Source organism: Pholcus phalangioides, unplaced genomic scaffold (genome assembly GCF_987345545.1).
Source record: "Pholcus phalangioides strain wild (caught in Gottingen) unplaced genomic scaffold, Ppha-v1.0 ptg000007l_1, whole genome shotgun sequence".
Lineage (NCBI taxonomy): Eukaryota > Metazoa > Arthropoda > Arachnida > Araneae > Pholcidae > Pholcus > Pholcus phalangioides.
Genome location: NW_028301600.1, coordinates 33,310,167 through 33,842,372, shown reverse-complemented (window position 1 = coordinate 33,842,372; position 532,206 = coordinate 33,310,167). Strand labels below are relative to the sequence as shown.

General features: G+C 36.0%; 5 protein-coding genes and 1 long non-coding RNA gene across 12 annotated transcripts; 3 read left to right on the top strand and 3 right to left on the bottom strand.

Annotated features, from left to right (window-relative positions):
- The first annotated feature begins 9,075 nt into the window (after nucleotides 1-9,075).
- On the top strand, nucleotides 9,076-23,509 carry LOC149085215 (uncharacterized). The gene is made up of 2 exons (XM_089233932.1): nucleotides 9,076-9,217; nucleotides 21,270-23,509. The coding sequence occupies exons 1-2, from the start codon at nucleotides 9,191-9,193 to the stop codon at nucleotides 22,626-22,628; spliced, it is 1,386 nt and encodes a 461-aa protein (XP_089090058.1). The 5' UTR covers nucleotides 9,076-9,190; the 3' UTR covers nucleotides 22,629-23,509.
- Nucleotides 23,510-31,066: 7,557 nt separating this feature from the next.
- On the top strand, nucleotides 31,067-154,776 carry LOC149085214 (uncharacterized). Of its 2 annotated transcripts, XM_089233079.1 has the most exons (13): nucleotides 31,121-31,195; nucleotides 40,914-41,146; nucleotides 65,481-66,177; nucleotides 85,002-85,088; nucleotides 94,334-94,548; nucleotides 110,031-110,126; nucleotides 121,942-122,022; nucleotides 124,933-125,094; nucleotides 130,045-130,602; nucleotides 134,603-134,707; nucleotides 143,617-143,811; nucleotides 147,900-147,991; nucleotides 154,534-154,776. In XM_089233079.1, exons 3-13 carry the CDS (start codon nucleotides 65,853-65,855, stop codon nucleotides 154,568-154,570), a joined length of 1,953 nt encoding a protein of 650 aa, XP_089089205.1. In that variant the 5' UTR covers nucleotides 31,121-31,195; nucleotides 40,914-41,146; nucleotides 65,481-65,852; the 3' UTR covers nucleotides 154,571-154,776. The 2 variants fall into 2 exon arrangements, with proteins under 2 accessions (XP_089089204.1, XP_089089205.1); XM_089233078.1 differs by lacking the exon at nucleotides 40,914-41,146 and having other exon boundaries at nucleotides 31,067-31,195.
- Nucleotides 154,777-168,494: 13,718 nt separating this feature from the next.
- Nucleotides 168,495-437,132, bottom strand: LOC149085212 (calcium-activated potassium channel slowpoke-like). Of its 4 annotated transcripts, XM_089233074.1 has the most exons (28): nucleotides 434,365-437,132; nucleotides 422,149-422,210; nucleotides 415,868-415,885; nucleotides 412,647-412,743; nucleotides 411,775-411,886; nucleotides 402,558-402,709; nucleotides 399,370-399,537; nucleotides 393,873-393,964; nucleotides 391,332-391,442; nucleotides 390,644-390,749; nucleotides 389,865-390,017; nucleotides 386,552-386,707; nucleotides 385,528-385,640; nucleotides 376,579-376,737; nucleotides 373,800-373,876; nucleotides 362,315-362,335; nucleotides 335,080-335,130; nucleotides 321,987-322,058; nucleotides 293,510-293,774; nucleotides 250,407-250,496; nucleotides 239,752-239,926; nucleotides 215,843-216,067; nucleotides 214,616-214,799; nucleotides 199,408-199,509; nucleotides 198,636-198,766; nucleotides 193,578-193,772; nucleotides 189,262-189,429; nucleotides 168,496-178,168 (listed from the first exon to the last, which is right to left on the bottom strand). In XM_089233074.1, the coding sequence occupies exons 1-28, from the start codon at nucleotides 434,707-434,709 to the stop codon at nucleotides 178,085-178,087; spliced, it is 3,684 nt and encodes a 1,227-aa protein (XP_089089200.1). In that variant the 5' UTR covers nucleotides 434,710-437,132; the 3' UTR covers nucleotides 168,496-178,084. The 4 variants fall into 4 exon arrangements, with proteins under 4 accessions (XP_089089202.1, XP_089089200.1, XP_089089201.1 ...); XM_089233076.1 differs by lacking the exon at nucleotides 250,407-250,496 and having other exon boundaries at nucleotides 168,495-178,168; XM_089233075.1 differs by lacking the exon at nucleotides 335,080-335,130.
- LOC149085213 (uncharacterized) lies at nucleotides 283,211-328,499 on the top strand. Of its 3 annotated transcripts, none has more exons than XR_016192820.1 (4): nucleotides 283,211-284,152; nucleotides 311,915-312,112; nucleotides 313,896-313,970; nucleotides 326,780-328,499. It is a non-coding gene; the product is annotated as an uncharacterized LOC149085213 (long non-coding RNA). The 3 variants fall into 3 exon arrangements; XR_016192821.1 differs by lacking the exon at nucleotides 326,780-328,499 and adding an exon at nucleotides 314,084-314,151; XR_016192819.1 differs by lacking the exon at nucleotides 326,780-328,499 and having other exon boundaries at nucleotides 283,212-284,152; nucleotides 313,896-314,031.
- A 28,413-nt stretch (nucleotides 437,133-465,545) lies between the features above and the next one.
- Nucleotides 465,546-481,215, bottom strand: LOC149085211 (bifunctional methylenetetrahydrofolate dehydrogenase/cyclohydrolase, mitochondrial-like). The gene is made up of 7 exons (XM_089233073.1): nucleotides 481,011-481,215; nucleotides 477,271-477,389; nucleotides 476,635-476,819; nucleotides 473,864-474,139; nucleotides 472,840-472,947; nucleotides 468,738-468,956; nucleotides 465,546-466,588 (listed from the first exon to the last, which is right to left on the bottom strand). The coding sequence occupies exons 2-7, from the start codon at nucleotides 477,354-477,356 to the stop codon at nucleotides 466,407-466,409; spliced, it is 1,056 nt and encodes a 351-aa protein (XP_089089199.1). The 5' UTR covers nucleotides 477,357-477,389; nucleotides 481,011-481,215; the 3' UTR covers nucleotides 465,546-466,406.
- Nucleotides 481,216-492,571: 11,356 nt separating this feature from the next.
- Nucleotides 492,572-506,959, bottom strand: LOC149085210 (chymotrypsinogen A-like). The gene is made up of 9 exons (XM_089233072.1): nucleotides 506,734-506,959; nucleotides 503,594-503,745; nucleotides 502,389-502,623; nucleotides 499,573-499,686; nucleotides 499,105-499,336; nucleotides 496,972-497,098; nucleotides 495,914-496,076; nucleotides 494,664-494,803; nucleotides 492,572-492,803 (listed from the first exon to the last, which is right to left on the bottom strand). The coding sequence occupies exons 1-9, from the start codon at nucleotides 506,795-506,797 to the stop codon at nucleotides 492,612-492,614; spliced, it is 1,419 nt and encodes a 472-aa protein (XP_089089198.1). The 5' UTR covers nucleotides 506,798-506,959; the 3' UTR covers nucleotides 492,572-492,611.
- Nucleotides 506,960-532,206: the final 25,247 nt, after the last annotated feature.

The following is a 532,206-nucleotide window of genomic DNA, read 5'->3' as shown; positions in this document are numbered from 1 at the left end:
AGATAACGGTAACTTGACTACTCTTGGAACAGGAAAGGAGGCAAGAGTGAAAACTTTTTTTTCCCCTGTCCTGTATAATTTAGTTTTGAAGGTCAACCTCCCTTTCAATATCAACGTCTCAATTGAATTGGTGAGAAGAAAAAGGTACATATATTCCACAAACCTCAACTTTCAGGAAACAAAAAAAGGATTATTCCCGGGCAAACACTTTTTTCCAAGAAAAAGTATTGAGAGTATTTATAGACCTTTAGATAAGTAGAACAGACTGATATTTGAAAAAACTAATTTATTGGTTTTTATACCATGTCATCATCAACAACCATTTTTAGTCCACTGCTGGATGAAGGTGGTTTCTAAAATTTTCCATTCTGCTCTGTCTGATGCTTTAGCCATCCAGTACTCCAGCCACTTTCCTGACCTCGTTAATTCATCTTGCGTGGGGACGCCTTCTCGGACGTTTAACACCACGAGGGTACCAATCTAGAACACTTGTGGTCCATCTGTTGTCCTGTCTTCTTGCAATACGTCCAGCCCATTTCCACTTTAGACGTTTAATTCTTTCCATGATATATACAGTACCTTTGTATGTCTTCTTATCCAAGTGATTTGTCTCTCCTTGTGATGCCTAGCATACATCTTTCCATGCTCCTTTGTGTTGTCTGTAGCCTTTGTATCGTCTTGCTTGTGAGTGTCCATGTTTCAGCTTCATAAGTCAGTGCTGGTAGCACACACTGGTTAAAAACTTTTCTTTTCAGGCATAATGGCATGCGACTCTTCAGAATTACACAGTTTTTTTCAAAACTGCTCCATCCAATCCTGATATCTGTTTATTTAATTAATGATTCCGTTGTCCATGGTAATTTCTTGTCCCGGGTATACATAGCTTTCTACTTCTTCTATCTCTGTATTGTTGAGCTAACGTCTTAAAAATTTTGTACAGAAAGAGAAATACAGAAATAATGAAAAGTCACCGAAAATTGAGTGTGTACATCAAATACGGGAATACCCGGAATATCCGGAAATATGGGACGTATGGTCATCTGAATTATGACCCAAATAAATTATTTTTTGTTTTATAGTTGTTTTTGATGAAGGAAAAAAAGTTTTGGAAAATTTTTTGACTGTTTGCAACACTGGTCCTAGGTATCTGTACTTTGTTAGCTCACAATCTGATAACATTATTGGGATATCTGGTCTAGCCACTACGCAAGAGTAAACTATATTATATAAGTATTCGCATTTGCTGTTAAACAAAATGAAATAGGGCAAACCTTCAATAAATCATTATCACATAATATTTTTAATTTTTCCCTAACAAAAGAGAACAATACACAGCGAGAGTTTGGCTTATATAAGAATTAAAAAGAATTAAAAATTAATATGTCATGCGTCCTTCCTTTCATACATTATTTTTAAAAATGTGTTTTCAATTATTTCACTTGACCTTATTTCGGTAAAAGAAAATGGACCTTTTTTAAAACGAAGAAAACTTTCTTCCACAACCATTCTCTCTAAACAATTCCATTCTCAAAACCATTAAGTTTTTACATTATACTATTATTCACTCTTTCGCGTTTTTCTTTAAATAAATCTTTTTTTTAACAACTCTTTTACGGTAAAAGTTTCACCATAAGAAAAAAGTGCTCGTTTTGCAGGGCGAGGTAGCACTGGTCAATAAGGCATAAGTCATTGGCTTAATGTATCAAAAAAGTGAGTTATAAATCTAAAATAGAAAAACGTGACAGCATTTAATATCTGAAGTTCAATTTAAAAGTAAGAGAAATATTTTTAGAAGTTAATGTTGAAAAACCGGTAAAAGAATATTACATAATCCGGATATTACATCTTTATGTTTCATGAGTTAATTGCGAGTTAATATGAGTTAATTGCGAGTTAATATGAGTTAATTGCGAGTTAATATGAGTTAATTGCGAGTTAATATGAGTTAATATGAGTTAATATGAGTTAATATGAGTTAATTGCGAGTTAATATGAGTTAATTGCGAGTTAATATGAGTTAATTGCGAGTTAATATGAGTTAATTGCGAGTTAATATGAGTTAATTGCGAGTTAATATGAGTTAATATGAGTTAATATGAGTTAATATGAGTTAATTGCGAGTTAATATGAGTTAATTGCGAGTTAATTGCGAGTTAATATGAGTTAATTGCGAGTTAATATGAGTTAATTGCGAGTTAATATGAGTTAATTGCGAGTTAATATGAGTTAATTGCGAGTTAATATGAGTTAATTACTAGATATTTGTGCTATGTGTATGTTTAAAAAAAAATCGAACCTCATAAACACGAAATATGTTGGTATTGTTCTAGATAATGTTTTTTACGAGCACTTGAGATGGCAAACCATGAAGTAATTTCACAGAAAACACATATTTATTTTGCACTGAACAGCTATTTACACGTATTCACAAGTAGTGATTTGAAACACGACCTATAAATAGAGAGAGCGGTCTACAAATAACGCCTTGTCTTCCGACTAAAATTCCACAAACTGCTCATAATAACGTTTTAGTGGCGCCACTTATATAGGGAAAAACTAGAATGATCTCCACGATTCTCGTGACATCTTTAAATTTTTCCTTTGCCATCATGACATCGTTACTTATAGCCGTTGCCAAACGTGCTAAGTTTGTCGTTAATCTGGCGAGATTCACAGAGATATGCACTACCGATTATTTACAGGAGAAAGATGACATAATAAACGATAAATAATGATTATTTACATAATTTTCGTAACAGTATGTTGTATTTTATTGGATGATATGAATTTGGTTAACAAGTGCTAATTTCATTTGACCCTTCGGTTTCGTGTTGATGAAGTTTGATTGTATCTTATTATCACTGTATATTATCGAGGAAAACATTCTCTACTTAGATTCCTTTAACCCTTAACTTTCCCCATTGCTTGAATTCATTCCTTTATATGACATAAACTTCTTTGATTATACAGACATCCTTGTAGTGATTACTTAAATGGCCTCACTCTTTCTTAAATGCCTTTTTCTGCCTCTTGAACTACTGGTTACTTAAGTGGTAAGACGTCTGTCTGTCTGAGAGTTCTCTGTGACTCATTCCAAAAACTCTTACTACTTTAAAAGAACAAACCGCAGTGGAGTTATTCTGTCCACTTCAGAAGCAATTTCTAAGTAAAAGAGATCCTCTTCATCGCACCAGAAGAAAAATACATAATAAATGTATCGTAAAAAATATTTTTTTAAGAAAAAAAAATTGTTCAATTTAAGAGCAGACAACAAATTTAATTACTAATTTTCTTCACCCCATTTTTCAATTTGTGGCTACATCACGAATTTACTGTATTAGACGTTCCAGATCGTTGAAGATTTTTGATCGCTGAAATGCTGTTCACTTTGTTATTAAGTTATTATCGCGGACAACAACATTGCGTTCAGAGACAGTCTTTGTTGTGTTCCGTATTCCGTGTTAATGTTTTTTTTTATTTTTTTTTGTCTGTCTGTCACCCAACTGACTGATTGAGCGTTTCGCTATGCATCTTTCAGATAGAGGCCTAAGTACGAGTGTGTGATGAGCACGCGTATGAACTAAATTGCGTGACGTATAACAGAAAGTCGGGTTAAATGAAGTAGGAAGCATTATACTAGTGGAATAAAACAGCAATAAAACGTCAGAAGATATTTTACCCTCTCGGAAAATTTTCTACTATTAGAAAATAGGGGTTGATCCCCCAGCTACAAGCCGGGAATTTTTTTTTCTAATTTTAACAAATACAAATACAAGGCCACAACAGGCAAAATGCCCAACGAGGTGGCTGAGAAAAAAAAGCCCATAACAAATATGGATGTCATATATTTCTAAAATACAACTAATCAATTAAAAATACAATTATAAAAACTAGAGGCTATATATACATGATAAAATATAATACAATGCCCACATAAAAAATATTTATGGTTGTCTTATCTAAGTATGAATAGTTTCTCGATTCACCCTAACATGTTCATCGTATTTCTTTTTAAACGTGTCAATTGTGTTAGAATTTACTATCCCTGGGGTAAGCTATTCTATTTATTAACAACCCTATTAAAGAAAAATTCCCTGCGACACCACAAAATGCGCTCTTCTTTTCAGGATAAAGATTAGGCCCCTTTCACACGGAGCGGATGCGGATGTGGACGTGGGTCCGCATACCCTTTCACACGAGCACTAAACCTTGATTCAGTACCCATAGGCAGCCTAGAGCCATTCTTCTGTGGTTTAATCTAAAGCCCCATAGAATATGGGTATAAAAATGCCTTCATTCCGATCCTCACAAGTAGTCGATGGGAGAAAATATCTTAAAATATTTCCAAAAGATTTTGGAAAAAAATCTATCTTTTCGGAAAAATATGAAAGAAAAATTTCAAAAACATCCAATATTCGAAAAATCCAATCCAAAAACATCCAAAACATCGATGTTAAAAAAAAAAAAATAATTAGAAGATATTAAAGAGCAAAAAATTTGCAAGCAGAAAAAAAGGGGAGGGGTGGGGTGGAGAATATCAAAATGTCTGTGTTTAGAAATATTCACAATTCTGTCTTAGGCCGGGATTACACTATAAAAGTTTTGTAAAAGCTCTTTGATAAAACGTGAAAAATTCAACCAATAAGATTACCGGTTGCATTTGATGCGCCTATTGGTTGAATTTTTAAACTTTTATAAAATATCTTTTATAAGACTTTATAGGGTAATCCCAGCCTTAAGCCCGGATTACACTATAAAAAATTTTATAATAATTCTTTTAAAAAAGCAACTAATAAATTTATCGGTTGCATTCGAGCATACGCAACCGATAAATTTATTAGTTGCTGTTTTCAAGTTTTATAAAGTAACTATCATGAACCTTTTAAAGGGAAATCCATCCTTAGATTAGTCACTTCTCAAATATAAAATTTCATTTTTTTTTTCAGTTTATAGACTGAATATCGAGTAAAATATACATGTAGGTATCGGGGGAACCACCAAAACTAAAGTGCTTGGGGCCTTCAAACGTCTTAATCCGGCCCTGAGTGAACACCGTACGTGGATAACGTTGTTTAATAAAAGTATTTTTTTTAAAGTTTATAAAAAAATTAAAAGATTAAAAATAAAAAAAAAATAATATTTAACATAATTTTAAATATTAAAAAAAAATTTAAAAATTTTAATTAAATTTAAAAGTTATTAAAGTATGTAGTCAATTATATTTTCGTAATGAATTGCAGAACGGCATATAATTTTGGTCCCGTCAGTGGCCGTCGTTGGCAGGTTTTATTGTATAAAATTGTAAAGTATGGACAAAAGGCAATTAAAGTTGCTGTATCTCAATCTCAGAAGGTAAAGGAGGGATAGACGTATACGTGGGTACATCATATTGATGAACAGGGACCTTCATATGGTGTTTTTAAAGGGTATTTATGGCAAATAATTAAAAAAATTCCGTGCCAGATCATCTTTAAAAAGTAGCCAAAGATGCGGCCGCATCCGTATCGTGTGAATAGCCCCGAATAACCCAATTGTCAAAACTTCTATGTGCGGATGCGGAGCCCGCACTTTGGTTTTGACACATGCGGACGACCCGCATCCGCTCCGTGTGAAAGGCCTCTTACGCACGCGCTATCTGTAAATCAGAGGGGCCGCGATGTACACAAACACGCTTTTAACACCAGTGAAGATATCGCAACAGCATTTGAAGCGGACTTTAGGGGGGGGGGAATATCACTTGAATAATATCTTAAAATATCTTTGCATCCGAACAGAACTTAATTTTGCCCTGCATATTTTCCGTTCAATCATGTCTGGATGTGTATGGTGGTTCTTTCCGAAACATTGTTATGTTTTCACATTTCTTATAAAATATTTCTGCTTCAAATTGCGTTCCAATATCATCATTTTGGTATTAAACTTATTTTCAAAAAATAGCTGGTAGTGAGATACTCTGTGGTCTTATTGCACAGAGTATGATCAGACACAGACTTAGTTCTCGCACAGAAATTCTAATCTTGAAATTTATCGTAATGTGAATTTCTTTGTTCATATCTTGGTGAGGTCGGTAAAATATAAATTTAGTTTATTTTTCTAGTAAATTTTTCTTATCGCACAATAATCCTTTCGTATGCCTAGGTGGAACAAGATCCACAGGTTAGAGTCCATTGCTACAGGTTAAATAAACTTACACAATTCTTAGCCAGAAATTGAAATGATTTGTGGTGTATTATTGACCCACATGATAAGGGTTTTTTAACCCATTAACGACGACTTTGATTTTTTTAAAACAAAAAATAATGACTGGAACCACTTCCACCATTTATTGGCAAAGAAAAAACTTAAAATTTAGAATGGCAAATTTTCTTACCAACCGGCGTTAATGGGTTAACAGCATCACAGGCCTCCGGGCAAAATGATGCTCTGAGGTCCCTACTTAGTTGGAAGTGCAAGCCTATCAATCAACATGTTAACTTTCAAAAATCATAGTGCCGGATCTCATTATCACAGGGGAGCTCCCAACATAGCCTGTGATCATGTGTTAAGACGGCCCTGTACACGACTGACAGGCAGCTGAATCAAAAACATCATAAATGAAATTATTTGTGGGGAAGGAATTAATGTGATATATGATCACTTTAGGCTTTAACCATTTCACAACTGACGGTACTTTGAAGCACAACACCAATTTTTCAAACCCCCGTAAAATGCCTCACATACGTTGTTGGGTGTTGGTATTTCGAAGTATAAAAATGCTGCATAACTAATACTTCATGCAGGGGCGTAGCCAGAAATTTCGTTCGGGGGGGGGGGGACCAAAGTGATAGAACAATAGATTTGGCCATCTTTTTCCCTTTTTTCGGTCATTTTCTCACATTTCGGGGGGGGGGGGGGCACCAGACCCACAAGTTTCTCCCCTAGCTACGCCCTTGACCTCATGATTACCAGATGACAGCACAAGTGGGGGACAACTAGTTTTTTTAAATATTTTAATTTATAAAGATCAGTTAGATGTTTCGCCCAGTAAAAGTGTTTACTGCATTACGCAAAAGTGTTTACTGCATTACGCAAAAGTGTTTACTGCATCACGCAAAAGTGTTCACTTGCATACACTTTAACGTAATGCACTAAACACTTTTTTGCGTAATGCACTAAACACTTTTTTGCGTAATGCACTAAACACTTTTTTGCGTAATGCACTAAACACTTTTTTGCGTAATGCACTAAACACTTTTTTGCGTAATGCACTAAACACTTTTTTGCGTAATGCACTAAACACTTTTTTGCGTAATGCACTAAACACTTTTTTGCGTAATGCACTAAACACTTTTTTGCGTAATGCACTAAACACTTTTTTGCGTAATGCACTAAACACTTTTTTGCGTAATGCACTAAACACTTTTTTGCGTAATGCACTAAACACTTTTTTGCGTAATGCACTAAACACTTTTTTGCGCAATGCACTAAACACTTTTGTGTAACAGTAAACACTTGTGCGCGTAATGCAGCAAACGCTTTCACTTGCAGTGAAACTTTGCAGTGGAATACTGCTTTTTCAAGATGTTCCCTAACAAATATGTATAAAACAAATTATGGCTTTCTTTGTGGTAAAACAAATAAATACATATTCATTATTAATATTCAACATATTTGAATCGGTATTTTCTATTGAAAGCGGCTGACGAAACTTTCAAGTACGAGGTAACAATTCGTTGTGTACTGAATAGTTTTTGAAAAAATTATTTTTTTGTTTTTAGGCTTTAATTAGAACTAAAATGACCTAACAAAAAAATTACATGATAATTATTTCATTTTTTCATAATGTTGTAGTGAAAGGGTTGAAGAGAATTTATTGAACCAAAAAATAAAGTTTTAAATTTATGTAATTAAAATATTTTATTTTATTTCATATCATTAAAAGATATATTTTTATGTAACATAAGTGTATTTTTGTAATTGCTAAAGAAGCTTTATAAGGCCGTTCTACTGAAATTTAAAAAAAGACCATTAACATTTTTCAAAACGCGTTTTCTAATTCATCTCAGTAACACAGTTCTAGAAACAATTCATAAACACACAATGGTCATCTCTCTATTTTACTTAAACATAATTAAAGTTGATATACATTTTTTGTGTAAAGCTATACAGACACATACCTAAATGCTAAATCCGCAGCGTCAATAAAAACGATTAACGTATAAAATTAGGAATCTCACATATAGCCTACCCTACATCCCACTAGGTCTGATTCCTGTGTAGATAAGTTGGGCATTTGCCCAGGACCCCTAAATTTGAAGAATATATCTTCGCTAACCAACCAAGCATCTCTAATCCTAGTCGTGGGGGGCCTATAATTCCTTCTTTGCCCAGGGGCCCTTCAAGTCAAAGTCAGGTCCCTGGTCGCATCAATACCATACTGGAACTGAAGCGTTCTTCTCTTGATACTTTTCTACAATAAATAATCAGCGGCGTCGAGTCAGTCATAAGGTGCTTTGGATGCTCGAGCACCCTTGGTATTTTTTGGGCACGAGCAACCCATAATTAATTCATAAATCAAAATTTCCTACAAAAAGCTTTAGTCGATCTCTCACCCACTGGTCTAAATCACTTCCACTGTTCCTCTGAATAAACTACTGTGTACCATATCGAGTACCATACCGTACCATATAGACCACATCGAGAAATTTATCGAGTCAAAAACTTTTTTTGTAGAAAAGAACAAAGACGAGTATATAGATGAAAATCATGAATAATTTTTGACAAGTTTTTAACGGCTTAGGCAGAAATTAATAAGTTTCAGGGCACCTATATAGTAACTCTTTAGCATCTTTGACAATCTTGTTAATATTTTTGTCCAACAGGAAATGCAAAAAAAAAAATTTTGAGAAAAGTACGCTGGACACACACAACTTCCTTTGCGTCACGCTTCAGACTTACAAGAAGAAAAGTGAAATTGAGAAATTTTTATCCTGTTTGTATCTGGTTCAGTAAGACACTGAATTAGGTAGCCAAACAATATTGTGACTCTTGGGCATTAGACCGGAAAGAATTACTGAAATCGCAGAGGCCAGTTACGCCTTTAGTTAGAAAAGAAGTTTGTGCATTTATGTCCGCATCAAACACATCACTCGCGTAACTCCGTCGAAGAGCTTGTGTCGTTTTGAAATTTCATAAGCAATACGGATAACCAATGGCTAAATCGAATATTTTCATGCAGGTAACTACTTTCTTCAATCTCTGAGAATTATTAAAAAAAGAAGTTAAGTGTTTGAAATATGAATAATCTCTCATATTTAAGAAAAATATGTCGTATGGTTTTGCCTCTAAAATCTATCTAAAGACGAATATTTAAACAAAAGCAAAAAACTTATTTACGAATGATTGTTCAGTCGTATTACATGCACAGGCGAACTTGGTTAATTCGAATTTTAGGATGATTCGAACTTTGATTCAGGTATACTATTTCACTTGCAAAATGACTCTTTTTTTTCAGAACTTCAGGCTAACTTTTAGTCGTCCTTTTCTTTATTCCGTGGCTTACTGATATTTTCCAGAATATAACATGTATAGCCTACATTAAAACATCTATATAAAAAATGCATTCAACAAAATCTGAACTTCTTTGTTTTGACTCCAAGTAAGAAGCGACGCTTTCGTTACCAGTTCCAGGAATTGACTTCTATCTTTCCGCCGCAGCTGTTTTAGTAGATCTTGGATGATTTCACTAGCACCTGCCAATATCAGATGCAAATGACTTAGTCAAATAAATACTGTTAGTTTGCGTGTGTTTAGTAACCAACTTCTCCACAGACGGAATGTTTGAAAGCCGCAGTGCTAAACGCCCAGTCACTTTTCTGGTAAAATGTGGTGAAGGTTCACGTCTCTCTAGCATTATCGTTCGTGGTTGTTTTTTTGTTTTTTTTTTCAGAATATAAAATAGCTTACTAACATTTTTCACCATTTCCTAATGAGGTCTATACCAGAGCTGGACAAATCGCAAAAAAATATAGGCGCCAGAAAAAAATGTTAAGCGCTAAAAAAATTTCCACCCGAAAAAAAGGTCTAAAACAATGCTTCTTTTGACTTTTCCAGGGCATACTTACCCTCTTTCATGGTGATAGCTAGGCTGCTATAAATTCCAAATATTTTGAGCTACTCTCATCCTGCAATTTAGTAAGTAAACAAATAAAATTTTAGGTATACCAGTTTTTTAGTCGCCATGGTGACCTACTTCACTAACTCTGGCCATATCGCAATTTACTGCTATTAATGAGATGGGTTGGAAATGAAGGTGCTGTCTATTGGTGGTCGCCTCCAGTTCGTTAGAGAAAATATTACACCTATATCCTCTCTCCGTTTCGAACCCGGGACTGTATCAGCAGAGCCGTCTCAAGACCATCATGGGCCCCCGGGCCAAATGATTTTTGCGAGGCCCTACCTGGCAAATTCTCGAAAATTTCAACCAGATCTCATTTTGTGAGGCCCTTCGTCGCTTGAGGCCCCCGGGCAGTGCCCGGGTGGGCCCATGCGTTAAGACGGCACTGCGTAACAGCAACCTTCACAGTGGTAGACGATCATCTTACCACCACGCCACTCGCCGTGGTGATCTGGCTCCTGGGATCCAGCCCTAGTCCATACGCTTGCTCATCTCTAAGAAAAAAAATTCTGTTTGACTTACGGGATGTGGATGTGGATATCAGTGAAGAAGTTGAAATAAAAGGACAAATAGAATCTTCTCATGTAGAGGATGAAAACGAATCTATGAAAGCAATTAAAGCAATAGAGGTTCCTATTCCAACACTTATAGAGGCTATGGACACGTTAGAAAAAAATTATGACTGTTGTGAAAGATGTTCGAAAACCATATCATATCTTTCAATCTCTAAATCAACTTGAAGATTTTGTGCAAGAGCATCCAAAAAAGAAAAAATGATAATTAAAAATTTTCAAATGAAATATTATTCTTTGACATCCAATGTGCGAAAGATGCAATCACACAGGGGCCTCAAAATATTAGTGGCCTTAAAACTGGATTTTATCGCATTGATTATTTATAATGTTTTACAATAACTGCTGTAAAAAGCCAGAACTTGAAATTCTATTGATCAATTAGTGAAAAATATGTCGATTTATCAGCAGCGGTAGTAAATTTGCGGCCCTCCGCATCCTTGAATGGGACTTGATTTATGACAGCACCCCAGACTAAAATTTTTAGCTGGCTCCTTATACTGATTCTCAAGATTATACCTAAGACCCTCAGAGCCCTTTCAGCCTTTCACAAGAGGGGGGCCCATTGTCTTAACAGCGCCATGAGCTCTCGGGAAAAGAGACTCTGGACCCTTCACCCTTTCAGTTTGAAGTGCCAGTCACCTCGATTCAAAATCTTATTTCATGATGGACATTATTTTATTTCTGCATGTCTTCTTGACGTAAAGCTCTTATCCACCTGCACTACCTAGTATTCCCATACGTTAAGACGGCCCTGCTTTCTGGAACCTATTCGGAAAGGATTTTTGGTGGCGGATCCGAATTCTTTCGGATCTTTCAGCAGGCCTCCCCAAATTGAATTTCGGTGGATGTATAGAGCGAAAATGAGTTAATCTCTGGGCCTAACCCCTATCATATATCTCTCGCAATATTAAAGAGGGCCGCAAAACTGTTCTCGTACAAGGACGCTAAATGATCAAGTCCGGCCCTGATATCAAGGGTGGCCAACTTTTTCCAAGCTGTGCTACAATCAAGATTATTTCTGATGTGCGCTACGAATTTTGAATAGCAGACCATGCGTCCCTCTTTTACGGGACACAAGCATTTTCTCTGTTCCTGCAAGATATTGTTCGGCTGTCTCCTTATTTTTGCAAAAATATTGTTTGTCCGTTTTTGAGTTCTAAATTGCTTTCACCTTTGAGTCATAAATTCGATTATCACAATGCAGATTTTGTATGTACGTATACCGGTAGAAGTTCATCTTACTCACACCATAATGGGCAGACACCGGAACCTGAGGACTCTCCTCTCAGGGTGCTTGCCTCCCCCCCCCCCCAATAAACTTTATATGAGAGCTTAGCCTCCTACCCTCAAGAGCTCATGGATATACATTGTAATTGCATTAGACAATCCACGTCCCCCATGCGGGCGATTCTGGCAAATGGGACCTCCGGCAACTATGCGTAAAGATGAAAAATCGAACAGAAACGCATTGAATAGGAAGTCAACCCATAATTTTAAGAGTGCCTACCACAGTAAATATAGGTTTGGTAGCCTACAAGACCATCGTTCGTAAGAAAAGGATTGTTTAAAAGTTGAAGAGTATTCCTTTGAAGTCTTTGATTGAAAAAATGAAATAGAATTTCTTCAATTTTTGAAAAACGTCCGTGGGTTTTGGCCACCACTTTTTTATATGAACACTAGTTGTAACAAAGAGGAAACTGGCGTAATGAGTGATAGCATTTGATACATTTTCACAATAATTAAGAATTTCTGATTTTTTTTTTTTTTTTCAAGTATAGTTATCCTTATATTGTTGAATTGGATAACTCGAATTTTAGATAATTCGAACTTTTTTTTACTGTCCCCTTCAGCTTCGAATCAACCAAGTTCGACTGTATTTTACTTCCCTACAGTATGGGAGGATAATTTCTCAGAGGGAAATCACACGGAAGTGATTCAGATTTTCTCATTAAACGCATGTGCCGGCAGTTTTATAAAATCAAAGTGGTAATTGATGTTGAAAATATCATAAATTCAGGAAGTTCTCTAACCATTTTCAATGACTAATTTTGTTACGTGATTCATCATATTTTTTATTCCATGTAACAATCCTCTTGAGAAATGAACCTTCACTATTATCAAGGTCATGAAAGGGTCACTATGCATATGCTTCTCTCAATTATGCCGAATAAATCAAACATGAATGATTTACATCTTCGTGCTTCTTTTTGTTGTTTTAAAAATGAGTTTTAAAACGATGCATCATGTTCACGGACCATTTCTTATATGTCTTCTCCTGTGAAATGAGCCGTGAATTTGTTCACAGAAAAACGAAAATATTACAAATAAAAATACTCAGTAAAAAAATCAAATTCGATTATGTACTTTGATTAATGATGCTTTATGACTGGCTCATAAATCTTTCACGAAACTAACACTATTGTTGTTAAAAGTGAATATGGCCGACATTCGATTGGAAACAAGTTGCCTCTTATCATATTAAAAATCTCAAGAGTCTAGATATTTTGCCTGATTATAACATCAATTTCATATTCTAGGAGAATAAAATAATGATCTGAAAATTGAAATCGGAGGTTTGGAACATGATGTTCAGAATTGAACTCACCTTCGATGGAAAGATTTTAAAGTACATGTACTCATTGGAGCCAAGATTATAGTGTTATCTTGCAGAAAAAAAAGTAAAACCCCCCTCAGAAGGATAAAAAAATCTGAAACCCCCCCTCGAGAAAATTCTGCGTACGCCTATGCATGTACTTGAATGTTGGAGATTACCAGAAACGTATAAAAAGTTTCATGCGGTTTTTCCATTAATCATCCCATTTATATTATATTCATGCTGCTAATAGGAATAGTAAATTGTACTAACTCGGATTTTACAGTAAAATTGTCCTCGAAATTTTGCACATCCTCTCTGAATGCAATTTCGACCTCGTTTGTATATTAAAACTGCCACGCTTGCTTTCACATGCGATGATCAAACAACGTTTTTATTATGAATAATAGGGTTTTTTCATGGCTACATATACACTCATGTCCATAAATTAAGGATAATGCCAGCTCCGGCAAATAAAGGTTCAGAAACAAAACAAACGTTACTTATTCATAAAGCCCATTTATTAAACAAAAGATAAAGAACAAAAACGATGGTGTATGTATGATACCATTCATAAAAACTACGATTTTTGCTCCCTGGAGCAATTGTAAAAAATATCTCCTTTACAAAAACTTACTATTACATGGTTGGTATGATGGTTAATACATTGTATGTCTCCCATGCGATGAAATACAGTCCGTACAACGCCTAGACATGCTGAGTATCAAGTTATCGATCTGATCTTAGGGAAGATCACTCCACTCAGCAAGCAATGCTCTCCGAAGTTCCGGTACACATGTAGGAGGTGGTTGACGGGCTGCAACTCATCGGCCACGCATGTCCCACACATGCTCTATCGGATTCAAGTCAGGTGAGAATGCTGGCCATTCCATACGGGTTATATCCTCAGATTCAAGGCATTCGTTTACGATGTTTGCTCGGTGAGGACGGGCGTTGTCATCCATAAACACAAATTCTGCTCCCATGGCACCCCTAAACAAACGTACATGTTGTTCCAGAATGATGTCCCGATAAATTTGGGCTTTCATGGTTCCGGTTTGAACATGCAGATCTGTTCTGGAACCCAGTATAATTCCACCCCAAGCGAGCAATGCTGCACCACCGTAACGGTGTCGTTCAATGATGTTGTCTTGGTGATAACGGGTACCTGGCGTTCTCGATATGAATGTCCGACGTGAATCAGACTGAAGCTAAACCTGGACTCGTCGGAAGACATCACACAAGCCCACTGTGACGATGTCCATATTGCATGTTCTCTACTCCAGGCTAATCGCTGCCGACAGTGAGTTGCCGTGAGCGGAACACATCTGAAAGGCCTGCGAGCATATAGACCGATATCTCCCAAACGTCTGTACACGGTTTGCCTTGAAACTGTGGTACCCGTGGCTACAGATAGCTGACGAGACAGGTCGGATGCTGTGCTCCATCTGCTTCTTTTGGTAGTTACTCCAAATACCGGTCTTCATTCGGCGTTGTAACTCGGGGGCGACCTGTACTGTAACGTCTACTGACATTTCCGTTATCTTGGAATCGTTGCCAAAGCCTAGAGATGACACTTTGGGCAATTCCAAGTTCCTCGGATACTTCCATCTGAGTACACCCACATTCCAGGAGGCCGATAATTCTACCACGTAAAAAATCATCCACATGCCTCCTCTGTGTCATAACTATTCACTTATGGCACTGAGCGCCTTACAGAACTCTTGTGAACAATTTCACTTCTTTGCCACCATTCCTTATATACCCCTCTCTTACACTCTCATCATTGTGACGTACTATCGGCATCATCTGGTGGCTTCCTGAAATTTGCATATCATTCTTGCAGATGTCTGTGATAATTCTACAGGTGAAATTTTTACTTTAGATTTCGATTTCCGTGTGATTCTGAATTATCCTTAATTTATGGACATGAGTATATTTAAAATTTGCATTAAAAACCCAAAATATGTCATGAGAAAAATATATCGGGCTTATCAATTGTGTTTTGCATTGCTAAAAAGATGTTGAAAAAACTGAAATAAAACAATGTTATTCAGAGTCCATCGCGACAAGCCCTTCACGCTATAGAAAGAGAGAATTGAATAAAAGTACTATTGGCAGGAATTTCTTTCACGTGATATTAATGGACAGCACTAAGATCGACATTGTCTTTTATCAGAAAAATGTCATTACTCCTTGATGTTAGACGAATGTTGCAATCATCGAAACATGAAATTTTGATATTCATCAGCAAGGAAAGAATATTAAGGTTTCTAATATAAAGCCAAGATATTTTTAGTGCATAGGGAGACCCTAAAAAAAAATACTCTTTCCTGACATTACCTTCAAAATGAAACATTGAGATAACAAGTAAACAATAAAAGTTTTGTGTTTAAACAAAATTTATGAATTCCACAAAAAGGCATAATTTTAATCTCTTTCGTGTAGATAATCATTGAACGTTAAGTACAGTATATGGCTGAACCAACGTTTCTCTCTCTTTTCTATGCAAAGCGCACGTAATTCATTTTTTTATACAAATTTTGAAATTAAAAAACAAAAAAACATGGAAGAAGAAGATAACGGTCAGAAAAACTATTTTTCAGATGAACTTTCTCTTTATTTGCATCGAATCGAGCATTATCTTCTTACAATTGTTTTGTTTTTGTTTTTTTGGTTAAGCGAGAGAGTATTTGTGATTAGATGGAACCTCCTTTTTTTTTCCTTGAGTTAAGATGTTCTTACCGTTTCTTCTCATCATATCACTGTAACGGCCGGAGCAGTCATTTTGACGGCTTTTGATTTTGAAAACAGTATAATCTCGACAGTATTTGACGTACACACTGAATTTTCGGTGACTTTTTTCATTATTTCTGTATTTCTCTTTGTGTACAAAAATTTTAAGACATGGAATGTTTTGTTCGTGAGATATCGTTTTAAAATTTAGAAAAAGTAATTATCTTATATCAGCGTGTCACTTACTCTTCATTGATGTGCCGTAAGTAACACTAAAAATTTCGAAAAACATTGTAATATTTTTCTGCAATATTTCCCTTTCCTCAGTTGAAATTCCAAGCAATAATATGAAAGCAACGTATAATTTTAAAATACTGTATGTTAACCATGGCTCTCAAAAAAAACTTGGGGCTTTTTAATTTTTTCTTCAATTTATATGGAAAAAACGAACGTTGAATAAAATTTCTGAAACCAACCAAAAAAAAAATTAATTAAGAACAAGCAGATTAACTCTGTTTTCACGTGTAAATGCAGGAATAGCACCAAATAACAATGATACGGAAAAGTTTAGAATTTTTTTACTCACTTTACTAGCAGAAATTTCCGATACTCACCCACCCACACTCCCCCGAACGATATACGGCGATGCTAGTTATTTTCGCGACAGTTTTAGTTTCTTGTTACGGTTCATGTGCTGCTCATGGCTATTACGGATGATTCTTATCCATAGGCGGGATACGGAGGGGCATGGGGGGCATTGCCCCCCCCCCCCAGCGTCAAAGATGAAGTCAACTGATCTAATGCATGTCTATATATCAATTGACATCATCATCATCATCGTGCTCCCCCCCCCAGACTTCCAAGTCTATCTCTGCCTATGTTCTTATTGAGTTTTGTTTACAGCGAGTATTAAAAAACCAAAAATATAGTATTCAGGAATGGAAGAGTAGAGAACTTTTTAGCGTTTCTATCTCCGGTGAAAAGAAAGATACAACTGTCGCATAAGAGATGAAAGCTTAAACCACTGTGGGGACCCCCTTTCTTATTTTATCTGAAAAGACACTAAAGGCAAGGGGCATCTAGAAAAACAGGTGGCCCCTGCTGTGGGTGGAAGATGGCGTTCGTGTGGGTGAAACGCATGACTAGTGTCAACACTCTCCGTGATTGGCTATAGGGATTCATGGCAAGAAATAAATAATTAAAAAAAGTAGGACCTAAAACCAAAACTCCTGCACCCATAAAGAGCCTCTCACAATGGTATCGGTGCTCTCGTGGAAGAGGAACACTTCCTGTAATCTATGAGTGAATATCCGAATTCATTGAAGCCTATTTTCGGAAGAAAGAAAAACTGATTGAGAATATTCGTCTGAATGTAAGCCTATATCTGCATGTAGAACTAAATAAAAATTGTTTCGTTATGGAAAACTCAACCAAGTAACGATATAATAGATAACGATATATATATATATATATAATTGTGTGTAACAAAAAAAAGCACGACAGTGATATTGACGGGGAAAATTTCTAGGATATCACGCCTAAATGTTGTTGCTCTTGTCATGGATTTTTGATAATGGTAACCAATATTTTTTCTAATTTAAAAATTTTAAACGAATAAACATCGATTCAAAACGGTATTTTTTCAGTATTTTTTTCAAAATCAAAGAGAAAATCGAAATATTCTGTATAAATTATCATCATAAACCTGATATATGGGAACTATAACTGTGGCGAAGGAATACACTCTCAACCTTTCTCTTCACTGCAAAGTTAACCTGAAACAGACTATAGGCTAGCTAAAAAGACTATTCGCTTCGCGGGGCAGCAGAAATTCATTATATTCTTCAACCAAGAAAAACACTATTTCTTATTTAGCTATAGTCTCTATTATCAAAATTGAGGAAACTTTTTTTTCTGATCGTTCACCTGGCAAGCTCAGTTTTTGTTTTAGTTAGACTTTTCAGAACTCTTCATGCCACCATATGCTTTGAAAAAGGTTCCTAGGAAACAAAGGTTCATCCGCAATATGTAGAAATCGCTCTTATAGAAGACGGACGTTTTTGAACAAAAATATTTTATCAGTACTAAATTAATCTTTCGTGAAATGAATCTACTGCTGAGGAGACTTATGATGCAAACTCTGACAATGCAGATCATGACTTTTTGCTATATCTACCCGAAAGAGAAAATAGTGATTCCGAAAAAGACTGGTCTTTCATCAGATAATACCGATGAAAAAGACAAAAATATATTTTTCCTAATTTGTGCACTTTACAAATTAATTTGTAGAATGGAATTATATGAAGTGCTCATGTGTTAATTAGTAAGTGCTATAGTATTTTTCCCCAATGGTGCAAGTTCATGACGGGGTAAGATTATATGTTATCCACATTGTGTGCGAACAATTAAATAGTGTGAATATAAAAGACCTTGATATACATAAAAAGGCGCACATCATCAAAATCGAACAATGTACGTTCTATGTTGGTGCAATGTTTATCTATATTTTTTTCGTGGAAAATCTTGTCAACACAGTTGTCCTCTACATTTTCATATTTAAAGTTGGAAAGTCATTTTATGGACCCTATGAAGTTCGGATCTATCAAAAGAACCCACTTGGTGAAGATGGCGTCGCGAAGGAAATAAAGGGACCGCCAAGGTGCCAAAGGACCCAACGGAGAGGAAGAGATTGGGGGAGAGGCTGGGAGGAAGAAGTAGCGTGAGGATATGTTTAACCATATGTTTATCATTTGTTTCATAAATTACTTAATTCTAACCATATATAATCGAGAAAAAAATATGTACATAAAAATTTTTTATTATGCAGACCGCGTGAAGTGACGAATTTATTTGAGAACCTGAACTTTACTGGCACCCTGTATATTTTAGAAAAAAGTAAATTTCTTCGATTAGCCATATAGGACAACCGCTGTGGTGGTCGAGTGGTCATAGTGAAGGATTCGCATCGCGAGGATCCGGGTTCGAACCCCACCGGCACCACAGTGGTGGTCGGCTGAAGTTGGTTTTCTGTGGTTTCCAACTTCGAGGCGCGAATGCGAGCCAATCTTCCCCTTGAAAAGTCTCGCAACAGGCCTACAACTTAACAAATATTCAATCATTACACTTCACTCACAATTTGAAGTATAGATGGCAGCACTGAAATATCAAGCACAACAATAGCTACGCACTCAGACTGTTAGGTGCATTCACTTTGTTCCAGACTCTGCCACGAAGCTGGGCTGGAAGAGATCTCGTCAACGGGATAAGTCCGGTGGCAGAGCCCCTGGCGTTCATTCATTCAGCCATGTAGGACAATGCTTGCTATTTTTTATTTTAAAAAATTAGTGTGATTAAATATATTGTGTTGAAAAGTAGCAACAATCAAAATGACTGCCGGTGGCCCTTATAGATATAACGTATAGTCCGGCCCATCTAGTGATATATATTAGCAATTGCTACCGCTGAGATAAATTGTAATGCTATCGAAATCCCATGACTTGAAGCCCTAAAGCAATTCAATGGATAAAGAGTATTACTGTATGTGTAGTCTCTAGAGAAAATGCATCCTTTAGTTAAGCACAGTCTATATCGCATTTGAGAAAATAAAGATTACATATACAAATTTGTAATTCTTAATAACCAATTAAAGTACTAACCAACTGTAGCCAAGGGATGTTCAACAACAAGTACAAGTACAAATACAAATATTGTATAAATATAAGGCCACAACAGGCAAAATGCTCAATGAGGTGGCTGAGAAAAAGATGGCCATAACGAATATGGATGTCATATATTTCTAAAATACAAATATTTACATATATTTCTAAATACCCAATTGAAAATGCAATCGTAAAAACTAAAGACTGTATAAACATGATAACCCATAGTGGATTGCTTCTCTGAATAAATGTTTGAGAGTTGCTTTTGGTATTGATTCTGATTCAACTGAAGAGATCTGTTAATTGAGTTGCGTCTTCTAATCTTCGTGCATAAGACAGTCTTTTTTTGCTCCCCGTTGAGTTCTATTACCCGGATGGTTCTTTCTTATGAAATAGAAAATTCGATTACGTTCGAAATAAAATACTGAAATGCTGAAGATGACATTTTGATAAGTGGGAATCGATTTCGAAAAATAGAAAATAATGGGTAAAAAAACTCTTATACATACATCTAGGTTATTTGACATATTCTAAGATACATGTTCCAATTTGATTTCTTAAACTTTGAAATAAATAAGAGTTTCTGAATTTTTTGAGCAAATATGTTTAATACACGAAAAAATAATAATACATATCCATTTATACTTAGATATTAACACATGTACGTGTTAATATTCTTCAAAATTATAACATTATGAGGGAAAATTATGTACATAAAAAATTATTAAATTGGTCACAGGACTGCTCAAAAGCATATTTAAAAAATGAGACTTATCAAAAGAAATAAATATTGGCTATATCTCTTTGATTCATAAAAAAGGGATCGGATTGGATTTTGGCTTTTATTGGTGCAAGGACCTATTTAAAAGGCAAGCTGTGTCAGCTGAAAAGAGGAGGAGAATTACTCAAATTATAGAGGTACTGTGTATGAGTGACAAACCCAGTGATGAAAACTTTTTAAAACTAATTAGGAACACGTTGACAGAAAAATTTTAAAACATCCGATGTACATTTTGACTTACTTAACAGCAAACAAATCGTGTGTAGATCATTGTTTTACAATCAGACACTATTAGGGAAGACAAAAACTAAGCTTAAGGGGATCAAACTTACGTGGTAAACTCAAGGGGATCCATATGATATTTCTGGACCTGGAGAAAACACATCATCGCGTATTAGAAAACTCTTATGCAGGCAAGGCACCCTTTATTGCACATCTTTGAAGATTCAATGATTGCCAACAAGTTTTCATGGTGATGCACTTTTCAAAAAATGTTGTGCTCAAACTTTCCATTATTTTTCACCTTGTCTCCAATGAAATTAGAAAACAACAAGAATATACAACAACTTAATAGGCGCAGTTTGACCTAATTGGTCCTTGCGCCAATAAAACCAAAAAATCCAATAACTTAATGTTTCCGTGGGAAACCTCACAAAATATATACAAGTTTACAGTTTCCCTTATCAGACATATTTCACCTTTGATTTTTCTTGTCATCCCCGTCAGCACTCTTTTATATTTTGACCACCTTTTCTTTCTATATTTTCAGTGTCTTGCTGTGATCGGGCTGCTCGCTCAGCATCTCGAATGCTTTTTGCCAGATGAAGATGTTCGAGCTAGAATGGAGGAGAGAGCAGTTTCTTCCATTTCTCTAAAATCTCTTGAAGAAATGGTTGAAAAGCAACGTCATCCCATAACGAGTCCAAGGTTCCTTCTGATGAGACCCGAACTTCAAGGACTTCAAAATTATCATAGACCAACTGAAGGAGAACAATTCGCGGGAAGTGAATTCGCCATTAGATATGCTGAACCAATCAATCTTTATCATCCACAAAATCATTTTGAATTTTCCCCGATGGAAATACATGCTGCACCATCGGATACAATCCCTCTGTTTCATAGTTCGATGAGAAAGTTCAGCGACCATTCATCATATTGGTCCGAACCAGAAGACAGCGCTTACGTTGATGATCTTGATAGCAGTCGATCATCCAGGGACTTGAGCTGGGAAGAGAGTGACATCGTGAAACCAAGACAAGATGAAGTTGACAAAGATGGATGTCGAACAGTGGTCAAAAAAGTAAAAGACCCAGAAGATACATCCAGTGGTAAGAAAGTGAAAAGTATCATTATTTCAAAAGAATGTGAATATCCTAAAGGATATGGACCAGATGCCCATATACCAGGAGCAGAATCCATGGCAACCAAGACACCCGAAAGAGAAATCGTGCCTATTCGTGACCATGCTCGTAAAGGTTTCCTGCTAGCAAATAAAAGATTGGGTGATTCACTCTCAGCAAAAGACTCGGAACCTAGGGAACAAAAGAGTAAAGATCCCTTAGCAATGGACTACATTGACAAAATGTTTGCAACTCATTTCAAAAATTTTCCTTCATTTAAATTTAACACCCCATCGTTAGAGAAAGCTCATGACAGGTTTAGTGAAACTCTCACAAAACTTGAAGATAAAGACGACGACTTGGAGCCCGAAGTCATTCACAAACATTCGGCCATTCGTGAACAAGAGGATAAAGAAGAGCCTGCATCCTTCGTTCCTCCAAATAGTTCACGATATGGAAGTAACAGATCACCATTGGTAAGTGAAAAACTTTCTTACCACACACATCCTCAAACTGATGAAGGTTCTCGAGTTTACAGGGATGAGACTTCATTCAAGAAAACACATGGTTTACCCAAACATAACCACAAAAGCACCGCAAAGGACATTAATGACGATGAATCGTCAGATGAGAAATCACCGAAAGCTATGAAAAAGAGTTTTGCTTATTACCGTCGAGATAATCCAACTGGGGACCCAAACAACCAAGAATACGCAGAAGAATATGCTCATGGTAACTATCGAAGCTTTTCCACCAGCTACGACAGCGATCGTGATGGTCCAAAATGATTTTTTTCGCAGCTTTGACTTTGTTATGAAAGCCAAGCGACGAGAATGATTGAAAATATTTATTGTCTAAAATCTTTCATCTATTTTCGGCAGCACTTTTGATGCACAAATTGTTGTTCATAATCAAACGTATTTGGTTCGTGAGCTGGTCTTCATTGGCAAAGAATGCTTGTGTCAGAAATTTTTTTGTCTGAATCAGAAAAAAGGATTATGAGCCTAATCGGTCTATATGTGATAAAATGTGAAAAAAATCCTCAAAGTCTGATTTTGTATAAAATTTTTCATTCCTCGACAGAAGATCATTTTCTCGCTATATAAAATTCATACAACAGACATGCTATATGATCGAAAACATATTTTCAAAAAAACACTAGTGAATAAAAAAGAAATCGAATTTTACAGCACAAGCATCAGTCAAAGTAAATTTTTCTGATCAATTAAACGTCAAGTTTACTTTTGCAACGACGTTATAAAATACCACTTTCGAGAGCTGAACACGCTTTTATTAACTACGTGATTCATTCCAAGTAGAATGTTATGAACACCTGAAATAAAACAAACATAGATTGCGGAGATACGTCAAGAAAACGAACTACAGAATGTTTTAAATTCATATTTTTCCTCTTTTTTTTCCTGCACTCGGATTAGCTCAACCGGCACTTGCTTCAGTGATTTGTGACCAAATATTTAATTCTTTTGATGCTACATAAATACATGCTATACTACTGTTGGGGAAATGGTAACCTGTGATTTTCTTTCCAAAACGCCTGTAATAAACTATACCACGACAATGAAATTATTTTGGCATAGGTTCTGTCCGCTAAAGCTTCATAATGTACATAAATTAAATGTTTATGAATAAATTTAGTTTGACCCGTGGGTTAAATTTCAATAATTTTTGCGTGTTTTTCCTTCGAACTTCAATGTACATGCGTCCTAAATCCGAAAGTATTATTTGAATTTCTCATCAGAATTCAGTCTAGTATAGATAATAGAATATTTTCATAGATAGAATTATTTTTTCTTATTTATCATATTATCATAGAATTATATTATTTAACAGCAGAAATACCCAGCGTTGCGCGGAAAAAGTTGTAAATGCACAAAGTATGGCAGTTATAGCATTCATTGATACACATCTTAACATATTTCACAGTTTAGACCAATGATTCTTTACCTTTTTACCAGGTCACAACCCCAGAGGACTTCAAATTATACATTCTCGCACCTTCTTCAAATAATACTAATTTTAGAAGGAATTAATTACTAATATCAAAGAAAATTTTCCATCTCGCACTCCTGATTAAGAACCACTGGTGGTTTAGACCGATAAAATAATGGTCACCGATTCAAGTGAATTGTAGTTTCATGGTGCTAGCTGAGGTTGGCAACCCAATTTAACTATTGCGCTTTCCCGTTTTACCAAAGTTCGTCTCTGATGTATGGAGCAAGTACCTGTTATTTCGTACCTCCGTATAAAATACAATCAAACCTCGTTATAGTGAATCTGGCTTATAACGATCATAGGTGAAGATAGACTTGAAAGGCTGGGTGGGGGGCACGATGATGAAAGCTGGGGAGGCATGATGATGATGTCAATTCATATATATATGAATATACATTATATCAGTTGGCTCCGTCATTGACGCTGGAGGAGCAATGTCCTCCCTATGCTCCCCCACCCCCGTATCTCCACCCATGATAACCACCCTTTGGATATAACAAACGAAATTTTTGGTCGCTTTCCATAAGAGAATGAGATGATATCTTATCATTGGATTGGAAAAACGAACCAAATTTTTAGTTCCTTGAATTTCATTATGATGGGGGTTTGACCGTATTATCACCAAATATACTATATTTGGTGTATATACCGGAATTTCACACAACTTATGGTCCAAAATAACACCATTTTCTAGATTAATCATCATAACTTCTGTATTCAAGCTATTCAAAAAATTTGTTTTGCTGATATTTCCTGTAGAAAGATCAAGCGTTAATATTAAACATTTTTTTATTCCTTATGTAACTCAAATATAGATTTTTAAAAAATTAAATTTTGAACCATAGTTGTGTTATGAAGTCCCAACTATAATCCATCATATATTTCGTGTTATAAATCGCTAACGAACCATAGTTGGGAGAATCTACTTCAACTATATCATATATCCATCTTCATCTTTTCTAAATTCGACCCCAAGGGGGTCAAACGGGGGAATGTTCATAGAGAAATCTCGCCGAGCCAAAACCGCTGAAGTTCATTGTGAAATTTGGTTAGAAGTTTCGTTTCATCACGAATAGTGAAAAAGTAATGAAATGTCTTAGAAACGGCTTAAAATGAAGGGATGGGTAAAAATTAAAAAAAAAAAAAATCCGTCATTCATCACTAAAGGGTGTTTTCCATGTAAGTTGTAGTGCACATGCTAATTTTTTGCAAACATGGAACCAAATTGCTCAAGCTTCATGGCAGGATACCTAAACATCTCCAGCAGAACCCTTTCTATATTTTGCTTTGAAAATTCCTACATCTCTTCATTTAAACGTTGGAAAAAAAATTCTGAAAATAACCATGTGGAGAGTGACAGGAAAAAATATTTTCACCATTTTCATTGAAATATTCCGTTTTTAGCGTATTTTCAACTAAGTTCATTTGAATTTCTGATCTTAATTGTAATCGCAGATGAAGCTAGTTATTATATCTTATAAATTATCACGATAATATAAATTTATTATTTGCATAATTTTCTGATGGGTAGTAAAGGCTGTAGACAGCTCAGAACAGAGAAACTTAATCATGTGAACTTAGAAATATACAAATATATACAAATACAAATCAACAAACTGTTGTGGCCTTGCCCAACGAGGTGGCTGAGGAAAAAGATGCTTTAATAATGTATATATATATATATTCTATATTCATTTATATATATGAAAATCAGCTTATTCGCTTATACGTATATGTTTCATTCGGATTTATATTTATCAGAAAAAATTTAACAACCAATTAAAAAATTTAAAAAATCAGGTTTTTTTTTCAAACATTAGCGATGTTTCATATTTCCCGAATCTAGAAGCTTTATCTATTTATCCCGCATTTTTCTCGATCAACTATGATCAACCTATGTTTGTAAGATCCCTAGAATGCCTAGGTGTAGGCAGATGCCTCATTGAGAAACATACGATTAAATACTGAATATCGGCACTTTTCGCCAAATGGCGAAAAAATCACCATTTATTGCTGAAATGGCATGAAAATTGATAGTTGGTTGAAAACATAGGCGGAGATAGACTTGGAAGTCTGGGGGACACGTTCATTATTGCTGGGGGGCACGATGATGATGATGCCAATTCATATACACATTAGATCAGTCGACTCAATCTTTGACGCCCCCCCCCCCGTATCTCTGCCCATGGTTGAAAATACAGGGCCACATCGAATCTGCAACGTAAAATATACTGCATTTGATTTTAAAAGAAAAACATTGAACATGACGAATTTCGCATATAAATATTCACAGTCATTTTTATCACCCAAACCAACTTTATCGCCTTCGGTGAAAAAAGAGGATATTTTTTTACGAAAAAGTCGAGATGACCAAAACTTCGAGCAGCCGCCCTTAAGGGATGTGTTGCAGGTCACATTGGGCCCCACCATGGAGGAAAGAATAACTTAGTTATTCTTTCCTCCATGGGGCCCCTCACTCACGGTGATAGAAGTAAAAAATTATACACATGAATTTGAATTTTTTTAGTAAGTGAAACAAGATGTCTGAGCCCTTCAACTATAAGAAAATAAAAAATTTATATTACGAAAACTTATTCGTCTCAAGAAGGGAACTCTATTACCCAGGGTAAACAAATGCATTTTTGTTTCTAGTTGTGGGCCAAAGTAGTGGTTCTCAACCTTTTTTTGTCCATGGGCCCCCTTTCAACCATTTCTCATTCCTGTGGCCCCCGTGCGAACATGAATAATTTTCTACTCCCCCTTCCTTTCTCCCCCACCCCCGTTTTCCTATTAGAAGATAGTTATTCAAAAATTGTCTGAAGTATAAATATTTTTGAATTTAATTTGATTAATTTTTAATTTATGAAAATAACGAAAAAGCAAAATAAACATAATAGAATACAGTAAAAATAGAATAAATCCCTTGGGGTCACAAAGGGTCTGTATTATCGTAATGTTACTTTTTGTGAAGTTTATTGTTTTGTGTTTTTCTCAGTTTGATTTGTATGTTTTATGTGTTGTGTGAGTCCAGTTAAAAAAATATATATTTTTAATCAATATAAACTCTGCGCTTGAAGACGGCACAATGTCATCAAATTATTCTTACTGGATGAAATTTTTATTATTTCCAAATTAGTTTTTTTTTGTGTGTAAATGATTATGGTTTCATTGAGAAATGTCAGTTGTAGCTTCAAAAATATGCATTCTCATGATGATAAAAATCGCAAAAAGTGGTAGCAAGCAGTTTTATTAATTTTATTCTCTTCGTGCGGATAAAAGTAGTAATGAGGGAGTAGCCCCACAAATGAATCACAGTTGAAAAGTTCAACCTTCCACATCGTTTTCAACAATAATACATGTATCAAGGATATAGGTTCATGTTGTAGCCCTACTATGAATTTAAAAAAATGAACTGAAATACGTGTGAAAACTTTTTAAATATTTGTTTGAACCATTCATTGAAGAGAAATCATGTACGCAGTGACAAAACTGTTCGTGTGAACATAATAATGATTCATTATCAGGATTTCAAGCCCATCGGAAAATATAAATAATCAGATTTTCAAATACGAAAATTATCAGTTTGTTGACTTCAATTTCGATACGGTAAAAATCTGATATTTTATTGGATGACAAGCTACCTTCAAGTGGCTTTTTGGTTCATAACGTGACCGCTCTCTAGCAGGCGAATGAAGCAACGTGCGTGTTGGCTCAAACACAACACAATATTTCACATAACAGTCCGTACTATATTTAACATACAGGGCGCATAGGTAACAAGGCATATGACATTTTACTGGCGAACCATTGGCCCTAGAAGCATACTTCCAGTTGGAAAAAGTACCCGAATAATGTGCAGTACTCAGATATTTGATTCATGTTGCCAGGGGTTACAGAGTTATTAAAATAGAAATGTTAACTTTTTATTTGGACACCCTGTGCCCCAAAACTCAATTGGAAAGTTGTTTTTCCTGGTCTCCGACAAAAAAATTCAACGTGTCTAAATTCAAATTTTCACTGAGATATTCCAAGAAAGTTGGACAAAAACAGCATTAAATGAGGGGAAACCATGTTACCCGCATTGAATGCTGTTTTTTTTCCAAATTTCTTCAAGTTTTTGAATTCGCATATCTCGGTGAATATTGCACTTAGAAACGTGAAATTATTTCAGTTGGCATCGGGAAAGACAGAGCAACAACTTCTTAATTGAGTTCTTTGGCACACGGGGACGGTGTAAAGAGTTGTTTTTATTTTATTTTATAGCTATACAACCCCTTACAACATGAATGACATATCTGAGTTGGACACGTGATTTGGATACTTTTTCTAGTTGGTTATGTCTCTAAGATTAATGGCTCACCAGCAAAGTGCCCTACGCCCTGTTACCCATGCAGCCTCCAAATATACGTAAAAAAATAGCTTGAGACGAAATACAGTCAGCTCTCATTGTAACAAATACCATTACAACGGGAAAAATATCGTTTTAACGAAAACTTTTCTAATCCCTCGGATAGGTTTACGTAGGAACAATATAAAAATCTGGAATTCCTCTGTAACGAAATTTCGTTATTACGAAGTGATTTCTCGGGTCTCTTGGAGTTCCGGTCTAATGGGGTTTGACCAAAGCGTATTAATAAAGGGTCTTTAATACGTTTTGGGTTTGACTGTATTTCCCCCCAAAAAAATTTGACATTTTTGCAGTAAAGTAATGAAACTTCAGCAATTTGATCTGAAAACAGTCCTTTTTATAATGATTAATATCCTTTTTACTTTTATAAATTTAGGAAGGAAACAAAAGGAAGGAAGGGTGGGGAGAAAAAGAAAAATGGAAAAGAAAAGAAATGTCTGTTTTCTTTATGGCATCCCTCTTTGAATGAAAAGTCTGAACACACACAATTTTCTGTCTTTACAGTTATTCCATTTTGCTTAAACCTCTTCTATAGTTTGTGTCAGGGCCTAATGTCACCCCCAAGTCGTAAAACCACCGAGATTACATGAACCACTTTTTTTATTTCCTTCTTCCTCATGTTAATGTTACTTGAATGGGGAAAAATTACGAAAAAAGATATTCTATGCATTTTGTTTGAAATTAAATTTTTTTAGTCAGTGACTAAAAAAATTTAATGTCACAAATTTCTTCGTGGCCCCCGTATCAGTAGCCGTGGCTCCCCTTTTGCCATATTTTCATCCGTGGCCCCCGGTTGAGAACCACTGGGCCAAAGGATCCCATAGCCCTTGACTGACCATATTTGCTCGAGGAAGATACGGGATACTGGGCTTCGAAATACGGGACATTGCTAATTATCGTCAAAAATGATGCTAAAAGTAAGCAAAGTTGTCAACTCATGCTAAAATCACAGAAAAGTCAACGACCACGGGAAATGAAGCGCTACTGTAAATTGCAGTGAATTAAAAAAAAAGACAAATATGTGAGATGAATATTCTTATTTGTAGTCGTGATTATCGTAATGTAATTTCTGAGTTGGGAAGATAATTTCAATTGTTAATTTGAAGAATAAGAAAAAAAAGTTAAGTTGGTATCGTTGAAAATACGTGAAAAACCGGGACATTTTTGCAAAAAAGTCGGGCAGTCAGAAAAACCGGAACTGTCCCGGGAAATACGGGACATATGTTCAATTAATCAATCCTAAATTTCCATTACTTTTCAAATTATTTCTTTCTTTTGGAATTATTTCTTTCATTAGTTTAAAATTTTCTTGAGTTCTGAATTTTCATAAATTTTAAATTTTCATTAATATTTTGTGTTAATTCACATTAAAATTGTGTTTATCTATTTTTTTGGCATGGATAATTTCTCAGTATTCCTGAAAATTTTGTAGCAATGTATGAATTTTTAGATGTCAATTCCACCCCCCCCCCCACCTCCGCCCCAAACTGTGTAGAAGACCTCAGTCCCGCAGCGGCCCCCGCCTTTTTCGCACGGGGACCCCGCAACTGGTAAGGGCGGCCTTACCCAAATTATGGGTTATATGTAGGCTGACCATATTTTCTCGAGAGAAATACGGGACATTGGGATTCCAAATACGGGAAAATACGGGACATCGCCAATTATTGCCAAAAACGACGCCAAAACCAAACAAAGTTGCCAAATATTGTTGAAATTACGGTTAAATCACAATGGCGGGAAATGATGCATTACTGCAAATTGAAGTGGATTAAAATGTATTCCACGAAAAAAAAAGTTTACCAAACCAAGGCAAATGTGGGAGATTAGTATTCTCATATATAGATGTATCATAAAATAATTTATGAGTTGAAAATTAATGTCAATCTTTGACTTCAATAAAGAATAAAATTTCAAGTAGGCTTTGTGTAAAATACGGGAAAAACCGGGACACTTTTGCCAAAAAGTCGGGACAACTAAAAAAACAGAAAAAACCGGGACTGTCCCGGGAAATACGGGACGTATGGTCACCCTAGTTATATGTGACCGTACGTCCCGTATTTGCTGAGACAGTCCCAGTTTTTTCTGTTTTTCTGGCTGTCCCGACTTTTTTTCAAAAATCTCCCGGTTTTTTTTTAGAGGAGAAATATATATACTTATATTTCTTCTCGATGGGTTTTTCACGTATTTTCAACGAAGCCAACTTGACTTATATTCTTCAAATTAACGATTAAAATTGCTTCTCAACTCAGAAATTACATTACGATAGTTACGGCTGCAATCAAGAATATTTATTTCACATATTTGTCACACACATATATTTTTTTAATTCACTGCAATTTGAAGTGGCGTTTCATATCTTTCGATTAGAGACTTTTCCGTGATTTTAGCACGAGTTGGCAACTTTGCTTATTTTTGGCATGATTTTTGGCAATGATTGGCGATGTCCTGTATTTTCCCGTATTTTTCGCAGCCCAATTTCACGTATTTTTCTCGAACGAATATGATCGGCCTAGTTATATGGTCACGCGAGTCATTTGCCTTCATCTCTGGGCACAATTTGCACTGCTTGATCAAAGTGGAGGAAATGTTACAGATTTTCTTGTAAAAGCTTTAAAATATTTATGTACCACTTATGTTGCACCATGAAGAGATTTTATTTCCAATATTGGACGTGAAAATTAAAGAATCAATTTTAACCCTTTAATCCTCTTTTATAAAGTTCGAAACCCTTTACAAAAACTTTCCGGGTGTTGAGACAAGACTTTATCACGCCTTTGATGAAACGTCACGATAAAATGACCAATCAGAGTTTTCTATGATCTCTACAATCCAGGATTAGGATTCACTCCAGCCGGTTGTTAGCAATTCAATTTTGCCGCTCGTTTAAAAGGCTGTTAATATGTTACAGTTTCATGGGTTTTAATTGACAAGAAGGTTTGTTATTTATTTAGTTTCACAATTTGGACTCTCCATTTTGTATTAGGGGGAACTTATGTTGTGTAAAAAATGCATTGAATTATAAATTGAAGTGTAAAGCAAATTTTACACCTGTGATTCGTATTACCACTCAAGTTTCTTAAGTATTGTTTACAAAAAATAGAATCGATATATATAATATTTTCAACTGTGATATTTATAGATTGTATTTTTTAACATTATGTTTAGTTTATCTGTAACTGTATTTGTTGGAAATGAGAAAATTATAAACTTTCTATTCCATCAAATATAGTATTGCCTCAGTATAACATTAGTTTTTAAATATCCCAGTCATCCAGTGCCCCTTTTTCGCATGGGCAAACAGGGCACATGCCCAACGTCAGGGCCGTAATTAGGTATTTTGCCGCCCCCCACTTTAAAATTCGATAATTTTATAGCTGTGTTTAGAGGCGCCGACATAAAGTAAACATTGGGGGGGGGGGGGAAGCTGAAAGTTGCTGGTCGTCCTGTATATACGGGACTCGAGCGCATACGAAGGAGAGGGAGGGTATATTGCATTGCATTTTCAGAAATTATTAGTGGGGGAGCTTAGCCCTCTTGAAAAATTTGTTAAAGGGGGAAGCTGAAATGGCCTTAGCCCCTAGGTTCCGGCGCCTATATATGGCTGTTCTTTGTTCCCACCTAAAACTGTCGCCCCCCCCCCCATAAATTTTTCTGCCCTGCCCCTTCTGGTTCTGCCCAATGGCCACAAATTTATACGGCCCAAAAATTATTCAAGGAATTTACTTTCACATCTTGTTGAATTCTTGAATAATTGTAAAATTAAAGACTTGATGGTTCATAAAATCAGGAAAAGCCATTGTGAATTTCAGCATCTAGTTTGTGAAAGTAGCAAAACTTCAGGATGCGAGTAACTCATATTTCGAGTTTCACAAAACGAGCAAAAATTTAAAAATATTTGAAGAGATTTTGTTTTGATAAACAAGACATTTCTCAAAATACATGAAGTACTGTAGAACTTTCGTTTTTATGAGCATAATTTGTTCCTTTGCTTGTAACCGAAAACACTTGTATATCAAATCAAACTTCCTCATAGGACCATGGGCGGAGATACGGGAGGGGGGCAGCATCAAAGGTGAAGTTGACTGATTTAATGTATATATGCATATATGAATTGACATCACTGACATCATCGTTCCCCCAGAAATAATGACCGTGCCCCCCCCCCCCAGACTTCCAAGTCTATCTCCGCCTATGCATAGGACATTATGAAAACTTAAATGATTCGTTCAACAATTGCGACTGTTTCTCTCGAAACTATGGTTCATTTCAATGGAAGAGAACAAGTTGATTTATTTTAATTTATGCCTAAAAAAACCAAACATTTTCTTGTTCTCAAAGGAAATTTTAATGGTTTTAGGTTATATTGGGGCTGCTGATTTCAAAACTGGTGTTGGTTTTGCTTAATCGACTCCAGTTTTTGAGATGATGTATAATATCAATATTTCAATAGTCTGCAGCCACTAATTTTTGTGTGGAAATTTTTCTTTCAACATTTTATTTACTTCCCTATTTTATTCAACACATCATTACCAGACATCAGTGATCTTTATTTATTTAAAGTACAAAGCTACAGGTTTAACCCCAATTACAGATTGCAGTAAAAATAAAAATTAGCACAGAATAGAAAAAAGACAACATGATAAAGTACACAAATGACAAAAAGTAACAAAAATTACGTAAAATACAAAAATTCTATACAAAGAATATATACAACGCAATCTCAGCAAAAATCTAAAGTCAGTAACAGACTAATGAAAAATATCCAGATGTTGAAGCTCATTACAAAATTCGGAAAATCTATTTACAGCACAGTAATTACCAATATTAGTATTGAATGATTTGATGGCAAATAATCAATTAGGTTTTGTATTGCGACGCTTAATATTGAAACAGATTTTGTTGAAAATGGGTATGCAATCAATTTGGTTAGTCAACAGTTTCTTGAAAAAAATAACGAGCAAGTACTCTCTGCGTTTTTGTAAACCAATGACATTGAAACTGTTTCGTAGATGAATGGCAGATAGAATATTGTTTTAAGGACCATGTTTTCTGAAATATAAATACCTTAGAAAGTTGTTTTGAATAATTTCAAGATTAAGTCTAATATGGCAAGCGTGAAATGGGTTCCAGATAGCAAGTATATTCCAGTTTAAATCTTATAAGCGTATTAAAAAGGGATATTAAAGTATTACTATCGCTGAAATCTCTCGACATTCTTTTAAGCAAGCCAAGTTTTTTATACTGTATGACACAGAGCAAAGATTTCTAATGTGATCAGCAAAGTTAAAATTGGTACTATAAATAACTCAAATCTGTCGCAGAGGTTCTTCTAAGCAATTGGCTATTATTTTTATACATAAAAAACATTGGATTTTCTTTTTTTGTGAGTGAAATGAAAGAAAACATTTATCAATATTGAGATTAAGTCTATTAAGTAAACACCATTCGCGTGAAGCAAAGACAACTCATTTTGTAGGCTATATCATGGGCGGAGATACGGGGGGTATGGGGGCACTGTCCCCAGTGTCAAAGGTGAAGTTGACTGATCTAATGTATATACGCATATATTAATTGACATAATCATCGTGCCCCCCAGACATAAAACCGTGCCCCCCAGACTTCCAAGTCTATCTCCGCCTATGGGCGAATACAATCAATACTTTTAAAAATCTTCAAATCAACAGCAAAGAGTTGATAATTTTTGAAAAGTGTGGATAGATCATTGATAAAAATGATAAATAGCAACGGGTCTAGGACAGATCCCTGAGGTACATCATAACTAGCAACAAAACCTTGGCTTAAATTGGATTTATAGGATACAAATAACACTCTATTGGATAAATAGGAAATGAACCCATGGCCCCCACATCCTAGAGCAGGGCCCCTAGGCTGGGATCTTTTGCGGGTCCCCCCCCCCCGGACCACTTTCACTGGCCCCTTTATGATGAATTTATAGCGTGAAAAGAAAAAAAATGGCGAAAATCGCCCAGGGCTGGAGCCTTGTCAGCCCACCCCTTGTGGGGGTAATGAATGAACCAATTCACTAAGAGTTAAAACTGATTTTACTAATTTTGCTAATAAGAATTCATGATCAATATGATCAAAAACTTTTGAAAAATCAGCATATATGACATCAAGTTGTCTTTATCTATTGATATTAAGTTTATTAATGATTTACATTTCACACAGTTTCAATGTGATTTGTATGCTGCTTGTGGCATGAGCAGATCCAGAGCTCCTTGTTCGGAGGGGTTGATTTTACAAAATAATAAATAAAATGAGTTATACACCATGAATAGGGTGACCATACATCCCTCATTTTGTCCTGTATTTTCCGGAATAGTCCCGATTTTTTTGTTTCTTCTTTGTCCGGAATTTTTTGAAAAATGTATTGGTTTTTCTTATTTTTTAATCAAGTTTTCTTGAATTAGTTATTCAATCAAAAACTTTTATACAGGTAATTTTTTCATCAGAGTTCATGAATTATCGCGTTTTGCTTGGCGGGGGTTGATCACCCCCCCCCCCCCCATGGATCTGCACCTGGCTTATGGTATTATCATTGAAATTCAACTTTCACTTCATCCCAAAAACTAGAGTCAATCTGATAAAACCATTGTCAGATTTGTAATTAGTGTCCCAAAAGCACCCTAAAATCACTGAAATGTTTTTTTTTAATTTTAACGCCTGTAGAGGTGTTAAATCCAACGTAAAAGAACAATTTTTTTTTTTTTTTTAAGTTTTTTTGTTAGGAATTGTTGGGCTAAGTTATGAGGGAGGGCATGACTCACAAGGGTAGGATTGACAGGGCTCCAGCCTCTTTTTTTTCACGCTATAAATTAACTGTAGAAGGGTCTTCCATTTAAAATCTGGCTTGGGGCCCGCAAAAGATTCCGGTCAAGTGGCTCTGATGCAGGATGTAGGCAGGGTTGTCAAATTTTCTCCCCGGGTAGATATCCATTTTCCCTCCGGGCTGGGTTTTTTAGGGGCAAATTTTTTTTGAAGAAAATGTGTTGCTTTCAGATTAAAATTTTATTTTAAGGTTAGTTTATGTATTCCAGAAATTGCTACATAGTGCAGTGTTTAGAATAGCTTGACTCACTGCTGAAAATGAATTGGGGACCGGATGTTTATGTCCAAGCTTTCACCGATGATCTGGTCTTTGTGATCTCGGCGAGAACTCCCAACGACATTGGCAGCACTGCAGATGCCACGTTTGACGAACTGTCAAAATGGCTAGAAGATCATCGTCTCAGCATGGAGGTGGCTAAAACTAAATTACTATGGCCACACCCCAAGAAAAAGCGTCCCTGCATAAGAATCAATGGTGATCGACTGCAAATATCTAAATGCATGAAATATCTTGGAGTGCATATTGAGCATCAGTTCAAATTCACGACGCATGTGGCGAAACAAATTGATAAGGCTCAAGACACCATGTAAAAATTGAGACGCATAGCAGGTCCAAAGTGGGGTGTACGCCAAAAAGTTAGGAACATTTTGTACAGATCGGTTGTACAACGGTAAATTTTATACGCAAGCACCATCTGGTATCAAAACCCGGCACAAATACTCCGTAAATTACTAGATGTTGTCCAACATCCGTTCTTATTGTATGTAACTGGTGCATACTGAACTACGGCCAATGATGTTCTGTATACTGCTATGGGAAACCCTCCGCTCAGCCTATATGTTGAATATGACGCTCGTCGATCTACAATCCTGCATTTGGGTAAGGAGGTTTGGATGGACGGAATTCTTATAACACCTGATGCCTACGAAGGGAACAATAGGAGTTGGCTTCATCATCCCAGTGTGGACTTGTTCCAGAATCAAGTTCCGCTGCCTTGTGTGGAACAATGCTCATCGGATGAAGCTATTAGTATATTCACGGACGGCTCAAAAACAGACATCCACGGCCTGTGCATACGTAGTTATGAATGCAGAAGGATCTGTTGAAGAGGTTTGGAGTCGACGGTTGCATCAAGGGAACAGCATCTTTCAGGCGGAGGTTCTGGCCAAACTAGCTGCAGTAGAATGGGCGATTAAGCAAAATCAGCAGACGACGATATATACTGACAGCACGTCTAGTATTAATGCGATTCGTGATCAGCGCACTCCACATGAAAATACTCTGCGAATATGCAATCATTTATACAACCATCCGTCTATCAGTATCAAATGAGTCAAAGGCCATGCAGGAATAGCGGGGAATGAAATTGAGGACAGATTGGCCAAAGATGCTCTTAATCTCCCAACGGAAGAACAACTCTTGCTACCACGCAGTCATATCAAACAGCCGCTAAAAAGTGACCTGTTACAAAAGTGGCAACAGCTATGGGACAAGAATGCACATAAAGATGCCTATAAGATACAGAAACGCGTCCGGTGGAATGGTACTATTTGGTATAGAGAGAAAGTTATTATGATAACTGAGCACGGCCCATTACCGACGTATCTAGAACGTTTTAAGAAGTCGGACAACGCCATGTGTGCTTGTGGTGAGATTGGATCTTTACGGCATTACCTGACATCTTGCCCATATACAAAAAAATTTCATTTTGGTGCTATTCCTGAAAACGGTTGACTGTGTTTCAAAAGAAGAGTTTTGAAGAGCCCTATGAGCCTTGCTCGGGTGCGGTGGATTATATTGCTCCTCGATAACAACTTACACCGCATACATACTAAGAAAACTGGAAGTGCGCGTCTGAGTGGTGGGAGCGATGACAAGTTCAAACTGGCAAGAGTCCCAGTGATTGATCTTAAGAGGAAATATGATCTTCAACCACGTCGGTGTCAAAACAAAAGTAACCGATAAATGGAAAACAGAAGCAAGTTCACCTGCAAGGAGGAGATAAATCAAGTCATTGATGGCAAGGACGAATTAAGTGTGATTTACTTGGCTATATAGCGAATTGTGCTGATTTTAGTTCACCCGGTGACGATTCCAGTGACGACTTGCGGCCAAGACGATGATGACTGCGACTAATTCACCGTGATTCGAAATTTTATATTCCAAGATTATCAGCAATCATTCGATCCATTGACGATTACTATATTCTTATGGGATGGACAGCTATACACCACCATCTTATAATCCCGTTTATAATTTTGATTGCCCATTGGCGTTGATTGTTTAGATTTTATTTATTTGTTATACGACTGCAAGAGTTGGCGATCAATTTTTATGTAAATTATTTTATTTTGCTGCCTTCGTCTGAGGTGGTCATGTTATGTTGTTTTTAATAAAACTTTCCTTCGGGAACGCTTCGATATCTCTCTGAGATGGGAAGCGGGGTGTGCCCGGTCTTCAAAGGTCAAAGTGTTTAGAATATGTATATTTTGAAGTATTTTTAAAAGATTTTTTTGGGAGTAAAAATGTGATAATTTCTTGTAATCACACACTTTTTTATAATTCTTCCAACTACTTTTTTTATGTAAGTATTTAGGTACGAGATTCATATATTAAAATGTTACAAGAAACCGCAAACAGAAAATGTATCCATGAACTTAAATATGTAATATATGTATTATACCTGATATGTGATAAGCGATAATTTCTATGGATATGTTTATTTATAATCTATATATATAATTGATTTTCTTTGTGTGTGCATGTTCTCTATACAAATCTACAATTTTAAATCGATCGTCGCAAAATTTTGCATATATACCAAATGGGACCCAACTTGAATGATAGGCTACTTTAAAATTTTGTCACAGTCACAGCAGGGCAAATGTCCGAAATGGGTAAAAAAATGTAGGGCAACAATGGTTTTTGGGCCTCAACCATAACTTTCGGAACGTTTACTTTGGTTACCGTGGTTCCCTAGCAATGCATTTCAGACGTGTATATGCCTTTACAATGGTCTGTCACTTTAATGGTACCAGTGTATATATAATAGAGAGTATCGTTCACAGAGTATCATTATATCGAGATTTCACTGAATTTAAAATAAAAAAAAAACTATTTTTCAGAATTTTGACGTGCAGCTTTGCTTTTTTGCATGTTATGAATATAAGTGGGTAAAAAACACAGTTCCTCTTTAGGAAGATAGTTTCCTCTCTCCTCTATACCCCTCCCCATGGCCCCCATATCCTAAAGCAGGGCCCCTCAGCTGGGATCTTTTGCGGGCCCCTTTATGATGAATTTATAGCCTGAAAAAACAAAAAAATGATGTAAATCATCATCAATCATCATTGGGTGGGCCCCAAGGCTGGAGCCTTGTCAGCCCACCCCTTGTGGGGGCCATGCCCCTCCCTAATCCCATTCTAACAATCTTGCATTTTTACTTTCAAGATACCAGTAGAAACAAGTCACACCTTGTTCTATATAGAAGGTAGTAGTCATTGTGATGGTCTAGGGCCAATTCATTGTAACTTTTCAACCAAGTGTTTCATTCACTTGAATAAGAGGATTAGGAGGTGTTGAAGGTATCAGTCAAAATACAATAGGTAAAGGGGAAAGGAATAGATCCTCCATTATCCATATATTCGTCAAAAGCACTCAAGGATTGGAAACAGTTTGACCCAAAAAAGTCATTCCCGCTTGACCAGTTAAGCTGCCCCTGCACCTTCCCCCAAAAAATTTGACTTGATATTGAAGGTAACCAAATTGTCACATTTTGGCAAGAAAGTGTTGATTTGGCTAAAAGAAATTTCAAACAGATCTCATTTGGCTAACACTTTACAAATCTGGTAATAAATTTACCAACATAGGGGACAAAGCTAATACGTTAGTGATATGTAATATTAAGGTTATACTATCGCATTACATGGAGAGAAAAAACGTCAGTCATGAAGGAAGAAGACAAAACTTGGCTTCTAATGGGATTGAATATTTCAGTTAATTTTCAAGAAGTGACAACCAGCTGCTGGTGGAGAAATATACTTTCGTTTGGTGCATAACTGATCATTAGAGAAATGGCACGTCACAAAATTTAAAAACCTTATAACTTAATATTCGTCTGATCCGAAAACAGAAAATGCTTTTCCATATTAGTTTTTCACAAGGAATCACGTGTGTAATTTTTGGGTGGTTGATAGTTACCACCCTGTATATGAATTGGCAGAGTTCATATTTCTTTTTAGAGGGTTTTTGGCTGTAATCCTCTACGCTGGCCAGTGCGGGTTAGAAGAAGCCCATCCGCGTCCTTTCACCATGTGTTAAACATGGCTACTTACATGCTGCACCATGAGAAGGTGTGGATTGGACTTTAAGCCTCTATTCCTATTCGATTCCTTCAAGTCCTCATAATGAAGCAATCAAAGGGTCTTCTCCTAGTTAACAAGTAGACTATAATGTCTTTACTCAAGAAAAGTGTTTAACCAGTGTGTGCTACACCAGCACTGACTTATGGAGCTGAAACATGGACACTCACAAGCAAGATGATACAAAGGCTACAGACAACACAAAGGAGCATGAAAAGATATATGCTAGGCATCACAAGAAGAGACAGAAAACGAATCACTTGGATAAGAAGCCATACAAAGGTACTGTATATGATATCATGGAAAGAATTAAACATCTAAAATGGAAATGGGCTGGACATATCGCAAGAAAGGACAACAGATGGACCACAAGTATTCTAGATTGGTACCCCAGTGGTGTTAAACGTCTGAGAAGGCGTCCCCATGCAAGATGGATTGACGAGATCAGAAAAGTGGCTGGAGTCAACTGGATGGCTAAAGCATCAGACAGAGCAAAATAAGAAATTTTAGAGACCACCTTCATCCAACAGTGGATTGAAAATGGTTGATATGAATTGGCATCATGTCCCCTCCCCCTGTTTTTCATGTCTATCTCTGCCTATGTAAGAGGGAGAGAGTCTTTTATGGAATTGTGCTATAGAGCAAGGCTGTAGCAGGGCGGGGGTCTTGGAAGGTCTTTCTTTTAAACCAAGCACAACTCAGGTCTATCACCATCTATGGGCAATTTATTACCTACTGAGCTGTGCTGGAAGTGTGTGTATCTAACAGTCTGAGTGCGTATATAGTGTTGTCTGATTTTTCAGTACTGCCATTAAAAAATCAGACACTGTATTGGGTACACTGGGGTTGATCTGGGCCCCCCCCCTTCTCCCGAAATGTGAGTAAATGACTGAAAAAAGGGAAAAAGATGGTCAAATCTATTTTTCTATCACTTTGATTCCCCCTCCGAATGAAATTTCTGGCTACGAGCCTGTTATAAAGGCCACTCCTGCAGTCAGTGATGTCTTTACGAATGGGCTTGAATCGAGCAATGGCCTTCCAACTATTGAAGGGTTTCATTAATACGCACATGCATACAATATTTTTATCTCAATTTCAAGAAAATATTTTAAAGGCCAAAAAAAAATTCTTGAGCCTTGTCCCTTAATTCATTAAGACGGTCTTGCCTGCAATGAAAGAAAGCAAACCATGTGTTGGCTTAGTTGTGATCCTGTGACACGTAACAGACAACATAAATATGCAAAGCCAACAATATGTATGCATGACTATATACAGTAGTTTTATATTAGTCTTTGATATTCATGCTACTCAAATTGTGAGAAATATCTTGTTTATGAAGTTAAAATATGTTTAAAAAATTCTGAAATTTTCACTTGTCTTGTGATACATTGCTCATATATTGAGTCAGAATGCACTTACAATTTTTGCTCATCTTGTAAATTAGCCTACTTGTAAACTGAAGTTCCACTGTATGTATGATAAAGACTCTTGGGTGAGGACTGGTCTACAGGAAGCTTTGCATATTCTCCCTGTCTGTCGAGCGCCAAGTGATCATCACTAAGAAGCTGACAGTTCACTTTCTCTGATTGCAGGCAAGGCTGTTTTAACGAATTAAAGAGACCAGACTAAGGCATTTTTTGGGGTTTTTTATTTCAATGAAAGACCAAATTGAAAAAAGTATGTATATGTGTAGGGAAACAGCTATAGTACCTTGATGACTTTTTGGCAATTTCTTTTGTAGCATGTTAAAGCTTTTCTTCCTAGTCGTGATGGTTGGCCATTTTCTTCCGTTGGCATTTTTTTACCAGCTATTAGTATTATTTCCTGTTTTACTGTTATCCTCTGGAGATGACATCACTCCCTTAGAGATTGCTAGTAATCATAGGATTTTGTACGGAGTGTGTTTAAATCAAGTTCATTAACGTTTTAGACCTTTTTTTGTTTGTTTATACATTATGTTGTATAATTCCATTTTCTTAGCATGTTAAATTTGTTTTTCTTGTTGGAATATTTCATTTTGGTTTTTTTTATTAGGTTGTACATTTTATATTTACATTTTAATTTTTTTACATACTAGCCGTTGTAGTTTTAATCCTGCTATCATGTTTTTATTGAACCCAGAAATTTTTTTGATCAAACTCAGATTGTTTTTTTTTCTAACTAATGTTATTTAAAAGAGTCTGGGTTATATTTTTTCAATTCCATATCTCGTCTAGAATGTTTTATTTTTAATCTTGATCTCTTATTTAGTCTAAGAGTGTTTTGTTATTGCTTTTTTTTATATTGTAATTTTTTTTTTAAGCCATAATTTTTTTTCCCTTTTTATCAATGTGTCAGCAGTTTTTTACTGAGTTTCACTTTTGGTGACTTCTTGTCATGCTTCAAGTATTTTTCTGATCAAAAAAAAAATCAACACATCACCAAAAGGGATTATACTATAGCTGTTCCCGTGTAGGCCTATTAATGAAACCCTTCAAAAGTTTGAGGGCCTTTGTTTTTGATTGCAGCCCATTTGTTAAAATGTCACTGACTATAGAAGTGATATTTTTAGTACAAGCTGATGAAAGACTTTCTCAACCTATTGTCGTGTGTTAATTCAAGCCGATTTAAAAATGAAGCCTCGGCAGTTTTGTATCATTTCCAGAAATACTTGAAAGCTCAATATAAAATAATTTAAAACATAGGTGTAAACTTATATCCGGCCCATGGGCCAGAGTCCCCCCCCCTCCCCCCAATATTTTTGAAGACCCAGCTCGGCCCCAAAAAATTTGTGTGAATGGTTTTCTTATTTTGTATGATGAAAAAAAAAATTTTTTTTTTACTAAAAATTGTCTTGATTATGAATTATATATTGGTAACAATCTGCTCAAAATTTTGTTTAGGCTTTCTTGTTCCATGCCAATAATTCTTCCTCATTTCTTCCCTGCTGTTTAGTCCCCTCAGTTCCACCCTCCCTCTGTGCCAATCCTTACTGCCAGAAGGTATGACTGACGATGTTTCTTTGAGTGGGGAGGGAATTTTTTTCTTGTTTGCCTGGTCAAACATAAGAGTCTTTTTTTTGTTCACTATGACCAAGGGAAGGGGGGGCCGCATGACACCAGCACGAATGGAGCCCAAAGATGTGTGGTGGAAGAGGCGCCGACACAAAGAAAACATTGGGGGGCTGGAAGATGCTGATCGTCCCGTATATATGAGACTCAAGTACGAGGAGAGAGAAGACTCATTGCATTGTTTTTTAGGAAATTATTGGGGGCGCTCAAATGTCCTTGGCCCCTAGGTTCCAGCACCTATGTGTGGTGGTGGTGAAAATCAGAAGGTCAATAACATTGAAACCAAGATAAGAAAAATTACATTCTGTGCAGGATAGGCACCAGAACCTAGGGGCCGAGGCCATTTAAGCTCCCACAATAAATTTTGTAAGGGGACTGAGCCCCCCAATAATTGCTGAAAAAGCAATGCAATGACCCTCCCTCTCCTTCGTACGTGCTTGAGTCCCATATATACGGGAAACCCAACAACTTTCAGCCCCCCCCCCAATGTTTTCTTGAAAAATATTGGGGGAAAAACAGTACATTCTAAATGTCCATTCACAAGAAAAAAACCGAACGGCCGATGCCGAAACATTTTTCGAGCCTCTTTGCAACAATATTTGACTGTGGGGAGGGTAGAACACAGAAGCAAATAAGCAAGTGAATTATAGTATTAATTTAAAAAAAAGAAAAAATAAACAATTTTCAAAGGTTTAAGAGCCCTTCGGCCAGAACCTGAGCTCCTCAAGAACTTCAGAAGATTATGGTGATTTTATAGTTGATTTTTTTATTGTATATAAATGATCCACCCGTTGACGAGTGTTGATTATGTGAAAAAAAGAATTATTTCGGCCACACCCGTCTTCCTGGTATGCTTCGATATCTCTTTGAGATGTGAAGCAGGTTGTATCCGGTCTTCAAAAGTCGAAGGAGTCGCTAGGCAGGGCCGGAATTGGAGGGAGGGGCAGCAAAATTTATGGAGTGGCAATTTTAGGTTGGAACAAAGAACACCATTACAAAATTATCGAATTTTAAAGTTTTGGGGGCGGCAAAGTAATGTTTGATCTGGCTGCAAAGATTCTAGTTACGTTCCCCCCCCCCCACCTTCAAGTTTTCTTCCCGTCTGGTTGGGTGTTTCGAAGATGAGAAATGAAACTAAAACAAATTCAATTAAACACTGTCACTTAGTCATTGTAAAGAAGACCTACTATCAGGGTTAGGGGTTTCAGATGGCCAAAACTGGTTCTGGACAGGACACGCGGGATAAACTGTCCAAAACTGTCTAAAAGTGTCTGAAACTGTCCAAAAGTGTCTGAAACTGTCTAAAACCTCCAAGTTTCAAAATGTTATGTGGAAACCTTTTGGATTTTGTTTTTTTTCATGATACTAACATATTACAAAAAATACTAGCAGAAAATAAAACTAAATCAAAAATATTTCAAAAAGGTGTCATTTGTTTTTTTTTCCTAAGTAAACTTTCATTAAATTGATGGTTTTAAGTTGGAAATCTGATCGTAAATTAATATCACGTATATAACTGTTTAAATATAAACACTGTCTCCAGTTTTTTAGTTTGTCATAAATGTTATTTCTACTCCACATCTTATTTTTCATATATGATTATGAAGCAGGTACTGTATTTAGTACAGTGATTGTCCAAAACCCTGCCGAATCTCTCCAAACACTTTTCTTTAAAAAATATATTATATTGAAGGTACCAAATATGCATAGTCACAGTTAAATAATCATTGCATTATTGTGAAACAACATAAATATTATTTTTTATTAGATAGCAATATAATGATGTGAATATATATCAATGGTGTAGTGTTTATTTGATGCAAATTGTTCTGTTTTGACTTTTCAAACTTTTTTTTTTAATTTTAAATAGATCTTTCTATTTTACATTCTCAATTTTTGAAAACTAATTATAAATAAAGGAAAATATATCTGAAGAAAATGAGGCCACTATGTAGCACCTACTCATGACTAACAAAACAATTTCACAAACACTGATTACGCCTATATGATGATAAAAGACTTCAAGATCCAAAGTTTTTGTTAAATTTAAATTGCTGCGGTTATGAGGCTAGGAGCTAATATTTTACCGAATAAATTCAAGCTATATTTACAATTCTATCATTCAATACTATCAATACAATACAATTCATACAATTACAATTCTATCATTCAATACTATCAATACAATACAATTCATACAATTACAATTCTATCATTCAATACGAAAAACACTGGAAGAAGGCTTATCAAAAGACTGTCTTTAACACATTGTTTTTTTTTTATTTTCATGTCGCCCAAGTTATGCATCAATTGAAAGAATATTTTCAAATTTTGTTATCTTAGAAATCATTTTGGCACAGATAGGGCAGCTAAATAAGTTGTTATATTGAGTGTTAAAAAGTGCAGCTGCGCTTGATTGTTAGTGCTCGGTTATTACGTAAGTTTAATTTCATTCTGTAGTCATATCTATTGTTTTTTTCTGATTTCCATGCAACAACTTTTTATCCCATTCTTGTATCTTTCATGTTTTCATAAATCTAATATCTAACCTCAAGACAGTTCAGTTTCAATTGTTTGATAACCTGATATCAGTCATATAACCCTTTTGCACATACTGTTTTGAATTTCAAAATTTTATATTTAATGTAATTTTAATATAATTTATATAATATAAAGTTTATTATTTGATTATAGAAGTTACCTCTTCATCAAATTGCAAAGTTTTTCACTTAGTCATAAATATGAGGTTGTGGACAGATTAGGACAGTTTTGGACAGTACGATTTTATATTTTACCTTACTATCCAAAATCTTGCCAACTCTGGTAAATATTGTTTATGCCTATTCATGCCTTAAAAATACAGAAGACAACAATGCTATTGGGTAGCATCAGAATCACGAAACTTAGAATAGGCCTATGTATCCAACTGCTTTGTAATGCAAACTGTTGTTTCACCTATTTGCACCATAATTTTGAATGATGAATGCTAGTTACTGTCCAAGACCATGAAGAGTAATAAATACAAAATTATTTTTTTTCAACCAGCAGAAGTTTTTAATGACTACTATACTTATTGAACCCTCAAACTAAGCAAATGAAAAACTAATAAATCAAATGGTCCACATACACCCCATCCCCAAATAACCTTTAAAGCGATACAATTTCTGCTTTGGCAGAATCATTAATTGTAATCTCCAACATTTGTAATATTTGGCAATATATCAAGGATTCCCAGCTCAATTAAACTCAATTACATAAATTTTGTTGATAGAATTTGGTAAAAAGTAGGACAAACCCGAGCAAGTAAGACATTTTACTGAAATGAGTGAGGACGAGTGGGAGCCCTGAAAATTGGTGCCTGTTGCACACCTCTAGCCAGTTTAATTTCTGACCTCATAGCAAAAAAATCATGGCTCTTAATTAATATTCTTGTACTGAAATGGGTATTCTACTACCTCTCTAATATTTGGTCTAACTTTTTGAAACACCCTGTATTGTTTTCAAATAAAAAAAAAAATTCAGAAAGTGACAAAAAATGTATAAAATGAAAAATAATTTACACGTTTCCTCTTCGTTTCCAACCCTTTGCATATACTGTTTTGAATTTCAAAATTTTATTATATTTAATGTAATTAATAATATAATATAATTTATATAATATAAAGTTTAATTGATTATAGATGTTACCTCTTTATCAAATTGCAAAGTTTTTCACTTATACACTGCTCAAAACAATTAGGGGAGCAAGCAAAAAAGTGAAGAAAACCGTGCGAGACACCCACGTATTGGCATACAATGGATAGTACACGCGTATCAATGCGCAATGCAGAAAAAAGGCGTAAAAAAATTTGGAATTAAGCTTTAATTCTTTGAAAATGTGGAAAAAACATGAAAAGACGATTTAGGGCAACAATTTGGTTACATGTAAACGATAAAAAAAAAGTACTGTTTAGACATGATGCATGAGTTTTAATGGGGCGTGTGATCTCCTCGAACAGCTAAGACTGCTGCACACCTGTTTGCCATGGATGCTATGAGGTTATCGATCAGACTTTGGGGAATACTGTTCCACTCCTCAAGAAGTGCAATCTGCAAGTCTCGGACAGTAACAGGCGGCTTTGGTCGCGCAGCAATGCGTCGTCCGAGCATGTCCCAAACATGCTTGATTGGATTCAGGTCAGGAGAGCACGCTGGCCATTCCATACGCTGTATTGTTTCAGCTTCAAGCATGTTCTCCACCAGACGAGCTCTATGCGGTCGGGCATTATCATCCTGGAAAACAAAGGAATCTCCAATGGCTCCAGCGTAAGGGATGACACGAGGTCGCAGTATCTCGTCTGCATACCTTCGGGCCGTCAAAGTGCCATTCCGAATGATATGCAGGTCCGTACGTCCGCCTAAGCTGATTCCACCCCATACCATCCAACCAACTTGTCTGTATTGTGACCTTTCACGAACGAATGGGGGGTTATTTCGAGTGCCCCTGTCCCTCCATACCAGAACACGTTAGGTGTCACACTCCAGACTGACTCGGGACTCGTCTGTAAACAGCACTTGGCTCCAATCATGTTGCTCCCAATCTTGATGTTCAGCAGCCCATCTTCTTCGGGCCGCACGGTGGCGTGGGGTCAACGGAATGCAGACCATTGGCCTACATGCATAGAGCCCTCCCTCATGAAGCCGATTACTTACTGTTTGGCTGGACACCCTTCGTCCTGTTGCCAAGAGCAACTGTCTTTGCAGCTGCGTTGCATTCTCTGCTCTGTTTTGACGGGCTGCTAACCATACATACCGGTCATCAGTTGCTGTTATGGCGCATGGCCGACCTTGCCCTGGTCGGCGTCTAACATTTCCTGTTTCTTGGAATAGATTCCACAGCCTTGCAACAACACTTCTGACGACTCCAACAGCGTCCGCGACACTACGTTGTGTTTGCCCGGATTCCAGTCTGCCTATAACACTCCATGCCATGGATTCCGGTAAATCACGTTGTTGAGACATCCTCAAGTCACCTTGTCTCAAAAAAAAAAATACTGCGCAATCGAATTTCACAGTTAGGCAGTAAAACAGACATTTCTGCAACATCCCGATTTCTGCCCTTATCTCCTTTTTCTGGTTTTTGACGTCATGAACTTTGACTTGCATATGAAGTTTTCTTCTTCCGTTTCCTGCTAGGCTTTAAATTATGGATGATTCATTTTGTTACTTATCGGTATACATCTTTGCGTAATTTTGTTAAAACCATGTGCTCCCCTAATTGTTTTGAGCAGTGTACTTATAAATAGGAGGTTTTGGACAGTTCGGTAAAAACCACGGTAAATACCGTGGTTTTTACCGTACTGTCTAAAACCTTGCCAACCCTGCCTACTATACATTATCGGTGTGCGGGGGTGTGTGGCCTACAAGTTGGTTACAAGAGACTCATTCATAAGAAAAGTATTGCTCACAAATTAAAAATAATTTCTTCGATTGTAAAAGTAAAAATTATCTTAGGACCTTCAATTACCTAAGGAAGCAGGTTGGCCACCCTTTCATAAACAGTGAAATGCATGCAGGGCCGGATTAAGACAGGCCTTAAGCACTTGAATGGTTTTGGTGCCCCCCTCCCTAAAAGTATATTTTACTCGATATATATATTGAATCTACAAATGAAAAAAAATCCCATTAAATGAATTTTTATATTTCAGAAGTAACTAATCAACTAAGTAACTAACAAGTTTTTGGAATTTTACATATTTTCAAAAAATATACTTTATTTTTGACTTTAAATGTTTTTAAAAGATTTTGAAAAAAAAAATATTTTCTCCCATTGACTGCTTATTAGTATTTCACAAAGCGGCTTCAAAAGCAACCACTGAATCTTAGTGGGGCCAATGTTACACACAGGTACCTTGTTTTTGGTGAACCACAGTCACTAGGTAGGCCTACTTGTTTTTTCTGATACATTTTTTAGTTGTGATATCGTACCTCAGAACCATACTCTCGCATGTCCATTTAAGTGATTTTACAGTATGAAGAGAAAACTAATCTATCTCATTATTTTGTTAATTCCTCGAAGAGAGTATATTGGGACATATTATAGTGAATTTTTGGCTACTTCATTTAAAAATTATTTCAGCTAAAATATAATACCATGGCCCTAAACTAAAGTAACACCCTCTAAAACTACACGAACACCAGGCCACAAAAGGAATATTAACTTAATGTAAAATATATTTTACATTATTTAAAAAGTGCTACGTCGATGTCAGCACAAAAAATTCCATTGCCCACTGTAAATGAAAACTTTGTATTTTTACACACTATGAGAAATTAGTCTATAAAATTGAATATTAAGACATTTCGATTGATTTGTGATCAATTGAATTTTTTAATGAGGTAGAGGTGCCGAAATGAAGAAAACATTGAGGGGGGGCTGAAAATTGCCATTCCTGTATGATCTTCCTCATTGTATGTACACTACAAGCCTCTGGAGAGGTCCTTTCAGCTGTGCTTTTTTTTACTATTGAACTAGCCTGTATTGAAGTGGCATGACATCTCTACAACTGCTCTGGAGCTAGGCGGAGTATACACAAAAACACACACACATATATATATAAGCGAATTCCGTAAAAAATTTGGTAGCTTTCAGCTTACCAGGTCTTTTGTAAGCCGCTGTAATGACTGACCTGCCCTCAAGGCAGGACTCTGCATAAAATTCTCGCATTCTGCAAGGTTGCTCAAAGCATTCCAATTTGTGTGAAGAACACAAACACGCACACGAATCGGGCATCCAGATGTATTGGAAATATTTCCCTGAGGTGGGGGGGGGGGCATGAGACCTTTCTTAAAATTTTCAGTCATAGATACCGCCATCCAAGGCCGTAGAGAAAGAGGGGGACTTGGGAGTCCTTCGAAATGGGGGGAAAATGTCAGAAAAAAGGGGAAAAGATGGCCAAATATATTGTTCTACCACTTTGGTCCCCCAACCCCCGAAATGCAAGTGGTCCCCTGCCAAACGAAATTTCTGGGTACGGGCCTGTCGCCATCTATGCCTAAGCAGATCATAAGTATTTCTTGGTAAGTACTAGCTCATTAACAGTTTCTCTAATTTTGGGGCATTTCTCAAGTACATCAAATGCTTATACAGATATTCTTGAGGCAAAAAGCTTTTACGACAAACATTGTTTGGAACAAGAATTGTTATCGAAATCAAAAGTACAGTAGGACCTCGATTATCCGAGGGTAGATTATCCGGAGTTCAAAAATTACAAAACTGCAGAAGGTATGAAAGAGAGCCAAGCATGAAATTATTGCTCAGACAACTCAAGGAGTTGGGGTAATATTATTCGGTGATGGTGCTTAAAAGAATGGGAACAGAATATTATTAAAGTTATTATGAATATATTATTATGATCAGAGATCTGTGTTTCCCAACGTGGGCAATATCGCCCCCCCCCCAAGGGGCGATGAGAGAAAAAAAACTTCAGAAGGTGAGAATGGATCAGAAAGTTTGGGAAACTGGAGTGTTACCCACCTCCTCATGTTGAAAAGCACACTGCAGTGAAACAGAAAATTCTTTTTGTCATCCTGTGATTTTCCAATCTAGCAATCACATGCAGAGAATGTTTGGTGCCAATATGATTTTCTAGTCGCCATGATGGCCTGGAGCTTATGATTTGTCAAGCTCTGGCATATAGGGACAGAGTTTGTATCCTCCTTGAAATTCCCTGGGGGAAAATTTCATTTTCAAGTGTTTAAAATTCCTTAGAAAATTGTTGCAGTCCTTGAAAAACATTATAATCATTTCCAAGTGCTTGCATTTTTTAGGTGAATTTCTTCCATCAATTTTAGTCTTACCTTCCCCCCCCCCCTTCCAGCTAAACAACGTTCTGCTGAGATGAAAATGAGCGGAACAACTATTTTCAGTGTTTCTCAAAGTGTGCGTCGTGGCTCCTAGGAGCCTAACTATTTTGTCGGGGCCAAGGCCATAACTAGGATTTTTGCCGCCCCCACAATTTTAAAATTCAGTAATGTTATAATGGCGTTCTTTGTTTCCACCTGAAATTTGCTGCCCTTAAATTTTTCCGCCTGGGTCAGTTGCCCTCACTAGTTCCGGTCAGGGGCGTCAGGACATATTGATTTATGTATGCTTATTTTTTGAAGTAGTACTTTTATAAGTAAAAATATCTACCAAACTATTCTGCAGATGAACCATGAATTCAGCAAGACTGTTCCGCTGGTAACAAAATGTTGAGGACTACTGAGTTACGGGACAATGTTCAAAACAATATTTAATCACGTATACCTCAGGTATTTCTCAACTTTGATAGGTGTTGCCTAAAATCTGACAGAAAAACATTGCACTTAAGATTTTGCTGCAAAATTATTTCAAACAGTTAAATTTAAAAATGTCAGTTGCATACAGGACCACAACTAGATGCTTGGTCAGTTGGGGCAAGCAGGCATTTTGACACCCCTTTGTAACATTGAAGGAGAGGTTAAAGGGTGAAATTGGCGCAGCCTCTAGTCCAGTGGCACCAGACCAGGGTTTAAGCTGCATAAAAAATTCCTTTCGCAAAAAAGCGAAAATGGGGGGAAAAGCTTTAGCAAAATGCTACGATGCTAAGGGGCAGGGGTGTAGCCAGAAATTTCGTTTGGGGGGGAACCACTTTCATTTCGGGAGGGGACCAAAGTGACTGAACAACAATAGATTTGGCCATCTTTTTCCCTTTTTTCTGTCATTTTCCCACATTTCGGGGGGGGGGGCAGACCCCCAAGTCCCCCCCTCGCTACGCCCTTGCTAAGGGGCCATTCAAGTATTACGTCAGCAGATTTTTAGCCATTTTTGACCCCTCCCCCCCCCTTGTCAGCAAAATTTAGTCAGCAGCTTAGAATATTTCATATCTTCAAAAAGGGTGGTTGATGATGTAAGCAACCTTCAAACCCCCGTCATCAAAAGTCATCAAATCGGAAACCCCCTCCCCCCGATGCTGACGTAATACTTGAATGACCCCTAATGTAATATAATTGATGGTTGGATGTCTACTCGTTGCTTACCTCCTGTACGCATTTTTGCAAAAGTGGCTACTACTTTTTTCGCATTCTACGATTTTCTTTCGCATTTTGCGAAAAATGCTACCGTAGCTTAAACCCTGCACCAGACCCACTGTTCCCAACTAGTTGCGACCCTGCTAAAATTTTCTAAATTTTTCTTAAAATTCTTCCAGATTGTTCTGAAGTAGCACTAATTGTTCTGTGCGTACATCGCAAATTTCAGCATATTCTGTTTTGGGGATTGTAAGAAACATTAGAATCAAGTATCATTGTAAATAATCGTCGAAAATTTATTTTATTATACACTAGTGAAATAAATTAAGAGAATTTGCATATTTTATCGAATTTCATGAAAAGAACTGAACTGAATGTAAAACCACTGCTTCTAGACAAAAATGCAAATCTTGTATGTCAAATACATAAGCGTACACGTGTGTGTAGGCGGAGCCAGTAGAGAAACAGGCTTTATAAGCGCGCGTAAGTTAAGACGCATTTCATTCGCTAGCACACGAATTTCTTAGTGTTATTTTGCAGCAATCGGTTAATTTCAAATTGTAACAGTAAAAATGAGTAACCACCAACGTTTAGATGATGGAATGAGGTGGCGAATTGTGGGGAGGCTAGAAGCAGGCCAATCTCAAGTCCAGATTTGTAGAGAGTTCAATTTAACGCCCAGCGTCGTTTGTAGCTTATGGAAACAGTTCCAGGATACCGGATCCATCGAGAGAAAGCCTGGGCAAGGTCGTCCAAGAGCCACGACGGCCAGAGAAGATCGCCATTTGTCGATTACAGTGAGGCGTAACAGGAGTGCTACAGCTTCTCAGCTCTCTCGTGACTTGTATGCAGCCACAGGAACTCGTGTATCAAGGGTGAATGTTTCCAAAAGACTTCATGAGAGAGGGTTGTTTGCAAGAAGACCTGCTGTTTGCGTCCCGCTCACTTCTACGGACAGGAGAATCCGTTTATCATGGTGCATAGAGATTGGAGTATGGATCAATGGGCGACCGTTCTCTTCACTGATGAGTCCCGGTTCAGCCTAAGCACCGATTCTCGCCGTACGTTCATATGGAGAGAACCAGGGACCCACTACCTACCCTCCAATGTCCGCGAAATCGACCATTATGGCGGAGGAGGTTTAATGGTCTGGGCAGGCATCATGTTGGATGGCCGCACACCTCTCCATGTCTTTGAAAGAGGCACTGTGACTGGTGTGAGGTATAGGGATGAGGTCTTGGAGCCCTATGTTTGCCTTTTCAGGGGTGCAGTTGGCCCTGAGTTCATTTTAATGGACGATAACATGAGGCCACATAGAGCTCTTCTGCTCAACGATTTTCTAGAGAGTGAGGATATTTGCCGGATGGATTGGCCAGCCAGATCTTCAGACCTTAACCCTATAGAGGACGCTCTGGGGAGGGCAATTGCAACTCGCAACCCCCCTCCGGGAACCATCCAGGGAATGAAAACAGCGTTGCTGAACGAGTGGGACCAGTTGCCACAGGAAATGATAAACTGCCTTATTTAAAGTAGGAAATCACGCTACGAGACCCGTATGTCTGTAAGAGGGGACCACACCCCCTATTAACCCATTTTTTTGTTTATTCTGCAACCGCTGTTTCATACCTTCTGACTCCAACGAGTGTTACGCACGATCATGTTTGTGTATTACAATTATTGAATGGTTATTTGTTTTGTATTGTATCAATGTATGTACATATCAAATTTCATTAAAATCGGTACAGTAGTTCTAGAGATAATCGACCAAGTCTGCAAATTCTCTTAATTTCTTACACCAGTGTAGTAATATACTAGGGAAACATCGTAACTATACTCAAAATGAGAAGCAACCAACAGCTAGACGCGTTTCGGAACTGTATAAAGTTCCTCCTTCAGTAGCAAAGAACAATTAAAAGATAAATATTTAGGATAAGCATCATTTTTCGACTCTGTCTTGAACAGTTAGTAACTCCCGCTATAAGGAGTATTTATCTTTTCATTTTTCTTTGCTACTGAAGAAGGAACTTTATACAGTTCCGAAACGCGTCTAGCTGTTGGTCACTTCTCATTTTGTGTATAGTTACATAGATTCGAATTCGAAAAATGGAGGAAACTTTGGAAAGAACAGCATTAAATGTGGAAAAACCATTTCAATACGTTAAACCATTTAACATTGTTCTTTCTGAAGAAATGTTTTTTTTTCAAAAGAGCTGAGCTCAATGCTTTATTGACTTTTTGCTTGGATATAGAAAACGAACAACAAAACACGATTCTTTTGTTTAAGCTTTTAAATAACGTATTTGTTTATTTTAAATCTTTAAAAAAACTGATCAAAAACATCATAAGAGTGTTTGAGATTTAAGAAACTAATTTTATTTCAATCTTGGCTCTGTGTTTAGAGTAATTTTTTGTAATAAAATTTTTTCTTGATTTTAATTTTATGAAATATGATTTTAAATTACAATAGTTAAATTTTTGTTTTTAATTTCCCTAGAGAAGTTTTTATGGAAGAGAGTGGGGGTTTTAATTTTCAATTAACTTTCAGTTATAGGATTTTTTCATTTATGCTACGCTTTGACCCACTGTTTCAGCGGCGTGATTGAAATGACGTATAAATGAGGTTTTGTTGTATGGGACCTGAGCCCCCAACATTTTCAATAACTTTACGCATATGATTTAAAATAAATCGCAACCTGCACTTTTCTTTCAAAAATGATTGTGGCTGGCATGAGGAAACAGTCATAAAATGAATTATTTGAGCTTACATCATTTCCTGTTGAAAAGTCTGATTTGATTAGAAAACTTGAGTGTTTCGAATTAAGAACATATTCATGGAACAAATTATGCTCATAAGCTGAAGTTCCATTGTAGTTACACATAATTGGATGGCTTTTATATAAAAGGAACCAAGCGCCATTAAATCTCAAAATGGAGAAGAAGCTATTTAAAGTTATCTTTGATTCGGTTATTTCTTCAGTTTGGTAGTTAGTTCAAGTGCACACTGACAGCATCACAGTTTATATGTCACTTGGTCCTATTTAGATAAAAAATCCTACCTCTTTTTCAATAGTTCAGATGTTGGTATATCTCAAAAATGTTAAAAATGACGTTTGGTTCCTTTTATATAAAAGCTGTCTAATTGTTACTCAAAAATTCACATTTGTCTAGAGAACCCTTAGGGTATGAACATAGTACACACTTGTTTCTGATTCCTCGAAATCAGTTCCATTGCTGGTTAAAAACCTGAAATTCAGGTCTTCAACCAATCTATAATGGCACTGGCTCACAAAATTGGAAACCAGTGTGCGCTATGTTTGCATCCTAACGTGTGATAAACAGATTCTACTGCCAATATAATTAGCAAGGTGGGGTCAACCCCACTTCGAAGTCATTTTATTTAGTCTTCTAGGGTAGCATTATCCTGATGTCTAACTGTATATTGTAGACATTTAAACAGATTGAGTGCCAGCAATACCATGAATAGTTATAGTTGTAAATAAAAATGAATTTTTAAACTGTATTATCTCAAATATCCATACACGTGAGGAAAAAAAAAATTAGTTTGTACTACAAGGTTATTCGAAAATAATGATCCGATTCCACAAAAATATATTTCAGAAAGATTACGGTGGAACCTCTCACTGAAATAGTTAGGTTGATGTAATGATAAATCTCACTAGAATGATAATTTTCAAATCATCTTATGTGAATTTTTCTTTGTTAATTTTGGGTTCGAGTCATTTGAAGGTCACACTCTCACACTGGAGGTCACTTTACTTTATGAGCAGTTTACTTTGTCATTTTACTTCATGAGCTGATTACCTCAGAGCCACCTGTGTGTGTGCTCTGATTGGCTAAAGTTTTTAAAATGCCTGCTGTGCCACCTGATGGCAGCAATGAGAAATTTTGATGAAGTGGCATTTGGCAAAAAGATCGGTATCTGTTAAATTCCTCTTGATACAAAAATGAACAAATCCTCTAATAAAATAAATCTTAGGTATGAAAACAATATTTTTTTAACCTCTTCATTCCAGGGGTGCATATTTGTGTACCTTTATTTTGTTACAGTTTTAATGATTATTTTTCAAATTAAGACTTGTATGCATAAGGGTAGCTAACTTAAATGGTCCTAATAAAAGTATCGACCCAAATTAACCCCCTTTGCTCAGATCTCTGTACATGGTACATCACAGGTGGTAAAATTTTCTACCGCTCGATTATTTTTTTAAATAATCACAGTAAAATTTTTATTGCTTAGAATAGACATTTTATAAAATCGGAACTTTTTAACAATTTTAGAATTAAAATTTAAAACAGTATAAATTATTTTCAGCAGAGCTGCATGAAGTTCGATTTTTTTTCTTTAAAATTAAAATACCTTGAATAGGGCCTCTGCATTTTTAAATTTCTGAACAACCTTGAAGGATTAATTTAAAAAAAAAAAAATTATTATTAAAGATCATTTTGACATTCAATAAACACAAATCAGTCAAAAATAAAATTTAATCTGTTTTGACTGAGGTTTGAAGTTGAGATTTCAAATTCCCTACAACAATATTTTTTAATATTTTGCTTAAAATCACCTTCACTCTATTTTTAAATGTCTGTTTTTGTGGTTCTAAAAGCATCTAATAACATCAATATTTTTAACCACCCCACCCCTGAAATTTTCAACCCAGCAGCATGTGTGTGGAAATTTATAACTTGAAACCATGTGGGATCTGTAAGTCTGGTCTGAATCAAATTCATGGATTAACATTTCTCTTTTGAAAGTGTTTTTATACACCCTGAGAAAAATGTTATCCTACCCTAGCATAGGATGAAGTGCAGTGTAACTTTGGTTTAAGAGGTGATTCACAAGATGAGCAAAAAATTAACATTTATTTTGACTTAATTAACCAAGATATTTTTCTGAGTACGAGTAATATACCAGTGTGTAACCAGCGATTCTCAACCGGTGTTCCGTGGAGTCAATGGGGCTCCATGTGAACTCTCCAGGGACTCCGCAGCAGCTTCAGGAAAATATTAAAAACAGTCAATTTGAAAAAAAATAATTATAAATATTTTTGAGTATTTTAAAAATCAGCAACTTTGATGAATAAACAAAAAAATAGGCCTACTTGGCTCCGCCATAGACACTATATACCAGAAAGGGCTCTGCGAGTCAAAAAGCTTGAGTACTGCTGATGTATACCAGAGACTCCTTAATGAGGCCTACTCTTTTTAAGGCTTTGTGTATTCACCTTGTCCAGTTGGTTAGCATCACATGATCACAATTAAAAAGTCAGCAATTCGTTTTCTGTCACTGCAGGCAAGGCTGTCTTAACGAGCTAAGACAGTCAGGTTCAAGTATTTTTGGGGGTTTTTTTTTTTATTATTTTAAAGACCAAATTGAAAATTATATTTCATGTCTTAGTGTATTAATGAAGCCCTTCAATAGTTTGGGCCCTTGTATGATTTAATCCCATTTATTAAGATATCACAGACTACGGTAGTAGCATTTTTAACACAAGCCCATGAAAGACTGTCTCACCCTCTGGTTGGATCTTGATGCAACTAAGGATTTCAAAGTGTGAAACCTCTTGTTATACAATTACAAAGTCCACTATAGACAAAATGCCCAATAAGGTGGCTGAAAAAAAGATGCCCATAAAAATAAAGCTTTCAAATATATATCTAAACTATCAAAAATACAGCAACCTAACAAGAGCAATAATAAACAAATAATTATGATAAAATATAAGTATGCATACTGCCCATAAGAAAATTATGATTGTCTGAAGTAAGTATGGATAGCTTTTCCATTATCCCAATATGTTTATCGTATTTCTTTTTAAACATGCACAATTGTGTTGGAATTCACGACCCCCTTAGGTAAGCTATTCCATTTATTCACAACCCTATTAGAGAAAAAAATAGTTTTGAAAAATAAAACTTGTTCTATATCATTCCGGAAATATTTGAACCTTCAATATGTAAAATAAATAAAAATACAGTGAAACTTCACTACAACTATACTCACTATAATAAATTTTTCTACAAACTTGTTTGTAATTGTCTGTACTCTAATGTTAAAATGCTGCCTCTCGATATAATGATAATTCCTCTACAATGATATTTTTTCCTTGTTCTGCAGAATATCGTTATAGTGAGATTTCACTGTACAATAATCTGACATGAAAAAAATCAACTTTTTTTTTCAAACTAAGCACAACTCAGGTCTATCGCCATGGGCAATTTACTACTTGGTGAGTTGTGCCGGAAGTGTAAGAGTGTACCTAACAGTGTGAGTGTATCTAGTGTTTGATTTTTCAGTGCTGCCATTTATATTTCAGAAGTGAAGTGAGTGAAGTTTAATGACTGAATACTTGTACTGTTTGTAGGCCTGTTGCTCTCTGTGGTGAGACCTTTTAATGGGGAGTCAGTTCTCGTACATAAATCAACCTACACTTTATCTTTGAAAAGAATCATGGATGGCAGGAGAGAGAAAGGTTATGGAACAAATACACTCATGTCCATAAATTAAGGATAATTCAGAATCACACGGAAATCGAAATCTAAAGTAAAAATTTCACCTGTAGAATTATCACACACATCTGCAAGAATGATATGCAAATTTCAGGAAGCCACCAGATGATGCTGATAGTACGTCACAATGACGAGAGTGTAAGAGCGGGGTATATAAGGAATGGTGGCAAAGAAGTAAAATTGTTCACAAGAGTTCTGTGAGGCGCTCAGTGCCATAAATGAATAGTTATGACACAGAGGACGCATGTGGATGATTTTTTACGTGGTAGAATTATCGGCCGCCCACATTCCAATGTAGGCGTACTCAGATGGAAGTATGCGAGGAACTTGGAATTGCCCAAAGTGTCATCTCTAGGCTTTGGCAACGATTCCAAGATAACGGAAATGTCAGTAGACGTTACAGTACAGGTCGCCCCGAGTTACAACGCGAATGAAGTATTTGTGAGGTATTTGGAATAACTGCCAAAAGAAGCAGACGGAGCACAGCAACCGACCTGTCTCGTCAGCTATCTGCAGCCACAGGTACCACAGTTTCAAGGCAAACCGTGTACACGTTTGGGAGATATTGGTCTATATGCTCGCAGGCCTGTCAGATGTGTTCCGCTCACGGCAACTCACTGTCGGCAGCGATTAGCCTGGAGTAGAGAACATGCAATGTGGACATCGTCACAGTGGGCTTGTGTGATGTTTTCCGACGAGTCCAGGTTTAGCTGGGATCCGGAACTTTCGCCCCCGACATCTCGCCCCTTGAACGTATCGTCCCCGTTACATTTGGCCCCCGGAAATTTCGCCCCGGTACATTTTGCCCCTGGTGCGTTTGGCCCCCGAAAAATTCACACCGGCCATGAATGTATGAGTGACCGTATGAGTGATTGACTGTATGAGTGCCCGTATGAGTGATCGAGTGACCGTATGAGTGATTGACTGTATGAGTGACCGTATGAGTGATTGACTGTATGAGTGACTGTGTGAATGATCGAGTGACCAAGTGAGTGTGAAATGAACTGTAGGAGTGCATTAGTGACCGTACAAATGACTGAGCGAGTGGCAGAATGACTCACCACGTTAGTGACCGTATCAACTAGTGTGCAATTGACTTTGTGAGTGAATGACCGTATGAGTGACCACGTGACTGACCGAATGGCCATATAAGTGAGCAAATGAATGACCGCATGAGCGACCAAGTGATTAACTGTATGAGTGATCAAGTGAGTGATAGTGGGATTGCCGTGTCAGTGACAAAGGGAGGAATTGAGCTATGGAACGTTTGAGTGAATAAGTGACTGACCGAATGAGTGACCAAGTGAGTGGCTAATTAAATACTGGTGTAAGTTTCCTAGTGAATGATTGAGCGTATGAGTGATCAAGTGGCTGACGGAATGAAAGACAGAGTGAATGCTTGAATAAATTTGCGAGTGACTGAGTATATGAGTGATCAAGGGAGAGGCCGAGTGATTAACCATATGAGTGACCGAGTGACTCACCGCATGAGTGACCGAGTGAGTGACTGTATATGTGACCAGGTGAGTGACAGTACGAGTGTTCAAGTGAGTGATCAAGGGACTGACCGTATGAGTGACCAAGGGAGTTACTGAATGATGGAACGCATAAGTGAATGTGTGACCAAATGAGTGACTGCATGAGTGACCGAAAGATTGATAAAGTGAATGACTGCATGAGTGACCGAAAGATTGATAAAGTGAATGACCGTATGATTGACCCAGTGAGCGACTGAGTGATTGACAAAGTGAACGATTGAGTGATTGACAAAGTGAACGATTGAGTGATTGACAAAGTGAACGATTGAGTGATTGACAGAGTGAGCAATTGAGTGATTGGCAAAGTGCGAGGGTGGAGTGTCTGCAAAGATGATCCTCCTCATCCCCTCCCTTTTTATAGGTGGTTACGTAGCACTGAGTGACCAAGTGATTCACACTTTAATGGATTCTAAGAATTTAGAATTTTCAGTTTAAGCATAAAATATTTTTCCCAAATTTACGACTCACACCGGTGTGGTCACTCACACTATCATTCATATATTCACTCATACTGTCAAGGTAGGCAAAATGACAGGGGGTCAATTTCCGATTCAATTGATTACTTACTGAGTAACTCATATGGTCAGGGCAGGTGAAATGTCCGGAGATAAATTTTCAATTCACTCGATCACTCATGTATTCATTCACTTGGTCACTCATGCGATCAGGGGAAGCAAAATGTCACGAGTAAATGTCCAACTCACTTGATCACTCATGTGGTCACTCACACCATCATTCATATGTTCACTCATAGAGTCACGCGTACGATAAGGGCTGGCGAAATATCAGAGATAAATTTCCGATTTACTTGATTACTTACTGAGTCACTCACATGGTCACTCACTGGGTCACTGATATGGTCAGGGCAGGCGAAAGGTCAGGGCGAAATTCCCGGTGTGAAATGTTCGGGGGCTAAATGTACCAGGGTGAGATGTTAGGGGCGAAATTTCCGGGGGCCAAATGTACTGGGGACGAAACGTGCCAGGGGCGAGATGTCGAAGGCGAAATATCGGGGGCAAAGGTTCCGTGAACCGGTTTAGCTTGCAGTCTGATTCACGTCAGACTTTCATATGGAGAACGCCAGGTACCCTTTACCACCAAGACAACATCATTGAACAACACCGTTACGGTAGTATTGCATTGCTCGTTTGGGGTGGAATTATACTGGGTTCCAGAACAGATCTATATGTTCAAACCGGAACCATGAAAGCCCAAATTTATTGGGGCGTCATTCTGGAACAACATGTACGTTTGTTTAGGGGTGCCATGGGCGCAGAATTTGTGTTTATGGATGACAACGCCCGTCCTCACCGAGCAAACATCGTAAATGAATGCCTTGAATCTGAGGATATAACCCGTATGGAATGCAGATTATGAAGGTTCTATTTCACAAACATCTACTATATCATTGATATTTGTTATTCTCTTTGTAAACTTATCGGGTGAGTTCGAATAACCTTCTTCATAACTATAGCCTGGATTATACACAAATGCATTTTTAAATTTTGACCTTTTTCAGTGAAGCTTCGGTCTAACTGAAAAAGTGACTTTTTTCCATTTCTTCTTTTAACTGAAAAAGGATTTGTCAAGCCCTGACATATTTGTGTTGTTATAACTTTTCATTGCTATTTTCATGAAAAATATCTAAATCTACTTTTAACTCATGATTTATTAGATTGAAAAGTTGAAGGTTAGTTAATGATTGCAGATGTAAAGAGATAAATATGGCAGTAATGCAATAAGGATGTGGTAGGTCAGGTAGTTATAGGCAATGTACTTGTATATGTTATGGGAAATGTGATAAATCATAATTATGCATATTAATCAGCAATTATGCATAACCACCAATTTTTTGATACATTTTTCCATACCATAAGTTTGATACATTTTTCTATGTTTGTTCTTTTTACTGGTAAATGTGGCACCATCTGTTGTGAAAATTGGCAAAAATGACATTGTCAAGGGTGCGTGTGCAGGTATCCTCCTTTCTCAGTTTTTGAATCTAGTAACCCTACATTCACAGAACGAATTATGCTCTTAAACCAAAGTTCCACTGTAATGAATTTTGAAGTTTTCCTTTACTTGAAGAAATCTATAGAAATGGAATAGCTATTCCTCTGGTATTGTATCGAGAGCAGGTTTATAGTTTTGCTATGCTAATTTTGCCGCCATCATCCTGTTCTAGTTTAATACAAATACAACGCCACAATGAGGTGGCTGAGAAAAAGATGTCCATAATAAATATGGATGTCATATATTTCAAACAGCAACCCAATTAAAAATGGAATTACAAACAATTATATATATATATATATATATGATGAAATATTATACAATGCCCATAAGAATACTTATGGTTGTCTTATTCTAAGTATGGATAACAACCACACAAAGGCCAGACAATGTTCCGTAGTAGTAGACTGCTTCTATTCTTGACCACCCATTACTTTAATCTGCTGCCGATCTAAACTTGCTGCCTTGGGCTATAGCACTTCTGTGAACACGACTCCGATCTAGGGACAAAGTATTTGTTCCAAGTCTTATATGTACGAGGTTCTTCTCTATTTCTTTTAATTGAGAAACTTATGCATGTTAATGTAATTTGGTAGAGGCTCAGTAGAGCTACGAGGGCTCTTATGTGGTACACGTGGCTTGAGCTATGAAGAGACACTTGATTTTTTTTTTAAACATGTTTACATTGCAAGAACACAAATTTGTGGAAATATGAACACTTTTTAGTGTGTTAAAAATTTTCAGTGGGATGGATAAGATGGACCACAATTTATTAATACACCATCAATTAAATGCTTCACCGAGGAGACACCCGTCACGATTGGTAAAGGACTGTACAAAGTTGTAGTATCGCATGCAGTGCTTTTCATAACAAGGTTGTAAATTCATGGAATAAATCCTACCACGATTGACATGTTTATAAGGAAACAATCGCCAGGGTATTGATTGGGAGAACCACCTTTCATCTAGAGATTAATATGAAAGATACTTTAAGTTAGTACTCAATAATTTTTTGTATCGGCATGTATCAGAAGCCACTAGGTGTACTGCTATTTTGGATTTGGTTCTCACTAGTTCCGAGGATCTTGTTGAACATGTTTCTGGAGGGGGAGTTTTCTTCTAGTGATTGCCGTATCACTAGTATATCTGTAACTTTTCTTCGGGTAAGGTCGTTAACAAAATAATAGTTCCTTGTGTTTTTAGAGAACCAACTTTGATCTTTTGAAAGAAAGGATAGCAGTAATTATCAAAGACTGGTTGGAGCCAACCACCCTGATTGGCTCCAACCGGTCAATAGGAAGAATTTAATATGAAGCAGTCTTTTTTTGCACAACATCTTACCCTTTGTCCGTAAAAAGTGTGTGTGTACATCGTGCCCCCTCTGGTTCATGAATAGTGTGTGAACAGGCTTTATCTTGACTTGAGAAGAAAAAAGCATTCAGAGAGTATATATATATATATATATAAAAGTAGATGTGACCTGTCATTTTATTTACTAATAAAAGAAGGGCATTGATGAAAGTGATAAGGGATAGCAAAAAGTTGAATCTAGATTTGCAGATAACATTGGCACTGACCCAAAATCATTTTTCAGGCAGGTCAATAGTAGATGTAAGGGGACGGTTGCCATCTCCCCCCCCCCCCCTTTGTATGCTTCAATGACTTTTTCTTGTCAGTTTTTAATAGAGAAACTGCATTCAATGTATGGGTGTTGCGTGGGATGATAAAATCCTCAACGATATTCAAGTGGAAGATGTCGAGGTCCTAAATATTCTGAAAAGTATATGTGCAAGCAAAGCACCAGGACCAGATATCTATCCTAGGGTCCTCGGGAAATGTGCTAATGAATTGTTGGGACAGTCATGCAGATTCGCAGTAGTGTTGCTGAGAGAATTAAGAGCTTGGTAATGTGGTTCTGTTATTTAAAAAGGGTAATAGAGAAGTTGTGTCCAATTATTGTCCGGTGAGTTTGACAAGCTCCCTCTCACAAACTTTGGAAATTATTATCAAAAGGCAATTGGTGAGGTGGATAGACAAGAATAATGTATTGTTTTATAATCAACATGGGTTCAGGAAGTAGAAGTCATGTGTAACTAGCCTCCTGCTTCTATGATCACATGACTAAGGCTTTGGGTAAGGGCAAAAATGTAATTTATCTTGATTTCTGGAAGACATTTGTTCAGGTCCAACATGGTAAACTTTTTAAGTGTTTATGTAAGATTGGGATTTGGGGGTACTTGCTGAATTGGATAGAATCATTGGTGAGAGATGGGTCACGATGGGTTATGATGAACAGGAAATTCTCTGATTGAACAGGCATCACAAGTGGCATTCCTCAAGGAAGTGTCTTCGACCCCATACTTTTTTCACTTTTTATCAATAAACTCGATCAGTGTATCTGAGATTGTTAGCAAATTTGCAGATGTGAAGCTAATAGGGGTAGTCTAGAATCAAGGCTATAGGAAGTTGCTGCAGACCAACTTGAACCATCATGGGCAAATGAATGGAGCATGATTCTTAGCATTGACAAGTGTATTGTCGCTCATTTTGGTTCGAACAGCATGTTTCTCTAACGAATTGAATGGTGTCACTATCCCAGATACAACTAGGATCACTGATTTTGGAATTCTCATTGACAAGTGGCTTATGTTCTCTGAACATTGTTCAGTAGGGGTCAAAAAATGAATACAATGTTCGGTTTCATTTTCAAAAATGTGTCTGCATTCTCACACATAAGTCATTCTTTTGCTTTTCTGAGGCTTAGTTTGTCCTGGACTGAAATATGCTGTAAGGTTTGGGAGACTATACCTACAGAGGGACATAGACTTGGTTGAGGAGGTGTAGAGAAAGAATGCAGGTGTCATAGAGGATATGATCAAAGTGTTTAAAATTTTCAACTGGATTGATAGGATGGACCATGAATTATATATTAATATGGTGTCAATCAACTGCTTTGATAAGGGGACACCAGTATTGACTGGTAAGGGACAATTCTAGGTTGTGGTGTCACAGAATTTTTCTCGAATAGTGTTGTGAATAATGGAATAGCTTACACCCATAGTAGTAAATTCTAACACAATTGACACGTTTAAAAAGAAATATGATAAACATGTTGGCGTAAATTGAGAAACTATCTGTACTTGAAATAAGACAACCATAAATATTTTTTATGGATATTGTATTATATTTTATCGTGTATATATATTGTTATATTTTATGTATATATAGTTTTTAATTTTTATAATTGCATTTTTAATTGGGTTTCTGTATTTTAGATATATATGACATCTATATTTGTTATGAGAATCTTTCTCTGCAACCTTGTTGGGCATTTTGCTTGTTGTAGCCTTTTATTTGTATAAATATGATATTTATGTTGGGATAAATTGTGAAGTTACCCGTAGTTATAAATGAAGACAACCATAATTTTTATGGACAGTGTATTGTATTTTTCTCGTAATTTTTTTTTTTTTGTTAAAATTGCTTTTATTCTGGGTTGCTGTATTTAAGATATATTTGGCATCTATATTTTTTATGAGCATTATTATTTTTCCTTAATTTTATCAGGAATTTTGCCTGCTGTGGCTGGTTTTTATTTCGAATATTATTGAAAAAGGAATGTAGGAAAAATTTTAATCTAAATTTTATCATTTAATTTGATTAAAAAAAAGTAATTTAAATCAGCTGATCTTGCCAGACTAGTTGTGATACTGTGTGCAAACATCTTAAACAAGTTAAATTAGTTTTATTAATTTGTGTGTTTGTGTGTTGTTTTTTCCTGGCATTTTTGAGAAATGGCACACCCATTCTACCATGCAATGCTTTAAGTTTATCTTTTTTTTTACATTCCAGGCATCAATGAATGGAAAAATATTCTTTTTTATGATATGTAAGAAAATCAAATTCAAGTTGTCATTAGATGATGAAATGGAAGATGTGATGCATTACCTGAAACAAAACAGAAATTGATGATCAAAAATTATTTTATGCTACCAGCAAATTTTGCTTCAAAGAAATCAAGTGTGTTGCTCATGCAGTGTTCAAGAATGCTAAGAGGCTTGATGGAAAAAAAACACTTTTATATACATACGGAAAGGAAATACAGAGACAAATGCAATTGTGTATACTTTGTTTTACCAAAGAGCTGATTATATCCATGTTTTATTTTAGAATTTTATTTTTTGTAACAGTCATCTTATATAGATGAGTTACTTTTGACCAAAGATGTTGGATAATCTTGCATCATATCTTAACTCAACATCAAGCAAAAATCTGTGTTATACTTCTAGCCAAACCAAATCTGAAGAACTTTTTAATCAACTTTCAATAACAAATATTTTGCAAAAATACAGCAAAAAAAGCGAATGGACAGTCAAATCATTTGTTATGTACAGGAGCACACCAAACCTTGCAGATCTTTCTGAAAATCTTCCTTATGAAAAAATAAACATGCTTTACAAAAACAAAAGCACAGAATGCTTGGCGAATGCTGCTGATCATTTAGAAAACTTTCTTTTTAATGCATATCAAAAGAGTAGTATAGTTGAAGGTAAGCTATCAATTTTTATTACATAATTTAGTAAACAATCTCAATAGGCAAATGTCAGTCTTTGGGGTACTAATTCCATAATCGGGGTCACTGTCACATCAAAATTTTTGACGACTTGAGCTAGCAGTTATGTTTATTCAAGTTGTCTTGATATTGCTGTGAGCAGGAGTTTGAAAATTCCTGAATTGGAAACAAACCTGATAATTTTTAAATGTCCAAAAAAAGATAATTACAACCTACTGTAAGTAAATTAAAAACCAAAATTTAAAAACGATAATTAAAAAATTGGGCTACTGGGCTCCGCCATAGAATTTTTTTACTAAAAAGGGCTCCGCAAGTCAAAAAATGTTGAGAACCGCTGTTCTATAGCATAGCATTGTTTGGAAAAGAGATGGGGTGGAAGAATAGATTGTGGAAAAAAAAACTTGGAGGGGGGTTCTTTCAGTTTGTGTAAACTGGTTAGCAGCCCTGCCTACTATGAAATCCTAATACTGTTTCTGGGAAGTGGAAACAGGAGATCAGATCTGAAAAAAGGGCATGGTGTTATGATTCCATGCCTGTTGTGATTTCTAAATGTGTTATAGCACATCAATAGCTATTCCAATTATTCTGTGCGGGATCTCTTCATTTCTGAAAAAGACAGAAGCTCTCTGCTAAATCAAACATGCATGATATGTAATATATTTTTTTCACTCATCACTTCTTACTTTATGGCCTTACTTAAGAGCCCCTTTTTCCATGCAGAATAATTGTGTAATACCTTCCAATACAGAGCTGTAACGTACCTTCTCTGTGGCCCTGGGGCAGACATTTTTTTGTCTGCACTTTAAAAAGGAAAAATTATGCAAAATAATTGTGTATTCATTGTGAGGCCCCAATTTGACTTGGGGCCCAGTTGCTGCAGCCTAGTTACAGCCCTGCTCCTTTTTTTCTCTCTCCGCAACCTACATACTTAAAAAAAAAACTTATCCTTTTCGTCCAACTACCTGCAAGTAATTGAGAGGAAGTGTTTTATGGCTATAGCCTGCCCAATTTCGCGCATGTGAATTCCTTCCATGGGAAAATTTGCTGTTTACAACTAACCCCCTGTTTTTTTTAAGCAATCCTATTTGAAAATAAAAGATCAATTGCGAAGGCAGGGGGTTGCTTTTTTCTTTTCTTTCAAGTGGGATGACTACTGACCCTGATCGCCTTTAAATGCCAAAAAAAGACTGATGTTCAAGTGAAAGAAAAATCATTTTGCACAGTTGAAGCTACAAATCTCGAATGTTTAGACACAGTTTAAAACACACAATTCTCTAATGCTTCTTCTATGTTAGTGGGTATGAATTAATATATCAGTAGGGTGTGATTAAGAGTGATGTGTAACCATTTGATCAGCGTAATTGGAATAAAGCCATCTTAGTGCTGCATAAGCAAGTTGTAATTCAAACTATACAAAAGGTAAAGTATTCTTTTTTCCCCTTTTGCTAACTGTGGAAAAAATAGAAAATAAAATTTCATGCCGTGTAAACTTAATTTTATCTGCAATAGGAAAAATATTAAATTGTATAAATTTTGTGGAGCCTGGTTAAACTGCAATGAAATTCGAGACCTGGTGCTTGGGCCGCCATCAGGAGAGTTGGGTATGTAAGCATGAGTGCCAATTCACACTTTAATGCAAAGAATGTAAAACTTCTACATTTAATTTCATGGATCATTAATATTATAGTAATATAAATGTATTATAAAATATGGGATTCATGTCGTGAAAATGTAGTGTAATTGAAGTTGTGTGGTGCATAAATGAAATACTTTAACTTTAAAAAATATAAAGAGTAATCGAGGCAGAAAATAACGTCATATAAATGGAGAGAGTCGTGTAAATGGGGTTTTTTGAGAATTCTCTGGAAATACGATTTCTCTTCCCCGATGACTTAAAAATGTTGGGAATTTAAGAATCCTAACTTATAGTATTACGTCAGCATTTTTGGATCCCCCTCCCATCAATTTACCATTTTAATTAAAATTCTCTTACCAGATTCAAATGAAAACCTTATGCACAATAACTGTTTTTTCGGTATGCTCTAGCTTTTTTTCAAATATTTTAAAAAAACCTGCTATTGTTTAATTTCTTCTGAGAAATATTTATAGAAACTACTTTGCAAAGGTTTTTTTTTTTTAAATACTATATAAAATTGCCGGATGGAGCAATATTTGAAGAAAGGCTCATTATAAAGCAGATATCTTATTTCTGCAATTTTTATTTTTCCTCAAGCTTAATTGCAATGTTGCTGTGCATTAAATCAGTTTTGTGTTGGAATATATGTGCTTTCAATATATTTAACAAAATATATAATAAACCAATGCAGTGGTACCATTGGTCTTTTTTTTTTTATACAGCACGACTCCACTCTACTGTCATTGGGCAATATCCTGCCATTTTATCTACTTTCGGAAAAGAGTTGAACCAAAAGTGTATGTTCTTTTCCTGATACCTGATATGCCTAAGTTCTGTGTGCATATCTAGTGTTGTGCTTGAAGTTAGTACTGCCATCTTTGTTTCGAATTGTGAGTAAAGTGTGCTTGAATATTTGTACAGTTGTAGGCAGGGTTGCAACTAGGGGGAAGCAGGAGGATGTGGTGTCCTGAGCATTAGACCAGGAAGGGTGCCACTTTTGCTTTTGTTCATTCAAAATTACAGGAAAGGGTTGCCCCAAAATGGGTGGTTACTTTCCCTGGGTGAATTTTTTTCAGTGTCAATTTTTTTTGTTTTGGTTTCGGCCATAGTTTTAGGATCTGTTGTGAGACTTTTCAATGGGGAGATACTCATGTATTCTCCCAAAGGTGGGAAACCACAGAAAACCAACTTCAGCCAACCACCACTGTGCTATTGGTGGGATTCAGACCCAGGTCTTCATAATGTCAATCCCTCACACGACCACATAAAAACTGCAGTTGGTGCTGAAAATGGTCTCCCAATGTCCTGGAAAAAATTCTAACTTTATACTTCGAACACTCAACTTTAGACGGTGCCAGAATTAAAGAAAGGGACAAGAGGGAGTATACATATAACTACCAAACTTGATGGGAGTGGCAATTTTAGGGAGGGAGAGAATTTGAAGAAAAAAAATTTAATTTAAAACAATGCAAAAAAACCTTTTTATAGAATATAGTCTCCCAAACTTTTTGGTCCATTGCCCTCCCCCCTTCTTCAAAAATATTTATTCTCATTGCCCCCCCCCCCTCCAACCCATGCAAAATCCATAGGATCGATCCTATATTAAACCCAAAGTTTCTGTACTTTGAACCATTCCATCGCTTCCCCCCCCCCTCTGCCTCCAGAGGCTGATTTTTGGGATGGGACAAATAGTGATTTGGCCGAATATAGAATATTTGGCAGCTGAATATGTATTTTCTTAAAATTTGTCACAATTGTAAATAAAATTTGCATTTTTAATTAAAAATAAAATTATTGGTAATTTCCAGTGATTGAATTTTAATTATGCAACTTATTATTTAAATAAATCTTAAACTCGTAATTGAAATATTTTTATTGCTGTGATACTGACAGTCAAATTTAACAATATACAATATTGTATTTTAATATCACAGTGATACCTCAGCTAACGAAGATGATTTGTTCCAGAATCATGTTTTTTACAAACACTGGTTGACCTTTGATAAGAATTCGGTAGACCTTTTTAGATCTTGAAAGCACTTGATACGGTTTCTTACATGGAAGCTCTAGACCTTTCTTTACCCTGTCGATGCAGAGGAAAATGTGCATGTAAGACAAAGTCTTTGCGGATGAAAACAGTGTTTTCCATAGCAACAAAGAAGCTGTCTTGGACTTAGATTTTCCATGGTGGTGTTCATCTGATTGACAAATAATGATGGATCTGAGTGATGACTAGGTATGAAGAATTCCCCTAGAAGTCAAATAGGTGCACTGTTTCTGCAGTAGTGGTTTGCAAGTTCTCTTTCCAGGCGGCTCAAAAACTCATCAGAATTGTAGGAAGTACCATTACCCAGGAATTAATTGCATAAGCTTTGATGGCAGACTTAAGGTCTCTATATAAGCATTCTACTTGACCATTTTCTTCTGGATGGTACGATGTGGTGAAATTGGTTAGAGCCTTGAATAAAAAGGATTCGAATTGGGCATCTTGATCTGAGGTGAGTCTGTTCAGTGCACCGAACTGGGCAACTGATGGAGCATAGAAATCTGTGGCTGCAGTGTCAGTTGAACTATTCGGCATAGGAAGGCTTCGGGTCATTTAGCAAACTGATCAGCACAGGTGAGACAATGTTCGTAGCCTTCAAATGGAGGCAGAGGGCCTATATTATCTATGTGTACACGCTCTAACCTGGTATCGGGTGGTGAAAATTCACCATGAGGACTCTGTATATGCCAGAACACTTTGGAATTCTGACCGTTAATGCAGGTACGTGCCCAACAGCCTTCAGTGTGGGCCATACAAAATGGTGTCCAGTTTAACAGAAGCATTCACTCCAGGATGTGACAGGCCATGCTAGGCAATGAAGATGGCCCTAGGCATAGAGGATGGAACCAGCAGTCGAATACTAACTGTAGAGACATCACAGAGTGCAGCTGAAGCGTTGACTCACCAACAAGAAGAGACTTGAATTTCATGGGAGTGGATGAAGGATTGGATAGCAAATGCAGAATCTTGTCTTTGTTCCTCTACCATTCCTCTGAAGTCGATGGAAGATGTTGTCGCTGTAGTAGGTATGGATATAAAAGACAATGCATCTGCCATTACATTTTCTGCACCCTGGATGTGTCGAAACTGATTTCCGACTGGCCAATGAAATCAAGGTGACAAAGCAGACGAGGTGAGAACTAATCAGTAGTCTGGCTGAAAGCATATATGTGACTTTTAACCTGTGTAGAGAACAAAAGAGTGCCTTTCAACCATGTGTATGAAGTATTTGATGGCAGGGTTGGCTGCTAACAACTCTTGATCATAGGTTCTGTAATTCTTATGTGTGGGAGATAACTTCTTGGAGTAGAAACCAAGTTGTTGCCAAGATCCTAATACTCATTGTTGCAAAGTTGCACCCTGGCAATATCAGAAGCATCTACCACAATAGAAAAAGATGCTCCTGCTACTGAAAACTAAAAACTGATGTACAGTAGTATCAACGGTTCAAACTATTGCATGTGAAATGCTATGTAATTTTGCAACAACAAGGATGAGGTGTTAGAAAACTCCTGAAATGTGTTCTTCAAAAGATGTAGGGCAGAAAAAAGGAGCAAAATGCAAGTGCGACAGTCAAGTTTCAAGAAAAGGCAAAACAGTTTTGAGCGATCAGAAAAAAAAGATTATTACATGGGATAAAAAAAATTCTTTCTAGAATCCGATCAAAACCTCGGCTCTGGATTCCATTGGAAAAAATTTGCCATATGACCATTACAGCACGTTGGATAATTCATTCAGAGTTGCGAGAAGCGGATTGTATTTCACATTTGGAATTCAGACGAGAAGTGACAATTGAACCTTCTACAAACGAAGGAGGGGTTAATTATTTATCCAGGTTCACGTTGTCAACTGAAAAAAAAAGTCAGGTCATCTGATGGCTATCATATTGTCTGCGACGAAAGGACAGTGTGCGGTTTGCCAAAAAAGAACACTATAAATGCTACCAATGTGACAAACGGGTCCATCAAATATGTTTTCCTCCTTTTATCACGGACATTAGAAAAAAAATTTGAATTTTCAGCACTCATTTTTATGTTAAAACAACCAGTATGTGTTGCGAATTTGAATTTGTAGTAGAAAATAGCAAATTTCGTGTGATAATTGTACTCCAGAAGTAAATAATCGTTATAATACAGGCGATACCAGTTTCGCTTTCACCTCTCCCCAAGTGCCAATGTTCCATTTATGGAACATCGTGGAAAACAAAGAAAAAACTTCTTTTTTTTTCAAATTTCAAAGTTGGTCTATGTATAGGCATGCAAAAGGACCTCAAATTCCAAATTTCAAAACAATAAGTGACTTTGTTCATAGTTCGTGCTTTAAACGGTTAAGACAGTCCTGGATTTCCAGAACAGGATATCTGTGTGGGATAGTAGCAGCATTTAATCTTCAGTAGTCCCTGCATGGTCTCTAATTTCCATTGCACTTTATGTACCATGTGCAGCAGGCTTGCCCAGCAACTTTGAGATGGTCTGCAAACTCCTTGGGCTAAACTAGATGATCGAATTTTCTCTTGGCTGCTCGTAGTTTGTCAAGTGGTAACCTTCAAGGTTTTGATGTAACTTTTTTGTCTTGCTATAAGTGTTGTGCACCATGCTTAACTGTCCTAAACATTGCTACAGTCTCAGTCAGTTCAGGGAACTCTGCAAGAATTCCATAAATTCACTGCTTTCTGGCATGTCCGCACCAGCAATTTTGCAACTTGAATGTAGCTGAGGCAGTGAGTCGATCAATTGACTGTGGAAAAAATAGATAAGCAATCTGAAACATTGCAAAAAGTCAGATCCTATGATTTTTTTTTCAGTTCACTTTGTGTGAACTGAATTTCTTCAAGATGAGAGGGAAAAAAATCAGTCAAGGGGTCAAGACTCCCGTACTGATTGATACACACGCATTGCAAGTTTATAATGGATTATAATGAACACAGTTATTTATTAGTGAACAAAATAACAAACTAAAACATTAAAAAAGAAATATTTAAAAAAATTTGCAGACAAAAAATAAATTAACTATTTAAATTTTCCTTTTTTGTAGTGGTTAATATGAGAAAAAAATCAAATGTTAAAGCAACAACAAGGAGTGCAACTGTACATAGGTGGAGATAGACTTGGAAGTCTGGGGGGCACAATGATGTCATTTCATCTATACATACAGTCGGGCCCCCCCCCCCCCCCGTATTCGCGGAGGTTACGTTCCGGGAGTGACCGCAAATACGGGAATCCACGAATAACAGAAATCATAGGTTTTTTATTGTATATCTCGTTTATTGAATATCATGAGAAAGAGCAGGGTGACGCAGAGGTAGAATGTAGGTAGGGAATGTAAAATGCAGTGATTGTTGGCGATGTTTTCTGAAAGAATGTTGTGATTTTTCTGTTTGCCGTGTCTTCATATCATTAAGTATGTTGGAGTATGTTGACAAGGCTTCCTCCAATTTTAATTTTTCTACATGTGAAGAACGTAAAATAGAGGGATTTATGTTATGAAAATAATCTATTGCTGATTTCAGCTTGCGAATCCCTTTCGCTATGTTACATGTGGTGAACTATTTCTTTATCTCGATCTTCTTCATCTGGTACTACTTCAGTTTCAGGACCAGTTAGCTGCATTAACTCCTCCTCGGTCAACCCAATATTAAAAGAACTTTGAGAATAGCATGTATTCACTCTCAAGGTACCTCCTGACTTCCGAAACGAAAAACCGTTTAAACCAATCCAGGAAAAGTATTTTCATAGTCCAAGACTTTTTATTGTTCGTCCAAAATACTGGGAGCTTTGACTTATCCTTCCCTTCAATGCTCGCAGATTTTAAAATGATGGTGGGCTTTATCATGTACTCATACGCATTTGCGCAAAACAACATAGTAAATCTATCTCTACTTGAATTAAAACCAGGAGCTCACTTTCTTCCTCTTGCTTAACTTCTTTGCGGCATTTTCTTCCAAAATAGTGTAGTTTTGTTAGCGTAAAACACCTGGTAAGATGCATAACATTTCTCTTCAATAATTTTCTACAAAAAATCTTTCGAAATTTTCTAGCTGCCTCCTGGTCGACAGAGGCTTGATTGCCAGTGCTTTTTACATTGCGCTAACCTAATCGTTTCTTAAACCTATGAAACAACCTTTACTTGCATAAGATTCTGATGAAATAGACGTTTCATCAGCCCTTTCCTTATGGAAGAGTAAAATTTTTCTCATTTTCTGTTATAATATTACAATCAATTGAAATACCTTGTTGTGTCAGTCTTGTACCCACAAAAAACAGCATTTTCTGTACGTGAAACACATGGATCCCATAGGCGATGCAAAGTTTTGACAGCCACGGGTGCAGCTACAGCTGTGGCTGAACAAATTTCAGATTTCATTTTCTTGATATATCTCACCGAACATTCGTTGATTCCATAATGGCGGACCACAGAAGGTATTGACTTCGCCAAGCAGTCAATATATCAAATTTTTCTTGTCAAGTTTTCACTTTTATTTACCTTTTCAAAGCATTGTTAGTAGCATTAGAAGAATGAGCCATCCTATACAAGCACAACTCAAATTTTGTAAACAAAACATGTGAACGACGATTGCTGAGTATTTTAAAGAAAAATTCCAATAAAGGAAAAAAATCTGCAAATACGGGGAGCCGACTGTACATGCATTAGATCAGTCGACTTCACCTTTAACGACTGGGGGGGGGGCATTCCCCTCCCCCCCACACCCCCCGTATTTTCACCCATGGAACTGTTTGAAACATACATTGCATGATTTTCTCAGATGAATACAAATGAAAATAGATATAATGTTGCAATACTTAAGATAGAATAAATTCATAATTAACTAATTAAGGAGCATAGCACAAATAAAAAGAAACTGTGTGTCACTGATTGAAAAAAGATTTCTTCATGTGTCTGTTGAAAGGTAATAAATTAATAATATTGAGAATATCAGGTGGTAAAGAGTTGTAAAATTTTGGATGAGGTACGTAAAATGCTTCTTCAGAAGAGTTTTGTGAACAACTGGCAGCAAGTATATATTGTTCAATTTACACTCATGTCCATAAATTACGGATAATTCAGAATCACACGGAAATCGAAATCTGAAGTAAAAATTTCACGCACATCTGCAAGAATGATATGCAAATTTCAGGAAGCCACCAGATGATGCCGATAGTACGTCACAATGACGAGAGTGTAAGAGAGGGGTATATAAGGAATGGTGACAAAGAAGTGAAATTGTTCACAAGAGTTCTGTAAGGTGCTCAGTGCCATAAGTGAATAGTTATGACACAGAGGAGGCATGTGGATGATTTTTTACGTGGTAGAATTATCGGCCTCCTGGAATGTGGGTGTACTCAGATGGAAGTATCCGAGGAACTTGGAATTGCCCAAAGTGTCATCTCTAGGCTTTGGCAACGATTCCAAGATAACGGAAACGTCAGTAGACGTTACAGTACAGGTCGCCCCCGAGTTACAACGCCGAATGAAGACCGGTATTTGGCAGTAACTGCCAAAAGAAGCAGACGGAGCACAGCATCTGACCTGTCTCATCAGCTATCTGCAGCCACAGGTACCACAGTTTCAAGGCAAACCATGTACAGACGTTTGGGAGATATTGGTCTATATGCTCGCAGGCCTGTCAGATGTGTTCCGCTCACGGCAACTCACTGTCGGCAGCGATTAGCCTGGAGTAGAGAACATGCAATGTGGACTTCGTCACAGTGGGCTTGTGTGATGTTTTCCGACGAGTCCAGGTTTAGCTTGCAGTCTGATTCACGTCGGACATTCATATGGAGAACGCCAGGTACCCGTTATCATCAAGACAATATCATTGAACGACACCGTTACGGTGGTGCAGCATTGCTCGTTTGGGGTGGAATTATACTGGGTTCCAGAACAGATCTGCATGTTCAAACCGGAACCATGAAAGCCCAAATTTATCCGGACATCATTCTGGAACAACATGTACGTTTGTTTAGGGGTGCCATGGGCGCAGAATTTGTGTTTATGGATGACAACGCCCGTCCTCACCGAGCAAACATTGTAAACGAATGCCTTGAGAATGCTGGCCATTCCATATGGTTATATCCTCAGATTCACCTGACTTGAATCCGATAGAGCATGTGTGGGACATGCTTGGCCGACGAGTTGCAGCCCGTCAACCACCTCCTACATGTGTACCGGAACTTCGGAGAGCATTGCTTGCTGAGTGGAGTGATCTTCCCCAAGATCAGATCGATAATTTGATACTCAGCATGCCTAGGCATTGTACGGACTGTATTTCATCGCATGGGAGACATACAATGTATTAACCATCATGCCAACCATGTAATAGTAAGATTTTGTAAAGGAGATATTTTTACAATTGCTCCAGGGAGCAAAAATCATAGTTTTTATGAATGGTATCATACATACACCATCATTTTTGTTCTTTATCTTTTGTTTAATAAATGGGCTTTATGAATAAGTAACGTTTGTTTTGTTTCTGAACCTTTCTTTGCCGGAGATGGCATTATCCTTAATTTATGGACATGAGTGTATTTGAGAAACAATAAGTGTTTAAAGGCAAAGCAAATTGTCAATTGAAAATAATTATTTTAGATTTTTGGAAGTAAAGCTGATGTAGGGAAAAGATTCCAACGCTGAAATAGTTGTTTTGAGGGGGGGGGGGTTGTTATACAAAGTTATTTGTAAGGAGTCTTATTGCTCTTTTTTGGAGTTTGTTTCATTATTGGTGTAAGAATTGAAATGGAGTCGCCTCCCTAGATAGCCAAACCGTATAATAGTAGGAAATGGAATAAGGAGTAATAAAGTGTCAACATGAACGTTTGATCTATGTATGATTTAAGGTAATAATAGTTTGTAAATTATATAACGAAGTTTATTTTACAAATATTTTACATGAGTTTTTCCATTTGAGGTTATGATCAAATGAATAACTAGGTATTTAATCATGGAAACCTGTTTGAGACTCAGATAGTTACAAGTAGAAATATTTCGTAATCGTCTTCGCCGTCGTGGGGAACGGACGTGCTATTATCGCGCTCCGCTCACCGACACGCCAGTGCGCCATTTTGTGTCTTTCTTTGTGTTTTTCTTCGTTCTCGTGAGTTTTACTTAGCGTGTTGTTTATTGTTGGGTCATATTCTGCGGTGATTTTCTTTTTTTTTTTTAGCGCACGTTGGATTGTGAGATAAGTGGTTTTTTTTTTTTTTTTAATATTGCTCTCATTTTTTTTTAAATTTTCGTTGTGTATTTTCGATCGACTTATATTTATTTTTCTCGTTCGCATTTCATTTTCGTTGTTTTTTCGCCAGGTTCGGTCGCTTCTTTGATATAAGTTCGTAGGTTTTTGGACGTTAGTGTTAGCAAACAGTGTATACTTTTTCCCGGGTACTCTCAATAACGTTGTTTTCCTTCCATTTGGGCCTATTGTTGTAGTGTTAGTGTTTTGAGATAGTTAGCTAATTCTAATAAGTATAAATTGTACTTCGTAGCTTAATACTTTTTTTAGAGGGTGTTGTATTCTTTATATACATATTTATTTTATTCTTCGTGATTTAGTGCTGAGCATTCTACTTTACGTAATTTTTTCGTATAATCTCTTACGTATATTTTGCATAGTAATGTATTTTACATTATTTTAATTTCCAGTTAACGTTTCTCATTTTCGTATTGTTAAGTATTATTATTATTATCTAGCTTTAGCAATAGTGTTAGTATGCCTCGACCTCGACTAGTGTTGTGTAGAGCTTGCGACGGGAGGTTTCCCTGGTCTAGGGGTATAGTAGCTGATAGTTTCAATTGTAAAGGGTGCTTGGATAGAAAAAGGCTGGAACACGAGGTCGAAGCTTTACGGGAAAAAGTTAGGGTGCTAGAGGGTCCGGTTATAACGGACCCTCTGGTCGTCGAGCCACCTATTGATGAAGAAGCAATCTCCACGAACAACGACATTTTAGAGGGCGAATGGGAGGTCGTGGATGAGGTAGAGGGGGATAGTGATAGGGGTTTAATCATCGGCGATTCTATGGTTAGGGAACTTGGGAACCGAGTGTGTAGGGATTTTCGGGGTTTCGAGCGCTGTTGTCTTCCTGGGGGGAAGATTGGCAACGTTCGAGACGTTTTTCATCGCCGAAAGTTGCCCTTGCGGGTGATTCTGTGGGTGGGAACAAATCAGGTAGGAGCGAATATTAGTGAGTCTCTGTCAGAATACCGGGATTTACTATTATCCGCTAGGGAGGGGGGTTCAGATGTGGCAGTGATTCCAGTGCTGCCAAGGGGTAGTAGGGGATATAGGAGTAGGATCCACCAATTCAATATAGGCCTGAAGGACATTTGCTCCTCACTTGGGGTCACGTTCTTGGAGCTTCCCGCATTTACCGATAGGTGGCTTCGTTCGGATGGGATCCATCTAAATAAGAGAGGGGTCTGGGAGGTTTACGATAGTCTTAGGTCAGGTTTTTTACTCCCAGACCACGTAGTCGGGAATGCGGGTTAGTTAATGATAATCACAACAGTACTGACGGGGAATTACCCACCTCTGACTTGGATGGCTTCTCGATTGACAACAAACCACCGGGCAAATTAAAATGTGTGTTAATAAATGCCAGGAGCTTGGGTAACAAGAAAGATTTTTTAGAAACTATGATAGTTGTGGAGGACTTGGATCTTATAGCCATTACAGAATCTTGGGCAAACGATGGGGATGAATCTTTCTTACACATCTCCGGATACGATACTTTTTTGAGAAATAGATCTGATAGGAAAGGGGGTGGAGTGTTGATATACGTGAAATCATGTTTGAAGGCTAGAGAGTGTAACGTGCAGAGAAGTGATATTGAAACCATATGGGTTGAACTTGAGAACAAAAGACGTCATAAGCTTATTGTTGGGGTTTGTTACAATCCACCGAATAGGGATCAAAATTATATCGCCAAAATGCATGATGAAATTTCCTACATGTGTAAGCGAAAGAGGGTTCTCATACTAGGGGATTTCAATTACCCGGGTATTGATTGGGAGAACCTTTCATCTGGAAATCAGTATGAAAGAGACTTTCTTAAGTTGGTGCTCGAAAATTTTTTGTATCAGCATGTATCAGAAGCCACTAGGGGTACTGCTATTTTGGATTTAGTTCTTACTAGTTCTGAGGATCTAGTTGAACATGTTTCGGTGGGGGAAGAGTTTTCTTCCAGTGATCATCGTATCGTCAGATTTCTCTGTAACTTTTCCTCGGGTAAGGTTGATAACAAAAGACTGGTTCCTTGTTTTCGGAGAACTAACTTTGATGTTTTGCGAAGAAGGTTAGCGGAAGTTTTCAAAGACCGGTTGGAATCAGTAGGGGTGGTAAGTCAATGGGAAGAATTTAGTACGAAGCTGTCCTCTGTTTTGCACGACGTCATACCCTTTGTTCAAAAAAAGCGTGTTTGTACATCACACCCTCTATGGTTCACGGATAGCGTGCGGAACCTTTATCTTGAAAAGAAAAGAGCATTCAGAGAGTATAAAAGTGGACGAGGTGACCTATCATTGTTTACTGATAAAAGAAGACTGTTGAAGAAAGCGATAAGGGATAGTAAAAAGCAAGTTGAATCTAGGTTGGCAGATAACATTGGCTCTGACCCAAAATCATTTTTTCGATACGTCAATAATGGATGTAAGGGGACAGTTGGCCCCCTCTCGATAGGAGGCTCAAAAGTAGAGAGCAATGTAGGCATGTGTAGTGCTTTCAATGACTTTTTCGCGTCGGTTTTTAATGGAGATAATGATATTCGATATACGGGTGTTGCATGGGGTAATAAAACGCTCAACGATATTCAAGTGGAAGACGTGGAGGTCCTAAATCTTCTAAGAAATGTATGTGCAAGCAAAGCACCAGGACCAGATGATATCTATCCCAGGGTTCTCAGGGAAGGTGCTAATGAATTGTTGGGGCCAGTCGCACAGATATACAGGAGTAGTGTTGCTGAGGGTATCGTCCCGAGAGATTGGAAACTGGCTAACGTTGTTCCTATATTTAAGAAGGGTAGTAGAGAAGTGGTGTCTAATTATCGTCCAGTGAGTTTGACGAGCTCCCTCTCGAAAATTTTGGAAATTATCATCAAAAGGCAGTTTGTGAAGTGGATAGACGAGAATAATGTATTGTCGGATAATCAGCATGGGTTCAGGAAGGGGAAGTCATGTGTAACTAACCTCCTTTGCTTCTATGATTACGTGACTAAGGCTTTGGGTAAGAGCAAAAATGTCGACGTGGTTTACCTTGATTTCCAGAAGGCATTCGATCGGGTCCAACATGGCAAACTCTTGAAGCGTTTACACGAGATTGGAATAGGGGGCAACTTGCTGAATTGGATAGAATCGTGGTTAAGAGATAGGTCGCAACGAGTTATGGTGAACGGGGAATTCTCTGGTTGGACAGACGTCACAAGTGGAGTTCCTCAGGGAAGTGTCCTTGGCCCCATACTTTTTTCACTTTTTATCGATAAACTCGATCAGGGTATCGATGGAATTACTAGCAAATTCGCAGATGATGTGAAGCTAATGGGGGTAATCGGGAATGAAAGCGATAGGGAGTTGCTCCAGACCAACTTAAACAAGATTGCAGCATGGGCAAATGAATGGAGCATGACGTTTAGCGTAGATAAGTGCATGGTCGCTCATTTTGGTTCGAACAACCCACGGTTCTCTTACGAGTTGAATGGTGTCACTATCCCGGATGCAACTAGAGTCACCGATTTGGGAATTCTCATTGACGAGCGACTTAAGTTTTCTGAACATTGTTCAGCGGTTGTCAAAAAATCGAATAGAATGCTTGGTCTCATTTTCAAAAAGGTATCTTCGCGTTCTCCTAAAGTCATTCTTCCGCTTTTTCGAGGCTTAGTTCGTCCTGGACTGGAGTATGCTGTAAGGTTTTGGAGACCATACCTACAGAGGGACATAGACTTGGTTGAAGGGGTGCAGAGAAGAGCTACGCGTGTCCTTATTGGCACACAGGGCTTGAGTTATGAAGAAAGACTTCATTTTTTGAATATGTTTACATTGGATGAACGCAGGTGTCGAGGAGATATGATCGAAGTGTTCAAAATTTTCAATGGGATGGATAGGATGGACCATGAACTTTTAGTACACCGCCAATCGACTGCTTTTACAAGGGGACACCAGTATCGATTGGTGAGGGACAATGCAAGGTTATGGTGTCGCAGGGAATTTTTCTCCAATAGGGTTGTTAATAAATGGAATAGCTTACCCCCGGAGGTAGTAAATTGTAACACAATTGACACATTTAAAAAGAAATACGATAAACATGTTGGGGTAAATCGGGAAGCTATCCATTCTTAGAATAAGACAACCATAAGTATTCTTTATGGGCATTGTATAATATTTTATCATGTGTATATATTGTTTGTAATTTGTGTTAATTGCATTTTTAATTGGGTTGCTGTATTTTTGAAACATATGACAACCATATTTTTATGGGCATCTTTTTATCAGCCACCTCGTTGGGCATTTTGCCTGTTGTGGTGTTGTATTTGTATTTGTATTTGTATTTTATCCATTATTATTGGGGGAATATCAGATTAATGTTAATGTTTATATTAGCTATAGAAGAGAAGTACATAAACTTAGTTTTTGTTACATTTATTTGTAAGTTGTTACAGATAAATCAATTATACAAATTATCAATAAATCAGTGTTTATCAAACTTGCTAGGGAATGATTATCAGTTGAATAAAGTACTAGTACTGTGTCATCAGCAATTATGATAATTTTACCAGTTAATTCAATGTTACAAAGGTAATTTATGAATGTATTAAGTAACAGTGGTCTCAGAACAGAGTCCTAAGGTACTCCTTTGATTGTTTCCAATGGGTTACTAAGATTATTTCCAACTTTAACTATTTGAGATCTATGACCAAGACAATAAGCAATTAATTTATGTGCTCTCTGATTCCGAAAATATGAAATTTATTGAGTAAGATATGACAGTCAACTCTCTCAAATGCTTTTTCCAAGTATTACTCTTTTTGGATGAATTAATTTTTCAACAATATACTTAGTGAATGTCAAAAGTGCTGTCTGTGTGTTTCTGTTTGGAAGAAAATCATTGATTAATATAAAAAAAATTTCCATGTGACAGGAAAGAAAAAATTTTATTCTTATTGATTGGTTGTGAAAGTGACAATAAAACTGAAATCGGTCTGAAGTAGTTGAGATCATTTGGATCACAATTTTTATGAACTGGGACTTACAACTGCTAATTTTAAGATTTAGGAAATTTGCTACTTGTAATACAATTATTAAGTCAGTATGTTTAAGATATTATTAGGAAGTATCTCTAAAGCTTTTTAGAGTTCAACGTATCTGTAGCAGGTAAAGTCTTAATAATTTTTTAAATTTTTTCCAGACAAGTTGGAGTGAGGTACATTGAGTTGACTATGTTTGACTGGATATAGTGTTTGTAATCACCATTTATATTAATGCTGAGTGGTGAAATGTTAATGAAGTGGGCATTCAAATTTTGAGCAAGGGTGTTATCACAGTTTGTTGGTGATGAATTGTGATTATCATCTTTGGATATTATTTCATCCAATAACTTCCAGCATTTTTTAGATGTGTTACATTTCGAAAATTGTTTGGAGAGTAATAATTATTATCAATTCTAATTTGGAACTTGACCATTCAAACAACATTTTTATAAGCTATATTTATTGAAACATCATAGGGGTATTTTTGTATAGCTTTTGTTTTATTTTTATAAGGTGTTTTAGTTTGAGTGAGATCAAAGGTTTGTTTTATTTTTATAAGGTGTTTTAGTTTGAGTGAGATCAAAGGTTTGTTTTATTTTACATTTTGTGTGGTTGACGTATCTTGTATGGTTGTGAACAAGTGTTTGAAGTTTGATATGAATTCATCGAACAAGTTACTGGAGTCAGTAACATTTGATGAGAATGTAGTGTCTTCATGCTACACCTGATTATCTTGTTGCAGTCAATTATTTCAGCAGAACATTTCAGTTTGTGACTATTATTAACTATATTAATATTACTGAATAACAATTTGCCATGTATAGGGCTGTGATCTGTGTTAGCACAGTGGAAAATTAGTAATTATTGAGGAATGTCGCAAGAAAATGTGGTCAACACATGCACCTGACTGGGGTTTTGTTATATTTTATATATATAAATTAAAGGTTGAAATCCCAAACTATAGATAGTCCATATATTCACTACAAATATTCAATTCAGTGTTCAAGAGGTCAATATTGATATCACCAACAATGATGGTATTTTCACATTTGATATTTAAAATAAATTTGAATTCATTGATAAAATCTGTTACTGGAAATGACAGGAATCTGTAGATAGATAAAATGGTCAAGTTTAAAGATTGTTTAACTAGGGCTATCATTTCAACAGTATACATGGATATTGAAGTTATTTAATTAAAATTGAATTCATTTATGTATACCAATATATATTGATTGGACGTGAAACAGCTGCAACAATGAATGACCAATGAAATGCCAGTCATAAGTCTAGCTTCAACATTCACTGTCCAAAGGTATTGTGGCAGTTCCATTTACTGCAAACAACTGAAGCTTGTCTGGCTGTTGTTGGGAGTCCTCTTTGCATGGGGGTATTACAAATACATCAGCTCTAGTGTTGATTAGAAAATGCAGACTGGAGAATGTATCTGAGAGTTGCAGTTGCTGTATAATCAATGTGTCACTACCTTATGCCTCAAGTGACAGCCACATTAGTTTCCCTGGTCAAAGTTGCACAGCTTCGATCATTTATGGCCTTTGTTTCCAAAGCATTGGGGATACCAGCACTGTTCCTCAATGAAACTGTGATTTTGGCTACGAGATCATGATCTGGAATGATGACAGAAGTTCTGCCTGCAAACCTGAGACTGAACTTCTAAGCGGTCCAAATGTGAAGTGATTTGGAGCAGTACGTCCTTTAGCTAATGGGCAGTCAATGATATTGCTGGATGTTGCAATATTGTCGGACGTAGAAAGAATTCCATTGCCCATCTTGTCCAGAGTGTCAGATTGCTAGAATTTGCTGGACATGAGTTGGCCGACACCTTACTCCACATTTCAAGAAGCAGCCAAGATGGCCTCTTGTTGCCCAACTGTATGTCGGAAATCAAGTCTTTGAGATGCTGTGCTTCAGTATTGGCGTGCTGAACACACAAGCGGTCTTTCAGAGCTATGTATGGCATCACAGCGGGAGGACTAGCGAGCATGTCTCCAACCGTGGCCAATTTCTCTGGTTCCCAGTGCTGTCACGACATGATGAAACTTTATCTCTGCTTTCACTCCAGCGAGAGTGAATTGCAGGAACCACATGATACGTTTGAACGCCAGAACTGTGAAGGTTTGACTGCAACTTGATTTACATTTGTTCTTGAGCTATAATGAGACATGATGAATGAAAAAAAAGTTGTGTACAGTAGCGCAGTATAAAAAACTTCTGGACATTTTTCAAGTGTAAGTGAATGATACTTTGGTGATAAAAAGAAATCGTCCCTCCCCTTTAGTTGGTGCCTTTAGCAGCCATGTAGTTTGCAGGATTCGAGATCCAGAGTCCTGGTAAAGATATATCTATTAGACTTATGACGAGATCATGTCTGGTGTAACTAATTATAGGGGTGATGAAGAAGTGAGTGACATCTTGTATGAATATTTTAAATTTAAAATATTCATAGAATTATTTACATTCATTAAATTATTTTAAATTTGTTATAAAAAAACATTTCCAGCTACAACAATTTGTGCGCTGCCATTTGCTAGCACATTTTTGACTGAGTCCCCACAAAGGTTTTCCTATGTAATTTAAAGAGGAGAAACTATATAGAACTCATTTCATGGTTGAGTAACACATCTATTTATAAAAAAAAGTAAGAATAAATGAGACGTGAAACTTTTATCTCCATTTTTGAAAATAAAATGTCTGAGTATATATACTCTTATAACTAAGCAGATATCCAGAAAGTGCTCCACATAAACTGTTTAGCATTAAACTGTAAAAACCATTAGCTACACATTTTTGTAATTTTTTCATTAGTATTTTTTTATATATAGATTCTGGACCTAATTTCCTAGATGATTTTTTTTAATATCTACAGGTTGTTCTATGGAAAATGAAGTGTTTAGAAATTATTCATATTCTGATTTTAAAAAGCTTGAAGATGTGTACAAGTTTTTGAATTCAGGTGAGTATATGTCTATAGTGCATTTTAGCTTTTTTATTTTGTTACCTTTGAACTACTTTATGAAATTGATGAAATCAAACTTTTAATTGCAATAAGAAAATTCCAATAAACAGAAAACACTAGATAACATAGAGGAAAACATACTTGTTATATTTAACCCTGCACTATGCTGCATATTTATAGTATGAAATTTCAAAAAATTAAACAGCTCTATATTTTAGACTAAATAAAAGTTTAGGCAGAAATAGAAAAAAAAAATCTGACTCTCTCCCAAAATTACGCACAAAAATATTTCATATACTTGTGCAGTGACCTTGGAATGGTATCATTTAAAACACCCTGTTTTTCCATAGACAGAACATTATTTCGGAAAATATTTCGACCTTAAATGATATACATCTCCTATTGCTTCTTTCAGCTGTGCAACAGTTGGGTACAAGGTTACGGGGCTCCCCATTCTTGTACACTAATTGGGTTAAGATGCAAATTAATTTGTTTATCCACACTTGTATTATTGATATTACAATTAATCAATAAATGAAAAAAAAAACCTTTTTACTCAAATTATTTTTCATTTACCAGCTTAATATTTAACCCCTTACCAGTATTCCCAAAACTGAGTTTGCGTAACTCAAACATGAAGTATTTGTTATTCCAGAACTAGTTTTCAGCAATTAAAAATTGGTATTTCTTTTACACGATCGATTAACACAAAAAAATTAGTGACACATTAGCTTTTTGCATTATGTTGATTTAATTATGTAGCAGTTATTTAATGAATAGTAATCTCTCAATAAATAATTATTTTTATTACATTGTGATTATTCTATTATTAATTAATAGTTAAATTTGAAATTTTACAAAATAACCCTTCTCTAACCTTTGTATTGACATGACGACAAAAGTTAAACAGGGGAAAAAATCCATTTTTGGTTTATATTTCTGAAATGCTACAGGTGAGGGGTAACTATAAAAAAAACAAATCACATATTTGCAGCTAAATTATATTTAAAAGGTTATCATTTCATAAAAGACTTGAAAAGTAGATTTTGGGAAAACAGATAATATACAGGATGTATAGTAAAGTTCTTATACACCTCTTTAAATTTCGGACCGTTCATTATATAGAAACATACTTTCAATTGGAAATAGTATCTAAATAATGTGCTCATTTTAAGTAGGTAATTTCTTTTATTAGGGAACATATTGTCCCCCCCCCCCCCCGCCCTCTTATGCTAGAATCATGAATATGCAAATTTCAAAAACTTAGGAAATAATGTTTAAATGTTAAACTCTACCCATGTTATTCTAAGGATGTTATGTTCTGTAACGTGTTTTAATAGGGAATACACATTCATATTCTGACAAAACTTACTTAGCAAAATAAGTGATCCAACCAGCTGATAAACCCAAAAAGTGAAAATTTGCGCATTCAGGTCTCTGGCATAAGGGGGACAATATATACTCTGAGATACAAAATTTAATTTTCTAAACAGTCCCCTTGTTCTAACTTCAAAATAAAGTTGTTGGCCTGTCTCTCCTGAGCCAAATAAAAAATACATATACACTATATAGCCATACATCAGTATTTACTTTGGAGAGACATTTTTTCCAATTTATACAAAAATACTTGAATTGTTCTGAAATTTCAGGCATGTAAACCTAATACCTGTACTCACACTTTCCAGTGCAAATTTACACACTAGTGCATTTAGGGCAGAGGTCTTCAACCTTTTTCAAGTAGCGAGCACTGCCTGTACCCGTCATCGAAAGAAAAGCACCCTTACGGCAAGTTTGACATCCGAATGCATGAAATCAGGATGATTTAAATCCTTCAATGTAATTTGTACAGGGTGTTTACTTGAGACGTTGATCAAGTGTTCACGAGCATGAAATCGGACATGAGCATCGAGCGGTCTGGGTACTTCAGGAACCAACAGGTTGAAGATGCCTGATTTAAGGGAACCAACAAGAAATTAAATAAGAGAAGATGTTTTCGATCAACTAGTTTCAAATCATTTGCAGCTTCTTATGATACAATTGCAAAATATTTCACTTGCTTCATGTAATATTTTTATGCATTTTGGTAAAAACGGCATTTATATTCATGAAGATATGAATTTTTACTCCAAAAATCCCAATTTTCAATTAAATTTCACTAAACTTACAGCAAACATGAAAGAAACTGTTGTGTAATTTAAAATGAAAGAATTCAATATTTAATGAAATATTAGCATTTTTTAAGGAAATGATTTTCAAGTATATATGTGTGCAGGAAATATTAATTTTATTTTTCCCAAAATTTGATTTCTCCCCCCCCTCCCCTCCCAAGATTTATATAAAGAAACTTTTATATAAAAATTCCAGTTGAACATTGTGAAAATTCATAAATATGCCGGCGATATAGTAAGCTGTGTTGAAGTTTCATGCTGAAAGTAGCTGTATGTAAGGAGATTTTCCACAAATTGCCATTTTGATTATTTTCTGTCATTTCATTTGAGTCTAAGCTCCCAGTATTACTCAAATGAGCAAAAACATTGTTATTCTACTTAGAAGAGCTTGAGCATAACACAGGTGTATGATGTCAACATAAACAAACTGTTAGAAATAATCAAATGACAGAAAATAATCAAGATGCCAATTTGTAAAAAATCTCCTAACATAGCTACTTTCAGCCTGAAACTTCAATTACAGCTCACTATATCAGACATGTTTATGAATTTTCATGATATTCAACTGGAATTTTTATATAAGTTGCCTTATACATCTTGTATAAGGCTTGTGAAAAAATAAAATTTACATTTTCTGCACATACATACTTAATCATTTTCTCAAAATTACTCATACCTCATTGAATATTGAATTTTTTCATTTTAAATCTCATTACAGTCTCTCTCATGTTTGGTGTCAAATTTGTGCTGTAAGATTTTTGAAATTTAGTTAAAAACTCTGTGCGTTATAAGTAAAAAGCATTAAAAATTATAATTTTTACACTAAACATTGAGGATGGGACGAATAGTGATTTGGCAGAATACCAAATATTCGACAGCCAAATATCAATTTTCTTCAAATAAAAATGAGGAATAAAATTGTCGTTAATTGAAAATAAAATTGGTAATTTCAAATGATTGATATTGAATTTTAATTATGCTATTTATTATTTAAATAAATGTTAAAATACTGGTAACAAAGATTTTTATTGCCATGACAATCAAATTTAACGATGGTATATTGTATTTTAATATAGCAAGATACCTCATCTAACAAAGATGATTTTTGTTCTGGAATTGCATTCGCTAGCTGAACTGTGATTTTCCCATAGGTTTCCATTTATATGGAAAATTGTTTGATTCGTTCCAGCGTCTGGCCAAAATGTTAAGATAAGTTTTTGAAACACCAAGGAATGCTATAAAAAAGACAAACTGATTGAAGGTTAAAATGAAAAGCTTCAAAATTGTATAAATGAGAGTATACAGGACGATGAGAAATGCTGTAAATCTTTTTATTTTCCAGCATGTACACAACCAACACCAGCTTTAATCTAATGTAAAGCTCATGTTCACGCAACCCAATTGAGTTTATAAGTGTCCCCATCTATTTGTGATTTGGTCAGCTCATTCCTGTGTCTGATACATGCTGATGGAGAAGATAATTTCCTAGACTGTTCAGTTTTATGCTAAGAGTCTTGCACTGAAAGAATGCATGCTCTGAAAGCATAGGCTTTTTTTTAATGCCTTTTTTATTGTGGCTGAATCTTTCATTTTATATATGATTCAAAGAATTTCAGAGAAATACATCTGAAAAAAAATTCCGAGGTGGACATGAGTAAATCACTCCCTTGTGACTCCCAATTCTGATGATGATTGGTGCAAAAATTCAGCTCATGACTTGGCTATTTTATGTTAGCGCGTTCATATCATCAAAAATGTTCAATAGCTGAATCCGTATTTATTAGCTGAAGCAGAAAAATCACAAAAAAATCTTTATTATGCAGACAATTTGTAAGCTTGGGTATTACTGTACCTGGGATAAGTAAAACATGAAACTAAAAATAGAATCCTATTGCAATAAGGTGGAAGTGAGCATGAATTACACAAATTCACTAACTGAAGGATGTACGTAGGCAAAAAATCTATTGAGCTACTGCAATTTTACCATGCATTAATACTTGAGAGTAAATGATGGTTGACATTTTCTTAATTAGATATAAAATTGTAACGTGTTAAAAAGAAATTGATTCTGTGTATTAGAAATTCACCCTGACATAGCCTCTTGCACAAATAGGGATAGGTATGTACCACACGGATAAAATATAATCAGTAATTTAATTTATGAGAAAAATTCCAATAATATGTATATATTTTTAATCAGTTTGTGGGCTTAGATTAGCACAAATATTTTGCTGAATACCTAAGTATTATTCTACCGAACCAAATATTCGGCAAAATGGCCAAATACAGAATAGCAGCCAAATGTTTGTCCCATTTCTACTAAACGTACATATGTTTAGTTTTGTTACAAAATGCCTAATCTCATTAGGCATTTTGTCTGTGGTGTTGCATTTGTATTTGTATATCTTCAGGAATATGCATGTTATTTTTTACCAAAATGCATACAAATATTACACAAAGCAAGTAAAAATAATTTGCAGTTTTCTTTTATACAGGGAAGATATCGACAACATCTTTTTCCTATCTGATTTCTTGTTGGTCCCCTAAATCCACTAGTGACTTAATGAAAAGTGAGAGTACAAACATAAGGTTCACATTTTTGAAATTTCAAAACAATTTGTCAAGTATTTTTCTAAAAATTCAAAAACATGTCTCCAAAGTAAATGCTGACGTATTGTTTATGTAAAATTTATTAATTCCACACTATCTGAAATGTCATTCATACCAGAAAGAACATTAACATTAATACTAGAAGGTTGTTAACCCTTTATGGCACACTACCCTTTAAAGTTGGAATTTCAACAAAAGTTGTAGGCTGTCTACTTAGGCCTAAAGGAGTATGCAGGTATAATTTTGTAAAGATTGCATTTACTGTTTTGATTCTGTGGGTGTTCCATGAACTGGAACACTGTGCCACTAGAGCTCTCAAAAGTGCGTCTAAGTGAGCATCGCAGTGAAGCATGTAAATAAGTAGAAGCTTTTACACATGAATAAAAAAACACTATTATACCCGTGTAGCAGATTTAGCATGACCCAGGGTGCATCACAGGGAGGCCTGCATTTTCACACTCCATCCCCCAAAAAATTTCTTATAAGATTTTTTATGAAATAATGAGATAAATATTTACAGTTCCTATATACAAACAAGTCCTATGTGCAAAAATATTTACAATCAATCTATTTTTTGACTTAATGAAATTTTTCAAAGCACGTTAGACCCTTTTGGTGAAAGCACAAACTATTCGCTACCCGAAGGCAATTCCTCAAGCAATTTCAGTGCTTCTGGAAGACAGCAGACCTCTCCGTGCCATTTACAGAGCAATTAATAAAAAAATTAACTACAATTATATTTATAATACAGAAAAAATAAGCTATGTATATATAAAAAATATATATATACACAATTATATAAAATGTACAAGAGCAAAATAATTCGTGCAGCTCTAAGTAAAGGTAACTCGAACTACTGATAAAATCATCCCTGCCTGAAACAGTGGCGTAGCCAGGTTTTGGTCCGTGGGGGAGCGAAATTGTGAAAGGCGCCATTTTTTGTTCGTGCTTAAGGCGCAAACTTAAAATTATGCAGTAGTGGAAAGAACGTTGAATTTCCCAATTTATAAAAATCAAATTTATTTTGTTTTCAGTTGATGTTATTTTTCAAATTAAATTAATTACCTTTCAATTGATTAAAATGTATTTTAATTTTTCAATTAATGTAAATTCTATTTTATGTTTTGTGTACTCATGCAAATGCAAACACAAAAAACAACTAGGAAGTCACCCTAACAGGTAGTTTGAAAAAAATATTAGATTAACATATAAAAAATGGTAGGAGAATAAAATAAAAAGAAAAAATATATATTTTTTCTCTTTCTCTAAAATTATTCCAAGATATGAAAATACAGAGAAATCTTCATGCTTCCATTTAATTGCTTTTATTATGTTACACTCTTATCGTAAGCACGTATCACATGTACACTACTTCTACTCAATCATAGAAAAACATTTCTCTTACCGAATTTCTAACAAATTAATGCATGCCGGAAAGTTCTTTCTTATATTATGCATGACCATAATGTATATATGATGTCATAGTTATGCATGGTTTCAGTTCGCGAAGTTTTGCAGTCTTCCATATTAGAAGTAAAACTGACAGATGTCTGAAGTTTCGTGTTATGCAAATACCATAGTGAAAGCCTGCCTGCTCTCTGCAGGAAGGCTTTCCAAACGAAAGATCGGTTAGCATTCATACCTAGAAATTGAAAAAAAAAGAAAGAAAAAAGACTCGCTTCAGTCAACTGCCACTGTACCAGTAGTGCGGCTCAAACCGGGATAAATCAATCCATCATGATGCCCACATGATCGCAGTGGTTATCACATACTACTAAATTGCAGACGCCCAAGCAGAAGGTGACCTGAATCCAAAAACGTTAGGAACTGCTTCAAACGAATTAGTGCGTGCCAGAAATTGCGTATGTGTCCGTAATTTATTTAAGTATCTTTGAGGTGTGTTTGTAATGCAACTGCTCATCTTCCGAATCGAAGTGAAAGAGGCAGGTATATGAATCGATTGAAATTTTTTTTTTGTTTTATTATCTACCGGCTCCCTTTGGAGATACTATGTAAAGGGGAGTTTAGCTCGAAGTTGAAAAACTTAAAAAGGCATTGCGCATAGTATATGTATATTTATTTCTAGTGAAATAAATTCATGCGATGTGTTTTATAACAAATCAGAGAAGAATGGAAATACAGTATGTAGAGTGATGAATGGTACAGACTAGCGCAGGGGTTCTCAAACTTTTTCCATCCACAGTGCCCCGTTACTTTAATCAATGCTTGTACGCGGCTCCCCAGAGAAGTTTAACAAAGAATCTCTGAAAATCCTTCGGGATGCTCCTCGGTGCCCCCGACAAAGGTTGGTCACGCACAGTTTGAGAATCCTCTGGACTAATAATTTCTTGGATTTTTCCCCTCGTAATTTGATCAGAGGGCCTTCGGGTAAGTAGGCAAACCTCAGGACGCCATAGTTCATATTAGAAAGTATCGTAAGCGCTCGGATAAGTGCCAATTGAATAACACTAGATAATCTTTTAAGACTCAACGTTTCGTGGAGTCTGTTTTTCTGAAATAGTATACGTATGTATCTTCAGTTACTTTTAAACTTTCCTCGTAATACATGGACAATTCCAGCCCCAGTTCAGGTGCCTCAAGTGCAAAAGGGACTTCATGAAGATGAGATCCAGTTAAAATTTTCGAGAGTGATCTGTTAGGCAGACATTTCTGAACAGGTAAAGGGCATTAGAAAAGTCCCTTTGATACCCATAAGACGACCCTGCGTAGACCACCTATGTGTTGTTGTGGGAAATAAAGAAACAAATAACGATGATAATCTGTTTTCCAACTTTTCTTAGTCTTTGACACTACCCTATACACAAGCTAGCTGCTCTTGCCAAGGCACCTGCAGATAACGTGGCATTTCTAGGCGTTATGAATATGAATCTAGCTAAGTCTCCCCCCCCCATACATAAAGTGGTATTTCTAGGACCTCAAGCCATGGGTGGAGATACGGGGGAGGGGAGCATTGTCCCCCCCCCCCAGCATCAAAGGTGGAGTCGACTGATCTAACGTATATATTTCAAGAGAAATTGACATCGTGCTCCCCCTCCCCTCAGACTTCCAAGTCTATCTCCGCCTATGCCTCAAGCTCTACATAAGGTGCCCAAAGAAAAAGCGATACTTCTTGGAGCTTGAATCCTAGCCATTACTTCATAGGTTCAATGGTCTGTCCACAATAGGTTCCCGTGCTTAATTTCTTCAAAAAGCGCCTTAGTCAAAGCTCTTGGTGGGCCTTCAGAACAGAATGAACATTTCGTGAACGCCATATCCTCATACCTATGAAAGGTATTTCAAGGAGCTCTACCGAGAACGACCAATAGCAATAAAAAAAGTTAGAGCTAGAAACGGGCAAGATTCTGCCCTTTAATAAAGGTGAGGGAACAGAGGCTGATCTGAACATGCTTCCAGATGAAGAGCTTGAGAGCAATTGTCAAAAATGGTAATGAAAACCTGCCCTTTATTTTTTTTTCCTTTTTCTCTTACGGGTTAGTACAAACCCAATCACTGTGAAACTGTAAGAGGCGCAAATATAAATGTAGATTTTTTTCCCTTACTCATCATTTTAGTCAATGAAGGTAGAAAATGAAAAAGTCAATATTTTTCAAGTTTTTTTTAAAGATCAAAAGTCATTTAGAAAAATAGGCGCCAATGTAGGCAAAATTTCGATTGGGGGAAGCAATTGCTCCCTCTGCTCCCCCCCCCCTTGGCTACGCCACTGGCCTGAAACCTCCCCACGAAATTTCAGAGGATCGCATTTCTTACAAATGGAATATATTTTTCTTGTTTTTGTTATGGACAACCAACCCTCCCTCGCAGCATCTGACGGCTTGACTTCATTCCCTCCAAACAGAGGAAAACAGATGTTTTCTCTCATCGCGTTCAGTTGTGTAATATGAAAAGAGCTAGTGGCGCAGTGTTCCAGTTGATGGAACACATTTTATTCAATGATTTTTCTTATGTTTCCTGTATAAAAAATTAAAAATAATATAAAATAAATAGTTTAGAGTACAGCCAACAATATAACATAGAAATTTTTTCCAAGCAATTTTTTTTGTATCTCAAAAAAATATGCAAAATTTTTTGTAAATACGAGGATTTTAAATAATGCATCACAGCTAAAGATCATGGTTTGCCTTGTTTAGTGGTACCATATATGATTGAAAAGGAAAGTTCAAAGTAAATGGTAAACCTATTTTTATCCATTTATAATTGAATTTAACGGTTTGAGAAGCCAGTCAAGTTAGGTGTTCCATGCAGTGGAACACTGAGCAACAAAGGGTTAAAGCAGTATGCCAAATTTTAATGACCAAGCATTGTTTTGAAGCAGAATGGTCACTTGAACTTCAGCATCCATTTAAATTTCCTCCCCAAATGCAATGAATGTCGTTTTTTTTTCTCAAATTCAATTTCTTTATTAACCATATTAAGAGCTGCTTAAACATTTTTTTTTTTTAATAGAAAATACGCATTTAGTTACAATCAAAAAAGACAATCGTGGTTTTGGATTTAGCATATCTGGTGGTAAAGATTCATCAAAATCGGATTTATTTTCCCAATTGATTCGAGTAAGCAAGCTGTATCCTTTACAACCAGCTATGGCAAGTGAGAATCTTTTTGTTGGAGATATTATTTTAGAAGTTAATGGTACGAATATGATTGGCCTCACAAATACAGTAAGTATACATATTTGTTTGTACATTAAAACCTGATTGAATCAAATTTTTCTGGTTCAGAACCTTCAGGAAGGGATGGAAGTGCTTGCTTTGAAAAATAAAATACATGGGAGAGTGAGCAGAAATACATTGATTGCAATCCCAGATTTGGTTACTTTGAAGTATACCTTTTTTCCCCCCCCCTCAAGAATTTTTTATCATATACAGGCTTCATGAAAGAATTTAAATTTGAAAAATACTTGCTGGCTAAAGTATGCTTAACTGGTTTATGATCATAATTGACTTGAAATAAATTTTGTGTAGAGACAGTATTGATACAGACATATTAGTAAACCTGAAAATCAGTTACTGTATTTCTTAGCCTATCTACTTCACCAAAAACCAACTCTGGCCATATCGCTATATTGCAATTTACTGCCATTAGTGAGATGGGTTGGAAGTGAAGGTGCTGTCTGTCGGTGGTCGCCTCGAGTTCGTTTGGAAAAATATCTTATCTAGATCCTCCCTTGGGTTCGAACCCGGGACCCTGACAACAACTTTCATGATGGTAGACGAGCATCTTACCACCATGCCACTCGGGCTCTTAGCCTATCTAGCACCATTGCCGTCTTAATGCATGGGCCCACCCAGGCACAGGGGCCTCACACAAATGAGATCCAGTTGAAATTTTCTAGAATTTACCAGGTAGGGCCTCAGAAAAACCACTTGGCCCATGATGCTCTTAAGACGGCCTTGTCTAGCACGGCACTTATGTTTAACTATGAACATTATTGTATTGAATTCAAATATATCTCAATTGATTACATTTTAGTTATTCACAATTGATTTTTAGCATTCATCAAGCATTTTCTAACACATTTGTTTGTAGAATACCAGAAAACAGTAATTCTATGAAAGTTCAATTCTATCCTAGAAAAGTGTGGCAGCTAAGTCAATGAGTCACTTGCATAGAGCACACTAATATTTTTTTCAGATTTTTTTTAACCTATGGCCTCATGCAGCACTTATGCCATGAGAGGTCTTTCCCCCCCCCCCCAATGTGCACAAAAAATAAGATGCAATCAATGATGACAAAAAGCATGTTGGTCTTTCATTTGTGGAAAAAGTTACATGATTTAAATAAGTATAACATAATTTATTTGTCCCGACAATACTATACAAATTAGAGTTTAAATACAATAATTGAAAGAAAATACAAAGAGAAAGAAAAAATATTTGAATGAACACAGAACAGTTAATTCATAATGTGATGAAGAAAGCTGGGACAGGGAAGAGAGCAGTAGCTAAAAGCTAGTAAAATGCTAAGAGGTTCCTAGACAGTAGTATATGATGTAGTAGTAGTCTGAGTGTTGATTACTTTAATATGAGAAAAAATATCATAAAAGCGACTTAAAAAAGGGAATAGAACAGCTTATAAATGCCAGAGTATCATATTCCAAATTTTGTAAATTTAGATTATCAATTTCTCATAATGGTTCTTACTTACACAATTACTACATCTCTCTCTCTATAGATACAACTTGATACAAATGAGTCATGATGATTCATATGATATTCACAGCATTAAATACATAAAATTCACTCATTTTAATGCAAAATTCTTGTAACAAAAATAAGATAATCAAAATGTGAGCATCAAATGTAAATGGTTGGAATCAAGTTGCACTTGTGACTTGCTATATCATGTATTATGTTGTTATATATGAAATAATTATGCTGTATTATATTTGTGTATATATAACATTTCACCATAAGTCAGTGTTCACAGTGAAGAGTTGAGATTTTTTCGAATTTCTAGAAAAATATTTTTTTTTTTTACATTTTGGGCATAAACAATTTATATTCACACTTTCCAGTGAAAATTCAGCCTTTGGTTTAGGAGACCAACAAGAAATTGGATAAAGAAAAAAATGTTATTGATTAACCTCGTATCATAGGAAGCTGCAACCGATTTGTAACTTTCATAAAATATTTTACTTGCTCTCAGCAATGTTTGCACGTTTTCTGCAAAAATAACATGTATGTTCATGAAGATATTAATTTTATTTTGAAAAAATACATGTGTAAAAATATATGCCAAATATTGCTTCTAAAAAAAATGTTACTTCTAAAAATTCAAATATTCATTGCATGTTTTTCTCTTATAACATGCAAAGTTTTCAACCAATTGTAGTTTAAGTTACTTACTGAAAGTAGCTGTATGTTGTGAGATCTTTCACAAATTGATATTTTGATTATTTTCAGTCATTTCATTATTTTTTTAAATAATTACTTGTTTATATTGTTTTAACATCGGAGAAAAATATTTACGTGTTCACCTTCACTACTTTAAATACGAAGAAAAATACTGCAGCATTACCAAAACACAAGAAGCTATTGGGCCAATAAACGAAGCTTTTTTCCTGCACGCAGCCACTGCCATATTCAAAAAGGGGAAATCTACTTTTAAGTTGATAAAGCAAAATCATGAACTGCGTTCTTTGATTTCACAGTTCAACAGTTCTCAACTTGATCCCCAAAAGGTGATTAAAATTGGAGAAGTATTTATGAAACACCTTGTTGACCTGCGATACATCTGCTACAATAAGGATGTAACCAAAACTCTCTTCAAAATTTAACCTGGCAACTCTCCCACCAAGTGCTTGGCAGCCATCTTTAATCCGCCATTTTGGATTTAAGCTCACATGAAAAATTGGATGACTTTTCAGGATTTGTTCTACATGTAAAGAGGAACTAGTACTCAAATTTTCAGCCAATTATGAATTACTGTCATATAAAATCGTAAATTTACCGTGCTAATATTACTTTTCTTTCCAAGTTCACCTCGGCATAATATCCTGAAAATACCTGTTTCCTTAATATGTTGGGCTGAGAAAAAAGTTGTTAGTCTCGCACATTTCCTTCAGTTTGTTCATTTTGACATCATATGCAGAAGTTGTGATAAAGCACTTTTATACAGGGTGAATCAGACCTATTCTGCCAAACAAAAGGGGATCGATAGATGAGCCCAAGTGGATCATGAAACACCCCACCAACCCTGTCCTATTTGAAACCCTTTTTTGAGTTTTGGGATAATCAATTATGGAAAAAAATGCATCTGAAAAAACCAGTTTCAAAAAAATTGAAATTTGTGAAGTTTCTGGAAAACCAACACCCAAACTAAGTACATATTTGGAAAAAACAGAAAAAATTCGAATAAGATGAACACCATTTTCATTGAAATATCTAGATTCATTGATGAGCTACTAGTGCTGAAAAATTGGCAACATTTAAAATCAAATTGTCCCCAAATTCTGTAACTGTCAATTCTGCAAACCTACTTCCAGCTACAATTGGTCAAATTTACCAAAAACTTATCCATTCCACCAGCTTTCGAAAGGTCCTACAATGAACCATACTGGTGTTCTGGTTCAGGAGCAATTTAGCCTTTTGTTTGCAATACCCTCTTTGGCATTCACCCTCGGTTCGCCAAACATTTGGGAAACGAAACTAAGGTAGATGAAAACGTATGTAAATCTATCACTATCTGAGATATGCAGATATGCTCCAAGCTTCCTGCACTGCGCGCATTCTACTCAAAGTTATAAAAACGGTGAGTCAATCCACCTTAGCGAGCATACGCCTATTGGCTTGTTTGATGTTTATTGCATTAGCTCAGTCGATTTTGTAATGATCTCCAATCTGAAATCGCACAAGTATCCTAGATTGTACGTCTCTCAAGGAGTGACATCTTCCTCACATATACGTACATGTTTTTCGGCTACGTCACTGCACTAGTGCGGAGAAATTCTTTCTGGTATGCAAATAAGCCTAGCTGGTGCTAGGAGCACTTTATCTCCTATAAGAAGGCATAGTTCCTTCTTACTTGGCTGCATTTGTGATTTGTTTGCGGGTGAGCACTGCTGGTGTGCTAAGAGTTCTCCATCTTTAGAAGCGATCTGCCAAGTTATTGCTGAGGTCTCTGAAAAATAAGGGATTGAACTTCCCCTTTTTTTCTGAGGATCACCTCCACCAGAAGTTGACTATGCCGAGTTGTCAGATAAACTCTTCTCAATCTGCTACACTGGACCAACCTACCGTTCTTGAACGTTCTTACTCCATCATCAGATGGACTAAATCCAATATCGGGAGCCTACGCATCCATCACCACCAACTGGACTCACTGTCACAGATCGGTCATTGCCACCAACTGGAATCTATGGACTCCTTGTCGATCGCTCACCTTCATCGACCGGGACCCTACGGAGTCGCCACCAATCGTTTTGGGATCTTACGGAGTCATCACTGATCTATCTTCTCGGCCGACCGGATTTTACGATTTTGATACCGATTGTTCATCGCTGCCTATTGCAACCTACAGACTCGTCGCCATTGCCGGTCACTCATCACTGCCTATCGGACCCTATGATCTCATCCACGCCGACCAGACCTACGGACTAGACATCATCACCGTTGACTGCTTGTCGCTGCTAATTGGATTCTATGGCTTCATCGTTATCGACTGGACCTTACGGACGCTTTACTACTTCTAATCAAGAGGACTGATTGTTTGTGTATTTGCATTTGCCTCGACCCCTTCAAATTCCCTGATTCGTGAAAGAGGTGATTAACTTTTCAGTTCAGAATTCTTGTTGTTAGGAAACCTAATAAATTATTTGTTCATTTTCAATGTGTCTTTGCCTGGTAACTTACAGCGACGCACACAAAAACCCTTAATGCAATGGAAACATTGTAATTTTTTTTTTTTACATGCTGCGCTCACTTGCTTTCTATTATTTCCTACTTTGTGTTTTTCTTACATTGATACGAATTAACCAAGTTGGTTCTTATTCTGTAGTTTATTCCCCTTGTATTTCGAAATTTTCTTTTCGATTTCAGTCATTAAAATGATCAAGTAGTTATACCTTCTAACCTGTAAATGGTTGACTCATTTTGTGAATGAAGAGTACAGGGATATGCATTTCATTTTATGGATTTTGTAATGGTAACTCTCTGAGAGCACCATCTGCATTACCCACATCGCATGTTTAACCGTTCTGTATTTACAACGATTCACCAAAGACAGACTGGTTCATTAGGTAAGGCATACAAAAAAGGCCAGGATCGCCGCTCTGCCACCGTCAAGGAGTTTGTATTCAACCTAACGGAAGAAGAGCCAAGTGTTAGTTCACGCTTACTTGTGAGAGAATTTCACAAAAAAGAGTGATGAATGTTTTGTAGAAAAACTAGTACCATCCATACCATTTCACAGCAGTACAAGAATTACAGCACTTGGACTTCCTAAAGCCGGATTCCATTTGCTGTTGCCTGTTAGAGCGAGATATTAAAGCATACCATTTCCTGAGATTGACACTTTGGACAGGTGAGTCACTTTTCACTCGATGTCATTAAATTTACATAATTGACATCATTACGCTAAAAAAAATCCCTTTGTAATGTGAAACTCATCATTTCAAATGCGATTTAGCTTGAATATTTGGCTTAGAGTGATTGGAGATGTTTTGATAGGTCCACGTTTTCATCCACCTTCGTTTTGTTTGCCAAATGTTTGTCTAACCTCTACTTGGGCGAATGTGCCGATAAGCGTATTGTAAACATAAGGCTGACTTTCTCCTGAACCAAAACACCGATACGGTTCATTATAGGCTCTTTCGAAAGCTGGTGAAATTAATAAGTTTTTGGTAAATTTGACTGATCGTAGCTAGAAGGGTGTTAGCAGAATTGACGATTACAGAATTTAGTGATAATTCGATTTTAAATGTTGCAGATCTTTCAGCGCTTATAGCTCGTCAATGAATCTAGATATTTCAATGAAAATGGTGTCACCTTATTAGAATTTTTTTGTTTTTCTAAATATGTATTTAGTTTGCTTGTCGGTTTTTCAGAAACTTCACAAGTTTGGATTTTTCAAACTTGACTTATTTTTTTCCCATAATTGATTATCCAACATAACTCAAACGGTTTGAGATAGGACAGGGTTAGTGGGGTGTTTCATGATCCACTTGGGCTCATCTATCACCCCATTTCGTTTGGCAGAATAGGTCGAATTCACCCTGTATAGCATTAGACACTTGTTTTTGCTCATCTGAATAATGCTGCAGGCTAGTTCTCAAAATAATCAAATGACAGAAAATAATCAAAATACCAATTTGTGGAAAATACCTTTACTACTTTTAACAAGTAACATAGATAAGTGCGTCACTTGATATCTTTTTGATCATTTTTATTGCACCATAGTCATTTTGTGCATGTGAGGGTAATTAGACTGTCAGACTAGACAAGACCTGGGCTCTGTCCCTTCCAGGATATAAGCCCTTTACCCATGTGAGTTGGGTCATGCCGGGGAGAACCAGGGGTGATGGCCCAAAGCACTCGATAGTGAAGCCCCAGCAAGCACCCCCTCCCGACACCTTAATCTTCTAAGTACTGTCTGCAGGCATGGAGCTTTAGCAGCTTCACTCCACCCTGGGAGAAGGGGCCTGAGTAATGGCCCCAGGCACCCCGGTCCCAGAATTCCCCAGGTGGTTTTATTTGAAACCAAAAATTTAATATTAATCTTATATGGGCGACAACGCCTTTTGAACATTTGTCATTAAAATTGGAATATATACAAACATACATGTCCCTAGACCGATATTCTAGTTAGTCGTTTGTTTGGATGTGTCTTATTACCAGCCCGGCTCTGTGTCGCATCACTCTGGCTTGTGTGCTCAGGCAAGCCCATCTTGTGCGCTGGGCCACTTTTCTCCTTTTCGGTAGCAGTCTATGGCTGGGTGGCTCGGCCCATATTTTGTGTTGCCATCCCAGATGCTAGGCTACTTTTTTTCCTTTTCAGCAACAGAGTAATTAGACTGGGACCTAATGCATATTGCTGATTTTGAATGGCAGTGTTCTACATTTTGCCTTTTTTTACATATCACAGAGAGGGTAGACAGGCTATTTTTCTGTGGTCATAATGTCAATTTTTATGACATTCCCGTAACAAAAATGTAAATTTGACCACAAGTGTACCTCGTTCAGCTCACCTAGCGGGGTGCTGGGGAGGAGGACACAAATGGTCTCATAATAATCATTACATGTAATTTACATTTTATATATATTCATTTTCAATAAATATGACCAGACAGAGCAAGCTAACCAAAACAACAAAACCAAAGCTAATCCTTAACTAAAGCTCTCTTCAGACAATGCCTCATTTAAACTAATCCCACATTGCTCACCAAAATAGGTGTAGAGCAAGACGACTCAACCTGGCAGTTATATATATATATATATATATATATATATATATATAATGTGTATATGTGTATATAAATGTATGCATATGTGTGTATTTTTTTATTTCATTTTCCTCCTCCTATTCCAATTCTATATGTATTTCATGTCCACAACACACCTGCATACTCATATTGTCATATTCATGCTGCTCACCGAATTAGGTGCTGAGCGAGATGGCACAGGATTTTTTTCTTTTGAATATTTTTATCTAATCCACCCGAGCGAGTGAACTCAACCCAATAAAACCGATGCTGGCTTCTAACCCACAAGTTAACTAGGCCAATCAAATCCATTTGCTTACCAGCAAGGTGTTAAGCGAGATAACTTACTCTGATGGATGTTTTATATTATGCAGTAAGATTTTCATTTTGTTTGTTGTATCCTTGTATATAATATAGTAAGTGTAAAATAACATGATATGACATGGGTCCCTCCCCTTCAATTGCTTCTAAAATATGCCTTTATTAGTGTACGTTCATTTTTTTTGATGAAACCCCAAAACTTTTCTCGAATAATTCTCAACCCCATCTCGTCTGTTATTACCACAAAATCTGTGAATCACAACAATACCCAATTGTCCGGGGAAAAAATATATTTTTTCAAAAAAAAAAATTTTGTATGTTTAATTTTTTTTCCCTTTTTGACTCAAAATGAAGTGTTCCGGATTCTGCCATGAAGCTTTGCTGGAAGAGATCTCGGCAACAGAATAAGTTCAGTGGCAAAGTTCTGGTGCTCATTCATTCATTAAGGTCATGATGTTGCTGTTTTTTTTGTACCTCTGCCTCAGGAGCGATTTTGATAACGATGAATCGGGTATCGAACTCGCAACACCTTAGCATCCTTTGGTACTTGAAGCATATATCTTATCGACCTGGGCTGTTGCACCCGACATATTTTTGAATTTTTATTACATTTAACAGGAATTTTCATATGGAGTTTAGCTGTATATTTGATAACATAATTATGAAGAAATGAAATTGATATTTTCTGCAAATGCATATTTTCAAATCATTTCCTTCAAATGCTCATGTGTCATTCAATATTGAATTATTTTATGTTAAATTTCATTATAGCATGTCAGATTTCCTGTGAGTTTCATGAAATTTATTTTAAAAACTTCACATGCTTTAAGCGGAAAACATGCAATGAAAATTGAAATTTTTAGAAGAAACATTTGGCATACTTTTATACATCTTTTAGAAGTAATGTTCATGAATACAGGCATCCCTCGCTGTATGTGATTAATTCGATCTGGAAAATAGTTGCGCAAGACGAAATTGTGTAAAGTGAGTTGAATTTAACATGGAAAAGAGATAAGGATAAGAGGTTCATTTTCTTCAGAAGGATTTAAAAAACTGAACTCAACTGCAAAAGAACTTTTTTTTTATTAATTATTCAACTTTATATGAATAAATCATGTGAATTTAGGCAATATGAATGAATTAAATTACTTTTTCGTTCTTCTCTACTTCTGATTGATTCTAGTGAATGCGGTCGTTTTCTTTCCTGAAAAGCCTAGTATGATAGGCTGATAGCTCTTTTTAATGAAACAATCTAGATTCTGCTGACAAGCAGCATTTTTCGTTGTCTTATAAAAACTTCAGTAGCAAATCTAGAGAATTCTGCATATTTCTTGCAAATATTTTGGAATTCCACAACATAACTTCGTGGATGCCTTCAGTATATAAAAATTCTAGTTTCACTGAAACTATTTTTTTGTTTAAATTTCTCATGGCATTGTCAATCTGTTACCAAATGTTCATGAGTGAGATATGGCAATACCTTCTAGAGCAGAAGGCCTGACCTCGAGATTCGTGACGTCATCGAATTCCGTCCTAGAATCGTCTTCCCTGTAAGATCGTTTTCCAGCAGCACCACGCACTGTGTAACGCCGTTATATATATATTTTTTTTACCCACCCCGCTGCAATATATTATATTTTTTTTCTTATAAAAAAAGGTTGAATTAGCTAAGAATTGAGCACTCGAATGGACGAGTTTATACTTATAACTCAACATTATTTTCAAGTATCAATTAAAGCCAGAGTTTTTACGAAAACTTAACATTTGAAAAAATTACCATTTGACATCGAAATTTCCCCAAGAGAATTAATTTTTTGGAATTTCATTTGTTGATTTTAACCAAAAAAATATCCATTGAATACCAAAATTCAACTATATATAAAATATCCTTTATTTTTCATTTAGACATATGCAATATTCACTATATATTTTGTCGTTAAAAAAAAAAATATATACAAACTTTTCATGTAATGTGTATTTTATTGAAAGAAAAAAAGAAAGAATGAACAAATAAATATGCTTTGCTTTGCTCTTTCCAGAAAATTTTAATGTAAACTGTGGATTAGATATAGATTGCATGATTCTCATTCGTACACAAATGCATAACATTTAAGTAGTAAAAATCTATTTCAAACATTTTTTTTTTCAATATATGCCACCAGTTTCTTCTTTGCATATAAAATTGTTTTATTTATAATGTCTCTTAAAAATTCATTTTTATTCAAAGATTCTTTAGAAATAAGCCAGAAAAAAAAAACCAAGAATACGTAGATAAATTTTGAGACTAAATTTTCTTGCTTCATGTTATGAAGCAAAGTGTGATCTATGTTCAAGATTATAAATATCATCAGGTTCATATATAATTTAGGCTGGGGAACGAAAATTATATCCAATGTTTTCCACTACACACATGGAATTCCACAATAAATAAAACTTGCTAGAATTGAAAAACAATCTTTAATTGAACATTTGCATTAAACATGAATTCAACATCATTTTTTAGTTTCTCAGTCATAATGTAATTATATAGAACATAACTAACAACTACAGGAGTTGGACACGACAAACCCCTTTAACCAAATTTCATATGATTATGAAACTTCCATTGTTTAAAAACATTTCTTTTCAGTAGTTAGATACGCTTTCCACTCTGAGCATTTAAGTTTTTTCATGAAAGCATGTGAGCAATATATATATATATTCAGAACTTGATGCCAATTTTCTGTGAACGACTAAAATCATAACCACCATCATTTATGTATAACTTTTTTTTTAAAAGAAAGGGGGAAGTGTGAAATATACCAGTAATGAGACACTTATTTCAAAGATTTAAAAATAAAAAATGAATTTAAGGTGAATTTGAAATTTTGAGCTGATAATGATGGATAAATGTTTGACTGATATTGAAAGTAATTGAGTAAATATTATTTTAGGAGTTTGGGAGCTAACTAATTAAATGTTAAGTGGCCCATTACTTATATGTTTACCAAACTTGATCGAAACACTCAAGTTTTTTCTTTGCACATCTTTCATTCCTAATTCCCCCTTTTTTCTTTGTCACCAAATCATTTTTATTCATACACAGATTTTTGAGTGAAATATTAGATGAAATCCATACAATTTTTTTAGCAATATCAGCTTTCCTGTGACCATTACAACACTCATATACATTTCCTAAAATTTTAAACTCTTCCAAGGTGGTAAAAGCTGTGTTTACAAGGATTACTATATATGATATGATTACTATATATGATATGGTTACTGTGATTACTTTGATAAATTCAGCAGTATCAGTAAAATGAGGGATATTTCTGTCTGGACCCAATATACTGTATTTAAAGCCTTGCAAACAAACTAATTGAAGACTGAGTACAAGTTTGATGTTTTGTCTCTCTAAATTAGAAGGTCAGAGATTTCCATGTTAGCCCTTTTGCATATGAGACAACATTTGCAGAGTCTGTCATACAGTTGTTTCAATGATGCTGTACAAAAATTGTCAACTGAAACATCAAAGTTCAGGTAAAAATAGCACTTGCCATCATTTCTTTGATTCAACCAGTTATTTCTGATATTTTTTAACAAATACACACTATCTATAACAAAAAATAGTGGTCTCGATGGACACTGAGGCTGGGGATACATATATAAATTCTTATGTGGCTTTGTGAACAAGCTCATTGCTTTTCTATTGATAGCATTGTTATCAGTGACAACACCAATAACTGTGAAACCAATATTTTCTAAACCTAAAACAACTTAAAATAACATTATGTAACAATACATGATTTATCTTGAACACAGGTGAAATATGCACTTCTTTAAAAGAGGACATTAAGCTGGAAACCATAAACACAAAAGCACTCTTTGCAACTTCTTCTGTATTGAAGGCCATGCCAACAGAACCTCCCTTGTAATCAAAATAAGGTTTTATGTAAATTTCGTCAACAAGGAGAATAACCTTTTTATCTTCATCAGAAATATATTTTGCTCTGGCTTTTATGTATATCAAGAAATTTTGACTCACCTCCTCGGTTGGTGAAACTGGTAGTCGCTGACTAATTCTCCTCAAAGTTGATGGATGAAGCAGTATCATTTTATTGCTAGATCTTATAAATTTGTACGCTTGTGGCGAAATTGAATGTAACAGAGTAGCAAATACTATGATGTCATTAGAGTATTTAAAGTTGTTTTTTGCACAACGACTAATCTTAATTTGTTCCTCTATAAAATTTATCAGTAATTCATTTTCACCAGTCTTCAAACAAGACAGAGTATCATTGAAGAAATCTATTTTAGAGGAATTTTCCTCACACATAGGATTCATACTTTTAAGTGTGTCTAATATATCAATTAAGTCATTGAAATTTGTGAACTTATATGGGAGGGTAAATTTTGAAATTGTTTTCAATGCAGTACTCTTTAGATAAACGGAAACATTAAGCTTACTTACAACCACTGAATGCGAAATCTGTGGGTATGGTTGTATATCCAAATGATAAACACAAAATTTGTCACTGATTTGACACGACACTTCATAAAAATTGTCAAGACCAAATGTTTCAACACATCACTGTAGATCTTCCATACTGCTGATTTGTCTCTGTTGAGAAAATGTTGCTGCATCAGTCACACTTTCCTCTCAAGGGCCCTTTTTCAGCGTTCATTCTTTCAGTGTTTTTTGTAGTTTGGAGATAACCTTCGTTCAATAGGCAATCAAGTGCCATAGAAGTTGAGGGATATCCTTCGAAGATGCATGGCACATCGTTCTTTCTTCTCTTAATTTTCAACGGAGCTGTTAAAGTATTACTACTGTTTCTGTCAAAAGCCGAAGATTCTGTTACCAAATCCGTGGCCAGAAAATGCAGTTCACATACCTAGACATAAAATAAGCATAATCAGACTGATGGCTATTGGTAATAACATGAAATTAATTTAGTCTCTGACCATTACTTGTTCTCCATAAGAGATGGGACAAATAATCTGCTGCTAAATTATACATAATATACTACTATTATAACTAGTTAAATACTAGTTCATAAATTATATGGTGCATTACTAGTTAGGAGTAAATAATGATTTACATTTCCTTGATTGGATATGAAATTGTAATTAATTAAAAACAAAAATCATTTTGTAATATTAATGTACTATGTATCTGTCAAATTTTGTCAGTATCATGGCAATATCTCCCAATTACCAGTTTTTCAATATATCTCTATTGAAATAAAAAAAATTCCATACTTAAAATTCAATATTAAAAATTACCAATAATTTCATTTTTAATTAAAAACACTAATTTCATTTTTAATTAAAAACACTAATTTCATTTTTTAATTAAAAACACTAATTTCATTTACAATTGTGATGAATTTTAAGGAAATTAATATTCGGCCACGAAATATTTGATATCTGGCCAAAACATTAGCTGAATATTTGTTCCATCTCTATTCTTAATATCGGAGTTGATTTTTTTTGCATTTCGTTGGTTTTTTTAAATTTTTCTTAAAGAATAAAACAATATAATGTTAGGAAATGAGCACTTACACTACTGCGATCATTCGGTACGAAGTCCTTTCTTTGGATGGCATTCAACCACCACTTCTTCAGATCTTCACATTTCAGAAAATAAAATACAGATACTTTTGGTCCTGGCAGATAATTTCCTCTGCAATACGGGTCAGACATATTTCTATAAAAAAATATCTAATCGACGACCACGTGCCTTCGTTACAACCTGATGTTTTAATGGCGATGGGAGAAGCAGAGCGTGGATCGTGGGAGAATGCCGAGAAGAAGAAATTCTCTTTCTAGTTTAAGCCGGAGTGTGGTGACGTCACAGCATCGAAAATATCGTGAGCGAAGGCTTCCTGCTCTAGAAGGTATTGGATATGGTGAGTTGTATCTCAGAATTTTTTTTGTCATTAATCATTTCTAGGATTAAAGTTAAACTCCAAGCTGAATTTTGCTGATTGGAATTCGTCAAATCTACTTATAAAAATTGTGTTATAGGGAAATCGCATAAAGCAAAATCCTGTAATGCGAGGGATAACTGTATACAAGTGATTTTCACAGAAATGCTTACAAACATGGCTCAGAGCAAGTAAAATACAGGGTTAGGAAGAAATAAGTTTCCCATTTCAGAGAGCTGTGAAGTGTGTTCTACTGCTCCAAATAAGACAAATTTATAGAGATAATTCAAATGATCTTCACATTTAAAAAAAAATTAAGTACCCTAATTCACCTATAGATGCTACTCTAACATGAATGATATTTATTTCAATGTATTGAAAAGAGACTCAAATTGCATTACAGCACATGCCTATTGGCGTTTGTTGGATAAGAAGGCGGATTGGGGAGGGACATCAGATACTTATTTGCACATCATGCCTACGTTGCAAGAAAAAGCTCTACTGGTAAACTGATTCTACCAGAACCAACAAAAGTCTGTTGCAGCTGTAAAAGAACTCCACCATATGAAGCAGATATGAAGACGTCCAATGTGTCTGTTGTGCCCCGTGCAAGATGGTACAAAAATATTAAATGACTGGGCAACTTGGCATTCTCACGGATAGAGGACAGCCTGCTTACATTGAAGATAGGGCTACCGCAGTTGGGGAAGCTAGCAGCGAATTGCCACATGGTATTGTGAGTGTTCTAGTTGTTTTCCCGTGCTGCAGATATGCCGTATTACACTATACTAACCTTCATGTAGCTGATTTTATATTTTTATCCCTACATAACCAAACGTGTACCTATTGCATGAAGAGATTTGTAAAACCTTTAGACTTCAGTTCCTTTGCTCAAATGGTAGTTGATGTCAATTGGCCAGGGAACATTCTGTAGACTGACAAAGCCCACTTTTGCCTGAATAACCTAGTTGACAATTACAATTGTTGAGTTTGGGCAGCGTAAAGCCCTCACACTATCCAGAAACAACTCTTGCATCCTAAAAAAGTGACAGTGTAGTATAGTATTATGACCACTTTTATTATTGGGTCATATTTGTTTTTGAAGAGATAAAAAGCAAATTGAATCCAAACCTGTTCTGTCACAAGACAATTGTACTATGATATGCTGAGGGATTTTAGATTTCACAACTTAAACAGCGTGGATGCTTTCAGTAGCTTGTTCTGTAAAGTAATTGGTAAGACAGTATTTCACAGATGCACGGGTGATCAGCCGTCTTTTCCTACAGCATGACCTCCTCACTTACTGGATATCACTCTTTTTGACTTTTGGTGGCAGGGTTTCCCAAAAAAAGGACATCGACCATAAAAAAACCTGTTCGGAATGTTTTGGCTGATTCTCTATGTTCAGCTGTGGAGGATATAATTTTGCATTTGGAGCAAAATTATATTTCAAAATGAAGGGCATATTGATCAGTTTAAGTGCTACATATTAAACATTGTTATTATATATGTAAACATATTCAATATATTTATTTGTATGCTCCAGCACCACTTATCAAGCGATTTTTGTATTTCTTATTTAATAAATGACAAGTATGAATTACGTGTTGGTTAAATTTTGTATCATTTTAAGCTGAACGCCCTCCAGATCTCTCTGAAGTGGTAAACTTATTTTTCGCCAACCCTTTAGTTCAGGAAATTTACAAATCCTTTGTAGCTTTTTATGATACAGGGTTGATCAAAAAAATTTTTTAATTTCTTGTTGATTCCCCTAAATGCACTAGTGATTATACTCACACTTTCGTGTGAAGATTCAAGCATTAGGTTCATATGTCCAAAATTTCAAAACAATTCATCAATTGTTTTTCTAGAAATTTCGAAAAATCTCTCTCAAGTGAACACTGACTTGTGGCCATATAGTGTATAAACCCAATTTATTTCTAATTTAATTAATTTTTCAAAGTATTTAAACAATTTTGTTTTCACACTCCAGGAAGCTTTAGAATTTTTGCGATCATCAGACTGTGATGTTACATTCAAAGTATTTCGTCCCACTAAATGTGGTTTTCCATCACTGTCACTATGCAAAGTAAGTTCTTGTGAAATTTTTGATATTTTTCGAATTCATTACCTTTTATCGGATGTCTCAGTTTATGTACCTGATACATTATCGTTTTTAGTTGTTCAGGTACAAATCAATCTCAGTTTTATTTTATCTTAATTTTAATGATAATTTTTAGAAAACTTTGAAGTGTTTTAGTCTGTTTGAAATCAAGCACACTACCTCTGGTATTAGTCAGGTGCCTTATCAGGCTTGATCTCTCATAAACTTTTTCCATATTTTTTTAGTTAATAATTATAAATATATTCATCGTATTAATGTTTGAGACATTTGAAAAGAAATAAAATAATTGCATAGGGATAAATCGAGAAATTCGAAAAAGATACTTAGATAGATACTTAGATAGATACAGATACTTAGATAAGACAACCATAATTTTTTATGGTCAAAGAAATTTTTTGTTATGATCATTATTTTTTTTTATGATAATTGCTCTTATTTTAGGTTGCTGTATTTTAGATATTTATTTATATTGCAGTTTAGAGCAATGTGGGGGGGTTCCCCCTTGAGAACGACCTCCTCATTGATCCATATTTCTTTCTTTTTTTTAAATTTCTTCTAATTTTATTATGTCTTCCCATTTCATCTCTAATTTTATAATTTCGGGTTATGTGTATAAAGCTGCCTTTTGGCGCTATACTCTGACTTTTGAAATGTTTCAAATAAATCTGTTTTCTGTCAGTTGCTCTTTTATAATGCATGCTATACAAATATATATATATACATATATTAGTACATGTTCTTTGCCCCCCCCCCCAGAAAAAGTTGAAATGACAGCCCTGTAAAAAACCATAAAACATTCCTCCTGAGACTGCAGCCAGGATCACTGTGGGACCTTCCTTCATGGGAGAGCCATGTGGCTCACTATCTGGGAATCATTGATATACAGTAAGACCTCTATATAACTTTGACCACTCTCACCATGAACACGCCTATAATGTCAGTTTCTTAAAGTCCTGCTAGCTTAACTGGCAAAACTTTTACACGTTATTAAATCACCCCGTTAATGAAGTCATATTTATTCGGTCATCAGGTGTGACATTATAACGAGGTCTGACCGATGATGAAATGGCGTCGGACTCGGAAAAGCATTTTGTTGCAAGGAGTGGATCACCTCAAGATTCAGAAATAAATATTTGTTATAAGCATAAATTTGTAATTGTTTCTGCAAATATTGAACACACATGGCCCTCACATCCTAGAGCAGGGCCTCTAGGCTGGGATCTTTTGCGGGCACATTATGGTGAATTTATAGTGGGAAAAACAAAAAAATGATGCGAATCATCCTAGATCCCAGGACTGGAGCCCTGTCAGCCCCACCCTTGTGAGGGCCATGATTGAACAAGGGAAGAATGAGAAATCTGGGTTTGCCGTCTATGCGTTTTGAATTCCCCCCCCCCCTGAAACTATTGCTTGTCTTTATCTGCCAATAAAGAGGCATTTTCCACACCACCTCTTTCTCTAAATTTTCGGTTGCGTGGAGGCTTTCTTGCTTTGCTTCAGGGATATAGTTAGTGTATCAATAGGACAGGGGATCCACAGACACACGTTTTACATTTGTGCTACTCGCCAGAGGCCAAGCTGCATAACTTCAAAGTAGAATAACTGGTGAGTGATTGGGAATTTCCGATATTTATGACCAGCCGCAAAACCCCTAAAAATCTAAATAATTGGACGATAAATTATCGTCCAATTATAACGATGGAAGACGTATTAACCTGTTCTCAGAAATGAACGAAGTAATTGACATGTGCATGGCAAATGTCAGCGACTAATCAGTGAAGTACCTGCTGAATATATTGTGTTTTGAATCAGTCATCAAGGTGCACATGACTGGTGATGTACCATACAGTTTTCTTTGCATGCAGTGAATTATGTTGAGAGTTTCCATTGTGATTTTTTTTTTCCACTGTTGTATTGTTCATTTATTCAAATGATAGGTTCACAAATATAAATTTTTGTTACAAATTTAGAGAAAAGTTTTCAAATTTTAGAGTAGAAAAATTGTTTGAAATTTATAAAGTTACGCAATTTATATATATACACATGAGCATATGCCGTGTGAATATACCTAAATTAGCGTTTCGCCCAAAATTGAACAATCTCCTGCTCTTCAGCTGACTTTTATGGTGAGATACAATGTAGAATTTTTTTATATCATTACTTTTTTCTAGCTAAAATTAAATACAAAATTCGGTCATAAAATATAGTTTACACTAAATTATTGAAAAAACATGCTAATTAATAAGTGTTACGTCGATGTAAGTCAGCACAAATAAATTTAAATGCATCTGGCAAGATTCTCATTTCCCACTGTGAATGAAAACTATACAAAATTATTCTATGAAATTCAATATTAAAACCTTTTGATTAATTTTGTGATCAATTATTGGGAATTGAATTTTCCATTGAGGATGTTTGCAGTTGCTGATGAAACGCTTTGTTCATACGTACCTATTTTGACTTCTGTGCATTATTAATACAGTACCAAAAAGGAAAAATGGTCTAATAGTCCATTAAGACCGTAAGATTATAATAAATTCGACTCATAAATTGATTAAAAGGGTTTTAAATTAATTAATCTCTTAAAAGTGTTTAAATTAATTAATTAATCAATTGATTTGTGCAGAATTAAAAAGTAGTTGGTTGTTTATTAATTATTTATTATATTATAAACGAGTAAAATATTGTAGACCAGGTGATAGACTCATAGAAATTTGATTCATTGGGCCGTGGTTTGAAAAAGGTTGAGAACCACTGTTTTAGGAGGATTTTTGGGAACTCAGGTTATGTCTAGGCCTGCTCATCTCTCACTACTTTCTTGGGATGGATGCCATGGCCCCCCTCCTTCCTCCAAGGGTGGGGCTGACGACTCTAGCCTGGGGCAATAACAATTACTCGACGCGTGGCCCACTATTTAGAAGGCTAAAAAGGGTGGAGGGGTACAAATTCTATTATTATGTTTTTTACATCAAATTTACTGAATGGGGGGAATTTCAATCTAGAAACCCACCAAAAATCCCAGCTTGTGAGTCGCCAACTTTTAAATTTTTTCGTGACTTAAAATGATTGGCAGCACGGTCTTAACACATGGGCCCATGCGGGCACAGCCTGGGAGCCTCAACAAAACAGGGGCCTCACAAAAATGACAACTGTTTGATATTTCCGGAATTTGCCAGGAAGGGCCTCAAAAAAATCACTCAACCCCAGGGCTCATGATGCTCTTAAGACGACCTTGCCACAGATATGGATAAAAAGTGGAACTAACAGGCAATGTGCCTAAACACGTGAACCAAATGTTCAAAATCAACTGTTCTTAATGGTATCCTTGGAGATGAGCGAGCTTTAGTGAGAAAACAATTAACTCATTTTTCTTATACAGTAAAACCCCTCTTAACGGACATCTCTCAGGTGCTGTCACACCTCTTTTACAGCCAAATAATAATTTACCCTTGTGTAATAAAAGTATGCATTTCAAACCCCTGATTAATGGTCACCCACTTTTACGGATATGTCAGTAGCGACATATTGTTTATAAAAGTTTTCTCTGACATGGTCCCGCTCCTTCACAGGGGCAATGACTAAAATTGGCTAAATCTGATACAGCCTGGTCCGCGCGCTCTTTTTGAAAGAAAGAAAATACAGACAATGAGATTCAAGGCACAAAGAAAGTGTTCATATCAAAACTTGCGGCATTGTGCACCACACACAGCCTTCCACTTTTTTTTTCTCAGAAATAGAAACCAATGTTTTGGAATTAAAACCATCAAATTCTTTAAAAAAGGGCTATGATTGGAGAAGGGGAGGGGTCACTTTGAAAAAAAATCAGTAAAACGATTTTCACATTTGTATGACGACCTGTGTGAGCGTACAAACTTCGTTTACACGACTCATCATATAAACAAAGTTTTGTTATATTGAAACTGAGCCCCCTAACATTTTGAATAACTTTACACCTATGGCTATAGCGAAAAGTACATCATCAGGAATAAAGAGAAAAAACAATTGCAGAAAAGTTTAGAGAGAATGTGTTCTCTCTCGTCTGTATTCGTGTCTGTAAAAACACTCGAAGTATAGTGCATTAATTACTCTCGGAGAAAACTAACTTTTGATGCATTTTATCTAGCTAGGAACACAGCTGTCAATTTTTGGGATCGCTTCACTGATGCAGCTTATACGCCAAAGTGATGCATTACCAATGTCTCGCATGGGTGAGAGTTTTGCCTCGAGCCGCCCATGGTATACAGAATTTCTACAAAAATATATTTGTTTTTTTTTTTAATATTTTTATTTTTACTAATAGTTTGTAATTTTTGATATCCTTGGGGGGGGGCACCCCTACCCCGGCGTATGCCTGTGTGAGCACCCACGGGTTGAAAACACTTCTGATGCCCCTGCATATATACATACAAATTGCACCAATGAAAATTCTTTCCATTTTTCTTCAGCATTATCTCCATTTCCCCATTCAAATTATTTTGACCAGTTTCACCAATACCTCAAGTCCAGTCGGACTGGACTGTATAATGGATGTTTTCCCTCCTGGATACAGCATTTCATCATTTCTTTCTGCTGTTTAGCTAGACAAGTTGTAGTATAAACTGTCCAAGTTCTAAATTTTACTTAAAGAGAAGTGTGAATTTTGGTGGTAAAATTTAGTCTGCGATGTCAAGTACTGAAGGTTTTTAAGAAAACAGCCCATTGAATGGACCTGTGAATAAAACTGATAACAAATAGCAAGTGATTTGTTTTTGTGTTTTTCAAACACTGATAATGAATCTTCCTGCAATGAAGAAACATCTTCATTGAAAAGAAAGCAACCCCTTGAAGGTGATGTTTCTACATGCTGAAGTTCAAATACTATTGTGGATGCTGGAACATCAAAACCCAAACACCAAAGGTCAATAAGACAATTTATTGGTGAAACAAGTGACTGCCAGAGGTTAGTTCTTAATCGAAAAGTATCCAAATTTTTTTATGCTAATAATATACCTTTTAACATAGCTGATAGTGATGCATTTAGAGAAATGCTTTGCATCCAGGTTATACCCCTCCTAATAGGAAGAACTTAGCTGGATCATTATTAGATGAGGCAGATAAAACTGTCAATATGCTAATGGCAGAGGAATTAAAAAATTCAATTATCACTCTGATGTTGGATGGTTGGTCAAATGCAAATGCTGACTCCATCGCAGTGAGTATCCACACTGGCAAGAGCACCCACTTAATAGATGCTGTAGAATGTGTCCTCTCACAAGAAAACAGCAGAATTCTGTGTGGAAATAGCTAAAAGGGGCTATGGATACTATCAAGCAAGAGTTAATGTGGCAAAAATAATAGAAAACAATGGAGACTTGTGAACATGATTGTTAAGGGACCTCAGCCACGGATTGTTTTACCAGAATCCCTAAATGATGCTAAATTGGCTGAAGATTTTAATGGTTTTTTCATCAACACAGTTGAAAACATTTCTCCCGATGTAGATGAACATATGGATCATGTTTCATACTCCGAAAGAGATTTAATGGTATTCAGCCCAATAAATGAAAAAAGTTTACAAATAGTGATAAATAGTTTGGGAAATAATAAAGCATGTGGTTATGATGGTATTACTGCAAAGATGTTAAAAATAGTGTATAAATATCATTCTAAATTCTTACTCTATCTTGTAAACACTTCCATATTAGAAGGGAAATTTGTGAAAAAATTAAAATACGCAATTGTAAAACCCATCTATAAGACCGGAAATAAAAATAACTTAAAAAAATTTCGCCCCATTTCGATTTTGCCCATATTCTCAAAAGTAATCGAATCAGTTGTTAGAAATAAAATTGTGAATTTTCTTGACAAACATAGTTATTTTTCGAGTTCACAGTTTGGTTTCCGAAAAAATATGAATACAGAAATGGCCATTTTGAAATTCTCTGAATATATCTACACCGAAAATAATAAAAATAATAAAAACTTAGCCCTTAGATATAAAGAAAGCGTTTGAAAGTATCGATCATGATATATTAATGAAAAAATTCTATAATGCAGGTTTAAGGGAGAAAATTTTTAACTGGCTTACGAGTTATCTTGAAAATAGAAAGCAAGCTGTTAAAATAAATAATATATTATGTGATTATAAGATAATAAGAAAAAGAATTCCTCAGGGATCAATTTTAGGACCATTGGCATTTTTAGTATATATAAATGACATTCATTCTTTGCAACTGCATGGGAAATTAGTTACATTTGCCGACGATGCAGCATTGAGCATATCAGCTTCAAGTCATCAAGTATTAAAGCAATATACAGAAGAAGACTTAAATCGAATTCAATATTGGCTCCATAGAAATAAACTCCAGTTAAACGTCTCGAAAACAAAATACATAAAATTTCAACTTCGAAGAAATGACGTTGCCATTTCATTTCAGATAAGGTATCACTCTCTAAATTGTATGAATGAGCTCTGCGATTGCCCTCAAATAGAAAAGACTGAAACCTTCAAGTATTTAGGAATAACATTTAGTAGAGATTTGAAATGGAAAAATAATATAGAAATTATCAACAATAGAATAAAATATTATAATATAAGAATATATAACCCCAGAAACATTATTTCAGAAAACTTTTTGATAACTATTTACAATGCTTGGATCCTGTCCACCATTCATTATGGAATTTGTGTATGGGGAGGTGATTATAACTGTAATATCCAATTACTCAACAAAACAATAAACAAAAGCTTAAATATAATCAGGCCAGATACTCATCATCCAGCAAATATCCAAATAAATGACTACAGATCAAATGTTCGTAAAACCTATGTTTATAGACTATTACTCTTTCTATTCAAAAATACAGATTGGTTTAAAATAAGACAAATTCAAAGAAATATCAGAAATAACGGAACGCAATTTCAAATAATTCTTCCTCGTAAAACTATAATAAAAAAACAATTTATCTATTTAGGACCAAAAATTTACAATACTCTGGATTCACACATAAAAAATGAAAAATACATAAAAAAATATAAAACTCTGATTAAAACATATGTGGAAAATACCAATATCATAAATAGTATATAAAGTTTTAAGACAGACAAATAAACACATACAATAAAAACCGTGGTAAAATAAGTAGTAGAAATGCAAAAATATTTTAGACAACACACCATAGACCACTTACGTGGCTTATGGAAAAGGATGGACAAAGGCCACAATTACCTAATGAAACAAGGTGGAATTCTGATGAAGCTTGCCTTTCTTCATTCATCCATAATTACCAAAAAATACATAGAAATATCCATTGAACATAAAGAAGAAATTGAAAAAAGTGTTGTGATGTTTTAGATAACAAAGGATTATATAGACAATGTGTCAACTTGCAAGTGCAGTTATTGAGTATTGGTAAAGCCCTAGAGATAATTTACAGAGCTATATCTACTCTAGGACAGACAGTAGAAATATGGCTAGATGTATTGGAAAGTAAAGAATTATCTTCGTATAAGGAGTGTGTTGCACATCGCTTTGAAAAAGCACTAACTCCATTTCATTTCCTGGTAAATATCACTGATCCTGCTTTGAGAGGAAAAAGATTAACTAAGGAACAAGAAGCTTCTGCTGAACAATGGCTCGAAAAACTGAATACAGAATTTGTTATTGCACTGCAGATGTTTCAAATAGAAGACTTTGATTTCTATCCTGGAATAAAATGTTTTCACAAATGTGATAGTCAGTTGAAACAAAAAAGTGGTGGCAAATCATTCCTTGCAAGGCAGAAAGAAATAAGATTTTAAATGCAGACTTTTTTGCAAATGTTTGTAAGACCTACATTCAATTACATCCACATCTGTATCAATCGAGCATGTTTTTTTACTTTTGGACTAGTATGGTCAAAACTGTGTGTGAAAAAGCAAAGAAATTAGTGAAAGTGTATAGATCACTCAAATCAGAAGGTGTTAATGAAAAGGGTTGGTAATTGTGAGTTAGAAAACATTCATGAAAATGTTTATTTTCTTGTAAAAAAAAGACATTTAAAATACAATGGGTAGAAATATAATTTAAATAGCATTGAATGCATAGATTTATTTGTGTTTTTCTTAAGATAGTCTCATGACCCCCCCCCCCCCAACATCCTGGAGCCAAGACCCCTTAACAGAGATCTTTCATGGAGCCCTCTGTAATGAGTTTATAGTGTAAAAGAAAATCTCAAAAATAATAAGATTTGTCAATGGCTGGAGCCCTGCAAACCCCACCTTTGCGGGCGCCACAGATAGAGTATGACAATGCAATAACATCATTAGAAAGTATACTGTTTGTAAGTAAGTGAAGTTTTAAGGTGTAGTTTTTGTTGGGTTTTTTTTGGGTTGGGCAAAATCAGACCAACCCTGGGTGCAACAAAAACTATGACATGACCACAGAAAAAGATTGCTACTGCAGGGATTCGCACATCGAGGGGTTAGCGCACCAACCTCTCTGTAAGTATTAAAAAAAAAAGGCTGCCGTTTGGAATCATCAATAAATTGTAGGTCCCGGTTTAATTAGCCCTTGTGTACAGAAAATGATCGTGGTGACAAAATTATCAAATGAATTGCGTAGTTGCTTTTATGACAAACTCGTTAGATTCTATAAAATAGACGTTTTTTCTGGGTACTTTTCAAGGGGAACTCGGTAAGAAAAATTATCTGGTCTCAGCTGGGAATTTAACCCAGGTCCTACCATGTACATCACTGGAGACACAACCCTGCCTACCTTATTTCAAGCACTATGGGCATGAGGCGCTGAATTAGAGCCTTTAGTAGCTTCCTTTAACTTTAGGAATCGCCAATCTAAGAATAATATTCAACTCAAGGAATTGCTTGATCCATCCAGAGTATATAACATAAATTTCTTTTATGGTGACAAACACTTTCATAATAAATATCAAGTACTAAAACAAAATATACAAATAAAGACAAATATTATAGAGGCCTTGGTGTGACAATGCTGAGAACTGGGGACTGACATTACATTTATAGTCTGATTTATAAGCATAGGCAGATGGTATAGAGTTATGAAAGGAAATAATGTTTATAGTTTTTTCAACACATTCAAGTTAGTTTTATGATCACTTCCCCAAACACATATAGTATATTGAATAAAAGCAAGCAAAATAAATTGTATGAATAAATTGAGATATAATATTTTTCAAACAATATAAACTAACACATGTATTTTGTTACTAAGTGCAGTTACATGAGTTCCATTTGAAATTTTTGTTTATAGTGACTCTTAAATTTTTAAACTCATTTGTTTCAAATAATAATGGGGCAGAAACATTGGTCACCAGAACATTCTAACTCTTGGCACCTAATTATGAGTGTTTCAATATTTTTGTTATATAATTTAAAATTTATATATTTAGTTTTGTTGAGATCCAAGGTTAACTTGATATGCCTCTACCAAGTGTCAACTTTTGTTAAATCATCTTCAGTACAAGATTTCAGCATGGTATATGTTGTTCTGGCAAAACAATAGCTGTGCAGCCAAAGACCGTGGCCAACAGTCGGTCTTTGGTCAGAAATTTTATTCTGACCAAGACGTCTGAAGTGAACAAACTTTTTCTGCTGAGCAACCAAGTGTTAAGATTTGGTATTCAAACCAAGTGAAAAACTTGTTCAGCATGATTAATGGTTAAATACTTTTCCTCTGAAGATCCCACCCTTTGGTGTCAAAATGCATTAGGATTTTAGTGTTTTTCGTGTATTTGCCTTATGTATAACTGCCTTTTGATGATAATTTTGGAAATTATCATCAAAAGGCAGTTTTTTGAAGTGGATAGACGAGAATAATGTATTGTCGGATAATCAGCATGGGTTCAGGAAGGGGAAGTCATGTGTAACTAACCTCCTTTGCTTCTATGATCACGTGACTAAGGCTTTGGGTAAGAGCAAAAATGTTGACACGTTATTTACCTTGATTTCCAGAAGGCATTCGATCGGGTCCAACATGGCAAACTCTTGAAGCGTTTACACGAGATTGGAATTGGGGGCAACTTGCTGAATTGGATAGAATTGTGTTTAAGAGATAGGTCGCAACAAGTTATGGTGAACGGGGAATTTTCTGGTTGGACCGACGTCACAAGTGGAGTTCCTCAGGGAAGTGTCCTTGGCCCCATACTTTTTTCACTTTTTATCGATAAACTCGATCAGATCAGATTACTAGCAAATTTGCAGATGATGTCAAGCTAATGGGGACAGTCGGGAATCAAAACGATAGGGAGTCGCTCCAGACCAGTCTAAACAGGATTGCAGCATGGGCAAATGAATGGAGCATGTCGTTTAGCGTTGATAAGTGCATGGTTGCTCATTTTGGTTCGAACAACCCACGGTTCTCTTACTAGTTGAATGGTCTCACTATCCCGGATGCAACTAGGGTCACCGATTTGGGAATTCTCATTGACGAGCGACTTAGGTTTTCTGAACATTGTTCAGCGGTGGTCAAAAAAGCGAATAGAATGCTTGGTCTCATTTTCAAAAAGGTCTCTTCGCGTTCTCCTAAAGTCATTCTTCCTCTTTTTTGAGGCTTAGTTTGTCCTGGACTGGAGTATGCTGTAAGGTTTTGGAGACCACACCTACAGAGGGACATAGACTTGGTTGAAGGGGTGCAGAGAAGAGCTACGCATGTCCTTATTGGCACACAGGGATTGAGTTATGAAGAGAGACTTCATTTTTTTAAATATGTTTCCATTAGATGAGCGCAGGTGTTGGGAGATACGATGGAAGTGTTCAAAATTTTCAATGGGATGGATAGGATGGACCATGAACTTTTAGTACACCGCCAATCGACTGCTTTTACAAGGGGACACCAGTATCGATTGGTGAGGGACAATGCAAGGTTATGGTGTCGCAGGGAATTTTTCTCTAATAAGGTTGTTAATAAATGGAATAGCTTACCCCGGAGGTAGTAAATTGTAACACAATTGACACGTTTAAAAAGAAATACGATAAACATGTTGGGGTGAATCGAGAAGCTATCCATTCTTAGAATTAGACAACCATAAGTATTCTTTATGGGCGTTGTATAATATTTTATCATGTGTATATATTGTTTATAATTTGTGTTAATTGCATTTTTTATTGGGTTGCTGTATTTTTGAAATATGACATCTATTTTTTTATGGGCATCTTTTTATCAGCCACCTCGTTAAGCATTTTGCCTGTTGTAGCGTTGTATTTGTATTCGTTGCTGTCTTCTTAATGTTCTAATTTTATTAAACTACTTTAATGCACACAAACTTCAGCCATATCGCTATACTCCCATTAACAAGTTGTGTTGGAAATGAAGGAGCCATCTATCGGTGGTCACCAAGTTTGTTAGAAAAAATATCTAGTTATCTATATTCTTCACTGGGATCGAACCTGGGACTTGACGGCAACCTTCAAAGTGGCAGATGTGCATCTTACCACCCCACCATTCAGACACTAATTTTATGAAACTGGAGCATAAACTATTATTATTTTTGGGGGTGGATATCCAATTTAATGCCATTTTTTTTACCATGGATAGGCTCAAGAAAACCTCGGAGAAGACTAAAATGCTTAATTTCAGACAATGTATAAAATTGAGCATTCTCGATTAAGTATTCCATGAGAAACTGTTTTTATGATTAAAAACTATTGTAATTTTTACTGAAACAAAAAATTCACATTAATTTTTAATTCATTTCAGCTATTTTAATTTTCTCCACTTTTTTCTCTCTTTAAATTTCTTATTTAAGTAAGGCTGTTTTATATAAATGTGCTTTAAATGTCTAGGAATTTTGGCCAATAGTTTTGAGTTCATTTTCAAAAGATGTTAATGGAAGGACTCCAGAATCTGAAAGAAATAATCTTGAGGTAACATTTGTTATAAATTTTCTGTAGCTTTTAGTTAAAATAGAAAAAAATGGTGCTTGTTATATGAATTTATTAGAAAACATATTTTATTTTCTAATACAGTATTTATTATAAAAATACTTTTTTTTTAATACAGTGTGTTTATGAAAAGTTTTCTATTATGGAAAATGTTAATTTGTGCGTGATGTTGGCATACAGATAGATTAATACACTGCAAAGTCCACAATAAAATAAAATTTGAAAACAGATGGCAGTACAAGTGACATGGTGTAGAAGGGAAGAATAAGAAAAAGTTTCTTCCTCTTTCATGACTTCAATCCATGCGCATATGTCAATGAGAGGACTTTGAGGTTCGAAAGAATTTGCATAATTAGAATTGTTGTTGTATTCTTTGCCATTATGTTGTGATTAACATAATTATGTTATTCCCCATCATATATATTAAAGTGTAAATATATTCTTATTTATGTATGTTCCACTTCAATAACACGATAGTATCCTTGATGTGTGAATCGACCTAACTTTCGGCTTTTCATCATCATTGCCATATGCCACAATGCTGATGTGTAACAATTCAATAACTAAAACTAATATGCAAATAAAGGAAAAATCAGAATTTCAATGAAATGAAAATTTATACAAGAGGACTAAAATTTTCAGTATAGATAATTACAATACACAAAAACAAAAAAATATTTTTTTTATCATTTAAGGGTTACGGTTATTTAGATAAGATGTTTTGATAAATGACCATAATTTTTGTATATTTTATGAGACAATGTTTTGTTTGGCTTTCCCATCATTTTGATTGTTATGATATTACTGTCAAATCTATTGAAAAAAGCTAAATTTTTTAAATTTCTAATTCCTGAATTTTTTATCATTGTACAAATCCTATATTTATAATTGTATTGTGCGGAAAAATTTGGTCTTCAAATTTTAATATGATTTTTTATCAAAGCATTGACTTCTAATATATGTTGTAGAAGTATTTGAGGGGGAGGGGCATAATTTATAATCATTACAAGACATTTAGATACAGATTAGAATCTCATGTTTAGATCAGCGTTTCCTAAAGTGGTCAATATTATCCTCTGGGGAACAATGAAAAGGTCCAGTGTTCAGTAAAAGCTGTGGGTTTAACACAGATCCTATGGGTTGGCTTCAGTTTGGGGGCGATGAGAAAAACATTTCCCAAGGAAGGGGCAAATGGAACATAAAGCTTGGGAACCTATGGTTTAAATGATTTTCATTGAACGAATTATTTTATGTATAATGAAGACATTTTTGTTTTAATGTCTTTCATCATACGTAACCATATCTTTTTGACTTTTATCTTTTTCTTTTCTGCTACTTGATTAAAAACTTGATATTTAATGCTTACAGTTAGCCAAATTTGAAAGATAACCAAATAAGAACTCGTTTGGTAAATGATTTTGTTTCATGACAGTCTGTTAAAAATTTGATATTTTATTGATGGTGGGTCTTTGCAATGTTTTTCATGGCTGGCATTTCATGAAATGTAACTTCTGTGCTGTTAGGCCATGATCTGGGTACTTCACTTCCTGACATTTGGCCCACATCTGTGATTAATATCTTCAGAGATGTAATTATGGGTGTGTCAAAAGTGAGACTAGCATTATAGGCGTGATTGAACAGAACTCTTTACTGTACATGCCTGAAGTTTAATCTATTTCAGCAGTCATATTGGTAGGTTTTACTGGATTTGTGCCGATCTCTGACTGATTGCCTTCAAAGATCGGTGGTGATTTGTTGATGGGATCATTTCCTGTCTGACTCTTATTGTTACTGCATCTTAACTCTTTGCTCCAAGGGAATCCAAGTAGGACTTTCATAGCCTCCTTTTGATTCATGATGTTGCTTTGCTCAAAGATTTGATCACTTCTATTTGAAGACGTATAAGTGAAAATGAGGGAAAAAACTTGCTTAAATATATAGAATGAAATTGGATATGTGTGCAAGTATTTAAGTGAAATGCGGGCATTGGCTTTATTCTTACAATGTAGGACAATAATATTTCTTCATTGAATTCATATGAACATGCAAAAAATCCTGTGATTACAATGCTATCACATTGTTAAATTTGTGTGATGGCAGTGTACAGAGTACAAAAGAACCTCCAAAGGGAATCCCACTCTGATATCCCGTCAGTCGTAAACAGCGATGCAGTCTTATGAAAGAAGAGAATGAATATGCTCTGGAACACAGAGGTAACAAATATAATTAGCCATAATAGCTCTTGATCTTTTTTAACACTTAGTAAAAGCCTTACTGGAAAATAAATTTTTTGCCACCCATAACTGAAAAGTAGGTCACAAAATGAATCACAAATGAAAGTTGTATAAATGAATGATCAACATCATTATCTTTCTATATTTTTGCCCAGTAGTGCATAAAATTATCTTATAACTGAGAGACATATAAATAATAAAGTGCATAAGTGAGAGGTTACTGTATATCCAGTGCTATACTGTCCAGTCATTCTATATTATATAGTCTAGTTATATCTCAATTCTAATTTTTTACTTAATTTTATATGGTTCTTCATACAGATCATGGTTTTCAGTCTAATTAAGATAGTAACACATTTTGCTTTTTTTTGTGTGCATTAAATGCACTAAGTTCTTTTATTAGGTTAATATTTTCATCATTTAGCATTAATTTTGATTAGAAACATGGCTACTACACGTAAGAGTTATGATCTTTTAAAGTTTGATAAAAGATAATTAAAAAATGTTATACCTACTTGAAAAAATATATACAATGAATAAAACTAATATCATTTCAACCTCTAAAAATGTAAATTATCAATTATTTTAGAATGATTTGTTTTAATTTTTTTCAGAAAATTTTTTTGTTTGATTTTTTTCTCAGTAAATTTATTTTCAGGAATTTGAAATTATTCTTATAAAACAAGATGGAGCACTTGGTTTTACAATATCGAAACATGAAGAAAAGACTTATGACCTCAAAGGTTTTTATGTTCATGATTTGATAAGAGAGCCAGCAATTTCTGATGGTCGGATTCATCCTGGTGATTTTATTTCAAAGGTTATAACCACAGGTTTATAATTCAGTACTGTTGTTATAATAAGTTTAGCGTATATGTTTACAAAATATAATATTTAGCATCATTGAGGAATGTTAGCATGTCAATATTTAATTTGTTGTAAAATTACAAGTGCACATGCATTGGATTTTTAAGACAGCTTTCCCAAATTTCACATTTTCAATGTCATTGAAAATAAGACTCTTGAGAAAAAATGTTTAAAAAGGAAAATAATTACTTGAAAATGTAAATTAACATATTATTTCAGGTAAAAAGCTAGTGAGATTTATAAGCAGTTTGCATAAAAATTAAATATGAGCAAGTTTTCATAGAAAGCTGCTTCTGCAAACAACTTTTTGAAACATGTATTAACAAGTGGAGAGCGACATTCATGTCATATATATAGCCATCTGGTGGCTCGTCGTCCATGAGCTATTAGCTGATCGGTTCACCGTCCATTGCACGGTTCCGTTCGGCACATATACGCTCTAGCAAAGGAAAATCTCTATCTCCTCTGTAGCTTAGTGGTCAGAGCACTCGTCCGGCAATCGAGGGACCCGGGTTCGACTCCCGGTAGAGGCAGAGATGAGTTTTTTCCTTCCTTAAAAAATTAACATCTAAAATAATAAATATCTTCACAACATCCAGTCTTCTGTATATCTTGTATTAACAAGTGGAGAGCGACGTTCATGTCATGTCATAACTTTTTGAAAAATGCAGCTTTGGTAGCTTTTAAATTTGCAATTTTTTTCCCCTTTACTTTTATTCCTCTAAGCGGTTTTTAAAATTTTCCTGATTCGCATTATAACTGCCACATTGGAAATCACTAAACCTTCTTGAAATTACCACCTATTTTCAAGAAGATTTTTTTTTCTGATTGTGAGCTGATAAATTTTTTCCCCCTTCCTCCAAACACTAAATAATAATTCAAAGAAACAAGGAAATGAAAAAACTACTATTTTCTGTTATGTATGCTGTACGCAATAATACTATACTACCTCCAGGGGGAAACAAACATTTTCTCTCCCTAGATTGATGCTATCTCTTCACCTCCTGTTATCGATTACTAGCAGATATTAACTATGTAGCTTCAAGATGAGGAACTTGTACAACTTCAAAAATCCAACTCATCATTAAAATAGGAACAGCACTACTTCTCATTAGAAAAATGTTGATGAAACAAAACAGCATCCACTGCCTTCTGTTCCTGCTCCTTTAAAATGTTATTTTCCAGCACTTACATCATTTTAATCAGGGACTGTTTATCGCATGGGAAAACAGGGCACATGCTGAGGGCCCACTAATGTTCAGAGGCCCCAGAAATTTCTTTTGTATTTTAGTGATTTACCTCTGTTTTGTAGAATACAGTTAGAGAACCTTTTGATGTGTTTGAGAAAGTAGTGAGGTCACTCAATCCTAATGCAATGTATGATACCACAAAAAAAAAGAACAGCACTTAGAATCATGTTGCCTGGTTATGAGCCCGGATTATATGCACTAAAAGAGTGACGAAATATGCTCTAAACATATGCAAATATGCACTTAAAAATACAAAAATATGCATTTAGTGAAAATTATGCAAAATATTCACCAAGAACTCTGAAAAAGTTAAAAGTTCCAAAATATATACCAAAAAAGAGAAAATATGCATTAAAAATCACGAAAAAGAAACCATGCTTTTAAAATGCATAATATTTATTTTTAAAAAGAATATCCCCACTTATGTATATACTGTATATGCGAATAACTTCTACGTATTTTTCATTTAGGCATTTTTAATTTGTAGTTAGTCATAGCTGCTTAGTAAAGAAAATTCCAGTAACAAAAGAATATTTCCCATCATTCATCATTGAAGCAGCAAATAAAAATCGGTGGCACTACAACATTAATGTATTTCTTTGACAGAAAACATCTTATTTGCATATTTATATGGAATAAAATATTATTGCACAACTATGACATGAAATTTGGCAACACAAAAACATAAACATTGACAGCCGATCGGCGGATATCGACAGTACGCGATTCCGTGAATCGATCCCGAAATCAAAACAAAGGTAAGGGGCCGTTCAAGTATTACATAAGCAAATTTTTAGCCACTTTTGACCCCCTCCCCCCCCCCCTTGTCAGCAAAATTTCGTCATCAGCTCTGCCGCTCTGAATCCTAACACATATTGGGGGGATCAGAAACGTACACAAGTGGGAGGGGGCATGAGGGGCTCATGCTTCCCCCCTGACGATCAAAAATTTATTTTTTAATGCAAAAAATTATATAAATATTATAAATTAAAAATATTATAAATATTATAATATTATAAATAAATATATATCGTTTGAATTGAAATTTCGGAAGACAATACATTTATATGTTATAATCAATTTCTTTTAATTTCAATGTTATTTGAAGGATATTAACTAAAAATTTATCTTTAATAAATTCATTGCAACCCATCTTCTAAGCCATATAATGATAAATCGCTTAAAGGCCCTTGGCCCGCGGACCAAATATGGCCCTGGGGATTATCTGATGCAGCCTGCCCACCTCAAGCCTAATTTTGTAAAAATGATATAAGCAGCACATTTAGAGATTGCTTAAGTGTCCCATGGTACAATTCCAGAACATTTAAGCAGCCCATGGCACATTTTCAGTCACTTCAATGACCCGGGACAGTTCCAGAACACTTGAGAGATCCGTGACACATTTAGAGATCCCTTGAGTGGCATGATGTAGTTTTAGAGCACTTAAGTAGCCCCCGGTGCGGTTCTACAGCATTCAAGTTTACCCGCACCACATTCTCAGATTATTTCAGTGATTTGCGGCATATAATTACTTGAGTGATACGTGGCACAGTTCCAGAGCACTTATGCGGCGCGGACACATTTGCAGATCACTTGGATCTGTGAAATATTTAGAGATCACTAAAATGGCTATGTAGGGCACTTATCAATAGGGGGGAGATGTTACTTCAAGTGCCCACAAACTATCGAAAGTTTTTTTTTCGCTTTTGGTGCACCGAGTAAGATGTCATTAAAAATATTTTATGTTTTCATAAAGGGTGGTTGATGACATAAGCATTATCCGAACCTCCCCCTTGTAATCAAAAGTCAGCAAATCGGAAACCCCTCCCCCCATCGATGATGACGTAATACTTGAACGGCCCCTGGGATTAAGTAAAAGTATTAAAAATGACTTGATTAAGGACTATTCTGTGGGATCTATGGTTATGTTACACCACCTCCTAAGGCATCCTACATTATTTGCTTGCCAGTAGATGGAGTTGAACAATCATATTTGAAGAAATATATTTCCTATGTTCAATTTGAATTTGAACAATTCGTGCTGGCATTATTTACAATCAAGAATTCAATATTTCTATTTTGAATACTAATTAGTAATTACTTCAATTATAGTTTTTTTTTTCAAAAAATGGCAAAGAACGTTAAATACTCTGAATTTTATTATGAATGCATTAAAACAATCAAAAAATATATTTTATTAGCTTGAAACTTTAAAAAAAAAAGGAAAAATGTGCACGCATCTACATAAAAAAAGGGAACCACAGGTAACACAGAGAAATTAACTGGCCAAGTGACTGGTTAATCATTCATTTGGTCTATATGGCTTATGACCTAAAATTAGTAGTATGAAAATTGAATGTGATGCCAATGTTCATCATGTACGGCATAGGACAGCTGAAATATAAACTGTAACAGTGAAATGCTGTCTGAATTATATACCCATAAAAACTAATTTGATATGATCCAATCAGGATTACAAATATCTCAAATAACCGCACAAAACTAAATTGCTGATATTATTGACAATATCCCAATCAATGTGATTAAATAGTACACTGATGGCTTCAAGATTACTGAAGCTAGTGTGTGAGCTACCTTTCTCATTTCTGGACTAAATCAAGACTATTATAAGAGATGCTTGTATCTAGGTAAGACGACTGCAGTCTTTCTAGTTAACAGTACTCATCATAGCCACCCTAGCTGAACCATAACTACATAAACCCTAATTGCTGAAAAGTACTAAAATAAATCCATATTTACCTTCTCCAATAGTCAAGTAGCTTTGCTGGCTTGTGACAACTTTTTCAAGTTTCAACTGTGTATTAACTATTCCACTGAGCAAATCTGAAGGTATTAATAATTTTGTTTACAGTAGCTATATACGGGGTGATTATAAAAAAAACTATCCCGACATATGGGCCCCTAACTATCATACCATTCACAGAAACTGAATGAAATTTTGGCATAAGGTATTTTGAGGTATGCGCTCAAGAATGATATGGAAAACAACAGTGTCACTTTTACAGTTACGGTTACAGTGAGAAAATTTCGAAAATATCAAATGGCAACACCAAGTTTTTTGTATTGGAATGCGATCTCCATACTAAAAAACACTAAATAGCATTGGAATGGCACCTGTAGCACGAAAATCCCCGGAGCTAGGCAAGGAAAAAGTAAAAAGGACTTTACCATGCACCAGAGCATTAATGTTCGTTTCATTCGTCACACCGTTTCTTCAACTGAGATCCCAGCCTGATTAGTCCTCCACAAGGTCATGTGGAAAATTTGTGGAACACAATAAAATGCTTTATTTTATGCTGCTTCTCTGTCCTTACTGGTTGTCCTCACTTTTAGCCTATCTACCGCCGGTGATTTTCATGCTACAGTTGCATGCTACAGATCACATTCCAATACAAAAAACTTGGTGTTGCCATTTGATATTTTTGAAATTTTCTCACTGTAACCGTAACTGTTGGAGTGACACTGTTGTTTTTCATATCATTCTTGAGCGCATACATCAAAATACCTTATGCCAAAATTTCATTCAGTTTCTGTGAATGGTATGATAGTTAGGGGCCCATATGTCGGGATAGTTTTTTTTATAATCACCCTGTATATAAACTTACCAGAATGTACATGTTCTTATGTTTCAGGTTAATGGTGTTTGCATTTCATCGTTCACTCATGAAGAAGCTTTATCATTATTGAGGAGCTGCCCAGTAATAGTAACATTGACTTTAATTCGTCCAAATCCCCCTGTATCTCCGCTTAGTTTGGATGGGGAAATACCTCTAGGTAAGCCTTTAAGATGGGAAGCTATTGAATTGTTGAATGACAGAATGAAGCTAAAAGACAATAGTGATTCTACATTGGGTAAAAGAAAATTTAAAAGGAAGTTTAATAATAAATCTGCAAAACTTCAAGAGAATGTTGTTCAACAGGAATATTTGTTTGAAGATGAAAATAAAATAGAAAACTCAAATGTTATAGATGCAGATTTTATAAGTGCCAAATCATCAGAAGATTGTAGGACAGATTCAGTCATAATATCTGACAGAAAGACTCTAGCTGCAGAAATTATGAATGAAAAACTTCAAGAATGTTCATCTTTTGATGGTGGAGATAGAGAAAAATTAGATATAGGTTCTACATGTGCCAAACTTTTAAAAGAAGAAAGTGCAGATATAGAAGACGGTGAAAAAAAGCTAGAGGTACAATAAAAATTTTCTTCCATTGATATTATTTTATTTTTCAGACAAGACAAAAAGACAATTACAAAAACAAACACTTAAATGATATTATTTTATATTTTAAAATAATTAATCAGGAATCTTATAAAAAAATTATTTTATACCTTGTTTAAAATCAAGCTCCTTCTCCCTCAGTTCCACTTGCCAGATTGCATTTGCTTTGAATTTCATAAGTTGAAGAGAATTTTTTCATAAATAAAAAAATAATTTTACCCCTTCACATACAAGCTTTTGGCAACAAATTTGTGTGATCTCTATTTAATATATCAGTGATGAATCAGGTAACCATGTTTTAACCTAATCGCATGTTGGAAAAAGGAAGGAGAGAGTAAAAGAAAAGAGGGAAAAAATAGATGGGAGAAACAGTATAATAGATAAGTAGGTAAGAGAGTGTACAGTAGATTTCTCTTTCACCCTAAACTATGTGTTCTCTTTTGCTCTTACGTGTACATAGCTGCCAAGTCTCCCGAATTTTTCGGGAATCTCCCGAATTTTAGCTTCATCGCTCGACCTCCCGAAAAGTTCTTAAATCTCCCGAATTTTTACGAAAATCACAAAAATCCCTAATTGTCCCTAAAAATTCCCTACTTCATTAAAAAAAATCCCAGCTTATGAAAACAATCCCTAACGAATTTCTTGTGGGGCATGAAGCCTCTTTTTTTTTCCCTTTCGAAATGACGTCACACGTCGTACATGGGGAAATTCCCTTTTTAAGGAAGTTTTACAAACCCTCTGATGGTAACAAGAAAGTTGTTTGTCTTATCGTGCAGGGAAATGGCTTAGCAGCCAATAGTCCTGGATAATAATCGAAGATTCTAGTGACGCGTATATGGTCAAAATTTCTTTTGTTGAAGTTACGTACGTGCGATATAACAAAGCATGAATAATGATAAGCAAAAACATATTTCATCAATTTTAAAGATACTTATTCCGATGAATTTCCTTTCATCAAACGTTCCAGAAGAGGGCCTACTTTTCCTTTTTGTACAAGTTGTGTTACGGACATAAACATCGGGCATGGAAAGACTGCCATCATCACTCATGTGAAATTAAAAAAAAAACATCGAGCAAGTGTCACAAAAAGTCAGTGTTGTTCAAAAATTGACGGTGTTTTCCTTCATCTTCCGATGATTTTGGGGTCATTCGCGCAGAATGTTTGTTCACAGCGTTTCTGATTGAACACAATATTTATATTTACATCATTGAAGTTTTTACCTCCAATTTCACTTGTTTTTTGAGTTGGAATTTTATTCCCAAGGGTTTAACTTCCATGTGTGTAAAATCCCTATTTTAATTTGACTTCTGTAGGGATTTTATTCCCTACGCTTTAACTTTTATGTTTGGAAAATCCCTATTTTAATTTGACTTCAGTAGGGATTTTATTCCCTACGCTTTAACTTTTATGTTTGGAAAATCCCTATTTTATTTGGAAAAATCCCTATTGTATTTATTAGGGAATGGTTTTAGCATAAAATACGGGTTTGCGCGAAAATCTCCCGAATTTTCATTTTCAAAAGTTGGCAGCTATGCGTGTATATGGTAAAAAAATACATTACAAGTGGGAGGAAAAATGACTATCAAGAGTATGGAAAGAACGGAGAAGAAAAAAAATTTTGGTTCTTTGGATTACAATAAAGTTTTGTGATGGTGAGAAGAGAGAGGAACACGAAAACACAACTGGATTGAATTTATTCCACTGGCATTTGGATGAAATATTTTGTTTGTAATCATAAAGGAGTTAAAAATTAAATTATCCTGTAAAACCATAAAACCAAATATAGAGACAAGACAGTAGTCAGGAGTTTGTTTTGGGAGAAATTTTTATTTACTGAAATGCCTGAAACTTTATAATGTTCTTTTTAATTCCTTGTTATGTTTATTTCTGCAAATATATGCTTCTAAAATATTTGCAGTTCACAGTAATAACAATGGAAAATAAAATATAATGACTTTCAAAAGAAAATAAAAAGTTCAGTACACTTTGATGGATATTAAAATTAAACTTTTAACTCTAACTGTGAAAAAAAATTGCTTCATAATTGAAGTCACTGTTACTGAAGCTAATAAGAAGAAAGATCATGTGTTGATACTTGGAGAAAGAGTGTAGTAGTAGAGAATAGAATGATTTTTAACCCCCTTAACTGGTGGTGTCAAAATTCTGTACTTAACTGGCCTCGTGATGTTATTTTGACCCCAGCAAGTATTAATGAATTTTAAAAATCAACAAAAGAAATTTTCATGAAAGCAATGGATTTATTACATGACTTCATTCATGTATCAATTAATTCACTAAATAATTTTTCAAATTTCTTTAATTATTTTCTCAAAAATGGTCTTTTACTAAGACACATTCGAAAGAAATACAGGGATACATGACTTTTGAAATTTTTTTAAAATTATATATTGATTTTTTTTAATGCAATTTTCATGATTAAAAAATGAACATATATAATTAAAATATACTCAGAAAATAAAATTTACAAATTAAAATATTTACTGTATTTTCACAACACAAAATTATTACTCTAAGTCTATTAGTCTTATTCTAAGTTTGAAAACACAGTACTTGCAAACATCACCATCACATGTTGATCACACAGATCTTGCGTACAATTCACTCTAACAACATTATCTTCATGTTGTTAGTGCATTTCTTGGATATCCAATCTTTCACCATTAATTTTAAACTGTTATAGAGAAAACTTACTCTTCCAATACACCATTTTGATCTGAACACTCCGGCTGTCAGACAAAAAAAAACCTTATGCAAGTGGTGTGGTGGGGTCATTTTGGTCCCAATGGAAACTTTGATCAATGATATAGAGGGAAGAGAAAGTAAAATGACATCAGAAATTTGTCAAACATGTAAACAGCTAGCTTGATTGCAGGGGCCCTCAAAGTTTGAGCCCAGTGCGGTTGTGCACCCTGGTGTGTAGAATATAGTTTTGGTTTTGCGTGAAACAGCACAGTATTTTGTAGCATGTCTAGTTTATTGACATATATTAATGAGAAAACATTTTTATGCTTTCACTAAAATAGAATGTTTATAAATATCTGAAATCTCAAAGAATATTAAATAAAGTCTTAACAGGCATGTTTTACATGGTCAGTTCAAACCAAATTAAACTTTCATGAATTAAATATCATTCATTAAATATCAGTACATAATTATTCACATTTAATGCAGGTTGAAGATGCAGAGAGAAGTGCAAGAATGCTTTGTGCACGAGATCTTTTTCAAACTTTTTAACTTTTCTGCCTGGGATGTGATTACATGAAGAGAAATTTAGTGAAATTTTACTATAAAAACTGACTGAAGAAAATAATTTTCTTATACATTGTAGAGAATATTTGAAATATAATATTATTCTCCAATGTATAACAAACTTATTGTCCTCTGTCAATTTTTTATCGTACCCATATAAGGGGACTTACCCATGTAGGAAAATGGCCTGTAGTTAGTATTTTTTTTATATATATTTTTTGAACATATTTGTGGACTTAGTTATTATTTGTGAATGGGGACTGGCTCCCTCTACTTGTATATTTCCCCTAAAATATAAATGCAGTAAAACCTCTCTTGCAGACATTGGCAGGACAAAAAAATTCATCCATAAAATTGGGGAGGGGCAGTTGATCAGGGGTTTGAAATGCATACTTTATTATACAAGGGGATATTATTTGCCTTTAAAAGAGAAGTGGCTGCATCTGTAGGGTGTCCATTGAGAGGAGTTTTACTGTACTTGAAAATAACTATTATACTTTACTTTGTTGCTGTAGAAATTGGTGTGCCTGTAAGTACGAATGAAATGATTTTGGATCACCCCCCACCAAATAAAAAAACCAGTGTTTTACACATATTTTGTTGCAAGAAATTCAAAAAAAAACCTCTCACTCTTTAATATTTTTTGAATGTATATATGTACTTAGACTATTTATGTTTTGTCAATTTCACACAAAGGTCTGTCAATCAAGTACTACGATTCAAGATGGATTAAGAGAAACATTGCATTTAGATTCTGTATGTGCTGCAATGTTGGAAGAAAAATATGAATTGATACCTGCGGTAAATCTCAAAATTTAATTGTATTTATACTATGAGATATTTAAATGCTATTATTGAATTAATTAGTTATGAATTTTGAAATTATATATTGTATCTCTCTCTGATGAAAAATCATTGTTTGCTCAATCATTTATTTGACATGTTGGGTTGTTTGAATTTTACAAGTGTGAAAGTATTTTTTTCGTGGTTTCATGGTTTTTTTTTTTGGTCTAATTCCCTTCAATAGGGTATTTATTGTGATAAAAAATTTGTGCTCCTTGAAGTTCTGATGTTCAAAACAATGGTGTAATGAATAGCCAAATGAGTTACCTCAACCGTATTGTTTTCACTATCAAGACTAAGTTTATTGGTGTCAATATTGAAAATAGAATGACTATACAAATTGGTAATTTTTTAGAAGTTGATATCCAGCCAGCATTTGAGTATTGGGATGAAGATGTTTGTCTCATTGTAAAATTGTTATGATTGTAAGGTATGCATGATGGTTATTATCAAAACTATACGAAAGTTCCCTAATGAAATATTTGGAATTCTGCTTTAGTATGGGGACATGATACATATTCAGTGCCATAGGTGTACGCAGAATTTTTCGGGGGGGGGGGGGGGATTTAGATATTTTTTCCTGCAAAATAACACTATAATCTTAACTGGGGGGGGGGTGGGTTAGAACCCCAAAACCCACTCTTTGCATACGCCAATGTTCCGTACAACTGGATACAGTGGTCATAGCGGGTTATGGTAAATGAAGAATTTTCAGATTGAGCTGGTGTGGCAACCGAAAGTCAATAATGACATTTTTTGAAAGTTATGTCATGTCTCAAAATATATGTGATAAAAATGGTCATTATGCAGGGATGTTGGTGATGCACTATAGCCTGTCAAATACCCAGGATTTCGGAAGAGGATGTATAAAAATTTGGTTCACACATCCCATGGAATGCATTCTTTCCCAGCTCCAAAAGGGAAAAAGTACAGAGATAAAAAATTTTCCAACTTCTCCCCCTCCTACCATCTATTATGATCACGACCATGAATAAAGTACAAATGAAGCATTTTACCATACTGCATTTTATTGATATAACCCGATTCATTGACGTACACAAAGGGAGGTTTTGGGGTTCTAACCCCCCTTGAGCTAATATAGTTTTATTTTACAGAAAAAAACTTAAACCCCGTCAGAACGAAAAAAATCTAAAAACCCCCTCAAGAAAATTCTGTGTATGCCTATGACCCGGTTGTTGAAGAATAAGATGAGATATCTTGTTAGGTCCCTGAATGAAATGCTGACCAGAAATTACAGTACTTCCTCATCTACAGGCATTCAAAGACAGCATTTACTTAAATTTGCTTTGTTCCTACAAGATTACGAATGCTCAGTTTTTGAAAAATCAAAAGATTGGAACACCCATTCAAATTGTAAAGAAAATTCAGAGATTGTTTTTATTTGGGGGGAAAAATTACCTTGAACATTCTGTTTTGTCATCTAGCCGCTATGCAGTCATCATTTCACAGTGCAAAAATCAGGGGTGTGAATGCAGAATCAGCCTTTGGAGGGGGCACAATGATTTCTTCTAGACTAACACACTGAAAAAGAACTTCAAATTCACAGATAGTATCAGAATGTATTTTTTTCCGCAACATTTTAATTTTCTACAAAAACATTTAAAAATATTTATAATTTTTTATCTTTGGGCACTTGCCCCCATGCCTTCTTCAGATTTTGCCTTTGGTGAAAATCCGATTTCAGAATCTGAGATTGTGCAGTGGTAATTGGCTAAATATGATTTTCTAAGATTTTCCAACTTCGATTTGGCTATCCCTTCAAAAAAAAGTTCTGTTGCCACGATGATTGCACAGACCTACAACACAAATGTATATACATTAAATATTTTAAATCCACACATATTAGCAATGTGTAGGATAGAAGCACTACCTACTTAACATGAAACACCCCAAACGCTGGACAAACGTACAAGCACACTTATGTTTAACCAACACAAATCTGACATAGCTCCCATATTCAGGTGTGTAAATATGTGGTTGCTAAATGGTGGTAGACTACAATTTTGGGCCATCCGGGAGAGAAAAAAAATCATTCCACCTTGAAATCGCTTTGCAAGGATTTATATTAATCAAAAGATAAGCATCAGAATCATTTGCTTTAAATTTAATCAGAAGATATGTATTATTGAATGAGCTATGGTTTTTAGAAAATCAATTGGAAGAGAATTTATGGATTGATTTATTAGTAAATATACAGGTTGATTCTACTCAGTGTACAAAATTTTAAAAGAGAAAACACAAACAAAACTGAATCACATAGGAATGTATGACTGGAAAGCCCCAACCTGATCAGCTGAAGGATAAACATAGATGCATAAATGACAAGCCAATAATGGGTGGAAAAACACTTTATTTAGCAATACTTTACACAAGGACAGTACTTGTACATGTTAAGTTTCACAACAAGTGCTCAAAGTTTTTCCATTCACAGTTACACGCACAAAAAGAATTCTGATAAATTCCTATGCGATTTCGTTTTGTTTTTGTGTATTCTACCTCTCCTAAAAGTTTGAGTTTTGAATCACCCTGTATGAAATGTGCCTAACTTGATTATATTTGTTTTAGATTTATTTCATGTGTTAAATTTCATAATTTAAATTCTCAGTGCTACTGGGTTTCTTTGCAAGCTTTCTCTGCTAGTGGATAATGAAAGTAAAAAAGAACCTAGTCGCAAGCTGGTAAATTAACCTTTTTTTCCCAATGAACTTCTGTATTGAGCATGTTTTTAAAAATAAATTTCATTCACAGGGATACCAGTGAATGATGGGGGGGGGGGCAGACCATACTTTAATTTTATTGAGACGGACCCATTTTCAATTGAAAAGGACCCAGATTTTTCCAATAGGTAAATTGCAGTATAGTTGCATCTGATTATGTCCATTTTGAAAGCATTAAAATTGTCATAAAATGACCATAATGCAAATACTTCGATTTTTGGATGGTGGATGACCCCATTCAATGATAATAAAAAAAATGTTGATATAATTGCAGAGGATGGGAATCGAACCCATACTCTGAGTTCTTGACCTTTTTAACTCGATCCCTTGCTTTAAGCAACATGCTATAACAACATCAGTTGATAAGTAATGACATGGTGTATAATGAACTTTATTTCCAGAATGTTAAATGTGGCCAGGATTACACTATAAAAGTTCTGAAAAAGTTTTTTTTATAAAACTTGAATATTCCAACCTATAAGCATATTGGTTACATACGAATGAATATAACCAATAGGCTTATTAGTTGTATTTTTAAAGTTTTGTTACAGATCTTTTATCAAACTTATAAGCATATTGGTTACATACGAATGAATATAACCAATAGGCTTATTAATTGTATTTTTAAAGTTTTGTTACAGATCTTTTATCAAACTTTTATAGTGTAATGACTGCCTAGTATCAATTGCAGTTAATTTCATCATCTTTTATTTTTTATCCTTGAAAAATTAAAAATAATGTAAACCATCATTTACACTGTTTATAAATTGCAGGAAAGAAAGATTTTAAATTTTATATAAAATCCATTTTTTTTATTTTGAAATGCACATGGAACAATCCATCAAATTTTTTTCAATCATTGACTGATTTCACACAGATCGTGTCCCCCCCTCCCACATCTTTAGAGCTTCGTCCATGGACTGAGATGATCGAATTTGAGGCCATCCATACTTTAGATGAGACCACCATAATTTTTTAATGGGCAGAGGGTATTTTATATTCTCATAATTATTAGTATAAGCTCTTTTTGGGTTCCTGTGGTGTAGATATTTAGACAACTATATTTTTTATCACATCTTTTTTCAGCCACCCACCTTGTTAGACTTTTTTGACTGTTGTGGCCATTGACTAGTAAAACCCTCCTTATCGGACACCCCTCAGATATCATAGCTGCCAAGTCTCCCGAATTTTAGCTTCATCGCTCGACCTCCCGAAAAGTTCTTAAATCTCCCGAATTTTTACGAAAATCACAAAAATCCCTAATTGTCCCTAAAAATTCCCTACTTCATTAAAAAAAATCCCCGCTTATGAAAACAATCCCTAAGAAATTTCTTGTGGGGCATGAAGCCTCTTTTTTTTCCCTTTCGAAATGACGTCACACGTCGTAAATGGGGAAAAGTTTTACAAACCCTCTGATGGTAACAAGAAAGTTGTTTGTCTTATCGTGCAGGGAAATGGCTTAGCAGCCAATAGTCCTGGATAATAATTGAAGATTATAGTGACGCGCATGTGATCAAAATTTCTTTTGTTGCAGTTACGTACGTGCGATATAACAAAGCATGAATACAGATAAGCAAAAATATATTTAATCAATTTTAAAGATACTTATTCCGATGAATTTCCTTTCATCAAACGTTCCAGAAGAGGGCAGACTTTTCCTTTTTGTATAAGTAGTGTTACGGACATAAACATCGGTCATGGAAAGAAAAAAAAACATCAAGCAAGTGTCTCAAAAAGTCAGTGTTCTTCAAAAATTGACGGCGTGTTCCTTCATCTTCCGATGATTTTGGGGTCATTCGCGCAGAATGTTTGTTCACAGCGTTTCTGATTGAACACAATATTTATTTTTACATCATTGAAGTTTTGGCCTCTAATTTCACTTGTTTTTTGCGTAGGAATTTTATTCCCAAGGGTTTAACTTCCATGTGTGTAAAATCCCTATTTTAATTTGACTTCAGTTTTTGAGTAGGGATTTTATTCCCTACGATTTAACTTTTATGTTTGGAAAATCCCTATTTTATTTGGAAAAATCCCTATTGTATTTATTAGGGAGTGGTTTTAGCATTAAATACGGGTTTGCGCGAAATCTCCCGAATTTTCATTTTCAAAAGTTGGCAGCTATGAGATATACACTCCTCTTTTATGGCCAAACAATAATTTCCCCACATGTAGTATGTATTTCAAACCCCTGATTAACTGTCTTTTTTTTCAAACAAATTTGTTTGTTCTGCTGGTGTCCACAAAAGACAGGTTTTACTGTATTTGTAAGTTCATTTTTAATTGTGTTACTTCTTTTATTGCGAATATTCTATTACTCAGCTTCAGGAACATTTACAGTGTCCTGGACACTGCTCACAAATCTCATAGTATGTATCCGCACCAAATCCTCTGACATTGGATTCTTGCATATTCTATCAATTTGCAGAAGAGCGACATTATGGGAAAGAAGTACTGAGAATAACAGTGGCAGGAATAAGGTTTTCAGCTAGCAGAGCTGACTGAGGGGAAAAAATTAACCCTGGCATCATGGCAGAATTTAAACTTTTTAGAAATTTCAGAATGTCTTAACAAGTTTTACCCTTTCTTGCGAGAACACATTTTTAATGCGGGAAACAGGGATAGAGGAGTTTCATCATACTTATCAAATATCTGTGAAAAATTCATTGCAATCATTAGAAAAGTGCAAAAGAAGTTGGCGGAAGAAATCAAACAAATGAAATATTATTCCCTGAGTGTGTGGACTTATCTCTCTCTATATTCATCATGCTGATAGGCCGACATTTCCTCACAAGGAAATATTTATTTATAATTCATTAAAATTTTTATCCACAGATTTGCTTTTTTGTGAGATAAACTATAGAAATTTTCAAAAGAAAAAGGCGTAGCATTGAGAAATTCCTGTGGCATTGTTCCAAATGTGGCAAGAAATTATGCAAGCTAGAAAAATCTTGTGTGGCAAGAAAAAACCTGCAACTAGTTTGTTTTTTGTATTTTCAAACTTGAAATTTCAAAAGTGAACATTCTCAGTGAAAGAATATATGCACCAGTAATAATGGATAGATTTCTCTTCTGGGTAAAACCTCTCTGATCTGGACACTTCCAAGATTTTTTCCTAAACTATAATATGAAATCTTTTCTTTACCCAAATTCCATTTTGGCCTTTTCTATTACCAGCTATTTTTTTCTTTAGACCATTTTCCTCCTGATGTATTGTTGGTGTCAAATGCTGTTTTTTTTTGGCTTTCTGGAAAATTTGAAACAATGATGGTACCTGTGTATTTCAATGAATGTTATTAGTTAAAAAGTCAGTTTTGATCAAAAGAATTTTTCTTGATTTCGTTTCTCTGAACTGTACAGTTTATCTCAGTGTTTTAGAACTTGTCTAGCATTCTATTATTTATCCGAGGATGATTTTACTCTCCGCTATCCATATGAAGGTTTTAACAGCTGGCTGATGTGAAGATATATTTAGGAAAGAGAAAATTCAACTGCCCTTGCTGGGAATTGAACCCACGTCCTTTCACTTTCCTCATGAACACCCTAGACCACTAGACTACAAAGGCAACGAATATCTCAATCTTTCCTTGGAGCTTGTGTGCACTTTATTATTTTATTTGATTATTTAAGTAAATGTAAAACATGCAGAAAATATCGATGTGGTAGTTACAAGCTGCCAATGGAAACATAATGCTTTAAGTATATGTGAGAAATTTCAACTCTTGATAAAGCTGGAACACAGAACACCAGTATAAATGTTGCATGTACAATATGGAATCGGGAAAGCTGCCATTTACGATCTACAGAAACAAAAAATATATATTTCTCGGTTTTTTTCAGATCTGAGCAATGCCTATAAAAATGTTTAAAGAATAAGTAAAAGGATTTGTTTTTCTAGAGATAACTAGTAATGGTATGTAAATTAGAGATTATGGTTTTTTTAATGAAATTAACTAATTATATGCATATGTATTGTTTTATTAATTTTCTTTACAAGGAAAATATGAATTGAAGTGCTTAAAGAGGCATAGTATTGCTTTAAATATGGAAAATTTGGAAATGAACAAAACTTGATTAATAATCCAAAAGCTTTCTTAATCTATAATCACCTAGGTCCAGAGGAGTCTGGATCATAGAGGTTGTACTGTATAAAGTTAGACCCGCTTTTAATATGCATTAAGGTTGAGATATTTCACCCTTATACTGAAAGAGGTTAGTGATGAACAGAATAGGATCTTTGTTGTAGTTAACAAGAGAATGTATGTAGTAATAAACAAGGCATAGTAAATCTACTTCTAGTTTTGATAGGATAATAGAAATCATATTTTTCAGTCTGCACACATTTTTAAATGCGCTTTTTTCAGTCTGTGCACATAAAATTAGAACAAACAATGCTATAATTAATTAGAATAAGCTGTTTTGTAGCACAACATTTATTTTGCATTGAAGATGCATGAATTTTTCATGAACTTTAAAATTAAAACTTTAACATTCAAAACTTTCATGAAGAAAAATGAATACAGCTGCTCTCTGTAATATTTGTATCCTAGGACATGTTTCTTCAGATCAGATTCATCCTCTGATGCAATCAACTATTTTTTGTTTTTATCTAGGGCAGTATTTTGAATTAGTGTTTAACCGGGCATCCTTGGTGAAACAGCACTCGCAACATCACACTTCCGGCACAACTCACTCAGTAGTAAATTGCCTAGACCAAAGTTGTGCTTGTTTCGAAAGGAGAAAAATTAAAATTATCCAAAATTCGTATTTTGGATAATTAAGCTCTATATTTCTTTTCACATTGCTCATCAAACAGATTGAACAGTCAAAATTAAAACGGCATTCATAGTATGCTGAAATTACTTCACAATTTTCAAATTATGTATTTTTGGTCTTTAAAGATTTGTTGCGTAACAACTTGGACAAGAGAAACAAAATATGACTGCTTATTCTCACTAGCTTATTCTCACTTCTTTTTCTAAACTAAATTTGCTCATACAAAAACCATGATTTCTGCCCCCAATTTCGAATTATCCATAACATTTGAAAAAAAATTGAATTAAATAAGAAAAATTTAATTCATAGTATGCTGAAATTACTTCACAATTTTCAAATTATGTATTTTTGGTCTTTAAAGATTTGTTGCGTAACAACTTGGACAAGAGAAACAAAATATGACTGCTTATTCTCACTAGCTTATTCTCACTTCTTTTTCTAAACTAAATTTGCTCATACAAAAACCATGATTTCTGCCCCCAATTTCGAATTATCCATAACATTTGAAAAAAAATTGAATTATATAAGAAAAATTTAACATTAAATTATATAGAAAACTCAAGGGCAGCTCATAAAAGTTATCAGAAATTTACTCTCTTTAACTCAAAATGTGGAAAAAAGATGGCAGCACCAGCAAGAACACAAAACAAGCACAATTCTGACAAAATATGCTGGGGTCACTCATTCCGCCATTAGAAATTCTGTTGTATGTGTACAAGGTGCATGTAATGTTAAGAAGTGTTCTTACATCACAGCTAGTTATGAAAAGTTTTGATTTTGAATTTTAAGCTGGAAACTGGAGTGCTCTATTCATTTTCTCTTGAGATTCATAGCATTTTCCAAAAAATGATCTATTCACTTTATACAACTGCTCAATAGTTCAAATTTATCTGAATCAAACTCACTAAAATAAGAAACTAAATTTAATTCCATCAAAATAATTTAACCCTATATTTCTGCTCAATATAAATACTGTGCATTTGAATTGCATAAAACCACAGCATTTAAAGAAATATCTGGAACAATATTGTTGGCATTATCTTTTTTTTAAATTCTGCTTTTAAAAACTTTTTTTATGTGATATACCTTTTCATCATGATCCTTTACTCCATTTGATCTGCAATTTATATTTTCAAACTGGCAAACAGTAGTGTCATACATTTCACCCAATCAAAACAAGTTTTTTTCATTCATTAGTCTCACATTTTGAAAATTGTCCTTTTAAACCTGTGTTTTGCAAAACTTATATTTGAGACCACATCATCCATTTGGAAATGCTTTTAATAGGTTCGTACTTGTCATAATTTTATGCAACTAGAAATATGCTAATGTCTTTTTATTAAATATTTTTTCCAGGTTTCATCATTTGAGATTGTACTTAATAGAGGGTGGCACACACGTTTAGGATTCAGTTTGCAAGACCCACAAGATGAGAGGAATGGGTGTAATTACAATACTGTGCTTCCTGTGTGTCCTGAAGTTAGAGCTGTGTATCCTGGTAGTTTGGCTGCCAAAGATGGAAGAATCCAGGCCAAAGACAGACTTTTTGAAGTGAGCTTGATCTCTTTGAGCAAATCATTTTATTTTAATAGAAATAAGGTTCTTTCTCAGCATTAAAAAATTCATTTTGAGCTCACTTTTTAATTGCTTTTATTCACAATGAAGTAACTCAAAATGCTTGAATTTTAAATATGAAATATTAATGGCTGGCGAATTTCAACATTTTTTTCAGGTTAGAAGCACTCTGTAGAAAGATGTCTCTCTCCCCTCTTAATATTACCAATACAGAAAACTGGCTGAATGAAGAGATATCAGTGTTTCAGGGAAGAAAAATTCATCTCTGCCCTCACGGGGGGTCCCCATCTAGGTAGCTCCCTCTCGCAAATGTCATCAGTGCCACCAGATGGCCTTGATGTCATTTCGAGCTATCAGTAGAATGTTGCTGCCATCCATTGCACTGAGCCATTCAGCATATACATATGCTCCAAGGGGGAAGAATTCTATCAGTCTTCATAGCTTAGTTGGTAGAGCACTCGTCCGGTAAATGAGACTAGGGTTCGGGTCGCCGTGAGGGCAGAAATGTATTTTCCTTCCCTGAAACACTAATATCTCTTCATTCAGTCAGTAGAAGAACTATTTAAGTTTATCACGGAAAAAAAGAATACCTCAGTCAAAAATGCTCAGAAACCAGTTTTTTGTTTCAAGACAAAGATATTAAATATATACAGGGTGTTCCATAACTATACTGCTAAAATGAGAGGAGCGACAGTATGTGTCAAGACAATTGTAAAAACTGCAGTAGAACCCAGGGTCACAACCCACTTTTTTTTGGAATGCATGCATCACCGCCATTTCAGATGTTTCCAAAATATGGCAACCTAGCATTCATCACAGGAGGAACTTTATATATGGTGTAAGGAGGGAAAAAAGATTTTTCTTCCAGTCAGCTGATTATGAGAAATAAAATTTCCTCTCTTTTCTCTAACAATATTATGGATGTGGGGGGTATGCTTTTCTTCCCAGGGTTACTTTAGGACCTCCCCTCTTCTCTCATTGGTTTAACTTACATATTAACATGCAGTAAAAAATGCCATTTGCAACCCCTGATTTTTTTTGGAAAAATTATTTTTCTTTACATGCACTATCACCACACCTCATTTTTTCAATAGAGTTTTGAAACACCCTGTATAGTAATACCTTAAAAATCTAAAACCCATAGAATCTATTAATAGAATAAAAAAATACATTTTTTCCCCTCAAATTAATTTTCAGGACTGCATATAAATGGTAGCTCATAAACTAAGTATTAATTATGATTAATCACACAATTATATATATTACTATATAAACTGAAGAGCCAAAAAAACTGACACAGGCATGCGTATGCAAATAAAGAGATATGGAACCAATCAGAGTACGGCACTGCGGTCGGCAATGCCTATATAACACAACAAGTATCGGTTACTGCTGCTACAATGGCAGATTATCGAGATTTAAGTGAGTTTGAACGTGGTGTTATAGTCGGCGCACGAGAGATGGGACATAGCATCTCCTAGGTAGCAAAGAAATTTGGATTTTCACGTACGACCATTTCACGAGTGTACCGTGAATATCGGGAATCCGGTAAAAAATTAAATCTACGACATCGCTGCGGCCAGAAAAAGATCATGCAAGAACGGGACCAAAGACGACTGAAGAGAATCATTAAACGTGACAGAAGTGCAACCCTTCCGCAAATTGCTGCAGATTTCAATGCTGGGCCATCAACAAGTGTCAGCGTGCGAACCACTCAACGAAACATCATCGATATGGGCTTTCGGAGCCGAAGGCCCACTCGTGTACCCTCTTGATGACTGCACGACACAAAGCTTTATGCCTCGCCTGGGCCAGACAACACCGACATTGGACTGTTGAGGACTGGAAACACCTGGTCTGACGAGTCTCGGTTCCAATTGCTTCGAGCTGATGGACGTGTACGGGTATGGAGACAACCTCATGAATCCATGGACCCTACATGTCAACAGGGGACTGTTCAAGCTGGTGGAGGCTCTGTGATGGTATGGGGCGTGTGCAGTTGGCGTGATATGGGACCCCTGATACGTCTAGATACGACTCTGACAGGTGACAGGTACGTACCAGGTGTACAAGTATGAAATGCGGATTTCAGAAAACAGATTGTGCACCAATGCAGTTTGTGCTATAAAGATTTGGCAGTGCACCATTTTGTTGTGTCATCAACAAGTGTCAGATGCGCACGAGTAATAAATTGGAAAAGTGTGTGCATAGTGTTGTATTGTTGTGTTCAATATGTCGAAAGTTATACTGAACAAAGAGCATTCGCGGACAGCATTAATTTTTTTGTTTTCATTTGAAGAAAACTGCTGCTGCATCATACCGATTACTTCGAGAAGCTTATGGTGAACATGCTCCATCTCAAGATACGTGTGAATGATGGTTTTGGTTTTTCAGAAGTGGCGACTTCGATGTTGCAGACAAGGAACATGGAAAACCTCCAAAAAAAAAAAGGAATTGGAAGCATTGTTGGACGAAGATGATACTACACAGACACAAAAACAACTCGCAGAGCAATTGGGCATTAGTTAACAAGCTGTTTCCAATCGCAATGCCCCATGACAACGTGAAATGCTCCTTGACAATGGTCAATGTGCAATGCTCCATCACATACAGCAAAAGCGGTTCGCGGCACGTTGGAAGCACTCAGCTGGAAGTTCTACCCTATGCGGCTTACTCACCAAACTTGGCTCCTTCCGATTACCACTTGTTTGCATTGATGGGTCACGCACTTTCTGAGCAACGCTTTGGTTCGTGCGAAGATGTGAAAAAATAGCTCGATGAATGGTTCGCAGCAAAAGGGGAAGATTTTTACTGGCGTGGTATTCACAAATTTCAGGAAAGATGGGGGAAATGTATAACAAGCAATGGAGCATACTTTGAGTAAAGCACTTTTTATCATTCTTCCGAATTTAACATGGTTTTTTTTTAAAAAAAAATCCGCTTTTCATACTTGTACAACCTGGTAAGCTGTCTGATCACCTGCACCCATTCATGTCCATTGTGCATTCCAACGGACTTGGACAATTTCAGCAGGACAATGCGACACCCACACGTCCAGAATTGCTACAAAGTGGCTCCAGGAACACTCTTCTGACTTTAGACACTTCTGCTGGCCACCAAAATCCCCAGACATGAACATTATTGAACATATCTGGGATGCCTTGCAACGTGCTGTTCAGAAGAGATCTCCACCCCCTCTTACTACTACAGATTTATGGACAGCCCTGCAGGATTCATGGTGTCAATTACCTCCAGCACTACTTCAGACATTAGTCGAGTCCATGCCACGTCGTGTTGCGGCACTTCTGCGGGCTTGCAGGGGCACACGATATTTACACGATATTAGGCAGGTGTACCAGTTTTTTTGGCTCTTCAGTGTAGAACTATGTTAAATTTTCTTCAGAATACTTTTTTTTTCATAGCTTTTCACTGCTTGACAAGGATGAGCTGCAGTTTTCATACTGCTTTTTATAATAGAACTAATTTTGTAGTTTTTGTGTTTTGTAGTGTAATTTTACTGTTATTTTATTTGATTTGTAGTCAAACTAATAAAGTAATTAAACTTATTTTATTCTTAGTTTTTCTTTGCAAAACTGATCATAAGTATCGTGGATATTTTCAAATTATTTGTAGAATATTTTTTACTACATATTTTTTTCGTTTTAAATCCTATCTTACCAGCAGAAAACAAACTAATATATTTGTTGTTTTCATATAACTGAGAATGAATAAGTGCAAAAAAATAAATAAAGAAGTGCATTGCTTTTTGAAAACTGAAGTTAATAGATTGATTGGAAAAAATACCAAAAGTTTCAATGTTGTACCTTGAAGTTTATTATTGAGAACTTCAAAAAAAAATAATTATAACAGATAACAAATATATTGGTTTTCCGCATCCCATCAGTTATATAAAACACACTTTTATTTGATCTGTTCTTTAGCAAGAGTTGTGAAAAATATAATAGTATGTGATCTGCAAACAATGTAATAAGCTATGGGCATTGTATTAATTTTTTTCCCTACTATCACATGGAATTTTAAAAGCTAACATTTTGAAATTCTAGGTAAACTCAGAATTACTTCTTGGTATTCCAGCAAAACAAGTCATTGGACAGTTGAGAAAAAAAACAGGTAGAATAAGAATGGTATTTAAAAGGTATGACTTTTATTTTTTATTGAATGAAATAAAAAGGATATCTATATGATTGTTGAAAGTTTATTTTTTTAATCATAGATTTATTTCATTTATATTGAGTTATTTTTAATGATTAGCTACAGTGGTGAATAAGCTTTGACATAAAATATTAAACCAATTTACAATGAAAGGTACTTTTAAAATGTACATAATTTTCCAGTAATCTTCGCTGTTGAAAAATTATGCCTTAGGTTTTTAACAGGTTATAGATAACTATAAATTATTTTTTTAACAATTTATTTTCTGGTATCACTTTCAAGTACAGCTTCATTTTAGTGCTTATACAACTTGGCTACTGCAACAGCATCCAATGGCAATTAATGAAATAAAATATGTTTTGGAAGTTCTGTAAATATAATGTTAGATAAAAGCATTCAGAATAATTTTTAGGTATTACTGTAACCAGGGCCAAACTAGAGGAGGACAGGTAGACAGTGTTGCCAACTTGGTGGTTTTCCAACTAAATCTGGTCTTTTTTTTTTCCACTATTTATTGTGAAAAAATACCATCTACTTGTTTTTCAAAAAATTTTCCTTTGTACTAGTAGTCTATTATTAAATTACTTTAAAATACAATAATTTCCTGAAAATATGGGATGTATGGCCATCTAAATAATGATTCAAATTAATTCTGGTTGTTTAAGCCCAGTTTCTAGTTTTTAATGAAGAATCTAGTTTGAAAATTTTTTGACTGCTGGCAACACTGCAGGTGGGTCTACTGTTATTAAACCATACATGGAAACCTTTTAAACATGCCTATGAGAAATTTGTAATGAATCAGTGACTGTTGGAATGTATTGTGAGTGTATATGTGTGGCTCTAAGATAATTATGGTGTTAGAGCTATGCTTTAGTGTTCTTTGAGTTACAGATGGGACGAATATTTGGCTGCTATTTGGTATTTGGCCTATTCACCAAATATTTGGTAACATATAAGTACATTTTTGATTTATGCAAAAATTTGAATTAATAGAATTTTTTTTTAAATTAGTTGTAATTATAGTACACGCACATTCCCGCATGTACCGATTCGTTGGGGGGGGGGTTACGCGGGGGGGGGGGGTGCATGTGTGGTGTAGCAGTAGTAGGTAGGGGCTCGGGGATCCATGATGTTCTTAAGTCAGCCGCCTCGTTGGGCAATTTGCCTGTTGTGGCGTTGTATTTGTATTTGTATTAGTAATTGTAATTTTTCACATTGAAAAAACATTAAACTTGATTGAGTTCATTCCTCTGGCATTTGGACGTAATATTACGTCCCTGATTGTAAAAGAGGTTAATCATATGAGCTGATTTAACTTGTTTTAGCTTGAATACTTCTAGACATTGAGAATAAGAGTCGATGATGAAAATCCAATTATCACCATTCAGCTGTGATAAATCTGTGTACTCAATCCCAAGGTTCGTCTGTTATTCCATGACGATATAGGTGATTCACAAATTTTTAGATGGTTTGTGTTACAGTCCAAGCATGTTTTAGCCACATGTTCTATGTCATGGTCAATGCATGGTGCTGTTCTCTATCTGCTTTTAAATTTAACAGCTCACTTAGGTAAACATTGCCCCCCTGTTTTTTGTCATTCCCTTCATCAAATATTTACATTTTTACTTTGTGCTCTAAATGTGTTTACTTTGCGAAACACATAATACAAAAAAAGATATTTTTGATGAAATTTACAGTCACAGGTCATGTACATGTTTTATTTTAAAAATTTGTGTTGCTTTCAACTCAAAAAAGTGTAATTAAATCTGTTAAATTAATTTAATCATTCACAGCTCCCGGTCAAATCTGAAAAGCAGCAAGTGTGTGACAGAAAAAATTTCAGTGAGCATAATACTCTGTATGGTTTATGTACATTGAGAAATACTGCCTCACTAAAAATGTTAAAATGCTTCAACTTGCTTCTTATTAAAGTACAATGCAACAACGAAGAAAAAAACTGTCATATTTTATTACAGGTTTGACTGATTTCTAAATAAATTTTCTGTGTCCGAATAAATATGAAATCTGTCTGGTGCATTAGTAAGATACTAAAAGTATTGCCAATACATGTAATATATTCAAAGAATATACAAATATATATGAAAGTAATGTCAACTTGAGTTATTCAGCTATGTAAATTACCTCTATCAACATTTTTAATGAAAAAACTGACCTCTCGAAAAAACTGGGATATTTCTGTATAAAAGGTTGGAACGGCCAGAAAAACAGAAAAAAACCTGGACGGTCACAGGAAATACGGGATGTGTGAATGTGTGATCACCCTACATACCATTCAAGTGTTCTTTGAGAATTTTAAAAATTTTAATCAAGGAATTTTAATGAATTTTTAAGTCAGAAAAAAATTTTTTTTGTAGACTGCGACTTTGAATTAGTCTCAATCATTAAAAACTGAAACTAATTAAAAACGTTTTATTAGTTTATTAGTTTAATTACAATCATTAAAAACTTTTTAAAACTTCACAGGGTGATTCAAATTGTTTATCCACAGGACTATCTTTGCAACCATTGGCATTAGAAGTGTACTTCTATTGAGAAAAATTTGTAAATGACATGCAGTTTCTTAAAATTTAGTTTTTTTTTTTTTAGGGGTTATATACATAAAAAATGAAAAGGAATTAACTTTTCATACAGATGTTAAAACTTCCTGTGAGTGAAATATAGAACCTGCTTTCAGAAGTGATTTGAAGCCAAAAATTCAATATATTTTTGAATGATATTTACAGAGATATTAAACATGAAAATTAATGTTTTGGCAATGCATCACTGTGTTTGCAAGTTTTGTTTGGCTTGAGAATCTCAATTTTTAGGGAATGTACACAAATGAAATGATGTTAAAGTATTTAGTATATTATATTATTATATTATAGTATATTATATATATATTATAGTATATTAGTATTTTATTATATTTAAAGTATTTATAAAGTAGATTATGTTATGTATTTTAACCACCTCTGCAGTGCAATTACAAGATATCTTGCCTCCTTAAAATCCTTTTAGTTCGGGCATTGTGAGCCCAAAGAGCTTTGTGAATTCTACTTCTCCTTAGAACATGTTTTTCACTCCCCTCCCACTTCCCAACCTGTGAGATCAACTGCTATGGGCAGAATCAGCTTTTGTTCATATTTTGATGACAGAAGGGAGACTTGTGTTTTGAAATATACCCTTCCTTTGGGGTAGTATATATATAGGAATATGCGTACAGTTTAAATCATAGAAAAGGCTGGAGTATTTTTCTTTCTGGGTTTATTGTTCTGTTAGTTTGGGGGGGGGAACACTATCACCTACATAAAATCTGAAAAAGTCGTCTTGAAAAAAGATGTGGTATTTTATACAGAAGGTTGGATTGCTTTCACTTTGCCAATTGTAATGCAGATCAGTGAAATTTATAAAACTGCGGAAGGTTATACAGTCAAACTCAGTTAATTTGAAGCTAAAAGGGACAGCAGAAAAGTTGAAATTACCCAAAATTTTTATTATCCCATTCATAAATTTAGGATAACTATACTTCAAACTAAAAAATCAAACACTCTTGATAATTGAAGCGTTTATTTCAAAAACCCCATCAGTGCAGAATTTCTAGTTTTGAGATAATCAAGAAAAACATTCTAACTTGACTAAAAACAGATATTTTTATGAAAAATTTCCTGAATGATATATTCATTAAGGTTAAAGGGAGGGGGGGGGGGGGTAAAAAAAATTCTGGTGTCTGCACTTACAGGGTTTCTGCAATAAAATCAATTTACAACACTGTTTTATCATTTTTATGATATTAGTAAGTTTATTTAGGGGTAAAAATCAACAAAACTGACTAATAACATTGAATTTTAATTTGGTCAGTTACAGATATTTTGTAGACATAAAACAATCATGTGTAATATCTCATTTGCTATTGTGCATAGTCAGAATCCTCTCTTATTCTAACTTCAGATGTTGACCAACTCACAATCATGTAAAATTCAGCATAGTCTGGTATATTCAACAAGCTTTTGCAGATTATAAATGTTTTTCTTGTTGTGATTGGGATTTTTCTAACAGGGTAGGCATTTGTAGTTGGTGGTTCAAGAGGGCTAGTGGTCTTTCTCAAAGGAAATGTTGACATAGTCAAGCCATTAATGAACATCTTGGCTTTCACTTTTCCATGTAAACTATGATTAAGGACAAAGTGTTCATACGTAGATATTTTAAATAGTATTATTTTCTCCTTTCGAATGTTCCTTCCTGATGTTTCGTCAGAGTTGACAGTTTTCTTGAGCATGGCCACCACTTTTCAATTATACTCATCTTTTATGTTTTCGTTTTTTACACAGTGAGTAGAAATTACTCCAAATTTCACTCTGAATTACTTTGGTGTCAAATTTGAAACATTTGGTGGAACATTTACTTCTGTCTGGAAGAGTTTTCTCAGTGATTCTCCTGTAGCACATCAATATAGAACGACGTAGAGATTTCGATACCGTTCACCGATATCGTTCTACTTGACAAAAAAGGCTTACAATCTGCATTTACATTTTTGTATGAACAATGGCAAAAATGCATAATTACACAGGGTAGTTACTTTGAAGTACTTTAGAATGTACTTCAAAATTAGAATTACTAATTTTGAATCTATACATTCTTAGAATTACTTGAAGTACTTTGTAGTTACTTTATGCATTCATCTATAGTAATATAGTAAAAAAAGTTTCTGTACTTTTTAACAAGTAATATTTCAGAAAAGATCTGTAAATCATGGAATAAAAAAAAGACTAAAAGTTAAAAATTCATAGGAGAGAAATTTTGCAAATGGTATATTTTAATCAAACTTTGAATCATCCAAAACATAAGGGAAAAAGATTGAATTAATCAGGTAAGTTTAACAAACTAAATAGGAAACAAATCCAAAAATTTGAGTTTTCAAGTTCAGATATTCCCAGTTCACCTGTGTATATAATTGGAAGGTTTTGATCACTCACTGTATTAGATATATCTTGTGGAAAAAATTATTTTGAATTATAAAATCCTAATTATTAAACCCTTTGAAGACCAAGAAGTGAAATTAAAAAAGAAATGTCTCTTCAGAAGGTGCAGGGCACACTAGAAATGATGGTGGTTCCAATTTCAAACTACTGCTAACATGCTAAACTCAAATGAAAAGGTGGTTACATTGTAAAACAATTTGACTGGAAAGGCGTTATTAAAATTCTTAAAGAGTAACTATTTTATTTTTTTAGTCACAATGACAATTACAGTTTTTACAGAATTTTCACACTTAGAATTTAATTCAAATTTTTCCAATTTGTGAATATCACCTTCAATGGCGATAGATGCTGAAAACTTCAAAGTCAAATATATCTGTAAATATTGCAGAGCCAGGGGTTCTGTAGGTGCTTGATCATTTTGATAATTTTTGTCGCACCACAGTCATTTTCTACACGTGAGGGCTAATTAGACCAGGACCTACAATTTATTGCTGATTCCGAATTGCAGGGTTTTTTTACTCATCGAGAGGTTGGTGCACTAACCCCTCGATGGGGTACTCCCTGCGGTAGCAATTTTTTCTGCGGTCATGTGGCCGTTTCTGTTGTACCCACAGAATTTTCTTTTCTAAAATTCTGTAGGTGCTTGAGCACCCACTGTTGCACTGTTGTCACCGTTTCTGACCCGGTTCGCTGTTGTCAGAAAACTTTACTGAGACAGGGGTACAACAGAAACGGTGACAACTGTAGATGCTTGAGCACCCACAGAATTTTGTAGAACAGATTTGAGCACCTTCAGAAAGTTGAATCTTGAATGAGACTATTTCCAGCATAAAACTCAATCTAAGCACTCACAAGTCTGAAACACTTCCGACTTTTATGAGAACAGGTTCTAAATTTCACTAATTGCAAGTTTAAGCACACTGGGACTGTATAAAAAGTTGATTTTTCTTTTTTTAATGTTTACAATCATTTGAAAAATGGCGTTTTAAGAAACCGTATCTCATTTAAAAAATTTGTCATTGGAAGCATGCTTTCAATGTCAATTGCAAAGATAGTCCTGTGGACAAATAATTTGAATCAACCTGTAGAAGTTGCAGCTATATTGCATGGTAAAATCATGGTAATCATATTGCAGACCTTGTTCATGTCCAAGTCTTTATCTTATATTTCCATTCAGCAAAACTTGGAATTTATTTTTTTGCAATATTTTTAGGGTTTTCTGGCTTCATGTCATTAGTATTGACTTTCTTTTCAAAAGATGACAAACATTCATAGCACATATGCACAAAATTTGAATTTATCATATTTTTGCTATTTTCTTGACTTTTAAATAATTTCATATAAAAACCATGATATTCTATTATATTTATATTCCCATAACATATTAACATCTGGCCTATTCATGCATGATTTTTTACGTTTCATGGATATTCTTGTTCCTTTCATCATTACTTTGTATAAATCATGTTGATAATTTTTTTGAGTTTATGATGCTTATCAAATTGTAGTGCATGCTATGAGTCATTGATTCTCTTGCATACAGGTTAGCATACGAATTTGTGCCTAAAAGGAACTCCTAAGTGAAGAAATAGCTGCTAACAACCTAGTCAATATGTTTCATGGGACTTTTATGAAACATTCAGTGATGCATTTCCATTTTTTTTCCGTAAAATGATTGTTGTTTTATCATGTCACTATGTAAATGATGATTGCTGATCACATTTCTTGATGTAAGTTTTGTAATGTTAAAAGAATGTTTAAAATAAAGCTTCTAGTTTTTCATCAATATCCTTAGTTTTTTTTTGTATCTTGTAAGTCCTTTAATTAAATTTTTTGACTGGATTTGAATAATGTATAATTGAAATACTGCACCAGCAGAAATCTCAAACTCTAATAATTTTACTGTAACAAAATTTGTTTGCATGTAGCATATAGAAAAAAAATGAATGTTTGTCCTTTTGTCTGATCTTTTATATTTTTCACTTAAGACGAATGACAAAACTATTATTGAGTTGTGTGAATGAAAAAAAGCTTTGTAAGGGTGGGGGGGGGGGCACATGTTGTACATGGCCAATTAGCAAGGTGTGAAATTATGATAATTTCAATACTCAGTTTCTCTGAATTACTGTACACAGTTATAAATTGGATAATGCTTTATTGATAATTGGGCTGGTTGTATCCTAGGGCACTTCTTTCCAATACCAAGTCTCTTTTACCAGGGGTTCTCTCAAACTTTTTCCACTTGCGGTGCCCCCTTAGCCAGCTCCCCGGAGAGTTTAACAAAGGATTTTTTCGGAAACCTTTGTCAGGCTGCACTCCATGGTGCCCCTGGCAAAAGTTACCACCACTTAGTTTGAGAACCACTGTCTTATATCACAGCTGAATTATAGAAAAACATTAATCGTTATACACTGAGTGGTCACTTAATTATGGTTACCTGACAGTATTAACAAAATGAGCTATGGCATTGCACTGTTCTGTAATTTCAAGCATCTCAACAATGCTTGAATTCGCACTACGCTAGCGCAGATTAAATCATAAATGTTTTTAAGGAACTGACGAAAATTAAAAAAAAATGGTTTTTATCAGTCCTGTATTATAAAAAAAATGATTTGTAACTTTCATGGAATATCTTACCTACTTAGTGCAATAACTATATTCATTTTAGTAAAAAATAGCATGTATCTTTCTGCGCTCAGATGGCAGAATGTTATTAGTGATTTTTCCTAAAAAAAATTGAGTTCGCATTCTGGAATCTCATTTGTTCAACTTTTGAAAGGTAGCAAAATTTCGTCTTTCTACTTCAGTTTATGAAAAACAATAGAAGCAAATTGTAGCCAGTCAAAAAGTCACAGTATATGTTGATAAAATATTTACAAATCTGCCATCGTGAAATTTTAAAGAAGTGACAATGTTTTGCCATGTGAGCACAGATTTATGATGGTCTAAATATTTCTTACAAAAATTCACATTGCATAATTAATAATCATTTACTTAAAAAATTCTTATCATAGAATACTTAATTGTTGGTGTAAAGAAATTTAAAATGTATATCTCATGTATAGTGTCAAATTTTCTGTAAGTTCCATAAAAACTGGTTGAAAACTTCACATGGTATAAGTAAGAAACATGCCATGAAAATTGAAATTTTTATTCGAAACATATCTTTTTATAAATATACGTTGCTTTATAAAAAATGTTCAAATTATCCAATTTATATATATTCTGGGTCCATAAACTGACTTCAAATTGCAACTTAATCATCTACATTCACATAGAATAATAATTATAAATTAAAATTTTATCAGTTATGGAACTTTGTCCCTAATTTTAAGATCAATTACTATAATTATAAATTATTGACTGATACATTATTTCACTGTTCTGAAATTACATCATTTCAGTATTTCTTGACCATGTTCAAAGACTGATTTGCTGAAACAGTTACTCATATCATCAGTCACAAAACTGTTTCCCAAATTTTGCTTTTCATTCTTATGCTATCAAGTAAGTATATTTCCATTAACGTGTCACAATCTGAAATTTTTTGATACTTTCCGTACTCTTAATGATGACAGATTCAGATGTGGAATGATGCACCTTAATCTACAAGTTGAAAAAACATGATCGGTATTAATCAAGTAGTGCACATTCTTGATGCATTCCAGCTAATTTATTTGTCTTTAAAAACTGGTTTTACAACTTGATAAAAAGTCTTACATCTTGGAGAATTTTTCCTAAATTTTTAAATTTGCTCATACAAAAATCATGATTTTTTTCTAATAACTTCAAATTATCCAAACAAATTTGAATTAAACAAATTTTTACATTAAATTAGGTAGAAAACTCTCTCAAGGGGAGTTCTTAAAAGTTTAAATCAACCAAGTTCTTCTGTATTATGTTTACATGCCTGAAATTACAGAACAGTGTGATGCCATAGCTCATTTGCTTAAACTGTCAGGTGGTGGTAATAAAGTGGCCACTCAGTGTGTTATGTGTTTATTCAAGTACTGCAAAAAAATACTGAAACTATTGGAACTGAAATCTAGTATGAAAAAATGACCTGTTGTGCCAATAAGAAATGTGCATTGGTTTTATGCATTTATTGATATTGGTTCAGATCCTATCTCCTGATCATGGTTAAAATCAAAATTTACTTTAATACTCGTAATATCATATTTTATATTTTATAAATAATTTGATGGTGATAACTAGGGCTCGGGTTTTTATTCCCTAAAGATGAAATGTCATTGCTGATAGGTTAAAAAAACCTGAATTTACTAATGATCAGCAACGACGTTTTATCTTTAGGGGCATAAAAATCAAAGCCCTAGTGATAACTGTTTTTGTAGATCTTTCGTCATTGCTTTATAACTGTTGTATGATTGTGAACAGTGCTATTAGGGCCGCAACTAGAGGGAAGCAGGCTGGTCTGGTGACCGGGACACTGGACTGGGGGGGGTGCCAAATTCACCCTTTAACTGATGCTCCTACATTGTGAAGTGGGGGTGCCAAAATTCATGCTTGTGCCCTTGCCGACAAAGTATCTAGTGCCACCTTGAGTGTTATCACACTGTTGCTGTGAAAAACTAGAGCAGTGGTTCTCAACCGGGGGGGCCCTAGGATATTTCAGGGGGGCCACGAAGAAATTTGGGACATTAAAATTTTTTAGTCAGTGACTAAAAAAAATTTCAAATTAATTTCAAACAAAATGCATAGAATATCTTTTCCGTAATTTTTCTCCATTCAAGTAACATTAACATGAAGGAAATAAAAGTGGTTCATGTAATCTCGGTGGTTTTACGACTTGGGGGTGATAGTAGGCCCTGACATAAACTATAGAAGAGGTTTAAACGAAATGGAATAACTGTAAAGAGAAAAAATTGTGTGTTCAGACTTTTCATTCAAAGAGGACTGCCATCAAGAAAACAAAGATTTATTGACCATTCATTGACATTCTTTTGAGTGCTGGTAGTAAATGTAATCCAAGAAGTAGATGGGTGAAAAATGAAAGCTTGTAGAAAACCCATCGCGCGCGCGTTTTCATGTAATTACAAATCGATAGCCATCTAGTTTAGCATAAAGCTGTCTTCAGCCAGCACTGAGTTATCTGATGGGGAATATATTTATAAAAATCGAATATAGAATGATTGCTCTGGGGTATTTTTTATGAATTTTGTAAGGGGGTGCCAATCTATTGCCTCTGCTGAAAAGAAATGAAGTCGAATTCAGTTATAACAAACTCCAAGAGAAACAAACCATACATGAGGAAAAATACCTGCGAAATTTAATTTTTTAAAACTACATTGCTGTGATAATGTATTGGGACAGGGGTGGCTTAAGCAAGGGTGCAAGGGGTGGCAGCGTAGACTTTACTTAAGACAACAAAATTTAACACAGTAAAAATTCACATCATCACGCTTTTGAGTCATACTATACCTCAACAACGGAAACGTTGAGGAAATAGACAAGGCCTCTTATTGTAATACCAAAGAATGTAAGCTATCTGGGCGGCTCGAGACAAAATCTGTACCTGTGTGGGACTTATATTTTGCAACTCCTACCTTTTGCTCCCTCCATAGCCCCTACCTCCTGCGTCATGGAATCTTTCGTGGGGCCCATTCTACAGTTAATTTATAGAGTGAAAAAAGAAAAGTTATAAGGATTTAGTCCCAGGCCTCAAGCTGGAGTCCTGTCAGCCCTACCCTTAGAAGGTCATGCCCCTCCCTCGCAATTTATCCAAATAATTCCTAACAAAACATTTTTTCAGCCCTTCATATCCGATTTTGCACCCCTCCAGAGCCGACAGTTTTGTTTTTTTGGCAAATTGAATTTTACCCATTCACCCCTGATTTAGCAAGCGGTGCTCCGTGTGGCCGCAATGGGTTGCATGGCCAAGTGCCACCCCAGTACTCTATTACAAGGGCCATGTGTGAATTTTGGTTCCCTCACCCATGTATGGCCCCCGCAAGAGCCCTGGATAATTCTCATAATTTTGTGGCTTTTTCAGGCTATAAATTAACTATAGAAGGGGCCGTGAGAAATCTGACTGGGAGGAGGCCTGCAAAAGATCCCAGCCTAGGGGTCCATACCCTCATTCAGAATTTGATCCACAATAGTCAAATGAAAGCAAAGGAAAAATTTGTTTTTTCACTTGTCCGACCCTTGAAATACCAGAAACACCTTCGAAAAAATTTTCTTAATAAAAATTACCCCATTAAATATCTTGACAGGATAAGTGATGATGGCTCACAAAAATAAGTGCTCTTTTAAGGATTAAGTTATCTGGCATTTATTAAGAATGGTAAAATAATTCTAGAACAAAAAGCAAAGACAAAAAATTTTCTACTTCAAAAGCGGGACGTACGGTCGCGCACATTTTTCATGGTAAATAATGATGTGCTGCTTTCTTCTGAAAAAAAAAAATCAGGTTTATCTCCAGGTGCCCTTCACAGAAGCCTTATCAGGCTTCTGGCAGGGTCGCCAGTAGGGGCAGCACATGAGGCTTCGCACCCGGGTGGCAGGTAAGCTCGAGCCGTCCCTGTATTGGGACTTCCTTTAAGATTGACACCACATCTTTAAAGTTTTTTTAATCGATACTGTAATGCTTCCATTTAACTGCCCTACTACTGGCCTGTAGCATCCTAAATAATTTCAATGCAATTTTCCTATCCTGCAAGAACAATGTTGTGGACATTAGAAAAAAAATTCTAAAAATGCGTATCACTACATTTAAAGCAATTTAAATCCGTTTATTAGAGGCTCACTGCATCTGCTGATGTGCAATAAATTCTCACGTAAGTCTTCACTTTGAAATGTCCATAACCCACTCAATGCATCTCTTTGTATCTATCAACCTAAAATTTATGGTTTTTAGTGTTGATAATACGCATGCAAAACCAATTCAGCGACGCGTTTTCACAATCTGCAAAAACTGCTTGGATTTGGTAGTTGGAAATGATGTCTAAATGCTAAAGATTTGGAGTTCCAATCAAAATGAAAATGTCAAATAATTGAAATTGTGCTTCGTATAAATGAAATATTTTAATATTGAAAGCTATACATATGTTACCGGCAAAGTATGAAATCCAGGCATTCTATACAATGCCTGGTCGTTTCAGGCAAAGTATGAAATACCGGTTTTATTCTATACTTTGCCTAGGCATTCTATAGAATGAGTAGTCATTCTATAGAATGCCTAAACACAATCCAGGCAAAGTATGAAATATCTTCTTCCAACAAATATCTTTAGCGGCGGTATAAAATATTACATAAAATTAAAATTTCACAGAATTTTCTTTTTTTTCCGCAAACGTTTCCCTTTGGCTCTCGTAAAAAAGGATCTGTTGAGGGGCGGTATAAAATATTACAATTTCATCGAATTAAAATTTCACAGAATTTTCGCCATTTTTTCCCGGAAAAGTTTCCCCTTTCGCTTTTGTGCAAAAGGATTTGTTGAGGGACGGTATAAAATATTACAATTTCTTCGAATTAAAATTTCTCCAGAGAGCCAGATGTTAAGGTTTCCCGGAAAAATCGAAGAAAACTGTGTGAAAATTTAATTTGATGACACCGCCCCTCAAGGGATTCTTTCTCAAGAGAGCTAAAGGAAAACGTTTGAAATTGAAAACTGTGTGAAATTTTAATTTGACGACACTGCCCCTCAAGGGATCCCTTCTCAAGAGAGCGAAAGAGAAACATTTCCGGGAAAAAATGGCGAAAATTCTATGAAATTTCAATTCAATGAAATTGTAATATTTTATACCGCCCCTCAACAGATCCTTTTTCACGAGAGCGAAAGGGTAACGTTTCCGGAAAAAAAAGAAAACTGTGAAGTTTTAATTTTATGTAATATTTTATACCGCCCCCTAAAGAGATTTGTTGGAAGAAGATATTTCATACTTTGCCTGGATTGTGTTTAGGCATTCTATAGAATGACTAGGCAAAGTATAGAACGAAACCGGTATTTCATACTTTACCTGAAACAACCAGGCATTCTATAGAATGCCTGGATTTCATACTTTGCTGGTAACATATATAAAGATTAATTGTGCCCATAGTTGAACATCTCATAAATGTGAAATTTTGTCGTAAAACTGAGAATGAGGCATGAATCCCCTTGCGCACTAGTGGAATTTCGAGGCATTTACGCCCAACCGAGCCCGTCTTAGCCATTTTTCTTTTTCTCCCCACCCTTTCTTCTTTTTGCTCCTTCCTAAATTTATAAAAGTAATAAGGACATAATCATTATAAAAAGGACTGTTTTCAGATCAAATTGTCGAAGTTGAATTACTTTACCGTAAAAATGTCAGATTTTTTGGGGGGGAAATACAGTCAAACCCAAAGCGTATTAGATACCCTTTATTAATACAGTTTGGTCAAACCCAATTAGACCGTAACTCCAAGAGACCCGAGAAATCACTTCGTAATTACGAACGACAGTTGGTTTTTTTTTTTGGAGACCAGGAAACAACTTTCCAATTGGGTTTTGGGGCACAGGGTGTCTGCATAAAAAGTTAACATTTTCATTTTAATAACTATGCAACCCCTGGCAACATGAATCAAATATCTGTGTACTACACATTATTCGGGTACTTTTTCCAACTGGAAGTATGCCTCTAGGACCAATGGTCCGCCAGTAAAATTCCATATGCCCCATTACCTATGTGCCCTGTATATTAAATATAGTACGGACTGTTATGTGAAATATTGTGCTGTGTTTAAGCCAACACGCACATTGCTTCGTTCACCTGCGAGAGAGCGGTCACATTATGAATGCGAAAAGCCACTTGAAGGTAGCTTGTCATCCAACAAAATATCAGATTGGAATATCAGAATGGAACCAAAAAGCCACTTCAAGGTAGCTTGTCATCCAACGAAATATAAGATTTTCACCATATCGAAATTGAAGTCAACAAACTGATAATTTTCTTATTTGAAAATCTGATTATTTATATTTTCCGATGGGCTTGAAATCCTGATAATGAATCATTATGTTCACACGAATAGTTTTGTCACTGCGTACATAATTTCTCTGGAATGAATGGTTCAAACAAATATTTAAAAAGTTTTCACACGTATTTTAGTTCATTTTTTTAAATTCTTAGTAGGGCTACAACATGAACCTATATCCTTGATACATGTATTATTGTTGAAAACGATGCGGAAGGTTGAACTTTTCAATTGTGATTCATTTGTATGGCTACTCCCTCATTACTACTTTTATCCGCACGAAGAGAATAAAATTAACAAAACTGCTTGCTACCACTTTTTTCGATTTTTATCATTACAAGAATGCGTATTTTGGAAACTACAACTGGCATTTCTCGATGAAACCATAATCTTTTACACAAAAAAAAACTAATTTGGAAATAATAAAAATTTCATCCAGTACAGTAACTTGATGACATTGTGCCGTCTTCAAGCGCAGAGTTTACATTGATTAAAAATATTTTTTTTTAATTGGACTGACACAACACATAAAACATACAAATCAAACTGAGAAAAACACAAAACAATAAACTTCACAAAAAGTAACACTAAAATGATAGACACTTTGTGACCCCAAGGGATTTATTCTATTTTTACTGTATTCTATTATGTTTATTTTGCTTTTTCGTTATTTTCATAAACTAAAAATTATTCAAATTAAATTCAAAAATATTTATACTTCAGACAATTTTTGGGGGGAAGGGTAGAAAATTATTCATATTCGCAACGGGGCCACAGGAAAGAGAAATGGTTGAAAGGGGTCATGGACAAAAAAAGGTTGAGAACCACTGCTTTAAAGTATATGTATGAATGCTGAACAGGACTGCGCATGGACAGCCTCCTTGCTCGGCTAATAGCTCTTATGACGTTAGCCCCCAGATGGCGACATAGATAGAGAAGTATAGAGTAAGAGCTATTAGCTGAGCTAGGAGGCTGTCCATGCGTAGTCCCATTCAGCATTCATACATATGCTCTAAGGCAGCAGTTCTCAACCTATTCTGACTCGCAGAGCCCTTTCCAACGTATAATTTCTATGGCAGAGCCCTGAGTTTGGCTCGAGGAGCCTTTCTTTAGTATATAACTTATACATGGTGGAATCCTTCAGACCTTTTTATTTATTTATTAATCAAATTTACTGATTTATTCTACTTTCCTCTAGCTGCTGCGGAGCCCCTGGGAAGTGCCCAAGGGCTTCGCGGAGCACCGGTTGAGAACCGCTGCTCTAAGGAATGAAAATGCCTGTGCATTGTAGTTCAATGGTTAGAACACTCGCCCGGACAGTGAGAGATTGGTGGTTCGATTCCCCACAGAGGAATGTGAATTTTCTTTCCGAACTACATATCGATCTCAGCTTGGTTATCCAGGCTTTCGTACTTTGTTTGACAAGAATGGTCCCCACATCCTAGGCTGGGATCTTTTCTGCCCCCTGGTGAATTTTATTGTGTTAAAATACAAAAATAAGTTTTATGCCAGACCCCAGGGCTGAAGCCCTGCCTTTGTGAGGGAGCTATGGTGATAATCTGTGTGATAGGTATCAACTAATGTGAAGTCAAGGGTATGAAGCCTGTATCTATGCATTTGTTTACTGAGTTTGTACTGCTTTGTTATGATTGGTCAATAACTTTCAAACTATTTGATTGGCTGCTTTTATTCTGGTCAGACGAGGTTTCAATTTTTGTGCTTTCCTAACTCTGGAAATTAAATACTGATGACTTTCATTCATTCTTCTCTGTACCACAACGTGGGGAGGGCCAGGACTGGACTTAGGCAGGTGCGAAGGGTGCGGCCGCACCGGGCTGTTAACTTTTTGGGGCTGCAAAAGGGGATAAAAATGTTTTGATTACATTTGGACTTTAACTTCTTAACAAAGCAATAGCTTAAAATTCAGTCCAAGACAGAGAACCTCTAAAGTTGAGGGCCTGGGTAAATAATAGGTTTTCTAGCTCTGAGAGCCCCAAATCTTCAAGTTCTTGGGGGCGCACTTGCAATTTTTTCACTGGGAAGCGGACGCCATGTCCATACATATTGCCAAACAGCTTTTTTTAACTATGCGAAGGAGTTTTACAGTCATTCTCAAGCACCAGAGTACCCATGGACACACTGGAGTATGGAAAATCTCTGTTCAGAGGTGCCACAATTTTTTTTTGCACCGGGCCGCAAAATACTTAAGCCCGTCCCTGGGGAGGGCAGAGGGGTCTTATGTCCCCAGCAATAGACCAGGAATTGTGCACCAAGTTTATTTTTTATTCATTGAAAATAATGTGGAAAGGGTACCAAAATGGATACTTTCCCCAGGTGACGAAATCAGTTTTTGTTTCTAGTTGCAGCGTTGATTCTCTCAATATTCAATACATTAGCTTTTATTTACTGATTAAATTTGAGTGTTGCTGACATAGTGGCACCTTATGTTCATAGATGGAGGCATGTTCTGCCATGGTTGATTTGCCATATCTGCCTCAATCTGCAGCTTCTCATTTTCTTGAATCGTAGTTGTCACTGATCTTTTTGTAGTCATATATACCTGTAATGCCTACAGAGAATTTGGTAAACACCAGTTGTGTGTGTAGCTAGCTCAGACCTTGGTTGATCAGAAACAATCACATTTTTTCTTAGTTGACTTTTTTGGCAACAAAAAAAACAAATGTTTGATTTGTTCATGATAGATGATTGCAGAAATTTCTTTGACTGCCATCCAGAGGATCTTCTTAAGAAGTTGTGGATCCAGACCCAAACCAGATTCTTTTTGGGGGGTGGGGGAGGGGCTTGTGACATATCAGAAATTGTACATAATGAATGTATGTTTAAAAATGTGCATATTATATAATCTTCAGAAGTCAAGAAATTTTTGTTTGCATTTGAGTCACTAACTGTATTGACCAACTTATTAAGAGCCCATTGGCCACATGCACTCGGACTACTTAATGTGAAAAATTAACCTGATCTGGATAATACCAATCTAACATTTGCCTTATCACAAAAGGCTTATCCCTACATTCAATGAAATTTAACTTCAGGGATTATACTCTGTAGAAGTTTGATAAAAGATTTTTTGCAAAACTTGCAAAAAACAACCAATAAGTCTATTGTTACATTCACTTGAATCTAACCGATGCACTTATTGGTTGCATTTTCTAAGTTTTATAAAATAACTTTTTTAAAACTTTTATAGTGTAATGCTAGCCTTAGAAGAGCTATTTTACTAGAGTTTCAAGACTGCTTAAACACTTCACTCTGATGCTGACCAATGTCTGTAAGCTCTTTGCTCACATGATATAATTGAATGGACAAATTCTTCAACGAAAACTTTTTCAAAGACGTAAATTTCTGCTGGTAATTGATATTGAAATGAAGTGAATACATGCTTATTCGAATCACTTCCAAAGTATGTACCAGATCTATATCATAATGGGAGGAAAATTCATTTACAGTTGTCAGGATTTCAGATCAAATTATAGATTTATTTTTTTCCTTCCAGTTATTTCATGCAGTTTGAAGCTAAAAGGTTGAACCTGATTTTTTTTCCCTATAAATTGTTATTCAACGTACAAAATGTAGGAAGTCAGAAGTTGTACCCTTCCCAGTGTTAACAAATAATTCCATTCTTAATCCACAATGTTCTAATCGGGCCATTATAATCCATGAACCCATTGAGCTGTTATTGCAATGGACTTCTGAAGGTGGAGACAAATTTGACGTTTAAAAAAATCCTTTCTACTTTTTCAGTTTATTTTGTTTGAATAGATTATTTCTTGGCCAAAAGACTATTTCAAGGGTTCTATGGATCTTATTTTTTAAAAAAATCACAATCCACATTTAATAATTCTGTTGTGGTTCCTCATAATAGCTAAATAAAAAAAAGATCTTGAAGGAACAAAATCTTGTTTTGTAGCTGTATGATTTTAAAAAAAAATGGAAATGCGTGTTAGTGAGATGCAGTTGCAGGACAGCATTTTGCACAATTTTTATTGTACCAGTTTTATGTACAAAAAATGATGTCCAGTTTCTCACATGAGCATGACATGGTCATATTATTTGCTTCGGAGTGTGTTTTAGATTGTTATCAAAAACCCAAAGCCCAGATGAGATCACATCAAGTGGTGTGCACTGTACTTAGCCGTTATGAATTTTTAGAGCGCTCTTCTCTCAAAACCTTGTGTTTTGGCTTTGTCACTTTATACCATAATGATTTTTGAGGTATAATAATTGCAAACTACATTTAGATACAAATTCCTTGAATTTTTATTAACACTTTAGGTGTTTACAGACTTGCAATACACCCTGTATACACTGTAATATTGGATAAATTCTAGACAACCATGTGACTGCTGATAAAACTGAACTTTCATAAGGGGAAAAACACACAGGCGGCGAGCAACATAATGGAGGGATAAAAGGGCACAGTGACAAAATCAAGCTTATAGATTCTTCCTATGTGCCTGCATATAGTGGCGTGCACTGCAGTAGGACAGGGAATCAAGACTATTTTTTGCAGCTCCTGTAGTGCTTATCAGCATGGGCATTGAGTCAGTAGTGTTTTTGCTACTAAAACCATAGGGATCCAAAAAATTACCAGCATCATAACAGATTTATTCTCAACAAACTTTGTGACAAGGTGGATATTTTATTTTGACATCAGAACATTTTATAAGTTTCCCTAACAACGTTGGCAATAGTAGTCAGCCTGTTGTTTTTCTGCTCATAGTCGTTTTCATTTTCGAACTCCAACAACTTTCATCTTACATACTAATAACTTCCTTGTCAATAATTATGTTATACAAGAGATAAATGGTTTTAAAAATTCGGTCTGTAAATTTCAGTGATCTTTCAATGGGCTTCCATAGTAAAATAAAATTAGCATTTAATATACCGAAAGCACACTGAAAAACACGTCTTGTACAGTAAAGCCTCATATTGAAGTATTCTTTATTAGATTATAAATTCTGCCTGTGGAATGGTTTCATCAAGTTGTATTACAATGGGTATGCTTCATCTCTGGTGAAAACAATAAGGGACAACAATATCAATATTTGACAATACTTTTTCAGGGGGAATATCCAAACGTTTGGAATTCATCAAATGAAATAGTGATGGAGAATGGAAGGTACTTCCATCACTCTGCTTACCGTACCCACCAACATCAATTGCAATGAATTTATAATTAGAATCCGCAACAACAGCTTTAAGAACAATAGAATAAAAGTTTTTATAGTTGTAAGTTGTAGTATATGTTTCCTGGGGGGGGGGGGGCATGCATTTAAATTGAATGTATTTGCCATCAATGGCACCTAGGCAGTTTGGAAAATTCCATTTCTCATAGAATTCTCTGGGGATCTGTTGTAACATATTTCCAGTGAGGACTTTCATATTTATTTGTTGCAACACTTCCCAAATTGTTTTTATAATTTCTCATACAATTAATGACACTGTTTTCACACTCATCCAGAAAGTGAAACCCAGGTTGATGATCAGCAGGGAGCCCAGAAAGATGATCCTGTGGCCAAAAGATTAAAACAAAAAACTTCTTTTACACTTAATTTAACATTTTTTTATAGGAAACGCTGTGTGAGCGAAATGGAGAAGTGTGCATGATGCTTTCTGAAAAGAACTAAAAACATTTCCAGTCAGTATTTCCAAAGATGCAGCATCTCAGTTCTCTCAGAGATCATCATGGTAATATTTTGAAAGTTTAAGCTTTTTGCAAGATCAGTTTACCCCCAGATTAGGTACTGAAAATTTAACTAGTGCTGAGCCTGACATTGACAGTTGAGTGCGGGATAGTGATATGGAGGTAGAAAATAGTCTTCAGGCCGAGTCAAATGCCAAAGAATTATTACTCGATTCACCATCATTAGTGGATAACAATTCAGTGCAGAATGAGGGAAATGAACTAGGACCTTCCAACACTCAAAACAACAAAAGCAAAATGATTCTGACATTGGCCCTGCTCTCTTTAAGATGGAAGAAAATAAATTGAGAATTTAAAAAAAAACAATGCAATCGTATATATGATGAAGATGAAAGCTTCTTTAACAGCTTGTTAGCATGTGCATGCTCTCGTGCCACAAACAAAAAAAAGTTATTATGAAATAAAATGCAAGAACTAGTTCATGACTTTGTTTATGAACACAACATAAGCCACCCAGTATGAAGGCAATTCAAAGGGTCCTAATGCTCAACCCATAACTCATGTCTACCATCTTGATCCTTCAAACTTATACAAGTACAGAATGCACAAGACTGTTCATTGGCTATGTTTGTACAGTCTAGCTGTGTTTGCCTTTTTTTGGGGATTTTCATTTTCTTTCAATTGCGAAATAAATTATTTAATATAAATTAAAAATGTCTTTTTCTTTACCTTAATATTACTGCAAGACGTTTTGATGGATGTATGATTGAGGTTGCCATTGAAGTTCATCCAATATTTTAATAACTTGAGTTATTTTTCCAATATATAGTCAAACTTAGATAAAAAATTCATGAAAATATGACTTCATATGAAAATATATAAACTTTTCTAGATATGCTCAGTTTCTTGTACAGATGATAAAATTTGCCATGTATGTGTTTTATTTATACTGTGAACGTTACAACTTAGGATGTTTTTTTAGTTTTAAACAAATGCCAAATCTTAAGCCCAGAGTTTCCAAACAGCAACAGAACCATCATGTGACTGATCAATTCTTAAAACAATGCGTGACTATATAAGGATCCTTCTTGTCATGATACTATATTCTTCCTGCATTTCCCTCCCTTTTATTCTTTGTCTTGCTTGTCAGCCGAGGTGTTTTTAGCCTTAGTCAGTGTAAAATTTTTATGAATGCTATCTAGAGCCAACTAAAACAGGTACAAGGCTGCCTGATTCATTTGGTGCTATTTCTGCTATGCTTGCTTCCTTTCATCACTGATTCAACATTACAAGGGGAACTGTAATGCATGGTTGTCCTAGCTGAATGGGTGTCTAGTTATGATCCTGTTGTTATATTGGTATTTGATAAAAAATAAGAAGTTGTGTATTTTCCTGGAAAAAATAGAGATACAGTTTATATTTGTTTTATCAATTTTTTATTCGCAATGCTTATGAAGAAGCAAAAGCAAATGTTTCGTTTCGCTGAACTCATACATACACCGATTCAATAACAGGGTAAAGCTTCCTTGCAAGTTACAACTTTACGATTGTCTAAAAATGGAGATTAAAATACTTCAAAAATTTATACACAGTGTTCACACGGTTTGCCTCTGATTTACAGGAGATCTACATAAACACTTCACTAACTTAACACTCCAAATAAGAATGTTGTAGCAAAACATATTAAATCAGTAATACTGATTTTTTTGGATGCTAAAAATAAATACTTTGCATTACGTTCCAGAATCAGAATTATAACATTTAAATCAGGAATATAAAAAAAACTTGATAACATCAAACATAAGATTTCTCGAAGTTATCGAGTTAAAATTTTCCAAACTCCTTAATTACATACATTTATGAAAATTACGAGTTTTCTATGGTAGTTCACAACTGTGTGTGTGTACTGTACTTTTCTGATGTGAATTTTTCATGAAAAGGAAAACAGCAGAGTTGGTCATTTGTTTGATTTAAAATCAAACTGGGTGTTTTTTAAACTGTTTGACGGTAAACAATTTATTAACAGTTTCATCTGTTTCTCAAACTGTTTACAATTTTGTCGAGCATATATAATGCTAATTATTAAGTTTGAAAACTTACTTTTATTAAGTATTCTATTATATATTGCAACACTTCTGCAGTTTTTTAACTTCAAAAATTTTCCTACCAGTATATCTATGTAAACCCTATTGAAATCTACAGAAAGATGTGTATTATATTCAGATATCTGTATGAAAATGTTTAGCCCTATAGCATAGATATTTTTATTTGTAACCAGAAGTTGATGGAATAGTGTTTGCTACATTGCAAACACACAAGACCCAATAGCCACTGAAAAACTGCTTTCATCAAAGATACTTCACTGGACAAGGGTGCAAACATGAATATTACATAGACAATATAACATGACCCTTAGTTTCAGCAACAATCAACTCATAAAAAGACTTTTCAATGTTTGTAATGCTTCCCATTGACCAATATTTATATAGCAACATAAAAAATAATGCAAATGCAGCATACTCTTTGTAAATTATGATTACTCTTGATATGATACAAAATTAATATAGCATCTGTGAAACACCTATATAATGATACTCAAAGGGATCAGAGAAACATTGTTATAATGGAGTTATCAGAGATGCAATAGATTAGCACTATGAAAAGAGCATTGGAACCAGAGAATAATATCTTGTTACATAGTCAATAATCACTATAGAGGGTATCATTATGTATGATTTTCACTATCTTCAGAAATTATTGTTGATTTAAAATGAGAGCATATAAAATAAGAGCATCAAGCTATAAAATAAGCATTATACACATAGGATGTTTCTAAGAAGTAAAGGCTGATAGATTCTTCTCATTTGTGTTTTTTTTACCACCAATTTATTGCCGGTTGCAAGCAAATATCTTCAATTTTTCTACAGTCATATAATATTTTTTTATACTATTCAGTAAATTTTTTTTTACTCTCTCTCTTTGCATAAAATTTCTTGCTAGTTCAGCAATATTTCTGAATGCTGCTGTAATTCTAAAAGAGTTTTGTGCAATAGACTTGCAATGAAAGGGTTTTTACAGGATTCACAAAGTTCAACCTTTGTCCCAAAACACTGTTGTCATCTTTATTTCATATTGGGTTGGTTTGCTGGAAATTTGTACTCTTGCATTAAGAAATCTGATCAGTGAACAGAATAATGAATCAACTGGATTTCTCACTTTCATAATTACTCACTTCCCACAAAATAAACTATCATACTTGTGAAAATGATGTATTTATGCAAGCTGAAAAGACCAGTTAAAAATTTACTGCTTACATAGGTGCTGGAACCTAGGGGGCTGAGGCCATTTGAGCCCCCCCCCCCTTTCCATTAAATTTGAAAAAAGACGAAAAGAAAAATTGAAGAAAAAAGACGTAAAACTGAAGCATGAGTTTACAAGCTATAACTTGTCTTATCGGTTCAAAGAAAATTATGCTCTGCCCCTTCGTTTTTTTATGTGACCTTGAATTTTTCTTTTGCTGGCTACATGCCACTTATTTTCTCAGACAATCCCCTCTTTTTCCATAAACTGACGAGAAATATGAGTACCTAAATGGCCTTAAGGGTCTCTGCAGGTTGCATGGACATTATAAGCTTTCCATGTAACTATACTCATGCTTCCAAATTCACACTCGAAGTCTCAAACTATTACCATATTTTTGTGGTTTATTTATTCCAATTTTTCAATGGCCTATTGCAAAAATACTAACTTTTTTTATTTTCACGAAAATTCTTTTATTAACATGAAATTTAATAAGACGTAAATGTGGTTTAGAGATGATGTTTTATATGAATGAATGGATAAAAACCAGAGTTGTGTATGCAAAAAACTTTCCATATAATTTACTGTAACAGAAAATAATTTTTAGTCATACAAAATTAGTTTTTTATAGTTTCTTTTAAAAAGATGGTTTTATTTAGTTTTATTAAACTGTAAATTTATTTGAAAACTAGCTTACTTATAATCAAATAGCATTTTAAACAATAGTATTGATTAACTAATAAGACCTTTAAACACACACACAAATATTTTTTTTAGGGCAAATGCACGCACACGCTCTTAATTCTTTCACACATGTAGTTAAGATATATTACGAGCATATAAATACACTTGATCACTTTCAGTTTACTTTAAGTATGAAACTCATGTAGAATTATATAATTAGAATTTTAACATATTGTAAGCAGGAGATTGGAATGCAACTCGTTATTCACCTGCTGACGTTGGCAAATATCCTTTCTTCCCTTTTGATAATGTAGGAAAAACTTATTTAAAATTTCAAAACACCACACACACCAAAGGCTGGTGGTGTTTGAAATATTTTTTATTTTTGTGTAATTAAAGTTATTGAAAGAATATTGTTATCATAAAGATAGTACGGTGGACCCCACTCATAAAGTGTTAAATAAAACATGAAAAACATTTTAATTAGGAAAATACTTCAATCCACAAGTAAATGGGTGAGAAAATGTTCCGTGAGTGCTTGGGTTGGGTCTCACTGACCCATTTTTGAATATATTTATATAAAAAATAATATTTATACAACTTTTATTTATAATATTTCGGTTGATTAATGACTAATTTTAGTTAAATTATGAACATAATATGAATGTAATTAAACTTTGCTATACTATTTTATAGTAATTTCAAATTAACGGTTCTGGATCATACATAACATCATACAAAAGCAGAAACTCAGTGATAAAAACAATGAAATGAATTTTCTTTTAATGTAATGTATGTGAAATAAACCTTATATAATATGAAAATATGAACGTTCATATCTTTACAGTAATTTTAAAATAACCATATCAACTAACATTGAAAAAAAAATGTTGCCTGACTGCATGGGTTGGGTCTTGCAAACCTAAATACTGATAAATCTTTCAAGAGTTCCTGAAAAAAAAATATCCTCCACATGCCTGAAGTTGGCACAGTAGATGAACAAGTTTGAATAGGAAATTAGTGGGAACCTCACAGGTAGAGAGATGCATATGCATCTCGCAAACTCAACCCATGCACTCTCAGGTTAAATGGGAAATCTTGAGTATCAGTAATAAAGCATCAAATTGCATTAATTTGAACTTAAACTTTAAATAAAAATAAAAGGGAAACTAATAATTGATATGACATTTAAGTTTTATTTTTTTTTCTAAAACTGCTGAATGAAATTAATTAGTAAATCACATTTTAACTTTAAAGCATCCAACAATGTTGCATGCTTCAGCTGAAACCGGGGGTCTTAATCTTGCCTACGCGAGTTTTGTTTCTCCCTTGCCCCTATCCAGTCCTTGTTTCCTAGTGGCTATTGGGGAAAAATATATTTATTTAAAGAAAGCAATGTTAATATTCAGTGAATCACTGCATTCATTCAGCAATTTCAGAGAACAAAGAGTATGCTGCATTTTATATTAGTAAAAGTTAATATAGTCTAAATTTTATCTTCAATCTCGCATTTCTTACATTATTTCATTCAATTACTACATTTCTCTGGATAACTACTAAAGTTATAAAAAATATAATTTTTTTAGAGCTTGCGGTATGTTTATGTAGTTGTGGTGCTTTGTAAATACAACATTGTAATCTCTACCATGAGTTCCCTTAATAAAGTCATGGGTTATTCAGTTTGTAAATGTTTGTTTTTAGCACTCCTGTGGTTAATATAACCTCTTCACGACCCAGATTTTGCTATTATTATTTTTAACAGTTTTAATGATTCTTTTTACAAGTCCAGACGTGAGGTGCACATGTGTGCACCTAACTCAAATATTCCTAGTAAAGATATCTACTCATTTTTTTAAATTAATCAATTAAAAAAATTATTTTTCAAGGACATTTTGACATACAATAAACATAAATCAGTCAAAAAAAAGTAAACAAACTTGTTTTAATAGCCAGTGTTGGTTTGAAGAGGATATAGACCTCATTCAATAATTTTTTTTTTTTGAGTTGCCTACTAAAAAATTTACTAGTTTTTGAAAACAATGACCACTTTTGGAACCACTGCTTAAGCAGTGTTTCCAAAAGTGGTCATTTTCCCAAAGCGGACACTGGAATAGATCAGTAGGGTCATAAGGAGTAGAGCAATTAAATTTTTTGGAAGGGTAACGGTACAAAAAAGTTTGGGAGACTTTGGCATAAAGTTAGTCTTACACCAACCCCCATTGAAATCTTTTTTGGCTGGAGTTATTAATATGAATTTTTTCGTCACGGTCAGTGTTTCCAATATCCTATGAACAAGTTTTTTCCATCAAGAATGAGGATGTCAATTTTTCTTGACTGCCAGGAGGCAATATAAAGTTTTGCTTGGTATATATATGCAATAGGCTAATTCAAAAATTCAGCTTATTGCAATAAGCCTGGATGGAAACAGGCTGTTTAAGCAAACAATTGCAAAATTTCTAATTAGAATTAAAGGCTAATAAATAGGCTCATTACAATAAGCCTAAAAAATATCAGGCTGATTAGAAAGTGCTAAATTTTCATTCCAATTTGTTGAGCACATTGCTAAAAGAGCAGGCTCATCACAATAAGCTAATTATTTTTATTAGCTTATCACATATGTACAAGTTTCAATGCATATTGGTCAATGCACATATATGAGCATGGGAGCAGTTATGGCAAAGAACTTTTCAATAAATGAAATTCTTCTTTATATATATATATATATATATAGGAAATAACAAAATGGAGAGTCTAGATTGAGAGAATAAGATTGCTTGTTATTGGGTGAAGACCTGTGAGCCCATGTGATCAAGCGCATTTCACATATCTTCCTACAAATGTTTGTATGAGTATTCTCTATTTGCCCATCTTGTGATGTCAATATTTTGTTAATATTGTAAAATCAGAGTAAAAAGGGAAAAAATTAGATTCAAAAGTTATATGTAGAGTTCTATACCGATATTGTGCTAGTTAGTCAGAAAAAACACCCCTACTTGAGTTCATGATGTTTACAACATTTCATTTTATTTTAATGTGTGTGGTTTTCTTTACATCTTGAATGAAATTTGAGTGCAGGTCATGCAAGATCACATCACAAAAAGCTGTGGCATCTCTAGGAGAAAGTTTTTTCTCCATTTATTATTCTTTGTTTGGCTTATACATCCCAGCAGTTGGGATACATCTTACCAGAAATTACTGTTATATTTGATCCTTGCTAAATAGTTTCTGAAAAAACATTTCTGAAATGAAAAGGAACTCGTACACTCATTACTAGGGCTCATATTTTTATAATGTCATATTTTTTTACATTGTTACTTTTTGGGAGTTTTCTAGCTATTGGTCACATTTTAGGAATTTTCAAACTTCTCTTTTTTTCCCTTCAATTATAACCGGAAATTTTAATCTGTAGACATTTTTTTTTGGGATACAGTATGTATTTACAGTGAATTCTTATTTCTTATTGGAAAGGAAACCTTTGCTTTTCCTGCAGCTGTTTCTCTGTTCCCGGGGATGATCACTTGCTATATTTCTAAAGAGAAATCAGTTTTAACCTTGGATGAAATCACAGGCTAAATATAACATCAAATAATACCTCAGTGAATGGTGTACCAAACAAATGAAAGATGTTATGTATTTGTACGCACAAAAACTTTGAGTTCTATGTGTTTCCATCATGCCTAAAATCAGGGCTATAATTAAAGTTTTTCCTTTCTGGCAAAAATTCTATCTTGCAGTCTCCTACCCCGCATTATAAAACTCCATAGCTCTGTATCAGTTTTTTTCTCATTATGTTTGAAAGTAAAAAACTTTTTTTTAAATTTTATCATAAAAATCTGCTGCCACTTAAACTCCCATCCCCTTTTAGTTCTGCTCCTGCCTGAAGTTGAGAATTCAGATAAGACAAAAGTAAGAATTTGTTTGTTCAGGATTTCAGTGAAAATATTTTCAGCACAAATAATTACTATTTAAATTTCCAAAATATGCACAAAGTTCCGGCACAAAAGTGATTAAATGTACAGCAACGTTGCAACTCAGTCAGTGTCATGAGGGCGTTAACGAGTCTTGAGAAACCAGCACTTGCTTTATGAAAAGACTTTCAATCATACCATCTTGTAAGTTTTACAAATTTTTGGAAGACCTTCGTAAAGTAATGGTATCTTGAAATATATTCTTTTTTTGAAGAAACTAAAAAAACTTATTTGGAAATGTATCCTATAATTCAGTGCAATTCTATAACTCACTAGAAGAATCATTATTGTGCACATAAGGTGGTGTGATTCTTGTTTAAATTTTGTGAGATTATTTTAGTTAAAAATCATTTGAAGTGTATTAAAATTAAATAAATTAAAAACATTTATTCACATTTGTTGTTATTTTTTAACTAAACATAACAAGCAGTAATTAAAAAGGAGGATATGAAATTATAAGGTCATATTTCTATGTTTTGTCATAAATGCACTTGTATATTTCCAAGATTTATAGGTTATAAACATCAGAGATCACAAACTAGTTGAATTTCATTGAAAATAATGTGTGGTGCTTGTGAATATATATATGATGTGTTTGCATATGAAATCAATTAATACTTTGTAATTTTAGTGATAATGGAATTTTTAAAAGAAGTCTGGCATATTCTTCAAAAAATACAATAAAAAATAAATTCAGTTCACTTAAAAACTGTTGCTATATAATATGGTCGAAGGAATATGAATATGATCAAATGAGCCATCTACTCTGGTTACAGTATGAAATAAGAAGTACATTAAAAGTAAAAAATAATATGAAAATAAAATAAATGCATAGTAATATATTTTTTGTACATTGAAAAGGCAATATATAATTTAAAACCCTACTGTTAAAGTAGTCCAAAATATCAGTAATGCAAAAGACATCTGACTCAGTAGCACGTTGAGGTTTTCATAAGTTCATGATGTTTTTGTGGATGGATCACAGATCCATCTGACCCTCAACTATGGAACTTGCAGTGTGGATCTGCTGTTTCTTCTGTATAACAGAATCATATTTCCATAAGCGGAGATAGTCTGGGAGGGGGCATGATGATGATGTTGGTATATATATATACGTATATATTAGGTCAGTTGGCTCCATTATTGATAAATTTGGTGGGGACTGCACCCCCCACCATGAATTCCCCTCCCGTATCTCCGCTCATGCGTATTTCACCTAGAAAAAATAGCAAAGTGGTAACTTGGCCATCTGGGAAATTTATGACAATATTTTCGATGTCTTTTATTAGTCAATGCTCTTTGTTGCAAGTATGAGCCTCAGTTAGCTCCATGATGCTTTTCACATGATAATGAAAACAACTGACTTCATTTATCTATATTTACACTCGTGCAACACTGATGTTTAATCAGTTAAGCACTTCAAGGAATGGAATTGTGTGTGTGCTGGAATACAGAGTTTTTCAAACATTTTACAGACTTTTTCCAACATTGCAGAAAATTCAAATTTCTGAAACACATAAGAGCACTGGGAATCCATTCCAATAATTGAGTGGAGCTGCAACGAAATATACCCAAGATGAGCAAATTTGTGCACCATACAGATATTTCTGCTTGAATGGCAAATATCTCAGCAGTGCTTAATACGAAGAGCTGTGCACAGACATTTTTACTGTAGCGGCCTTGGCGTTGACAGTTCTTTCACAAAGTTTATAGCCAAATTTTTCTCGAGCATTATATTTTCTTTCTTTCAGGATATGATAGGAATTTTGGCAGTTTCTCATAGATCTTTGTGCGCATTCTTTAAGAATTTTGCATCAAATCATGCATAATACTGCAACAGGAATGTCACTTTCTTTCACTTGTTCACGTAGATTTGCTCTTCAGCAATTTGATTCCTGATACGGTTTCATTTCTCAATTTTAACCATTGAGGTAATTGAATCTTTCAAAGGCAACTGTGGCTTCTTTTCTAAAGGGCAAATAATCCATTTAGTAGTACTGTTGGAATTAATGGGCTTAAACATCATCAAATAGTAGGGATTTCAAAATGTTTTTTTCTGTCTTGCTTGAATACTGAGATAGGATATATATGATACAAAATGTTCAGAGTGATTTTCTTCATTTCTTTTCTTGCTTTTTTTTATCATTACTTTTGGAATGCAGTCATTTCTTTACAAATATTTCAAGACTGCAAATAGTCGGCTTCAAGAAGAAAACAATGTAAACAGACAAGGGTAATAGTAAGAAACACTTTCAAGAAATATATATATATATATATGAGATTGAAATTTCATAGAAAGTTTATGATAAAAATAACATTTGCCACACCCACATTTGAGGCACTATAATTAGCCGAAAGATATGATTGTGCAGAAAGCCAAATTTCCTTCTCCATCGGCTAAAAATTTAGTGGGTTATGCCTTCAGTTTTCTGAGCAATCATCCATTCTAAGAATTTCTTCATCCTGTATAACTTTTATTATATAAATGAGTATGGTCCGTCTGTCAAGGCGCTACAGTATAGGAGTCAGGAATTATCTTCCTTTGCTTCTTCACCACCTCTGTTAGGCTTGTATTCAAGGCCAGGATCAAACTGCATCAATACAAAAACCTAAAAAGAAAAATAACTATTTTGCATAAACAGTAATTTGTTTCATATCAATGTGATCATGAAAATAAGTTTCAAAATTACATATTATTCATGCGACTATGAAAATCATGTTAAATATTTTTCAAGTCTTTGAAATTATAAGAAAATGAAATCACACAACTCAATTTGCAATTGATTGAATGTTACAGAGGTTTTTTCAAAGCATTCAAACACTTGTCGAAATTCACTTACAAGGTTCATAAAAATGTAATAAACCTCATTTTGGGGAAAAAAATCACATATATAAGCAGAAAACCATTCCTTTGAATCTGAAGGAAATAGATGAATGGACATATCAACTGAAGAAAAGAGGCACAATCAAAAAACTTTTAAGCTGGTAAAATTGTATTTTCGATTTATGTAACAAATATGAATATAACAATACTTTGCATACAATGAGATTTTTCATGTGGCTTGGATTTTTATTTTTCCTCTTTGTTTGATTGCTCATACCAAATAGTTAATATAGTGCAATATATGCCTATGATGAATTTTGGAATGGATTTTAAGCTGAACACAAACAATTCATTCATGGAGTTCTTTCTAATCATATCTATAAATCATTTGTCTGTAAATAACTTCGACTGTTGTTATTATAATATCTAATTTTCCTCTCTCTTTAGTAGACATTAGCTTGGTTTTGAATTTGTTAAATATTATAAATAAACAGGAGCATTTTTGAGTTGTTATTTTATGACCTTTGCTTTAAGCTTTCTGTTTTAACCCTTACAGTGGCATTGGCGAGATATCTTGTGCTTAACTTGATTCCTCATATTTCGGTAATTACAAGATATCTCACCACCTTAAAATCTTAGTATTTTCTCAATGCAAAGAGCCCAGCTATGTCTGTAATAGAGGCTTTTTTCGTAAACATGTTTTCCATTCCCCCAACCTATCAGATCAGCTGCCAGTGGATGGAGTCAGCTTTCATTCAAAATTTGATAACAGAAGGAGGGAGACAGTGCTTTTCTTTTCCTTTCCTTTTCGGTAGTAAAGGAATATGTATATAGTATAAGTAATAAAGCCAGAATAATTTTTTTCTTTGGTTTATAATTCTAATATTTTTGGAGTGGGGGGGAAAAGCACTATCTTTTTCAGAAAATCAGAAAAAATATTCTTGAAAAAAAAAGGGGCATTTTACAGATGGTTTAGTGATTTCCACAGTGGCAGTTATAATGCGGATCGTTTCAATCATATAAAAATTGCTTAAAGGGTTAAATACTAAGACTATGTATGTAAACTGAAGAGCCAAAAAAACTGACACAGGCATGCGTATGCAAATAAAGAGATATGGAACCAATCAAAGTACGGCACTGTGGTCGGCAACGCCTATATATAACAACAAGTGTCTGGCATAGTTGTTTGATCGGTTACTGCTGCTACAATGGCAAGTTATCGAGATTTAAGTGAGTTTGAACGTGGTGTTATAGTCGGTGCACGAGAGATGGGACATAGCATCTCCGAGGTAGCGATGAAATTTGGATTTTCACGTACGACCATTTCACGAGTGTACCGTGAATATCGGGAATCCGGTAAAAAATTAAATCTTCGACATCGCTGCGGCCGGAAAAAGATCATGCAAGAACGGGACCAACGACGACTGACGAGAATCATTAAACGTGACAGACGTGCAACCCTTCCGCAAATTGCTGCAGATTTCAATGCTGGGCCATCAACAAGTGTCAGCGTGCGAACCATTCAACGAAACATCATCGATATGGGCTTTCGGAGCCGAAGGCCCACTCGTGTACCCTCTTGATGACTGCACGACACAAAGCTTTACGCCTCGCCTGGGCCAGACAACACCGACATTGGACTGTTGAGGACTGGAAACACGTTGCCTGGTCTGACGAGTCTCGGTTCCAATTGCTTCGAGCTGATGGACGTGTACGGGTATGGAGACAACCTCATGAATCCATGAACCCTACATGTCAACAGGGGACTGTTCAAGCTGGTGGAGCCTCTGTGATGGTATGGGACGTGTGCAGTTGGCGTGATATGGGACCCCTGATACGTCTAGATACGACTCTGACAGGTGACAGGTACGTAAGCATCCTGTCTTATCACCTGCACCCATTCATGTCCATTGTGCATTCCGACGGACTTGGACAATTTCAGCAGGACAATGCGACACCCCACACGTCCAGAATTGCTACAAAGTGGCTCCAGGAACACTCTTCTGACTTTAGACACTTCCGTTGGCCACCTAAATCCCCAGACATGAACATTATTGAACATATCTGGGATGCCTTGCAACGTGCTGTTCAGAAGAGATCTCCACCCCCTCTTACTACTATGGATTTATGGACAGCCCTGCAGGATTCATGGTGTCAATTACCTCCAGCACTACTTCAGACATTAGTCGAGTCCATGCCACGTCGTGTTGCGGCACTTCTGCGGGCTCGCAGGGGCCTTACACGATATTAGGCAGGTGTACCAGTTTTTTTGGCTCTTCAGAGTATATATATATATATATATATATATATATACATGATAAAATATAATACAATGCCCATAAAAAATATTTATGGTTGTCTTATATAATATAAGGGGCTGTTCAAGTATTACGTAAGCAAATTTTTTTAGCCGTTTTTGACCTCCTTCCCAGCAAAATCAGCTCTGCCTCCAGAATCCTAACGTATATTGGTGGGAACAGAGACGTACACGGGGGCGGGGGCATAGGGTCTCGTGCCCCCATGATCAAAAATTAATTTTTTTAATGCAAAAAAATATTTTTTTTAATTGAAATTTCAGATGAAAATACCTTTATATGTTATAATGAATTTCTGTTAATTTCATTGCTATTTGAAGGCTATGAACTCAAAAAATTTATCTTTAATAAATTCATTGCTACCCACCCTCTAAGCCATATAATGATAAATCGCATAACGGCCCTTAGCCCGTGGACCAAATATGGCCCTGGGGGTTATCTGATGTGGCCTGCCCTCTTCAAAGCTAATTTTGTAAAAATTAACTAAGCGGCACATTTACAGATCGCTTAAGTGTCCTATGGTAGAATTCCAGAGCATTTAAGCGGTGGCACATTTTCAGATCACTTAAATGACCCAGGGCACAGTTCCAGAACACTTAAGCGATCCGTGAGACATTTAGAGACCCCTTGAGTGATGTATGTCGTAGTTTTAGAGCACTTAAGTGGCCCCCAGTGCGGTTCTACATCACTTAAGTTACCCGTGGCACATTCTCAGATTACTTAAGTGAATCGCAAGATGTAATTACGGATCACTTGAGTGACTTGTGGCACAGTTTCAGAGCACTTAGGCAGCCCGGACACATTTCCAGATCACTTGGATCCGGGAAACATTTAGAGCTCACTAAAGTGGATCTGTAGGGGACTTATGAATAGGGAGAATGTTAGTTCAGGTGCCCACAAACTACCGAATGGTTTTCTCGTTTTTGAAAGCATTATCCAAACCCCCTCCCCCCCTTGTCATCAAAAGTCAGCAAATCTGAAACCCCCTCCCCCCCTTGTCATCAAAAGTCAGCAAATCTGAAACCCCCTCCCCCCCCCCCCATCGATGATGATGTAATACTTAAATGGCCCCTAAGAATGGTTAGCTTCTGAATTTAACCCAACACGTGTTTATTGTATTTCTTTTTAAATGTGTCAATTGTGTTAGAATTTACTACCACCAGGGAAAAGCTATTCCATTTATTAACAACCATACTAGAGAAAAATTCTTTGCAACACCACAACCTAGAATCATCCCTTAACAATCGATACTGGTGTCCCCTTGTCAAAACAGTCGATTGCATGGTTGAAAATTTTCCTCCTTTGGACACTGCTGCCATCTCATGAGTTGAGAAGTCCTTGCCACTCACAGGTTTATAACAGAAACCTGAAACACCTGAAACCTATGACTTTTACATTATTTGATTGATTGCCAGGAAATGGAATCGTTAATAAAGGTTCAATTGACATAATGGGTAAAATTATGTAATGATCTCATATGTAATTGAAGTAAAATAAAAATAAATTATTGAAAATAAAGTAAAAAATTTATAATTGTATATATAATGTAAAATATATTGTACATTTTTTTAATAATTACTAAAAAATATTTGTCACTGAATATATATATATATATGATACATCAGTGGTTCTCAACCTTTTTTTGCCCATGGCCCCCTTGCGACCATGATTATTTCCTACCCCTTACCCCCCTCCCCGTTTTCTCATTAGAGGAAAATTATTCAAATATTGTTTGTACAAATATGTTTGAATTTAATTAATTTTTGATTTATGAAAATAATGGAAATGCAAAATAAACATAATACAATACAGAAAAAATACAATAAATTATTGAATTATCTTCAATCAATGTAAACTTTGCACTTGAAGACGACACAACATCAAGTTGTTACTGTTTCAATTTTTTTTCTTCTGAAGGGGGCAGTTTCCAGAAAAATAATTGGCTCAAGGGGATTTAATAGCAACAACCCCTTTTCTTTGCCTACGCCAATGACAATACTATCAAGGATATAGATTCACTAACTGATATCTGGCAATGTTGCCCGCCCCATAAAAAATTTATATATGTATAGCTTATGAATTATTTCTTAATCAAAAAATTTCTGCGTCAAGTAAGAAAAAATTACTTTTATTTTTAAATATTTTAATTAAAAACTTCGGCAAACTAAGGCAATCGCTTGTGGATACACAATATTTCTGTTTTTTCATCTGGTGTGTAGATGTACAAATTTTTGGGATTACCAACACACGAACAGGCGACGTAAAGCTGTCCATGGGAAAAACAGGGCTCAAGTAGGTTGATACCTGCCACTGCTAACGACTGGCCTTGTGCTTTGTTGATTATCATGCAAAAGCTAAACGAATCTGGAACTGTAATCACTTGAAAGTGAATGACATTTCTTGAGTGATAATTGGAATACGTGGAATGAAAACGTCTTCTCCTTCAGCACATCCAGTTAGAATCGTTGCTTCAATGATGTAATTGTGCAATTTCTTCACGCAGAGTCTCTGTCTCCAAATTTCTTAAAAGCATTATAGGTACTCCAACTTTGAGGGTCAAGTTGTGTGGTGGCACACCCGGAATATCCAAATAGTTCAGAAATTCTGCAGGATACAGAACTGTCTGCGCTGTGTCTGTGACAGTTTCAACCGATTTGTAAGATGTGGAGTGCCCTAGAATAATTTTTAGGATTTTTCATTGATCTTGTTCACACTGTCATTTTTCGATGCCAGAATCAGTGTCTCACAAAGCCACTCATGATTTTGGTGATTTTGTTGAATGTTTGGGAAGACTTTGTCAGCAAGTTTTTGAACTGAGTTTAACAACTGGCAAAATCCATTTGGGAATGTAATCAGTCCTGTGCTTGGGTTTATAGGAATTCTTCCATTGCCAAGTTTGATCAACTGATGTGAAAATGATAACAGTGTTGCGTCATTTTGCAGTTGAACTCGCATTTTGGTGGATACTGATAATTTTTTAACTTCATGCCAGAGTGTTGATGATTTGGGGAAAGCATCGAGTTCATCAGCTGGCGTGGAACATTTTTATTCTCAGTTTCGTCATCGTAGTTGTTGTTCAGTGACGTCATACGTCCAGCTTGTGCAGCGAATATTATTCAAACGTCTTTTAAGCATTTTTAAAATTGGAACTATACCTCTATGATGGGCGGTTGATGAGAAATAAAGGCTGCATTAGCACTTACAGGACACCCTGTATATAGACTAGCAAAAATACCTGTCGCTTCCCAGGTTTCCTTCAATTACTGGGAGGATTGGAAAAGTGACAAACCATTATAAAGGAATAAACTGTTCTAATGGCAGCATTAAAGATGTGACAAACCATTGTAAAGACATATACACGTCTGAAACGCATTGTTGGAAACCACGGTAACCAAAGTAAACATTCCGAAAGTGATTGTTGAGGCGAGGCCCCAAAACCATTGTTGCCCGACAGTTTTTTTGCCCATTTTGGGCATTTGCCCAGCTCTGACAAACTTTTAAAGTAGCCTACTGTTCATTCCCTGTCTTGTTTAGTATATATGCAAAATCTAGCGATGATCAGCCTAAAACTGTAGATTTGTATAAAGAACAGACATACATACTTTCACATTTATAAATAAGATTTTCACTTCAACTCGAACTCCAAATCTTTGGAATCCATGGACATCATTTCTAACTATCAAATCCGTGTAAATTTTGAAGATTGTGAAAACGTGTCACTGAACTAGTTTTGCATGCATGCGTATTATCAATGCAAAAACCATAAACTTTAATTTGACAAATACAAAGAGACTCATTGAGCCGATTATGGGCATTTACCTTTTACGTTTTTTTTGTTTTTTTTAAATTTTCCTGATCTGCATTATGACTGCCACATTAAAATAAAAGCGTGTTAAGAACCCGAGATATTTTGGTGTGACCAAAATAAAGCAGATCAAGTTTGAAGAGATATTTCGGGATTGCCGCTGTAAGGGTTAGATAGTTTGAAAAGTGGCCTACGCCCTTTTAAAATGTTTTTCTTATGTTCACAGCATTGTTCTTGTATAGTATGAAAAAGGCTTTGAAGTTATTTGGGATTCTGCAGTCCTGTTAATAGAATGTAGACACAATATTGGTTAATAAACCTTTAAAGAGTAGCTGGTGGTGTCAATCTTAAATGAAGTTATACTGTATTAAGTACCAGTAATACACTAGTTTGCTAACAAGCAAGCATGAGTGCGTAAATATTTAAGGATACATATGCATAATGGAATGAAGATTTCTACAACAAACTCCATCCAATATTTCAGGGCCTCAAAGTTTATGTTGTGAATTTTGACCTACTACACATGTGTAATGATATATGTATTTTGCTTAGTTGAGCATTTTTCGCGTATAAGTATAGAGATTAATCGAGTCCCAAATTATTATCAAAAGATCTACATTCCACACTAATTGGTCAGACTCTTTAATAAACACATAGTATTCTAATTTATCATTGAAATTCAGAAAAACAAAGCGTGTAATTTTTTCCTATAGTAACGAAATAAGTTTTCGACTTATTTCTGTTAAAGACCTTATTTGATATTTTAAACTAAAATTGAGAAAAAAGCAATACGAAAAAAGTTTTACCTCTTTTAGATTGCAAAATATGATATCAAATCCAATAAAGTGACACTCTGTATATAAATACATTTGTCTCGAAACCATATAATAATGTAACCCAAGCTTATGACAATTGGATTGAAAAAACACACAACAAAATCATTATATGCTTGTTTTCGTGAAACTAAGACTTCAAGTGATAAATTTCATCTTTAAACTGCTCAGATCCTATGGTAGGCATTAAAATATCCTGCCAACCTATCAAAGGTCTAAATTTTTTTTCTCGTACATTTGTATTTATGACCCTGCCTTAGAGACCATATTGGTTGCCCTAAAACTGCGGTGGGAATGTTAACAAATATCCCTAAAAAAACAGGTGTGGTGGGTGTCATTCTCCTTTTTTTATTTTTCCAGCCATAATAGCACAACACAGTACTATTTACTTATGCAGTACTGTGTTTCTTAGTACTTATTTCTTTTCAGTAGAGGCAATGGATTGGCATTCCTCTCAAAAGTCATAAATACCATGAAGCAATCATTCATTATTCGATTTTCCGATCCCCAACAAACCAGTGTCCAGCTGAGGATAGATTTGTGCTATGCTAGATGGCCATTTTCTGTCTGTAATTGCTTGAAAACGATGTTGACAAAACTTTCATTTTTCACCCTTCTACTTCTAGGATTACATTTACTACCATCACTATAACCAGCACTCAAAAGAATGTCGATGAATGGTCAACAAATCTGTCTGCATTTTTAATGGTAGCCTCTATGCATGAAAAGTCTTTGAACACACAATTTCCTGTTTTTACAGCTACTCCAATCATGCTGAAGCTTCTTCTATAGTTTGTGTCATGGCTTACTCTGTCAGCCCCACAACATACGTTGTAAAACTACCCAGATTACATGCAACATTTTTCTTTCCCTCTCGTTAATGTTACTTAAATAGGGAAAAATTGCGAAATAGGAAATATTCTATGCATTTAGTTTGAAATTAAATTTTTTTAATCACTCTTTTTACAAATTTCTTCGTGGCCTCCCTATCAGCAGCCATGGCTCCCCTTTTGCAAGATTTTCATCCATGGCCCCCGTGGAATATCCTAGGGGCCCTCGGTTGAGAACCGCTGTGATACAATATTTATAAAAAATACATACATATTTACTTTAACATAATAGTATATACAGTACATTTTACATATCCTCATCGACTAATAGTGAATAAAAAATTTAAAAAGTAGTACTGTAAATAAAACTAAATTTTCTTTTTATAGTGGTCAATAAGAGTTTTCTATATGCAGTTTCACTGCCTTTGCTGCTTGACTTTCAATAAATAGTTTTGCTCCAGAAATCATTCTAAACATGACTGAGTCATTTATAATGTAAAGCAAAGTGCTGCAGTTTTTTCAAGGTTTCGACATCATCTATCCATAACACTTCACCGTGCACTGTTATTCTTCTGAAATGATGACATTCATCTCATGTTCATCCTCTCCTTTTTTTGATTTTCTCAAAAAATTTCAATGACATTGTGAATAGCTGTCATATGATGATCAGTTTGTACACTGTCGGCTATGTTTATGTAATCCTCAACACTGCTGTCATGGAAAGCATCTTGCATGCAATTTTGTAAGTCTTGCATACCATTTGGAAATTCAACCCTTGCATGTTATTTCTCACACAGGAATATCTAATTTTCCAAAAAAAATTTTTTTATAGTTTCGAGAAATAACTGCTCAACTACATATGGCTTATTAATATCATAGCATCAAGTACAGAAACAGTTTTTGCTAATGTCATGTTAGATGATGTAGAGCTCACATTGACAAACAGAGATTGCATAAAAAAAATTCTGTACAGCACTTTAACATTTTACATGATCCCTCGGTTGCGAAACACTCAAAGTGTTTGTGTGAAATTTTCTGTTAAGAGTGTACAATTTTCCTTTCCGTTTCTGCGTTAGAGAGGTTCCGTTTAATCCATGTTTTTAAATATGTATTTTGGGAGCTGAAATCACGGGACCAAGATTTTTTTCCGTTGAAGACAGGTTTTAGTGTATAATAAAAATACAGTTAAACTGTGATAACCTGACTACCCTGATAACTTGACATTTATTATTCTCATGGTTGGTGCAGTGTTAAATTTAAGGGAGAAAAACATCTCAAATTGGATGTACAATGGCCAAACCGTTTCAGTCAACTATGATCTGTACTTTGTTATCGCAGCTAATTTTTAGAAATTGCCAGAGTGCCTTGGCCTGTTCTGAAAATTTTTATGACATTGTTCTAGTATATATCAACAATCCTTTGCTTCATTGTTTTTGTCAAAGATTCTCCCTCAAACACTATGGTGGGTTTACTTCCCATACTTCTTACTGTTTAGACATGAAAACTTGACCTGTAGATAACGAAAGCCTAGACAGACGTGGATAATATCTTAAATTTTCGAACGAGATGATTGTGAAAACTAGATCAAAATTTTTTAATTGAGGTGAGAAAAGTTTCCCTCATTTTGGAATATTGCATTGCTTAGATTAATGTCATTTCAGTGTCATTTTAATGTCATAAATGTCATTTTGCAAAATCAAGCTGTGACTGTATAACTAGAAATTGCATGTCATGCAAGCAAATTATATTTGATTCAGCCCAAACATAATGAAGTTTGCATATGAAATTTCTTTTCAGTCCTTCTAACTTTGTCTTAAGTGAGGTTCAATTGTGTATTTTTAAGATAATGTTTTGAGAAGTTTTCATAAATTTATAATACAGTAGAATCTTGATTATGAGATCCCCCCCTAATTTATCTGGAACTCTGTGTTAATAAACATCAGTTTATTTTGTGATAATTTTTGTATTAGTAGCAAGGTGGCCACCTTGCGGCTGTGGTGGTCGAGTGGTTATAGTGCCGGACTCGTGATGCGAGGATCCGGGTTCGAACCCCACAGTGGTGGTCGGCTGAAGTTGGTTTTCTGTGGTTCCCAACTTCAAGGCGCAAATGCGAGCCGATCTCCCTGTTAAAAAGTCTCGCCACAGAGAGCAACAGTCCTACAACGATAAATCATTCAATCATAACACTTCACTCATAGTTAGAAAATCTGGGGGCAGATGACAGCACTACACATAACAAGCATTACACAGAAACAAACTTTACGTCAGGTTGCACTACACGTACACGCACATTCCCGCATGTACCGATTCGTTGGGGGGTTCCACGGGGGAGGGGGGTGCATGTGTGGTGTAGCAGTAGTAGGTAGGGGCTCGGGGATCCATGATGTTCTTAAGCAGCCACCTCGTTGGGCGGTTTGCCTGTTGTGGCGTTGTATTTGTATTGTATTTGTACAAGGAAATTATTGCTAGAGTCCAAAATTTTCCCATCAGTGGTAGTTAAGAGATCAATGAAGGTAAAAATAGACTTTGCAAGTACAAATAAGCAACAAGACTTTTATTAAAGCCCTCAAAAGCAATGGTTTGGTTAGAGAAATAAGAACATTTCTCTTCCTAAGAAATAATGTTGTTATAACAACTTTATGATGTATTTGAGAAGCAAAGGATGACCAAATTGTCTATATGTTGGTTGAATGTATGATGCAGATGCTTGACGTTTCTATGTACTTTTGATTACAATTAGTAGTGATGAATCTAGATCTTTAAATTGATGCATATCTTATTATTCAGAAATTTCAATTTTCTGATGTTTGTCTTAATTACATGGACTAATTAAGGTGCTTCTGTATAAATTTTTTGTTCAATAAATTTCATCATGATCTAACCTTACTGTAGTTGAATGAAACAAGTGAAAATAAATGTCTCTTGCAATAAATATGACAAAGATCCTGTATATTTTACAATATATTTAAATCATTGATTAAAATCAGTAGTTAAATTAGAGGAAGTGTTAGACATTATAAGCATGCAGATATTGATTGCTAATCTCTGCTAATAAAATAAAATTTCTTGTGAATGTTAAATTTCCAAATACTTACCATATCTGTAGGAAGTAAAGTAAAATCTACTGGAGGATTTGTTATAACATATCGTTTTGACGAGGCCTCACATGAAGAGCTTGTATCCCTGAACCTGTATAGTCCAATGCACAACATGCCATAACTACGAAGAGCTGACACGAATAAATCACAGTAAGTACCTCCTTCCTGAATTGAAGAGTAAGAAATGAGAATATGATATGTCAGAATATTTTTAATTTGCTTATTGATATACTGAAAACTTTTTAAATGTTCGAAAAAAAAATTTTCAAGCAAAATATGGCATTATTAATACAAAATTGTATGTATTAAATATTTTAAATTGCCATCCATTGGGCTCTATTAGATTTCTTTTCAAAATAAATGCCACAAGGGCTTATGCACAAGTGCAAAGTGCATAATATTAGAGCTTAACTTTAAGTGTTAACCTTAACTTAAGTGTATGAAATTATAAAACCAGGAAAATATTTCGCTTTCATGTAATTATAATAATTTATAAATTCTAAATATTTATAATTATAAATTTCATGTGCAATTTTTTTTTGCATTTTCCAATAAATACTTGTTAAATATTCAGTAGGCTACAATTCAATTGACTGATATTTTCAAGCTCCATACTCTCTGATAACACTGGGAAGAATTTTTTTTTCTGTTCGTGAGATTTTACAACTGATCTAAGTTATTTTCTTATTGCTGATTCAAAATCTGAAATTGATTTCTCTCTGCAAGCTCTAGTTTTTATGCAGTTTAATATTATATACTGTTATTTGGCCAAAGGTCCTGCGCTATCGACTAACGACTTACACTAGCCTATTTGTTGCAGTTTAGGTTGTACTACTATATAGATTCACTAGAGTGTCAATGTATCAGTCTGTAGCATCAGTTTTATAAGTTTATTCCAGTGGACACAAGGGCAGCACTTTTCTAACATGTAGGGCATGGCATCAGGAGGATGGCACAGTATATTTCAGTTGCAGATGCAATAGGGAAATGCCATATTTTTCTTTCTCTCTAGTGTTATTTTCTGTGTCAGTCTTAAACTGAGCAGGCAAGTGTATTTTGTGGAGTTCACTCAGATCTGATCCATGGCTTCTTCAAGTAGATGTAGATGTTAAAATAGTCTTAATGCATTCCGTTATGTATGTGGTTGCTACACACTTGTTTGTCAAAGGCATGCAATATTTCATTGTGAAGTGTACTTATAAAGCCTATTTTGAAATTCAACTTGGGGACCAAGACAAGAAATGTGCCCCTCATATTGAGTGTCATAGTTGCAAGGAAATGCTTCGTGACTGGGCAAAAGGGAAACAAAAGGGTTTGTGCCATTTGGAATTCCCATGGTTTGGTGGAAACCCACAGATCACATAATTGCTATTTTGCCTGGTCAACACAAAGGGTGTCTGCAAGAAAAAATGGCACAGGATCTTCTACCCTGATATTGCATCCACTATTCAACCGATTCCACTCTCTGAGCAACTCTCAATTCCTGTGTTTAATGGTTTTGGCTCATCTGAAGATGAAGACACAAAGCAAGATCAGCAAATGTGTGGTGTTTGTGATATATCTAGCTTCCAGAAATGGTTTCAACATTCCAAGACTCTACAGCTTCTGATAGCGAGAATTCATCAGCCCCTCAGCAGTTTAGTCAAGCAGAATTGAATGACTTAGTGCATAATTTGGCCCTCTCCAAAAAAGCAGCTGAGGTACTAGCCTCCAGGCTCTACAGAAAAAGAATCTACTTGATTCCTCTACAAAAGTTTCTTTTTTCTAAAAAAAGGAATCAGGACTTACTGGTCGTCTTTTTGGAAGATAAGCAGTTTGGTTACTGCCATGATATCCCAGGTCTTCTCGGAAAATTAGGTGTCATCTTCTATAGTACAGAAGAGTGGTGGTTATTTTTAGATAAGCAGTAAGCACAGTCTAAAATGTGTATTTGCATAATGGTAATGTGCATGGATCAGTACCAGTTGGCCATTCAGTGTATTTGTGAGAAGCACACGACGACATTAAAATGATCATTGACTTACTGGAATTTCATGAACATAATTGGATCATTTGTGTAGACCTAAAAATGATTAACATCCCACTTGGCTAACAGAAAGGATTAAAAAAAAATTGTTATGCTTTCTTTGCATGTGAGACAGCCAAGCTTGAGACAAACATTGGACTCAGGAGTGGTCTATTCATAAAACTCTGAAAGCAGGCATGCCAAATATTGTGAGTGAACCAATAGTCAACCAGATGATAGTTTTTCCTCCATTTCATCTCAAGTTTGGATTGATGAAGCAGTTTGTCAAGGCATTGAATATTGATGGTGAATGTTTTCAATATATAGTTTCCTTTTTTCCTGTTTCGTCTTTCAAGAAGATCAAAGCAAGTGTGTTTGTTGGACCTCAAATTCATGCCCTTGTGTGTGATCCTGAATTTGTCACAAAGATGAATGAAAAGGAGAAGTCACAGCATGTGTGTATGTGTGTGTGGCTATCTTTTAAGGCAGTTACACAAAATTCCTTGGTAACAGAAAGGCAGATAACTAATATTCTGATTACTAGAATGCTGTTCATGAGCTCGGGTGCAACATGAGTATAAAGCTTCATTTCCTGTTTAGTCATATTGATCAATCCCTCAAGAACCTTATAGTTATAAGTGATGATCAAGGAAAGCACTTTCATCAAGATTTCAAAATGATGGAAGAGCGCTACCAAGGCTGCTGGGACAAAAATATGGTGGCAGACTACTGCTAGAGCATCAAACGAGATTGCTCTCATAACGTCCACAAATGCAAGAGTTATTAGCGCAAATTCTTGCCTGCAAAGTGCTAGAACAAATAAATTCAGAAAAAAAAACTAAAAATGCTAGTTTGAAAAAAATCTAGAGCTTACACGGAAAAACTAAATTCAGAATTGAAATATTGTCAGAGGCTTTCATGGCCGACACTCAATGACTTGCAAACGGTTTCCAGGCTAATAGGCCATGGTCTAAGAGATTTTCTTCCTGATGTTTCGCCCTCATCTGTGGCAGGCATCATCTGAGGTTATTCAAATGTAAATCTCCACTGCAAGCGAGAAAGGCTTCGTACATCTACTGTCATCGACTTGTTCTCTATATGCACTTCTGAGACTTGATCGGCTGCAGAAGAACTGCATTGGTTGGCTTGTGTGGATATGTCGTGCTCTGATTGGCTGCATATGGTGTCTAGCGGCGATTATCTGTCGAAATCATTTCCTCTCTGGCACTCATCGGGGCACATCTCGGCTCTCTGTGCCGCTGAAATAACGGGACCCAAGTGGGATGCACCTTCATCGTCTCCTCCTTTCAATTTGCATTGTGGCGCTTGAATATGTCAATGGCTTCTCTATGAAGACGAGCATGGTAGTGTACCTCAGACGATATTACCTCAGTCTTTTCAAATTTAATTTTGTGGCCGGTTTCCCACATATGTTCTGCAATGGTTTTTCCCAGGTGGCAGCTTCTCTGGTGTTCCTTTATTCTTGTAGCAGTACTTCTTTTTGTTGTTCCTATGTATGCTTTTAATTCAGATTTGAAATCAGCATGCTTGAATTAGGTAAAATATATAGCTTGTATAAATGCAACAAAAATTTTGTTCCCTAGTGTAATGAACCTGTATCTTTTATGGTTTTAAATTAATTTTTTTATTTCTGAGACTTATTCAAAGTTGTGGCCTATTTAATAACTTTTTTGTTGCTTTTACTCAAATACTTTAATTCTTCTGGTTTTTCTAACATAATGACGAGGCAAGAAGAAAAATATCAGTTGAAAGATATTGCTTCTCTTCAATAACTCATATAGCTGTGCTTCGGGTCTTTTTTTAAAGAAATTTGAACTGGTGGGTCGCTTTGAAAAAGGGCATCCAACAGTGTGGTAGGAGTCAATGGTTGACTGAAGAAAAAGGTCATAGCCTATGAGTGAAAATTTTTTCTTTACTGGTGTGCCAAATAGAAAGGCTGGTAGGCCAAAAACCCCCACTAGTTAACATGTTAAAAAAAGGCTTGCTGTGCTTTGCTAGTGATTTTGGAATTGAAACATATCTTGATACTTTTTCTGCATCTGTGAAAAACACTACGAGTGGAAAAATACAGTTAAAAGGATTTCAATAGCTCAGCAGAAAAAGAAATTTTGATTCTCATAGAGCATGTTATCAGTTGGGAGTTTTGGCTATCCTACTTTACTTATAGCATGGCAAGGTTTTGTGACCATTATGAGAGACCTTGAAAGCAAAATATTATTTTTTACAGGTATGGTTCATGACAACTTTATAATTGAAAAGTATCATTGTGAATCATCTTGATTCTCACCCCAAATTGAGCCAGTGGTCCATCATATAAAGAAATCTGTCCCACACGACAGCGATCTCTATTAGCTAATGATTCTGGAGTACTATATCCACCACGCAAGCCTGCTCCTTCTGCCAAAATTAATTCTAATTCTGGAGTTGCTCCACCTGTGACCAATGACCGTATCAGAGTGAGAGCATTTGCATTGAAATAAGTCTGAAATAAAAATCTGTAATGAATTTAATGCTAAAAACATATTCATAAAAAGATAAAAATATATATCTACTAACACTATATCAATACTAGAGTGTGGTGGCAGTGCTGACACTTGCTAAAAAAACAGAAGAAAAAGAAACTAGGAGAAAAACCTGCATAGATGGAAATCACATGGGTTAAAAGATCAGTGTCACACAAGTGAGCAAACGTACTAGTTTCTTTATTTCCCTTCTGTATATTATTTTATTTTATTGCACTAGAATAAATGTTGTATGCTAAATTGGAGTATACAAAATGACACTGTTCGAAATAGAGTATTGACACTATTTAACACTGAACTCTTCTAAGCCATTAAGCTAAGCGTGGGCGTCAGAAGTGGTTTGAAAATCAATAATGAACACCCACATATTACGGACACTCAACATAATGGGACAAAACATTTTGTTCACTACCAAGAAATATCTGCATGTAAAAAGACACGTAGTAAAAATGCCAATAGAATAAGGTAAACATAGAATGAATTTTATAAAGCGATTCTCAAAGCGTGTGCCATGAAACTAAAGGGTACCATGAGATTTGTCGGTGGTGATGTGCATTTTTTTCTCAGAATAAAGTAATATTAAGCATATGACTTTAAGGCTGTGATTCCCAAATATTATGTCACTGAAATTTAGGGAGTCATAGATGTGCCTCAATGATGGATTGAGTGGTAGGGGTACTGCAACATACTTTAAAATTCTCAACAGTGCTGTAGACATGAAAAATTTGAGAATCTCTGATTTAATCAGTAAAATTCAATGTTTTTTCACATATACAAGTTGTCCAGTTCAAATGTCTCTATTATTGAGCAGTTTCTACCTCTACAAGAAGTTGGAAGGGGTAAAAAATATATGAATACAATGCAGCAGTCATACAGTTTTTGTTAAAAAAATCAATGCACACCTCAATATGTGATCCTTTTGTTGCTTTGATGATATCCAGTAGATAGTAGAGTTTCAGCTATGTCCTGTGTGGCATTTCTGACGTGATAGTAACAATAATGTCAGTTGTGATCATATCTGGTGATCTGTATGACCAAGCTGTTGTGGTCCACACCATTTGATCCATTGGTTTGTTAAAATTGTGTCCAAAAATTATTGGATATCTGTATTTCAGTGCACAGGGACCCCATCTTGCTAAGAAGATAATGTTGGGCTATAAATGTTGCATTTGAGTTGTTGCATAAAGTTGCAGTATATCCAGGTAAATGTTTGCTGTTACAGATGTCTCACCAAAAAAAATCATATTATGGTATTATGGCCATATCACATGGAAACACAATTCATATTGATTTTTGGACTGTTTCTTTGAAATTGTACAGTGATTTTCTTAATATTCCAAATTCAGCAATTTCACTTATTAATTCTACTGAACATACATAGTGTTGCCTCATATGAAAAAATGATCCAGAAATGCGAACTAAAATCTCAGTACCTGAGAAACTGCTTAAAGTCATAATTTTTTTATTTTTGTACAAGCTGCATTTTTTTTGCATACAATTTGTTTCCCATGAATAGCATCATGAACAGTTGACCACTGCACATTTAACACAGAAATATCTTTTCTGATCACAGAAAGAAACCAACATAAAAAGCAAATAAAGGAAAAACCGCGAAGTTCCTAACACATTTTGACACAAACAGTGGGTGATGATTTCAAAAGACGAATATGACTGTTATTATGCTGACTGGGAATCCCAATGGAGTTAGTTACTACAGTCCAATCCTGTTTTGATGAATACCGTTGTAGTAAAAATCTTGTAACAAAAACTAATCCTTAAATAAGTTTACATAGAAACAATGTATTACAAGTTCAGATATTACGAAATAAGAAATTTGTTATAATGAATTCAAAAACAAGTAAATAAACAAAAGAGCACACAGAACGTTCCAAAAATGATCCCATAAAATTGGTTTCAGAGAATTAACTTGCTGCTCTGTTGGGGAAGAAGGGTTGTTCTTCTATTCTCTTCAAACTTGAAACAAAACTAACCATTAAAACAAATTTCGATTGATTTATGTTGCATGTCAAAATACCCTCTAAAAAGAACAAAAATTGAAAAATTAATTAATTAATTACAGTCAATGTCTTTACTAAGACTATTGGCGTTTGGTACCCTTATGTATACCTCAAGCCTTAACTTGAAAAAGAATCATTCAAAAGAATCCTCAAGCATTTAAAACTATTAAAAACCGCAGAAAAAAAGAAAAATGAAGCAAAGAGGCTATGAATTGTGAAAAGAACCTTTAACCAATACCTTACATGAAAAAAAAATCCATGGTAAAGCAGTGTTATGTGTTATAAATGTTTCATATTTTTTCCCGTTTAAAAATTAGTGGCCTCAAAAGAAAACAGTTTTTGATTAAAGAAAAACTTTAGATTATTTCTGATGTTCATGCTGGAATGCCAATGTACACAATGTGTCATTAAAATATGGCATATCTCCATTTGCACTTTCAACAACCAAGTTGTAATTTCAAATTCAAACAACATTTACAGGATCCCATAGAAAAAAAGACAACTTTCAAATTTTCAAGATGTAAATGTATCTCTCTTTACAGGACATTCGTTCAAGACATTTTCCAGAAGCATACATGGTTTAAGGACATTCATTCCCAAAATGTGTTAGTTATTATACCAGTCTACTCATATCAGAAAAGACTGGAATTAACATGTGTTTTTGAATGCAAAATCCTTCAAGCATTTGTTTAAAGCATTGCACGCATTTGAGCGCATATACTTTAGAGGAATTTGTTCTTTCCTCAGCGTTCACAATACTTGTACAAAAAAAATAATATATATATATATATATATATATATATATATATGGATTATTTGCCTCAAATATGTCAAGTAAAACTTATCCAAAGAAAATTCAATGGCAATTATTTTACAAATTTAATTTCATTCTTTTTATTATCTAGAATGTGAATAAGTAATTTTTTCCCTAGAATAAAATTCCGCTACAATTAAATTTTTTTAGCGAATGCTAAAATATGTAAACTCCGAAATTCCTTTACAATGAAATTTCATAATAATGAAGTGATTTCTTCAGTCCCTTGGAGTTCGTTATAATGGGATTTGACTGTATATCTTCACTCCCAGTTGTTCATGAGCATGCTCAACTAATCTTGTTTTTATGGGTTTCCTGGTATGTCCTATATATCAATCATCATGCCCTGCAATGTAATAAATGCCCTATTTTTGTTTCTCAACTACTTTAAAAACATTGCAGAGAGGCCTCTGAAAGAAAGTTTAGTTATTCCTTATGATGTGGTAGTCTCATTCAAAATCAAACCGATTCCTCTAAAAGTTTAATGTACCTACTAAACACTTTATTTTCAAGCCCCCTAGAAGATTCTACCCCACAGAATAAAAAAATGGGGCATTTACTACATTCCATGTGATAATTGCTGTCTGGGTTGTATAGGATAGATGAGAGGACTCATAAAAACAGGATTAATTGAGCATGCTCATTGCAATAAGAATGCGAGAAATTGTGAAAATGGCCTCACACTGCTGGCAAGAGGTCCATAGATTCAAATTTCATGAAATGAGAGTTTTTCATAAAGTAATCATATGGCAATTTTTTTTAGACGACTTCAAAGATACATATATTCAAACTTTCAAAAATATATTGATAAATTATAATAAATCAACACCACAGATTGCAGTGCCTTGGCTTAGGCTCATTAGAAGAGGGAATTCAAAGGAGGTTTGAATAAACCAATCAAACAACTCCATTTTATAAGCAATGGGGCAGAACATTGCTTTATACTTACATGCAGGCACTCAGTTTTATTCTGCTTATGATTTTTTACTTAAAGAGACATTTTTCTGCTGAGTAACTGGGAGTGAAGATTTGGTAATAAACCCAAGTGGGATCTCCAGTCAACGTGATAGTGGTTATATTTACCCTCTGAAGACTGATTGTGTTGAAACACATTAGAAATTTTGTTTTTTTCCTTTCACATGCCTTTTTTGTTGGTTTCCTTCTGTGACCATTTCAGGCAAAAGGATTATTTGCTCTTCCATAGCTTGCCTGATAGACTTGTGCAAGCTCTGTAAGAAAGCCTAATCCAAAAATATTTGTTGACTACCTCCAGCTCATTTTAGCTGATGCCTGAGTAATGCAGTGGTAAGATGTTTGTCTTCCATCATGAACGTTACTGACAGGGTCCATGGGTTAGATCTGGGGGAATAACAAAGAAAACAAGTTCTTTACCAATGGAACCTGGGCCCACCACCAATATATGGTGCCTACATTTCCCAATCAATTCCATCGGTAGGAAATTGCCTGTATGGCGATATAACTGGAGTTGGTATGCAGTAAAGTAGTAGCTCATTTCAGCACACTTTCAGTTTTGAGAAAAAATAATTGCGACTTCATGATACTTTTAGCATTAAATGGGCTCTTTTTTGTATGGCTTGAAACATCCTTTGCACTGCTACAACCGATTTGTCTCAGCATACTACAAAACATAGATTCCGATGACAACAGTCGCATAACCAATTAAGATGTTAGACTGTTCTTTGCTTTTTTTTATAGCTTTTTGGTTAACTTTTGATGGAATTTTTTCCTATTCTTGTAAAATTGTGAATAGTTCAAGCAAACACACACACACACAAATTGATTTTTAGTCGAATGAGTCTGGTAGCAACCAATGCTCCAACTCAACCCAAAGATATTCTACATGTATTTTGAATGAATTGATCTGGCACTCAAAATTTTAGAATTTAATAGCAAACACATGCACATGTTAAAAGCATGCAAGCAAAGTACTACAAGTGTAATAATGTGAAAGCAGCAAATTTATTACTTACTGTACTCATCAGAGAATCCAGTACGCTGACAGCAAAGGCAGTTCCACATGCAAATGGCTGTGTTAGATATAGTTCAGTGTCAGGATCATCATCATCATCTTGATCCAGAAATTGCACATTTGTATCATTAACTGTAAACCAAAATTATACATGTTAAACACGTATTTTGAGCAAAAAAAAGTAAATGCAATGGAACCTAAGACAGACACCATGTGAGACAGAAGCTTGTTTTGATCAGAATCAAAAGATAGTCCCATCAATGATTCATGTTTCAATGTGCACCATTATAAAATGGAAACCTGCCTAAAATGGAATATTATCTGAGCCTCTTGATATTCCATTTCATACAAGTTCCACTATACATCAAAGAAAAAGATTTACTTAATATTACTGCAAAATGAACTTGGAAAGAAAAGTCAACAGGTCTCAGCCAGGAATCAAACTCTGGTCCTCTTGAAAACTGCGTCATTTGCTGGCCCTCAAGTGGGGCCATTTGCTTGAGATATGGGAGGCTGCTAAGTTTCCACTTCAGTCTATCATGTTACTGTATATGTTGTAGGGAAGCAAAGTCGTGTGTCTCATGGTGTATTCGTATCACACTTGTCTGTTTGCAAGAGAACCAGGACTCGTTTCCTAGCAAAGATTAGTTGACTTTCTTTTAGAGTTGATTTGGCATGCATTGTGGGCTGAAAAAATACCATTTCTCACTCTAAAAAAGTAAGTATTTTATTGATTATTAGATAAAATAAGCAACATTCATGCATATTCTTACCTAGTTCTGTAATCAGCGGAACATTTGTTCCATAAACTGATCCTCTTCTTTGCATAACTATAGGGCTTCCAATGGGAGACAGAGAATCTGGACCACCTAGATCTTAAAAATATAAATAAATGTTCATTTATATATGATTGAAACAAGCTATTAGAATATGCTTTTTCTATGAAAGAAAATCAATTTTCTATTGGTATATGCAAAAAAAAAAAATGTACACAAAAAAAAAATATTCTGAACAAATACATAGTTTGATCTAAATCACCCATATTTTTATTGTTCAAACTCTTGTATCAACAAAACTCTAAAAAACATTTCAATGGGTTTTTTGTGCTTTTCAATCAATATGGTGATTCTAATATAACCTTTCCAGACCTGGTACATATACAACCGAAAGGGTTGCTTTTTTTTTCTCATTGTAGATATTCTTTTTTTAAGCCCAGGAGTTCAGCTCTGACTTCAGTGATAAAATACCCACGATCTCTGAAGTTAGGGCTGAACTCCCTAAAGTTAAAAGAATAATATCTACAGTGAGAAAAAACAACCCTAAAGAGTCTGTGTGTATGAGTCATATTATGTGGAAAACCCTAAAACACAAATTTTTATGTCGATGCATTAACCGAGCACAATGTTTGATGAAATAATGTGTGTGTAATTGGGAACTGTATTGATAAGGGGTGTTCAGACCAACCAATATTAATGTGATTGACCAAGAGTATATGAATAGAGAGACTTTTAGTGTTAGCTAGTGTATGGTTGCTGATTACAGTTCTTTAAGCCATGTTTCTTTTGCAAAGTGAGGTAAAATTATTCCAGGCAGGACTGGGATTACTGATTTGTAAATTGTCATTACAAATAAAATAATGAAATAAAATAAAATAAATAACTAAATAAAATGTTGGGTTTCATGTTTGAAAACACCTTGTCCCTTGTGGCTAAAGTTATCCTTCAGCTTTTCCTTGGCTTAATTTTTCCCGACTTAGAGTATGTCTTACCCACAGAAGAATATAAACTTGGTCAAGCCACTAGGCAAGGAGCTTCAACACATGGTCCATGGGCCAAATGTGATCTCAGAGCCGTATGTCTGCCGACCATTTTGAGAAAATAGCTAGTTTGCATTGACTGAGGATTAAATCAAAAAAACTATATATAAAGCCTGCTGGCCTCTGAGAGCTCACTGTGGTATTAGCAAGGCCGGGCTTAGGAATTTCGCGGCCCGGAGCAGAAAACATTTTGCAGCCCCCCTCCAAAGTATTTTTATTGAGTCGCTCCTCAACTTTTTGAGTTACGAACATAAATCTTATATAGGGGAAAAAGTTGTTTAAAAAGATTTAATTACATTTAAAAAGATGAATTATTTTTCATTATTTCAGGAACACGTTGATAGTTGAGATCATAATCAATAGAGCCCGGAAGTTTATGCACTAAAAATGGTCGAAATAGGCACTAAAAAAAGGCATTTTCTATTGGAAAGAAGGGAAAATAACTAAAAACAACAACTTAGGTATTAAGGGTCCAAAAACCAGCTTAAAAATTGGTTGTAATCAATCCGCCTATTGTTTTAGTTAGAGTTTATAATAACTGCATTATTATCCGAGTGAAATTGATTGCAAGCCCATAATACAGGGCCGTAACTGGGGGGGGGCAGGGAGGTTAACTGCCCCGGGTAGAAAAATTTAGGGGGGGCGGCAATTTTGGGTGGAACAAAGAACAGCGATATAAAATTAAATTTTGAAGTTGAGGGAGCGGCAAAAATCCTAGTTACGGCCTTGCATAATGAAGTATTTAATGTCTCTTAGGGCAATTCCAAGGCCACTATTAACAGACGCGGAGCCCGAAGAGAAAATGATTTGTGGGGCTTCTTCGAGTTGCGAATAATTCTCGTTTCTTTGTTGTATTATTTTGAATAATTACTATCGTTTCTACAGTAGAAACGTAGGTACCTTGTTCTCTATTTTGTTATTTTTTATATTCCCACATATGCGGGACTCCTCCAAGCATGGGGGAGCTGTGCTGTGTGACACATCTATCGCACGCCTCTGGTCTATTTAATCGAATACCATAAAATATGTAAAATAAATAGCCTTGGTTGTTTGCAGTGCATGTGGTGCAAAATCAAAATAACATGGACCCCAGAGCTGTCTTTTCCTACTGCGTCTTGGGTGAGTCATGACGTCAACTGATGACCTCTTGGAACGATCATCTGTATCTATGCATATACAATGCAGTCCAATGCCTGAGTCGAACATCTAATGTGAAGCATTGCGGAGAAGCAAAAATTTCTAATTTTCCTCTGCTTTTGTGGCATAGGGCTGTGTTCATTTGAAACACCACGTCTAACACCCATTGCACCCACAAGGGTGGGACTGACAGGGCTCCAGCCAGGAACCCGAGACGATTCTTACTACTTTTTTTGTTTTTCATGCAGTGCCGTCTTAATGCATGGGCCCACCCGGGCACCTCAAAAGAAAAGGGGCCTCACAAAAATGAAATGTGGTTGAAATTTCCAAGAATTCATCACGTAGGGCCTCAGAAGAATCATTTGGCCTGGGGGCCCACGATGCTCTTAAGACGGCCCTGTTTTCATGCAATAAATTCACTACTTTGTGACCTGTGAAACATCTGACAAGGAGGCCCGCCAAATATCTCAGCCTGGGGACGCTGCTGCTGGATGTGGGGGCTATATGCTGACACTGCAACGTCCCTTATGGGAGTTGCTTGCCCGGTTCGAAATATCCAGCAATAAAGTGGCAAACGACAAGTGGAAAATGATTAGAAACAAACTTTCGCATGAAATATTATTATTTATTCAATTATATGGGTTAGTTAATTTTAACAATGGATTAGTATATCTTGGAGCCCTCTATTTGACGTTAGCAGTAAAGATACTGGCTCACCAATTGATGATCAACAACAGTCAACCTGTGCAGCGATCGGACATCCGATGTTGTTAGCTTTTCCGTAAATACCAGAGGAGTTTTCTCAGTTGAGAACCGGAACACCTTGATCAGTTCCTGGGGGCCTCTCGGTTGAGGGCCGGACCACCTTGCTCAGCTCCGGGGGGCCTCTTGGTTGAGGGCCGAACCACCTTGATCAGCTCCAGGGGGCCTCTCGGTTGAGGGCCGAACCACCTTGATCAGCTCCGGGGGCCTCTCGGTTGAGGGCCGAACCACCTTGATCAGCTCCGGGGGCCTCTCGGTTGAGGGCCGGACCACCTCGATCAGCAATGAAGAACTTTGACTGTGAAGATTGTTTTATATTTTGATTCCGGACCTGCCGGAAAACGGATTCAAATAATGTAGATTATTGCATTTTAACAATTCAGCCTAAGGCCAATAGATACGGTAGTAAGACGGTGAACCGTCCTACTAGAGGGCTTCAGTTGAACAGAACAAGATTAGACGAACGCAATGTGAGAGACAAAGAGGGAGGAATTTATACTCCCCTTTTACAAGAAGTTTGGGACCACATGTCCTCGCATGGCCTTTTCGCCTCAACAAAATTATCGAATTTGCATATTCATGCGTCACTATTATAAACATTACAATTTAATTACATTGGAATCTGGCAACATGACATAATCCGGAGAGCTGATCAGACTCTCCCGATTATGTAAACATTACTAACATAACAATATGAAATGAATTGTTCCGACGGAGGTCTGCAGCCCCCCGCCGAAAATAAGTGAGTACAACACTATTTTCGTATCCGCACAACGAGACTTGCAACAACTCCCCCGGGAAGTTCTTCGATAAAAATAATTTAAACTGGGCTAAGCCTCGCCCAACTATACATATATTGGATCAAACCCCTCCACGAAAATAGCGGCATCGTCGTCATGAGGGGAATTAATTTATGTGGGACATCAGTAGCCCGACCTCTGGCCCGTTCTCGTTCGACAGCCGAAAGACCCCACCCGCCGACTGCCGAACTAATCGAACACTCTGGCCCTTACCGGTTCGCCAGTGGGTCCTCGGGTGGTTTCCGGTAACTGAGAGGTCCCTGGGGTCTAAAATAAGAAGGAATTTCCCACATAACGACAAGACCACCATTAACGTAGAGGGATCGGATCCCGATACGTTACAACACCATCTGGTCAAAGTAAAGTTAACTCTAGCAACACCAAGTTCCCTCTCTCAGATCACTTTGGCTGCAGTTATAATGGAGCGAATAGGTTAAGCGGTACGGGAGGTGCGACTAGGAAGAAAAAATGCATGGGGGTTGAGGAAGAGATAAGTGCGCGCATAGTAGAAGAAGAAGACGATATAGAAAATTGCTGGAGGGGTTACGAAATGTAATGGTGTGATGATGAGGACCCCTAAGTAGAAGAGGGAAGGAAAAAAAAGGAGAACGGACCAATCAGCAGATAACAAAAATTAACAGATCGAGGTGAAAACAAACATGTTTGTTCGACTCCCGCACCTCGTTGAGTAGCCTCTTTCTATTCTTTGTCTCGCTGCTCGAGTAAGTGCAGTGTAAAATAAACAAACAACACAATTGTTTTCGATGCTGTTATGCCACTCCAGTACCTCATGGTCGCCTCACTATGTGTTCCTCCATCGGATTTAAATGCAGCTGAAACGGGAGGGGGGGGGGTGTTTCAGGGTACTTTCTGATGAAAATTAATACCAAGAGTTGGAAAAATTTTTAAAAAAAATTTTATTTGTTCTCAATGCTCAAAATGTCCAAGCTTTGCATATTATAAGTGATGGAGAAGAAAAATCTTATTTTTTTTCGGAAATTCAATAGTAAAAATTGTCAAAATTTAGAATTTACACATTGTATATCCATCTTCCGGAATATGTGAGAGAATAATTCAGATGGGGTGTTTATGGCTGGAAACTGCTAAAAAGTTCTCAAGTCTCCTTAGGGAAACATCGTCACATGACAGTTTAGAGGTTCCGTGCCCGAGTGGAAAAAGATGCTGGTCTTCCACTATGATGGTTACTATCAAGGTCCATGGGTTCGAATCTGGGAATAGAACATCAGAAGCAAGTTCTTTATCTACCGAACCTAGGGCGACCACTGATGGATGAAGCCTTCACCTCCCACCCAACTCCACTGGTTGGAAATTGCCGTATGGCGATATAGGACCGGAGTTGGTGTGCGGTGATGTAGTTCCGAGGAAGGCATGCAATTAACACTCCGGAGGAGTGTCAAAGTTGCCTCACTATGGGGCAGTCATCATCTAGAGATGTTCATACTACAAACCAGATGGTAACTCCAACGAGAGGGGAGGTTTTCAAGGGGAAAAATTACTAGATTTCTTTTGTGGTGCCCCTTTTTGTTTGATGCTCTAATCATGTTTTTTTTCCTTGGTTAATATAGCCCTGTTATTCTTTAATGGAAGAAAGAAAGGCCAAACTTTTTTCAGGGGTAAAGAATGCGACCCCTTATCTGCATACACTTTTTCCCTCTTTAAAATAAGCTAATGCCATACCTAATAACACTAAAAATGATATTGTAAGGTCTTTAAACTGAAACCATCCTTTCACAATCAATAGTAGCTCAATGGGAAAAAAATTAAATTTTAATCAAAAATTTTCAAAACATCTGCTGAAAAAGGAAAGGGTTTCGTTTGGAAAAATTGCGGCCCCTGAAATTTGACGGCCAGGTACGACCGCACCTTTCGCACCCCCCTAAGTCCAGCCCTGGGTATTAGTAACTGAAGGGGGTGGGTGGGGGGAAGATTGAAACACTGCAAGACCAAGCTGGTAACTGACTAGAATTTATTACATGATCAACATTAGGTTAAAGTGGCAACAAGTATATAGTTAAGCTACATAGTTAAGCAGAAGTAGTAGTAGTTATCACATTTGACTTACGACAGTATATATGCTTAAGGTGGGCATGGCACTAGCTGCGCGCTCATTGTTGATATGCAAATCAGTTGGGAGTGGTGGCAAAGTCCTTTAACCACTTCAGATGGCCGACTGTCTTTTTGGGTCTCTCATTTGACACAGTCATATAGGATGGTCTGGAACCACTGTATCGGGAGCTGTCTTGGCACTCTCTGCTGGTATGACAAGTTCAGGAACATCAGCTTGAGGACCAGCTGATTTTTCTTCACGCACTGTTGATTCTTTCGCTGGATTTTTATTTGAAGGTTCCACAGCAGATGCACGTTGCAACATCTGGTCTACATGTCGCCTGACAAGATTGGCATCCTCAATAACTACATAATACGACACAGGACCTGTTCATTCTGACACAGTTGCAGTAACCCACTTTGCACCTTGTCCGTAATTTCATACAAACACTGGTTCATCTGCATCTGGGTGTGCCCATTCTTTTTGACGGCACTCCCGCCCTTAGGGACCGTTCAAGTATTACGTCAGAGTGAATTTTATCCATTTTTGACCCCCCCCTGTCAGCAAACCTCTGAACCCTTTGACAGCAAAATTTCATCAGCACTGCCCCTTCTAACGCATGTTGTTGGGATCAGAAACGTACGCAGGAGGGGGGGGGGGCAAGGGGCTTGTGCGCCCCCAGACGAAAAATATATTTTTTAATGTAAAAAACATTAAAAAGAAATTATAATTTCAAAAGAAAATACCTTTATATGTTGTTATAATCGATTTCTGTTAATTTCAATGCTATTTGAAGGGTAAGAACTCAAAATTTAAGAAATTCATTGCGACCCACACTTTAAGCCATGTATGGTAAACCCTGGACCCCCCGGACCAAATGTGGACATGAAGGTTATCTGATGTGGCTTGCCCCCAACCCAATTTTGTGAAAATGAACTAAGCGGCACATTTACAGATCGCTTAAATAACCCGTGGCACAATTCCAGAGCATTTAAGTGGCCCATGGCACATTTTCAGATCACTGAAGTAAGCCCGTTGCACATTCAAAGATCACTTAAGTAACTTGTGACACAGTTCCAGAACACTTGAACGATCCGTGGCACATTTAGAGATCCCTTGAGTGACATGTGGTACAATTTTAGAGCACTTAAGCAGCCCCCAGTACGGTTCTACATCCCTCAAGTTACCCGCGGAACATTGCCAGATTATTTAAGTGATCCGTGGCCATGGCCATCACAAGGGGTGGGCTGACAAAGCTCCAGCCTTGGGGCCCAGGATGATTTTCATCATTTTTTTGTTTTTCACGCTATAAATTCCCAGCGGAAGATCCCAGCGTGGAAGATCCCAGCCAAGGGGTCCTGTTCAGGATGTGGGGGCCATGTCCGTGGCATAATTACGGATCACTTGAGTGATGCGTTGCACAGTTCCAGAGCACTTAAGCAGCCCGGACACATTTCCTGAGCACTTGAAGGATCCGTGAAACATTTAGAGATCATTAAAGTGGCTCTGTAGGGCATTTATCAATAGGGAGAATGTTAGTTCACATGCCCACAATATATCCAAAGGTTTTTTCGTTTTTGATGGACCGAGTAATATGCCATTAAAAATATTTCATATTTTCATAAAGGGTGGTTGATGACATAAGCATCATCCAAACCCCGCTCCCCCCTTCTCATCAAAAGTCAGCAAATCGGGAACCCCCTCCTGGATCGATGCTGACGTAATATTTGAATGACCCTTTACCGGGGCCCGGTGCGTCTCAATAGTTTCGGACACGAAAAATATTTGCCCGATTGTATTTATTGGGGGTAGGAATCGCAAGGGCGTAGTGAAGGGGGGACTTGGGGGGTCTGGTCCCCTCCCAAAATGACCGAAAAAAGGGAAAAAGATGGCCAAATCTATTGTTCTATCACTTTGGTTTCCCCCCCCCCCCGGAAAGAATTCTGGCTACGCCCCTGAGGAATCTGCATCCATTATTTCAAAATATGCAAGAATGCTGTGAAATATCCATACATAAAATGTTAAATACACAATTCAATAGATTAACACAAAAACTGGCGAAAATTCAGCACTGAAGGTAATTTTAAACTAATGAGAAAAAATAAATCCTGAAACTGATGAAAATTTTGGACTTGATGAATCAAAAATAATTGAAAGAAATAATTCCTGCACCACACACAATAAAAATTCAGAATTTACGGGGGGAAAATTTCAGAATTGTTGAAAGCCTCAAATAGTTTACTGTGAGTGCAGGGGCCCACAAAGCACAGTGCCCAGCGCGACCGCTCCTGTCGCACATTCCTAAGAGCGGCTCTCACTTTCACAGCGGAAATCACTTTTCCTCATTTCTCTTTGACAGCCTCAACCGTTTGTCAGTGAATATCTGTTTAATTTTTTTTGGCTGGGCTATTCCCTCACATGCCGTTGGCTGGGATTTTTATCGGCCCGAAACAGAAGCGGATTTAAGGGCGGGCGCACACCCTGGGCTACGTAAAACCCAAACGTTACACTTTTTTCTAATTTAAGGGGTCCAGTATTTACTTTTGCGTCCGGTGCCTCGACTGACTTTAATCCACATCTCCCCCCCCCCTTCCCAAGCAAAACCTTTCACGGGCTCTTGTGTAGTGAATTTGCAGCTTGAAAAAAAACACAAAAAATTATGGTAATTGTCCCAGGCCCCAGGGGTGTACCCATGTCAGCCCTACCCTTGGGTCAAATGCCGAACTTTACCATACGGAAATCGGGCATCAACATCTGCACAAAAATTTTACGGAATTTAAGAGTTGAACTTAAAAGTTATTGTTTTACCAGTTTTTTACCATTCCCAGTTTAAACGACAGCGGATAGTTTTTCTACAGTTAATTACACAAAAGAAAGCAATATATATATATATATATATATATATACACACACATATATATATATATATATATATATATATACACATATATATATATACATATATATATATATATAGATAGATAAAAGCAAACTTACATGGGGTAGAATCTAGTTGATTTACTGAAATCCTTTGAACTTTGAAAAAAACAAATCTTAAGCATTTTTTTTACTCACATAGGAGCGTTTCATTATTCCAATAGAGCGAATTTGTGATTACTACTATCTGACAAATAATTCAATCTTACACGAACGGCGAGGAATGGTTCGATTCTCTAGATCAGCGTTTCTCAACAGCCGGGCCGTGACTGATCTGCTGTTTCCTTTTCCCCCCATTCATGTTCTGTTAATCATGTGTTTGACTGGGCCTTCCATTTACAAAAATGAATGAAACCGGGCCGCAGACTTCTAAAGGTTGAGAACCACTGCTCTAGATGCAGCTGGTCATCCGACAGACATTGAGCGGATAAAAAATGACACACCACAGGAAGTCCAGCCAGGGCCGCAACTTGGGGGGGGGGGGAAGCAGACGGGTTTCGTGCCCCGTGCGCTAGACACAGAAGGGGTGCAAATTTCATTCTGAAACCTTGCCTTCAACATTACAAGGAGGCGTCAAAAAGCGCGCTTGCCCTGGGTGACCAACAATTTTTTTGAACAACAGAAACGATTTTTTCCCCCTCATGTGGTAAGTATACTGTATATCTATTCAAGGAAAAAGCCAGGGAATTTTAGCCATACACTAATTGTATGCTATCAGCGGCTCTCTTTTTGCTGAGTAAAAAAAGACAGACATCTTCAATATTGTTAATTGAACGCATGTGTTGAATGGGTCTGCAAAACGATTTTTCCTCTTCCTATAGAAATATTTGGTTCTGAGGAAAAAAAGAAGCTTATTCCCCTTGGTCACTGGCGAGCAGCGCAGATGTTTTTCCAGTCTCCAAAGAACGTGGGATACCGAGTTTTCTCATGCCATTTTCTATGGTGCTGACAAAGGCAAACTGTGAACACGGTCATCTGGTTGTGAACAGAGACCCCGGAAGCAGTAGGATATTTTCGGGGAAAAGGGAGGGAGAGTATGTGGAAAAACATTTCCCACCCCTGCGGTGTTGTTTGTGTCTCATGAAGACGGATACTCAAAAATACGAAAAGAAAAAAAACACAATTAAAAATGCTAGTTTTGAAGGGGACGAGAAGACCAGAGACATGTTTTCCTTCCTTGAGGCCTTGCAACAAAACGAAGGATTTTCAGTGCGATAAGGGAAAGAGGGGGATCCTCTCCAAATTCTTATAATTTACAATTGCGGCTGGAAGCCTTTGTTCTGGAACTCTAGGAGGGTTTTTCATCTTTCCCCTTGTATGATTTTTAGACTGAGAAATTAAAATAATGCGTACCATAATAGTGAAATAAACCAATAAGTTATTCGTGGAAATGCTTGAAAAATGGAAGGTAATGAATATAGCGGCCCAGCGGTCGAGAAACACTGTTTTAGACGATAACTTCATGATGATAATTAAATTGTTGTGTTTTTTTTTCTTTTTATTTGAAGTCATTTATGTATTTTTTTTTCCTTCACAAATTCTCCCTCACACTGCCAGAAGTCGTGAAAAATGGAAAAACAAACGTCGAACCATTTCTCCTTCGTCTTTGAATCTCAATGTACAGCATCTCATTTCACTAGGATGTTTTTTTAATACATGTTTCTATGTCTGTATTTGTTTATTTAAACTTATGTTGAGTTTTGAATTTTAATTTTGATAATAGGAATAAACGATTCTGTAGTATGATGATATATATACGAGGTAGCGATGATATATATTTTTTTTCGGTACAGACTTCAGATAACATTATTGCATTTATTATTTTTTTTGTTTTATTTAACAAGTTTTATTTTCTCAGCGACTTTTTTTTTTGTACTTTTTAACTGCATCGATGAGACTATTGATTGATGTCTTTTAACCCTCTACACGGCATAATAAACTGAAGAGCCAAAAAAACTGGCACAGGCATGCATATGCAAATAAAGAGATATGGAACCAATCAGAGTACGGCGCTGCGGTCGGCAACGCCTATATAACACAACAAGTGTCTGGCATAGTTGTTTGATCGGTTACTGCTGCTACAATGGCAGGTTATTGAGATTTAAGTGAGTTTGAATGTGGTGTTATAGTCGGCGCACGAGAGATGGGACATAGCATCTCCGAGGTAGCGATGAAATTTGGATTTTCACGTCAACTATTTCACGAGTGTACCGTGAATATCGGGAATCCGGTATAAAATGAAATCTACGACATCGCTGCGGCCGGAAAAATATCATGCAAGAACGGGACCAACGACGACTGACGAGAATCATTAAACGTGACAGACGTGCAACCCTTCCGCAAATTGCTGCAGATTTCAATGCTGGGCCATCAACAAGTGTCAGCGTGCAAACCATTCAACGAAACATCATCGATATGGGCTTTCGGAGCCGAAGGCCCACTCGTGTACCCTCTTGATGACTGCACGACACAAAGCTTTACGCCTCGCCTGGGCCAGACAACACCGACATTGGACTGTTGAGGACTGGAAACACGTTGCCTGGTCTGACGAGTCTCGGTTCCAATTGCTTCGAGCTGATGGACGTGTACGGGTATGGAGACAACCTCATGAATCCATGAACCCTACATGTCAACAGGGGACTGTTCAAGCTGGTGGAGGCTCTGTGATGGTAAATGGGGTGTGTGCAATTGGCGTGATATGGGACCCCTGATACGTCTAGATACGACTCTGACAGGTGACAGGTACGTAAGCATCCTGTCTGATCACCTGCACCCATTCATGTCCATTGTGCATTCCGACGGACTTGGACAATTTCAGCAGGACAATGCAACACCCCACACGTCCAGAATTGCTACAAAGTGGCTCCAGGAACACTCTTCTGACTTTAAACACTTCCGTTGGCCACCTAAATCCCCAGACATGAACATTATTGAACATATCTGGGATGCCTTGCAACGTGCTGTTCAGAAGAGATCTCCACCCCCTCTTACTCCTACGGATTTATGGACAGCCCTGCAGGATTCATGCCACGTCGTGTTGCGGCACTTCTGCGGGCTCGCAGGGACCCTACATGATATTAGGCAGGTTTACCAGTTTTTTTGGCTCTTCAGTGTAGCAATAAGCTTCCTTATGATTTTCAGCAGTAAATGAGTATATAAAGTAATGAAAAGTAATGGGTATAGAAATCAACTTTTACAAAGTGTGCGTCGCTGTTTCGAGGGGCATCGCCAACCTTTATGTGGGGTGTCATGGCAAACTTGAGATATTGATTTGCTTATGCTTTGAAGAAGTTCTTTTATACGGGAAAATATCTATTAATATATCCTGAAGAGCCGCTGTCGAATCATGAATTAGGCAAGGGAGCCGTGGTTGACAAAAGTTTTTGAACCATTGGAATAGATTGGGAAAGTGTTCCACTGAGAGAGGGATTAACTTTACAAAATATTTGGGCTTCCCAATGCTAAAATAAGAAGCCGAGATATCTTGTCAATGCCACTCAATGGGTTGAGATCCGTCTGAAATCAGAGATGAAATGTACTGTCTCCAGTCTATTGCTATGACTACCGTTGTGGTATTGAGATTCTATGATGCTCATTTTATTCTCATGCTTAATGTACATATAGGGTGTATGAGAAAGTCCCTTGGACCTAAAATGACTTGTAAATGAAAAGAGCTACAGCAATGCAACTCCTTGCAAGGAAAGGGTCCCACAGATATGTCTTCAAAAATTTTAATTTTAAAAAAAAAGCGCTTTCAGTAAAATATTTGAGCTATGTTCAAATGGTGATTGGTATTGCTTTAGCAACACCAGCATATATGTTCCGGCGTCCCTGCACAGGAGCTTCTGGGGGGGGGGGGGAATGACAAGTCTGTACACTTTAAGTTCAACAGCAAATGTACACGTCCTCTCATAAAGCATTGCTAAATGAAGAGTTTTTCCACCCATTATTGGCTTGTGGGGTTTCCGGTCATACATTCCTATGTGATTCTGTTTTGTATTTGTGTTTTTTACCTCCTCTAAAACTTTGTGCATTCAGTTTTGAATCACCCTGTATATATAAGCAACATTGTATTTTTCATTCATTTTTGTATACTCAGTAGCAGTGTACAAAAATGAAACAAATGTTGCCTATAAAAAAATTGGCAAAATAAGAGGAAAAAAAACATGAATAAGAATTCAAGTTTTTTTGGACCTGAAAAAAATATACTCGAAGTACTACTGGATAATTTGAAACTAATAAGGTACACATTTTTTGAACACTTTACAGTTTGATATGGAAAGCTTTGAAACAGTTCCTATGTGGCACAAAACACTAAAATCTTTTACAATTTGAGAAAAACACAGTTGAGTACCCATTTTTTTGAATAATCTTCATCATCCCTTTGACCAAGGGCGTAGCGAGGGGGGACTTGGGGGGTCTGGTCCCCCCCCCAAAATGCGAGAAAATGACTGAAAACAGGGAAAAAGATGGCAAAATCTATTGTTCTATCACTTTGGTCCCCCCCAAACAAAATATCTGGCTACGCCCCTGTCTTTGACCCATGTTCACACCAGTGGTCATATGAATCATATTGATTGTCCTGCATGAGACATGGTAATTTTTTCTTGGGTTGTGGTTCCAAGTCAAAAGATTACCTACAGCTTTTTTTTGCTTGCTAGCATTTATAAGATTATCTGCATTAGAAACTTTTTGACTTGCGGCTTGTTTCTTTGCACTCATGTTGATTGCTAAGCCATGCATTTACAGTGCATAGATCACACAGAATATGGGTAAATTTGATATTCCATTTGAAGTATCGCAGACCAGTTTTGTCTTCCCTGTAACAAAAAATTTCAGGTAAGTTGGCAAGATTTGATGAAATGTCTTGCTTCATCCAATCAAATGTTCTGCTATTCTTCTGCTCTTGCTTTGCTTTTGTGTTCTTTGTCAGTGCACTTGTCGGTAAGGAACTAGTTCCTCAAACTTATAATCGGTAGTTCTGCTCACATATAGTATAAAAGCACAACTCAATACATTCTGGCATACACCAATTCATTAGAAATTCCTCAGAGGAATTTTCAGGAGATACACTATCATTATTAAATTTATAAAACATTGTACAATATTTTCTGTCACTTTCACGCGTAAATATCAAACAAAGTTGCCTATCATTGTAATATAGCCTGTCCCCATCATGCTTAAAGCTGGCAATATGGCCTACAGGCAACACATAAAATACATCTGAATTACATATTTTGGAATAATCTAAAAATATAATTTATTGTTTTTGAAAATGTAATTTTGTATCATTGTTTAAGAATGCACATTAATATTTCTCCTTCACGTTTGATATTTCACTCCAAAATTTTAGGGTTAACAATTGCCCTTGTTTGACTTATGAAAAAATAAGACACACATGTATTTTTGAAATTGGATTGTGAAAATTTCACACACATGGTTTACAAGTAAAACTCAAATGTTTATTAGTTGCTTAAAAGACCCAATGCTGAAACTAGCTTAAAATATGAAATGCCTTTGCTTGAAAAATTCCCATGTTGCTTGAGAGCAATTCAACCAAATAAAGGGTTAAAATAAAAAAAATAACTACTTATATGGAGACTCTGTCTTCAAAAACCCAATTAGAAAGTTGTAAACTCTCAAAGTAGAAAACCCTGCCTATCCTGAGGGCAACAAAAAAAATCTGTTTTCAAGTGTAATGTTCACAGAAATATTTGAATTTGAAAATTGGGGAAAAGTTGGGAAAGAGAGCATAAATTAGGAAAAGAAGCATTTTCTATTAGTTGTTTTTTCCCTAATTTCCCTGTAGTTTTTGAATTCAAATATCTCTGCAAATATTGCACTTGGAAAAATGAATGTTTTTTGGCCTCAGGAGAGACAGGACAACTTTCTAATTGGGTTTTTGAGGACGGTGTTCGTATGAAAAGTTAGTTTTTTATTTTGATAACTATACAACCCCTTGCAACAAGAATGATGTATCTGAGTTCTACATATTATTTAGATACTTTTTCTAATTAGAAGTGTACCTCTAGGATCAACAGTTTTCCTGTAAAATGCGACAAGGGGAATTATTAATGGCCCTGTATTACTAATATTACTATATTTCCATTGAAAATGGCCATTTTATCAATGCCATTTATTTTATTTTTCATTTTTTTTTAAATCTTTTTATTTTACATTTATATACATTCTTTCCCTACCACCCTGCTGCATAATTTGCCCGTTAATTTATTAGATTTTGTATTTGATCATATTTGTGATAAGAAATTAAAAAAATATATTTGCTGTTGCTTAGTTCAAAATATTGAGTAGAAGAAAGAAAAAACCCTTTTTCCGCTTACAGCATAAAAAAATGAATTACCTTAAATTAAATTACATAAAAAATATGTGTTTAAGTACTGTATAAGTTTATACAGTTAATAAATTATGAAATTATATTCAAGAAAATACGTTGTGCTTACTATGGCTCAAAACACCTATTGTGTCATCAAATGTCATTGCTTTGATGTTCAATGAAGCCAAAATGGCTTCCTTGTCAGCTAATGTTGGATCATCACTGCTGGGAATTTTTGCCGACAAAATAACGCACATGTCACAAAGGTTGATGTTGACAGCTCTGAGATCTGCTCGGCTCAATGGGGAACCCTGAAACAGGAATTGTTTTTGTATTAATGGTATTAATTTCCTATGATTCAATTGATTCATATTGAAAACTTTGCATTTTGTGCTGCTTTTTCATATTTGAGTTTAAAAGGCTGTAATTTTGTGTTGATGTTTCTTTGTATAATTTAGAATTAACTATAATACATGTTATTTTTGTGACATGTCCATAGATGCCAGAACCTGGGGACTGAGGCTGTTTGACCCCCTTAATAAATTTTGTGATGGGAGTTAGCCTCCTAATAATTGATATACAGGGTGTTCTGTTAATGGACCGACAAACTCAGAGGGTTGTTAGTAGACATCGAAAGGAACAAAAATTGCAATGGAACATGGTGTCGCAAACCACATTGGGAAGGTGAACATCGTGAAAAAACGCATGCAGGTTTCGATGTCATGCTGGAATGACAAAAAGTGCAATAACTACTACAAAAAGATTTATTTGATTAATTATTACAAGAGTTGTTGGAAGTGGTGGCCGCTGACATCATTGTACAGTCTACAATGACGTAAAAATGATTCTCAGATGATACGCATTGAAGCAGACAACTAACTGCTATACTCGTGCTTACTACCGCAATAACGCTAATTTATGTCGTCCGCATCACATGATCCTACCCCAGCAAATGCATTTCATGATGCTGCTTATGTCAGATATGGTGAGTGAACCCACGAACGCATTCAGCAATCAACTGACTTTTGTCTCTTTTGGACTCGGAGCCTGCATGTGTTTTTTGCGATTTTTACCCTGTCAACGTGGTTTGCAACACCATGTTCCACTACAATTTTTGTTGTTCTTGATGCCTACTAACAACCCTCTGAGTTTGTCGGTTCATTAACAGAGCACCCTGTATATACAATACAATGCACTGCTTCCTCTTCTGCATAAGAGTTTGAGTTCCATTTATATGAGACAACTGGCAATGTTCAGCCTCCTCAATTTTTTCTTCATGTTGCCGTCTCTGGACACGTCTCTCATAATCAGGTAAGTAAATTTGATTCACTCAATAAACCAATGTAGCACTCACGTTCAGAACAGAAATTTTGGGTAGATTCTGTAGCATCTTCCACTCTCTGCGCAAGTAGTCAACATTGCCTACAATAACAACATGTTTCAGTTCATGGTAATGAAAATTGCTGGCTCGAAGTGGCATAACAAGATTACGTAAGCCAATCAGAGGTGAATCTGGATCGGCAAATAGACAGACCACTACATGTCCATTGAGAACAGTCATTGCCGCTTGATTCCGATCCTGAAGAAATATTTAATTATCAAAAAAAGAGGAAAACTTGGCATACTTTAATTCAAAAATAAAACTCTAGAGATATATCAATACCTCAAGAATAATAAAGAACTTAATATGCATGTATAGAAATAATTTCAGTGACACTTTAAACATTATATGCAGTAGCTTCAATACAATAGTTCACAAAATTTTTTTTCTTTTATTAAAAAAATTTGAAGTACATACAGTTGATTCATGAGAAGTTGAATTCTGATGAGTTATATATTTAAGTGGAAGTTATCATGTTGTGCAAGGATGACATCACTCTCCGCTACCATATGAAGGTTTTTAACAACTGGCTGTTGCGAAGATATATTTTGGAAAGAGAGAAAATTCAACTGCCCCTGCGGGGAATCAAACCCACGTCCTTTCACTTTCCGGGTGAACGCCCTAGACCACTAGACTACAGAGGCACTGAATCTCTCAATCTTTCCTTGAAGCTCATGTACACTGAAAGGGACCGTACATAGACGACCGGACCAGATTCAGGCCAAGCTCACAACTGCTGATGCTGCCACCAGATGGCGACTTATGCAAAGATGGCGTCACTCTCCGCTACCATACAAAAGTTTTTAACAACTGGCTGTTGCGAAGATATATATATTTTCTCTCTTTCCAAAATATATCTTCGCAACAGCCAGTTGTTAAAAACCTTCGTTATCATGTTGTCCCCATGTTACCCTATTGTTGTTACTATTCAAAATCCATAAGCCCATGTATTCTGTGAATTTGATTTTTCTTCAATGAACCATTATGAATTTATCAATTGACTTGTGTCTCATTTCCATGCAGTGCCATCTTAACTGATGAGCCCATCTGGGCCTCACAAAAATGAGATCCGGTTGAAATTTTCTAGTATTTACAAGGTAAGGCCTCAGAAAAACCACTTGGCCCAGGGCCCATGACGCTCTTAAGACAGCCCTGTTTCCATGTCCAAATCTATAACCAGATATACCTAATGCAGTCTAGAATTTATTCACAAGCTGTGGATTAAAGGGCATAATTATTTTAATGATGCTAAAGGCTTACTTCACTTTTGTCCATGGGTATGCCATTCAATGAATCACAAGCCCCAGATGCTTGAGGCATTTACCAACATCTGATGCAAATCTCCAAATCACCTTGACTTATAATCTATAAGCCAAATTTTAGAGAGACTGCATTGTTGTAAAGAAAAGAGTGTATTTTCGTTATCATCAAGTTATGTGCACCTTGATGATCGATTCAAAACACAATATTTTCTGTATACAGTGCAGGTATCCGTTGCTCTACACAGCTTCGCTTTAGAAAATTTCGCTATAACATGATTTTTAAAAGTTGATTTTAGGAATTCTAACCTGTAAAATTTGACTTAGAGTTTAACTTTAATCCTAGAAATGGGTTTGGGAATTGAAGATATGATAGTTAAATCCTCTGACACCAAAATACGTTGGCTTTGATGATGCAGCTGGGACAAATGTGAGGGAAATTCTAAGATACAACACACCAGATCTCACTGGTGAACAATGTTTACTAACAGATTGACAATGTCATGAGAAATTTAATCAAAAAATCAGTTTCAGTGAAACTAGAATTTTCATATTTGTGGAGAAATATGCGGTTTTCTCTGTCTTTGCTATTAAAGTTTTTATAAGGAGACAAAAAATGCTGCTTGTCAGCTGAATCTCGACTGTTTCATTAATAACTGTTATCAGCCAATCATACCAGGTTCTTCATGAAAGAAAATACCACACCAGAAATTTCATATTTCATACTGGGGGGACCAAAGTGATAGAGCAATAGATTTGGCTATCTTTTCCCCCTTTTTTAGCCATTTTCTCACATTTCGGGAGGAACAGACCTCCAAGTCCCCTCCTTTCGCTACAGCCTTGTCTGTGACTGTGCATTCTACTTTGACAGAAACTGTCCCATTTTTTGGCTAGAACTATTTGTTATGCCAGATAACTCTTAATCCACATTACAGATCTTATTAATGAATGACCATTACTTACATTCATACTTTATAAAGGAAATATAAATAGACACTGTTTAATCAGAAATTTATTGCAAAAGTGTTCAAAATAAAAATTTTGAAATACAAAAGCAAGGAAAAGATAACTTAAACACACATTTCAAATATTGAGCCAAATACACGCCATTGTGGAGTTTACTTCATAATACAAAATTTATTAAATGTTGAATAGTTTTTGGTTTTATGTTAACAAAATAGCACTAGTGCGGAGACCTACAATAGTCCACTGCATCTAGTCCAGGGATTCCCAAATTTTGTATTATGACACCTTTCAATGCTTTGGGATTGGTTAGTGACACAAGATATTTCTGGGATGATATTTTATTTAGCATTATAACCATTTAAACATATATAAACATTTCCAACAAAACATTGCCACTTGGAGTGCCATGGAAAAGCCATGATTTTGGGTGAAAAAAAAAGTGAATTTTTTGTCCTTAGTCATCAAATTATCAGTTGTCAGCTTAGAGGGAGGCATATGTTATGAATGGTAAAAGATGAACACAATACCTACTTCAAGGTTCCCAGGGCAAAAACTAGGAAATTGTTAGTGGTTCTGGTGCTCCGGTCACTGAACAAGTGAAAAGCAGAATTCTTCATTTGACTGCTCATGAAAAATTACTAGATTTTATACAAAAAGAAATCTAGAAACTCTCTTTTTACCAATTTTGCAACAACCAATTACTGCTTCCTTTACTGTTAAACCAGATTAAATAGATAAGAACCCCTTATCACATGTTTTCAAGAAGTTGAAATGTTTCCTAATAATGGGGTAACTTCATTTTCTCCCAGTCAAGCAATGAAACACTCACACACATCAAAAAATCTTTTTTATTTTCACAGGTTTTTTTCTAAAAACTGACTAAATATAGCTTCTGATTCAGCAGCAGGCAATGTTCCTCCTAAAGAGGTTTCCTGCAATTGAGAAAGCATTAGTCAATGGCAAGCGACTATCTTTAAATTCCACTTGAGACAAGTTTGTATTTCAGGAAGAATCTCTGTTTATGTAGGTTTTACTGTGTTTGTCTAAGAAAAAGTTTTGCTTGTACAGAATGAAAACAAAAGAAGTCATATTTTTTAAAACATTCTCTTTCTTCCACTTTGATTCTTCCTTATCCTCTAAATCTGAAAAAATCACTGATATACACTGCTGGCCACCGTAAATGCAACACCCTGAAGGAAGCATGCAAATGATATGAAATTTACAACATGCATTAGCGGAGGTGAGATATGCAAATGATTAGAATTTCAGCACAGATGCACATCACGCGCGCCTGTGGCGCCACTTCAAATCGCTATTTAAGGCTTGGAGATTTCGACGATTTAAAGTACGGCAATTGTGTTTTTCTTGTGGTTTTTCAAAAAAACTATCAATTATGCCTCGTAGAAAACAGCGATCATCTTTTGGTCAAGTATCCGAGTTCGACAGAGGAAGGATAGTGGCCTACCGATATTATCTTTCAGGGAAATCGGTAGTCGTGTTGGATGAAACCAAACAACTGTAATGCGGATATGTGATTGTTGGATGCAGGAGGGTACAACGGACCGACGTGTTCGATCGCATCCACCTCAGTGCACCCTTTCACGTGATGACAGGTGTATTGTGCGTATGGCAGTGACGGATCGCTCAGCCACATCACGAACCATAGCACAGCACATTCAGTCTGTACCGCATCATCCAGTGTCTGCGCGTACCATTCGACGCCGTTTACAGCAGAGTGGTCTGTCCACAAGACGTCCATTGCTTCGTCTACCCTTGACGCAGAACCACGGTCGTCTCCGCCGCCAATGGTGCGATGAAAGAAGGATGTGGACGGCACAATGGAATGAAATTGTCTTTACTGACGAGTCACGCTTCTGTCTGCAACACCACGATGGTCGGATTCGAGTCTGGAGAGACCGTGGAGAGAGGATGCTGAACAGCTGCGTTATGCACCGCCACACTGGTCCTGCACCGGGTATTATGGTATACGGCAGTATTGGATATCACTCTCGCACTCCTCTAGTACGCATTGCCGGTACTTTAAAAAGCCAGCGCTACATCTCCGAGGTGTTGGAGCCAGTTGTCCTTCCTTGCCTTCAGGACTTGCCCACAGCCATATTTCAACAGGATAATGCGCAACCACACGTGGCACGCATTGTCCAAAGGTTCTTCGTCAATCGCCAGATTGAATTGCTTCCCTGGCCAGCTCGCTCTCCGGATCTTTCGCCGATAGAAAACATGTGGTCCATGGTTGCTCAACAATTGACCCAGATTACATCCCCAGCTGCCGCACCAGATCAACTTTGGCAACGCGTGGAAGCTGCTTGGTCTGCTGTACCCCAAGAACACATCCAAAGTCTCTTTGAATCAATGCCGAGGCGTGTGGCAGCGGCAACAATGGCGGCTACTCTGGCTACTGATTTTGGCAGGAACCACACTTCACAGAAGTCTATAAATTTAATCATTTGATGCTTGGTCAACATGTTATCTACAAAATAAATATTGTTGCGATATCTCTTGTCTTTCTTGGTGTTGCAATTTGGGTGGCCAGCAGTGTATATATGGAATAGCATAAAAGCTAAATCTATTCAAGATTCATTGAGAGACTGGTTATTTGTGGAGATGAAGATTACAAGGAAGAAAATTCATCACTGCCCCCACGGGGACTCGGACCCTGATCTCTCGCTTGCCGGACGAGTGCTCTACCATCTAGGCTATGGAAGCAGATAGAATGTTTCAACCTTGGAGCGTATATATATGTTGAAAGGCACCGTACATCGACGACATCAACAATCAACTAATAGTTGGTGTTGATGTATTTTCTTCCTTGTAATCTTCATCTCCACAAATAACCAGTCTCTCAATGAATCTGGTATTGACAAGTGGAGACAGTGCCGTCTTAACGCATGGGTCCACCCGGGCACGGCCCGGGGGCCTCAAGAGAAGAGGGGCCCCCACAAAAATTAAATCTGGTTGCAATTTTCTATAATTAACCAGGTGGGGCCTCAAAAAAATCACTTGGCCCAGGGGCCCATGATGCTCTTAAGACGGCCCTGAGTGGAGAGGACATTTCTAATTGTGTTAAACCTATTGTTCTATCCCTTTGGTCACCCCTTGACATACCAGTCTTCCCTCTTGGAAAGAAATTTCTGGCTATGGCCCTGCCATTTATAGATCAATTTTTATAAGTTATGTACTGTATATAAAAGTTTATATTAGTAAAAACATGTTATTTCTTATTTTATAGACATTGCAGTATATAAATTATTCCAACATGTTCAAAGTAAGGCATGAATAAGATTATTTTTCTCACAGCTAAAAAAAACCTTAGTTGTTGGTTCCAGTTGTTTGTTATGGCAATCAGAACAGAGTAACATTTAAAATGAATAAATAACACAGTAAAGAATTGGAAATATAGTGACACACAGGAGCGTCTTACGCAAGCATGCAAGGGGTTGTGGTGCACCCGAGTGGCAGGTTATAAGGGGCAGCAGACTACACTTTTGTTTAGGGACATGATTTCAAAAAAAAATTATGGAATTTAATAAAAATTCACAAGACACCACATGCTGTCACTCTTTTGAGCCATACCTTGACAACGAAGAAAACTTGAGGGACCAGACAGGGCCCCGGGCCAGTGATGACAAGGAAAGAAAATACTATCAGTGGACACATATTTTATTCACCATGTCTACCAGCCAAACACTAGTGAGTAAGAAAAAGAATAGGCAGTGTTACACTGCCATGGTTATTTTCGTGAAAACGTCAATTGTATATAATAAATTAAATTTTTCGTACAATAAAATGCTGTGACAGACATCAGAGGAACAAAGTTTCTCATAAGTGAAGGTTCAGAATCCATATCAAAATGAAGATTGATATAAAGTTGGCTTCTTGACTACAAAGGAGGCAAGAATGGTGAAAGAGAGACAGAGAATAGGAATGGATGAGGATACAAACTTTGAAACTAGTGATGGGGTAGAATGTATTCAAAAAGAGTGTAAGAACGCATGAAATAGTGCTAAGTGCTTTCAAATTGTCTGTACTGTGACAGTAAGTTAGTAGCTGTTGTTAGACACATATATGCTAACAAGGTGCATACTGAAGTTGAAGTGCAAGCCTATCACTTCTAAGAACTGGAACGAATGCAGATTTTTTCACAAGCCCACAAAAGTAGTCATCTCAATTGGTGCAAGTCCAATTTCAGGTCCCCAATACCACATTGGGATGCCGAAGGGATTCAATGGGTCTGGGTTGACATCCATTGTCCATTGCACTGTCAATTTCATCAGCAATGAAATTCACAGCCATACTTGATATAGCCCATCAGATTGTAACGTTACCATTTAGGCCCCCGCAGAAATAGTAATGTTAATGGTCCTTATTCTAGTCATTTTTAATAGGTTTTAATGTTTTACCTTATTTTTGTTTCCTGGATTGATCGGCGGGATCATGTGTCACCGATCAGCCGCCGTCTTTATTTTACGTTGCCAGATTTCGTAATTTATTTTGTGCAATATTACTCTCTAGAATATGTAAATTAGACAAGTTCAGTGCCGTACGTTCGACCTTGTGATTGGTTCAATCAAGAGGCATTATGGGAATGCTCTCATAAATACCAGATGCTCGCTACTTCAGCACGATCCGATTACCGATTCCTGTGTCTTCAAACCAGTTACTAACTCTAAGGCGTCTCACCCTGTAGAGGCATATGCCAGATGATCTCTCAGTAAAAATAATGCAATAGTGGCGGAAGGGCGTGCCCCAGCACCTCTCATCAGCAATGTCTCTGAAAGGTCGTCACAATCTTATCGGACATGTGGAGTGATCTGTAGCCAAACCGGCTGTCTCTGGGCCTTTCTCGCCATTCACCACCCGCTGTCTCCTACACAGGTTGGCCTGTGATATCAGTGGACGCTTCGGGATGCAAGACCGTGCGAAACTCGTCTCCAGGGTTTTCTCCGATCATGGTGCATCGAAGGCCGGTGGTGATATTCTGGACTGGATAATGGATGATCTGAACTAACAACTGAATTTCCGGACAAACCGGTGAGAGTGTTCCTTTACTGTGTAAAATAATACAAATACAAATACAACGCCACAACAGGCAAAATGCCAATGAGGTGGCTGATAAAAAGATGCCCATAAAGATATGGATGTCATATATTTCAAAAATACAACAACCCAATTAAAAATGCAATTAACACAAATTATAAACAATATATACGCATGATAAAATATTATACAACGCCCATAAAGAATACCTATGGTTGTCTTATTCTAAGAATGGATAGCTTCTCAATTTACCCCAACATGTTTATTGTATTTCTTTTTAAACGTGTCAATTGTGTTACAATTTACTACCTCCGGGGGTAAGCTATTCCATTTATTAACAACCCTATTAGAGAAAAATCCCCTGCGACACCATAACCTTGCATTGTGCCTCACCAATCGATACTGGTGTCCCCTTGTAAAAGCAGTCGATTGGCGGTGTACTAAAAGTTCATGGTCCATCCTATCCATCCCATTGAAAATTTTGAACACTTCGATCATATCTCCTCGACACCTGCGTTCATCCAATGTAAACATATTCAAAAAATGAAGTCTCTCTTCATAACTCAAGCCCTGTGTGCTAATAAGGGCACGCGTAGCTCTTAACTGCACCCCTTCAACCAAGTCTATGTCCCTCTGTAGGTATGGTCTCCAAAACCTTACAGCATACTCCAGTCCAGGACGAACTAAGCCTCGAAAAAGCGGAAGAATGACTTTAGGAGAACGCGAAGAGACCTTTTTGAAAATGAGACCAAGCACTCTATTCGCTTTTTTGACCACCGCTGAACAATGTCCAGAAAACCTAAGTCGCTCGTCAATGAGAATTCCCAAATCGGTGACCCTAGTTGCATCCGGGATAGTGACACCATTCAACTCGTAAGAGAACCATGGGTTGTTCGAACCAAAATGAGCAACCATGCACTTATCAACGCTAAACGTCATGCTCCATTCATTTGCCCATGCTGCAATCCTGTTTAAGGTGGTCTGGAGCAACTCCCTATCGTTTTGATTCCCGACTGTCCCCATTAGCTTGACATCATCTGCAAATTTGCTAGTAATCTGATCTGATCGAGTTTATCGATAAAAAGTGAAAAAAGTATGGGGCCAAGGACACTTCCCTGAGGAACTCCACTTGTGACGTCTGTCCAACCAGAAAATTCCCCGTTCACCATAACTCGTTGCGACCTATCTCTTAACCACGATTCTATCCAATTCAGCAAGTTGCCCCCAATTCCAATCTCATGTAAACCCTTCAAGAGTTTGCCATGTTGGACCCGATCAAATGCCTACTGGAAATCAAGGTAAACAACGTAGACATTTTTGCTCTTACCTAAAGCCTTAGTCACGTGATCATAGAAGCAAAGGAGGTTAGTTACACATGACTTCCTCTTCCTGAACCCATGCTGATTATCCGACAATACATTATTCTCGTCTATCCACTTCACAAACTGCCTTTTGATGATAATTTCCAAAATTTTCGAGAGGGAGCTCGTCAAACTCACTGGACGATAATTTGACACCGCTTCTCTACTACCCTTCTTAAATATCGGAACAACGTTAGCAAGTTTCCAATCTCTTGGGACGATACCCTCAGCAACACTACTCCTGTATATCTGTGCAACTGGCCCCAACAATTCATTAGCACATTCCCTGAGGACCCTGGGATAGATTTCATCTGGTCCTGGTGCTTTGCTTGCGAAAGCTAACTGTGATAATCCTTTAATATTGAATAAATGTTTTTGTTTTAACGAACGTATAATGTCATTCATTGTCGTCATCCATTCAATGATCATACTGGATAGTTAATTAATAATGAATCTGGGAATACAACACAAATTCAATTCATATCCATTGCAAGATGACAGAGTTGCCCGAGCATGCTTGCATTGCCTATATTGGCAGCAGTACTGCATGTTGGTTTTGGGTTTTAGCCCAGCGTTTTAGGTGTCATTTTATATTCTATGCATTCGTGCCAGATTTTTCTTATTTTGGTTGTACTTTACACTCATATATGATGACAGTTTGAAACAAATCCAGAATTGTTCACACTTTTGAATTTACAGCCTTGTATATTTTTAAATGCTGAAGATATACAAACTACATTCTCAAAATGAGTTATAGCATATATACCGTATATACTCGTGTATAAGCCGACTCGTATATAAGCCGACCCCCCCCCCACTTCAGGACCACCAAAACCGCAATAAATTGAAAACCCGTGTATAAGCCGACCCCAAAAAAATCTGTGTATTTTAGGGAAAAAAATTCTTATATTTTTATGCAAAATGAATAGCTTCCGGAAATTTACAATAAAAAATGATTCAAACTTTTTAATCCATTTCTTCTGAGTCCCCAAGCTCATCGTAATCGATCATATCATCATAGGGGGTGCGGCCTCTTCGTTTTTATCTTCATCTGGGCTGGCATCGTCATTGTCACTTTCAGAGGATATCATCTTCAGTTCCGTCCATCGCATTGCTGATGCAGCACTTTTTGAAGGATCGGATGATAATTTCAGTGGAAACAGAATTCCACGCCCTTCTTGTGTACCCATTGGCACACTAGGCCAATGTCAGATTTCTTCCAGGCACCACCTTTTTGTAGTTGCTTTATCATCGAGATTCATCCATTCGATCCAGAAATTTCTCAGTCTTTGAGAAGCTTGTTGATGCTCACATCTAAAGGCTTCACAATCGACATTAGCCCACCTGGTATAAAAGCCAATGATATTTTCGATTTATTTACCTCGGCTTTGACATTATCGGTTCTGTGGGGTTTGAACATATCCCATACCAATAATGCCGGTTTCTCGAACACTGCTCCGGGCCTTTTGTTCCATATTTCCTGGATCCATTGTAGAATGCCCTTTTCATCCATCCAGCCCCTTTCCTGGGCTTTCACGATCTTTCTTGGTGGGAACTTCATGTTCGAAGGAATTTTCTTCCTTTTGAAAATCACAACTGGAGGCAATTTCTTTCCCTCGGCCATGCACGATAGCACGATCGTAAATCGTGTTTTTTCGTGCCCAGTTGTTCTAACAAAAATGGTTTTTTTACCCCGAGTTCATCAACAGTTCTATTGCTTGAAAAATCGAAAGTAACTGGAGTTTCGTCCATATTACCGATTCGTGACAGTTCAAATCAATGTCTTTTTCGCAGTTCAATTATGAACTTCTGGAAAGATTCAATTCTGCTTTCCAATTTTTCTGGGAGTTTTTGTGCGATCTTTGTTCGCTGGCGTAAGCACAGGTCGAAACGGTTCATGAAACGAATGCACCAACCTGGGGATGCATAGAACTTTTCTGGATTTGTGTCTTTGAATTTAACACTCTCAGCTAGTTTCGATGCTTTCGGACGAATGGCTGTCCTTGCCACGATTGTACCTTTCAGTCTGAGGGGTGTAGCACCCATTCATTCAATTCCTTCTCAAGTTCAGGGAACACTGATACTTTTCCTCGAAGAGTCTTTTTTGTCTTTCGCATGGCTGAAACTTTCTCTTTCATTTTCGGCCATTCTCTCACTTGTTTCTCATTGACGTTATATGTCCGAGCTGCAGCACAGTTATTGTTTTCTTCCGCGAATTTGATATCTTTCAGTTTGAAAGACGCATCATACGGAAATATTTTTGCTTTTTCCATTTTTCTCCAGATGCTTACTGATACAACACTAGATCAATGATTTTTCTGTGGGTGATCACGACTTGTACTGCCCGGGAAAAAAATTACCATGTGGATTTAACCTGGAAAGTACTAACACTACTAAAACAACCGCCATGTATAGCTACAAAAATCACTCTGATGATTTGCAACACCATCTATCGCTACTAATTATTAGCGCCATCTATAGTTACAAAAAGGACTACTGATTGCCGGGGTCAATATTTTCTCGTCAAAAACTGACCCGTGTATAAGCCGACCCCCCCACTTGAGGAACGAATTTTTCCACAAAAAAACTCGGCTTATACACGAGTATATACGGTACTCTTCTTCAAACCAACACTTACTTCACTTTGATTGGATACATAGTTTCTGAGATATGATCCCGTTTATAGACACATAGAATCTGAAAACTCATAAATAATTGGTTCATTTTGTGCTTCTGCAGTTGCTGAGATCAGGCTGCCACATATATAAAAATGATACTAGCACAAACTTTCATCTTTCCTCTGTTAAATGAGACCAAGATGGCAGCGCTATCTTTATTTTTGATGGAGTTATTGAAGTTTAAAATTACTTTGACAAAAACCGTTATTCATTTGGACATGATTGCCTCCCCATTACTGGCATCGATTTTAAATACGTTTTCACATAAAAAATATTATTACTTAATTACAGAATGGCAAGGGTGAGGGAGAATCATGCCAATCTTCCTATTGGCAAAAGAAACAATCCAAGATATAAATAGGTAATATATATAATACACATATGAGGTATTACAGGTTCTTATAGGTAGTTATAAGGTAAATTATGAAGTATTAGGGATTCTTGCTGTTAAACACGAATGTGAAAGTGGGTAATATATAATACACATAAGGTATTATAGGTTCTTATAACCTGATTAATAAGGTGGAACCACTTCTCTTGTGAATGGTGGTGGAGTGGATGGAAACTTAGTTTGCCTTTTCTTAGAGGGGGGCTATGATATCACTTTTTTCATTCTGTACTACTTTTTTCTTGACCCCCCTGAAGTCTTCCCTCCCTTCTTTTGTGTGTACACAGATGCTTTTCAGGGTAGGAGAGAGGCGTGAGAACTTCCTCAAAACTTTCAGCCATAAACATCAATGTGATTGTCACTCTTTCAGGTAACATCAGCACAGTGGAACATTTTTATGGTGTCTATACTGACATCTGGAAGAAGAAGAAACGTCCACACACAGTCATTATTTCTTATGCACGCCATGGTTGAGTAATAAAAAGGAAAAAAAATTCAAGTCAACTTAAATCGTCTCATCTAATACTTGCCCTGGATGAGAAATTTGATGGAATGTGAAAACCGGAGACTTCCAGCAATTTTATAGCAAACAATTTTTCAGATTCTTCTCACCTGCTATACGTATTAATTTTTTAGAAGTGGTTTCTTTCCAAAATATTTGAAAAATGGATGTGTATATTAATTCTTATTTTAATCCTAACAACTAATTTTCAGTTGAACGTCCAAAAAATGTAAAGTATTTCTCTTCAGTTTTTTTCCCTCTTTTCTCAATCTCATTATTCATCTAATACCGATATCTGAAATGTTTTGTAACATGAAAAGCAATTCATGCATAAAAAAATTTAGAATATAAAATTTAAGGGCTCAAACATCTTAAATTACAGCCCCAGTGATTCGTTTTCTTATAAAGCCATGTATTTGCCTACTATTAAATGAATTAAATGTCCCTAGGGTTAGGCTGATTACAACTAGTGTTGTTGATATTCAACCACCTATACCTGATAAAAACAGGGCCATAAGTAGGAAAAAGTGGGGAGTGAAGGGTCCAATGCACTAGGAGCTGGATCAACAAGGGCACCAGGGCGCAGTAGCCCAGGTCGATAAGATACTCACCTAAAGTACTGAAGGATGTTTAGAGGAGTCGCAAGTTTGATACCCGGTTTGTCCTTGTCAGCAAACTTTCCTGACACAGGAGTACAACAGAAATGGCGACATGACCACAGAAAAAATTGCTACCGCAGGGAGTGTCCCATCGAAGGGTTAGTGCACCAACCCCTCGATGAATATAAAAAACAAGCCTGCCATTCGGAATCGGCAATAAATTGTAGGTTCCGAGGTCTAATTAGCCCTCGTATGCAGAAAATGACTGTGGTGCGACAAAAATGATCAAAACTGAGTGGCAACAGCAAACGCAGTAGGTTGTGTTTACTTGTCGCTCCATAATTTTTAGTAGTTTTCCCGAAGTTTGGTGGCTAATTTGTTATTAATAGGTTCAAGTAATTGTTGATGAATTAATTTATGTAAGTGTTTAAGCTCCTGTTATCTAATTACATCGCTTAATCATGCCGAAGTGTGACACGTGCTCTGATTCAGTTGAGATTTCCGATTCACTCAAATGTAGCGGGTGCCAACGAAGTTTCCATTTCACGTGTGGCAGTATCAGCTGTAAGGCTATTCGTAAACTGTCACTGGATAAACATAGGAAATGGACTTGTGTCGCGTGTACGTCCTCCCCCAAGGATACTTTTGCTGGCGGTAGTGATTGCCCGAATATTTCGGATTTCTTGGAGAGGATTATGCAACAAAACACCGATCTCAAGGACTTCGTAACCAACAAGTTGGAAGAATTCAAGCAAGTGATCGATTTCAATAATGCTGTCATAAAAGACCTGAAGGACTCTATAATTCAGCTACAGAACAAAAATGAGGAATTGCAAACAAGGAATGAGACTCTCGCAACTGAAAATATGGAGATCAAATCCGAAATGAGGAAACTGCAATATGACATCACTGAGTTGAAGCAATATTCAAGGCGAACTAACATGGAGATTACTAATGTCCCGGAATCAGAAAATGATAATCTGTCCCAGATCTTATCTAAGATCGAAGATTTGGTTGAATGTGAAATGATCAACAGCATAATGGTCGCTCACCGTGTGCCTAGTATGAATAAAGACAAACCTAAATCGATTATCATTCAGTTCTCGTCCAAGCTGGTGCGTGATCAGGTGTTGAAGAAACTGAAAGATAAAAAAGTAAGTGCATCACACAAATCAATTGACGATTCTCTACTATCCCGGTATATTTCAATGAACATTTAACTCCTGAGCTGAAGAAGTTGTTTTTCCTTGTACGAAAATTTAAAGTTGAGCATGACTATAAGTTTGGTTGGGTACATGACGGCGAAATTTTTTTGCGAAAGAATGAATCATCTAGAGTCATACAAATAAACTCTGAAAAGGATTTACCTTCAATTTCTTAACTGATATAATAACTGAACCTGATTATGATTGTAAAATTATTACAGGTCTGGATGATATAAGTGCATTTTTTACGTTTTTACCCACCAAGTATAGTTTAAATCATATTCTCCCAAACTTTTTGTTCCATCGCCCCCTTCATCAGAATTTTTTTCCTCTCATCGCCCCCCAACTCAAGTAAACCCATAGGATCCTATGTTAAATCAGTAGGTTCCATCACCCCCTTGAACCATTCCATCGCCCACCAGGGGGCGATATTGCCCACTTTGGGAAACACTGGTTTAAATATATTTCATATAAATATTTAGAGTTTGCGAGCTAACTATGATAATTTTTTAGCAGAATTTTCAGGTTGTTTGAACAAAATATCTTTATTAATTTTTTCTGAAATTTGGATTTATGGTAATGAAGTAAACTTGTATAATAAGTTGGATAATTTCAACTCGTTTTTCTGTTGCAGAGAAAATAGCAGGTCGGAGGGAATTGCAGTCTTTGTACGGAAAAATCTGATTTTTAATCTGATTGATATTCATTTCACTACGGCTGAATGTATCCTATTATTCAGCAGGGAATTTAATACTGCATTCTTATCTATCTATCGTTCTCACCAATTCACAATTGCTGAATTTAATAATGAGCTCCAATCTGTTTTATCCAACCTTAATTTCGATAATATTATAATTATTGGGATTTAAATATAGACATTTTCACAAACAGTATTGACGTCCTTGATTACATGAACTGTCTAAGCCAATATGGTTTTAAGTGTCTGATAAATAAGCCTACTAGAGTGAGAGACACATCCACTTGCATCGATCATATTTTTTTTAAATCACAAAATAACCCATCCACTATTTGTTCTGGAATAATTATTAATAATCTAACTCAGTGTTTCCCAAAGTGGGCAATATCGTCCCCTGGTGGGCGATGGAATGGTCCAGGGGGGCGATAGAAGCTACGGATTTAACATAGGATCCTATGGGTTCGCTTGAGTTGGGGGGCGATGAGAGAAAAATATTTCTGAAGAAGGGGGCGATGGAATGAAAAGTTTGGGAAAAATGATCTAACTGATCATTTTCCCATAGTTATGAAATTGAGCCATGATACAATTCCAAGCTCAAGAATTTCTGATTGTAGGTATTTTACAGTAATCGACAAAAATAAGCTTTCTAATTTTCTAAATAGTTATAAATACAATTGGAGGGATAATGTTGATATCAATACGCAATATAAAGCTTTTGCATTTGCATTGAATTCTATTAAAAATAATTTCAAATATCGCACTAGGAGAACGCATAAATTTAATAATAACTGGATGACAAACTGTAACGTGCCGATGGTCCCCCGGCATAAAAGTCTGTAGTCACCGTTACGTAAATCTGTTGTCATAAATATTGTTGCTATTCATCGGCAGCAGTGATCGTATGGCGACGATCAATGCCAATCGTGATGATGTCCGTCTACGATCGCATGCAAATGAGGTGACCTTGAAGCCGATTGGCTTGATTAGACACTTGCGGTCTGGAGTTTTTCCTTTAAATACCGGCCGTACGTTGTAACAACTCTCTGACTCTGCGCTCATCCTTTGTTTTGTTCATTCAACTGAAGCCCTCTAGTTGGACGGTTCTCCGTCTTGCTATCGTATCATGTGGCCTTAGGCTGGGAAAATAAGCTAATAATTATTTAAAATGAAATAGTTTATAGTATCTGAATTTGTTTCCCGGCAGGTCCGGAATCGAAAGCATTAATTAATCTTCATAGTCGAAATACTTCATTGCTGATGATAGACGTAGCAGCTGGCCTTGTCAAGGCTACGTGCAGTAAGTGACATCTTGGAGGTGCGGCCCTCAACCGAGAGGCCCCTTGGAGCTGATCAAAGTGGTCTGGCCTTCAACCGAGAGGCCCCCTGGAGCTGATCGAGGTGGTCTGGCCCTCAACCGAGAGGCCACTGCTGGAATAGATCCGACTCTCAACCGAGAGGCCTCCTGGTGCTGATCGAAGCGATCTGGCTCTCAACCGAGAGACCTCCACTGATACTTGTGGGAATATGTTACGCCAAAGTGACTAACAACATCGGATATCCAATCAGCATAGAAGATTGACTGTTGATGACCATAAACCGGTGAGACTATCTTTCTGTTAATGTCAAATAGAGGGCTCTATGTTGAATTAATCTACTGTTAAATTTGTCTAACTAATACATTTGAATCTAATAAATAATATTTTCATGCGAAAGTTTGTTTGTAATAATTTTCCACTTGTCGTTTGCCACCTTAATTACTGGATATTTCGAACCGTGCAAGCAACTCCCATAAGGGACGTTGCAAAACGAATTGTTACGTATGGTTTGTAGAAAAGAAAAACTGTATAAAAAAATGTGGAAATATCCATTTGACAGAATCTACAGAACAGCGTATCAACGCACAGACAATGAGCTTAAAATGCGTATTAAATTTGTTAAAAATGAATATTACAAGCAACAGTTTATGAAATGCGATACAAATAAAAAGAAATGGAAATTTATTAACAGTATTGTGGAAAAACAAAATAAAGCTACTGTGTTGCCAGATTCTACTGATACTCTAGAACTTGCAAATCAATTCAACACCCACTTTGGTCATATAAGCCACAATACGTCTTTATTTGGTAACAATGATGATTTCAAAAAATACCTTGCGCCTACCATAAATTCCTTTGCCTTTTTTGATGTAGTCGATCTTGACGTACATAGTACTTTAAATTCTTTTTCTAAAACTAATTTGTATGATTACGATGGAATTAATATATACTTGATTAAAGAGTTTTCTGCAAATAATGTCGCATTTATCACAAAGTTCATAAATACCTCATTTCAGCTTGCTGTATTTCCTGAGTCACTGAAACGAGCCACGATTACTCCTGTTTTTAAAGCTGGAGATAAAAATTCCCTGCTGAGTTATAGGCCTATCTCAATTGTACCGATTTTTTCTAAATTTATTGAAAAAATTCTTTCAATTAGAATATATAATTTTTTGTATTCTGTAAATTTTTTTGCTAAAAACCAATTTGGTTTTCTAAAAGGACGAGGTGCTGAAAATGCCCTATTGGCCTTTTCGAAATTTATTTATAATGACATTGACAAGAACAAATTTAATGTTGCAATATTTTTAGATATATTTCAAAGGCTTTTGACAATGTGAACCATTATATTCTCATTCAAAAACTCAATTCAGCTGGTATTCGGGGTCATATTTTAAATTGGTTCACTTCATATTTATATAATAGAGAACAAAGAGTCAAAATACAGGATAATTTCAGTAATTATGTCCATATAAATAGAGGAGTCCCACAAGGATCTATATTGGGTCCTTTACTTTTTCTGATTTTCATTAATGATCTTTGTATTTTAGAATTTGACGGTTCCATGATCACTTATGCCGATGATTCTGTTTTAATGTATTCATGTGATGATCTTGACAGCCTTAAGAATCATATTAACCACGATCTAATATTAGTTCAAAAATGGTTCTATGCTAATGATTTAAAATTAAATTTACAGAAGACAAGATACGTTAATTTCAATCTTATACAATCTGATTTACATCTTAATCTAAAATTTCATACCCTCGCTTGTGATTTTCAACCTCATTGTCATTGCGATGCAATTCAAGAAGGAAATAGTATTAAATACTTGGGTTTAAATGTAGACAGCAATTTAAAATGGAAATCTTATGTTCATGATCTACTTAAAAAACTTCGTTTTGTTTTATATAATTTTTATTATATAAGTAAGAAAGTTTCCGCTAATTTCTTAAAAGACCTTTACTATGCTTGGTTTTATTCACTTATAAATTATGGTGCAATTATATGGGGTGGTGATTATAAAACTAATTTATTGCCTTTATTTTCAATACAAAAAAAGAGTTTTCAAAATTTTGAATCGGGGTCAGCCTCATTCTTCTACAATTTTTAGAAATCTTAATCTACTTCCTTTACACCATAATGCTCTTTTTCGTATTATTCTGTTCTTAAACCGTAATAAAGGCTTATGCAGTTTAAAAGATAATGTTTCAGAGCGAAGACCTCATATGATTTACCGTATTCCTACTTTTAGGAAAGAAATTTTTCGTAAACATTTTTATTATTTAGCTCCGAAATTATATAATTCACTACCACTAGAAATACAAAATATACCCACACACGCGGCATTTAAAAAATCATTATTCAAATTATTAATTTCAATAGACGATGTAGACTCTTATTTTGACCTTTAGGAGGAGCAATAAAATTTATTCAATTTAGCTTTGCCACTTTAATTATGTGTATTTTTTCAATTAAAAAAAAAAATTGTTCTTGTTTGTGTTTGTTTATGTATCTGTGAGTTTCATTTTTTTTCCTCATAGAATTTTTATCTATAATGTTTTGTTTTACTTTACATTTCTCGCCATGCATTAAGAACTTTGTCTTTTTTGTGTTATGTTTTTTCGTTCTTGATTTTTTTTATCTTTACGTATTTTTTTATTTGACAGTGATAATTTTGTCTCTTTTATGTTGTATATCTGTCTCTTTTTTTTGTTTTATGTTTCTGTTCATGTCGTATGTTTTATATATTTTATTTTCATTAATTATCATGTAAATTTTCAATCATCCGTACAGGCATTACAGCTTCTGGATGATAAATATGTTTTGTTTTGTTTAAACTAATCTAAATCACTGTATGTTGTAAATGAATAAAATGATTTGATTTGAAAAAAATAATCAAGCAAGGGTGCCACCATATTTACTTTTTATTCATTTAAAATTACTTGGGGGGGGGGGTTTCACCAGAATGGATACTTGATGCCAGACAACAAAACTCTGGTTTTTTTTCTAGTTGCGCTCCCAGGATAAAAATAGTTCATATTTATAATAACAGAAATAACATCATGACATCAATTTGAATATTAAAATATTGAAATTTCAATCTTTGGTTCTATTATTGAGGTGGGGCTGGTGCCCAGGTGCAAGTTTGTCAAATTAACCAAAATGCAATTCACTTTCATGCTCGACAGCCTGCTCAGAGTTTATTTCCAGCTGACTTTTTTACAGTCATTACTTTCCAGGTTTTGATTTGCATACACTGATCCAAGAAATTATGTGCATGAAAATAATTATTAAGAACATTTTGTATGAATTTCAAGATTCTCATTTTTTGAATATTTTTATACATTCACTTTCATGTAATGAAATACATGAGTTTTCAATGATTCCGATCTGGGCCGAAACTAGAGCCTTTGTCAGCTGGGGCAGGTACACATTTCAGCACCCCATGTAATGTAGAAGTAGTTGTTTGATGGTGAATTCTCGCAGTCCCTTCTGGCTGCAGAGAACAACTTCGAGCCGATCTCCCCGTTAAAAAGTCTCGCCGCAGAGAGCAACAGGCCTACAATGGCATAATTATTCATTCATTACACTTCAATCACTATGAGTTGAGAAAACACTCTAAAAACTTTAAAAAAATTGATTGCAGATGACATCACTACACATAACAAGCATTACACAGAAACAAACTTCGTGGAAGGTTCATTATACGTACACACACATTCTAACATGTACCAATTCATTAGAAGTTCCACAGAGGAATATGGACGAGGTGCATGTCTGGTTTAGTAGTAGTAGTCCCTTCTGGCCCAGCGCCCGAGGTACCAGACCCACCTGCTCCCTCCTAATTGTGGCCCTGATTCCAACAATGAATTATTGAAAACTATTATTTAAAAATTTTATTTTTGATCATTACACATTGTGTTTGATCCAACCTATCAACACAATCATTTTTTTTCTCTTCCACATTCTAATTTTCTACTCCATCACTCCTCACATTGCATGAAAAATTTTCACCAAATATTGCTAAGGAAAATCAAATGTTCACTACAACTGCAAATTATTTTTACTCACAACTTGACAAGTTTGCGAGTTGTGTAGTGACTATATAATTTTTTTAGGAGGGGTTGTGCAAAATTTTTTTTGCAGGGGGCCACACACAAAAATTCCAAGCCCGCCTCTGACTACAGGCGTATAGGCAGGGCCAGGCTTAGGAATTTTGCAACACGATGTAGAAAATTTTTTGCAGCTCCATAAAAACAAATTTATGCAGTTGCTCCCCAACTTATAAACGTTTCGAGTTACGAACATAAATCTTGAAGGGGAAAAAAATTGCTCTAGTAATGGAACATGATATATTGAGAGGGAATTGCATTTTAATTAATTTGACAAAATTTATAAATTATTAATAATGATTAGCATGATCCACCTGCTTACATTTCATCATGGGGATTGAACAATCATATTGAACAGACATATATTTCTGACATACTTTTAAAGCGTTTCATCATCTTCATCAAATATATATTGCAATTCAATAACTTTGATCCTGTTTTGAATTTTTTATTGTTGTTTTTGTTTAATTAATGTAAATTAACAGACATAAAGGAATCAAGTACTCGGATTCACAAAAATAAAGAAAAACATTCTGAAACACGTTAGAACTGTATTTGAAAATGTAGATTAATTTAAAATTACTACAGTGTATTTCCGCTTAGTGTTCCCACTTAGAAAGTTTTTCGCTTAGTACGATTTATTTTCATAATCCTAGCATTTATTAACACTTATCAAAATTTCCCATTTAAAGCATTTTCCCGCCTGCTACATTTTTCATGGAAAGTTTTTGGAAAATGCTTAAGGTGTGATTCACTATATGAGCTCTTGTTTGTGATTACTTGTTTAAAATCAAGAGTGTCTTGCCACAAATAAAATCCAAGATTGCAATCTCAATATTTGAATATTCAAATTCAAAATTGGAGAAAACACACTGGTATAGATTGTCAGATATTAACAACTGTAGCTGCAATCAGCCTAAACCTCAGATATAATTTATTTAGTAGTAGGCAAACACATTGTCTTATCAAAGAATGAACTACCGGGGGCTGCAAGCAACATAGCCTACACCCTAAATTTGCAGACCTTTGTGCTCTTAAATGTTTTTATGCATGAACTCTATATTCATGAAACAATATCTCTATTGTTGGTACTGTATTAAGCAGGCCCGTAGCCAGAAATTTTGTTTGGAGGGAGACCACTTGTATTTCGGGGGGGGGGGCAAAGTGGTCAAACAATAGATTTGGCCATGTTTTCCCCTTTTTTCAGTTGTTTTCTCACATTTCGGGGGGGGGGGGTTGAACCAGACCCCAAAATCCCTCTTTTTGCTAAAGCCTTCGTACTAAGTGACTAATTAGATTGAGAAAAAAGACTACATTGAGATGTCTTACCTTCTTTTTTTTGAAGTTCAGTTGTAAGAATTGTCAAAATTTAGAATTTATGCATTGTATATCTGTCTTCCGGAATGTATGAGAGAATTATACAGATGGTGGTGTTTATGACTGAAAACTTTGAAGAAGTTCTCAAACCTCCCTATGAAAGCATCATGACAGTTCAGAGGTTTCCAAGAAGGCATGCAATTAACACTCCGAAGAACAGTCAAAGTTTTATCGCTCCAATACACTCATCATCTAGAGATGTTCATGCTACAGGGGCTACTGTGGAACATCAATAGTGGAAGCACCACCGGACGAAACTACAAACATTCACTTTGTGCATAATATTGATACCTCTAAACCAGATGGTAACTAATGAAAGGGAAAGGTTTTCAAGGGGAAAAATTACTAGATTTTTTTGTTGTGTCCATTTTTGTTTATGCCCTAAGCATGTTTTTTTTCTTGGTTAACATAGATCCCTGTTAATCTTTAATGGCAGAAACAAAGGCCAGACTTTTTTTAGGGGTAAAGAATGTGACTACATGCATACCATCTCTTCCTCTTTGAAATAAGCTAATGCCATACCTAATACCAGTAAAAATGATATTATAGGGCTTTAAACTGAAAGCTTCCTTTCACAATCAATAATAGTTTCATGGGAAAAAACTTCAATCAAAAATTTCCAAACATCTCTGTTGATAAAGGAAAGGGTTTCTTTTGGATAATTTGTGGCCCCTGAAATTTTGTGCCCCTGTGCAACTGCACTTTTTGAAACCCTTTAAGTCCAGCCTTGCATATAGGATGTTCAAACATCATAATCTGGCTCTGAGAATCTTGGAGTAGGTATTTTGGCATTAATAATGCATTAATTATTCTTAAGAATTATTTAAAAAATTCAATCCCAAAGAAGGGAAAAAATATGATGGCTCATCAACAAAAGCTTTTATGCAAATAAAATTATCTTGCTAATTAAGAATGGTAAAATAATTCTGGACAGTATCTTTACAGCGGGACGTATAGTCAAGCTATTTTGCTGGATAAACGATGGTGCACAGCTTTGGACAATTAAAAAAATTGAGATCTTAGGTGAAGTGTTTTCAGCCTCTCTCCAGGGTTGTCAATTGGGGCAGCAGGTGAGCTCGAGCTGCCCATGTGACATATAAATTCTTCACAGAATGATTTAGAAAAATCTTTAGGGATATAGTACAAACTCTATCTCAAAATTGATGGGAACAAACGAAATCAAGAGTTTAAGATAGTGATTAAGATGGATAGAGTTTTTACATAGAAAATGAAATAAAGACCAGAACAAAAAAAAAACTGCAATTAAAACACTAATGTCATGAATCCCCCAGTTCCCCTTTCACTTTGTATCCTCTCCTTTATCAGTATTGCATACCTATGAGTGACAATATCAATCATCGTGATGGGTTGTCATTCTAATTAAAATGTCTTTTATCATGATTTGCCTTCCTTCTCAGTTTTATTCATATTAGGAGGAAACCAGATTTCTTGTGAAATGGAAAGTTCTGGAAAAAAGTTTAATCCACACTGCACTTCATCAAGCAGCTGGAGGGGGGGGGGGGGAAATTGTGATGATTTTGATTCTCTTATTTGCATCTGAAAATGGCTAATTTTGTTTATACAACAGAGTTTAAATCTAAAACCAACTTATCAATTAACTCATCACTCTTTTAGTTCCTTCTCTTCTCTATCCCCTAAGAATGTCTTCACCCCTTTTTCTTACCTACAGAATATTCTGTTTATGGTAAATATAAAATTATTATTTTTTCAACAAAACAAATTAAATTAAAAAAGTGCATACTTAGCTAATTCATTTTTAAACAGTTTCCATTCACTATCACTCCAAACTGACTTTTGAAAAACAGATTTTCAAAGAAAATACTTTGAGACACAAGGCAGAAAATAACGATTCAGTATAGCAAATGAAAGAATATTTTTTCTTTAAGGATGTGGAGTATTTCTTTGGATAAAGTAAGTTTTGCTGTATTAGAATGAAAAGTTAATCTTTTATTGCCAAAGAGAAAATTTGAAGAAACAATATTCACCTTTAAACTAAATGAGAAATAATGAACTGTTGAGCGAAATTCATTACTCTAATGATTATAATATTTCTATAGATTTAAATAAGATTAGTTTTGAATATAGCTAAACTGACAAAACTCTCACAATTTTTAAAAATTTAAATTTCAGAACAGCAAAAACTGTCATTTCAGAGAAGACTATTAATTGAGGTTAATCAACTGTACTTTATCACCTAAAAATAAAATCACTCTTAAAATTTTTCCTGTGTTTTATGTCCTCTATTTTAGCTGTTTTAATGAACTAAAAGAAACTGTAATACAATTTACTTATAACCATTTTATTTTAAAAATGTAATGGAAATAAACTTTAGTTAGTACTCACTAAAATACAATCTTCCAGAGATTTCGCTGGGCACCAATGAAACATGCCTGTTGAATCGTATTTCATTTCTGTCTTTTCAAAATCAAAGTCTTTTGCTTGATCATCAGCCAGCCCTACAGATAGTGGCCTTTCTTGTTTACTTGACCCATTAGTTCCACCTGGCCTGCTTGTTGGCCTAAAAAATATTTATAATTGATGATTCCTTTGGTTAAATATTCACACGTAATAGACAGATGTGTGTTTTAATTTCATATTCATTCCGAATTTTTTTTGCTTTCAATTTCTTCAATATGTTAATTTTTATGACAACTATGCCTTACTCAATGTTAAATACATAATATATATTTAATCTTGAAAAAAAATCAGAAAGACAAATTATGATTTTCTGGATACGTTCCAACTAGTTACATACTATTTTTTGATATTTTGAATGACAGGCTTAATTATTCCTATCTCAATCCATTGCTAAGTCTTTTCAATACTCATATCTATGATTTATATTATTTCTTTTGTACAGTAGCCTTGTTTACACTGCATTTTTTTATAATGCATATTCTGAGCAAATTTAATTTTGTCATTCCTTTCTTTGTAACAGGATTTTTTGTTTCTCACAAGTTTCCACCCTCTCCAGATTCCCGCTCGAGGCAATTTCCCTCCTCCCCAGTTCTGGGCCTAACCACTGTAACAAATTTAACTAAAATTAGAACATCGATAAAATTATCAGTTATACAACTTTTTCTTCATCTCCTGACATGCATGATATAATGAGTGAGTCACCATATTCTTTCAATGTCTTGTCTTGGGACTGCAATAAATTTAAGTTAACATGGACATCAGCCGTAACTTTGGTAAAATTACAAGTGAGTTTTTTCACAACTATAATAATAATGTATAAAGTTCTATAAATTTATTTTTTTTCCTCGAGAGTCCTAAAAATCACACAGAAAAAAAAATTTAAAAATGTTGGTTGTCATTAATGAATGAAATTAAAAAAAAATTCTTCCTTGCAAGCCATATACTAATTATTCTGGTGTTCAGCGATAAATTGTCATTACAACTACTTGGTCCAAGCATAGGCGTACGCAGAATTTTTTCAGGGGGGGGGGGAGGAGTTAAGTTTTTCCTGTAAAATAACACTATAATCTTGGCTTAAGGGGGGGGGGGTTACGCCAATGGGTCCAAGAGAGTTTTTAAAAATAAGAAAATATCAAATATTAACATTCCAGTAAACATTGGCTCACATAATTTTTAGTGAAGTCATTAAATTATTCCATTACAAAAAAAGTTGTAACAAAAGAAGAAATGCTTTTATTCAATCTTGCTATAACATTTGGAGTATGGTAATGGACATTTTTTCATGTTATTTCTTTATAACCTATTGTTGTTCAACATTCATTTGACTTAGTAATGAGTTTTGTTAATTTTTTCTAATTATTTTTTGTTAGCGAGTGGAATTTGAAAACTCTGACATTTAATTAACAGCAGAGTCACAACTGGGAGGGGGGGGGATATGAAGGTCTGGTACCCTTGGTGCCTGGACTAGAGGACACAAATTTCATTCTTTAACTTCTCCTTCAACATTACAAGGGACCCCCAAAATGCATGCTTGCCCCAGCTGACCAAGCATCTAGTTGCGGCCCTGCTTAACAATGTATCCAATAACTTGTGTGAGATCTTTGCAATACACAGGGTTTCTATTTTTCCAGTTTTTCTAGCTCCTCATAAGATTATGATATGTATCATGAATAGAACTGAAATAGAATACACCTCACATTTCATATCTATTGCAGTATGGCTGGCTTCCTCAAGCCAAAATCCAAGAGTGAAAAACAGTTCTAATTTAATATCACACTGTAATTTTGAAACCAATAAACATATAGCAAACGCAATGGCTTATTCAAAGAGCACAAAGATAAAAGAATGTAATGAGATAAGACCAAATGTCATGCATTCCTGTAATGAGCAAATGAGCAAAGATGGGTAGCACAGTTTGGATATAAGAAATGCTCCTCTTGGTGTGTATAATTAAAGTATGTGTGTGTTTTGCTTATGAGTAGCACATGAATGCTAAGCCATAAAATATTAAAAGCAAAACTATTCTATATTTGTTTTAATTTTTCATTTCAACCAAAGCATCTGATTTGGTCAGACGTGCTATAGTTTCATCCATTGAGTAACTTATGCAAAAGTGTCGGGCTAGTTTCAATGAAGACCCAGCTCAGTGAGATCTTATGGTAGATTTTAAATGGTCTATTCTATTGGCAATGACATTCATTGTTTGTCAAAAAATATTTCAGGATTTAAAACTGGTATTTGTTGATTATTTCCATTGGTTATAGTATTTAAAAGTGTAGCCACAGTTAAGCCAGGCATAGTTTTAGAGGATAGATTTGTCTTGCTAAGAACAAGCTAAATCTTTAGTAATATGTTAAATATCTTAAAATCTTGTCTGACACAATTTTAAAGTCTATCTCAGCATATGTAATTAGTGGTACTGTTAGATTCATCTTGTTGAAATCCTGCTCTAATTTAAAAGTAAACAAAAACATAAAAATAGTTACCACTTATTTGAAGAGAACAATGATGAAATTTAAATGGGATAAGACAGAAGGCCATAGGACTATGTAACAAGCAGGGATGCTCAACACGAATTAAATTCAAAAGGATAAACATCTATATTCTTCTACAATGACTTATTAGTTCTTTAATGCTTTCACGTTCACATGTTAAAGCCACTTCATGTGCAGCAGTAATGATGCTGAAAAGGTCTATTCTATGCTAAAAGAAAAAAGAACTACCTGCTGCTTTTTAACTCTCATATAACTACAACAGTTTTTTTTAAAATTTTCTATCAGAAATGAAAAAGTATTTCTTTATCTATTAACAATTCTGTAAAAATCTATTTTCATTCAATACCTCATTCAATGACAATTAATAAAAGATAAATTTTTTGAATAATTTTTGTATGCTCTGAAAAGATTTTCTGCTCTGTTACAGTAAACTTGCATGCTTTTATGGTAGGTTTTTAACTAATTTAAACTGTGATAAATCTGCCCAGATTCCCCCCCCCCCAATGTTTTCAATATTTTCACAGCTATGGTGGGCAGTTATTTCTGGCCTTTAATAATGCCCTAGATCAGTGTTTCCCGAAGTGGGCAATATCGCCCCCTGGTGAGCGATGGAATCTATGGATTTAATATAGAATCCTATTTGCTCACTTGAGTTAGGGGGCGATAAGAAATAAAAATTTCTGAAGAAGGGGGTGATGGAATGAAAAGTTTGGGAAACTGTGCCCTAGATAGTGACCCAATCTTTAATTATCTTTTTCCTATAATGTATTATTTTTCCAAAACTTTTCAAGAAAAACATGTGAAAATACATGTGATATTATATGCTCCAAATTTCCATTACATCAACTACCAACTTCATATATTTTTTTGCCTTCGTCAGAGGCAGCCATGCCCCTTTTGTTATTTGATAAAATTTTTGGATGCACCCATCCTTCAGAAATGCTTTGATGTTTCTCTGACATTGAAGCAGGGTGAGTCTGGTCCTCCAATGTTCAATGTATACTCCCAATTATTTTGAAATGTTTATATTTCTTGCTCTTTGACCTTGTTATTTTGGCCAAAATTATGTCACCAATTGAATTTAGTAACTTGATAGACATATATTTCTAGTAATCACTTGCACTAACATACCCATAAATATTTTTAAGATTATATAACAAAGATGGCATTAAAATGATTTTTTTTTAAAAGTATACAGTCAAACTCAGTAATCTGAGGCTCAAGAGAACAGCAAAAAAAGTTCAAATTATCTAAAATTTGAATTATCCAATTAACTTATTCTGGATCTGTAAAATGACTACAAATTGCAACAAAATCATTAATATTCACATAGGATTAATAATTTATCTTAGCTGCTGTTTAGTCTGATGTTCTGGTATTGGCATCACTGTAGAATATCTTAACCATGCTGCAAGCCTGATTTACAAAACAGTTACTGATGTCATCAGTAGCAAAAATGTTTTCAAATTTTGCTTATCATTTGTATGATGTTAAGAGAAATTTATTTTTATCTAAATTTGTTAGAAGAAACTGTTCTGAAGAAATCTATTTTCAAAGGTTGAACAACAGAATTCATATCAATTGATGTACAATTTCTATGCATTGTAGCTGAAAAATGATAAAATAGCCATTAAATTATCAAAAAAAATTTACATATTACAGTAGGCTCTCACTAATCCAGCACATATCAAACCAGAGTGTGTCCAATTACTGAAATTGCCAGATTATTGGAAGCTAATTGAAAACACCTATTTATAAATGCTATTAAATTATTTATAAATGATATAAACTTCTGCACAGCGACATGCAGTGACATGTTTCCCTCTTCCATGCTTGAAGAAAATCTGCCTAAAAACACTGGATTACTATAGATGGGCCATATTAGCACATGGTCGGATTATCGAGAGTCTACTGTAGTATTCTCAATTCTTTCTATATGGACAGTAGTTTCTGAAATTGATCACTAGTCATCCAAAACCTTTTGGTGGACTAATAGAGTATGAATAATCTTTTTACTAATTTAGATCATGGAGTTTTTTTTGGTTTCTGATCATTAAAACCCTGAATTTTTTTGAACTGAGCTGCTAAACAATAAATCCAACACCAAAAGCAAACTAGGTTCTGGCATACAAAGAATACTGTTTTTAAAGGAAAAAGTGCTAATTTTTTATTACAAGTTATCATAAAACCTAGGGTTACCTTCAGAATTGGCCCAACAATTCCTTACATGTTGCTCAGCCAACAGAATTTTAGCATGGCTGTTTGAGCCAGAAGTTACAGTTGAAAAGAGATGGTACCCACTTGTGGGCCTAAATTAAGATACATCAGATTTTTTTAACTTTTATCTTTAGAGATTTACTGTTTAACAAATTGGTCAGCAGCCAGTAGTATTGGACATAGGTCCCAGAACCTAGGGGCTGAGGCTATTTGAGCCCCCCCTCCTAATAAATTTTGTGTGCCCCTTAATAATTAATGAATATACAATGCACCACACCCTTCCCCCTTTTGAGTCCTGTATATACGGGAGGACTGGTGCCTTTCAGCCTCCCCGATGTTTTCTTCATGTCAGCGACTGTGACACTGGATAATGAAGATAGAACAAATTGGTCAAGAGAAGCAAGGTCTGACTGCTTGTAGATTTTCCCCAACAGCCTACATTTGCTCATATTAAAAACATGATTTTTTTTCTCTCCAACTTTGACTTATCAAAAATATTTAAAAAAAAATGTGGAATAAACAAGAAATTTTAAGATTAAATTAGAAAACTCAAGGGGAATGTGTAAAAGTTTGAATTATACAAAATTCAAATTAATTATGTTCAAATAAACCAAAGTTTACTTAAATTATTCAAACAATTTTTTTTGGACTCAAAAGATACTTATGAAAATGTATTACATTTTATATTATATATATTTCACAGATATTGTTATATTATGAATATATTATATTATTATATATTATATACACTACTCAAAACAAGTAGGGGAGCAACTACCATCCATTAACGGACACTCCTCGTTAGCAGCGGAAATTTTCGGTCCCGTGAGTGAGTGCCGTCTTAACGCATGGGCTCCTGAAGAAAATAGGGGGGCCCAGAAAAAAGAGAAGTACACTGCTCAAAAGAAATAGGGGAGCAAGCAAAAAAGTGAAGAAAACCGTGTGAGACAGCCACGTATTGGCATACAATGGATAGTACACGCGTATCAATGCGCAATACAGAAAAAAGACGTAAAAAAATTTGGAATTAAACTTTAATTCTTTGAAAATATGGAAAAAACATGAAAAGATGATTTAGGGCAACAATTTGGTTACATGTAAACGATAAAAAAAGTACTGTTTAGACATGATGCATGAGTTTTAATAGGGCGTGTGGTCTCCTCGAACAGCTAAGACTGCTGCACACCTGTTTGCCATGGATGCGATGAGGTTATCGATCAGACTTTGGGGAATACTGTTCCACTCCTCAAGAAGTGCAATCTGTAAGTCTCGGACAGTAACAGGCGGCCTTGGTCGCGCAGCAATGCGTTGGATTCAGGTCAGGAGAGCACGCTGGCCATTCCATACGCTGTATTGTTTCAGCTTCAAGCATGTTCTCCACCAGACGAGCTCTATGCGGTCGGGCATTATCATCCTGGAAAACAAAGGAATCTCCAATGGCTCTAGCGTAAGGGATGACATGAGGTCGCAGTATCTCGTCTGCATACCTTCGGGCCGTCAAAGTGCCATTCCGAATGATATGCAGGTCCGTACTTCCGCCTATGCTGATTCCACCCCATACCATCCAACCAGCTCGTCTGTATTGCGACCTTTCATGAACGAATGCGGGGTTATTTCGAGTGCCCCTGTCCCTCCATACCAGAACACGTCGGGTGTCACACTCCATACTGAATCGGGACTCGTCTGTAAACAGCACTTAGCTCCAATCATGTTGCTCCCAATCTCGATGTTCAGCAGCCCATCTTCTTCGGGCCGCATGGTGGCGTGGGGTCAACGGAATGCAGACCATTGGCCTACGTGCATAGAGCCCTCCCTCATGAAGCCGATTACGTACTGTTTGGCTGGACACCCTTCGTCCTGTTGCCAAGAGCAACCGTCTTTGCAGCAGCGTAGCATTCTCTGTTCTGTTTCGACGGGCTGTTAACCGTATATACCGGTCATCAGTTGCTGTAGTGGCGCGTGGCCGACCTTGCCCTTGTCGACGTCTAACATTTCCTGTTTCTTGGAATCGATTCCACAGCCTTGCAACAACACTTCTGGCGACTCCAACAGCGTCTGTGACACTACGTTGTGTTTGCCCGGATTCTAGTCTGCCTATAACACGCCATGCCATGGATTCCGGTAAATCACGTTCTTGAGACATCCTCAAGTCACCTTGTCTCAAAAAAAATACTGCGCAATCGAATTTCACAGTTACGGCAGTAAAACAGACGTTTCTGCAACATCCCGATTTCTGCCCTTATCTCCTTTTTCTGGTTTTTGACGTCATGAACTTTGATTTGCATATGAAGTTTTCTTCTTCCGTTTCCTGCTAGGCTTTAAATTATGGATGATTCATTTTATGTTACTTATCGGTATACATCTTTGCGTAATTTTGTTAAAACCATGTGCTCCCCTAATTGTTTTGAGCAGTGTATTATATATTATATATAATTATATATTATATATTATTATATATTATTATATATTATTATATATTATATATTATTATATATTATTATATATTATTATATATTATTATATATTATTATATATTATTATATATTATTATATATTATTATATATTATATTATTATAATATATTATTATATTTGCTCATGTTACAAATTCTCCATTATTCTTGTATGATTGTTTCGTATTTTTTATGATTCTTTTTTAAATATATATATTTATGTCCCTAAAAATAATGTTTTTATAAAAATTTCAAATTTACTATATTGTAATATGGATTTATTGGATACCTTTTATCTATTTAACCAATAATATAATGAAGTAAGTGATTCTCTCAGCATTGCATTAAGATATTTTTTTTGCTTTAACTAAAAAAAACCCATGGTTACAATTGAATTTTTTTGGGTTAGGGTTTTCATAATTTCAAGTTAATGCCTTCTTATTGCATGGGTCTACTTTGGCATGACTTGCAAGGGGGCCCCATGGATGCATGGGGGGGATTGATCTTTGATCTGGTACTACGATTTTTGAGAGATGTATAAATTGGTAGGCTGGTATTTCCACCCAGGTAAAAGGGGTCCACGCATATAATTTCGCTTGATGCTGTTGAGCCAGCTCTTCCTTCAATTTGCAATTGTCAGGAGACTGTTGCTATGCAATTTGTAATCAGTTATAAACAATGATTTATAAATTAGATAAGGTTATGGTTTTGGTGATTAAACCCTTAAATAATAATGATCTGTTGGAGTTACTCATATGACAAACCCTTGTAAAATTTACGACTCCTTTAATTTATTAATAAAACAATGAATCATAATTTTTTTTCTCAAAAAGGTTTGCAGAATAAAAAAGAGCGTTGTAAATTATACAATTTTCTGACAAAAAACACAAGTTATATACAATGTATACACTGCTAAGCTCATTGTTTTTCACAAAATAGCAATTGCTGGCTCTCATTATGTAACCGTGCTATTCTTTAGCTGGCCGGGCATATGGACCGAATTGTTCTTTGCTGTATACTCTGTCTGGCTATTGAAGAATCCCTAGCAAAAAAATTTTAATTCTCATCAATTATCTATTTTTAATTATTTTATTGTGTGCTTATTCAACTTTAGTTGTTTCTGAGTTTAAATCAACTTCTCGCTTAATTTCAGTATAAAGAACTTCTTGATCATATTTGTGTAAAATATACTGATCATAATTCATATGTTTAATGATAATTACATATTTGTTGATGTATATTTAATGGTAATTAGGTGATAATTTAGAGCTTTTACAACCAACATAACAGCCAGCAATTTCTTTTCTGGCTCAATTACAAGGTTTAGATCATCTCTAATGATTTAGGCCATTTGAAACTTCAGATTTCATATTTTTTTACTAAAATCTAAAATTAGGGCATTTATACTTATCTTTCTAAATGACATGATGTGTATAATACAGTCAAACCTTGTTAGCGCATCACTCCGCTTACCAGGTCACTTTTTAGAAATCCCAATTGTCACCTATGGGGTTCTAATGTTAATAAACTTCAGATAATATGTCACCCACTCCACTTAATGAGTCACTTTTGTGAAAGAACCGTTTCGAAAATTATCATTCAAATCGGAAACTCTTCGTATAATATACACTATAAGTCCAACGTTCACTCTTACCGAGTCAAAAATCTACCTAACAATTCAAGCAGAAGCCACTGAAGCTTCCATTTCCTCATCCCCCTCCCCTTTCACTGCGAGCTTGTTGACAAATTCTTTCAACATTGGGTGATTTCTTATTTGGAAATAGTTCAGAGGGAATTTTTTTTTCTTGGCGAGTTGCAGTTCTTGGTCAACTTTTGCTGAAAAAAGTATCTATGGCAGAAATTCGCCAGTTTTTTTGTTTTGTTTTTTTAGAGATAAAGAAAAGTTTTAAGCCACTTGATATTTTTGTCGGCTTTTGACGTTAAAAAATCTTAGCTGGATGATTGTCAGGCATCTGTAACTCTGTGTTCACCCTGCTGTCAGAATGTTCCTCAAATTTAAAAAAAGGTTGTTCACCTTTAAAGGCAAAGAGGTGTTATAGTAGAGGAATATGAAAAATCGAACTATTAAGAAAATTTTTATTGGGACTGGAAAGCACAACTTCTAATTTCGATCTTCTTTGGAGAAAAGGATTGCTTCTTCAACTATCAATTACACACACACACACGAAAAAAAAACTCGCCAGTGTTTTTTTCAGAGAAAAATGAGCAATTTTTTTTTTTGAACTCATAAAGAATATTTGATTTTCATTTAATAATATTCCAAAGAATTAAATTGCCATACAAGACGACAATACTTTGGTTTCCATAAACATAGGAATAAGCAAGGCCATAGCTTACTTCGTTTATGAGGTCATATTTTTGGTCTCACAAGAGTGACTTACTAACGAGGTTTGACTCTCTCTGCAGTTGCATTAAAATCAAAAAAAATTTAAAGTTAAATATAAAAAAGTGAAAGCTTGCATGTATAAAAATATTAATGAAAATGATAAAGGGTTGTTAATGTTATGATATTACCTAAAAAAAGCCACTCTAATAACAATTTCCAAAAATGAAGTTTACTACTAAAGGGTGTTTCTTGGCAAGATATTAAGCTACTGAAAGTGGTGTAAGAATGGGGAAAGAATAACATTTAAAGAAAAAATCAAGAAAACTAGTTCAAATAAATAAAAATGAGTAATAAATTTTATGATGCATTATCAGTTAAGGAGATTGAGGTTGGGGAATGGATTTTTTTATATTCTCTCTACTCAAATAAGACTCTCAATTCTGTAACTGCTGTAAACATTCCAAAAATGAATTTTTGTTACAAATAAATATATATATGAATTTACGATTCAAGTATCTTGAAGCTACCAAGAACGGGAATATGTTAATAAATGTGTCCTGGAAGAATTTTGCAGAGTTAAGATTTTTTTTTGATTTTATGTCTATTTTGTGACTTCAAACATACTTTAAAGTAAGAAAAACAAAACAACTTCTTAACACATTTCGTAAGTGATAAATACTTCATACATAAAACAATATCATTGACTATTCTACACCATGCAAGATACTATAAACTGCAGTTGAATTCGCATTTCATTATATGAACTAACATGCATTTGGTAAAAAACTTTCATTTAATTACCATTTGGTTTAACCCCTTCAGTGGCAGATTTTGTTTTACTCAATCAGAAAGCCCCAGAAGATTTTTGGGCACACCACTGAAGGAGTTAAAGGATGTCTATACTAAGAGTGCGAGGCCACAAAAAAGAAAACAAATGCACATCTACCAATTTGAGATATAAATTCATATATGAGGATAAAAAAAATTTTTGCAACAGTGAGAAAATATTAGAAGAAAATCGAGCAAAAATTTTCAACAAATAGCATGTTCAGTAGAAAGAAGAGCATACATCAATTTTTTCACTTCATAGGCTAGGTGTAAGCCAGCAAATGTGTCATCAGGAGCGTTTCTGCTGCCGTGCGTTGTGTTAGCCAGTGGACTGGAAAGAAATATGAGAAAAAGGGCGAGAAGTGACAATAGGATGTGCAAAAAGTATGTATATGCATATGCATATGATGCAGCTCACATTGTGGAGAGTGAGGTGCCAGCTTATATAAAGCAGAAGCTGATTGCCACAACATGACTTTAAAGATATCATCAATACAAATAGATCAATAAACATATCTGTGCGCTGCCACATACTTATTAAAATGAACAAAACCTCTTCATATATAGTTTTATTTTTTTAAATCATTTGAATAAATATAAAATTTTTTTTTGCTTTACGCAATCAGTTAACCCTTTATATCTGACATTGTAAAAAGTAGAATAAGAAGAAAATTTATAATAAATTAAAAGTATAAATGTAATAATATAATAATAATAATAGTTATCATGTAAATTATTTGGTAGGTAACTTTAATTCTAATTAAATACAAAAACCCAATGTTTTTGAAACAGTTCAAAACAAATTATCTAACCTGTTACTTTAAAGTATCATCAGGATATAAAGGGTTAATTTAAATATTCATTCCAAGTCTACTATGTGTATAAATGTCCATAGAAAAGATATTTTAATTGTGTTAGAAAATTTCCTACATTGATGATACATTCTTAACAGTAATTTTATTGATAAAAATATTAATTATTTCAATCAGTGATTATCATTTATCTTGTACATTCATTCAGAAGGTACATAATAACGTAGCAACAGAGAGTGTCTGAAAACTTTATGCAAAAAACCTTGATAGGAGGAAGAGAACATAGATATGAGCCATATATACACAAAGAAGCATGACTTAAAGTGGTGTTGTGTATGCACCTAGCATTTCTGAGACACCTCAGTATGACATCACAAGCTTCAATGAAATCTTGTAATGTCATACAGAAAACATGCTGTGTTTTATAAATGCTGAATTAGGAGACATGCACTTTGTGTATTTGTTAGCTAACAATGATGAGCAAGCCACTGTAGAGATATATCAGAAAAGGTACCAACAAAAACTTTACTGCATAACCAAATATTTGCACATTTGCATTGGAACTCAGAGGGAGGAGGGTACCTCTAGAAATATCAAGCGCAAAGCTCCAATTGCTTCTGATATAGACCTTGTTTTAAGAATTACCATGGCTGCTACTAACATCAGTGAAATTTTAGGTATCTTTGTAAATGTTCTGTGCACCATCAGTGTCATACATGCATCACTGCAAATGTTTGGAACTTTTAACACCTCTTGTAAAACAGTATTTTGTGTCTACCAGTTATGTACCATAAAGTTTCATCTAAATCCATGCTTTACACCGCTTCCAATATTGCGTTCTTGCTGTGATATTGTATCTGTTCCATCTCTTGTGAATCTATTTTTGATCATGCTTTGCCATGTGAATATAGTTCTCTCATATTGATGTTCTCTACCTTTTCTTAGAGTTTGAGACACCCTTCAAATTTATGCTATCTAATTTTTTCCCATAATATGAATAGTTATTATCATGATGGAACCTGTGTAATCAACTTGGTTGTAATTTTGGGCACGATTTGTATCTTGCATATCATCACAGTACAGAAACACCAACTTGGTACTCAAACTTTGATTCTTATAAAGCAGAAATTGCTTCAATAGATTTTCTTAAAATATTGCATCAAAGTACTTGTGTAAAATTCATGCACATAACATTTAAATTTCCTGTACTAACCCCTATTTATCTTCAAAGAATGTAAATGGATTGTTTTTTTTTTTAATTTGAAAGATAAATGTAAATGAATTAGATAATTTAGAATGATCTTACAATTGTTTTAGGATATGCTTCTCAATGAGATATATGGTAGAACCTGGATTAACTGGGAGAAATGATTCTTGAGATTCTTGGTTAACAGAGATGTCCCCAAAAAATGTGAAAAAATAAAAGATTATGCCCAGCAGAATCAGAGTGGCAGGTGCTTTGGATGTTTGAGCACCCTCAGTATTTTGAAGCATGGGGCTGAGCACCTCTAGAAGTAATTAATAAATTTAAACCTCCAGCATAAAGCTCAAGCTGAGCACCTACAGATCTAAAACATGCAGCTAGATTTATTTCAGAGCCAGTGTCTTCAGTTGATAGAAGCTTGGTTAATCAAGGTTCTACTGTGAAATTTTTTTGATTTCCATTAAAAATTTATTTTAAACCGATGCAGATTATGTGGAGTTATCAAGTTTTTCAATTTAAAAAAAAAAGAGTGCAGTGAAGTGTGAAACACTAATAATTCCGGCCTGTTTTTTTTTTGTTTTGTTTTTTTGAAAATTTGTTTATTTTAGAAAATTGCACATTCAAGTGTGTGGAAATTATTTTGGAAAAGAATAACTGATACATTTTGAATTCAAAATTTGCTGTAAGAATATTTTCTAATGCATTTCCATGTATATTTTCCCAATATATTGCTATAAATTATATTTTTAACACTTCATTGATAGGTAAAACAGTTATTTAAAACATTTTTGGAGTTAAAAACAAGAGTTTAAAAATTTAGATTACGAGATTCTTTTAAATAAAATAAATAGTTATCGATAAACAAGTAATTTAGAAAAATATAGTATACAAAACTACTGATGCACTAGGCTTATAGGAACTACAGTCGATGCTCGTTTTTACGAACCTGTATGAACTTGATTATTAGTTTGTAAATGGGAGATGAAAAAAATGTGGGAAATAGAAAACGAGTTAGTCATTCATACCTTTATTGATGATTTCCATAAAAATCAATTATTTTTGTTTGCTTCATTACAACATTTTGGTAAATATAAGATTCCATTGAATTGTTGTAGGATAACAACATTTCATGCAAATTTCGCTTCTCTGAAATATTTTCAGGATGGTGGAATGCCACTGGAACTACTTGCTGTAGAAATTATCTTTTATTACAGGACTCGATACAATTTTTTGAATCTCATACTTTTTGGCAATTTCTGTCTTTGTGAGAGTTCACTCATTAATTTCTTTCAAAATATTTTTTTTTTCATCCACTATAAAGCAGTGCTGTCTTAACGCATGGGCTCACCCGGGCACGACCCAGGGGCCTCAAGAGTAGAGGGGCCTCATAAAAATGAGATCTGATTAAAATTTCCTAGAATTTACCAGGTAGGGCCTCAGAAAAACCAACTGGCCCGGGGGCCCATGATGCTCTTAAGGCAGCCCTGCTATAAAGCACAATCTTTTCTGTCCTGTTGACATTTTGAATTGGAAAGTAGACCAACAGCAGTCGGCTAAAACAGAGTTTGATCAACTCTCGGCATACTCTATATTGTTACGAAAATTACGTTTAGCGCAATTTGTTGAAAACCCCTTAAGTTAACAAAGCGATGAGGAAAAGATAAGAAATCATGCGATTGGTCTGGAACATTCTGGAAGGCTTCTTTGACAGGACAGCACCGAACCAGAACTATAGCAGAAAATTCTCTGTGTCTATAAAAATTAACCCAGTTGTTGAAATAAAAGTCTGGAGGTGAGATGTTATTTATAAGTTGCGATATCTGCTTGTAAATACCTGTAAATATAGCTGTTCTAGAATAAATCTGTGAGGTCCTGCAAATTGCTTCATTCTCTGCTCATTTCAAGGACTTGTGTGAGATATTATCCGGAACAATTTGGTGTCAGAGGTGGATAATTCAAGGACTTAAATGGTGAAGACGAGAATGATGGGCATGTAAAAAATGCGAGAACAGCTGAAGCAGGTAATGTCTGTGATGCGACAGATGAAATTGTGCTTTGTGGAAGAGATGAACAAATCTATGGCTGCCATCAGCACCTTTACTGCCGCTGTAAATGACAAGATAGAGACCATAAGCACTGCAGTCAAGCAGTGGCGTAGCCAGAGGGGAGCAGAGGGAGAGATTGCTCCCCCAATCAAAATTTTGCCTACATTGGTGCCTATTTTTCTAAATGACTTTTGATCTTTAAAAAAACTTGAAAAATACTGACTTTTTCATTTTCTACCTTCATTGACTAAAATGATGGGTAAGGAAAAAAAAATCTACATTTATATTTGCGCCTCTTACAGTTTCACAGTGATTGGGTTTGTGCTAATCCTTAAGAGAAGGAAAAAAAAGTGGCGGTTTTCATTACCATTTTTGGCAATTGCTCTCAAGCTCTTCATATGGAAGCATGTTCAGATCTGCCTCTGTTCCCCACCATTATTAAAGGGCAGAATCTTGCCCACTTCTTTTTTCTCTTGCTATTGGTCGTTCTCGGTAGAGCTCCTAGAAATACCTTTCATAGGTATGAGGATATGACGTTCACGAAATGTTCATTCTGTTTTGAAGGGCCACCAAGAGCATTGACTAAGGCGCCTTATGAAGAAATTAGACACGGGAACGTATATTGGACAGACCACTGAATTTATGAAGTAATGGCTAAGATTCAAGCTTCAAGAAGTATCGCCTTTTCTTTGGGCGCCTTAGGTAGATCTTGAGTTTCTAGAATTTCTAGACTAGAAATACTACTTTATGAATGGGGAACTTAGCTAGATTCATAACGCCTAAAAATGCCATGTTATCTGCCTTGGCAAGAGCTACTAGCTTGTGTATAGGGCAGTGTCAAAGACTGAGAAAAGGTGGAAAACAGCTATGAGCTTTTGAGCCTTAAAAAACCCAAGATTTTGGAGCACAAAAGGGGGTTCTGGAAGAGTTTTTCTTAAAAATGGGTAAATAAAAAACTTATAATCTTGGGCCAATAGCGCTCTGATATGTAGAGCAAATTAGTCTTCTTTATTTGTACGACAATATATTGTACTATATTATATACGGTGATAGTACATAGTTTTATGTTAAAATGTGACTTTTTCAGAAGCATTGCCTTTTTTCATGGTGTAGTTTCTTGTTTGCAAGAATCACTGTTTGTTTCATCAGTATGCATATACAGCAGTGTGCTGAATCGGCAAAATTATTCCCTGCAAAAACAGCCGGTGTGTTTGTTAACTCATGACATATATATCCCCTCCAATTAATCCCATTATTTTTTAAACTTTTCTCACCCGTGGCCCTCCCCCCGACTTCGTCATCATTTATCTGTGACTGCCCAGAATAGCCTGACGCAGGGGTTCTCGAAATTTTTCCACCCGAGATGCCCTTTTCCCCTATTCAATGCTTATCCACGAGCTCCGCCTGCTCCCTAGAGCTGTTTAACAAAAAATATCTTCGAAAAACCTTTGTCAGGGTCACCGCTCCGTGGTGCCCCTAATGAAGATTGGAGGCGCACAAGGGTGTCGCGGTGCACAATTTGAGAACCCCTTGGCCTAATGTAAAAAAAACCCACTACAAAGAACTGAATGAGCATGCATCAATACTCCAACGTGTTGAGACGTTCCTCAAAAAAGGAATAGAAGAAAAAGAAAAGAATATTTCATAAATAAAATAATAAAAATGCACTATGTGTATACTCATCGCTTTTTAAATCAGAATTCCGGACGTTATTTGTTTCTTTATTTCCAACACATGGGTGGTCTACGCAGGGCCGTCTTACGACCATCAAAGGGACTTTTCTAAGGCTCTCTATCAGTTCAGAAATGCCTGCCTAACAGTTCACTCTCGAAAATTTTAACTGGATCTCATCTTCATGAAGTCCCTTTTGCACTTGAAGCACTTGGACTGGGCCTGGAAGTGTCTATGTATTATGAGGAAAGTTTAAAAGTAACTGAAGATACATACATATACTATTTCAGAAAAACAGACTCCACGAAACGTTGAGTCTTAAAAGATTATCTAGTGTTATTCAATTGGCACTTATCCGAGCGCTTATGATACTTTCTAATATGAACTATGGCGTCCTGAGGTTTGCCTACTTACCCGAAGGCCCTCTGATCAAATTACGAGGGGAAAAATCCAAGAACCAGAGGGAAGTCCAGAGGGTTCTCAAACTGTGTGTCACCAACCTTTGTCAGGGGCACCGCAGAGCATCCCGAAGTTTTTTCAAAGAGAATCTTTGTTAAACTGCTCTGGGGAGCCGCGGCCAAGCATTGATTAAAGTAACGGGGCACCGCGATGGAAAAAGTTTGAGAACCCCTGTGCTAGTCTGTACCATTCATTACAAGACATATTTCCATTCTTCTGATTTGTTATAAAAAACATGGCATGAATTTATTTCACTGGAAATAAATATACATATACTATGCACAATGCCTTTTTAAGTTTTTCAACTTCGAGCAGAGAGAACTCCCCTTTAAATAGTATCTCCAAAGGAAGCCGGTAGATAATAAAGCATAAAAATATTTCAATCGATTCATACACCTGCCATTTTCACTTCAATTCAGAAGATGAGCAGTGGCATTACAAACACGCCTCAGAGATACTTAAATATATTACGGACGCATGCGACTATTTTTGGCGCACACTAATTTATTTGAAGCAGTGGTTCCTAAACCTTTTTGGATTCAGGCCACCCTCTGTGCGTCTGCAATCTAGTAGTATGTGATAACCACTGCGATCGTGTGGGCATCATGGTGGATTCACCCCAGTTTGAACCCCACTAGTGGCACAGTGGCGGTGACAGGAGCGAGTCTTTTTTTTTTTTTTTTTTAATTTCTAGGTATGAATGCGAACGCTTTCGTTTGGAAAGCCTTCCCGCAGAGAGCAGGCAGGCAGGCAGGCTTTGATCATTTTTGTCACACCACGGTCATTTTCTGCACACGAGGGCTAATTGGACCGGGACCTACAATTTATTACTGATTCCGAACAGCAGGCTTGTTTTTTATACTCATCGACAGGTTAGTGCGTTAACCCCTCGATGGGGGACTCCCTGCGGCAGCAACTTTTTGCTGCGGTCAAGTTGCCGTTTTTTGTTGTACCCCTGTGTCAGGAAAGTGTTCTGACAAGGACGAACCGGGTCTCAGACTCGCGACACCTCTACACATCCTTTGGTACTTTATGCGAGCATCTTATCGACCGGGCTACCGCGCCCCTCAAGCAGGCTTTCACCGTGGTATTTGCATAATACGAAACTTCAGGCATCTGCCAGTTTTACTTCTAATATGGAAGACAGGTGGCAAAACTTCTCGAACTGAAACCATACATAACTATGACATCATATATACATTATGGTCATGCATAATATGAGAAAGAACTTTCCGGCATTCATTAATTTGTTAGAAATTCCATAAATCTGTCTTGCTATCTTCCATAAGTCTTGGAAGTACATGCACGATTAAGTAGTTAAAGAGTAGTGTACATGTGATATGTGCTTGCAAAAAAAATGTAACATGATAAAAGCGATTAAATGCTCTGTGCTTTCATATCTTGGAATAATTTTAGAGAGAGAAAAAAAAATATTTTTTTCCTTTTTATTTTATTTTCTCCTATCATTTTTTTTATATTTTAATCTAAATTTTTTTCCAACTACCTTTTAGGGTGACTTCCCAGTTGTGTTTGGTGTTTGCATTTGTATAAGTACACAAAACATAAAATGGAATTTAAAATTAATTAAATATTAAAATACATTAATATCTCTCTCTCGCGCACGCACACACACACTGAAAAGTAATTAATTTATAATTTGAAAAATAATATCAACTGAAAAACAAAATAAATTTGATTTTTTTTAAACTGGGAAATTTATAAAGTTCTTTCCACTAATGCATAATTTTAAGTTTGCGCCTTAAGCACGGACAAAAAAATGGAGCCTTTCACAATTTCGCTCCCCCACGAACCAAAACCTGGCTACGCCACTGCCATCAAGGAGGAGGTCACCAACTCTATCGCTGAAGTAAACGATGTCACCGCCATCAGCACATCCATCGCTGAAGTTGGAGAAGATGTCACCGACATGAAGGGAGACATTGCTATTGCCATTACTGGAGTCAGGGCTGTAACTAGAGCAAAGGCTGCAGTTTTAAGTGGGAACAAACCATTACAAAAAATATTGAACTTCACAGTTGTGGGTGCTGCCAAAATCCTAGTTATGGCCCTGGCTGGAGTAAAGGACGACATTGCCACTGTCATTGCTGAAGTAAAAGAGGAGCTTTCCCGGGAGATGAGCTCCGTTACTGAGAGGGTGAGCGTGGTCGAGGGATCAGTGAATGTGATCGATGAGAAGCTCTCAAAGAGGATACACAAGAGCTGGAAAAGAAATTTTAAGAGCCCACATTTTCTGCAGATGCAGATCAGGTCCTGCCAGACATAGTTAATGTCAACTGGCCAAACATCAAGCCATCAACGTACAATGGAAGGACATTGTGGTCGATCTTCAGAACCTAGTTCGAGATGATCGCCTCTGCGAACGGATAGGATTGTGTGCTTATGCAATGCAAGAAAGTTGCATTCCCGGTTCAATTAATGATTTCCTGACCCATTATTGCACTACAGATGACAAGAATGAATCAACACTTTTTTCTTTGTTTTAAAACATTTAATTTAACATTTCGAAAATCAGATCGTACACAATTAATATTTCATTCAACCTTGGTTATAAATATCAGATTTTTCGTTAAAGTTCTTGTAACAACAGTTTCTAGAAAAAGCTTCGATCTCACCAATTACATAGCATCGGACCACCGTCACAAGAGCTATACGATTCAATTGAGAGGTTCGTCCCAACCATCACTCGATGATGTCACCGCGGCATCGGGGAAGCACGCGGCCAACGGCATCTCAGACGAAATTTCGTACCAGTAGAATCGATGTATTCCAATTCGATCAATAACGTAGCAGCCATGTGAAGAAATCTGACGACCAGAGTTAGCACATGATGTTAGTAGAGGCGATCGGCAACCAGGCGGAGCCGTGCGTAAGTCCGCTACTCAATCAACGGTTCATGATGATGCAAAAGGCGATGTCCTGCGTGCACCCGACCGGGCGAAATGCCTTAGTAGGAGCAGTTCAGTGCATTGGTGACTCGGTATATTTGCGCCGTTTCCAGCATACCGCCGCTATTGAAAGGGCTATTTCCAGCATCCCCTGCTTCACCATCGAATTAGGATGCGCGATCTTCTGCGTGGAAAGGCAAGTGCTATTTGCATAAATATTCAGAATAAAAATACAATGACATGAAATCTGGCAATACTGATATGATCTAGGACTATTCCGCGGGGGCCCAGGGTAATGTTACACTTACACACACAAGGCCTTTCACCTAGCCACTGCTTTCTGAGGGAAAGCTGCCGATGTGCTTCAGACACTTGCTGCCAAGGACCGATCCGGCTATGAAACTCTGACGAACGCACTTGAGTTGAGGTTCGGAGAAAATTGTCTGAAGGACTTCCACTGGCTGCAACTGAAGACCAGGCAGCAGAAGACTAAGGAAACATTGCAAAAGCTGGCCATGGACCTCGAGAGACTCTCACAGTTGGTGCATCACAATTGCTTGCCGGACATCAGGGATGGACTGACCCCACAGTGCTTCATAAACTCTGTCAAGGACCCCGGCATCCAGCAGGCATTGCGTCTGTGTGAATACAAGAACATGAGAAGTGCTCTTGTCTACACTATTAAATTTGAAGCAGCCCAGAAAGCTGCGAGACAAGAACTAAAAGAGTGGTTCGCTGTGCTGTTGCAAAGAACTATGGCAAACATCATCAGAGAATTGAAAGAACTCCTGAAGAGTGCCAGAAAAGATTGTGAGAAATGAAATGACAAGTCATTCGAGTACTGGAAAAGCCCTGAAAAAGGCCACCCATGAAGCGCATACTCAGTCGCGGCTGCTGGTATGGGAAATGCGCCATGCCGAGTGTACCATGTTTCACAGCTGCATGGTGGAGACAATGGACTCTACGTGAGACGCGAAAGTGATGGACTCCCCTGTAGAATGGTAATCAAAGCCAACATCAGCATCATCAGGATGGACCTAGCTCAAAAATTCCACCATTGTTGACTCTGCACACAGTCACAGGAGAGGAAATGACTGTGTGCAGAAAATTGGAAGTCTCAGTGAAGTTTGCCACAGTCCCCCACCAACACACTGTCTTCGGGGCCAACATAAAAGACCAGTGTATCATTGGACTGAACTGCATGAGGAAACACAGATTTTCTCTGGACATGAGGAATGATCAGTTGCATACTCCAAAGAAATGCATATCCCTGCTTGGATGTAGTCATGACGAATTCCCTCTACGGAAAGGAATGACGCCAAAAAAGAGTTCATACCCAATGGCATGAAAAGGAAGATCCAGGCTTGTAAAGGAAAAGTGCATGGAAATGCCGACGCTCTGACGAGGGGAATGGGTCTACAGAACTGTCCACATTGCCTCAAAGCAGAAGAGATGTATGGGCCGGTGAACCCTGTAGTGAAACAAGTAATATCTCAAGTGATGGTCCTTGGAGGGACGAGAACACACAAACGCAGTGCTGTCTTAACACATGGGCCCACCCGGCACCTCAAGAGAAGAGAGGCTTCAGAAAAATGAGAAGTAGTTGCATTGTTCGAGAATTGGCCAGATAAGGCCTTAGAAAAATCACCTGACCTGGGGCCCCATGATGGTCTTAAGACAGCCCTACCCAGAAGGCCCAGCTAAAAGATCGAGACATACGACCGATAATCGGCTTGAAGGAATCCACCAGGATTAAACCAATGTAGCAAGGCATCACCTCTTCCAGTGTGATGACTGTGGTGTCCTTATAAGAAATGACTAAAAGAACTAAACTGATAAGAACATACAACGCCACCTAGTGTTGTGTAAGGGGAACTAGTGAGTTCCACCTCGGACATCAAGTAGACAAGATGTCTAAATGTTCTGCTCTTTCCGCTTTATAAATTCTTCCTATCTATATGTATGTAATCTATCTAAGTCTAACGTAATAATAAATACTCATCAAAATAAATACCCATGTGTTATCCACTCGGCTAACAAAGTGTTAAAGAAAACACAACAATGACTAGAAGATACTGGGCACTATGGGACTCACTGGAGATGGGAGATGCAGCGCTGCATCACAAATGGGAGTTGGAAGATGGAAAGACATTCAGATGACAACTCATTCTACCAAGAGACCATGTGAAAAAGTTTTGATAGAGTTGCACGGAAGCCAGACTGGTGGACATTTTGGCATAACCAAGACTCTCTAGAACAGTGGTTCTCAACCTTTTTGGAACCGCGGCCCGGTAAATCAAATTTCTATGAGTCTACGGCCCGGTCTGGAATAGCTTACTCATTCATAAGTTAATAATTAATAAACAACCAATTACCTTTTGATTATGAACTAATTATTTAATTAATTAAAAACCCATTTAATCAATTAATTAATCAAATCCTTATTTAATTGAATAATAAATTTAAACCATTTTAATTAATTAAAACCCATTTAATGAATTGAATCCATTATTATCTTGCGGAGTAATACAACATTTTTTTTCGGTAATGTATTAATAACGTGCAGTAATAATATATTAATAAACATAAATGAAGCATTTCATCAGCAACAGCAGTAAACATCCTCATTGCTCAAGCGCCGGAACCTGGGTACTGAGGCTGTGTTTGAGCACCCCAATATATTTTACGAGGTGGCTGAGCCACCAATAATCAATATTCAATGCAATGCTCCACTCCCTCTCCTGCATAAGGGCTTGAGCCCATATATACGGGACAAATGGCAACTTCAAGCCCCCCCTCAATGTTTTCTTTATTTCGGCACCTCTAACTCATTAAAAAATTCAGTTGATCACAAATCAATCAAAATGCCTTAATATTCAATTTTATAGACTAATTTCTCATAGTGTGTAAAAATACGAATTTTTCATTCATAGTGGGCAATGGAATTTTTTTGTTTACATCGATGCAGCACTTATTTATTAGCACTTTTTTAATAACTTAATTAGTGTAAAATATATTTTATGTGATCAAACTTTGTACTTAATCTTAGCTAGAAAGAAGGTAATGATATAAAGAAAATTGTCTATGTTGTAACTCACCATAAAAAAGCCTGTAGAAAATTGTTCATTTTTGGGTGAAACATTTTTCGGTATATTCACGATAGATGCTTATGTTAAATTGTGTAACTTGATGAATTTCAAAACTTTGATCGCGATTTTTCTACTCTAACTTTTCTCTATTTTTTAACAAAAATTTACATTTGTGAACCTATCACACTGGAAAAGAAATCAATACGAAAACTCTGGCTTTGTCATTCACTGCATTTTTGCAAAGAAAACGGTATTCGAGTTATCACCAGTAGTTATGTGCACCTCGATGACCGATTCAAAACACACTATTTTCTATATACAGAAGGTGCTTCACTGATTAGTCGACATTTGCCACGCATATGTAAAATACTTCGTTCGTTTCTGAGAACACATACTAAATCGTTATAATAAGACTACTAGAGGTTTTTACCACTGGCCATAAATAATGGGTCCAATGGTGGAAGGTGATTTTCTATTGCCCGGAAATTCCTAATCACTCACAATTATTCCCCTTCAAAGTTATGCAGCTTGGCGAGTAGCACAGATGTTTTTCAGATGTTCCAGTCTCCAAGGAACGTGGGATACAGAGTTTTCTCATGGCATTATTGTCTTCAGGACATTTTCTGTGGTGCCGACAATGGCAAACCGTGAACATGCAAACTCACCTGGTTGTCAACAGAGACCCCTGAAGCATTAGGATATTTTCGGGGAAAAGCGATGTAGAGTATGCAAAAACATTCCCCACCCTTGCGACACCTGCGCTGTTCACGAAAGTCCTCCGAAGTGCACATGGGCCCGCCTTCAACACTACAACGATGGTGCACCATTTGAGAGAATAGCCCTGTACATCTTTGTACTGTTACCCAGAACTCATGATGGCCGCAAGTACATACTTGTGGTGATGGAATATTTTATCACGGAAGCGTATCCTGTTCCTGATCAAGAGGCAGTGATGCTGGCTGAAGTCTTAGTTTTACTTCTAGGAATGGAAAAGATGCAAACTACGGCACTTTATCTGGAATCCAACGGGATGGTCAAGAGATTCAACAGAACAGGCCCATAGCCAGAAATTTCGTTCGGGGGGGGGGGGGACCACTTTCATTTTGGTGGGGACGAAAGTGATAGAACAATATATTTAGCTATCTTTTTTCGGTCATTTTCTCACATTTCGGGGGACAGACCCCCAAGTCCCCCCCCCCCCACTACAGCCTTGAAACAGACCCATCATGAACCACCTCTCACTCTTCGTATCACAAAACTAACAAGATTGGGATTCAAGGTTACCACTTTTCCCGCTGGCCTACTGAACTGCTATCCATGAGAGCACCAGATTTTCACCAGCGCAGATGCTCATGGGATGAGATTTTTGGCTGCCAGGTGACCTGCCTTGAGTAACCACCAGATGCTCCTCTACCACCGGAACAATACGTCGAGGGACTCCAGGAGCACCTCGAGAATGTGCATCGAATCGCCATTGACAGGATTAATATCAGCTCCGAAAAGATGAACTACTACAATGTAAAGGCCACATCTCAACTTGAAGGAAAAAGACTTCGTCTGGCTCTGGAACCCGCATTGGAAGGACCCTATAGTTTTGAAGAAACTGAACAATGTCGTAGGCCCAGATTCAAAAGACTATCGTCAAAGTGCAAAGTGGTCCACCTGAAGAGACCGGCTTCTTACCACAGTGAGTGACAAAGTGTGACCCACTGACTTGAAGATTGAATTGTCGGGACGAATAATTTTAAAGGAGGAGGTAGTGTGTTACGAAAATTATGCTTAGCTCAATTTGTTGAAAACTCCTTAAGTTAACAAAGCCATGGGGAAAAGAGAAGGAATCACGCAATTGGTCTGAAACATTCTGGAAGGCTTCTTTGACCAGACGGTAGCGCCACCAAACCAGAACTAAAACAGAAATTTCTCAAATTCCCTGTGTCTATAAAAACTAACCCATCTGTTGAAATAAAAGTTTGGAGACAAGACCTTATATTTATAAGTCACGATATCTGCTTGCAAATGCCTGTAAATATAGCTGTTCTAGAATAAACCTGTGACGTCCGGCAAATTGTTCACATCCTCTGCTCATTTCAGAGACTGGTGTGAGACATTATCTGGAATAATATCACACCTTTTATGAACCACCAGTTTTCATTAGCAGCTCGAGCTTACTCGCCACCAGCTGCAAAGCCTCATATGCTGCCCTTAAAGATGCTTGGGTGGGAGGCTTACAGGGCTTTTGCCTAGGCGACCGTGGGATAAACCTATTTTGTTTTTAGAAGAAAGCCACACATCATTGTTTACTGAAAAATGTGTGCAACCATATGTTCTGCTTTTGAAGAAAGTGTTTCGTAATTAAGAGTTATATTACTTTTTTTTCATCCTTCAGAATTATTTTACCATACTTGATTGTTCCAGGCAACTTAATCCACAAAACAACACTTATTATTGGCCATCATTGTTTACACTTATTCTGTAAAGATTATGTATATCAAGGTGATTTTTGTTAAGAAATTTATTTTAAAGGTGCATTTCTTGTGCTCTAGGGAACGGACAAGTGAGAAGCCAAATTATTTCCATTGCATTTGTTTGATTTTTCCAGAAAAATTACTGTTTGAGAGCACTAAAATGCATACTTGCCTCTTGTGACAGAGTGCATTTTTGTTTCTGGTATTGAAGTCCCAGGCCTTGTATTTTAAAAAATTATTATTTTCCTAAACTGGAATAGGGAGATGACTATCTTCATAACCAGACATGACCCATTCCCTATATATCTACAGAAACGCCGCCGAACAGACAAATGTGCCTGCGGTATGGTGGGTACTCCTGTTCACTATGCATCAGAGTGCAAATTTACAAAACATCTACACATGCACAAATATTCCAAAAACAATAGAAAACAATGGTTCACTCAAATAATCAAAAACAAAAACACAGCAGCAAGGATTAAAAGCATTGTCAGATATATACACGTCAACGAAAAACAAAAAATCTGTCCACCAGATTTATAAAATAATGTTTTAAATTTTACAAAAATAAGGGAGAGAAAAACAGAAATGGGTAAAACCAACAACAAAAATCATATCCACATGACCGCCACTACTAATACATAACCATTACATGTACAAGATATAGTATGTACTAACGGGACCCGAACAAGAATTTTTATGACATTCCCGTTACAATGATGTAAATGTGATAACCACAAGTGTCCTTCATTCTGCTATTCTAGCTAGGGTGCTAGGTGGGATGACACGAATGGTTTCATAATAACCCCCCCCCCCCCCATTACATGTAGTTTATATTTTATATATATATTCATTTTTTTAATACAAATATAACCAGCCAGAGCAACTCAACCAAAACACCGCGACTGAAGCTGATCCTTAGCATGGCTCCCTCCAGACAATCCCCCATTTAAAACCAAGCCCACATTGCTCACCAAAATAGGGTTAGGGCGAGACGACTCGACCTGGCAGTTATATATATGTATATAAATGTGTGTATATGTGTATTTCTCTTTCCTCTATTCAAGTTCTTCATGCATTTCATGTCCACAACACACGTGCGTACTCATATTGTCGTATTCACATGTTGCTCACCGAATAAGGTGCTAAGCGAGCTGGCACGGGTGATCCCGAATTGTATATATTCCCCCACACAATACTTCTATTTTATATATTTTCATTAAATTCACAGGAGCGAGTGAACTCAACCCAATAAAACTGATGCTGGCTTCTAGTCCGCAAGTTATCAAACCCATTTGCTCACCATAAGGTGTTAAGCAAGTTGACTCGCTCCGATGGATATATATATATTTTATTTCACTATAAGATTCTCATTTCTTTTTCTTTCCTGTGTATATTGTAATGTATCTACTACTTCATAATACCATTTGTAGATGGCAGCACCATCCTGCCTTGTAAGATAGTGATTGTAATAAAGAAAAGCAGTCATGCTCTGGATGCCATGCTAACTGGTTGTAGTAATCTGTGTCCATCGCTATAGTTAGTGGACCAAACAGTAAATAGCTAAGTATCAATATATAACATGGTGTCAGTTAGAGAAATACTCATGTATTTTTGAATTTACGCTTCAAAGATCTGAAAAAGATGGCGAACAGCCTGCCGACCATCCAGCCATTCGATGCCGGAGCAAACCCGTCCGAAGCATGGAGGTATTGGAAGGAAGATTTCTTGGATTATTTAGAAGCGCTTAAATATAAATATATAAAGCGCTGGGAGGCAGAAACTACGAAAACTGCTCCTTTTCGTCATGTGTGTGGAGAGGAATTGAAGCAGCAGTTGCGATCCAAAGCTGCATCTTTCAAGCGGCTTTGTTGCGATCCTTCGATATTGCGCCCGCAGCGGCAAGCACTGCGATATCGCTCGAACAAATCCTTCGTGAGTTCGACAAATATTTCTCGGACAATCAGAATGAGATTTATGCATCTTTCAAGTTCCTTCAAATAAAACAAGAAAAAGGCGAAAAATTTGCCGGCTATTATTCGCGACTACGATGCGCGGTCGTCGAGTGTAATTACGGTCAGTCGATGGAAAGAATGCTCCGTGACAAGATCATCCAAGGACTGAGTGACAAAGCACTACAAGAAAGACTGGTCCGAGAAACGAGTAGATCAACGAAAACACTGCAAGAGATCATTAGCGAGTGCGAACATAGTAAGGCACAGGCAACGGAGATGGGTGAAAGCAAAATAACGGTCGACGCCGTAAGGAGAAACAAACACCACACAGCATTGTTGCGGTCAGCAAACAACGAAAACGCCGAGCCGAGAGACTGTAAACAGTGTGGAAAAAAACACCGTCCAAAAGAGTGTCCGGCCTTCGGAAGTAAGTGCGGTGGAAAAAATCACTGGGCCAAAGTGTGTAGGAAAAAAACTTTCTATAAAAGACCAAATACTCGCCGAGTTAACACAGTAGATCGCGCCAGTGACGACAGCGGCTCAGATACTGTTTATTTAGGTGAATTAAAATCAATTGATGCCTTAGAGCAGTGTTTCCCAAACTTATTCAGCCCATCGCCCCCTTTTCAAAAACAAAATTTCTCATCGCCCCCCTGGAAGAGATGGGGTAGAGTGCAGAGACCGGTCCCCCTTATATCGCCAAGTACAAAACTTCGCCAAGCGTACCATAGCGGATCCACGTCAGTAGACACAGGCGGCTAAACGGTTCTTCAACCACGGTTTGCTTACAGCTGACCATATAAAAATGCGGGACATGCGTTTAAGCAAATACGGGACAAAAAAATTATTTAATAGCAAATACACGGCTAAATGATTCTGTACTCATTCATTTGGGTAGGGGGGGGGCGTTAAAGTATTTAATAGCAAATACACGGAACAAAAAAAAATAGTCCCGTATTTCTGCGCTAAATGATTCTGTACTCATTCATTTGGGTAGGGGGGGGCGTTAAAGTATTTAATAGCAAATACACGGAACAAAAAAAATAGTCCCGTATTTCTGCGCTAAATGATTCTGTACTCATTCATTTGGGTAGGGGGGGGCGTTAAAGTATTTAATAGCAAATACACGGAACAAAAAAAATAGTCCCGTATTTCTGCGCTAAATGATTCTGTACTCATTCATTTGGGTAGGGGGGGGCGTTAAAGTATTTAATAGCAAATACACGGAACAAAAAAAATAGTCCCGTATTTCTGCGCTAAATGATTCTGTACTCATTCATTTGGGTAGGGGGGGGCGTTAAAGTATTTAATAGCAAATACACGGAACAAAAAAAATAGTCCCGTATTTCTGCGCTAAATGATTCTGTACTCATTCATTTGGGTAGGGGGGGGCGTTAAAGTATTTAATAGCAAATACACGGAACAAAAAAAATAGTCCCGTATTTCTGCGCTAAATGATTCTGTACTCATTCATTTGGGTAGGGGGGGGGCGTTAAAGTATTTAATAGCAAATACACGGAACAAAAAAAAATAGTCCCGTATTTCTGCGCTAAATGATTCTGTACTCATTCATTTGGGTAGGGGGGGGGGCGTTAAAGTATTTAATAGCAAATACACGGAACAAAAAAAATAGTCCCGTATTTCTGCGCTAAATGATTCTGTACTCATTCATTTGGGTAGGGGGGGGCGTTAAAGTATTTAATAGCAAATACACGGAACAAAAAAAATAGTCCCGTATTTCTGCGCTAAATGATTCTGTACTCATTCATTTGGGTAGGGGGGGGCGTTAAAGTATTTAATAGCAAATACACGGAACAAAAAAAATAGTCCCGTATTTCTGCGCTAAATGATTCTGTACTCATTCATTTGGGTAGGGGGGGGCGTTAAAGTATTTAATAGCAAATACACGGAACAAAAAAAATAGTCCCGTATTTCTGCGCTAAATGATTCTGTACTCATTCATTTGGGTAGGGGGGGGGCGTTAAAGTATTTAATAGCAAATACACGGAACAAAAAAAAATAGTCCCGTATTTCTGCGCTAAATGATTCTGTACTCATTCATTTGGGTAGGGGGGGGGGCGTTAAAGTATTTAATAGCAAATACACGGAACAAAAAAAATAGTCCCGTATTTCTGCGCTAAATGATTCTGTACTCATTCATTTGGGTAGGGGGGGGCGTTAAAGTATTTAATAGCAAATACACGGAACAAAAAAAATAGTCCCGTATTTCTGCGCTAAATGATTCTGTACTCATTCATTTGGGTAGGGGGGGGCGTACGTCAGCAAAACTGAGACAACCCCCCCCCCTCCTCACCCATGAAATATACCTCTGAATATAATCTTATATTGTCTGTTAATGTTAATTCACTTGTATTGTAAGAAGAAATTTTTACTAATTGCTGACTGGAGCCGTATGAGTGTCATGCACATGAAGTTACATACAATGGGCTAATTAAAAGTCTGATTTCATTCTTCTTAGTGGAGAGTTGTTAATTTAGAGTTGAAAAAAATATCAAAAATCGATTGACAGTTGCAGTGGTGTCAGAGACAGAGATACTGTTGGTGGGCAGGGTACTTTATGGAATGGGTATGAGCACCCAGAGAAATGATTCAGAAATCAATCAAAATTTCCTACTTCAAGATCAAGACAAGAACCCACAAGTTCCAAAACTTCCAGCATCCTTGGCCAGTCAAAGGTGCCGACATGAAGGAAACATTGATGAGGGGGGGGGCGAAAATCGCCATTCATTCCGTTTATAAGGGACCCAAACCCGTAATCAGGAAGCGAAATGGTGCATTACATTGTATACTCATGAGTTATTGGAGTGGGGGGGGGGGGGGGGCGGCTCAAATGGTATCAGCCCCTAGTTTCTGTCGCCTATGGTCGGAGTGTTTGAATATTATTTCAATGTGATAATACAAAGTGATTTGAAATGTGCATCGCATTGTAAAAATATAATTTGAAAATAAGACTTTTCGCAGCTGTTACACATAAAACTTACATTGTCTTAAAAATTTCCTTAAAGATATATTCTCTGCATGGATGCATTTAATAGTGAATTACGGAAATCGTGCTGGGACGGCCACATTGATCGCAATTTATTATCTCGATGTGCACCCCCCAACGCCCCTCGCTGCAAGAAATGGAAATCCCTACAGAAAGCGGGAAGCGCGGCCTATACAAAGGAAACTAAGTTTTCAAAATTTATTTGATCCCAATTTATTATTTGGGTGAGCTCCCCAACGCCCCTCACTGCAAGGAATGGAAATCCCGACAGAAATGCGGCTTATATGGTGAAAATTAAATTTTATAAATTTATTGGATCCCAATTTAGTATCTTGATGTACGTTCCAATGTCCAAAAAAAATTTGTTCCATTTTCTACGCCTAAAGCAACTACCCTATTTATAAGATCACAACAAACATATGAATTATAAAGCAATTCAAATTTTTCGCGGCAAATTGACGATACAGTGACGGCAAATTTGTACCACGACGAGTTTGTAGCACGACGAATTGACGCTGCGACAAATTGAATGCGACGAATTGTCCTGCGACAAGTTGAACTTGACAAATTGACCTAGACCCGGGGATTTCATACATGGCCGTCTCACGTAATAGGTCCCTGAACAAATATGAGGTTCTGGGTTAGTTCCTGCTTGGCCGGAAGTAACTTACGATCTGATGTGATGATTTCTAATGTAAGTTTATATGTACAGTTGCATAGGCGTAAACTTGTATCCGGCCCATGGGCCCGAACAACAACTAAATTATAATATTGATTAAAAAAAAGGAAACAAAAATTAAGGATACTTTTTCAAAGGTTCAGGAGCCTCTCGACTAGAACCAAGAACCTCGACTCCTCAAGAACTTCAAAAGATTATGTTGATTTTGTAGTTAATTTTTTATTGTATATTATGATCTCTTATATTATGATTTCCGAAAGACTGAAGATAAATGTACTTTTTTTGGTTAACCCTTTTTTTTTTCATGATTCCGATTGCGCTATTCAAAAAATGTTGCACTGCAAAGAATTATTGACTTTCGAAGTTGACCACAGACACAACGTGGCGCCAGAAATTCTGACACTTGTCTTAGTGCGGTGGGGCTTAATCCCTTTGGGAGTGTTCCCGTAAAGAAAGGGGAGAGGCCCTGGCCCATCCTTGTTATGCCCATCCTTGTTATGCCCATCCAACAAAGACAGTGAGGTTTAAGGAAAAACGGAGATATACGTTCAGAGCAGGCCTTTTTTTAACATGTTAACTGAGGGGGGGAGGGATTTTGCCCCGCTAGCCTTTCCATTTCCCCCACCAGTTAAGATAAAAAAAATGACCACTTGTGGGGCAAAGCCCGTTTCTTGTTTTCCTGCAGTAGCTTCAGCTTCAAACGAAGAAGGGAGTGAAAGAAAAAACTAGCACTAAAAAGATTCCGCCATTTGTGAGATCGATGTTTTCCTTTTTTTCAAAAAGGAAATAGCTACGTTCAACTGGAAAGATAAGTTTTCCAGGGACTGACTTCTCTGGAATAGGTCTTTTGCTCTCATAAAAAGACAAAGAACAGATGGGGGCTGGCGTTGGCCAAGGATATGACCATTCACTGATTGTTTTGTTGACGCGCATTAAAGTGAAACGATTTAGTTATATAACCCTGGGAGTAGAAAGGACCTAAAGTTACCGGGTTGTCATCAGATGCCGGGGTTAAAAAATTCTATTTTAGAGCAATATAGATAGATAAAGATCAGTGTTGTAGCGCAAAACCATTCAGATTCAGACATTACGTGGTCCCCAGATCAGAAGAGAGGGGAAATGAAGAGAAGAAAATAAATACAGTGGGGAGAGAACCCCGTTTATACGACTTTCGAGAGACGGAATCACACATACACGGCAGTTCTTTAACCCAGTGGTTCTCAACCGGGGGCCCTAGGATATTCCAGAGGGGGCCACTGATGAAAATCTTGCAAAAGGGGAGCCACGGCTACTGATACGGGGGCCACGAAGAAATTTGTGACATTAAATTTTTTTAGTCACTCTGACTAAAAAAATTGAATTTCAAACAAAATGTGCATAGAATATCTCTTTCGTAATTTTTCCCTATTCGAGTAACATTAACATGAGGAAGAAGGAAATAAAAAAAGTGGTTCATGTAATCTCGGTGGTTTTACGACTTGGGGGTGACAGTAGGCCCTGACACATTGTAAGGGGCGGCAGCGTAGACTTTACTTAAGACAACAAAAATGTCCGATTTTTTTTGGGGGAAATGCAGTCAAACCCAAAGCGTATTAAAGACCCTTTATTAATACACTTTGGTCAAACCCCATTAGACCGGAACTCCAAGAGACCCGAGAAATCACTTCGTAATAACGAAATTTCGTTACAAAGGAATTCCAGATTTTTATATTGTTCCTACCTATCCGAGGTATTAGAAAAGTTTTCGTTAAAACGATATTTTTCCCGTTGTAATGGTATTTGTTACAATGAGAGTTGACTGTATTTCGTCTCAAGCTAATTTTTTACGTGTATTTGCTGCATGGGTAACAGGGCGAATGGCACTTTACTGGTGAGCCATTAATCTTAGAGACATACCCAACTAGAAAAAGTATCCACATCAAGTGTCCAACCCAGATATGTCTGTCTTTCCCGATGCCAACTAAAATAATTTCACGTTTCCAAGTGCAATATTCACCGAGATATGCGAATTCAAAAACTTGAAGAAATTTGCGAAAAAACAGCATTCAATGAGGGTAAAATGGTTTCCCCCTCATTTAATGCTGTTTTTTTCCAACTTTCTTGGAATACCTCAGTGAAAAATTTGAGTACTACACATTATTCGGGTACTTTTTCCAACTGGAAGTATGCCTCTAGGACCAATGGTTCGCCAGTAAAATGCCATATGTCATAAAAAACTAATTTGGAAATAATAAAAATTTCATCCAGTACAGTAACTTGATGACATTGTGCCGTCTTCAAGCGCAGAGTTTACATTGATTAAAATTGGACTGACACAACACATAAAACATACAAATCAAACTGAGAAAAACACAAAACAATAAACTTCACAAAAAGTAACATTACGATGATACAGACCCTTTGGGATTTATTCTATTTTTACTGTATTCTATTATGTTTATTTTGCTTTTTCGTTATTTTCATAAATTAAATTCAAAAATATTTATACTTCAGACAATTTTTGAATAACTATCTTCTAATGGGAAAACGGGGGGGGGGGGGGAGAAAGGAAGGGGGAGTAGAAAATTATTCATGTTCGCAAGGGGGGCCACAGGAATGAAAAATGGGTGAAACGGGGCCATGGACAAAAAAAGGTTGAGAACCACTGCTTTAACCGTTCTTATTTAGCCGTAACTTCTCCCAAACTCAGAAAATAATTTTCATTTAACTTTCGGATTGTGCTTAAAAGTTATCTGATTGTGAAGAAAACAAAGGAAGGTCATGAGTAGAGCCCGGATTATATGCAAATGCATATGTGCATATGCATTAACCCAATTTGGCATTAATGCATATAAATGCATAAAATCAAAGAATTTCCAGTATAAGTGCATATTTTTGAAGGTTTACTTAAACTCACCTTTTTTTTTATAATTTTCCAAATAAATATGGTTCGTAATATTTTCATAACATCGATTTTTTTCCCGGTATGTGAAATTTAGTGAATTAATACATATTTATAAAGTATTTTACGATTACTAACTGTTTTATTGTAAGGCTATTTCTCGAGATGTCTCAAAATGTTAATTTTGTTTTTAGAAATAGTGTGGAAATTCTTTTATTACTGCTATTTTCGTTATTGAGCAGCTACAACAAACTGAAAACTAAAGAAATGCCTGAATAAAAAATATGTAGAAGTTATTTGCATATGCTGTATACATATATATGAGGGGATATTTTTTGGGAAAAATGAAATACATATGCACTAATAGAAAACATGTATTTTAAAAACACATTCGTTTTTTTTGCATGGTGTATTTTTTAATGCATATATATTTTCCCTTTTTTTATACATATTTCGGAATTTTTGACTTTTTCAAGATTTCTAATGCATATTCTGGGGTGTTTAATGCATATTTTGGAATTTTCAGTGCACATTTTGTATTTCAAGTGCTTATTTTCGCATTTATAAGTGCATATTTTTGGCATTTTTAAGTGCATATTTGTAAGTTTTTAAGTGCATATTTGTAAGTTTTTAGAGCATGTTTTGCCACTTTTTTAGTGCATATAATCCGGGCTCTAGTCATGAGATTGCGAGTTTTTGATAAATTCAATGCAATATGACTTTGCCTTCTTTCTCTCTCTTCAGGATTCTTACGATTATTTCACAAATGACAAAGAAAGAAAATTAATAACTTAATTAAAATTTTTGAGATTTTCTGCGAACAATACTGTTTACAATTACAGATTTATTTTTATTATTTTTTGCAACCATCTCCAAAAGTAACTCGGCATATTCAATTTTTTCGCAAGCTTCACTCTTTCATACACCCGGATTTTTTATCAACATTTTCTTTTCACGTTCAAGAGAAGGGGGGGGGGGGTTTCTTTCTGGCATCATTGTCCGGCGTTACCAGACCGGTTCCTTATCTACTTCTTCCACAGCATTGTCTACATTCTCCATCTGGTTATCTTATTCCCATTCGTTATCTTGCTTTCCTCGTGCTCACTGCCATTTTTCGTGAGTACCGTGATTTTGCTTGCTTCGTGTTTCGTAGATTATTTTTATCCAGTTCATACGATTTCGGAATGGCTGGTTCAGTCGATTTCAAGTTACTGGTGAAATTGGAATGCCAAGGCGAAAGAGCTGTTGTCGATTGGTGCATGCGGGTTGGTGTTCTCGCCAACTCGTATGAGTGTCCAAAATGTAACGGGCAGATGAGACTAGTGGAGCGCCACGATTCGTCCGATAAATGCGAATGGCGTTGCCGATCCAAGGTTCCCGGCAATGTCCACGACGTAAAGAGGTCTGTAAGGAAGGGGTCCTGGTTTGAGTCCAGCAGGCTCAGGGCCAGCACCATCCTTCAGCTGACGTATTTGTGGGTGCATCAGAGCCCCAACGTTTTCATCAAGAATGAGTTGGACGTGGCCTCCCACACTGTCGTGGACTGGAAGATGTTCTGTCGGGAGGTGTGTGAGGTCACCCTCCTTAATAATAATGCGCGGATTGGGGGTTTCCAGGCCACGGTGGAAGTCGATGAGAGTAAATTTGGCAAAAGGAAATACCACCGTGGCAGACGCGTTGAGGGGAAATGGATTTTCGGCGGCATTGACAGAGCAACTGGGGAGTGTTTTCTGCAGGTGGTCGCTGATCGCAGCAGCGCCACACTACTGCAAATAATCCAGGATAAAATTCTTCCGGGCACAACAGTAATCTCGGACTGTTGGGCCGGCTACTCCGGACTGAGACAGTCGCGCCTCTACCAGCATTTGACTGTTAATCATAGTATGCACTTCAAGGACCCGATCACTGGTGCCCACACCAACACCATAGAGGGCACGTGGAGTGCTGTTAAGAGAGGTTTGAACAGCAACAGCGTAAGTGAGGAGTTTGACAGCTACCTCGCGGAATACATTTGGAGAAAGCGAGTGAAGGCTATTGGGCTAGACAAGAAGGATTTTTTTGCCGCATTTTTAGAGGACGTCGTCAGGGTTTACCCTCCGGCATCGCGAGATACCTAATCCAAGAAGACCTCTCCAAGAAGACAGCCTCTCCAAGACCCAAGAAGACAGCCTCTCCAAGACCCAAGAAGACAGCCTCTCCAAGACCCAAGAAGACAGCCTCTCCAAGACCCACAGCCTCTCCAAGACCCACAGCCTCTCCAAGACCCACAGCCTCTCCAAGACCCAAGAAGACAGCCTCTCCAAGACCCACAGCCTCTCCAAGACCCAAGAAGACAGCCTCTCCAAGACCCACAGCCTCTCCAAGACCCAAGAAGACAGCCTCTCCAAGACCCACAGCCTCTCCAAGACCCACAGCCTCTCCAAGACCCACAGCCTCTCCAAGACCCAAGAAGACAGCCTCTCCAAGACCCAAGAAGACAGCCTCTCCAAGACCCAAGAAGACAGCCTCTCCAAGACCCACAGCCTCTCCAAGACCCAAGAAGACAGCCTCTCCAAGACCCACAGCCTCTCCAAGACCCAAGAAGACAGCCTCTCCAAGACCCAAGAAGACAGCCTGTCTTAGTCCAAAGAACGAAGAGGAGCTGCAGCAATTCAGAAAAAGATGAGTGAAATTTGGTTTCTTTAATTTCCTGATAAGCTATTTCTTCCTTCCTCTCTCTTTCCCATGTGAATGTCAAACCTTCATAGTGCTTATCCTTTCATTTATTTCCATGTCAATTATTCCATTCCCATGACGTGCACATTCATTTCAACGGACGACATTGCCGATATTGTGGAAGGGGACTAGAGAATCTGCCATGCACGGCTATAGAAGGGGGGTCTGCGGAGCATTGCTCTGCCCTATGGAGTCTTGTGATGCTTTCACAACAGGTGGGGGTTCACAACCATACGTGTATGCAGAATTTCCTGAAGTAGGGGGGGGGGTTACAATTGTATTCCCCCTCAAGTGGGAGGGGGGTTTAAATTTCTTCAACCACAACGACACTATACTCTTGGCTTCACAGAAGTTCCCCCCCCCACTCCTTCCTGCGTACACCAGTGCTCAGGATATCAAAAACTGCTCCGCCTCTGGAGGTAGAGTAACCGCCAACCATAATGTTAACCCATTTTCTGTTTCCCAATTCAGAAAATGTGGGTCCATTCAGATAACCCCTCTGTTTATGAATGTTTGATACTCATGATTGTGGGTGTATGAATGTGATTACATTCTTGACTTCTTATTTCTTTCAGAAAGATCTTCATTCGAAACTTGTTGAAAAACCGAGACTACTGTGATAGTGCCTCAAAGAAACCAGGGATTAGAAGCTGGCTTAAGTTAGCTTTCTGCTGTTGTCAACTTTGAGGTGCTTGAATGGAAGCTGATGTTCCTGCTACACAGTCCAGCCGTCTATCCACAGACAGCAACAGGCCTAAATGAGGAAACTAGTTTTTGATGCACAGGCAAGGCATTTACAATTTCCTATACACTTCACTAATCAACTTATATGCTGGGCTTTGACAGATATCTCTAACCAGACAACAAATTTGTCTTCAGCCCCTAATTTTTCACCAAATCCAACCTATAAAATTCCCATAATAGGTTTTAATTGAGCAGCAAGTCCTCGATATATTGCCAAATATTACAAATGCTGCAGTATGCAACTGTTTTTACAACAATATTCACAATGCTCCGAGAACTAGAAATGGAAGTGCTTCATTTATCAAAAACGACAACACAATTGGGCATAGTGAAATGTGTAAGCAAATCCCAAAATCCTTTTAAAAAAATGATGCAATAATGTTGTAAAACCGCCTGTATTGAAAAAAAAACCAAAAATCCAGGTTTTTTTGGTTTAAACCATTTTTTTTGTTTAAATTGTATGAATGTTTAAAACAATGAAACTTCTGAAAAATCATTCGAACTTCTAACCCTTCTAACAATCAATTAAAATGAAATGTTTTAGTACATAGTGTTAATTACATTAATGAGAATTATGTTTCCATATTAATTAATCAATTAATATTTCTAACCATTTCTTACATTTTCACAAAAACCAACTTTTGCAATTTAATTATTTTTTTGCTTAACTCTCAATGGATTACTTTATGCTTGAAAAAATTCTTTTAATGTTATTATTAATCATATATATATACACATGTTTTCCTCCAGTTACTTTCAGTATGCCCTATTAGGAAGCTATTTCGCAAAAACTATAATAAAAATTAGGTAATATAATGTATTTAATGAAGCATAAATAATGCAGATAAATTAGCGATGACTTACGATATACAGAGTGATTATAATTAAGGTTCTGATTTCAAAACACTGTAAGAAAAGAACGATTGTCAGAATGACTTGAAAATTGACATGAATATTCCTGAAGAAATGGAATTTTATTAAGTGTAGGGGGAAAAGTACAATAAAATGTTAAATTAATGACATCCTACACATGGAAAACTTGCTACCAGAATGGAAACAGTAGGCAGTCATGGCAAAATAATAACTTAACGTTACGTGATTACATAATTCGCAGAAACATCACAAAAAAGTGAAGTAATCAAGCAAATAAGTATATCTTACTCAAGAAATGTTAAATATGTTGTTCACCATGGTTTGGCTATGAGGTGAAAGCACAAAAATTCTTGTTCAACAACAGATCAGAGTATGCCTTGGTCATGCTGTGGATGTGCTAGCAATTCACCTTTATTAAACCAAGTGCGCCCCAACGTAAATATTCCTGAGGAACTTCTAACATATAGGGGGATGAAGCTTTCAATTCACCAAAGTTTACAATCCGACCACTGTTCATAACATTTTGAGGAACCCTCCCACAGCCAGAAGTTGCAACCCTTGCAACTTCTGGCTGAGGGGATTAAGGTCAAGTGAACTGACGGCCATCCTGTTATTGTCGAAATGGGTCTTCAGCAGCTGCTTTGCTGGTATTGCAATATGCATCTTGATAGAAGTTCTTCTATCCACACACTGATGCTGTGGAAATGCTGAAATGATGTGGGGGGTTGGAACCATGATGTGATTGCACAAAATAGATTATACTGTTGGCCAAGTATATCATGTACTTGCACATTTTCCACTTTTTTTCTTTAACGATAGAAATTTCCATTGCTTCAGGAGTATCCATGCAAATTTGCAAGCCATTCTGACCAGTACTTATTGCATAGTTTTGGAATCGAAACTTCTTAATTGTAATCACCCTATATATAGCTGATTATTTTTCATAAATTTGTTACTAGTATAGAGTAGAACCTTGATTAACTGGGCTTAACCATGAAAGTATAAAAAAAAATGTTGAACAGTAAGCATGGGTGATATACAGTATGAGATGTGCTACTTCATATGAGAAAGAAAATTCAAATATCTGTGAGGTAATGTAACAGATGTATGATACAATCCTTATTAATGAATTCGGTAAAGATCGAGCATCAGAATTTAGACAAAGGTTAATGTGTTAAATGTGGTAAGAATGAGAAATTTCGGCTTCTGTATAACTTTAAATAACTCAGATACTTAATGGGGAAAAAAAAATATATCTATATATATTCTGGCCACTGTTATGAGACTTTTTGAAAAAAACCACTTATACCATCTTATGCCATTTAAAGATATACCATCGAAATGTTCCCAAAGAATATAAAATGTGGTAAAAATGAAAAATTTTCGCTAATAATGAACCAATATGATATTTCTCAAGAAAAATATTATATTTAGGCCACTTTTATTTCATTTTTGGAAAAAAACCACTTGGTTAAAACCAAGGTTTAAACCAGACAACCCTGGCATTGGGCATTGTAATTCACACATTTTGCACGTCGCTTTTTCAAGTGGTCTCGGAAAAGCATTACCCTTTGCAAAAACTTTGTTATGTGCCGTGTGCATTGTCGAAGAGAGTCGATACACTGGACATGTTGCAAAGGTTTTGTTATTACCATTCACAGGCACACTCACATTCACAATTACAGATATGTGTATTTTTTTTCCCTCCAGATTTTTTTATATACTAATTCTTTTCTTTTTAAGAAATATAAAAGTGTTCATTCACTGGGACATGTAAAACCAAATATTTTTTGGCGTTATCACCTCATAATGATAACTTTCAACCAACTTTCAGTTTGGGAATATTCTCAGAATAATCTGTGTTGGTCATGGTAAGAGGTTTTAGAAGTTTGGTTACGAAGAATGTAGAAGCCTTAACATTATAACCTTAAGATACTATTCCACAATCGGATAACTCCCACTTTAAATTTATTTGCAGTTTATTTCGAAGATTTGAAAAGGCTTGAAAGAGAAATGTGAATTCTTAATCAGGTACGCACAGACAGTAACAAACATACATTTGCTTCGGGAGGCATAATGTCTATCACAAATCATATTTTTAACCCACTTGCAAGTTTGTGGTGTTCGGTCAGAACATAACTCCAAAATTACATTTTTGAGATATAAGCATTTTCATTGTCATTTAAAAGTCAGGAATGAATGCACACACAAGTGCAAATGATAATATCATTCGTCAGCATGTTGTTTAGAAATTTTTTGGACATATCATGTTTTGCCCAACAGAATTATATATATCTCACTAGGTTTCATGAATGTGCTAATTAATGTTCACGATTTTTTTTTTCAGGATGATCTTCATTTGAAACTTGGTGTAAGTTCAATAGAGACTTTTGTGATAGTGCTGTCAAAAACCTACAGAATTAAAAGCCAGCTGAAGTTGGTTTTCTGCGGTTTCCCAGCTTCAAGACGCGAATGCGAGCTGGTCTTTCATTTGAAAAAGTCTCTCCGCAGAGAGCGATTACAACATATTAATATTAACAAAATCAATTATGTATAGTAATTAAATATTACAAGACATACAGAAAACTGGATGTTGTCATAAATTAAATATTAATTATTATAATCGAGTTATAACAATTCAATTAAACAACCGCTGTATCTCCTGATTGTTGTATATTATACACTTGCTATGGTTTTACTTTAAAAATAAAGTTTCGTTTAATCAAAGATATACTGGTTCAATCATCTGTGTGTTTGTTCTTTCTGTAATATTATGATTCTCATTTTTAGAGGATATTTCGTTAACAGGTTTTGAACATTTCAGGGAGAAATAATTGAATGTTTTAATAGTTAAAACTAGTAATGAATTAATTAAATCATGAAATTAAATAATAAAATAATAATGAATTAATTAAATGATGAAATTAAATAATGAAACAGTAATGAAATAATTAAATTAAATAATGAAATGTTTTTCCACCGTAAAATTTATTTATCTTCGGGGGGGGGGGGGGGGAATGTTATCTCAGTTTTGCTGACGTAATACTTTAACGGCCCCTTACCCAAATAAATGAGTACAGAATCAATCATTTAGCGCAAAACAAAAATATGGGATATTTTTTTTTAATACTTTAACGGCCCCTTACCCAAACAAATGAGTACAGAATCAATCATTTCACATTCACAAAAATATGGGATAACTTTTTTTAATACTTTAACGGCCCCTTACCCAAATAAATGAGTACAGAATCATTTAGCGCAAAAATACGGGATAATTGTTTTTTGTCCCGTATTTGATAAATATTTATATGTCCCGCATTTTCTTTGAGTAAATATGGTCAGATTATTTATTAGGGAACCGTGGTTGCAGAACCGTTTGACCGCGTGTGCCTAATGAAGTCACTCCGACATATGGTCACATACAGTCACTATCCCGACATATGGGCCCCTAACTATCATATCATTCACAGAAACTGAATGAAATTTTGGAATAAGGTATTTTGATGTATACGCTCAAGAATGATATGGAAAACAACAGTGTCACTCTAACAGTTACGGTTACAGTGAGAAAATTTCGAAAATATCAAATGGCAACACCAAGTTTTTTGTATTGGAATGTGATCTCCATTGTGAAAAACCCTAAATAGTGTTCGAACGGCAACTGTAGCATGGAAATCACCGGCGGTAGATAGGCTAAAAGTGAGGACAACCAATAAGGACAGAGAAGCAGCATAAAATAAAGCATTTTATTGTGTTTCACAATTTTTCCACATGACCTTGTGGAGGATTTGGGCTGGGATCTCAGCCGAAGAAACGGTGTGACGAATGAAACGAACATTAATGCTCTGGTGCACGGCAAAGTCCTGTTTACTTTTTCCTTGCCTAGCTCCGGGATTTTCGTGCTACAGGTGCCATTCCAACGCTATTTAGTGTTTTTCAGTATGGAGATCGCATTCCAATACAAAAAACTTGGTGTTGCCATTTGATATTTTCGAAATTTTCTCACTGTAACTGTAACTGTTAGAGTGACACTGTTGTTTTCCATATCATTCTTGAGCGCATACCTCAAAATACCTTATGCCAAAATTTCATTCAGTTTCTGTGAATGGTATGATAGTTAGGGGCCCATATGTCGGGATAGTTTTTTTATAATCACCCCGTACTATGCATAAAAAGGGTTAAAAGTTCTAAAATAATTACAATTAAGAAAATTACAGTAAACTTCATTGCAAAACAAAAAAAATTAAATTTGTGAATTATAAAATTATAAACATGCATATAACACAAAACATGCATTTAGTTGCATTTATTGTGGTCAAAGTGATATTCGCATCACACAAAAAATATCCATTAATGTTAAAATTATTAAAAAATACAGACGCAAAACTACAATTGTTACTTAGTTTTAATAAAAATAATTTTATTATTAATAGATGTTTTCCAAGTGTGATGATTATTGCTTGGTTTTACTAAGCAGAGTTCTCAAACCCTCACAATTGAATATCTGTAGGTGATTTCGATTTTTGTCAAAAGATTTGACTGCATTGAAACGTCTCGCACATGAAAAATGTTCAGCTACATTACCTCTCAATAACGGACACTCACGATAGGGCCGTCTTAAGAGCATCATGGGACCCCCCCACCAAATGATTTTTCTGAGGCCCTACATGGAAACTTCTCAAAAAATTAAACTACACTGCTCAAAACAATTAGGGGAGCACATGGTTTTAACAAAATTACGCAAAGATGTATACCAATAAGTAACATAAAATGAATCATCCATAATTTAAAGCCTGGCAGGAAACGGAAGAAGAAAACTTCATATGCAAATCAAAGTTCATGACGTCAAAAACCAGAAAAAGGAGATAAGGGCAGAAATCGGGATGTTGCAGAAACGTCTGTTTTACTGCCGTAACTGTGAAATTCGATTGCGCAGTATTTTTTTTTGAGACAAGGTGACTTGAGGGATGTCTCAAGAACGTGATTTACCGGAATCCATGGCATGGCGTGTTATAGGCAGACTAGAATCCGGGCAAACACAACGTAGTGTCACAGACGCTGTTGGAGTCGCCAGAAGTGTTGTTGCAAGGCTGTGGAATCGATTTCAAGAAACAGGAAATGTTAGACGTCGACAAGGGCAAGGTCGGCCACGCGCCACTACAGCAACTGATGACCGGTATATACGGTTAACAGCCCGTCGAAACAGAACAGAGAATGCTACGCTGATGCAAAGACGGTTGCTCTTGGCAACAGGACGAAGGGTGTCCAGCCAAACAGTACGTAATCGGCTTCATGAGGGAGGGCTCTATGCACGTAGGCCAATGGTCTGCATTCCGTTGACCCCACGCCACCATGCGACCCGAAGAAGATGGGCTGCTGAACATCGAGATTGGGAGCAACATGATTGGAGCTAAGTGCTGTTTACAGACGAGTCCCGATTCAGTATGGAGTGTGACACCCGACGTGTTCTGGTATGGAGGGACAGGGGCACTAGAAATAATCCCGCATTCATTCGTGAAAGGTCGCAATACAGACGAGCTGGTTGGATGGTATGGGGTGGAATCAGCATAGGCGGAAGTACGGACCTGCATATCATTCGGAATGGCACTTTGACGGCCCGAAGGTATGCAGACGAGATACTGCGACCTCATGTCATCCCTTACGCTGGAGCCATTGGAGATTCCTTTGTTTTCCAGGATGATAATGCCCGACCGCATAGAGCTTGTCTGGTGGAGAACATGCTTGAAGCTGAAACAATACAGCGTATGGAATGGCCAGCGTGCTCTCCTGACCTGAATCCAATCGACATGCTCGGACGACGCATTGCTGCGCGACCAAGACTGCCTGTTACTGTCCGAGACTTGTAGATTGCACTTCTTGAGGAGTGGAACAGTATTCCCCAAAGTCTGATCGATAACCTCATCGCATCCATGTCTAACAGGTGTGCAGCAGTCTTAGCTGTTCGAGGAGACCACACGCCCTATTAAAACTCATGCATCATGTCTAAACAGTACTTTTTTTTATCGTTTACATGTAACCAAATTGTTGCCCTAAATCATCTTTTCATGTTTTTTCCATATTTTCAAAGAATTAAAGCTTAATTCCAAATTTTTTTACGTCTTTTCTCTGTATTGCGCATTGATACGCGTGTACTATCCATTGTAGGCCAATACGTGGCTGTCTCGCACTGTTTTCTTCACTTTTTTGCTTGCTCCCGTATTTGTTTTGAGCAGTGTACTTCTCTTTTTTCTGGGCCCCCCCTCTTTTCTTCATGAGCCCATGCGTTAAGACGGGACCGAAAATTTCCGCTGCTAATGAGGAGTGTCCGTTAATGGATAGTAAAATTAGTAAAATAATCAGTCTCAACGGGAGTCCGTAGTCCCGTTGACGTAATTCAAAAAGTGTTTGTAACTGGAGGTGCTCACTAAAAACTGGGAGTGTCCGTTATGGAAGATTCCACTGTATATCCCCATAAATTCCAGGTACAGTATTTGTTTTTTTCAGCCAGAAAAATTAATAGATATATATTCAAATTTGAACGTCACACCGTCTTTTAATGCTATTTGTCAATTTTTCTTGTAAATGTGATAATTGTGTTATTGTTGGAGATCGAAAAGAAAAGTATCGAAAATTGTTATTTCATTCAGTACAGATTATTTATTTGATTGCAGATTGTAAGGATCTCTTGGGAATACGTGATGATCACGTTACATAAAAAATAAATATTATTTCTCTCCACACGCCCCCTCTCGCTATTGTCAACTGCACCTTACACATTCTTGAAACAATTTAAACTACATTTAACTTATTATTATTAACTATTATTCTAGTTTTGTCTTTGAATTGTAGATTGGATATTTACCAATCTTGTACATTTGCAATTAAATACATTTACAATTTAGAATTGTAATAATCCTTTCCCTCATAAATTTAAGAACCTACGATAAAGGCAAATAGGGAGGAAAACGCTATGAATTCTCAAAGCATTTCGTTACACTACGGGTGCCGTCGTCAAAGGATGAATACAAACACTATAAATGCAGACCGGGTATCCCACTTGGGTTGATTACAAAATTATAAGCACATCGGGAAAAATACATCAATTCAAGTCAGAATCAAGTGAGTCCATCGCGTGGTCATTCTGCCCACTGCCTACTTTGCTCATATAAGCAAAATTGGTCACTTAATAAAATGTGATACATAATTATTCATTTCGATGAGCAATAACACTAATAAATGTTCAACAATAAAGTTTGTAAAAAAAATTCAAAATTTAATCGTTAAAATAAATTCATTTTTGAAATTATCGATCTTAGGAGCTCGTGAGACATTCATTGGTGTTTTTGGTTTGGTTAACCAAGTAAATTCTGAAACAAACTTGATCACTGGGTAAACAAAATATTTGGACTCAAGTCACAGAAGCCCCAATTCCTGCCTTGCCCAGGACCTGTTCGTGTCTAAGTCGGGCTCCGGTTAGCTGCCATTTATTTTTCAAATCACCAGAGTTACTGCGATATTATATAGGTCCATATTTTAAGAAAATGTAATTTTACATTATTTCAAGCGCAGGTCTCTCACTTCTTTCTTGATTAAAACTGGCAAGCATCGGGGGGGGGGGATTGCAATTGACACTCTCTCTCTCTTTGCTTTCTTCTACATATAATTCCGAATGACATAATCATTCTAAATATTTACCATTGTTTTATGAACATATCTGAAATCTCGTTAAGATTGTAATGAAATTCAACCCTTTCAGCTCAAACATATTAAAGGGAAAAAAATTTGGATGAAACCACGCTAATTAAATGTAAAAATACAATAAAAAATCCTTTCAGAGAGATGATTGATTATATAATTGAGTAATACTATTAATATAGAATGCAAAAAACCAACGATGTTCACTAAAAATACCCAGAAATTCATTGCCGTTTATTTCCGTGTATTTTTAACGAATATCGTTGGTTTTTTGCGTTCTACATTGCTAAAAAGGTAATTCCATCATACTATTAATATAATACTATACTTAAGAATGAGTTGATTAAGAATGAATTTCGAATTGAGTAGAATCACTCTTCAAAGGTCGTATGAAAATGCATCGTTTTCTTTCAAGGAAAAACACTACATAAGTCACCGTAAAAAAAAAAAAAATTCAAGTTCAAAAAATAAATTCTAATAAATTTTCTACTAAACCGACACCATCGCGAGAAGAAATTTCTATCATCCGATGCCGAAGGAGCGTGTATTCCCCCCCCCATCCGTATATTCTTCGCAATATTCGAAGGAGAAACTATGCTTGTTTTCGGAGATAGTACCAAAATTTCTCTTTTATCCTTATTGTCATAATCAGCGCGGTTACGGATAACACTCTTGATAAGCATTAATAGATAGCATAGGCACGGAAACCTAGAAAGCTGAGGCCCTTTGAGCCCCTCTCCCCAATACAATTTTTAAGGGGGTACTGAGCCCACCCCCCCCCCCAATTAATTTCTAAAAATTAAATGCAATGCACGTTCTCTCTGTCCTGTGTACACGCTGGAGTCTCGTGCATACGGGACAAGCAACTTTATGCCTTCCTTCCCGTCCCCCACAATATTTTTTTCATGTCGGCGCCTGTGATAGATAGTACTGCCCAAGTGGGGCTTACTTAAGTCATGAAAATCGGTCAATATAAGAGGATTTAGTAATATCAAAATTTTGATGAAAAAAAAAAAATACATTATCGTACTTACGGCGTGGATTCAACAAACATCATCTTCCTCATTACATTAATTTCTTTTCGGACACCATCAAAATTACAAATACAAACACAAAGGCCTCAAAAGGCAAATCGCCCAACGAGGTGGCTGAAGCTGATATGCATGTTTGAACCATGAAATGGGTCCATCCGTTGTGTAACAAAAACTTAAGATATGTGACTTTTTTGCACGAAAGTTCAAGACTGCTCGTCTGTAATTCATATTTTGGTACTTCCACACACGTTATCTTTGGGTTTAAGTAATTCACGAATTTGAACGAATACATTACAAAAATTTTCTATTACAAAGTTCCTCAAAGTGAGTGTCGGGGTTCCTAGTGGTGTCGTGACGAGCTGTTGACCATTGATGTTTGTGTCTGTTCCCAAGCGGTTCTTTTATAAAAAAAACCCAGCATGCAAAAAGGCCATAGCCGTAGGTGAATGAACAGTGATGCTACAATTATGCGCCCACCCGCATCCTGCCTCAGGGTCCCGAGGCTAGGCTCTTTTCGGGCCACAATCTGTATTGAATTTATGAGGTGAAAAAAGAAATGACGAGAATCGTCTCGGGGCCCTGAAACCAGCTGCACTTTTTTGGGGGACGATAGCTCCAATAATGAATAGTCATTAGCAAAACCAGTCATTCCCAGATGGTGTTGAAATCTGCGACAGAAGGCTTTATCGATCAATTACAGTTACAATACAACTGGAATGTACAGCGCATATTCGGGGGGGGGGGACACTTTAGCTCTGCTTCCTTAACAGATAAAATGAGTAAAACTACTGTGTGCAAATATTCTTAGTTTTTTTTTTCGCCCGTAGGCACGGATATTTACGAAGGCTTTCTTCGTAAAAGGGTTCCAGTCTTCGAAAACTTATTTTTTCCTCTCGTCCTCCCATCGCACCCTTATGCCCATTCGTAGCCCCCCAATCACGTCTGTAGCTGGTATCGCCCCCCTTGAATAGTCCCATCGCCCACTTTGGGAAACACTGCCTTAGAGAATGAAAAACCAAACTCTGTGTGGCTTCAGAAGATCCTAGTTAATGGCAACGAAGTCAAATTTAAGCTGGATACTGGAGCACAAGTGAATATTATACCTAAGAGTGAACTGCTAAAATGGGAAATAAAGCCAACTGTGAAGAAAATTAAACAACCAGTGCTAGACTACAGTGATAATGTAGTTCCAATATTGGGCGAGTGTTCGTTAACTTGTGAGGTCAAGAATCAGAAGAAAAGTTTCAAATTTATTGTAACAACTCTGAATTCCTGCCCTATATTAGGCCTAGTTGCTTGCAATGAATTAGGACTAATTAAAAGATTGAATGACCTTATGAAAATGAACAGAAATTCAAACATAAGAGTGATACACCGGAAGAAGTTATGAAAGAATTCTCAGATGTTTTTACTGGTGTGGGATGACTCAAACGTACTGTAAAAATTAAATTGAAAAAAAATTATTCACCAAATGTGGCAGCTCCACGAAAAGTGCCATCGGCTCTTCATGGCAAAGTGAAACAGGAGCTTAAACGTATGAGTGATAATGGAATAATTGCAAAAGTAGAGGAACCTACTGAGTGGGTCAGCAACATGGTTGTGGTGAATACACCCAAAAAATTACGCATTTTTCTAGACCCAAGGCCATTAAATGATGCCATACAAAGATCTCACTATCAAATACCAGCAGCCGATAATCTGATAACAAAGCTGCAAGGATGTAAAGTATTTACAATCTTAGATGCAAAAAATGGATTCTGGCAGTTACCACTTGATGAAGAATCGTCATTTTTAACAACTTTCACAACACCTTGGGGAAGATATCGATTTTTAGTTTTACCATTTGGGCTAAACAATGCCCCAGAAGAGTTTCAGAGGGCCATGAATGAAATTTTTGAAGATGATCCAGAAATAAATCCATACTTTGATGACGTAGCCCATGGATCTTCATCCATGCAAGAACATTGTCAGTTACTCCGTCGAACCCTGACACGAGCCAGAGAAGCTAATCTTAAGTTCAATATTGAAAAGACACAATTAGCCTTAACATCAGTCAATTATTTGGGACATATAATGTCTGATACTGGAATAACTCCAGATCCCAAAAAAGTTAAGGCCATTAACGAGTTTGCTGTTTCCAAATGTTGTGAGGATCTACAAAGATTTCTAGGAATGATAACTTATCTAGCCAAGTTCACTCCTCACTTGTCTAGTTTAACTCACTCGCTACGTCAGCTATTAAAACAAGATACTGAGTGGCTGTGGGATGAAAATACCCAACGTGATTTTCACAAATTAAAACAAATGATAGAGCAAGCTCCATGTCTACAATATTTTGATGTGAAAAAGTCAGTGACTGTTTCAGTGGATGCCAGCCAGCACTGATTAGGAGCAGTTCTCCTACAAGATAACAAACCAGTTGCATATGGATCTGCTACACTTGCAGCAGCTCAAACACGCTATGCACAGATTGAGAAAGAACTGTTAGCTGTGATCTATGGGCTGGAACATTTCAATTATTACACCTATGGAAGACCAGTAGTGGTTCAAACCGATCACAAGCCCCTTCTAGGGTTGAGTAAAAAGCAATATGACACAATCTCTCCCAGACTTCAGCGCATGCTGTTGAGATTGAACAAATATGATGTTGAACTTATGTTCATACCTGGTAAAGAGCTAAAGATTGCAGACGCCTTGTCAAGAGCTTAATCGCCAAATGAAAAATTTGAAGAAGATTACGAGCAAGAAGCAGCTGTCTCGATTAATCTCCTTGCATGTGCTACACCCAAGTGGCACGAATATGCTTTGATGACAGCAAGTGATGCAGAGCTGCAGGATGTGCTTCATCATGTTCAAAAGGGATGGCCAGAAAAGAATAGAACCAGAGCAGCAGCTCAGCCTTACTGGCACTGTAGAGATGAGCTGTATTATTCTAAAGAAGGAATAATATGCAGAGGCCAGAGACTTGTTGTGCCACAAATTGCAAGACCAGAAGTCTTGGAAAAGCTGCATGTCTCGCATCGAGGTATTATTGCTTGCAAATTGAAAGCTAGAGAATATTTCTACTGGCCGAAAATAAATGACGATGTGGAAAACTACATCAATAGATGTAAAATCTGTCAGCAAAATCAGAGGGCAAATTCTAAAGAAGTCCTGTTCAAACAAATTCTGCCTGGAAGACCATGGGAAAAAGTGGCATGTGACTTTTTCTACTTGAGAGGTCAACAGTATCTTTTGATGATCGATTATTTCTCAAAGTACATAGAAGTTAAAAACATGAAAAGTACTAATGCAAAGGCAGTAATAGAAGCAATAAAAAGCATCTTTGCAAGGCATGGAATACCAGAAGAATTGGTGAGTGACGGAGGGCCACCATTTAATGCAGAAAGCCTTCGAAAATTTTTCAAAGAGTGGAACGTGACACACAGTACTACTTCACCTCACTTTCCCAGAAGCAACGGCCAAGTTGAGAGAGCTGTACAAACGTTGAAGAAGTATCTCACAAAAGCTCTAGAAGAAGGTAAAGATCTACATACGGTCCTACTGGATTATAGGATACAACCTACACAGGATCTTCCTTCTCCAGCTGAACTGCTAATGGGCAGACGATTAAGATCCTTTTTGACAACTCATCAACTCAAGCCAAAGTTTTCTACAGCTGAAGCCAGTAAAATCTTGAAAACCAGACAAGCATATCAGAAGGAAAGATTTGACAAACATGCAATGCATCATCCTGAACTCAAACAAGGCTCAAGGGTCTGGTTCAAGAAGGTGTCATAACCAAGACAGGACCAAAACCTCGTTCCTATATCATCGAGGGAAAAGATGGAGGTACATATCGAAGAAATAGACACCACGTAAGAGAAGACAGAACAACTAATGAGAAGATCACCAGAACAGTTGAAGATTTGTACCCTTTAACGGCAGCTAAAAAGATGCCATCTTCAACTTCAGATGCAATTCCAGAAGCAGGTCAAATCCTGAGAAGATCAGAGAGGACTGTAGTTAAACCCATACGTTATAGACAATAAATTAAATATTTATTATCACATTATCATACATTAACTACAATAGAACTTTAATGTTTCTTTAAAAAAAAAAAGGCATGTAATGTATCTACTACTTCATAATACCATTTGTAGATGGCAGCACCATCCTGCCTTGTAAGATAGTGATTATAATAAAGAAAGGCAGTCATGCTAACTGATTGTAGTAATCTGTGTCCATCGCTGAAGTTAGTGGACCAAACAGCAAATAGCTAAGCATCAATATATAACATATATAATATGACAAGTGTAAGATAACAGATGAGATGGCATGGGGGGGGGCCTCAATTGCTTTTAAAACATACCTCCATCCTAATATGTGTACATTCATCCGTCTTAACTAAACCCCAAAACTTTTCTCCAACTCCCAATCCCATTTCGTCTGTAATCACCACAAAATTTGTTAATCGTGACAGTACCCAATTGTCCGGGGAAAATATGTTGTAAAAATTTTGTATGTGTTTTTTTTTTTGACAAAATAAAGTGTTCCAGACTCTGCCACGAAGCTGGGCTGGAAGAGATCTCTGCAACGGGATAAGTCCAGTGGCAAAGTTCTGGCATTCATTCATTCAGGCCTTGTATTTTTTCTCAAGACCTCCATTTTATCAACATATGACCAAAATGTGTTATTTAATGCAAATTTTAACTTTTTGTGCAATTTTCAAAAATTTTTGTGTACAATGAAAGCCCAAGCTGTTGTCCTTTTTAACTTGCCATTTGGGTGCAGCCCCTTGCACCCTTGCTTAAGCCACCCCAGTTTTTATCCAATCATAATTCACTCTGTGAATTATATTGTAAATGCATCTTCAGTTCATGGTCACTCTCACCAACAATTTAACCCTTCTTCCTGACTCGTTCGCAAAACACCTGTATGTTGGTGATGACAAATTGATGAACTCTCTATACCTCCCCTCTATTTCTCTATTTTCTCTTAAGACATGTAAAACATCTGAATTGAAGTTTTTTTACTTTTGATTAAAACAAACTCAGAGGAGGCTGGGAGAATAAAATAACCAAAAAAATAAATAAATAAAAAAATAAAAATAAGTAAAAATAGCACAAAAATGAAGTTTGTAAAATAGAGCAGATTTTAATATTAGCTCTGTTCTTGACAGAGGACCAATTCATAAAAAAATGTTTTTGTAAATTGGAGGTTCATAAAATCGAGCATTGACTATATTTCTGGTTTTGTTATTGTACAGAAAATTAATTTTGTATAATGTATCATACTCAATAATCATACAAACACTGCATGATTTTATATTTTTAGTAAAAAGAATCTGGAAGGAATATTGTTTTATTCAATGTAAAAAAGATTAAAAATGAGTAGCGAATAACATGCTGAAAAATCATTAATCTCAAAATAGGATATAAAACCATTAAAATAAAAAAAGCCTTGTTTTAAAATTGTTTCAAACTCTGAACTGTTTGTTATACAGGGTCTTTATAATTAAAGTTCCACTTTTAAATGGCCATAAAAAAATATTGGACAAAATGTTATCAAACTTGGTAATAGTTTACAGGAAACCATGGCCATGGGATTCAATTTTTTGCAAAAAAAAGTTGAAAAACTCACACCAGGGGGGAATGGCGCCTGCATGTAATATTGTTAAACTAAACAAGACATGAAGACATCGGTTTAAAATGTTTTAATTGTTTCTAAAACGTGTTACAAAGCATGTTGAATGTGGCATCCACCATTTTCTGAAAACAAGTTATCTTATTACTGCATACTCAACAGTAGCTCTTAGCATATAAAGAGGAATGTTATAGACATGTCGGTGTATCACATTTTTCAATTCCGCCAAATTGTTTATCACCACCAAAAAACTGGCTTTGAGATAACCCCACAGCCATAAGTCACGGGTTGAAGTCTGGTGGCCAAGAAATGGGGAAATGTCGGCTTATAATCCTGTCATCCATGAAATGGTGCTGAAGTAACTGTTTCACACATGTACCAATGTGAGGTGGAGCCCCGTCCTGCATAAAAATTGTGTCTAAAATGTCACGTTACTGAAGTTCAGGTATCACGAAACGTCTTAACATTGACTCTAAGCAAGCAGCAGTCACTACATGTCATGGGTCCAACTGTTGATTTCTCTTCAAAGAAAAATGGTCCAATTATGACTCTAGCTGTCATACCACACCAAACAGTGACTTTAGGAGAATGCAATGGAACTAGGTGGATGTCTCATGTCTTATTTCATTTAACAATATTGCATACAGTGCCATTCCTCACTAGTCATGAGTTTTTAAACTTTTTTTTGCATAAAATTGAATCCCATGACCACCTGTAAACTATTACAAAGTTTTGTCCAATAGTTTTTCTTTTATGGCCATTTTGAAGTGGAACTTTGATTATAAAGACCCTATATCATAAACATATATATTTTTGTTGCAATTCTATCAAGCTAATATGGTTTGAAAAATATTTTTAAAACTTAAAGATGTGCATGTCTATCAATATAAAATTGAATAAATATCAGAATTTTAGAACAAGAACATGATTTTAAATGTCCAATTTAAAGGTATTGAACTAATAATTCATCTCTTTAGTGAAAGAAATTTCAATCTTGTATCATATAATAGAATTCATGAATAGCTCTAAAAATGAGATTTTACTCATATTTGGAGATATAACACCTTTTTATATGCACACCTATAAACATATGCACACTTACAAACAACAAGCAAATAAAAAAAATCAGAAAACATTGATATTTATAAGATTAATAAATGTATAGAAGTCTAAAATGAATGTTTTTCTTGAATGAGCAAATTACATTACATAAAATATAACTACAAAGGCTGTCATGTCTATTCTAAATAAAAAATGATGTTAAAAAACTATGATATGAAGAAACATGTTTATATATATAGTCAGAATAATTTGATTAGTTACCTGTTTGGCTTTTTTGCTTGAAGTAATCTATATAAAACCCTTGCATTCTATGTATGTGAGTGGGTTGATTTGCAAGATTTTCTAAAAATAGCTATTATTTATAACAAATGTTGCCAATTTCAATCAGATGGTCATTAAACATTATAAATGTGCTATACTTACCTAGAGAACAATCCTGGGTTGGATATTGTTCTTCCGCCACTATTTGCTTGAGCAGGCGAATTGATAGGTGATGTTGATGTGTTTGCTCCAGACTGTCTTGAAATTTTAGCAGGGGATGTGGATGCAAAATTTCTCTGCCTGGAAACATTGCTATGTGATAAATTACTGGTGGCAGCACTTGAATGAGACCCATGGCTACTTTGGACATGAAGAGTTGAGCCTTGAACATTATTGTGGACATTTCCATCATCTTGAATGTTTGTAACTGCAAGAGGAAAGAAAATAGTATGTGATTTTTGTCAGAAATGTTTAAATTTGTTGTACATTTCCAGTTTACATACTTTGTTAGCAGATATTTTCAACAATATGTGACTAAAAAATGTGATATTAAAATATTTTTTCATAATTAGATATTGAAATTTTTTCTAAATTCCTTAAGTGATTGGAGCTATAGATATGTGAATGGTTGTCAATTTGTTCAAAGTTACAGAGCTCAGGCAATATGAATGATTGGTTCTGCTATGAATGAATCGATATGCAGTAAAATTAACATGAAATTGAGCCATATTCATTGTATGTGGCAAAATATGTGGAATTATCAAGTGATTGTTATAGTAATGCATGGGCAGAGATATTGGGGGGGGGGGACGTGGGGGGGCATTGCCCCCAGGGCCGTCTTAAGAGCATCGTGGGCCCCTGGGCCAAGTCATCTTTCTGAGGCCCTACCAGGCAAATTCTCGTAAATTTCTACTGGATCTCATTTTTGTGAGGCCCGTTTTCTCTTGAGGCCCCCGGGTGGGCCCATGCCTTAAGACGGCACTGATTGCCCCCCCCCCTCCCAGCATCAAAGGTGGAGTCGACTGATCTAATGTAGATATATGTATATATGAATTGACATCATCATCTTGCCCCCCCCCCCATCCTTCCAAGTCTATCTCCGCCTATGTAGTAATGTATGCATTTTTGGCATATACCTGCTCTTTATATGCGGTGAAACCTGCTAAGACAGAAACCTGTTTTGAACAGAATCAAAAAACAATCCCATTGAGATGATTAATGCTTTAGTATGTATCTTCATAAAATGGAATATTATTTCAGTCTCTAAAGTTTTCATTTTATGCAGGTTCTACCTTATATTAGGTTTTATCATTATTTTCTTATGTAAATGAAATTGTCAGGTGTGATACCATATCTTGCATTTAACTTTTCTTTATCTTGGTATACAGATGTAAAGTTTTTGTATGCAAAACAGTGACATAGTGTTCGACAAAGATAAGTGCTTAAGAATAACAAGCAATTTGCCATAAACTTTTCAACTACAATTTATTATGAACTTTTTATTTTATATATATTTTACATATTATATAGCCTAATGCAGCTTGGATCTCACGGTGGTTGTTTTCATTTTACTTCAACATTGAGTATTGAGCATTCAACTTTCATACAATGGCAACTTGATCTATTAGATTATTCCTGAAAGTATCATGAAAAATTTGTATATTTTGTAAAAAAATTTTATATGTTGAATGGGTTTTTTCTTGTACATTTTGTTGAATATTTCCCCAAAAGTTAGAGCATATTTTACGAATATTTTTGCTCATAACTTGGATTACTTGCAAGCAGGGCCATCTTATGAGTATCATGGGCCCCGAGCCAAGTGATTTTTCTGAGGCCCTACCAAGCAAATTCTCAAAAAATTCAACTGCTTCTCTTTCTGAGGTCCCTCTTCTCTTGAGGCTCCCAGGCTGCCATGCCCAGGTTGGCCCATGCATTAAGACGGCACTGCTTGCCAGTCGTCACTGTAAGATGTCACTGTATTTGTTTTTAAAAGGATTATAGAAACTTAAGGCTACTTATCTCTTCCCCCACTTATACAGATTTATTTCAAAGAGATTAAAACACCCCAAAAAGCTTCCAAAAGTTTTTATTGAGCATATCCATGATAAAACATTTGCTCAAAGTGCATTAAACAAGTCCTGTAATGTCAAAATTCCTTTTTTCCTTTTGTTTCTAAAAAATAAAACATCCCGAAACTTGTTTCAAAACGTTAGAACATCTGAATAAAAACAAATTATTACATGAATATTTTTATGCAAATGGACATCAACTTGTTTGATTAAGTGTTGTATGTCTTCCCTCATTATGTTTGTAAACAAAGAATCCTTCAATCTTAACATCACAGGAGAAGAGGGAAAGTGAGTCTCCTAAAAAAAGAGGACATTTCTACAAACATAAAATCATGTGTGCATGTGCTTTAACAATATGTGAAAATGTGTGCTGACATCATAATAATACATTGTATTATGGACATCTGTTTTGTTCATGGATGAAGGCACTGAATCAGTAAGCCGCTGACACATATCTGGGTTGAACCTCAATCGTCACTCTTGCAGTCACTTGTAAATTCTATGATAGTTAGCATGGATTTGGATAGCTTTTATTAGTATGAGACCATATTCTGTTTGTGGGATTAGCATAAAATATTCTGAAACCACCAAAGCATCAATGAAGTTTCATTATTATGGCTAACTTTTTGAGGGAAATTTCGTTTTCTATCAGCATCAAAACATTCAACACTGCTACAATTTTCTCAACAGTAGAGACCAAGATATCAGAAGACTTTTCTGGATGAGGTGCTGAACATTGTTTTCTTTTGATGACTAGTTTTTGAGGCATGAAATCTTATACAAATACAAATACTACAGCAGACAAATTGCCCAATGAGGTGGCTGAGAAAAGATGCCCATAAAAATATGGATGCCTTAACCATGCTATAACTAGAGGGGCAACTGCCCCTGGCGGCAGTTTTAGATGGAAACAAAGAACACCATTACAAAATCCTCGAATTTTAAAGCTGTGGGCACGGCAAAATAATGTTTGCTCCGGGCAGCTGAATCATGTTTGCCCTAGGCGGCCAAAATCCTAGTTTAGTTATGGCCCTGGTCTTATCTAAAGTATGGATAGCTTCTCGATTTATCCCATTCTTCACATTTATCATACTCTATGTTTATCGTACTTCTTTTTAAACATGCCAATTGTGTTAGAATTCACAACTTCTGGAGGTAAGTTATTCTATTTATTAACAACCCTATTAGAGTAAAACTCCCCACAACATCACAACCTGGAGTTGTCTCCTACTAAATGATACTGATGTCCCCTTGTCGAAGCAGTTGATTGACCATGTATTAATTGCCTTAATTTCATCCTATTAGTCCCATTGAAAATTTTTAACATAAAAATCATATCATCCCCCTTTTCCTTCAAAAGTTCGAAGTTGGTTCTTCGAAAACAAGTAACCATTCTTTTGTTGCTAGGTATATTCACGAAGAAGCTTCAAAAAAAGTTATCAACCTGATGATCACTAGAAGAAGAGTTGTCTCCAACCGAACCATGTTCAACAAGATCTTCTGAACTAGTGAGAATTAAATCCAAAACAGAAGTACGCCTAGCAGCTTCTGATACCTGCTGATACAAAAAAATTATCGGTCAACAACCTAAGAAGGTCTCTTTCATATTGATCTCTAGCTGAAAGGTTCTCCCAATCAATACCCAGATAATTCAAATCTCCTAATATTACTACCCTCTTATGCTCTTAGACGTGTAAGAAATTTCTTCACGACGCTTGGGGTTGTAATTTGGATCACGATTCAGTGGGTTATAGCAAACATCTAAAATAAGCTTATGAAGCTTTTTGTTTTCAAGCTCAACCCATGTAATTTCAATATCACTTCTCAGTACATCACACTCTCTAGCCTTCAAACATGATTTCCCATAAATCAAGACTCCAACCCCCCCTTCCCTATCATTTCTATTTCTTATAAAAGTATTGTATCCTAAGATGTGTAAGAAGATTCATCCCCATCGTTTGCCCAAGATTATGTAATGGCTACTAGGTCTAGGCACTCCACAGCTCTCATAGTTATTAAAAAATATCTCTTATTACCCAAGCTCCTAGTGTTTATTAGCGCACATTTTAATTTTCCTTGTGATTTAGTGTCAATCGAGAAGCCGTCCGAGTCAGAGGTTGGTAATTCCCCGTCAATGCTGTTATTTATTATCATTAACTGATCCTAATTGATTTATTTCAGTTTTTGGTATCTGGCAATAGATACCAAACTCTGAAACTAAGTATTTAGTTTCAGAGTTTTGGCAATAGTACAAAAAAACATTGTTGCTCAAGTCTGAACAGCAACAGATGTTGTCTCCCATTTTGAGTGTTTAAATCTCTATTAAGTATCTTTGTTCAGTTGAATATTCTGATTATAATTACTTACACTCACACACATCATTAGTAAGAAGGATATATCAACAGATCCAAAATAATAAGTAGTTATTTATTAAGAGAATAGCCAAAGCTGGTTAAAGAGTATGCGTTCCCACAATGCATTGAAGGTGGGTGCAAAGAAAACTAGTGCCATCTGTAGTGTGAGGGGCGAAACAAGCAGAAGCTTCTCAGCTTAGCCACGCCCATGTCTATTTTGATTGACACTTCACTTTTAAGGCTAGCTCCTCCACTACGGTATGGTACATATTATGTCAAAACCAGCTTTGGTCTTAACCTTTTACCGGCCAAAATTCAAGCTAACCTGCTGTCTTTCGGAAAGCGAAAGAAATAAACCCCTTCAGTTCTTGAACTTCTTTCACATCCTAAGAAAAGCAACAATAATTCAATGCTCCACCACTTCTACAGCATGACTGATGCCTGACCTTGTTGCTTGTGCTGTGTAAAGCAGGCTTCCAACAACTGCTTGGTATGGGACAGTAGATGTACTTTACACTCATATATGGTGACATTGTTTGGATACATAGTTTCTGAGATATGATCCCGTTTATAGACACATAGAATCTGAAAACTCATAAATCATTGGTTCATTTTGTGCTTCTGCAGTTGCTGAGATCAGGCTGCCACAAATATAAAAATGATACTAGCACAAACTTTCATCTTTCGTCTGTTGAATGAGACCACGATGGCAGTGCTATCTTTATTTTTGATGGAGTTATTGAAGTTTAAAATTACTTTGACAAAAACCGTTATTTATTTGGACATGATTTTGCCTTCCCACAACCGGCATTAATTTTAAAGATGTTTTCACTTTAAAAAAAACCATTATTACTTAATTACAGAATGGCAAGGGTGAGGGAGAATCGTTTCAATCTTCCTGTTGGCAAGAGACACAATCCAAGGTACAGATAGGTAATATATAATACCGAGGCCGCAACTAGATGCTTGGTCACCCAGGGCAAGTGCGCATTTTGGCACCCCCTTGTAATGTTGAAGGAGAGGTTTGAGAATAAAATTTGTGCCTCTTCTGGTCCAGCACCTGGGGCACGAGACCCGCTGCCCCCCCCCCCCCAAGTTGCAGCTCTGTATAATACACATATGAGGTATTACAGGTGCTTACAGGTAGTTATACAGTAAGTATTAAGGTATTATGGGTTTTCTTGCTATTAAACACGAAGGTGAAAGTGGGTATGCTTCTCTGCTAAAGGTGTCGGCAGGGCCATCTTAAGAGCATTATGCACCCCTGGGCCAAGTGATTTTTTTGGGGCCCTATCAGATGAATTCTCAAAAATTTGAACTGGTTCTCATTTTTGTGAAACCTCTCTTCTCTTGAGGCCCGGGGGCCAGAGGTTGGACTGCAGATGTCCCATATAAATTCTGGTTTAAATCCATGTCAGAGATCTGCAGCTCGTCGGTGGGAATCATGTTGAGTCATCGTCAAACTCAAACATTGAATTATTGTGTTGAGAAATGAATTAATTGTGCAATGTGAAATATTTAGTGTTTTGCAACATAAATGTTTGTGCAATATAATGTAAATGTTCAGCAAAAGTGTTATATATATAAATGTGCAGCAAAAGTGTTATATATATATAAATGTGCAATAATTTTATCTTCACGCCATCGGTGGGTCCTAGGACCATCTTACGGTCAATAATATGAGCATATACAATTTACAATAGGCCTAAGAGTTGTGGATCCTGGCCAGATCTCCAATTTCTTGTATTTGTGTTGCCAGATTCTGTGATATATTTTTGTGCAAAATTATTTCTCTCTCATGAAGATATGTAAATCGGATACACAAAGTTCAGTACAGCACTTTCAACCTTGTGATTGGTTCCGTCATGAGGCATTATGGGAACGCTCTTGTATAAATACCAGATGCATAGCGAGATACATCACTGATTCCTGTTCCTTTGAAACAGTTACTTTATTCTAAGGTGTCTTGCCTTGCTGGGGCATACACCAGTTGGTCTCTCAATCATAGCGATGCACATAGGCATAAACTTATCAAAAATGTCGGGGGGGGGGGGGTGCTCAGGCTCAACTAATGGAACCTTGTTTATATGACGCGTTGTACAATTGCGAAACCGTATAACAAACTTTTTTCGAAAATTACCCACCCCCCCTCTTTTCCACAGACGTTTCCCAAAAATTTTTGTAAAAAATCTGTCGTTTTGATTCATAATTATGCTTGAGAAGAAATATACGTACTATCATAACATTACTGTTGCTAAAGTCTCAAGCAATCTTACGGTATTCATTTCAAGATTTAACAGAAAAAAGTGTATTTAAATCTTATGTAAAACATCATATTATTGTTTGTTTTGCTTTTGCTTTCTATATCTAAGCAAAAAGTAGATGATGTATTGAGTTCTCCGTTGTTGAAAGATTTATCTCTTAACGAACTGATAGTGAACATGTTTGCTACCAACAGGGCCCAGAACTAGAGGGGGGCAGAGGGGGCAACTGCCCCGATAGGCAAAATTTAGGGGGCGGCAGTTTTAGGTGGGAACAGAGAATACTGTCATAAAATTATCGAATGTGGGGCGGCAAAACCATGTTTGCCCCAGTCGGCAAAAATCCTAAATACGACCCTGGCTATCAGCATACCATATCCCATTCAATAATTAATTAATACCTCTCAAAAGCCATTGAACCGGTCAATCATTTTAAATTTTATGGCTTTTTCAGTAAAAAATGTGCATGAGAAATTGCAGTCGATCCCGCTTAGCTTGGAACGGTTTTCGTTTAGTACGATTTACTTTCATGTTCCATCTATCACTAATACTCATCGAGATTTTCCATTTGAAGTGTTTTTCCACTTACACCGTTTCTTCGTGATGGGTTTTTGAAAAACGGAATGCGCTGTATTTCAGTGATGCGTTTTTACCAATTAAAAAATTATGTGATTCGAATGACAGAAATGGTGTCGTTTTCCAAAGGTTTGAGAGTTCGAATCGAAGTGAAAACATCGATTAATTGGAGTGTATACAGGCAGGGCATGTATAGGAATGTATAGCAACTGAAGCCAAACGTCGTACAAATGGGTAAGGTCAGAAACGTAATAGGGAGACATATAGAAAGGGTTCCATTACATTTTCCTAAACTCAGTAAAATCTCCACAGATGATCAACTGTACTCAAACACAAATATGCTACAGTGGCCGCCTCTATTCAGCATAAAATTTCTATGGCGGAGTCCCGTAGGCTCCTTTTTTATTTATTTATCAAATTTACTAATTTATATTATTTTCTTCGAGTGGCTGCAGAGTTCCCGGGAAATGCTCACGGAGCACCGGTTGAGAACTGCTGCTTCAGTGAAAAGTTTCCCAAACTTTTTGTTTCATATAGCCCTGCTTTAAAAAAAAATTCTTTCTCATCTCTCCCAACTCAAACCCACCCATAGGATCCTATACTAAACCCATAGCTTCTACCGACCCTTTGGACTATTTCACACTTTGGAAAACACTGCTTTAGTGGCCGTTCTTGGTTATTATACAACTTAATTTAATGAATGGTCATCCAGCGGTGGACGGGGAAAATGACCTGTTTATTTTTGATTTTTTTTTGCACTATTTATAAATTCATTATGATTAGTCCTTTTTTTTGCATTTACATATTTTAATCTCTTTTTATAATTAATGTATGTAATTGAAGAATTTTCTGAATATAAGTGTATATTTTCAAGTTGTGCGGAAGATTAATTGCATTTTTATAATTTTTTAAATTAATATTGCTCAATAAAAGTTCGTTATAACCACAGCTCACAACCACGAGAAAAATTTTCGTTGTAACGTATTTCTCATTATAAACGAGTTTTTACTTTTTAGTCTGTTAGGACATAAAATTACTGTAAATTGCTGCTTTATCTGCATTGGAACGTCTTTGAGATCATTTTGTTCTAATATTAACTAATGAACAGAACTCTTGTGATGAAATTGATTTTTGATCTCAAAGCAGTTGATTATCTAAGAGTATAAATATTTTTTTCATAGAATTTCCTATCATCAAAGCGGTTTAGATGACTAACTTAACAATTAAATAAAAGTCAGAACTATTTTTTACATTCATGCTCACTTCCTATGGATCTGTCAGCATTTTCCATCGAATCGGAAATTCGACATTTTAAAATAGTTTGATGTTTGGCTGCATAACTCCAAGGAACTTCTACTTACAATGGGTCATACCTGAAGCCTGGGCGCTTTATTTGCTTGTCATTTCTTTTTCTTTTTTTTTCAAGTAAAAAGTAAAATCTCTCAAGAGAAAAATCCGCCCATTTTTGACATTTTGTTACTTGTGTGCACGTGTAGTTTGCTTCTTTGTCGAGCATTCTTTTCTTTCTATTAGTGAGCAGCTACAGTACTAGTAACTAGAAATTCCTAAATAAAATACATGTCGAAGTCATTTGCATGAGAATATTTTTTTGCAAATGAATATGAACCGAGTCAAAGATGCATTTACAAACGTTATTTACAATGGTTATTTGTTCTTTAACATGTATTTTCTCAGTTTTATTGCATATTTTACCATTTTTAGTGGAAAATTCAGGCTCTAATTATAACAATCTCATTTCACGTATTGTTACCAAAGTGAATGGGACTGCCCCTGAGCAGGAGCATACCCAAGACCGATCTATGGGGGGGGGGGGGGCACTGAATTTCTTCCAGAGAAATTTTGAGTTGAATTTTCCGCGAAAGCATTTAATTAACAAAACTTTATTTAATTGTTGGAGGCTTACGCCTCTGCCCTTGAAACCCATTCTAGTTTGATCATGGTCCAAATAAAAATATACATTCATTCTCCCTCCCACTCTCTCTCATTAAAACCGCGCACAACTCCAGTCTATCGCCATAGGCAATTTATTACAGATCGAGTTGTGCCGTAAATCTGAGTATATCCCCCCCCCCAGATCTCACGAATCCTGAAATCCCTGGGCAGGGTGACGAAAACGATTATATACAAAGAATGCAAGTAAAAATATACAAAAAATATATACAGTAGGGCTTATATACATCTTTATGTATTCCAGGGCTGGACAAATCCCAGGCGCCAGGTCGCCATGGCAACTAGAAAACTATTGGCGCCTAAAATTTTGTATACGTGTGATTGCTAAATCAGAATCTAGGAATGGCTCAAAATTTTCTGATTTCATAATTGTCTTCGAACATGGGAAGGAGCAGGGCCGCAACTAACAAGTGCAGGCGGCTCTGGTGCTCCGGATGCTGGACCAGAATGGAAGTCGAACTCACCCTTTAACTGCTTATTCTACATGCAAGGGGTGCCAAAATTCCGACTTGCCCCAGGTGACAAAGTATGTAGTTGCTGCCCTGGGAAGAGTCATCAATTCCCAGAAACTTTTCCCGTCACTTTTTCAAGTACGCAAGCCAAATGGAGTTAAAATTTTTCTTAAATAAATTTAAAATATGATTGAAAAAATAAAACGTAAGTTTTATTAATTTGAATTGATATGTCTAACAGAAAAAAATATTCTTTTACTACATTTTATCGACTATAAGCATTAGAGGGCTGCAAAATACTGTATCTGGATTGTTTTTGAAGATTTTGAATAAATTATCATTGAAGAAAATGCGAAAATGCATGAATTTATCAAAAAGGTGTAACTATATTTAATATTGCTGGATTTAACAGGGCTGAAGTCCTGGGGGCCATGGCTGTAGCGAGCCTTCTCGAAGTCCCGGTGCATACTTTTTCATGGGGAAGAGTCCCTTAAAAGGGTTATGCTCAAAAAAGGAGGGGTTCTTCCCCCCCTTCTCTTTTCATTCTTGGGGTGCGAGGAGGAATGCCTCCTCGACTGAGATGCCGCAAGATATTTAAAATTTCTAAGAGTGTTGCGAACGTAAAAAATCGCCACTTTTTACACGTCACAGCTTCGTATAAAGGCCGAAACACACTGTAGTGACGTGACGTGATTATTCTGAGTATAGGTGTGGAAAACGTATCCATGCGATTTTTTTGGGGGGGGGGGGTTAAGCCAGCTCTCCAAAATTATTAGGGTGGGGGGGGGGGCTAGATCCCATTGTCCCAATACAAGTTTACACCTATGACAGGTTCCAAGTACTTCCCTGTGAAAAATCTGGGTCCCCGCAAAAGATCTCAGTCCAAAAGCCCGGTCCAACAATGTGTAACTCGGAGAGACAGGATCATTTTAATCGTTTAGGGAAGAATATGTAATTTTTTCACCCTCCCCGCTGACAAAATCGATCGAAATGGTATTTTTCGTTCCTTCCCCTCCCCCACCAGAATTAGCAGCAGCCTCCTCAAGATTTCTGCCTGTGAAAACTGCCTTCTTCCCTTGTTCCGGCACTGGCTACCTAAGTGCCGGGGTACTGGAAACAGAGCTGCAACTGGGGGGGGTCAAGTGCCCAAGGTACCGGACCAGGGGGGGCCGCAAATTTTTTCAATATCAGTTTTAGTTTACTCTTATTTCGCCGGAACTTAGGAGTGGAGGATATTTCAGCCCCACCCCCAATAAATTTTGTAAGGGGGCTGAGTCTCCCGCCATTCATTTTTGGAAAAACAATGCAATGCATCCTCTGTTTCCTGCTTATGCGCTGGAGTCCCATATATACGGAACGGCCAGCAACTTTCACCGCCCTCCTCCACCCAATGTTAATTTCTTCATGTCGGCACCTCTGTTGTGAGGGCTTGAAATATTTTACTGGCCTTCAAACTTGTTAATAAGCTTATTCGTTGTTCACTTTACCTCCTTCCACTTTTTTTCCGTTGTCTCATGTCCCCTTCCCCAAGGGAGAAGTTTTTTGTCAAAAAGTTTTTTCTGAGCCAAGTGTCAAACAAATCCACCCGAATTTTTTATTTGTGGGGGGGGGGGGGGGAGGGCAAGCCGGCTCTTCAAAAATATTGGAGGGGGGCCGGATACAAGTTTAAGCCTATGGTCATGCATTATTTTGACAAAAATGTTTCGTCCCTGGCTCCCGAACTCGGTAAGCGAATATGTGAAATATGTGTATAAGTGAATAAGTGAAATATGGCTCTCCGAGGGTACTTGTTTCGGTTTCAATCATTATTGGCCTATTTTTTAACCTTTCTTTTCCTCCTGCATCGTCTGGATCCTCCTTCCAGCCTCCTTCCCCCAAGAGTCACGTTCAAACAAAAGGAGAAGAGATGCTTCTGAATTTTCCGACAGCGAGAACAAGAAAGGACCAAAGCACCTTCTCGTCTCCAGATGCCATCCAGAAATGCATGCCTTCAGGCACCTACGATTGGCACCAAGAGAGAATGATAATTGGAGATCGAGTGTCGTTGTTGACCGTGAGAAAAATACTATAAATTGCTACAAAAAAAGAAAGCCAAGGACAAGTTTATTGCGATTTTAAAAAAAGCATTAAAATAAAATTTCGAGCAGATTTTTTTAACTCAACTTTTTTTTAATTTTTGTAATCACAAAATATGGGAAACGTATTCATGTGAATTTTTTGGGGGGGGGGGGGCTGAGCCGGTCCTTCAAAATTATTTGGGGGGCTTGGGCCCATGAGCCGGATATAAGTTTACGCCTATGGCGATGTATTAATTGTGGAAAGGTGTCCTTTGGCACCTCTTGCAACTCATCACCTGTTCTCATGTGTTAACTTCGTCTTGGTTACGTCAATTGGTGGATTGATTGGTAGCCAGACCGGCTGCTCCAGGGCCTCTCCAGATGTCTGCCTCCTGCTCAAATGGCTGGCTGATAACCTCAACAGGCACCTCAAACCGCAAACCCAGCTTTAGGGTTTTCACCGACCGTAGTGTGAAAAGACCAATGCTTGACAGTGCCATCTGTTCTTTGGACAATGTGAACTAACACTTGAATTTCCGGACGAAGTGGTGAGAGCGTTCTAATTTATTCACATATTCATTGTGTTGAGAGAGAAATCTGTGATAGTTATTCGTAAAAATTTTATACTAAAATTCTAATATTTATAGAATAAATGTTTATTATATAACAAATGTTGAGTATCTTTCATTGTTGTCAATGAACCAAGAAATACAACAGCCTATAAACAGTTGCAGTGTCAAAACTGTAACCATAGTAATGGGCAAGTATATTTTCAGAAAACACTGGAAAAAGTCCCGGTTTTTGTGAACCTAAAATGCCTGATGCTGATGTCTGCAGCGCTCCCTGCCAAGGGATCTCTTATACTGTCTGACTTGAATTATGTTCTAGGCCCTTACTTCATGGGACTAGTGTTCATGTGGGCGGACGGTACAAACAATGTGTGTTTTTATTTTAGCTTTAGGTTTAACCTCAATTCACTGGCAACATACAAGTCGGTGCACACATTCTTTTTTTAATTTATGAAAGTAAAATTTTTGTGATGTGGTCATGTGTTAAACGCAAAGTGAAGTTTCAACTTCGTTCTTTAATTCTACTGCATAAAAGCAAGGATTGTTTATACTAACTAACAGAATTTTGAATCACCAATCATCAACATCTTTCAATACCTTGGCAGTACAAGATGTGATGCAGATGTTTCTGACGAGATGAGTGCATACAAATATTTATATTTTACCATGGCCCCCAGGCCAGGTTTTTTCACGGGCCCCCCCTTACCCCCCTCCCCGAAAAATTCTGTTCACCTCCCTTGAGAAAAGATTATGGTGTATTTTTTCATTACAAAAAAGAAAAAGAAACCCCTCTTGGGAAGAAACAAATGTTGAATGCCCTCCCATGAGAAAATCCTGTATACGATATGGCATTTGTATATGCAGCAAAACATCGCTACAACAATAATCGATAATAAATACATCTACAATGATATTTTTTTCGAATCTTATTTGGAATTGCCTGGCTTGATATTAAACTCTCGGTACAACAACATCCTCTACTATGATAAACCCCTCTATAACGATATTTTTAGGAGATTTTTGAAATCGCTACAACAATTTGAATTTAATTTTAACTTTGTCACTTTTTCTCATTCTTCTGAAGGCATCTAATAACATGAATATTTTGAGCTAAAAAAATTATCACCGAAAGCTAAAGTTATTTGTATTGCTACACTCTGCGTACAACACAAAAGCGCTATGCGGTAAACTTCTTTATAGGGACAATACACCTCTAAGTGAATTTTATAAATAAACTAATCAATTAGTTTTTTGTAATGAATAAAAAATGATAACAATAGCATAAATTTGATCACACGTAAGGATAATGTTGCTTCTTAAATCTCTCTACCACAATATTTTTTCTTGGTCCATAGAATATTGTTATACCAAGGTTTCACTGTATATTTAAATTAAATAATAAAATATAATTGTGTGTGTGTGTAATAAATATTATTACATTTTGATATGATTATGTGATTTGTATATAATTTTACGCAATACAATAGAGCTCCCCTATGGGCCAGTTAAGAGAACAAATTGGTTAGGCGATATATATGGTTTTCCCATAGAAACTTGTGATTGCCATAAGCGTACACAGAATTTTCACAAGGGTGGGGTTACGTTTTTTCCTGCAAAATAACCCTATTTTCTCGGCTCTGGGGATGTTAGAACCCTAAACCCCCCTTTGCATACGCCAATGGTGATCGTGATCCATGGTCGGCAGGGCCGCAACTGGGAGCAGGGACAAGCAGGTCTCTTGCCCCAGACCAAAGGGTGCGCAAAATTCACCTTTTATAACCTTCAAAATTACAGGGGGATGTCAAAATATATGCTTACCTCAGCTGATCAAGCATTTAGTTGTGGCCCTGATGGCTAGTGTTCAATGTCAGTCTCTTGATTAATGATAAATACCTCTATATTTTTCTTCGTCCACAGAATATTATTATATCGAGATTTCACTGCAGTTTTATCATGCATAATACTAGCTATAATACCCGGCGCTTCCCGTGTTTCTTTAGTTATTGGGAGGATTGAAAAAGTGACAAACCATTACAAAAGGAATAAATATATAATACTGCAAGATTAAAGAAGTGACAAACCATTGTAAAGGCATGTGCACGTCTAAAACGCATTACTAGGGAACCATGGTAACCAAAGTAAACATTCCAAAAGCCCTATGGTTTTTTGTTGCCCTATGGTTTTTTGTCCATTTCGGGCATCTGCCCTTTTCTGACAAACTTTTAAAGTAGCCTATCATTCAATCCGGGCCCTGTTTGGTATATATCCAAAATTTGGCGACGATCGATCTAAAGTTGACGATTTGTATAGAGAACATACACACCACACAGACAGAAAATCAGTTATATATATATATATATATATATATATAGATAGATAGATATGCACAGTATCAAATTTATCCTTAGTTTCTCTCAGATAAGATATCCACCGCATCTCTATAGTTTCGTTGTTTATAGTAGCAAGTATACTCATACTACACCAAATGAAACTACTGTAGTCTCTACATAACGAACCAGTTTGAAACGAGTTTTACACAAAACAAAATTTCTATCCAAACGTTTAACTTTAATTTAGAACATCAAAGCTTATTCCTCTAACGCATGGGTTCTAACCTGTGCGCTTCCAACCTTTGTCAGGGTCACCACGGCTGTGACCCTGGTTTCTATTAAATATTCTTTGTTAAACAGCTCTGAGGAGCTAGCTGGTGGAGCTCGCGGATAAGCACTGAATAGGGGAAAAGAGCGCCTCAGGTGGAAAAAGTTTGAGACACCCTGCTCTTACGTGAAGTTATTCTATGCAATGCTTATTTTGATAAAACAAAGCGATTCCATTATGCCAGGCGATTCACTACAGGCATCCAAAAAGAATATATGAATTTAGTGAATTAAAAAGTTGATGAAAGTAATAATACTCAAAACTATATATATTTTTTTTCATTGGCCTTGGCCGAAGCACCGGCCTGCAAAATTGAACTGAAATAATTCAAATATTTATGTTCACTTCATCTATTCAAGTAAGCAACTTGACAATTCTGTTACAGTCGTTTATGACGTTCAAGAGGCTGTGTCAAAACATTTTATAAATGTGTAAGTCAAAGTCAAATAACTGAGCCTTTTTAAAAAATTATCCCTCCCCCCATACATATAAAATGTTATAAAATTTTATGTGCTTAATTGCATTCAATTCTGTTCTAAAAAAATATCATTTCACACTTGAGAGGAAATTAAATCACATTTCAAATCATTTAAAGAAATAAAAATTAGCACAACATTACCTTTGGAGCAGGGCATTGGGTACAAAATTGCAACAAAATCTTCTCGACTTACTAAAATTTCCCATCTTGGACTCTTTTTTTTAGCAGTAGATGATTTTCAATCAGGAGCTTGCTCTTTAGTTTTGTTTCTCTGCTTTATAATCGTTTCAAAAAGTTGAAACAAAGATATTCAACTGGTTTGCAAGATGAACTTTTGTTATTAATTTAAAATTCTTGTTGAGTTATTCCAAAATTTCCAGAGAGCGTGTTTTTTGTTTTTCCGACATTATGAATGACAGAGATTTGACACAGTCAACAAGCAGTGCCGTCTGAACGCATAGCCCCACCCGAGCACAGCCCAGGGGCTTCAAGAGAAGAGGGACCTCACAAAAATGGGAACTAATTGAAATTTTCGAGAATTCTCCAGGTTGGGCCTCAGAAAAATCAACTGGCCCGGGAGCCCATGATGCTTTTTAGATGGCCCTGTCAGCAAGCAAAGCACCAAATTGAAAGAAAATTCTACAGGAAATGATTGAAAGAACTTACTGCACATGTGTACCATATCTGTCTCTTTTCGGCAGACCTGTACCCTCCAAATGCTAACAGTGGACTTTCTCACCCTCTTGGGATAACATTGAAAACATTGGGAGAAAAAAAAATTCTGAAAGGACATATGGCCGTCAAAACAATTGAAACCCATTTCTTCAGGACTCACCACATCTGAGAAACGAGCAATAAACAAATCATCTAAGTGTCCACTCTAAATGGTCATCAGCCATCTCACTTGCAATTTTCGTATACGTCAGCAATCACCCTAAAATTTATGTCTTTTGCAGTGACAATATGCAAAAAGAACTGTTTCAGCAACTCGTTTTCAATGTGGTTGAGCTATTGAGTCTAGTGATAATAAAGTATGTATACAATGGCAAAAAAATAAAAAATACAGTGCAATTAGATGTTTAAATATTGATTTTAGATCTGCAAGATTCAACTTTTGCAACAATTCTGTTGATAAATTTCAATTTTCCATGCACATTTTCTGAATGTATGAGAGCTCTATTTTCTGAAACCAAGCAATCCCGTATGCAACTAGGGTCGCCGATTTGGGAATTCTCATTGACGAGCAGCTTAGGTTTTCTGAACATTGTTCAGCTGTGGTCAAAAAAGCGAATAGAATGCTTAGTTTGATTTTCAAAAAGGTCTCTTCGCGTTTTCCTAAAGTCATTTTTCCGCTTTTTCGAGGCTTAGTTCGTCCTGGACTAGAGTATGCTGTAAGGTTTTGGGGACCATACCTACAGAGCGACATAGACTTGGTTGAAGGGGTGCAGAGAAGAGCTACGCATACCCTTGTTGGCACACAGGGATTGAGTTATGAAGAGAGACTTCATTTTTTTAAATATGTTTACATTAGATGAGCGCAGGTGTTGGGAGATATGATCGAGGTGTTCAAAATTTTCAACAAGATGGATAGGATGGACCACATGAACTTTTTTAGTACACTGCCAATCGACTGCTTTTACAAGGGGACACCAGTATCGATTGGTGAGGGACAATGCAAAGTTATGGTGTCGCAGGGAATTTTTCTCTAATAGGGTTGTTAATAAATGGAATAGCTTACCCCCGGAGGTAGTAAATTGTAACACAATTGACACGTTTAAAAAGAAATACAATAAACATGTTGAAGTAAATTGAGAAGTTATCCATACTTAGAATAAGACAACCATAATATTATTTACGGGCATTGTATCATGTGTATATATTGTTTATAATTTTTGTGATTGTGTTTTTAATTCAGTTGCTGCATTTTTGAATTATACAGTATGACATCCATATTTCCTATGGGCATCTTTTTCTCATCTACCTTGTTGGACATTTTGCCTGTTATGGTGTATTTGTAAATTTTAATTATATCAAGTTTATATTACAAAGTGCCTTATGTGTTTTAAAAAATCCTTATGTGTTTAGATTTTTTTTAATGATTGTGTATTTGTGGATATTTTCACGAATCTTCACGAAATTTTACATTTAAGCCTATACAAAACGTAACACAACTTTGGACTAAATTTATTAAAATGCCAAAATCTGTTTAAAAATATTCAAACACCTAGTCTTTAACACTTGTTTACCTTATTTCCAGAAGGCATTTGATTGGGTCCAACATGGTAAACTCTTGAGGCATTTTTACACAAGATTGGGGGCAACTTGCTGAATGGGAAAAATCATGGTTAAGAGATAGGTGATGAGTTATGGTGAACGGGGAAATCTGTAGTTGGACACGCGTCGCAAGTGGAGTTCCTCGTTTTAATACAAAAATTTTGTGTGTATTTGATGGATATAAATGAAATTTTTTTTCTTCAAATTTTCAGTTTGAGTCAAAGTGGAAACATAGAATAATCCTATAATTATTCGACGTCTATAATTATTCTAAATGTCCATAAATCCTATGGTTCTTTTGGGCTAGAACCATAGGATTCACCCACGTGGAAAAAAAATTAATCCTTTATGTACGCATTCGTTTAACTATTTTACTAAAAGATTTCGAACAACTGTATTTTTGCAGACGCGAACAGTAAACATTTTGTGCTGCTCTCAGCCTCCTATTAACTACACAAAGAAAATTTTAGGTGCCTATACCAATTTTTTAGACCTGGTGCCTGGGATTTGTCCAGCCTGTTATAATATCACAATAAAGCTCTTATTAGAATATTTTTAATAAGAAAAATTTGATTGCTATTGAGATTGATTTTGGGTAAATTATAAGATTTTTTTTTGGTTAATTTATTAACTTTTTACACGTATCTAACAGAAAAATTATGGTTTCGATATAGTATTGTTATATGCTTCGGTGAAAATATTCTTTCATCTACATTTTTTCAATGAAAATTTGATTCAATGAAAAAATTGATTAACTTAGGAAAAATAAATAATAAAAAAGCAATAAAAAATGGTTCTTGGGTTATTTTTCCAACAACTCTCTAATACTGTTTTTCCTCTTTGTTCAGTTGGCAGCAACAACAATGCTGGGACTAATAACAACAGCGTTGATGATCTGTTGGCATATTCTGCTAATGCATGCTGCTTAGTACCAGCCAGTGAAGCTGAAGCTTTCAATTCAAGAAATAAATGGAAAAAAGGCATAAGATGTAGAGAGAAAGAAATGAAAAGAAAGGAGCAAGGCTTGTCATATAGGAATCGGAAAAGTATGTTAATACCTCCCAAAACTTTTTTTCCTAGATCAGAGCGCTGTAAGCTCAAAAAATGCAGTAAAAAATGTCCACCTGAAGCCCAAGAAGAGCTCAGTGCACAGTTCAGATTAAAATCAAAGTCAGTTAAACATGAAATTCTTTGTGGGAGGATTTCTGTTTCAAAGAAGGCTGTCAAAAGAAAAAGGGGGAATAATAACAGTCAGATATCTGTATTGTATTCAGTTAGATCGAAGTCCAAGAAATGAAAAGTATGTAAAGAATTTTTTGTGATGTCCCTGGGATCACGCCATGGCAGGGCCGCAACCGCAACTAGGGGGAGCAGGCCGGTCTCGTGCCCCGGGCGCTGGACCAGAGGGGTGCAAATTTTATTCTCAAACCTCTCCTTCAACATTACAAGGGGGCCCAAAAATGTGCACTTGTTCCGGGTGACGAAGCATCTAGTTGTGGCCCTGCACCATGGCAGGTCCATACTCTTATAACGAAACTGAGAAATAGGACAACTGGCATTTTGGTTAGTGATCTTAGAGGTCAGGATACACCCAAAAGTAAGTTAACACAGGAACGTGAGGAAATAAGAAAATTCATCAATATGTATCCAAGAAATGTTAGCCATTATTCCAGAAGAGAGTCAATTGAAAAAATTTATTTTCCCGGTCATCTTCAATAAAAAAAAAAGTGAATAAAGAATATAAAACCTCCTGTTTAAAGGTTAATAGTGATGCTAAGGTAGCTTTTTATGATGTATTTAGAAGTGTTTTCAAATCTACTGGTTTTAAATTTAAACAGTCATACATAGATACTTGTAGGAAATGTGATGAATTTAAAGCTAAAAATAAATGTTGCACTAATCTGGAGGAACATGAACGTTTGTCCTTGGTCTTGCTTCAGCCACTAACAGTCCAGCAGAAAGGGTATTTAGTGTTTGATTTGCAGCAAGTGCTTCCAATGCCATACCTATCTACTAACATTGTTTGCTACAAAATGTTACTATCTACCTACAACGCCTCATAGTGCGTGACTGCTCCCATGTACAAGAAACACACTGTTGCATGAGGCTATTATAGGCTGTGGATCAGATAAAATAGCTTCCTGTGTATTTGGAAAAATCATGATGTTGCCCAACAGTGTATCACATGTAACAACATACTCTGACACACACGATGGCCAAAACAGAAACATCCGCATGGTAATAATGTTTAGTTATGCAATATATGCTGGAGAAACCTTCGATCTGTGTGATTGATCAAAAATTTCTCTTACCTGGCCACACCAGACTGGAGTGTGATAGTGACCATTGCCAAGACTGAAAGAGTAAAGAAACAAACAGAAAATGTAGCCATCATGACTCCAAGAGACTGGTACTCTTTTGCCTAATTAGTATCAAGTAAACAGGATCCAAGGAAAAAAGGAAAACGCTTTCCAATATGCAAGTCAGATTTCCTCACATTCTCAAAACTTTTGGATAAAGAGAGTTTGTTTGATAAAAAGAGCTACCAACTCAAATAGAGACAAGGTAGAATGGATAAAAATAAAATGGTTGCACTATGAGTAAAAATTTGGGGTGATGAAATATAAATATATTAGTATACACTCTCTATGAATCTGCAGAATTTCAGATAGTAGACCTCAGGAGGCAGAAAAGAGGAAGGCCATTGTCATTGGAGTCTATCCACATACCTCTCTCTTATGTTACTGGGTCACTGCCAATTAACCCTCTGAAAAAAGATCTATTGTCAACCATTTCCCTGATTAATGAAGACTGTCTTGATTTTTACAGAAGCCTGTGTACCAGTGATGATGCTGTAGAGTTTGACGAAGTTGAAGACCTTATAATTGCTGAAAATGAAACCATGTAAAATTTTATTTCTTGTTCTGTTATCTCTATTGTTCAACTTTATCAATAAACCATTCAACTTATTAAGCTTCTAAAACCTATTAACTTTCTAAAATATTATTCTACAACAGGAAGATGTGCAAAAACTGAAAAAACAAGATGGCAAAATGTCTTAAGTCAAGATACAGCTGGAAAACAGCTGTGACATTACATTATGTTACAGCAATATTTTTTATTCACAGTAACTGTAAGTAATAGCCAACTATTTTTCTCAAACATTGGTAACAAATTTACTCATATAAAACAACTTAATGATTTTTCGTGACATTTTGAATCGTAAAATTGCTGTTACTCAAAATCATAAAAAAGTGACTTGTGACAATTTGCCATCTGAGCACAGATGTATTATGTGAAAACTAGAGGTGGGGCTTTTCTTTTATGGCTCTTTGGAAGCTGGTTATTTTTTTGGCATAAAAAATCAACTGAAAAGTATGCTTTTCTTTTTTTAAGGGTTGGGCACAATAATATAATTTGAACATTTTTTTCTTTTTCTCTCACATTGTCCAACATTAGTGTGCAGGGCAAACTACCCTTACCACTGTTCACATACACCAGGGTGATTAAAGTTATGTCACTGAATAAGGAGACTACAGCACAGATAAAAACTAGAAAAAGTTCTCAGAAAGGGTTAATTTTTTCCCCCTTGCTCTTCAAATTTTCCGCACTAGATTGGTTCCAAAAAATGAATCTTCCCATAGTGATGTTAGACGACGTCGATGTGTAACAAAGGAATAAAACAGTGGGTCTTCTCATCCACCTGTGAATCTATTGATCAAGCCGCAAAAGAGACATGGACACAAAACAAACAACTTGACACATTTTCAGAAGTCAGCATCAAGTAGCATTTAAATTCAGATTTTTTTTCAGATAAGAAAAATCGGATTTCCCAACTGTAACTTCTTGGAATTTAATTCCTCACAGAACCACCAATATACGATGCTTTCATGACCTTTGAAATTTCGGAAAATGAAGTAGTAAAAGCATTAGATTTTGCTGATCACAGTTCAAGTCAGAATGCCTTAGAGCAAGTTTTAAAAAAACACCAAGTATAGAGGAAAAAATAAAAATTCTTAAATTTGTAGATAATAACCCTTTTTTTTGCTTTTTAGAGTTACAAAAGAAAAAATTCAATTTGCCTTCCAGCACATTAAACACTGTGGTTCAAAGATGCATTGTTCATAAATCAAATACAAAATTTCTCTTTTTTTTTTCTATATTTCTTGTTTTTTCCCACACAAACTACATCCTGTATAATGCACGTAAATATTTAATAGAATAACATAAATACATAATTTCTTCCTATTAAATCTCTACGTACCGTAATGTTTGTTAATAAATTAAAAAAAAACTACATAAAAAAGCTAAGGTCTATAAACCTTAAACTATATGTATTATTATTCTTATAGACATTTCCCACTTAAAACGTTTTCCTCCTTATAACGTTTTCTAGTTGTGGTTTTTGAAAAAAGTTATAAGTGGGATTGACTGTATTTGTGTGCTTTGTTGCAGTTTGGTGCTGAATAAAGTTAACGTATACTTATTTTTTTTATAACTTCATAAATAATAGTAAACAGTGTAGTCATTAGGGATTAACTTACGTGATAAATGCTCTCTGTGAAAACCTAATCAACAATGAGCATTGATCAGCCATTAATGTGTGGGTGGGGCAAGACAGGATTTTTTCTGTGGGGCTCGATGGGATAGTAACCAGGGCCGGATCTTGAAACCTGTGAACTGCGCGGTCGCAGAGGGCGCCAACTGAAGGGGGGCAATTTTTACGTTTTGTTCCAAAGGTGAATATTTTCAGAGAAAATATTACAATACAGCAATAAGGACAACAAGGTCAAATCTTTGAATTGGAGAAGGTGAACACTTGGCGCTAAACAACGTGGCGAACTGAGCCAAAAGCGATAGAATATTGAACAGACATCCACTTCCCTACAAAAATATACTCGTCCATCTACTGGCAGACTGGCGCTAACACAGCAGCCACAATTGCCCCCCTGTGGTTTCTCTCACAGGATCCTACACTTGAAATGCACCTGTGTACTTTCTGGGAATCTTGCTGCCTTTCCCGGGATCCCGTAGCAAACGAGCCGATTATTGCTAGCTGAACACAGTTATTGTAGGGTATCTGGCAACACACGAAAAGAACAGTGTTACTAGGGAGAGGATGGCAACATCCAGGGGCAGAACATAGATCGTCAACAACAAGAACTGTCACCCTATCGTGGTCTCCAAGAACATAGACTTTTAGTATTGTATTAATTATGTAACATAGTTTAATAAAACAAATATCCCACAGTTATTTTAACTGAAAATAATTTTCGGGTGTCTATGTTATTTTATCAGAGAAAGAAAGATGGGTAGATTGGCTAAAAATTTGTACAAAGACAAGGCCACAACAGACAAAATGCCTAACGAGGTGGCTGAAAAAAAAATGCCCATAACAAATATGGATGTACTTAGATGTACTCTAAATACACTATTGACAAAAAAGTGGGGCGGAGAAACATCTGTATTCATATATATTTGAAAAATTCTGCAGATTTGCAGCTGTTATTTTATATCAATCATTTTCTCACATTTTGGGGGGCGGAAGTAAAGGGGAGTAAGTAAGGGGAAAAGTAATAGCAAGCAGGGCCGGCACACCGGGCTGCCAAATTTCAAGGGCCGCAATTTTTCCAAACGAAACCCTTTCCTTTTTTAGCAGATGTTTTAGAAATTTTTGATTAAAATTTAATTTTTTTCCCATTAAACTACTATTGATTGTGAAAGGACGCTTTCAGTTTAAAGACCTTATAATATCATTTTTAGTGTTATTAAGTATGGCATTAGCTTATTTTAAAGGGAGAAAAGAGTATGCAGATGGAGGTCGCATTCTTTACCCCTGAAAAAAGTATGGCCTTTCTTTCTGCCATTAAAGAATAACAGGGCTATATTAACAAAGAAAAAAAAACATGCTTAGGGCATCAACCGAAAAGGGGCACCGCAAAAGAAATCTAGTAATTTTTCCCCTTGAAAACCTCCCCTCTCGTTGGAGTTACCATCTGGTCTGTAGCATGAACAGCTCTAGGTGATGACTGCCCCTTAGCGAGGCAATTCGACACTCCTCCGGAATGTTAATTTCATGCTTTCCTCCGAACCTATCAACTGTCATGTCACGATGTTTCCCTAAGGAGGCTTGAGAACTTTTTAGCAGTTCCCAGCCATAAACACTCCATCTAAATTATTCCGAAAGATGGATATACAATATATGAATTCTAAATTTTGACAATTTTTACTACTGAACTTCCGAAAAAAAAAAGTAAGATTTTTCTCTAATTTTTTTTCTCAATCTAATTATTCACCTAGTACAGTACCAACAAAAGAGATATTTTGTTTCATGAATAGAGAGTCCATGCATAGAAACATTTAAGAGCACAAAGGTCTGAAAACTTAGGATGTAGGCTACGTTGCTTACAGTCCCGGTAGTTCATTTTCTGATGAGACAATGTGTTTGCCTTTTATTGAATAAATTTTATCTGAGGTTTAGGCACAGGCGGAGATAGGCATGAACGGCGAGGGGAGGGCATGATGAAGACACCAATTTATATATATGCATATACATTAGATCAGTCGGCTCCGTCATTGGCACTGGGGGGGAGCATTACCCTGCCATGCCCCCCCCTCCGTATCTCCACCCATGAGTTTAGGCTGTTCTTAACTAGTGTTGTTAATATTCAACAGCCTATACCAGAGCGTCTTTTTGAATTTCGAATAATGAATATTCAAATATTGAGATTGCAATCTTTAATTTTTTTTGTGGCAAGAAACTCTTGTTTTTAAACAAGTAATAACATTGAAGAGCTCATATACAGTGAATCCCACTTACAGCGTTTTCCAAAAAATCATCATGAAAAACGTTGCAGGAGAGAAAACGCTTTAAATGGGAAATTTCGATAAGTGTTAATAAAAGTTAGGATTACAAAAATAAATCGTACTAAGCGAGAAAACTTTCGCAGTGGGTACGTTATAAGCAGAATATACTGTAGTAATTTTACATTAATCTACATTTTCAAATACAGTTCTAATGTGTTTAAAAATTTTTTTCTTTATTTGTATGAATTCCAGTACTTGATATCTTTACTTCTGCTAATTTACATTAATTAAACAAAAACAGCAATAAAAGATTCGAAAAATGATCAAAGTTATCGAATCAGGCCAGTAGCTGGAAATTTCGTTCGGAGGGGGGACCAAAGTGATAGAACAATAGATTTGGCCATCCTTTTCCCTTTTTTCGGTCATTTTCTCACATTCTGGGGGGGGGGGGGGGGGTCTAGGTTCCCTTCTCTCCTCCGCTACGGCTTTGTATCGAATCGCAACATTTATTTGATAAATATGATGAAACGCTTTAAAAGTACGTCAGAAATGTATGCCTGTTCAATATGATTCGAACCTCAGCAGGTGGATCATACTAATTATTATTAATCATTTATAAATGTTGCCAAATTAATTGAAATGCAATTTCCTCTCAATGGGTTGTGTTTGATTACTAGAGCCCGGACGTTCAAAAATGCCTTAAATGCGTTTTTTGCCTATTTTCAAGCTTTCCTATAAAAATGCCTTTTTGTGCTATAAATGCCTATTTTACCATAGTTTTAAGTTTATTGGTGCATTTCAGAGGCCATAATATGTAAAGCTTGGACATTTTAAGCATTGAGAACAAAAGAAATGGTTTTTTTTTAATTTTTTCCAATTCTTGGTATTAATTTTCATCAGAAAGTATTCTGAAACCCCCCCCCCCCAGTTTCAGCTCCATTTAAACGGAGGAACAAACACATAGTGAGGCGACCACGAGGTACTGGAGTGGCATAATAGCGACTAGCGACGAAAACTGTTGTACACTGCACATACTCAGGGAGGGAGACAAAGAATAAGAAAGAGGCTACTGAACGAGGTGCGGGAGTCGAACAAACATGTTTGTTTTCACCTCGATCTGCTGATTTTTGCTATCTGCTGACTGGTCCGTTCTCTTTTTTTTCCTTCCCTCTTCTGCGTAGGGGTCATCATCATCACACCATTACATTTCGTAACCCCCCTCCAGCCATTTTCTATATCGTCTTCTTCTACTATGCGCGCACGTCTCATCCTCCACCCCTATGCATTTTTTCTTCCTAGTCGCAACTCCCCTACCGCTTAACCTATTCGCTCCACTATAACTGCAGCCAAAGTGATCTGAGAGATAGGGAACTTGGTGTTGCATGAGTTAACTTTACTTTGACTGGATGGTGTTAGCATATGGCCCCCACATCCTGCAGTAGCATCCCCAGACTGGGATATTTGGCGGGTCTCCTTGTCAGATGTTTCACTGGCCCCAAAGTAGTGAATTTATTGCGTGAGAAAACAACAAAGTAGTAAGAATCGTTTCGGGTTCCCGACTGGAGCCCTGTCAGCCCCACTCTTGTGGGTGCAATGTGTGTTAGACGTGGTGTTTCAATTGAACGCAGCCCTATGCTACAAAAGCAGAGGAAAATTAGAAGTTTTTGCTTCTCCGCATGTTTTACATTAGATGTCCCATTAAGACATTGGACTGCATTGAGCTACAGATGATCATTCCAAGAGGTCATCAGTTTACGTCATGACTCACAGAAGGCGAAGTAGGAGAAGACAGAGCTGTGGGGCCCATGTTGTTTTGATTTTCTTTTTTTTTTGCACCATACATGCACTGCAAACAACCATGGCTATTTATTTTGCGTATTTTTTGGTATTCTATTAAATTGACCAGAGTAGCCCTCAGAGGTGTGCGATAGATGTTTCACACAGGACCCCCCGTGCTTGGAGGAATCCCACATATGTGGGAATATAAAAAAAAATTAAAACTTTTTACAACAATAGAACAATTAACCTACGCTTCTACTGCAGAAACAATAGTAATTATTCCAAATAATACAACAAACAAACGAGAATTATTCACAACTCGGCGAAGCCCCACAAATCATTTTATTTTCGAACTCAGCGTCTGTTAATGATGGCCTTGATATTGACCTGAGAGACATCAAATACTTTATTATGCAAGGCCATAACTAGGATTTTTACCACTCCCACAACTTTAAATTTGATAATTTTATAACGGTGTTTTGTTCCACCTAAAATTGCCGCCCCCCCTAAATTTTTCCGCCCGGGGCAGTTGCCGCCACCCCCTCAGTTACGGCCCTGTATTCTGGGCCTGCAATCAATTTCACTCGGATAATATAATGCAGTTATTATAAACTCTAATTAAAACAATAGATGGATTGAGTACAACCAATTTTTAAGCTAGTTTTTGGACCCTTAATACCTAAGTTTTTAGTTATTTTCCCTTCTTTCCATAATAGTAAATGCCATTTTTAGTGCCTAAACTTCTGGGCTCTATTGATTGAGATCTCAACTATCAACGCGTTCCTGAAATAATGAAAAAATAAGTGTAATTAATTTTTTTTAAACAACTCTTTCCCCTATACGATTTATGTTCGTAACTCGAAAAGTTGGGGAGCGCCTCCATAAAAATGGTTTGGAGGGCCCCCCCCCCCCGCAAAAAAATTTTCTGCACCGGGCCGCGAAATTCCTAAGCCTGGCCCTGATAGCAAGTCTGCATAGTGGGGGCGGGGGGTGATCCACTCCTCTCACTACAGCTTTGCCTTTACTTACATCAAACTTCCTTTCTTTTAAACCAAATTACATGCACTTCTCTATTTTTAGCACTATGGAACTTTGTTACATTTTATTTTGATTTTTTTTGCTATTCAGCAGAGGAAGACAGAAGAAAGGTCTATCTCGACCTATAGAAGTTATGCAAAAAAGTTTAAAGGTCTCTTATAGCTGACATAGTGAATTGAGATCATAAAAATTATCTAAAAATCAATTTAAATGCTCGATAAACTTGAATTTCTATGATGAAATGAATTACTATTTTGGGTTTTTGGTTAAAAGTATTTTGTATTGGGACAAGGAAACCACACAAGTTAATGAAAAGAAATATTTATTATGCCGCTGAGGCATATTTATGGTGGGGAACTAGTGGGCTATAGAGCCCAGGGTGGGGAGTTCAAAGGAAACATATTTTGGGAGTAAGGGCTTAAGAAAATTAAAATAGAATGTGGCACAAGGGTGGCAAAATGGGTAAAGCCCCAAGGCAGCAAAACCATAAATCTACTTCTCACCACAGCGTATGTATAAATTCAAAGAGATCCAAAAGGTAGCAGCTACTATGTGTGCAAGAGGGAGAACTTATGTTTGTGAATGAACTAATAATTAACATTATACACTAAGACTTTATCACTTTCTACACACTAAGACTTTATCACTTTCTACACACTAAGACTTTATCACTTTCTACACACTAAGACTTTATCACTTTCTACACACTAAGACTTTATCACTTTCTACACACTAAGACTTTATCACTTTCTACACACTAAGACTTTATCACTTTCTACACACTAAAACATCACTTTCATGATAACCATCCAATCTTATAATGAATATGTAAATTATATACACTTCCCCATTGTTAAATTTGTCTTCAGATTGCATCCCATCAACAGGAGTCTCCACCCAAACAACCCATAGAGACTTTTCTTCTATCTCTCAGGTATTGATTTCCTCTCCCACTCCCCGATACCAACTGACACTGACCCCATGCAATTTAAATTGAAAGTTAGCACAAAAAATTTTTCATGTTATAAGAATTAATATTGTAGCACAATCAAATTATCAACAATCATTTAACAAATGTATCAGACTGTAAAACTTGGTCGATGTTGCCATCTAAAGAACAGAGTATAGCCCAAAAGATATAAACGAATGTATGATTAGAGATAAAATAAAAAGCTTTATATGTGGTTATAAAAAATGAACATAAAGTATATATACATATATTTTAATTAAAGTTCATGGTTTATAAATGATGTCTATAGATATTATAAACAATTATTAAATAAACTACTTATCAACCTCTCAATTTCACTCGCTTGGGTATTTCCGGAGGTGTGAAGGTAGGAAATGTAGAGTTGTGCACACTCTCATCTGTAAAATAACAAACAGGATTCAAAGAAAAAATGACACATGTAGTTCAATTTTTCATCATATTCTGCAAAATCTTCTGTCTATTATATACAGAGCACATACAAAAAATATTCTAGAATGTTTTCATTTTTTTAAGAGTTGCAATATACACATCATGATTAGATTATATGCAATGATAAGAATATGGTAATTTTAAAACAATGAAAATAGTTACACAGTCCTTTTTCCATCAACCTTTTTTGTTCAAATTTCAGTGGAATTTTTTTATGGAAGGAATTCAAATATTTGCATTAAGTTCAATGTTCCTGCCTCTGTTTAATGCCTTTTATTTGATTTTTCTACCAGTTATAATGTTTTGGCTGTCAGAGGAATACTGAGATCAAGGCTAGAGATGAGTTTGCATATATGTGTACATACATATACAGAGTGCATAGCTAACAGCACACACCAGTACTAGGGAATTATTACTGTCGTTCATAGAAGCTTACTTCCAATTAGAGAAAGTATCCAAATAATGTGTGAACCTCAGATAAGTCATTCATATCATAAGGGGTTGTATAGTTATTAAAATAAACAAAATCTAATTTTTATACCGACACCCTGTGCTGAAAAACCTAGTCTGAAAGTTGTTGCTCTGTCTGTCCTAAGATCAAAAAAACATTTCGAGTTCCTAAGTGTAATATTTGCTGAGATATTTGAATTCAAAAAATGAGTTCATATAAAAAGTTAATTTTTTATTTTAATAGTTATACAATTCCTTGCAATATGAATGACTTGCCTGAGGTTTGCACATTATTTGAATATTTTTTCTAATTGGAAGTACGCCTCTAGGATCAATGGTTTGCTAGTTATCTGTGGTGTGTGCTGTTAGCTATGCACCCTGTATGTACATAACAGTCTTATACAGGGTGTTCTGTTTATGGACCGACAAACCGGGTTGTTAGTAGACATCAAGAGGAACAAAAATTGCAATGGAACATGGTGTCGCAAACCATGTTGAGAGGGTGAAAATCTCGAAAAACGCTTGTAGGTTTTCGACATCATTCTGAATGACAAAAAGATTTAGTTGATTAATTATTACAAGAGTTGTTGGAAGTGGTGGCTGCTAACGTCATTGCACAGTCTACAACGACGTAAAAATTATTCCCGGATGCGCTAGAAGATACTTGGTATGCTTTTGGTGTCTGGTGCAGTGACAACAATCTGCACTATGAGATCCGGCAAACGTGAAGTCCAAGCAATGGGTCCCATGCATCTAATCCACCTCCTTGGATCGTTGCTGTGGCAGACATCAAAAGCATACCTGGTGTGTCCGAGCGCATCCGGGAATCATTTTTACACCATTGTAGACTGTGCAATGACGTCAGTGGTCGCCACTTCCGACAACTCTTGAAATAATTAACCAAATAAATCTTTTTGTACTTATTATTCCATTCCAGCATGATGCTGAAACCTGCAAGCGTTTTTCACAATTTCACACTCTTAACAGGGTTTGCGACACCATGTTCCATTGCAATTTTTGTTCCTCTTGATCCCTACTAACAACCCTCTGAGTTTGTCGGTCCATTAACAGAACACCCTGTATACATGGTGGTATAGACTACAATGAACTTCAGACTGTACACCCCAGAAAACCTTTCATAATTTAACTCAAGCAGATTCCTGAAATCGATCTTTTGCTCAAACCCACAACACACTCATTTCAAGTCGCAAATGGATAGCCAAAAATATCTGATCAAATATTTTGAACATGATTATTTAGATTTGATCTAGCTTAAAACTAATCCATAACATTTTCTTGTTGCATATATAAAAGAAATTTCATTCAATTCAAAGGCTACCATGAATAATGGGTGAAAATACTGGGGAAGTGGGGGGGTTCATGGAGAGTGATTCCCTCCAACATCAAAGATGTGCTTGGGTGACCTTAATTATATATGTGTGCATATACACTGCTGGCCACCCAAATTGCAACACCAAGAAAGACAAGAGATATCGCAACAATATTTATTTTGTAGATAACATGTTGACCAAGCAACAAATGATTAAATTTATAGACTTCTGTGAAGTGTGGTTCCTGCCAAAATCAGTAGCCAGAGTAGCCGCCATTGTTGGAGATCACCTCTGCCACACGCCTCGGCATTGATTCAAAGAGACTTTGGATGTGTTCTTGGGGTACAGCAGACCAAGCAGCTTCCACGCGTTGCCAAAGTTGATCTGGTGTGGCAGCTGGGGATGTAATCTGGGTCAATCGTTGAGCAACCATGGACCACATGTTTTCTATCGGCGAAAGATCCGGAGAGCGAGCTGGCCAGGGAAGCAATTCAATCTGGCGATTGACGAAAAACCTTTGGACAATGCGTGCCACGTGTGGTCGCGCATTATCCTGTTCAAATATGGCTGTGGGCAAGCCCTGAAGGTAAGGAAGGACAACTGGCTCCAACACCTCGGAGATGTAGCGCTGGCTTTTTAAAGTACCGGCAATGCGTACTAGAGGAGTGTGAGAGTGATATCCAATACCGCCCCATACCATAATACCCGGTGCAGGACCAGTGTGGCGGTGCATAACGCAGCTGTTCAGCATCCTCTCTCCACGGTGTCTCCAGACTCAAATCCGACCATCGTGGTGTTGCAGACAGAAGCGTGACTCGTCAGTAAAGACAATTTCATTCCATTGTGCCGTCCACATCCTTCTTTCATCACACCATTGGCGGCAGAGACGTCTGTGGTTCTGCGTCAAGGGTAGACGAAGCAATGGATGTCTTGCGGACAGACCACTCTGCTGTAAACGGCGTCGAATGGTACGCGCAGACACTGGATGATGCGGTACAGACTGAATGTGCTGTGCTATGGTTCGTGATGTGGCTGAGCGATCCGTCACTGCCATACGCACAATACGCCTGTCATCACGTGAAAGGGTGCACTGAGGTGGATGCGATCGAACACGTCGGTCCGTTGTACCCTCCTGCATCCAACAATCACATATCCGCATTACAGTTGTTTGGTTTCGTCCAACACGACTACCAATTTCCCTGAACGATAATATCGGTAGGCCACTATCCTTCCTCTGTCGAACTCGGATACTTGACCAAAAGATGATCGCTGTTTTCTACGAGGCATAATTGATAGTTTTTTTGAAAAAAACCACAAGAAAAACACAATTGCCGTACTTTAAATCGTCGAAATCTCCAAGCCTTAAATAGCGCTTTGAAGTGGCGCCACAGGCGCGCGTGATGTGCATCTGCGCTGAAATTCTAATCATTTGCATATCTCACCTCCGCTAATGCATGTTGTAAATTTCATATCATTTGCATGCTTCCTTCAGGGTGTTGCATTTACGGTGGCCAGCAGTGTATATATATATGTTGACATCATCATTGTGTGCCAGATCTTCAATTCTATCTCTGCTTCTGTGATGAATTATTCTTATATTTTATCATATAAAAATTTACAGAACATATGTTTCGTCTACTCACATAGAGGGTGAGAAAACCCTAAAGTAAAAATCCAGACACCAATGGTAGTGGTCCTTCAAATTGAAATGGCAAACAGTTAAATTAGGAAACTGTATATTTTGGAATATATGGCTTCTATAATCAAAGGTGTTCTGAGCTGTCTACCATTGCTCCTTTTGAGAAAGGCTGACAGGACTCCTGCACAAGATGAATCTTGTTATGTTTTTGTTTCTTACTCTATAATTTTTTTATAGAAGCAATGCTGCAAAACCTTGGCATGGGAACCAAGCCTCACCTTGCTGTCTACAGCTGTAAATATGGGAACATCTCAATGAAAAGAGGAAAAAAGCAGCTACAAAATTTTCATTTTCAGCTACTTACTAGCTATTTTGAAGGCTACTTACATACTATTTTTTGCAATCATGAGACTTATTTACTCATGTATCATAACAGTAGTATATTTAAACATCATGAGCAGGACCATTTTCATTGTTGTTTTATTGCTAATGGCTAAAAAATGTTAAATTTAACCTGTTTAAATTTGTAAGAATACGCTTTGCTGGTGAAACTCTTGAATTAACTTTAAACTTACCAAATGGCACCCCTGAATGTCAGTGCCTTGGAACAGGAGTGTTCATGCTGGATGGTCATGGCCCCACAAGGGGTGGGCTGACAAGGCTCCAGCCCCCCTGGGGCCCGGAGTGATTTCAATCATTTTTTTGTTTTTTCACGCTATAAATTCATCATAAAGGGGTCCTGTGAAAGTCTGATCGGGGGGGGGGCCCATAAAAGATCCCAGCCTAGGGGCCCTGTTTCAGGATGTGGGAGCCATGTGGATGGTGCTTTATCATATGCTATCAACTGCATTAAACAGCTGCTTAAAACCCATATTTCAGCCACCATTTTCCTAATGTTTCACCTGCCTGATCCCAGTTCATGTGACTTTTTCCCTTGAGGCACTCTGAAAGACCCGGTTTGTAATGATAATGTAACATCTCTTTTGTCAGATCTGAAAGGTTTTATATTGTGCCACATATACAATGCATCAAAGTATATATCGCTTTCGTGAATGTTGAACACACAATTTTAAGATTTCAGATGGTAGTCTACAGCCATGATGACAGCCATCACGTTAAACCTATTTTGCCCTTATAGTATAAATCAACAATCTAGTTTATTTTGATTTGCCAGATATTCTCATTTCTGTTGTTATTCCAAGCATCCTCTTAGGTTTTTAAAATTTCCCCTTTTTGTCTTCATTTTCAGGTCTCTGGAATTTTTTTCTTTCTTGGAGAAAAATTGCGCTGTGAGAAACAGGTATCTCTTCATTAGTGTGTGTTCATATAGTTTTTCCTTGCATATATTTACACACTTTGAAAAATCATTGTCGAAATTTGCAGATAACAAGAGCTCAAGTTGCCCCTAAGCAGGATAGATGGTATATTCTAGTAATGGTCTCGTGCGCTCCATTGTTCTAGTATGAAGGAGACAGTCTGAAAGAAGAGGCAAGCCTCAGCATCCATCTTGAGAATACCATTTCACATTCAGCAATGCCATGCGCACAGGGAGGGGTTTACCGAGGACAGTTTAACAGCATCATAGTCCCCTGGATAAAGTTTTTTATGGAGTTGCTTCTACTTGGCTGGAAATACCAACCTACCAATTCGCATACTTTTCAAAATTATTGCATCAGATCTCCTTATTAAACAGTGCTCTTATGCTCCTGCGTTCCCTTGAGTGAACCCTGCAGTATATATATTAAAGTGGTTATTTTAGTTGTGAAACAGTTGTTGCTCTTCGTTTGTATAGAAGGTGCATTCTCCTGTAAAGGCATGCAAGTGGCATTGTAAAGAGTGTGCATGCATGTGTCCTCATTTATAAGTTTTGGAATCTGGTAACCTTAAGTTTCATATCAAATTCTGAAAAAAAACCAGTTATATGTCATCTAGTGATGAATTTCGGAAGTAATTTTGTTTTTTCTATTTCTTTGTCATCCTTTTACAGTCAAATATTGTTATAACGAACTCAAAGGGACCGGAGAAATCACTTCATTATAATAAAATTTCGTTATAAAGGAATTTCAGTTTTTTTTTACATTGTTCCTATGTAAACTTATCTTAGGGATTAGAAAAGTTTTTGTTAAAAAGAGTATTTTGCTACAACAGTATTAGTTAGAACGGGAATCAATTGTATTAAAGACATTACTACTGTTTCGTGGCTTTGTGATGAACAGTTACTGGCAAACTTTGTTGTAAGCACCCTGTATATTTCAAATATTATCATCAGAAATTACACTGAATTTTTTAAAGTATTTTTTTTCAAAAATATTACAAATACAAATACAACACCACAACAGGCAAAATGCCCAGTGAGGTGGCTGAGAAAAAGATGCCCATAACAAACATGGATCGTCTTTGAAATTAACATGTTGAAAGATCAAGAATTTTTATCAGTAGTCATGAATATGTGCAGATTCACAACATATGAGGTCATGTGTGTCGAGTATTCACATTTACCACATGCTAGCATCGGTTTCATAAGCTGTAGTGAGCTTAAAAAATTTAAATGCGATGAGTTAATGAATGAAATATTTAATTTGCAGTCTAAAAGAGCATCTATGTTTTAAAAGTTACAACTGTGGGGGTGCTACGGCACACCTTTGGAGAATTACTGGTCTATAAAAATATTGTAAAACAATTTGCTATTGTTTGCTGAACTTTACTGTGACCTACAGTGCGAATTAAAAAAAAAATTCATGCTATAGCCCAGAGCCATAACTAAGATTTTGGTCAGGAGGGGCAAACTAGATTTTCCTCGCTTTCAAAACACTGTAAAAGTTGATAGTTTCACAGTAAAATCTCCCAACAATGGCCCCTAGCGGGACTGAGAAAATATAGTTATTATTAGGAGGTTACCATTGTTAAGAAGTTCAGTATTTCTGAAAAAAATCAAATTTTCAGACTGTATGCGAAATTACTGCAACCCATATTATAATTAATTAGAGAGCATTATTTTGTATCACATGACATTTATTTTTTGCATTGAAGATGCACGAAGATCTTTTATTTGTAATCTGGCATGTTTTCTATTATTAATTTCATTCAAACATGAAGAAAAATGTGTATATCAATGCTGTAATCTTTGTGTCCTTGGACATGTATTCTTCAAGGGATCAGATTCATCCTCTGATGCAGTCAACTATTTTTTGTTGTTATCTAGGGCAGTATTTTAAATAAATGCTTGAAAAGTGTGCTTTTAAGCCTGTAAATTACTGTCCTTGGTCAAACAGCATTGAAACCAAGGACTCCCTGTCTATGATGGCCACTTGCAAAATTTTAACCCTAATTTCTGCTTTATTCTTTTCTAATTTTTATCTAGTGCACTCGTTAGCAACTACTTGTGGAACCCTTGGGGTCTATAATTGACTATAATAATCTAGTCAATTCAAAAGCAAATACCACAGAGTTTTACCATCAGATAAATTGTATGAAAATTAGGATGTTGGTTCAGTGAAGTTTAAGGATAGAAAAATAATTCATGATGCCAACGAATTGCTAAATTTTCTTATTGATCATTTGCTGTTCTTATTTTCTGTGCACCTGTGAACTTACACTCTATTCACAAAAAAGTTATAAAATTTGGCAACACATGAAATTAATTCCTTTGTCATCGATGGAGAAATGTTTTGCAACACTCATATATCTTCTTTAGCAGTATAACATGTAAAGCACAACAGGGCTTTTTCAATAGTCTTGAATGAATATGCAAATTCATTGTAAATAAATATTGACAATATTATTCATCAGAAAATATAGTGCTGAAACCAACCAGTACCAAACTCATCCAGTAAGTCATCTTCCAGGCCACAAGAACCATTGCTCATAACTAGCAAAGCCCTTGGAGGTGAGATTTTTTTTATTTTTGTTAATGGAGGTGATCAGAGTTTGATTGTGCCTCGAGTGCAGAAACTTTTTGCTCTTTTCAAATTGCTACAAGTACCATGTTTTACAAGTTCTGAAACCCTTGAATACTGAAGTACATTGCTTTTTATTTTTTTTCAATCACACTTTGTTTGCTAATAACAGTCAAACCTACTTTTTTAATCAATAAATTATTACAGCATTATTGTTGTTATCATCATTATTAATGCCAATTACGTCAAATAATCAATTATTATACAGCAATGCATATTATAATTGTTTGCGAAACTAGAAAACTATTTTTAACCCTAAGCTAAAGTATTTTGTAACCAATGTCATGTTCACATAGGACAAACAATATTTTTCTAGCAAATCATGGAAGGTATTGAGACAATTACATGTTGTGCATGAATAGCAAAATCTGTGATTGTAATATTCTTAAGAAATCTACAGAATTTGTAGAATGAGCAACATAGCATTATTTACTTATGAAATGGTGCTGAAAAGTTTATGATCAGCACATTTTATAACATACATGCACCATTAAGATATTGTTACTACCCAGCTCATGGTGATAAGACCATTTTTGTTGCAACACAGTCATTTTTTGTGCAAGATATTTTTGGTTAGACTAGGAACTGCAGGAACTATGATTAGGAACTATGATTAGACTAGGAACTGCAGTTTTTAGCCAATGCCAAACAGCAATGCCCTAACTTTTTCCAAAACTTTTTCCATTCGTGTCTTGCAAAGAGGTTGGTGCATCAACTTCTTATGGAGTTTCTACTGAATAATAAAATGCTTTCTGAATTAAGTTTTTTTAAAATCCTCTTTCATTATTAATATTTACTACCTTGTCAAAATTGTCAAGCCCTCTAATTCCACCCCATTGCAACCACCACAAATGACTGACCAAATTAGTGAAATATTATATTTCTCCATTTGGCAAACATATTTGAATAATCAATGTTCATGGAATCAGTAATTTGTATCATATAATATTTTCCAGCTCTGACCTCTAGGATTGCTTTCATTCACCCCTGGTTGAAAATAACTTGTACCAAGAAAGATATGAAAGCGAACTCGCAAAATTTCATACAGTATTTTCCCTTAAATTAGTAGGCGAATAATGCTGTGTTAGTAGTGTAAGTTTGTTTTTTAGTTTGTGTGTATTTAAAGAATATATTTTCCCATTTAATCTTTATTTAACCTCTTTATGTACAGGGGCGGGATATCACATTCTAAAGTAAACAAAAGAAATATATTTGAGCTCTCTCTCCCTTCTTCTAAGACTTCTTATTGGTAGCCATGTAAACAAGAATTACAATAAATTTCATACTTTTCAGGCTGTTATGCCATGTTGTAGGCTTCTCTGAAGAAGACATTTCATCCACTACTGCGGTGGACGAAATGTCTGCTTCAAAGAAGCCTAAAACACGGTATAACAGCCTGAAAAGGTATGAAATTTATTATAGACTCTGGCTGTGAAAGCTTGCCTTCTCTAAAAAAGTAAATTGTTCTTTTTCTCTTTTACCTCAGTATTATTTTATTTTTCTTTTCTCCCTCACTATGGTTTGATGAGTAAAAAGAAATATATATATATATATATATATAGAGGGAAAGTGGCTAGAAGAGGGTGAAAGAATGGGAAATCTGCTCCATTCAGGGCCATGACTACTGAGGGAGGGCAGGAGGATCTGGTGCCCTGGATGCTGAACCAGGAAGGGGCCAAATTTACTCTTTTTCTGTTAAAAATTACAGGGAGGGGGTGCCAAAATGGATACTGGCCCTGGGTGGCAGAGTAACTTTTCATTTCTAGTTATGGTCCTGGCTCCACTCATCTTTTTTCTCTTCATTTCCTATATGTTAAACAGTAATACCAGATTTTTAAAATTTTTGCTGGTACTTCAACTGTACATCATCTAATTTTGTTGCATATAAAGCTTGCACATAAAATGGTTAATATCATCTCTAATCACAGGTTCTAAGATAGAGACATGACTACATAGAGTTTTTTTTATCTTTTTTTTTCAAAAAACATTTATTTAGAAGAGAAGTAAATTTATGTGGGGGGAGTGATACTCGCGAGTGCCTGGGGGTGTTAGAGTTCAACCTCCCAAAACTTTTAGTGTTTATTTTTTTCAGTAAAAAACTGAGGAAATTTCACAGAGGAAGGTTTTACAAGGTGCATGTATGGCTAAGTAGCAACAGTAAAAAATTGAATACATCCCCCTCCCCTCCAACTTGAGAAAATCCTGAGTAAGCCGATGTGGAGGGATTTATGGAGTCTGAGGCAGCTATTGAAATATTGACTTTACTGTGTTTCATGATAATGGTATGACTAAATTGGTGTGCCATGCAGGATGAGGGTATGTGCCATACTAAAATGAAACATATATTACTTAATATAAGTGCCTATATACCAAATATAAGTACCTATATAACATGTATAAAACATATTTCTAAGGGTGCCACAGCATTTTAATAACATATTTAGGCATGACCCAAGACAAAAAATTTAAAAAACAATGCCCTAGATTATTAATATTTGCAAAATTCTGTTCGACTCATAAAGTATCAAGTTTTGTTTTGGCAATGCTTGGAATCTTCAGAAGTGCTTTTTGTTATTTAGTTGAGGACTCAGATATATCAGATAATCAGATCTATAACTGCTAAAGCCTTAAATGGGAGAGTTCATGAATTGGCCAATTTTGTTGTAAATTGACCCAGCCAAGTCTGAAAAGAAGAGGCATGATTTGGGGTCATCACCATTCAGGGCCGTCTTAAATGCATCATGGGCCCCTGGGCCAAGTGATTTTTCTGAGGCCCTACCTGGCAAATTCTCGAAAAATTCAACCACTTCTTATTTTTCCTCTTCTCTTCTCTCGAGGCCCCCAGGCTGTGCCCGGGTGGGCCCATGCGTTGAGGTGGCACTGTCACCATTTGGCATATTTTTTCATGATAATTTTGCCCACATTAGCTATGGCAATCCCTCATATTGCAGTCAATTGTGGTAATAATTTTTTTCAAAAATTTTACAGAAGAAACTATGTTTATATTATTATATAAAGTTTTTTCTCTTGTCGCATGGAGCTAATCCAATACAACTAATACAGCTACTATATATAGCCATGTATCACATGTTAGCGATGAAAAAATGGATTTAGGGCCTATCATACTGTTTAACATAACACATAGAACATTGCAAGGGATCTCCAGCCACTTCATGAATTGGCCAGCCAACCCCTGAATCATTTCTGCAAATCAGACTGACCAAAACTGTTAGCCAATTCATGAAGTCGTTGCACTTTGCCAGTAACATATATATTTCTCTGTTCATAGCATGAAATTATCTATGTTTTATAATGTCAGTACTTGGTTTCGTCATTTAGGTTCTGAGAGAGATGTTATATGGAATTACTTTCACACTTTTTTTTTATGACAATGCAAGAATCCAGGGAGAAAGGTAAAACTTAAACATAAAATTGTTAGCAGCATGGGATACATGAAGTGTTTTAAATAAATCATAACTGTTAATATAAAGTACACTCAAGTGCATTTATAGACTTCTTAGGCTATTATCATTCCCACATACTTCATCAGAAACACTTTCAACTGAGGCACCAACATTTAGAAAACATTTAGGGGGCTGATAGTTGCCTGTTGTCTTGCATATAAAAGACTCAGTTCTGTACCCAGGATGGGGCAGGGTGCATTGCATTGCATATTCATTAATTATTGGGAGTGTTCAAATAGCCTCAGCCCGCAGGTTTCAGTGCCTATGACTTTCACTATTTTACAAAATATGTAAATATAAAAAATATAATTTGTAGTCCTAATACTAGAATGAAATAAGCGTAATTTTTACTTGGAAAGAGAAAAAATAGGTATACATTCTATTGAATAATTAGCTATTGCAGGCTTGGTATTATATGTCAGTAGTTGTTATAATTGCCAGTAACTTGGTATTATGTAGTGCCATATATGTTGCAAAAATTTATGTATTTTTCAAAATTAAACACATTTTGAATATTGCCATCTCTATATACATATATGTATATACTAACTAAGAAAGTTACTACTGCATATTAAACAAATACACACCAATTAGACTGAATCTAGGGCAATAGCTGAAACAAAATTCGATGAATTTATGCATGCAAAAGCTTTGTTTTTATATTGAAATTACATATATGGGAAGAAGGGAAAGCTAAAGTTTTTTTCCACTATTAGCTAAACTCTTTTGAATATGTTTTTCACAAAAAAGAAGAGAAAAAACACATAAACCAGGCAACAATGTTATGACATGCTGCAGAACAGCTTCAAATGCATAAAACAGTATACATTTTTTTATTGAAAGTGTCAGTTATTTCATTCGTATTGAAATAACCTTTGCATCATACCAATGTGTGCAAAGGCTGTGGAATCTATTTTAGTTCCATCATTTTTCTTCCTCATGACCAAAAAACTTCAAAAAATGTAATCTGTTTGATATTTTTACACTCACATACACATACAAAAAATTTGAAATCTTGCAGAAAATTTTAAAAAATAAAGCCACAATCAAAGAAATAAATGTTCATGCTGCAGATGAACTCACTATATTTTGCCAAACTTTAAAAAAAAGTTGCTTTAATTTCCATTGTTAAGACAAAACCTTCTTATAATTTTCTAAACTTAAATCACCCCATGCAAGATTATAAAGAGAGCATATTTCTACGCATCCTAACTTTTATACTCGGCTATTTCTGAAGCATACTTTATGTTTTTATGTTTTCGGCAGATACTTATATCTATGAGTGGTCTAGATTTTGAATATTCAGCTTTTTCTTGAGTTTATTGATGTCCATATAACCAACAAACCTATGTTTAGCATTTGATCACATAAAGATGCATTATAAACTCCATTAAATATTGGATGAAGTGCTGATTATAAATTTTATAAGGAACATTAAAAAAAATTGAAGAAATGAATACAATTTGTTTTGATCAGTTTGCATTATGAAACTAAAGCGATTTTACTGTATGATTTCATGCAAAAAATAGATAAAAAAACATATAGGCCTATCTGTAATATCAGCATCAATTTCAAGTTTGATGTACAAAATCATTACATTGTTTGAAATTTACAACTGCAAACTTCTATCCCGAAATGGGTTTGTAAATTTTGTTTTAGAGCTTATAATTAAAAAAAAAAACTTTTCAAAACAACATTAAGCAAACTTATATGATTACTACAAATTTATTTGTGTACGTTTTAAGCATGAGATGTACACAGAATTGTGTTTAAGAAGTACACTATTTTTACAAATTAATAAAATCCGAAAAGCTTGACTACTAATTTAATTATTATTGAAGTTGAAAGTCCACATTTCCCCTCTAATTTACTTTGCTCAGAGCACTGAGGATAATTCAGGTGAATAGATAACTGTAACACACGACTGTTTCAAATCATTGGCATTTGATACATACCAACTCATTTAATACAGAAAAAAGGTTTCTTTCATGCATTTTGAATGACTAATTCTAAATAACTGGAGTAGCTCAAAAATTTGGTAAATGGGATTGAAACTGACCAACAGAACATGCGGAAAAGATGACAGAAAATGGACATAGGTAAGGTAGTTTTGACTTCAAAACACGTACTTGCTCGGCCTACTACTTGAACAGCTCTGACACCTTTCTTAAAGAGCGCAACTGTTGTAGGAGATAACAAAATATAGCTGATTAGTACATAAAGTCACCAATTTACCAGTGAAGTATACGTATCTATATATACGAGTATATTTAGGTTCAGATGAATGTATATCAATTTTTTTTTGGATTTGAATTGAGTTTTATAGATCCCAATTTTTGACCTTAAATGAGATCAAAAAATTATGCTGCATTGTGTGGAATATTATACACTTGATGATTTTACTTCAGTATTTCCTATTGCTTTTGTCTAAAAACATGCATTGTGGAAACACAAAGCAAATTCTGCAGAAATTTTTTTTTAATGTCATGCTAAGTAATTTTGATTTTGTCTTATTTATTTTTACAGTAATGGATTAAGAATGAAATAAAAGAAACAGTGGCATTGTGAGAGATGATATAATCTTTAGCACCTGCCCGTAGGCATGCGTCTTTCTTTTGAGCATATTAAATTTTTAAATTCAGTATCTACTGAACTGTCATTCACTAAAATGAATAATGTTTTTTTTTAATTTTGTTTTGCTGGGGGTGGGGATATATAAGATATATAATTGCAGATTGATAAGTGGATCTTATTTGAATTTTAATTAATCTAGTTTCAACCTTGTTAACTTATCAAAATATACATCTAATAAACATTAGTACTTATGGGAGTACGTTATCTATACAGGATGCACCATAAAAATCATGACACTGCCACTAAACATTGTTGCTGAGATCTCTTCCAGCTTGGTTATAGGCCTATATATACACTGCTCAAAACAATTAGGGGAGCAAGCAAAAAAGTGAAGAAAACCGTGCGAGACAGCCACGTATTGGCATACAATGGATAGTACTCGCGTATCAATGCACAATACAGAAAAAATACGTAAAAAAATTTGGAATTAAGCTTTAATTCTTTGAAAATATGGAAAAAACATGAAAAGATGATTTAGGGCAACAATTTGGTTACATGTAAACGATAAAAAAAAGTACTGTTTAGACATGATGCATGAGTTTTAATAGGGCGTGTGGTCTCCTCGAACAGCTAAGACTGCTGCACACCTGTTTGCCATGGATGCGATGAGGTTATCGATCAGACTTTGGGGAATACTGTTCCACTCCTCAAGAAGTGCAATCTGCAAGTCTCAGACAGTAACAGGCGGTCTTGGTCGCGCAGCAATGCGTCGTCCGAGCATGTCGATTGGATTCAGGTCAGGAGAGCACGCTGGCCATTCCATACGCTGTATTGTTTCAGCTTCAAGCATGTTCTCCACCAGACGAGCTCTATGCGGTCAGGCATTATCATCCTGGAAAACAAAGGAATCTCCAATGGCTCCAGCGTAAGGGATGACATGAGGTCGCAGTATCTCGTCTGCATACCTTCGGGCCGTCAAAGTGCCATTCCGAATGATATGCAGGTCCGTACGTCCGCCTATGCTGATTCCACCCCATACCATCCAACCAGCTCGTCTGTATTATGACCTTTCACGAACGAATGCGGGTTCACGAATCACGATTCGAGTGCCCCTGTCCCTCCATACCAGAACACGTCGGGTGTCACACTCCATACTGAATCGGGACTCGTCTGTAAACAGCACTTAGCTCCAATCATGTTGCTCCCAATCTCGATGTTCAGCAGCCCATCTTCTTCGGGCCGCATGGTGGCGTGGGGTCAACGGAATGCAGACCATTGGCCTACGTGCATAGAGCCCTCCCTCATGAAGCCGATTACGTACTGTTTGGCTGGACACCCTTCGTCCTGTTGCCAAGAGCAACCATCTTTGCAGCAGCGTAGCATTCTCTGTTCTGTTTCGACGGGCTGTTAACCGTATATACCGGTCATCAGTTGCTGTAGTGGCGCGTGGCCGACCTTGCCCTTGTCGATGTCTAACATTTCCTGTTTCTTGGAATCGATTCCACAGCCTTGCAACAACACTTCTGGCGACTCCAACAACGTCCATGACACTACGTTGTGTTTGCCCGGATTCTAGTCTGCCTATAACACGCCATGCCGTGGATTCCGGTAAATCACGTTGTTGAGACATCCTCAAGTCACCTTGTCTCAAAAAAAAATACTGCGCAATCGAATTTCACAGTTATGGCAGTAAAACATAAGTTTCTGCAACATCCCGATTTCTGCCCTTATTTCCTTTTTCTTGTTTTTGACGTCATGAACTTTGATTTGCATATGAAGTTTTCTTCTTCCATTTCCTGCTAGGCTTTAAATTATGGATGATTCATTTTATGTTACTTATCGGTATACATCTTTGCATAATTTTGTTAAAACCATGTGCTCCCCTAATTGTTTTGAGCAGTGTATACACAGGATGTGCTACAGGAAATAACATTTTTTTCAAGTACAGTGAATGAAACCTGTACGAAACGAAATACCAAGAGAGTAAAATAATATTCCATTTTTGCCAGGTTTCTGTTTCATAACGGTGCAAATCAAAACACTAATCATTGAACAGACTAGGTATATTTTGATTTTGTTTGAGACAGGTTTCATCTTATTCTGTGTTCGTCTTAGACAGGTTTCATTGTATATCATTATATTAAATTTTAACATTATAATTCATATATTACTATGAAATTATAAGTGGATGAATGTCATTTTTGACTGTTTATGTACAACCAATTATATTACTCAGATAATTATTTCAAAAAAAGCAGATCTGTAGTTGCTCCCAGAAGTTTGCTTCAACTTTCTTGAATATTGACAATCACCATAAGTTGTTGGTGGATAGCATTCTTTACTTTTTCTTATATTTGTGGCTTTCACCGCAAACTTGAGTTGTCCCTAATCAATCAATGCTGCTATTCACTTGTCATAGCACTCAATTGACAATGTAATAACTCATGGTTCATCTCATTGAAAACTTTGAACATTTCAATCATACCTCCCCTGAATTATTCCAAAATAAACATGTTAAAAAGATCAAGTCTTTCTTCCTAGCTCAAGTCCTATGTACATCATCAAGAGTTGGCATAACTCTGTTCTGCACCCTCTTGACCAAGTTAATATCCCTTTATAAGTATGGTCTCCAAAACCATGCAGTATAATCCAGGCCGGGACAAATTTTTTTCAAGCTGTGAAAAGCAGAAGGATCGCCTTTGAAGAAAAGGAAGAGACCTTTTTAACCTATTTACATAGGGGTTTGACAACAACCAGCGATAAATATCTGAAACCAATATCTTTGTAAACAGTTAGTAAATAAAGGGAAAAATTAATGGAGCAGGGTTTTTCTCCCCCCCCCCCATTAGCATTCTTCTATGGTATATATGCTACTATATTTGTTTTTACTTGTCAAACTGTAGCGAGAGAGAGAAAAGAAAATGATGTTGAGGTAAAAGGAAAAAAACCAATTCCTGTTTATAGGTTATCAATAAAGCATCTCACAATGTGGGAAAGAACAGAGATGGAGCTCAAATGCATTTCTTTCATCTACTCTAAGCCTGGATATATTGCCTTTGTAAGGGAAGAGGTCAAGTATATGAGAAACCAAGCATTCACACAAGATATTTACTTCTTTGACCACCACCACTGTGGAATAATGTTCAGTCAATCTAAGGCATTCATTTATAAGAGTTCACAAATCAGTTAGCCTAGGGATACATGTAACATTCAACTCAAAGGTGAAACACGGTATTCCATCCAAAGTGAGCCACCATGCACTTTTCAAGGCTGAAAGTCATCCTTCATTAATTTTCTCGTGCTGGGATTGTATTTGAGTTGGTCTAGAGCAATCCCTATCACTTGGATAGCCAATTATACGCATAAGTTTCATGTCATCTTCAAATTTTTTGTCATCATCTTGTCCCATCAATATCTTGATCGAGGTCATCACTAAAAAGCAAAAAGTATGGGACCCAGAATGTCTCTTGAGGAACACCACTTGTAACATCCATTAAGGGCCGGATCTTGAATCCTGCAAACTACCCGGCCGTAGAAGGCGCCAACTAAATAGGAAAAGTAATTTTTTACCACCAAAATATTATTTGCTTACACTTGAAAAATGTCCAGAATTGGCCCTGCATCCATTTAATTAGAATTTTCTATTCACCATGACAATTTCAGTCAAAAATCAATCCAACTCAACAGGTATCCATCTAAGCAGCACCAGATGACCCCTGGGCAAAGCGATTTTTCTGAGGCTCCCTACCTTACTAGAGATGATTGCTTGCCAATTTTTCATGCTCAATGTCGAAAATTTCAACGATATCTCATTAGCACAAATCTCCCACAGCCATGCCTGTGTTGGCCCACTTGTTGAGACAGCACTGGCATCCCCCCAACCTCATGTACCGTTTTGTTGTACCTGATCAAATATCTTTTAAAAATCGAAGTAGACCACCTTCCTTAGAGCTTCGGTCATGTGATTGTAAAAGCAGGGAAGGTTGGTTACACATGATTTTCTCTATCTAAACACATGCTGGTTTTCTAACAGTAAACTATTTTTGTTCTATCACTTTACCAGTTGCCTTTTAATAATAATTTCCAGAATTCCCTATTGGGCATTTCTCAAACATACTGTACGATAGTTGACAGTTTCTTTTTTTATCCTTTTTGAATATCGGAAGTATATTTGCAAGTTGACAATCCTGTGGGACCAAGGGTGTAGCGAGGGGGGGGGGACTTGGGGGTCTGGTCCCCCCCCGAAATGTGAGAAAATGACCGAAAATAGGGAAAAAGATGGCCAAATCCATTGTTCTGCCACTTTGGTCCCCCCCCCCCGAAAGAAATTTCTGGCTACGCCCCTGTGTGGGACAATACCTTTTGCAACACTACTCCTGTATAGCTGAGCAACTGGCATCGACAGTTCAATAGCATATTTCATAATGGCCCTGGGATAAATATCATCTGGTCTTTGTGCTTCGTTAGCAAGTAAATTTTCAAGAAGTTTTAGAATTTCCTCATCTTCTACTTGAACATTGTTGTGGATCTTATCAACCTAAGGTTAATCTCTATTTTGAATATTGTTGTCCCTATTGAACACTGATGTGAAAAGGTCTTTAGATGCCATATATATGCTTTTATTGCACTCTATCCAAGATCCTTCAATGCAGGGTCTTGAGGTAAAACTTACAAATTATAATAAGATGAAATGTTTTTAAGAATTAGGCTATAATATATGGGGTAAAATTTTTTTAAAATAAATAATTCTAAGCAAACAATATGCATATGTCTGTGTTGTTATTAGTTCACATCACTGAAATTTTATTGTTAAAGTGGTTCTCTTACATATTGGGTAAGTCATTACAAGTTATTAAACACACTTTATTCTCGAATTATTGGTTATGGAAACATGCTTTCAATTAGAAAAGGTATCAAAATGATACACCCATTTTAGATATGTCATTTATTTTAACAGGGGTTGTATATGTATCGAGACACAAAATTTATTTTCATATGGTATCTCTGTTCTTTAGCTTCCAATTAGAAAGTTTTTGCTGTGTCTATTTTATGCATTGAGCCCAACGAAAAGCATTCCATGTTTCTAAATGCAATGTTTGCTGAGATATTGCTCATATAAAGTTGATAGAAGCACCTAAAAATTTAGAAAAAATTTACTAAACTGCAACTTTTAAGAGTTTTTTGAGTTTTTGTGCTGTTTTTTTCCTTAAATTTGGCTCTTGGCTCCTAGAAAAACAAATGATACATCTAAAACGGCCATATTATTTGGATGCTTTTCCTCATTAGAAGTCTGTTTTGATAATCAAAAGCTGAAAAGATCGAGGGTGTAAAACATCCTTCCTTACTTTTACCGTTTTTTTTTTTTTAATTTAATTTATATTTAAATGTCAATTTGCTTTGCCCTAAAAAAATTCTTGTTTCTCAAATATAGTGAACAATGTATATTCATGCCACTTACTTACAAAATACTTCTGAAGAAGCATTTCACTTACCTTACATCCCAAAATTTTGCAATTCTTAACATTACTAATTTATTTCCTTTCGAAAGACACATAAAGCAATATCTATTCCCAATCAGTGACATTGAGAGGTTCTTTTGATTCGTTTTGCATTCCTTATTCAGCTAAATTATGAATCAATTCAATTTTACACATCACAACATTGTACTAATTTTTACTATAAGTGCTAATCTGAAAATCATATGTATATTTCATGTAGATGCACTCCCTGCTGTTGCCAAAAATACTATGAATGATGTAAAAGTATTTATAAACACTTGACCTTTTTCCTCATATCCACACACTACATTAATTTTTTTATTTTTTTCAAATTTTTTTTTTTAATATTCTTTTTTTCTGTTTTGTTTTGTTGCTATTTCGTTCGCTAATACATACTTGTGTTCATTATCATTCATTATAAATTTGTAATGCATCAACCAGTATGAGTCTCTTGATCCCTTGTCTGATTTTTTCTTCTCATCTTAAATTTATGTAACAAATGGAATCAATAAAGTGAAACTAAAAAAAAAGAACTCTGAACAAAATCTCAAAATAATAATTAAATGCAAAATTTGGAATTTGCATAAAAAAACTACCAGCTCAATGGTGATATTTTTGATGAAAAAGAAAAAGATTTTTGATTCTTGGACATATAGAAGGCAACCATAAATATGGTTGCTTCTGGATGAAATACCATAAATTAAAAAAAAATGGAAAAGATAATATGAATGAATTACAGATGAATTGGAAAAAATGATTGACATCAAAACAAAAAACAAACAAAAAAAACAAACAAAAAAAACAAACAAAAACAAATACACACACACAAACAAACAAACAAAAGACCATACAAAAGATTTAAACTAAATAATCACAATAAGGAGTTTAAAACAGAATATTAATTATGCCACAATACTGAAAAAAAATCAAGGTAACTGAAGAAAAAAATTTTTGCAATAAATTTCTATAACTATGATAATTTAAAAAAACCAATTGAAAAGTACATAAATAACTTAAAAATTAAAATATTGAATTTGCAAAGAAACCTGTTAATAAAACTATTGAAATAATAACTGTTGAAATAAGTGTTTTTTTATCAATATAGCTGGAAATGAACTAAATGAAACAAACAATGACAATAACTGTTATCAAATACAAAGGCCACAACCCACAAATTGCCCAATTAAGTGGCTTTTAAAGATGTCCATAAAAAATATATGGATGTCAAATATAAAACTAAAATGTAGCAACACAATATAAAGCATGTATCACAAAAGAAGAAAAAAAAATAGTATAATATACTATATAATATATTGCCCATCAGGGTTGATAAAAACCATGATTCTTTATTTAAATCGGATTCTTTTTATTTAAATCAGAATTTTTTTATTTTTTTAAATATTGTTTCTCTAATATTTAAATAATGTAAATTTAAATATTTTGTCTAAATATGACTGAACAATATTAAATCCTAAAAAAAAGATAAGTATATTTTTTAAGTATAGAAATCAAACTAACACCAATTTTTTAGACAATATTGAACTTGATAAATAAAATAAGTGCATAGTCATACATGGAACAAAAATTTATTTTTATGCACAAAGGGAAAATTATTGTTATAAAAGTTCTGCTAAATTTATCCTTTATCAAGTCCAGGGTTAATAAAAAAAATTGATTTTTTCCCCAAAAAATCAAATTCTATTTTTTTAAATTTAATATTTATGCTCGCATTTATAATTAAAAGTTTGAAATGTTGACTTATTAGGGGGTATTAAATAGTTTTCGTAACAGTTATAGTTCTCACATTTTGACTTGTAGACAATATTAAGTTCTAAAAATCTTGCTTTTAAAAAAATAGCATTAGCATGCTAAAGTACTAAAAATCCCATTTATCATTCCAATGATATCTAAGAACAAATCATTCTATATATGACATGATGTCGCTCTCCACTTGTTAATGCAAGATATACAGAAAACTGAATGTTGTGAAGATATTTATTATTTGAGATGTTGATTGTCCAGAAAACTGGACATCCAAGTTTTCTGTAAAAATCTTTCTTATTACCCAAGCTCCTGGCATTTATTAGCACACATTTTAATTTGCTCTGTGATTTAGTGTCAATTGAGAAGTCATCGAAGTCTGAGGCCAAAAATTTTATTCTTCATTGGGAATTAAATATTAGTCACAAATTATGTATACAAATTCATTTTGACTGACTTCCTGAATGAATTAAAATTACAAAGAAAGTAAATAAGAGCAGCGCCTTGGTCCTCCCATAATCATTGTCAAAGATATTCAGGGCACAACTGAGATTAAATTCAGGTCTATTAAATGAGACTGGTGTACTAATCACTCCACAGCCAAACCATATTTATTTTGATATTTCTGTAGATATTTACATAGTATTGCCATACATTTGAGTAAAACTGTATGCATTTTATTAATTGAAAAATAAGACAGTAAAAATGTAAATTTATTAGTTTTGTTACACAGTGATTTACCAGATATAAATATCAAAAAATTTATTTCAGTAGCACAATTACTAAAAAAGTATGTGGCAAAGCTATCACACAAAACCATGTAGGCGTCAAATTAGATTTTTGTTTGTGTGAATTTTATTTAAAATCTTCATTTGCGGCTACCACACACAAATTTTTTTTATTTACATGTACTGTATTTGTACATTTTTTGCTATCATTTATTCATACATATACGCAGGTGATTCAAAACTCAACATACAAACTTTTAGGGAAGGTAGAAAACACAAAAACAAAACAGAATCACAGGAATATATGACTGAAAATCCCAACCCGATCAGCTGGAGGATAAACAAAGATGCAGAAATGACAAGCCAATAATGAGTGGAAAAACTCTTTATTTAGCGATACTTTACATGATGACAGTGTGTGTGCACGCTAAGTTTCAAGAGTGGGCTGTTGACTCTGACATGACCTTGTCACAAGAATCTCCATCGCAGCTGCAAACGTCGGCGAAATGCTGGGCATTTTTGAAAGGGTTCGGCAATCAATGTATCGCCATTGTGAAGCATGCATAACTGTGGATGGTAAGAACTTTGAGCACTCGTTGTGAAACTGAAGGTCTACACGTACTGCCCTCTAAGGTAAAGTGTCTTTAAATAAAGAGTTTTTCCACCCATTATTGGTTTGTCGTTTCTGCATATTTGTTTATCCTTCATCTAATCAGGTTAGGGTTTCCGTTCGTACATTGCTATGTGATTCTGTTTTGTTTTTGTGTGTTTTACCTTCCATAAATGTTTGTACATTGAGTTTTGAATCATCCTGTATATGTACAGGACCATAAATTCATGGAACAAACTTTAAGAGGTGATATAAGGCACCTAAATAAGACATTTTTTCTCATAGAATGTATGATCGAATCATAATAGTAAAGGTAGTAAAGGGTATTTTTAGAGAGTGCATAACAGCACTTCATATTTGCTTCTGATGAAGTGCTGTTGCACCCTCTCTAAAAACACCCTCTACTTTGCTATTTGAATTTTCTTTCTGCTTTGGGATTCAATCACACATTTTATGACAAAAAATTCTTGTTTAGATGTCTTATATCATCTTTTAAAGTTTGTCCCATAAATTTAGAATCACCCTGTATGCAGAGTCATTGAGAATTGATCGTTCAAATTCAGTAGAGAGGTGAAGAAAGGAGGGAGGTGCAAAACAACAAGATTTCACAAAGGAAAATGTGGTTGAAAATGTATGGATAACATAGTAGAGGGTGCTGTATGACCACAACTTTTGTTCATGTGGAAAGTTGTCCAACTACTGAGCCAGACCTCATTCTACAAGGTGATTTCACAGAAGTAACATGAGTGTCAGAGACTACTGTTGACAACAACATGTACCTTATAGCACAATATCTGCCGCCAGCAATATTTGTGAAATGCTGGGCATTTTTCAAAATGTTCACCAGTGCTTCTGTCCTATCCAAAGTTGCTACTTTAGGAACCTGCTGAAATTCTGTAATAATCATGAAGAAATTCATGTTATTTCACTTAGCACTTGCTTTTTACTGCACCCTTAATGTGAATTCCTGGCATATTTTGCCCTTCTACATGATGTTTGGGACCATGCTTTTCTCTGAAATAGTTTTCTTTCGCAATTCCTTACCTCCCCACCTAATTTTAATGATCAATTCTGAATCCAGTTTGTGTATGTTGCTGCCAAAGGCCAGAGTTGGCCACTTCACAAACTGGCCGGCCCAATAGATCTGACTAATGTCTGAAATTCAGGCTTTGACCTGTGCCTATTTGTCGATCCTTATACATCTTTATATATGGATCACTAAGATATTGATATTCAGAGTCCTTTGATTGTTAGGGTTGCCATAGCTAACCATAATAATGAGGGTTAGCTATGGCTCATTATTAATGGCTATAATTATCACAAAAAAATGTGTCAATGTGGCTATGACTCCAAATCATAGGGATATATATATAGGGATCAATACATAGGGGCCGGCAAAAGCCTGAATTTTGGATGTTGGCCGTGTCAGTTGGGCTGACCAGTTTGTAAAGTGGCCAACTCCAGGCTTTGGTAGTAACACATATATAGAGGGTGGTAATTATTGAGCATCCAATAATTGCACACATGATTCATTATGAAAAACTAATAAAGAAAAGTGTTTTCCGTTTTAGGATCAGATGAATATTAAGGGAGTTATAACGTTTTGAATTTTGACGTGTAATTTTTCTAACTGTCAGTTATGCACAAAACACAGAATGAATGTAAATTTCTTCCTCAGCAGGGAAGTTGTCATTTTTCAAAAATGAACTGAAATATTCAATAACGTTGGAAAGCAGTGTTCAATTGTCTTCTTTCACAGTAGCACTTTTTCTCTCACAAAATGTAATAACCTTGTTATTATGTAATAAATTCCCCTACCAATTGGCAAATTTATCACCAGATTTGTAAAGTGTTAGCTAAATGAGATCTATTTGAAAATTGATTTCCCAAAATCAATACTTTTTTGCCAAAATGTAACTTGTTGTTTTTCACTGTCAAGTCAAATTTTTTGAGGGAAGGCTATGGCCCCCACATGGGGGGGGGGGGCTGACAGGGCTCCAGCCCTGGGGCCCGGGAGTCGGGGGGCCCGTGGAAAGAACTTTTTGATTTTTTTTTCTTTCAGATATATCCCATAGGAAAATAGACAGGACTCTTTAATATCAATCATATCAATTTGTACTCGTATGGACGGATATCTTGAACTACGTACCTTAGATCTCATTGAAATTTTTTTTAAACTATACACATGTACAAGTAAACGAAAAAAAATGATTAAAAAAAAAACCGGAAACAAAGAAAAGAACATTGTACAAGGTCCCCCCCCCCTGGCTCTCATGGCAGTCGTTCTCCTAGGAAGGAGGAAAAGACATTGTGATGGTCATGGCTACTGAGACGTCAAGGACACCAGCATTTTGTGTGTCCTCAGGGCTATAGCCACTAGCATAAGGGAGGCCACTAGAATAATCCTTATCTAGTCGTCCAGCGTGTGTAGGGACCTACAGGGCTACCGCGCGACCCCTGCTGTTTCAGTTCGTAGAAGGCCATAATGTCTGGATAGAATGAAAATTGGAGTAAACAGACGTCGTATTCCACAGTGAAATTGCCTCTGGTTGCTGATAAAGCGCATGAACCCCCCCCCCCCAACATCCTGGAACAGGGGCCCATAGGCTGCACTCTTCAGCGGACCCCCTCTATAGTGAACTAATAGTGTGGAAAAAAGACAAAAAATGACAAGAATGGTCCTGGTCCCAGGCCTGAAGCTCCGCCAGCCCCACTCTTGTGGGCGGGTCGATACTGAGACAGCTTTGCTGCAAGCTTTTGTATACAGTGGATCCCGCATTAATCTTTCCTCCTTGGGTCCTGCGACTCTGGTGCCAACTGTTATTACTGATACTCATCCAGATTTCTCGTTTAAAGCGTTTTCCCGCTAAAAGTATTGCACGAAATGGCTGTAATGACGTGTGTACTGAATCACGGGATTTCGCTCACGGCCCCTCTAGTAACCCCCTCCCTCTCCCAGTCCGAACAAATCAAGGGGTTTTTTCCTTGCTTCTGAAAAAAAAGGCTACATTCCGCATCAGCCTTTTTTATTCGCTGCACTGTCTTGAGGACACATCTCCCCTCAATACTTCTATTCACAGACGATATTGTTGAACACAAAAATATTTACAGTTAGCGTCTGCAAAAATACAGTTGTTCGAAATCTTTTAGTAAAATAGTTGAACGAGTTTGCGTACATAAAGGATTAATTTTTTTCCCACGTTGATGAATCCTACGGTTCTAGCCCAAAAGAACGGTATGCAAAGCTAAAAATTTGAATTTTTGTTAAATTTTTATTTTGAGTGTTAAGAGTTAACTATAATAAATCTATGTCAGAAGAGTTTGGCCCTGCATCGAGGCCAGTTGCATGTTTGTTTAATTGTATTTCATAAAGTTTAAAAACGCTTACTTTTAATAGGGCATATCTACAAATTACAGAGTAACCTCCTTCATACGTCACTCAGTTATACAACTTTCATGTTTATACAACGTTTAACTTGGGTAGCAATTGTGGTAACAATACATTTTATACAACAAATACATTTTAATGTTAAAATATTTCATTCATTTATTTAACGTAAAACCTCAATTATTCGACGGTTTCACTTCGACTAAAACTCTGAAACTTTTGAAAAAAGAAAAACGTAATTTATATCCATCAAATGCGCACAAAATTTTTGTATGCAGTGAAAAAGCGTTCCTGCAACAGTTCTAGCATATTGTTACCGCAAAAGACGTAAATTTTAGGGTGATTGCTGACGTATACGAAAATTGCCAGTGAGATGGCTGATGACCATTTAGAGTGGACAGTTAGGTGATTTGTTTATTGCCTCTTTCTGAGAATACGCAGATGTGGAGAGTCCCGAAGAAATGGGTTTCAATTGTTTTGACGGCCATATGACCTTTCAGAATTTTTTCTCTCCCTATGTTTTCAACGTTATCCCGAGAGGGTGAGAAAATCTGCTGTAAGCATTTGGGGGGTACAGGTCTGCCGAAAATAGGTACACATGCACAGTAAATTCTATCTATCATTTCCTGCAGAACTTTCTTTCAATGTGGTGCTTTGCTTGCTGACAGGACCGTCTTAAGAGCATCATGAGCCTCCGGGCCAATTGATTTTTCCGAGGCCCAACCTAGAGAATTCTCGAAAATTTCAATTACTTCCCATTTTTGTGAGGCCCCCGGACCGTGCTCTGGTGGGTCCATGGGTTCAGACGGCACTGCTTGCTGACTGTCAAATTCGTCGTTCGTAAAGTCGGAAAAACAAAAAACGCTCTCTCTAAAAAAACTGGAAATTTTGGACGAATTCAACAAGAATTTTAAATTGATAACAAAAGTTCATCTTGCAAACAGGCCCGTCATTTAGGGGGGGGGGACAAAAGCCCCCCCCCCGGCTTTTAAAAATACATTAAAAATGGTATATATATATATACATATATTGAGTACATGTGTTTTGACCCCCCCCCCCCGGAGAAAGTTGAAATGATGGCCCTGCTTGCAAACCAGTTGAATGATTATAAAGTAGAGAAACAACCAAAGAGCAAGCTCCTGATTGAATGATTGAAAATCATTTACTGCCAAAAAGAAGTCCAAGATGGGGAAATTTTTGCAAGTCGAGAAGATTTTGTTGCAATTTTGTACCCAATGTCGTGTCCCAAAGGTAATGTGTGTTGTGCTAAATTTTATTTCTTTAAATGATTTGAAATGTGATTTAATTTCCTCTCAAGTATGAAATATTTTTTTAGAACAGAATTGGAATGCAATTAAACACATAAAATTTTATAACATTTTATATGTATGGGGGGGGGGGAGGATAATTTTTTAAAAAGGCTGTTATTCACTTTGACTTATACATAAAACGTTTTGACTCGGCCTTTTGAACGTCATATAAACGACTGTAACAGAATTGTAAAGTTGCTCAGTTGAATAGATGAAGTGAACATAAATATTTAAATTATTTCAGTTCAATTTTTCAGGCCGGTGCTTCAACCAAGGCCAATGAAAATAGTTTTCAGTATTATTACTTTAACTCTTTAATTCACTAAATTTATTTATTCTTTTTGCACGCCTGTACTGAATCGCCTGGCATAACGGAATCGCTTCGTTTTATCAAAACAATCATTGCATGGAATAACTTCACGTTAGAGCAGGGCGTCTCAAACTTTTTCCACCTGAGGCGCTCTTTTCCCCTATTCAATGCTTATCCGCGAGCTCCACCGGCTCTCCAGAGCTGTTTAACAAAGAATATTTTCGAAAATCTCACACCATGACAAAGGTTGGAGGCGCACAGTTTGAGAACCCGTGCGTTATAGGAATAATCGTTGATGTTCTAGATTGAAGTTAAACGTTTGGATAGAAATTTTGTTTTGTGTAAAACACGTTTCAAACTGGTTCGTCATGTGTAAAGATTCTACAGTAGTTTCATTTGGTGTAGTATACTTGCTTGCTTGGTGAACAACGAAACTATAGAGATGCGGTGGATATCTTATCTGAGAGAAAAAATTTGATACTGTGCATATATATCCATATATAGTTGATTTTCTGTCTGTGTGTATGTTCTCTATACAAATCCACAATTTTAGATCGATCGTCGCCAAAATTTGGATATATACCAAACAGGGCCCGGATCGAACGATAGGCTACTCTAAAAGTTCGTCAGAGAAGGGCAGATACCCGAAATGGACGAAAAATCGTCGGGCAACAATGGTTTCTGGGCCTCAACAATCACTTTCGGAATGTTTACTTTGGTTACCGTGGTTCCCTAGTAATGCGTTTGACACGTGCTTTTACAATGGCTTGTCACTTCTTTAATCCTGCCAGTATTATATAATTATTCCTTTGTAATGGTTTGTCACTTTTCCAATCCTCCCAATAAATGAAGAAAACACGGGCAGTGCCGGGTATTGTAGCTAGTATTATGCATGATAAAATTGCAGTGAAATCTCGATATAACGATATTCTGCGGACAGAGAAAAATACCATAACAGAGGTATTATCGTTAATCTAGAGACTTTGACATTGAACACTAGCCATCAGGGCCGCAACTAAATGCTTGATCAGCTGAGGCAAGCACATATTTTGACATCCCCCCCCCCCTGTAATTTTGAAGAAGAGGCAATAAAAGGTGAATTTTGTGCACTCCTCTGGTCCTGGGCAAGATACCTGCTTGTCCTCCCCCCCCCCCAGTTGCGGCCCTGCCGACCGACCAAGGATCACGATCACCAGGCGTATGCAAAGGGGGTTTAGGGTGCTAACCCCCCCCCCAGAGCCGAGATTATAGGGAAAATTATTGCAGGAAAAAAGAACGTAACTCCCCACCCTCGTGAAAATGGCAATACGCCTATGGCAATCACAAGTTTCTATGGGAAAACCATATCGCCTAACCAATTCGTTCTCTTAACTGGCCTATAGGGGAGCTCTATTGTATTACGTAAAATTATATACAAATCACATAATCATATCTCAAAATGTGATAATATTTATCACACACACACAATTATATTTTATTATTTAGTTTAAATATACAGTGAAACCTAGATATAACAATATTCTACGGACCAAATAAAAAATATTGTGGTAGAGGGATTAAAGAGGTAACATTATCCTCACGTGTGATCAAATTTATGTTATTGTCATTTTTTCTATATCAGCATTGTTAATATCATCGTAAAATGTGCTTTTATGTATTTATTCATTACAAAAAATTGTAATTGATTAGTTTATTTATAAAATTCACTTATATGTGTATTGTCCCTGTAAAGAAGCTTACCGCATAGCGCTTTTGTGTCGTACACAGAGTGCAGCAATACAAATAACTTTAGCTTTCAGTGATCATTTAGTGCAAAATATTGATGTCATCAGACGTCTTCAAAAGAACGAGAACAAGTGGCGAAGTTAAAATTAAATTCAAAACAATTTTGAACAAAATATAAAAAATATTGTTGTAGCGATTTCAAAATTCTCCTAAAAATATCGGGTTATAGAGGCGTTTATCATAGTAGATGATGTCATTGTACTGAGAGTTTAACATTAAGCCAGGCAATTCCAAACAAGATTTGAAAAAAAATATCATTTTAGATGTATTTATATTATCGATTATCGTTGTAGCGATGTTTTGCTGCATATACAAATGCCGTATCGTATGCAGGATTTTCTCATGGGGGGGGGGGAAGGGCATTCAACTTTTTTTTCTTCCCGAAAGGGGTTTCTTTTTTTTTTTACTGAAAAAATACACCATAATCTTTTCTCAAGGAAGGTGCACAAAATTTTTCAGGGGGGGGGGGGGCCCGCGAAAAATCCTGGCCTGGGGGCCCAGCACTACCATGTGGGGGCCATGGGGAAGGCCCCAGTGCTGTCTTAATGCATGGGCCCACCTGGGCACGGCCCGGGGGCCTCAAGTGAAGAGGACCCTCACAGAAATGAGATCTGGCTGATATTTTCTAGAATTTACCAGGCAAAAGCTCAGGAAAAACCATTTGGCATGGGGGCTCATGATGCTCTTAATGTGCCCCTGTATGGCCCCCACATCCTGGAGCAGAGCCCTGATCAGACTTTTCACATGAAGGTGCATGATTGTTTTTTATGCTGTCATTTTAATGAGATTTCATGTTGATCAATAAAGTAGGGCAATATTTTTTGTTATTTAAAAATTTCATTGAAACTGTTACACGTTGAAAGCTTCAATGAAGGATGTAAAAATAGTAGCTTGATGAAGGTGACTGGTAGAAACAGTGAAATAATAGAAAAGATTCAAATCAGAAACTTTTAATCGGACTAATTATGTTATGAATTGACATTCAAAATAATTAGTAGTTACATATTTTTCCTATTGATTATTCATAGTCACTCATTTTCGTACCTAATTCTACATGTTGCAATAAAGGGTTTTCATTTCCTTGTGACTGCAATTGATTTTTATCACACTGAAATGTTAATAAATTTTTACTTTACGTTTTTACAAGAAAGATTTTGAAGACCATGAAATTCATTGCAGCCTACATGATTCGTGCAGAACTTTGTCGTTTTTTAGATGAAGTTTCATTCTGGGGTGTTTTTATGAGGGGCGGTTGCTCCGGGCCCCTCTTAGCAGAAGACGAACTTCAGGCTCTTGCCATTCTAGGCATTTCTAATTTTGCCACCCCTATGAGATGCTCTCGTGTTTCTTAATTTTTTCCCAAAAAATTATGCCCCCCCAGTTCTCAATTTTCAAAATGAACCCATCTCTGTACTGTTTGTTCACATGGTTTTGAAAATTGTTTCATACACACAGGACCGCGACTAGGGGGGAGCAGGCGGGTCTCGTGCCCCGGATGCTGGACCAGAGGGACCACAAATTTTATCCTCAAACATCTTCAACATTACACAGGGGCGCCAAAATGTGCACTTGCCCCGGGTGACCAAGCATCTAGTTGCGCCCTGCATACACATGCTCTTAACATAAATGAGATGCCATAAAAATTTAAAACTGTATTTATTAGACTTCATTGTGACAATTTTTGTAACTGTGATCGATTTTATTCAACAAGCTTATTGTATTAATCAAGTTAGTTGTGTTGCAGAATTACAATCAAAAACCATGGTTTAAGTATGGTCCCACATCTAGGGCAAGGCCCCTGGGATTTTTGGCGGGCTTCCAAGCCAGACTTTTCACTGGCCATTCTATAGTGAGTTTATAGTATGAAAAAATTATGATAATTGTCCCTGGCCACAGGGGTCACTCAGGGGAGTGCATGGATGTAGGGCCATCTTAAGAGAAACATGGGGCCCCTTGGCAAGTGATTTTTCTGAGACCCTACCAGTAAAATTTACATGCATACTTCTCGAAAATTTCAACTATATCTCATTTTTGTGAAGCCCTTCTTCTCTTGAGGGCCTGGGTGGGTCCATCGGTCCATGCATTAAGATGGTATTGAATGGATGCAATATGCAAATCTTCTTAAACTTCTAAGTTGGAACTGGAAAAATTCTCATCTCAAAGTTGTTAGCATTCATTCATTTAAACGATACAAATCAAATGAACACAGATGTTGTGCACAATTTGATCAAAGCAAAAATATGTTTAATTTTGCATATAGCGATCGCTTAAAAATTTCAAAAATACACACACACCATGGGCGTAGATATGGGGGGGGGGGTCAGCGTCAAAGGTGCAGTCGACTGATCTAATATATATATGTATATGTTAATTGACATCATCATCATCGTGCCCCCCCCCCCAGACTTCCAAGTCCATCTCCGCCTATGCTGCAGACGGAAAAAATCTGGTTGGCTTTTTCTTGATTTCCCTTTAGGATTATACTACTGTTATTCAGTTTCATGAACGCAAAGTTGTATGTTTGGTGAATTTGGCAGGATTTGGAAGTGAAGTAATCAGTTTATAAAGTCTTATAATTCATTAATTATGGGTCAAATCAAAAAATTGAAAATACTTTTCCATATTAGTTTTTCACAAGGAATGATGTGTGCAATTATTGGTTGATCAAAAGTTACCACCCTGCATATGAACAGGACGAAGAGAACAAATACAGTGAAAACTGTATGAATAGAATGTTTTAATAGGCTGTTTTACAAAGGTGCACTCAAAGTACTAATTATTGATGGCAGGTGGCACTAACTTTTGATTACATTTAAGACATGTTTCAGTCTCATACAGTGTCTGTTTTAGACAAGTTTCACTGTATATATATATGTGTATACTCATACACACAGAAGATCCCTCTTGAAGTTGCACTTGAATCTTGTAATAAAAATATATTGGGAAAAAAAACTTCGACGAGATGTTTACCCTAAAGAAAAGAATTTGCACATATGAATACATATGCATTCATATATGTAAATGAAAGATAATTGGAGGTATTTGTTTTTGAGCATTCTAAAAACTTTGTGTGTGTGTGACCAAAGTTATTAACAATTAAGTTATGTTGATTGTAACAATGGAATCTGTTTCAAACAAAAGTATTGGAGCAGTTTGTATCATAATTACTAAGGCTAGGATCTCTATGACTGGATATTTTACTATTATCATACAATAGAGCATTTTTTTTTATGATTTTCAGTTTATTTAAGGCATGTTTTTATATTGTTTTAGGCATTCTGCATATTTTAACATTTTCAGTGAAACTGGAGTTTTTCCTTAACATCTCATTTCCCTACCAAAAGGCATACAAGATTGAAATGAAAAGGAAAATCTTGGTATTCAAGACATCTTTACATTCATCCTAGAGACATTATCAATACCTTCTGCCTTTCTTCGAGCTGTAGATAAAATGTTCAGGAGTAAACTTGTTCCATGTTAATCTTTTCCTCAAGATTTTCTGGTGGTCCCACAAGGTTCCCCCTACCACTGCTCTCTTCCCCCTAATAGTGTATCTGTGAATTGATTCATCATCCAATCGATTCTGGGCAGATCACATAGAGTATAACAAGGCTTCAATATTTTCCCTTTCTTCAGACAAGGCTATTGCTGGTGAGGAAGTACACTTTCAGGTCCTTTTGTTGAGTCCTGTGCTACCTACTGATTCTGTGATATACATGTAGTTGTCAATAAACTAAAGAATTTCATTCCAAGCAACAACAAATTTTTTGAAAATTGTATTAGTTGCATTAATACACATTCTCACATTATTTTACTGAAATTAAAGTTTACAGAAATAAAAAGGAAATTTTTTAGCTTTTTCTCTTTTTGCTTTATTGGGCATATTTTTGGTTTTTTTAGTTTTTAGGGCATAAATAAATTTTTTATAGAGCGTTTCCTACCCATTTTTAGGTCACAGAAATTCGAGCCCTAATAACTGCACTTGCTGCAATAATAATGTTTATAAATGAAGTAAATTTCCACATGGGCTTTTTTACACACAAAAATATACGTTAAACGAATAAAATATATAAGTTGAAAGAATAAAAATAGGAATTCAAAGGCCACCGCAGGCAAAATGCCCAAACAAAGTGGCTGAAAAAAGAAGCCCATAAAAATATGGATGTCAAACACATCTAAAATACAGCTACCTAAAATAACACAGCAATTATCATGAAAAAACCAGTAATTAAGACAAAATATAATACACTGCCCATAAAAAGTTATTGTCTCATCTAAGTATGGATAGCTTCTTGATTATCCCAACATGAATATTTCTTTTTTTTAATGTGCCAATTGCATAATTCACAACACCCAGGGGTAAGCTATTCCATTTATTCAAAACCTTATTAGAGAGCAATTCCCTGCAACACCACAGTCTGGAGTTATCCCTTACCAAATGATATACTGGTGTTTCTTAGTCTAAACCAGTGTTTCCCAAAGAGGCCATATCGCCCACCAGGGGGAAATGGGTTTTCTTGAGTTGGGGGCGATGAGAGAAAAAAATTTCTAAAGAAGCTCCCATCGCCTCCCAATGCAATCTAACCCATAAGATCCTATGTTATACCCATAGCTTCTACCGCCCCACCGGGACTTTCCATCGCCCCCAAGGGGGCGTTAACACCCATGTTGGGAATCACTGGTCTAAACAGTTCACTGATAGTGTATTAATAACTCATGGTTCATCCTATCTATCCCATTCAAAATTTTATGCACTTTGATCATATCCCCCAGCCACCTGCTTTCTTCCCATGTAAATGATAAAAAAAATCAAGTCTCTCATCATAGCCCAAGCTTTGTTTACTAACAAGAGCTTGTGCAGCTCTTCTCTGCAAACCCTTGAGTAGTCCCTCTGTGGGTATAGTCTCAAAAATCATACAACGTACTCCAGGCCAAGACAAACTAAGCTCTGGAAAAGTGGAAGAATGACAGAGACCTTTTTTAAGAATGAAATCGAGCATTGTATTTGTTTTTTTGACTACCGCAGAACAATATTCATGAAACCAGAGTCGTCAATGAGAATGTCCAAATTGGTGATCCTAGTTGCATTGGGAATAGCTCCACCATTTTATTTGTAAGCGAAATGTGGGTTGTTCCAACCAAAATGAGCGACCATGCACTTATCAATATTAAAAGTCATGCTCCATTCATTAGCTCATGCTGCAATTATATTAAAGGTGATCTCTCTCTCTCGAGCCTTTCTTTATCACTTGGATTCCCGACTACCCCCATTTGCTTCATCTGCAAATTTGCTGACAGCTCATTGATACCTTGATTAAGTTTATCAATAGAAAGTGAAAAAATTAAGGGACCAAGTGTCATGTATGGGTATAGCCATTATAAAGGCTAAAGAGGTCAGGGGTTCGCAATTTTGTTGAACGTCATTGGTGATGAAGGTGTGAGTGTATTTAATACATTCCAGTAAGCAGCTGCTGAAAGTGCTACAAAATATGATGATGTCTTAGCAAAGTTTGATAGATATTGTCTTCCTAGACGTAACGTTGTGTTCGAACGTTTTAAGTTCTTTTCATGTTCTCAGAAAGAGAACCAAATTATAGATGTATACCTTACCAAACTGAAAACTTCGGCAGCCTCATGTGACTTTGGAGAGCAAGAAAACAGCTTAATTCGGGATAGGATTGTCTTGGGCATCCGTGATTCTAATCTGCAAGAAAGACTGCTTCGAGAACCGGATCTTACAGTAAGCAAAGCAGTTGATAGCATACGTGCTTGTGAGATTAGCCGACGACAGATGGAGAAAATCCATGAGCCTCATGTGGGTCCTGAAGTTGATGCTATAAGGTCCAGAGGTAAAAGTATATTCATGCCCGAGAAAAACTGTAATTCCTGTGGTCGAAAACACAAGAGAGAGCATTGTCCTGCATTCAATAAGTTGTGCAATCTGTGCAAAAAGAAAAATCACTTTGCGGTAATGTGCAATGAAAATTGTTTTCCTAAGCCACAATCTGCTGGTAATCATAGACGGATTGATGAGGTCCTCCACAGAGACAACTACCTTCCATACAGCAACAACGACATCAAAAGTTTATACATTGACAGTGTCTTGGAAATTAATATGATCAGTTCCAGAAATGAATGGCTCAAGACTATATCAGTTGAAGGAAAAGTAGTGGAATTCAAGCTTGATACTGGGGCACAAGTCAACATCATTCCACTCAAAGTATTCAAATCTCTAAATGTCGAATGTAAACAGAACTTATCGCCAACTGATGTTGTTCTAGTTTCGTATGGCAATCACAAATTAACTCCCGAAGGAGTCATTTCATTATCTTGTAATACTGAAAAATGTTCTAAGCTGAAACTCCCTTTTGTAATTGTAGATGTTCAGGCCAAACCTATTCTAGGCTTAGAAGCATGCAAATAATTGAATCTTATACAGTTGATAGATCTTGTAACTATTGATTCTAAAGTAAAGGCCATTGAAACATATGAAGGTGTATTTACTGGTTTGAGAAAATTTCTGGGAGAGCCTCATAACATAGTTGTAAAGAATGAAGTAGTGCCTGTAATAAATGCCCCCAGAAGAGTACCCCAGTCGCTATATAAAAAATTGGGCAAAACATTGGACGAGCTGGTACAATCCGGTGTTATATCGCCAGTTCACAAACCAACTGATTGGGTCAATAGCCTAGTAATAATAGAAAAACCAAATGGGAAATTACGAATTTGTCTTGACCCCAGAAATCTCAACAAAGCCATAAAGCGGGAACATCACATTATTCTATCAGCTGATGAAACTATCAGTAAGTTAGAAGGTAAACAGTTTTATTCTGTGCTTGACTTGAAAGAAGGATTTTGGCAGATACCTTTTGACGAGGCCAGTTCAGAACTATGCACTTTCAATTCGCCTTTTGGGCGGTTTAAATTTAACAGGTTGCCATTTGGAATTAGCTCTGCTCTAGAAGTTTTTCAGAAAGCCAATCAAAAACTGTTTGGTGACATAAATGGGGTTGAGATCTATTTCGATGACTTGATAGTAGCAGGCAATGACAAGAAAGAACATGATCAAATCTTGCTGAAAGTCTTAGAAAGGGCAAAAACAAGCAATGTGAAATTCAACCCTGATAAGTTTCAATTTAGGGTTAATGAAGTCAAGTATATGGGCCTCTTAATTTCTAAGGATGGAATAAAAGCTGATCCAAGCCACGTGAAGGCAATTATGGAGTTTAAAAAAACCATCCAACAAGAGATTGCTTGGTATGGTTAATTTTTTAGCAAAGTTCATTCCAAACGTGTCTGTTGTGACATCTCCTCTAAGGGAACTGCTAAAGAAAGAGATTGAGTTTCAGTGGAACCATGAGCAAGATCGAAGCTTCGTGAATCTGAAAAGATTGATCAGTTCAACTCCTGTGTTGAAAGTATTTAACGACTCCTTGCCTATTGTTATTCAGTGTGACAGTTCCAAAGATGGGCTCGGTGTTTGCTTATTGCAAGAAGATCATCCAGTTTCTTTTGCATCCAGGAGCCTGTCAGAATGGCAGAAAAATCAGTAGGAATAGCGAAGAGCATGTTTAGGAAATCCAATGGCGATGAAGAGAAGATTTTGGTTAGTTTAATGGAATATCAGAACACGCCTCTTTCTGATGTGAACTTATCTCCTGCTCAATTAATGTTTAATCGTCGGCTGAAAACAAAATTACCCATTTCAGAAGAATTGCTCAAAACTAAGTTAAACAAGAATGCGACCCACCTTTTGAAAGAAAAAGCAAAGAAAGCAGAAACTATATTATGACAGAAATTCTCACCCCTTAGGAATTCTAAACAATGGTGAAAGAGTAAGAATTTGGAATTTCAATAAGAAACAATGGCAACCAGCACAGATAGTTTCAGCTCATGGATCTCCAAGATCATACATAGTGAAAACACCCTGTGGTAGAATTCTGCGAAGAAACAGAAGTCATATTCGACCATCACAGTGCCAAACTTTCAAATACAATGCGTCACAGGAGTTTGATGACCTGAACATTGGCTCTGGAAACTATGAACATACCCAAAATGATCTTCCTACACTGCATACAGACGTTAATCAAAAGATTACTCGAGTGGGGAGAATTTGTAAACGAATAATATATTTGAATGACTATGTAACCTAAAAGCTTAAGAGAGGGATGTCATGTATGGATATAGCCATTATAAAGGCTAAAGAGGTCAGGGGTCAGATGATGGACAACATAGGTACATAACACCAAGGACATTTCCTTGAGGGACTCCACTTGTGACAGCTGCCCAATCAAAAAATTCTCCATTCACCATAACCTTCTGTGAAGCCTCTCACAACCACGATTCTATCATGATACCTTTATATTGACAGACCTATATATTGATATTAACAAGTTGTCCAAAAAATGGCCGGAATGCCGCCTGGCAGTCCAGTGGTTAGGGAGCTAGCTTCTGACTGTGCAGGTCTGGGTTCGAATCCCGGTTCGGGCATGGATGTCTACTAACACACTAACAAATTCCCTGGACAGATCGTAACGATCTCTTGGGAATACGTGCTGATCACGTTATTATTATTAAAATGCCCCTAAATGCTCCAAGAGTTTACCATGTTGGACCTGATCAAATGCCTTCTGGACATTAAGACAGACAACTTTCACATTTTTGCCTTTGTCCTGGTTCTTTGGGAGCTGCTTTAAGAGGTTTTTGGACATGGACTTCCACATCTTCCATCAGAATATCGTTGAGGACATTATCATCCCATGGATTGGATATTACCCTCTTTATTAAAGCTGATTCGAAAAAGTCATTGAATGCCCTACACATGCTAATATTGCTCTCTACCCTGCATCCTCCTGGAGAGAGGGGCCAACTGCCCTCTTACATTCATCAATTAGATACTTAAATAACATATATGGGAATTGTTTCTGTGTAAATCCTGTATTGCCAGTTTAACTTGTACAAGGAATTTTTTCACTCATTAAAAAAGGTAAATAAGCATTTTGTTTGCATTTGCAAACATGGTGGAAAAATTTTGATTATACATTCTACCGAAAACCAAAAACCTAAAGAAATTCATTAAATGAAAAAAGTTGACGCCACTCACTTTTATGAATAGAAAATGATAATTATTAATATTCTCAACAGGTATGAAAGATATTTTATGGGGGGGGGGGGCGGGGGTGTTGATGAGCGGAACCTAGGGTTCTGGTTCTCCTTATCAAATGAGAGACGTTAATTTTGTTTAGATGCTCTATTATGAAGTAAAAAATTTCTTAACAAACCACTTTCAAACAATGAAAATTTTTTAATTTATGAATTGGTTTAGCAATTTGATTTAAAAATTTGCTTTTTTTTCTTTGTAATAAGTGATGGAATGCATGATTAATAGATTAAGAAAATCAGTTTCTTGTGCACCCCTTAATGACAGAACTCACATACTTTGATAATACAAAATAAAAAAAAAACTGGGTAGAAATTTCTAATATTCTCATGAAGTATCAACATTATATGTGTCACGGGAAAAGACCAGAGACTGGTCTTACCAAGGTGAGTTGATAAAAGCTCGAAAAAACGCTTGTAAATGTTTCCGTTATGGACTTTTACCATGTTAAAAGCCTGTTTTTAATGAATCAATTAGCCACACACAGCATGAACTTATTAGTTCCTACACTTATTAACTAATAAATGATAAAAATGTTTAATAATTTAAAATGTAAATTATAATTAGTTAACCACTGTGAATGTATCAGCACCTAATGGTGATTAATAATTATAATTAATTAATCATTTTATTTATTAATAATATCTTAATATATAAATTTATCCCGAGTAGTAAAAGTCTATTTTTAATGAAGCAATTAATCGTCATGAACGTATTAGTTAATGATTGATAATTATGTAGTAATTATAAGAAATCAGTAATTAACTGATGAATTAATTAACTGCCATAAACATATTTCCTGATTAGTTATCATTAATTAAATAAATGCTGGCACACGGCCAACTTTAGGTTCACTTGTACTCAAGGCCGATAGTTAGCATCTCGACATCCTCTGAGGGTCACTTCGGGCAACCCGGAAGGATGTGGGATCATGATGCGCCTGCTGTGTGGGTATAATGCACCCTGTGCCTCAACATGTGAGCAGTCATGACAAAATAATCTTATTATTTTGGATCTGCTGATATATTCTTATTACTAATGATGTGTGTGAGTGTAAGTAATTATAACCAGAATATTCAATTGAAGACAGACACATATTTAATAGAGGTTTAAATACTTAAAGTGAGAGACATCTGCTGCTGTTCAGACTTGAGCAGCCATGTTTTCTGTACTGTTGCCAAAACTCTGAAACTAAATACTTGACTAATAATGTGTTGCCAGATACCAAAAACAGAATTAAATAAATTGTTTGTCCATTAACATAATATTCTAACAAATAAATGTTTCATTTAAATACTTTTTCATTAATACAGGCTTTTACTGTTCAGAGTAAATTTATTAATTAATCGATAAAAAGTAATTATTATTAATTACTTGATAAGCATCAGGAACTTAATAAGTTCATGGTGGTTAATTGATTATAATTAGCATATTAAGTAATTATAAATATTAAATAATTAATAAGCTTCAGGAACAGTTCATGATGTTTAATTGATTCATTAAAAATGGGCTTTGACTTGGTAAAAGTTTAAAAAACACTTGCTAACAACCCAGGTCTACAACTGGTAAAACTAATATTACTGGTAAAACATAGATTTTACTAGTCTCTTCGGGCGTTTACTTTAATATATATATAAATTGTGCAAAAAGAGAGAAATTTATCTCATTGCATGATAAGCAAAAAATTCCTTTAATTTTGATGCAGTATGAATATTCATTCTGTGAAAATTGCTAGTATTATAAAGTTTTTATTTACAAACATTTTATCATAATATAATGTTTAAAATTTTAAATCAAAACAGAAATACGCTTGAAAAAGTGATCAAAAGTGAATATATGCACTAAAACTCCTATTCTAAGTGCTAATCATAGCACTTGATCATGGTTGAAAACCAATTTCACAGTTGATCTATTTAAATTATTATTGTACATACTTTATAACTCAACATAAGAAAAGAGAAAATATTACTTTTCTCTGTTTCCCTTTTCGCTGTTTAGAAAGAACATGTTTGATCTTTTTAGCATTTTAAGTGCTTTAATATGCTGTGGAAATAGTTACAATATTAAGATGAAATTACACAAACTTATTCTATATGATAACATAAATTCAATTTTTATAAATTAAGTAACATTGCGGTCACATGCATTGAAGTGCAAAAGTAAGAATATTTTACAACTTTTATATATTTTGATTATTTTCTAGAAAAATAAACATGCTAAATTTAACAAGAATTAGTTACCTTTTTGTTTAGAATCTTTAGCTGCATGTGCGAAAATTAAAAGAAAATGAAGGAAAATTCATTATATATACACTTGCATTCTAATAAATAATACAATGATATTACATTCACAAAATCATGCACTTCATGGAAATGTTTTGGGTTTGTGCCTTGAATTAAAACTACAAATACAAATACAAATACAACGCCACAACAGGCAAATTGCCCAACGAGGTGGCTGACTTAATGGATCCCCGAGCCCCTACCTACTACTGCTACACCACACATGCACCCCCCCCCCGCGGAACCCCCCAACGAATCGGTGCATGCGGGAATGTGCGTGTACGTGTAGTGCAACCTGACGTAAAGTTTGTTTCTGTGTAATGCTTGTTATGTGTAGTGCTGTCATCTGCCCCCAGTTTTACTAACTATGAGTGAAGTGTTATGGTTGAATGATTTACCGTTGTAGGACTGTTGCTCTCTGTGGCGAGACTTTTTAACGGGGAGATCGGCTCGCATTTGCGCCTTGAAGTTGGGAACCACAGAAAACCAACTTCAGCCGACCACCACTGTGGGGTTCGAACCCGGATCCTCGCATCACGAGTCCGGCACTATAACCACTCGACCACCACAGCGGCGAAAACTAATCCAACTTAAGAGTGAACTAAAATAAAAACAAGTTTGAAATTATATTTTATTGGTAAAAAATCTGAAAAAGGGATTGCCAGTATCAAAAATAGGTAACAGAAGATTGTTTATTCCACATGTAATAGACTATTAATTAAAGATATGAAATATACTTTTTTTTGTTGAGCTGGAGGCATTTTCAAATCGAAAAAATTCAAGTTTTCAGTGAAAGCTGTTAAGTAATATTTTTTATATTTCAATTAATAATGTATGGTACTCAGGGTAAATACATAATTATAATAAATGCTGATAATTAAAAGGTAATCAGTAATATACAAATGTTCTATATAGCTTTTTTTGTCTTCAAAACATTTTCTATAAGAATAATTGGTCTACTGCAGTTACTACCTTGTAAATCATAGAAAAGTGATTTATAAGTGAGAGGAGAGTCAAATCAGTCCTATATTGTGATGATTACATGTGTGATAGTGGTAGAATTATTTTTACAAAAAAAAACTTGAGAGAATTCACAATTAACATGTTGAATATTTTTTTTCATTTTTCTACTAAATTCGTTCATATGAAAGATGGTTTTTTTTAAATTAAGTTTTTTAAAAAATCTAAAGCCCATGAATATGTTGAGGCGTTTTCAACAGTTGTGATGGGGATAGAGTGATCAATAACAATTGTATTTAAAGTGCAGAAATGCTTCATAAAACTTTTGTGGAACAGTGAGATAGCCTTCTTGTCGAAAGAGTCCTGTTGGGGCAAGTTGGCATCCCAGCTTAGGGGCATAATGATTGTATGCCAACTCACCGATTTGGCATAACTACAGCAAAATTGTGCAAAAAACTACACCCACCAGTTCCAGTGAGCGATCAACCTACTTTCTTGGTGGACCTGAAGCTGTGAATGACTTCCTTGTTCTTTTTGATCTTTTGTAACTTTTCTTTTTACATTTGTTTTCTAATTCAAAATATTTAGTGTACTTTATACAACATCATTTTATTCTGCATTTTTGTGCTGAAATAAAAGTTTTGCAGTTACTGACTTACATTTATTTGTCAGATGCTATTAACCATTATTCTATGCCAACTTGCACCACATCTGGAATAAGTTGGCATAGTTGGAACAATTTTTTAAACAATTTTTGACCAATTTAGCACACATTTTTAAGTGGCATTTTCATCATTAATTTGTAGCCAAGGAGTACTATCTGCAGCATCATCACATTTTCTGTAAATATTAAAGGAAAAAATATATAGAAAAATTAAAAACTATGCAAACTAGCACTGGTCGGCCCTATTGTACGCAACTTATAAACAATCTTAAAATATGATTGTTGTCTGTTGATGCGTAAGAAAAGATATATGTAAATTGAGTATAGTGTAAAAATTTTAAAAACAAAAATATTTTTAGAATAAGCAATACAATAAAAAATTATTCATATACCCATTTTTTATAACTGATGTTACAAATTGATGGTGTGTATCATTTAAAAGCAAAAATTAAAGACTAACAAATAAAGGTACTTTTTATGAAATTCCTCAAATGTTGTGCAAATGTGCAAAAATCTAATGTGAGGGAAATTGCTATTCTAGATGCATACAGTTATAAATAGAGAAAGAAAACAAAAATAAAATGCATAATGCCAATTTAGTAAACCATAGTCAAACTGGTGGATCAAGAAATAGTAAAATGTGATAGGTAACCAATAAATAGTAAATACATGCTCACATTCTGCTTGTGATTTACTTTCAACTTGTTTTGAATTATGCTATATTTTTTTGGTTATAAAATTTCACATTAGGATCGAGAGACAGAAATGAACAAGCATTAAAGAAATATTCATACATATGTAAAGATCGAAATATACACCAAAACACCTCTCTAAAACTTGTTTTATGAAAATGTGGCTATCTGCAGAGGTGTCTGCTGAATGAAGGTAGCAGGATGAGAAACACATGGGTGCTTTACTTTAACAGTGAATCCTGGATTTTGCTTCTTTTTTGTCTCATTTTTGGTCATTTTTGTATTATAATACAGTGGGCATTTGCCATAATGACCATGCATTATACTGACTCATCCATTATAAAGACCGATATGATGAGTTCAAATTTTTTTCTATTCCTCATGCTATCTTTCAATCCAATATAGCGACCCGCAAAGACCATTCAATCCAATACAAATTTGTATTGTGATTAGATTTGAATTTGTGACTTAAGTCAGAATGCAGTCCCGCAATTCATTTTTTGCAAGGAAATGTAGTCTGTATTTTGTACTCGACTTGACTCTTGATATTAGAGAATTCTGTACATAGGTGGAAGCACATAATTGATTAATACAATTTTATTATATTATAATTGAATAGTAATCAATTATTATTTTATAATGCATTTTCACTGAAATTGCTTGTATAAAAAATAAACTGAATAATTCAATTTTTTTATTCCATCCGGATAAGAATTTTCTTAAAAGGCTAATTTTTTTTAAAATATTCACACTAACAACCTCTCAATATACCGTCTGTTTTCTGTGGAATGATGGAGGGCCATTATAATGAGCGTCTACTGTAGCCTATATACAGGGTGCATATATTGCATGCACAGAATTTTACTGGCAAACCGTTGATCCTAAAGGCATACTTCCAATAAGAAAAAGTACCCAAATAATGTGTAGAACTCAGAAACATCATTCATGTTGCAAGGGGTTGCATAGTTATAATACAAATACAATGTCATAACAGACAAAATGCCCAACGAGGTGGCTAAGAAAAGATACCCATAACAAATATGGATGTCATATATTTCAAAAATACAGCAACCCAATTAAAAATGCAATTTCAAACATATACATGATAAAATATTATACAACGCTCATAAAGAATACTTATGGTTGTCTTATTCTAAGTATGGATAGCTTCTCGATTTACCCTAACATGTTCATCATATTTCTTTTTAAACGTGTAAATTGTGTTTTAATTTACTGCCTCTGGGGGTGAGCTATTCCATTAAAACATTCCTAACAACCCTATTAGAGAAAAACTCCCTGCGACAACATAACCTAGAATTGTCCCTTACCAATCAATACTGGTGTCCCCTTGTAAAAGCAGTTGATTGACGGTGTGCTAATAACTCATGGTCCATCCCATTGAAAATTTTCAACACTTGGATCATATCTCCCTGACACCTGTGTTCATCCAATGTATACATTGGATGAACACAGGTGTCATATTCAAAAAATGAAGTCTCTCTTCATAACTCAAGCCCCATGTGTCAATAAGGACATGCGTAGCTCTTCTCTGCATGCTTTCAACCAAGTCTGGTATCTCTGTAGGTATGGTCTTCAAAACCTTACAGCATACTCCAGTCCAGGACGTACTAAGTCTCAGAAAAGGGAGAGAATGGCTTTAGGAAAAAGCAAAGAGACCTTTTTGAAAATGAAATCGAGCATTCTATTCACTTTTTTGACCACCACTGAACAATGTTCAGAAAACCTAAGACGCTCGTCAAGGAGAATTCCCAAATCTGTGACCCTAGTTGCTTCCGGGATAATGACACCATTCAACTCGTAAGAGAAACATGGGTTGTTCAAACCAAAATGAGCGACCATGCATTTCTCAATGCTAAATGTCATGCTCCATTCATTTGCCTATGCTGGAATCCTGTTTAAGTTGGGTTGGAGCAACTCAATATCGTTTTGATTAACGACTGTCCTCATTAGCTTGACATCATCTGCAAATTTTCTAGCAATCTCATCGATACCGCGATTGAGTTTATCAATAAAAAGTGAAAAAAGTGTGGGGCCAAGGACACTTCCTTGAGAAACTCCACTTGTGATGCCTGTACAACCATAGAATTCCCCCGTTCACCATAACTCATTGTGACCTATCTCTTGACCATGATTCTATCCAATTCAACAAGTTGCCCCCAATCCCGATCTCGTGTAAGCGCCTCAAGAGTTCACCATGTTGGACCCGATCAAATGCCTTCTGGAAATCAAGGTAAACAACAATTTGCCTTTTTTCCCTTACCCAAAGCCTTAGTCACGTGATCATAAAAGCAAAGGAGTTTAGTTACACATGCCTTCCCTTTCCTGAACCGATGCTGATTATCCGACAATATATTATTTTCATCTATTCATTTCACCAATTGCGTTTTGATAATATTTTCCAAAACTTTCGAGAGGGAGCTCGTCAAACTCACTGGACGATAATTGGACACAGCTTCTCTACAACCCTTTTTAAATATCGGAACAACATTAGCAAGCTTGCAATCCCTTGGGACGTACCCTCAGCATAGCAACACTACTCCTGTAAATCTGTGCGACTGGCCCCAACAACTATTTACACATTCCCTGAGGAACCTATGATGGATATCATCGTGTCTTGATGCTTTGCTTGCACAGACATTTTTTAGAAGATTTAGGACCTCCACATCTTCCATTTGAATATCGTTGAGGATTTCATAGACCCCATGCAACAGCCGTACATTGAATATCATTTTCTCTATTAAAAACCGACGCGAAAAAGTTATTGAAAGGACTACACATGGCTACATTGCTCTCTACCCTAGACTCTCCTACCGAGAGGGGGGTCAACTGTCCCCTTACAGCCATTATGGACGCATCTAAAAAATGATTTTCGGTCAGAGATCCCGCCCATTTTCATTACTACCGATGGAAAATGGCTGACCATTTCTCGTGACCTGGTGTTTCTAAGTCCTCCTTTTGGTCACTCAAAGGCTAAGCGCAAATTGAGTCGCGTGCAGCGTTCGCGGGTGGGCGGGACCTGAGTGCGATGACGTCAACACGCCCCACGCGTAGCGAGGGGATGCGCATATTGGAACGCGTTCCCAGTGCACGAGCGTTTTAGAAAGGAAATGATTTCGGGAGGCTGGAACCTTGTCATTTGGGAGGCTCCCGGAACCTGGATTATTGGTAATTAAAGTTGACATTAATGAAGACAACACGAATTAAAAATAAAATACGGAAAAATGCGCTGAAGAATATACATTAAAATACCATATATAAAAACGTGAACAGAAGTTAATTAACCGAAATTAATCCCATAATGAATGAAAATTTGGAACTTATGAAAAGTTAAAACAAATGAAACGATTGATCACAATTTAAAATTAATAAATAATTCCAAAAACTGCTGGGAATTCATATTTAATGGAAAAATAGATTAGTGAAACACCAGAATTGGTGAAATTAATAATTAAATTTCAAATTTAATGAAAAATTATTCCTCTATCGATCGATAAAATATAATTAATGAATATTCGGAATTAAAGCCGAATTTAGAAAATTAATGGAAAATATTTCGTAGGCTATTAAAAAAACAAAAGTAGATTTTTTCTCTGAAAATTAATAAAAATTCAGAATTAATGACAATTTTTTAAATTTGGAATCAAAAAAATTAGTGAAAATCCCGAATCAAAAAATTAGTGAAAATCCCGAAATAAATGAATCCCATAATGAATTCCGAAATTAATGAATCCCAAAATGAATTCCGAAATTAATGAATCCCAAAATGAATTCCAAAAAATAACTCCATAAATGAATTAAAATTTAGAGCTAATGAAAAGTCAAAACCTTGGAAAGAACAATAATATCTAATAAAAACTCTAAGAAAATAATTCAGGAATTAATTAAAGAAGTAATTGATTATATATGTAAATAACGTTGATAACAACAGTTTACAAAAGAGAATACGAACTCTATCAAAATGACGGTTTAATTTTTAAAAAACCCCTACCGAATACGAAGAATCGTGCGCGCGGGACACGAAAATCTGCGGCTCAGCAGCAGCGCCAACGAGTGCGCGCGTACACGCGCTTAGCGTAGTGTCACCTCGTGTCTCAATTTGCGCTGTCTTTCTGATTTCCGTTGGCCGCAAAACAGAGTGCTGCCCTGCTTCGTTTCGCGAACGCTGCACGCGGCTCAATTTGCGCTTTGCCAAATACTTGTGTGTGTGTGCGTACTCTTTTTGCTCACTTTCATAGTCTTTTGGTGATTCGAATGCTCACACTCTAAGTCACTCCGATGCTCACACACTCTGTAGGTCACTCTTGTGTTCACACACGCTCTAGGTCACTCTTGTGTTCACACACTCTCTAGATCACTCTTTTGGTCATTCACATGCTTGTACACTGTTTTGGCACACGAACTAGATCACTCTTTTGGCACACGAACTAGATCACTCTTTTGGCACACGAACTAGATCACTCTTTTGCTCACTCACGTGCTTGCACACTCTTTTGTTTACTCACATGATTGTAACTCTCTGGGATCTGGATCACTCACTGATCTAGTATCTCGCTCTGTGGGCGGAAGCGGATTTTCTCATTTTTATTTATTTTTTACTAACCCTCTATTTTCTCTGTCGAAAATTCAAATATCTCAAAAAAAAAAACCCCCATAAAACTTTATAAAACGAAAAATGTATTTCAGGACAGCAGCCCACACTAACAATAGCCAATCCTGTAGCAGGCGAGATCTAAGCCATAATAACATTTCATCACTTAGACTTGGAGCAATTTCTCTCTTTTTTTGCGGGTGCTGTGCAGTTTTTGCGGCAAGCTACCTGCTTTGACTTTTCTACAAACATTTTACACACTCACATTTCCACAATAGGTATCCTCCCATATGGTGCCCATTGACAAATTAGTGCCCGGTGAAATTCAGCTCAGCAGCTTCAGTTTCATCTGCGAGTTCAAATAACCGTAACGCGTTCATTAGCCCGTCAAAGTCTTCGACTTATAACTTGTCCTAGATCATATACGCTCAATCTATGTCCCGAAGGCAAAATTTGGCCCGCTGATTTAATCCTAATTTTGTAAAAATGAAACAAGCGGCACATTTACAGATCACGTAGGTTATCCTCGGTACAGGTTCAGATCACTTGAGTGGCCTGCGACAAGTTTTCAAACCAATGAAGTGGCTTGGACTCTCCCAAAGGTTGAGCACTCTTGTCCTAGATTATTTTGTCGCACCACAGTTATTGCCTACTACTACTACTAAACCAGACATGCACCTCGTCCATATTTCTCTGCGGAACTTCTAACGAATTGGCTCATGTTGGAATGTGTGTGTACGTATAGTGAACCTTCCGTGAAGTTTGCTTCTGAGTAATGGCAGTTATTGTCTGCACGCAAAGAGTTATTGCCGTCATTTATGTATGCAACTCACCGTAACGAAACATTCTGACATGTACTAATCGGGTTACGAACTCTCGATACTAAGAATATTATTTGGTACGGTAGGAGAGTATATCACTGACCGGACTATAATGCCCAGCTTGTCCTGGTGCGATTTATTAGCAAGACCAGTGGTGTATTTACGGGGGAGGCTTAGTAGGTTAATTAGCCCAGGGCGGCAAGTTCAGAGAGGCGACAAATTTGGGAAATGAATGGTCAAGAAAATTAGTAGAATGGGAAAAGGGCGGCGAAATTTGTATAAGACTAAATAAATGCATCTCTGCCCAGACAGCTAGGGACCTAGAGAGCTTCCACCATGGGCGGAGATACGGGCGTCAAAGGTGGAGCGACTGATATAATGTATAAATGTACATACGATTTGACATCATCATCATCTTGCCCCCCAGACTTCCAAGTCTATCTCCGCCTATGGCTTCCACGCACGTGAGTGAGCAGAAAAGTGACTTAGAGCGTGAGCAAGGATGTGAATGACTAAGCAAGTGACCGACAGAGCTAGGGACTAGGTTAGCGAGTGACCTACAGAGCGAGAAACTAGGTTAGTGAGTGACCTAGAGCGTATGCAAGCATGTAAGTGACCAAAACAAGGTACCAGCACCAGAGCCGTAGTGTACCTTCTCGGGCCCCGGACAGACATTTTCTTGGGAGGCCCCTTAAAAAGGAAAAAATTATGTGAAATATGTGTACATTCATTGTGAGGCCCCCCTTGTCTCGGGGCACAGGGTGGCGAATTCGAAGAAAGAGTAGTCAAGAAAATTATACTGAAATGGCAGAAGGGCAGCAAAATTCGTATAGCCCACAGGCGGCAAAACCATAAATGCGCCGCTGAGCAAAACGATGCTGCTGCTGCACCATATGTTAGGCCAAAGGATGATTTATAGCTTTAGCGCCTGAGAGCTATTCAAATTTTGCATCCCTTCTGTCGTTATAATTTTATGTTCTTTATCACCAATTACCGCCTCTTCGAACTTGCCGAACTGGGCTGCATCCGCTTAGTCCTCAGTAAATATGCTTCGTTGAGGCAATAATGTTCACATAGGTCCTTCCTTATTCAATAAAGAAGCCGAAATCAATCAGAAAAACGTTGTTCTACTCCTACTGTAATTAGCCACCTGTACCTAGGTTCTTCCAAATATACAGAAATGCAGAATATTATTGAACTGATTCAATATAATCGCGCGTTATGAGAGAAAAGACGCCATCGAATCGGGATGAAACTTTTAGACGAATCAATGCATCTTGGGTGACTATCCTACGACATACAATAAAAATGTTTGATTAAATACCAAGTTACGTAAAATGCCATATTAACTTGTTTATACTACGCATCTCTTGTGTATACGAAATCAGGCACTTACTATCGGTATAAAATGCAACCTGTTTTTCAGGATTTCAGACCTCTTACTCAGATTTATATGAAAAAAAGTGCGTCTTATACCTAAGGCAAATACAAAAACGTAAGCCAATTATACAGGGAGATTACTTAATTTCCCTTGCCGTATTTTACTGGCGAAACGTTGATCCTACCGGCATACTTCCAATTAGAAAAAGTATTCAAATAACGTGTAAAACTCAGATACGTCATTTATGTTCCAAGGGATTGTATAGTTATTAAAATATAAAAAATTACACTCTGTCCTCAAAAACCCTACCTATTAAAAAGTTGTTGGCCTGTATCTCCTAAAGCAAAAAAAAAAAAAAAAATTCCACGTTTCTATATTCGCAGAATATATTTGAATTCGTTTCTATACTTGAATTTAAAAATTGGAGAAAATTTAGGAAAGAACATCATAAAGAGCAGGGCGTTGTCCGTTAATTTTTCCGATTTTTTCATTCAAAAATATTTCACTTAAAAACGTAGTAGTTTTATTTGTTGGCTTTAGGGAGAGACAGGGGCAACAACTTTCTAATTTGGTTTTTGAGAACAGGATGTTCGTATGAAAAGTTATTTTTTATTGTGATAATTATACAACCACTTGCAACATAAATGACGTATCTGAGTTTTACACGTTATTTGAATACTTTTCTAACTGGAAGTATGCCTTTAGGATCAACGGTTCACCAGTAAAATGCGAAAAGGGGAATTAAGTAATCACCCTGTAGAGATACGTGGCACTTGCAACATTACTATACGTGTTGCTTATCGTTTTGAAATATTAACACCATGTCCTCTGAAGTAAATTCCCTGATTTGCACTTTCTGAAACAAATGAAAGCTATAGCTTCTTCTCTTATTATTTATGAATATGTATTAGTGCATGTGCATATAAAAATATGTGGGTATTAAATCACTATGACTTAAATAAATATTATACTCCAATTTTTTTTTTTCATTTCGAAATTCCTCTACATATCAAACGTTTGTCTATTATGAATTTAACGAATATTGTAACGTGTGAACACTATTACAACTAGCACATGCAAATGTAACTAATTTGACACTTGAAATCATTCCTAACACAGACTGATATGAGTACAAAACAGTTATATTCAGTGGCGTCGGAGCCGGGGGCGCCGTGCGTGCTCGCAGCATTTTCTATCGTGCGTCAGAACAGCCTCAGAATTAATTCAGAAATCAATGTTTCCTACGTAAAATTCGAGTCGAGCACCCATGAGTCCAAAAAACTTCCGACGCTGCTAGTAATGTTGGGCAGCATCAGGGCCGGATTCGGGCAGGCGAGAAGGGCGCAGCGGCAACGGGCCGCATATACACATACACAAACCAGGATTACGCATAATCCTGGTTTGTGTGTCTTACCACAATATGTTCTCATTTTAACTGCTTAACCCTTTAAGCGGTTTTTAAAATTTTCCTGATCCACATTATAACTGCCACATTTGAAATTGCGAAAGCTTCACAAATTGACACCTTTATTTTGAAGGAGAATTATTTTTCCTTCGCTTTTTTTGAGTTGATAACTGCTTCCCCCCATCAAGAAAATTGACTCCGTCCATCGCTTTTATTTCCCTCACCATGATACAAAAACACCTGCCATGACGTGTTTGGCTTCCTAGGAAGAGGAATACTTTTTTTGGAAAAAAATATCTTTGTATTATTTATATACTGCATATACTGAGAGTGTATATATATATCTTTTTCTCACGCCTTCTCTTATCTAACTTTGAACAAGAGCTGACTCCACCCACTGGCAGTTGATTGATTGGAGGAGGGGGGTGATGAAAAACATGTTTTTGCTGTAAAAAATTAAAAAAAAAATCATTCAGAGTAAAACTGTTTTAACCCTTTCAGCGGCGATCCCGAAATTTTTTTCCAAAAAAAAAGTATTTATTTTCCTAGAAAACCACATACGTCATGGCAGGTGTTTTTGTATCATAGTGAGGGAAATAAAAGCGACGGACTGACAATTTTGTTGTTGGAGGTAGCAGGTATCAGCTCGCAACCGGAAAATAAAAAAAATCTTGAAAATAGGTGGAAATTTGTGAAGGTTTCGCAATTTTGAATGTGGCAGTTACAATGCGAATCAGAAAAATTTTAAAAACCGCTTAAAGGGTTAATTTGCAGGGATATTAAAAATAGAATATCTTCGAGTAGCCATGATTCAATCATATCATAGTGTCCAATATTTTTTTACCGTTTCTGGAATTACAGAATAAAACAAAACAATTATAAACCGTTGGTAAATTCATGAACATACTTACGGTTTTTACATTTGCACTTTTTAATTAATTTTTCATCTTTTACATCTTCATGACAGTGTTTGCAGTAATACCATGCCCTGCACAAATGGAGAAGAAAAGCGTAATGAAACTGATCATGTTCAAATCTAAATTATTTTGACATTTATCTCATTAATTAAATGAATACGAAATCGTTGGTTCTAGAGGAAATCATTGGAAAACTAGAGGAAATAATTGTGATTCATACGGGGTGGTTATAATTAAACTGACCCTACTTAGACCTATGTAGAGGCCGTTCAGCTTGAAGAATTTTGTTGGAACTTAGTATAGGTACAGAGAGCATAGTCCTAAATAGGCTGACCATATTTCTTCGAAGAAAATTCGTTAGCAAATACAGGAAAATACGCGACATTGCTAATTATTGCCAATCAGTCACCGAATCACGGCGACATTGCCAATTATGGCACAAAAAAATGTCGAAACACCCTAAATCGCTGTTTGGGGCCAACCAGGACCGTCTTAAGAGCACCATGGCGCCCCCCCCCCCGGCAAATGATTTTTCTGACTCCCTACCAGTCAAATTTACATGCATACTCTTCGAAAATTTCAACTGTATCTCATTTTTGTGAGGCCCTCTTCTCTTGAGCTCCCCCTCTGGGCTGTGCCCCATGCCTGTGTGGGACCCCTGCGCAGGGTGACCATACATCCCGTATTTCACGCGACAGTCCTGTTTTCTTTCTGTTTTTCTAGCTGTCCCGACTTTTTTTTTTCAAAAACCTCCCGGTTTTTCCCGTTTTTTGAACGGAGTTCACTCGAATTCGTCACTTTCATCAAAAACGTTCATGCACGTAATTTTCGAAACTCATTAACTATGAGAGTTCGACAAAGTTGACATTATTTTTAGTGATATATATATTTGTATTTTTTTTAATATTACACGTATCGATAACACTTCGAGTGTCTTACTAGCACACCAGTCCGAGTTCCAAAAATAGTTTTAGTTCTGCTGGCACAATGGAGAGGCCTCCTATTTGGCTCTCTATCAACCTTTTGCCTTTATCTAAATATCATAGTGGTTCTCAAACTTTTGTCTCATTCGCGGCTCTCCATATAATTATAGTTTAGTGGGTATTTGAAAAGCAGGGCCGTAGCGTACCTTCTCGGGGCCCCAGGGCAGATATTTTCTTGGGAGCCCTTAAAAAGAAAAAAATTATGCAAAATTAGCGGACATTTTTTTGTGGCGTCCCCATTTGGCTCGGGGTTCCGGGGTAGTGCCCCGGTTGCCACAGCCTAGTTACGGCCCTGTTAAAAAGCCATTATAAAAAAAGAACTTCAAAGCATAAATAGACACACAAATGGATATCGCCGCGACTCCTAGGGCCCTAGTAATATTTTAGGATTGAGATTGTGTTCCAGAAATTTTTCAAGTGTCCGAAAATGTCAAAAAAAAGTATATGCAATTTCGATGATGTTCTAAAAAAAAAAAATTATTTCGATTTCACATTAAACTGGACGGCGTGAAAAAATAAAGTTGAATCTATTTTTGAGAAACAAAATGTTCGGAATTCTCGAATTACAACAAACGAACTTATTCTGAAAATCTTTTCAAACTTGAGAGAGGTCCCAGTTCCGACATAACGCATAGGTATGCTGACCATATTTGCTCGAGAAAAATACGGGAAACTGTGCTTCGAAATACGGGAAAATACATTATGAGTCATCGCCAATTATCGCCAAAAATAATGCCAAAAGTAAGCAAAGTTGCCAATTCATGCTAACATCAGAGAAAAGTCGTCAATCGTGGGAAATGAAGCACCACTTCAATTTGCAGTGAATTAAAATAAAAAACATGACAAATATGTGAGATGAATATTCTTATTTGTTGTCGTAATTATCGTAATATAATTTCTGAGTCAGAAAGGTAATTTTATTTGTTGATTTGAAGAATTATAAGTCATGTTGGCTTCATTGAAATTACGCGGAAAACCGGGACATTTTTGCAAAAAAGTCGGGATAGCCAAAAAAAACCCCAGAAAAAACCGGAACTATCCAAGGCAATACGGGACGTACGGTCACCTTACTTATGGCGCAATTTTTCAGGAATTCCCACAACCAGAACTCACAGCGATTCAAGTCCAGAGAAAGTGAAAAGCCGGTCATTTTCGGAAAACCTCTTGAAATTTCCCGAACATCTTCAAAAAGTGAACACGAAGCACTTCCGTCATTTGTCTGCCAATATGGGGCGTTGCACCATCTTGCATGTGAAGAAAGTAGTCTCTCCAAACATTCTCGGTCTTGTCAGGAACGCTGACGTTCGCAGTAACGGCATTCATGACGGAACACTTTTAAGACCTTAAGGAAAGTACTCGTCAAGACTCACATTTGAGCATGTGAATGACGCGAGTGCACATTGAACAAATGCTGTGAATAAATAAAGTTTTATGTTTCCAATTTGTGTTTCTTGTATTAAATGGGCCACTTTTTTAACTGGTGGTCGAAATTTGAACAATTATTATTTTTATCATTCCAACCGGGTCTTTAAAAACATGGACATTTCTTATTATGAATAGTACCGTAGTGTTTTCATCAAGTTAGAAATTTTGCTAACTTTAGTTCAGTCATTGAAATGAAATGAAGAAAAAGCGTGAATATAAAAGTTGAAGGAAAACAGGAATTCCTTAGGAAAACAGGAGTTATGTTTAGTCTGAATCTTTACAAGATATTTGACTACAGGTGAAAAAAAAAAGAATTTTATAATCTGGTAACAAATAAAAGACAGGGGAAAAAAATGTTGAATAACCTCTTGACTTCATCTGCTGACTGAGCCATAAAAAATCCCTGAGTATTTGGTCCAATTTTGACTTTTTTCTTTGGATTAATTGCAATTTTGTTATCAGTGCTATCTTCATTTGGAATTTCGATTGCCAGCAGAAGAAGTTTGAGTTTCACGAAGCACAATCTGAAAATAAAACAAATTGAATTTTTCTTAAAAAAATTTAAAGAAACGTTTTTTAAAAAACGTAAACATTTAATTAATACTACTGGTCATGAAAAATAAAACATCAAGATAGAAGCACCAAATATAACCTTGAAATTGGCACCATGGAAAGATCATATAAAAATATAATGCAAATGCACGGCAGCGTACATGCGTACATCCCTGATAAGCACCACAGAAAAGTACAATGGTGAAATAAATTAAGAGAATTTGCATATGTTATCGAATTTCATGAAAAGAACTGAACTGAATGTAAAACCTCTGCTTCTAGACAAAAATGCAAATCTTTTACGTCAAATACGTAAGCGTGCACATGTGTGTAGGCGGAGCCAGTAGAGAAACAGGCTTTATAAGCGCACGTAAGTTAAGACGCATTTCGTTCGCTAGCACACCTCGGCTAATTTGTTGTTGTAATTTTGCAGCAATCGGTTAATTTGAAATTGTAACAGTAAAAATGAGTAACCACCAATGTTTAGATGATGGAATGAGGTGGCGAATTGTGGGGAGGCTAGAAGCAGGCCAATCTCAAGTCCAGATTTGTAGAGAGTTCAATTTAACGCCCAGCGTCGTGTGTAACTTATGGAAACAGGATACCGGATCCATCGAGAGAAAGCCTGGGCAAGGTCGTCCAAGAGCCACGACGGCCAGAGAAGATCGCCATTTGTCGATTATCATGGAGGAAAGAATAACAGGAGGTGACGCGACCAGCGCGTCCGTTGAGAAAGCATGGGAATCTGGGTTGCCAGATGAAGCCAGTGATCGCTCTATTAATGGGACCAAGTAAGCCCAAACAAACCGTGGCTTCCCATGCTTTCCTATGAGAAACACCCCCGTTTTTAAAAATCATTTAAAAATTTACTGTTCACTTTAGGAACTCGATTTTTTTCCCTCAAATTCTGTGGATATATTTATACCATTGAACGAGAGCTTTTACAATTTTAGTGGTTATTTGTTTCCGAATATTAACTTCAGCAACATGGAACCTTTTGCAAAAATAACCAAAATTTACCCATATCTTGTGCCCCAAAATTCCTTCTCGGCATTTTAATTTAAAAAAAATTATGCCAAAGCATGTAATACCTCAGGGCTGAGAGAGACACAATGTTTAAAGACACTTGAACAAGAGGTGTTTGAAAAAATCTGACTTTTTTATTTTGCGAAAAATATTATATGTGCAAAACATTAGCATATATAATATATAATGCCTTTCAGCTGTTTATATTAAATATATTGTAGAAATACTTCCAGTCCAGGTAGAACAACAAAAACTCGAGCACAGACAATTTTAGATTTCATATTTAATTCGAAACTGTTTTTTTTTCAAATTTTCGTACACATACCACTTTAAAAGCAAAGTAATAGGTGCAAAATGAAGAGGGGGAAAAAACAGCCCAAGTGATTATTTTCCTAAATACTATAGGCCAGAGAGATGACTTATCGCGGCTCGTAAAAAGAGTTTTTTATTTTTAATATTTTTTTTCTCAATACTACATCTACATAGCGGAAGGTTGGGATGGGCGGCATATATTTCAATCATACGTATTCAAGAATATGAGAGTGGAACGGAAGAAGGGTGGCGAAATTTGTACAGCCTACAGGCAGCAAAACCATAAATACACAGTGGCGGAGGACGTTCGAGCACTTCCAGTACTTTGAGGCACGGGGGTGGCAAAAATCCCAGCTACGTCCCTGTCAGAAGGTGCTCGAGCACCTCAGGATTGATTCAGAAATCAAAATTCCTCATGTAAAGCTTAAGACGAGCGCCCACGGGCCTCAAACACTTTCGAAATGTCCCGGATCTATGATAATGGTGAACGAAACAAAAAGCCAAAATAAACAGTTAAAAGAAAAAATTATGAAAATTGCATTTTATTGGAGCTTCATATTATTTTAATTAATCATATTTCCATAGACATTAATGTGATACATCGAATTTTTAAAATAAATTGAAGGCACTGAACTAAAAACGTATGACGAGTTGAGAGTGAAAAATGATCTTCCCCTTTCAAAAATAAATTAAAAATATAAAAACCCCTTACACAAGGATAAACTTTTATCTTTCCCCTTTATCGGATCATGTAGATTACCTGAAGACGCATTAAACAGTCATGGTGCTTAAATTTATTTAGATATTAATATTTTAAGAGAATTCGATCCGGCAAAACACATGTTAAGTATAGGGAAAAGAGCGGTTTGTTTGGGCTTACTTGTCAGCCCATAGGGTTGCCACAACGGCTTCAATTTTCGTGCCTGATGTCACCTCCTGTTATTCTTTCCTCCATGGTCGATTATAGCGAGGCGTAACAGGAGTGCTACAGCTTCTCAGCTCTCTCGTGACTTGTATGCAGCCACAGGAGCCCGTGTATCAAGGGTGACTGTTTCCAAAAGACTTCATGAGAGAGGGTTGTTTGCAAGAAGACCTGCTGTTTGCGTCCCGCTCACTTCTACGGACAGGAGAATCCGTTTATCATGCTGCAGAGAGCATAGAGATTGGAGTATGGATCAATGGGCGACCGTTCTATTCACTGATGAGTCCCGGTTCAGCCTAAGCACCGATTCTCGCCGTACGTTCATATGGAGAGAACCAGGGACCCGCTACCTACCCTCCAATGTCCGCGAAATCGACCATTATGGCGGAGGAGGTTTAATGGTCTGGGCAGGCATCATGTTGGATGGCCGCACACCTCTCCATGTCTTTGAAAGAGGCACTGTGACTGGTGTGAGGTATAGGGATGAGGTCTTGGAACCCTATGTTCGCCTTTTCATGGGTGCAATTGGCCCTGAGTTCATTTTAATGGACGATAACGCGAGGCCACATAGAGCTCTTCTGCTCGACGATTTTCTAGAGAGTGAGGATATTCGCCGGATGGATTAGCCAGCCAGATCTCCAGACCTTAACCCTATAGAGAATGTCTGGGACGCTCTGGGGAGGGCAATTGCAACTCGCAACCCCCCTCCGGGAACCATCCAGGGAATGAAAACAGCGTTGCTGAACGAGTGGGACCAATTACCACAGGAAATGATAAACTGCCTTATTTCAAGTATGAAATCACGCTGCGAGACCTGTATGTCTGTAAGAGGGGACCATACGCCCTATTAACCCATCTATTAACCCATTTTTTGTTTATTCTGCAACCGCTGTTTCATACCTTCTGACTCCAACGAATGTTACGCACGATCATGCGCGTGTATTACAATTATTCGTTATTTGTTTTGTATTGTATCAATGTATGTACATATCAAATTTCATTAAAATCGGATCAGTAGTTCTAGAGATAATCGACCAAGTCTGCAAATTCTCTTAATTTCTTACACCAGTGTAGAAAAGATTTTAAGTAGAGCTGGTCCGATTAATCGATTCGGTTTATCGATCAAATCCATTCCTGTTAAAAATTTTAATCGAGTTAATCGACTCGATAAAATGTTTTAAATTATGTACCAATTTTGGATAAGTGGCTAAATTTGAAAATATTCGGATCAATGTTTTTATCAAATTTTTCGGCATGAGAAAATAAAAGTCGATTTAATGAAAACTGATATTTCAGTTTTGAATTGAGTTTGCTTGGAATTGGAGAACACAAGACCAAAATTTATTGTTTCCACTGTGAATAGAAATTTTTCGTATTCTTGGAGAGAGAGAGAGAGAGAGAAGCATCAGCTCCTTTCCTTACAAGAATCATTTAGGAGAAGTTTCTAGGATTAAAAGCAACAGTCAGAGCCATCTTAAGAGCATCATGGGCTTCCGGGCAAATAAATTTTTCTGAGGGCCCTATCTGACTAGAAATTCCTGCCTGCCAATTCACGTGCTTAATCTCGAAAATCTACACCAGATCTCATTATCATGGGGGCCCTCTGCACTTGAGGCATCCGAGCCGTGCTCGGATGGACCCCATGCGTTAAGACTGACTGGTGACAGTATAATCGGAAGTAGTTTCAACAGCGGTGACTAAATTAACACAACAGATTTTTTAAAAAAGCGTCAGGTGATCTAAGTGAAGAAATTCAAGAATTTGACAAATACATTTAGCATATTAAATTGCTCTTCAACCGGGCACAACCTTAATTTTTTAATTTATTCATACATTTGTTAACATCTAGCGAATAGATGCGTGAGAGAAAGAGAGAGAGAAAAGAATAAAATCTATTTTTTCATAGCATGAATTTGATATTTTTTGGTTACGAAAAATATTTGATTAATCAGTCAGTTAATCGATTAAACCTTTTTTTTATTGATGGAAATAAAAAAGGTTTTTATTTCTCCATCTGGGAATCGAATAAAAATTTTAATCAATTCCCAGCCCTAATTTTAGGTATTAGAATTGTGAGTTTTCTTGCTTTTTTCGTGAGTATAGCAAACCAAATTATGCCTTGGTGAGTATACTTGTACATCAATAATATGGCTGTCATACGAGCACGTTCCTAAATTTGACAGAGAATTATTACTGAATTGATTAAATTATGTCTCATCAGGACTACAAAAAAAAAACAAAAAAAACCCCTCAGTGATGAAAAAATTAAATAAATGAGTCGGATACACAAGACGACGCGAATCGATCAACGTCAATTATTGCAACGGACCAGGGGCGTAGCCAGAAATTTCGTTCGGGGGGGGATCACTTTCATTTCGGGGAGGGACCAAAGTGACAGAACAATGGATTTGGCCATCTTTTTCCCTTTTTTCGGTCATTTTCTCACATTTCGGGGGGGGGACCAGACCCCCAAGTCCCCCCCCCCCCCTGGCTACGGACTCATCAAACCAACGAACAAGAGGGCAGACATCTTGTGTACATGGGAATTAGTGATCCTATTACAACATCAAGAACTCTAGCTCTAGAATTTGAGCGTGTTTGCACAAAACTTTTCGTCAGCACGTACGGTTCAACATCTTTGGCAGCAGCGGATAATTTTATTTCAAGGAATCAATTGCTGTGACCAATTTTGACTGAAAACCCCAGTTGTCTGCGGCAGCAATGATGCGAACTCCGCACGTATATCGTACATATTCGGGTGGCACACCGTCTTTTCATACGAAATCTCGATTCCGTCAGAAGCACGAAAATGCACCTCATCTGAATTTGGCGGTGTCGCGGCAGCAGACCGCTTGACTTTTTGCATTTTGCATCTCCATACCTGTGTTTTTTGCTTGGCGTTGTAGTATATAGGTTTCTATTGGTTTCTACTTTCGCACCATGGGCAAGATATACGGGAGTTCATAGGAGAGCAATGTACTTCTTCTTATGTCATTTGATGGATATATGTTATATAGGGTTATCTGTGTTATATGTTGCTTTGAAGTGGCAACAAACACAGAGGAGTGAATTGGGCATCAAGAGGAACAAAAATTGCCATAGAACATGGTATCGCTAACCACGTTTAGTTGGGTAAAATCACAAAAACTTATGAAGGGTGCGACGTCGATTGGGACAAAAAGGCCAATAATAAGTAGGAAAAACACTTATTTGACAGTATGATTACATCACAGCCTGTGGTGTGCAAAATAGGGTACAATAATGACTTCGAACAACTCTTGTAATCATTTCTCTTCGTCTACTTTCTGACATTGAACTGTGCTGCACAAGCTGTATTGTAATCATGCTTCCAAGGAAATGGTTTTTGTACTTATTATTGTATTTCATTTTGTACACCACAGGCGGTATTGTAATCACGCTGTCAAATAAATGTTTTTCCAACTTATTATTGGCCTTTTTGTCCCAATCAACGTCACATCCTTCACAGAGGTGCATTTATGGTTCTTCCACCGGTGGACTACACGAATTTTGCTGCTCTTCTGCCATTTTAGTCTAATTTTCTTGACTACTATTTCTTCGAATTCGCCACTCTGTGCTATAACCCGCTTGGCCTTCCCTTCCTGCACTCCTGCAAGTACACTGTGACACTGTGTTTCACATGCTTGTCACATGCTTGTACGCTTTTTTGGTCACTCACATACTTGCACAAGCTCTAGGTCACTAACTGATCTGATCCCTCGCTCTGTAGGTCATTCGTCTGGATTCACATGTTTGCTCACGCTATATAAGTCACCCTTTTGCCCACTCACGTGCTTGCACACTGTTTTAGTCACTCACATGCTTGCACATTCTCTAATGTCACTCACTGACCTAGTCCCTCGCTCTGTAGGTCACTCGTTTACTCACTCACGTGCTGGCACACTGTTTTGGACATTCACATGCTTGCACACTATTTTGGTCACTCACATGCTTACGCACTGTTTTGGTCATTCACATGCTTGCACACGCTCTAGGTCTCTGTGGGCTCTGTTTGGCCATTCCACATGCTTACTCACACTCTATTTCACTCTTTCTTTTGCTTATTCAGGTGCTTGCACACTGTTTTAGTAACCCACATGCTTGCACGCTGTTTTAGTCACCCACATGCTTGCACACTGTTTTAGTCACCCGCATGCTTGCACGCCGTTTTAGTCACCCACATGCTTGCACACTGTTTTAGTCACCCGCATGCTTGCACGCCGTTTTAGTCACCCACATGCTTGCACACTGTTTTGGCCACTAACATGTTTGCACACGCTCTAGATCACTCACTGTACTGGTCCTTCCCTCTGTAGGTCACTCGTTTAGTCATTCACATGCTTGCTCACGCTCTAAGTTACTTTTTTGCTCACTCACGTGCGTGGAAACTCTCTCGGACACTTGCTGTCTGGGCAGAGACAGATTTATTGAGTCATACAAATTTCGCCTCATTTTTCCCATTCTACTAATTTTCTTGGCCACTCATTCCTCAAATTTGCCACCCCTCTGAACTTGCAGCCCTGGGCTATATAGCCCGCTATATATATAAGTTCCCCTCTAAATACACCACTCACTCTTTATAAGTATTTTTGCGATGTTCACCGACTAAATGTTGTTTGCGATACCAAGTTCTATACCAATTTTTGTTACTCTTTTCATGCCTAATATCACCCTCCTCTGAGTTTGTCGCCACTTCAAGGCAACAACCTGTATATTATATGAAGTTTGTATATGTTACGGTAATATGTAATATTGTAATTATGTGCATAATTATCAATTGCTTCGGTAAGTTTGATAAATTTTTTTGCATTTATCACTTTTACCGGTTATTATGCATAATTCCCGACTGAAGTTGGTAAGTATGATAAATATGAAAGAAATCATGCGGAAATATGACTTGAATTCACTCATTTGTCAGTTTCTCCCGTGCATGATGGGTGCACTAGGCATATTTTGCCAAAAAAAAACCATTAATTGAAAATAAGTGTAATAAGGGGAAAGAGAGGAGAGAGAGAGAAAGATATAAAAACGTATAAATTATCATCAGCATTTTGTATATAATGTTAGCTTTCTGCACATTTATAAACATTTTTATACATCATCAATATCACAATAACAACGATCGAATCCATCATCCTAGACTAAAGTTTGAGCAAAATGTCCGGTAAATTTAGGTAATTAATTGATGATTTATCATATTTACCAATTCGAGCTGGGAGTTATACATAATCACAGGTAAATGTGATGATGCATAAATTAGCAAAATTTATTAAGCTTCCCAAAATGGTGAATAATTATGCATAATAATTGGATTTATCACATTTACCGCAACATATAAATATACATAGGCGTAAACTTGTATCTGGCCCATGGGCCCGAGCCCCCCCCCCCCACCCCCATTTGCAATCATCTACATAGTACCACGTGTAGAAATATTAGGTTTGAGGTGCCCACCCCCACCCAATAATTTTGAGCCTTCTAATATTTCCAATAACTTTACGCCTATGTATATGTGCTAACAATATCATCATTCCCCGCAGACTTTGAAGTCTATCTCCGTTTATGTGTCTGGCACTCGCAAATGTTAAATGCTGTTGCCCGATCTTATCTACAGGGACTTGTTTGCATTCAGTTTCCCTGAAAAACTAATCGAGGGGTTTCGCTTCTCTCTACTCATTCTAGATGGGTATTTTAATGAAATAAGATATAAAGTCAATTTTTGAATTGGACCACGACGTCCTTCATTATGTATGTGTGCCTATGCCTATATTTTTGGTATATTGTGAAATAGTTGCCTATAGAAAGGCACGTGTGTGTCGATGTCACTCGTTGAAGAGTTATTGATTGGGGGTATCGTCGAAACATTTTTATTTTTTTTTTGTTGGTGATATCATGTAACCAAGGAGCCATGTAAATTTATCACAACTCAACTATCCTAATCATAAAGCTTAAATTCGAATTACCATGAAAAGTCTCTCAATTCCTTTTCTTGCTGAAGTTTCGTTTTCATTTTTTTTTTTTAGCCTTTTAAATAACAAGAGTTATAACAACGCTCGACACTATCTTACAAAATCTACCAGGTTTCACTCTCTCTATGGCAGTAAGTTCACTAGAGTTGTCACCGTTGATGAATTTGGTCGATTGCCGCAATTTTGATGGGATAACTGTAGATGCGGCATAAATTTTATATCCGAAATATGTATGGATGTTATTTTCTAACTTAAATGCAAAAATTTACGATTTTAATTCATCAGGAAGCACTTTCAACAGTTGAACCGAAGAAAATTATATCTTCATTTTTTTCTTTATAGAATCACTAACTTAATAGATTTGATATAGGTCTCCTGTATTTTCCTGGAACACTGAGCAGAGAAAAGAAAAGATAGTATACAGCTCTTTTCATAAATGGCCATTTATTCATCTCCGTAGTAACTTTTTTATGCATTACTAATACGATGAAATTCTACCATAATATGTAACTTACTCTGCTGCTTGAGGAAAAGTCATCCCACTGAAAGATGGCGATAGGTTCTCTGTGTACATTTCCATTCCTGTGCCACACAAGTAATCGTTCTGCCAGGCTGGCATATCAGGGGACTGAAAAAAAAAACACATACGTAAGTAAAATAAATGCATAACGTATTAATAAGAAAAAAAAATCAAGATATTTATTTTACGTTGAGTCTCACGAGTTTACGTTATCAGTGACGACAAAAATTGACGAAAAAATGGGATTATACACATTAATTTTGACCAATTTAATGAGGTCAAATTAATGTGAATGCGCCTCCCCCCCCCCCAACCATCAGGAGCATTCTCGTAACTCTTTATTGAATGAAATGTTATATTCTTATGTCATGAAATTGTTATATTCTCATGTCATGAAATGTTATATTCTCATGTCATGAAATGTTATATTCTCATGTTATGAAATGTTATATTCTCATGTCATGAAATGTTATATTCTCATGTCATTGTATAGAATCTCAAAATTTCAAGTAGAATAAGGTTATATAAAGTTTTTCAGCCTTTGGCTGGAATGACACGTTTTCTGACAAGGAATTGGCTTTAAATTTACAAAATTCAAAACTAGACTATTTTGGTCGTACGAGAATGAATGTGTTTTTTTTTCGCTTAACATGTCAGTGCGTAACGAAATATGAATAAAAATAAGCCTCGCGAAAACATGATCTAGGACAGAACTGGCCAGAGTTTCCAAATTATAACTTTTTTAGTCGTATAAAATATTGAATATTTTTTTTACATTCCCAGGTTAAATAGATTTCTTTACTCGATTTATTTTCTTGTTTCATGGCCGTTTATGGCAATGGAAATTTAAATTACTCGTAAAACAACTAACACAACGAATTCCGGGCTGCATTGCGAAATCGTAAAACCTCCATTTTACACGATAAAATGAAATTTTAGTATCTAATTCTTTTTGATGGTTTTCCAGTATCTAGTAATCGGATGTCAGAAATTTAAGTGTAGGAGAAGCTGTAACTTACTGTTTTATACGATCGCATTGCGAAGAGATTCGCCATCATCGTCGAAAACCCTGGAGCCAAGCAACTCTGAGCAATGAAACCAAGTTTTAATTCGGATACACAGATCACGTCATCGCCACGTTTCCAATTCCAACTGGGAATATTTAATAGATAAGCCTAGAAACAATGTAAAAAATGAAATACATTGAATATGCACTGCTTGACCAATGCTAAGGAACAATGTTGTTCTTCGTCATACCTAATGATAGACATCCTTCAAAGAAATGAAACTTGGGACATGTTTAACAGATATTCTAAAGAATCTTTATTATGCAAAAAGGGACAGATATCACCACAGGGCAAAAGAAAAAAAAGATGCTCCTTGCAGCAATTGAAAGTGCAGGAATTAAGGAACGATATATGTGTGTGTGAGCTCATTAGAGTACGAAGTGTGACCTCCCCGGACACTGATGTACAATTGGCATCTGCTGTACATGCCGTTCTCTAAATCGTTGAGAAGAGCTTGAGGTATTTTGTCCCATTCGTCCTTCAAGGCGATTTTTGAGTTTCTGTATGGTTAGAGGGTTATGTCTTTGAGCAATTACGTCTCCCAGGTACTGGAAGCCGTGGGAGGATCATCACACCTCAAGAGATAAATATGTCAGCCTAGCAAAAAAAAACAACACAACAACAGAAATTCTACTTTTCTGGCCAGATAGCCGCAGACCTTGCTAACTCTACTTACTGGCACTCGTGAATGTGCGAGAGCGATTTCTCGGCGATCAAACAATGTTGGGTTATATGCACGAAAGTCTGTAATATGCATTCCGTTACGAGCGCATCATCGTCAAGAAAGATTATGTTGGTGTAATGAGCATGTTCGTTGGGAACAGTATCAGTGGTCGAGAGTTATATGTTCTCTGAAAAATCGTGCTTCAGCATCTGCAATGATTTTGCATACCGGTTACTGTGGAGAGAGCAGAGAACTCGTTACTATCAGCAGAATGTCCAGGAAATTGATCGCTATGGTCAAGGAGTAATGGTGTGTTCGGGTATCACGCAAAATGTTAGAACTCGGCTTTATATCTTTGATGGAGGTATCGTACAATCACAACGGTATTGCACCGACATTTTCCTGGGTCATGTCCGTCTTCTCCGCGGTGCAATTGGTCCAGACTTTCTGATCATGGATGACAATGCCCGTTCGACAAATGAAGTGTCCATCAAGCACTCCTCAACGGTTTATTAGACAGCATGCGCAACAGATGCTAAATATGCCTCAGTGTCCGAGGAGGTCATGTAATTTCATACTAACGAACTGATATTGTTCCTTATTTACAGCAAAACGAGCACTTTTGTAACTGTTTACAATTACTGGAAGGAACATCTTTTTCTTCTTTTGCTTATCTTTTTTTGCCATGTTGTGATATCTGTCCCATTTTGCATAATAAAGATACTTTCTGAACATTGTTCAGCGGTGGTCAAAAAAACGAATGGAATGCTCGGTCTCATTTTCAAAAAGGTCTCTTCGCGTTCTCCTAAAGTCATTCTTCCGCTTTTTTGAGGCTTAGTTCGTTCTGGACTGGAGTATGCTGTAAGGTTTTGTAGACCATACCTACAGAGGGACATAGACTTGGTTGAAGGGGTGCAGAGAAGACCTACGCGTGCCCTTATTGGCACACGGGGCTTGAGTTATGAAGAGAGACTTCATTTTCTGAATATGTTTACATTGGATGAACGCAGGTGTATCGATTGGTGAGGGACAACGCAAGGCTATGGTGTCGCAGGGAATTTTTCTCTAATAGGGTTGTTAATAAATGGAATAGCTTACCCCCGGAGGTAGTAAATCGTAACACAATTGACACGTTTAAAAAGAAATACGATAAATATGTTGGGGTAAATCGAGAAGCTATTCATACTTAGAATTGCCGCTGTGGTGGTCGAGTGGTTAAGTGACGGACTCGCGATGCGAGGATCCGGGTTCGAACCCCACAGTGGTGGTCGGCTGAAGTTGGTTTTCTGTGGTTCCCAACTTCAAGGCGCACATGTGAGCCGATCTCCCCGTTAAAAAGTCTCGCCACAGAGAGCAACAGTCCTACAACGAAAAATCATTCAATCATAACACTTCACTCATAGTTTGAAAAACTGGTGGCAGATGGCAGCACTACACATAACAAGCATTACAGAGAAACAAAAAAAACTCCACGTCAGGTTTCACTACATGTACACGCACATTCCCGCATGTACCGATTCGTTGGGGGTTCCGCGGGGGGTTGTGGGCGGGGTGCATGTGTGGTGTAGCAGTAGTAGGTAGGGCTCGTAGGTAGGGTAAAAAAGGACTCGGGGATCCATGATGTTCTTAAGTCAGCCACCTCGTTGGGCAATTTGCCTGTTGTGGTGTTGTATTTGTATTTGTATACAGAATAAGACAACCATAAGTATTCTTTATGGGCATTGTAAAATATTTCAGAATGAATATGTATTCAGAATGTCTATTAACTATTAAACATATGCCAAGTTTCATTCCTTTGAAGGATGTCTCTATAGACATATTTGGCATGTGTTGTGCATGCTGTCCACTAAACCGTTGAGGAGTGCTTGATGGACACTTCATTTGTCGGACGGGCATTGTCATCCATGATCAGAAAGTCTGGACCAACTGCACCGCGGAGAAGACGGACATGACCCAGGAAAATGTTGGTGCAATACTGCTGTGATTGTACGATACCTCCATCAAAGATATGAAGCCGAGTTCTCACATTTTGCGTGATACCTGAACACACCATTACTCCTTGGCCATAGCGATCAATTTCCTCGACATTCTGCTGATAGTAACGAGTTCCCTGCTCTCTCCACAGTAGCCGGTATCCAGAATCACTGCAGATGCTGAAGCACGATTTGTCAGAGAACATAACTCTCGACCACTGTTGCTGTTCCCATATAAGATTTTTTATATCTAACTGAAGAAATCTGGGAACACACCAATATTTATCAAACCAATCTTATGTGGTTTCTTTTCGGTTTGATAATGTCATTAGATATTCTGTATGTGAAGTTTTAATCAGTGTATGAATCTTGAGGTTTTAAAACATAAACTCACGTTAACTCACTGGAGGTCTATGGTATTCGTGACACTGCCTTGGAAGAATTCGACGATTAGGTATGACGAAAAATAAAACTGTTCCTTAGCATTTGTCAAGCAGTATACTTTGTGGATATAATAACATGGTTTTAATGGTTATGATATTTGTTGCGGATAACTCTTAAAGAAAATAATTTGCATAAATGAAATTTTTCCAGAAAAACATATACAAGAAAATGTAAAATGTCTCACCTTATTATGATATTGCATTAATTGAATTATCACGCGAATTTCATCGGAATAATTTTTAATGGAGATGACCCTCATAATGTTGGCAGCATCTTCTGCATCGGGATCTTGACAGTATTTGTTGGCTAGCACCAGGCACGCATCGGCTTCATGTACCTAGATTTAGAAAGATTTCTAAATAGAATTCTCCGAATTTTTATACAAAAGGAAATTAAATACAAAACTTCATATTTTAAACAGAGATCGTTGGATGAGATGCATCAATTTTTATGTTTTGCACCTGTTTTTTGTGTAGTAAATACGCCATATAAATGAAGTGAATTAATTAATTGAAATGCCTGGTATGTTTTGAAATTTCTCTTACAGTTGTGGAATGATTGCGAATGCCAATTATTTTAAGATTTTTATATCCAACTGGGAACACCAATATTTACCAAACGAATCTTGCGCGGTTTCTTTTCTGTTTGATAATGTCATTAAATATCCTGTGTACTTTACCACACACCAACTCCAGTCATATATCGCCATACGGTAATTTCCAACCAGTGAAGTTTGGTGGAAAATGAAGGCGCTATCTATCGGTGGCCACCCCACGATCGGTAGATAAAGAACTTGATTCTGATCTTCTTTTGGCCGGATTCGAACCCGTGGACCTTCACGGTAACCTTCATAGTGGAAGACGAGAATCTTACCACTGCTCCACTCGGGCGCCCAAAAATATTCTGTGTGTGAAAGTTTGGTCGGTATATGAATATCTTGAGGTTTTAAAATACAAGACTCACTTTAACTCGCTGGAGGTCTATGGTATTCATGACACTGCCTTGGAAGAATTCGACGGTTGTAAAATGACGTTTAATCAATCCTTCCAGCTCAAGGTCTGGTGGTTTTCTGAAAAAAACAAAACAAAAAAAAGACTATAAATATCGATTTTATAGAAGTAAGTGGGTGGATATATACCGAGTTGAGAAGATAACCTTGTTTTAACCCCCTTAACTGTGGAATATGTTTCCGGAAAATACATGAAAGATGGAAGTCTTTTCTCCCTTTTTGATTTCGTGAATTATATAAAAAAGATAAACAAACTCCATTTGGCCTTTAAAGTGAAAATAAAAAACTATTTTTCTCTTCACAAAAAAAGAGAATCGTATATAATCATAGACATTGTATCGGCATCAAGAAAATTCGGCGCTTCAACGTTATAACATCCCCTTACGATCACGTCCCCTTCCGTGAATTTGGCTTTTTAACAGAACTTAAAATAGCTATACAAGCTTGCAACAGATATACAATAACGCAATAGGTAGTGTTCAGGGGCCTTCCTCATTGCGGGGGAGGCGATATAAAGTACGAACTGTACCAACGAAGTACTGAAAAAAAAACAACTCTGGACCTCAAAGGGTTAAATTTTTTCAACCTTATATAAAAATCAGTATTGCATTAATAATACATAGATACGTAAAACAGAATTACCTGTGCAAGAACACAACCTCTACATCGACATCTTCACGGTCCTCATGAAGGAAATCCTTAAGAAAGTGAGATACGGACTCGTAGGTGATATGTCCACAAACCACGATATGCCTAAATAACAAAATCCGTTTTGTCAACATAAAGTAACATTTTATAACTAATATGAGAAAAAAAAACACATAAAACCGAATTGAGAATTTCTTTCGTTATCTCACAATTTTTTACATGGCTGAAATGATGATTATAATATTATAATATGATTTTTAATGAAAATATCGGTTTGTCCGGATAACTACTGAATCGATAAAAGTTGTCGATGGAATGGTGTGATTTTTACATCAGAGAAGTTAATTGAATTACATTGAGTTACATTCGCCTAGCATTATTCGATAATTACTTATTTCAAACCTTTCCAAGAATTTAAAAAAGAAACAAATTATTCAACTGAATTATCAATATTTTTATATGAACTCTCTCAACTAGTCTTAATTTTTCAAAATGGTAATTGTTTTCGACTTCATTGACTGTGACACGCTTCTGTGAGAAGAAAAACACATGAATCATAATAATAAATATTTTCATTTATAGAAATAGAAATTATTCCGTTAAGAAGTCTTAGCAATGAGGAAACAATATGAGATAGGGCATTCGTACGTACGTGTTTTCATGCATTTGATGCGAGCTAACTTGTGCATGCTGAGTGTTACTTGTATTTTTCAAGCAAATTATGCAAACTTCATGCTTCTCTTTTCATGCATATAAATGTTTCAATAAACTTATGAATGGATGAAACGAAAGCTATATCTAACAGCGTATACATTCATGCAAATGCCATGCAATACAAAATGAATCCAACATTTACATTCCAATACTGAAGAGAAATATGACTCGTTTTTGTGTTTGATGATTAATTTAACGATACGATGATTAATTTGCATATGGTAGTTCGTTTTGTAAGTTCTCTTACGTGTGTCTACTTGTAGTCCGATATATAGATAGATAAGCTAGGGTGGGCCAATCACACACATATTAATGTTAATACAAATGGCAGTGCTTAGGTACAATGAACAATCTGGTTTTCTAAGACATTATGCGCTCACAAATTTACACAAGATATTCACTACTTTCGAAACGAATTGAATTATCGGTGGCCTAAAGGATCCTCCAAACATCACTGATGAAAATAAATTAGTCATATTTGTATTCAAATATCCAACCGACTAACATCTTGGAATTCAAACGGTTTGAAACATGACTATTTATCAGCATTAATTTTTGACTGTCCTGGAATTGGGTATCAAATCTACTTTTTGCACTAGTTTAGAATGTTTTCTTTTGTCTGATTTTCTGTGGAGATTTATTTTTATTAGTACGTAATTTTTTTAACTAGTCCTCTGTCCATTCTTCAATCATAATAATTTTGCGGGTTATTAAGTTTACGCAATTTTTGAAAGATAAGAGCTGTGGTTGTTGCTTAAATGATTTCTCGAATAAACGAAGATAAACATACAAGACGTAGGCAGGACCTACGAGAGATTTTGCCAACCAATGAATAATTATGAATTTCAACGGTGTCCATTGTTTCCCTGCATCAGGGAGTTTTTCGTTTGTTGGTAACACGGAACATCAAGTCCCAGAATAGGCGGAGATAGACTTGAAAGGCTGAGGGGGCACGATGATGAAAGCTGGGGGGTATGGTGATGTCAATTCATATATATGAATATACATTATATCAGTCGGCTCACCATTGACGCTGGGGCGGGGGCAATGTCCCCCCGTATCTCCGCCCATGAGTCCCAGTTACAAGGATTCTCCAATTGTGCAAGCTAATCACCAGGAATTGATGGGGTGACATTCGAATCGAAGCTACGGTATATGCTTCAACCAATGATAATGCCAACAAAGAGCTCGAGGCTTGATGATATTAGATGGTCTTATTTTGGTTCACAGACTTTTCGACTCACGATGCTAAATGCGAAAGTAAAAACGTGGTATGGACTAATTGTATTTATGGATACTTCGACTATAATTAAAAATTTCGTGGCAAAATTTTTGAATTCATAACACGAGAAAATATTATCGTTGAGAAAAGTTTGAAGAAGAGAAGATCATTTTCAGCTGATTTGAGCTCTTTAGTGTGTATGTATTGTTGGCTTGTGAAATAGCAATAGCTAACATAATAAAAGAGTTCAATGAAAAAAAGAAGCTAAGCAACCAACTTTAAGGGTAAAAAAAATATATATATATTATACCTACTAAAGCACATACATTTAATGGCATTCGCTGCGTATACTACAGGCACAAAACTAAGAAAACTACTAAACTCTGATTGTGATGTTTGAGGAACGGGAATCAGGATGCGGACGGTATAGGCATAAAATGAAAACTTTACGTCAAATTGTGACTAAATTACTATATATGTCAAATTACTATATATGTATACATATATATATATAAAAGGAAGGTATATTGAGAGATGAACTGGGAACTATATTCTTCACTACGAAAGATGTCTTTTCTGGACTCAGTTCCTGATTTTACCTTCGACCTCGTTCGGACTTGAAGGTTCCCCCGTATTTAGGCCGGGAACCGATCAGATCAATGATCTCCGGAATGCAGCTAGCAAACACCGCCTACAGTTGGCCAAGAGAGCAGGCATTTTTGGCGTGCAAGATGTAGAAGAGGCCACGACCATGTGATGTGAGTGCAAGCATAGAAATAAAAAGACAGAAGGAAGAAAGTGGTTTCCTTTTAAATTTTCCATCAAACAGCAACAAGAAAATAGCTTATAACAGTTTCAGATGATTGATTACCCGTCAAACCTAATCAATATTTCAATAACTATGTTATTATCATGTCACAATTTACCTGCCATCAATTAGAGCTGATAAAAACCGAAGTTCATTTTACGAATCTTAAAAACTCAGGTATTAAAATAGTTCTCGTGTTATAAAAAAAATGGAAATAATATCTCAAGTCATTTTAAAATAAGGAATGTATCATACATATACACATAATCAAACACATCACACGCAAGATACTTACGAAAGGTTCTTTTAAAGAGAGAAACATTGGGAATAGCATTATAAGGAATGGCTTATAAGCAAAAGCACGACCAAAGTCAATGTCAAGGCAATGGTAACTGGTACAATTTTCTAAATATCAATCACGAACAAGCATATCAAATCAATAAGGCTATTGTTATCGATATAATTATGAAAAATGATTCGGAAAAGTTGTTTCCGTAATTCCCCTTATATGTATCAGAAAAGCACAAACAAAGCTGAGAGCACACACGATGCTACATTAAAGACTTCACCGAAGTTTGGAAGCGGAAGCGGGCAGTGAAATAGCATTAGCGACAGAAGGAACACACGAAAAAGCAATAGTGGATTGCGCAGGCAACACAGCTTAACACGAGAATATCAGTACCGTTTGTAATCTTTCACGCAATGAAAGTGCAAATACGTGCTTCTCTACCTTTTGCCGTGCGCTCGCCTGTACTCTCCACTGTACTTTAGGCGAGTTCCAACTAACTCAAGGATCTCGGGGATGCAACTGGCAAACACGGCCTATACGAGAAAAAGCAAAACGCACATTCATATAAACAGTCTACCAGACCGAGAGAACTAGCCTTGATCGCACTTTACAGCACTTTGGATTCAATGCTGAACGTGATTTGATTTCCAGAACGCCGTTTTATGTCATTCCATTAATCAAATACCATTTCTTTGCTCGTTTGGTGGTTTATAAGAAGTTCTCTTCCCTTGAACATACAAGACCGTTATATATTTTTTTGAACCTTTATATTCACAAATACTGTAATAGTATTTGTTTCCCCCATATCCTTTAAAAAATTCGAAAATGATTGTTATCTCACATGATCTACTCGGTTATACATTCGATTTCATGGCGATATTAGTACTAGTCCTTGGAAGTTGATATTGAAAACACTTTATCCAACTAAAGTCGTCAATTCTCTAAAAATTATTGAAGCTTATAATGTTATTCATACGTTTCTACCCATTAATTAACAAAAAATATCAAAATTAGCGATAACTCAAGATGTTATGAGTGGAGTTTTATAAAACTAAGCTGTATATAATACCTTGCAAGGTGTAAACTAACTTGAAAGCAATTTCCAGACAGCTATTGTATTTCATGAATCAGCGTATGAATGAAATTAACAAGGTGGACGTGTCAGTTTTGGTATAGGATAAGTATATTTAATATGAAGTTTGATTATCTCGAGAAATAATATATCTCCATCATTTTGTCTATGATGGCGTCTCTGAGCTCGATAGGAAGTGGAAGCCATTGTTCTTGCAGAGCTGCTGAGAGCAAAGTAATGGTCCAAGGGGAGAGGGTTTAGAGCAGAAACTCTCAGACATGCTCTATCAAATTCAGGACGAGAAATCAATCTGGCCTGTCAATCAACTGAATTGTTTGTTGTTGAAAATACTCTTCCACGATACTAGCTACAACTGCAAGTTTTAAAACGTTGCCGTATTGCGGGATGAAATTTTTATGTATTGCACCCACATAAGTGTCGTATACAAGCATCAAGGATCATATTTATAAACTTGAGCAGTGAGACCGTCTTACGGAAATGCAAGATCTGTGCTTTCCTCAGTTCAAAACCTATGATCTTCTCAGAATGAATCTTTTTCACGGATGTTTGATTGATGATAGCAGGTTTCAGATCCCAACAGAATCAAACAACGTCAGCTATCGCTCCATTAATCTGCATTCCAGTGGATATGTAGACCTGCCAACTACAAGCACTCCATTCTGCCACGAGATGTAAATTGTACAGAAATGGCTGGTCACCCCTCATACAGACCACGTTTGTTAAAAATTTTGTTCACAGCAGCCGATGATATCATCCTTTCGGTAGCTGCAACAAGGGAAGACCCTTTACAGTAGTTAGATTACGGCAGCGGTTCCTTCGTGCACATATTGTAATAACAAATATCTGCATTCAGTGCTCATCGTTGTTCTTCAAAGAATGTCGGGAAAGTATTTCTCAAACCCTGCCTTCACCAGTTTGAAGAGTTGTAGATATATATTCTTTCGTGCTGTTTTCGCCGAATTCTCGCTCAATCATCCGCATGGTATAACTGAAAACGTGAATAATCGGAAAGAATAATTTGTTTCCGAATATCGATTATGGACGAAACATGGAAGTTTATTCTTGTTAATTGCACGCAGAACTTGGGCTTCCATATCTCATGCGATAGAGTATACGGCGAACAGTGCAGGCAAAGATCATAAGGGAGGATCATTGATCGAGATGTGCTATAATGTGCTGCACTTTTGGCCTTCTGTTTGTCTTTCACAAGTCTGGACATTCTCCATTCTGCTCGACTATTCACTAGTCGGTGATCCAGTTGCTAGGCTGACAGTCCAGTCTAAAATACTTTAACAACATCTGTTCTTGTACAATTTGCGAATGAGGCAGTTTCGCTGACATTTGTTCCGTGGCTCCGATCTTTTAATTATACCACGTTCATAATCTGTCAAATCACGTTGTTTACGCATTACGAACAAATCGCTTCTACCACTGTTGCAAGTACTAAGATTTTCCTTCATACGATAGCATCACCTTCTAGTAGTAACAGCGTGGCGACATAGCTAGTTGGCCCTGAGTATATATATTTCAATCAGTTACTTCCATTTGAAGTCGAGATGGGCCTAACCCCCCTCAGCTCAATCTGGCTTCACTTCTGGCCGCTCCTTGTCAGTGCAGCAGTTGATTTTCCATGATATATAGTTGCGTGCTATCGATTTAGGACAAGAGTTTGCTGTTATTTACATCGATTTTCAGAAGGCATTTGACAAAGTATATAGATTTTTACAACTGGGAAAGCTAGCTGGCATGGGTGTTTCTGATAAAATTGTAAGGATAATTCAAGTACTGGTATCAGTGAGGAATCATCAGGTTTGCGTACCGAGCGTCATGCCCAGAGAATGCCAGGTGACGAGTGTAGTCATCCAGGGATGGTTTTGGACCCCCGATTTTATTTATTTTGTACACTTACGATATCACTCAGGCTGTGTGACCCATTCCTCTATTGTAATTTGTTGATGACATGAAGTTCTCTCCAGTAGAAACACTAGGGCCTAAAAATTGCATGCCAACAACTTTTCCAGTGGAGTTGTCAATGAATGAAATGAACGCCAGGGTCTCTGCCACCGGACTTATCCCGTTGCCGAGTTCTCTTCCAGCCCAGCTTCGTGGCAGAGTCTGGAGCAAAGTGAGTGCACCTAACAGTCTGAGTGTGTAGCTAGTGTTGTGTATGATATTTCAGTGCTGCCATCTATACTTTAAATTGTGAGTGAAGTGTAATGATTGAATATTTGTAACGTTGTAGGCCTGTTGCTCTCTGTGGCGAGACTTTTTAACGGGGAGATCGGCTCGCATTCGCTCCTTGAAGTTGGGAACCACAGAAAACCAACTTCAGTGGAGTTGTCAGTATAAACACCCAATTTCCGTATCAAAACTGAATCAATGCATTTGGGCAAACGCACCGATTCTGAACAATATCAGCTAGGCGATGAAACGTTGCAGCAATTAGATTTAGGTATTGCAATGAGCCGCATCCTGGATTTTACTGGACGTTATCATTTCATAGTTTGCAAAGCTAATAGAATTTCATACATGTTATGTACGGCATACCGCGAATGTGATGCGCATACGTTGTCATATGCTTTCTGTGTGTACGTTCACTCGACTTTGGAGTTCTGTTCACAAGTATGAAACCCTTACAAAATTAAGAACATAAAGAGTTCTTCGAAAAGCCACAGAGGTCCTTTACCAAACGAATGGCTGGCACATGTGGCTAGCCTTATTGCGAGAGGTTTGAATTTTCGCGTTTGCACTCTCTGGAATGGCGTAAAATCGCTGCACCTGAAGATGTGCTACATACTAGTCCACCAAATGGTTTATATACCATCGGTAGAACCTTTCTTCGAGATCATGGACAGACGAGATAACCTACGTAAGCATCATTTCCAAATAAGAATACCAACGGCCAGAAGAGATTGCTTTTTTCACGGATACAGATGCCGTACCGCGAGAATATGGAACAGTCTGCCATCAGAACATGCAGCGTTCGAAATCATTGGTAGTCCGCTGGTCCAAGACCACTGATTAAACAATCGGACCACCGAGAAAAAAGGTTGGGTGGTCCGTGGGACCAGTAGCGAGAAACTTTGTGCCCTCTCCCCGCGGTGATACATTGATCGCGGAAGAATCTCGTACGGTAAATTACCGATCCGCAGCGGATTTTTTATGGCTTTTTGCCCCCCCCCCTGATGGTATATCACTCTTCTAAATGCTAATACATTTGGGAAAATTATTTATTAATATTATTTAGAACAGATTTCATTTCGGACCAGTCATGATGTTTTCGTATTTACTGGTTCCACGGACACCAGTGACTTCTATTTTTCAATTCTAACGCTGACATGTATGCGCCACATACGCAAGATTTTCTATTGAAGATTTTGATCTGGCTTCGTATGCGAAGAGTGCTTTTCCTACTGCCTATTTTTATTTTTTATTATTATCATTATTATTTTTATTTATTGTAACTTTTTTCCAGTATAAGTGCATTGCATACCTTCTGGGGTTGTTATAAATAAATAAATTTATGTCCGCAATCCGATTGCAGTGCTACTATTTTGGATATTGTGGTTTCATTCAGCATTACTTTCTGAAATTTCTTACATCGACTTATTTTGAAATGTAACATCGTTAATTTTCGGATTTTTTCTTTCATTTATATAAACCGGTGTGTTATATTTTTAATACTCAGACGTATGAAACGATTATGACCAACTTTTCAATCTGGTGCGATAGCTACTTTCTTTTGTATATCAGATACCCGTTCAAGAGAAGCTTATGTTGGAAGGATCATTATTCACAAAAGCCTCCATGGAGAAAAATTGTACACAAAACACAGGTAGTATTTGTTTATGTACTTTTCCAAATAAATTTTAATAACTTAAGGAGCTTTAAAAATTGCTTACTCACCAAACCGACGAGAATAAAAAACACGATGAAGGCCCTCCCCAAGGACGTTTGGCAGAATATATCTCCATAGCCGACAGTCGACATAGTGACTATTAGGAAGTACACACACTCCCAGTAGGTCAGGGTCTGATGATTTTCAAATTCTAAAGGATCACCAGAGTTTTCGAGCTGAAATAAAAACAACAATGTTGTTAAAATTTTGGCTGAATCGATTGATAGTGATCACGCATTCTTAGATAATGCTGTACGAATCTAGGAAAAACCAAATCGAAGGGTGTTCTTGAAAAAAAAGCGGTAGCTTCAATTTCTGTGTGATTTGAGTGTATTTTATTATGTGATAACAAAATCCCTCTTAATTGGTTCTTCCAAACATCTACATCTATTGAGAAATCTTCGGTTATAGCGAAAGCGGAGTCGCTGCTATCTTCTTGGCTATCCAGTTCTGGTTGATCTGTGGTCATCGCTGAACAGCCAAAGCAGAGCCGGCATGGTACAAACTTGTATCGAGCTAATAGGCTCTACCAACACCAGCTAGAGCAGAAAGCCTTCGCTCTCAATCTTTCCGATGCCGTGACACATCACGTTTCGGAATTCTCCCCCGACCGAAGTCAACAGCAGCTACAGCAACATCTAGCTCTACCCCTCCCAAAAATTTGCCACCATTACCATGATACCTACAGGAATACAGTAGAACTTGGTTAACTCGAATTTTGGATAATAATCCGAACTTTTATGAACTCTCCTTGAGTTTTCTATCTAATTTAATGTTAAAATTTCTTGTTTAATTTGAATTTTCTTCGAATTTTCGTGGATAATTTGAAGTTGGATGGGGGGGGGGGGGAAATCACGATTTTTGTATGAGCAAATTTAGTTTGGAAAATTTCTAAAAGAAGTGAAACTTTGATTTTCCCGATTAAGTCAAATAACAAATTTTCAGAAATAAATAAAAGTTTGCAAATGCTGTTTTCCCTCTAATTTATTTTTGATGATTCAATGCCATTTTAACATATTGTTCAGCTGGAGTGCATTTAGAATGTGTTCCATTCAATCTGAATCTTTTTCGTCATTAAGAGTATGGAAAGTACCGGAAAATGCAGATTCTAAGACGTTTATGAAAATCCTGTATATTTATGAGATAGTATAAGAGAATGATAAGCGAAATTTTTGGGAAACAGTTTCGTAACTGATAATCATGGACTGTTTCCGTGAATCAGGCTTTGAACAAGGTCAAGAAATTCTGCAGTGATGCTGATACCAGAACAGTTTAATAATATAGTAGCTCTAAGATGAATTATTATAATTATATATTTTTTAAATTTGGGAAACAGTTTCGTGACTGATGGTAAAATTTTAATAATTGATAATTACTATCATATGTGAATGTTGATGATTACGTTGCAATTTGTAGTCATTTTTCAGATCCAGGATAGATTAATTGGATAATTTGAATTTTGAATAATTTAACTTTTTCTCAGTGACTTTGGATTTCGAATTAACCAAGTTCCACTGTATTTAAGTCCAAAAGCCTTCCTCCAATATTTTCAATAACTTTACTCTTATGAGAGCGGCTCTTAGTAATGTGCGACAGGGCTGGATCCCCACACTCATGGTAAAAGAAATGAAAAAAAAAAATAATATAGGGGAAAGGGTAAGAGTTATGCACTTCGTGGAGTTTTGATCACAAAAATGAAACTTAAACAGATGAAGTCCCGGAAAGCCCCCCTTGTTTTCGTTGTTCTTTTGTTGTGATTATATCAGGCATAAAGGATTACTTACTCTTAGTCAAAACAAACATAGTTTGTTAAATCAGGAATGAAGGTACGAGAGATGAAAGTGGTAACTTTACAAATAAGTCGTAAATTAGAAAAAAAAATGGTGGAACGCGTACTCTTTTCCGCTTTGTTGGGTAAGAGATATACTGTACATGCAAAAAATCGCATGCATACTCTTGCCCACCTTTGCCGTATGTATTGAAATTTTTTGTGGTAGGTGTACAAGGGGCTGAGCTTCAACTATGAAAATGTAAAAATTAATAAATTTTAGAAATTAAGGAAATTAATTATTTACCCAACTAGGAGAAGTCCCGGATGCCAAATTGAACCTTTGTTCAATCAAAATCTTGAGGGGGTAACCAAAATGGGCGTTTGCTACCTGACGAAATCAAAGAATGCATGGTTTAACATGAAATTCAAACGCGCTAGTGCGTTTCGAAACGGCCTCTCCGCAAACGTTAAAACGGCATTCCTGTTGAAATTTATCGGGCGAAAAAGAACACACCATGCATGCAAATGTAATTTGGGGAAGAAGAAGAAACCGTATGCAAATCTGCGTCACAGTGAATAACAGGCGCGGACTCCAGCCTTTGTGAAGTTATTCCAGCATGCAACCGTTCTAACAGTTGTAACGTACGGGATGGCCTCCACACCTTTTATTCACTGTGACGCAGATTTGCTTACGGTTTCTTCTTCATCTTCTTCTCCAGGTTACATTTGCATTCATGGTGTTCTTTTTCACATTTGCGGAGAGGCCGTTGCGAAACGCGCTAGCGCGTTTGGGTTTATGTTAGATCATGCATTCTTTGATGACAATTGTTTGTATTGGTGTGTACTATCACCTCTTAAAGTTTTCCCCATCTTTTCTGAATCACCCTATATAAAAGAAATTTCTGATGGCATTACGTGCGATCAAGTCACGCCATCTCGTGGGCTCCCGAGAAAGTGGTGTTCAGGGGGCCTCTATCTGGCTGGGAAATTACCAGTCTTCCACATTCCATACTTACTCTTGAAAATCAAAGAGGTACAGATAGATCTCACAATCATTGAGGCCCTAATGCACTTGAGCGGTGTCATCTTAATGCATGGGCCAACACGGCTCCGGTTATCGAGTGCATAGGCTGGCCTCGTGATAACAAAATATTCTACTTAATGATTTTACATGGTAAATATGTAAACTGGAAGATTGGTAATTTGGTCATGAATATCATCTCATATCATATCTCATATGAGTTGAGATATCATATCTCATATGAGCCAACGATGCTTTTGAGACAGCCCTACATTTGAGACCAATAGTCCAATAGTCCAGATGGATAGGCCCCATGCGTTATGACGCAAAGAATCATGTTCAAAGATAAAGCAAAGAAATTTAAATTTCTTTTAAATAAAATATTATATTTTTCTCGCACTTACCAGGTGGATAACACCGGCTGCTGTCAGCCAAACGCTAATGACGATTGACACCAACTGTGCCAAACGGATCGAACTGCTGGTCTTGAGCACGTTCAGGTACTGTAGGATATCGGGTACGGACATAAGGCGTAAGGCTCGAAGGAATCGAAGCCCTGTAATGTAACGAAATATAAAAATGGGTATTAAATCGTGAGCAGAATCATGTGCGTGTGAAGAAACTGAATACAGTGGAACCTCTCGATAACGGATACCTTTGGAACCGAACATTCTATTTGCTAACGGGGAGTGTCCATTATAGGAGGTCCCACTCTAGTAGTCTTAATGGTTAAAATAATCACTAAATTTATGTACAAATAGAAAGCAAAATGCCCAACGAGGTAGCTGAGAAAAAGATTCCCATAACAAATATGAATATTATCACAAAAAATGAGTAACTTTGCCTGGTTTTAATTTATACAAAAATTGCCACGTTTTTAAGACAAATAAATTACACTGGTCGAATGGTCGACGCGTTTCGCCTCCTATTTCGACACACCACCTATTTCGTCAGCTTGGACAGGCTTTATTAACCTCAGTCGTGAAAAAACTTTCAACACTTTACAACAGATGGCTCCCCAATTCGCATCCAAAGACCACTCGGACGCAGCAAATACAAAGGCGAACTCTTCGGACGACCAGACGTAAACATCACTCTTCATTCGTGTGAGTTCTGACCACGAGGTCCTGATGACGGCTCTCCATTGAAGAGCCGAAACGCGTCGACCATTCGACCAGTGTAATTTATTTGTCTTAAAAACGTGGCAATTTTTGTATAAATATGAATATCATACATTTCTAAAACACAGCAACCCAATCAAAAATGGAATTATAAAAACTAAAAACAATATGTACAACGATTAAAATGCTATACAATGCCTATATTTATAGTTGTCTTATTCTTAGTATGGATAGCTTTTCGATTTACCCCAACATGTTTATTTTAGATTGTTGTTATTATATTAACAACATTTATTTTTAAATGTGTCAATTGTGTTACAATTTACTACCTCCGGGGGTAAGCTATTCCATTTACTAACAACCCTATTAGGGAAAACTCCTTGCGACACCACAACCTAGAATTGTCCCTTACCAATCGATACTGGTGTCCCGTTGTCAAAGCAGTCGATTGACTGCGTATTAATAATCCATGTGGTCCAACCTACCCATCCCGTTGAAAATTAATTAGTTAAACATATTTTAAAATTATACAGTAAAAAACTAACGTTAAACACACATTGTGCATTTGAAAATATTTCTATAAATTATGAAAGGAAATGTAGTTTAACATTTTCCTAATAATTTACAATTTTATTTATTTGTTTTTAGCTCTAACACAAAGTTTACGATAGTTTTCTATCGTTATAAATTCTTTCGATTATACATGTTTTTTTTACCCAAAGAGAATCCGAAGATCTCCACTCAGTAAAACAACGGAAAATGTCACGGAAAACTACCATATTATATTACGTGCTATGTAATTTGGTCGTCGGCATCGTGATATAAAAGGAAAGGAGGCAATTTGGTCGTCATGCTTGCCGTCAGGCAACAGGAGAGATTGGCACTTTCGTCGTCCAAAATACGGCTTTTTGAAAATCTATCCTTATAATATAAGATAGATTTTCAATCTATCCTTACAATTTTAATACAACTATAATGTTACAAGACAAAAATAATATTGTTACTTTTGTCTCGTAACATTATATTAAAATTGTTCCAATTCTTGAGCAAACTGGAGGTAGAAAAGACGAGTTGTAACATTGTAGTTGTTACATACTACCAGAGTATGTTTGAGATATTATATAAAAAGGAACTTCAATGCGATGAAAATGTAGCGCAGATTTTGATATTTGTTATTCATATTAATTCATAATAACCAAGTTAGATAATTTTCGATATTCTGTTATCAACGAGAAGTCACTCACAATTTTCTTCACGGTGTAGAAAGCTGTAAGAATAAAGTTATGACTTTAATTTAATACAGAAGGCATTTCATTGAATATACAGGGTGTCTACAATCAAACTTAATGTGTTCTGAGCTTTGTCTTAACTACCCATCAGAAAATTGTTGAAGAAATGAGAATGGAAATGGATTTGCTAGAGATTTTTATGAGACAACCATAATTTTTTATGAGCAGTATATATATATAATATTTTATCATAATTATTAATTTTTTTGTGATAATTTTTATTCTTGGGTTTCTGTATTTAGATATATTTGACATCCATATTTTTTTAAGGGCATTTTTTTTTCAGACACCTCGTTGGGCATTTCGCTTGTTGTGGCCTATGTGTTTGTATTAATACAGGGCGTCCATAATTAAAAGACCCTATTTTAAAGTAGCCTACAGGCGAAACCAGTCTTCAGAAAATTGTGAAATTTTGTGGAGGACTTTATGAAGTGATGGGAATTTGTTTCAGGGAGGAAAAAACTAGTAGCACACAGGTCACCACCAGAGAGCGTTTTATTAAGAAATGACACATTTAGGCAAACGTTTACAATTTTAACAATTGTTAAACACTTTTGCAATTGTTACTGCAACAAAACATGTTCCACATGATGGCCATCATTTTCAGATACCATGTGAAATCGCAAGATGTCATGTTCCATAACTGACTGAAGTTTGTGCGGGGAAATGTTCAGCACGTGACGAGAAATGCTCTGCCTTTAAAGTCAGGTAAAAGTTCTTGGATTGTCGCGGCGTACCAGACGTTTCAAATGCTTTAAGAACATTCTTAACACACACACTGCAGTGTGTGGAGAAGCTCTGTCTTGCATAAAGATTGTGTCTGCAAGGCAGTGACGTGCTTGCAGAGCCAGAACAACTTCGTTCTATAACAGCAATGCATATCACTTCCCGGTGATCGAACATGTAATTGGACCTGTAGAAGTAACTCCTCGTAGAAGTAGGGACCGAGAATAAATGATGCAGTAAATCCACATCATACTGGCACTTTTAGTGAATGCAACGGAACCTCTAAGATAGCGTGCGGATTTTCTGGTTCCCAAATTCGGCAGTTGTGAGTACTGACTGCACCATCCGAGTGAAAATGCGCTTCGTCTGTCCAGAGGATATTCCAAGGCCATTCTGAATCGACCTCAACGTGAGCTAAAAACTATTGTGGGAATTGGAGTTGAGCGTTATAATCATGTGGAAGTAACCGCTACACAAGTGAAAGTTTGTACGGATATCAGAGGATATTCCGCATGATCTTATGAGCAGTTGAACGTGGCCTGTGCTACACGCCTGATACTAGTGCTACCACGAGAATTTGAAGCTCTGTCCTGTTCCACCTGAAGCGAAACTTCCTGTACTGCTATAGAAACGGGTTTTCTTCTTCTTCCAGGATGAACAGCTAACGATCCTGTGGTTTTAAATTTCGTTATCATACTCCGAAGGTTTTTAACATTCATTGAACCTTTTCGAATCCTCTTCCAAGTCCGATATTTCCGTAGAACAGTCACTGCGGAATTGCTGTTTTGGTAAAACAATTTGACCAAGAAAGCCCGATCTCGTAAACTTATCGTCATTGTGAGCAGCAAACACATTGAGAAAAAAGATCTCCTCGAATGTTTCTAAGTTTTATAACAGATGCTGAGTGACATCACATAAATTTACATGCTTACTACGGGTATTCAAAGTGAAACGCCCTCTGGTGGCGACATATGCCACTAATCCCTCCCCCTTTCCCCCCGAAACAAATTCCCATCACTTCATGAAGTCCTCCACAAAATTTCACACTTTTCTGATGACTGGTTTCGCCTGTAGGCTACTTTTAAATAGGGTCTTTTAATTATTGACGCCCTGTATATCCTACCATGAAGCTTGAGCAGTTTAGCGATATGTTTGAAAAAAAAATAATATGTGTGATTTACATACGAAACACCCTCTAGTCGTGAATGTCGGAATTAATTTTTCTGCTCAATTTCTTTCCTATTGACACTTCGTTGTCAATTGTTAACAGCTCAATTGTTAACGTTCAATTGTTAACGGCTCAATTGTTAACGTTCAATTGTTAACAGCTCAATTATTAACGTTCAATTGTTAACGTTCAATTGTTAACAGCTCAAAACACGCCAACTTTAATTATAGACACCATTTAGTATCGAATTTTTAGTTTTTGAATTGTGAGTTTACAAAATAAGCATTTATAAAATTTTTACTGTGCATCTTGAATGCATTCAGACTAGATTACTGCATACCTCACAGTTTCTAGAGAGACCTGCTTTCACTCTTCCTTTGATTCAATACATTTCTATCGATTTTTCTAAAGCGCCTGCCTTTCCCACTACCTGATACATTCTTTGAAACAGATGCTTCCCTTATAAATATTAAAGTTCTACGTTTCGCGGATCTTGAATTTTTTAGAAAAACAGAAACAGTCCTTGATATCCATAATGCCTTTTTTTCACAAGTGGATGAAAGATATGGCATTGCCTTGTGTGTGTTCAATATACATATTTCCCATCTACAGTAAACTGTCAATTATACGACACTCGTTAGTCCGACAAATTCTATTCTATTGTACAATGATGTGTAAAATTTAAGAACAATCGACAAAATCCGGTGCATTTGAACAAGTAACTCAATAGGAAAATATACAGATTTTCATACAAAGCCACAACAGGCGAAATGCCCAATGAGGTGGCTGAAAAAAAAGATGTCCATAACAAATATGGATGCCATATATTTCTAAAATACAGCAATCCAATCACAAATGCAATTATAGAAAGTAAAAAATATATATACATGATAAAATATAATACAATGCATATATAAAAACTATTTTCGGTGGTTGTATCAAAATAAGGATACCTTCTCGATTTACTCCAACATGTTTATCGTATTTCTTTTTAAACGTGTTAGTTGAGTTTGAAAATACTATTCCCGGGGGTAAGCTATTTCATTTATTCCACCATCCTATTAGAGAAAAATTCCCTGCGAAATCACAACCTGGAATTGTCCCTTATTAATCGATACTGGTGTCTCCTTGTAGAAGCAGTCGACTGGCGGCGTATTAATAATTCGTGGTCCATTCTATCCATCCAGTTGAAAATTTTGAACACTTCAATCATATCCCCACCGACACCTGCGTTCTTCCAATGTAAACATATTCAAAAAATGAAGTTTCTCTTCATAACTCATTCGCCGTGTGCCAACAAGGGCATGAGTAGCTCTTCTTTGCACCCCTCAACCAAGTCTATGTCCCCCTTAGGTATGGTCTCTAAAACCTTACAGCAAACTCCAGTCCAGCACAAATTAAGCCTCGGAAAAACGGAAGAATGACTTCAGGAGAACGCAGAGACATTTTTGAGAATAAAACAGAACATTCTATTCGCTTTTTTGACGACCGCTGAACAATATTAAGAAAAGCCGCTCGTCAATGAGAACTCCCAAATCAGTGACCCTAGTTACATCCGAGATGGCGATACCATTCAACTCGTAAGTGAAACATGGGTTGTTCGAACCAAAATCAGCGACCGTGCACTTGTCACACTAAAAGTCATGCTCCATTCATTTGTCCATGCTGCAATCCTGTTCAAGTTGATCCTATCGCTTTGATTTCCTGACAACCCTCATTAGCTTCACATCATCTGCGAATGTGCTAACAATCCCATATATACCCTGATCGAGTTTATCGATAAAAGGTGAAAAAAGTATGGACCCAAGGACACCTCCTTGAGGGACGCCTCTTGTGACACCTGCCCAATCAGAGAATTCCCCGTTCACCATCACCCGTTGTGACTTATCTCTTAACCACGTCCTATCCAATTCAGCAAGCTGCCCCCAATCCCAATCTCATGTAAACGTTTCAAGAGTTTACCATGTTGGACCCGATCGAATGCTTTCTGAAAATCAAGATAAACAACATCGACATTTTTGCTCTTATCCAAAGCTTTAGTCACGTGATCATAGAAGCGAAGGAGATTGGTTACAAATGACTTCCCTTTCTGAACACCTGACAGAACATAATTCTCATCTATCCACGTCATCAATTGCCTTTTGATAATAATTTCCAAACTTTTCGAGAGGGAGCTTGTTAACTCACTGGACGATAATTGAACAACGGCGCCTCTACCACACTTTTTAAATATCGGAACCACATTAATAAGCTTCCAACTCCCTGGGATGATCAACTCAACAAAACTACTCCTGTAAATCTGTGCGACTGACCCCAACAGTTCATTAACACATTCCCCGAGGCCCTTAGGATAGATATAATCTGGTCCTGGTGCTTTGCTTGCACATACATTTTTTAGAAGAATTAGAACCTCCTCATCTCCCACTTGAACATCGTTTAAAATTTTATTACCTCATGCATAACCCGCACATTGAATATCGTTTTCTGTATTAAACACTGACGCGAAAAAATCATTCAATGCACTACAGATGCTTGCATTATCAAAGACGTTTCTAAAGAAAGGTGGGGGGGGGCAACTGTCCCATTACATCTACTATTGACATACCTGGAAAATGATTTTGTGTCAGTGTCAACGTTATCTGCCATAACCTAGATTCAACTTCCTTTTCATTTTCCGTTATCCCTTTCTCCCAGGGCCGTAACTAGGATTTTGCCGCCCCCACCAATTTGAAATTGGATAATTTTACAATGGTATTTTTTGTTTCCACCTAAAACATGCCGGCCCCTAAATTTTGCCGCCCGGAGCAGTTACCCCCAACCACCCCTCTAGTTCCAGCCCCGCTGTCTTTAACGTCCTTCTTTTTATCAGTAAATGATGACAGGCCACCTCATCCACTTTTATAATCTATGAATGCTCTTTTCTCTTCAAAATAAAGATTACTCACGCTATCCGTGAACCAGAGGGGGTGCGATGTACAAACGCGTTTTTAACGTTTTTACATCGTGCAAAACAGAGGATAGCTTGGTACTAAATTCTTCCCATTGACTAACCACACCACAATTGATTCCAACCAGTCTTTGAAAACTCCCGCTATCCTTTCTCTCAAAAGATCAAAGTTTATTCTCCGAAAACAAAAAGAACCCATTCTTTCTAAATACTAAATAATTTATTTTCTAAAATACTGTAATTGATTTTTATTTTCCCCTGCATTATTTTAATTATGCTGGTATAGTTATTTTATTTATAGGGTTTATCATACAGTTTTATACTTATAGAGTTTATCATTTCTATCCTTCAAGAATGTTCCTAATAATATGTCCGCCCACAGTAATTCGATGATTTCGATTATATGACCTACCCTGGTCCTGTGTGTGTCCGATAACTGGAATTGTAGCGTAAATGCATATATACATATTTATTTGGGAATTAGGCGATATATATGTACAGAACCGTGAGAAGTTTTCAGATACGCTGTTGTGCACCCTTACAACGGTCATCCCGATATATCTAGTCTAACTTGATTCGCTTTATTTTGGCAATCCCGAAATATCTTGGGTTCTTAAAACTCTCTCATTTCGACATTTACGAGCTCAGATACAGTTGTAAAGTTTTCTTCTCCCGATAACAGGTTTTCCTCATTCCCCCTCTCGTCCTGCCAATCAACTATCAGTGAGCAGAGTCAGCTCTCGTTTAAAGTTTGATAGCAGAAAGGAGGTTTTTACTTTCACTTCGCGATAGTTACACGATTAAGTGTACAGCATAAATCACAGAAAACGACAGTTTTTTTTCTCTTCCTTGTTTATCATCATTATTATTATTTTGTGTTGGGGAGGAAAGCATTTTATCTGCTGACGCAAAAAATCTAAAAAAATATTATTCTTGAAAATAGTTGTCAATTTCTAGAGGGTTTAGTGATTTATATTGTGGCAGTTATAATGCGGATCAGGAAAGTTTTAAAAATCGCTTAAATGCTTAAATCACTTCGATTGATTTAAATGAAATTAATTCCTTTCTGAATTGTAATTAAACGTCCTTATTAACAAGTAAAACACAAATGATCTGTATTGAGTCATGGCTTCTGATATGGACCTATGTTAAAGTGAACATGAATAAATAGCTGCCCCTATACAGGCTGTCCCAAATTGTTTGCACAGCAGATATCTCTGCAACCGTTGACTTTAGAAGTATACTTTTAACTACATAAAGTTTTTAAATGATGCGCAGTTTCTTAAAATCTTAAGAATTTTTTTAAGGGTCGTATACATAAAAAAAATAAAGAAATTAACTTTTTATGTAGTCTCCGTGTGCTCAAAAACCCAATTAAAAAGTTATTGCCCAGTCTCTTCCGAGGCCAACAAAAAAATTCTATGTTTCTAAGTGCGAAATTCGCTGAAATATTAGAATTCAAAAATTGATGAAAAATTGGGAAAGAACAGCACGAATGAGAAAAAGAAGCGTTTTCCGTTAGTTTATGTCGTTCTCTTTCTCAAATTTTCTCCCAATTTTTACATTCAAAAATATTTCAGCGAATATTGCACTTAGAAACATGGAATTTTTGCAGTTGACCTCAGAAGAGATAGGGCAAAAACTTTCTAATTGGGTGCTGCAATCGTAATGGAGCTCAAAAGCACAAGAAGACTGTATAAAAATTTAATTTCTTTATTTTTTTATGTATACGACCCTTCAAACAACTAACTGAACGTGATTTAAAAACTTTTTGTAATTGACTGTATGTTTCTTAAGTCAACAATTGCAGAGATATCTGCTGTGCAAACAACTTGGGCCCTCCTGCATAACATAATTTTCTTTATAATTCGAATTTCATAATTTTGCACTCATAAAACTTTTTTTTTTTAATTTTCCAGTCAAGTGTTATTGCTAGAGAAATTCCAGAAAATTAAAGAATTGAAAGAACCTTGGCAATATGTATATTGAAAAAACTTACCATGAGAAAAATGAGGTTGTGAGATGGAAATTTACAAGGGACAACAATGGTATAGAAATGTTGAAATTACTGGAAAAAGTTAATTAGCTTTTTTAAAAATTCAACAAATGTTTGATATAGACTGTATGTTTATATATATTTATAAATATATATATATATATATATTTATTTATTGTCTAGAAAAAATACTATCCATAAGAACAAGTATTATGAATAATTGGGAAAAAAGAATGTGGAAAAATATTGAGAAATACTTTAAATTTATAAAATATTTGTATAAACTCAGATTTATGTAAACAAATTTAAAAATAATTTTATAGTAAAAAAAAAGTGTTTTATACGCAAAAGCATCATACAAAGACGAAGTATACCTATCCATGTTCTGTCTAAATATATTGAGACAAATGACGGCGGAATCGTGAAATAGTCAACAAAAGAGTACAATTCCAGCATGAACCACAACTTGTCGCTTGCTGCTATAAACTAAGAAGAAGAAGTTTGCAATTATTTTCATTTGAATACTATGATAGTGCTGTCAGAATCGATCGCACAATAATCAATCACATTCCTTGATTCCCTGTCGAACACCAACATGAAATAATTATGTTATCCGATTTAATTCATGCTCAAAACATCAGACAAATCATATTCTGTTGGCCTGTTCGAAATCGTCATCAAACGAAATACAATAGATTTAAATGTCTTTTAAAATTAAAAATTTCTACTTAAAGTGTCAGCATAACTCTGCTCCAGAGGCACACATGTGTTCCTTCATTTTTAACGGTTTTTAATGATTTTAAATGGTTTTAATGATTCTTTTTTCAAGTTAAGACTTGAGGTATGCGCAAGGATACCAAACGCCAATGGTCTTAGCAAAGATATCGACCATAATTAATTAATTAATTAATTAATTTTTCAATTGTTTTCTTTTTAGAGGGCATTTTGACATACAATAAACATAAATCAATCAATTTTTTTTTTAAATTGATTAGTTTTGGCTCAGGTTTGAAGAGGATAAAACGTCATGGCGGGGGGGGGGGGATATGATCCTCCGCATTTAGGTATGGCCAATGGGAAAAACTAAATTTAAGTTAGTTAATTTGAATCAATTTCGTTTTATGGTTGGCTTTCGACAGATGAATTTTCGGATTTACAGTTAGAGAAATTAATAATACTTTTCCTTTCTGAACTTTTGTAAAAATGTTTTTCGTGTTTTACATTTTACTTTTTTTTTCATACTTACCCGTATAAAAAAGTAGACCATAAAAAAAATGTTTAGCGCTAAATCTATCTGTTGGGTGGTGTTGGTTGCCCATGACTGGCACATCTCGACCCCATCTCTGAAAATAATAACAGGAAAAAAAACTAGAGATTTTTTTTTTTATGAAACCTTCAACCAGTAATATGGTTAATAATTTAATCTATGTTAAAAAAGCAATAAAGAGTTTTTTTTGTTCAAAACTTTGTAAAAAAAAGTCACACAAAATAAATTTTTTATGTTATTTGTACGTATTTATAAATCTATATTCAAATATTTAAAGTTTATAGTCTGAATTTTAAATTGTAATGTATCGACACTTCCCGTATTAATTAAAGTTCAGGGGATACATATATACAGTGAAACCTCTCTTTTGTGGACACCGGTGGGACAAAAAAATTCGTCCGTAAAAGTGTGACAGTTAATCAGTGGTTTAAAAAGTATAGTTTTATTATACACACGGGGAAATTATTATTCGGCGGTGAAAGAGGGGTGTCCGTTAAGAAGGGTTTTACTGTAGCAAGAAAGTATTCTTCCGTGAAATAGCAGAGTATAATCTAAATGCAATATTTATTACGAATATCATAGCTATTGGCAACAATAGAACTTTTACGAGTTAAATATTTGATGTTGTTGGATTGTGCGCTAGCGAAGAATAATCATGTTAATTCTAGAAAGAGTCAATTACCAGCATTTTATTTATTAAATCGATGCCCGATGATATCGAAATGCTAATACAGTTTCTACAATTTTTCAATTGAAAGATCAGAGGCTGATAGTTCCCAACACTATCAGCCTCATGTTAAGTACGTATAAAACCATATTTATTGTTTTTCAATTTGTATATCAAATTTTCGCTCATCTAATTCTCTTAAAAAAAACCTTACAGGCAGTAACATGCGACACGTTAATTAAACATCGAAGAAACGACGACACCTTACAGCTGTTTTTTTTTTCCACTATGGATAATTGGCATGCGACAACATAAGATAAAATTGCTACGGTACATGCGACATTTGAGAACGGAAATGTGAACTGGGTTTTGTGTGTGTAATCGCAATCAAATCGATAAATACAACTTGTTAGTAATTTTTTTAGCACAAAAGCTTTTAGATAATTTTATATAATAATATTATGCTGCATTTTTCATGTTGAAAAATAGATTCTTCTGTTGTGATTGCATGAAACATATTTCAAAGCATCAAATCAGAATAAAAGCGAGAAGTTTTATTCCTCATTTATTAATCAGCGTATTCGGTTAGACCTGGTTGAGTGTGTAAAGTTATAAAAATTTTGAATTGTGTAGTTTAAGCTGTAAGTTATCTAATAAATATCGTGTTTCAAACTTAAAAGTTCCCTCCAAGGACAATATTATAACGTATATACAGTTATAAAAAAAATTGATTATGTGGTTGATTTTGATGGAAACACTTCCAAAAGAATATTTCCCCAAGAATACGGAAATCAATAAAAAATATATCAGTTAACAGTGGGTTATTCTGCAATCATTAAGTAATTTCTAACTAATCGAATGCATCATTGATGTTGAGATGTTGAGAGAAAAGACAATTCTCTGGAGAAAGGGCGTGTCTACAGTTCTCATAACCGTGATATCATTAAAGACCTTTTGTTCTACAAATTGAGGACGAGCATTTTCGTTATCAAAAATAGACGAGAACAATTAAGATACGGTATATTAGGTTTAGCATGATCTCTTAACACTACAAGCTGCATGAGCTCTGAATTCCTCCGATATACTATCCATGGCGATTTTAAGTACGCATTTCTTTTTGTATGCTTTACTTGTTGAGACTTATTCGTGACACCGTGATGCAATTATTCATCAATATACATCAGAAAATGACTCAATGAATTCCCAGAATTTTTCCTCCGATAAATTTTAAAACATTTCAGCTCTCTATTTCGTACCGCTTTGTTTTTGACACTAATTACGATCCTAGAACTACTAGAATCTCTTCGCTTCTCAACATCTAATTGTACGGCGCGTCGTCTAGACAGAGAACCATTCTTTGCTCCATCCAGCTGGACAACGAAAAAGTAATCTCTGAACATATTATTTCCCGTTGTCCTTGGAAAAGATTCCTTACAAGTGTAGTTATTCCTTATTTAAAAGAGTACAATGAGCTACTTAAGCCTGTGAACGGGTGTCCGCCTAGTCATATGGATCTCCTCCAAGTTTTAGGAGGGATTTTAATTAATAGCAGTGAAACTGTCATTCCCTCTAAACTATTATTTTAAGAACTCCTCCTCCAAATTGTAAAAACAACAAATATAATGAAATTCGAAAACTTTTCTATCGAATCTGAAAATCAAATTGAATAAATCAATTACAACATCGTAGTGATAATTGATTAGTCAGTATATTTAATTATGAATATTTTTCGTGTAGACATTTTACCGGTTCTTGTTAATTAATTTCTAAGAAAAATTACTTCATCAGAATAATAATAATTACAGTAAGATGATCTCAACATAGTTTAATACTAATTAATTTGTGAAAAACCTCGTTTTCCTAAAACATTCGATTATTGTAATATAAAATATTCACATAGGTTTTTTTTTAAACCAAATCCTTCAATATACGGTACTTTTTGTATGTGTCACTGAAAATTCAACATATATAAATTATATACACTGTTGCCTTAAACTCACGAACAAATAGTCACACCACTTCAAGGCAGAGACAAAACACAAAACGGCGTAAGAAAGCAGTACACAAAGCTATGCTGAAGGGTTTAAGGAAAGATATCGGGTGGTAAAGAAAAGCTAAAAAACGAACAGAAAGCACGTCTATGTCTGCAACATTCATTAAACATGAATACATCAAATAAAATAAAAGGAACTAGCCATAAATCTGAGATAAACACATATTAATTTTACCACACTTATCTATACATATTTTAATACGAAAAATCAAAAATGAAAACCACTGTTTCATGCAATCTTGGCTAACAACAGCGAATTGTTACATAATTTGATTGCGATTTTTAAACGGATAGAAATAAACTAGGGTAGGGAGAGAGGCAACAGAAAATTTCGAATATTTTTAGGTTAAAATAAAATAAAATAAGAGGACACACAAAAAACAAAATTGAAAATTCGGACAAGGGTCAGGTGCAGCGTGCTAGATATATAATAACACAGCGTAGGGAGCAGCAGGAAGTTTTTGTTCATATTCTACTCACCCTTTCGTACGTCCAGTGCTGGGTTAAAAAAAAAAGAAATAAAACGTCTAGAAGTAAAAGACATTTATTATTGCATCGGTACTAACACAAGGGAAAAATAAATAAATTAAACGAAAAAGAAAATTGAAGCGAATTTATTAAATTAATTTGTTGTAGTGGTTATTGTATTGACACAAACACGCTCTGATGTGAAGTTTTCTAAATCAAAAAAAATAAAAGTAAATAAATGGTCATAGAAAAATATCACTCTTATATACTTTATTAAAATTATATTACTTTTTCCCATGTATTTTCCTAAATTTCTGATAAAAGAAATATTAATACAGACGAAAATCACACTTATAATGAATAACATCAATAAATCAAAAATAGGTATAGAAATTATAATACTTGTCAATGAACATTTAATTTCATTAATTAAATATTTAATCATTGATTATGCAAATTGATGGAATTACTGTATACAATTGCGGCTATAAAGTTAGTTTTACAGTGAAGTTTGTCGGTTATGTTCTCAGAGAAAATTCGTAATGTTCATAACTCAACGGACCATTTCGTAACAAACAGCTCCACCCTTTTAGATGCATTTCAAGGTTTTATACGCTGATGTATCGATATCTACTGGTCAGTTGTGTATACGTATATAATATATGCATGGAACTGAATACTGCAAGAAGTGAAGTTCGTGACTTGAATGCCTAAATATGCTAATAATACCTCTTACACCCCGTTATTGGGTGGAACAGCATAGAAAAGGTCATGATTTTGAAAAAAAAAAAAAAATAGCTTCAGAACTTTCGTGAAATATCGTCAAAGATAATTAACCCAATATTAATGTATAAACCAGAAATTGCGACATTGAGCATATTTAAATGAATGCATCTAAGTAAGTTTATGTGCCCTATCTAATTATGATGCACCTTGAAATACTGTTAATATTTTACCAAAGTTTGTATAGGTTTGTGGCTCTCATTCATTTTTCAGTTTCAGAGTACAACTCAGTGAGAAATCATATATAAAATTTTGGCGATATCTTTTTATAAGCATTTAAAAATTCAATGAACTTTTCATTGAAATGATTGATTGCCAAATGCGAAACTGTCATTATCTTTATGATTCATTCAAACACGTGCAGAAAGCTTAAATTGGCACAAAATGAAAATATAAAGAGAAGGAAGTGAAGAAAAGTTTAATTTATAATTTAAAAATATATATGTAAATTATATACAGTATATTATAAGTATATGCATACAACGTGAATATCCATCCAGCTGATGCCTGAAGCGTGAATACTTTGTCTTCGCCGTCTCGAGGATACATCGATTGAACTGATGGGTCACGTCAGCGACACCATATCTTTTACCCTCTCCAAATAACTTAAGTTCTGCTAGAACTCTGGATCGCGCAATATACGTTACAGAACAAGTACACACACGGACGCAACTTTCACAACATCATTTCGTGAAGGCAGCCATTAAATTTTATAGGAGGCCATTTATACTGTACGTTCCAGAACCTTAGAATTCCAGTCGGCAACCATCTCGAGTTCAAGGGGTGTTTTTTTTTGGTTTTTAGCAAAAAAATAAAAAATAAATAAATAAAATAACCACATTTGCAAGTAAGGTAGATTCGTGAAAGTGTTTTTCTCACTTATGTGTTTTTCCCATCCAAACTTTTACTATTATATGGCATATATCTCCACCGGTACAGTTAATACCATTTTTCTTTCATGACCCAACATCAAGTAAAATCTTTCGACGCCTGCATTTCCTGTGAACATATTTCACATATTTATTTATAGCTATTTTTTTCTTTTATGTCAGTTTGAATGAGTTCAAAATTACTTATCCGTTTTCACCTGCTACTTCCTTCAAGCAAAAAAGTTATACTGTATCAAGTTCGGACTCAAAAAAAAAAAGCAGTCACATATTCAGGCCCATATAAATACTGCATGACCATATAACGACTACAATATAGCAAATAGAGAAATCAATTCGATCCATTCTATTTATATCCCATTTTTCTTTCACCCTCATAAAATACTCCCCAAAAAAAGCAAATTTAAAACATTTGAAGAAAGAAAACTTTTTTTTTTTCTCACAGATAACCGATATGGATTACTTCCAAAACTTTACTATATTTTTTTAAGGTACGAACGGGAAACTTCCGAACGTGCTGAAGAGAAAAATCTATTTTTCTTTGTTTTCTTCTCGAGGAAAAACATGCGTATGGAAGTCTACGATAAAAGTATCTCTCTCTCTCTCGTAGAAGTCTGACGTGACAAGTATTTTCTTTCGTGGAACGGCAAGAAAACTACCAAATAAGAGAAAAGCGCGTTCTTGCGTGAAACGGTTTCTTCGACCAACAGAAACAAAAAAAAAAAAAGTCCGAAGATATATATCATGCAATATTTCCATATACGGTATACTTAGGCAAGAAAACGATGGTGTGAGATATCGTATCTTCACGTTTTTTCAGTAGTAATAACCTGAGTTCACGGCTCGGCCGCAGTTGCTTCGGATGTCGCCCCGTGCAGCGCAACTCGTCACCAGCCAGCATTGCAGTTAGAAGTGATCGATCTACCGAGAGAAGATTCTCCTCCGGAAAACACGTGCCCATCCACACCATCCTCAAGGGAAATGGATAAACGAGAAAAATTCAACTACAGGAATTTCCAATGCACCAAAAAAAAAAAAAAGGGGGAGAGGCACCTACTGGTTTTACATGAAATTTTAAAAATTCAAAATAATAATAATAATATTTTACAAACATATGGATTCGACGAGACTTTGAATGAAAAATTGATACGGTGTAACCTCGTTTATACGACGTTCAAGAATATATAGTATATAGTATATTATAGTATAAATGCTTAACTGAGACTATTTTGGAAAAAAAAAAGACTTCCCCCCAACCCTCCCAACATACAAAATATGCATTGAATTTATCTGTATATTTTCAAAAAAATTCAATGTGTGTTTGATTGTGCCACCTCGTTGGGCATTTTGCCTCCTGTTATGGCGTTGTATTTGTACCTTGCGTTTTCACTGTCTGCGCGGGATAAATGTGGCCTTCGGAGTCATTTAATGTGGCCCGTGATCTCAAATCTATAATTTTGTTAAAATACGCGACACGTTTCCAGATCACGTAAGTGACCCTCAGTGCAGTTCCAGATCCTAGTGTCTGAGTTGAACATCATTTAGTGACCCGCGGCACATTTTTAGATCACTCAAGCGGCCAGCGGCACAGTTACAAATCACTTAAGTCAGGGCTGGACAAATGGCAAAAAAATGTAGGCGCCAAAAATTTTTTCTACCAGAAGAAAAAAAGTCCAAAATAACGATTCTTTTTACTTTTTCAGGGCTTAGTCACCAGAAAATTTTAATCGCCAATACACAAATTTTTTAGTCGCCATGGCGACCTGGCATTTGAGATTTGTCCAGCTCTGACTTAAGTGATCCACGGCGCTGTTACAGATAGATCACTTAATTAAGTGGCCCGCGACACATTTCAAGTAAACGAAGTGCGTGTGTGGCTCGCACTCTCTCTCGGTCTACAAAAAATTGCTCGCATTTGATGGATATAAATGACTTTTTTTGAAAAGAGATTTGGAGCTTTAGTCAAAGTGAAAGCATCGAATAATCGAGGTTTTGCGTCGAATAAATGAATTATTTTAACATTAAAATGTATAGGAACCAATTTCGACCGAAGCTAAACGTCGTATAAATGTAAGAGTACTATAACTGAGCGACGTATAAACGAGGTTCCACTGCACTAATGGAAATTTTTTAAACAAAACAGGATGATTCAGAAAGAATGATCCGATTTCGTAACTGTATATATTTTTTCAAGTTACGACACCGAATGATGTAATACATAAATATATAAAAAAATGTCCAAGTCCAATAAATGTCCATTTACGAATGTTCAATATAACTTTTTTTAGTCACACGTGTAAGGTCAAGGTGATATGAAAATTCTTGCAAAACATGTTCTATGATATAAGTCAGATGCAAAAATTGTCTGCCTCTTTAACGTCTTGCACGTAACGACAGAATTTCAGTCGTTTTAGCTCATCACTAAGCAAGTTATGCTATTTACATATGGCTCTTTTAACGCATTTGTTTCCTCAACAAACGCTAAAAATAGGCTGAGAAACACGCTGAATAGAGATTCCAGGGCCTGTTCTTATCAGTTCAGGCCCTGGGCATATATGGATGTTGGAGGGCCCTTTATAGAGTCGAGTTCACTTATAGCATGCCTGGGCACTTGCCCCGTTTGTCCATGCGAGAAATAGGCCCTGATTATCGGCTGACATCATGCAAATGAAAGAACACAAAAAGCTTTCAGCCAACTAGATGCCATTTCATTTCTTCACCAAAAAAAAGAGTTCACCAAAAGTTAGTTAAATTAAAAAAAGATTTCACCAAAAAAAAGTTAATAAACGACACACTAGCATTGATTGTTCATAACCTGAAACTTGAACAGTTTTCTTCTATATCTTCATGTATTACTCATCATTTTGTGTTTTTAGTTGTAAAAGATATGTATTTTTTAAGTCGGATGATACTTTTTGAATCACCCTGTATTTTGAATGATCTTCATCGACGTTGAGTACGCAGTTGAATTGAAATAATGAGCCCAAACGTACGATATACCAAGATTGATTCCTTGATATAAAAGTGGAAATGTTTTTATACAACAACCGTAAAAATGCAAAAATTATTAGTCGCAAAATTTAATTTACGAATTCAACGATATCAAAGGGGAAACAAGAAAAGCATTCAACTCGTCAATTGCGGTGAAAGACAAAGTGGAATAGATTTATGCTATCAACGAAATTTGTGTTTTTTTTGTATTGTTTTACATAACCACAATTAATCAAGGAGTGCATGAAAAACTAACTTGAACTATTTCTGCGCTATTATTCATCAATATTTCTGTGGTGAAAATTTTTTGGAGACAACTAATGTAAATATATGTTTCAAGGTTGAGGAACCAGAACCAATTTCACGTCTCAGTTTGAGACACCGGTAGGCAATCAATGGCTATGCTTTTGCTCAGATTCGGAATAAAAGCCATCGCTATAATAGCCAAAGTGATTGATACTTTCAATTTTGTTAACGATTTAAAACCTGAAGAAAATACATAACATAACTTATTAGTTCTGCAATAACAACGAGACCGGTGAAAACTGAAACTACGTTTCATATTACGGAAACTTTTTTTCTCTCTCTAAAGATCAATTTCGTTTGCAGGTATTCATTTTCAAACTATTAAAAATAATTTCATCGAGTTAAATACATAAAATAAATAATAAATGTTGGAAATTCAGTACGTGGGTTAACAAGCACAAACTACCGTTGATGTGCATGGCTGTTTTCGGTAGAAATAAGATAAGAAAGGGGAGAACCTTGTGATATTCTTTTTTTTCTTATATTTACAGTTGTTTCTAGACGAAGCCAGAGAAATCTCGGGAAAACAGGATTCCTTGTGGCTTCCTTTCATTGAGTTTCTTCCATCCACCAACGCAAGTTCCATTATGAATGTGCTCAACAGGCTTAATCAAAGAAGCAAGAAAGCACCTCGCAAGAAAGTAAATGGTAGGTACGTGACTGGCTGCGAGCAAAAAAAAAAACCTATGAGAGTTTTGTGTCTTACAATTATTCACCAGGCGGATCGAAGAGACTGCCGTGACTAGATTGACTGTTTTTTCCTTTCATTTTCTTTTATCCCATTTTTTTTACCGTATATAAGTCTCCTCTCCTCTGATACGGTCTGAGCCATTATCATTAGCGAAAGCGGACGAAATGACTTCCATGCACGCAGAAAAAGCCAACGCTCAATTCAATCTCCAATATAAACGAACAAAATAATAATAATACATAGAAAGAACCTATAAAAAAACTTTTTTTATCTTCCACGCCACATTTTAATATTTAACAAGAAAGACCATTTGAACGTTACCTAAGTGGTGCCCATTATAAATCACAACCGTTTTGCTTCCATCATGGACGACCTTCAAAAACATGGTTAATGATGCGTTTATATAATAAATAAATAAAAAATACATCACGACGAGTGATTTCTAATAAAAAGTCCATAGTTGTTTAGAAATTATAGTCTGAAAACGCTTGTGTTCAATATACTATGCATATACTATATAAATACATAAAATAGTCACTTTAAGCCTAATAAAAATTCGTATCTACCACCTTTCAACAGCATAATTGATAATTCCGAAATTATTAGTTATTAATACGATTTCAACGGTTACTTACCGGGATGCATCAATGAAATAAATGATCAATGACGCTATACTAAGTAGGAACACCAGCACCACCTGTAAATAGTAAAATTTAATATAATTACGACTATTAAAATAAAATTCTGCTCTAATTTCAGGTATTTGTACCTGACCATTCATTTTGATGATCGATGAAATTATAATTTTTTCACGTCAAAAGGGTAAAAGATAGGAAATGATTCTTATAGAAATATAAAAAATAGGGTATAATATTATGGAATCCATTTATAGTTTTTTTCGTAAAGTATTTCAGGTAACCAATATTTATCGTGTCCGATTCAGGCGATATGCTCGTCATTATCTTCATTTCATCGAGAACAAAGTGTTGTACTAATATTTGAGGATAAAAGTCACGTTTCGTGACGTGTATTGTATGTATGATTTTTCTGGTACAGGTCTTAATGTTTCTGTAAAACTGTTTTTTGCGATTGAAGTACCAGCGCTGCAAATACCGAGACTTTACTTTCATGCCAACTAATGACGCGTACTATTATTATTATTATTATTATTAGTTATAGCGGTGAAGCTTGTCCACGATTTACTACCCTGCCGATAGTACTTATATAGACGTATAACTAAAGTTTTGTTAGAATATGACTTTCAAGAATATTTTATGAACTATTTATGAGTATTTATTGATCCCAAATGAGGTATCAAGTGAAAAAAATATTCATATTCGAGTCCTGCATATTTATCAAGTCAGATTTTATAAACGAGTTTGAAAATGTTTCCTGAAAAAATTTGATAGAATTACTAAAAGTATTCAATTGATCAAAGAAAAATAACCAAAGGAATACGTTAAAATTTCATCACGGAAAAAACAAACTCACACCAGAACTTTTAGAACTGAAGTTTTTATTTCACTCGGAGTAGTTTTTTGAAAAGAATTTTCGGTACATACAATATATATATGTATTTCTAATCCATAAACCTTCAGAAAAATCACACATTACTAAAAGTAACTGGAGAAAGAAATAGAAGAACAAAAATGCATCAAAAGAGTGAATTTGAAGATTAAAAAAGGGAGTATTCATACGGGATGGAATGAAGTTCGAACTCACAATCACGTAAACACAGAATATACTATAATGTGAGATCTCTCTCTCGAAGAAAACTGAGAGATATACTGAACAGAATTTCTCACTATACAAGGTAGGCTCAAAAGAAATAGATACACTTCATAGGAAAATAAATATTACATACATATATATGTAAATTACTTTTATAAATTTGTATATAAAGTCAACACGCTTGATTTTACAAACCTCCACTTAACGAACCGACACGTTTATACGAAATAGTTTTTTTGGCCATTTCTTTGAACATCGTTCCCATTTACAAGCTTTAGATTTTACGAACTAATTGTTAAAGTCCGCATGAGTTCGTAAAAATGAACGTCGATTTTACCTTCAAGTTTTCAATAGCAAATTATAAACGAATATTATGTACAAATTCTTAGTCACCCGGCAGATGACAATAACATAATCTTTTGCCACTGGAGAGCATCCTCACCAAAACGCGCCATAGCTGTTGCGAATCATGTTTCATGGTGGGTCCAAAACAAATTGACCAAATACAAAATGGTAACTCAACAATGACACAGTGTCAATTTCACGTAGAAGTTCCTAAAAACACCATGAATGACAATCTTCCTTGACTTTGGATAAACCCTTGAATAGACATGAATGTGGAACTGACAAGTTGGCCACCAAGAAGTCCCGAACTTCTGCCTCTTATGACTTTTTTTATCTATATGTCAAGGGCAGATTTTTTGTCCGTTTAGTTCTTGTAAGTAAACAGGCTTTTTTATAAGATGCTGCTTAGCCGCATCTCGCGTAAACTTGTATTTCTAATAAATAATGTATCATATCAAGTGAGAAATATTTGATATACTTAATTATTACTTACTAATTAATAATTACGTTATTTATTTTTAAATTATTTACTTTATTTTCAATTAATTTATCTTTATTTTATTTCAATCTTTTCGAGATCGTTACATAATTTTACACGTTATGTCAACTGATCCTTTATTAAGCGGAAACCTGTGTTCAACGGGAAAAAAATCTCGGTCTCTTGCGATTCCACTGAAGACAGGTTTCACTGTAATTTGTTGAAACGGAGCTGAAAAACAGGTACATACAGCAGCTATGGTGAGAGCTAATAAGGATACACTGTCCAGGATGTTTGACGAAAACTGTATAGCTGCATTAATATCTGCAGCGGGACTAAAGTGTTTACAAGCAGAACATTTATCATTTACACCAAAAAAACCCTCTAAAATATATACCACAAAAACTCACACATTTAAGGGAATTTTATACATCTTTAGCACTTGTGGTTTTTCTAAAATGTTGTCTATTTCTTTTGTGTTCACCCTGTATACCACAATTTCAACAGCTGTTACATAACGTAAGAGAAGTCACAGGCATTCTATAGAAGAGGCCAATAGCGAATAACAATAACAATAAACCCGGAACATAGTTTCATGAAAGAGATTACGTTATTGCTTCAAAAACCGAAATCTTATGCTTTCGTTACCACAACGTCTGTGAAGTTTTGACAAAAAAACATAAGAAAACTTCCTTAGAACATAAAGAAAACCTATAAAGTTTCTATCGTACCTGAGAAAATATATTTATGTATTTTGCAGACATTAAGAAAGATAGCAACACGTGCAAGAAAAATTCCGAACATTATGATTCAAAAGAACAAAACTGTTCTCGTTGTTTCGTAGGAACCACTAAGGTACAAGAAAAAAAAACCAAGAATGTGAAAGTTCGACGGTCGGCCTGGAAATATCGAAGTACCGAAAGTAAAGTGCATACGTATTTAAACACATTGAATACAACAGTAAGAAGAATGTAAAGAAGAAACTTGTTGGGAATCTTGAATAAGAGGAACTTTCGGGGACTCTCAAAACTCGGAGAATGTTATTTTAATGGATATCTGTTTTTTTTCCTCGCTCCCTTTTATTCTATTCTCATATGGAAAATTCTAGTAGTTTCAGCTACTACTGTACCATCGACGTGGCACGATCATCTATGCACAGAAATAAAGCACTGATCAAAAGAAAGGAACAAAAGGAAAAAAAAGTATAGTATGGCTTTTTTGAAATGCTGCAAAGGACACATAAACGCTTTAAAACTCGTGGGCAGATGCATCGGACGTGACCATCTATTTATACCGATAAAACACGTACCACTCTCAAACACATAGTATCGTGAACTAAAACCAGTACGTGTTCGTGTGACGTACGATAACCTTCTTGGTCGTGGAAGATTTTTAGCTCCATTTGGATGGTATTCATTGGACATAATGGTTTATTTTTTGGGGAAGGGTTTTTAGTAGGGCTGAGAGATAAATCGCGCGCGCGATCAGTTGTTAATCGCAGTTAAAAATTTTAGTCGAGTTAATCAACTCGATCAATCTTATTAAAATTTGCGTAAAAAGTTTGCTAACTTGATTTTTTTTTTAACGAAACGGATGTCTTAAATTTTGGATAAGTGACCATATTTAAAAATATCTGTATCAATATTTTGATTATATTTTTCGGCATGGGGGAAATACAAGTCGATTCAACGAAAATTGATAATTTCAGTTTCGAATTGAGTTTGCTAGGAATTTCAGAACACAAGACCAAAATTTATTGTCTTCATTGTGAATAGAAATTTTTCGTATTCTTGGGAGAATCAGCTCGTTCCCTTACAAGAAACATTTGGAAGAAGTTTCTAGGATTAAAAGCAACAGTCAGAGTCATCTTAAGAGCATCATGGAATTCCGGGTAAAAAGATTTTTCTGAGGGTCCCTATCCGACTAGAAATGCATGACTACCAATTCACGTGCTTAGTCTCAAAAATCGACACCAGATCTCATTATCATGGGGCCCCCGGGTGGGCCCATGCATTAAAACGACACTGACAACAGTATGATCGAAAGTAGTTTCGACATCAGTGACTAACCTAAAATAATAACAGATTGCTTAAAAAAGCGTTAAGATCCAAGTGAAGAAATTCTAGGTATTGACGAAATATGTACAGCTTATTAAATTGCTTCAAGCAGGCAGTCTTAATTTTCTCTCTCTCTCTTAATCTACTATTCCTATATTTGTTTTCATCCAGCGAATGGGTACGTGAGAAATGAATAAAATATATATTTGAAGCATCAATAAATATTATACAGTAACGAGAAAAATATTCGATTAATCAGTCGATTAATAGATTAAAAAATTTTGATTTTCCAGCTAAAAATTTTAATAGTTTCCCTGCCCTAATTTTCAGGTGTAGTATTTGATGTCAAAGATTCATCTGGCGTTTGATAACTGTATGCGCTGAATCCATACTCTTATTTAATTATCAATAAGCAATTCAGAGGGGAAGATAACAATCCCCCCCAAGAGATTGTGGAAAAAAAAAACAATCAACGATAAACATGTTGCAATTTTCTATTTCCGATGAATGATCCACATTGATGTATAAGTCATAATCCCAAAAACATAAAGACAGAAACACGTCACTGACGTGATTATAACGTCACGTCAGAAACGTTGTGAATTTTCATTCGTAGGAATGCTGTGACGTCGAATTCCGACGTGAAAGAATTTCCACGAATCAGGATTCACAACGTCTCTCTCTCTCTGACATGACATGAAATCACGTCACGTCAGTGTAGTGTGTTTAGACCTAAAATGAATGCGATTTGGTCGTTAGAGTTCGGAGACTCTAGGTTCCTTCTCTACCAATCCTCAATACAGGATCTAACAATATTAAAGTTAGCTTTCTCAAAAAACTTACTAAAAGTGAACATTGTTACTGAAGCCACAACAGGCAAATTGCTCAACAAAGTGGCTGGAAAAAAAAATAAAGGAAAAGGGTAAAAAATTAAAACAAGGACAAGAAAAAATATAATATACAGGGTGTATAGGCAACAGGGTGCATGACATTTTACTGGCGAACCGTTGATCCTAGAAGCATACTTCCAATCAGAAATTATCTTTACATTTTGGGCAGTCCCTGGAACGAATTACACAATTTTTAATAGAGGCCTGGGAATTAATCGGATTTCGATCGAATATTTTTGTGACCATATAATATTAATAGATGTTATAAAAAATATATTTCATTCATTTCACTCACCTATTTGGTAGCTGTAAACAAATATACGAATATGGTAAGAAATTAAGGCTGCCCGCTTCAAGAAATTTAACATGCTGAACATAGGTGCCAAAACCTGTAATTTCTTAACTTGGATCTTGTCTTCTTTTTTTAAATTAGTTATTTTTAGTTATTATTCACTGTTTCGAAACTACTTTCGATTATACTTCCTTTTATCAGCCACCTCGTTGGGCATTTTGCCTGTTGTGGCGTTGTATTTGTATATTTGTATACTGTGTGTGTTGCTTGTTTTCCTAAAAACTCCTCTCGAATGGTACTTATGAGGAGATGAGCTAAGATGCTTCCAAGAATACGAAAAATTACTGCTCATAGTGGAGGCAATAAATTTTGTTCGTCTTCTAAAACTCGGATCAAACTCAACATGAAACCGAAATCATCAGTTTTCGTTGAATCTAATTTGATCAAAATATTAATTCTAATATTTTTAAATATGGTCACTTATCAAAAATGTTCTCCATAGAACAAGATTTGTAAGATATCTATCTAATTGGTTTTTTAAAAAAGAAATCAAGTTAATTCACAAACTTTTAATGAATATTTTAATCGAATTGATCGGCTCGATTAACTAAACTAAAACTGCGATTAACAACTGATCGATTAATCGATTAATCGGACCAGCCCTAGTTAGAAGAGGTATCTCCGTAATTCATAAAAATAAAACCAACTAAAGAAATAGCATTGCCCATAAAACTATGATTGTCATTCATTTAAGTGTGGTACTTAAACGATTACTCTCCTATCAAGCTTGTCATATTTCCTTTCAAAGGTGTCTATCGTGTGGGAATTCCGACCACAGTGGGTAAGCTATTCTATGTATTTACAACTGTTAGAAAAGAAAATTCCCTGCGACACAACAACCTGGAATTGTCCTTAATCGACCGAAACTGGCGTCCCCGCGTTTGAATGACGGCATAACAATATTTCATAGTCAATCATATCAATCCCATTAAAAATCTTCAACACGTCAATCGATGCATTACTCATTTATCCGATACGTTTTATATTTTCCATGTTATTTTTATTTACTCTTTCTTAGCACTTTCTAGGGATTTCAAGTTATTTTGTAATTAGGTGTAAATTCTTGAGCATGAAAAATGCCACACCAATACCAAAACTCATGAAGAATTCCTGAGCTAAAGCCGACAGATTTCAAGCGGTGAAAAGTGCAATTTTATTTTGAATGCCGAAAAGAAAGAAGTAATTAAAAGACTTGTTTGAAATGTTAATCAACTCGCTTACCATTTATTGTGGGTACTTGATCCCATTAGTTGCATGTCAGGCACATGTAAGAATTCGTTATACTGACGGAGATAAACAAAAAAAAAAAGCAGGAAACTCGTTTCCCGTTTTGCGAAGAGAAGCAAATTACTTTTAAATAAATCAAGTCTTTCAAGCAGTTAAAAATAATAATAATAATAAAAAGTATGTACCGTGGAAAAGAATTTAATGTTTTAGCATGTTTTACGGACAAGGGGAAAAGAATTAATTTCTTTGATATTTGCATATTTACTTTAGAGATTTTTCTTTTTCTCGTAACAGTTTATTAGATCTTTTATTATCACAGGACATAGACTTTTGTGTGTGTACTTTTACTGGATAATTCACTGGTCTATTTGTGAAACAGCATCGTGAGTTGAATGTCCGAGAGTTAATTAACAGTTAATTATAGACGTATCCTTGATGATTATTTTTTATTTGAAATACGCTTTTGATAGTTAGGTTCCTTGGAAATGCTTACTAAATTTCGATAATTGAGTATTCACATTAAATAGATTTAACCGTTTTTTATGAGTCTTTGGTAAGCTGTTTCATGAGGATTGAGTTTACCACACTGTCACCTTGTGCGAAAAGTATAGCATATTGTTAATAGTTGTGCTCATAAAGAATATTTTTGAGCAAAAATTTTCTGGAATACTTTTTTTCTACTTTCAATATGAGATATGTTTATAAAGCCACCTTTATTTTTTAGGGGAAACCCACCCACAATATCACGTGCATCGATACATATCGATGGATTTATATGGCTATACAGCAAGTTACTTTCATGTGAACATGACACATAAAATTATAGCAGAAATTTAAAAATCCCACAGGGCAGAAATATGAGGACTCCGTCAGTTTTTGGTGGAGTTGAAGCTGAAAGAGTATTCTCTATTACAGTACTTTCCTTGATACGTGGATGAAAATACAGTGAAAGTCTATTATAACGAGGATTCATAATCACGAAGCAAATTTTCGTTACAACGGGCTGAAAAATTTCCGCTTTAACTTCATTAAAACGTCTTTGACACATTCACTGCCGGTCATGTTAGGTTGTGTTGATAGTTAATGGGAGATTCACGCGCTGGCGTGAGATTGGCAGTAAATGTGTTAAGATCATTTCATTCTAATATAAACGAATGAACTGAACTCCAGTCGTAAAATAGATTTTGGTTTTACATCAATTGATTCTTTAAAGACGTTTTTCCATAGAAATTTGTAGCTGACCAACAAAACATTTAAATTCTCAATTATATCACCACTCAATTTTGTGGTTGTATGGACTCACTGACATTTTTCAGACTAATCAGAAAGTTTTTTTAGCACAATTTGATCAGCCGTTCGGAAACGACTTTGAACAGTAAGTTCAGGTCAAATAACCCCAGAGACAGTGACCGTGGTCACCAGTGCCGTAGTGTGCCTTTTCGGGGCCCCGGAGCAGATTTTTCCTTGGGCCCTTGTTGAAAGAGTTGTTATCATGAAAAACAAGTGTACATTTTATTGGGCCTCCCCCCCCCATTCGGCTCGGCTCCCTGGGACAGTGCCCCGGTTGCCCCAGTGTAATTACGGCCCTGGTGGTCACTTAGCAATGGGAGAGACAAAAGTCGAATAAAATCGTCACGTATCCCGTGTGTGGGAAAGCCTAAAAATACGAAGAGGGAGTAGAAAATGTGACTTTTCTGTGTCCGTCCTTTAGTCTAACGTATCTCAGAAAATTCAGATGAATGTTTATGAGGAGGCACGTGCGATGATAAGTGATAGTAACCAATCCTTTAAGTTCCATTCTTGAAGGAAGAGAAAGTTTCGAAATTTTTTGGCACTATATCGAAAGCTTTGGAATTTTCCACTCGCTATAACTGAACATACATTGTATTTTTAACATTGGCTCTTTGATAATCGCTCGTTAAAGCGAGACTCTCGTTATAAGCCGTAGTCGTTGTATCGGAATTTTACTGCATGCGGTTTGTGTCATTTATTCAACCAGGTTTAAGAGCGTCTAACAGAGAAATTTTTTCTTATGCGTTACAATCAATAACGAATAAACGGCAAAGACTTTATGGCCGCAATGTTAAGGTAAAAGTTATAAATCATTATGCCTAATTGCCAATCGTCTCGGTAAGTTTGAGAATTTTATCACTTTTGCCGACGTACCCAAGCGTCGTTGGTAAATTTGATAAATACTAAAAAAATTATCACTTTACCGATGATTACGTATAAAGTAATACCCAAGTGTCGTTGGTAAATTTGATAAATACTAAAAAAATTACACGTAATGATAATTTGATAAAATGATACGTAATATCGAGGTACGGTCGTAAAATTTGCTAAATAAGAGTTTATTTTTCGGGGTGCAATCGCAAAATTTGTTAAATTTAAGTTCGTTTTTTCGAAACCCGATTGTAGAATTTGTCAAATAGGAATTAATTATATCGGGGTCTGTATGTACACGCACAAAAACTTGCAAAAATTAGTTAAATCAAAGAATTTGTTAAATAAGAGTTCGTTATATCGGTGTGCGGTCGTAGAATTTGTGTTAAATGTGAGTGAAGTTGTATCGGGATCGTAAAATTTGTTAAATGAGAGATCATTATATGAGAGAGCGATCGTAAAATTTGTTACCTATAAGTTCGTTATATCGGAGTATGGTAATTAAATTTGTTAAATAGAACATCATTATATTGAGGTCCGATTTCAGAATACCCCAAATAGAAGTTATTCCGGGGATGTTCGGAAAAATTTGTTAAATAAGATTTCATTATATCGAGTTCAGACTGGCTCACAAGTACGGTCATCTAAATAAAAAAATCTTATCACGGCAATGGGACCGATTTATTATATTTATCAATACGAAACGGTGATTATGCATAATAACAAATGTGATAAAATTGTGTACGATTTATTATGTCTATCTCTCAACGACGCTTGGGTATTATGCATAATCGTCGGTAAAAGTGATGATGAATTTAGGGAAATTTACCATACCTTCCAAAATGGTCGGTGATTATGCATAAAACCGGTTATTATGCATAGTAACCGGATTCACCACATTTATTGTAATATATATATACTTGAAATTTTCATGATGTATCTTGTCTGAATATGCAAGTCAAATAATATTGTGATTTTTTTTACGTGTTTTTGAATTGAATTTAATGAAAACCAGAGTCGCTTTTAAATCATGTCTCTCTTACTATAATATATTTATAGGAAGGCTCATTGAATAAGGTTTGCATTTAATTCATGTTTAATGCATTTTTACTTTGACCAAACTGATATGATGGACCAGAATTTACTTTGTGCAGTATTACATTTCATCTAAATCTAGAACAAAGATTCTTGGGGTCATATGGCAACACTACACTAGAGATATCTCTAGTATGGTATTGCATATATAGCCCGTTGCGGCCAATGGGGGCCACAGAGAGATGTGAAACAAAGGGACAATCTACAATCTCTTGTTCAGGGATACAGAGATTGAACTCATTTTGTTCAATGTGAATTCACTCAAAAAATCAATTCAATGAATAGAACGGGTCTCACTCTGTGATGAGGCTGGGGGGGGGGGGGAACCCTAGGTAAGACAGGGGTGCCATTAGAATTGAAAATTTGATCCCAAAGGGGCTATGGGTGAAAAACTGGTTAAGAAACACTAGTCTGAAAGACGGACGAAAAATTGGAAAAAGTTAATTTTATGAGACATTATATATAAAAAGCTTAAGGAAAAAGTGATGAACTCTCAATCGATTATTGAGTTTTTCGCCCTCTTTATGGTGAAAGCCTATCAAGAGAAAATGGCTGAGCTCACTTCGCGCTATTGATAGCCCTTTTTCAAGTAGGTCAGGTGGCACGTTTTTGCCGGAAAAGATCTCGCTCTTCAGTCCACGGTCGAAGAAACGATCGATTCAGATGATGGGTGATTCGCTAGAATGTGGTCAGTAGGAGCTGCTCCCGAACCCTCCGGCCAAAAACGTTTCATTCCCTTGCTTGTGCAAGGAGCGAGTGATATGACCGATAACTCCGTACTCTTCTACTGATTTGCGACGCGCATTTTGATGACCTCGAGACATTTCGCAAACCACATGTTGATTGAATTCGACGTTTATATAGATGTTGATTTTCTATGTGTAAAAGAAATTTTTATATCATAAAATTCAAAATTTGTAACTTACGCTCTTCAGAGGCACCGTCACGATGAAAAGATTGGGAAGGGGACCGAAAATTACCAATCGCCCTTATATAAGGAATTAAAGGCGATTCTCCTAGAACAGGGTCAGATTTAGGTTTGGTGGAGCCCTAGGCTATTGAAGGTAATGGGACCCTAGGTAGGTAGGTAGGAAGATAGTTGGGCATCGTTATATGCCCAACTTGAGCAATCTTTTGTCAACAAAAAATTGTCGCAGTTTTTGTGTGTCTACACAGCAGTGGCACTAAACTGCTCAATGTGTTAAAATTTTATCTTTGAGCAATTTCTCTAAAAAGTGACAGTTTGAGATTTTTGAGGCTCCTCTGCAGAACTCTGGGCTCTAGACTGCAGCCAGTCTAACCTATAGGGATATCCGACACTGTCCTAGAATATTACTCGGTGTATCTAGGAGGCTTTGCTCAACGGTGTAGTAGGAAGTGGGGTTCCTAACATTGCATATTATTGAATTATTGGGGAGGCTCCGGCACCATGATGCTCTCATAGTTTTCCGGAATAAGAAAATGAAATTTATTCAATCTATTCAGTCTCACGTAGATATAGTCTTATTATAATTTATGATTGACCTACTATACAATATGTGAAATTATTCAATATGCATTTTATAATGTATCCATAATCACAGTACTATTGAAGATCAATCGATGAAACTTCAAGCCCTATATATATTTTTCTTTCTGTTCTATGAGTGGTCAATCTGATTACAAAAACTCAAACCAAACACTTTAAGTAAATTTTAATATAAATCTGAGTATGATAAAGAGCTTGTCTCGTGGATGGTCTCAGTCGAAAATGTATCAGAGCGAATTAATTTAACACATTAATTATTCTCAATAATTTCTCCAATTTTTTTTATGCTATGTACTGATATCTTACTGTTCCCGAAATGCTACAAATTCCTTAAGATCATTTGATATTCAATAGCTCACAATATTTTTAACAATCATCAAAGGAATCGCGTGAACACTAACAAATTTGAATACAAAGGGAAATGATTATTCAATATACAGTAAAAAAGGTTCTTAACCTCTAGTTCGCGACCCAAAGTTGGGTCGAGAAGCACCTGAGATGGGTCATTTAAACTTACTTACAATAATGTTACAAATGAGGGGTTGAGAATCAAAGTGGTCCAAGTCACTGGAGTGCAACTTCTCATATGACAAAGCGTTATTTCCTGAAAGCTCCCAAAAACCAATTTTCCCTGAAATGCTTCTTTGCTTGTAAGACACATTAAACTCTGAAGTGTCTTATAAGCAAAAACATTTCAAGGAAAACTAATTTTGGGAGCTTCCAGGAAAGAACGTTTTTTATGAAAAGTTACACTCCAGTGATTTGAACCACTTTAATCCTCCACCCCTCAAATGTTTCTTTTGCCCCATTCATTTCACTAATTTCGAAACCAAACATTTTGTTGATAAGAAATATGTAATAATCATTTTTCAATTCAAAATAAACTTATGGATCGTGAAGGTGATCATGTTGTTGATTCTGGGTCATGTCTGGAAAAAGGAGGTTAAGAACCCTCGGTATAAAAAAAAAGAGTTATTTAACTTACCAAAATCCTTCCAGTTGTGGACTGCCCAGAGATCAGCTCTCCGGCCCAGTCTTTGGCTTCAGTCATAAATCCGATTTCATTACCGCCAGCTACCGTGTTTTTTCCACCGCTCCCTTTTACATCTGCGGGTGTTTTCGCAACTTTTGCGGCACCCGCTGCAGCTTTGTCGTTGTTTCGACAGCAGAGAAAGGCAAATGCCCTCCATATTAAGATTATGAATAGTCCGGCTAAGAAAGTGAATATGCTTGACAGAAGGAAGCACCACCATTTCCTCTCCTTCATGCATTCCTCGTGATCGTCCAGCACATCGTCTTCGGAAGCCTCTGCACTAATTGCGCCATCCATTGCCACCCGAGGACGCTTTTTTACGTGCAGAAAGTTTTCAAAATGCGACTAAACATTGTCTTACGCAGCACCCGTTGTGCAAAAAACCACGCTTTTATTCCGTGAGCTACAGCTTTGAATCTCTTTCTTTGTCCAGTGCTGCGATCCGAGATCATTCCAGCGGCTTTCTCATTCGATCTGTCGAATAATAAGTTGCATCTTCGGTTCAATGGCATGCCGCTTCCTTTGACAAAGCTATTACATACATACACTTTCTTATTACTTCAATAACTCGTTTTTAACGATGGGCTATTCGCCTGGTATTAATTGACGATCGTAAATTTCAAATGTGCGAACTACTGAGAAGATTCGATTTTCGATTGACTCAAGTGTAGTTATTGCAGCTTTTTTTAGAATGTTTTTGAGAAAAGTTTTTCCCTCAAACTTGCCGTTGCAAATGATTGAGGTGATTATATTTCAGAAATTGTTCATCACGCATTCACAAATTACAGAAAAGTACAGTCTCGTTGTTCAAAAAGTTCCATTGTTAATGTTCATTTTCAGATACCACGCGATTAAAATGAAAACCAATAAGGTATTATTATTTGAGCTCCAGATGATGAATTATTGCCATTCAAGGAAGCCTGTACCTCGTAGGAAAGGAAGAAACATATATTGCTAATGTTCAAGTTCTTTCTTGGCTTTTTACAAAAAATTGCTAGAGATGATAATATTGCTCAGAAGGAAAAGACAGAGCGAATAAGCATAAAATTATCCTTAAAGCTTTTTGAATTGTCAAATCGTATATTCAAGTATTTTATAGCATTTATGTTTCGCAAAGATTATATATTGTATGATAATGAATATTTTTATTATATAAGCTTCTATAGCAATATACTTATTTTATTTATCTCTATAATTAATTAGTTTTTACATTCTATTACTATAATTTTCCTAATAGAAATATATCCCGTGAATATTATTTTAAGACTGTTTAGTGATAGTAACAATCTCCAGAAATATTATTTTATTTACGATTAATATATGTATAGCAAACTTAGCTAATTATGCTGCTTTTGTGTGCCTGTATTTTAACTATATGCTGCTCGGTGAATACCAAATTTAATCCCGTGCTGATGAACAAAGTTTGTGCTCGAATGAAGTGCAAGTATTTTCAATACGGCCACAACGATAACACACCTTTTATGTTGTAAGAAAACGCAAAAAGTGCACCGTATATTCTAGGCTACTAAAAAAGTGTGCTGCAAGGTGCGCTCCGTTGCAATCATCGTCAAGGTGGTTTAGGATAGGGAGTGGGACCAGTGCTCGCATAGCACCACGGAAGAGGTTCGGTCCACTTCCACAAAAGACACATCAGAAAACTTAATATCGGAAACTCGAGATGCTTACACAGCGTTTTGCGCTGCCACTTTACTTCGTCACATTTGTAAGCGATTTCTTTAGGTTGCACTTTGATTTGAAATATATATTTATTTATTTTATTACAATTTATTTCTGAGTTTATATCCTTAAAAATATAGCAGCTAATTTTTTGACGCTTAATAAAAGATAAATTTTAAGATAGCATGCATACGGAAAATTATGTGCATGTTTAGATATATCAAAGACATCGTTCCAATTTCTGTATTTATCAAATACCAGCATATAAGGCGCTTATTGCTCCATTATAACCATAAAAATCATTTGATTTTACAATACCTTAGTCAGGCGGAATCAATGAAAAAACACTTACAATCAGGAACGTGGATACCTTTCAGTAAGCGTATTATCGGAAAGATGCCGTTCACGCTGTCTTTTCCTTCGGAGCATTCCTTTGAGATATTTCACTGAATCTGAGCCTGACACCAGTAGTTTGAAACCTTTCTTCTTTTCTTAAAAGTGTCCTATTTTTCTTTAGTTATTCGATGATTTTTGTCTTCAAGTCTCTTAAAAAATGAAACTGCAACAGTTAGGATGTTTTATTTCGTATTTAAGTCATTTGTTGAAGTCTTAAATCTGTCATGAAAGAGTTCAGCTGACTTCTGTATCTTTTAAAAGTTTTAGTCGAGACAAAATGTATCAAATAAGAAATGTAAAACGTAATCTTTGCGTCCCAAACAAGGACGCAAAGTTGATATCCATCTGTGAAGGATTTTTCAGCGGCGACCTTTCCGAGAGGTTCCCGATCTTTCCTGCATCACATGCAGACTTACCTACTCGCCCATGCGCATACTTTGACTAGTAGTTCGTAAAATTGTCCTCTAGTCCTTTTGGTGATGACTTTTTCTTGTCTTGGAATATCAACTATTTCTCTCTGGAGAGTTTTGACTGTCCAAGGTGCTTCCTTCCGAAATGGTGGCAAATCCTTCTGTACAAACAGGAAGAGGAAGAGGCTTTGTTCTTGATCACAAAGCCAGAAGAAGATGAACCTGCGGCTAGGAATCTTCCGTAAATGTTGAATCCGCGAAAACGAGGAAAAGAAATTGCATAGGGTTGTAGTTATCGCTATTGGATCCCGCCAATAGTTGGAGCCCTCCGCGCGTCGCCAACTCTACAAACCAATATTATATATCTCTCTTCAATTCTATTTAAAATAACGAATTTCTTGCGGAAATTTCTTGCGATTTCTCTCTTTCTCTCTCTCTCTCTCTATTTTTGATAGTTCCACTTCAAAATTTAAATTTAATTCAAATAAAGTTGTATAGCCTATTCAAACCGGAGCCAAAACTATCAAAATTTTTTTTTGATTCATTTATGTTAATTGTATGCCAAAATGAATTTTAAAAAGAAAAAAAAAAACTTCTTTAAATTAATATTAATTTGAGTCGACATCATTACTAGGACCATTTGAGAGTTAGGTACTAACTCATACCTCAATTCAAGTCATTTTTAGAATTTATGAAAGAAATTAATTTCAGAATTTGTGAAAACTTATTAAAAAACTTAAATTATTTGGGGGGCCACTCTTCCATTCCGAGCTCTGGGCGTAATATATTATTAAAAACATCAATCAAAATATTATTTACCCATTGATTTATTTCAAATTTAGTACACATACATCTGATTGTTTTATTATATATATATATATACATTCCATCCTACGCCAGAACCAAATTTTTCATATCTCCAATATTTCACTTGTTACAAAAAAAAAACACATGCCGTGCATGCATGATAAAATAGCATGAAATCAATTTAATTGAATAAAAATTGATTTAAAATAAAGAAAACTGTTTAGTTCATATAAAATGATGAAAAAGATTGAGTTGACTCAATGAATGACTCAATTAACTCATTGACTCTCTCTCTCAATCTTATTTAAAATTAAATTTAAAAATTTTAAACTAAAGAAAATTAAATATTTCTATTAATTAACGAAGTATTTTTTTATGAATCGATCTCAATTTTTTGAATTTTTTTTTCTTTTCTGAAAGAATCATTAAAAACCATTTGAAACGTTAAAAATGAGGTACACATATGAGTACTGTATCTCCGAAGCGGAGAGGTTAAGAAATTTTTTTCATCAGAAATATTTCGAAAACAGCATCTGATCTTATAAATACATTAAATTTTCTATATCAATCTTTAATTGTTTCGAAAATTCCCAAAATTTTCCACTGAAATTTCTCGAAAAGATTTTTAATAAGTTTATGTAGATAGAATAAATTTTTAAAAACACTCAAAAATTTGAAACATCGATGCGTAAATGTCTGTCTTTCCGAATAAGTAATGAAATAATTGGGTAGGTTTTGACGTGTGGGGGGCGAGCTCTTTTGAGAAAATAGTGTTGATTCAATGTATTAACACACGGATAAAATAAAAATCAGATACAATTAAAGTAATCTCTTTTAATTGTTAATACTCTCTTATCTTACTACAGATAACAAAAAATTATAAGCTATAAATGGGGGATAATAATGCAAATATGAAAAATATCACATTTAATTATTACCAAGTTGTTTGATAACTTTAAAGTTCTTGTTCGATTTCGGATGAAAATATATATATATATATATATATATATATATATATATATATATATATATATATATATATATATATATATAGATTTTCAACCGAGTACATATACATTCTATCCCCTAAATCAAACTACTCAATTATTTAAGGTGTAATTATATTTTTACGCATATAATAATACCGTTTCGGTTTTCCGAACGAAAATAATTTTCACAGAACTTACAAAAAAAAATATCTATAATATATTATTATATTACACACACATATACCAGAGTTACATCAGTAGTAAAATCTACAATACTAGGTTTAATAATAGAATAGAATTTTGCATATAACACGCTGTTATGATGATAATAATTACACATTTAAAAATTATGGTTTCCCTGTTTGATACATACAAGCTTTGATATTATCTATTATATCGAAATTCCAATACTAAATAAAAATGTAAGTTCTAATATATATTAAGTTCTAATAAAATATTTTAACATTAAATCAATTAATAACATTAAAAAAAGTGTTTTTTTTTGTTTTACATTGAATATATAAATTAAAAATTAATTAAAATCAATAATAATAATTGGAGAAAGACAAAAATAACAATAGTTTCTGCTAAAATGCAACAAAAACTGCAAAAAGATTGTTTGTTGCTTTCAATACTGCTCTTAATAATGACTACAACGACATTTCCACGTTACTAAGCAACGGGATGTCGTTGGTTGCTCATTCACGCGTTTGATAACATAAATCCTTTCGAACTCCGACATGATAACCGAAGATAACAAAAGGGATATTATTTCGCTTTTTTTAGATGTGATTGTTACTGTTAACATAGTTGCCGGAACCTGGGGGGCTGAGACTATTTTAGCCCCCCAAAAATTCATGAATATACAACGGAACGCACCATTCCGCCTCCTGCGTACGGGCTATTTTCAGTCCCCTCAATGTTTTCTTCGTGTCAGTGCCTGTGACTGCTAATAATAATAAATCCTATGAAAGGAAATTAAAATAAAGCCGAAAAGGACATATGGTCAATCATTAAATTGTGGTAGATGAGATACAATTTCAGTATGAATGGATTTATTCCGTTTTTTTACCGAATCAATCAGAATAGTGTTTGTAGGGTTTTGTAACAATGTACAGAGTGGATTCCACTTGTAACATTTTTTAAAAACAGTTATAAAAACGTTGTAGCGGGAAAACGCTTTTAACGGAAATCTTGATGAGCATTAGTAATAATTAGGACAACGAAAATAAGTCGTACTGAGCGTAAAAAACGTTCTAAGTGAGAACGTTATAAGCAAGGATCCACTGTAATGCCACCTTAATGCAGGGGTTCTTAGCTTATGGGTCGCAGATGCTCTTGAGACTGGTCGTGGAATTTCGTTTTACAATGCGGTTATAAATCTATTTGTTGGACGCTGATTTAAGAGCGTCAACGATTTCGGAAGTGGTGTGACAAAACTTTCGGGGTTCTCTAGTCAGCCCTGTTTTTATGTACACTATTTTTTGAAAAAAAGTCGGCACCAAAAAGGTATAACATTAAAAAAAGGACGGGGATGCTGAAAAATATCTATACAAAAATATGAGCACACTGAGAAATTAATGAACGTTTAGAATTGATAAGAATTCGAAATTAATGAGAGAAATAATTCTGAAAGTAATGAAAACGTTTCATTTTTAGAATTTATGAAAGAAATTAATTTCAGAATTGGTGAAAACTTGCAATTATTTGGGGGCCCCTCATCCAGGGGCGTATATGATTAAAAAATATCAATAAAAATATTATTTAATCATTGATTTATTTCAAATTTAGTACACATACATTTGATTGTTTAATTGTATATTCTATCCTACGCCAGAAAAAAATTTTACATATCTCCAATATTTGACTTTTTACAAAAAAAAAACCATGCCGTGCATGCATGATAAAATAGCATGAAATCAATGTAATTGAATAAAAATTGATTGAAAATAAAGAAAACTGTGTAGGATAAATAAAAGATTGAGTTAACTCAATCATTGACTCAACTCATTGACTCTCAATCTTATTTAAAATTAAATTAAAGAGTTTTAAACTGAAGAAAATTAAATATTTCTATTAATTAATGAAGTATTTTTATGAATTGATCTCAATTTTTTTTTTAATTTAATGAACCGAACAGTTTTTTTTATAATAAATTTTTTTGAATAAATTTTTATTCGATTACATTGACCTCATGATATTTTATCATGTGTGCAAGGTTAAGCACAAGGTTACAAAGCATTTTTTTTAAAATTTGCAAAAAAAAAAGTATTGGTGATATGTAAAACATTTGAGTAATATAGGATAGCATATATATATATATTATTTGTTATGATATTTCTCCTAGAGCAGTGTTTCTTTTTAGCCCATGGTCTTCCTTGGACAGTATTTTCTTCTAGTGGCCTCTTGTCTTATCCAGGGCTTCTTACCCTAATCCAAGAGCGAGATCCTTTCTATTTATCAAATTGAATTTAATCAAAACTAAATTTGCAATGCACAAAAATTTTATAAATAGTATCTCGGTCTCCGGGACCCTGGGTCAGGCATGGATCCAGAAGTTCAGGACGATCATCATTTCCAAGAACCGTGTTATATGAGAAAAATAGGTCTGTGTAAAATCCGGGACGATCCAATAAATCGAACATCCAATCTGATCACTCTGGGTCCGCGCCTATCCTTGGCTAGAGTTCAGTGAGCTTCCTTCTTAGGGAGGTTTTATGCATGGCTGTCTGAACATCATGGATACCTGGGCAAAGTGATGTTTTGTGGCATCTTACCCAGCTGGAAGTAGCATCTTATATATTTACATACTTACATTTTAAAATCATAGTACCAGATCTCATCATGTAGATCTCCTATGGATAAGAGGCCCGGGACATGTCCGTATGGGTCCATGGGTTGAGATGGCCCTGGTTCTATAGATAGCTCTGCTGGATTCTGAAAGTAGTCACACTTTTTTCCAACATATTTTTTCACTTGAAAGTTTCACAGCTCTCTATGGCCTCTCTTCACTAATGGTCGTGGTTCCCCTTTCATCTGATTTTCATTCGTGGGACCGAATATACCAGGACTGCAAGGGGGTTGTATGGCCCCGGGTTGAGAACCACTGTACTAAAGTATAGTTTTTCACCACGTTAAAAGGTATGAGACCCCTTAATAAAGCCATAGACTGGTTTTTCACTAATTTCAAAAACTTAGTTTTACAATTTCTTAATCAGTGACATTTGATAAGAATAAAAAAAATATAGCGATGTGTCGCTAATATAATCGTGGTGTTAAAATTTTAGGTCGCGGCTGAAAAATGGTCAAGAATACCTACTGTATTGTGCAGAGTCGGACTTAGGCTGGTGCGAAGGGTGCGGTCGCACAGGGCCGTTAAACGGGATAAAAATACTTCCATTACATTTTGGTTTCAACTTTGACTTTAACGAAAAGTTATAGCTTAAAATTCTGTTGAAGATCTCTAAAATTCAAACATCGAACCCTCTGGCCTAGGGTTTTGACAGAACCCCCCCCCCCCTCCCAAGCCAAGAGAAGGATGCACGTGGATCTGATGTCCCGGGCGCTGGACCAAAGAGGGTGCTATATTCTTCTTTGAAAATTGTTAAATTATTAAAAATTACACGGGAGGGGTATAATGTATGCTTGTCCAGCTGAAAAGGTATCTAGTTACGGCCCTGGGTAGATAATCGGTTCTTTAGCCCCGACAGCCCCCAACAATTAAGGGGAAGATTATTAATCATACTTGCAATGTTTTCGCAGGGCAGCGGGCACTATCGTACATATTCATTGTGGAATGGTTTTATATTAATGGTTTTAGAATTATGACCATGAAATAGTAGTTCGATAGTCTTTCTTGGGTAAACCTGGCGTGCACAGGGGGATTGGGAAATTCCATTTTAGAGGGTCGCAAAGCTGTTTTTGTACCGGGCTGCAAAATACTTAACCCTTTCCGCGACATATTACAAACGTCACTAAGCCCCTCTAGAATGGTATATCTTTTTTTTAATGAAGTAGGTTTTCCTTCAGATTTATAGTAGGTGCAAACTAAGTTGGGAAAGGACAGCACACATGGAGAGAAAGGAGCGTTGTCCGTTAGTTTGTGCTTTCATTTCCCAACTTTTCCCCGGTTTTTGAATAATAATATCTCAGTGAATATTGCAGTTAAAAACATGAAATGTTTTTGTTGGGCTAAGAAAAGACAGAGTAACAACTTTCTTATTGTGGAAGTTGGAGGACAAGGGGAAGAAATAAAAATTTCGATTTTTTATTTTTTTGACACACTGTATTCTTATTCTTACTATCAAAACTAGCACAGGGTAATTTTTGAACGCCTTTTGAGCATTTTTTAAATTTGAATCATACCTCCACGATGGACAGTTGATGCGATAAAGGCCACATTAGCACTTACAGGACACCCTGTATATCGAATATTGGTATTGGTAGTAAGAGATGACAAAAGCTTAACACACACACACATATTCACATATACTATATTTTTAAAACACCAAGAAACGTGTTAATGTTTAAATTGTATATAGTTTTGCACAATCTTAAGAATTTCGTTTTACTGTCAAATTTCGTTACTTAAAAATTTCATTTGGTATTGCCAGTATACTATCTATATGTCTGTTCACAATATGCTATCACCGTTTGGCAGTGCCGTCTTAACGCATGGGCCCACCCGGGCACGGCCCGGGGGCCTCAAGAGAAAAGGGGCCTCACAAAAATGAGATCTGGTAAAACTTTTCTAGAATTTACCAGGTAGGGCCTCAGAAAACCCACTTGGCCCGGGGGCCCATGATGCTCTTAAGACGGCCGTGCCGTTTGGGGTGGTAACAACGAGACTAAAATATTTATGATCCAGGACTGCAATAATGACTAGATTCGATACACACACAAACAAAAATTTTACTTTATAAAACAATATTACTCATACAGGAAAACCCTGCCTGCTTCAAAATAAAACAAACAATGAGACAAAAAGTGCGAACAAGAATCGATACGAAGTGATAAAACCAAATAAAACCATAATGCAGAAAATTTTTTTATACAGGGTGTATAGGTAACAGGGAGTATGGTATTTTACTGGCGAACCGTTGATCCTAGAGGCATACTTCCAATTAGAAAAAGTATCCAAACAACGTGTAGCACTCAGATATATTATTCATGTTGCAAAGGGTTGTATAGTAAAATAAAAATGTTACCTTTTCATACGGACACCCTGCTCTTAAAAACCCAATTAGAAAGTTGTTGCCCTATCTCCTCTGAGGGCAACAAAAAAAATCCACATTTCTACGGGCAATATACGGAAAAACGGAGGAAAAGTAATCCGTTTTACTCTCGCATTTGAAGCTTTTTTTTCTCAAATTTTCCTACATGTTTTGAATTCGAATATCTCAACGAATATTGCACTCAGAAAGGTGGGATTTTTTTTTTCATCAGGAAAGACGGGCATCAACTTTCTAATTGGGTTTTTAAGGGCAGGGTGTCCGTGTAAAAAGTTGCCATTTTCATTTCGATAACTATACAACCCCTTACAATATGAACGACATATCTGAGTACCACACGTGAATTGGATACTTTTTCTAATTGAAAGTATGCCTCTAGTATAAATGCTAAGCTAGTAAAATACCATACGTCCTGTTACCTATGCACCCTCTATATTGCACCTAAAGAATATAAAAATCTAAAACAATGAAATAAAATCGGAAAAATGTATTGAAAAATTTAAACGATTACTAAATAATTACATCAATCTGGTGCCTTCAGTAATAAATAGAATGCAATCTATGTCTTTTTTATACTTTTTTTAAGCATCTTACACTGCTCAAAACAAGTAGGGGAGCAAGCAAAAAAGTGAAGAAAACCGTGCAAGACAGCCACGTATTGGCATACAATGGATAGTACATACGTATCAATGCGCAATACAGAAAAAAGACGTAAAAAAATTTGGAATTAAGCTTTAATTCTTTGAAAATATGGAAAAAACATGAAAAGATGATTTAGGGCAACAATTTGGTTACATGTAAACGATAAAAAAAAGTACTGTTTAGACATGATGCATGAGTTTTAATAGGGCGTGTGGTCTCCTCGAACAGCTAAGACTGCTGCACACCTGTTTGACATGGATGTGATGAGGTTATCGATCAGACTTTGGGGAATACTGTTCCACTCCTCAAGAAGTGCAATCTGCAAGTCTCGGACAGTAACAGGGGGCCTTGGTCGCGCAGCAATGCGTCGTCCGAGCATGTCCCAAACATGCTCGATTGGATTCAGGTCAGGAGAGCACGATGGCCATTCCATACGCTGTATTGTTTCAGCTTCAAGCATGTTCTCCACCAGACGAGCTCTATGCGGTCGGGCATTGTCATCCTGGAAAACAAAGGAATCTCCAATGGCTCCAGCGTAAGGGATGACATGAGGTCGCAGTATCTCGTCTGCATACCTTCGGGCCGTCAAAGTGCCATTCCGAATGATATGCAGGTCCGTACGTTCGCCTATGCTGATTCCACCCCATACCATCCAACCAGCTCGTCTGTATTGTGACCTTTCACGAACGAATGCGGGGTTATTTCGAGTGCCCCTGTCCCTCCATACCAGAACACGTCGGGTGTCACACTCCAGACTGAATCGGGACTCGTCTGTAAACAGCACTTGGCTCCAATCATGTTGCTCCCAATCTCGATGTTCAGTAGCCCATCTTCTTCGGGCCGCACGGTGGCGTGGGGTCAACGGAATGCAGACCATTGGCCTACGTGCATAGAGCCCTCCCTCATGAAGCCGATTACGTACTGTTTGGCTGGACACCCTTCGTCCTGTTGCCAAGAGCAACCGTCTTTGCAGCTGCGTAGCATTCTCTGTTCTGTTTCGACGGGCTGTTAACCGTATATACCGGTCATCAGTTGCTGTAGTGGCGCGTGGCCGACCTTTCCTTGGTCGACGTCTAACATTTCCGGTTTCTTGGAATCGATTCCACACCCTTGCAACAACACTTCTGGCGACTCCAACAGCGTCCGCGACACTACGTTGTGTTTGCCCGGATTCCAGTCTGCCTATAACACGCCATGCCATGGATTCCGGTAAATCACGTTGTTGAGACATCCTCAAGTCACCTTGTCTCAAAAAAAAATACTGCGCAATCGAATTTCACAGTTACGGCAGTAAAACAGACGTTTCTGCAACATCCCGATTTCTGCCCTTATCTCCTTTTTCCTGGTTTTTGACGTCATGAACTTTGATTTGCATATGAAGTTTTCTTCTTCCGTTTCCTGCTAGGCTTTAAATTATGGATGATTCATTTTATGTTACTTATCGGTATACATCTTTGCGTAATTTTGTTAAAACCATGTGCTCCCCTAATTGTTTTGAGCAGTGTATGTTTGACTATTTGTAATTTGTGTTTATATATAATTTGATCAAATTTAAATTTCGAATGAGCATGAAAAATTTTGGAATACAAATTAATGACATCAATTTCTTAATGAGCAAACATAGTGGATATTAACTTTTATGTACCCAAGTCAAGATGGGTTAACATTGGAACATAATATATGTTTGTGTATATGTGTTAATTAAATTTCTAATTTCAAATTTAAAGTATCAGACTGACATTAATTTTTTGCTTCAATTACAGTTCTAATATTGCGGTCGCAGCGACACAGATTCAGTATATTCCGTATGACTTTGGTCAGGGCATATAAGCTCTATGACTTATCTCGTAAAATTTACCGGCCCGGAGCTGACGCACCCTTCGCACCTGCTCCAGTCCGGCCCTGCCCGTTCCCGCTTATGTGTGCGTGTTTACTCAAACGCATTCGACTTTCACTATGTTGAAAAGTTGTTGGCTGAACAGCCAAAGTGAGGTAACCCCTGTGTAGGAGTGTTTTTGGGTAAAACTGGACAGAGAGAGAGAGTCCCACGATCGATTTCGATTTCCGGTAGCGACCTCTGGTGCTGTGATCTCCAGGAAAATATCCCCTGCATCCAGTCCCAAGTGATGAGCCCGGATGATGTTCGAATGACGTCACAGGACACTCTCTGCGTGACGTAAATACTGTTTCTCCGTAATCATCAAAGATCAGCAACTAAAGCAATCTTTTACAAAATAAAATAGCAACAGAGAGAGAGAGAGAGAGAGAGAGAGCGTAACAATAAATATAATAATAGCGATCGAATGCGTGCGTAACGAATGAGGAAAGCTTTGACGAACTCAGTTGTCGTCATTGACTTTTTTTTTTGTACTTTATTTTGAAGGTTACCAGTCTCTTGGAATACGAACATTGAGAAAAGAAGCTGCAACTCCTATAATTGAGAGAGAGAGAGAGAGAGAGAGAGACTTTGCTCTACTGACCTTCGAAGAAAGAAAATCGAAGCAACAGTCGAACAATCGACTTCTTGATTTATTGTTGCTGCTGTAACAAGATATAACAAGACATATTGCTTATACTCAACTCATTAACCCTCTAAAAATTCATAAAAGTTTAAGGAATTGGTATATTTGAATGCTGTTTGCGAAAGTGTTATTTTCACACGAAGGGGATTTTTTTTGGTGCATGGTTAAATATTAAAATTGAATACATAAAATTTTATTTTGTTTTGTTATCCACAAATTTTTGTCGATAGAAGACGCTACACAAAAGCTAGTCGCACAACTTCGGACCCGAACATTTCTTCAACTACTTCTGTGTCTAAAACGTTCGTAAAGCTTCAGCCGGCGATTCGTGGCTGAAGCAAAACAACTTTATTAACCGTGCTTTATCCACCGATGTCAACATCACAATGAAAACCTTATGTAGGCGCCAGTAACAGGAAAATTCAAAAATGAACTGTTAATCGGACACCCTACATTTTATAGGACTCTGATTTGTATATTTCCAGTAATTTGCTTTCAGGCAGACCCCTATCAACAAAAGTTTCAAATAAATTTTTTCTTTCGAAAAAAAAAATCGCCCTTCGCGTGAATAATTTTTTTTGCAAACCGCATTCAAATACACCGATTTCTTCAATTTTTATGAATGTTATAAAAACGCGAAAAATTGAGGGGATCGAAAACAAAATTCGACTTAGCTAAGCAAAATTTATTTTATTTCTACTTCCAGTTAGAAAAAGTATCCAAATAACGTGTAGCACTCACATTATGTCATTCATGTTACAAGTAGTTGTATAGTTATTAAAATAAAAAAAATAAGTTTTTATACCGTCCCCGCGTGCCCAACAACCCCATTACAAACTTGTTAGCCCTGTCTTTCCTAATGCCAACAAAAAAAAAAAAAAATTCCACCTCATTAAAGTGCGAAAATTCAAAACATTCGCATATCTCAATATTCCCTGAGATATTCGAATTCGGAAAACGGAGGAAAGTTGGGAAAAAATAGCATTAAATACGGATAAACCGTTTTACCCGCATTTTTAATGCTGGTTTTTTTCCCCAATATTCCCCCGTTTTGTGAATTCGAATATCTCAGTGAATATTGCCCTTAGAAACGTGGTTTTTTTGTTGCCCTCAGAGGAGACAGGGCAACAACTTTTTAATCAGATTTTCAGGCCTACGGTATGGTTATTTTAATAACTTGCAGCATGAATGACATATCTGAGTGCTACAAGTTATTTGGATACTTTTTCTAACTAGAAGTATGCTTCTAGGACCAACGGTTTACCAGTAAAATTCCATACGCCCTGTTATCTAAGCACCCTGTATAAATTTTTGAACACGTAAAATTTCAGCAGCTCTCAAAAAATGACACCCACAAGATATCAACTCTTTTGTAGATATAAAGTATTGTACTGTACTTATATACAGTCGTAATAACATTAAAAGATGTGTGTACTTTATAAAATACCGAAAAATTGAAAAAGGGAATTGGTATAATCGATTTTTTTACCATGTAAATGTATTTGCCATATATGTTCAAATATACACTTGACTATAGAGGGTTAAATCCAGAGTATCAGTCAATTTAAATTACTGAGAAAATTTATGAAGCTCAGTTTTTCACTGTTGGTAATTTAAATAGGAATGCAAAAGAGAGAAAATATATATATATATATATATATATATATTATAATAATAAATATTTTAATGTGTGATAAAAAATAAGGTAAAGCTTATGGGGGAGTAGTAGAATAAAAACGATTGTAGCATGACTTTTAGCGTTGACAACTGCATGGTCGCTCATTTTGGTTCGAACAACCCACGTTTCACTTACGAGTTGAATGGTGGTGTCATTCCTGATGCAACTAGGATCTTGGATTCGGAAATCCACTTTGACGAGCGGAAGATTGTTAGTACTATCAGGATTATTTTTGTATAACGCCGAATCGGGAATATAGCTTTCTTAGCATTGTAATTCATGTTCCAGAAAAAACATCACACAGGGTGATCAAAGTAGATTAATATCCCGACTTACACTACCCGAAGTTGCACGCTTTCGGAGTTACGTGACTTTCTGTGAGCAATTCACATTTCTTAAGTTCAACGATAATCACGGAATTATTGCTATATTATAAATTATTAAATGATAATCAAGTAAATGATTCTTTAAATCCGGAAATAAAATTAAATATATTGTCTCATAATAGAAACCGTAATTATCGAAAAAAAAAGAATTATAACTTCTAATAAAAATATTTAAAAGGTTTCAGATTGAGAGAGAGAGAGAGATGATTATATATATGTATATATAAATAAATAAATATATTTATTTATATGTATGTGTTGTGTGTGTATTAATAAAATATATATATACACACACAGTAGCCACACTTGTTGCACATTCATCGATTTAACCGTATATATGAAATGCAATTTATTTATTTTATTTTACTTATTTATTATAGAATGCAAATGCACCATATATGCATGTCAATATAAATAATTTTGCCAATATTTAATGGCGGTACATGTGGATTACTGCAGAATGAATTTTTAAGCCTGTATGCCAGTGTTTGTCAACATGTGCGTCGCAGCTCCTAGGGGGTGTCACTAACGTTTGTCAGAGGCGTCGCGGTGGTCCTAACAAAGGTTGGTGATGCCCCTGGGAGCCGCAATGCACACTTTGAGAAACACTGAAGTAAAGTGATACATCCGACTTTCAGAGTTGCGCGATTTCTGGTGAGAAATTCACAATGCACAAATTCAATCATAACCACGGATCATTGCTGCGATAGTAGAGATTCTTAATTAAGTGATAATCGAATGAAAAGTTGTTTAATTAGATCAGAACATATCATATACAATAAAAATACGCGGATCTACACACAGCAGTGTTTCTCAAAGTGTGCGTCGCGACCCTTTGAGGCATCGCCATTCTTTCTCGAGGGCATCTCGAGGATCTGGCACCGTACTGGGAAGCAGAGCCGTTTTAAGATCATCATGGGTCCACGGGCAAAATGATTTCCTGAGACTCTTTACCTGACTAGAATGCCTTTTTTCCTATTTACAAATGTAATCTGGAAAATATTAACCAGATCTCATCATGAGAGCTCCGCTCTGCACTTCAGGCCCCCGAGATGGGAGCAGGTGGACCCATACGTTAAGGAGGCACTGCTGGGGAGCTGCGGATAAACGATGACCGGGCAAGGAAGTCACTGGTCAAAAAGTTAGAGAATTACTAGGCCAAGTCTCAATTAACTCTCTCATATATATATTTGTATATATATTTTATTATTATTTCATTTTTCTCTTATGTTAATCGTGATTGTATCGTGCTCAATGTTTTCTGATCTATTGTTTCCATAGAATGTATAGAATTATTTAATTTGTTGAGAATAAGTAGAAGATGCTCTCCGACACGGCCCAGCCTCCCAGGAGGTGAAGAGAAGAAGTTGTCTTGCACAACAGCTGCGGGCGTGAGCGGTCATCAATCAATCAATCTCTCATATTTATATGTATTTGTATGCGGAATCAAACCTCGACTTGAACGGTTCCGTCATTCCCACCCATCACATAATTTCGGGATATTGCTGTAGTGTTACGTTTGTATGAGCAATCCAGAATTGTTCATGCAAATCGATGAGCCACTATAATCATATTCATTACAATGACAAATAGCTTAATAAAATACATTTGAAGGTACAAAGTAAAATCCTTATATAGAATTAATAATACAGAGACCAAAACGTATTTTAAACCGTAAAAAATACAGTTTAGGGGTTCAAAGTAAAGTACATCCTTGTAAAAATCGGAGTAAATAGATACACTTATGAACGAAGTGTATAGGTATAGTAAAAATATACTACCAGACTAATCAACTATTCTCACTTCTGAGATGCCTCCTTACATCATGATACAAATGTTTCGATATGCGATAATGTCAGCGAATATTCGTATTTCACTTAAAATATATAACGCCGTTTCCAGTTTTACTTATTATCAATAGATATATAGGATAAGAAGTTTTTCTAGATATAAGTAATAGGTATATATGTAAGGAACCGTATGAAAAAATCAATTTGTATTTTAATACATGTATAACTTCTTGTAAAATAAACGACACATATAGCTTTGAAATAAACATTATTTGAATACTTTTCCTAACTGGAAATACATTATGTTTCTATAATCAACTCTCTCTAAAAACTTTATTTCGCACCTGTATATTATGAGTGTTTATTATAAATATTTCAAAATAGCCTAGATGTAAGTATAATTGATTAAGAAATCAAAACAAAAAAAAGACAAGGATTATTCAATTAGAGCTCGACGTAAACCGCATTTATCAACATATACATGGACTGAGTTTGCTAATTTAATTCTCTTATCCCTGATTAGCTCGAGAAACATTGTCATATGTTGACGTAATTGCACACACACACGCGATGTCATAATTCTCTCTCTTATTCTGCGATCGGCACTAATCGATTTCCAGAAAAATGTTTCAATAATTACATTTAGTTAAGTAGATTTGGTAGCACTCTCTAACGGGATGAAAGAAGCACTTTCTGTAACGTAACCGGTGCTGTAATTGGATCGAGCGTTTTACTTGCCCGTTATCTCCTTTTTACTAAGAAGCTTGACTGTCGTGAAAACAGTCTAAGCTACTTGAACGTGTATTCAAATAATATTACGTTCTTTTACTTTACATTTTTTTTTCTCTCTCCAAAATAAGTAAATGCTTAAAAGCCGTTTTACCCGTATTTAACGATTTTTTTTCCCAAACTTTTCTCCGTTTTCCTAATTCGAATATCTCAGTGAATATTGCACTTGGAAACTTGGAATTTTTTTTAGTTGGCATCAGGAGAGACAGGGCAACAACTTTCTAATTGGGTTTTTGGGCACACGGGGAACTATAAAAAGTATTTTTTTTTTCTTTTAATAACTATACAACAACGTGAAACGTGAATGGCATATCTGAGTACTAAACGTAATTTGGATACTTTTTTCTGATTGGAAGTGTATGCCTCTAATATCAACGGTTCGCCAGTGAAATGCCATACGTCCTGTTACCAACGCACCCTGTGTATATATGTATCATCTTCATTTTTAGTGTACAATACTCGATGTACGAGGACAAACTATTTAGAAATTTACATGGAGATTTTTCTTGAAGTGTTTTTATATAGCGAGTAATAGTAATTAGCGTTTTCCAGTGGAGGGCCTTTAGTTTGCAATTACTTCCAATTACAAAAAGTATCCAAATAACTTGTAGCACTCAGATATGTCATTCATGTTGCAAGTAGTTGTATGGTTATTAAAATTAAAAAAAACCCTTTTTATATCGTCCCCGTGTGTCCAAACTCCCTATTAGAAAGTTGTTGCCCTGTCTCTCCTGATGCTAACAAAAAAAAAAATTCCGTGTTTCTAAGTGTTCACTGAGAAAGTTGAATTCTAAAAATGGAGAAAATTTGGGAAAAATAAACCATTAAAAAACCCTTTTAAATGGGGAAAAACCGTTTCACCCGCATTTAATACTGTTCTTTCCCAACTTCCTTCCGTTTTTCTAATTCGAATATCTCTGTGAATATTGCACTTAGAAACGTGAAATTTTTTTTTGTTGGCATCAGGAGAGACAGGGCAACAACTTTCTAATTGGAAGTTAGAGCAAAGGGGTATCGTATGAAAATTTAGATTTTTTTTTGTTACATGCTATATTTCCACTCTTAAAACTGCTACGGCAATTTTTTAACGCCTGTTGAGCATTTTTTAAACTAGAATCATGCTTCTATGACAGACGATTGATGAGATAAAGGCCGTGCTAGCACTTACAGGACACCCTGTATATATGTGTATATACCTATATATATAGGCCTATGTGTGTGTCATATATATATATATATATATAGGAACACGATCTCTATCATCTAGGCATAGGAAAAACGCTGATCCGGTGGAGAAAGAGACAAGTACCGATGCTAGATTTTTTAAATAAGGCTTGATTCTGTGGCGAAATGGCTGTCAATATGATCCTAATGGAAATCGATCTGTAAGTGAAATGATCAGGATGACGCGAATACATCTCATAAATCGGCAAGATTTTTGAGTGTCATGAAAACGTTTAGAAAATAAGTCAAAATTTAAATCAAAATAATTTTTATGTATCACATGCGAAGACAATGTTAAATATTTCGTTGGAAAGACGAAGATTTAAAGTTTCTAGTGATACGATTTTGATCTCATTATGACGTCATTGGATTACACAATAGTGTCGCGAACATGAAGTACGATAACTGTCATGTCACGCATTGAAAATTAGTATAGCTTGGAACACCGGAACGCTATCGCATTATGTGAGGTGTCGTTGGAATTGTCTTAGCAGGTTCTACAAGAATGCAGTGGAATAAAAAGCCAATAAAGAGCATTTAAAAACATTATAGTTCAAAAGCTGCGAAATTTTTTATTTTCTCAAAATAAAGTGATATATGACCGATAAATTATTTCTCAAACATCAAAAACGATTTGATATCTTAGAATGATTTGTGGAGATTCCAAAAATCTCAAAGTCGCTAATGTTTTACTTAATGTTATTGCTTTGCTAATTAACCTATTCACGCATTGCGAGGATCCCAGTTCAAACCCCACAGGCGGCACAATGGAAGTCGGCTGAAGTTGGTTTTCTATGGTTCCCAAATTCGAAGCGTGAATGCAAGCCGATCTCCATGTTAAAAATCTCGCCACAGATAGCAACAGACCCACAACGGTACAAATATTCAATCATTAGACTTCACTCATAGTTTTAGAAACAAATGTCAGCAGCAAAATTCACGCGCAACACTAGATGGGAATGCATACTGTCAGGTACACATGCACACCTCCGGCACAACTCATTCGGTAGTTAATTGCCCCATGGCGATAGACTGGAGTAGTGCTCGGTTTGAAGGAAAAAAAGAATTAACGTATTCACGTTAGAAATTTGCGGCCGTGTCTCGACATAGCCTATCCTATTTTCCCCCATCGAAACAATTAGCTTCTGAAGACTGGCCTCAGAGATTCGAAAAATGAAAACTCCATTTAAAATGAGTATTTGTTCGCGTATTTATGATTTCGCAATTCAAAATGGTCCGAGAGGATATGTAGAAACATAAAAAGGATCACCTTATTTAAAAACTCTGCTATCTACAAGGAGAAAACCTATTAGGACAGGAGAAATCACATTCATGGGATACAACGTACGTGACATGGATAATAAGTAAGATTTATCTTATATATGTACTACATATATATATATATACTGTATATTGCGTGTTTTCTAGTCATTACGTACCATTCATCGAGAGTGTTTCCTAAAAACATTTTCTTCGTCTTCGATGTTCTCTCTCATTTTTCACGACATAATCGTTAAGATACAACGTTGAACACTCATCAAATAGAATGTAGTGATGTTATACTGTTGAAAATAACTTGTGGAATAACACTAAAACACGCTTGTTAGACACGAATAGTTAACTAAATAAAATAAAACGAAGATGAGCAAGAAAATAGTTCTGTTAAAAAAAAACTGTGGGATACGCTAATACGACCGTTGGTTGACATAATTGAACACTCGATCTTAACTAATAATTATGTTTTTTCAATGATGTATTCGGGTTAAACTGGAAAGGGTCCCAAAAAGAAGTCAGTATTGAAAAAATTAATCATCTCTAATGCCTTATACATACCCCCCCCCCATAAGAGTGGGGCTGACAGGACTCCAGCCCTGGGGCCCTGGACAATTACCACAATTTTTTTTTTGTTTTTGCATGATGTAAGTTCACAATAGAAGGGCCAGTGAAAAGTCAGTCTTGGGTGCCCGCCAAACACGTTCCAGCCTAGGGGCCCTGCACCAGAATGGGGAGGGGCATGGCTTTATGTATTTGATTTTTGCTTGTAAGGCAACATTCAATATGTAAAGTACGTATATTTTGCATGTTTGTGCTGTACTGATTGTATTGATTCCCATTGTTATCCACCTCTTTTATAATGAGGCTTGAGAAAGGTGATTCAATAACAATATTAAAAGGGTGTTTAACTCGATATCGGTCCTAGTTTTTCACCGATAAAAATCAAACCTACTGTGGTGTTAATTCTACATACTTTGGTCTATCAGAAGTATGGCGACGGCATTGAAGGTGGCTCCACAGTCTCTCTAGTCCTTGCGTGGGCATATGCGTGTGTCTGGACAATTCTGCACTTGAATGCCAATCATACGTGAGCGTGCTTTCACTCCGAGGTTTAGTCCCTCTTGCTGGGATGCAGAGCCACAACTAGAGAGATAATTTAGCAGCCGAGTCAAGCACGCATTTTGGCGCCCATGTAATTTATGAGGATCAGTTATAGAGGGAATTCCCCCCCCCCCCGGGGGCTAGCACCCGGGCCACGAGACCCGCCTACTCCCTTTCAGCTGCAGTCCTGCTGGGAAGCACTTTGATAGTCGATAGTGGTTCGAGTTTATTTGGATTTGGTAGCAGGTTCATTAAAATCAGTTGTTTGTAATTATTGACAGCACGAGTCGGTACTAAATGGAAAGCATGTGTTTGTCCTACTCACGTACTGGAAAACGAGTCGATAAAAATATTCCAGTAACAACTTATTGCACAGCTTAGTGGCGGAAATAAACCTTCACCTACTAACTCTTCAATCCAATATTTGCAGGGACGGGCTTTAGTATTTCGCGGCCCAATGCGAAAACAGCTTTGCGGCTCCCCTGAAATGATTTTTCTCAATCCTCCAGTGTCTTCAGAACCCTAGCGCAGCCAGGTTTACATTAGCACTCGAGGACAATTATAAAATATGTACTACATACTATAATTTGTGGAGAGCACGCGCAGTAGCCCAGGTCGGTAAGATACTCGCCTCAAGTACCAAAGGATGTTTAGAGGTGTCGCGAGTTCGATACAAGGTTCATCCTCGTCAGAAACTTTCCTGACACAGGGGTACAATAGATACGGTGACATGACCGCAGAAAAATATTGCTACCGCAGGGAGTTCCACACCAAGGGGTTAGCGCACCAACCTCTCGGTGAGTATAAAAAAGGCTGCCGTGTTCGGAATCAGCAATAAATTGTAGGTCCCGGTCTAATTATCCCTCGTGTGCACACCGTGGTGTGACAAAAATGATCAAATAATTTGTGGGGAAAAAAACAGAATGGTAATAACTTTGGGCCCATCGCCCAACGAGAAAAATTGTATGTGTGCCCTAGGCACTTTAAGGTTGAGAACAACTACTCTAAAATCATAACCCTTCAAAATAGGGGAGGTGACCTTGCTCCAACCCGGGGGCCGTAACTATCTTATTAATTTCCGAAACCGTATGCACACTTGGCTTGGAGGCTTGTCAAAATCCTAAGGTTGTGGATTCCCTGTCTTGGACATAATTTTAATCTATTTCTTTGTTTAGAGGTCAAAATGAATCTCATTGAAATTGAGGTATTTTTATTCCCTTTAGCGGCCCGGGGGGGGGGTGCAGCCTCACCCTTCGTACCTGCCCAATTCCGGCTCTGAATATTTAGTTAAAAAACTAGAAACAATGGAAATGCACAAAACATGCCTTTATAGACTATATTTTCAAGTACATGGGGATATTAATTACAAACAATTAATTTTAATCGTGAACCTTAACCGAACTTAAACAAACAAGAACCACTATTAAGTGCGTTACAACAGCAGGGGCAAGAAAACTCAGATTGAAAACCCTCATTCATAGGATTGGTATTTGAGAGCAGACTCATTCTTACACATTGGCTTACATAAAGAAGGGGTTTTTTGATGTTTTAATGCCCCCCAAGCCAAGATTATAGTGTTCTTTTGCAGGAGGAAAAAATGTATACCCCCTTCCCAACAGAAGAAAAAAATTTTGAAATCCTCGCCCCCTGAGAAAATTCTGCATACTGGCATACGCCTATGTCCTTATGCATACTCATACTAATCCGAGGGCTGGAGAGATTGTGTCACCAGTTGCGCTTTAGATATCACAAAACACAATTCTGAAATTCTGACACAGCTCAGCTCCATCGAAGTAAAACCTTAGTAAATTGCGCTCTCCCTATACACATTTCTATCACTGGGCAAGTCTCTCACGCATATTTAGTGGTACGCAAGCCTCCTCCACCTCTCCACCATATTTCTAGATATGAGCAAATTTCTCACGCATTTCTAGAGGTACTGAAGCCTGCCACACATTTCAAGTGGCATGCTCATCTTCTTCGTATTTATACAGACACACAGCCTTCCAAGTATATCTCGACCAGAGGTTTCCAAAATTTTAATTAGCGTGGAACCCTTGGCGATGCTATTCCATGTAACTATTGGTGGCACTGGTTTGCAGACTGCGAGATTGTTCCACGGAACTCTTGAGAGCTGCGAGACTGTTTCACAGAAACTTTGGTGGACTGTCAAACGAAACCCTTGAGTGCTTTTAGACTATTCCGTGGAACCCCTTGGGTGCTGTTAAACTATTCAACAGAACCCTTGGCAACACTGTTCCACTGCACCTTTGGTAGTTACGCAACTTTGCCGCAGAACCCTTGATATTTACTAGACTGTCCTACGGGCTTAGTATATAATGTAAGAAAACATGCTTTGTGCCTCTGTGGAAGTACAATAGGACCAGGGCCGGATTAACCATTAAGCAAAATAAGCACGTGCTTAGGGCATTAGAAGAAAAGGAGCACCACAAAAAATGATAAAATAGTGCATTGTTTTAAATGTACAGTTCCCTTCCCCCCCCCCCCCAGCATCAACCATCCAACAGAAAATCTTAAAATTTTAAGAGCACTTGATTGTACAGTTGAAAATTTTTATCGAAAGGTTGACTAGGGCCGCAACTGAAGGAGGCCAGGGGGAACTGTTCCCCGGGAATTGGACCAGGAAGGACGTCGAGTTTACTCTTTTTCCGTTAAAAATTTCGAGGAGGGGTTGCCAAAACGGATACAGACCTCCCAAGCGACAGAGTAAATTTTCGTTTCCAGTTGCCGCCCTGGGGATGACACAAAAGCAAAGAAATTAGGTTAATTTCGAACAAGAATTTTTAATTTCGATCAATGCTCACCTTTTGGATTACGATTTTGCCCTATTGCCATAAATGATCTTTGGTCTTTCTCTCTGATCTTTGGTAAAAAACATAATATGGATTCAATTACAATTTATATACCATGTTGATAAATTTCATATGAACATAGAAAAGTAACTCATAGAAAAGTAATTATATTAAAAACAATTACATTTCCATTCAAACAAAATTGCAATAAAAGTACTTTCATTTGTCTTGTGACAATCAGTAATGAATAGACCTTGAAGAAAAACGTTTTTGAAACTCTCTCAAGGTTCAATAACAACCATTTTTTGGGAAATTTTTGATATTTTCATTTGGAACAGAATTATCCAGTCCAAAAGAAATTCGTGATTTTTATGACGCAAAATCATTTACGCCATTTAATTTCACGTCATTCCATGACCTTCATGACCAATGAAGGTCATGAAATGACCTGATATTTGATTAAGGTCATCAAGTATCACGCTATTTCCTGACCTTTATTGTTCGTGGTCATTAAATAACTGAAATGACGTAATTTTTTTTGATTGACGTCATTTAGTTAAAATGACCAAATTTTCATGTCATATTTGACTACTTGGGTATAATTGATTAATAATTCAAAACAATTATAAATATAGATAAATTCATTAATTTACAAAAAGGTTGATAACATTATACTAGTAATAAAATTTTCCAACACAATGTAGATTTAGAGTTAACCGCGATGCACCATGAGAAGGCCTACCAAACTACACCCCATGCACCCGTGTTAAAAATACTTTCATTTGTCTTGTGACAATCGGGAACGAATGAAGGAGGATTTTGAAACTCTCTCAAAGTTGATTATTTTGTTTAAGAAACATATTTTTTATAATATTAATTGATATTTTAATCCCGAACAGAATTTTTCAATTCGAAAGAAATTCGTGAATTTTATGACGTAAAAACATTTACGCTGTAATCTAGATTTATCAGTCAATTCCATTTATATTTTTATACAAAAGGTTGATTGTTTTTCTTGTTGTGGTCGCATGGTTTTCCCATTTGTGTTTTGTGTCAAGTTCTTTGCTTATATTTTTGGTCTTAGTGGCCATGGTCCCCACATGGAGGGAACGAAAGCGCTTCTGTCCATGCGGCCGTTTTTCACGATATATAAATTTTCTATAAAAGGACCCGTGAAAAACCATGGTGGACATGATAGAGGATTTTTTTTTTCGCTGTATAGCAGTTTCTTTTTTCAAAAATGAGCAATATCGTCCCTCGGAAAACGTTGGAACCGAAGCGGCATTAAGAGTGCGTAGCTGCATAAAGAGTAACTTTCAAGCGCCTTTGGCTGGAAAAGACATGGTGTCGGAAAGAGCTGCAAATGCAATGTGAACCCATACGGATTGTCTTAGGAACGGAAGTACTGAGAAAATATTTTTTTTCTCACAGGGGTTGGGGGGCGGGGGCGATGATGCAAATAACTCAAGTAGACTGCTCTAAATCCCGTTTACATGGGAAGTAAAATATCCTGGGAAGTTACTGGTAGCTGGGTTTTCGTTACTACACGGCGTTTAGTTTGTATATATGCAGGTATTTCCCTTCCCCCTTTCCTTCCGGAAGTCATCGCTGGTCACGTGGGTTGAACGGAAGTGATTTGCTCAAGATGGCTGACGAAGAAGCTGACAGAGGTTTTCGCGGCACAAAGGATTATGGGAGAGGAGGGGTCGAAGCATCCACGATCAAAGCCGCTTGAAAGTTTAATGCAGCTTTGCCTACCATTATTCCGCAACAGAGATGGGACTCTTTTGACGGATCCCAGTCCCTCCTTTTTGTCATGCAGGTAAAAATCACCAAAGCTACCTCCAATCTAAGAGTGTGAACATAGTGCGTCCGTATTTCCGATTCTGGGAACCTGCGTCGTCTTCGATTGGTTAAAAACACGAATTTCAACTTCTATTTTTTCTTGAAATTCGGGTTTTTAACCAATCGAAGACGACGCGGGTTTTCAGAATCTGAAATACGGACGCACTATGTTCTCATCCTTACACATGTAAACGGGGCTCTAGGCTGCTCTTTTTTTAGTCTTCTCAATGATCGGTAGATGTATGCAGATACTGTATACTCCGTCCAATTTCTTCATGCTTTATGGAGAAAAATATGGGAAATAGAGATCCTAAATACCGAGAAAATACAAAGCATCGCCAACTTTCACCAAGAGAGTTGCTAAACATGGAAAAACTGCCAATTATGGCTGGAATTGCTGAAAAATAGCCAATGGACAGGAAATAAATGGCCCCTGCAAATAGGGGCGGCTATAGCTTACTTGCCGCCCGGGTGTAAAGCAACGTGTGCCTCCCCAAAAGACGACACTGGCGGAAGGTTTACAGGACTCCGGACTTGGGGACTTTGAGATAAACTTGATTTTTCTGTGGAACAAAGCCACACATTACTATTTACTGAGTAAAATAAAATGGTAGTGACCATACGTCCCGCTTTTGGAGATTTTTGTTTTTTTGTGATCCAGAATCAGTTTACCGTTCTTAATGATGCCAGATAACTTTATCCTCAAAACTTTTGAGGGTGTTGACAGTTTACTTATTGGTGCACCCGGGGCCGCAACTAGATGCGGGGTCAGCCGGGGCAAGCACGTATTTTGGCACCCCCCTCATAAGGTCGAAGGAGAAGTTGAAGAGTGAAATTTGCCCCCATCTAGTCCAGTGCCCGGGACACCAGATTCGCCTGCACCCCTAGTTGCGGTCCTGGGTGCGCCATAATCTCCCATTTATCTTGTAAAGATGATGTACAACGAGGTGATTGCTTCTCGGCCTTTTGGCTAAGATCGAAGAGTAGTATAAAAACGAGGCGATTTTTATTAAGAAATTAATTTCAAAGGTGTTTCCGGTGCTCCAACGACTGGACAAGTGAGAAGCCGAATTCTCCTTCATTTGATAGTTTTGGAAAAAATACTAGATGAGGGCACACCAAAATGCCCACTTGCTACTTGAGATAGAATACGGGATGGCTCTTGGTCCAGCGGACTCGTGCAGCTGCACGAGTTTTTATTAGCTTAGTATAATCTAATTATAGCTTATTTTCAATGTATCTGTTACTAATGGTTGTATTTGAGTATATTATTTATACTATCTATCAAAAAAGAATAAAAGCAATTATTCTTTCTCAAATAACAGAACAAATATTTTATTAGTTTTTAATAAAATATACACAGGTTAGAACAAGCAAGAATGCCACATGTGAAAAGATTCTGATATTAATATCAAAAAATTAAACTCATAATTTTGGGGGGGGGAAACATACGACAGACATATTAGCTAAGAATTAATTAAGTGCAGTACTACGTACTAGTTATTGATTCATTCATTATTAAAATCAAACAGTCAAATAATAATAGAGAACCACAGATAGAGCTGTGCTAAATTCATGTTCTTCAGCCAAACTAATGCATCACATATGAACGAACAAAAAGAAAAAAAAGGTATTTGCAAAAAAAAAAAAAAAAAAAAACAGAATTAAAGATGTCATGAAACTATATTGATCAACATATTTTGAATTTGTAATCTATGTATGATCTTGATTATCATATTCTACCACAATGTGTTGTGCATTTAAGCCTGATTGTCCATCGTTATTGCCTGTATACAATAGAACCTTTCAATAACAGACACCCATGGGACCAAAGATTTTGTCCGCTAACAGGGGGGTGCGATATACAGTGGAACCTAGTTTATACAACATTTGGCTTCAGTCACAATCAGTTCCTATACACTTTAATGTTAAAATTTATACATGTTACTCTACAAGTGCCACACCGGTGGTTACGACGTAATCACGTAATCGTCTCGATAAAGAAAGTTTGGATAAATTTCACTACATTTTATCACTTTTCACTAAATTAAATTAAAGAAATTTTGAAGAATATATATATATATAACATACATATAAAACATTCATAACAACATAATCAGTCTTGTAATGTTGGCTTTCTTCACACGTATCAGCACGTGCAAACAAAACTAACATTAAATAGTTGATAAGGTTTTCGCGGCCACATTTGAAGAAAATTTTTGTTCAGTTTCAAAGACCGTCAACTCAAACAGACGACAGTCTTCAAACCTGAACAAACAATTTTCATCAAAACTAACACACACACACATTACCATTCGAATTCACCATCCTGGACCATAGTTATTATGTTCAGTTAATTAAGTAATTAATTGATGATTTATCATATTTACCAATATGAGCTTGGGATTAAACATAATCTTAATTCTTTAGGTTATGACCAAAAATGAACAAATTAGAGTTTGCCTGATTTTACTGTCTGCTATCAAGAGTGTCCGCTAACAGGGGAGTGAAATGCATTAAAGCCCTATTCCATGCAACCAGGGATCAGAAAAGTGTTCATTAGGGGAGGTTCAACTGTATTACTGTTTTTCAGGATGCCCCTTGCATATCTTGAAAGTAGCATACTAGTATGAATCTAAATAAGAAATACAAACACGAAGAAAAAGTAACGTTCCTTTCCTTCCTAAATATACTCCTATAAATATAGGACTGCTTATCCTATAATTATGTTATGGCTCATATCTTTGCTCTTTGTGAAGTGGCCAATTAGTTTCTGGCTAATGTAAAAATTGGCTGGACTTTGGCTACGACAGGGAAAAAGAGGATGAGAGCATGCATGAATTTATTTTGCTGTTGGTAGTCAAGTCAGTAAAAGTGAATATGAAAAAATTGACACGCGTGTTTTGAACTGTCTGAAGAAGCTGCCATGACTGGTAACACTCTTCATGTCCTCAATTTATTAAGTAAAATGTAATTTTTTCATGCTAGAGTATGTAATTTTTCTGCAAGAGGAAGCTTTCCTGGTTTAATTTATTATGAAGAATATTCTCTGCTGAACAATATGGTTACATTAGAATTCAACTCTATTTAATGTATTGGTATCTATGGGAGATTTAGAGAAACAAATACACGGGCAGAGATAAGAGTAGGCAAACAACTCTAATGTAAGTTCTATCATTAAAAAATGCAGTGAAATCTGTAAGTAAAGATAGCATAGGCTGTTTGAGTCCTCAGAAAGTGAGAAAAGGGGCGATGCATTAAAAAAGCCCCAAAACACTTTCAAAACTCTACCAAAAAACAGATCCTTTTGACTATTTGTCCAGCCTGTATACTACCCTATGATGAAGATTGGGTTCAGGGTGGGATATGTAAGAAATGGTAGCACTAGGAATACTCTAGTTACAAAAGCACATGGACATACTCTTATCCAACCAGGTGGGAAAGAGTATACACATTCACCAATTCTTTAAATTTATCGCCAGCAGCTTGTACGTGAAGGGGTTAAGCTACTGCTTTCATTTTTTTTGCTAAACTATGTCTGATTTAATAAACTATGTTTAACAAAATTTTTGAGACTATCTCTTGAAGGTTTTTTTACAACCCAAAATTCATCAAAAGTGTGTATTCTCACCCTCCTTTCCCCCAGTTATTATTATTTAAAAGTCAATTAAAATTTTGTTATCAAATAAAAAATTATTTTCTTTTATAATGCTCATGGTTTTGAACTGTTACCATAAAACAGTTTACTCCTGTTATCTCTTTGAACATAGAGTTGAGATGAGCTATACAATGTAGGTATTATTTAATTGATACTAAAATTAACAATTCACTTTTATAAATTGGTGAATATAAATATAGTAACCCCTTGTTATATCTCCCCATATTAATACTACTTGGAGACAAAGAAAATGTGCCATACAAAACTCTCATGACCTTTTATCCAGGTTTTAATATTAGTTAAACTTTTAACAATGATTTTAATAGAAGGTGTGCAATAAAATGTTTATCATAACAAGGGGCAGTGCCCATTTCCTGTACTTCACATTAGATACTCCAATTTCATAAAATTTATGAACTGTCAATTATGTCAAAAAACAGAAATGTGAGAAACGTTTCTCTGCTATTCACATACCTATCACAATCATTGATCATAATGCTTGATCATTGATAAAAAATTTGTATTTTGAAGAATTTTAAAATGAATAAATTATTTTAAAACAAAACATTTTTGTTTCATGTCACAAGAAAAGGATTAATAAAATAACTAAAATGAGATTCATTTATGAATATAAAATAATGAAAATGAAGGAACTTACTAATATATTCAAAATAATAATTTTGATTCCATAAAAATACTATAAATCTGTATGAAATGACAAAAAAAACACATTAAAAAACAAAAAATAAATAAATAAAAGCCTACAACATAATTTTTGAAACCTTCAAATGAAAAAAATACAAAACAAATAACATTAAAATAAAAACAACCAACTTGAAAGAAAGTAAACAATAAAATATTTTTTTTCAAATTATTCATAATACATTACCACAAAATAGTGATGCAATATAATAAAACTAATTAAGAAGTTTAGGCTATATAGTGGCATATGTTTTATACAGAAAAATCTGATGTTTTCAATAAAGACAGCTTGATGATGAAATACTTTTATTACGTTAAAGTATGTTTTATTTATTTTAGAATGTTGTTACTTTTATTATAATGCCATGGACAGAAGCTTAGAAAAAAAATTTATAACAAAAATACTTGAATAAGGAATTAAAAATGATAAAGATGTAAGTATCTTGATATTATAATACAAACGATGTGATAAATTTTCCAAATAGGCAATGGTTCTTTCATGTTAATTGGGGAAAATTTCATACACTGGGTGACAAACGAAACATCTAAGTAACTGGGTTCTAATACCCCTTTCAGATCCAAGGATTCATTTTTTGGAATTATTAAGATATTTTTGCATTATTAATACTAAATAATACATTAAAAACCTAACTATAGCAAACATTAATTTTTAAAAACTTTCGAAATTAAATTTTTGAGCTTTAAAAATAAAGAAATAATTCACCTCATTCAAATTTTTCAGTCAAGATGTGATGCAGGGTATATATATATTCACATACAATTTTTTTTCAGATTTAAGTGCTGCCCTCTCATGAAAACCCCAAAAGTTCATACTCACCATGTTTCTAACTCAAAACACACACACAATTTTTTAAGTCAAGACTTAACTTCCTGAAGATGAAAAAAATAACATCTACAGTGAGAAAAAGCAACCACCACATTTGTGTGTGTGCAGAGTCTAAAAAAAGGGTTACATTTATTTTTAAAAATGTGAACATGTATGCGATGTGATCATAAAATTATTCAGATCTTTTAAACATATATCATTAAAGTTGAAAATTTTATTTTTTTCGTTATGAAACTTAGAGGGAGGCTCCATTGCGACATTGAAAAAATATTGATACAGTGGAACCTACCATAATGGACATTCCTATTAGTAGACCCTTCCTGTTGAAGGTTTTTGTTTTTTATTTTATTTCATGGAGTAAGGCTTCAATATACAGTAAAAACTCTCTTTTGCGGTCAGCAGTGGGATAAAAAATTTGTCTGTAAAAGAGAGGTGACGGTTACTCAAGGGTTTGAAATGCATACTTTTATTACAGGGAAAATATTATTTGGCTGTAAAAGAGGGGGTGATCGCATCTGAGAGGTGTCCGTTAAGAGGGGTTTTACTGTATTTCACCACCTATCAATGAACACCACCCATTAGCTGACAAGACTTTTGGTACTATGTGGGTGTCCATTATTAAGTTTCACTGGATTCATAACATCTAAAAACAGAAAAAGAGAGATTTGGTCACAATGAACCACACAAAATAGGCATGCTATGTTATGCACACAAACACAAAGGAAATTTTGCATGAAATGTTTGAATATGAATCAGAAACTATAAAAAACTAAGTACCTTCAAAATATATTACAAATTATGTGAACTTTTAAACTTGACAATAGTTATTTCATATTGATTAACACTAAGGAAAAAAATGAATTCACAGTGTGCAAACATATAAGTAACTAGATTATGTATCATAGTTATTTTTAAAAATTTAAAAGAATCAGATCGTGAACTGTTCAGATCTTTTTAAACATATATCAATGAATTTAAAAATACATTTTTTTGACATGAAACAGGTGGGCTTTGCTGCTGCATTCAATAAAAACACTAAAAAAAAACACATTCTCACTCATTAAAGAAAAAAAATATGACATTCTTAACATTCAAAAACAACATTAAATTGATTCTACAACCGGGGTTAAAGCAAATGTCTTGAAATTAGGTATAAAAATAAAATTTCTCAACAGAATACTGCTATAATACATAGTTATATATTTTCAAGTATCACAAAACAAAAGCAACATTTTCTGATTCATCATCCCATGTCTGATATTCTGCTATTGTTCCAGTTTCATAACGGATCTGGTTACATGCTGCTAAGTAGGTGTTTCGCATCAACATTGCAACTGTCATTGGACCCACACCCCCTGGCACTGGAGTAATGTAACTTGCTTTTTCTAAAACTCCTGAAATATCAAAAGAACATTAAAATTTTTCCAAGATTAAACAGACTATATTTATATTATTGTAAATGTGATAAATCTGGTTATTATGCATAATAACTGATTTATCATATTTATCATAACATGTATTGGTACTCAGCTTTAATTCTACAAATCTACTTTAATTGTTTGTAAATGCCTATTTACTTTGCCTTGAAATAGTTCTTGTTTCTCAAAATAAATTAAACAATATATACCCACTGCCACTGATTCACAAAACACTTCTGAAGAAAAGCATGTTACTTATCTCATCCCAAAATTTTGCAACTCTTTACCGCCTGATATTCTTAACAATACTAATATATTGTCCTTCAAAAAATGCATGAGAAGCAATATTTATTTTCAACCAGTGACATCCAGAATTTCTTTTGTATTTTTTCTCTGCTCCTTATTTAGTTAAACTGTGAATCAATTCGATCTTGCACATTGCAACATTATAGTGATTTTTCTAATGTAATAATATTTTATTATGATTAGAACTAATCTGAAAATCACATGTAGTGTATATTTTATTTCATCTAGTTGCACTCCCTCCTGTTGTCAAAAATACCATGAATCATGTGAAAGTATTGTATAGACATTTGATTTTGTTGTCATATATTAGCCATCACATTAATTTTTTTCCCTCTCAAAGATTATGCTTTTTTGTTATCTTGTTCATTAATATGTACTTGTGTTCGTTATTATTCATTATAAGTTTGCAATATGTCAACCAATATGGGTCTCTTGATCCCTTGGCTCTGATTTTTTTCCTCATCATGAATTTATATAAGAAATGAAACCAATAAAGTGAAATTGAAAAAAAATTAATTTGTATATTAATTAACCATAGTTTAATATCTGTATCAAGCTAATAGGAATTAAATATGACACCATGCATTGCTATTTTCTGACTAAAGATGATAGAGGATGTCCTCTCTCTCTCTTAACAAAAATTTCTAAACAGCCAGTAGAAGTTTATCTGATGTAGCAAAAACAATTATATCATAATTTTATCCCAAAAAGGGGGGGGGGGTTGCGTTCTGTAGTGACCTTGTGTTCCTCGAATAGTGAGCACTCATCATGACAAACATAAACAGAAATTTATTAACAAAACAAATTAGAATAATAACGTAAACATGAGACGCTGATCCTACTCAATCGCTTTTACACGCCATTCTCCCCCTCTGTTTATTTTCGAATGTCCAATTTTGTTTTTGCAATCTTTCGTCTCCTGAGGCTTTTCTTCTTCTTGCGCTCTCGAGCCTTATACCATATTGTTACGTCAAGGTTCTCAACTGAGAGGCGCGCTACAGAACACTACACGTTCCATGCAGTTTTACTGATCATTAAAAATCTGATATTAAATACATACACTTGCGTATATTTTTGTTTCTCCCAGCTCCCATATTGGTCCTTGTATGCTCCTGCTTTTTTTCATAATCAATCATTTGCTGTTTATTTCTCTCTCCCTCTCTCTACATTCTAAAAAAAATACTTTGAAAACCAGTAAATTTTTAAAAAATTAAATTTCCTGCATTTTCGTATAAAAAGTTAGTACCCCTGTGTAAAGAGATTACCTTCTGGGAGGAGGAATAACTAGAAAAAAAATAATGTAGATGTATCAAAAATACAGTGAGAATGACAGCTATATCAATACGAAACTATATGATGTTCCTTCTTCAATAGCATAGATATGAGAAACCAAAAAAGACAGAAAATGACCTCCACTATATGATGTTGTTTTCTGTCATTTTTGATTTTTGTTTTCTATGCCACAAAAGAAGAAACTTCATACAGCTCTAAAATACAAATAGCTGTTGTTTTCACCTTATTCTGGGTATATCTATGTTGTTTTCACCTTATTCTGGGTATATCTATGTTGTATTCTTCCATTTTGTTTGTCGATAAATATATTTATATGAACAATTTTATATTACAACCTCATTAGCAAAAAAGAGCTGTGCTTTTGGCATAATGTGTGTATATAATACAGATACAAAATATATAAATTCAAGTAAAATAAATATTCATCTACATGAATGTTTTTATGGCAGATTAATAATTAGCTTTTATTAATGTTAACATGAAAGAAAAAAAAAACTATCACAAAAAAGCTCTAAAATTTATCTACCATTGAAATCTACATCTCCAACAATAACTGCCTTGCCAGTTTTTGGATCTTTTATTCGGCTTATACCCACATCAATAACACATGCACCTTCTTTGATCATATCAGCAGTGATCAGATGAGGAATGCCAGTAGCAACTACCAGTATATCTGCCATGCTTGTAAATTTGACCAATTCTTCAGCAGGAGTATGTCTATGACAAATAGTGACGGTCGCATCACCTATGTAATTAAAGCAATTAACAAGCAATTCATTTCACATAAAATCGAGGTGAAAAATAGTCTTAGAATTGCACAGTATATAGTTACATTTCAAAGTACAGGCTATCTCAAATTACTTTGTCAAGGAGATATATCTCTGCAACCAATACTGACCAAACATACTTTCAACTACAAAATGTTTTCAAATGATGTGAGGTTAGTTAAAATGTCCTGTATTTTTTGAGGGGTTGTATATTTACATTAAAAAAAATTTAAAAAATGTTACTTTTCATGCAGACTATGTGATAAAATGTCCATTTAGTAAAGTTTAAATCACACTCCAAGAAGTATTTACAAAATAATTTAATATTTTTTGGTGAAAAAGAAATCTAAACTTAATAACAATTTTACTTCAGCTAATGTAAAACATAAGGGGAAAAGATCAACGGTAAAGGGGAAGAAAAAAATAATTTCTTCACCATGCTATGATTATTATGCTCACCCAGATCCAGTACAGTGTGACTGCAAACACCTGTATTTACACAGTTTATTATTAGGAGAGGTTGATCAATGCAAGGATAAGAATTTTTATTTGTAATAATCTTTCATACAACTAGCTGTTATTTATATAGATACAGTTTTCTGCTCATATATAAAATGACTTTTTTAAATGTCAAAAGATGACAAAAGAATAAGCTTGTGAATTTCATATAATGTTTGAAGAAACACATTCCAAGAATTTACCATATTCTCAGAAAATCAACAGATCATACTCTCAGAACGTTAAGACAAATTTCAAAGTTTATAAATTGAAAGTTCATATAGCCAGTTCTCAATTTATGAACTGGCAAATTACGAACTTATGAACTGGCAATTATGAACTTATTACTTTGCAAACAATTTGCTTTACAAACAAGAAAAAATAATTGGATTCACAAACTGGTCTCGGTTTACGAACATGCAAGACTAACTAAATGATGAAGGAAGTATCATATTCCAGAAGTCTGCAGCCACACAACTATTTTTTAATCTCTTTTTCTTACAGAATAGTTGGTCGAAGAATCAAATTTCATCAGAGTAAAGTTCCCGCCCACAAATATGACTCCTCTTATCCAGCCTATGTAGCAGCAGAACATTTCACACTTTATGAAGCTCTAAACCAAAAAACTTTTCAGAGATATTTTGCAATAATATGAAACATAGAGCAGGGGTTCTTAACCTTTTTCAACCGTCACCAAAAATCAACATCATGATTAAGTTTGTGACCCATGGACCAATTTTGAAATGACAAAATGCTCTTTTTCTTATTAATTTGCTGACCATATTTAATGGAGAGAAAAACAGGGCATCTCCAATTCTCACCAAAAAACTGCCAAACATAGAAAAAATTGCAAATGAATGCAAATTAAAGACCTGCCTCAAATCACAGTGGAATAAAATGTAACTTTTTTATCAATTTGAATTCCATGTAAAAATATTGAACATAACATATACTTGAGATGAATATTCAGATATATGGTGGGGGCATACACAGGACTTACCTTTGGAGGGGGCACAAAAGTCTTGGGGGAGGAGCACAAAAATTTTCTTCCTGAGAAATTTAGAGTTGTTACCCTCCAAAAAGCATTTAAATTGACAGAAATTGACAGCATATAAAAGGTATTTTCTTCCAATATATTAATTTTTTACATAAATATTAATTTTTTTCTAATTTTTGGCCAACTTAGAGGGGGGCCACGGGGGGGGGGTTAGAAACAGAGAGGTAGGCTAATTTCAACATCCATTTTTCATCCGAAAATCGAGAGGTCAAAGGATGATTTTTCTTTGACAAAGAGATTTCAATTTCCTTGCACAGGGCAACAGATCTCTGAAGAACATTTTCTCTCTTGAGATAGCCATCTCACTTCAGAAAAATACAACAAATGGGTATATTTGACTAAATATTCTATTATTAAGTGACTTTGCTTTTATGAAATTGACAATTTGAATGATCTCTTTCATAACAACATTAAAATCTTCTGATAGCCTCTTGGATGCAAGATTTTCTCTGTCCAGGAGACAATGAAATGCCATAACTTGCGAATTTATCTCTTTCACTCTTGTGAAGAATTCCTGGTGCGCCCCAAGCATGTGATGATGATGAGCTTTTGATCATGTATAAATGTGAATTCAAAGTCTAGGAAATCATCTTTATATTGATGTTTGACCATACTTGGGGACTTATGCAAAACACATTGTTATTACAAAAAAAAGAAAAGTTGAAAAATTATGAAATTTATCACAGAAGACAAGCACACACACACACCAAAAGCATAAGGAAAAAAAAGTGCTCTGCAGCACAGGTAGACACTGTGCACAGGTAAAACAAAAAAAAAACAATCAATTTTTTTCACAAAAAATCGCGCAACCATAATGACTGTAAGACCAGTCATGGTCCAGCCTCTGTCCCATAGGGGATATAAGCAAATTACCCTGAAAGGGTCGAGCCACGAATCGTAATGACTGGAATTAACAACACAGGTGGTCACTCCCATCAATCCCAGAAATTCTCGTTTTTGTTTGAGACCCAGACCCTAGATAAGATAATCTTAGCAATAAGGGAGTGTTGACCAGGCTGTTTCCACAAAGAGAAGAAGCGGGACGACCAGACGAGGGAAAGGATTGAGATATGCCTTTTTGTTCATCTGAAAAAATTGCAACCTACATTCATACTCTTCAATATGTTCACATTTTTGTGTTTTGTCATGTGTTAAACATAAAAGACACTAAACATGGGGAAAAAATTGGAGGTTTTCTGAGAAACTTTGGTGACCCAACTTTGGGTCGCAACCAGTAGGTTAAGAACCCCTGACAAAGAGAAAACATATCCTACAATGCATAGTTCTTGTTGGCAAGTCTTGGCAGCAAGTGGTTATACCAGCATACCACTAATTTGACTTGGGTGATATTGTGTAGCAAGCAGAGATTTTAAGGGCTTTGATAATAAGATTATAGATGATATTAGCAAAAACAGACATGGCCCTGGCATCATTTCATTTTATCTTTTTTGTACTAGTTATTTTTTCAGTATTAGTGTAACAATTTCTATTGGTTTTAGGTTATGCACAGGAGCTACTTTAAAAGTTCACACCAGAAATCTTTCGTGTTCCAGGAATGGATTAAATCAGTTCACTTTGAATGCTATGAGAGGTATTGTTTCAGTTTGCAAAGAATTTGGTTTAAGAACAGACTTTGGGAATAGAATAAAAAAAGTTCATAAACTTAGTCAACAATAGTTGACTTTCATTTGCATAATTTTAAACCACAAAAAAAGGTATAGTATCAATAAGATCATGAAGTGTTAATCACTTCAGAGGTTCATCCAGTTCTATTCACTACAACAAGCTGCAACATATCTAGAAACTAGGTACTGAAACAAAATAATGAAAATTAAAAAAAAATTAAATGGATGACTTTATTATTGCAGTAGACTCCAAATTTTATGTACATTTAACTGGGCTGAGGATCATGTGCAGCAGGCAAATTGATTTACAAATGTAGCGACTATAAAAAATTGACTGCACTGAAGATATTTACTCTTATTCTTTAACTGAACTGTTATTTTCAAATACAGCACATGTTAACTTGTGTTACAAACACAATAATTTCACAAATAAAGCTATGTAAAGATTTCATTTTTTCAAAAAGACTAAAAATTTAGATTCTCCTTTCATCAAGGCATTTTTAAAGTTTCATAACTTTTTGACGGGTAGTTAAAGCTGTAGACAGCTCAGAGCATGGCAATTATAATCACAGACATTCTGTACATTGAGGTTTTTTAAATTAATAAAAAAAATCAAAATCCTCGAAACCCCACAAATAATCAGGAATCTACTGTAAGTTATCATATATTTATATATCATACCGGCTTCAGTTTCTCCAATTCCATCAGCGTGTAATAACATTGCCATTGGCATGCCTACATTTTTTGATCGACCACATACAACAGCATTCTTACCAAATGTTTTTACTCCTGCATAAAGAAGAAAATTAATTATACCAAATATTTTTACTGATACAAAAGAACATAATCCAATCCACTAATATTTTATAATTGCAATTTAAAACACTTATAACTCAAGTTATGAAAATAACATTATCAATTCTTATATACAAAAATGAATTAAAACAAATATACAGAGGGTAGATATTATCGACTGCCCAATAATTACACACAAGATTCCCTGTGAAAAATTAATATGGAAAAGTTTTTACATTTTTTTTAAATGAAAATGCAATCATCACGTATTCCTAAGAGATCTGTCCAGGGAATCTTTTAGTGTTAGTAGACATCTATTCCAGAACAGGGATTCAAGCCCAGACCTGCACAATGAGAGGCTAGCTCCCTAACCACTTGACTATCCTGGCGGCAAGTGTGTTTTCAGTTTTTTGATTCGACCAATCATTACAACACATTGAAAATCAATGACATCTTTTCAAATTTAACCAAATTCCGTAAACATACACCAAATGTGTAACTTTGCGTTTTTGCAACTGATAGCAATGCTATAATCCTGAGAGTAAACAAGAAAGATAAAACTGTGCAAATCAGTTTTTTCTTGCTCTTTCTTTCAAAAAATGACTTCACAGTAAAAAAAAGAAAATTACCACATTTTGGCATAAAAAAAATTTGATTTTGGGAAAACAATATTTTTATACAATTCTTTTACTAACACTTCACACATCTGATGATAAATTTGCCAATATAGTGGGGCAAAGGTAACACGTAATAACAAGGCCAACGTCACTCTGCCCGAAAAGGGAAAAGCACCAATCATGAAAGAAAATAATTGGCTTCTAACAGGATTGGATATTTCAGTTTGTTTTCAATTAGCAGCAACCCCCTGCATAGGGAACATTGAAACTTATTTTACAACTAATTGAACTACCTGATCGTTTTAGGAGTTCCATAATTCCTAAAGGCGTGCATGGTATTAGTGCATGCATATCAAGACAAAAGCGACCGACATTAACAACATGAAATCCATCAACATCTTTGTGCGGAGCGATGGCATTACACACTCGACGCTCGTTCATATGACTTGGAAGAGGCAATTGCACTAAAATGCCATCCACATTAGGGTCATCATTCAGATTGCGGATCAGTGTCAGCATTTCTTCTTGAGTTGTTTTGATTGGTCTTTGTATTGTTTCACTTGAAATTCCTGAAAGAAAGAAAGAAACTAAAATGAAAAACAATTCATATTTTAACTACATATATTCAATCTAGTTGTGAACATTAAAAATAACTATCCAAGTGCCCCATAGCCACTTGCTATATTTTCATTCCAATTTTTGCTTTGTTATATATACATCCCCCACACCTTTTGAAAAGTAGTAGTCTAAGGGCTGTACGTTAAAATAATTTCACAGACTTAGAAACGCTGTATGACTATTGCAATATTTTCTATTAAAAAATACAGTGATACCTATGCTTACGAATTTTAGTTGACATGGATGCCACATGCTCACATAACACAGTAGGGTTGCGAGTTGAATTTTTCAACAATCATTACATAGGTGGAGATATAACTGAAAGTCTGGGAGGGGCATGATGATGATGGCTGGTGGAAGGGCATGATGATTATGATGCCAATTTATATATAGGCATATACATTAGATCAGACTGCTCTGCCATTGATGCCCATGAATCAACATCTGAATGAAAGAATTTGTCTTTGGAACCCGATTAATTTATGTCTACCTCAGAATCACTTTCTAAATACAACTGTATTTCCCTTTCCGAAAGATTTTAGGCATTTTGTGTAAAATTAATGATTAAGTGAAGAGAAAATTACATTAAAAAACCTATATGTACTTAGATGTTCTCAGTGCACATGAAATCTCAGCATCAAACTGACAGGTCTTGATATTCTTGGAGATTATCTTTCCTATTCATATAAGTATGAGACACAGAAATGAGCTGACCACATCATGAAACTGATTGGGTTATGTGTACATAGTGTAAAATAAAAAGGTCTTCAGTATCTTGTCTTCCTTCAAATTCTCTTTCATCCGATTGTGAAGCTGTTTATCTCAGACTCCAGTCAGTTTTTTGTTTTTTTCTCATGTTTTACAAAACTTATCTCCAAATTTTTGGCTGTACCTGGAACAAATTGAATGATTTCCCATAGAAAATTCCATGGAAAATCACATTTTGGCAAATGAATGTGATTCCAGAAATAATTACCTTCATTAACCAAGGTATGACTGAAAAATTAAATCCTAATTAGCATGAATCAAACTCAGATAGGAGAAAAAAAGCCAGAGAGAAGGAACTTCAGGTAGAAAAGCCTTATTTCTCGAAACATATACAAAGCTACATCAAAGGAACTTCCGGTAGAAAAGCCTTATTTCCCCACATATACAAAACTACATCATTCCATAGGCGGAGATAGACTTGGAAGTCTGGGGGGGGGCACGGTCATTATTTCTGGGGGGGGGCACGATGATGATGATGTCAATTCACATATGTATATATACATTAGATCAGTCAATTTCACCTTTGACGCTGGGCCCCCCCCCCCCGTATCTCCGCCCATGCATCATTCCCTATGAAAATTTTTTCTCTGTGTGACATATTTACCAGAAATAACAATGAAAAGAATAGAATATGAACATACAGCCACTACCTGACTTAGAAATGTTCGACTTACAGAGTTATGAATCAAAATATTTGGTGCTTTTGACAAATTGTAGATTTACCTTCGCAATAACCGAAAAAAATGTTTTTACCACACAGACTCACTTCTTTCCTTCCCTTAGTCATCGTCACAACTGCAGAATTATGGGTATTCAAAGGGTATCAAATTTATTAATGTATCATGTATGCAATGTGCATCATATTATGTACATTTACACAAATTATGCACATTAATGCACAAGCTACAAAGAATACTATTGTAAAAATACTTTTGGAATAGTAATATAAATACAACACCACAGCAGGCAAAATGTCCAATGAGGTGGCTGAGAAAAAGATGCCCATAACAAATATGGATGTCATATAGCAGCAACAGAAAATGATAACAAACATCATTTGTTTGTTACATCATGTGGTTTGTAACACAGCTTCTAGAGAACACAAAGTGACTAAAGAGTATATAAAAATATTTTGGAAAAAAGTAAAAAATCCATAAAGGATTTTGAAAGGCCTTAATAAAGGGAGTGAATTTAAAAACATTCATCAAATGAATAGATTATAAGCGGAAAATAAGGACTTGAACTGGTGAGAATGAATAAACCAATGAAGACTTGATAGAGTTGGAATCTGTGCTGCAGTGTATGAAGAATTAAAAACAAGGAAGAGAACCATGCAGTTGTTGACTGAAAAACTTTTTCTGCAATAAAATTCAGCTCTGGTTTTTAATAAACATATAAACATAAATAATATATAACATATATAAACATAAATAATATATAACATATATAAACATAAATAATATATAACATATATAAACATAAATAATATATAACATATATAAACATAAAACAATATAATTGACAAATTTATAACAAATAGTACAAAAATGTAGCTTTTCTTCTTTTAAGACCATTAAAATATAGTTAATTAGCTAACAACTTTTTTAACATTGAATATTTTAATTTTTTTTTTGGTAAACTTTATACACAATAAAATTTAGATCAATACGTCTATTACCTGTTCGCTGAGCAGCTTTCAATTTATTGTTCACATACAAAGCACTTGCTGGATCATCTCCAACAAGTAAAACGCTCAGATGAGGACATCGATTTCCCTGTGAAACCCATTTTTGTATATCATACTTTATTTCAGCTTGTATTTGGCCTGCTATCTTCCTCCCATCAATTATTTGAGCTTTGCACCTATGAAAAAATTCAAGAACAGGTAAGATAACTGATAGATATACTGATATATGAACAGACAGGTATAGTGACCCTATAAACTTGACGCCTGGCAACAATATAAAGCAAAAAAAAGGACCACACAATTTTAAACTAAATGATTGCAATAGTTGATATATTTTTCTGAATTGATGTAATGAAAATCAAACTTAATTTTACATGAAGCAGAAAGAATTTGACCTTATTCTATATATTCTATAGCAATTGTGATTATGTAGAATATAATCAGTATTAATACAGAATTATGATTATTACTCATGATAGTAATTATTAGAGCTCAGATTTTTATGACCTAAAGATAAAGCATCATTGATGATAGATTACAAAACCTGAATTTCAGGTTTTTAACCAATCAGCAATAAGGTTTCCTCTTTAGGTCATAAAAATCCCAGCGCTAGTAATATTATATTACCTTATTGAAGAAGAATGCACTAATCTAGCACACCTAAAGACTTTAACTGCTGTTTTTCCAATGAAATAAAGACCAGACTTCTGCATATTCAGGTAACACTTTTAAGGTTGTTGAAGAACCTGTTTAAGAAACACAGAGAGAGAATCATATCAGCTTCATTATTACAGTGCAGGCTACTTAATGAGAACACCCAAAAAGTCAGGGTTTCTGATAACGATAATCAATTAATAATTATGTCCAAAACAAACCCAGAAGCAAATGTCACAACTATACATCCTGCTTCACATGAAAAACGGGATGGCTCTTTCATGCTTTTTTGTGCAGCATTTTTGTGCTGTTCTCAGACTCCAATTTAGTAATCACACATAGAAAATTTTATAGAGGCTCCAATACCAATTTTTAGCCAGGTTGCTATGGTGACCTGGCACCTAGGATTTGTCAAGCCCTGGATTACAATATTTTATGATCTATACATCCCTCGAGAAAGTTTTTTTTTTGCTGAGAAACCGAGAGTTTGGTTAATTGAAAGAAACTTTTTCATCAAGCCAGCCACATGAGGAAAAAAGAGGAAGGAAAAATATCATTCCTCCTCCTTCTCATGTGGTCAGTCATTTTGACTTTGTGTCTTGACAAGCGAGTAACTTCCGCTATATGAGAATATTTTTTATCTTTTGTTTTCTATGTTACCAAAGGAGGAACTTCATATAGTTCCAAAATGCATATAGCTACTGTTCTCAACATATTTTGGATATATCTATGTTGTCTATATATTTTTATACAAATCCTTAATTCATTTTCACTCTTACAGCCATAGGCAGAGAGAGTTGAAAGTCTGGGGGCACAATGATTTTACCTTTACGGCTTTACCTTTGATGCTGTGAGAGGAGGGGGGACTTTGCCCATGCTTACAGTACTCAACACTGATGAAAATATTAAATTATAAAGATCAAACTCTTGCACTCAGTTGTATGTTGTTTTGTGTTGTGTTGTCTTTGTTTTTTTTAATATATATTTATATATAATGTATTAAAGCATTCAAGTAACTTTGGTCATTTGAGTTGATATTATTAACTAATAATTAAAAAATTATAAACCAGTGGTTTCTAACCTTTCATACTTCAAGTGCCTTATAAATGTGTCAATAACTTCAGTATCCCCTTTATATCGTGTCATAATTAATGCTTTACATTTAGTAATTACTTGATTCATTTTTCCAATTATTTTTTTGTAACTTCTGAACAGCCTATCAATATCCACCATAGGTTCAGAACTATAAAATGTGTTGTATCTAGGCAATGCGATACAATCAAAATGTTTTTGAAGTTTTTGACAAGGGAATTTTTTATAAAAATAATTTGTATTTAAATTACATATCATTAAGGTCGGTATTACACTATAAAAGTTTGATAAAATCCATTTTATAAAACTTGAAAAATCTAACCAATAAGGTTATTGGTTACATTCTAGAAAATGCAACCGTTGACCTTATTGGCTGCATTTTTCAAGTTTTACAATAGGACTTTTATCAAACTTTTATAGTGTAATACCGGCCTAAAGCAATGTGATAAAATTCTAAATCAAATTTATATTTGCAACTGTTTTGTCAGAGCTTTTAATCTCATATTGGAAACTAGCAAACATAAAATAAAAAATCAATTTTTTATATGTTGAGACTTTTTTTTGCCACATGTGCAAAAAGTGGGTGATCCGGATTCTATAATTTAATAAGGAGCCATAACAACATAGTTTCAACATAGTATTCACTGACTAACCAAACATCTTTGATGATGATCACCCCCTCCCTTCTCAATGCTTGCTTTGATCAGGGCTCCCTCAAATCTAGCCCTGTGTATGATAGTAGAAATGACAGTTTTAAATACAGTGAAACTTCTGTCAACAAGCAACTTGGTTAATGAGCAATTCACATACAGAGCAAAAATTTTGACTAAATTTTGACTTTTTAATGAGTGATGATTCCCATTACAAGCAATAATTTTGTGCTTTGCTTCCTAAGTCACAACTGAACCAATGGTTCTTCCCTTTTACCAACACATGTACTGTGGGAATGCAGATAATTCTCTCACGTGCAGTCTCCAGTCAGAATGGGAAATGGAACAAACCTTCCCAGAGTTTTGGAAATACCCATTTCCACACTGTGCATTGCCTCAAGATCATCAATAAAGCCTGGACGGAATGTCACCAAGAGAACCTTTAATTCTGTCAGAAGAAAGCTGGGCTGATTGCATTATTGAACATGATTTTGAGGGTTTAACTCATGAACAATAGACACCAATTGTCAAAGAGATTGTGTCCTTGGGAAAGATTCATGGGATTGGAGTTGAATGAGGTCAAAATTAAAGAACTAGTGAAGGAACACAGCCAGGAATTGACCAATGACAAACTAATGGATCTCCATAGAAACAGCTTGTGGACAAAATCTTGTCTGAGGAAGAAAGAAACGAGAAGAATCTTTCATTCCAAATGAGACTAGAGAGATGTGTAAAATGTGGGAAGCTGGACAGGTTTGCAGAAAAATCCTACTCAAATAAAGCTGCAGCAGTGCATATGAGCAATAAATCTGTCCAATAACAATGTAATTTCCTATTTCCATGAAATCCTGAAAAGCAAGCATCATCGCATTTGTTCCCTTTTAAAATTGCACGAAAAGAAAAGACTGGTGGACCAGCTGATAATAGCGAGTAATTATTGATGGAATACCATTTTTCTCAGTTACTTTTAAGTGTATGAATAATTATGGAGCAAAGCATCCGAGTTTTTATTATTTCCCATGGAAAAATGTATTTAGATACACGAGTGATTTGGATAATGACCACATTCATGGAACAAATTATGCTCATAAACCAAAGTTCTACTGTAACAGTCTGTTTCATGATCATAATTTTAGAAGCTCTAAATCATGTGGAACAGGAAACTCCAACTGACCAATAATATTATTAGGGTTAGGATTTTTCCATGAATCTTCTTATTTTTTTAATGATTTTACATGATAGAGCATTTTTTCATGATTTTTAATCATTTTAAGGCATATTTTTATTTTTTCTGTGCATTGTTTTGCATTTCCGCGAAAATGGGGTTTTCTCTAGTCATCTCATTTTCTTACTAAAAGATTTATAAAAGATATAGATAAAAAGTGGAGGGGGGTGGATCTTAGTATTCAGGACATCTGTACATTCATCTTAGTGACATTAGAGATTACTTCTCCCCTTTCTTTAAATAGACCTATTTGTTGTAATGTAGACGAATACAAGACGGAATGACGTTGAAAACTGATTAATCCATTGATTGATCTGGGCAGGTCACATAGATCTCAATATGTATATATATTTTATTATTTGCTGTTTTTACACAGGGCCGAAGTCGCGTCGGGGGGGGGGGGAAACTCGGGTCCCATGTCGAAATTTTATTTTTACCTACTGATTCTAAGATATGTATGCCATAGTTTGTAATCTGAAAAGTTCTGCCTGAGCAATAACTAATTTTTTAAAATAGTATCAATTGCATCAATAGTTCTCATTCTCACCTTATTTTACTAAAATTAATGTTACTAAAAATAGAATAAAATTTTAGGCCTTTTTTTTTAATCCACATTTTCTATCGGTTTTTCGGTCATAAAAATCCTAGGACCCTAGCTTTTATTACACGTATCTGGAAATATAATTCACACTCAATATATTGACCTATATAAATGCAGTTAATTGTCATGAAGTGAATATACATACCTCTTTCTGCTAGCGAATGCTCGACCTAAAGGTAAAAAAATGAATCACGAAATCAAGAAACGAGAAATTTAGAACCGATGGAAAATTTGTGAATAAGAATGTTGTATTAATGTTGAATAATGATTTTTAGTTTTATGCATAGGATTTCACGTATGTTCCCCGTGCGCTCGGCCGTCAACACACGTGGACGTATATCAACAAATATAAAGTGACGTACGCCTTCAAAGATATACAGCTGCTCCAGTTACGTTCGTATATAACGGGTCTGACTGACATTGTGACGCGTGATCAATAAAAATCAGTTTTAGTTAATAATGTTTCGATTACAAAATAAGAAACAAGCTATGATTGGTGTTTTGAGTCTTAGCTGTATATAAATATAAAATACGTCATGTTGCCCACTCACTCGCACATGCAGTGCTATGCGATTTGTCCGATATTTAAGGTTTTCAATCATTCATTTTGTTCATTACAGAGAGGCATATTTACGGGGCGAGTGGAATTAGTGGCATATAACCCAGGTGTCCAGTTCTTATGGGCAGCGAGTTTGGTGGTAAATGGGTGTTCAGGAACCTTAAATTACGTGCGTCTACGTATATGCTTACTCGCTTTGACCGTGGGTGTGACGTCTTCAAAAGAGAGGTTTTGTCGTTAAGGCGTATCTAAAGATATATTCTAGTGCAGTGGTTCTCAACCGGGGGCCATATGGCCCCCTAGTGGTACTGGGATACCTGAAGGGGGCCACGGAAGAAAATGGAAAAAGGGGCCATGACAGGTGGTTTGGAGGGCTTCAGAGAGCTGAGAAGAAAAATTAAGGTGTGAAGAAATAAAGCTTTTATATTAGTGACTATACACTTACAGAATCCAACAAAACCACCCATAAAACCGGGGCCGTCTTAGGACATGGACTTCCCCGGGCCTCACCACCTACATTTTGCAACAAGTTCCCTAGGATGAAGTTTTTCGCAGGTCCCTGGCTAGATTTTTCCCAGACTCCCTTCTCTATATTGAATTATAGTGTGAAAAAGAAAAAATGATGAAAACCATATCAGGCCCCAGGCTGCAGCTCTGCCTGTCCCACTCTTGTGAGGGGTCATGCTCATATCCATAAGTAAGGTGGGGACATTATATTTGTATAGTACAATAAATTATGAAAATAAGTAGGAAATGTGTAGGCTGTTTATTTCCAGCTAAGTATGGAACTAACATAGCATCACTTTGCCTGGGGGGGGGGGGGGGGCGTGATGTTGAGACGGTTCTGATAGAACTCGTACTAGCGGGGAGATCAATAAATTCTAGGCCAGTGGTCTGGATGCGAATTTTCTTTGCAAAACTTTCGTTCAGTATGAATTCAATGAAAAAATTATTTCAATACGTATAAAGGATCTTGCTTCTAGATGAGAGTTGAAGACTCGAGGTAAGACAGGGGGACCACGAGAAAAAAAATGGTTCAAAGGGGGCCACGGGCAAAAAAAGGTTAAGAAACACTGTTCTAGTGTATAGGTACCCAAATTTTGTGCTTGCCATTGCCCCCTTATTCAGAATTTTTCTCTTATCATCCTCCAACTAAAGTGAACCTGTAGGATCCTATCATAGCCCCCACAAGGGGTGGGCTGATAAGGCCCCAGCCCTGGGGCCCGGTGGGATTTTAATAATTTTTTTGTTTTTTCACGCTATAAATTCATCATAAAGGGGCCACGTAAAATATCCCAGCCTAGGGGCCCTTCTTCAGGATGTGGGGGCCATGGATCCTATGCTAAATCCGTAGCTTCTATCGCCGCGCCCCGGACCATTTCATTGCCCACTTTGGGAAAGTGGCTTTGTAAAATTGCTACTGTTCTAATGGCTCTAACCGTGAGTGCGTCTAGCTTATGTTATTCTTCTTCTTTTCTTCTGCTTCCCCCAGGAATGATATGATTGTAATCGCAGCTCCACGATCCAAGAGGCGCAACTCAAGTATCTTTTATGTAAGGCGACTTGATAAAGCCAAACTTATGTGCCTATCGTCCATTGTTTGACGATACTAAATTTGACGTTCGTCGAGTGTGCGTTGCTTGGCTCGCAATGAAATATTTCATGACATCTGTACGCATTGATGAGAAATTTCAGCAAACCACTCAAGAACAACACATAGGACGCGGGTTTAGTGACGCATTTTGACTGAGCTGACCATATTTGCACGAGAAAATACAGGACATTGGTTTTCGGAAAACGGGAAAATACAGGACAGTGCCAATTATGGCCAATAATGATACGGAAAGTAAACAAAGTTGTCAACTCGTACCAAAATCACAGAAAAGTCAGTGCTAAAATAAAGTGTTACTACAAATTGCAGTGAATTAGAAAAAAAATCCTGATAAATATATGAAGATGTATTCTTATTTGTAGTCGTAATTATAGTAATCGATTATTTGAAGAATAAAATTAAGGATAAAAAGTCAAGTTGGTTTCGTTGAAAATACGTGAAAAACTGGGACATTTTTGCCAAAAAGTTCGAACAGAGAGAAAAACCAGGATGGTCCCATAAAATACGGGACGTATGGTCATTTTATTTTTTTTATTAAAATAGAGTGCGGCTAAAGTGACCATACGTCCCGTATTTCCCGGGACAGTCCCGGTATTTTCTGTGTTTTTGGCTGTCCCGACTTTTTAGCAAAAGTGTCCCGGTTTTTCCCGTATTTTGCACGAAGCCTACTTGAATTTTTATTCTTTATTGAAGTCAAAGATTGAAATTATTTTCAACTTATAAATTATATTATGATAACTACAACTATAAATGAGTATATGAATCTCCCATATTTGTCTTAGTGAAAATTTTTTTTCGTGGAATTCATTTTAATCCATTGCAATTAGCAGTAATGCTGCATTTCCCGCCATTGTGATTTCTCCGTTATTTCAACAATATTTGGCAACTTTGTTCAGTTTTGACGTCATTTTTGGCGATAATTGGCGATGTCCCGTATATTCCCGTATTTGGAATCCCAATGTCCCGTATTTCTCTCGAAGAAATATGGTCAGCTTAAGTGCGGCACATTTGCCCATTGATGACATAACTTGAGTGACCATATGATCCATATTTCACGTGACATTAACGCATTTCCTGGCAATTATATTTGGTGTTCCCAACTTTTCCTAAAAATGGCCTGTTCCTTCTCGTATTTTCAACTAAGCTTGAATGAATTATGTATTCTCCTTTTTACTGAAATTAAATACAAATATCATTTTCTCAACTCTTAAAAATAATATTATGATTAATATGACCATTCATTCTGTATTTTCCGGGACATTCCAATATTTTTATGTAATATTGGCCATATCCCGACGTTTTTGTAAAAAAATATCTTGTTTATTCACGTATTTTCAACGAAGATAATTGCAATTTTTAGTCTTTGTTAAAATTGAGGATTGAAATTAATTACCTTCTCAAATCAAAAATACGACTAAAAATAAGAATATCCATCTTACATATTTGTCATGGTTTTTTTTTAGTAGAATTTATTTTACTCTACTGCAATTTGTGTGTGTGTGTGCAGTAGTGCTTCATTTTGTACCATTGATTTTTCAGTGATTTTAGACAGAGTTAGCAACTTTGTTTATTTTCGGTACCATTTTTGGCGACAATTAGTGATGTCACGTATTTTACCGTAATTGTAATCTAAGTATATCGTATTTTTCTTGACGAAGTATGATTAGCCTGATTATGATATTGTTACGAAAATTATGTAAATAGTGAATCATTTATATTATGTCATCTTTCACCTATAAATAATCGGTGATACAATTCTCTGTAAGTACCGCCAAGTTGTCACGTTTATTAGCGACAGCTCCGATTCGGCGATGTCATGATGCCAAACAGGAAGTGTAAAAATGTCACGCGAATCGTGGAGATTTTTCTAGAAGGTTTATTTTCACGTACTTTTATAATGGTGCCGCCAGAAGAGAACTAGAGCAGTTGTAAAATTTTAGTTGGAAGACAAGGTCTGATCAGTCGGTCGCGCTCGCTATTTTTAAATCACGTTCCGTCAAGATCCCTGCTTGTAAATACAGTACGTGTAAAAAGCTGTTCTGTGGAATAAACCTGTGACGTCCTGCATCTCGTTTCATCCTCTGCTCATTTCAAGGACTTGTGTGTGAGACATACAGTTCAGAACAATATAAATATTTGTCATATTAAACGTTTTTTTCCTCGAATTCATTTTAATTCTTCAGCCCTGGGGGTCCGGGACAGTTCTCACAATTTTTTGTTTTTCATGCTATAAATTCGTTATAAAGGGGCCCCTGAAAATTTCGACCTAGGGAATGTGGGGAGCATGTCACTACGGTTTGCAATAGTGATTCATTTCCCGCTATTGCGATTTTTCGATGATTTTAGCAATAGTTGACGACTTTGCTTACATTTGTCATCTAGTGACATGTAGCGATTTTTCTTGAGGAAATATGGCCAGCATAGGCAAAACTATAAATCCATCTCTGATACCTCATACTTCATTTTATTTGGTCAGTTCGTTGATGACCTCATGTACTAGTCTCTGATTAGGAACTTTAAAAAGATAAAATGACAAATGCATTGGAATCCCCAAGAATTGTTTACTTTGAGCTGAGTGAGCGACTAGCACCCCCATCCCCTCCCCCCAGTATGTGGAACTAAGTCCGAACCCCAGATGGGGAATGGTTTACCTCGTTATGCATTTTGCCTGTTGTGGTCTCGTATTTTTATTTGGTTTTTCTCGTCCAATCGTTCGGTATCGGCTACAAAATGTTTTTCGTTTTAGTAAAATGGCATGGTGTGACAGGATGTGGCATAAGTTGCAATGAAAGCAGGCAGTACTTTCTCACTTTTTTTTTCCACGTTCTCGAAACCCCCGGTTCATTCGTGGCTATGACAGGCAAAGCAAACGCAGGAGGGTGGGGTTGAGTGCGTTGGGGCCCGTAGTTATACATAAATATAAGATGGAAATATCTTTATATGCAGTTTTGAACCATTTCTTTAATTTAAAATTTTTGAAGATTACTCGAAAAATTTCTCTGAAAAAGATTCCCGGTACAGTTCCTCTCTCCAATCCGAACAGTGTGACCTAATCCCAAAGATATGCTCTGTGAACGTCCTTGAAATAACAACTACACGTCAGATGAATTTCGATTTCTTGTAACTTCTGAGCAGAGGTACCGACGTGAAGAAAACATGAAAGATCGCCAGTATGTACGGGACTCGAAACTGTAAGAAAGAGGGGGAAGAATGCGTTGCATTGAATATTCATTAATTATGGGAGGGTTCAGCCAGAGGCCTCTGCACTGTTTGCCATAAACATCATTCAGACTACCTAGCAAGTTTGCCACATTTTGAAACACAGCATCCTATGTCGTTTCTTCTTATTTTGGTGTAGAATCTTCCTGATTGGCTCACAAATACCGCATAGTGATTGGATGTGGGCATAGAAATCGCCAATTCTGAGCCCGATAATTTCTTTTCCTCACAACGATGATACTTTCAGGCAATTTTTTCCCCTGAATATTCTGAGGGAAAATGAACTTCTTACTGACGTCAAGCAGACTGCGGTGGCCTTTTATCTCTAGGAGGTGCTGGTTCAGCCCCTCCCCCCCCCCCCAAAAAAAAAGAAAAAAAAATGTGGCTCAAATAGCCTCAGTCCGCAAGTTACGGCACAAAGATAATGAAGCTAGAGATCAAATGACTATATCCGTCCGATCTCGGGCATGGCTGACTGGATGAGTTTGGTCATGTGACACATTCCGGCTAACGCGCTGAAGATGAACTTAGATATACATTTTATATTTATATTCGAAGAGAGATTGTATTCAATCGTAGGGAATATATTCCCTAGGTCGGACGAATAAAGTCACGTGATCTCTAGATTCGTTGGACTTGTGCTGAGTCGGCCGTGTAGGGACAGGCTTAAGTATTTTGCTGCCCGGATGCAAAAACAGCTTTGCGGCTCTCTAAAACAGGTTCTGTCAAAACCCTAGGCCAGAGGGTTCGATGTCAGAATTTTAGGTCTTAGATGACTGAACACTTCAGACCTTAGATATCTGAATTTTAGAACTTAGATGACTGAATTTTAGGTCTTAGATTATCTCTAGACTTTAGGTCTTAGATCTCTAGATTTTAGGTCTTAGATCTCTAGATTTTGGGTCTTAGATATCTGAATTTCAGATCGTACATGTTTGAATTTTAGATCTTGGACAATATTTTAAGCTATTGCTTTGTTAAGTCAAAATGTAAATTAAAGTCGTTTTTTAAAGTTAAAATGTAATCAAATCATTTTTATTCCGTTTTATGGCCCCTAAAATTTAGCGGCTCGGTGCGGCCACGTTTGTCGCACCTGTGACCGTGTTATGAGTAAGCCAATATCTTTCGCTTAGCGTGACGCCCTTGACGATGTATGGAGCCAAAAAATGCATGTGGGGCAGTAGCAATATATATTCTAGAAACTTTGGAGAAGTAGGGTTTTTTCAACGCATAGGCTCACCTGGTCACGGCCTGAGAGCGTATTGATAGAGATTCGATACACAATGATTTTAGGGAGTAAGTACAGTCAAACCCCGATTTAACTCCACCACATGTTTCATCGAATTATGGAGCTATAACAGGGGCGTAGCCAGAAATTTCGTTCGGGGGAGGACCACTTTCATTTCGGGGGGGGGGGACCAAAGTGACAGAACAATGGATTTGGCCATCTTTTTCCCTTTTTTCGGTCATTTTCTCACATTTCGGGGGGGGGGACCAGACCCCCAAGTCCCCCCCCCCCCTGGCTACGCCCTTGAGCTATAACGAGTTTGGCGTTATATCGAATCGAAAATTAACCCGTGTAATCCCTATACAATACATGGAAGATTTGTTCACCGAAAATTTCTTGCGCTAAATGGGTTTAGTGTGACATCGGAGGCGCTATGGCGGGGTTTGACTGCATATAACTTGATAGCAAGCACATATTTTAACTTAATAGGGGTCTTCAGAGCATTACTTAGCCCGAGGGCAACTATTAGCATTACGGGCACGCATGAGACGACAATGCGAAGTAATTTTTAATCTATTTTTTACGAGCACTTCGCTGTTCGCTCAAAACCTAAAGAGTGCTTGCTCTATGCTCGTGCCAATACCTTCTAGAGCAGACTACTCTAGAAGGTATTGCTCGTGCCCGATTTCGTTCCCAAGAGGTCGTGATGAAAGCTGCGTTAAAGATGTATCCGATTCTTCCCATTGTTAAACCCATAAAAAAGTGCTCGCAGCAATATAGGATGAAGTCTCTCCTGCCACATAATTTAAAATAAATAAATAAATAAAAAATAAATAAAGCTTTTTTTTTTAAACTGAATGAAATCTGACTGTGTGAAATAAGAAAAAAAAAAGAGAGTGGTTTTTTTTTCAATCAAGAGGGAGATCATTCTTATCTATTTTACATTTGTCATCAGAGTCATTGGGAGAGAAGAAACCATTTGGGGAGACCACACAGGGTTAGCCAGACGTTCCGTATATGCGGTATTCAAGAGCGTACACAGGAGTGGAGCATGTGATACATTGTGCATTCATGAATTATTTGTGGGGGGAGGGGGGTTGGATTCTGGAATCCACGTTTGCAATTACAGCAGCGCTATTCACTGCGAAGATACCATGTTTTTAGACGAAGCATCACTTCATCTCCCAATAAACCACGACTAAAAAGCACAAAAGACTTTCCGTGTTTTAATGAGTGTCAAATTATATCCGAGGCATGTATTTAAGTAAGTACCGTTTTGAAATTCTGCCGCTTTTTTCAGTGCTGCGGTCAACATTCCGCGCACGCGCACTGTCTACCTACATCTGTTGGCAAACCACAGACGACATTACGGAAACATTTGGCCATGTTTAGGTTTGTTTGTGAGTATTTAAAATACCTCCGCAGATCAGAATGCCTCCGACTGTGAAATACGCGCTGTGATTCGTTTTCTTACTGTTAAAGGCATGAAAGCGGCTGAAATTGATAAGTGTATGGAGGAAACATTATAAGCGATGGAATGGTACGGAAATGGGTTGGAGCTTTTAAAGATAGCCGCGCGCACACAAATGTTCATAATGAGGAACGAAGTGGGCGACCTTCTGTCATTACTGAAGATTTGGTGCAGAAAATTGACGAAAAATTCAGGGAGAACAGACGCTTTACGGATTTGTCATTACCTAATGAGTTTCCTCAAATTTCTTCCAGAAGTGTTCTCTATGAAATTGTGACCGAACACTTAAATTATCGAAAGTTGATAGAAAGTTAACTCGTTATTGCAACTTTCCATCATTAGAAACATGGTCAGTTGGCTTGTAATTAATTGGTCAATCAGTTTTTACACTTCGTACGACATAAAGAAAAAAAAATTGGACACAGCAATTTTTTTTCCGCGATAATAATCAATTCTCACGATAACATTTTCTACACCTGTTTCAGTGATAGAAGATTGCAGTACGTATAAACAAGAACATCTGTGTTTGCACTTGACATTTTCATGAATTACGTCAGAAGAATCACGTCAGTAAAGGCGTCAAGGTTGATCTGAAAATGAGGAGCTGATGTTCACGTGTAAAAACTGAAGAACAAACGTCTGACCAGAGAATCTGATGAAATATGTTATGTTGCATTATTAAATACTAATACATATACAGTGATACCCAAAGTTACGCGATTTCACAGTCACACGATTTTCTGTGAAAAATACTAATTTTTGAGATTCGATCTTAATCACGGGATTATTGCTGAGAGAGTAGAGATTATTAAGTGATAATCAAGTGAAGAATTGTTTATTTGATCAGAATTTTATGTGATGAAACTGCACTGATTTTAAATAGGCTACAGTACATAAAGATGAAAACTTTATCAGGATTCAGAAATTGAATCCCAAGGCTTGTGTAGCAGGCCCGTCATTTAGGGGGGCGGGCCCCTGCCCCCCTGGCTTTTGAAAATACACTGAAAATGGTATATACGTATACAAATATATATATACGTACATTGAGTACATGTGCTTTGCCCCTCCCCCCTCCCCTCTCCCTGGAAAAAGTTGAAATGACGGCCCTGTTGTGTAGTATCTTCCATTTTTACATAGGTCACAATTTCATACTTGAAATCCAACGTTATTGCCAGTCTAAGGCCGGGATTTTACACTATAAAAGTTTTGTAATAGTTCTTTTATAAAACTTGAAAAATGCAACCAATTGGCTTATTGGTTTTTTTTTTTTTAATTTTTTTTATTTATGAAGGCATAGTTACGTACCATATAGTAGTGCAGCTATGTTAAGTAGGAAAAAGACATCTTCACCAAACACCAACTCTGGCCATATCGCTATATTGCAATTTACTGCCATTAGTGAGATGGATTGGAAGTGAAGGCGCTGTCTATCGGTGGTCGCCTCGAGTTCGTTAGGGAAAATATCTTATATATATATCCTCCCTTGGGTTCGAACGCGGGACACTGACAACAACCTTCACGATGGTAGACGAGCATCTTACCACCATGCCACTCGGGCACCTAGGAAAAAGACAGGCACTTTCCCTAAATTTCGGTCCTAATTAACTAATATTCATATATATGTGTTTGCAAAATCGTACCCCGACTTACGCGGTTATCGTCGGTCCCATCTACACATAACTTCGACGTACTGTACGAAATCTAATATAATATCGATTGGACCTTACCCACTATACAGCCCACATGGATTTGCCCCGGGCGGAAAAATCCTAGTTACGGCCCTGGTTGAGGCATAATATTTTCAGCGGTTTTTAAAATTTTCCTCATCCACATTATAACTGCCATATTGGAAATCACTAAACCTTCAAGATATTGCCCCCATTTTTTTCCCCCCGATTCAAGCTGATAAATGATACCCTCCCAACAACACAAAATAATAATAATAGTAAAAAAAACTATCGTTTTTTGTTATTTATTGCTGTACTACCTCGAAGGGAAAAGAAAAACATCGTCTCTCTCCCCTTCTGTTATCAGACTTTGAATAAAAGCTGACTCCCCCACTGGCAGTTGATTGCCGGAACGGGGAGGAGGAAACATGTTATCAGGAGAAAATCCCACTAACCCAAGCCCATTTTTGAGTTCTGAGAGAATTTTAAGAGCCCGAAATATTTAGGGACTGAAGTTTTGAGAGGGTTTTAAGAGCCCGAGATATCTCGGGATTGCCGCTGTAAGGTTCAACACTCTCGCTTCACAACTACAGAGTTTGACTGATAGTCATGGAGGAAATGAAAGGAAAAAGAATTACACGGACTACAGAATTAATAGTAAAATAATAACTATAAATTAGTAAAATTTGTGCTGGCACAATTTTCAACATTTACCCAGTAACATTTTAATCCACGAGAATCCATTCGAGTACCACGAGATATCGGTGATTTAAAGACTTGAATTTTTTGCGTGCTAAAATTATAGTATGAAAGGGAATACAAACAGCAGGGCTGCAACTAAAGCAATCTGGTGCTCGGAGCGCTGCACCAGGAAGGGCGCTGAGTTTACTTTTTTTTCGTTCAAAATTACGGGGAGCGGTGTGCCAAAATGGATACTGGCCCAGAGCGACAAAGCAAATTTTCGTTTCTTGTTGAGATTCTGACAGAGTCATAAGAAGTGGGAAAAAATCAATCAAATCAAGTTGAAAAAATTCAACTATCCATATCTCGGTGAATTTTCATTCAAATTTTGCAGGACAGAGTTTTTAGTTTTCTTATATCAATAAAAGGGTGCATTATTCATGTTCCAATAAATCATGTTCCAATAAATCATGTTCCAATAAATCATGTTCCAATAAATCATGTTCCAGTAAAGGTACTAATTCATGTTCATTTCCATTGGAGACTATAAAAGTTTTATATATAATTATTTATATATATATTATTTATAAATTATATATAATTTTTTTTTATTTCTTACCCCTCATTATCACTGTTATGGGAGTGAAATAACCACAGCTCATTTTCTCTCGTTTAACTGATCTTTCACTTCTTCCTATACTTTAATTTTAGAATCAACCAAAGAATGGGGTTTTTTTTTCCGACACTATAAGGGGGAAAACTTTTTTTTTGAATCCATAACTTAGATCTGGCTGTAATCATTGTAGACATGGTCCCCTTCTTAAAAAAGCCAGTGACGGTGATTTATAACACTGTATCTCATACCATTATACATAGGCCTATCCCCTCGGAAATCGTAAATGTTTTGATCATATCTCCCTTAGGCCGGGATTACACTATAAAAGTTTCATAAAAGTTCATTTATAAAACTCGAAAAATTCAACCAATAAGGTTATCAGGTGCATTTTCTCGAATGCTCGAATGTAACCGATAATCTTATTGGCTGAATTTTTCAAATTTTATAAATGAATTTTACGAAACTTTTATAGTCTAATCTCGGCCATAGACCTACGTTCTTCCAATCGAAACATTCATATATCCACTCTTTCACCTTTGCCTTCTTTAAACATGACTTATACTGTATCTGAAATGTTACATAAAACTCATTACTAAAAAAATTGCTATAAGAAATTATGTTATTCACACTCGGATGTAGAGGCACAGAGAACATTGTTCTTAAAAAAAAATTCAAAAAAAAAAACCATCTTTATTATGAATACTGACGAATCATTTTGTTTATCCAATCAGTCTTATGCGAAAGTTTTGTATATATTGTTCTGGCAGTAGGTAATGCACATAGTCCTGATTGCATGTTCGTCCTCGTACCAGCGCTTGTGGCTCCCACAACTTGCCAAACATTGGTGCTGTTCATTTTGCAAACTAAAGGCCCTCCACTATCACCCTATCAAATAGAAAGCAGAAATAAATACTTTAACAAAAATCTCCATGTAAATTTCAAAATAACTTGTTATCGTACATCGAGTATGCTGAAAATGAAGATGATACATATATACGCGAGGTGTATAGGTAACAGGGCGTATGACATTTTATTGACGAACCGTTGATATTAGAGGCATACTTCCGATCAGAAAAAGTATCCAAATTACGTTTTCATTTTAGTACTCAGACATGTCATTTATGTTTCACGGGGTTGTATAGTTATTAAAATAAAAAAGATAAACTTTTTATACTGTCTTCGTGCGCACAAAAACCTAGTTAGAAAGTTTTTGCCCTGTCTCTCCTGATGCAAACTAATAAAAATTCCACGTTTGTAAGTGCAATATTCACTGAAATATTCGAAATCGAAAAACACGGAGGAAAGGTGGGAAAAAACGGCGTTAAATACGGGTAAACCGTTTTACAGTAAGTATCGAATAAAATATAAATTTAAATAAAAACATAAATGAAGTATTATCTCTTAATATCGCTTTAAGAATTTTGGGTATATCCGGAAGTTTTTTTTGTTCACAAATGGAATTAGAATTTAGTTATGTAGGCCTATACACGGCCCAGAAGCATTTCTTTTTTACATATAAGTACTTACATATGAGTAATATTTCCATTCAAAGAAACTAAATACTGGAATTCATCATAAGTTTTTAGTTTAGAAGAAAAATCAAAATTCTTTTTCGCTGAAGATGAAAATGCTTGTGTTTTTTATGTCATTTTGAAGGTGAACTGAATGTATGCTGCATACAAAGTGCGACAATTTGGTTCCTTTCCAAGGACTCCCAATTAAAAAATTAAAAAATTGCTCTTCGCGACAGCTGATTTCTAACATGCTATAATTTGCTGGGTGGCTTCGGCATGCTAACCACTTTACTGAAATACGTTTTCCGTATGCGATATAGTATGTTTTCTACAGCACGCTGGATGTTCTGAATGGCAACAAATCTGCGTCTTTATTAGGTCGGGTTTACGTTATAAAAGTTTACATATACAGTATATATATATATATAACAGAAGTTCTTTTATGAAACTTCTATGGTGTAATCCCGGCCTTAGACTTATTTTAGTTTTGGAAAGAGAAAAATGTCGTGGGGCGCTAAGGCCGGGATTACACTATAAAAGTTTAATAAAAGATCTTTTATATTGCAATCCCTGCCTAAAAGAGGGTTATGTAGCTTAAAAGGCCCGTATGAGTTGTCAGACCGTAAGGTATAACTCTGACAACATAAATATGTTAGGGGCTGCACATGCACTTAGATATACGCACACATTCTGGCGTGTACCGATTCGTTATAAATTCCGCAGAGTAATGTGTCCGATGTTCGGTGCATGCACGGTAAAGTTGCGGTAGTAGCCTAAAAGACCATAGCTCTGATCATCAGAAGAGTGTTTGATAACCGAATAAACGTAGTAAGAATGTCCACGAGTAAAACAATGTTGGTTGACAGTGTATAGCACCACGTTTATAAATTCATAGTGATAAAATAACATCAGTATGGTGTTCAATAGGGAATGCCATTTGTATTTTCTTCGGTTGAGGTGATACAAAAATGTTTCGTATTTTCAAATTTTCGGAAAAGATGCTGAACAGCAATGACATAGTTGCATAGCAAAGTACTGTACATACATCTCTTCACGGGAGTGGGGGTATCCTCGAAGATGATAGGAGCCGTCTGTGTACTACGCAAAATATTTTTTTACACTCCTTTTTTGAAGAACTAAATTTTCGCACTTTCTAAGGGTGAAAAAAAAAATCGTTTTTGATTTGATTCTATTATTAAATATATTGACTAGCTAGAGAGGAGATATTTACGTGGCAAACGTCATTAAAGCCCTTGTCGTTAAGAACGCAAATCATAGTTGGTGAATTAAATGGTATCGCACCCCCGCGACATGTTTCTGCACTTTTAATTGACATCTGAACTTGCTTCAAAACATCATTATTTCCAGTACCTAGAAGAGACATAAATAATATTAAAATTTTTACTTTCGTTGAACCTGAATATTTGGTCACACATAAAAATAACATAAATATATAACAGATTCGTTCAAAACATCTTGGCAAATTTTTAAGAATAGGTTACGTTATTAGGAAAGAAAATGCCCCTTCCCCCAAGTGTAATGAAAGAGATTTCGATTTCTTAATTAATTCTTGGGTTACTCGGCCCGGAGCTACAAAATATTGTGGTTGATCGAGCACCCCGGCTCCGATGCCACTATACGCATTGCCTCCGATTCCTGGCCGTTCTGGGCCCTCGTAGTATTGAGGGAAGAAATGTGTTTTTATTAGCCAGAATTAAATTATTAGAGCTGAGTTTTCTGGTTTTTTTTCTTTTGCATTTTATACATAGGCCCATTGCTTATCTTGCCTTTAATAATTTCACAAATTTGTTTTTTACTTTGCATTTCATGAAACTGAAATCCAATTTCAAAATACAAAGTTAAAATAAAAAAAGAATAAAAAAATTGCCGTTTTTGAAGCATTTACTTATTTTGCCGAAATTTGCAATTAGTTGCATAATGCTGCTGCTTTTCTACTTACGGAAACAACGTGTTTTCACTAAACTCACACCAATCCATTGTTGTTGCAAAGCAAACCTATTTGTGCTTTTGCAAAAGCTATGACCTTATCAAGGGCGTAGCAAGGGGGGGGGGGACTTGGCGGTCTGGTCCCCCACCCGAAATGTGAGAAAATTACCGAAAAAAGGGAAAAAGATGGCCAAATCCATTGTTCTGTCACTTTGGTCCCCCCCCCCCCGAAATGAAAGTGGTCCCCCCCCCGAACGAAATTTCTGGCTACGCCCCTGGACCTTATGAAACCAATCTAATATGATACAAATTCATAGTTCTTAGTAAAAAGATCGTAATTCTTGTAAAAATTCGTAATTTGTAATTTATCTGCATCTTCCCATTTTTGTTTCTTCCCGATGAATGTACAGTAGCGTTTGTGAACAGGCACGCGTCCTTTTAAAAAGGGCCTATATTTGTATGCTTGGCCTATCCTAAAATAAGTCAAAGATTTTATGGACCAACATGTATACAAAAAATAAAAATATACTACACCTCTCGTCATTCCCCAACCAGTGGCAATGCATTTTGTTCCTAAAGGCAATTCGTAACCTTGTTGAGGCAAACAAGCAGGTCTTACATGGTCGGTAAATTTCACTGGCGCGTTTAGTTGTATCAAAGATACATCATTTCGAATATCGAGTCTTCCATAACGTAGCTGTATGTGAGGAAAAAAGTTTCAAATTAATCAAATCTGTAGTTTCGATTGTGTAGAATAAATGAAATTTTGCATGCTCAGCAAGACTTTTGACAACAGTGTGGTCGTGGAAAAACATTCATAAATTAAATTGAACAGTGTCGATTGACAAGCTATTATTTCACACGATAGGTGAGAACTCACAGTGCTAAATAACGTCAAGATTTCAACACTATAGACTCAATAAGTGCATTTGTGAGAACCGTGCAACCAGGGGCGTAGCCAGAAATTTCGTTCGGGGGGGGACCACTTTCATTTCGGGGGGGGGGACCAAAGTGACAGAACAATGGATTTGGCCATCTTTTTCCCTTTTTTCGGCCATTTTCTCACATTTCGGGGGGGGGACCAGACCCCCCAAGTCCCCCCCCCCCCCTGGCTACGCCCTTGCGTGCAACCCATGACTAAATGCAAGATACACAGCGTTTCGTGTTCCTAAACACACAGAGCAGATAGAAGGGACCCTGCATGTCAACGGCATATAGTCTGGTACCAGCTAAGTGATGGTATGGGGTACATTCACTTATCATTTACGAGCGTTTTTAGCCACTGAAAACAACACGGACATCTTTTCTGACGAGTTATACGACTCGTGTCGACTCATGTCATTTATTCATTCCAGTGAATTCGGCTTCTCTAATAAAACAATGCGCTGCTACACAAGTTTAGAGTGCTTCCATCATGGTTAGAGGAGGGGTCAACTCTTTTGTTCCAGGCTATCAAGAGACCTGTCCACTTGTGACTAGATTTAACCAGTTTTAATCACCCCGAGGAACGTCGGAGTTACCAAATATTGAGTGGTATATCAGTTTTTCTCCTAACACACTTCAGTAAAAATTTTGAAATATATCTGAGGTACCTCTTGATCACCAGTATATCCAGGATATACAATTATTCTTTTCACCATTCGAACTTGCTCATACTGATCTTTCTCAAATTTGTGATAATTTCCCAAGTGGATTCTCCAGTCTGTAGTTCGGAAATTTCTGTAAAAAAGAAAAGTAAAAGAAGATTCAGTAAAAGGACATATTTGACATTTTTTAGGTTGAAACACAAATTCTAATAGAATTGTTGCTATTGTGAACTACCAAAAAAAAGTTCAACGTGATACGTTTCTATGAGTCGTTTCAAATACTGTGCCAAATACACTGGGAGGTGGCTGTTTTTGGAATTCATGGTTGATCTCAGTGCCTCGTATTTTTATATGTATAATAAGAACAGGGGAATGGTGCCCATAGTTCGAAATGGTGCATCGTCAGAATTTAATACACTCGTGTGCAAAATTAAGAGAATTTGCACATTTGTGTCTATTTCCACAAAAAGTACTGAACCAAAGGTACTAATAATGCCACCGAAGAAGTATGCAAATATTTAGTGTCAAATACGTAAGCGTACACGTGCGTGTGGGCGGAGCTGTGACCACGGAGGGGATGATAAGGGCATGAGGCGTTTTCCACGATTCGTGTGCTCGTACTCCTCAGCGACATTCGCTGTGTTTCTCGCAAGAGTTCGGTAAATTTTATAAGCTATCAGGTAAAATAGGAATAGCCACAAATGGATCGATGACGGAATGAAATGGAGAATCATCGGTAGATTGGAGGCAGGGCAATCACAAGTGCAGGTGGCTACTGAGCTGGATGTTACGCCGTGTTGTCTGCAATTTGTGGAAACAGTTTCAAGACACTGGATCCATATCGAGAAGATTGGACAAGGTCGTCGAAGAGCTACGACGTCCAATGAGGATCGTTATTTGTCACTTTCAGCGCGGCGCCACAGGACTGCTACAGCATCATAGCTCTCGCGTGAGCTGCATGCTGCCACTGGAACTCGAGTTTCACGGTGTACTGTTGCCCGAAGGCTTCATGAGAAAGGGCTTTATGCCAGAAGACCATCTATTTGCGTCCCGCCAGCTGCAGCACACAAGAGAGCGCGTTTAGCATGGTGCAAACATCAGCCTTGGACCAGACTTCAGTGGAGCACCGTGCTCTTCACAGATGAGTCGAGATTCAGCCTGGACACTGATTCTCGCCGTACACTCATCTGGAGAGAGTCTGGTACCAGATACCATCACTCCCACATCAGGGAAACGGATCACTATGGTGGTGGCGTGATGGTCTGAGCAGGCATCATGTTGGACGGCCGCACACCCCTCCATGTGTTTGGCAGAGGGTCCGTGACTGCTAGGAGGTATAGAGAGGAGATCTTAGAACCCTATGTTCGACTTTTCAGGGACGCAGTTGGCCGTCGGTTCCTGTTCATGGACGACAACGCTCGTTCACATTGGACTCACCTGGTCAACGATTATCTGGAAAGTGAGGATATTCCGCGTATGGATTAGCCAGCCAGATCTGACCCATAGAACCTGTCTGGGACGCTCTTGGGAGGGCAATTGCATCTCGCCACCCCCCTCCAAGAACCACCCGGGATCTGAAAACTACATTGCTGACGGAGTGGGAACGATTGCCACAAGGACTCCTCAACTGCTTCGTGTCCAGTATGCCGCCGTGCTATGCGACCTGTCTGACTGTGAGAGGGGACCATACCCCATATTAGACTCATTTTCGGTTCGATCTCGCAACGCGGATTTTGGACATTCCTGCAATGTCCAATTGAGCTTTACTGACAATCGTGCGTGCGTACTATGACTTTTGTATAGTACATATCTTTCTCTGTTATAACTGTGTATTCGTACCAAATTTCCTTAAAATCTGTCCACTAGTTTTTCAGGAGTTCGACATAATGTACTAATTCTCTCAATTTTGTACACGAGTGTATTTATTCGTTTATACTTCGGTTTAATTTTTATACTTACCCATGGTCTCCGCAAAGATGGGACTGGCAAGGCTCCAGCCGGGGGGGACACGGGATAAATCTTATTATTTTTTTATTTTCTTACCCTATAAATTCATTATAGAGGGGACCGTGAAAAATCCTGGACTGGATTCCGTCAAAGATGGGCCCAGTTCTGTGATGTAGGGGGCCATGTACTTACCTAACGAAACAGTGAGCAGCTGAAACAACCCATTCAGCGTTGATGAGGGTTCCTCCACAGCTGTGACCATTGGGATGGTAATGCGCCATTTGAAGGTCTGCTTGCCACGGCCAACTTCCAGGTCTAGCTCTTTCACCTCCGACAACTCTGTCTTTTCCGTCTATAGCATAATTTAAAGTTCCATTTGGTGAAATCGGATTTACGCCACAAGTTGTTGATGGTGAAGGCAAACCTAATATGAAAAAAAGGTAACAAAATTTTTACAAAAGTGTGGAATTTTGCCTGAAAAGCCAACATTTTATGTAAAAATTATACACATATATAACTTAAATTTATAATAGAATTTTCTCATTAAAAACATATGATTCAGTAAACGGTGAAATTAAAATACTGTACAAACTAATTTACAGAGGCTCAAAGAGATTGGTATTTGTATCATTCTATTCACGCAAGATGGATGACACTTACCACATCTTTCCTCATCAGTTCCATCACCACAATCATCTACTCCATTACATTTGTCTCCTAGGATTTTGAAACAATTTCTGTTCCTACAGGGCAGCTGTCCCACCGGACATATACCTATACACGGAGAATTACAAATAGAAAATCTAAACTGCCCAACAAGGTGGCTGGAAAAAAATTAGAAAAATAAGAAAATATACGACTATATCGTATAATATTACGCAAACCAAACATTCTATTATATTAACAATAAGCGTATAATATTTTAAATTTTAACTTAAATGGTGGAATTACACTCGCGTGCAAAATTGAGAGAATTAGTACATTAAGTCGAACTCCTGAAAAACTAGTGGACAGATTTTAAGGAAATTTGGTACGAATACACAGTTATAACAGAGAAAGATATGTACTATACAAAAGTCATAAGTATAAAAAGTACGGTAGATAAATATGTAAAAACATGGGAATATATGAGGGTGATATTTTTGTTGGTCGTTTTGAAAATTCATATAACATCATTTTTTATGCGTAATAATTTAGAAAATTTCCCCGTGCAAGTTTTATGAGCGTGCGTAGGCTACCTCTTTCTCAAGTATATGACGAAAATGAAAAGAAACCGGATGAATTAAAAAAAATATGTAGCTTACGTAAAGTGAGGACAATCAACACACACAAACCATCACCTCCTAGGGATATAAGGCCTCCGCAGTCTGCTTGTGACGTCAATAAGTAGTCCATTTCCCCTCAGAATATTCAGGGAAAAAAAATTCCCTGCTCGTGCCAGTATCATCGTTGTGGGGAAAAGAAATGATCTCGGTCTCAGAATTGGCGATTTCTATTCCCCCACATCCAATCACTATGCGGTATTTGTGAGCCAATGAAGAAGATTCTATGCCAAAATAAAAAGAAACGAAATAGGATGCCGTGTTTCAAAATGTGGCAAACTTGCTAGGTAGTCTGAATGACGTTTATGGCATACAGTGTATAGGCCTTCTATCTCTAGGAGGTGCTGCACAAACGCGCACAAAATAAATAAAAATACAATAATAATAACGCACGTGCTGCATCACTCGCTGATGGTGATGATAATTATCAGCAGCGAAGAAAATTATCTAATTGGTCCATTCCTTTCGGATCTAACGCTACTCTCAGCCCAGAGAGTTTTTCGTAAAATTGATAACAACATACCACAGGCTGCCGAGAAAAATCAATTTTTTAACGATGGTCGTTGAGAATTTGCGTTAAGGGCGTGACGGCACTAACGACCTCGCTGTATAACGACGTGAGCGTAATAGACCCCCTGGTCTTCTGGCATAAAGCCCTCTCTCATGAAGCCTTCGGGCAACAGTAAATCGTGAAACTCGAGTTCCAGTGGCATTGGATCCAGTGTCTTGAAACTGTTTCCACAAATTGCAGACGACACGGCGTAACATCCAGCTCAGTAGCCACCTGCACTTGTGATTGCCCTGCCTCCAATCTACCGACGATTCTCCATTTCATTCCGTCATCGATACATTTGTGGCTATTCCCATTTTACCTGATAGCTTATAAAATTTACCGAACTCTTGCGAGAAACACAGCGAATGTCGCTGAGGAGTACGAGCACACGAATCGTGGAAAACGCCTCGTGCCCTTATCATCCCCTCCGTGGTCACAGCTTCGTCCACACGCACGTGTACGCTTACGTATTCGACACTGAATATTTGCATACTTCTTCGGTGGCATTATTAGTATCTTTGGTTAAGTACTTTTTGTGAAAATAGACACAAATGGGCGAATTCTCTTAATTTTGCACACGAGTGTAGTATAACACACTTATTTTTTGTCGAAGTAGTGTTTCATTTGGAATCACAGAAGGCGCTAGGATCTACGTATATAAAAGTTGTGCACGTGTATTTCAAACTGTTCAAACGTAATGGGTAAGAAGCATGATTCAATTGAATGTCATGATATAGTTCTTTATTTTACTCTCCACCATTTTTTTCTATTTATAAAATAGAAAACTTCTATCTGGACTATTTCCCAAACATTTTCACTCTCTACAGTATAATATCTGATTATATATATGAGAAAATTTTGCGTACAACGCTAAGTGAGATGTTTATTTGAAATTTGTAAGATGAATTGTAACTGGTTTTTAAGGTCAGACAGGGAATTCAAGGTTTAGTTCGTGCCTTCAGGTGATTTCATCCCGGTCAGTCCAGTCTTTAAAAAACGTTTATGTGAATTTAATTCATTTTTGAGAAACTATAAATAACTTAACAATTCTTGTTATTTGTTGAAAAATCGGTTAGCATATAAACGGAAATGAAATGTTGTGTCCTATTCATCTCAACAATTTAAAATAATAACTGTCAAAAAAAAATCAATGCTTTAGAGCCTTTTGATAAATTTATCATGAATTCGATATGGAATAAATTTCAATAATGTCTACCATTTCACTAATGCACCTATAGATATACTGAACGCCAGAACTTTGCCATCGGACTTATCCCGTTGCCGAGATCTCTTCCAGCCCAGCGCCTATAGATATACTGTATTTCAAGATCCAATTTCATATGGTCGCTAGCATTTTAGAATAGATTTCAGACGACCACGGAGTATATTCAGCAGTGCCTGATGGACTAAAAAGATGTGTGTTAACCTTTTTTTTCAATCATTGGGTGTCTCAAATCCTTGTACAGAAAATTCCGCTAACTTCACAATGACTGAATCACCTCTAAAAATACTCATTCAGTACTCACGTACAAATCGCCTTAAGGCTATTAAAACATAAGTTTTATACTAGCGAACTATCAGAAGTCAGGTTTTATAATTACTTTGCATCGTAGCTGAATATTGGATGTTGAATCCTTTTCCACCGGCTAAAAAGTTTGTTTGAAAAAGGATTGTCAGAGCGTTTCCAAGTGAAAAAATAGGCCTAGGATTTTCTTTGCCACAGAAAATACCATGGATAGGTCCTCTCAAATCTGGTCCTTCGTGAATAATCAGGCGATCTTTAGCGCACATGTCAAATTCATCAACGTCTATCTCTTTGAAAGTCAGCTTTATCCGCTGTAAATAGAAAAAAAAAATTAAACACATATTTTTATGACAATTAATATCAAACTAGTGGGATACCAGACTGTAGCTTTTCTGATGAATCACGATCTTTTTGCATCACATAAATTGCTGGATAAAAATACTTCGTCTTCCAGAAACACAACTGCTCGACACATGTGCAACTGGATGAACACTGGCCGGTGGAGACTATTATTTGGGATACGTTCTCATAGTTATTCCTGGGCCAGGGTTTAAGCTGGATAAAAATTCCTTTCGCAAAAAAGCGAAAATGGGGGATAAGCTTTAGCACAATGCTAATGTAATGATTGATGGTTCGATGTATACTCGTTTCGTACCTCCTGTACGCATTTTTGCGAAAGTGGCTACTACTTCTTTTGCATTCTACGATTTTCTTTCGCATTTTGCGAAAAATGCGACCGTAGCTTAAACCCTGTTCCTGGCGTTGTTGTAGATGATACCGTGAAAGCTGTGGACTACGTCAACACATTCTTGCTAATATTACAGTCAATTTATAGCATCGGTCTCCCCAACGCGAATAAAATCAGAACAATGCCTCATACTATAAGGCCAGAGTTATCTACAATAGTTTGAGGAGCATGATAATGCTGATGTCCTGAAAATTCATTTTGAAAGTACAAGTTGTTGCATTGGCCTTCTAACTTGCCAGACCTCAATGATATCGTGCACGCCTAGGATGCAATAGTGCACAACTCAGATTTCCCAAATCTCCTTCTAGTTATACAGAAATTTTATGCCCTGCGCTTGCAGATTTGGCACAGTGTACCTCTAATCTCACCTACCAAGGACTCGTACATTCCATGTCAAGAGGAATGATAGCCGTTTGCTATGCCAAAGGTGGGTCAACATGATATTAGGTGACTGATTTTAAAATGGTTTGGCTTATATATATTGTTGTTATAAGAAAAATTTATGCACATTAATAAATGTAACTTATACTTACATTACCTATGGGAGCTACAATCCTGTATTCACAAAAAAGATTGTTTGGGTATTGTTGATTTTCGGTAAAACCAGGGCTGTATAAGTTACCCTGTGAGTTGAAAGGGACTCTTATTGTCTTTGGACCATTCGGGTTACATCCTGATAAGTCCACTATAAGAGAAAAAAAAACGAATCGTGTCCTTGTAGCTATAAATGAAAAGTTTACTATAATACATCTGAATGATTTTAGTTCATAATATAACCATGCCAGAGATGGTCCAAGAAAGACTTCTTTGGGGTCCCAAAGAGTGATATGCATGTGCGTTTCGATATTTTCTACAATTTTTGTGGCGTCCAATTCGTAGCTTTGTCACAAATACACGTATGTAAAAAGAAATTATTCCTAAGGGTGTGATTTCCGATTCTGGAAATCCGCGTCTTCTTTGATTGATTAAACACTCGAATTTCAAGCTAAAAAAGTTGAAATTCGGGTTTATAATCAATTGGAGAAGACGCCGGTTTCCAGAATCGGAAATACGGACGCACTATGTTCACAACCTTATACAGTAGAACTGGTCTAAGTTGGACACCTACGGTTCCATTAAAAACTGATGTCCAAGTTAGAGAGGTGTCCAATATATAGAGGTACAGTGGAACTTCGGTTAATGAGCAATTCGCATAACAAACTAAAATTTTGATTCGATTAACAAGCAATGATTCACATTACGAGCAAAAATTTTGAGCTTTGTTTATTTATTAGCACGTTATCACAACTGATCTGATGGTTTTTCACTTTCGTCCACATACGTACTGAGGTATTGTGCGTAATATTCTCCCCTACAGTCTCTAGTCAGCATGCCTTACTCGAAAAAGGAACACCCGTCTACGAGCTGGACTGTTTTGACGACTTTAAACTAGATGTAGTATTGTAACCACGCGTCTGGGCACTTGAAGTTGTTTTTATAAATTCTGTGTGGTCAGGAGGTGGACTGCAGACAAACTGATGGACCTCCATTGCATGCAACGGCAAGATCTTATGGAGGGTATCTTTTTGGTAGGAAGGGAGAAGTGCCTTACTTCAAATAAGATTAGAGAGATGTGTAGAATGAGGGAATCTGTGCAAAATTACCAATCAGATAAAGCTGTAGCAGTGTGCGAGCAATAAATCTGTCCAAGAAAAATGCAAATTCTACATTTTTGAGAAATTCTAAAAAGGAGGCAAAAGCAAGTATCATTATATACGTTCTTTTTTAAAGTCGGACAAAGAGAATAAGTTTGCAGAAAAATTGGGTCCCAAAGTCGTCAAAAACAATAGTCCTCCTCTCTTTCGTCGCGTTTAGAATACGTTAATTTATAAACATTATCGTCAGGGGTGGCTCGAGCTTACCTGCCGCGCGGGTGCGAAGCGTCATATCACGCCCCTAATGGCGACCGAACGGGAGGCTGACAGAGCTTCGGTGAAGTGGACCTCGACATAAACCTGACTTTTTTCTCTCAGAAGAAAGCCGAGCATCATTTTTCCGTGCAAAATGTGCGTGACCATACGTCCCGCTTTTAAAGTATAGTTCTCATTTTCTTTGTTTTAAAATTATTTTTTACCATTCTTAATATAATGCCAGATAACTTAATCCTTGAAACATTTTTGGGGGCCATCATCACTTATCCTGTAAAGATGATATGTAACAAGATTATTTTTACTAAGAAAATATTTTTTACTAAAAGTTTCTGGTTCTCCAGGGACCGGACAAATGAGAAGCCGAATTTTTCCCTTGCTTTCATTTGACTATTGTGGAACAAATTCTGGGTGAGGGCATGCCCCCCCCCCCATCCTGGAGTAGGGCCTCTAGGCTGGGATCTTTTGTGTCCCCTCAGTCAAACTGCTCACGGGCCCTTCTATAGTTAATTTATAGCGTGAAAAGCCAATATAATATGAGAATTGTCCCGGCCCTTGTGGGGGCCATGGATGAGGGAACCAAAATGCACACTTGCACCTTGTGATAGAGTGTAGGGCGGCACTTGGACATGCGACCCATTCCGGCCACACGGTGTACCACTCAAGAGCGATGCTAAATCCAAGAGGAATGGGTAAAAAAAATTTTGGTTAGGAATTGTTTGGATAAATTGTGAGGGAGGGGCATAACCCCCAAGGGTAGGGCTAACAGGGTTCCAGCTTGGGGCCCGGGACTAAATCCTTATCATTTTCTTTTTTTTCACTCCATAAATTAACTGTAGAAGGGGCTCCATGGGAAATCTGGCTTGGCCCCACGAAAGATTCCAATCTAGGAGGCCCTGACACAGGATGTAGGGTGCTATGAGGGACAACAGGCAGGAGGACCGAAAAATAGGTCCCGCATTTGTACAGATTTTGTCTCGAGCCGCCCCGATAGTTAACATTCTAGTTTCTGGTATTACTGTCAGAGGCTCTGTCTATTTTCTCAACGTTTCGTTGTCGAGGTATGACTCAAAAGCGTGATGTCGTGAATTTTTACTCTGTTAAATTTTGGGGTTTTAATTAAAGTCTACGCTGCCGCCCCTTACAACCTGTCACCCAGGTGCGCCGCACCCCTTCCACTCTCGCTTAAGCCGACCCTGGTCGACTCTAGCATCAATCAGAGGTTCCTGACGGAAACCAGAAGCTGTGATTGCCAACCTCTACACATTCTTACAACAGTGACAATTTGGTGACAGACGTTTTGAATTAACTTTTAGACTAGGTTTTAAAGTTCAAAAGTATCTGTAGGGCTTTTTGTAACCCGTTTCAATTCAAGTTTATATTCAGTATCTTTGGAAGTATACTATACTCAAAAATTTATCGTTAAAAATTCCATATTTCACTGCAATGAATACTAAGCATGCAAACTTTCCTTTAAAATAACTAAAAATTAAAACCGCCGAGAAAGTAAAAAAATCGGATTTCTATATCATTATCGTAGATCTTTTTGAAGTTCAAATAATAATTTTTTGGGGTTTCAAAATTTTCATCATTTTTTTTCTCATCGTAAAAAAAATATTCGCTCTCTATTTTAAGAGAATGATTTCTTCATACGCTACTGCATGCGGTACAGTGTCCTTGTCAAATACGCGATAGCTTGTAATACTGTATCACTTTAAATAGAAGTTTACTTTCGTAATCAGAATAATGAGAAATGATAATCTTACATGCAAAGGAATGTTCAATAACGACAACTGAAAAAAACACAAAAGCTACATAAAACTTGGCCATTCTTTCGGCGTATAGTGGAATACCACTGACTCTGCCACTGAGATGTTTCGATAATTGATTAGGATTTTTCAGATATATTATGTGTCACATCTGGGAATTTTACCACGTTTATCTTGTGAGTAGCATCAGCTGGCATGTACGAAGGCAACCAGCATTCTGCCTGGATTTGAAATATAAGCGTTGGACTTATTAAGCATTTGTATGCCTAGTTTTAGTGTGCCTCGTTTTATCTTCAAACTAAAGTTTTTTGTGATTTCCTTTTCTTCGATTATATCACTCGTTTTTGTTTTCTATAGTGATAGATTTTTTCACTTTTTTAAGCTGTTATAGAGAGAGAAGAAATGGACAGAGTTTTTATGATTCGCATATTATTTTACTCGATAATGTCACCAGTTTAGATAAATAAATTTTGTCTCTGAGTAAAATTCCACTGATTTCTCAAAAAAATATCTACGGTAGGCCTATCTATTAGAAAAATGCTGCCATAGCATCAGAATTAACTGAATGTATTTTTTTTTCAAACCATAAGACAAAATACCCTCTATCTCTGTCGTCGATGACTACTTCTAAACCGCACATGTACCTCGTCCATATTCCTCTGCGGAACTTAATAAAATTTTTCACGCCCAACGTGGGGCGTGTCGTCGATGGCTGCAATGACTCTCAACGTTTTTGAAACCGCGGCCCGGTGAATCAAACTTCTGAGAGTCTACGACCAGGTCTAGAAAAGTTTATTCGTTCATAAGTTAATAAATAATCAATATACAACTAATTGCGTGATAATTATTTGATTAATTAATTAAAAATGTGTGTGAAAATCTCCTACGATAGAAATAAAACTAATTGGTTTGTGCTAGCTGAAATTAAACACTCACAAAACTTTTTTCTTCGAATTTATCGAGCGGTTACGGGTCGAACGGCGTTTGACCAACACCACACTGAAGATATTTCTGGTGTGGTATTGGTTTGACGCGCTTGTAAATCTCATGGACTCGAAGTTGGGAAGGGAAATGATGCAACTCTAAAGGCCAAACAAAACACAACACGATACACTGACGTGACGAGATAATCACGTCACGACAGTGTAGTATGTTTCAGCCTTAAGTGTGAATTTGACGTCACTGATTGGGATCGAACAGGGGTGGCTCGTAATGAAGGAGCGAAGGCCCGCGCCCCCCCCACCCAGGAAAATTTCTAGGCATAAGTTTGATGCCTTACGTTATCTGAATGTGCATTCAATTTCTCAAAACTCGAATATATCCCGTGGGTTTTATTACTGTTTGATTGAAAAAAATATTCTGAAGCGAAATGTGGTTTCCATTGTCAGAGAATTATTGAGAACCTGTCGCAAAAAAAAGAGATTCAATCAAACGACAAGTTCAGTTCATATTTTCAGCGTACAAGGAGTAGCGCCTTGGTCATCAAAGCTCTGTAAGTAAGGATGTAGCAGAGGAGAGAGAAAGAAAAGTTCCATGCACTTTTTTTGTTATGTCTTCCCGGCACTGAGCTATAAGTAAAGTTTACTTATACACTGAAGAGCCAAAAAAACTGGTATACCTGCCTAATATCGTGTAGGGCTCCCGCGAGCACGCAGAAGTGCCGCAACACGACGTGGCATGGACTCGATTAATGTCTGAAGTAGTGTTGGAGGTAATTGGCACCATGAATCCTGCAGGGCTGTCATCAGCTCTGCCCCTCTGAATCCTAACGCATATTGGTGGCAGCAGAGACGTACGCAGGGGGAGGGGCATAGGGGGGCTCTCGTACCCCTCCCACGATCAAAAATTTATTTTTTTTAATGCAAAAAATAATTTATTTTAATTGAAATTTCGGAAGAAAATACCTTTATATATTATCATAATCAATTTCTGTTAATTTCAATGCCATTTTGAAGGCTAGGAACTCAAAATTTATCTTTAAGAAATTCATTGCGACCCACGCTCTGAGCCATACAATGATAAATCACATAAAGGCCCTTGGCCCGCGGACAAAATATGGTCCTGGAGGTTATCTGATGCGGCCTGCCCTCTTCAAACCTAATTTTGTAAAAATGAACTAAGGAACCGTTCAAGTATTACGTAAGCAAATTTTCAGCCATTTTTGACCCTCTCCCCCCCCCTTTGTCAGCAAAATTTCGTCATCAGCTCTGCCCCTCTGAATCCTAACTCATATTTTCATAAGGGGTCGTTGATGACGTAAGCATTATCCAAACCCCCCTCCCCCTCGTCATCAAAAGTCAGCAAATCGGAAACCCCCCTCCCCCATCGATGATGACGTAATACTTGAACGGCCCCTAAGCGGCACATTTACAGATCGCTTAAGTGTCCCGTGGTACAATTCCAGAACATTTAAGCGGCCCGTGGCATATTTTCAGATCACTTAAATGACCCGGGACACAGTTCCAGAACACAAGCGATTCGTGACACATTTAGAGGTCCCTTGAGTGACATGTGACGTAGTTTTAGAGCACTTAAGTGGCCCCCCCCAGTGCGGTTCTACATTACTCAAGTTACCCGCGGCACATTCTCAGATTATTTACGTGATGCGTGGCACAATTCCAGAGCACTTAAGCGGCTCGGACACATTTCCAGATCACTTAGATCCGCGAAACATTTAGAGATGACCAAAGTGGCTCTGTAGGGCACTTATCAATAAGGGGGGGGGGGGAGTGATGTTACTTCAAGTGCCCACAAACTATCGAAAGGTTTTTTCTCGTTTTTGGCGCACCGAGTAAGATGCTATTAAAAATATTTCATATTTTCATAAAGGGTGGTTGATGACGTAAGCATTATTCAAACCCCCCTCCCATTGTCATCAAAAGTGAGAAAATCGGAAAACCCCTCCCACATCGTAGATGACGTAATACTTGAACGGTCCCAAAACGAGAAAAACCTTTCGCTAGTTTGTGGGCACCTGATCTAACATTCTCCCAATTGATAAATCCCCTACAGCGCCATTTTAGTGATCTCTAAATGTTTCGCGGATCCAAGTGATCTGGAAATGTGCCCGGCCGCTTAAGTGTTCTGGAACTATGCCACGCATCACTAAAGTGATCCGTAATTCTGCCGCAGATCACTTAAGTAATCTGGGAATGTGCTAGTAACTTGAGTGATGTAGAACTGCACTGGGGGCCGCTTAAGTATTCTGAAACTGTGTCACATGTCACTTAAATGATCTGTGAATGTGCCACGGGCCTATTTGAGTGATTTGAAAATGGCCACGGGTTGTGTGCTTAAATGCTCTGGAATTGTGCCCCGGGTCACTTAAGCGATCTGTAAACGTGCCGCTTAGCTCATTTTCACAAAATCAGGTTTGAGGGGGCAGGCCACATCAGATAACGTCCAGGGACGCATTTGGTCCGGGTCAGGGTTTACCATAGAGGGTGGATTGCAATGAATTTCTTAAGAAGAAATTTTGAGTTCTTAGCCTTCAAATAGCATTGCAATTAACAGAAATTGATTCTAATAACATATGTAAAGGCATTCTTTCAAAATTTTAATTAAAAAAAAAAATTGATTGCCCCCGTCTCTGATATATGCGTCCCACCAATATGCGTTAGGAGGTAGGGGTAGAGCAGACGAAATTTGGCTGACAAGGGAGGGAGGGGGTAAAAAATGGGTAAAAATTTACTGACGTAATACATTAACAGCTCCTTAAATAACAAAATTTTATTGTCAGAGTAGTTACGTTTATTGCCAACAGATGGTGATAAAAGTAAAAGTTATTTTCATCATACATCATACATAGCGTCATCTGTCGATAATAACTGTAACTATTTTCTCATCGAACTTTTTTGTTATAGAAAAAATTCATGCTTTTTTGTGAGAAAACGTTACGATACGCGCATACAGTTATACAAATATGTCGGTTTTGGACTAATATTTTTCAAAGTTTTTTTTATAAAAATAATATCCAAATTATTTTCTTTGGCTTATGATGGACTAACTGCGTCCCGCGGGACAGATGCGGCCGCTTTGGCTACGGACACACGGGAGAGTTTGGACGCAACCTGTTTTCGAGCAGCTTTTACCCCTGGTCACACGAGCTCATATTTCGTAAGGCGTTCGTACAGTGTATAAGGGGGCTGTATAAGGCCTTTATATAGTGGCTATATATTTCGGACGCGAACGCAAGTTTTGTGACGTCACAGTGCCAGCTCCTACTTGGTTGTCTGTCATGCGTCTTATGACCATTACGACATTTAGGGAGAAATGATGTCACTCTCCGCTGTTCAACGAAGGCCTGGATAACCAAGCGGAGATCAAGATGTAGTTCGGAAAGAAAATTCACATTCCTCTGTGGGAAATCGAACCACCAATCTCTCACTGTCCGGGCGAGTGTTCTAACCATTGAACTACAGAGGACAGACATTTTCTTTCCTTAGAGCATATGTATGAATGCTGAACGGGACTGTGCATGGACAGCCTCCTAGCTCAGCTAATAGCTCTTACTACGTTAGCCCCCAGATGGCGACATATTGAGAGAAACGATGTCACTCTCCGCTGTTCATACGAAGTACGAAAGCCTGGATAACCAAGCGGAGATCGAGATGTAGTTCGTGACAACTTGGGTCACTCTACCGCACTTTAGGAGTGGGCCATTGATAAGGCCTAAGTTGATTAAAGAATAAAGAAAAGATAATGTTTGTGTACGTGCTTGTTATGTATAGCGTGTAGGTCTATATAATATTAGTGTAAAGACCTTCTCGTTAGAAAAATTCAAAACAGACAAACAATATTAAAATATAGCAAGTGCACCTCACTTTATCCGCTCATTGGCATGGCAAGATACGTATAGGGGATAAAATAATTTTTTTTTTTAATATTATATTTAAACACACTCTCACCAACTGCTCAAGGGAAAAGATAAAAATATACATATGCGTGTATATATACACACATACACGTCAAAGGATCTCTCCGAGGGCCAAAGCTTAAAAACAAATTCAAAAGTTAAAGTTGAAAGTTTAAAAATATAAAAATAAACGTCAAAGGACGCCCATGAAAATTACGACTCGTCATAGAGGTACATCCTATCACGATCACAAATGAGGGCCAGTAGCCGTTATATCCAGAGCAATATTGTCACAAAACCGTGAATTTCACTTATATCCAATATAGCGCCATCTATCGGTGCAGGAAATAGCCACGTCGTCCCATCTCTCATTTATCTAAAACAATTTTGATTTCTTATCAATTAATTATCCTCATACTGGCCACTGTCGATACAGAATATTCATAGGCCGACCATACTTAAAGATTATCCGGGGATCATAATTGAGAATCTCTCGAAGGTGCCCGTGGGGGGAGTTTCGAATTGACTCATAGCATGATTCAGACAAACGACAAATTTGTTGCCTAATGGAGTTCATCTGAATGTCGTTTCGTATATCCAAATTTCGCATGCACCATCTGGCCCCAGTAAAGCGCCTGAATAATTTATTTTCAAATAGCTGTAATACCTCTAGGTTCTTGTTTTTCGCAAATGACCAAACGGGTGATGCATACGTAATTGTGGGGCGAATCACAGAGTTGTACAAAAGGAGTTTATCACGAAGTTGACAGTTTGCTTCCGGGAAAATATATTCCATTTAACATTTCTAAATTTTTGTTTGCTTTCCCCTTTACTTGTTTGACATGGGCCTTAAAGTTCACTTTTCGATCTTTATCACCAATGGATTGTGGGGAGATGTCGGGACTATGAAAGGGGTGGAAAGGATAGTGAGTATATGCATTTGCGGAATGTATATTCATCCCATTACTTACACAGAATCTATTCAACCTCGACTACAGCTGATTCTGGAGCCCCAATTTGGATGCTTCACACTGAAGTCCCCTGCAACAATTGTAGGCTGCCCTCTGTCATAAATCGACTTAAGATTTTGTAAATCAATCCGTTTCCTGGGGAGCTTGTACAAAGAGACCACATTAACAACCAAATTGTTTATTTTCACCCTTACCGCTACAGTTTCCATTTCGTCTGTGTGGGGAATGTCCATTGGTTTGAAGGGGATATCATTCCTCACAAGTATGGCTACGCCTCCACCTCTATTATAAGTTCTATCACGCCTTACCCAGGAATATCTTGGAACCTTAACCCGGATTGCACCGGGCACCAAATGAGAAGGGGCGCCGAAACGCGTTAAATATACATTACTAGAAAAATATCTTCAAGAAACGTATTTATAAAAAAATAACTATATACATGAAAAATGACATGAGAAAAAAATTCTTTTGTTCAAAAAAAAAACAAAAAGGTATGAGTGTATAATATACAATATTACGGTTATTTTTCGAAAAGAAAATAATCGATGGGCAGTGCACCTATGTACGTACAGTACAGAGATTTTGGTCACATAAAAAAATACGCACTTTCACTCTCTCGAGCGCTTTTCGTTTACCCCTGCAGGAGATTTGGGGGGGGGGACACAATTTCTTTCTCTGTTGTTATACAGTAAAAAATAAAAATGGAGAAATCGCCCTCTGTCACCCAATTTTTCTACTAACGAGGGCAAAAGTGTTTTCCTCTGTTGTGTGAAGTATTATAGGAATTGAAGGTGTCTTCTGATGTGGGAAAGATTTTTAGCCAGAGGCCTTTCATGCTTTTTTTTCCCGACTTGTATTATTACTTTTATTAAAAACGCAGAATCGAATCGCCAATACAGTACAGTATTTCGAAAAAAAAAATTTAAAAAAAAAACAAATGAATTAATTAAAGCCTATGATTAGCTGACCATTTTAAATAGAGATCCTGCACTTGGGCCTCTTTCCTACCTGTCACACGAGGAGAAAGAAAAATGTGCTCACACGAGAGAACCCATGCACTTTAGCGTCCCCGATCACTGGCCAGTCTCCCGACTCGCCAGACTTTCCTATTAGTTCAACCAGGGGCAGCTCGGTAGCACTGGATGTGCTGGAGAAGGGCGTCAAATCAGAAGTGAAAGGGCAAAAAAAATTAGGAAAACTTATTTGTGCCCTCTCTAGGAGGGCCGTTAAGTTCGAGGTAAAAGGGCGAAAACATGGGAAAATGATTTCTGCCCGATCTAGGAGGAGCGCCAAATCCAAGGTAAAAGGCCAAAAGAAATTCCACATGACATGTTATGACATAAAATATCGCTGTTCCTTTGAACGCATCAAAACAAAACGATTGAAACAAAAGGTTTTTTTTTAAATTGGGAGGGGGAGGGGTCAGGGGGCCCAAAAATAAGTCCCACTCGGGTAGAGATTTCGTCTCGAGCCGCCCCTGAGTGCAACGTATGTGCATGTGGAAAATTTTAACAAACCGTACATATACACAACTGAACATCTTTTCGGAGTTTCGCGGATCTTGTTCCAGATATACGGTGAGTAACGGTAAAGGCTCCTATGAGGCTCCTAGATAGAGATACTGTCTAGTCTCCTAGGCAGTATCCGTCTAGATCTTGGCAAGGTGGGCCACAACGGGACTTTAAAAAGACATCTTTTTCCTTTCAAGAAACTAATGAGGAACATATGTTGGAAATTCAATTTGATTTTTTGTTACGACCGACTTCCAAAAAAAAAAGGGCCGAAAACCTCAATATAAATTCGATCGAAATGAAAATCTGGTGATCCTAGTGAAATTTTCGATTTTAATTTTGGTTTGTATTAGTTTTCTATAAGATTTGTAAGAATTTTAATCATCTTAAAGTCATTTTGAAAAGGTAAGTAATTTCCTTGACGTTAATCTTGAATAAGAATTAAATAAAACCTATCGAATTTTGCTGCTTATAACCCGCAGATGCAAACTTCGCTAGTTCGAAGGAAAAAAGGTGCCATGTATAGTCCGCAGCGGTATATAACCAACATGAGAAAATTTTATTTATGAATACAAAACCGCTCTCAAGGAAGGGGGGGGGTGTTGTTGTTTAACACGGTTTTGTAGAGAAAATGTCAATTTTTGTACTGGCATCTGCCCAATCTATAAATATTTTAAAAATATATGTTTTTGTTAATGAATTTATAACGTAATTATAACTAATGAAACCTCTTTCGGAAAATTTTCCAGAATTCATTAGGTAGGGCCTCAGATAAACCTCTTGGCCCGAGCGGCCCCTGCCCCTTCCCAGGGCCGTAGCGTGCTTTCTCGGGAGCAGACTTTTCTTGGAGTCTCCTTGAAATGGTTATGCTCAGAAAAAGGAGGAGTTGCAAGCGCCTCTCCCTTCCCCCCCACCCCCATTCGGCTCGTTGCACTGCCAAAGTTGTCTCAGAATAGTTACGGGCCTGCCCAAGTTGCAGGGCCCAGTGCTTTAGCTGGTGTATGCCTGTCCTTTCTGTTTCTTAGTGCTGGGTCTGTAATGAATAATTTCAAATGAAGTTCATCAGTTTTATAAATATGAAAGAAATCATACGGAAATATCACTTTAATTTAACCACTTATTATCATCTTAGCCAGTACGTGATGCGTGCACTACACGAATTTTACCATAAAAATTAAAATAAGTATGAAAAGATAGATCTTTGTGATGAGTACCCTGTGTATCGTTTAATATATCATAAATGTGTGACGTTTTGCTTTTTTAATGTTTTTAAATCTCTTAATTAAATCAAACAAGTTCGTTTTTATGCTTGTTTACAAGTTAAATAACAGGAATCCCATTTTAGAAGAACTTTTTCCGACTTCGTTCCTTAATATAATATCCAACCAAGAGGTGTGGGGGGGGGGGGGATGGCGATGATCACCACACCAAGAGGCTGATAACATGGTAGAATGAATCTGTCCCGTATTTTACGGGACAGTAATGACTAGCAAAAGTTGCCTCCTCTGACACATCACTCTGGATTTGCGTCTGGGGGGGGGGGGGCTGACTACTGTTTTTGCACTGGGCTCCCCTAGGTCTAAGACCGGCCCTGAAGCCAAGTCTCCTGAATGAGGGCCACCTGGATATCATACTAAACCAACATTTCAGTTAATTCTCTCATATCATTTTTTATGCTATTAGCATTCCAGGAGAGTTACCTTACCAGCTGTGAGGGATAGGGCTAGTATTTCTTGTACTTATTTTTGTGCTGTTCAACCAATAAATTTAAAAATCCTTTTAACCCATTTACGAGTTTTTCAATTTTACCACTTATTTCATCATTTGGGTTAGTTTAACTCGTAATATTTCGAGTAGCATTTATTATTGTTAAAAACTCGTTCCCCCAATATCAATTTCTTGGTGAGAAAAAAGATGAGTTTCTATTGGCTCATACGCCACCTTTTCCCCATTCGCTGCAGTCTCTGACGTCATCCACCTTCGGCCTCGAGTTGGTCGTTTAGATCCCAACTTAATTTATCATCAGTTTCTTGTTGCCCAATTAGAACCACCGGCTCAGCTTCTTCACCCCTGCTCATATTCTTTTCTCTATTTGCTCTATCGAGCTCATTTTCGAAATTTTCCTCCTGTAACACCACTCCCGTATCAAGGGGATGTTTTCCCTTTCTCAATCTAAATAACTCGTTAGGAAAAAAGCTCTTGAATTTGGGCGGTCTGTCGGAGGAGCTATCTATGGGACAATAATTTTTTCACGCAACCCCTCCGGAGGCTCTTCAATAATTTTTTCACGCAACCCCTCCGGAGGCTCTTCAATAATTTTATCCCCATAGCCTTCCACATCATCAGTCTCATCAATACCCCGTATGGCATCGGCAAAAGTTCTGCCCAGGGCTATTTTTGGGTCATTTACTAACACACTCGGTAGTGATGAAATGAAAACCTTACCTCCGTTTACGCTTTTTTGCCTTTCAATCTTTACCGGGCATTTGCCATAAAAAGCCGTATGTTCTTTTGAGGCGCAGAGTAGACACTTTTTTATTTTCGGTATCCCCCCCTTGTTTGAACACTCTCCTGTTCTATGTTTTCCCGCACAGAAAGAGCATGAGGGTTTATCGTAGCAGGTTCGAGTAGAGTGCCCCAGCCTAAGGAGGCACGTCCTACATTGGAGCGTATTCCTATTCCCTCTACATCGTTCTACCTGTATTGGATAACCGCAATATGGGTAAAAAAATTAAATATGCCCTTATTTTCCAATGTGAATTCCACCAGGTACAAGGGATGGAATACTCCCGTTCTATAATTCCTCATCCCAGAGATCTTTACCACCTCAAAGCCCTGACTTATATCATCAGCAATTTCATCGTGGTTTACATTCGGCGGCAAGCCACGAATGACCACCTTCAGCTGCCTATCACTCTTTAGTTCAAACGTATAAAATTTATATTTCTGCTCATTACAGAATTTTGTTAATTTTCTATAATCGTTAATGCTGTAAACCTTAATAGACGTTGTATCTGATGTAGATCTGGCATCCGGGGGAAACTCACAAAAGCTCCGAATTTTAGCATAATCGCTCAAACATTTTTTGGCCCAATAAGTAAGGACCACAGGGGGAATATCATTTTTCTTTCTTTGGTAAGTAACCGGTATAAAAACCTCACCTTGTACCTCATTCTCGGCAAAAGGAAGTTTCCCCCCCCCCTCCACCAAGCTGAGCAGGATCCGGCTCATCACCGTGGGATGTATTTAGAGCCTGAATATTATTATCCTGTATATTTTCACTCATCGCGCGTGTGTGCACCATCCGTACCCGCACGGGTAAAAGGCTTATATCCCGGGAGGGACAGAGCCTGGGTCGTGTCTGTGCGCCTCACCTAAGCCTAAATTTCCCGACGCGTTACCTGCAGATTCTTCATACTTCATTGTCTTGCCGAATCGGGCTAATTTTATGCACATTTACTGGGGGCCCCCGGCCTTAGTTTTTTTTTCTTAGTATAGCTACGAAGTCTCATTCTCAATTTTCTTGCTACAACATATAAATAAAAAATGCGTGTGTAGGCAACATAATGCTGAGAATCACGATTTCAAAAACCAAGAAATGAGAAGAGTGATTCTTGGATTTTAAAAAAATTTTGTCTTTGGATTCAGAATAAATATTAATTAATTTTCATGTTTTTCTCATAAAAGTGCGCAAAAGCATATTTGTGATACTTATTTCAAGAAAAATCGTAATCAATTTTTGGTAAATTCTATATAGAATTTTAATGTGTTATATGATATGTACAAATACAACGCCACAACCGGCAAAATGCCCGACGAGGTGGCTGAGAAAAAGATGCCCATAATAAATATGGATGTCATACTTCAAAAATACAGCAACCCAATTAAAAATGCAATTACAAACAATATATAACATGGTTAAATATTATACAATGCCCATAAGAATACTTATGGTTTGTCTTATTCTAAGTATGGATAGCTTCTTGATTTACCCCAACATGTTTATCATATTTCTTTTTAAACGTGTCAATTTTGTTACAATTTTCTACCTCCGGGGGTAAGCTATTCCATTTATTAACAACCCTATTAGAGAAAAATTCCCCCTGCGACACCATAACCTTGCATTGTCCCTTACCAATCGATACTGGTGTCCCCTTGTAAAAGCAGTCGATTGACGGTCTACTAATAATTCATGGTTCATCCTATCCATCCCCCTGAAAATTTTCAACACTTTGACCATGTCTCCCCAACACCTGCGTTCATCTAATGTAAACATATTCAAAAAATGAAGTCTCTCTTCATAACTCAAGCCCCGTGTGCCAATAAGGACACACGTAGCTCTTCTCTGCACCCCTTCAACCAAGTCACTAAAGTTGGCAGTTTGGCAGTTCATCAGTTTCGCCCAAAGCTGCATTAAGAGCAAAGCTGCTTTCAAGCGGCTTTGGTTTCGCCTCTCACGTAGAGTCCATGGTCTCCACCCCGCAGCTGTGAAACGTGGTACACTCGGCAGTGCCGTCTTAACGCACGGCCCGGGGGCCTCACAAAAATGAGATTTGGTTGAAATTTTCTAGAATTTATCTCAAAAAACCTTTTGGCCCGTTGGCCCATGATGCTCTTAAGACGGCCCTGCCACTCGGCATGGTGTATTTCCGTACCGGCAGCCGCGACTGAACATGCGCTCCACGGGTGGTATGGTCTCCAAAACCTTACAGCATACTCCAGTCCAGGACGAACTAAGCTTCGGAAAAGCTGTATATATAAATGCTGCTCGGAATATATGTGCTAAAAGCTGAATTATTTCTTCGAAGGGCAGAATTTTTTCCAAAACTCATAGGGAAGAATGTAAACAGGTGAGCCCACTGCAGGACCCCCTCCCGCTTCAAAAAAGAGTTGTTAAATTGATTGATATATTTACTCTCATTAGGACATTTTTATTTAGGAAATTCTCTTGTGACATCTTAAATCATCATCATTACCCCCCCCCCATCCAAGTCGATCATGACCAACACTTTGGGAACCACTGTAGCAAGGTAATAGAGGTCAAGAAAGAAAACTCTTTTCAGAAAGTTGCATCTTAAGGGTGGCAAAATATTATTTGCCTCAGGCGGCAGAATTTCTACGACCGGCCCTGACTGCACTAAGGTACCCCTTAATGTCAAATCAAGGTTTCAAAAAGTTAATGAGACATTCAATGAGCCATGAGCAAAACTGCATTCTTTCTAGTTAAAATTTAAATAAGGAACTTTGGTGAATCATATAAATTTGTTATACTAATGTCCACAGAGAAATCTAATATTAAAATGTAATATTTTGCTTTCTTAACTTTGGAAATTATACAATCATGAATTCCCCCCCCCCCCAATTATATTAACGAAAATGGACAAGCAACAACAATGCAACCTCTCTAAATATCTGGCCCTGTTAAAGTTTGTAAAACCAAGCATCGACTGTAATTTTAAAATTGCTTTGATGCACATTCACTTTAGAAATGTAACATGAAATCAAAGACATTCATTTGCTGCATTTAAAGAGATAAAAACAAGATTTTCAATCAAAATATTTTAATTAACAGTTGAGCTTACAAATAGTTTTCTACAGGAATCACTTACGTATGCCTGCATTCAGATCCCACATTTTCAAATAATGCAAACATAAAATGAAATAAAAATGTATATATATAATATAGACAATCAAGTTAGCATATCTGTTAAATAAAAATTTCATTACTTTCAATTTATTAATAAATAGCACATGCCTGATCCAAATTATTTTTCTACTGAGTTCTTGAAATCATATTCACATGCTCCCTTATGACAGATATGCTAATACTATATTCCCAACCCTAATAAGAAACGAATTTTCATAGGACCCTAAAACATTGAAACTAAGGCGTTAGGGTGCAAATAAACGTTTTCAATAACTACTAGGGCAGATTGATAGCTTTATTTTCCATGTTGCACTGCACCAAATAAGTTAAGAGAGCTGAGCTACCATGACTAGCAACAACTGGGAATATACAAAAGTCTGGACAGTTTTTCGGACAGCACACCTCAATCAACAAAGGCAGCAATGAATATAAATATGAATTATAACATTGTATATACTAATAAACAATCTCTTTCTATAAGCACTAAATATATATGCATGCATGCTTGTAAAATGACAAAAAATGGTATATTGCAACAAGTAATTTTTCCTTTTAGAAAGCAGCACAATGTAAGGTGTAAAGCTACAACAAACGATAAACAATATATGGAATATTATTATAACACTAGAAGAATGCATGTAAAAGGAAAAAAAATACATTTACTATAAAAAAATTAAATATATAAAAAGTTACATACACGCTCATCAAAAATTAAACAATAATTTGATGTCATTTATTTGGTCCTATAACTATTTCATACCTTAAAGCACAGCAGAAAACTTTCAAAGACATCCAACGAGTAGCATCATGTGAAAAACATGCAATGTTGAAATATCATGATAAAACCTATTACTATAAAGTTATTCACATTGCAGAAAAATTGGAAACAATATGAATAATAATGCAACAACTCCAAAGTACAAAGTTTATACCTTAATCAAGAGAGAAAAAATTAAAAGGTTTGTCAGAAATTTATATGCTGATATTTAAAGCAATTCGACTAAAGACAAATCTTCAGATTTTGAAACATTTAACAATAAAATAAACATTAACTTTAATTAGAAAAAGCAAGGTGTGATGTGAAATCATGGACATCTGCTTTTTACTTTTAATATAATTTTCGAACAAGGTCAACCTGAAGCAATAATACTGGTTTCATTGGGAAAAATAGCAAACTAATACATTTTTAAATTATTACATAAATTATTACAGCAAGGAGGTTTTAATAAAAGTAATGATGAACTTTTAAGTCGAGGTTCATTTGCTGTTCATGGGTGCCATTTTCAAGGCGCACAAAAGGGATTCTGTACCAGAAGGAAACATGGTCAAAATGAGTGAATGTCTGATTTCACAGAGTTGTTCTGTCCAGTGTTTTGTTTTCAGCAATAGAATTATTGCTTTTGGTTTTTAGTGATATCATGTAATTTGTTTGGTCACTAATTAAACACTCGAAAATATTCAAACTGACCAAAATAAAAAAAACAAACCTGAATGATATTCAAAGAGACCAAACTGAATTGCATCAACTAAAGGCAACAAATCTGATGCCAAAACATAACACCAAACTGAAGTACACAACTCTGACTGCAGATGCTCACTCAATCTGTCTTCTGTATGGTACAGAAGCTCTTGTATACTGTTCGAAAATGACACGCATAAGTGTAAAATGATCATAGGAGCATTTAAATGTATTATTTGCTAGTGCTACATTGTTTTCCCCCTTTTTCTGGATATGCTGTGATTAACTGCTTGGGAAAAGTTTTTTAAAAATATGAATACTGTTCATGCATGCAGACTGACTTGATTAAGCTATGTCAGTAGACAGAAACTTTCATAATTTTGTGTTCTGAGTGTGATATAAATATTAAATCATCATCCAGTGCTATTTTATTCCCTGTTAGTGAATTTCTAAACATTTTTTTCTATAAAAATTTAATTCCCCCCTGGTCTGAAACATGTGTTTATAAAAAATTTGGTTCCACCCCTTAATTTTCAGGAAAAAAAAATTAAGCATTAGAGTTCATAACATAAAACAGTATATAGCTGCCTAAATGAAGGTGCTAGGCAAGTTGAGATGTTAATCTGAACTAAACCTTATGGGAATCAATTGTTTTAAAAAAACATGGGAATAATTTTAACTAGAGTTTAATTGCAGGGATTGAAGCCATTAACCACTTTACGTACAGGGATGGAAATACTTCATTCTTGAGTAGATAAAAAGAATACATTAAGCTCTCCCTCTTTCATTTTCCATTTATCAAGAATTCATTGGTAAACCTATAGATAGGAAATGTTTTTCTCTTTTCTTTCACCTCACCATTTTTTCTCTCTGCTATGGTTTGATGAGTAAAGAACATATGTACAGGGTGCCCTGTAAATCCTAATGCAGCTTTTATCTCATCAATCGTTCATTGCAGAGGCATTGTTTTAGCTTAAAAAATGCTCAAAATATTTTCAGGTATAACCCTTTACCAGTTTTGAGAACAAAAATACAGTGCGTCATAAAATAAAAAATTTAACTTTTTGTACGGACACCCTGTGCTCAAAAACCTAATCATAAAGTTGTTGCCCTGTTTCTTCTAAAGCCAACAAAAAAAATTGTTTCTGAATGCAATATTCGCTGAGATATTTGAGTACAAAAATCTGAGGAAAGTCAGAAAAAAAAAACCAGCATAAATGAGAGAAAGAAGCGTTGTCCATTAGTTTATGCTATTCTTTCCCAACATTTTCCATGATTTTTGAATTTAAAAAGCTACACGAATACTGCACTCAGAAACGTAAACATTTTTTTATCAACTTTCTAATTGAGTTTTTGAGCACAGGGTGTCCGTATAAAAAGGTAGAATTTTTACTTTGTGACACACTGTATTTTCTCTCTCAAAACTGCTACAGGGTGATTTTTGAACACATTTCGAGCATTTTTTAAACTGGAACCATACCTATATGACGAACGGTTGATGAGATAAAGGGTACATTAGAACTTACAGGACAGCCTGTATGTTATGACATGTGCAGCGGATCCCGCTTATATTGTTCCCACTTAGAACATTTTTCTGCTTGTTATTCTGAATTTTTGTAATCCCATTCTTACTAATGTCCATAGAGATTTCCTGTTCAAAGCGGAAAATCGCTTTAAACAGGAAAAGTTTTTTATGACTGCTTTTTTAAACATTTTATTAGTTGGAACTACAGTATAGAAGAAAGGTTAGCTGAAAAAATGGAAAACCTGTTCCACACTCATCCTCCCCCCTATTTTCTCAATGTTAACATTACCTCCTTAAGATACCACTTTATACGATTTATTGTTGGTACTTCAACTACTATCATCCAAATTTGTTCCCAAAAACCTGTAGATAAAGTGGTTAAAGATGTACATATAAATTAGGACAAAACTCCTGAATGTCTTGCTGAATTGACAGTATGACAAATTGAAGTATGACAAATATGATGTTCAGTCTTGGTTGAAACAATGGCTATATTGATTATTAGTTTTATGTATAAAAACACGTACCACTTCTTTTTATTTTATACAATAAAAATAAATCCAATTAAATGTATTGATAGTTTTGGCATTGACTTTCTTTTTGACTGTTTAGGGTATAAAAATATCAACCAAAATTGTAACAGAATCAATTCAAGGAATCTCATTATATGTGTGTGTGATTTTAATGAAACTCAACTGAATATATAATGATGTGGAGCACTGGCTATATAAAACATCAGATTCAAAACAATGCCTGTTATGCCTAACAGAAAAATTGGATGAAAAGGAAAAATGTGACTACTGTAGTTCTTAAAATTGTAAAATGGTTTGAAGAACTCATTGTGCAACCAATTGTGCATATTATTATGGCATCAAACAATTAAACATAAATAAACAATGTGAGGAAAATCATAGTAAAAAAAACAAAAAATAATCACAGTAAAAAAAAATAAGTTAGATTTCATCAACAATTATTATAACCTACTATTTTTAGTTTCAACCTTGTGAACATATAAAAATACTTGATTCTATAAAAAAAATTAAGATTATTCCAAAAAAATATGAAAAAAAAAAGCTCATGATCTTAGGGGAAAAAAGTTTGATGGGCATTCCAACCCTTCATTCAACATGTGCGCATAATTTAGCCATGACAACATCAGATAATTACAATGCTTCAAATTTAACCAAAACTTTATTCATATGGTATTTCCAATTATGCATATCAAACTGTGATTTCAATCACTCTAAGTATTTTATTCAAATATAATGTCTGATTTTCACCTTTAATTTCATGATGGCATTTAAATGAAATATATAACAATACAGTAGACTCTCTGTAATTCAGCCATGTGCTAGTCTGGCCTGTCCAGTAATCAGATGTTTTTAGACCGGTTTTCTTTGAGTGTAGAAGAGGAAAACATTTTTGCCACTGCATGTGTGTGTGCAGAAGTTTATTTTTTCTTTATTTAAATGAGAATTAGAATATTTATTTAAATGAGCTTTTTCAATTAACTTCCAGTAATCCAACATACCCTGGTCTGATATGTGCCGGATTAGTGAGAGTCTACTGTATTTGTTGTGAAAAATTTTTGATTAACAAATAAGACCATTTTGACCATATGTTCAAGAACAAACATAGCAATTCACTTAACATCATAATAATTAATGTATTTTCAGAGAAGGAAAAAGCACAGTTACACTTATGTTTTCAAAACCATATTTTCAATGTTTGAAGTGCTAGTTATTCAAGAATTAATAACTTTTATATTAAATCAATCAACACATAAATAAAAATTATCACCCACTCAAAATCTCAACTCAAACAAGTTTGCAACAATGCAATCAACTATACTCTCATCATCATAGCAATAAAGATTAGTCATACCAAACACCCACACAAGAGCAATGCACAAGAGATGTATGAGCACACTATCACAAGAGATGTTTCAGCAATTTCCTATTGATCTGTTTGTTCTACCATTAACATAAATATAGAAATATCTTTTAAGCACAATGGAAGTCCTACTGTTAGTATTAATTTCCTATAAATTATGTATAAAATGAATAAAAAAAAGAAGGCAGATCAAGAGAATGGAGACTCAACACTATAGATATAAATGTTCAAAACAGAAGATGAGATAAAGTGTGTAACATAAATAACTACCATAATATGAAAATTCTTTAAAGGAATAAGTTTATGAAAAAAAAAGAGATAAAAAGCCAAGAAAAGTAACATAGACTAGGGAAACAGTTTTTTTATGAATGAGCAAATTGGGTTCCATGTAAGAACTGTTTAGGTGCAATGAATATCTTCACATGGAAAAACACTGTTATTAAAAAAATTGGAGCTTCAGTCAAATATTGTAAAATTGATAAAACTCAATCATCTGTCTTCCTATTAAAATAAACTGAAAAAGCTATAGAATTAAAAAAAACTATTCTTACAACAACTAAAAATTGAAGTTCAATTTGGTTTTATTCTTTACAGAAAATAGTAAGAAAATGAAGTCAGTGTTGATAAATAGAACAAAAATGAAAAGAAACTGGGCATAAAGAGAAGGCAACTTTGATAATCATCACAAATGAAAAAATCTAGATGTTTGAAGATACAATGACACAGCATGGCTTGAAAGTGGATAAAAAGGAGAAAGGACATAGGCAGAGATAAACTTGGAAGTCTGGGGGGAGCACGGTCATTATTGCTGGGGGGCATGATGATGTCAATTCATCTATACATACATGCATTAGATCATTCGACTTCACCTTTGATGCTGGGGGGGGGGAGCATTGCCCCCCCTGTATATCCGCCCATGAGAAAGGAAGGTGCCTTCTCTTGAATCCACCTGGAATGTTAACTGAATTTTATGTGAGTATTTTTTAAAACAATTTGGAAAAAATAAATTGAATATTTATGCAAACATGAAAGATAAAAACATAAAATGAAAAATAAGGCGGATTTAAAAAAATGTCAATGATTGAATGAACTTTCAATGAAAAAGGAACTTTGGTAAAATCTCCCACAATCTGATGAAAAAAATAATGCACCAGAAGATATTTCTATTGTGATTAAAATTTTTAATTCAGAGTTAAGAACAGACATTCAATGTTCAAATGTAGAATGATTTGATGAAACTGATACAACTAAACAAATCTCTCACACATTTATCTTCATGCAATCAAACTGATAATTCAGACATTAAAAATAAAAGTTGAAATAACTAAATAATTTAAGCACTGACTTGAGTGACAAGCATTGGTTTATATAACACCAATTCTCTAAAATACAATCATATCTACAGTAGGCCTAGAAAGTCCTTACTTAAACTGTTCTTCTCAACTGTTGGTTATAAAAACATGCTTTTCCTTGGAAAAAGTATACAAATATCCAATAGCCCATTTCAGATATATCATTTTGTTTACTAGGGGCCGTATCTATACTGAGATATAAAATTTAATTTTCTATAGGGTCCTTCTGTTCTGTAACTTCTGATAAGAAAGTTGCCACCATGTATCTTCTGAGCACAAAAAAAATCATGTTTTCAAGTGCAATATTAACCAAAGTATTTTTGAGTTTAAAAATCTCTGAAAATGAAGGCGAGAACAGCATATACTAAAGAATAAATTTGAAACATTCTTTTGCAGTTTCAGTTTATTAAAATCTGAGATGTCCCCTTAACTTTCAATCAGCAATATCACACTTTCCTGAAAATCAGAAACATGAAAAACAGAAGAAACAGGGCAACAATTTTCTAATTGGAAGTTAGAGGACAATAGGTCTGTATAAAAAAATGAAATTTTGTAACTTGTATATATACTACACACACACTCCTGGTAAAATAAATGACATATCTAAAATGGGCACCTTATTTTTGGATACTTTTTCTAATTGAATGCATGTTTCCATAACTAATGATTAAGAAGGAAAAGGCCTGGGTAAGAACTTTCTGGGTACGCTGTATAATGAGTTAATACAAATCATATTTCACAAATATATTTAAATAAATTCTTATTTGAGAAACAAAAAATTTTGTTATATGCAAATTTTATTCTATTATGAAAGGTTATAGCATTTATACTGCTACATTAGTGCTTACACTGAACAACTAATATTTAATTTTTTGTCATTGTCATGCTTTTTCTACAAAATGAAGTAAACAAAAACACATAGTACTAACATCAGATCCTTAACGCTTTACAATCACTAACAGACAAGTTTTCCAACTGCAGAAAAATGTGGAGCTCTTCCCATTGTGGGATCCCCCAATAATAACAAGGCATATTCCTAGGCAATGATAGGGATGCCAAAGCCTGTAAAGACCAGTCATTTCATTCAGCAAAGATAGCCAATAGAATGTGTTTAACTCCCACAAATATTGATTTCTTTAATGTAGGTGATATCTAGAAAGAACGGCCGTATGTTTTGTGTAAAAATTATTCTACTGAAGAGCTGAGAGCTAATGACTTAACCATGTAACTGTTTTGGTTCTTTAACATTTAAAAAAATGTCACTTTTTCATTCCAGTTTAGCTTCAGAAGACAGCAACTTCAAATCAAATGTTTGTGTCTATGAAATCCATGAAAAGACTAATGCTGCTTGACTGGATCAGGGAGAAAAATAATGAAACAGTGATGTGCACACAAACTCTTCTCACATGTATGGTGTACAGGCAAATCAAGCAAGTCCTGAGAGTAGGGCACAAGCTGCGTACTGGCATTGAAACTACTACATTTAAGTGGTTAATGAAAAATACTCGGCATTTCTCAACATATTTATACAACTTCTACAGTCTGATTCCCATATCTGTACATCTTACCAATTATATATCATGTTTATGCGATGTACAACTTTGACTATAGATCATGTTTGTTCCAAATTCAATCCCAAGTTGTAGTTAAGGTTCCTTACCAGTTCATAAAATGAAACCTGTATAAAACAAAATGCCAAGAGACAAATTATTTTCTGTTCCAGACAGGTTTCGGTTTTATAAAGGTGCACACAAGAATATACAGGGTACTAACTATTGACTGCCCAATAATTATACACATGATTCCATGTGAAAAGCTAATATAGAAAAGTGTTTTTCATTTTAGGATCAGACGAATATTTAATGAGTTATAACTAGAGCCTGGAAGTTCCGGCAAAATAGCCATAAATGGCTATTTTTGCCTATTTTCAAGATTTTCTGAAAAAGTCTTTTTTGAAAATTTTCTGCCATAAATGCCTATTTTTATATAGTTTTAAGTTTATTCGTGCATTTCAGAGGCCATAATATACAAATTTGGATATTTTGAGCATTGAGAACAAAAGAAATGCTTTTTAAAAATTTTTCCCAACTCAGTATCAATTATCTCTCAGTCGCCCCTCCTCCAGTCCTTTCAGCCCCATTTAAATGTGAATACATGATCTGAGATATAGGGAACTTGGTATTGCCATGTATTAACTTTGCTTTGACTGGACGATGTTAGACGTGAATAATTTTGTTTCAGATGAATGCAGCCAGTGTTAGAAAAGCAGAGGAAAATTAGAAATTTGTATCTCCACATGCTTCACGTTACTTAGGTCTCGCTCAGGCATTGGATGTGTATAGTTGACCAATGATTGTCCCAAGAGGTCATCAGTTGATGTCATGACTCACACAAGGCGAGGTAGGAGAAGACAGGGCTCTGGGGGCCCATGTTTTCATTTTTTTTTTACACCATAAATGCACTGCATACAACCATAGCTATTTATTTTTTTGTATTTGATTAAATTTACCAGAGTCGCTCGCTCTCAGGGGTATGAGACAAATGCGACCACACTGTGCCTTATTCTTGGGGGAGTCTCGCATACGTATGAGGAAATATAAAAGAAAAGTACATTTTTTTATGACAATAGAACAAGGTGGCTATGAATCAACTTTAGAAATGATATTGATTGTTCCAAATAATACATCAAATAAACGAGAATTGTTCGCAACTCGAAGGCACCCCACAGGTCATTTTCTCTTCTTACCCCGCGTCTGGTAGTGGTGGCCCTGAAATTGACCTGAGGGACCTCAAATACTTTATTTTGGGCTTGAAATCAATTTAACTTGGATAATGCAGTTAGTATAAACCATAATCAAAATCGTAGATGAATTAAGTGCAACCAGTTTTTCGCTAGTTTTTGGACCCTTAATATACCTTAGTTTTTAGTTATATTTCCTTCATTCAAAACATTACAAAGGCCTTTTTTTAGTGCCTATTTTAGGTATTTCAAGTGCCTTTCTGCATGTCTATTTCGATCATTTTTAGTGCCTAAACTTCCGGGCTGTAGTAATAAAATTTTGAATTTTTGTGGCGTGTCATTTTTCTAACGGTCAGTTGCACAGCAAACAACCAACCGATGAAAGTATAATTTTTCCTCAGCAGATGGTTGCAGGATTTTTGAAAATGAACTAAAATATTCAATCCTGTTAGAAGCCAAGATCAGAAGAAAACATCAGTTATTTTCTTTCACAATTAAAGCTTATTCCTCTTCGCGTAGAGTGATGTTAAACTTGTTATTATGTGTTACATTCGCCCCACCATATTAGAAAATTTATCACCAGGTTTGTATAGGTTAGCCAAACAAGATCTATTTGAAATTTTTTTTACCCAAAATCAACAATTTTTTGCCAAAATGTGGTAATTTATTCTCCTTCACTATCAAGTCTATTTTTTTTTGAGGGGAGATGCAGTGTTTAATGGGCAATTGATTTTTTACGTTGTCATTTTATGTTGATCAATAAAACAGGGAAATATTTTTTGAGCAATCTTACAATTCCATCAAAACTTACGCGTGAAAATCTTCAATGTAAAAATTGTAGCTTGACGAACGTGACTGATGGAAACAGTATAATAACAATTCTATCAAAAACTTTCAATCAAACTAATTATTTTATGAACTGCCATATTCAAATTAATTAGTGGTTACGAATTTTTTGTCTATTGATTATTCATTGAGTCACATTTTCATACAAAATGCTACGTGTTGCAACAAAGATTTTTCATTTACTTGTGCCTGCAATTGATTTTTATAGTGCCTTGAAATGTTAATAAATGTTTACTGTGCTTTTTTCACAAGAAAGATTTTGACAACCTCAAAATTTTATTTCAGCTTATGTGATTCGTGCAGAACTTGGTCATTTTTTCAAGCTTCATTCAGCTGCGTATTTATAAGGGGGTGTTGGCCCCAAGCCCCCTCTTAGCAGAGATGGACTTCAGGCCTTTGCCATTCTAGGCACTTCTAATTTTGCCACCCCTACGAGATGCTTTAATAATCATGTTTCTTAATTTTTCCCCCCTGAAAAATCATGCTTCCTCCCTAGCTCTCAATTTTCAAAATAAAGCCATCTCTGAATATAGTTTTCAGTATTGTTTCATACTCGTACACAGTCATAACATAAATGAGATGCCATAAAAATTTTAAACCATATTTGTTATTTGTCATTGTATTTCATCGTGACAATTTGTAACTATGAAAATTCCATTCAACAAGCTTAGTCGAGTTAATTGTGTTGCAGAATTACAATCAAAAGAAGTGGTGCAACCATGGCCTCCACATAATCTAGGGCAGGGATTTTGGATCTTTGGCCGGCTTCCAAGCCAGACTTTTCACAGGCCCTTCTACAGTGAATTTATAGCATGAAAAAAATTTTAATTGTCCCGAGCCCCAGGTCTATTCCCTATCAGCCCCACCCATTTGGGGAGGGCCATAGATGATGAATGACACATATAAATCTTCGGAAACTTCTAAGTTGGAACTGGAAAAAAATTTCATCTCAAAGTTGTTAGTGCTACTTAATTTATTTAAATGAGACAAATCAAATGAAAACAGATGTTCATCGAAGCAAAAACATTTTTAATTTTAGGTATCACAATCAAGTAAAAATTTTAAAATGTACACGCACAAGAGGGAAAAAACTGGTTTGTTTCTTCTCGATTTCTCTTTAAGGTTATACCAATGTTATCTAGTTTCAAAAACACCAAGTTGTGTGTTTGGTATATGTTCGGTGAGTTTGGTAGGGTTTGGAAGTGACGTAATCAGTTTATAAAGCATCATAACTCATTAATTATGGGTCATCAAAAAACCGAAAACACTTTCACATTAGTTTTTCACAATAAATCATGTGCATAATTATTGGGTGGTCGATAGTTACCACCTTGTATATGCAGTGATTTATTTGTCATTTTGCAAAACTTAAATTTTGAGAATATCACCCTGACTACTATATAAACCAATGAGTATTAAACAGAGACATGCATATCATTTTGAATTTTTTCATGTTTGCTGTTTCAAATCACTATACAATTGAAATTTAATATTTAATACACTAATAGTTAAACTTCCAATATAAAATTTTCTCTTGAATAGCAGTAAAATGAACAATTACTTTGGTCAAAAATGATAAATTTTTAATATTTAAAATAAAAAATTGAGAAATTGTGTATCTTTTTTAAAAATAGTGACAATGAGATCAACATGCAATAACGTTTGTGAAAAAAAGATTCTATGTCTCCGTAACACTTAAATTTTGCTTTTCCCTCTTGCTTCTATGGCCTCCATTTTTTTTTTTTTTTTTGTTTAAATTCAAGACATGCTTCTTGTGGCTGGTCGCCATATCTACACTGAATGATAAGCTAAATCATGATATCACTAAATTGTGAATAATTCAGTCTCCCTCACCTATTCCTCTCCTGAACTAGTTTAAATGGAAATTATAAACATTTTTCCAAGAAACTGGAGTGTTTTCTAACAAAAGCCACCATTTCCATTGCAAATGAAATGCTAAACAGGCTTTTACTAAATTGTGAATAGTAAACTAAGTTCAAGACAGGTTTCTGTTTCATACAATGTCCGTCTGTCCGTCTTCGACAGGTTTCACGGCAATAGGTGGAATCTGGGATTGCTGAAATAGTCTTTCATGCATATTGTCACAAAAGTAATAATTTTTATTGCAGTCAGCGGTGAATACGAACAGCAATTAGAATGCCAGTGTACACAAAAATGTTTCATTGCCACCTTATTCTTGGAGTTGAGACGCAACAAGCATTGAACACTCTGACTTTTTAATTGTGTGGAAAGTGTAAATAGGTAGTAATTATGTAATATATCATGTAAGTGTAAATAGGTAGTAGGTCTTTTGAGGTTTTCTCTTGCACTTGGTTTGCAAATTAGACCTCTCAGATAACAAGGGATGGAAAAAAATATGGTATTTAAAGAAAAAAAGATTTGCTTATCAAAATTTTTTATCCTTCATTTCATTTCTAATTTCATATGAAGAATAGGAAATTTTTAAAAAAAAATCCATGAAAATAATGAATAAATGACAGAAGCAGAACTTGCAAGAAAAAAAAAATTCTTTGGGTCAACATTCAAAAAAATTGTGTGCTCACAGAAGTAAAATAAAATATAAAGGCATTGTTTATGGAACAGTTGATGCTAGGAAGAATTCTCAAGATAGAAAATCTTTTTTTTTTACAAGTTGAGATTTTGCAGCAGT

Coding starts and splice junctions, on each gene's coding strand:
- LOC149085212 (XM_089233074.1), bottom strand. CDS start 434,709: ATGGATGGCGCAATTAGTGCAGAGGCTTCCGAAGACGATGTGCTGGAC. Junction 250,497..293,509: donor AACCCAGGATTGTTCTCTAG/GTAAGTATAGCA, acceptor ATTTCTTTCCAG/TCCACTGGCTAACACAACGC. Junction 198,767..199,407: donor TCCGCTGATTACAGAACTAG/GTAAGAATATGC, acceptor TTTGGTTTACAG/TTAATGATACAAATGTGCAA.
- LOC149085210 (XM_089233072.1), bottom strand. CDS start 506,797: ATGGCCAAGTTTTATGTAGCTTTTGTGTTTTTTTCAGTTGTCGTTATT. Junction 502,624..503,593: donor TTGTAGCTCCCATAGGTAAT/GTAAGTATAAGT, acceptor TTCTATTTACAG/CGGATAAAGCTGACTTTCAA. Junction 494,804..495,913: donor TGGTTGGGGAATGACGAGAG/GTGTAGTATATT, acceptor TGTCTCTTCTAG/GTACTGGAAATAATGATGTT.
- LOC149085214 (XM_089233078.1), top strand. CDS start 65,853: ATGTTGGATAATCTTGCATCATATCTTAACTCAACATCAAGCAAAAAT. Junction 85,089..94,333: donor GTACAAGTTTTTGAATTCAG/GTGAGTATATGT, acceptor TTTTTTTAATAG/AAAATACGCATTTAGTTACA. Junction 134,708..143,616: donor AATATGAATTGATACCTGCG/GTAAATCTCAAA, acceptor TATTTTTTCCAG/GTTTCATCATTTGAGATTGT.
- LOC149085215 (XM_089233932.1), top strand. CDS start 9,191: ATGGCTAAATCGAATATTTTCATGCAG. Junction 9,218..21,269: donor AATCGAATATTTTCATGCAG/GTAACTACTTTC, acceptor CTATATTTTCAG/TGTCTTGCTGTGATCGGGCT.
- LOC149085211 (XM_089233073.1), bottom strand. CDS start 477,356: ATGCAGAAGTCTGGTCTTTATTTCATTGGAAAAACAGCAGTTAAAGTC. Junction 476,820..477,270: donor GTGCATTCTTCTTCAATAAG/GTAATATAATAT, acceptor ATTTTTTCATAG/GTGCAAAGCTCAAATAATTG. Junction 466,589..468,737: donor TGGAGATGTAGATTTCAATG/GTAGATAAATTT, acceptor TTGATATTTCAG/GAGTTTTAGAAAAAGCAAGT.